The following is a 519,367-nucleotide window of genomic DNA, read 5'->3' on the forward strand; positions in this document are numbered from 1 at the left end:
GTTATCATGGTTCTAGAATGTTCATTCTCATTACAGTATAGGATCCCATGTATACATTTATATGAAGTATATATATTCTCAAGGGTAGAACTCTGATTTCTTATTCATTAATTATACCTGTCAGCATTTATAAAAGCTTAGCTCTGGTAGATACTGCCAAAATTTTTCAAAATTATTGTATTAATTTACACTCTTAACATATCCTTCCAACACTTAGCATTAGTTTTCTTTTTATAAAATTGAATTTTTTAAATAGAGGTGTAATGATAAATGATCATCTCTCTGCTTTGTTTATTGAGAGGATGCCTATTTTTTCAAAACCACAACGGTGTATTATGTGCAATTTTGGTTGTTATAATGAAAAGCACAAAGGGAATTGTTTCCCAAAAGGGCTAACAATGCGAAATAGAAGCATTGTTTTATGACGAGGGAGTTTGGAAGTAGATGTGTCCCTGAAGTTGTAATTCCTTGGGAATTGAGAGAAGTCTTCCCCAGTTCGTGAAATTTGTATACTTGCTTCTTTTTCTTTTTCTTTTCTTGAGGACATAAACTCAATGAAAAGAATTTGCCTTTCCATTGATTGCTATTGTTCCCAGTAATTAGAACTGTGCCTTGCACATAATAGAAGTCTACGTATATTTGTATGATGTGTAATGGAATCTCATTTTCCTTCCCAACATCTCTCTGACAAAGGTTCTATTATCTTCACTTGGCTTGTAATGTAATTGAGTCTAAAAAAGGTTATGTAACTTTCTTAAGTGAATAAGAATTAGAATAAGGTCTGTTGGATGTAGAAGAGCTTTTCACTCACTCTAAGTCTCTACAGTGGTTAGTTACCTTAGCTGAGAGACAGTATGGCGGTATGATAGCTAAGGGCTCATGCTTCAGGGTCTAACTTACTGATCATCTCTGCCCCCATGACTTTGGGAAAATTGCCTAACCTGCCCTTTGTTTACTCATCTATAACTAAGGATGTCAGTATCTATCCCATTAAGTTAATACCTGCGTGTAGGAAAAACTTAGATTTTTTTTTTCTTTCCATGTAGGGAAAAATCCAGTTCTTCCCTTTCATGTTTCTCTCCTGTGTGTTTCCTTTACCCATCATACAAAACATTTTACTTTTGGTCACCTAATACGTGGAGGCCTTTTCTCGCATGAAGCAATCCTTTTGCAACACCAGCTGTATGTGCAAAAATTAACTAATTTATTATACTCTCTACCCAAAGGTAGCATCATATCCCACAGGTTAAGGGCTCAGTCCCATAAGACTGCCGCCCTCCATGCTCCAGATGCCAACTGCAAGTAGTAAGTCCCCTGGTTACCCATAACTTCCATTCGGTTTGGCTACTAATCAGAGACCCTCATGACTTCCTCCCCAGGTTTGATTACTTTGCTCAGGCAGCTTACAGACTCAGAGAAACACTTAGGTTTACCAGTTTACTAAAGGATCAAAGATACAGATGAAGTGACATATAGGACAATGTTTTCGTATGATGTTATATATGGCACAAGGTTTTTGTTTTTTAAATAAATAAATAAATAAATAAATAATTTAAATATATATTTACTTAAATATATAAATATATTTATTTAAATATATAAATAAATAAATATAGATATATATTTATTGATTTCAGAGAGGAAGGGAGAGGAAGAGAGAGATAGAAACATCAGTGATGACTGGGCATGTGCCCTTGACCGGAATCGAACCTGAGACCCTTCAGTCCTCAGACCAATGCTCTATCCAGTGAGCCAAACTGGCTAGGGCGGCATAAGGTTTTGATGTATAGATTATTTCACCTTAATATATTTAACTGTAGTTGACTTTAGTGATTATATGTTATGAAAATCAAAGTTTGAACTTTTCACTTATTCATTCAACCACAGTAAAATGCACTTCAAATATTTTTGTGGTAAGTGATTTTTAGAGTTAATCTCAATAGTCTTAAGAACCTCAAGTACTCTTCCTTGAAAATATACTCATTAAAAATTTCATTCATGTCATTCCAGTGTAAGTTTTCATTTTGGTTTGCTTGTCTAACACTTTCTTACTTTAGCAAGGAGCTTCATTTGATATTTTAATAGCTTAATTATGACCTTGCCAGCAATTTCCGTGTTGACATGTTTTAAAAATTCTGACTGCCAACTGATTTGAAATATATACCTCATATATTTTAATGTTCTCATGTATTTCTCTGTAGTAATGTGTTCTTGGCTCTTTAACATTTAGATATAAAGCATTATTGAGATCTAGAGGCGAGACTTATAATCCTGAGAGCACATTTTTTTCTCCTTTATTACTCTTGAATAGGAGTGCATACAAAGTCAGACCCTGACCTCAGCCACCCTCAGCCCTCCTCCTCCTTTTGTACTTCTCTTCCCTCATCTTCCCCCTACATTTTTCTTCTAAATTAAAGTGTTCATTAGCACTATTACAACCTTTGAATTCTTTATGGTTTTTTCCACAACATCTATAATATGAATTTCCCCTTTTGTCAGCAAAATTATGACAGTTAAAACACATATTTTGAAAGCTACGTAAGCATTCTTCTAAAACAAAGCCTGGCTTTAAATGCAGTTTATTTTGCACAGTGGAAAGGTACTCTTTGTAAGCCAGAGATTTGCCCAAATGCTTCTCTCATTTCTCAATATGTTACTTAAAGTTTTGCACAGAGTAGAAAATTTCTAATAACTTAGGAACGGTGAATATAATTTTAAATACAATACATAGTTAAGGCAGTTTTTCAAATGTTGATATTTCACAGTTTAGTTTATGACAGTTGAAAATTCATTAATTGAGAAATAAGTTAAGTGCCCAAGGGCATCTTTCTTCAACAAACACAAAGAAAAAGAAATAAAACTAAGAGGAAATGCGTTTATTTAATGCTATTTGTATGTAGTAAAACATAAACAGATGCCAGAAACACTTTTATTGTTTTTATTATTACCGTCTGGTTTTAATAAGTCTGGGGGAACCAGAAACTAACTTACTTAAAGTTTATTGTGTGTCTGGTAAAGAACCTTTGTAGTTGTCCCTTCCCCTGATTTAGGAAGACAAGCCTATACACTCTGTCTTCATAAGGAGAGATGGTGAGTAACCTGCTCTCCCTTTAGAGTTGTTCAGATAGTCTTTAATCGTGAGATTTACTTTTATCCAAAATATTAACTTTTCTTTGAGAATTTTCTGTGATCTATGTGTTTCTTCCGGAATACTTTCTGATTATTTTCTAACTCTAAAATCTGGTGTCAAGAAAATAAAATAGGAAGTTGAAGCAGGAAACTTGTTAGTATCTTTTTGGCAAATGCCAATTTAAAGTTTGGTTCAAATCAAAGGTAGGAAGGTGTTTTTATCCTTTATTAATTATGACTCATTATCAAAAAGGTGGAAAATTTAGATGAAAAATCAGTGGTAGCGTTACATACTGAATTCCATATATCCTATATAACCTATCTATACTAATAAAAGGGTAATATGCTAATTAGACCGGGTTGAAAGGCCATCTTCTGGACACCCTACTTCCTTCTAGACAAAGCCATGGTGATGGGGCTGAGGCAGAGAGGGCAATTGGGGCCGAGATCAGTCCAGCAAAGGAAATTAGGGGCAAGATCAGGCTGGCAGGGGAGAGCAGTTAGGGGAGAGAACAGGCTGGCAGGGGAGGGCAGTTAGGGGTGATCAGGCAGGCAGGCAGAGGGGTTAGGGGCAATCAGGCAGGCAGGCGAGTAGTTGGGAGCCAGCAATCCCGGATTGTGAGAGGGATTGGGCCTAAACCGGCAGTTGGACATCCCCCAAGGGGTCCCAAATTGGAGAGAGTGCAAGCTGGACTGAGGGAACCTACCCCCCCCCGTGTATGAATTTCATGCACCGGGCCACTAGTCCTATATAATAAAAGCCTAATATTCTAAGTGTCCAGTCGCCTGGTCGTCCCTTCAACCAATCAAAGTGTATTATGCTAATGATATGCTAAGGGCACTCAACTGCTCGCTATGACATGTACTGACTACCAGGGGGCAGATAGTCGACAGGTCAACTAGTCGCTATGATGTGCACTGACCACCAGGGGGCAGACACTCCGACTGGTAGGTTAGCTTGCTGCTGGGGTTCGGCTGATCAGGACTGAGCAAGATGGGCTGGACATACCCTGGAGTCCTCCCACGATCCCTCTCTGGCTGGCCAACCTCCCGCATCCCTCCCTGGCACCAATCATGCACTGGTGGGGTCCCTCGGCCTGGCCTGCACCCTCTCGTAATCCAGGACCCCTCAGGGGATGTTGGAGAGCTGGTTTCCACCCGATCCCGCAGGTCAGGCCAAGGGACCCCACTGGTGCACGAATTCGTGCACTGGGCCTCTAGTATTTAATAAAATTACCTACAAAGAAAGATATTGTACTTTTTTTTTTGATCTCCCAAAGGAAAACATAAGACCAATAACCATAACACATCTATATTATAAAAGGCCAGTGGCCGTAACGCCGTAATGGCGGAACGACCAAACGACCGTTCACCAGGAAGTGCATGGAGCACCTCTCGGCCTCTCCCCCACAGCCCAAAGGCTCCGATCGCAGCCAGGCTGGCGGCCGGCGGGCCGGCGGGGTGCAGCGAGGCAGGCGCGGCAAGGCATGCGTGGGTGGGCGGGGCCGCGCGATTTCGCACGCTGGGCTTCTAGTTGACCATAACATGATTGGTTATAAGACCAAATTTTCGTAATACTTGTAAGAACTTCCACCTGCATATGCTGGTACAAAAGGATGTTTGTTTTAGAATTTGCATTATTTCTGCTATAGCCTAAAATCATACTCTGTGATATGCAATTATCTCACTGCAGTGTCCCCAGAAGGATTCAATTCTGTGTCATGTTAGTGAAAAGAAAAGGTAGATTAAGAGCATATTGCTTTAAAATGGAATGGTGGAATATATGAGAAAGCATGTGGAAACGTTGATAACATTTCTTGGAGGTTTTTTCCCCTAAGATGTCTCTAGATTTTTTGCTTGTATCCTCGGAGGTCCACTGTTTAAGCATTCATTATTTATCACTGAGGGGGCAAAAGCATGTATTAAGAAAGTGAGAAAGCCTTGTTACCATTCTGTAGACACTTGTGTTCATTATCAGACATTTTATTTTACTTTAACATAGAAGCACTCACAGCTCTGAGTTTCCCGGTATTCTAAAAGGAATAAAAATAAAGTAAAAGGAAAAGTATTGCCTGGCTGGTGTGGCTCAGTGGTTGAGCATCGACCCATGAACCAGGAGGTCACGAATTGACTCCCGATCAGGGCACATGCCCAAGTTTCAGGCTAGATCCCCAGTGATCTCATCAATGTTTGTCACTTTCTCCCTTTCCTTTCCTCTTTTTCTCAAATCAATAAAAATATATTAAAACAATTTTAAAAAAGAAAAGAAGTATTATGGCTCCTTTCTGAGTTACTTTAAAAATAAAATACTCAATTTGCAATTCAGTCCTGCCCAAGTTTTCTTTTTTTAAAATTTATTTTTATTGTTGAAAGTATTATAGATGTCCCCCATTCTCTCCCATTGATCCCTCTCCCTGCTCCCACCCCTTTCACAGGCCTTCCCTGCACTCTTGTCTGTGTCCATGGGTTATACATATATGCATATAAGTTCTTCGGTTAGTCTCTTCTCAGCCCCCTCCCTTCCCTCTAGATTCGTCAGTCTGTTGCATGCTTCCCTGTCTCTGGATCTATTTTGTTTGTCAGTTTATTTTGTTCATTACATTCTACATTTTACTATGTAAAAATGTTGACATTCTAACTGAAACAAAACATATCAAATGACAATAATTAGGCTGGCATAACTTTTGAAGAAGTGAAAGAAATAAGTCAGCAATAGTACTTTGTACGCAAAAGGCAATTATAAAAACCTGGGGTGAGCGTGGTATGCAATGAGTACCAACTCATTGCCAATGAGTTCAGTATCTCTGGTTTAAGATTCACTGCAGTTAGATAGATTCAACTTTTCTGTAACTACAGATTGCATACCACGTAATCTGTAACTACAGATTGCATGCTCATCTCACTCCTCTGCTGGCAGCCACCTAACCAATATAGAGACCTGGAGAGTGCGGGCGCTTCAGCTCCTAGAAATATCTTGCTGTTCTCTCCGTATGAAATAGTAGCATCCTTGTGCATGGGGAGCATAACAGGCTTCTATTATACAAAATGAATGCTCCATTCTACTGTCTTACAATACTGGTTGACTTTAGTGTTTTTATGTTGTTAGACACAGATCATTAATACAATCATTGCCCAGCAAACTAAAATTTGGTAAGTAAATAAAATTCCTATGCCTGCAGAAATAGATTGATTTCTGAAATTAGATAAGATTTTAGCAAATAAATTTCTGAATATTTCAACTCCGAGTGCTGCATTAGCTGTTTTTATGTAGTAAGTGGATGAATACAAGACTGCATGCACTTAGTCATTCAGCATTTATTGATAGAACCCATAATAGGTATTCAATGTTGTGCTGGGTGTTAGGGATATAGCTCTTGGACAAAATTTCATTTCTAACCTCTGTATCTTCCATTGCATCTGTTACTTCAAAAAGATTTTTTTTTTTATTGAAAGCATAGTTGACAGTTAACTATTGTGGTTTATTTTTAAATGAATGTTCTGTAGCCAACTAAGGCAAATGTCGCAAAGTTAGAAGTTATAGCATTTAAAAGTTACCCTTTAATACATTTTTATATATGTTTGTTTTTACGTCTCCTGTGATTGTAAAATTAAAAAAATACAAAATTGTTGAAATGTGATAAAATAAAGACACATAGAGGTGAAATTAAAAATCAAGTTGAACTCCAGGACATAGAGATAGTCATTGTGAATATTTTGGAGAGCTGCCTTCCAAATTAGACAAACACATACTAACACTGACTCTCAAACACACTTTGCATCCATCCGCATAAGTGAGGTTCATCTGTGAACAGTGAGTTTTCTACCCTGGCTCTTGGCTGTTCTATTTCCCTATTTCCATGGGCAGTACTGAGCTCTCCGGGGCCATCATTCTTGAGATAGTGTTTTCATATTTTCTTTTCCCTTATTTATTGACTCTGTTAAATTATGTTGCTTCTTCTTAATGTTTAGAAATTTTCAAACATCAAATTGAGAGGAGGTTATCCCTTCCAAAACTTTGTGTATATATGTATTTTAAAGAACACTTCAGACATTATATTTGTATATCCATAAATATTGATACCTTAGTACATATCTCCACCAGAGGACTTTTTAAAATATAGTCCCATATAGTAACTATACTTAACAATAAAATACATAGTAATTTTTAAAAATATATATATTTTGTTGATTTCAGAGAGGAAATGAGAGGGGGAGAGAGGTAGAAACATCAACGATGAGAGAATTATTGATCAGCTGCCTCCTGCACACCCCCTCCTGGGGATCAAGCCCGCAACCTGGGCATGTGCCCTGACTGGGAATCAAACCATGATCTCCTGGTTCATAGGTCGATGTTCAACCACTGAGCCACACCGGCCAGGCTATAGTAATTTCTTAATAATAAATTAATAGTTTTCCCTAGTTAGTTAAAAAATGTCTATTTACAGGGTTTTTTTCCCATCTGGATCCAAACAAAGTGCAAACAATGCATTTGGTTAGTGGGACCTTCCTCCCTTTTTTGCCATTTATTTAAGCATTAATTATGAGACATTGTTTCAACAATGAGTTACTCTACCACTGAATGAGAATCACAGCTGGAAGTGCTCAAGCAGAGGCTGAGTGAGTATCAGAAGTTTTGCAGAGAGAATTCATATATTTGTTGTTTTTAAAGAACCTCCCATCTCTAAGACTGTTGTCTCTAGAAATAAAGTAACCATGCATACAGTCTTGCAATTACTAAGGATAGAAAACTTGTGTCTCCACACTGGCAGAAACCCAACTCCTCTTCAAGTACTTCCCTCAACAGCATCTGTAGTGGTGGTGGGTGTGGGTGTGTGTAAAGACTTGGGTTTTAGTTCTTCCAGAATCTAGCACCAACTGGGCAGAATACCCTTTTTTCAAAAGGACTGGGGCAATGAAGATGATTATGCAAGCAAATAGGGAACACATCTTTAAAAAAATTTTTAATTGATTTCAGAGAGGAAGGGAGAGGGAGAGAGAGATAGAAACATCAATGATGAGGGAGAATCATTGATCAGCTACCTCCTGCACACCCCCTACTGGGGATGAGCCCGCAATCCAGGCATGTGCCCTTACCGGGAATTGAACCTAGTTCATAAAAGGAAGCTCAACCACTGACCCACACTGGCCTGGCAGGAACACATCTTTATAAGATTTGTTTTATCATAAATATCCTGTATTCTCATTGTAATCCTTGTTATATGTGGTCTGGTTACTAAAATAGCTTCCTGACTTATGTCCCTCTGGTCTCTTACCATGGTAATACAACGTTTGGCTATATTTCTATTTTTAAAATACTGATTCATTATATTTTTTTAAAATTGTTATGCTTCTCCTTTCCTTATGATTAATACCAAGTTTTTATTATTCAACTTTTAAGGACCCCTGAGCTTGGCCTTTTATTGAGTAAAGAAGTTGTTTTTCTTTCCACATCAGGATTGACATGTCCTCCATAATATTACAGAGACTCTGAGGCAACATAATTTAGACAACATATATGACCTTAAGCATTTCCCTGAACCTCTGAATTTTTCATAGTTATATCTGAATGAGAATAATAAAACTCAACTTACAGAATTATTATCCTACCTAATAATAGACAAATATGCAAATTGACCATACCTCCGACACACCCACAAGCCACGCCCACAAGCCATGCCCACCATCCAATCAGAGCGAGTATGCATATTAACCCAACCAAGTTGGCTACAGCCACAGAGAGCAAGGTTTCCTAGGTAACAGAGGAAGCCAAGCTTTCCGCCTGCCCTGGCCAGGCCTAAGCCTCCACTCAAGCTACAAAGTTTCAATTATAGAAGGTAAACAAATTCAAACAGAAATGGCCGCAGAACGGAGCTTGAGAGAGCAGGCCAGGGTTGCCGCCGGCAACAGGGGAAGCAAAGCTTTCTGCACACCCTGGCCGGGCCCACCTGCTTAAGCTACAAAGTTTCAATTATAACCCCAACAGAAATGGCTTCCAGCCGCGGAGGGAGCCCCAGGCTTGGCTCCGCTCCAGGCTACAAAGTTTCAATTGTAGAAGGAAAATAAATTCCAGATACCAGGGCCTCCGCTTGCGTTGCCAGGGTGGGTGGCCGGCCTGCAAACCACCACAGGCCCCTCGCTCAGGCCGCCCCACGCCACAAGGGAATCCCACCCTGATCAGGGACACCCTTCAGGGCAAACCAGCTGGCCCCCACCCCTGTACCAGGCCTCTATCCTATCTAATAAAAGAGTAATCTGCAGATTGATCATCACTGCAACACACAATATAGCTGCCCCCATGTGGTCAAAGATCCTGTCCCCATGTGGACACAAGATGGCCACCATAAGATGGCCAGCAGGAGAGGGCAGTTGGGAGGCAACCGGCCTGCAAGGGAGGGCAGTTGAGAGGGACCAGGCCTGAAAGGGAGGGCAATTGGAGGTGATCAACCCTGCAGGAGAGGGCAGTTAGGGGTGACCAGGCCGGCAGAGGAGGGAAGTTGGGGGCAACCAGGCTGGCAGCGGAGTGGTTAGGAGGTGATCAGGCTGGCAGGCAGAAGCGGTTAGGGGCAATCAGGAAGGCAGACAGGCAAGCAGTTGGGATCCAGCAGTCCTGGATTGTGAGAGGGATCCCAGATTGGAGATGGTACAGGCTGGGCTGAGGGACAATCCCCTCCGTGCATGAATTTTGTGCACCGGGCCTCTAGTTAGTAATAGAGTAAATCAATTTGCACAATGCTTTGAAGATAGTGAGTTCTTTTTACGAGTGTTGGTTCTCTTTCTTCACCTTCCTGCTCCCTTTTATTTACTACTAGAGGCCCAGTGCAGGAAATTCGTGCAATCGGGGGTTCCTCAACCCAGCCTGCGCCCTCTCCAATCTGGGACCCCTTGAGGGATGTCCGACTGCCCGTTTAGGCCCCTCCCCTGCAGGCCTGGTCCCCCCCCAACTGCCCTCCCCTGCAGGCCTGGGTCCCCCACAACTGCCCTTCTCTGAAGGCTCAGTCACCCCCAACTTCTCTCCTCTGCCGGCCTGGTCCCTCCCAACCAACTTCTCTCCTCTGCCGGCCTGGTCCCTCCCAACTGCCCTCCCTTTTGGCCTGATTGCCCACAACTGCCCTCCCTTGCAGGCCTGGTCCCTCCCAATTGCCCTCTCCTGCTGGCCATCTTGTGGCGGCCATCTTGTGTCCACATGGGGGCAGCCATCTTGTGTGTTGGAGTGATGGTCAATTTACATATTACTGTTTTATTAGATAGGATACACATAGCTATTTTAATTGGGTGTGCCATTCATTTTGTGCCTAATATAAGTTCTATATATATATATCTTCATTAATTGTCTCTTTTCAAGGTTCACTAATGAAGCACATTAGTTAGGCTAAAACTAGTAGTGTATTTATTATATACTAGAGGCCCAGTGCACGAAATCATGCGGGAAGGGTCCCTAGGGCCTAACCTCCTGTGATCAGGGCCATCTACTGCCCGTTTGCCAGTCCCCAGGCTGAACGCTGCCTCTGCAGTTGTTGGGATCTCCAGCTCATCCCCAGCTGCTCGGGAGCTCAGGACTGCAGGAAAGTAGGCACCAGCAACTTCACCTCCAATGCGCGTGCGCCAGGTTGGCCACTGATGGAATGCACTGTCTGCTTGGGCTGCTCATGGGGTCGCCACCGCTGCAGCTGCTGCTGCTGCTGCTGGGGCTTGAGGCGCTGATGGAAACTGTGGGGCGCACCTGCGAACTTCCCACCCTGGCATGAACAGCCCCGAGCCGGCAGCACATTCCATCATCGGCCGGCCTGGCACATGTGAGTGGAGGTGAAGTCTCCGGCGCCTGTTTTCCTGCAGGCCTGAGCCCCCGAGCAGCTGGGAATGAGTTGGTGATCCCAACGGCCTGACAGCCAGCCCAATCCTCCCGCTACCCACCCTGATTCCCCCGTTTACCATTGCTGATCCATCGGAGTCTGCGGGCTGGGGGCAGGGACCAACAGGTCAACTGTTCAGCCTGTTTGTCAGCCCCCAGTCCTGCCCCACCCTGCTCATGGGCTGGAGGGGAGGGACCAAGAGGTGCTCAATGCACCTCATAGTGTCTGGTACTTTGGTCGTCACAGTCGTCATAGACACTGGCTTTTTATATATATAGGTGTTGCAACTTGGAAAAAAAATAGCATGTGGTGAATATTTTGAGAAAGATAGAAAATGAAATTCCTGCCTTCACTTGTAAAATATTAAGTGTGAAAAGAGAAATTTTACATAAAAGAAAATAAGTCATTCATTGGTCCTTGCATTTGCATAACTGAGCATGGCTGTGATAGGCAGTGACAGCTTGAACTCTAAGTCTTTGAGAGCTACAAAGCAGTAACCACATTTCCGTGGCATCTGTAGCAGTTCTCTCAGATTCAGAAAAACACAATTATTTTTCAGTTGCACTTCACTCTGGTGTTTCTGTTCTCCTGTGCCTTGTTTCTCAAGGTATCTCCCCTTAAGGTGAGCTAGTTGAAAGTGTTTTCACAGAAAGGAGCCATGACCAAGTGATCTATGCCCTAGAAGCAGTTTCTAGCAACAAAAGGACTTTGTGGACGTTTCAAACGATATAAAGTACATAAAATTACATCTTCATTCTAGAGTTAAGGATTCTCTAGGAAATAAAACTTTTCTGAGATCATAGCATGGGAGCTTTTTAGTGTTGCTCTTTTGTTTATCACTGACACTTTTTTCCCCATCATCTTGCAACTTTTGTCCTTTAGTGTTTACTTTAGTGAGTTATACATTCTTTGGTTGGCTAAAGTCATTTCATTTCATCATAGACAACTATTCATTTAGACCTCAAGCATCTCCAAGAAGTATTATATATAAATATTTGATTAAAATATTGGCTTCTGGCTCTCAAGAGAACAGGCATAAAAACCATAGCCCCATTTATAAACCACACTGACTGAGTCTAATAAAACAACAGTATCTATAAGAACCTGACAAGTTAAAAGCAAGCTCAAAAACTTCAACTATATTCTGGATTTATGTTATTTCTGCTTTTTCCTATTCTTTAGATATAAACTTTTAGGCAATCACCTAATTTGTAGATGCCTATAATTATGTGTAATTCTAGACTAATTGCTCTGGGGAATACACATTATTTTACAGTAGGTTGTGGTCTAAGGAATTGGCAGTGTAGTTGGAGAAGAAAGAATAAAGCATAAAATGTTAGATATTTAAATTAAAATGAGGCTATGCCCTAGCTGGTTTGGCTCAGTGGATAGAGTGTCAGCCTGCAAAATGAAGGGTCCCAGGTTTGATTCTGGTCAAGGGCACATGCCTGGGTTGTGGGCTTGATCCCCAGTAGGGGGCATGCATGAGGTAGCTGATCAACCATTCTCTCTCATCATTGATGTTTCTCTCTCTCTCCCTCTCCCTTCCTCTCTGAAATCAATAAAAAATATTGTAAAAAGTGAGACTGTAACTATCTATCATTTCATAGCCACCTTCAGCTTCACAATAAAAGACATAAAAATAAAAACATAGAAAAAGAGGTATGAAAAGTCAGTAGCTATTAATATAATCTAGAAGAAATTTCAATGAATTGAAAGACTATTATAACTGAATTGAGAACGTAATCCAAGTCTATTTAACTGCTGGAAACAGAACATACCTCTTGGTCTGAAGGAAGATTACATGGACTTTTCTCCGTCCTCTATCCCCCAGTTCAGAAATGAAAGGGCAACCATCTATACTTCATTGGTGCTGCTTTTTAGACAGCCTGAGTGCTACTCTCCTATTCTACCCTTGCCATCTTTTATACTAATTTGTAATGAAAGTTCTAGAAACAATTACTAGTAGGCAGGGAATGGGGTGAAACTTACACTGCTCTACCATATTTGTAGATAAAGTATGAGGAGAGAGAGAGAGGAAAAAAATAGCAGTTTACATTAGGGATTATGGTTTTTCATATGTCCCGTATGTTAAAAAGCAAAGGGATAGTCCCATACACAGATGATACAGTCCCATCTGAGGCTATCAAAGACTCTTCCAAAATCTCTGGATTGAGGTGTGGTTCAGGAAAGTGGGTTCAGTTATTCAAAGTGGAAAAGAAAGGTGGGAGTACGGGCAATCCACACACCTTATTTATTTGTAATGACTGGGCATCTTTTCCTTTCTATGTTGCAAGATCTGTATATTGCACCATGTGCCCACCACCCACTCAAACCTTCTCATGCCACCATATATTAGGACTCCCTTCTCTCCCCACTTTCTTCCCTCTGGCAACAACCACACTGCTGCTTGTGTTCATGAGTTTCAGTTTTATATCCTACATATGAGTGAAACCATGACTCGTAGCTTTTTCTGACTGACTTATTTCACTTAGCATAATGTTGTCAAGGTCCATCCATGTTGTTGCAAATAGCAGTGTTTCATCCTTTCTTATGGCTGAGTAGTATGCCATTGTGCGTATATGTACCATATCTTCTTTATCCAGTTCTCTAATTCAGGACACTTTGGTTGTTTCCATGCCTTGGCCCCCATGAATACTGCTGCAGTGAATATAGGGGTGTATATATCTTTGCAAATACATGATTAAAATTTAGGACAGATATAAAGAGATAATTCTGGTGTTTGTGTGTGTGTGTGTGTGTGTGTGTGTGTGTGTGTGTGTGTGGTTGTTAGCTTGCCTGTACATTTCTTTTTTTTAAAATCTGTATTGTTGATATTATTACAGATGTCCCTCTTTCCCCCCCTCATTGCCCCCCTCCACCTGGTTCCCGCCCCACCCTAGGCCCTTGTCACCCTATTGTCTGTGTCCATAGGTAATGCATTTATGCATATAAGATTTTGTTTAATCTCTTCCTGTCACCCCACCCCCTTCCCTCTGAGAATCCTCAGTCTGTTCAATTTCTATGCCTCTGATTCTATTTTATTCACCAGTTTATTTGTTCATTAGATTTCTTATTCATTTATTTTAATTTTTAGATTTAATTGTTGATAGGTATGTATTTGTTGCCCTTTTGTTGTTCACGTTGTTTATCTTTTTCTTTTTCTTCTTCTTCCTCTTCTTAAAGAATACCCTTCAACATTTCATATAATACTGGTTTGGTGGTGATGAAGTCCTTTAGCTTTTTCTTGTCTGTGTAGGTCTTTATCTGACCTTCAGTTCTAAATGATAGCTTTGCTGGGTAGAGTAATCTTGGTTGTAGGTCCTTGCTATTTATCACTTTGAATATTTCTTGCCACTCTCTTCTGGCCTGCACAGTTTCTGTTGAGAAGTCAGCTGACAGTTGTATGGGCATTCCTTTGTAAGTAACTAACTGCTTTTCTCTTGCTGCTTTTAAGATTCTCTCTTTGTCTTTAGCCCTTGACATTTTAATCATGATGTGTCTTGGTATGATCCTCTTTGGGTTTCTCTTGTTTGGGACTCTCTGTGCTTCCTGAACTTGTAAGTCTATTTTTTTCACCAGGTAGGGGAGGTTTTCTGTCATTATTTCTTCAAATAGGTTTTCAATATCTTGCTCTCTCTTCTTCTGGCACACCCATAATGTGAATGTTGGTATTCTTGAAGTTGTCCCAGAGGCTTCTTACACTATCATCATATTTTTGGATTCTTTTTTCTTTGGGCTTTTCTGATTGGGTGTTTTTTGCTTCCTCATATTTCAAATCATGGATTTAATTCTCAGAATCCTCTAGTCTACTGTTGAATCTCTGTATATTATTCTTTATTTCAGTCAGTGTATGCTTAATTTCTGACTGGTCCTTTTCCATTTTTTGGAGGTTTCTAGAAGATTTTTGAGTAACTTTATAACTGTGGTTTTGAACTCTATATCCAGTAGTTTGCTTTCTTCCATTTCTTTCATTCGTGACATGTGTCTTTGACTCTGCATTTTGGATGCTTCTTGTGTTTGTTTCTATGTATTGGGTATAGCTGCTATGACTCCTTGAGTTGGTTGAGTGGCCTTGTGTAGTAGGTATTATATAGGACCCAGTGGCTCAGGCTCCCTAGTCACCTGAGCTGGTAGCTCTAGGTGCACCCCTTTGTGGGCTGTGAGCACAGTCTTGTTGTAGTTGAGACTTGATTGCTGTTGGTGTCACTGGGAGGAATTGACCTCCAGGCCAATTGGCTGTGAGGACCAGCTGAGACTACAGTGGGAGAGCTGCTGTGCAGGAGACACCCCTATGGAGCAGGACTTGCTTCATTGGGGCTTTGGTGTTCACTGAGTCTTCCCCTTGAGTGTGTCACTTATGGATGTTTAGAGTTGTAATCTGGTATGGTCTGACACTGACCACTGGGTACTCTGGCTCTTGGGGCTCCAGGGAGGTGTAAACTCAGCTACTGCCTGGGGCCACCCAGCAAGAGCTACAGAGAGATCTGTAGATTCTTCTTCTTTGTATTGGGTTTAAAAGTGCCCAAATGAGGCCCAACTTATGAAGCAAGGCAGGCTGTTGCTGGTGCCGGGTCTTGGGCCCTTTATTGAGAGATTTGGGGTTCCCTGACCCAGCTGCATCTTGATTGAGAGATTGTAGCCTGAGCAATGACAGGCCATTCGTATGCAAAAGCTGCTGCACACAGCTTGAGTGGGTTGTAAACAGGATGAGGCTGGGTTTTAGGGCATCACCAGGGTGGAGCAAACAGAAATGGCTGCCAGTCAGCCCTGTGACCGACCAGGGAAGTCCCAGCATAGGAAAAATGATCCCCGTGAGCACCTCCATCTGGGAGAAAGCCGCCTCCAAGTTCCTGCCCTGATGCCAAACAATTCAGGTCTTCCTTATATGTCTGTGTCCCCAAAGCCTCGCCCTGGTGCTGGAGCTCAGAGGAAACAGGACCTTGTAAGTTCAGTTAGTGGTGTCAGCCTTTTAAGGGGAAAAGCTTGGTCTCCAGCAGCCTCTGTGTCACTGAGCCCCAATCTGCACTGGTTTTTACAGCCCATAGTTCTTACTGCTCATAGGGACTTCTTTTCCTCGCTCTGTGAGCCTGGGCTGGGAGTCTGGTGTGACGCTGGGACCCCTTGATCCTCTGGTTGGCCTCTGCAGAGACGATCTCCCTCTGGATTAAAAAAAGCGGCACACATGGATGCCGAACCAGCCTGTTCAGCACCTTTGCACATTTTACCAGTCTCAGTGTGCTTTCTTCTTTACTTCTCTAGTTGTAGGACTTACATTCATCCAGCTTTCTAGCGGTTCTGGATGATAGTTGTAATTTTGATGTGATTGTGGGCGGTGGCAAGGACAGGTGTTTACCTATGCTGCCATCTTCAAATCCTCTGTCAATAATTTTGTTTTTATCCAGCTTCCCAAGGCAATGACTCCAGACTATACTCTCATAAATATTGTTTTGTTTTTCTAATGCTCACCCAAGGATATTTTTCCATTGATTTTCAGAGAAAGTGGAAGAGAGAGGGAAAGACAGAAATATCAATGTGAGAAAAACACATTGATTGGTTGCCTCCTGTGAGTGTCCTCCAAAGCCCTGGCCAGGGAGGAGCCTGAAACCAAGGTACATGCCCTTGACTGGAATCTATCTACTGAGCCTATTTATGGCTGGGGCTCATAAATATTGTTTTTTCCCTCCATATACCTCACACTGTGCTTTGGAATTTGCTTTTAAGGATCTATTTTTTATTAGACTAGCCAAGGAGATGTTTTATTCCTTTGTTCTTTGTATTCTTAAGAAAAATGTGATAAGGAACATAAATGCTTCAAAAATTGTGTTTTATTTTAAAGTTATCTGCACTATTAGTTATCTGCTGTGCTACTAAGTGAAAAGGTAAGTTAAAATATAACGTACTCAAAATGACCAATTTTTTGTTAATGAAGGAAAATTAGGCATGTGTATATTTGTATGAGATAAATTGTGGTGTAGAATGATACATGAAAACTGATTTCCTTAATGAAGTAAGGTTTTCAACGTGGTAGAAAATAGGAGCCATTTTTAAAAATATAATTTTAGATTATGTAACTTATGAAAATAGGTAATATGTTTTGAGTGCTTACAGGGATCAGACACTTATCTAAGTTCTTCACTTATTTTAACTAATTTATACCTCACAGCTAATAAATAAGGCTCTATTATTTCCCCATTTTATAAACAGGGAAATTTAAGCACAAAAAGTTAGGGACTTTCCCAAAGTTCCACAATAGTTGGCAGTTGAGATTCTAAATAGCTTGGTTTTTTTTGTTTGTCCTTTATTCTGGTCATTTAAGAAGAGAGGCAGTTAATAAATAATATTTTATAATAAGATCAATTTGCTTAATTTAGTCACTTTAACTTATTATACATTTGTCCAGTAGGCCTTAATTCCAGTGTAGAATGAAATTAATTTTGATCCTAGCTAACATTAAAGACCAGTGAGAATAAACCCAATCAATAATTTCAATGAAACTTCCATTTGACAATAGGTAACATGCCAAGGAAAGTCAAGTGTATAAATTCTTTGTGTCTTGAGAGTATCTTTCAGTGTATTCTCTAATTTCTAACTCATACATAGTTAATGCGACTCTTAATTTTCTCCGTGGGATTGAAATACATTAGGGAGGACCAAATTCCCTTCTTTTTTTTCTGAAATATCCTTTAGGGTCCTTTAATAAAAGATATTTTACAAACGCTGAAGGCTTTTGTGTAAGAATTGACTATACTCTGGAGGTAAACGTCTATGGTGAGTTGTACCATCTGGTACACATGTTTAAATCAGGAAAGCATCTTCTATACAACAATTTTGACAGATGCTCATTTTTAATGGGTAAGCCAGGTTATCCTCAAAGGTACTGAATAGGGAAAACAGTCATATATTCAATGGGTTGAGTTTTCCTTCTTTTAATTTCCCATTTCCCCATAACTGCTTTCATCTCTTCGCTAATTGCTTCATTAATGCTTTGGAAATTTAGGATGTTTGTTATACTCTGCAGTTGTTAGGTCACCTAAGGCAGAGTAAATTCTAAACTTAAATAATCTCAAACTTATCACTGAAATGCTACCATTTATAGTTATTTTTTTAACAATAAAACATTTTTAGTTTATTCTGACATTTATAGTTCTTTGTGCATTTACACTTGGTAGACTATTATTTAGGATATTATGGAGATGATATCTCAGTTGATAAGCTTTTAGTTGTGTTCATATTAATGATTTTTTTTTAGCATATGATATATGAGAGACCTTTTGGTATCACTATATATTGCAGATTAAGAGTTGCTTATGGAAATTTTTAACATTAGTATATCTAAGAATGAATACAATGTATTTAAGAGAAATTAGGAGATAGATCTGACTTTCTATTAATATTTGAAGTATAATTGTTACTGAGCTTGTGATAAATATGTTTTAGGTATAATATGAGTTGATTAAAGTTCTCTTTTTAGACACTTGAAACTTCTCAGGTTAATATTGAAAAACATTAAAATCTCCATGTAGTGATTTTAGATATATTCACAAGTATTCTAATGAAAATATAACCTCACTTTTGGACAAGGCAAGAAAAATATAAAGTGCTATACAATACTTATTACCTGAATTGATAGATTTAAACTATGTGTTAAAGAAAATATGAATAGCCTGATTGACCTAGCAAGTTTATTTGTATTTATAGATTCAGTTGACTTTAAAAATAGAATGCTAAGGTAGATTCCTTCATTTTTATTTTATTTTACTCAAACACAATATGATACTTATTTTGCCACATAAGTATTCCAATAGATTAAAGAAAACTTTTGTATTAGTATAGATTTTTCAAGTATTATATTTGAAATATTATGTTGGTTTCCCTAAACAAATAAAATAAAATCCTGAAACACGTTAGAGAAGCATTCAAATGTAATCATTTCATTTAGCTTTTTATCAAGAAACAGTCTGATCTTCAGAACAATCCTCTGAGCTAAGGAAAATAAGTAGATGATTATTGACATTGTATAGATGAAGAGATTGAGACACAAAGAGGTTAAGAGAATTTTTTTAAGGATGGAATGAGTGCCAACTATGCTGAATACCAGTGTCCTTTTATATCAGTTATACAGGAATGGTCATAAAAATCATAGAATGAGTAATCCTTATATTTGTTATAAAGCATGAGATCACAGAGTTTTATAGTAGTGCAAGCAGTTTTTCCTAGCATTGAAAGAATTTTTAGAAAAGGATACAATTCAAGGGAGACATATATATATACACATTTGAATAAGTGTAACAAATAATTTCATAAATTAAAATAGCAATGAAATAGACTTCTAAAGTAAAGGCAAAATAATTATGTTCTAATTAACATATGGCACAATAAAATTGCACATAGTTAATTGACGATCTCATTCATTCATTATTTTATGCCACAAATATTTATTGAATATCTACTGGATGTTGGGCCCTGTTCTAAGAACTGGGAATAGTAGAATGAATGTCTTTCAGAAAGTTGTCTTTAAACTTGTATAGTTTCTTGAATGCTATATAATGATGATAATTATGGGTACTAATCTTTAAATTCTATGTACTTTCATATTAGGACTTTTTCAACATAATATACATTTGTATTATGAACAGTGGCATGATGATGATTACCACTGCTGTAGTTTAATGTAAAACATATTCAATGATGTTGAATAAAACGAAAGAAAAACCCCTGCCACACACACACACACACACACACACACACACACACACACACAAAACACAAAAAAAAACCCACAAAAAAAAACCCTGGCTAATAATCTAAGGGTGATAAGAGAAATTGGAATAAAGGTACTTTGTCAGTTCTAATTATCCTAATTTGTAAAAGCAAATATGCCCACCAGATGTTACCACATGAGTTAATTCTGTCTTCAACATTAAAAGTAATTAACTTACATGCTTACACTTGTACAATTTCTCAGATTGCAATTAAATCCACGTTATGACTTTCGACAACACTCTTTGAAACGAAAGCCTTTATTAGAGTGATGTAAATTCTCTGCGAATGGGAAAGTTCTGGCTATCTACTTATACACTATCCTTTGAAGAGATGGCCCGACCAGGGTTAACCACTCCCAGCATTAGTGGCAGGAAGTGGGGCCTTAGACCGTTAAGTGGCTGCTTGGCTGCTGCTCATTGAAAATTCCCTTGACACGTTTTCTTTGTCTCCACAACTCCTCCAGAGTCCCATAAAGGGAAAGTAAACAGAAGCAGTGATGCTGTGGCTGTTTTCCATCTGCTGGTCACCTAATTGACTATAATAACAGCAGCTAACATTTATCATATGCCAGACAATTGTCTTAGTGCTTTACATATATCCATATTTTTAATCCTTACTACAAGTCTTTCCATTGTTTTTTTTTTCAGGATCTGTAGATGCACATACTCAGGCCCAGGTGGTAATGAAGTCAGTAATCACACATTTGAACCGAGGTGGTCCAGATCAGAAGCCACGCTTATAGTAAGTCATGACTGTGGAACAAAAACATTTCATGATTTAGATTTTCTACTATTCGTGTTTATCTCTTTGACCTTATCTTCCTTTTTATCCATAAAAGAGGAAAACAAATATCTGTCCTTCCATCACAGAGTTGTCATTGGTAAAAAAATTTATGTATGAAAAAATATTTAGAAACTGTAAAATGCTATGTAAATATGAAGAATTATCATTATCACTTGGCACTATTGACAACCCCCTTCTTTACCCAACTCTTCTTTCTGGCATTGTGGCAATGCTCTATTTTAGCTTTTCTGTTTTTGTTTTTTGTTTTGCGGGCATCATTTTTTTTTAACATCCACCCAAAAAGGGGGATGGAGGATGTAAATCCAGGGTCTTAGTCTTGATCTGGAGAATGAAGATATTACCTACTATGACTTATCCATTTTATAGATAAGGAAACATACTTTGAGTGGTTATCTGATGCCACAGGTTAATTTCATCAGAGATTGTATTTGTTCAAGGATTCTACTACCTAGTCTGAAGTTCTCCCACTGCATATGTTGGGCTAATTTAATGGGAGGCATTTTTGTATTGTCTTTTACATCAAAGGGTATCAGATTTTAAAGTTAATAATGGTTGAGACATAAAAATTTAAAGAGTTAAATGTTTTAAGATTACTTCTGTATAAGATTGCAAGTAGTAATATCCATTAAAAGTAGAAGATGGAAAAGATTAAACAAATTGTTTTCATAATAAAAAGATATGCAGTATCAGGGCAGAGTAACAAAAAAACATCTGTTTTTACGTCTTTTGGGGTGGGAAAAGAAACTAATTAGTTTGGGACTAATTCAATAGATGTCATTTCATTTTAAATTACTTCTGTTTACCAAAATAATGCATTTAGATGGAATAAGTACAATAAAGAAGATGGGTCTAAAACAGATGTCTAGCAATAGACATTCATACTACTAAAAAACTATACATGGAACTGCCTGCTAGGCAGATTTATGCAGAACTGAATGTTAGGTCATTCTCAAGAAGATGAGTGTGATTGCAATGCTTAGATTTAGTCACAGGGTTTCATTTTCAATCAACAGAGAATATCACTTGGTCAAGCGAGATGGAGTGGTGTGGTTTGGATTTGGCAGGGAAAAGGTAGGTGAAGAAGAGAATTGGTTGCGTTAATCAGTCCACGTAGAAAATTGACACAAGTGTTTATATTTTTGTTTATTTTTAATTTCTAATTTATATTGCTTTCAATTTGGACTGTGCATATACATTTGTGTATCCACATCTAGATTTGTATTCACACAGGTTTCCTCAGAGTTAAGCAACAATATATATTGTATTTAATTTAGAAAAGGTTTCATTAAACTTAACCAACCCTTTGTGCAGAGTTTTTGTTTGTTTTGTTTTTTAATAAGGAAGAGAATGGTTGGAATGTTAGTCTGAGATGGTAGCAACTAATTATGTCCAAAACATAAAGGAATTTTAATTTAAATTGGCAGAGTATTTATGATAAAAACAAAGTGCTATATTTAAACTTCATTGGCAAACTGAGTATCTTTGGGCATTTTCTTAGTGATACATAACCTCATAACCTATACAAAATAAATAGTACATAAAACAATACTTATTTTGTAACTAAGTACTAGTTTTTCTTTCCCTGGATACTATGAGTACTCCTTAAATATTAATCTATTTATTTAAAACTAGAGGCCTGGTACACAAAATTTGTGCATGGATAGGGTCCCTAGGCTGGCAATCATGGCCAATGTGCGGGGCAACTGGTGGGGTGACCAGGGGCCCTGCAGGCTCCTGCCTTGGCTGGCCTGGGGCCTGAGGGCTGGGGTCAGCTCCTGCATGGAGCATCTGCTCCCTGGTGGTCAGTGCACATGATAGCGACTGGTCGTTCCACCATTTGGTCAATTTACATATTAGGCTTTTATTATATAGGATATTTCCTTCATGCCTTTACACAATACATGGGGCAAGTGTTGGATAGGATGAATATAAGTCTTGTCACTCAGAGTTTATGATTCCTTAGGGATAAAGACTATGATTTCCAAATCATGGTGATATGGACTATGGGATTGGAACTTTTAGTATGCTCTATGAACATATGTAAAGCCAGCAAATCTAGGCTGGTGTAGGGCCCTAGGAGATATGCAAGAATCCAGAGAAGGTTACTTGGCTGCAATTTGCAAAGCATGGAGAGTTGGCAAAAGTAGATTATGAATTGTCTAATGAACTATGCTAAGAATTTTGAAATTCATCTCATCAACAATGGAAAACCATAAAATGGGTTTAATGAGGAGAGAAGTAAGTGAGCCAATTTGCATTTTAGAACAATCATTGTTTAAATTGATTTGCTAGTTAGGATTCTTTTTTGGCAGGATTTATTATCTCTAAATCTTGTTATAGTTCTGTGTCAATAAAGGCTTATCAGATACCACAATAGTAAAAGGAAAATTTTGATCTTGTTCATTTTTGGTTCACAATTATCTATTGTGTGTTTATTAGGCATATTGCAACTTGCTAGGTTATGTTGGGGCCCAGTTCAGGTGACCCCAAAATATCCTACAATGGCATATTAATTACTTTGAATTAAACATCTGTAATACTTTCAACAATAAAAATAAATTAAAAAATAAAGTTACTTAATAAATTAAAAAATAAAGTTACTTGATAAAATAAATTTAAAAATAAAGTTACTTAATAAATCCTCTGTGTGGAGCATGCCCTTCTTGGTCCAAGGGTCTGAGAGAGAGACATCCTTACTGCCAGAAATAAGGAATTAATTGCTGACAATCCTATATAAATAAACCTGTTACTTATTTACTAATTTACTACCAAAGAACTGAACTTTGTTTAGATTCTTTAGTAATGAGCCTCCAAACCTAAGTTTCTTTTTCCTGTTAATTCTACCCAAAGTTATAGTTTATTTTGTAAAAATAGAAAAAGCTGGCTGATTCATCATTTCTCTGAGCATCATTTGTGATCTGTGTGCACATATTAAATTGATTTTTCTCTGTTAATCTTGTTTTATGTCAGTTTTATTATTAGTTCAGCCATAAGAAACTGAAGAAGAGTAGGAAGGGGGAAATTCTCCCTTTTCCCTCGTGTATAATAAGACTCCTTGAGGCTACGCCGGAGTTGTTCCAGTTCTGGGAGAGTTACAGTTCTGAGGAAGATCACTATCCCCCTATTTTCTTGATTTATTTACTGTTCCTCTCAAGTTCAACCAATGCTGAATCTCCTTACGCAAATACCTTGCATTTACTCTGATGGTCCCCCTCTCCCTTTTCTTCTCTACCTCTCTTCCACCAGGCTATAATCTAATGGCAACCTTGGGTTGCTCCAAGAAAATTCTGTTTCATGTAGCTGTCTTTTGAATTTATGTGTGCAAGTCCCAGTTGCCTTGGATCATCACAGTCTTCTAATATCTAGAAGACAAGTCTTCTAATATCTAGAAGACAAGTGTTATTTTTTTCTAAATATTACTAATTGCTTTTCATTGCATTGATATATTATCATGGTAAAACTTGGGTGTGCTGATAAATGTGCATCAACTGGCTCTTAAGGTGGGGGTCGACAAGCCCTGTTTTGTAGCCACTGTCCCTGGTGTAAATAATTCCATCAATCCAGGTTTCACACTACCAACATGATATCACTGCTTGTAGTTTTGGGAAGGGGATATGAACAGTTGGCTCTTGCAAGTTGGTATGATCCAGCCCTGGCACACTACTGAAACAGTCCCTTCCCAGGACATGAGGAAATTAAGAAGACCAAAAAAAAAAAAAAATTGTGCAGGATAGAGACCTCTGAAATCCCATCATCCCTCAGATGAACAAAATGAAGTAAAATGATTCAAGACAAAATAGACTTGAAAAAATTCTCCCTTTCATTTTAAATCGTTAGCATTGTCCATTCAGTCCTGGGTTTAGAAACAGAATAATATTGGCTTTTTGTCTATCAACCTCCTCTAGGTTTTGAAATCTAGCCTACAAAATAGCCATCAGAGAAATGTTTCTAAAATGCTAACGCATCATAAGAAAAATAATTTTTCCTCTACCCTTCTAGGTTCTTGGCTGAGACATTCCCCACCCCTACCCCTCATAATAAAAGATTAATTGGAGAAAAAGAAACACATTTAATAACATGTATACCTCCTGTTTATGTGGGAGATAGCCAGGAAAACTGAGTAACTCCCTGAAAATGGTCCAAGCCACCACCTGAAATATTATCTCCAACTAAAGACAAAAGATGTTGGGGAGTGGAGGATCCAGTTAGGGAAGGTAAAGCTGTTATGCAGATTTAAGTCAGTGCTTTATACATAGTTTAGAGATTTAGAGTCATCCTCCTCTTCCTGAAATAGAGAGGGAGACACCCTTGCAAAGGTAGATTTCCCTTATAAATATAAATTTCTCTTACAAAAGAGTAACTTCTACTTGGTTTTGAGAGCTTTTATTATTAGCTCTTTCTTAAAAATAATCAGCCTAAAATAAACCTTATGCCAAAGATGCATATATTGAGGTGACAAATTCTATTCCCCTTCACTAATATAATCTGTTCTGCCCTTCTGCCAGCCCTTTAAATTAGTCTGATTTATCGGTGTATTATGTTTCTTCTACTTGTTCTTGACTTGCTTAGGTTATATCTTAAAATTAGAAATGTATAAAAATAAATAGAAAAGTCCCATAATTACATAAAGAAATGTCTACTGTAAATATTTTTATGAGTTTCCTTCAAATCTGTCATGTCTGATTCTATGTGTGTGAATATACATAAGTATATATGTAAAATATTTTTGCTAAGCACATCATACTGTATCATTTTGTATTCTTCACTTTTCTCTTAAAAATAAATCATGATCATTTTCTATATGATAAAAATTTCTAGTAGTCCCTATTGGTAGTAGTTACATTATATTTTGTGATAAATATAATTATAATAACTTATTATTTGTGTATTTTGAAAAAATTAAGAAATTTGCAATTATTTACTATTATAATAAATGCTTTGAAAGCACATATTTTATATGCATTTCTAATTTTTTTCTCCTTGCAGTAGCATCCCCAAAATGAAATGAATTGTCAAAAAAGTATAAGCTGAAACCTGGCTGAGTGGCTTAGTTGGTTGGAGTGTAATTTTATTAGTTCCATACACCAAAAGGTTGTGGGTTCAATTCCTGGCCAGGATACATATGGGAGGCATCCAATAAATGTTTCTCTCATTCTCTTCCTCTCTCCCTTCCTTTCTCTCTAGGATTAATAAACAGATCCTTTGGTGGGGATTAAAAAAAGTATTCAAGGAGCAGTTATGTATCTGTTACTTAGATAAAAGACATAAGGAAATCCATTGGTAGTAGATTAAGGAAATGGGAGAAAGAAAATATTGTTTTTGTGCTCTGGTGACAGCAGTTATTCTTCCAAGGGGTGTGGAAAAGAAAATTACTCTGACATTTCAAATGTCAGATACATACGAACAACGAACAGGGATCACTCAAGGTTTTATTTTCTGTATTTATTTATCCATTATATTTATCCTATTATAAACTGATCAGTGCCTAACCCATACCTATTAAAAAGACCTAAAATTTGCTTGTGGAGTAGGAGCTGGAAGGGTTGCAACTATGAGTTATTTTGAAGTGGTGAATAGTGGGTTAACATGAGGGAAAATTGTAATACCATCAGTGGATGGGTAGGTCTCATAATAGACACTGTGAACTGCGGTCACTGGTGGTGGTGGTGGTGGTGGTGGTGGTGGTGGTGGTGTGTGTGTGCGTGCGCGTGTGTGTGCGTGCGTGTGTGTGTGTGTGTGTTTGTTGTGTATTCTTACATATCTCTGTCCAGCTGGATACAGTTTTCTGTTGTCATCAAGTGTTGTAAATGACATCACATTTTAGCAAACACAAAATACTTGCTATGCTAAATTTTTTTTCTTAATGTTCCAACTGTGTTGGAACAAATTCACTATTTAAAAATGTTAAAGCAGAACTGACTTTATGTGAGGAACTCAAATACCTACTCTGGGAATCCTTTTGGAACTGTGATTTCTTTTTCTTCCTTTTTTTGATCTATTCAGGTTATCTTCTGGAATTATTTGTGGTCATCTCATTAATTTTTATCTGCATTCAGAGTATACTACTCCTTTCATGGTCTGATATTAGTCTTTGCTTTGGCCCAGTGCCCAGCTCAAATCTTTATATATGAGCCAACTGAGAAAAATATGAGGAAACCAATAGCTCTCAAAGGAAATTTTTATAACATGTTTCCATCATTTCTCTGCTGCAACTGAAGCCATCTCTCCTTTGGAGCAATTTTTTTTTCCCCAAAATAGTGCTCTATACTAGTAGACTTTTAATAAGTACTGTTTTCTGTGAAACATAGCCCACAGTGGATATAGATCTATTTATCTACACACGTTTCTAAGGATCAACCTTTTTCTATTATTTGTGCCTTCCTGTGTGTGGTTAGTATCTTTCATCTCACTACATTAAAGCTAGTTGGGCATATAGCTGCTATATATTTTCATTCTACATCAACAAAGAACAAAAAGTTGTCAACAGTGCAACAAGAAGTTGTACTGTGGTGGGCATTTCCCCATCAATATCTATATATATAAAAGCCTAAGCGACTGATGACCAAACGACCGAACAACCAGTCAACCTGTTGCTATGACAAGCACTGATCACCAGGGGACAGATGCCAGCTGACCAACAGGAGCCAGCTGATGGCTGTCGAGCGCAGCTGCTGCAGTGCAAGCCTCTGCTGCAGTGCTACCGGGCCGTGGTGGTGGCAGGCGCAGCGGGGCCAGGATGAGCGGGAGTGGCACGGAGGCTGGCCCGGGCTCCGGCTCCTTCCTGGCCACTTTGCACACTAATACATCCCTCGGGGGATGTCGGACTGCTGCGGGGATCGGGCCAAAACCAGCAGTCCAACATCCCCGGAGGGGTCCTGGATTGAGAGAGGGTGCAGGCCAGGGCTGAGGGACCCCACTGGTGCACGAATCCGTGCACCGGGCCTCTAGTATATTAATAATGATTAGTTTTTATTGTAGGAATTACTGCTTGCCTACTTATCCTGCAGTAACACTGGGGGAAAGCATTATTATAGCTGTCCACAAAAGCTGATTGTGATATTGATGATAATGTGCACCTTAGTGAAACAATTAATGGAGTTCCATTTCTATTAAATTTATTGTATACATTCCATTGCAAATACATTTTAATAGTGCATTAATAACTTGACAACTAATAGATAGATGATAAGCATTGCTATTTAAGTTTGAAATAATTAACCTGAAGACCACATTCGTAATTATCTCCATCCAATGTTCCTATAGCTCCATTCTTCTCTAGAGATATTGATTTCACTTGAGAGGATTAATCACTAGACTTAACCTATTGTGGTCCAATTAAATAGATACTAAATCATTATAGTACTTCTTCATTCACTGAGATTGAGAGCTGGGTTGGAGTTGAAAGTAGTTCTTTTCTGTAATGAGCCATTGGTCTTCATTATAGGTAGATTTGGAATCTCCTTATTCCTCCCTGCATAAAGGGAACCACTTCTAAACATTTGCTCTGCTTTTTCCTGGGATATATTAACATTGTCATGCATCTTGTTTTGTGTGTCATGACTGCCCCCCCCAAAATATTCCTTTGAATCACTTTATTAGAGAAGAATCTCATTTTCTAGACATCTTACCAATATAAAAAGTGCTTGTTCATCAACTTGAAAACTTTAAAACAAATGAAATCTCAAAATTTTGTCAGCTTTCTAACTTACGCCTTCATAAGCATCTCAGAACCTTAATTTATCTTGAAACCCCACCTTGCAGCTTTTTCAATATTCTTTTTCTGGATGAGCACACAGCTCTCCACATAGCTGGCCAAGCCAATGACCTGGACATTGACCTAGAGCACATTCCTTAACTTATTTTTTCAAGTACAGAAGAGATACCTAACACATTTTGTTGAGTAAAATAAAGTGCATACTGTTTTACAAAATCTTGTTGGTTTTTATCTGACTTCATATCTCCTCTCTGAATGATGACCTGAGAATAGGAGGTAGACAGATGATTACAGCTTTAAAAAATTAGCCTAAGGAGGGGGAGGCTGATAATTTGGTGATAATTGGCTGCTTTTTGAACTATTAAGAGCCTCCTTTAAAATATGATAATGATTAGTTTATAACAACACTTCAGTTTATTAATGGGTGAAGTATACTCAATTCCAGGACAAACTTTTTCTGTAGAGTCGGTTAAGAAACAATGTAGGCTTTATGTGCTAAGAGGCAAAATTGAGATTATTTTTATATCAGTCCCTATATCATCCTTTAAAATGTGATCATATAAAAATGTAAAAAAAATTATTTTAATCCCACCAGTCATATAAAAACAGCCAGCAGCCAAATTTAGCCTGCAGGCCATAATTTGCAAACCCATGCTCAGTAGCATACTATAAAAGCGTATCAAATTCATGGTGCAATGAAGCGGACTAAATTTTTAAAAAACAATTAATTCCCACATCATATGCCATGTAACCCCAATTATACTGTGTTCAGATTTTTATTGGGGGATAATAATTTTAAATATGGCTTAATTATTATTTTTCTCAGTGTTATAGTTTCTTAGTAGGTGTAATTGGTAAGAAACTAAGTAAAATTATTTAATTGCATTTTTACAGCAATTGCATGTGAACAACAGATCATCTAGATGGAAATGAGATGAATTATATTCATTTCTTGTCATGAAGAGAGAAGGTGATGTTAACCTAATTGTTAAGTACTAGAAAAAATGCTCACATTTGGATTTTTCACAATATCACCTTATTTATAACATAAATGTCATTCAGAAGAAGTGTTTATAAAACATCTGTGTTAATTTCTCTCTAGATGTAAATTCAGACGTGCTTACTTTTTTTTTTCCCAGTTAATAGGACTTTATTGTAAGGATACCTAGGATAGCTAGAGAGTCAGGAAAAGCTGGAACTTTGATTGTCCTTGTTGAGGGTAAATCATTAGCTCTTGCAGTGTGTCAACAAGTCTGGTGACTCAGTGGAAATTTGAGTTCTGCCCCGATTTGGCTCCCTCCTGTCCTTCATGCTTTCTTGTGCTCTGCCTTTTCTCTCCGTTTTCTGATGAGCGCTGTGATTTCTATGCCACAGAGATTTTGCTTACTTTCTTGTTACTGAATATATGTGTGTGTTTATTGGATTTCTTTTAAAATTATTAACCTTGGCAGCCTCTGAAGGTGTCTCTAATCAAGAAGGTAGAAATGATTCTCAGATGCTAAGGGATTGGGGTCTAGTTTGAGAGTTTGACCCATTTCCTCTCATGCAAACCATGTGTATTGGATTGGCTTTTCCTTTGTAGAGGCAGTCAAAATCAAATTTTATGACCCAAAACACTGTCATTTAAACAAGTGATAGTCAATACTTTAATATAAAAATCATGATTTGAATATTGTTCTCCTAGAAGTTTTAATTTTCTTTTACCACTGTTTGGTTGGTACATATGTGCCAACAGTTTCTTTAGATCCATTTTATTATTTTGAGTATCCACTTAAAATGGCTTTTGGCCACTTAATAAGCTATTCCAAGCATATCAAGTGGTTGATGCAATAGTCATTTATACATAAAAGGAAAACAGCTGGACTAAAGGCAGCACTAAAGACGGAATTTTAACTGCTGCCCTACAGCACGGTTAACACCAGTGTTTTAGGAAGTTAGATGTTCTTATATTACTCAAAGACAGAAGAGTCTAAATGTTGATGCTCATAAATTTATAGCTGACAAGCATTAAACCACACGTTAAGAATAGTAAAGAGTGTGATGAGTAGGAGAGAGCAACCACAGTTTAGTTCATACTTATGGAGGCTTTGCAAGATGCTAGTTCATAGTTGCCAAGTCATTTGATTTTGTCAATTAAAGCTAAAAACTCAGAATTTGTTACAAAGCATTATGGGTTGAAAACTTCCCTCTCCTCCAACCCAAATTTATATGTTGAATCCTAATAGCCACTACCTCAGAATGTGACCTTATTTTATTGTGAAGGGGTTCTTTACAGAGATGTGATGAAGTTCAAATCAGGTCATTAGGGTGGGTCCTAATCCATTAAGACTGGTGTCATTATATAAAGGGAAATTTGGGTACAGAGACACACCGGAGAGAAAAAATGATGTGAGAAGACATGGGGGAAAGTAGCCATCTTTAAGCCCAGGAGAGAAATCTGTAACAAATCCTTCCTCACTTCTAGCCTTTTTCATGACACTAAATTTCTGTTGTGATATTTTGTTATGGCAGTCATATCAAACCAACACACAAAGTCTCCATGATTTTAAAATATTGGCAGCCTATTGAATTAAAGTTGAAACCAAAACGTATCTCCATCCTTTTTTCTTTTTACTCAGAATTATAACCTATTTATTTTAAACCATTTTACCATCAAAGGCAGTGGGCCATGTGCACCTGCCATTCTAGGCATGTAAAATGATAATTTAACATTAGTCAATGTATGTATGTATTTGTTTCAATTATTTTTTGTATTAATGCTAAGTAATAATTCTTGCTAATTCTTGCTAATTCTTTATGTTTCCAATTCAATGTATTCAAGATGATAATTCAGTTTGTTGAAAAATTAACACACCAGATCAAATATATATTTTTAAATATATTTTATTGATTTTTCACAGAGAGGAAGGGAGAGGGATAGAGAGTTAGAAACATCGATGAGAGAGAAACATCGATCAGCTGCCTCCTGCACACCATCCCACTGGGGATGTGCCCACAGCCATGGTACGTGCCCTTGACCAGAATCGAACCCAGGACCTTTCAGTCCTCAGGCTGACGCTCTATCCAGAGTCAAACCAGTTTCAGCTGGATCAAATATTTTTACTTAGCAAAGTTTATTTATTTATTATCATTACTAGAGGCCCGGTACACAAAATTTGTGCACAGGGAGGGGGTGTCCCTCAGCTCGGCCTGCACCCTCTCCAATCTGGGACATCCCTCTTACAATCCGGGACCGCTGGCTCCTAACCGCTTGCCTGCCTGATTGCCCCTAACCACTCCCCTGCCGGTCTGATTGACGCCTAACTGCTTCTCTGCTGGCCTGATCGCCCCAACTACCCTCTGCTGCTGGCCTGATCGCCCCCAACTGCCCTCCCCTGCCGGCCTGATTGCCCACAACTGCCTTCCCCTGCTGGCCTGATTTCCCACAACTGCTCTCCCCTGCCAGCCTGATCACCCACAACTGCCCTCCCCTGCCGCGACCCACCTCCTCTACTGGTACCCATCTTCGCTGTGTGCACAGCCATCTTGTGATGGCCATCTTGTGACGACATGAGGGCATGACACCACCGAGGCTATTATTAGTATAGATTTTTATTTTTTAAACCAGACCATCTCAGTAGCCCACTGCAAATCTCAAATCCAGTATTTATAGTCAGGGGAGCAGGCCATGACCAATCACTGTGTACAATCGCTCATCAGTGGTTGTGGGTATAGCAGGTAATTAGCCTCTCATAGAGTACTCTACACAATAGTTAAAGTCACTGATAAAATACATGTAAGATGTGGACCAAATAAGGCTTGTCCACAAATTTATAATCTTTACTCATTCATGTTTTGAAGAGAAACAAGTAAAACTCAAAAACATTTATTGTTGGTCAAGACTTATGGCAACTGTGTTCATCAAAAATTCTTCTAAATCTGTAACAACTGAATAATCAGGAGAGTTGCATATAGAGAACAGAATGCTTCAAAAACGATTTATCATTTAAACATAATATTACTCTCGGCTCTATTTGACTTCAATTTAAATTCCAAATTGTTTAACAACATAGTCTTGTTGGTCTGTTAGTGAAATGTAAATTGAAATAAACATCCATGCTACTAGCAGTTTATATATTTCACATTCATTAATGAGCATGTTGTTAAAATTACTATTTTCCCTTGCTATTTTGGACTAAACTAGGTTTAATCAGTGTATGTTATAGTAATAAAATTTTGGGGGGGGGAAGTAAGTATGTATTTATTTCATAAGCGAATGCATTTTCTCATTGCAAAAATTATTTTTAAGAGATACGACCAAATCACTTAGATAAAGCATTACATGTGTCTCATATTCCTGACCTGTGAAATTAACAAGTTGGAGTATATGAATTATAAGGTCTATTCTAACTCTTAGGATGAAAAAACAAAAACAAAAGCAAAAGGGACATAGTTTTCTCCCCCTAGCTGTGTAGATGGTTAGAGAAAGAATATTATAGAAAACAAAGCAGTATTCATGCGAATATCATGTTCTTTGATGTCGATCCATTTTCTTTATAGACCTTTTTGCTAATGGCACAAATTGTCTAGAGCATATTTAAAGAGGGTACAGACTGATTTTCCCCCTACTTTAAATTAATGAGCCTTTATTGAGGATTTTTTTTTTTAGAGTAAACTGCCCACAGACCTCAGCATATACCTCAGAAGACTCTGCTGTCAGGACAAGGACATATCACTTGCAAAATAAATTATTCTAACTGTAACTACTATTTCTATTGGTTAATAAGAAGGGAAAATCCTGAAATACATATAACCAAACTTATGGCATAGGCATTAGCAGGTCCTTTAAGGGTATGAGAGAATAATATAAAATTTATTCTGCTTTGATGATGCTGTAACAGAGGAAAATGTCATTCTGGGGATACAGACATTCACCTCTAGGTTATGATTAGCTAGGCTGGAAAAACTGATGTTTAAAGAATTAAGCCCCTTGATTTCTCTAGAGAGTTTCTGCAAATATCTGCCACATCTATGGCATCCCATAGAGAACGGATGCTCTTTTGGATATCATCCTAGTGACACACTCAGTTTATCACCCAGTTCCACCTGCTGATTTCTCTAAATAATATAGAACCCCAAATTCTAAGCTGTATATTTGCCACTAACTTTATAGGATGAACATATATGTCAGAGCAAGGAGAAAGAATAGGGTTTAGACAGCATGATTTATTTTTGAGTTATATAGCTCACTTGTGATTGATATATGTGCAGCAGCTGGTTTTTTAATATAATATACTATTTATTTATTTATGTATTTTACAATTTAAACTAGAGAGATCTATTAACCAAACAGCCATGATTGGCATTAAATACAGTTATTCCATTCAGGGAAGTACACTCATTTATAGAATATAACAGAGCACTTCTGAATGTATTTTGTAAATATCTGGGCAGCACTTTAAGGTGTGTTGCCCAGTTTTTATAGGCTGCTGTGATACACGTTGCCACAGTAATTTTTTTTTCAAGTGATAAATTAGTTGAAGATACATATGAACCCTGTTGTACAATTGCTTCTTTCTATTTACCAAGTGCCCTTAACCATTGGATTTTAGAAAATCCAAGCCATTCTCACAACAGGGCAGGTTAAAACTCAGTAGCATCCCGAGTAATGACAGTATTAACCAGCAGTTATAACCACCAAGGGTACTGAGCTCTAACCACAGGGAATTCATTTTTCCAAAGAACGTAGACTACTTAACACTTTGCCAGATGACAACAGATAAGTGATGAGTGAGTTTTATTGCAATTTACAATGTATATTGACACTGTGAACTCATTTTATCATATTAATATTTGTAAACATATTTCTTTTCTTTCATGGGTGTTTGTTACTAAAGAGATGATTTCAACTATACTGATTTTTCTTTGAAATACACTTAGAAACACAATAAAAATAGCATAAAACTCTAGGAAATATAATTTGTTACATAGCTTTTTTTTATGTGACTATCAAGTATCTATCTTATTTATGAGACCTTTTGCTTCCATGACTCAAACAGTAAGGAAAGGTTAGGAAAGGGCCTGTTATGAGCTTAATATTTATATCTTAAAGGACAAAATCGCTAATATGTTTCTACAAAAGTCTCCTCAGGAGCTATTAAAAAGCTAGCCTTAAGTTACCCCATCTGCAGATATTCTGCTTTGGTAGATCAGGCTGAAATGGAACCAAAAAGCTGAACAGTAACATTCTGTTTCTCAGAGTGATTCTGATGAAAATGCTCCTGAGTGGGGGGAAATGTGGAAAATATTAGAAGCAGCAACACTTAATGTAATAAATAATTTAATCACTGACTTACTCTTCTAACCATTAATTTAATATATATTAATTAATTAAATGCATGTGATCAGTAGCTCAGTATAGGCTTATATAATACAGAGTGGGGCAAAGTAGGTTTACAGTTGCTTGTGTGGAAAATAATACAATAATCAATAAATATTAATAAACTAGAGGCCCATTGCAGAAAGATTCCTGCAAGAATAGGGCTTCCTCGGGCCTATTCCTGGAAGAATAGGGCTTTCTGCGGCCTGAGCAAAGCAGAGAAGGGAGCGAAGCACGCTGAGGCAGGCTTTACTTTCTTCTCCGCTGCCTCGCTCCCTCCCGTCTCCGCTGCCTCGCTCCCTTCTCCGCTGCTTTGCTCCCTTCTGCAGCGCTTGGCTTCCTTATACACTGTCTTCAGTCTTCGCTCCGTGCCTGTGTATGCAAATTAACCTCCATCTTTGTTGGGTTAATTTGCATACTCGCTCCTGATTGGCTGGAGGGCATAGTGGAGGGATGGTCAGTTTGCATGTTTCTCTTTTATTAGTGTAGATGAATAAACTTGTGTACTCACAGCCATAAACATACTTTTGCCTACCCTGTATTTGTGTTGGAAGACATCAAAGGGTACAACCTCCTTATTCTTAGTTTTGTTTTGTTTTTAGGACGTTAACATTGGTATACTATTATTAATTAAATTACAGTTCTTATTGGAGTTTTATCAGTTTTTCCATTAATAGCCTGTTTTGTGGAGTCTAATGAAAAAAATAATCTGATGAACAAAATAGAACCAGAGGCATGGATACATGGAACAGACTGACAGAGTCAGAGGGGAGGAGTGGGGGGAGGGAGACTGGATGAAAGAAGGTGAAGAGATTAGCCAAAGAACATATATGCATAGCCCATGGACAGACAACAGTGTGGTGATGGCCAGAGGGAGGGTGGGTGGGGGCTGGGTGAGAGTTGATAAAAGGGGGGAGGGAAAAGGGGGACAACTGTAATAGTGTCAACCACCCCACATGGAATAAATTAGTAAATCTACATGAAATAAAAATATGTCAAGCAATTAAATAAATAAAATATCTCTCAAAAGTAATCTAATAGGATTTTGATCAGAAAATATGCTGTATATGATTTCTTCTTTTTTTTAAATTTCTTTATTGATTAAGGTATCACATATTTGTCCTCATCCCCCCATTCCCATCCCACACCCCTCCCCACACATGCCCCCACCCCCCTGTTGTCCTTAACCGCTGGTTAGGCTCATATGCTTGCACACAAGTCCTTTGGTTGATCTCTCCCCTTTACCCCCACCCTTCCCTACCCTCCCTCTGAGGCCCGACAGTCTGATCCATGCCTCCTTGTTTCTGGGTCTGTTCTTGTTCATCAGTCTATGTTGTTCATTATTTCCCCTAGATGAGTTAGAAATATGATTTCAATACTTCTAAATTTATAAAACTTTTAGTTTATTCTTTGATTAAAAGTCAGAGATGAGGTGCACTTACCGAATATAACACTAGTTATTCCCAAACCCCAAAATGCCAATTTAGTGAATAATTTTCTGCTTTTAATTTAGATTTCCTATAATACGAATTATTCTTCCTCATCTGTAGATGTGTGACTCAGAATGTTACATCAGGCAAGTATTAGGGTCAGTAAACCTTTAAGATACCTTGTTTGTCTTTGGCCTGAGACATTTTGCTTTACTCTTTATTATAAAAAAATAAAACACATTGAGAACTATCAGGGATTTTCTTACTATAAGTGACTCTTCTTCATTGTTTTGCAGTTTTAAAGGCCCCTAAATATTCATATTTTTTAAATTAAATATACAAAACCAACCAAACAAAAACTTATACCTTAAACTTTATACCTTTTCCAGGTATGTTAAAGAAAAAGAGACGAATTGTATTATTTTTTAATAAAATTTTTATCTAATAATTCTAATCAGAAAAATGTATTCAAACATTTATTGAACTGTTATTTTAGTCAAGCATAGTTTCCTCTTACCTGTGACATTCAGGGAGTCAATGAAAAAAAAAGAGGGACATCTGTAATACTTTCAACAATAAAGATAAATTAAAAAAACTATTTTGCTACACCCATTAAGTTACCATTTCTGTTAGGAGATTGTTCTTTTTGTTCTTGTTAAGAATTTTCTAGTTTTAGGCTGGTTAATTATTTTTTAAACTGGCAAATTTAACACAATATTTCTTGTTATAGCATTAGAAAAAAATGTATATGTAGAGACATGGAATTACCCAACCTATTGTATTTATTAAAGATATAAAAGAACTGGTGTGAGCTAGTTGAGTCTATGCTGAGTAATTACCAATGCAAATGAGTTTGACCATTTTCATTTGCAGTGGGAAATTTAAACAATATTGTTGAGTAAATATTAATACTGTATTTGTGCATTCATTAAAGGCACAAGCTTCTCATTTTAATTCCAAGGGTGTGGATTAGAAGAAGGAAAGGATTAGATGGAAATATCCTGCAGCATAAATGTATTCATGAGTTGGATAAATTATTTTAAATAGATTCAGATTTGCAAAAGAATTTTCATATGCTAATAATTGCTCTTAAGATGATTTGACCATTTGGGGGTGAGATAACCAATTCTTCATCGAACATTATTAGAAACTAGAGGCCCAGTGCATGAAATTCATGCACTGGGAGGGGTGTCCCTCAGCCCAGCCTGCACCATATCCAATCTGGGATCCCTCTCACAATCCGGGACTACTGGCTCCTAACTATTTGCCTGCCTGCCTGCCTGCCTGCCTGCCTGATCACCCCCTAACCACTCCCCTGCTGACCTGATTGATGCCTAACTGCTCCCCTGCTGGCCCGATCGCCCCCAACTGCCCTCCCCTGCAGGCCTGGTCACCCCCAACTGCCTTCCCCTGCTGGCCATCTTGTGACAATGTGGGGCGGCCATCTTGTGATGACGTGGGGGAAGTCATCTTGTGACACATGGGGATGGCCATCTTGTAACACGAGGGCGTTAGGGTCAATTTGCATATTACCTCTTTATTATATAAGATAATACCCTCTAGTAATTTTTTAATAAACAGAATTATTACATGGCATAATTTATAGAAGATAATTTGTCAATCGATTATTTGTCTTTTAGATAGATAGCAGTATTAAGGACCCATCCTTATTTTAACAGCCCTTGTGAGCTTCCCTCTAGATCAGTGGTTGGCAAACTCATTAGTCAACAGAGCCAAATATCAACAGTACAACGATTGAAATTTCTTCTGAGAGACAAATTTTTAAACTTAAACTTCTTCTAACACCACTTCTTCAAAATAGACTCGCCCAGGCTGTGGTGTTTTGTGGAAGAGCCACACTCAAGGAGCCAAAGAGCCGCATGTGGCTCGTGAGCCGCAATTTGCCGACCACGGCTCTAGTTCTTAAAAATAACAATAGCTCTTCAAATATAAAACCGTAGTATTAAAGTTGCTTTCAATATGTCGCTGTTGACCAGCACCAAATTTTACAATTGGTTGTTAATATTGTGTAAGCTTAACTGCATTTATTTTAAGATGCATTTGGAATGAAATAGATATTCTCTCTTTTTTAGAGGAAAATGTTGATACTGCCTAAAATATGGTTTGACAAAGAATACTTTTTTCAGAAAATGCATTGGATTACATGAAAAGAAATTGTTATGAAGAAATTATATTTAGGATAATGTATTCTAAACCCAATGCTACCTTCGAAATGGGTGAAAACGCCGAGGTGGCAGTCTCTTTCTCTGTGAATAGTCCCAAAAGGGGAGAGATTGTAATATTTTTGCACTGAACAAAGTGACATGAGGATTGTTAAAATTTTAAAAAATATGTTTTGAGTTAAAGGAAGGATGTGAAACATATAAAGAAAGTAATGGTGTGACTATTAATTATGTGCTTGCTTCTCCATCATTCAGTGGCCTGGGCCCTGCATGAGACATGCTTCTCCATGCTAGCTTTTACCTCTGCCTGGGATACATGTTCAGTTCCATATCTCTAGCCTTGTTAAAAGGGGCAGAGTGAAGTTATTCTCAGTGAGAAGGACCAACATACATAAATCTTACTTCCTGTACCATTATCTAAAATTCTCTAAGCTCCAGGTGAGAAAGCAACCAGCTGACCCTGTGATTTTAATCTTGTTATTTTCTAAGCAGAGAACCCACCTATATGGTGCTGAACCTCTGACCTAAAGAAATGTGAGGTAACAAATGGGTGTTGTTTTAAGCACCTAATTTGTAGTGATTCATAATGTAGCAATAGTAAATGACTACACTGGTAAAAGAAATTCCTTTATACTGTTGATTTTCCCCAAAAAACATTTCTCAGGTTTTTTGGGGTATATGTTCTGTATTTATTTAAAAATTATTTTCTGATTTTCAAAACAAAAGCAAGAAAAAAGTAATGATGGTTAACATTTAAAATTGCATTACATATTAATTTTCAATCATATGACATTATCATAATTTATAATAAAATGGAATTTATCTCCACTTATACCTTTTTATTCTCCTGATATTGATTTTCCAACATTATTGTATAATGTTAAATAGTTCATTTTTATTAAGTTTAATTTCAGTATAAGAAAATTTTTGTTATAGTTTTCAGATATTTTATAATTTTGAATATTAAGAATATCATTTTTAATAATACTATTCACAAAGAAGATATATTTTCTTTTTCAATATATATTTTAAACATTTAATTTTCTTGGTTAATTGTATTAGCTAAACACTTCACAATAGTTTTCAATGGCATTAAAACTATTTTACCATTGCATTGGCATTGTTAACATTTTGCTTTATGAAGATTAGTTTGTTTTGGTGTATAGAATAGATTGGATGCAGAGCGATTTAATGGCAGCAGGAAGAACAGTTATGATATTATTTCAAAAGTCTGGGACAAAGTAAAAATGAAACAAAGAGGTACCAAAGAGGTAAAATTGACAGAACTTGGGGAGTAATTGAAGCCATTGATGGGGGTAGATGAATTCAAGCTGACTTTCAGGTTTTACATATAGATGACTATATCATTGGTGAATAAATTAACAAATACTGATACGAGCATGCGATGTAGGAAATAGTTGTGAAGTCAGTTAATTTGGATATGACTCTGTTGAGCTTATAATGCTGGAGGAACATCTTGGTGTAGGCAATTTGACTGTTACAGTTTAGAGTCTCATGAACTTCAGATAAAGGGTTAATATCCAAAGTTGTGTAAGGAACTTAAACAAGTTAACAAAAGGAAGACAAACAATCTTTCAATTAAAAGATGGGCAAAGGACCTAAATAGACACTTCTCCAAAGTGAACATAAAGATGGCCAAGAGACATGAATAAATGCTTAAAATAACAATTAAGAATCTCATAGAGTGGTCAAGAAGAGGTAGCCTGAGAGTTTAGTCTTGGATTAAATTATAACCCCGACTTTGCCATGAACGAACTGTTTTATCTTGAATAAACAAGTGAACTATCTGGATGCGTTACTTCATGTACTGAGGCAAGAGGGCAAATTAAATTAACCAGACATTTATTGAGACTCTACCATGTAGAAGATATTGTCCTAGGGATTATAGGGATAAAACTGAAGTGCTCTGAAAGATATGAAAGAAGAGCTGTAATTAATTTTGTTGGATAAAGATGAATGACTGTGTGTAGGGGAAGGGTAGATAGGGAAGACAAGATCTCATTTTGGAATAGTGATTCAGTGTATTTAAATGGAGTTGGGATGGGAACATAGGGGGGAATAGGTTAATAGGTTAGAAGAGGAGGTTGGTTCAAATTTATGAGAAACTTCATGCCTAAACCAAGGGTTTGGCTCTTGAGGAGATCATTGAGGAAACATAGATTGGTTTTGACTAAGGAAATGGCCTCAATCCTCACTGTGTTAGCTCAAATCTTCATCTTTTCTCATATGAATTACTTCAGTGTCTTCTCATATATATCTCCAATGTATTCACATTATTTTATTCTCAGTACAGTGAAACAGAGGAATTTTACTTTCCTAATGTAAAAAATCCAATATACATTCCTCCACATCTCAAATATTTAAGTAGATTTCCATTGCCTACAGGATTAAGTATAAGCTCCTTAGCATAGTACATGGTTATTTATGACCTCCCCTGTCTTCCTCCCCAGACTATTGCTTTCACTTTCTAATTTGTATTTCAGTCCTTAAGACCTGTTTACTATGCAAGTTCAACTATACCTAACCTTGCACATGTTATTCCTTCTGCCTAGAATAATTTCCCTTACACTATGTTGCTTACTCAGGAAATATATTGAATCAAACCATTTTGATAATCATCTCCTTTATGAGAATTTCTCTAACTTCCCTTTTTGCTCATGATGGCCTTACAATATTCCTCTCTTATTCGCAGGGATATGTTTCAAGATTCCCAGTGGATGCCTAAATCAAGGATAGTACTGGACCATATATATATATGTGTGTATATATATATATATATATATATATATATATATATATATATGTATATATATATATACACACACACACATATATGCGTATATATATCTATATATGTATATATATGTATATATACACATACATATATATATGTATGTATATATATGCTGTGTTTTTTCTTATACACACATGCACATACACACGCATACATACCTATGACAAAGTTTAATTTATAAATTAAACAATAGTAAGAGATTAAAAACAATAACATAATAAAATAGAACAATTAATACACTGTAGTAAGTTGTGTGAATGTGGTCTCTCAGAACATCTTATTGTACTATACTCACCACCTTCCTTATCACACAATGCCTATGTGATGAAATGAAGTGCAGTGAGTGACATAGGCATTGTGATGTAGCATTAGGCTACTTTAAGAGATATTTGAACACAAGCACTGGGATACTGCAACAGGCAGTCTGAAAATGTAGATGGTTACTAAGTGACTGACCGATAGCATATATGGAGTGGACCCACTGGATAAAGGAATGATTCTTGCCCCACAGGGATGGAGTGGGACAGTTTGAGATTTCATTGTGCTGCTCAGTGCACAACTTACAACTTAAGAATTCTTTATTTATGGAATTTTTCAATTAATATTTTCAGACTTTGGTTGACCATGAATAACTGAAACCCCAGAAAGCAAATCATAGATAAGGGGAGATATTGTATTCATCTATGCTACTATTGTTTTGTGTGCACCCTTCACTTGGAGTTAAAATATTATTTGTTCAATTATATTTTCCCCCATTAAGTGGATATTCTTGAAGAAAGGGCTTATGTCATATTTTAAAAAATATATTTTTATTGATTTCAGAGATGAAGGTAGAGGGAGAGAGAGAGAAACATCAATGATGAGAGAGAATCATCAATCTGCTGCCTCCTGCACACTCCACACTGGGGATTGAGCCCACAACCCGGGCATGTGCCCTAAAGGGGAATCAAACCATGACCTCTTGATTCATAGGTCAATGCTCAACCACTGAGTCACACCAGCCAGGCTTATGTCATAGTTTAATGTTTTCATTAAATATTTGGTTTGAGATCATTCTAGCCTTTACTTTACCTGTAGTTCTTGGCTCAGACAGGTCCACATCAAATCACTAAATAAATGTTGTTGTAGACAGATGCATGTCAGTTGCCTGAATTGCTATATCTCTTGATTGTAAACACATTTCTAAATTTAAGATAATACTCACTTGCAAGTTTAGGGGGCTATGAGTTTATCTAAAACAAACAAACAAAAACATGTTCGTTCATTTGGAGGCTATAGGGTATTTTCATATCTTTAACTAAAAATCATTTTATTCTATATCTACAGAAAATTTTATAAAAAACATATTCAATCTTTTATTTCTCTAACCACATGCTCACTTGTAGACTTGCATCACAATTTGTTTCAATGTCAATTTAAGACTTTCCTCTACTAGCACATTTATAAAACTAGGACATCTGCTACTATTGGACACTCAGGCCCATGTACCAGCCAGCTGCAGCATACATTATTTATTTGAACAGCTGTTTGATTTGTAAGTTTCAAAAAAAGTTTTTCCTCTAAAGGCATCAGTATATAATGTGTGTGTGTGTGTGTGTGTGTGTGTGTGTGTGTGTGAGAGAGAGAGAGAGAGAGAGAGAGAGATTTAGGGGATATACAGGTTTCTATGAATAGGACCTGATTAGTTAAAATAATAACAGTGAGAAATCTGAAAGTAAAGAAAAGGCATAGTGATGTTTTATGTTCTGGAAGGAACTTACTAAAATATCCAACTTAAAGATAAACAGTTTGAATATTTTTATTTGTACAAGTACTTATTAGTTAATCAAACCAGTAAAGTTGATACATACAGAATATGCATGGCCACGTGACAGACAAAATTTGAACGGCTTAGCTTTGAAGAATATTTTATTATTTTCTAATTGGATCCTATAAATTTTGTCAAAAACAGAATTATTTAAATTCTAGATATTTTAAATATTTTAATTCCAAGAATTAAAAAATTAGAGCCAAAATATTTTAAAAATTGAGTATATTCTTCTTCCTAAAATGGTCATTGCTTTTCTTTGTTACTATCATGAGATATAAGACAGACAATGATAAAAACAAAAGGATGTTAAAATGGATTATGTACACATTTAAAGTGTGTTATATACGATTTTCAGGTTGTTTACTGAGACAGGGATGAAAAATGATTTCTGAGAATTTCATTAAAAATTCACACCCAATAAATACCCCACAAAGAGTGCTACAGAAGGTTTCACTATAGTTGTCATATAACTGCCTACTCATTTGTGACATATTCACCTATATTCTTCACTAGCTGAAGCTTAGATCCTGAAATAGTCATTTTGATGGTTGATTTGTGTGGATCGCATACCATATTATGGGTTATTTTATTAGGATGGGTACTGTATTACATGAATTCTGATGTTTTTAAAATCATGGATTTCTGATGATATATATGCAAAAAATTAGAAAGTTTATTTATTAGCATGAATACTGTTTGCACAATGACATAATATGGTGTAGTCAAGTTGTCCAATGAGACCTATTGCATTGATTTTCCTTTCTTGTTATTTCCTATCTGTTTGATGATCTTATTTTCTTGCTTTCACAGGTTCAAAATATCAAAATCTCTTGGTAGTAAACTATTTCTTAGACTTCAAAGACCTACTAATTCTGGTTGTTTCATAACTTTTTCGGTTCTCACTTTTCTTCCCAGACTCCATCACTGCTGTCCAGTTCATACATAATATTTCACGTATTAAGGAACAAAAGCCTTCAAGCTAGCTTTCACATACCTGACTGTCTCTACAAGTCACCTCCAGGCACATTAACATGCATTCTCTTCCTCATATACACTCTGCTTTTCCACCTCAAGTTTTTATTTGTATATTTCTAGCCCCTAATATATACAAACAATGTCTTACACTCTTTGTGGTAAAAACCATGGCCAGATAGATACAATCACATGTACTCGTGAACTGTGTACTATTCCCCAGATGGGTACTTTCTACCTTTTGTAATTTCAAGAGCATTGTAGAGATCTTGACATATTTATAGTATATATTTTTTACATGTCTGGCTTTACTTGTAAGATTCTAGAGTTGTGGTCTCCTGTACTGTAGAAATTAGCCACGTGAGCTATAACTAGTCTGAATTGAGATGCACTATAAATGTAAAATGCATACCAGATATTGGTGACTTAGTGTAAACAAGAAGAATGTAAAATAGCTTAATAATCTTTATAGTGACCCAGAGCAGCTGCAAGCATGCTGCAGATTGTAGCACAATCATAAAGATGTTTGTAGAAAACTTTACTATGTTGATATTGAATCAATTCTGAAGTTAGCAGTTTCCAGCAAAATAGCCTGATTGAAAGGAGACCTAGATCATCCTGGAGGGTAGAGGTGCTTTTCTTTTTTCCCCTTTCAATTCTATGTACAAAAGAAGCTAACTGAATCATCCTCCAAGCTTGAGCTCCTTCCTAGTGTTTCATACCCGTTAGAACGGCCTTGAGGTGGAGCCATAATAAAGAGGAGTAACTAGTTAAGTTGTACCTGTGAGGCCTGAATGCGCTAAAAAACAGCTTCTTATGTAATTCAGAGACTAACTCAGGACTAACTAATAAGTGTTACTTGATAATAATCAATTTTTGTTGCTTTGTGTTGCATTAAGTCATGACTTTGGTTTATGATGCAAAGACTGCTGACAGTCAGGCAGACATGCTCTCAAATTGGACTTGTGTCTTTCTGGTACAAAATGACCTTGCAGCACAGTTTATGGACTCCTCCCACCTCTAAAGCCAGGAGCATAGCAGTGTCCACTTGAATGGCAAATTGTGATAAAGTAGCAGGAGCAAAATTGCATAGCATAATCACTGCAATTTTTTATTGAATTGAGCCCTTTGCTCTTTCTCTTGACAGAACAGTTTATTGAATGTGCATGTGGAAAACAAAGAAAGGCAATAAAGAAAAATACTGTTCTCTCTCTCTCTCTTTTTGCTTGAGAATAGAATAGAGAGAAAATGTGTCTACTTTCAGAATGTATTTCTTAAGTGGAAGAACATTTTCAGGTGCAAACAGACTCTTTAGAAATATCATAAAACTGTATCGCTCAAGGGCAATTCAGTGACTGATGAGGCTTCTATTTGGCAGCCCAGTCAGCTTGAACAATGGAAGTTTCTTGTGTCCTGTATTCCTGGAAAGGGGGAAATTCTACCAACTAATCATTTCTTTTCATTAAAAGATAGAAAGATGATTTTTAACAGTTAGCTAATTTATTTTGCACATTCAATAATAAAAGGTCTGTCGGCTGCAGGTTAAAGTATTTTAATGAACATGATTTAATAGAAAATCAATTATTCAGACTGAAAATTGACACTGGGAATTTCTGGGTTTGAATCAGAGCTTAAGCATTGATGCCATTTGAGGTATTTAGAATGAGGCTTCTTGGCTTTTCTTGTCACTCTTGAAGTTAATAATTTTTGGAAATAAAATACTGAAATTTTTTATTTCACAGTCGCTTCACTTTAAAACAGGAGCACTGTGTATCTACCACAAAATGTTTTGGTGAAATTTATTAATAAAACAAAAACCTCAACTTTTAGACATTAAATTTTATTATTTGTTTTTTTTTGTTACTACCCATTTCAATAGATGATTGATTCTGATATAACTGATATTTTCATTGATAATACTAGTATAATCTCAGCTTTCTGCAATATGTTTTAAATATTCTTGACAAAAAGCACATAGTTGAAATAAATATCAAGGGACTTGGTAGTTTACCTTTTGTACAATTTTATTTCCTCCTAAGATGAGATTTGATCACAAAAATTTGAAATAAATTATAGAATTATATAATATTGTCTTTTAATACTAAATATCTTGGTCATGATATTAAGTGGTTTTCTAAAAGTTACTTAGCCCGAACATTATTTTATAGAGCATTTTATTTTGGAACTCCTTCTAAATCAAGTAGTATAAACCATATTTCGCTTCACGCTTAACAAAGTCTTAGTAAATATATTTAGAGAAAAATCCTTTATTTGGCAGAATAGCTTGAAAAGGTTAACAGATATTTATTCTTAGCTGTTCTCTAGAGATTTCCTACTATTTATTTGAACTTCTGTTGTTACTGATAAATATTCAATGCAAATTAATAAGGTCTTACCTGAAAGGAAATTGGACTTAAAGTAGCAGGGGTTAATAAGTAACTAAAGTTTAGCCACACTTGAATACCCATTGGCTGTTTTTAACCTGCCCCTTATATTGGTACTCCAATGTGTATTTGCCAACTGAATAAAAATGGTTTATTGAACACTGATATGTAATTGAGAATTTAAAAGGAAAGGGTAATACCAAGGGCAGAAGATATGAATTTAATTTCTCTCTCCTTCTCCCCAGAAGCCTTTGACTTTATGTATTTATATGGTTCTCACAATTGTATCTTTCAGTCTCTGGGATTCAAATATTATTTAGGGCTTGGAATGCTATGGTAAATGTCAACATTTTAGATTATCTCTTTTAGTGTTCTGTCTCTTTAATTCAGTTAAGTGGGTAACACATATGTAGGAAAGAATTGAATGGTATTCAAAAAGAGTTGTCATAAAGATTATGTACAGTTAATTACTCAACTATTGATGGGGCTCACATATAAAGAAAAGTTAAAATACTAACATATTTTTATCTGATTTACTAGCAGATATATCACTATCAATTTTATTAGTTACCTTATTTTATATGTTCTAGATCCAAATTTTATTAAGATACACAGTATGCAAATAAAATGGAAAGCAATTTTCCATGTGAGGTATACAAACAACCTAAATTTTTAAATGGGCTATTAAACAACAACACAGTGAAATTAATTTTATCACTTTGATTAGTATTTCCTTCTGTAGCAGTCATTTTGCACCTGATTTCATACCATCTGTTTGGTGTATTAAAACTCTCTCTTGGTTTGCAAGTTTTAATTTAAAGTTTAAGTACTAGCTGATAATTTTCTCACATTTTCTTACATATTTTCTTGTAAATCAGTGTGAATGAACAGAAAACTATGATTTATTGCCCATCCTGTGCCTTTTGTATCAAAGGTGCCAGTTCCTGATGGCCCAGATTGTGTTGGATTCTTGTTCTTCCGGTAGATTTTTTTCTCAGATTTTGTCCTTAGGCTAGCTTCCTTACATCCTTGAAGCATGTTTTCTTTCCTGGTAGCTCAGCTCCATTCTCAGCCTGGAAGGATACAGTTGCTGCAAAGGCCCCTGTTGCTACTGTTTTGGCACTGATAGGCTTCTGCTGTTTTGGCATAAATGATGCATATTCACAGTGAGAAAAGTTTTTTTTGGTATTTGGGAGAACTGTTATCATGAATATGATGAATTCAGAGCCAGCGTGTGTTTTTGCACCCTGCATTCTATTTTTCTTCATTGTTTATTGTTATGGTGCCTCAAATAAGCATGATTTATTTTCACAGTTTTATATAAAGAGCACAATGTACTTCGGGTACGCATCCGAACATCTTTTGTTTTCCTACATGGTTATGTTTTTCTCCAGTTTATACTTGTCACTTTTTTACTATTTTTGTTCCTGTTTAGAATTCTTCTTTAGAAGATGTATGTGCTGTTGAAAACCTCAGGCTTTGGGAAAAAGACATACCCTTGGTTTTATACCAAGCTCCATTCCTTGCTCTGTGATACTGGAAAAATTATCACGTACCTTAAGTCTTAGTTTCATCTTATCAGAATGAGGATAATAGAATCTTATTTATAAAATTATTTTGATGACTTAAATCAAATAATGCATCTAATATAGGCAGCACAAGGAAGATGTTGGACAAATTTTAACATCCCTTCTATCCAGGGATCTCATTACAATTTTCAAGTTAATAAGTGATGAGGAGAGAGCTGGTTTTTGGTAGCTTTAGTAAATAAATTCTGCATGGACCTGTCATTCTAAATTGATTGTATTAAGTTCTACAGCTCAAACTAAATACTCAGGCTTTGGGCAACAAACATTTGAAGTTTTAAAACTCTGGAATTTGACTAAAGTGGGGTTGAATTTGACCAAGACAAGGCTGGTATTAAACAATCTCATAGTGAGCACTTTCCTTCACAGCATACTTTAGAAAGGACCAAGAAGTCTCTCCTCCTTGAAAAGATAGTCTTCCCAATAAATACATCTCATTCCCATCCATTTTCCTAACATTTGAGGCACAGAAAAGATTCATTGACACATACTAGAACGAGCAGGTATAAAATGAACAGGCACAAAATATCTCCCAGTGTCCTTCCTCTAAAATTTTATTTCATAATTAAATAGGGAAAGTAGTGACTATAGAGGTAAGAGTCCTGGAAAATACCACTTTTTCCAAGCTATCGAGGTTATACTAGTAACACACATGGACCTCAGAGATTCCCTGATATGATACACTGAGAAGGGCACGTCACCTCTGTAGGATTCTTCCCAGTGATGTAAAATCTGGTTCCGGTCATGAGAAAACAGCACTCTAAATGGAAGGATAGTTTAAAAAATAACTCAATAGTACCCGTCAAAAGTGTCGTGAATGTCAAGGGAGGAGTGAGGAAATTACAGAAAGGAGGAACCTGAGAACTAAATGCTGTGTTAGTCTGAACTGGATCCTAGAACACGAAAAAGACAGTAGAGGTCAAATTTATAACATCTGAATACATTCGGTATATTAGTTAAAAATATTATACCAAAGTTAATTTCTTAGTTTTGATAAATATTCTATGGTTAAGTAAAATGTTAAATAAGAAGCTGAGTGAATAATCTTCTTGGTGTACTAGGTGTACTATTTTTTAATACATATTTTAATACATATTTTTAAATATATATATTTTTTATTATTGATTTCAGAGAGGAAGAGAGAGTGAAAGAGAGATAGAAACATCAATGACAAAAGAGAATCACTGATTGTCTGCCTCCTGCACGTTCCACACTAGGGATCTAGCCCACAACCTGGGCATGTGCCCTGACGGGAAATTGAACCTTGACATCCTGGTTCATAGGTCGATGCTCAACGACTGAGCCATGCCGGCCGTACTGCCCTATTTTTGAAACTCTTATGTCAGTCTAAAATTATTGCAAAACAAGTTCTAAAACTTTGGACATTTTCATCTTAAGCTGATGAAGCAGACTATATTGATTGTGATCAATAAATTCAGTTTTCTTTAACCATGTCCCAATCTACTATTCAGCCCCTTTTTTCCTATGTGTTTTCCTAATCTGCTTATCTGACATTTTTTTAGAAATAGCTTTGCTACACTCTGTTAGTCACCAATGTATTCTTGATGCCTGAAGTTTGCAGAGAAATATTTGAGTAACATTATTTCCAAGGACCATACAGTTTTTAAAAAGTGTTCAATAAATGTAATTTTATTGCTATTTAAAAGCATTTTATTTCTAGAAAAATTGCGAAGACAAAAACAACAACAACAGTGCCTGTCTGAAAGGTAATATTGTGAGCATCAATGTTTTTCATTGTTTGCTAATAAGAAATATTTACATTATATTTTTGGGTGACTCTTTAAGTGAGGGAATATTGGATGGACATTTAAGAGAAAAGCTAAAGAAACATTAGGGACTGGATTTCATTATATTAACATAAAAAGTGAGTAGATAGCTTTTCCCACATAGTATAAAAAGTTGTGTTTGTAACATCTAATGGAAAGATTTATTATTTTATTTTAAGCAGGTCCAGAAAATTATCAGAGGTCTTTTGCAGACTCATTTAGAGCTCAGCAAGTAGGTGGCACAACTAATAATTATGTGATAGCAATGCAGTGATGTTTGGTGGTTTACCTAATACTTCCGTATGCATCTATTTGTCATAACTGCTCTCTGAGGAACTTAAAATTATGAAATACCCTAAGAAAAATCTGAAACCAAAAATATATTACCAAGACTGCTATCATTAAAGTGAGTTACAAAAATGACATCATAATGGAATGAAGAGATGTGAGGGAGATACTGCCTGTTTGGTAGAAAAAAATCTTCTGACCTCTAAGTAACATCAAAGGAGTAAAAATGAGTTATATACAAGGAGCTGAATTGATAATATTTTGAACTATTCCTGTGTAAGACAAAAAAGCTTAATTCAGATAGAACCTTACTTTTTATAGCTTATACAGGTTTGTTTATTTTTTCCTTAGCATTGTGTCTGTCATTTTGCATTATTTTCTAAACTTCTAGTAGGATGTGGAAAACAAACAGTGCAATAATTTAAGCTACAAAAAATTGCATCAGAATTTGTGGGTATTGAGTTATCAAAGAAGTTTGTTTTGTTATATTGCTGCCCAGCTGATTTAATTGTAAGGAACTTTTGAGTCTTTTTAATTTTAGCCATCCTAATGAGTATGTAGTGATTGAAATCTCATTTGGAATTTAATTTGCATTTCTATGCAAAACTTCATGTGCATATTTGTCATTTGTGAAAGGTTGGATCAAATAGCCTATTTTTTAACTAGGGCTTAATTTTTTATTATTGAATTCTAAGATTCATTATTCTGGCTACATGTTCTTTGGCAGAAAATGCGTTGTGATTATTTCTGTTATGTGTGATTTATCTTTTTATTTTCTTAATAGTGTTTTTCAATGACCAATGTTTTAAATTGATATTCAATTTATCCTATTTTGTGTTTTTACTTTGTACTTCTTATTGCCTATCTTAGAAATCTTTGCCTACCCCAGGGTGGTAAAGGTATTTCTGCTTTCCTTGAGAATTTGTATAATGTTAACTTTTAAATTCTAAATTCTGTAATTTACTGAGCTAATTTTTGTATGTGCTGAAGTTAAAGGTCAATGTTTATTTTTTTCCTCATAGAATAACCAGTTGTTCCAGCCACATTTGTTGAAAGGCTATCATTTTCCCCACTGAATAGCTTTGGAACCTCTTTTGAAAAACAAATGGCCATGCATATGTGGGTCCATTTCAGGATTATGTATTTGATACCACTGAACTCTTTAGCCTTTTGCCAATACCAAACAATGAAGATTACTGAAAATATACAGTAATTTTTGCAATCAGGTAGTATAAGACCTCTATCTTTTTTTTAAAAAAAAGAATTGGTTTATCTCTTCTAAATCCTTTGTATTCCCATATATATTTTAGAATCCACCTATCAATTTCTTTTTTAAAAATCTTTATTGTTGACACTAGAGACCCAGTGCATGAAATTCGTGCAAGGGGCTCAGCCCTTGCAGCCCCAGCTGCCTTGCAGCCCCACCTACTGGTCATTCTGGAAGGTCGTTCCAGAAGGTTGTTCTGGAAGGTCATTCTGTCATCTGGTCTAATTAGCATATTAGCTCTTTATTATATAGAATTATTATAGACTAGCGTTCCCATTGCAGGAAAAATCCTGCAATAGGGTCTCCTGCTGCACTCTACCCCGCCCCGCCTGCTCTCCTCCCTTGTCCCCCGCCCCGCCTTCTCTGCCAGCCTGCCTGCTTTTCCCTTCTCCCCCGGCCGCCTCCGCTCCTCCCTTCTCCCCCGCCCCGCCTTCTCCACCAGCCAGCCTGCTTTTCCCTTCTCCCCCGTCCGCCTCCGCTCCTCCCTTCTCCCCCGCCCCGCCTTCTCCGCCAGCCAGCCTGCTTTTCCCTTCTCCCCCGGCCCTGCCTCCGCTCCTCCCTTCTCCTCCCCCCGGCTTGCTTCTCCGCAGCTTTGCTCCCTTCTGCAGCTCTTGGCTTCTTTCTATGCTGTCTTGATATGCAAATTAGCCGCCATCTTTGTTGGGGTAATTTGCATACTCGTCCTGATTGGCTGGTGGGCGTGGCTTGGGTGTAGCGAAGGTGTGGTCAATTTGCATATTTGTCTATTATTAGGTAGGATGTTCCCCTTTTATCTCCCCGTAGCCCCCCTCCATCCTGTACTTTCCCCACTCCAGGCCTTTGTCACCTTATTGTCTGTCCCCATAGGTAATGCATATATACATTTAAGATCTTTGTTTAATCTCTCCCCCCCTCACCACATTCCCTCTGAAAATCGTCAGTCTCCATGCCTCTGATTCTATTTTATTCACCAGTTTATACTGTTTATTAGATTTCTTACTCATTTATTTTGATTTTTAGATTTAATTGTTGATAGGTATGTATTTGTTGCCCCTTGGTCATTCATATTTTTGATTTTTTTTCTTTTTCTTCTTCCTCTTATTAAAGAGTACCCTTCAGCATTTTATATAATACTGGTTTGATGGTGATGAACTCCTTTAGCTTTTTCTTGTCTGTGAAGGTCTTTATCTGATCTTCAATTCTAAATGATAGCTTTTCTGGGTAGAGTAATCTTGGTTGTAGGTCCTTGCTATTCATCACTTTGAATATTTCTTGCCACTCCTTTCTGCCCTGCATAGTTTCTGTTGAGAAATCAGCTGACAGTCAAATGGGCATTCCCTTGTAAGTAACTAATGCTTTTCTCTTTCTGCTTTTAAGATTCTCTCTTTGCCGAAACCGGTTTGGCTCAGTGGATAGAGTGTCAGCCTGCGGACTGAAAGGTCCCAGGTTCGATTCCGGTCAAGGGCACGTACCTTGGTTGCGGGCACATCCCCAGTAGGAGGTGTGCAGGAGGCAGCTGATCGATGTTTCTCTCTCATCAATGTTTCTAACTCTCTATCCCTCTCCCTTCCTCTCTGTAAAAAAAAAAAAAAAAAAAATCAATAAAATATAAAAATAAAAAAAAAGATTCTCTCTTTGTCTTTAGCCCTTGACATTTTAATTATGATGTGTCCTGGTGTAGTCCTCTTTGGGTTCCTCTTGTTTGGGACTCTCTGTGCTTCTTGGATTTGTAAGTCTATTTCTTTCACCAGGTAGGGGAAGTTTTCTGTCATTATTTCTTTAAATAGGTTTTCAATATATTGCTCTCTCTCTTCTTCTACCACCACCATAATGTAAATGTTGATACGCTTGAAGTTGTCCCAGAGGCTCCTTAGACTATCATCATATTAATTCAAATAGAACCTTTTCTTCCATTTCTTTCATTTGTGACATGTTTCTTTGTCTCTGCATTTTGGCTGCTTCCCTGTGCTTGTTTCCATGTACTGGGTTGAACTCCTATGTCTTCTTGAGTTGGGAGAATGGCCTTGTGTAGTAGCTGTTTTATAGGGCCTAGTGGCTCAGCCTGCCCAGTCACCTGAGCTGGGCACTATAGATGCACCCCTTTGTAGGCTGTGAGCACAGTCTTGTTGTAGTTGAGACTTGATTGCTGTTGGTGTCACTGGGAGGAATTGACCTCCAGGCCAATTGGCTGTGAGGACCAGCTGCGACTACAGTGGGAGAGCTGCTGTGCAGGAGACACCCCTATGGAGCAGAACTTGCTTCATTGGGGCTTTGGTGCTCACTGAGTCTGTCCCTTGAATGTGCCACTTATGGATGTGTAGAGTTGTAATCTGATACGGTCTGACACTGACCACTGTGTACACTGGCTCTTGGGTCTCCAGGGAGTTGCAAAGTCAGCTATTGCCTGGGGCCACCTAGCATGGGCAACAGAGCGATCTGCAGAATCCTCCTCTTTGTATCATGTTTGGAAGCACCCACATGAGGTCCAGCTATGAAGCAAGGCAGGCTGGTACTGGTGCCTTTTATTGATAGGTTTGGGGCTCCTTGACCCAGTTACAGCTTGTTTGAGAGATTGTAGCCTGAGCCAGGTCAGGCCGTTCATATGCAGAAGCCTCTGCTTGGGCAGGGTTGTAAATTAAATGAGGAGGGGGAGGGGGCTTTTAGGGAATCACCAGGGCAGAGCAAACAGAAATGGCTGCCAGTCAGCCCTGCAACCAACCAGGGAGATCCCAGCACAGGATAAATGATCCCTGGGAGCACTTCCGTCTGGGAGAAAGCCATCCCCGAGTTCCTGTCCAGATGCCAGACAATCCAGTTCCTCCTCATATGTGTCTGTGTTCTCCAGAGCCTCATGCTGGTGCTGGAGCTCAGAGGAAACAGGACCTTATAAGTTCAATTTGTGGTGCTGGCCTTTTAAGAGGAAAAGCTGGGTTTCCAGTAGCCTCTATATGACTGAGCCCCAATCCACACTGGTTTTTACAGCCCATAGTTCTTACTGCCCATAGGTACTTCTTTTCCTAGCTCTGGGAGCCTGGGCTGGGGGTCTGGTGTAGGGATGGGATCCCTTGATCCTCTGGGTAGCCCCTGCAGAGACTATCTCCCTCCCGATTAAAAAAGTGGCACACTTGGCTTCCGGCCCAGCCTGTTCAGCACCTCTGCACTTCCTACCAGTCTCAGTGTGCTTTCTTCTTTACTTCTCTAGTTGTAGGACTTCCATTCAGCCAGCTTTCCAGTGGTTCTGGATGATGGTTGTTCTGTATTTTAGCTGTAAATTTGATGTGGTTGTGGGAGGCGTTTAGCTATGCTGCCATCTCCCAGATCTCCCACCTATCAATTTCTTTAAAAACACACAACACAACTATTTTTGGATGGGATTATGTTGAATCTACAGATTGATTCATTTGGGAGAATTTATAGCTTAACAATTTTGAGTCTCTCCATTTGTGAATGTGGGGGATGTGTGTGTTTGCCCACACACATATCTATATAGTATATTGTATATATAGTATATAATTATATTACATATAGTATACAATATATGTAATATATAGTATTATATATTATAACATATATATAGCATTATTAGATATAGTAATTATTACAGTATTACGTATATTACATATATTATACAGTATACATATTCTCTATTTGGAATGTCTTATTTAATTCTTAAAACATGTATTTAAGAAGGTATCTGAGTAAATTTAAGAGAAATTCTTATCAAACTAGTTATCAAGTTGTGTTCATTTTTGGCATATTTTAATAGAAAAAAAAGTTGCATAGAAGTTCATTATGCCAGTGAGAAAATGTTTCCAAAGGAATAGTGGGTACAATTGGTTCATTATAGGGATTAGGCCTGAAAAGAGCTTGTCAACAAGGAAGGCATGACTCTCATAACCTGACCATAAACTATATTTTGGCTTTTCATCCCAAGAATATCTCTGTTGCAATTTTCATTCCCCACCCACTGGTTTACTCAAAAAATCTTCCTTGGGTTCTTTTATTTTTCTCTTTCTATACTTTTTTCCCTTTTGTGACACATAGGGAAAACCTAGCTCTTTTCAGTCTATAAAAATAGGGCTTTCAGGTCCATACTATGTTTAACCTTACCTCATTACTTTATTCTAATGTTGATCTTCATATTTCCAAATCGCATTTCAACTTTATTAGAGGATGTTGGAATATGACTTATTTGGATTGGAGTTATATGCTTACATATTACCTTGGCTATTCCATTGTACCTTTTTCACTTAAGCAAGTTTGTTATATGCTGTCATCGACATAGATATTTTTGTTTGTTTGTTTGTTTTTTAATCTTCACTCAAGGATATTTTTCCATTGATTTTTAAAGAGAGTGGAAAGGAGGGGGAGAGACACAGAGAGAGAAACATTGATGTGAGAGAGACACATAAATTGGTTGCTTCCTGCACACCCGAGCTGAGACTAGGAATTGAGCCTGCAACCCAGGTATGTGCCCTTGAGCGGAATCGAATCCGGGACCCTTCACTCCGAGGACAGGCGCTCTGTCCACTGAGCCAAACAAGCACGGGCATAGGTTTAAGTTGAAAGACAGACACAGAATAAGAGTCAATAGGTCTTTTTATTCTTATCATAGTTTTTTGTTCCTCTTCATGGCAGATTGGTCTTTGTCACCATCAGTCAATTAGAAGTGGCTGTCGGGAGTGCTGTAAGGGGAAAGACAGAAGCCACATATTTAGTGGGTAAAAGTGGCATAATCAAATAGCAATATTCATCAGGGGCTTCAGTGCAGCTGCCACTGTCAAACCTGCATTCTACTATTTGCCCCAAATGTGGGCCTATTCCCTTGCTGGTCCTCTCATTAGAAAAAATTAACTCATTCTAGCCTTAGCATTTGTAATATTCTAATAGTATATAATAATGTTATAGTCACTAATTTTGGTTTCATATGAGTATTTTTTAAATCATTGAATTTCCATTTAAAACCAAGCTTATATTTGTATTTTTAAAGGGTAGGGAAAAACATCAGTTTTTCATTACAGTTAGTTTGTAAAGCCCTAAGCCAAAGTGCTTTGATGAATTTAAATGGCATCCCACATTTGGAAAAAGATTAGAATCTAATTATGAAATTATTAAAACACAAGCCTTATTTAGCCCCAATTATTTTATATTAAACTAGAGGCCCAGTGCATGAAATTTGTGTGTGGGAGGGGGTGTCACTCAGCCTGGCCTGCACCCTCTCGCAATCCAGGACCACTGACTCCTAACCACTCGCCTGCCTGCCTGCCTGATCACCCCTAAACACTCGCCTGCCTACCTGATCACCCCTAAACACTCGCCTGTCTGCCTGATCGCCCCTCACTGCCTCTGCCTGCCTGCCTGCCCCTAACCACTCTACCTATCTGCCTGATCAACCCCTAACCACTCGCCTGCCTGCCTGATTATCCCTAACCACCTCTGCCTGCTGCCTGATTGTCCCTAACTGCTCTCCCCTGCCAGCCTGATCGCCCCTAACCGCTCTCCCCTGCCAGCCTGATGGCCCCTAACTGGTCTCCCCTGCTGGCCTGATCGCCCCTAACCACTCTGCCTGCCTGCCTGATCGCCCCTAATCACCTCTGCCTCGGCCCCCACCATGGTGGCTTTGTCTGGAAGGACATCCGGAATGACGTTTGGAAGGTCGTTCGGCTGTTTGGTCTAGTTAGCATATTACACTTTTATTATTATAGGTTTTCGATGTCATATGGCAATCGTTAGGGACTTGTTTTCCCCTTAACCTCTTTAATATATATAAAGAGGTTAAGGGAAAAACAAGTATATATATATATATATGTGTGTGTGTGTGTGTGTGTGTATATTATTGATTTCAGAGAGAAAGGGAGAAGGAGATAGAAACCTCAATGATGAGAGAGAATCATTGATTTGCTGCCTCCTGCACGCCCCCTACTGGGGATCAAGCCCACAACCCAGGCATGTGCCCTTGACTGGAATTAAGCACGGGACTCTTTAGTCCACAGGCTGGTGCTCTATCCACTGAGCCAAATCGGCTAGGGCTCCCTTAGCCTCTTGACACCCACATTATTTCAGGTCTCTTGACTACTTTGGCTTTGCTTTGCTCTTTTCATTCACAGATAGCTCAAGTAGTTTTAAGACTTGACTATAGATTTTAAATGAATTGTTAAAAGAGTACAAACTTCTAGTGGTAAAATAAATACATATGGGGATGTAATGTACAGCATAGGAAATTAGTCAGTTGTGATAACTTTGTATGTTGACAGATGGTAACTAGATTTGTAATGGTGATGATTTTATAATTTGTAAAAATTGAATCTCTGTGATATTCACCTGAAACTAATAGGATATTGTAAGCCAATTATCCTTTAATTAAAAAAATATGATAATCATCCTTCTTGAGTGAAGTTAGTGGATTACTGGATTCTTGGTGTAAAGTCATTGTTATATCATTTAAAAACTAAAAATAATACCATGATGTAGCTCAATAATACCATGATGGCCACAGTTTATTTTATAGTTAGTACTTGCCTAATTAAAAAACATGTTACCTATCTGAATAATTTTTCTGACAAGTGAATTATATGATAAAGATGTCTGTGAATGACTATAATTGCTTTGGCATATTTCATTTTTAGTGATTACTAGTTTTAAATCTTACACATTATTTTATTTCCGTTGTTAATAAGACTTAAAATTTAAATGTATTTAGGCACCCTTAAGGAGATATATTACTTATCTGATTATTATTCAGGGCAGTTTTGGATTAAATATTTGATGATTTTTTCACTCTAAATAGAACATTGGTATAGTTTTCTATTCAAATAAGGAAAAAGGACATACTGTATAAAGGCTTTCTTACTATTACTTCCATATAAAATTTAGCAGACTGCTGTATTGAAATTATCTTTTATTTATTTATGAACTAATTTATTAGGAAAAATATACCTTTCAATTATGAAGTGCTTTTAGATGATAGCTTCATTAAAACTTCAATTTTTCTGGATTTCTCACCAGTATCAGTAAAAAAATTTTCTGTCAGATATTTTGATTCATTTTGAATCTCAGGTGGAGAAAGCTGGGCAAGTGGCCTTCATGTTCATATTTCTTTTAAAAATCATATTTAGTGTGATTTAGCTCATTCTATAAATCCTTTTTTTTAAAGTAAAATCTAAACTTTCAGCCACGTTTTCTCTTTTATTTACTGAGTTAAGACATTTATCTGTTTCTTTTTAGTTAATCTGTTATCATACTTCAATTGAATTTTTAAATAACATGGGTTGCATTTATTACTTGATTATTAATGTACTTAGTGGCCTGATGCATGAAATTCCTGCAAGGGGCTTGGCCCTCACAGCCCCGGCTTCGTCCAGAAGGTTGTCCAGACGGTCATTCTGCTGTTCAGCCATCCAGTCTAATTAGCATATTACACTTTTATTATTATAGATTAGTCTACTTTTAAAAGTAGACTTAAATTTAAAAATTTCAATTCTATGAATGTTTTTAATTCTTTGAATTTTCTCAAGGTTAACTCTGTATTATAAAGTTTAAAGTTCTATGCTAGAGTTCTTTTTAGAACTGAACATCAATTTTATAGTATTTTTAGAGATATTTATAATGATGTATTCCCAAATGTGCTCTCTAGGTTTTTAAAAATTTGTGTATTCAATAAGCTTTTATGGAATACTTTTGGTATTCCAGCCACTGTGTTGCTCATTAGGGGTATAAAAATGTACATAGTTGGTCTCTATCTCTTCTTTTTAGATACCTTATATTCTAGATGAGAAAGGTACTTCCTGTTGTAGAGCAATAATTGAAGCAATGGGATGGCAATAGCTGCTTTATTTTGTGATACACCATACTTTTGTAAGGTTAGTGTGGTTTGATAAGTATTGGCAGAGAGAATTCATTTTATTTTGTTTGCTTTTTAGATGAGTATGGCATGCCTGTGTTTGGTAATGGTATTTCTTTAACTGTGGAATTGAGATAGAAAATTGAAGTAGAGAAGGAGACAACTTGAGAGTCCCTAGTCTTGCTTAGTTTGGAGAAAAATTTTCTTTCTTTAGAAAAGAGCACATGAATGATCATAAATTTGCTCATCATGCTAGCTGGAAACAAGGGACACATTTGAGGAAGTTTACACCACTTAGTATGGGTATCCTATTTTCTTCAGTCATAGTCCCAGGAGAAACAAATTCTTTGACAATATTTTCAGGCAGAGAATTTATTAAGGAGTGCACTCAGCAATAACATCTCTGAGGAACTGCGGAAACTAGGATTGGGCAGAGCTAGAAGTTGGGTTGCAATGTTTTGCAGCCAATTTTTTTAAGTGTACAGTGAAGTCGTATTAAGTACATTAGCATTGTTTTATGCCCACACTTCTTTTCTTTTTCCTTCTTCTCTCCCTCTCTCTCTGCCTTCCTTCCTTTCCTTCTTATTAAATGTATTGGGTGACATTGATTAATAAGATTATATTGGTCTCACATGTACAATTCTACAACACATCATCTGTATATTGCATTCTGTGCCCACTACCAAAGTCAATTTTTTTCTTCTTAAAAAAAAAAAGTTTGTATTGATTTTAGAGGGGAAGGGAGCAGGAGAGAGAGAAACATCAATGGTGAGAGAGAATCATTGATCGGCTGCCTCTTGCATGTCCCCCATTGGGGGTCAAGCCCGCAACCCGGGCATGTGTCCTGACCGGGAATTGAACTATGACTTCCTGGTTCATAGGTCAACACTCAACCACTGAGCCATGCTGGCCGGGTTGTACAGACTTCTTAATTCCTGATTGGGTTAAGATTATTTGCAGTGTCTAGTCCTCTAGATCATGGGCAGAAACAAATTTAAATCCTCTAAAGAAAACATTATTATAGATCGCAAATATTTTAATCTTTGTTTTTTGCTTAATTTTTAGGTTGTTATGTTACCGGGTATAGTAAAAAATTCTTATATTTACTAGTGTGTATTCTCCCTCTTACATTCTATTTACTCACACACACACACACACACACACACACACACACACACACAAAGTGGGCAAAATTATGTTTACAGTTGTTTGCATGGAAGATAATACAATAATCCTATCTGATAAAAAGATTAATATGCAAATTGACCGTCACTCCAACACACAAGATGGCGGCCCCTATGTGGACACCAGATGGCCGCCACAAGATGGCCAGCAGGGGAGAGCAGTTTGGGGTGATCAGGCCTGCAAGGGAGGGCAGTTGGGTGTGACTGGGTCGGCAGGGGAGGGAAGTTAGCAGTGACCAGGCTGGCAAGGGAGGGCAGTTGAGGGTGACCCGGCCGGCAGGGGAGGGCAGTTGGGGTGATCAGGCCTGCAGGGGAGGACAGTTAGGGGCAACCAGGCTGGCAGGGGAGGGCAGTTAGGGGCAATCTGGCTGGCAGGGAAGCAGTTAGACATCAATCAGGCTGGCAGGGGAGTGGTTAGGGGGTGATCAGGCTGGCAGGCAGAAGAAGTTTGGGGCAATCAGGCAGGCAGGCAGGCGAGCAGTTGGGAGCCAGCAGTCCTGGATTGTGAGAGGGATGTCCAGTGGATCAGGCCTAAATGGGCAGTCAGACATCCCTGAAGAAGTCCCAGAATGGAGAGGGTGCAGGCTGGACTGAGGGACACCCCTCCCCCCGTGCACAAATTTTGTGCACCGGGCCTCTAGTTAATAAATAATATAAGAATAAACTATTTTGTGTACTCACAACTGTAAATCTACTTTTGCCCCACCCTGTATTTGCTAATAGTAATCATTAAGAGCTAGAAGTTATTTTTAGTACATTTATTAAACAATTCAATTAAAGTCAATTATTAATTTTATTTACCATCATCATTCTTGGGATGAGCTCTAGAGAGATCAGGGATGGGTAGATGCAGAGTAAGAAAAAGGCTGAAATAGTCTCTCTTCCAATCAAAGAGCAGATTCCTTCCTGAGTAACAAATCAAATTTTAGATTGAATCTAGGGTGAATCTTTTCAGAATAACCCTCAAAAGCCAATTTGCTAATATAACTTATCTTTATTGAACAGTCTGCCCCATATTTTATCTGATATCCATCCATAGGCCAGAAAATAGATTTCTTAATGAAAAGATTTTCATTTTCAAGGTAATTTCCTGTTCGACCCTGCTGAGAAGCGTATCTATTCTTTTGAACTTTCATATTGTTTGACTATGACTGTTGTTTTTTTACTTATCAGATTTCAAATCACCTACTGTGAACTTTAGAAACCATAATTAACTTGCTATGTTGGTGCTATCTCTTTTATTATTTATTTTATATAAATAAACTGAAAATCTATTCATGTCATCATTTTAACTCATTCTTTTAAACTTTCCTCCTATCAAAAACCCAAGTCAAAGAAATGAGAGAAAAAGAGTGCAAAGCATAAGTCAGAACACTCATTCCTATATCATTCTATCAGTTTACATCTAAAGGTACATTACCCACTAGGGCCCGCTTGTTGAAGCAATTGTGTACTTTATGTTTGCTATGTGGTCATTAAAACTTCTGTGTAAGTACTTAGGGGTCTGTAGGGAACTCTATTTGTCACTCTGGTTCCCTTTAACTCATTTCATCGTCTATGAGAAAATATTGTGGAATGGAAACAGCTGCCTAAGTTGCCATTGGGGGCCCATTCCCAAGGATTTCTTCCTTGAGCAAAAGAAGCCGTTGCTGGTGCCATTCACCCCAGGGATATGCGCCTTGAAGAACAAAACGTCTAAAGTGAAATTAAGCGGCAGAATATAGTATGGTGAACTCCAGTATTACCAGATCAATAGAAATCACTGAAGGCTTTTTGGTAAATTTCTTCCCCCTCCCCCTTTATACAAAATGGAGATCTCCCAAACCCTAACTTGAAAATTGAATGATTTTTTTTTCTGTGGATACTATATTTTCACTTGTATTCATTCCATTTATTATTATTTCATTTCAAAACACCAAAGCCAATACATCTCATTATAATACTAACTGCTTATTCATTAGATATTTGTAATAATTACTATGATTTCATGGGGTAGATTTTAAAGATAACTTAGTAAAAAAGAGAAAATAATATTGTGATATTTAATTAGGTCAAGTTTTATCATTTTAAAATAGTTTATTTTTCAATAATCAAACACTATATAAATCTAAAAACTAAATTTTTCTATAATTCTAAAAGACATTATTTCAAGGCTGCCAACATCCAGTTTCTTTATTACCATATTACCTAGTTTTATGGTCTTTTTCTTCTTCTTCTTCTTGTTTTTTTTTTTTTCCTGCAGACTTCTTTATCATGCCTTAAAAGAAAAACATTACCATTATGCAAAAATTATATAAAATATTTAAGCTGGGTCTAAAACAGTCAACATGACTAATATCATAGTTGATTCATTAAAAGATATAACAATGGCAGACTGGTGGTTGGAGCAGTGAATTATTGAAGACTGTTAATGTTTTGAAATGTAGCCTCTGGGTACTTGGTCATATCTCTGTCCAGACAGCAATATTTGCAACCTTTCTGGGATACATGGTACAAGAGTTTTAGGCAGTAAAGAAAACCAACAACAAAGACATAGCTTTTTGTCATTTTATTCTTACTTGGTAATTTAATTAGAATAATATAAACTCCATACTGTTAAGCACTAATTAAATTTATCTGATATCTACAGATTGTCAACTTTTTTTTCTTTATCCCAATATAGTGGTTAGATTAGGTTGAAAAATGCAGGAAAAATTCAAGTGTTCATGATTATCTCAGTTTCTAAAATTAAATTGTTCTTGATAGGCATGTAAATTATAATGTTTAAATGAGTTTCTTTACATGGTGTTTTTAAACTAAGAAAAGTTAGATATAAATGATAGCTAAGTAAATTGAAAGTAGCTCTTTTGAGATTTCATTTACCGCTTAGTCTCAATAAAGAGTGATGGCCCGAGCTGGTTTGGCTCAGTGGATAGAGTGTTGACCTGCAGACTGAAGGGTCCTGGGTTTGATTCCGGTCAAGGGTGCATGCCTGGGTTGCAGGCTCGATCCCCATTAGGGGGCGTGCAGGAGGCAGCCTGTCAATGATTCTCTCTCATCATTGATGTTTCTAACTCTCTCCCTTCCTCTCTGAAATCAATAGAAATATTTTTTTTAAATTTTATTTTATTGCTTAAAGTATTACAAAGAATAGTACATATATGTCTCCTTTTTCCCCCCATTGATATGGAGAAATATTTTTTTAAAAAAAAGAGCTCTGTACTGAGATTCTGATGACCACAGTTTTGCTCCCAACTCTGCTTTTGAATCAATCATTGCTTTACCAATTACATTATCAAATTATTCAACAGAGATATTGTTACCCTAAAATTTTGTAAAGATGATATGCTATGATGTAAAGTTTAGAAAGTCAAGGCTTTACTTAATATCTTAATTTTGAATATTTTTATTGGAATATACTGCAGATGCCGTGTTTAAATAAAACTAGTGTGGTTGATTTGTTTAAATATAAAATTTAATTTAAATAGTCAATAGTATTTGAAATAATGATACATTTTTAGAAGGCAGGATTTAAACTTTTTCTTTGCTATCTATTGTAGTGAGTGAGCTTTCATTTTAAATATCTTATAAATATGATTGTGGTTTTATCTAACATTTATATTTTAAGAAAAGATAAATGCAAAAGCAAAGTGGTGAATTTTGTTAAAACTTGAAGTTTTGAAGATGAAGTAATATAAAAATAGAAGCTGACACTACTGGCGTAGTTTTCAGCACTAATTAAGTTGTGGTCTACTGGTTCCCATATGGTTTGCTTGGCTGCCACGATCATTGTTCTCTTATCTCCAGGGCTTTAAAGGAAGAATGGAAATAAGTGGAGCCCATGTGCCCATGGTCTAATTAGAATTGGGCAGTTAGCCTAAGCCAAAATTTAGCACTTTACTTGTCCTTTCTATTTCCCTTATGACAAATTATTTTATTTATTTATTACTTTTGTTTTCCTTTTTACTGAATTTATTGGGGTGACGCTGCTTAACAAAATTATACAGGTTTTAGGTGCACAATTCTACAACACATCATCTGTATACTATATTGTGTATTCACCATCCCAAGTCAAGTTTCTGTCCATCACTGTTTATCTCCCCTATACCCTCCTCCACTTCCCCTCCTCCATATCCCCCCTGGCAATCACCATACTGTTGTTCATGTCCATGAGTTCTTTCTTTTTTTTTCTTATATGCCCCCCACCCAGTCCCATCCCTGACAACTGTCAGCCTGCTCTCTACCTATGAGTCTGCCTTTATTTTGCTTGTTAGTTCATTAGATTCCACATATGACAAATTATTTTAAATCATTTTTAGTGAAACATCAAATATATTTTCTTCAAGCAAATATCTTTGCCTTTTGGAAAAATTATTTTAACTTAATAAATATTGATAAGGATGTATTATGTATAATGTACTGTGGAAGGTAATGAAGAAACAACTAATGGGGTTCCTGCTCTCAAGGAGGTTCTAATAATGTAGAAAGTATAGATATGTGAACAAATAATTATAAATATAGTAGTTATTTTCAAAGCAGGTGTAATCATGTTTGCCTAGGCAAATCAAGTAATAAATGGAATGATCTCAATAAATATTTAATTCCACATCCATTCATTGTCTCTTGAGTAATAGGTAAATTGTTAGTCATTGGCAATACACTGTCAGTATTTTTGCACAAGTGAAAATGCCCTGGAAAATATTTGGAAAACATATAAAAAAAAAGAAAACTCCTTATTTTGGGGGTCAAATAGGAATGTTGTCTTCTATTGTCCTAAATCCACCATATCAAAGGTAACTTCTAGAAATGCAACATAATAATGACAATAATGCATGAGGCTCAAAAAAACAACATTGGTAATCACTAATATTTAAATTATAAGGCATAAAACCTATGATGTATTTGCTTTAAATTGCTTACTTTTTGTTTGTTTTTGTAAGTTAATTAAATTTAACATTCCCATCACCATTTATCTACTTTATGCTCTCTTCCTCCTCCATCCCCACAATCACCACACTATTGTCCATGTCCATGAGTTCTCTCTTTGTTTCTATCATTTTGTAAACATTGCAAGAAAAGTCCTTCTATTATTATTATTTTTTCACCATTGTTTCTTCCTTTCCTCTCTTTTGCCCCTAGAATTTCCATTATAGGTAGCAGGAATTTTATGGCAATAATCGATCTGTCTCATAATATTACACTTTCATTATTTTACTTCTGAAACCAGGGAGAGTTTCTTGAACTTCATTTTAACTTTATATATTTGTTTTTATGCAAGATGCAAAAGGTATATACATACTCCTAGCTTGGAAAGGGGCAAAAGAATGAAAAAAAGACAAAGAATTTGATAACAGAGTGTCCATGAATTGTGAATTTGGCTTTGATTTAGCCAATCATTCTATTGTCTTTTCTTTTTATAGTAAGTCTCAAACAAAGACATAGATAAATAGAATTAATAGCAAATGTAATTCCTAATAAGTTTCAAATCAGAAAATTCTTTAGCACTTTTATGTTTTTACTTTAATGATGATAACGGCCAGGATATTCTGTTACTCAAGAAGAACCTCTTGCTTTGTTTATTTGTTAACATTTCAAACTGTGCTCAGGATGGACCTGCTAAAACAGTTAAATCTGAATGAACACCATTTGGATTGTAGATATGGATCCTTAATCAAATGACTGTCAATTAATTATTGCACTGCTTGAACAAATCAGTGTCTAAAAAAGGATCTATGACTAACCTGGGATAATGACAGTTTCCTTTAATTGTTTTCTTTGCTCTTTTTTGTTGTTTCCTAGTGTGATTGTAATTGTTTGATGTTCCAAAGACATAGCCTGATAGATTCTACTCTTGTTATACGTATGTATTCTTTTATCTTTTCAGTAAAAGCACACTGGAAACTTTGGAACTGAGGCTCTTAGTTATAGAAAACAAACCCATCAAGTTATAAAAATATCACTTAATTTGAATTATTTTTATTTGATGCTTTGGAAATAACCTAAGGCTAGATTGCTTCTCTAGGCAGTTTGGGTAAGGTGATAAAAAGCCCATCGCCCTCACTTTGTGTAAGATGCTAACCCCCATAGTGCACACTAACGTGTGTTTTGTTAGCCCTCCGTGCCTGAATGAATCGTTATATTCAGTAACTGAAGTATCATACACCCCTGCTCCTGTTTACTCCGTCTTGTACCACAGATGGAGTAAATGGGCCTGCAATTCCTCAGGGTTTTAAAAAATTCACTGTCATAGTTTAGAAATTGTGACTGCATCATTGACTTCCTGCTATCACAGACTGGTTCAGGGGGGCATCCTAGATGCAAAGCCTGCATAGATTAAACCCGGAGCTTTGCGTAAAATCTCCTTATGGGCTGTTAATCACCAAAGCAGAGAATATAATAGATTGTAAATATTTACCAGATTTGTGCTTCCATATACAGCTGTGTCTTGGTGATTTAAGGTTTGCACGGCAATTTTTTCAAAAGAGTTTTGTAATTCTCAACTTAAATAAAGAAAATAACCCAGAAATGTATCATAAATCACAGTGGTTTTGTAAAAACTGTAAAAACAGACTTAATATTATCTGGTAACTGCATATGGTTGCATGCTTAGGTTTTTTAAAAAAAATGTGTGTCTACATAAAAGCTCATTGAAGTTTTTCCCATGGGAAAGCAGGAAATTGACAAGTCCATTCAAAGGAGAGAAAAGCAGAATAAAGTGAATACAAATCTTAGGGACAGGGATGTCATGGTTTCATTGATGATATTTTACTTGGCTGATGAACAGAACACTCATAGCAAATGCATAGACCATATAGGATATCTATTTAATAAAAACCTGTCTCACAGATAAGCTCCTTCTCCCCAAGTGGACATTGCTTTATTTAACATTTTTAAATTGCCTGGCGAGACCTTTAAAGGGTGAATATTCTGACAACTGACATTGCCCTGATTTTGCCAATTATGCTTCCCTCTTCAGCCAGTATGTTTTGAAAATGCACACCCTCAAACACAAACCTGCTGTGTAAGTGAATCCTGTAGGAAACTGGATGAGGAAACAAAAGGCTCTAACAATAAGCCACATGTATAAACATTTACCAGGTATGAGAATTAAAATTAACTCTATCGGAAGAGGTTTATTTTCCTAAGAACTCATTCAGATAAAAATCAGTGTTGGGAAACAGTTGTTTGAATAAACTCAAACATCCTTACAAAGGAAAAGAAACTTCGTACTTGAAAAAAGTCGTGGGTCTTTTATGGCGGAAACCTTAAACTGTGTGAATGAGTGATTAAAATATTAAGTGAAAAAAATTTGAAAGCATACAAACTGCTCTAGCAGCCTTGAGAGACAGAGGCTAAATATTTAATGATCCCATTTCTATATCAATGGAGGCATCTAAATGCTAAGTTGAATTTTCTTGAATAAATTGTAAGAACCAATTACCCCAACTTTGTGGCACATACAGCAATAAATGTGCTAAATCGATAAGAAAAAGTCAGGTTAATTTGTGTTAATAATCTGTTCTTAACACTCCAGCCATTTGTTTAAAGTATACTATGGAAGAATAGAGGTATAACAGCTATTTCACAAAGGTTCCTCACATGGAAAGAAAAAAGAGACTATGTAATTAAGGTCTGGGGACATGCTGTTAGGGCCTTGAGGGATGAGATAATCATGGGAGCAGGGAGGCTTTTATGCCACTTCCAACAGAACCAGCACGTGCTGTAGTAAACCTCCGAGATTCCTGGTGTTGACTACAAAATGAAGCCCCTGGCACATTTTGGGGAGGGGTGGGACACTGTATGGGGATTATTGAATGCTTGTCTAAGATTCCTGCTTATCTGTAAGCCTAGCTTAATTTTATCATCTGAACATTAACTTGCCCTACTTTGATAGATTAGACATTCCTGCTTAGGTTGGCATGGATTCAGGAAAAAAAAAAAAAAAAGAAAAGATATAAACTCAGGGCAAATATAAAACCAATTCACTTTAAAGATTCATCTGTGTAAAATGAGGAAAGCTTCAAAAGGCCAACGAACGAAATTTGGGGAAAGGTGGAATAGTTTCACGAGTAGTAGAATGTGATCGCAGTAGTATTTGGATTGTCTTTATTTCCATGATCTTGAGAAGCAATCTTTATTCTAACATGATATTGCCATGAGTCCTGGATTCTCTTGGAGAGTGACAATTGCCCAGATGCCATTACATTTGTCTGTTTCCATTAGAGTCCTCAGATCATGTGCTCACTTATTTGTCTGGGTATATACATTGGTTTAGATATTGGTACGGTGAATTTAAGGTTTTTTTGTTGTTGTTTTACCACTTCCCATTTATTTTTAAAAAATAATTCTTTATTGTTGAACTAGAGGCCCGGTGCACGAAATTCGTGCACGGGGGGGGGGGTGTCCCTCAGCCCAGCCTACATCCTCTCCAATCTGGGACCCCTCGAGAGATGTCCGACTGCCCGTTTAAGCCCGATCCCACTGAACGGGCAGTCGGACATCCCTCTCACAATACAGGCCTGCTGGCTCCCAACTGCTCGCCTGCCTGCCTGCCTTCCTGATTGCCCCTAAATCGCTTCTGCCTGCCAGCCTGATCACCCCCTAACCACTCCCATGCCAGCCTGATTAATGTCTAACTGCTCCCCTGCCAGCCTATTTGCCCCCAACTTCCCTCCTCTGCCGGTCTGGTCACCCCTAACTGCCATCCCCTGCAGGGTTGATTGCCTCCAACTGCCCTCCCTTGCAGGCCTGGTGCCTCCCAACTGCCCTCCCCTGCTGGCCATCTTGTGGTGGCCATCTTGTGTCCACATAGGGACAGGATCTTTGACCACATGGGGGCAGCCATATTGTGTGTTGGATTGATGGTCAATCTGCATATTACTCTTTAATTAGATAGGAGGATAGAGGCCTGGTGCTTGGGTGGGGGCCAGCTGGTTTGCCCTGAAGGGTGTCCTGGATCAGGGTGGGGTTCCCTTGGGGCGTGAAGAGGCCTGAGCAAGGGGCCTGTGGTGATTTGCAGGCCAGCCAAGCTGCTGGTGACCCAAGCAGAGGCCCTGGTATCTGGAATTTATTTACCTTCTACAATTGAAACTTTGTAGCCTGGAGTGGAGCCAAGCCTCCTGCTGGATCTGTGGCTGCTGCTTGAATTTGTTTACCTTCTATAACTGAAACTTTGTATCCTTGAGTGGAGGCCTGGGCCTGCCAGAGTGTGTGGAAAGCTTAGCTTCTTCTGTTGCCGGGGAAACCCAATGGTAGCCATCTTAGCTGGGGTTAATTTGCATACTTGCCCTGATTGGCTGGTGGGCGTGGCTTGGCTGGTGGGTGTGGCTTATGTAGTGGAGTGATGGTTAATTTGCATATTATCCTTTTGTTAGAGAGGAAGTGTTACATATATCCCCCTTTTTTCCCCACTGACCTCCTCCAGCCCCCTACCCCTGCCCATTGCTTTAATTCCAAAACGTTAATGCCAATCTACTTACCCTTCTGTATTTAAATAGATGAAAGGCTATTTAAGATGAGTATTCAGAACAGTGTGACTGTTTTGTTAGAATTCTAACTAATCTGTTTTTGGCAATGTCTCTGCCAACATGAAGTGAAACCCCTTTTTCTGATGGGAGTAAGTGGGGCAAACTACATTCTAACACTAAAAGGATCATGTTAACTTTTTCATTCCTCTGTTTAAGCTCACGAGAACTTTTACTTTTTCATATAGGTTATTGATTGTCTTTGAATTATACGTTTTAACCTGGTTTATAATACTGAAGAAACTGTTAAGGATTAAACTAAAATAATTGTAGCAAAATAAAGCTAGGAGCATAAACACAGACATGTAACTATACTGCATCTGTATTCTCAAGAGAAAAAAACAACAGGGCATCTTAAGGAACATTGGATAATATGAAAATTGTCATTCAACTATCAGAAACCATAAAAGAGTATTGTTTAGATTGAATGCCGATGAGGCTACCATTGGCTTGCAATTCCTGTGACCTTTTCTGAGGATGGAGAGGAAGTCACACTGATAAAGCATTTGAAACAAGCTTATCAAATAAAAGACAGTAAAATACAGTTGGCTCTTCCAGAACTGTGGCAGTTGACAGCTAGGATTCTTTCTCAGTGAGTAAATAGGAAAAAAACAAAATGAAAAAAACAAAACTTACCTATAAAAAGATGTCAGACCTGAAGGCGGCCACCCTGAAGAGATGGGTTGTGGTGGATTATTCTAGAGGCTAAAGAAGTGTGTACCTTTGCTGGACCCAAGTTAAAACCAACAAGCAACTAAAGTGTCATTTGTTTGATATCATTTGAATATGTATTGATAAGTAGATGATACCAGAGAATTACTGTTACTTTGCTAGAATGTGAAATGTTCTTCAGTTATGTAGGAGGATGTCCTTATTTTTAGGGGTTGCATTCTTAGGTATTTAGTGATGAAATGCCTGCGATTTACCATAAATTTCAATAACAACAAAAAGAACAAATATATATTGAGAGAAATGAACAGATATGGTAAAATGTTAAGTGTTGTTGAATTGAGTCTAGGTGATAGATATAGAGGTATTCATTGTAATTTGTTCAACTTTTTTGTGCATTTAAATATTTTATAATAAAACTAGAGGCTCGGTGCATGAAAATTCATGGACTGGAGGGGGGTCCCTCAGCCTGGCCTGCCCCCTCTCACAGTCTGGGAGCCCTCAGGGGCAGGAGGCAACCCAATGATCAGGGGAAGGCAACGCCCCCATCACACCTCTGCTGCTGCCACTGCTGGCAGCGCAAGTCTCGGCCAGCCCTGGTTACCTGAGCCTTGGGTGGCCCTGGGCGGCTGGGCAGCCACCATCTGAGGTTTGCCTGCACCTCGGGCCAGCCCTGGGCGGCTGAGCAGCCAACATCTGAGGCTTGCCTGTGCCTTGGGCCAGCCCTCGGTGGCTGGGGGGTTGAGGGGACTGGGGGACTCCGGAGGCAGGCAGGTGGAGCGGCTGGGCCCACCTGGGGGCGGGCCTGGCCATGCCACATGCCTGCTGCCCTGGCGGGGCTGAGGGGACTGGATGCTGCCATCTTGTGGCTGTGGGCGCTGCCATCTTTGAGGGTATGGCAGTCAATTAGCATATTCCCTTCTTATTGGCTGTGGGCACTGCCATCTTTGTGAGGGCATGATGGTCAATTAGCATATTCCCTCTTTATTAGATAGGATATTGAATAGACTCTATAGACTTTATAAAGGAGCATAGTAGCCAACTGAAAGAGGTCCCAATGGCCAAAGCCAGAACAATTTGAGCAATAAGTTAAGTAAAATAATAGATTATAGTGTAAAATATAAAATAATATAATTATTTGTATACATACTAATATAAACAAATTCCAATGTAGAAGAATTCCAAATAATTTATGTAGATTCTTTGCTCTCAAGGAGAGGGAGCTTAACTCCCCACTCCTTAGGACGAGACTGCACATACTGATTTCCTTCCAATGAGTACAGTGTGCAAAGGGGGAAGAACAAAGACTAACCTTAAGAGAGGTAAATGGGGGGAAAAGGAGATATATGTAATACTTTTAACAATAAATAATTTAAATTAAAAAAATAAATGCATAAATAAGTGGAACAACAACAACAACAACAAAAAGACTAACCTTACACTGGAACCTGACAAACACTACCTAAACCAGGTGATCAGATCACCATCAACATTAATGAATCATGTGGATATTAGGTACCCTTGATATGATGTAATAAAAATGGTGTTTTACCTCTGTGGTCTTCCAGTAACTCCTAATCCCACTGTTATAATGAGAAAAACATCAGACAGATTCTAATAGCGGGGCAGTTTACAAAGTACCTGATGGATACAGAAAACTGCATTGTAACAGAAAAGATTAGGCTAAAACTATTGAAATGGGAATAAATTAGGAGTTTTAGTTATCAATTTCACTCAATGTGAAAATCCTAATTCAACTCAATTCATCAATTCATTAGCTAAATCAATAAAACCTTAGTTGAGTGTAATATATTTCTGTGAAGGTATATTGTTAATTGAAAAACCTAGTTCACATTTCAAAATTTAACTTTCATCAGATTCCTCAATAAATATATATTTGGCATAGAATTCTTTCTTTTCTTCCAAGGACTTTTTTTTGTCTATTCCCTCCAAAGTATGTCATATGTTACTGATTAGTTACCACTTAAGATTTTCCCCTTCTTTGTGGGGAGATTGATTTCCATAATATATTTGTCTTGTCCTAATAAACTAATTTGATCATTTAAAATATGAAAGTAGTATAATTTAAAAGTGAAAGGGAACAATGGATTGAACGTGGTAAGTGTTACAGTGGCCGATGGAGGGATATTTTTATTAGATTAGAAATATTATATCTTACAACTGAAAATGCAAATTATGCAGTGCCATAATGTTCCTTTCAAGCACAAAAGATAAAATTTGCATATCTAAATTGGATCAGACCAAATGGGCTTCCCTAGTCTCTCTCCCCTGAGCAGCAATCAGCCTGAAAAAGCCTGCAGGTGATCCCAGTAGAGTTTTGAAAGTTCACATTCAAGAGTCTCTATGTGTATGTATTTGTATGTGTACTTACATATATGGGCGTACAGATATATATGTATAAATATAATGTATTCAGTTTATTTTCATTTTAATTTCTTAGAGACTGACAAAATCCTTCAACCTTTTTTTAATAACTAATTATACCTTTTTTAAATAACTAATTATATGTCCAGATTGCTATTTTTTTCACAAATATATTTCTCTGCTGATTGATTTTTCAGTGTGATAAATATTTGAAACTTTGAAGTCTAAATAAAATTATTTTTACATATTAATATTAATAGGCTATACTCTCTCTTCCATTCATCTTTAAGGAAATGTCTGAAATATTTAATGAAAAATAAACTGTATTTTACTGACCTATTTTTTTAATCTAAAAATATCCTACATATTTTTTAAGTTCAATTTCTTATTCAAATTAATGTTTTGTTTTTTTGGCCACTTTATTTATAGGTATATATATGCAACTACTTTTGCAAACAATCCACTATTCAATAGATACAAAGTTGACTCAACAATGGGATATGGTTAAATTTTTATATTTACATGTATATTTGGCTTATTTTAATTTTTCCAATAGAATTAAAATTGTTGTTCAAGAACTTTGAAATCTTATTTTTTAAAATATATCTTTATTGATTTCAGAGAGAAAAATGGAGCGGGAGAGAGAGATAGAAACTCAATGATGAGAGAGAATCATTGGTCGGCTCCTCCCACATGCTCCATCCTGGGGATCAAACCTACAACCTGGACATGTGCCCTGACCGGGAATGGAACTGTGACCTCCTGGTTCAGAGATCGACACTCAACCACTGAGCTACGCCAGCTGGGCAAGAACTTTGAAATCTTATCATGGTTAATCATCACCTTTTATACATTTACTAGAGGCCCGATGCACAAAATTCATGCAAGAGGCTCGGCCCTTGAAGCCCCAGCTTCATCCAGAAGGTCATCCAGAAGGTCATTCGGCTGCCTGGTCTAATTAGCATATTACGCTTTTATTATTATAGATAACTTTAGACGAAATGAATATAAGGTGGAAGGCTTTAGTTGTATTAAATGATCACCTCATTATTAGGACTTACAGAGAATCTTGGAGAAAGTTTGTAAAATAAATAACAGAATTAATTAATTAATTATGGATTCTATTGACAAAGCCACATTTCTACAAGTATTCTAGGCCAGTTAGGAATCAACCCTTTTGGCTTTAGCCACACTCAATGTAATTGTCTCTAACTTTTCTAAATGTACTTTGTCATTGACTGAGTGAGAAATTTAATGTTCATTCTTAATTGATAATAGCATAGACTATCCACATCTAAAATGCTAAGGTCCTGGGCATCCTCCAGTGGATGAAAATAAACAAGATTGCAGAAAATTTAAGAAGCCAGTTATTGGAGAGGGCTCTAGATTGATGATAGTAAGTCTGTGAAGATGAGTTTTCCATTTTTTATTACTTTGAGACAATAATCTTAGATGCAGTTGTGGACTCCATAATCTCAGTCCTTGTACAAAATTGCTAAAGAATAATATATGTATCTTCTTACCCTTTGTTGTTACTATGAGAAAGATAATGGTGCTGCCAAACATTCCCTCTGAATATTAAGAATCATATTAGGAGATGGGTTGAACTGTGGGGCTAATACCATTCCAAAATGTAATCAGGAAATAAATACCCCAACAACCTATGAACCCTATTTAAAGAAACCCTTAGGCAAAAAAAACCCTACTTCAGACAAACCAGTTCATGCTGTGTCTGTCTAACCAGAACCAACTGAATGTTGTCATCCTTACTAACAGCTATTCTCTCTTTACCAAAGGCTGTGACAGTATTTAGTGAGTAATAAAGTATGTGTTTTATTTGTTCTTTTGAAGGAAATAAGACTGGATAAAACCAAAATGAAGAGGCGAGAGATAGAAATGCTTGAAATTATGTAGGTAACTAAACTATATCTCACAGAAAAATATTGCTTGAAATTGAGAAATATCGATAGAAAAAGAAACACTTGTCTTCTCTTCCTTGCAAAATTACAATGTGGGAAAAAAATGTAGCTTTTCCTCTTTTAGAATGAAAATTCCTTTGTGATACCAACACCAGGAGTATTTTTAAGAGCTGTAAGAATGTAGTTCATTTCAAGCTACTATCCAAACTAAAGAAGGCAAAATACAATTTCAGCAGTCCACAGGGCACATAACATTTTTTGTTGTTATGTAATTTACCAGTCTAAAAATACACTGGTTGATTTGCTTAGATCCTAGACAACAAGGACATCTTGCAAAAGGAAAGGACACAAATACTAACCCCAGACCTACCGCTGATTCCGTTTTTGCCTTGGGCAGTATGAAATGTTATTGCAGTTCAGATTTTGCTGCTGAACTTGATGTTTCATTGTCAGCATTCTTCAACTGCATATTGCGTGAGCTTTACCTAAGTAGTGACTGCAAGGAGTTCTGAACCACAAACTGCTGTTTGCCTGCTATATACTCCTCTTGCCCCAGAGCCAATTGATATGGAAACCACGATCAAGGGAGGTTTACGTGGGTCAGCTCTTAAGTGCTCCTCCCACTTTTTGGTAGGTTTGCAGCACAGGAGTGGAAGCCGCCAATGAATTAGACTTGGACATGTGAATAGAAAAATCTCTAAAATGTATGTACTGAGAATTCATGTTTTGTCTGTGTGCATTCACATGGGTTGTAACTGGGAATACCTACTACAAAGTGTGGAGTTTATCTTGTGAAAAGTTTTAGCGCCTGACTAGCGCCCGTTTCTTAGAGAAGAAAGTTTAGAGAAGACAATTTTGGCCGCTGTGACTGTACAGCAAAGACCTAGAGGAAGAGTCACAGAATCTTGACACATGAAAAGCCAAATTTTCTTTCAAAGTTTATTGAGGAGAAACTATATGATTCCTTTAGTAAAAAATCTCTATAAAAAATACATTTTCGCAACATTTGTTATTTCCGCTAAAGGAGAAAAATGTCCTACAAAATTTGATGCCTGCATGTTTCTTCAACCCCATCATTTATATTCTCTTTTTATAAATTTTCTTTACTACATGTATCAAATTAGTATGTTGTACACCTAAGACACATACAATGTTATGTATCAGTTATATCTCAATGAAACTTGGGGAAATGACTAAGAGAAAGATTTTTTAAAAACTGTGTTTCCAATAGTTCTTTATCATTTTGAGAGTTTTTGAAGACTTCTGGTAATAAAACTATTCAGTTTTTTGGGTTTTAAGGATTATCCTACTTAGTAAAGTGTCAATTAGAAACTAAGTTTTTCATCTTCATTTTACTTCTACTTTTTGGGAGATTTCCTTAACTTTACCTAGTAAAACCTTTGCGTGATTTCTACTACCATATTTTTAGGTTTAAAGCATATTTCTTGTGCTCCAATTCTTCCTCCTGATTTTATTTTCTTCTCTCTCTCTATTATTGTTTTTTCTCCTCCCTTTATTTTTATCCATTCACTTCCTTTTTTAAAAAAAAATATTTCTTTATTGATTTCAGAGAGGAAGGGAGAGAGGGAGAGAGAGAGGAACATCAATGATGAGAGAGAATCATTGATTGGCTGCCTCTTGCACGCCCCCTACTGGGGATCGAGCCCACAACCTGGACATGTGCCCTTGGCAGGAATCGAACCTGGGACCCTTCAGTCCGCAGGTCAATGCTCTATCCACTGAGCCAAACCGGGTAGGGCTCACTTCCTTTGTTTTAAAAAAAGATGTCATATGTATGTGTTAGTTTATGTCATTTGTTTCAGAGGCTTTCTGTTTATTATTGGTAGGCATTTAAGAATAAAGTTCTAAAACTCAAATCAGATACTCCAGAGAGATTTTCCTTATCTTCTAAGTAGCTAGTATTTTATCCAAATAACATCTTCTGTTTTCTTCATTGTTTCTTCACTGATTTGAAATGCCCCTTCATCATATTCTAAACTGTCACATAAACTTTTGCTTGTTTAAATCTTCTTTTCCAGTGATTTGCCCGCAGGTCCAGAGTTTTGCACATCTCCAGCTGTGCCACTTCCAGACCTCATTGCTGCCTCTGTCCCTCCAGTTTGCCTAGGGGGGTTTGCACCCCAACCCTTCACTGTTACCACATAAGCTAGGGCTGCAGCAATTGTGGGGCTGCCTTTGTCCTTTCCCCCTTCTCGCCTGCCCCGTTCCTGTGGCACATCCACCTGCAGATGTGTCAATGCGTGGATCTCTCAGACATGTTTGTGTGTTGAACAGGGAATCATGTGTTGGATTGTAGATCTCCAACTTGTAACTTAAAGGGGAGAGAACAAGAGGTCTTCTTTTGCTGCCATGAAGCTTACATCACCCAAATTTTCTTTTTATATGTCTTATACCAGTGGTCGGCAAACTCATTAGTCAACAGAGCCAATATCAACAGTACAACAATTGAAATTTCTTTTGAGAGCCGAAAACCGACTTCTGCGCATGGGCCACGAAGTTTTAATCTCGCTGTACGTGCACGCCCACATGTGGTATTTTGTGGAAGAGCCACACTCAAGAGGCCAAAGAGCCGCATGTGGCTCGTGAGCCGCAGTTTGCCAACCACTGTCTTATACTATATATTTCTATTAATTCTTAAGTTCTTTTAGCTTATCTCATTTATAAATTATAAATAAAATCCCTTTTAATCACTTTTTCTAATTGATTATTCATAGTTTTCAGAAAATTAATGATACTTTTATATGTTAAAATCTTAACTTCTGAATTCTCTTATTCATTTTAAAGATTTTTCTACTGCTACTTTTGGGTTTCTCAGATATATAATTTTTAGTTACTGATAATTTTCATTCCTCTTTCTAGTAGTTGTCTATTTTATTTATTTTGGCGAATCATATTTCCTTGTACTACTAGACTAATATACAACCTATGGTGGCAGTAATAGTATTTATATTATGTTCACTAATTTAACGGGAAAATATAATAAATTTTTTATGAGGTATATAATTGCCTTGTGGTAGGAGTCATGCATCATTTATCATGAAAATATCAACCTATTATTTTTTATTTTTCTTAAGGAATTCTATCAAACTTCTTTTTGGCATATGATGATCACAAAATATCTCTTTCTCCTTATGAATATGGGGAAATATATGACATAAATCCTAATCTTCAACTGCCTTACATTCTGGACATGACTCTAAATATTATTATTGTGACATTCTATTTCCCTACCAAGTAACACAGTTTTCTAATATCTTATTTCAAAATTTGATATCAATATTTCCTGGTGAAATTATCCTGCAATTTTCTTTCATATCTTAATTATTATTTTTATATCTTTTTATTGTGCTGGCTTCAATGAAACAAGAAATGCAACTCCAAATTACAAACTAACTCCATATATGTTAACAACATCAAGTTTTAAATAAATTTAGGGGAAATGAAAAATATGCATTGTCCCAAGACAAAGATAGCTTTTTGCTATCCCCTCTCCCTCCTCCATCCAGCCTTACATCAGGCTGTTTTCTCAGTTAGTATGATTTGTCTGTATTTTTTTAAAACAAAATTTATTTCTATGAGTCAAGTGGAAGGGGTGTAAAGGGTGTGACTCATATAGTTATATATTGTTTTATATAATTTTAAATGGTAGAAAGAAAGGCTACCCCAACTAGTTCATAAATAGTATATGAGTGTGGTCATATTTATTACTTTATATAGGATAAAATAATAATTACTTTTTTACTATACTTTATCCTTTCACTGGTACACAACCAAACCAATCTTCTACTACCACATATGAAAAAAAATCCCTTTTATATTGTCACTTAAAAGTGCTGAACAGTAGCCATCCATCTTTTATGTGAGACCTTAATAGTTTGTCACTGGTATCACTGATTCTAAATTACTGATCATACTATTTCAACATCATAATACAATTTGTAAATTGTCATTTATATTTCCTTAATATAGTTTTCCAATTGTATTCTGTTAATAGTTTGACTGACTTTGAACTTTTGAAATGAACGGTTGCTAAGGCAACTGAACTTGATTTGTAAGAAAAATTAACTCATACTGCAATGGGACGGCATTTCAATGGATACTTCCCATTTTTTAAACCTCTCTTTCTTTTTTTAAAAAATATATTTCATTGATTTTAGGGAGGAAAGGAGAGGGAGAGGTAGAAGCATCATTTATGAGAGAGAATCATTGACTGGCAGCTTCCTGCATACCCCCTACCAGGGATTGAGCCTGCAACCCAGGCATGTGCCCTGACTGAGAATCAAACCTCGACCTCTTGGTTCATAGGTTGATGCTCATCCACTTGTCCGGGCTTAACCCTCTCTTGAATTCACATTTATTAAATGAAATAAATATACCTTTGAGCCTGATCACACCAATACAAGGCAGAAATGGAATTTAGTAAAAGACAATGTTAAAGTTATATGTTTGCCAAACAAAAAAAGTAAAAGGACTTTACTTCAAAGCTGTTACTAAGAGAAAATAAATTTTATAGTTCTGTGTGTGTCTCTTAATCTATAAGAAATAAGAATATTTTAAATATTCCAAGATATACTAGTAGCACATTGACCATAATCAAAGTCATTTACTGAAAAAAATTAATATTGAAATCTCTATGCAGGTTTGAGGGTATCAAAAACACATTATCCTATCTAATAAAAGAGTAATATGCAAGTTGACCATACCTCCATTACACCCACAAGCCACACCCACCAGCCAATCAGGAGCAAGTATGCAAATTAACCCAAACAAGATGGCTGCGGCCATGGAGCGAGCAGGAGGCTTGGGTTTCCCAGGCAATGGAGGAAGCCAAGCTTCCCGCACACCCTGGCTGTCCCTGGACTCCACACAAGGCTACAAAGTTTTAATTATAGAAGATAAATAAATCCCAACAAAAATGGCAGCAGCCACGGAGCTGGAGAGAGCAGGAGGCTAGGGTTGCCACCGGAGATGGAGGAAGCCAAGCTTCCTGGCCTGCCTTGGCCTCTGCTCAAGGCTACAAAGTTTCAATTATAGAAAATAAATAAATCCCAACAAAAAGGACTGCGGCCACAGAGCTAGAGAGAGCAGGAGGCTTGGGTTGCCCCTGGTGATGGAGGAAGCCAAGCTTCCCACCTGCCCTGACCTGCCCAGGCATCTGCTCAAGGTTACAAAGTTTCAATTATAGAAGATAAATAAATCCTAGATACCAGGGCCTCCACTTGGGTTGCCGGGGGTGTGCCCATCCTGCAGACCACCACAGGCCCCTCACCAGGCCACCCCACATCTCAAGGGAACCCCCAACCTGATCTGGGACACCCTTCAGGGCAAACCAGCTGGCCCCCGCCTGTGCACCAGGCCTCTATCTGATAAAAGAGTAATATGCAAATTGACTGTCACTCCAACACACAAGATGTCTGCCCCCCTGTGGACACAAGATGGCCACCACAAGATGGCCAGCAGGGGAGGGCAGTTGGGAGGGACCAGGCCTGCAAGGGAGGGCAGTTGTGGGCGATCAAGCCTGCAGGGGAGGGAAGTTAGGGGTGACCTGGCCGGCAGAGGAGTGAAGTTGGGGGTGACCGGGCCTGCAGGGTAGGGCAGTTGGGGGGGACACAGGCCTGCAGGGGAGAGCAGTTGGGGGGCGGGACCAGGCCTGCAGGGGAGGGCAGTTAGGGGTGACCAGGCCTACAGGGGAGGGCAGTTAGGGGCAATCAGGCTGGCAGGGGAGCAGTTAGGCATCAATCAGGCTGGCAGGAGAGTGGTTAGGGGGTGATCAGGCTGGCAGGCAGAAGCAGTTAGAGGCAATCAGGAAGGCAGGCAGGCGAGCAGTTGGGAGGCAGCAGTCCTGGATCGGGCCTAAATGGGCATTTGGACATCCCTCGAGGGGTCCCAGATTGGAGAGAGTGTAGGCTGGGCTGAGGGACACCAACCTCCCCCCCCCCCGCACGAATTTCGTGCACCAGGCCTCTAGTTACTAAATAAAAAGTCTATAAAAAGTTGAGTAAAAATAAGGCAATATTATTTGGAAAACTAATGTTTTGAATTTCATACTTATTGAATTCAAGTTTATTTTTATTAAATTTTATTTTTTACAGTTTCAATGATCTTTAAGTAATTTTTATTATTTTCATTGCATTTGTTAAATGGGCTGGTATTTACATTAACAACGAGATGTGTTGCATCTATACAACAAGGTCAGTTTGCATTTCAAATTGTGGTCAGAGTCACAATTCTGAAGATAACTTACTTTTTTAAAGTATGAAACTTTTGGTGATTTAGTAGTTTCAAAGTTAGGTTTTAAAAGTATTTCTCCTATCTCAGTCAAATAAATAACAGAAACTTGTTAACATTCTGGATTGAAAATACATAGAATGAAACATAATTTGATGATGGTTTTATCATCTGCTAAGGATGCCATAGATGTAAATACAGACTATAAAATTTACAACTTTTAAAGATTATTTTCACCTGATTATTGTTTGTAGCAATGTTGGGACAATTGAAGGAGTCTTGCATGGAATTAGATTTGTCAAACCACTGGTATCTGGAGCTATAAGATTGGAGATGGCTCTGTGTAATGCAGTGACAACTTAAGTTTCCTGCAGCCATATAGGGATATGAAAGTAAGCTTTAATTTCAGAGCGGTATGCACTCATGACCTTTTTGCTACACAACGAGCTCTTGATTAATGCTTCCACTCAAGGTGCTGCAATAATTATTAACTCAACAAGAATCTTAGCTAAAATATAAACAATTAAATGAAGCTTTTAGTGCAGATTTTACAGGTTTAAAGAAGATTAACCCATTCATTATAAGAAATTAGTCACATCTCTCTGTTGTTGCTATTACTAAATGACTTATAGTACAAATTAATTTGTGGGATTTAATTACCATATTCTTATTAAAAATAAGTGTAGAAAACTCTACTAATCTGGCTTCTCATAAAAGTTCTTCTATTGGATTAATATGAGCTTCAAAATTTCAGGGTTGATTGGGAGGAATGATATCCCACAACCATTTTGGTAGCCACAGGCATCAATGAAATTATTCTACTACAATTATGATTAGAAACAAATAATAGTTGATAATATATCTATGTAAAATAAATATTTTAATGAAGACTGACAAATCAAATGAACCAGTATCAAAAGTAACATACTTTATGATATATAGTGATAACTAGGTCACTATAGTTGTTAGGGAATTAAGATTACAAAAATGTTAATTAAACTCAAAGTAACCACTACACTGGAAGACCCAAGATAACTTAGGCATTCTGCAATTATCTTTGTTGAAACACAGACTTGGTGTTTTGCAAAGAAATCATTTGTTCTGCCTTAGTGAAGCTAATTATTCTCAGCATGCAGCCACTGTTTCAAATTGCAAAAGGCACATCAGCCTTTGCTGTATGTTGTAGGAATTAAAACCCAATCAAATGAGATAATGAAGTGCACACAGAGAATATAATACCAGTTTTGCAATGCAATAAAAGTGAAAGCCATTTAAGGAAATGTTTCAAAAATCGTAATTTAGAGAGGAAAAACAAGTTGTAAAGCAAATGCTTATGAGTTTATTTTAATTACTTATTGCTTAGAGGTAAGCATTGGGTTTATTTATTGGGTGGTTAAGACTCTTCTTGTTAAAGACTGAGGAATATGGTGGCTAACAGCCCAACATGAAGCAGCATAATGCGGGAGCTTTTTTAATTTCATGGAAAACTAAGGAAATAGTATGTTTTATGTCATAGATAAGCATATACATTGCAGGAGTTTCATGAGACTACATCAAGAAAATAGTGATTAAAAATAGACTAGCATTCTTGCTCCTTTGTACTTGTATGTTCTAAAATGATTAGTGCTTCTATTCATTAAAAATCACCATCTGTTCTAACATCAACAACACGTTGCCCATTTAAAAATCTCTACTTACTCTTTTTTGTGTGAAACCTATTTTTTTTCTAAGAATACATAAACCATCAGTAGCCCCCATATATGCACAAGGAGCTATTGGAATATGATGGGTTCTGGGTCTGAGTTCCTTTTTACTAAAGAGAAATCTCTTGTAATTGAAACCCATTGAGTTAAGATAATTTTTTAATTGTTTGCTTTGCTGTTAGTTTTCTTCACACAAGCCTTTGTCAGTGATGTTTCCTGCCCCCACCAACTCTACCTTTTAAGTCACACGAGGTGAAATTAAGATGGATTATAGGTTTTGTCCCTTGCTCCTTAAGGGAGAAACCAGAGTAAGCTTCCCTTTCAGCTGCCAAGAAAGTGCGGTCATCTCAGCAGCCTGCAATGTGAAAGCAGCAGGATTCACCCATCAGCAGTGACAACACAGAGAGCAGGAAGTTTCTGTTCATTACACACTGTGTGGGCTGCCTTTCTGGGGGAGTTTATTCTGCAAAGTAATCGATTGAGGATAATGCCCACTGTTAGTTATTTACATGCCAACAGAATACCCTAGGTATTAACACATTAATAGGTTTCTCTCTTGCTCCTGTGTTCTTTCTTCATATTACATTTTACCTTTGCTTACATAATGCTGGTCATAATATTATGTTGTCCTAGAGTCGAGGAACATGGCGGTTTGAATAGCACATATAGTTCCAAGCTCAGTGCCATGCATACATGAAGGCTCAGTGAGTGATACATGATGTGTAAGTCACTATCTCCAGAGCTTGACACAGTGCTTGGCACATAGTAGGGACTCAATAAATGTTTCCCCATTAGTTGAATGAATGGGTGAATTTTCATCAAAGGTTTGATTGGGGAACATAGTAGAGATCACTTAAGAACTGTAATAAAATAATTGGGTACTATGAACTTTTCCATAACCACATCTGGGTATAATGGGAAGGGCTTAGATCTAGATTTCTGGCTCGCATAAGTTTGATAGTGTTGCTCTTAAGTCAGTGTTATAGTCCTATTTTTAATTTGATCTAAAAATGTAACAACTTCAGAATATGCAAACAGCTGTAAGATGGGGTTTCTATCACTTCCATTTAGAGACACATGTGTTTATAAGGGCATCCTGTCCACACTTTGAACCTTTTTACATTGAGTTCTAACATCCCAGCTTAGCTGCTTATGTTCATCTTTTCAGTTGAGGAAAGTAAATTTGGATGGTGAGCTATTGTTTAGCCAAAACCTAGCAGCTCTCAACCCATTATTCAACTTAAAAAGGAAAAGAAAAACATTTTTAAATACCTTCTTTTTTCTTTTATTATCACCTTAGATCTACTCCAATAGTTTCTGAGCCACAGATTAGCAAATGAAAGAAAAGTTATTTTCTTTGTAATTTGCAAAAGGATGCAATTGTCATATGCTGAGAGAGGTTAGCATCTGTATCTCCAGGGAAAAACTTTCAGAAGTAGCAGATCTGCCAGTAGCAATTAATTAAAAAGCTTTTCGTACTATTTTCAGTTACAGACACGTACTAGCAGCTTGAGAAAATTGGTAGTGATGTCTGCTGTCACCACAGGGTAGTATAGTGGATGGAGCTAAGTTACTGACGTTTGTTTTTTCCTCTCAAAGTGTCATATCTTCATCTTACACTGAACTTGATTTTTCATTGTCAGACAGTGAATTCTGCATCACTATAGATTTTTTTATTGCATTATAATGCATGATGTATGAGAGGTAAGCATATTTTACTCTACAAGAATGAGTGCTTTTGCATCTGTGAATGTCAAGATGTGTTGAACAGCTGGTCTCTCTTCACCACCTACTAAGCAGAAGTACAAAGAAAGGCCATTCTCTGAGCAAAGAAAGATTTATCAACTTAAAATAATCAGTAGCAGGACTGTCAACAATATTTGTCAATTTTTCTAAACCAAGTATAACTTTTATATAATAAATTTTTAGCTCAAGGACAAGCTTCAGTTTTTTAGTTCATTTATGGGTAATTATGTATGCCAAGCTTCATTCTTTCTTAGGAAAGTACTGTCCTTGAATTCATTGTGCATATCTGTCTTGAAACATTTGGGCACACTTATTTTTCTTTCTAATTACTAAATTAAAAAATAATTTAAAATTTTAGAAATATGAATTATTTATTTAAATTATTTCCTCCTTTTCACAAGTACTTGTCATGCATCCATCATGGACCTTGTACTATACATAAATTCAAGTTAGACAAGTATCTGTGTATTTTTTTCAGTGCACAATTTCTCTACAGAATCACTGATTTTCAGAAAGCTGTCTCTCATTTGGACAAAACAAAATGGATAGGGAAATCATGGTATCCTGTGACTTTCAAACTCATCACTAACTACATGGAAAAAGTTGTTAAACTTCTATGTATATTTAACTTAGCTACTTCTTGAAGCTCCTTTGCCGTGTAGTTTGTTAAGGTCCAGCATAGTCTAGGCTGAGTTCTAGCTATCAGCCTGCAAACTAGGAGAGGAGGTGGGGCAGGCCCAGCAAGGAAGAAGATGTGTCCACTTTATTTTATTTTATTTTATTTTTTTAGAGAGAGAGTGGAAAGGAGGGTAAGAGATACAAAAAGAGAAACATCAATGTGAGAGAGACACATTGGTTGGTTGCCTCCTGCATGTGCCTCGGCCACGGCCGGGGATTGAGCTTGCAACCGAGGTACGGTCCCTTTGACTGGAATCAAATCCAGGACCCTTCATTTCGCAGGCTGACGCTCTATTCACTGAGCAAAACCCACTACAGCATATGTGCCCATTCTTAATAGGTAGGGGTTTGCTGCCTCTGCAGCCTTCAGCCTTAGATAGAGAGTTCAGAGGAGTCTTAGGAGTCAGAGTGTGGGGCATCCACCCAGACAAACTTGTCCGAAAGCAGAACCCTGATCTCAGCATAACAAACCTGCCTGGTTGATCATTCAATCATTGTTGCAGTTGTCAATCTTAAGTTTTCACTTTTATCTTTAGCTTTTTTCACTCTGCTATTGCAAGGGGCAAGAATCTCTTTTTAAGGACTCCTGGGCTTCTCAATTGTTTGTTAAAGGCCTATACCTTCTCATTATACATTTGTAGGACATCAACACAACTGGTGATTATACTAGTGAAATCTGTAACGCTCATATACTTTGTGCCTCTGTACTTTCCTTTATTTTCATTGTTGACACTATTGCAGATGACCCCATTTCACCCCCTTTACCCCCTTCCACCTAATCCCCCCTTCCCTCTGGCCATCACCACATTGCTGCCAGTGTCCATGGGTTATGCATACATGTTCTTTGGCTAGTCCCTTCTGCCAGGGTGTTTCCTACAGAAACAGTCTCCCAGGTCACCACTGGTGACCTTTTTTAAACACTCTGGTGTTACCTTGTACTGGGGACTACTAAAGTCTCAGTACCATATGTGATGGGATCCTCATTGTAAGGTGTAGAGTGAAGGATCATTCCTCAAACCTTAGAGGGATCTGGAAGTATTCTACATTTTTACCCGATAGTCAGAACAAGGGGTCCAACTATTTGTAGCAGATTCTTATTGTTTCCAAACAGGTTGAGTTTTGATTAAAATGGAGAAACCATGGAACTAAGTTTCTGTGAAACTCTCAGGATCTACTCTCGCTTCACTACACATAGCTACAAACCAGCAAACTAGTCAACCATCCAACTAACAAACAAAAAGTCATTATGAAGTAAAATAAATGAAAAGGAATATAGACGGTGACTTTTAGTCAGATTTGGGAGAGAAAGTATAAAATCTATGGCTACTTATTACAAAGCTAAAAAGTTAAATGTTTTATCTTTTCATAATTTGGTGGGTGTGGCAAGAAGTGGGGAATAGAAAGAAGCCCAAAATAAATTTCGTCTGCCCTAAATCTTGGTCAAGTGTGACACCTAGAGGCCACACAAACAGAATTCCTTAAATAAGGCAAGATGCATTTATGTAGAGAAAAAATATTTAAAATTTTTGTTTCAAAATGGACATTGTTCGACACTACCCTATATAACACTCTATCTATGAATAACTATATTTCTTCACTTAGTTATTGTTTTTATTCATAAAAACTGATGATATGAAAAGCTTTTTCCCTGTCAAGTAATTGAATTTTTGATGATTGATTTTAAATGTTGGTACCAATCATTGAAAGTCATTATCCATATGTCTTACAAGTTATGAAATATGTTTATATGTTCCTGTTCCCTAATAAAAGAGAAAACACATGCATAGATATGTACCTACCCTCCCCCACTCTCTGGAGTTTGGAAATGATAGAAAAATAATAAAGACAGATGAAAGGATACCACATGAGAGGTGATAGGTTCAGAATTGTCTCATTTCTAAGCATTAAAAAATATGCTTTGCATTTTTCATCCATTGGTTCGGAAAAGTTTTATAGCCCTGGCTCATTAATACGTGAACAGTTCTTCATGAAAAATGATGAACGATTTACTTCATGGCAGGCTGTACAGATGGTCAATTTAATCTGCATCCTTGAGACTTCTCATGACTAAATTTTGACATCATGTCATTAAGCATTTGTACGTTATTTATATCATACTCTAGAAAACAAAGAATGCGATGTCTTGCTCTCTTTTGCCGTCTATCAGTTTTATTGATAGGATTTACCCAGCTGGACACTACAGCTTTCACAAAGGAGCATGTATCTGAATATATATATCTCGCTTGTGTCTCCTCAGAGACCCATACATTTTTGTCCTCAAGTGCAATAATGACATTGTTATGGAACAGATATGTGGCAGTGGTGGAGACAGATGTTTATATGACTTAGTTTCTGTAACCTTGTCCAGAGATGTCTTTCCTGCTGACTGATTGTGTATTGCATGTTTGTGTGTGATCCTTAAGCCTTGTGTAAATTGGAATTAAACGAAGGAAACCAGTTGCTGGCTATTTTCAAACAGTATTGCAGAATATTCACTCTGGTTGTGTATTTTAAATGGCAGCAAATTTTGATTTAGAAGTGGCCCCTGGCTCTTAAGTAGAATGCTTGAAATTGTGGCTATAATGTTTTTCCCCAATTGAGCAATTATTGTACAACCATGGATAAATATAAAGACTAGAATCTTAAATTTTCTTTCGACATTAAGCTATTAGGTATGGCTTCTGATGACTTTTCAAATGGCTAAGTAATTACCCTGTATATTAAATTGTACTAACTAGACTCCTTAGTTCTCATTAATGAGTTTCTACTTGGCGAATTGATTTGGACTTCCCAAGAATGCTTAGCATGGGATGATATTAACGGAGTACTTCTGGTATGAAATCCTCCCTGTGCCAGTTACTGGATTTTAGGGTTTAGGGCCCTTGCTAGCTGAGAAATAGAAACAAACAGGATAGGAAAACACTGCCATTAGTGGCACTGCAGTTTTCCCAAAGAGGGCAGAGCCAAGCAGGTCCTATTTTCTTTGGTGTAGTAACTGTTTCTGGGTTGGTGTACTCCTTCAGGGAGCCACACGTTGGTTAAGATCAACCCATAATCTTTTGATTGTTGCCTGTTTCTCACCAGTGAAGAAACAGTAATCCACACTAGCTTATCTCTCCTAATCACAGACTCACATAGCTAGGGCTCTCTGAGCTTTTAATTCCCTCTTAGAGGCCTAACAGAGTGGAAAATAAACAAAGAAGGAATTTGCAACCTTCAACGTTGCTAATTTCCTCTGATGTCAGAATACTTAAACAGGCAGGGTCTGGAGATTATTTGATCAAACCTGCTCTCTATCTAATGCAGGCAGAAGGGCTGTGTCTGGAATGATCTGCAAAATGACAGGCGTCCCAAGAGAGCTTTATGGAAGGTTTCCTTTTTCAGAAACAGTAGCTTCCACAATGTAAACTCTTGGGTGGGCTCTGCGGATGGAGCACATTCATAAAAGTGGTTTTCCTGCTTTTTAAATTGTATTTTATTTGGCCAAGCATTGATGATGACCCGATGTGAATAGCTTTCTGTTTGCAGAGTTCTTAATGGGCTAAATGCCTTGCTATTATTTTAGCTTTACTAGGAAATGAGTTAATAAAAGGTCATAATGGGGGGGGGGGGGCGGGGGGGGTAGAAAGGAAGAGAAAGGGCCAAGCATTATCAGACTTCACACACATTCCTCTGTTACTACTAGTTTAAGAAAGTGAAAACACCAAGAACAAAAGACCCAAACCCATGAGGTATTTCAGATTATATTTTTTCTACACTAAGAGTTCAGACAAATTAGTGCCAGGGATTTTTAAGTAAAGAATTTACTGATTTGGAGCTATCCAAAAAAAAAAAAAAAAAAAGAAACTTAGTTTTCCCTTTAATTTTACTCACAAGTGTAAAGGCAGCCTATTTTGGACAAAAAGAAGTAGATAAAGGACTAGCACTTTTATTTACTCCATATCTGAAATACTATTTTTGATTACTTTTTGTAAAACTATATAAGTAGATAGCACTGTGAATACTTACTGCATACTAATTCTATTTTTTAAAAAATCTATTAAAATCAATGTACTTTGATGTGTCAGAGGTGATCAATATTACTCATATTTTTATTGAGAACAGATTGTTAAAAAAAACCAACACATTTTAAAAAGTGGTTAAGCACCTTTCAGCAGCAAGTAAACACCCTCTGATGTTTTACTGTTTCCGCCCCCCCTCCCCATCTGATCCTGAGTACTGCTCCCTCAAAAAGTGGTTCAGAAGATACCGGTTACAATAAATGGCAAACAGGGATGCTTTGTGTAAATAGACCCTAAGAAGAACATACCACTCGATCTAGCATTTGACTCGTTGGGTGACGAGGAATTTCAACGCCTGCTATTTGTCACGACGGAGCCTGCGGGATGATGGTTCTTTTCATTGGTGTAGCCTCCCAAACATATTTCATCACACCATGTGCATGGGACTTCTTTGGGCGGGTAGGTTGCATCTGGTCGCCCCGCTCTCTGCTCCGCTGGCTTCCTTGCTCGCCCTCTGGCTCTCGCCCCCCACCCCCGCCTCCAGCCCCCTCTCCGTCGCCGGGCTCACGCTCCCCCCCACCCCACCCCCTCCAGCTAGCGGCGGGCGCTGCGCAGCTCCGGACCGGGAGGACCCGCTCCGCCCGCTGGGGCCCCCTGCAGACGGCTGCTGCCCGCTCCCTCGCCGCTAGGACTTGCCACTGTGCGCGGAATGGCAGCCGCAGCAGCATCCCCGGCGGCGGCGGCGGCGGCGGCGGCGGCAGCCAGGGCCACCACGGACGCTATTGTTCCCCGGTGTTAAAAAGAGCTTTCCCTCTTGTCATCGGAAAGGAACAATAGCAGGGCAGAGCTCCGCTTTCTGCACTCCTGGGGAGGACACTCGGAGGGCGCAGAAAAATCCCCCTGCCGTCCGTCCGTCCGTCCGTGTTCACGGGATCCGGACCCTGGAGCGGCTGCAGGCGGCATGGGGCTGCGAACAAGGCGCTCTGCGTCCCGGAGCCCGGGAGCCGCGGGCCGGGGCCAGGGCGTCCGGCAGCTGCTCCCGCCGCCGCTGCCGCCGCCGCTGCCGCTGCTGCTGCTGCTGTGCCTGGGCGCCTGCGGGGCTGCGGCGCCGGGCGAGGCGGACGCACCCACCCTCTATCTGTGGAAGACGGGTAAGTGGGACGGAGTTCCCCTTCTCCCCATCTTCACACCTGGCTCCGCGTTACCCAACTGCCTGGGGCTTCAGGGGGGACCCCTGTGCTGGCCGCCGGTCCGGCTGTGCTGGGCTCCGAAGAGAAAAGTGTGATGCGTAGGAAGTGAATTGGGTCATGTCCGAGGCTATCGGGAAAGAGAAACCTCACAACTCAGAGGCATTAGTGAGCCCCTGGAATGGGCTCTCCCTCGCTCGCAGCTCTGCAGTGAGTAAGGACAACCAGCGCTGCACTTTTCGAGGTGAAGTGCAGTGATTTTCACCTCTGGATTCTCCTTCTGCTATGAATTTCTTCAATCTGTTTCTAGCAAAGAGCCAGCACGCAGTGTAGCCCCAGTCTCTGTTCTGGTCTTGAGGCAAACTATTTGCTCAGTGCCCTGATGCAGACGCTTGTAGAATCGAATTTGCTAAGTATAGCTTTGTGATTTGTGGGACACGTGGAAAAGAGCCAAGCCAGAGCAGTTCTGACAGTTGACCCGCAGACGTGGCTCCGGTGAGCTCACAGAGACCAGGTACGGCTCAGTTCTCAGCCAGTGAATTGCGGGATTTTTCAAGTGCACAATTGTTAGGATGTTTAAGGTTTAAACTTTTTCTGTCTGGAGAATTCTTTTGCCTTGTTTTCAACCCACTAAAACGGCAACGAATGAATTGCCCCTCTGAACCTCCCGGCAAAGTGCTGACTAGAGGTCCTGGTAGGGCAGTGACGGGCAGGAAAACAATGGAGTGAGGGAAGACTCACCCCTCTCCTGCTGCTCCTCCCTCCTCCAAAGGACACTGAGAATTCTCTAGCAGACTTGAAACTTGCCGATGCTTATCAGAGTGAAGTGAGAAACAGTGTGCTTACTGCTTAAGGCCAGGGATCAATGTTGGGCAATGCCTAAATATTAAGAGAAGGATGCAGTCGAGAGGAGGGAGAGTATGTGTGTTTTCATAGTGGGGTTGCAAACAAGTTACTTCAGTGGTCTGTAGCCCACTGCTACACAGATCAGTCTGCTCTACAATTATACCGAATTCTTAAAGAAGTTGCAGCTATCCAACAACTTAGTGAGATTGAACAGAAATGGATTTAAAGCTAATGTACATAATTTGCCTTACAATCTTGCATGAAACACACACACACACACACACACACACACACACACACACGATTTTAGAAAAGCCATTTGGATTAGTGTTAGCCATTCTCCTTAACGCTTGCAGTTTACAGATCAGTTGATGAGTGGATGTAGATAAAATCAGATTAATTAATTTTAATTTAAAGCAAATGCTTGAAGATCTCTAGTTTAGCTAAAGCCATGGTTTTACTTTTCAAAAGCTCAGTCATAACAACAAGCAGTAACCAAACTGTAATTTCCATTAAATGGTATTATTTGGATGCTCGGTAAGATCTTGGACAAAATAGTACTTGGCTGGTTGAAATGTGTGCTATTAAAATAACAAGAGCCAAGTAGTTATTCAGATAGAGGAAGAGTCTAGGCAACATTTGCGTGCAGGAACTGAGGTGCCAATATATGTCAACATAATTGTCATGGTGGGAACCCAAGCCAATAAGCAGTTTAAAATAGTGGAAAGCTGTCAGGAGCAAGGATATGGAGACCTTGGTTCCAGCACCAGTTTCAGCTCTTGCTAGCTGTAGGAACGTTGGCAGTTTACTTTTGACCCTGGGTGTTTTCAGCTGCATATAAATATGATGATACCTTCTTTGACTATTCATAGTGTTATGAAGAGCAAATGAGTGTGTTATGAGAAGTAATCTGTAAACTCCAAAGTTATGTTCATGTTCAGACATAAATAAGCTAGTATGAAGAGGATGATAATGACATCTTTTTAATGGTGATCCTTGGTTTGGTTAAAAAAAAAAAAGCTGAATTAAACTGAACAGCAAAATAATGACCTCTTTCTTATTTTTGAGAGGGGAAGGAGACATTACCATATCTATAAAGGAATTGAGAGTAGTTATCAGAGCAACTAGGGAATATTTAAAGGGGAGGGATACATTGTAAATGAAAATACTGAGATGACAGAATCATGAGTGTTTCTCATTTGATGAAAATGAAGACCCAGAAAGGGAATTGGGGGAGAAAATGAGGTGAGACAGTCCAGGATATCTCTTCCATTGGGGAAAGGTTGGTCTTGGTATAGCAGATTATAGGGGTCACATTCTTGGTGAGATCTTTGAAGTGATATAGTGAAAAGTACATAGGATGAGAAACTGGGACAGGAACTCTAATACTGTGTTTACCACAAACAAGCTATAGAACATTGGCAAAGTCATTTAATGCCAAAGTCATTTGGTTCTTGGTTTCCTACTTTATAATATTCATTAATTAGAAACGATAATATCCAAGGGCCTTGTCCGCCTGAAAGTGCTTCAAATGTATGTACATGTATATATACCATAAACATGCATATATTCATATATACACATACATAGTATATTGACATGCATATATATACTAGCGTTCCCGTTGCAGGAAAAATCCTGCAATAGGGTTTCCTGCTGCACTCTACCACACCCTGCCTGCTCTCCTCCCTTGTCCCCCACCCCGCGTTCTCCGCCAGCCCCCCTGCTTTTCTAACTTCTCCGCCAGCCCGCTCTCCTTCCTTCTTCCCTGGCCCCGTCTCCGCTCCTCCCTTCTCCCCTGGCCCGCCTTCTCTGCCAGCCCGCCTGCTTTTCCCTTCTCCCCCGGCCCGCCTTCTCTGCCAGCCCGCCTGCTTTTCCCTTCTCCCCTGGCCCCGCCTCCGCTCCTCCCTTCTCCCCTGGCCCCACCTCTGCTCCTCCCTTCTCCCCTGGCCCCGCCTCCGCTCCTCCCTTCTCACCTGGCCCCGCCTCCGCTCCTCCCTTCTCCTCCCCCCCCCCCGGCTTGCTTGCTTCTCTGCAGCTCTTGGCTTCTTTCTATGCTGTCTTGATATGCAAATTAGCCGCCATCTTTGTTGGGATAATTTGCATATTCGTCCTGATTGGTTGGTGGGTGTGGCTTGGCTGGTGGGTGTGGCTTGGGCGTAGCGAAGGTGTGGTCAATTTGCATATTTGTCTATTATTAGCTAGGATATATATATATATATATATATATATATATATATATATATATATATACTAGAGGCCCAGTGCACGAAATTCGTGCACGGAGGGGGGTTGTCCCTCAGCCCAGCCTGTACCCTCTCCAATATGGGACCCCTCGAGGGATGTCTGACTGCCCGTTTAGGCCCAATCCCGGTGGGCAGTCAGATCCCTAAATGGGCAGTCGGACATCCCTCTCACAATCCAGGACTGCTGGCTCCCAACTGCTTGCCTGCCTGCCTGCCTTCCTGATTGCCCCTAACCGCTTCTGCCTGCCAGCCTGATCACCCCCTAACCACTCTGCTGCCAGCCTGTTTGCCCCCAACTTCCCTCCTCTGTCGGCCTGGTCACCCCTAACTGCCCTCTCCTGCAGGGTTGATCACCTCCAACTGCCCTCCCTTGCAGGCTTGGTCCCTCTCAACTGCCCTCCCTTGCAGGCCGGGTGCCTCCCAACTGCCCTCTCCTGCTGGCCATCTTGTGGTGGCCATCTTGTGTCCACATGGGGGCAGGATCTTTGACCACATGGGGGCAGCTATATTGTGTGTTGCAGTGATGATCAATCTGCATATTACTCTTTTATTAGATAGGATAAGCATAGTACGTGAAGTTTATGACACATATACTATATAATATATATTATATGAAAATTTAATGTAAATTGTATATGAAATGAAAGTTTTATTGTCAACCCACAACAAAGAATTATTGATGACTCACTGTGACTTTTATGAAGTCACTGTAGTAGTAGAAGCTGTCTAGGCTATTGTCATCCCTACCTTCAAGAAACTCACAATTGAATCATGCTGTACATATACAACAATTACAACATGGCATACTATACTCATAATGAAACACTATGAGAGCAGAGAGGTTGTGTAGCTGATAAAGGGGGTTCTGGAGGCTTTCAAGGAAAAGCTAATGTTGATCTGGATTTTGAAGGATGAGCTAGATTTTTTACTCAAGGAGGAGTAGAAGCCCATTCCAAGCAGAGTAAAGAGAAAATAAAAACAACAGTCATGACAACATTCCTAGGTCTTGGAAGTACTATAGCTGATGTCCAGGTTGTTTGGTGGGAATGAATGGATTTAATGCCAATGAGGTCAATTGGGAGCAGATTGTAAGAAAACTTTCAAATCATGGAAAATATATTAGAGCTTAACCTATAAGCAGGTGGAAGCCATTGGAATCTTGAACAAAGTATTGACTTACTCTTTGCCCAGAATCGGGGCGGGGGGGGGGGGGGGGGAGAGAGAGAGAGAGAGAGAGAGAGAGAGAGAGAGAGAGAGAGAGAGAGAGAGATTGATTAAGAGGCTAAAAAGGGTCAGTAAAAGAGTGACTGAGAGGCAAAGGGGAGCAAAACTAAGCTCATAGAAGATACAGTGAAGGGTGAATAGGGGAGGACTTGGAGGTCACATTGTAGAACTTCTAGCTGAGGTTTAGATTACAGGGTCACAGTGTCTTCCAAGGAGAGGAGACACTAATGCTATCAAGATCTCCACCATATCTGCACCCAGTTACTTGAGACAGAGACTATGAAAGAAGAAAGAGTAGGTTTATTGGGGTTGGAGGAAAAGAATATCAATTTAATTCTAGATATACTAAACTTGAGGTAGCAATAATCTATTCAGGTGAATAGATCTATTGGGAAACTTAATGCAAGGGTGGGTAGTTTAGGAGAAAGAGTAAGGCCGATGTGGAGGCTTGCAGCTCTATAAATATATGATTTTTAGGGTGTGGTTATTGTAGGGATCATTAAAAGAAGAAAAAGGTATTGAAAAGAGGGGCCAGGATATTTCATAGAGAATGTTGGGATTTAGAGGGCTGCTATTGGAGAAATACTAGTGAAAGAGCCCAAGAACGTGTGGTCAGAACAGGTCCAAGGAAAATGCAATGGGTACGGAATGGAAGAAGATGTTTTATGAAGGGGGTGGTGGCAAAAGGTCTGACAAAATTCTGAAAGGCTGGAAAGGGGTTAAGAAATATTTCAGAAAATATCAAGGAAACAGAGGAATTGGTAAGATAATTATCAGTGTTTTGGGAAAGGACATTTTAAGTAGAGTGGTAGAGACATAAACTTGATTGAATAAAGATAGTGGAAAAGTTATATTAATAAAGTCAAATAATGAAGGGGTATTTAATTCTCTCCGTTATACTGTTTTTGTTTTAACAGAGAAAACCCAAAAACATAAGCTATTAAAATATTTATTAAAATAAAAAGTTAAATGTTTCAACAGTATTTTATTTTTTCCATGGCCATTTATTCCTTCGGTGCCCTCTTCCACCTTCACCTATTCCCCGCCCCCACTCTCCCAATCACCACATTGTTATCCATGTCCGTGAGTTCTCTCTTTTTTATCTTTTTTGCTCAATCCCTCCACCCTTCTCCCCCACCCCAAATCCCTGAGCTGTTAGCCTGCTCTCTATCTATGAGTCTGTCTCTGTTTTGCTTGGTAGTTCAGTTTGTTCATTAAATACCACATATGAGTGAAATCATATGGTACTTGTCTTTCTATGACTGGCTTATTTCACTTAGCATCATGTTCTGTAGGTCCATCCATGCTATTGCAAAGGGTAAAATCTTCTTCCTTTTTACGGCAGAGTAGTATTCCATTGTGTACATGTACCACAGCTCTTTTGTCACAGTCATTTAAAAGGTAACTTTCAAATTGTCTTTATGAGAATAATTGAAAACATCAAACACTGAGGTAAAGTACTTATATGGGATGTGAATAATTAGTTTTTCTGATAAGCGACTTATTTCATTTTTAATATTCTAGAATATGGAATTGTTTCAATAATAATTATGGCTAATTCTATTCACCTGCAATTCCAAATCAAGAGTATCAGTGCATGGAACAAAATGTGATTGACTAAACAAGAGTCAGGCAGAAAATAGAGAATACATTCAACCTCTGTCAATTTTTGTCATAGAGATGTATTTTCAAAAAGGTCTTGAAGTGATTGAATTAACTGTTATAATAATGAAATTACATTGAAATTCAATAAATAGGTACATGCTAGCTGTTGCTCAGAATTCAGGTGATGAGGGTATTTAAAGGTGTGAGTTTCTCTCAAGGAAATAATTTCTCACATTAAATGCTTCTGAAGTAGGTTCAGCCAATACAAGATAATACTATTAATGACAATCACTGTCTTTACCTACTTGATTGTGCATAAAATAATTCCATGCTTCAGTGTAATGTAAAATAAGTGTTATCCTTTTTTTTTCTTTCATGTACTTGTACTAATATAAAATGTTCTGCAGTGTTTATGGAAAAATATCAGTCTTAATCTTACTATTCATTAAATAACAAAGGAGAAAGGGATGCCATTCAGGTCATAGTAACATGAGAGTGGCATTATCTTAATAAAAATGTTTTGCACTTCAATTGTGCTTACAGTTTGCCTTAATTTGGAATATGACACAGTTTGCTCATTAAATGAGGATAGGCATGGAGCAGAGTGGAAAGATTGTGGGTATCAATGTCAGTTAATCCAGAGCAACATGGGTAGAAATACACCCTTGTTACCTATAAAATTATTTCACCTCCTGGACTCTTTTCTTTCTATCTCCATTATGGGTAAATAATATGTATTCCATAGAGGTTTTCTGAGGATTAAATATGGTAACATGTAATGTCCTAGTAGAATGCTTGAAACATACTAGCACTCTAGTAAATGGTAGTTTTATTTTTGCTGTTATTCTGTTATAGAAAGCAATGGCTACTTAATTTTATGACCTGGAGCAGGTCCAGTAATGTGCATTAGCTTTCTCTAAAGCATCAATTTTTGCACTAGAAATGACAGATTGATACAGTTAGAGTGCTAGGTACTGCAGCACATGATAAGGGAGACAGTATGGTGGGATGGAATGAACATGGGCTTCAGGATCAGACAAGCCTCTGTTTAAAACTTGCTTCTTCCTGATGGTCAAGTTACTAAAACTGACAGTTTCCTTACCTTGGAATGGTGCGGAAGTTCTGAAGTGAGAGGGCATTTGTGGTGATTTAATAGGTAGTAACTAGCAAGTATCTAGCACAATGCCTTAAATGTAGTAAACATTCTAAATGTTAATTCTCTTCGCATCCTCTATCTTTTTATCCCCTGAAAATGAAGTGACGCTTGTAGGAATTATACTGATCCAACACATTTATCTGTGTTCTCCAACTAAAGTGCACCACGGAAAACAAAACAAATCTGGAAAGAAGTTATTTTATTATAGGCTTGTCTTTCCCCCCCCCCCCCCCCCGCTTTGGCACATATGTATACAGCATGGACTAAAGACCATAAAAGTATTTTAAGCAGAAAATTCAGGCTGAATTATTTTATTAGAGTTTTTTTATACTTGGTTTTGTATTGTGTCTCAGGGGATTTCTCAAGAATCTGACATTTCACATTCTTGTAATTGACATAGTCACATATGCCTTCCAAGTTAAATTATTTTACAGTAGAATTGTTTGTAGTTTATGCATTATTTTGATTTATTTGTTAGGTGATTATTTAAATAAACTTAAAAATACTGCCTGGCCGGCTGGCTCAGTGGTTGAGCATAGACCTATGAACTAGGAGGTTGCTGTTTGATTCCCATCAGGGCACATGCCGGGGGTTTCAGGCAACATCCCCAGTAGGGGGCGAGCAGGAGGCAGCAGATCAGTGATTCTCTCTCAGCATTGATGTTTCTCTCTCTCTCTCCCTCTTCCTTCCTCTCTGAAGTTAATAGAAAATACATGTTTTAAATATTACACTTTGTGTCTTGTTTTCCTACCCTTCTTTCTTAGCATACATAACACAGTTAGTGCTCAAAATTCATTAATTATTTGGATCAGAAAGTCAAATATTCAGGTGGTTTTCTGAAGCTGTAATATCTCAATGGACTGTGTTAACTCAGGTCACTCCTAATGTAAACTGCAGGTAGCTCTCTGGTTTGGAAAATGATGGAAGCCCCAGCCAGGACTGATATTAGGACTGCACACACCCTGACTTTTTCTAGGGATTGTTGCCCTATAGAAACTGGCTTGACGTTGGCGGGGTGAGATGCTGATATTCTCTATGGGGTACAGGGGAAGCGTGATGTGCTTTGGAACCTCTTAGGAGGCCATGAAGCCTTCATGGTGACATAGGTGGGAATGGTGACACTGTGCAGCGGGATCTCTGTGGGAAGGGGCAGGTGGAGGCCTCTCAGTCTAGCAGAAGCTTGGAACAGGCTCCCTTGGAATTAAAATAAAGGCACTTCAGAGTGGTCCTTAACAAAGAAGCATTGAGGAAGAAGCATTGGGGAAAATATAGCTTTCCTATCACAAGGACATCACAGAGTGTGAGGTAGAGGTGCTAATGAGTCTTAAGGTAGAGAGTTTTTTCTAACTTTTTTTTCAGCAGAGTTTTACTCTTGATAATTTTAGAATGAATTAAAATGATGAATGATAAAGGAAGTTGCATTTAATCTCCAGGTACCCAAGCAGAAAGAAAAGTAATATTTAGAGGAAATGATATAACAATTAAACACATTGGAAAGGAGTGGGGGAAGCATAGTAGAAAGTATGTGAAATCATAATCATTTTTTTATCGCTCTTATTGTTCCCATATTATTAGATTAATGTTATATCATGAGGAAATAAATGAAATAAGGGCTAAAGCACAAATGTGCTCCTTTATATGGACAATAATTTTCAAATGACACATGTAAGAGTAATGTTCAGGGGGCTTTAGGCCCCAGGAGACATCATAGAGATGGGCCACATGGAATTTACTGAGCAACATCAGTAAATGTAGGAGAAGCTATATATGACTGCTAAAACCCGGGGGGAAAGTTAGACATTGTAAGAGCAACAAAACAAGGAGAGAAAAGATAAAACAGGCAAATCATCTTCATTCTTTAAAAATTATATTTGAAGTCCATGGTTTATGATAGGGTTCACTCTAATGTACATTTTATGGCTTGGACAAATATATAATGACATGTATCCACCATTAAGTATCATACAGAGTAGTTTCAGTGACCTAAAAAGCCTCTGTGCTTCACCTATTCATCCCTCCATCTCTCTCCCTCTCCCTAAATCCATGGTAACCACTTATCCTTTTTCTTTCTCCATACTTAAGCTTTTTCAAGAATGTCATGTAGTTGATATAATCCAGTTGAGCCTTTTCAGATGGGCTTCATTCACATAGTAACGTGCATTTAATTTTTCTTCATGCCTTTTATTGGCTTGATAGCTCATTTCTTTTAATTACTGAATCATAGTTCATTGTATGGATGTAGCACAATTTATCCATTGACCTGTTGAAGGACATCTTGGTGCTTCCAAGTTTCAGAAATTATGAATAAAGCTGCTATGAACATCCATGTGCAGGTTTTCAACTCCATTGGGTCAATACCCAGGGGCATGGCCACTGGATCATATGGGAAGAATATGCTTAGTTTTGTAAGGAACTACCAAACTGTCTTCCAAAGTGGAGGCATCATTTTGTGTTCTCACCAGCAACGAGTGAAAGTTTCTGTTGCTCCACATTCTCACCAGTGTTGTCAGTGTTTTGAATTTTAGTTATTTTAATAGGTGTGTGTTGTTGTTTCAATTTGCTATTCCCTAATGACATAAGATGTTGAGCATCATCTTTTCATCTGTTTAATTATCATTCGTGTATCTTCTCTGATGAGGGGGTCTGCATTCTTATTAAAATATGAAGAAGAGTAGCATGAGCAGGGGGAATTCATGTGATAGTTCAGAGTCTCAATCCCCTGTGCTGCACATGCTGTACTTCTTGCCCCGATGATATGAACTACACTACAAACAATTGTTTTATAAAGAGAAGGCACACATGGAAGTTAAGTAAAGAATAAATGGGGTTGGGCCTAACCTTGTCTAGTTTGTTTCATCTTTAGGGGAACACATTGGGATAGAGTTTGGGAGTGAGGAACGATCCCTTGAAAAGTAAGAAAATGGTCTGCTATATTAAAGGTTAAGTTGAGCTTGCAAACTTGTGAGATTTTCAAGTGTACAACACATGTGCTGTATTGCTAGCTGACTGTGGTCTGCTTTATAAATCATATAGTTGTATATGCACTCCTTCTTGCTCTTGCATGGAGGAAGCAATAGGCAGGTATAAGGTTGAAGTACAATATCCTCCTGAACTTTTGGGAAGCCGTGGAAGTCCACTGTCCTTAGCCCCTGGTAAGCTGTCCTGGGAACTATCCTGCTACTTAGATTGCTCTCACGGAGCTTCCCATGGACACAAAGTGTTGAGCACACACAGAATGGTGGTGGTAGAACAGTGACTCAGAAGTAGTTTGTGTGTGTACATAGGGGTAGACATACAAGACAGTATTGAAATAGCTATCCTAGAACTATAGAGAACGCTTGATGGAAAATTAATTGTCCCAAGCGAATGTATGAGGCACAGGCATTGACTATGTAATTGGAATAATTTAACTTATGATATATGGCCAATGCAGAGCTTTCAAATTGTGCACATATTCTGGATTAGAAGTTATCCCTTGGATTATAATAGCAGAAGCAATAACAGGACATTCTGCGTATCATAGATGGATGTGTTTACAAGTAGTAATATGTCTCCTAAAGAATGGCGTCAGAACACAGATAGTGCCTATTTGGGTTGCACTATTTAAATATTATTTTTGTTTTTTCTACTAAAATCAGAGAGTGCAACTGTAAGTGGCAGAGGGGTTCATTGTATTCAGGTACTTCTCCTTGACAATGAAAGTAATTAGTTGTAAAAAATTGAACCCATAGCCCAAAATCAAAGAAGCACTGATTACCAAGTAGTTAAATAAATATGTATTTGTGCACATTTGTATGAGTGTAATAAATAAAATTAGATGTTCAAGAATAAGCTTTTGAGCCAGACAGACATGAGTATTGACCTAATTTTGTAATTTATTAAGAGTAAGGTCTGTAATTTCCCTGTGTCTCTTATTCCTCAACCATACCATAGGTACAGTATCAGTATCTACCTCTCCAGGTTATTCTACAGATAACTTGAGATAAACACAGAGGCCACTTAGATGGGGCCTGGCCCGTGTTAGTGCTCAGTGTTCTCTCTCACGTATTGTGATCCTGGTGTGAGCTGTCAGTGCCTCCTCCCTGGGATAGAGTTTGTCTCCTGCATCTGTCTGCACTCTTTTCTTCTTTTTGATTCTTCTCTTTTGAAGCTGCATATGTATCTCAAACTTCTCTTCCTCTACCTGCTCTAAGAGTACAGTTGCACAGCCCTCAGCTTTGCTGTTATCAGAGTTATTCAAAGTATAGTTTTAAAACACAGAGACAGTCTGCCTTAGTGTTTTATTTTTACGTGTAATCATGCATATCTTTGCCATACAGGAAATGCTGGAGGTGTGACTTTTTAAGTGGGGCTGTGCATTCCAAATTCCTTTGTGTGGAAACACTTAAGAATATTCTTGGCAAGACTTTTGTGGTCTGTGACCCTTTGAATGAAAGGGTATAGGAAGTCTACAATGATCCTCTCCCAAAGTACCCTTTCCTCTCCTTAAAGGAGATTCCTCTTCTCTCTCTCTCTTTCTCTCTCTCTCTCTCTCTCTCTCTCTCTCTCTCTCTCTCTCTCTCTCTCTCTCTCCCCCCCCCCTCTGTGTGTATAAATATGTATATGTACCTACATGTATATTTATTATTATTTTTTAAAATATATTTTTATTGATTTCAGAGAGGAAGAGAGAGAGATAGAAAAGCAATGATGAGAGAGAATCATTGATTGGCTGTCTCCTGCATGCCCCCTACTGGGAATCGAGCTCACAACCTGGGCATGTGCCCTTGACCGGAATTGAACCCAGGACCTTTCAGTCCGCAGGCCGATGCTCTATCCACTGAGCCAAAATGGCTCGGGCTATAGTGGTGACTTTAAAAAATATGTGAAGTTATGAATACTTTTCAGTAAAATCTTAATTACATAAGAATTTTTGTGAAAATTCTATTTTAGAAAACTTTGTGCCAACCGTATGTTCATCAGGAGCCTGCTCATGTAAAAGATCTTATTGTACAAGCCCTTGCATGACCTTCCACTAACATAGATTTTATTTTAAGATCCTTTTATGTCTAACCATCTTCCTGTGTTTGTCATTCTGGTGCCTGAGCAATGTCTTCAAACTGCAGTGTTGGCACAAATGTCTAAGAAGTAACTTTTTTCTAAGAGTATCTGCCTGCTGCATATCAATGACCATCATTTATATGAACTATTACTTATAAACATTTTACATTGATTATGATATCCCTAAGGCAGGACTGGTAACAGACCTGGTGGAATAATATGGATTAGCTATTATTTTTTAATGTGTGTGTGTATAATAATGTATATATTTTTTCTTATAAAAATAAAGTTCATTTAGAGCCATTGCATTGCACAACTTCAGGGACTCCAGCCATAGTTAGAATTAGATGACCTTTTTCTTCATCAGCTTGTGTGGATCAAGTTTGATTAAATAAAACTTTCAGACACTTAGTGCCTATTTTATGCCAAATTCTGTGCTTGGAGCAAACATGAATATTACGTGGACCCATCCCTCCCAAGTCCCCTATTGTGTAAATAAGTAATTCTTGCCTAGCAAACTTTCTTTAAAAACAGAAGCATACACACACACACACATATATAAAACAGGAGGGGTGATTATCTTGCAGAAGGACACAGGAAAGGGAAGATTTCATAAAACACAAGTTTGAAAAGTAATTTACAAAATGGACAAAGGGAGAATTCCAGCAGTCCAGCCAAAGAGGAGCAATTGGGAAGAAATGAAATGGCATGCATGTCCAGGAACAGCAAGTTCTGTGGCATAAAAAGCTGGGAATGAGCTGGGGTGGGAAGAAAGAGTGTGAGGACTGCACAGAATCAACCATAATCAGGATCCTGGCCTTAGTTTGCTGTTGTTCAACTGCTGGAATCCAGGAGCCAAGTCTATTTGGACTGATACAGTATTACCTAGAATAAAAGAATATATTTGCAAATGTTAAGTCTTATGTGAATTTATGAGTTTTAGGAGATTGTTAATTGTATAAATGAACTATTGTATTTCTCCTTACAAACTATGAGAGATGCTATCTTTAGGTAATGCTAATTAAACAGTTATTTCAATAGTGGAGCATCCTGTCTGGCTTTTAGACATAAGAGTGAGTTAATACTTTATAATTTTGATTAGACCAGTGTTGAAATGAATAAGCCTCAAATCCCTGTGCTGTTTCTCCGGTGGGGTCCATGACAGAGATGTAAATGAGTGATGTGGACCAGGCATGGTGCAAAAGCTGGTTGTACTAACTTGTCTGTGTGGACTTGGCTAATGAAAGAGTCAACACCACTCATTTACCGTGCTGTGGGTGTATTATTTGCCATCATCATCTGGGGAGCCCAAGTTAGATTAGGGGGTACTTACTAGTTTACAACCTTTGCCTTTGGCAATCATATCAGGTATTTATAAATCTGAAGCTTAAATATATAGGGGCAGAAAAAGATATTTAAAAGATACTTTTTTTTATTTTGAGTTTTAGAGAATGACTACATGAGGATATACGGAACACCAAAATCAAATTAAAGTGCCTGAACAGCCCTGTTGTCAGCCAACAACAACATGTCCCTCCACTTCTCTACATGCTGTGCTTCATTAGTTCTCATTAGTTGACGGGCCCTGTGGAATGAAAGGAGCTAGCAGGAGCGAGGCATCCGCGGCCTTGAGCTGGTGTGTGTAATCACAGAAATGCAGCGAAGATCATAGGGGCCAATCATTCTGTAACACAGCTTCTTCTGACAGCTTGCAGCGGTGACTCCACACCTCTGATGGGGGAGTTATCAAAATGGATTGGGATTTATGGAATCCAATAATTCACGAGGAAAGCTTTGACTGCTGCGGAGAGAAATTTCTCTTCCTGTCTTTTGCTGCAAGATTTAGTGTAACTTCTTTAGTTCCCTTGACTTGTTTTATAAGACAGCTGGCTTTGAACTGCTCCAGCTGGGAAAATGCCACAAGAAGAGAATAAATATTATAGAGCAGACAAGGTGGTCTTCCAGCCTTGGTTGGTCAAGTGCTGCCTCACGGTGAACACCGTGAAGTTCCAAAGGACAAATGAAAGTTTCAGAGCTTTCAAGTTAATTCTCCTCCAAGTTATTCTCTCTCTTGAGAGAATCATCTAAAGGCTAAGTGAATTCGATTATTTAATGAACATGTGAAAATTGGGGGAAGGAGAGATTATTGTACCATGTCATTATATATAAGATGAATCTGCCTTGTTGGCCATATGCAGAATATTGGAATTGCTGTCACAGACCCAGTTTTTAACTGCTTTTCGGATATAATTTAGATTCCATGCAGTTGACCTGTTTAAAGAGTAAAGTTCGGTGGCTTTTAGTATATTCACACAATTGTGTGTCCCTGATCACAGTCAATTTTAGAACATTATGATTGCTTCAGAAAGAAATCCTATACCCTTTAGCTATCACCCCATTCCTCCATGTCTGCTCAGTACTAGGTAAATACTAATGTATAGATTAGCCTAATTTGGACATTCCATATAAAAGGATCAGGCTGTATGTGGTCTTTCGTGACTGGAGTCTTTTACTTAGTCAAGGTTCATCCACGTTGCAGCATGTATCAGTACCCAATTTCTTTTTACTGCTGAATAATAGTCCATTGTATAGATAGACCACATTTTATTTATCCACTCCTCAGTTGATGAACATTTGAGTTGTTTCCACTTTTTGGCTATAATTCTCCTATGAACATTTGCATACACATTTTTATATATTTTAACTTCTCTTTGTTAGGTCTTATGGTAACTATGTCTAATCTTAAGGAAATGCCAGGATTTTAAGAAATCTTAAGGAATCTTAAGGAACTGCCAGACTATTTGAAATTATGTTTTCTAGGAACATCAGAGGTATAGCTGTCATTTGAGAAAATACATTAAAGATCCAATGAAGATATCATTGTGTAATTAGAAAGTAAGTAGTAGAAAAATAGGAAAGTGCTTTAGGGGACCTAAATAAAAGTACATTTATAAATAAAAGTAAGAATAAAAGTACATTTAGGAGGAAAATCTGAAGTAACCATGAGCACACTTGATAGGATGCCTAGAAGAAACTCCTTTTGGGTTTTTTCATCTGATCATATAGTGAAGGCTTCAGTAAAGAAAAAGAATGTAGGTGTGATGAGTATACTGTGATGACTTAAACCAAGAAAGGATGACTTAATAACACGTATTTAAAATACAGACTTTTGAATCTCAAAGGGAAGGCGGGTGGGGGTGGTTGGGAAGATATCAACCAAAGAACTTGTACTAGTATGTGTATATGCACAACCCCTGGACACAGACAATAGGGTGGTGAAGACCGGGGTTCAGGGTGCGAGTGTAGGCTAGAAGGGCTCAATGGGGGAAAAAAAGGGACATCTGTAATACTTTCAACAATAAAGATAAATTTTAAAAAATAAAATGCACAGAGAAATCTAAGTGAAACTAATGAAAAATTTTAAATGTCAGCGCAGTTTAGAAGTTGCCATTTGGTTTTGACAGCTTAGTGAGTATACTAACAATACCTGCTAGAGTTCTCTTGGTACTCCACAGTTCCCCAAGCACACATGTTCTTTCACTAGGTTCTCACACTTTCCTCATTCATGTAGGGCGGGAAGGAATGCTCTTGTCTCATGAAAGAATAAACCCAGGTACCTGAGCTCAGTTGATTTGACCTAAGCCACACTTTTACTATAAGACTAGCAGTTAGGGCAATGCTTTTGGTTTCCTTTATGCTACAGCATACACAAAAATAATAATTTTATACAAAGCACTTGGAAACATACTTAGAGTATTTTTATACTAGAGGAAATAATCTTCACTTGTGTGAAGGGTAAGCTCAAAATATTTAAATGAGCATCATATGGTATACATAATAGGCAATAACAGAAATTTAGGTTTAATACTTTTAGACAAGCATAGGGAAATATGGGAAATGATAACAGATTTGTGTTTTAACTATTCAGTATATTAACTGAGCATTTTACAGTGTTCTTGAGATTTTAACATTTATGTTCAGAGCTATCTTCAATTTGTTACATAGAATAATAACATATTTAATCTAAACAGTTAATTGCCCTATAATAAATAGAAACATATGCTCATGTGTGTGTTTTTTTTGTGATGCAATGAATCTTAACATAGAAAATTATAAAGTGCTGCTTCCAGTCATAACTCAGTATTTAATTTCAGTCTATTGATGTTACCATTTTTTTAAAACAATGTAATGTAGATTTAACCTGGATTTTCTTGACAGTTTAACACAGGAATTTATACTGAGCCCCATACAACAAACATCCTAAATCCCACTTTACATTTCCCAAATACCCTACAGAGCTTCTCTCTCCCCCTCCCATGGCATCCCACCTTCCACCCCGAACACACTCATACTTGTAATAATCTCCTTTACCTGTCTTATGTAGTCTCAGGTTTCATTCACTCTCTCATGAAAACTCTCTTTACTACTAAGCTCTTTCTTTTCTTTTTCTCTTACCTTCTATGTCTGAACATCTGTGTTGTGTTTGGGTACAATATGCCTTCTACCTGTAATTTCAGGGAATCATTTTCCAAATATCTAAACTGATAAAAGTTCATGAGTAGGAATATTATCGACAATAGGAATGCTAACTTTTGCAGTGTGCTGCACGGGGAGACTTGCATTCCAGCTGTAGTTTTCATTTTCTTTTCTTCCCTGAAAGAGACAAAATGAAAACCTTGTTTACAGGCAGCCCAAATGTTCAGTGACGACTGCTGTATGTGATACAGCTGTGAAATGGGCTAGAATTTATTATTGAAAGTGACAGAACTAGTGTAAATTTATTCAAATGAAATCCCTTGCAAATACTACAGTAAATAGGCTTTGGAAACATTCTCATTCTATCTCTTGTACTTTAAAAATGACTTTCCTCAAGATTCTACATATCTTTACGACATGTGATGAAAGAGATGAACATTAGGATTGTCAGCATTCAGGGATTTATGTGGTAGGGTTCTCTTCCCAACAGTGTGATAGGATTTTAAATTTGAATTCAGATCTATGCTTGTCTCTTTCTAAATATTGGAACAATATCAAAAGTTCCTCTTGACGAAGTAGATGACTAGCCACCCCTAAATGCATCATGAGCACATTCTAGAACTATTTTATTCTTTAAGTATATATTACAATTTTACCCCAGATAGCATTTTATCCCAGAGGAAAAGTTGGAGTATCCTTTCCATTTGAAGGTCTTTACAAAACTTTTGTACAGTTCATGTCATTCTTTTAAGTTGTTTTTCTCTCTCTCTGTGTGTGTGTGTGTGTGTGTGTGTGTGTGTGTGTGTGTGTGTGTTTTGTGCAGCTGATAATTCTCTTGGCCATTGCACACAGGAAATTTGGTATCTTAATCAAAGTCTGCTTAATGGACAGAAGAGACATTACACACAAATCACCAAGTTTTAAAATATTATAAACCAATAAAATGTACTTAACACTAACATCATTCTGCACATAATTTAATCTGTAGTTTATTGTGATGCGTAAATGCCGTCAGAAGGCTGAAGTGCACCAGAATCTTCATTATGAACAGAAATGTATTGCTGTAATAGAACTGTGAGGAAGTTCTGCAAGAAATTTCTGGTTGGCAGCATGATTAAGCCACATTGGAGGAGTCTTTTAGGTTTTCTCATTTAATTGAGTAGTTTCAGAGCATATTTAAAAGTATCAGCATTTTTCTGAATGACTCTCTACAGTCAGGAATGTAGAGACCCATATCATTCTACTCACATCCATACCTTTGAGAGTTGGAATTAAACCGTTCTAAGGCAGTGCTAATATCTTCAATGATTTTGCCTACATGTAAGTGTGTGTAGTGTTTATCTTTTTGCATAACATTAATGCATCTAGAATGGAAAGATAAACTTGAGATGAAGACAAAGTGTTTGCTATTTTATTTTTTAAGCAAAGCTATTCTCCACCCTTCCCTGTTTTAATGTATTACAAACATGTTGGTCCTGCCAGCAGAAGGTGTGGTGCCCTTTGAGCCTCTTTATTTACTGCCCCAACACTTTCCTGACCCCCGGGCCAGATCTTCTTCTGTGGGGAAATACAGACACATGGGTCTGGTCCCCTGGTCACTGACAAGCTCCTGCCTTTGAAGGAGATGAAAATCGATAGCCATAAATCAGTGTAATTGGGGCTATGGGAGAGGCACGTGGGAAGTGCTCTAAGACACTGAAGAGGGAGTGATCAATCCACCCAGGCTGGGAAAGGGCAAGGACCGGGTAAGGCCTGCCAGAGGTGTTGACAGTATGTTAGGCTTGGAAGCATGAGTGAGGATCTGGGCGATGAGAGAGATGACAGGATGCACATGGTAAAGACACAAAGGTGTGAATGAACCATCTAAATGGCTTTTATATGCTGAACTAGAGGCCCGGTGCACGAAATTCGTGCACGGAGGGGGGTTGTCCCTCAGCCCAGCCTGTACCCTCTCCAATATGGGACATCCCTCTCACAATCCAGGACTGCTGGCTCCCAACTGCTTGCCTGCCTGCCTTCCTGATTGCCCCTAACCGCTTCTGCCTGCCAGCCTGATCACCCCCTAACCACTCTGCTGCCAGCCTGGTTGATGCTTAACTGCTCCCCTGCCAGCCTGTTTGCCCCCAACTTCCCTCCTCTGCCAGCCTGGTCACCCCTAACTGCCCTCTCCTGCAGGGTTGATCACCTCCAACTGCCCTCCCTTGCAGGCCCTGGTCCTTCTCAACTGCCCTCCCTTGCAGGCCGGGTGCCTCCCAACTGCCCTCTCCTGCTGGCCATCTTGTGGTGGCCATCTTGTGTCCACATGGGGGCAGGATCTTTGACCACATGGGGGCAGCTATATTGTGTGTTGCAGTGATGATCAATCTGTATATTACTCTTTTATTAGATAGGATAGCCCTGTCCCTACCTCTGAACCCCACAGCAACTCCCTATGGGTCTCTGCAGCAACCTCAGTGACCTATCCCTTTACCTCTTGTTCCCCTTCCCAAGCTCGGCAGCTTTAGGAAGCAGCCACAGTTGTCTACCTGGTTTCTACTCCCCAGTTTAATCTTCTTGTAATGCTTCCATGCGATTGTCTGCTCGACTTCCACGTTCTGACTTTGTTCCTGGTTGATTACTTTTCCAAGTTCTTCAGTTTCATGTTACTTAACCAAATGGTCAGTTCAGTTCAACTTCCTTGTTCAAGCCCTCTGTTTCAGGACCCCGAACTTCATTCAACGTGAGCCCAAAAATACCAAACCACTAAAATTGGATATTAGGTACAACTTGCAGCTATAGTTCCCTTGTATCATACCATTTATGCTTTGGTACTTATGAGACCCATTTTGGGGCTTTAGTGGGAAAACCAATTAAGGTCCGCTTGTGAGAAATGTGCTGTTAGTATCTCCATTAGACCCAGGAATTAAGCAAGTAATAGTTTATTCAAGTTTAAAAAATGTCTTAGCCTGGTCTTACTTGATGATATAATAATGCTTCCTGTAATATTTAGCATAGTTAATTGTTATTGCTCCTCTTCACATAAAATATAATTGGATGCATTCACAAGGCTGTGAAAATCTAATAAGTGGGCTATGGTTTTCTTACACTAACAGGCAACTGCAGGAAGGGAGGGATAGTGTGGGTGGTAAAATGTAGTGTCTTCTTTGAAGTTTCTGGTGCCTAAGATATAGACAGTCGTCACTCAGAGTGGAAGGTTACATATTTAAAAATTGCCCTTTGTCAAGACTCAGCTCAAATACCACTTCCTCTGTGAACTTGGTGTGATCTTCCTTCTTGATTTGTGGTACCACTTTAATGACAATACTTGATTTTTTTTTTGGGGGGGGGGCACCCATATGTGTATGATATGTACCTCCACAGAAATACCTGTATCTTTTCTTTTCTTTTTTTTTTCTTTCTTTTTTTTTGGTACTTTAGTGATTCTAAATGTGAACTCCATCAGGCAGGGGCTATCTTAGTCATCTTTGTTCCTCAGCATCTATCACATACTAAATGTCTGTACATGGTTGATAAATGAATACATTACTGAACCATATTTTAGATTACATAATTTTATATCACATGTTCTTTTACTTCATAACATTCATGATAATTTTCTTAAATATTCTGTAAAAATTTGATACCTTTTAAAGGAGTATATTTTCTATTATGTAATACTAGAGGCCTGGTGCACCAAGTTTGTGCACTGGGGGGGAGGGAGTTCCCTCATCCCCGCTTGCACCCTCTCGCAGTCTGGGACCCCTCGCTCCTTACTGCCCACCAGCTCTCTGCTCCTTACCGCTCAGCTTGCTGCTCCTTAGTGCTGCTGCAGAGGCAGGAGAGGCTCCCGCGACCACCACTGCACTTGCCAGCCGTGAGTCCAGCTTCTGACTGAGTGGCACTCTCCCTGTGGGAGCATACTGACCACCAGGGGGCAGCTCCTGCGTTGTGTCTGCCCCCTGGTGGTCAGTGCACATCATAACGACCGGTTGTTCTGGTTGTTCCACAGTAACAGTCGCTTAGGCTTTTATTATATAGACTAGAGGCCCAATGCATGAAATTTGTGCAAGGGGCTCGGCCCTTGCAGCCCTGGCTGCCTTGGCTGGCCCTCACAGCCTTGGCCGGCCCTCACAGCCTGGCATCGTCTGGAAGGTTGTTCGGACAGTTATCCAGAAGGATGTCCAGATGGTCGTTCTGCTGTTTGGTCTAATTAGCATATTAGCTCTTTATTATATAGGATTGGCCATTCAGGTTGTTTCTTTTTTTTTAATTATTATTATGGGGAAGATGCTGTGAACTATGTTGTAAGTATATCTTTTTGCACATTTCTAAGTGTTTTTTAATGATGCAGTTATTCATTTTAAGGGATGAACATTTTTAAGATGCTTGACACAGATTGTTAAATTTTTATACCTACTAGAAGGGAATAAAGGTGCACATTCCACAAGACCAAAACTGGGCATAAAGGTTTAAAAACTTTTGCCAATATGAAAAATCTCAAGTCTTCTATCTCAATATTATTAATTTTAAGTTTCAACTTTTAAATATGATTAAAATATACTTTTCCATTTATTGTATATATATATATTTTTTGGTGGTTGTTTGGTTTATTTTATTTATTTATTTATTTATTTATTTATTTATTTATTTATTTATTTATTTTTGTCTCTTTCTAAACTACCCTGAAGAGGATGGAGCTGGGGCCTGGAGGTGCCCAGTTTGGCATCATCACAACACCTCAGCAGGGAGAATGTGTGTAGATAGAAGAGTGGGGAGCAGGGAGGGGCCCTCTAGGGTACTTGGGACTGAAGAACAATGGGTGGCATGTAGAAGATAGGCATGGGGTGGATATCAACAGTGCTCTGACAGTGTTTGATTTATTGGTTACCATTCATTTTGGCATCACTTAATTTAGAATTATTGATCCTAGTTGTGAACTGGGGAAAAAAGCTCCGAAATGCAAAAGATACACCTAGGGAACATGGTTTTTACCAAAATGCTTCAGAGTACAAAGGCAGCCTTGCAGAAGACTAGGTGCCCCCCGCCAAAGCCCCCCCCCCCTTTTATTTTTTCGCAAAGCCAAAGAAATGAATTCAGGCTTATGTATTGTAATTGTAGCAAAATATCCATTGATTTAAAACGTGTTAGATGATTTTATTATAGGGAGTAAACTGCTCAGACCTATCCTTAGGTGTTTTAAATTTTTTTGATAAATAAAAAGCATACTGTATTAATTTACAGTAACAAATTAATGCTGTAAATAATTCAGGTTACATTTAAATAGTTTATTCAAAATAAGTTTGGCTTCGTCTGGGGCTAAAAATTGCAATATTTAATGTTATTCCAATTAGGTTTACAGTTATATAAATATTCAAATGAAATGGATTATAAAATCAGTAACTTGTTTTATGCTTTCATTTTCTTTTATTATTTTTCCATATCATCTATACACGAAAGAAAGCAGACTTTTGCTTGATTCAAAATATAGTAAATAATTACAGTCTCTCTTGATACACAAAATAAGTAGCAGGTGGGAATACCTGTGTCTTAAATACTTACTTCGGGCTGTTATCCTAACCAGTAGTTAATGCCAGTTTGAAATATTTATGCAAATAAGATACTGTTTAGATCTTTTCCAAATCCACTTCCACACAGTTCATAGTATCAGGCTTGTGTCATGTGGCATCTACCCATATGGCTACAGCCAGTTACTGCGTGTAATTTAGAAGGCCTGAAGATGTAGCAGATTCTATAAATTTTCCTTAGAAAAAATGCAAAATATACACCTAGGGCAGTGGTCGGCAAACTGCGGCTCTTTGGCCCCTTTAGTGTGGCTCTTCCACAAAATACCACGGCCTGGGCGAGTCTATTTTGAAGAAGTGGTGTTAGAAAAAGTTTAAGTTTAAAAAATTTGGCTCTCAAAAGAAATTTCAATCGTTGTACTGTTGATATTTGGCTCTGTTGACTAATGAGTTTGCTGACCGCTGACCTAGGGAACATGATTTTTACCAAAATTCTTCAGAGTACAAATGCAGCTAGTAGTGGTCACTTGGGTCTATGTCATATCAACATAAAACCTTAAAACAAATTTAAAAGCCCCTGGAAGGAAGAGAGTACGTAAGGGAGTGAGAATGAGAGCAAGAGTAAGAAAGAGAAAGAGAGGGGCAGAGGGGAAGAGGGAGGAAAGAAGATTAATTGATTTCAGTCTATAAAAATAATCATGCTGCATCGAATATTTTGTGCAGGTGAGGCATTATTTCAGAGGTCTTAGATACCAGTAGAGGAGAGACATAAAGTTCCAAGGCGATTGCATGGGAAAAATAGAAAGCTTAAGACACAAATACACAGCCGAAAGGAGGGTCCTTCGGGGCTGGCATCTGCATTCTCTTAGCTGCATACTCAACACCTCTCCACCAGCTCTCTGCTCACCACCCAGGGCCCATCAGCCTTTCCTGCTTGTTTACCCTGAGGTTCTGATCAACAGCAACCATGTCTGAACTCAGTGGACTATAATTGAAGTCTCCTATTTATAAATCCTAATCAATTTTCTTTTAACCATTTCTTTGGGAAGATGAACTGTATAGTTCCAAAAGGTCTATTTTTGCATAGTGAGTGTTTTAATTCCTGGAGACTTACTTTCCATAAGGGAGGAAACTTGACCCAGAGTGGTAAATACTGAACATAATATACACACGTTGTATTGTAGACTTCTATACTTGAAACCTATATGATTTTTTTTTAAATTTCTGAAACCTATATAATTTAATTAACCAATGTCAACCCAATAAATGCAATAAAATGTGTTAAATTTAGGTTTAACATAACTTTTGAGATTAATTTAGGGAGTTATTTCATTTTAGATATATTAAAATTTTTTTCTGCAATAAAAAATGCATTTGTAGAATTTATTGCATAAATTGAAATTTGAACATAATTGAAAGTAAATGCTTTTTAAAATGTGGGAGAGATGTTGAAAAATATTTCACTGGCAAAAATACTTATGTTCCAAGTGACTTTATGTACACGAGCCCCTCATTATTGATTCTTAGGTCTTAGGCAATGATACAAAGCTCACTGGAAAATTAAGCAAGCTTAAATACAGCTACAGACCCCTCAGCAATGCTGCTTTCCCATTCATACCATGAATTAGAAAAAGATTGACCTGAATTAAATCCATATATCATGTTGCCTGATACAAAAGAAGTGGGTTGAGTTGGCGGAGAAAGAAGTGGATTGTAGAAGAGAAGAGATTTCCACTTTCCTTTATATCTGGTCTGAAAGACACCACTAGTGATCTTTAATTCCTGAGCAGAAGTTTGATATAGATATGATTCTAGGCCAAGAGGGAGCTATAAATTTGGCTTAATAAGAAATTCTCAATTAAATTATGCAGGGAAACACTGTACTGTATGAGCTCTGAAGTACTGGCTATAATTTTTCAGGTTCTGAGTAAAATTGTTATGCATCTGTGTATTACATCCTTGATTTTTATATTTTTTTAAAGAAGTAGAAAGTATACCTATGTATTTTGACCTCACAAACTTATCTTTTACCTACTGTATTTTACTGATTTTAATGGAAATGAAATACATTATAACACAGTTAAGTGAAAATATAACAAGGAAATCTTTATGCTCTTGAAAATTCCTGTTTTATCCTATTCTCATATCAGGTGTTGAAAGTGGAACCTAAAATTCATTCTGTTGTACTTCCGAAACTCTCCAAAATTTTTTATCATTTTACATTTGATTATTTGATCAACAGATTGACAATACATTTACCTATTTGATTTTCATTTATTTCTGCTCTTGTCCTTAAAAAAATTTGAAGAAAGGAATACATATGGAAGCAGAAAGAAATTGAATATTAGAAGTCCAAGACATGGTTAAAATTTAGCATGAATCTTTTCATTTTTTCTTATTCAGTTATTTTAAAAAACTAGAGGCCCAGTGCACAAAATTCGTGCATGAGTAGGGTCCCTAGGCCTAGCTGGTGATCAGGGCTGATCAGGGCCTTCGGCTGCCGGCCAGGGCCTTCCTTCTGGCTGCCGGCCTTGGCCTCCTTTTCCTGGCTGCCGGCTGTTGGCCGGGGTCCCTCTTCCCTGGCTGCCAGCTGCCAGCTGCTGGCCGGTGCCTTCCTTCATTCTGCGCTGCCCCCTGGTGGTCAGCACACATTATAGCAAGCAATCAGTCTCCCAGTGGAACTCCTGTGGGGACAATTTGCATATTAGGCTTTTATATATATAGATCGTTCGAATGGGCTGTTTATAAATTTTTATATCTGACTTTTTAAATTTGAAAAGTATATGTAACATTTCCACATAAAATTTTTGAAAGCATCATTATCTTATTTAATGACTATATAATATCCAGTTTTGATCATCTTGTAATTTTTAATATTTGTTTTCTCATTTTTTATATTAAAACAAGTTATATTCAGAATTATTTCACTTTAATATATTTCCTTAGCTTAGATTTCTAGAAGAAAAAATACTGTGCCTTGTATTATTGTGATTTCTCGGTTCTTCAATTTTTGTTTATTTTGTAAGTCTAAATTTAATTTCTATGAAAAATTTTCTGATTTATTCCTCAAAGGCAAAATTTTCTCAACTTCACGTTTTAGTTCGTGTATGCCATAGCTCTCTTTGTCATGGCTTTATGTTTTTACTTTACATATTAGAAGAATTATATACAAGTTTTTCTCTTATGGCCATTGGTTTTTCATTGTTAATTATGTTCTGTCTTGTTTATAAAGTAAGTATTAATTCAGCCACTAACTTTTGATGTCTTGAAACACTTCTTACTTCCTTAATCTCTTTTTTTGTTCCTTCTTATTGTCTTCCCATCTCATCCTCTTAGCTTAAATTTTCCAGTGGTTGTCCTTTTCTGTTTCACAGAGACTGTGTAATTCTTTTATTCATTTGGAGATACCAAACAGATTTATGTAATTGTTTTCCTGTTTCCAACGATAACATCAAACACACAACAAAATCTTAATTTGATCCATGGGTATCTTACTTTGAAATCACGATGCTATGATGCATTGCAGGGATTGAAAAACTACAACTCCCCAAGCCAAATCTTAACCACAGTCTGTTTTTGTACATAAAGTTTTACTGTCACATGGCCACGTCCAGTCCTTTATCCATTATCTCTGGTTGCATCTGGGCCACATTGGAGAGGTGAATAGTCACGACAAAGACCGTATGGACCAAAAAACACTCAACTATTTATTGTCCGGCCCTTTACAGAAAATGTTTGCTGGCCTACAGGATAGTGGATATTTTAAAATTTGTTAAATTTCTTTTGTTATGTTTACTTTAGGCTGCCCACCCATTTCCAGTCTCTAAGAGCTTTCAGGATTTCTTATTGGAATTATAGATTCCTCACTGGATAATGTTGGGAGATATTGCATTTACTCCATGGGCCAGATAAATAACCATAGCTAGTCTATTCAGATATGCTACCCCTGGGATTTGTATTTGAGTACATGACTTTGCTGGTGAATCTTTTAGTATATTGTCACCACTATAAGCCTTGCTACAGGATAGAGTCGGGGGAGAGCAGAGATGGTCATAAACTCAGGATGATAGAGCTTGGAGTTAGGAGTCAGATTATTAAGGACTCATATACCATGAAGAGTAGTTTGCAGTGAGCAGCCATCAAGAACTTCTCAGCAGGAAAATGACATTCAGATTTATGCTGTAGGGCAGGCAGATCACTGCTGACTGTGGAAAAGCTCTGTTGTAAAACTGAAAAGCTTTTACATTACCAGCAGAATGATCAGGTATGAGTCAAAATAATCCAAGCCAGGAAGGGTAGGAAAAAACTTCAACCAAGCAATAATGATGGGGAAGTCATAGAGTGATGTGGAGAGAGTAAAAAGCAATAATAGATAAGATGGCAAGAGTGAACAGAAGGAGAGGGGTCGACCATTCCAAGGGTCCTGGACTGGGTGACTGTGTTTATGGTAGGAAATGCACAGTGAAGAGTGGTTTTACTAGGAACTAATGGCTCACTTTGTAGACATATGGAGTTGAAGGGGTCTGAGGGTACTCAGGAAAAGTTATAGAACGGTAGACCGCCAGTAAACAGGAGTAAAATTAGGGAAAGCCTCTGGGGATAACGCCAGGAAGTGCCCCAAAGTAGTGGGTGGGCAAGGAAGAGGAAGTCACAAACAGGAACAGGATGAGCCATCCAGAGAGAGGACATGATGCATTGCACCGTTACTTTATATGCTCCCCTCATTTCCTGCCAACTCTGTGAATTTCAAAAGTAGAAATTGTTTTTATTTGCTTATATGAAAGAAAATAATAACCTTTAGTATAAAAATTTGGAATTTAAAGAACTAAACTCTATAGGTAATGCCCTCTTTATTTCTAAAAATATTCTTAAAAGGAAGACAAGAGGAGATACCCAGGCTGCCATAGTTTACTATGGAATCCACTCTATGAAACTTGGTTCCTATCAGCAGATAAAACCTTATTACCATGTAATGCATTTTGCAGAAAAACCTCAACTATCACAATCAACTCAATTTTGGGAAACCACAAATGTTTCCTAATCTTAACAGAGGGTAAACAAATCTGATCTTACCACTTATACTACAAAACTTTGGAGGAAAAGGAGAACTTGGGCTTGGCGGGGGCGGGGGGGGGGGACGGTAACATTTTTATCAGTACGAAAGAGAAACAGTCCAATAAAATGTCCATAGTTATCTATAATAAGAGATAACCAATACCAGTTGCCAAAGAAATTGGATGAAGGGCTCTGGGGTGTTAATCGGAGCAGACCCAGCAGAGTTAGCTGCTGAGACACACAGACTTTAAGATTTTAGGCTGTCATCTCAAACTGTATTTATGTATTGACAAATCTGTGTTCCAGCAGGCCAATAAAGCACATATTAAAGTTGTCTGTAGATATAAAACATTTACATGTAATTTTATTTTATTTTCATTTTGTAAATTTATAGTAGATAAGAAAATTATTCAGGGCTTGATTTCCAACCTTCCTGACTATATTTTTCAGTCTTCATAATATTGAAAAACCTGATTACAGATAATAGTAGAATGTGGAGGGATGTATAAAATGGGTTTTGTTCTTTGCCTGGCTGGTGTAGCTCAGTGGTTGAGTGTTGACCCATGAACCAGGAGGTCAGGGTTTGATTTCTGGTTAGGGCCGGGGTTGTAGGCTTGATCCCAGTAGGGGGTGTGCAGGAGGCAGCGGATCAATGATTCTGTCTCATCAGTGATGTGTCTCTCTCTCCCTCTCTTTTCCTCTATCTGAAATCAATAAAAATATATTATAAAAAAATGGGTTTTGTTTGTCAAAAAATGGTAAAGGCAGGGAGAAGTTGTGTGAGTAGTAAAGTAAAAAAAAAGTTTATTTTAAATTTTATTTTTCATGCAAGATACATAAAAATGTTAAAAATCACTTATTGTATCACTGACTTGTCAGAATGAGTCTTTGCCAGTCCTTTTTAAAAAATATATTTTTAATTGATTTTAGAGAGGAAGGGAGAGGGAGAGAGAGATAAAAACATCAATGATGAGAGAATCATTGATTGGCTGTCTCCTGCATGGCCCCTACTGGGGATCAGGCCCGAAACCTGGGCATGTGCCCTTGACCAGAATTGAAGCTGGGACCCTTTAGTCCACAGGCTGATTCTCTGTCCACTGAGCCAAACCAGCTAGGGCTGCCAGTCCTTATATGTATACTATTTTTATAAAGTTGTATATTATATATGTGTGGCATTTATATATACATATATTTGTACACATGAATCTTAAATTTTTGAAATAATCATTTGGTAAAAGCTTTTCTAGACATCAGTATTTGTCAGCCTAATGTTCTTCAGCCAAAAAAAAATTATAATTTTAGGAAAACCTTTAAGTAGAAAAATACCCATTTTTAATGTAATTTTTAATTTGCTCCTACAGAAATGTTCCTTTTATCTCTCATTTGGACAGTCTTATTTTATAAATCTTAATCCTGCCTCTTGTGCTAACACAGTTAATGAATCGGCATGTAAGAGTTTGAAGGGTTTGAGTATGAAACAATTCTATTGCAAAGTAAGGCACTGGGTGCTTTTTGCCCAAGCTCTCCCACATCTCTTGACAGTTGTTCTTGCTGTTCCTTCAGTGCAAATGTTGCCAGTCCGGTCAGAGGATATCATTTTACAACTTAGTCCCCTTAAATAGAGTGTGTTTTAGTTTCTCAATAATGTTGCTTATTTACATGTCAGTCAACACCATCCCCTTTCTATTGTATTCATTTTCATTTTCTGTGCAGTCTAGCAGGAGTTGAGCTCCTTAATTTGATTTTCAGCCCAAGCAGTTTGGTTGCCTGGGAACACTCAGCACTGTCGCTCAATCATGTATGCCTTTCTTTGGACTCTGATTGAGAAGTCAATAAATATTTAATTTGCCCCTTTCTGACTTCAAAAAGTGAGACCCTTTACTTTTTTTATATTCTATTTCAATACACATTGTGTATCTCCTTGTCTCTTCTCATTTGTATCTCCATAAGGTTTAACATTCAAGCAAATATTGAAAGAAACGTATCCGTGCCGTGCAAAGATTTTGTTATTCATATTTTGTAGCATTTAATGTCTCATTCTAGATATATAAGATTAGGTATCCGAAGTTGCTTTCTTCAGCAAATACTTAGGACACACAGTCGGAGACCCGGAAGTCCATTTCACATAAATCCTGCCCGCAAGGAGCTTTTGGGATACGCATGAATCCTTATACACCAAGTGCCATAAGGAAAGCGCAGATAAGTGGCCTTTTAAAGGAGGATCAGCCGAGTCTCTGAAACAACAGTACTTTTGGAGTTTGCTCTGAAAAGACCAAGATTTGTCTACTTGGAAAGGAAGACAAGGGAGTATGGTCTCTTGCCTAGCGGATGGCAGTTTTATACTTTGGTGTTTCACATTTAGATCTATGATTCATTTTGAGTTAATTTTTGTGAAGGGTATAAGATCTGTGTCTAGATTCATTTTCTTTTGCGTGTGGATGTCCAGCACCATTGTTGAAAGGAAATCTTCTCTATTGTATTGTTTGCTTCAGTTTCAAAAGCGGCCATTATCCAATTGCAGCTGTGATGCTTCAGGATGTAGGGGTTAGTTGCAATGTTACTTGACCCTTTTTTGTTTTGTTTTGATGAACCCAGACATCTAAAAAACTAACATTTTCTAATGCTTAAGTGTTGGTAATTTAAAATGTGTATAAACTCTTTAGAGCAAAGCATAATAACTCCTGGCATTAGCATGCCCTGAGGGCCAACAGTTTGTAACCACTGCACTGTAATGAATGATTGGTGACAAAATAGAGATAGTAGGCACATAGAGTTCAGTTATCATTTTAATTTCTTGTCAGTTGGGTGTGGAAGTAGGGAGAGATCAAAGAAAGATATCCATTAACATCATAGTGGCTTGCAAGTAACAAAAATAAAACTATAATAATTTTTGTTCTTGTGTTTTGTTTTTATTGGTTATTTATTATTCCATTAGCAAGAACTGTGGAGTGAGGCATCCAGGGAGTTTTGTGGCTGAAAAATATATTAGGGTCCCAGGTGCTTTCTGCTTTTCTACTTCACCTTTCTTAGCATCTTTTTTTGTAAGATGATGACTTATGATTGCAGCACAGCTACTGCACCGCTAGACTTAACAACCACACTCCAGGCAGAAAGAGTGGGGGAGGCAGAGGGAGAGAAGTTATTTCTCCTGTCAAGACTTTGCCTTTCTGTATAATGAGGAAATCTCTCCCCAGGGTTTTCTAGCTACATTTCTAGCTACATAACCATGTACTGTGGCTATTCGTGACTACAAGGGAGGATGTGAAATTAATTTGGCGTACTTGCCTTTCTTATATAGGAGGGTAAGGGAAAATAGGGTCCCTGATGGCTTTTGTGTGGTTGGTCCAGTGTTTGCCACAATGTAGTTCTAGGACAGGAGTGAATATAGAAAATTAAAATACTTTATAATGGGATAAAGGGTTTGGTGGAGAAGGAGCAATTGAAGATTCAAAAGAAGAAATAATAAGTGAAAAATTATTATTTGAGAAGAGAAGGGAGAAAGAAATGGATTAATATGCAGAGATACTCTGTAATGGACAAAACAGTTGAAAGGAAATCATTTCAGATTGAAGTGGGAAATGAAATCCAGGGGGAAGCACAAAAAGGTTTCAAAGATTTAGAAAAGATGAATTAGAGATTACAAATTGGCCCTATAGCCCATTTGAGTTTTGAGAGAGTTATTTTGTAGAGCAAAATATTAGCATATTACTTTTTAAATTTTTATTGAGGCTTGGCAAACTGATTGCAACTATGTGTGAAGTTCAGTTGAGGCTAGGATGTATTCAGTGTTTATAATTGAAAAAGCAGGTTATGATATAAAATGCAGAGAATATATGTGAGTGAATTCAAAATGCTTATTAGAATATTATTTTAATAATCATGGATTCTATGAATATGGAAGAAATAAAAGAATGTGCTAAGGGAATAGGAGATATTTGAAGAACAGGATTAACAATGAAGATTAAGAATGAGTAAAAATGGGAATGAATAGATGAAATAAGAAATCATATTTTACATACTGTGAAACATATCATTAGTATGTAATGTGTATTACAAAATGTAAATGTAAAAAAGTTTGATGTTCATTTGCTCACCTGCTAGAAGTAGTGAGAATGAATGGCTGGTTTTTCTAGAGTACGTGTGTGTGTGTGTGTGTGTGTGTGTGTGTGTGTGCGCGCGTGCATGCTTGTGTGTGTGTTTAATTAAAAACCTTCTTTACCTTTCATAGTAAGGACATCATATACCATCTAAAAATATTTTTTCCTCTTGATTCCTAACATCAGACTGATCATTTGTGACAATCTGGCAGATTATTATAACTATGGCAGGTGGCCTCAGACTCTGTAATCAGAAAATCCAAACAGAAGAATCTGGGTTTTCTTTATTTTTTACCCTTCGGTAAGGAGGGCTGTAGGACAGATGGGAACATTTCTACTTGTTTAAAGACTTTTTTTTTCAGTAAATGCTTATAAATTACATTACATCCTTATATTTGTCACAGCGGTCCTTCAAGAAGGGTAAATGTCTTTCCAGGAACCTTTGTTGAAGTCTCCAAACGTTTTTTATTATGGCATGGAAAGGTGAAGGGAATGGTGCTCCTGGCATCTGGTGGGTCGAGGCCAAGGGTGCTGCAATACAGAGGAAGGCCCCTGCAACAAAGAATGTGTAGAGTAGAGGCGGGGGAAACCTGGCTTATATGATAGAAGAATCGACATATTTTTCTTTTAATTCACAGCTACTTAAAAGAGTCATATAATTTTTGCATTAAACTTTTGGAGATAGAACTCTTTAACTACTGGATTTCAAAACAGAGAATTGTGTCAGTATCAATGTAGAGCCAAATCATACATCACCTTGTGTTGTTTATTTTTTACTAGTGGCCTGGTGCATGAAATTTGTGCACGGGAGCGGGGTTGTCCCTCAGCCCGGCCTGCACCCTCTCCAATCTGGGACCCCTCGGACATCCCTCTCGCAATCCAGTACCGCTGGCTCCTAACTGCTCACCTGCCTGATCACCCCTAACCACTCTGCCTGCCAGCCTGCTCACCCCCAACTGCTCCCCCTTGCTGGCCTGCTTGCCCCCAACTGCCCCCCGCCAGCCTGCTTGCCCCCAACTCCCCCCCCCCCCCTCTGCTGGCCTGTTTGCCCCTAACTGCCTTTGCCTCAGCTCCGCCACCATGGCTTTGTCCAGAAGGATGTCTGGAAGGTCTCCCGGTCTAATTAGCATATAACCCTTTTATTAGTATAGATTATCTCAAGCGTATGTTCAATAAACATACGAACAAGAGAAACATGTGACTTGACAGATCTTTCTAATTGAGGATTCACCTAGGTTTTGATAATATCTGTTTCATTTGGAGCAAACACGTGAACCATATATGGAATAAGATGGACTCTGGAGAAAGGTTGTTAAATTGGATTTTTATATGGGAGTAAAAGTGACAGAGTGGCCTTCCTTTTATCTCCTGATCTTGTAGAGTATTTTATATAGCATATGCTTCTACTGTCTCATACCTAGCACCCAAGTTTTGATTCTCTATGTAGAGTATTTTATTGCTACATAATGCTCCCCATAAAATTAAAGCTCTCTTATATTAATTTATTCATTGCTATGTAAAAATTTATCATTGCCATGTCATATATCCATTGCTATACAATTTATCCATTTTTGTGTAAGTTTTGCTATGAAGGTTTCACTGGAGCCAAAGAATCCACTTCCAAGGTGACTCACTCATGTGCCCAGCACGTTAGAGCTGTCTGTTGGCTGGAGACCTCAGTTTCGCACCACATGGACCTCTGTGTGACTCTATACTCTAAGTAGGGATACTTGAGTATCCTCAACATATGGCAGCAGGCTTCCACTAGCACTAGTGATCTAAAAGAAAGCAAGGCAGAAACCAGAGTGTTTTTTATGACCTACCCACAAAAGTCATGCACCATTATTGCCACAGTATTTGATCAGTTACATAGGTTATCCTTTTCAGTGTGGGAGGAAACTATACAAGACACAGACACAGATCATTGGGGGTATCTGTGATTCTAGTTCACATACTTCTGATATATTTGATAAAATGTTCTACAATTGGCCAAAGGTTTTATACATGTTTTTATTCATCTCAGAGAAAGGAAGGGAGAGGGAGGGAGAGATAGGAACATCAGTAATGAGAGAGAATCATTAATTGTCTGCCTCCTGCATGCCCCCCACCTGGGATTGAGCCCCCAATCCGGGCATGTACCCTGACCAGGAATAGAGCCGTGACCTCCTAGTTAATGGGTCCAAGCTCAACCACTGGCTGGACTTGGCCAAAGTTTTTACTTCCTTTTATATGTCATAGAGTATATTTATAAATTATTTAGTTGTGCTTCATATTAATTCTGCCACCCATTGATTGATGACTTGAAAAGCAAAGGAAGTAAAGAAATCAATAAGCAAGTTAATATAACAGTTCATTCTAAGGAGGACGAGGGTGTGGCCTGCAGAAGCAGAAATAAACATCGAGTGGTAGAAGAATAATAGGAAGATGTAAGGTTGACTAAATAATAAGTTTTAGGTGTAAATTAGAAGGTTTAACTGCAGATGATTCTGAGAATTTTTGCCTTTGCACAGAAAGAACATTTTACCTGTGTTTTGCTGTCTTAATTAAGACAAAAAAGTACTTTTCCATAATGAATCTAATTTTGATCCTTAATGACCTTGATACGTCAGACAAATAAATTCAGGTGAATATATCCAAGAAGGAGTTGGAATCTTTGATGTCCTTTTCTGTCAGTTTATTTGGTCTATTGCCTCTAATATTCTTAGTGTTGTTGGACATGTGAGCATTCTCTTTATTAAATTTAGGACTCCTTGTGATAAAAACAGTTAGTAAATCTCTTGCTAATGCTATCAAATGGCACCAAATATTCTCCTTCTGCTGAGAGGGACAACTATAAGTTTGAATCCTGTGAAGAACATGGGCTTTTTAGATATTGAGCTGAGTAATTTATATTATTATTATTATTTTTTTGCATTTTCATCCCTTGTACATTATGTCTGGTCATTTGCTGTCAAGCAAAATAAGCAGCACTTTCCATTCTGTCCTCAGAAATAGTAAATTATATCGTTAATGCTTTTTTAACAATTGAGAATATAACACGGAATGGATGCCTAACTGAGCAAATGTAGGATAGTTACACTTCTTGATGATAAATCAATTGCAAGATCTATTGCAGTGTTTGAAAAGTTATTAGTGGTTGCTCTGATGGCTGAAATGCCTTAAATTTAAATTGGGCTTGATGAGAGAGAATCAATAATAATTGGAGCTTCACATTTTAAATAGCTACTTTAAAATTCTATGATGTTAGGACTTTTATATGAAAATAGTTTTATTAATTATCTGGATGTGCCTTTGGCTCTTTCCGAACACTTCTGTAATATTTTGTCAGTTCATTCAATACATAAAATGTCCACATTTCCAGAAGCTGACTTTTAAAAATTTTACGAATTGGGTATAAAAAATGGGTTGATAAACCCCAAGTTTTACACAACACAGCAAACATTAAAACAAAGACGTACTGCTTTATCCACCATAATATGAATTTAAAGTAGTTTCTGTATAAAGTCATTAAACAGAAAATAAGACATGATTATAAGGGACCACCCTCTCTATTAGCACATAAGGTTGTGAATAGTGACCAAATAATAAAGGGAGGGCTTTTTTTTTTTTAATTTCCTTTTTCTCTATAGGGAATTCTGAAAAATTATAAAGCCTTCAACATTTTGCTTCCAGGCATTGTAGTCACAGCATCTTGATGTGTGCCATTATTGGACCTGATTTTTCATATGCAGATTCTGTCTCTGGGGAAAAATTTCATATGTGAGGTTAGAACAGCTTCTTCTGCAAATTTGTTAGCTGCCCCGGAGGCAAAAATAAAACACATGCCCTCACTTTCATGTTTCAGATCTTTGGTGGTCTGGAAAGAGGCAACCCCATCCCCACCTCACCCCCACAATGAAGCTATCCAGAGAATCATTTTCAGTTTACTTCATTGAAATGGAGGCATTTTGGGGGGAAATTTAGAAAGTAGGTAACTACTTTATTATTTGAATAGTCATAGTTATTTTTAAATAATCTATGGGACATTTAGTTTGTTTCCTCTGTGAGTTTTTAAAATTGTGGTGAAATATGCATAACAAAATGTATAATTTTCACCATTTTAAAAATAATTTTTTATTTTCATTACTGTTGACTTTTAATGTCTCAAAAATATTTATCCTTTTGTTCCCAGCAAACATAATGGAGCCTTTATTAATAGTTAAATTCTTAGGTGTACTGAATCTTATTTAGGTTCTTAATTTTATTTCATCAATGTTACTGATTACTGCATGAGTATCAGTGTTAATTATTATAGTTGTAAAAAACATTTCTTATAAAATACAATTTGGCCTCATGTCTACATTTCTTCCAAATTGTCTTGGCTGTAGGAATATTGTTCTCCAAGGTGAATTTTAGAGTCATTTTTCCAAACTCCAGTAAAAAAGTATTACTGGAATATTGATTTGAATTGCATAGAGTAATCTGAGAATAACTGTTATCTTTATAATAGCAATTCAATATAGATTGAAATATTTTGATTGCCACTTCATTTATCAATGTTTTAAATGAGCCATTTCACATTTTTTCTATATTTAATTTCTACTTACATATTGAATTATAAACGTAGACATGCTGTGTTTTTCTCTATATAACATCTTCAATGGCTTCACATTGTCTTGTTTTTATATATTTTTTCTAATGAGCATTAAATTAAAACTCTTTGATTGCTGTGTTCATTTATTCATCTTTATTATTAGAAGTGCCTAGAATGTAATTAGTACCCAAATTGTACCTAGTTAAAAATGCTATTGTTGATTTTCATAATTGGCGTGAAAGAGTTAATATATTTATGGGCTTTTAAATTATGTCATAAAGATGTCTTGTAATATTAATTATAAGAATCCTTAATGTTCACTGTTAATATATGTATCTTTTTCAGCCTTGACAAATTAGCCTGTGTGTGTGTGTGGGGGGGGGGGGAATTAAAAAGGAAGGGTATTGTGGGATACTGGTATGAAGAAATTATATCCTCTTTGTTAGCCTTCTATATATAAAAAAATACAAACATTTAAAATGTTCCAATATTTATTAGGTAAATTTATATAAGTGCATTTTTTCTTTCACATGTAACTGTTACCTTGTTTTTTAAATAGAAATGTTACAAAATGCTAATTTTTACTATGCCATAAATAATTTTATTTATTCAAGAGCTCTTGACATATTTCAATAGATTTGGAGATAGAATATTAACTCATAAATATTGACCTTGCTTTTAGTATTTTTTTTTGCAAAATAGTCACTATATTTTAAAAAGGTAGTGATGTTATGCATATTTTTTCTCAAAATATTGGACGTTTAAAGCAAATTATTTAAACCACACAATCTAGAATTTTCTGGGATAATTCTATTTAAGATTCATTTTTCATACTGAATTTAATCTTTGGAGTAGACTAAAGATTTATAGGAAGATCTGGGCAATGATAAATTACAAAAGTCAGATTGAAAGTATCATTTGGCAGTATCCAGCTGGTAATAGTAGTCTTTTCTTTCCTGGAAAACACTGGTAAAATGTGGCTCTTTATTAAGACTAACCTTGCTCTTTCAAGTACACTTTTAACTTTAGAAAAATAGAAGCTGTACTTTGTAATTTCATATATGGAATAACTTCATTACGATTGGACATTGAGTAAACCTGAGATTAAAACAGATTATTGCAGTTGCAGTTAAAATATAATTCTTGGAATGTTATTATTCTCATTAGAAAATAAATATTTGGCTTGGCTTCTGAATGCAACATTAATTATTTAAATACTAATTGCTTAAAATTAACACTGATTTAACTGATTCTTTTATTTATTAAAAGTGAGTACAATAAAATAATATTCAAATGAGTGAAAAATAAAATAATTTAATAAAAGCATTCATGATAACTCAATGTTACTTTTTCTTCAAGTATTTTTAATTCTTTTTTTTATAAATTTTACATAAAAATCACAGACTATTCAATTCACTGTGTAAAAGAAAAATGAACACGTAGTATAGTGGTATGAATGTTTAGATAACCACTATTTACAGTTATATTCTAACATATATCTTTTGACATATCTCATAATATTTCATATTAGCATGAAATGCAATAGTGACAAGGAAATGGAATTCAAGATTAGAATAATGGAAAAGAAAAATCTGGTTTGCAAAAATGTTGTTTATTTACACTATTTAATTTTTATGGTGCCTGAGGTAATAATTGCTATGTATTATAGGTAATCATAAAGATATTTTTAGATTAGATTAACAGGAGGACTCATTTTGATATTTTTCATTTAGAATTAAACTAGTGAGTAAAACTAAATATACAGATACTTATTGGATATAAATAAATCAACTTGATATAAATAAATTGGTAAATATCAATATTTGATATAAATATTTGGAAAGAAAAGCTGCAGATAGTAAATAGTAGTGACTATATAACTGTTTACTAAAATGAATAAGTAAGGTGAGGTAGGATTACATGGGGAGTAGTAAATGCCTATGTATAAATATCAGAAGTGTTTGTAACTATACATAATCAATAGAATTTTGCTTAAAAAAGTGTGTTTCCCTACAGACCAGTTCTTGAGGAATAGATTTATACAAAAAGATAAATTTCTAGTTAAACTTATTTTCAGTTTACTTCACAAGCTAATGTTAAATGGAAACCCAGTGATAACCTGTGTACACACTTTCTTAAGTCCCAGCTAAGGGACCACCACATTGATTATTTAATAATTAACTATTGTTTGTTTACAAGTGTATTTGAAATGAATTTTTCAGAATAGACTGCTCCATAAGTGATTATTTTAAAATCCATTAAATATATTATGATAGGCCATGTGTTTAAAAGTATGAAGCATTGTGATCTTGGGATGATGAGTTTGACGGTGTTCCACAAAATTTGCAAAGCAAGTGATTGTAATTCAAAATATATTTTTTCACTTAAATATTAGATAAGGCTTGTAAAACAAAGTATTTTACATTATAAATGAATAATGCACAATAAGTTGTTCTTAATTTTATCTTATTAAAAAACTAAGATATATGTATTAAACACATGGAAAATCTCCCAACACTATTTTTTAAAATATGTTTTTATTGATTACAGAGCAAGGAAAGGAGATAAAGAGAAGTATAGAAACATTGATGATGAGGGAGAATCATTGATCGGTTGCGTCCTGCATGTCCCACACCTGGGATCGTGCTCATAACCTGGGCATGTGCCCTGACCAGGAATTGAATCGTGACCTCCTGGATCACAGGTTGATGCTCAACCACTGAGCAACACTGGCTGGGCTCCCAACACTTTTTAAAAATGAAACCATTATTTCAGTGTCCTTGTTCAAGAAATCTGTCCTTGAGCTCAGAATCGTATAATGGAGTTAGAATCATTTTTGGTCGTATTCATCACTAGTTTCCTAAAAAGTACTACTAGTACCCAGGAAGAGAAAAATGACAATGTAACACATTGTCATGCCAGAAAAGAGGCTTTGAGTGTCATGCCTTCCAACCTGAAGATTCCTAACCATCTCAAGATTCCTAACCATCTCTCTCCACTCGCAGAAATGTAAATGACCTCATGTTACCACGAGTATGCATTGCATGTCATTGGTTGTGTATATCCTGGTGTCAAGCCAGTTTATGATTGCAGCTGGTTTATTTAGCACTTGAAATATGGAGAACTAATTAGGTGGTTTTGCCTCATGGCAAGCTTATGGTTCCAATTGCCAGTATCCCTTGGTACATTGTAGGACCCTGGTTCCTTTGCAGATGAGCTTTGAAGGCAGGTAACACACAATCTCAACATTAACATAAATAACATCACTAGATTATGATACTAAATAGTCTGACAAGTATGGTCTCTTTATTTAAATTTTGATTGAACATTTCTTGCACATTACTTATCAGATATTTCATGCACATCTCTCTGGATTACATTTATGCTAGATCCTTTGATTATAAATGAGATTTCTCACATGACAAAATGTTTAGAGAATAGTTAATATATTTATTTCAGTCCCATTTCAGCTCTTCATTCATATTGTAAAAATGAACAAATATCTAAGGAATCTTGAGGTCATCTTTCATCCCTACTCATTCCCTGGATCTCCTCTCACACTTCTGTCTTCCTATGCTGAGCTTGTTCCTCCTTGGGCTTTTATCTTTCCACCACACAATCTCATGCAGATCTTTTATTTTCTAACTCCAAGGAAAGCCATAAAGCTTCATTCATTACACTTTAAAAAAGAATTAATTAAGAATCAGTTACGTCCCAGAAACTCTTCTATGTTTTTCATCGAACAAAAATCCATCCCTCTTGGAGCTTATTTTGAGATAATGCATACAAGAAAAGTGAAAATGCTATCTAAGCAAATATATAACATTTTGAGAAACAGAAAGTGCCCTGAAGGTCAATATGTGTTGCAGTTGAGTTGCAATTTTAAATAAGGTAGTTGGACTAGTCTCATTGAGGTGTCTTTAAATAAGGAGTTAATACATCTCAAGAAATGATGTTCCAGGCTGAAGGAATAGGCAGTGCAAAGGTATGCCTGATATGTTTGAGAAACAGAAAATATGCCAGTGTGGCTGAAGTGAATTAACAAAAGGGGAAGAATTACATGCAGAAAGATCAGATCAAGTTGGGTCTTATAGGCTGTTGTAAAGAATGGCCTTAATTCAGAACAAAATGGCATACCAGTATACAGTATAGGGTTTTGAGCAGAGGAATAACATGATCTGATTTTAAAAAATTATCTTAAACCCACAGAGGTGTTGAAATAATATTCAGGGTACCCCTGTATACCTTTCCCCTAGATTCATAAACTTGATTTCTTTCTATAGTTGCTCATTCCACACACACACACACTCACACACACACACACACACACACACACACACACACTCCACTTTGCCAAGTCATTAAAAGTTGACTACAAACTTCACACTTCCTCTTAAACATTCCAGTTTGCATTTCCCAAAAACAAAAACCTTATCTCCACAGCCACAGCCCATGATCACACCTAAGACAATAAATAGCAATTTCAAATTTGCCACATTTTCACATTTCTCCAGTTTTTCTTAAAATGACCTTTTTAGCTGTGTCGTTGTTCTTTAATTCTGAATAAACCAAGCCTCACTCATTGCATTGGCTGAGTTGTCTCTTTAATTTCCCCCAATCTGAGTCCTTTGCCTGACTTTATTCTTCATGGCATTTAATCTTTGGAAGAATTCAGGTCAGTTTTCCTGTAGATCACTCTTCATTCTGGATCTGTTTGACAGGCTCCTCATAATTGGATTCAGGTCGTAGTATCCTAATATACTTTGCTTCTTTTATGTATTAATTGCTTGAGTAGTTTGGCAGAGAAAGTCAAACTTGTATTTATAAAGACCACATGACATTCACTTGTGTAATATCTATAAGGACAAACATTGAATCAACAGAGTTATTTTTAAGAGTCATATTTAGTTTAAAAGATAAATGAGACTCTTGGGAGAGTATGATCTTGGGTTCAATACCCTGTGAGTTTGCCTTGGAAAGTTGTATCTTATTTACCTATTTCGCTTTTCCCATAGGGCAGGCCGTTGATTTCTAAATTTTGGAACATTCTGGTTAGATGTGTTATTGATGAAATTGCTGGTCAGGTCTGATGACAATTTAATATAGAACAAAACTGGATTGAATGACCTTTGCTGTAATTGATGTTGGCCTTTCTTTTTGTTAAGTGACTGGACAATTTATCTAACTTATAGGAAATATTGTGATTGCTAAATGGACTGTCATAGATGAAGATATACACCATTCATCTTGAAAAGGTTCACTGGGCAATAGTAATAAGAGAAGGTCAAGGGGCATGAAACTTCATAAACCTTCTTTTAAAATTCATTGTCCTTCCACACATAAGTAGTTTAATTTTTTTAAACTTTTTACTATTTACTCAGAGTCAAGTCTCACTGAATATACACTATGACACCCAATTGTTAGAATATATTTTGCTAGATCATTATAAAGTCAAACTACTTAGATTTCTGTCTGGGGTAAAAAATAATCTCTGTTTATTCTTTGAGATGGAACTCAGGCTCAGATAATTATTATTATTCCGTTAAGTTGCTCAGGTTCTGACATCTTACTAAGGAAAATTGGATTTATAGTGTCATACACTTTTGGGGTCCACACAGGCTAGAAGGGACAGAACTATAGAGGCATTATCAGTTTGGAGATAAAATGAAAGACTGCTGCTATGTACTGCTGCTATGTACTGAAACTACTCAAGGGAACCAGTGTTTATTCAGGAAAATCAAAGCAGGTGAAATGTGTATAGCATTCTCACTTTGTGATAGAATATGTGACTAAAATAAACTAAGAAAATATAGTTCAAAAAATGTTTTTAAGTTGACAGTAGCTTAAGTTCTTTCTCTAAAAATGATTATACAAACCAAATATATTTAAACTATTTATTTGCCTAAGTAACTTCCAAGGAGTAAAGCATTTGTTAGTTCTGACCTAGTATAATTTGATATTCTTCATAGGTAGTTAGTTGGTCACCTGTAGGACTGATAAAAAGTGCTATTCATATTGCAGTTGACTGTTATGTCTCACTAACACATGCCAAGGCTGAGCAAGTCTTTTCTGAGTCTTTCTAATTTTAAAGCATATTTATAATTCTATGAGAAAATGTCCTAAAATAATATAACAAAGTTAGATATGGACATCAAAAGTTTATATCTGTATGGGCTAGAAAATGATGAAATAAAGTTTATTCTTCTCCTTGATAGTAAACTTATCCTATCTAATAAAAGAGTAATATGCAAATTGACCATACCACCACTACACCACAAGCCACGACCACCAGCCAATCAGGAGCAAGTATGCAAATTAACCCAACCAAGACGGCTGCGGCCACAGAGTGAGCAGGAGGCTTGGGTTTCCCAGGCAATGGAGGAAGCCAAGCTTTTCGCATACATTGGCCAGCCCTGGATTCCACTCAAGGCTACAAAGTTTCAATAATAGAAGATAAATAAATCCCAACAAAAATGGTGGCAGCCATGGAGCTGAAGATAGCAGGAGGCTTGAGTTGCCCCCAGCGATGGAGGAAGCCAAGCTTCTGCAGCCCTGGCCTGCCTTGGCCTCCTCTCAAGGCTACAAAGTTTCAATTATAAAAGATAAATAAATCCCAGATACCAGGGCCTCCTCTTGGGTCGCCGGGGGGCATGGTTAGCCTGAAAACCACCACAGGACCCTCACCCAGGCTGCCCCACACCCCAAGGGAACCCCCACCCTGATCCGGGACACTCTTCAGGGCAAACCAGCTGGCTCCCACCCGTGCACCAGGCCTCTAGACTATCTAATAAAAGAGTAATATACAAATTGACCATCACTCCAACACACAAGATGGCTGCCCCCATGTGGACATAAGATGGCCACCACAAGATGGCCAGCAGTGGAGGGCAGTTGGGAGGGACCAGGCCTGCAAGGGAGGGCAGTTGTGGGCAATCAGGCCAGCAGGGGAGGGTAGTTGGGAGGGATCATGCCTGCAAGGGAGGGCAGTTGGGGGCGGTCAAACCTGCAGAGAGGGCAGTTAGGGGTGACCAGGCCTGCAGGGGAGGGCAGTTAGGGGTGACCAGGCCTGCAGGAAAGGGCAGTTAGGGGCAAACAGGCTGGCAAGGGAGAAGTTAGGCATCAATCAAGCTGGCAGGGGAGTGGTTAGGGGGTGATCAGACTGGCAGGCAGAAGCGGTTAGGGGCAATCAGGAAGGCAGGCAGGTGAGCAGTTGGGAGCCAGCAGTCCTGGATTGTGAGAGGGATGTCTAACTGCCCTTTAGGCCCGATCCTATGGCCCGATCCCGATAGGATCGGGCCTAAAAGGGCAGTCGGACATCCCTCGAAGGGTCCCAGATTGGAGAGGGTGCAGGCTGGGCTGAGGGACACACCTCCCCATGCACAAATTTTGTGCACTGGGCCTCTAGTCCAGTGGTCAGCAAACTGCAGCTCCTGAGCCACATGCGGCTCCCAAGCCATGGTTTGCCACTCTGTTGACTAATGAGTTTGCCAACCACTGACCTAGACTCTCAATTCCAATAATTATAGGCTGTTGTTGTTCCTTGTGATTAAGCCACTATCCCAGTGGTCGGCAAACTCATTAGTCAACAGAGTGGCAGGCTCGCGAGCCGCAGTTTGCCAACCACTGCTCTAGTCTATATATATGAAAGAGTAATATGCAAGTCGACGGAACAGCGGAACAACCAGAACAACCGCTTTACCAGTTTCTATGAGGTGCACTGACCACCTCTCAGTCCCTCCCTCTGGCCTGCAGGCTCCGATCCCTCGATGGCGAACAGGGAACTGGGGGTGGTTGGCAACAGCTGCTGGCAGCTGGGGAAGATGGCCCTGATCACTGGCCAGGCCTAGGGACCATACTGGCACATGAATTTCGTGCGCCGAGCTTCTAGTAACTATAAGAAGTCCCTGAACTATTTTCTGTTAGTGAATTTGTATTTTTCTATACTTTATTTACCCATTTTCAAATATATGTTTCTCACAAAAATGAACTGGTTTTCTTTAGTGGGTTTTTTTAATTCTCTTTTGATAAAATGATTTACACATAATTTATCCCACACATCTATAATAATAATAAAAGCATAATATGCTAATTAGACTGGATGTCCTTCTGGACGTCCTTCCGGAACGAAGCCTGGGCTGCAGCTGCCACAGCTGCGAGGGAGGGATCGAGGCAGCTGCGGCTGCGAAGGCCTTCTCTTGTACGAATTTCGTGTATTGGGCCTCTAGTTTCTGTATATTTAAACTGTGTCTGCGATTCTTAGAGTTATCATTAAGCCTTTCCATACGGTTATATATACTTTCAAACCATTTCTCCTTACATTAGGTAGTAACATATTAGCCTCTTGAAATCCTTGTCCTATTTTTCATAGCTTTTTCTAACTTTAAACTTAATAAACTATATAACCAGGGAAATTCACTTAAATATTTTGAAATTTAGTTGCTTCATTTGAAATACTTTATTTGCTAGAAGAATGAAGTTGAAAAATTGGACTCCTTGAAGTCTCTACTAAGTACTGTGATCTATTGGCTTAATATATTCGTTTACCCATAATTACTTTAAATTATAATGTAATGAAGATTTAGATTTTAATAATATTTCAGGATATTGATCTGATTCTTTTTGTTTTTATGAGAAACTACATAAGATTATTACAATTATATTATCTTCTCTTTATTTTCTTATTTGTCCACTTTTTTAGTATATGTGAATATCATATATTTAATTTCAATTTGTATTTAATAACAGAGACAACCATGTTATCAAATACTGACCATGTCAGTCCATAAACTTTTGCCTTAGTGTCAAACATTCAGTTTCTAAGATTTAAAATAGGATTGAATAATCATGTTGTACTATAGTACATCTTCCAGGACAATAAATTAGTAATGTGTTCAAAATGAAGATTTGCATAACTTATCTATACTTTTTTTTCTGATTTTTTGTTGGAAGAGAGGAAAAAAATAAAGGAAAAAATTGACAGTATAATAAATAACTGATCATTTAAGATTTTAAGAGCTTTGTAAAATCTGGTTTATCTTCTATTCATACTAATTATAGTCTTATTGAAACTTCAGAAAGCAAATTTTATGTTATCCTCCCAACTGACATTTTTTTTTATAAACCATATCTTTAAATCCTAATAAAATGAGCTGTAGAGAAGAGCTTTGATTAAAGCTAAAGCAATTATTGAAATATCTTTTTTCCCTGAAAGGCAGGAACAATATTTAATGACCAGTCACAGATACTGCTATAATTATTAAGGGAAATTATATTCTAAGGATAAGTAAAGGTAAGAACCAACTAATTTTTTAGATTGTTAAACTAAATTAGAAGAGCTAGCAAGCCTTATTAATCCATGTGTTTGACTTTTTGAGTAGACTGTTTTCAGGCACTACACTATATGTTAGGTTTTATTTATATGAAAAACACACATACATATATTGATGTGTATGTCTATATAAATATATGCTTTTGCATATACATATATACCTATGTACATATATGTATATGTACATAGACATATGCGTAATCATACATATGTAAATATTTTTCATTTCTATGAGTACAAGGGAAGAAGCACCTAACTCAGCCTAATGGAGATACGGGAAGCCTAGAAATACGCAGGAAGTGAGGTTTCAGCCGATACGTGAAAGCTGAATGGAGTTGGTCAGGTAGATGAGGACAGAGATGGGAGAAGGCACCTGAGATAAGAGATAGCAGCATGTGCATGTATCTGACTGTGGGATGATTACTAACCAGTAAGGTAGGAGTATAGTTGGTTTTGAAGGAATCGTTGTAAAGGAAGATATTTAAACAATTCAGAATGGCCTCACAAATTATACCAAAGTGCTTTTTATTTTATTTTTATTTTTTTGTTTTGGCCGGTGATAGGGACACAATAAAGAACTTTGAACAAGGGGAAAATACTAGAGAGATGATTGTGATATCCAAGTGGAGAAGGGTTTGAAGGGTGTCTGTGGCAAGATTAAAAGCTTTTATAGAATTTGTCAATTTGCAACTCCTTTATATGGTATTACTTCCCATTCACTTGTTAATAAGTCTCTTCAGAGACACACTTTATATATACAAGATATAGGCCCTTTATAAAAAAAATCCATGCTAAAAGCATCTTCCTAAAATAAGCTCTAAAACAGTGTGTTTCAATGTAAGTGATTTTATCTCCAAAGATGTTATATATTGACCACATGGTAATCTTTTTCAACTTTAGATGAAAAGATTTTAGATTTTCCTTCTCCACAAAACAAGTATTCATTTTTATATCTTGTCCAACCATTAATGAAATGCTTTATATTAATGAAAATCCAGGGCAACTTTTCCAATCAGAAAGGATATATGCACCCCTATGTTCATAGTGGCACAATTCACCATAGCTAAGATTTGGAAACAGCCTAAGTGCCCATCAGCAGATGAGTGGATTAAAAAACTATGGTACATCTAAAAAAGAAGGAATTCTTACCATTTGCAACAGCATGCATGGAACTGGAGAGCATTATGCTAAGTGAAATAAGCCAGTCAGAGAAAGATAAATATCACATGATCTCACTCATTTATGGAATATAATGAACAATATACACTGATGAACAAAAACAGATCCAGAGACAGAGAAGCATTGATCAGACCATCAAACCTCAGAGGGAAGGTAGAGGAGGGTGGGGGTAAGGGGGGGAGATCAACCAAAGGACTTGTATGCGTGCATATGGGCCTAACCAATGAACACAGACAACAGGGGGTGAGGGCATGAGTGGGGGGGGTGGGAGTGGCAATAAGGGGATAAGGAAACCTATGTAATACCTTAATCAATAAAGAAATTAAAAAAAAAACTTTTGTATTTAGAAATGGGCTTACTTTTTAGGAATTAACTATAAAAATCTTAAAAAGTATTTTATGTCATTGAAGTTTTTCTCAAGTTTTAGAAACAACAATTAAACTTTTAGTCTTGCCCAAATAGTTTCTTTTTTGTTTGACATATTTATAATTTTCTATTAGACATATTTTTTTAATATGTTTTTACTGATTTCAGAGAGGAAGAGAGGAGAGAGAGATAACAATATCAATGATAAAAGAGACTCATTGATTGGCTGCTTCCTGTGCAACCCACGCTGGGGATCGAGCCTGCAACCTGGACATGTGCCCTGATCAGGAATTGAACCCTGACTTCCTGGTTCATAGGGCGATGATCAACCACTGAGCTGCACTGGCTGGGCTGTGTTAGACATGTTTGTAGCTTATCACCATCTTAGCAGTATGACAGGCTTGTATTGGGCAGGCGTGCGTGGCTCAGCTCTCTCATCACTGATGTTTCTTTCTTCTTCTTTTTTTAAAATCTTTATTGTTGAAAGTATTACATATTTCCCCTTTTTACCCCCATTTATTCCTTCTAGCCTGCCCCCAACCCCCCTCATTGTTTCTGTCTCTCCCTCTCTCTTTTTCTCTGAAATCAGTTAAAGTATTTATATAAATAAACAAAAGGTTTTCACAAAACATTAAAAAAATTACAAAGTAGAGTACTAGAGTATAGTTTTTATTTGTATTTCAAAATATGTAAAGTTAGTGGATAATTAGCTTTTAAGTACTTCTTTAAAAAAAAAGAAATGATTAGTATCAGATCAAAACAAGTATAAACCTCATAAATCATTTTTAGTTAACAGCAATAATTTTGATTATCTCTTTTTAATTGGTTGTTTGCTGATATTATTAGCACAGTATGTGCTAAAGCCTCTGGTACAACATGAAAGCTGTAATAAAATCTACTGTAAACCATCCATGAAGGGGACTTTTACAGATGTTGTGATTATGTGAGCCTAGGGGCTACATTGCAATAATTGGCCTCCTGTGAGGCTGGAGTTCTGCAGTTGTTCCTGGAAACTCAGTGAACAAGAAGATTGGATTTCACAACGTTTGCATTTGTTGACTGATACTTTGTGTTAGCAACATCCACATAATGATGAACAGCAATCTAAGCTTGCATCACTGTCTTTTTGATATAAATGAAAATTATATTCTGTTTCTCTGTTTTTTCCACTACAGATTCAGCTACCTTAATATTTTTGAAGTGACTATTCAGTAAATACTATTTTCAACACATCATATTTGTTTCTTCCTCTGTGCACATGTATTTAAACTCTTCTTATAACCTCCAAGTCTCCTCAAACATCATTCAGTTAATTGTTTTTGATCTTCTAGTTTGAAAGTTTTACACTTTGTAATTATTCAGCGGTATCAGAAATATTTAACAAATTCTAAAGTTAATATTTTTCTTCTTGTTCTCCAAAAGACAAGTACTGTGTTTATCTACTTACACTAGGTAATCATTTTTGCAGGCAGAGACTGTCTTTCCTATACGCATTTCTAGCACCTGGCATAGGGCTTGTTATGTGCTAGACTAAAAACTCATGGAATGAAAGAATAAATGAATAAACCCAATAAAACTAATTTGGATTCTAATAATAAGCATATTTGTATCAGTATAACAATTTGATTAAATTTTTCCGTATTTCAGTATTCCTAAATTTACAATATTTTTAATTTAAAATTTCCAAAGGAAGAGGTATTGAAGTTATTAGAATCACAATTAAACTCATTAGAGAAGCAGGTCAAGTGCCCATCTTTGTATTCACAACTAGAGCTACTTAATGGTACTTTTATAGAAGAATTGATAAAAATGAACATCATAAATATTAAAGGTACAAAGCACTATAAAATATTTAATAAGTATAATGTGCTAATTCATTGCAAGTTATCAAGTCTATTAATATTTTAGATTCTCACTTTTATGTATAATATTTTTTTCATTAAATCATAAAAACTAGTAATTTTAAAAGAGAAAAAATATTTTCTTTCTCTTCTGGAAAGTTAAAGCGGTTAATAATTGGTACAACCATCAAAATATCTTTCACTCAAATACTTTGTACCTAGATTAAACTCAAGGTAAGTGAGTGTTATTCATTTCTGGAAAGCAGACACTATTGGCATGAGGCAGTGATGATAATCAGTATCGTCATATTTTAAAAATAAGGGCAGGCCTGGCTGGCATGGCTCAGTGGTTGAGCATTGACCTGTGAACCAGGAGGTCACGGTTCGATTCCCAGTCAGGGCACATGCCCGGGTTGTGGGCTCGATCCCCAGTGTGGGGCGTGCAGGAGGCAGCCGATTGATGATTCTCTCTCATCATTGATGTTTCTCTCCCTCTCTCCCTCTCCTTTCCTCTCTGAAATCAATAAAAAGACATTAAAAAAACAAGGGCAGAAAGGAAGGAACAAATATTTCTTGTAACTTATTAGATTGCCACCACCCTCCTCCAAATAGTAAAGTTTAACACTACCCTGTAGAGTGTGGGGTGAATTTAATGACTCATTTCCAAATAATAAATTTTTAATAAGGAAATTAGTCACTTTACAATGGAGAATCCTGGTAAACACTACCCTAACCAAATGCTCAAGGTTAATATCCCTAGTGATGTGATGTTGTAATTATATAACCCTTACATGCTGGGATGAAAAAGGCATTCCATCGATGAGATATTTGTTCATAAAACTAATAACCACAGTTTAATCATAAGAAAAGCATCAGATGAACCCAAATTGGGGAACATTCTACAGAATATGTGACTAGTTCCTCAAAATTGTCAAGGTCATTAAAAAAAAAAGTCTGAGGAACTGTACAGTCTAGACTGAGTATCCTAAGGAGACATAGTAACTAAATGCAATGAGGAAATTCTAAATTGATCTTAAAAAGGATATTAGTGGAAAAACCTGGTGAAATGCAAATAAATCTAGAATTCAGTTAATAATAGCCTACTAATGTTGGTTTTTCATTTTGACAAATGTGCCATAGTAATAGAAGATGTTAACATTGGGGGGGGGGGCTGTGGAAAGGTTATCTCAGAACTCTCTATATAATCTTTGCAATTTTTCTATAATTTTTAAATTATTTCAAAATGAATGTTTACACATATATAAAATATAAGGGCAAATGCAACAATTAATAATACCAAGTGAATACAGTTTTAAATTCCTTAAAAGGTCAATTAAACATGGTATAAAAAGTAATGCAAACACATTAATCTACTTATTTTAATGGAAAACAAATAAATGTGTATTCATTACTAAGTATTTTTTTAAAGTTTTTTTTTTAAATAGAATTTTATTGATTTCAGAGAGGCAGGGAGAGGGAGAGATAGAAGCATCAATGATGAGAGAGAATAATTGATCGGCTGCCTCCTGCACACTCTGCACTGGGGACCACCCCCAACCTGGCATGTGCCCTGACTGGAATCGAACCATGACCTCCTGGTTCATAGGTCCATGTTCAACCACTGAGCCACACCTGCCGGGCCATTACTTAGTCTTTTGATGTCAGGTAAAGGTTTGCTTTATGTTTATTGCCACATGTTTTGGTACATTAGTCACAATGAATGTAGGGCTTAATTTTAATCTAACAAATCAGTTATATTTAAGTCAAAAAAGAGATCTTCTAGTTTATTATTAAGAGGACAGTTATTATATTAAAAACATTTATCTGCAGCCCTGACCAGTGATTGGAGTGTCGGCCTATGCACTGAAGGATTGTGGGTTCAATTCCTAGTCAAGGGCACATACTTGGATTTCAGGTTTGATTCCCAGCCCTGTCCAGGTGTGTGTGTGAGGCAACCAATTATGTGTCTCTTTCACTTTGATGTTTCTCTCTCTCCCCCTCCCTCCCTTCCACTGTCTCTAAAAAATCAATGGAAAAATGTCCTTGGGTGAGGATTAACAAAAAACACACCAAAACCCCCCAATATATTTGGTTTTGACAATACCCAACCTGGTATCTGAAAAACCATGAGATGTTAATTTATGAGAGCTGTGTGGATTAGTTTTGGGTTCCTATAATAAAAACAGGGCATCTCTAGAAGTCAGTAGTGTAAGAACTTCTGAAGCAGTATAGTGTCAGGCCATGTCAATCCAGTATTAAATGTCTGACAACTGGTTTGCATTTAAAGTGGTTGCCTGGGGCAGAATGTAATAGGTGCCATCCAAGTTAGCTATATGCTCAAAGTTTATTTAATGATGGAATATTCTGTCACGCATCATTTTTATCTTAAGCTTGAATTTTTAAAAATCCAGACCCTTGTTATTTTTTATGGACAGCTTGAATATCACAGAATAAGCCAGAGGTGCTTTTTTAAGAGATCCCTAAATGCAGTGCAGGGATATTCGTTGGTAACCATAGCATAGGATTAGGCAGACCGATCTCTGTCTGCTAATACAACTCTGCATGTTTTGTAGGAGATAATAAGTGGGTTTGCACATCACTTTGTACTTAGTCTTCGTATGACCATGTTGTAGTTTGTGTCTATAGTGAAATGACAGTTTCCAAGAGGAATTATATCCTCAAGGAAACATATTATACACCAAGAGGAATATGTTAAAATGCAATAACTAAAAATAAAATCTGAAACCAGAATGCATAGTGTTAGATTACAAAAGGAGTGCAATATTTATTCTTAATTATTTGATATTGTCAAAGAAGCATTGCTCTCCATTGAACTCATCCCCAAATTGATGAGATGCTTACAGAACATGCAGAAGATAAATTTGATCTCTGAGACCTAGGTGCATGTTCCCGGTGGGTGATAAATTTATTTCCAGTTGCTGTAAATTTCACGTCTAAGAGATAAGGAAACACAGTACCAGTAAAACTGGGTTTGGTGTTTCATTCTAAACACCTCAACTATTTATTATTGAGCTGCCTTGTAAAGATAATGAAAATCAATAAAGCATTGCTAAGTATCTCATCTATTAGGGCTATAAAATATTTATATGCTTTCATAAATGTTAATGAAAGAGACTAGGTAAACAAATGTCGCTGGCCATAAATTAGAATTTGGAAGAGCAACAATATATAGCACAGTGTTTTAAGTCATAAAATTTCTTGATCTTCATCCTTTGAATGAACCTTAACATAGTAGCTGATTTCTTCATTAAGGAAGAGGAGTTGGAACTCCTAATTGCAGAGGTACATTTCTAACTGTGATGGTAATATCATTAAAGAATTATGTAAACCTTGAGGAACAAAATCATGACACAAAGACAGCCATTAATCAAGTATGTATTGCTATGTATTAAAGCCCTGGCCGTGGAGGGAGAAATGCCACCTTTGAATGAGGGGCTTCTTCTATCTGATCAGCCCCCTCCCACTCAGATGTGCAGGTGATAAATGTGCAGCAGCAGCAGGGATCCTTATGAACAGCAACATCCAAGTCTCTGGCAGTCTCTGCAAGTGCAAGTGCCATGCACAGAGGCTTTCCTTTTCAGCCGAAAGGGTGTGAATTTTCTATGAGAGCTTTTTAGAAAAGGAGATAGAATTTCTGGGTTGTGCATCTAAGCACTTCATCTGTTAGACAGCATAGGAGTTCTTGGAATGTGCTCCATCAAGCCTTATTATAACGATTTGGATTGAGAATTATCTTATAACTAGAGGCCCGGTGCACAAAAATTCGTGCACTGGTGGGGGCAGTCCCTCAGCCCAGCCTGCCCCCTCTCACAGTCCAGGAGCCCTCAGGAGATGTCCTACTGACGGCTTAGGCCCAATTGCCCTTGGCCCTCGCTTCTTAGTGCTGGCCCTGCCCCCCACCCACTGGTGGGCGGGGGGGGGGGGGCGGGTTGATCTGGGCCAGGCTGGCTGGGAGAGGAGCTATGGGAGGTTGAGGCACAGCAGGTCGCACCCCTTCTAGCCTCTGCAGAGGTGTGGCACAAGGACCAGGCCCACACCACTGCCTCTGTGGAAGAGGCAGCACTGGGACCGGGACCGTGCAGCCCCCTCTCCCATGGCCATCGCCCCTCCTGCACAGCCTCTGTGAAAGGGGCTGTGCCGCCCTGCCTCTCCCACACCGCCCCGGCTCTCCCACGCCCCTCAGCCCTCGCAGCCGCTGTGGCTTTGTCCAGATGGATATCCGGAAGATGTCCGGTCTAATTAGCATATTACCCTTTTATTAGTATAGATAGGTATAGTCTTGAAGCAATATATACAGTATATACTATTTAATTTATTTCCCTTTACTGGGATAAAATTGAGGCAATAGGCAAAGGATCTAATTTTTACTGATGTAATCACTTTGAAAGAGGAATCAAACTTTTAAATGACAACTAAAAAACAAACAAAACTTGGTTAGTTATTTTTCTTTCCCTATCCTACTTGTTACATCAAAGACTGTTGACTCTGATCATTTTAAGTTCAGTTGTTTTTATACTGCCTCTGATTGCCAGCCTCCTCTGAAAATCACAGCTAGACAATAAACAAGAAGCAGGGAGGTTCAATTTTTATCTTACTATGTTTTAGTACTCCTAAAGTTAAAAGTTGAAGATTTGCTTGAAGGAACAGGAGGAGTGTGAACTTGGGAAGACTGGGTTTAAGTCCTAGATTAAGCCCTGTGTGATCTTGGACATGTCACTTATCCTTTAGAATTAATACCCACATTTTTAAAATGAAAATAACTATGCTGGCATTATCTAACATAAGGATTGTGTATGTGTACTAGGTGTACCAGTTAATAATGGCAGATTTTGTAATCAAAGGAAACAGGATAATTTCAAGAGAAACATCAAAAGTGCTTTATTCAAAGTAATGTCCATCACGAGCTACACATTTCCCCCATCTTTCAGGTAATTTGTGGATACTGTACCAATAGAACTTTTCTTGTTTTGAGGCAAACCATTCAGAGACCCAATTTTCCACTTCTTCATAAATTTTGAAGTGCTGCTCAGAAGGTGTATGTGCCGTCGATCAGAACAAGTGGTAACCTGAAGGAGCAAGGTCTGGTGAATATAGTGGGTGGGTTAATACTTCCCAGGAAAGATCTTTTAATGTGTCTTCAGCTGGTTTTGAAGTGTGTGATGGTGTGTCATCATGAAGCAAAATTACTTTGCCATGTCTTCTGGCACATTCTGCTCATTTTACGATCAAAGCGTGGTTCAAATTGATTATTTGTTGTCAGTAATGATCAGTATTAACGGTTTCACCTGGTTTTAGAAGCTCATAATCCACCACACCTTCCTGATCCCACCAAACACAGAGCATTGTCTTCTTTCCGAAGCCATTTGGCCTTGCAGTCGATGTTGATGGTTGACCTGGATCAACCCATGATGTTGTGTGATTGGGATTCTCAAAATAAATCCACTTTTCATCGCCAGTCACAATTCGATGCAAAAAAGACTTTCTTTCATGGCGTTGAAGCAACATTTTACTGATGACTTTTCGGTTTTCCATTTGTCTTTCGTTCAGTTGATGTGGCACCCATTTTCCTTCCTTTAAAGCCTTTCCCATTGCTTGTAAATGATCAGAAATTGTTTGCTGAGCAACGTTGAATCTTTCTGCAAGTTGTTTTTGAGTTTGACACGCATCTCCATCCAATAATGCTGGTAATTGCCGGTCTCTAAACTTTTTCGGTTGACCTGGACATTCTTTGTCTTTCACATCGAAATAATCACTTTTAAAGTGTTTAAACCAGCATTCACAAGTATCTTGAGATGGAGCATGTTCATCATAAGCTTCCCAAAGTATACGATAACCTTCAGCAGCACTTTTCTTTAAAATAAAGTAATGAATTAAAACTTCCTGCAAATGCTCTTTTTTGGGGGCACAAAATTCGACATTTTTAAGCGTAAAAATATCTATGATGTTACTTCAACAAATTTGACATATGAAGTTTTGAAGCTTGCTGTCAGTACAACAAAATAGCATACATATCAAATCGCATATACTGTATATCAACATATGTGTAACTCCATCTATTGAAAAAAAATCTGCATTATTAACTGGTATACCTAGTATGAGGACCATCTGAAACAATGTATGCACATGAACTTTAGAAACAGTAAACACAAATCCTGGTATTGCCAGAGAGGGTAAAATTATTTTTTAATATGTTTTATTGATATTTAGAGAAAGAGGAAGGGAGAGGACAGAGAGATAGAATCAAATCATCCATCGGTTGCCTCCTGCATGGCCCCTACTGGGATCAAGCCCACAACCCGGACATCTGCCCTGACCAGGAATCAAACTGGCTACCTCTTGATTCCTGATTCAACACTCAACCACTGAGCCACAGTGGGTGGGCAGTGAAATTATTGGGACCACAAATAATTTGGAGGTGATAACACAACTTTCTTCAAATATATTCTTTGTTTCTGTCATCAACAGTTATTCAAAAATTGGTTTATATAGATGAGATACTATATACCTTTACATTTGACTTTCCCTTTCCCCTCCTAGAGGTTTTAGTGGCATAATTAAAAAAATATTTATTATCTCGGATTTACTTTAACCAGTGAAAGCTCCGATTTCATGGCCTATGATAGTTAGTATTCCTTTCTATGCTTTGTGACTTCCTCATTGCTGCATCAGCTTTCCCTCCACACAGGGCTCAACTGTGCACCAAAAAGCACCTTTTCACAGATTTTTTGCATATATCCACTGATGGCTAGAACGTAGGAGTGTAGCAAATTTAGCCCTGGGAAGTCGTGGGAAAGGGCACAAGCAAGGGGTCGTCACACTGGCTCTGTATGGCCTTGGCCTTCTTCCTCCTTCCCTTCCCCGAGGCACTATCGGACCAAGGGGCTCCCTGCCCACTTACACAGAGCCCAAAAGAGGTGTAAGCAATCCCATCCCTACCACAACCACCACACAAAAAACAGCTTCTGTCTTCCCAGCCAGCCACCCTCTCAGTCTGATCTGACCTTCCCAGTGTTCTCACTTTCTGGCATGTAAAACAGTCTCCTCATTAAGTCAGCAAAATGAAAGAAATGCCAAAATATTTTCAAAGGGTTTTTATTTGCCTTCTTTGAAGTCCTAGAATGTCTTTTTTTCCCTTTACCATTAAGTTTTCTGTTTGCATATAGGAGGATTATACTTCGCTCTCTCTTTTGAATATCAGCACACATCATGGCTTTCCTTTATGATTTTGCTGCCACAAGAATAAAAACAGTATTTAGAGCTTTCTTATCACAGTCTTACACTAGCTTTGAACAGCCCTAGAAATGAAAGCCTAATTAAAGTCTACGTTTACTATGTCAGATATATTAAATATTATGAAACATGTAGAACTGGCTCTAGCTCCTATCATATGGACCTAGTTTAGTATTATTATTGTTATTATTCAAAATACCTTTTTAATATTTATCTTTATTATTGAAAGTATTACCGATATCCCCCTCATTGACGCCCTCCACCTGCACTGCCCCCCCACCCAGGCCTTCACCATGCTATTGTCTGTGTCCATGGGTTATGCATATATGCATATAAGTTCTTTTAGTTGTTCTCTCTTCCCCATCCCCCACCTTCCCTCTGAGAGTCATCATTTTAGATGCATTTATAACTTTAGCCAAATGATATCTTAAATTACCATCTATGTATTCATCTTTAGAAAAGCATTCACTCAATGTCAATAAACACTATTTGATACTTCATCACCTTGATATTAATCTGCAAATGTGGTTCTAAATTAGGAATGTAAAAATGCTTTGGGGAACTTTAAGCATGTGAATGTTTAAAACAACATATTTAAATATGATTAATATAACACATGAAATAATCAATATACTGCCATTTGAGTGTAAGAAATCAGGTAGTATTGGTTCCATTTTTCTGTTCATATAGTTTTCATTTTAATGCACAATATCTTTATGTATATTCATTTGTAATAGAAGAAGAAGAATAATCATATTTGCCAGTTCCTTGTTCACTTGTTTCTGCATACTTTGTCCTATCTTCAACTCATGTTTACACTTTTCAAGCCATATTTGTTTTGGGAAGGTTCATTTATGATACTCTTGATTATATAATCCTCTCATTTCTGTATTAATGTAGAAGGAAACTTCAACACATTAAACAAGTGAAAATGAAAGAAAAGATAGAGCATGCCTTTGCTAGATCAAATTCTGCCTTTCTCTCAGAATAGCATATGCAGCAAAAGGATGAGTGGGGTTGCCAGCATCCATTTTGTACACTAAATGTTAGTAATACTTAATCTGTTTCCTATTTTATAGGTAAGATATATTAGTAAAAGTTAATGAAACACATGGTGAAATTTTTGTAGGTTCTAATAAAGTAGGTCTGGGGTGGATTCTGAGAGTTTGCATTTTAACAAGTTACCAGGTAACTCAGGCTGCTGGCCTGTGGACCACATTTAGGATAACAAGATCCTACAACACTTCAGTGCATTTTCTTACAAAGATCATAGGGAACTTGTTTCCAATTTGAAAACAGCTGTAGAAAATGGGGCATCCTATATAATAAAAGGGTAATATGTAAATAGACCAAACGGCAGAACAACCGAACAACCAATCAAAGCATAATATGCTAATGATATGCTAAGGCTGCTTAACTGCTTGCTATGATGTGCACTGATCACCAGGGGGCAGGCAGTCAACTGGTCGACCAGTCACTATGACATGCACTGACCAACAAGAGGCAGACAATCTACCGGTCGACCAGTCGCTATGATGTGAACTGACCACCGGGGGCAGATGGTCTGACCAGTAGGTTAGCTTGCTGCTGGGTTCCGGCCAATCGGGACTGAGCGAGATGGGCTGGACACGCCCTGGAGCCCTCTCACGGTCCCTCCCAGCCCAATCATGCACCAGTGGGGTCCCTCAGCCTGGCCTGTGCCCTCTCGCAATCCAGGACCCCTCGGGGGATGTCAGTGAGCTGGTTTCAGCCTGATCACACAAGCTACTCCCCTTGGAAGGGCACCAGACATAGGACTCACGGCTGGTGAGCACTGCTGCAGCAGCACGAGCCTCTCCCGATAGGGACTGATTGGGCGCCAGCCTGCGGCAGGCACAGTGGGGCCGGATGAGCAGGAGCAGCAGGTAGGAGCTGCAGGTGGCGTTGGACTGTGTGTTTCGGCCCAATCCCTGCAGGCCACCAGAGGGACCCCACCTGTGCATGAATTTGTGCAACAGTCCTCTAGTTATTTAATGATTTTCTAAGAGGCAAAATAAAATAAAATAAAAAGAGATACCAATTTGTAAGCTATTGCAGTACTGAGGAAAAAGGGTTAGTATTGTTATTAGAAATGGAAAATAATGGATATATCCTGAGAGAAATGTAAATTCCACTATTATAAATGAACAACACATCCTACTGAGATTGGAATTCCTTTAAGTATTGTTTTGAGATTCTCCTGTCATTTATTTAAAACACCAGAAGTATCAAATCTAACTAGACTAGGAAAGTATAAAGAATATATTGAAGTCTTTCACTTTTTAAAAACATGAAACCCTTATTGGTGTTGCACATCTACCCATTGTGCTAAATTGGTAACAGTGTTTATCAATTATTTCAACATTGTGATCCCCAAATGAATTTATGAAAGGGGTAATAAATGAAGGTATCCCTTATAATAGGCATTTCTATAGGTGATATATTTACTAACTTATTCTACTATCATATCTTTGTTTTGAAATGTTCCTCCCCCTTATTATAGGTGTTATCATTTTGAGATTTCACATTCTCATGGTAGGGTAAGAGAGAGGGGGAGGGGGATTGCTGTAATTAGAATGAAAATATGATGACCTAGGAGAGAAGAAGGTCAATGAGGAAAGGCAAAGAGATATTGGAAAAGGAATGAATGAAGCGTTCAAGAGAGTTAAAAATGAATATCTGGTGATATTGGTAGCAATTTCAATGACTCTACTTCAAAAATATGTATCTATAACCTGCTGCATTCCTGGTACAAGGACAGAGTACAGATTCCCTCCCCCCACTCACCCCCCATCAGTTGTAGCCTACATTTTCATTCAAGAGACAATAGCTATATAATGTGGTATAATATCAGCATTTGGGTCTCAAGATTAAATTCAAATAATAATTTGGATGCCTCTGAAGTGTGCTTGAGAACCCTTGTCATCCAGATCCAGCCAGTGTTGGTGTATCATGTAGCTCCTGCAGAGCTCCAACAGCTTTGTCAAGAGCTGTGCCCCAAACTTCTGTTTTTTGTTTTTTGTTTTTTTACAATAGAGAGACTGGGGTAGACATGAGGAATTACTTTCAGGCAGTTGGAAAGGTAATCTAGAAAGCATGAGGCCCACTAGGCATGGGGCATTTATGTTTTATGATTCCCAAGTCAGTGTTATTTTCTTCAGACGATGGAAGAAAATATAAGGGGAAATAAGTTCATTTCAGCACCACTCCTACACTGGTGGGGATTCATATGGCACTCACAGATAAAACAGCTAATGTGGAAAAAATATCGGTCCAAATTGCCTTTCTCCTTCATTCAGGTATGCCATGAGGGAGTCGCAATCCATTTAGAATATCAGTACGGTCATTGTCCATCTCATTCAGTTTAATGCAAAGAGGGGAAAGGGAATCATTAGGGCACCAAAAAGAAAAAAAAAAATCAATTCTGGGCATCTGTCTGCTTGCCGACCTCAGGCCAAAACAGATTGAGTACCAAAAAGTAGACAAAAGGGAAATCCCAGATTTCATTGTGCAGTTCGTGGCGCTGCTCCTATTATGTGACTAATGAACCTTTCATTTTGAATCAGTGTGTTTTACTGCTGAAGCTAATCGTGGTTTCTAAGACCTAAAACTGTCATGTGTTGCAGGAGCTTTAGATGAGGTGAGAGATGATGGATTGTCATTGTCACATTATTAATAGAAAAGTTCATTATATATTAGAAATAAAAAACACGATATTTTATTCACATCTCTCTTTTGGGCTCTGGCTCCAGCTGCCAAAATGAATTCTATCATTCCAAGAGTACACAACTTTGCCGGAAGATGTAGAGCCTTTGGCAGTATATATATTAAATTACTTTTTATTCTAGCTCTCATGAAAACTGCTTCACACCATCTTGTTTCTCCATAAAGCATTTTTTCTAAATAATTTAAATGTGATTAAACTAAAGTGTGATAACCATAATGAAAGAAGAACAATTCAAATTAGTGAGTCTTGTTTCTGTTGAAATAATTAAGATTTTTCTAAGTCACTTTCAATGTATTTATACTATACATGTATTGTAAAATTTAGTATTATTATCTCTTTTATAGATGAAAAAACAGACTCACAGAGGATAAATAATTCCCTTAAGGACTCCCAGCAAATAAGTATTAAATCTGTAATTTAAACCAAATTGTGACTCTAACCTAGCAATCTTGATAATTAAGGTTCAGAGAAACCAAGAGATTTGTACTAAAAGTCACACAAATGCTTTTAGATGTTTATAAATATAATATGTATATGCTTATCTATTCATGCATATAATGTATGCATGCATGTATTTAGATAGCTAGATAAATAGTAAAAATACCATAAACACCTCAGCATGCACAAATAAAAGTCCATTTTAAATAATGAAGTAGCTTATTTTAAAAACTCATTTACCACATAAAATTCAATCTTAAAAATCATTTTCTATTTTTATATGACCCTACTGACATTTCACTTTCCAACCTGGATTCTAAACTAATGTTTACTTTACAGAGTGAGAAAATAGTGAATTTTAGTACATCCACTGTCATTCAAAGTCAAGCACCTAAGCATGTCTTTCACAACTTGAACAATGAAAACATTGCAGAAAACAATTTATCTGAAGATGCTTAGTACAAGTCTTAATCCTACAAACTCTTCCATGCTTAAGCAAGCTCAGTTCCTATGTGCAGTTTCTGATGAGAACATCTCAGGTTTAAGAATATAAAATTAATCCTGTTAATTCTATTTCATTGTATGTGTGAGTAGATTAACAAGTGGTATCCGGCATCCCTAGGATTTAGAAAGTAGGCTTTATTTTTATTAGTGCTTTTTCATGTTAAAATTCAGCATTTTTTAAATAAAAGTACAAAGGACTGATATTAAAACTTAAGTTAAAAAATATATTATTTTTCCATGAGTCATGTTTTAGTAGAATTTTAAATTTTGCCCAAAAAAATGTTCAGCAGTTAAATGGCTTTTCTGCTGTTTCTTTGCCTTTAATTTTGAGGAATTTCATTAATTTATGCATTGTTCTTGTCATAGGCCTTACACTAAAAATTTGTGTTTAGGGGTTTAAAGAAAAAAGTGTTCCCCTTGTTTGATCTGGGGGAAATTCCTCAATAGCATTTACTTTTTTGATTATTGCACTCACAGCTTACACAGCAGGCTTGATCAATGATTTTAGATGTTATACATACTTATGCATGTTTCTCCTTGTGTTCATGCACTATATATATATATATATATAGTGGCCTGAAAATAAAATAACTATTTTCTTTAACCTGAAAAAAATATTTTCTCATGTAAAAACTCAGCTTCCTTAAATGTTCACAGTAAGTTGAAAATAAACTGAAAATTATTTTAAAAAATCTGTGAAGTGTCAAAATATCAAAATTTATGCTTAAATAATACATTGTTAGGGTGGGGAATAATATACATACTATTAAAATGTGTGTGTTTATATGTATACACACTTATATGTATACATATTATAAATACACATTTTTCTCTTAATTAAATTTTTACCTGGGTTTTGAGCCACAGCAATATTTCATATGACTGGTTGTAGCAGTAAAATCAGTAAGAGCTCTGCTGTCAGTACCACAGAGTCAGATCAGAGGAGTAACTTGAAAGTGTTTAATAAAGAGATGCTTCTACTGCATATGCCAAGAATGGAGCTAGCCTAAGGTTTTGCCCTATATTGAATTCTAGACTAAAAAATATGATAATTTGGCTCCAGAACAGTATTCAGTCTAATATTCTGAATAATATTACATCTCATTAAATGGAAACTTCAATCTATATACTTAGGCAAAAAAGTCTAGTGTCTTCTGTGATCCCTATCTTAACACCTGTACCGCACATTTAATCTATTAGCGAGATACATGAGCTCAGTTTTCACAGTACATCCCAGTATCACCATCTTTAGGCCTATTATTTTGATTCAAGTCACCATCATCTCTTGCCTGGATTATTGCAGTAGCTTTCTGACCAGTGTCTTTGATACCACCCTTGATATGTTTGGGTCTATTCTCAATTCAGTAGCTAGACTGTACATTACTCATACTTCCTGCTTTATTCAGATTATAGCCAAAGTCTTAATGTCCTATATGATCTGGCCCAGTTACCTCCCTTCTGACCTTACAGTCTACTAATCTTCTCCTTGCTCATTCTGCTCCCGTACTACTGACATCCTTATTATAATTGGACATACTAGTCATGTTTATCTCTCATATCCTGTGAACTTGCTGTTCCCTCTGCTGAAATGTTATTTTCCCATATAGATGTTTAGCTCTTATCCCCTTCATCTCCACTCAAGTGAGAACCCTCTGACTGTAGCTCCAAATAAAAGTGAAAAAAAATCAGTCAACCACTAACAAGTAAACAATAGCAACATTTCCAATTTGCCTCATCTGCTTTATTTATCTTCTTAGTACTTAATATTATTTAACACACAATGTAATTTACTTATTTATCTACTTTATTTTTCTATCTCCTAAACTAGAGTGCAGGCTCTTTTAGGGCAGGGACTTTTTCTTTTCTTCATTTCCATGTGCAGAGTACTTTGAACAGCCCCTGAAACCTAGTAGTCAATCAATCAATGTTTGTTGAAGGAATGAATCAATTTGTTTCAAGAAGATAGTTCATAGGGATGGAAAATATACAGACTCCATTGCTGCATTTGTTTTGTACATGACCAAAAATTTTAACAGGATGTTTTGGAGAGATGATAAAAATAACAATTGTATGGATATTAGAAGGGAGGTTTAGCATACTAACGACATACATTTGTTTTTCCAGGCTAGTATTTTAGATTCAGATTATTTGTATATCTAAATACCAAATGAGTAGCCGCTTCAAGCTTTCAAAGTCTTATGAAAGAAAAGCACATCTAAATGGCTTACATAAAGAAATAAAGGAAGCAAGAAAAGAGAGAGATGCTACTTGGAAATGTAAATTGGCAAGAAAACAAATAAATTAACTCTGTGACCTTGTGCAAATTACTGACATTTTCTGGATAAAATCGTTCACATTTTTAAAGTCAGGATATAGAAATAGATGATTTCTTAGATCCTTTATAGCTCAAAGATCTTTCATTAATGTATATAGAATATAAATGTGTTCTTGTTTAAGATATATATATATATATATATATATATATATATATATATATATATACATACATATACACACACACACACACAGACTGGGGTAAAAATAGGTTTACACTTGTGAGTACATGAAGCACAGAGTTTATTCTTATATTTTTTTCTTGAAAAAAAAATATAAGAATAAACTATTTTTACCCCAGTCTGTGTGTGTGTGTGTGTGTGTGTATATACATATACATACACATACACACACACACACACAGACTGGGGTAAAAATAGGTTTACACTTGTGAGTACATGAAGCACAGAGTTTATTCTTATATTTTTTTCTTGAACAATGAATACTTCTGATTACTGACCCAACTTCTATTGACTTGGAAGAGTCTAGTTATTCTAACTAATTATCTTTACTATGAGGAATGAGAGAAGCATAGGCCAGACTTGCACAGCCTAACATAAGGGAAAATGATAATAGTGTCCTCATTTGGACCTCCTTTTTCATATGATTACTCCTGGATTCTCTCAGCGAACCTGGATATACCAGTGACCACACTAACAATCTGCTGTGGTTTGCAAGCTTGGAATTCTTTAAAAAAAATACATTTTTATTGATTTCAGAGAGGAAGTGAGAGGGAGAGAGAGATAGAAACATCAATAATGAGAGAGAATCATTCATCGGTTGCCTCCTACATGTCCCACACTGGGGATCAAGCCGGCAACCTGGGCATGTTCTCTGACCGGGAATCGAACCGTGACCTCCTGGTTCATAGGTCGATGCTCAAACACTGAGCCACACCAGCCAGACAAGCTTAGAATTCTTTGAACTTGACTGAGAAGATTCAAGTGTGAAGAGGGGCATCAAAGAGAAAGAATAATGATACAGAGTACTTGGTGTATGCTCTTTTATGGTAAATTTAATCTCTTTTCCGGTATATTTAAATCAAATAGTATCTCTCACCTCCAAATATTTCTATACTTTGATTAAAATTCTAGATAAATGGCTTTTTTTTTCCTTGTGGAATTTTTTAATTAAGAAAACATTTTCATGTATTTGCTAAAAAAAAAAAAAAACAACACACAACAAAAACGGGGCAGCGACTGGGAGAGGTGCCTTTTACTCTGTCAAGGTGTTGTAGTAGATTAAGAGTTAATCATTTACTTATGAAAACATATGTTATTTGACACTAATTCAATCAAAATGCTATTAGAAGAGCCTCTCATAATGGTATCAGTTCAGTCTGTACAAAGTGGAAACTAAAAATACCCAAAATGGAAACTAAAAATACCCACCTCATAGGGTCAATGTGAGGATTACTTGAGAAAATACTTGTAAATCACAATGAATGTTGCGTTGCACAGAGAACACACTTTAAAATATTATTATACTGTTATTTTACTAATACATTTGGAGATTTCAGTACTGCATGATTTATGATGTCAGTGCTTTCTAAACTTTTTTTACTGTGACCCTCATAAAAAAATAGTTTTAAAACTGTGACAATATGCACACATATATAACTTAAAAGTTTCCAAGAAATAACATTATTTTATATGATGCACTTGTTTTTTTCTCCTTTCTTTAATTTTTTGTTTTATTTTCCCTATTCTATTCTGTTCTGTTCACTTTTAAGAGGACTGTGCTTGGTCCACCATTTGAAAACAAAGGCTATATTACCAGCATTCCATTTAAAAAATGTGAGTCATGTGAAAAGTTCAGGACCCACTGATAAGAATGACAGTGTTTAAGTGACAAGGGAATATATAGTTTCACTGTACCTGCTTGCGGGGGCCTGATGCGGCGGGGATCTCTCTTTTCCATGGCCAGCACGGAGAGAGATGAAACTGGTTCTTGATAGAGGCGTCCAGGGATTGAGAAATAAAGAAATAAAGAGACACAGAAGTAGATGCAAGCTGGGTCCCGGGTGGGTCGCTGACCTCTTCTGCTGGAGAGACAGACGACTCCCTGAGCCACGCAGCACATTTATTTATACTCCCATATACAAGGGGGGTTCACTGGAAAACTTAAGATTAAAGGAGCTTGGGAGGGCCTAGGTCTATTTCATTTCCTCTTCTGGTGCTAGACTGGTTCCACATCTCAAAGCCCTCTTCCGGAACCTAGACAAAGGTAAGCCAGGAAATGACAACACCTCTGCACTCCTGGGCCGGGGTGCAACTGACATGACTCTGTCAAATATCTTGGGCTTAGCAATCTAAAGTATGTCCATGTGTCTTCCCAGGGGGCCCTCTACATCTCCCCCATTTTTAATTTTTTAAAAAAAATCTTGCATTTACAGACCAGAAATAAACATATAAGAATGAAAAAATGTTTGATTCCCAATTTCAATGTCCAATAATTCCTCATGTGTACATGTCAGCAATGATATCTGGATGGTGGACAAATGGTGGCGATGCAGGCCCGACCATCTCTGGTTTGGTCCTGGGCATCCTGCAGTGACGCACTGCTGCTGACTGCTAGCATGGCAAGGTGTCATCAGCGTCTTCCATCTCTGGACTGTTTCTCCTCTTGTCTTCATGGTTGGAGCAGACCTGACAACTCCTCTCCTGCAGGAATCCACATGGTCTTGGAGTTGTTTTCTGAAAATATACAAACATATTCTCGACCAAAAGTTAGTAAAACAATCCTTTCTATAGATTTGACTTGGGATCCTTTTCATTTTTTGCCCAAAATGATTTTCCTTTGGCTTATTCTGATACCAAGTGTGTTTTTTCATAGGTGTCCTGCTCTTAGTATTATAAATGAAAATTAGTTTTCAAAGTAAAATTTTTCTGGATATTTTCCTTACATAATATTTTTCCACTATCCCCCCCTTTTTTTATTTAATTATTAGGAGGCTTTTGCAAAATTTTTATAATGCAGTCTTGATCACTTTAAGTTTTAATTTTTTGCACAAAAATATGACTGCTTTTAGGTTCATTACATGTTAAGTAATTTTACCATGAAATGAACTATCAATAGAAATTTTAGTTAATACTTTAGGAATAGCCTTTTGTACAATTAAATTTTCTTGAATATTCAATTATTCCATTTGGCCAATTTAAATTAATCTGAAAATTTGACTATTTTACTGTCAAAATGTTAATACTCTTAACAACAATCTTAGTTTATCCTGTAAATGTTAATGGAAAGGTTTATTTGCATCCTTGAGAAAGCCCTGAGCATTCCTGGATTTAGGCTGGATTTAGACATAGGGCAGCTGCCATGGGCCAACTCTCTGTTGCCTGGGTCCCAATCCAAGCTGGGCCATGTCTCTCTGTTATATGGGTCTCTTTCCGATTTGAGCTGGGCCAAGTCTCTGTATGTTGCCTGGGTCCCGATCTGAGCTGGGCATGGGAAGCGCAAAGCAGCCATGGGGCAGGAGACCTCCCTCAGAAGGGGCGAGTGTTCAGGCCCCTGCAATGTTGGGGGGGTGAGGTTCTGTGCCCCACCTCTGTTGACCCCCAAATTCTCTCCTGATGGCCCCTTGCGACTGTGCCTGTCTTAGGTTGTTCCTCCCTTGAGGAATCTTACCCGTCTTTGACTAACCAGCCATCCTCCGGGGCCAAGCAGGGTGATGTGAGGTTCAGTTCTGTCTCCTTGGTAGCCTATGCCCCTATGGCCTCCATGCCCAGCACCTGCCTTGGGATCCCCTCGCCTGCTGGCGGGGCCCTGGCATTGATCACATATTTTGGGGAACCCAGGTTTCTTCTCCAGGGAGGGCCCAGCTCACGCCATTGTGCGAGAGATAGATCCATGGTACCAGCCACCATGAGGCTTCAACTTCAGCATGAACAGAGAGCTCAGGCAACAGCTGTGGCAATTGGATTGTGAGAAGAGGGTCCCTCTTGGCAAAAAGGGCAAGAAGGGCCAATATAGAATGCTCAATTGCCTTCCCAAGGGGGCCTTCCACACATTGGAAGGGATTAAATCCTTTCATGTCCTTTTTAAATTGCTGCCAATCATTCAAAGAATTAGTTTGTAAGTTTGTTTGGTATATGCTGTTGTAAAATATCAAAAATTATAATGACATTGTAGAATAATATGTAAGGATATCCTTTGCTCTAGGCCATGGCAATCCAATTTCAAACTGGCTGTCAATTATTTAGTTACTCTGTTTTGCCATTTTTGGGGCCAAAACCTTCATAACACTTAAAGTATATTTATTAATTTTTATTTGATAAGGCTTTCCATGCAATTTCAAGTATATTAGGTCTTTTTTAAAAAGGATTTCCTTTAAGAAGAGAGGATAAATTTCTTGTATTACTCCGGGCCCTTGGAGCTTTCCAAGAATCATCTCTGTTAAGACCTTGAAATTTTAACATGGTAAAAAAACCATCAAATATATATATCTGTATATGATTTAAAGATTATAATACTTTTTTATAATTATCTTAATATATCAAATTTAAACTTTTAGAGCTGGCCAGTCAAATATTTTTAGCATGTCCTAGATTAATAACACAATAACACTTTATATTTCTAAGAATAAATACAAGACATAATCAATTAAGAGCTTCAATTCTGATCTCTAGGTTTCATGCAATGCATACTCAGATCAACATTTCAGTATTATAACAATTCAATACAGTTAGATCATTTAAATTTATCATTTGATTTAGTAAACTTCCAAGTTCTTTTAAAATTTCCAGCCAATAGGCCTGGCCCAGCCTCTAAATTTCAAAAGGGTCACAATTTTCCTGCTGGGGAAGTCAAGAAGCAAACTCTCAGTCATTCATATGTAAACTTGACTATTTTCTTCCTGCTATTTACTTGCCTCTGGTGGGAAATTTCAAGAGTTACTTTAGATGTCTTGGGAAACTGGCCTGTATTTCTTTCTCTGGTTCATCTTTGCCATTTTTAAGGCCAAAACAGTCTCGGGTTTTTATTCTGCACACAGCAAAAAGTCAAGTTCAGCTCAAAACTATGCGCACTAGTTTTTAAACTGGCCCTTTCCCTTTACATGTGCACAGAAATCCCGGATGCATTTATGAATTTGTAAAAGCTTTAAGTCATTAGCTGGAAAAAAAAAAAAGATAAAGATGGCGAAGATGAGGCCTCTCAAAGTGGCCTTTCCCCCACCTCCTTGTTTCTTCAGGGGAAGTTTCAGTAATTGTCTGGCATCTACTGTTTTTATTTTATTTACTTTTTCAATTTTTATATATTTTTATTTTTTAAGGAAAGAAAAAGAGTTTTAAGATAAAAGAATTATTAGCAGTTGCTGAGAAGTTCCTTTTATCCTTTTATACCTGGTTATAAGTAGTTTACACATGGAGGCAGAGGAGGTGCAGATGGTATTCTTAGAGACTTGCACCCTTCCACTGCACCCCACATAGACATTCTTAAGCTCTCCTGTGCTGAATCAAGGCCATCACCAATTAAAATAGGAATTTTTTCTGGACTTTTGCTGAGTATTGGTCACACAACTGCTTTCTAACCTTTTCCCAGGTTTCATCAACAAAACTTAAGAAAGAAATCAAGAATCTGACTATGCTTAACAGCATCTTTGAGCTATGAGCATAGTTTAAAGCATTTTTAAGGATTACCCACGTTTTACACCCAGCTAATTCAAATTTTACAACAATCCACTCCTTACCTTAAGTCTGTGGTGCGCGCACACTTCTAGGAGCGATCCCTTGCCTCTTGCCTCTCGTTGGGCGTCACTATGCGGGGGCCTGATGCGGCGGGGATCTCTCTTTTCCATGGCCAGCACGGAGAGAGATGAAACTGGTTCTTGATAGAGGCATCCAGGGATTGAGAAATAAAGAAATAAAGAGACACAGAAGTAGATGCAAGCTGGGTCCCGGGTGGGTCGCTGACCTCTTCTGCTGGAGAGACAGACGACTCCCTGAGCCACGCAGCACATTTATTTATACTCCCATATACAAGGGGGGTTCACTGGAAAACTTAAGATTAAAGGAGCTTGGGAGGGCCTAGGTCTATTTCATTTCCTCTTTTCCGGTGCTAGACTGGTTCCACATCTCAAAGCCCTCTTCCGGAACCTAGACAAAGGTAAGCCAGGAAATGACAACACCTCTGCACTCCTGGGCCGGGGTGCAACTGACATGACTCTGTCAAATATCTTGGGCTTAGCAATCTAAAGTATGTCCATGTGTCTTCCCAGGGGGCCCTCTACACCTGCTGAATTTGCAGAGGTTTTTCTCTAGACTCAGAAATATGATTTTATGACTTCTGTAATATCGGTTGAGATGTAAATTTTCCTTCAACCATAAGAAAAAGTTAGAACTGACCATGCATGAGATATACTTAAAATTGCTTCCTGAGACTTATAGTAAGCTTTTGTCAATTACTCTGTCCTAGAAGTTTCCCTATATTCTGTATATACCTACGTAGACCCACATGAGTAACCTGCTGGAGGGGCAGAATGACAGTAAATTCACACCTCATTCTCAAAGCAAGGGTGAGCAGGCAGTCCAATTATGACAGATTAGCCATCGCTTCGTTTCTTTTAAACCAGGGGTCCTCAAACTTTTTAAACAGGGGGCCAGTTCACTGTCCCTCAGACTGTTGGAGGGCCGGACTATAGTTTAAAAAAAAAAACTATGAACAAATTCCTATGCACACTGCACATATCTTATTTTGAAGTAAAAAAACAAAACGGCAAAAACACCCACATGTGGCCCGCGGGCCGTAGTTTGAGGACGCCTGTTAAACCTTTGCAACATAGCATGTTTTATTTTTTAATTATTTTTTTAGTTTCTTTTTTTCTAATATATTTTTAAAAATCTTTATTGTTGAAAGTATTACTTATGTCCCTTTTGTCCCCCCATTGACCTCTTCTAGCCTGCCCCCACTCCCCACCCCAGGCCTCTACCACACTGTTCTCTGTGTCCATGGGTTATACATATATGCATACAGGTTCTTTGGTTGATTTAGACAAGCTGAAAAAGACATTTAGAGAGGAAAAGATTATAAGCATAAATGTGAGCCCAGTAAAGTGACATCAGGATTTTTTTTTTTTTTTTGAGCGTATTTATTAGTTTCTTCCTGTCCTTCCCCTATGAGGGGTGGGAGGAAACAAGTGCGTCAGGAGTTGAGTTGTACGTGATGTACCTGGGCTGCTCACTGGCTCAGCGGCATGTGCTGTGCAGAACAGGGTTAATTGATGCGATATAGCAATGGAGCTAAAGATTAAGGCATCCTGTGTTTGGAAGAGCTATAAGATTATCTGTCTACTCAGTCACTCTTTACATATGCATGGGCATACAATAATGGATGAGAGACAAGTAGAGATATAACACTGTGGAAGTTCAAAGGAAGGAGAAATTTGATACTGGGTTTAGAATGTTCAAGTTGGAAGGAACATTAATTTATCAAGTTCCAGGATTAGTGTCTGCTCTCTGTATGAGTTATGCCCTTTGCCTTGACGTACACTTTAAGAAACCTTATTGGGAAATTGATGATTTCTACATAGGAAACAAAAAAAGTTTGATTCCTACAATCTATACTAATAAAAGGGTAATATACTAATCAGACCAGATAGACCTGACGTCTTCCGGACAAAGCCACGGTGGTGGGAGCTGAGGCAGAGGCAGTTAGGGGTGATCAGGCAGGCAGGCGGAGTGGTTAGGGGCGATCAGGCTGGCAAGAGATAGTGGCCCGAAGGGTCCCGGATTGGAGAGGATGCAGGCCGGACTGAGGGACCCCCCTCCCCAAGTGCATGAATTTTCATGCAGTGGGCCTCTAGTTTATATATAAAGGAAAAGAAACAACGATGGAGAGATTAAGTAGTTTTATAAGCAAATAAATGCCAGATTTAAGATTTAAGCAACATTTCAGAATCTTCACTAGGTCCCAGGAATGTCACATACACCTGGGAACATTGACACAACCAATCAGAAGGAACCAGATTTGAAATCTGGGCTGTGTGGCTCAAGGATATACACCTTTTGTTCCTTCATTTATAGCACATGGAGTGGAGGACAAAACCCGTGGTTTGAAATGACTGAGGCACAAAATTATCAGAAGCTCTTTGCCTGTGTATTTAGCTAAATACGTAGAGCACGTTTGCTTATTTGATTGATTTATATTCTTTACCAAGATTTTTAGCAGTCCCTTGGAGAATAAAAGAAGACAGTATTGGGAATATTCCTAAAGCTTTTTCTACAAAGGAAGTAAATTATAAATTTGTTTGCTGAATTAAAAATTTTAGTACACATTATTTAATAGTTACATCTTAAGATGGTCTCTTCAAACCATTTAATAAGTACATTATTTTATCAAATATAGTAACAATCATGATTATTATTTGAATAGCAAATATCAGGCAATTAGATCTTCTCTCTTTTTTTAATATAACCTGCATAATAACCTGCTGGTCTAAAGCAGAGGATAGTCTGTAAATAGAGGAATATAAAAAATAGAAATTTAATAATGCAATCAATTTTTTGGCTTCTAGGGTGAAATGATAAAGCAGTTATCCTCCTCAGAGCAGTTTGCAAACTTGATCAATCGTGCTTTCTTGAGAAGTAGGTCAGCATACAGATTCTCTCTTCATTAGAACTCAAGAAGTGCTTTTTAATTCTGCATGCGAGAATTCAGCAGGGAATATCTCTTCCAGATTTTACCCTCCAATAATTCTGGCCTCCACTCCCTTGGGACTTGCAGGTAAAATTTTTGCTGCATGTTTTTGTAGATGAAGACTTACACTATCCATTGCTGAATTTCTTCTCTGAGACATAAGCCTTAATGAGTGGATGGAACAAAATCAGAGACACTGGGAATTAATTTCAGGTTCCCCAAATGTCTGAAAGACAGATAAATTACAGGAAGTACATGTATTTGAAATTGGAAAAGCCTTAAGCAATAACTCCATCAACGTTTTCTTTTCTCCCCCCCCCCTCTCTTTTTTAAAATGTAAGATGTATTTAATTTACCCGTGATGCACTGGTTCTCAAGGCTTGTCCTATGGCCCATCAGCATCACCTGGGAACAGGCTAGAAATGCAAATTCTCAGGTCTCACCCCAGACCTACTGAATCAGAAGCTCCTGAGTAGAGCCAAGCAATATGTTTTAACAAGCTTCCATGGGTTGCTGATACTAGGTAAAGTTTTGAAACCACTGATTTTTTTATTACTAAATTTATTGAGATGACATTGGTTAATAGGATCATATAGGTTTCAAGTGTACATTTCTATGATACAAGATCTGTGTATTGCACTATGTGCTCACCACTCCAACTACTGCTTTAATGCATACAACAGACCCCTCAATTTTATAAATAGTGCTCATTCAATTGTTTGTGTCTTCAATAGAGTCAGATTGTAAAACTAAATTGGACTAAAAATTCACAGCACTCTGAAGTACAGTGTCATTAAGGAAGTTTGTAGATGGCACATGTATTTTATCTGCCTTTTTAAGAGTTAGCGACCAGCAAGCCTGGCTGCATGAAGTCATATCCAGGTAGGAAAGCACATTTGCATGAATCCTGTTGGAAGCCAGAGTACCGTTAGCTTTCATCTCACGTGGGAAGGGGTCAGGCTTTAACTGGAAGGAACCATGACATTTCTTGACAAACAAACTTGCTGTGCTTTCTGTGGCTTCCCTGTTAGGATTTATCATCTAAATCTAAATGTTTATTTCCCCACCAGTAAGGAAAAGAGAATTTTTTGCAACTTCCAAGTACTGATTCTTTTAGGCATTTAATATCCCACAATCAGAGCTACTTCATCTGTGTCTGTCAAGGTCTTATTCTGTTTCTTTTTTAACAATATGTCAGATACAGACTAAAATATAGACCAAAAGAGACAGCAGTTGAAATAGACAGGAGTCTCCTTCTGGTTCCTTCCATCCTAGCTGTGAGTTATGGTCATAGACTCAAATCTGATTCATAAGTGATTCAACTCATCATAACTCACTTACGAGGCCAAATCATGACATTGATAAGTCAGAAAGCACAGTAGCTCTGACACTCAGGTGGTGTGTAAATCATGCCAGCAGATTTTTTATTTTTTTTAATCTCAGGCTGATGGGACTATAGTAGGGTGTTTGGAGTATAAATTCATGTGGTGTAAAGAGAATCTATCATTAAAAGGTATCCATTGGTTACCTACTATGTATAAGACACTATGGGGAATATAAAGATCCATTTCACATTGCTCCTATGCAGCTTGAACAGAGATTTGCACCAAGCAGGGTCTTAAATATTCTGAACAAATGGTTCAGACACCATGCATCCTTGTCTTCCGTATAGACTAGCTCAGGTTATCTGAGTGCTTTCCATGGGCAGGCATCATAGCTTAATACTTTTTTTAGTTTTCCAGAGCTTAAATAGAGCTTAGTATTCAGTAAGTTCAAAATTAGTCAAGGTTGTTCAATTTCTTCCCTGTCTGAATTTTCCTTATAATAACTTTTTAAACTATTCATGTGTCATCAATCATATGTTGCTTAAATTTTCATTATGTTTCCTTTGTTGATGTGTTTTATTTGCCCACAGAAGATATTTAGACATTTAGCAACCACATTAAATAGTATTCTGTACACCTCAACTAGTTGACTCACAATAACTCTTTGTTAATGATGGTGGAAATAGCACATCAGCATACAGTATATTAGATCAGAGTATAAGAGATGACACATAACAGAACACTGTCAGCTTGAGGGTCCAAAACTCTTGAGTTCAGAGAACCCATAAATCCCTGGGCTGGAATAAGTGGAGAAAACGTTACAGCACAATCCAGAGCTGGGGTGGGATTTAAAGATAATTTACTCAGAAGTCTCTGAGAAGACCTAGTTTCTGAAAGATTAAGTGATTTATTTTAAAGGTCTCAAGGTTTTATGGTAGTTTGTATTTTGTTCTCTTGGGTTGCTGATCTTTGATAGATTTTATTAGCAGTTCTTTGTGAAAGGATGTGGTCCTTTTGCACCCTCAGTAGATGTAATACAGCAATGGGCAAGTATGTTAAAAAGCAAACAGTAAATATGTATGGTTTCCGCTCATTGGTGGTTATTCTTTTTTTTCAAGCCTATGGAAACATTCTCACACCTATGGAAAGCATGAGCAGAGACCATTTAACTTTATTAAAAAAAACTGAATATGCTTTAATAGTACCCATGATGCTAAAGTGTCACTGACTTATAATGAGTATTTCTACATGCGTTGAAGGAATAATTATAAATATTTGATACTGGGAAATAAATTATAACATTGTCCCTATATTATCTCTGTAACATATATAACATCTGTTTTCACTCGAGGCTTTGAGCCAGGCGTTTTGAAGATTAATAAATCTTGATTAGGCTTAGAGAAATGGGGTGAAAAAATATAAGATGGGGGCAATTTTAAGGAATACTTAAGTGAGTCCTTGGCATTCCTCGACTTGATTCAGCTGCATGCTCTTTTCTTAGCCAATTTATTGGTTCATTGTCTTAGGTTTAAGAAATTATGGATAGAGGAAGAGATAAAATACACATATTCAAACTTTTTGACAGTCTGGAAAAAATAAGTAGAAAACACAAAGAGATTCTTTAAAAAATATTTTATTTGTATGAGCTCCTTTCACTTTCAAGAGTTATTTTGGTCTAAGACAAATGAATTTCAAAGGCATATCAAATAAGCACTGAAGGATGCCGACACGGGAAGGAGAGGGTACCACATGCTGCTGAAGGCTTTAGAGTGGATTCCTTTGGGTCTTGCAGGCCCTAGTTTCAATGCACATTTTATGTTAATTAAAAATAAGAATGAGATTTCACCACTGCCAGGGAAGACTGTAAACTCTCTGATGGTTTAGCCTGCTAGGCACACGCATCTAAGGTTTTTCAGAGATTATAATGATAGAATGTATTGATTTTAGCTAACAAACAGCAAAACAAAAGTCAGTTGGGCCTCCCCTTAATAATAAATGAGTTTTCCATGATTCCTGAACCCAAAAGGATTATATATACTGGTTCATCAAGCAGCCAACACACTTGGCATATGAGGCAGGGTGTGGTGGTTAAACAGAAGGTCTGTAAAAAATTAATAGCTCATACTAAGAGACAACATTCAAACTAGGAGGGCAAAAAATCTCTTGTAAAGACAAACACTGTGATTACCTTCCCACTGTGGCGTCACTGTGATTTACAGCTACTTGGGCATGAATTCAAAGAAAACCATGGAAGGAATCAGAACTGTTATTGGTGTCATGGCTAGAGATGAGAATTCAGAGGTCTATTTCAAAGTGAATACTCTGTGTCACGGGTGAAAAGGACTATCTAATTTTCTAAACTCAGTGCCACCTCCCTCCATAGTTCAAAGGTTAAATCATTTAGGAAATTCATTCCGTTTTATATTTAAGCCAGTTGAACATTTTGTGAATGTTTTCTCTAGACTGCACTATTCTGCCTCTTTGGTTCATTTTTTTTTATAAAAGCGCAGGAGATGATGTCAATGGGAGACTCTTCTTGTGTACAAAGACAAAGCTGAAAACCCTGACTCAGAGCTGAGTGGATTGCTTGGTATCTACTGTGTTCAGATAAGGACAAGAAGATGACTGATCACTCATTCACCAATAAGTCGTTGGTTCTTTAGCCTCTGATAAATGTATCTTAATGATTTTCTGTTAAGCTTGGGCTTAATCTTTGAAAGTAATTGGAACACATTTTCTCTGGTTTGTACTAGTTCACCTGGTTTATAGATGTATCTTGTTTTAAGATGCAAATGTGTTCCTGCTAAGCAGTTGATATTTTTGTTTTTAAATTTTTAAAAATTTTAGATGATTTTTAAAGCCCTTGATTTTTAATAAAGAAAGGGTTTAAGTGTAGATGTTAATGTACTACTGAAAAAAAGCAAAACACACATGTCCTGTGTGAATAGACTAGCCTTGTGAATAAAAGTAGATTGGATAGCTGCCAAAGTATAAAGAATATTTTTGTAAATTATTGCTGTTTTTCTTTACTTTCTGAGGAATCATAGCCTCTTAAGTCTTATTGTGTGCTTTCCCACTAGCAAGTCCAATATGCAGTTTCTGCTTTGAAATAGTCATTTGCATCCAATGAAAGTAGCACTTAGTTTTATATATATTTAGTGTGAATTCATATTTAAGACCATAACATTTGGGTTGACATTGGCACAATACACATATTCTAGCTGTAACAAAATGAGATATGTGTACAAATTACAAAGTAGTGCGTTTTGAGCAGCACATTTTAATGTAAATGTAATGTCTGACAATACTACATTTAGATATTATCTACATGTAGATATTAAGAACAGCCTTCTTAAATCAATTTTAAAGTGTAAAATTATGGTAATTCTGAAACATTTTGTAAGAACCAGATCAATGTGGTTTCAAAGTATAATAGTAAAAAGTATAACCTGAATCATTTATATAGCATGGAGACTATAATAATAAAAATGCTATTGATAATTGTATGCCTTTGTATGTTGCAACATAGTGTGTGCTCATTCATTTATTCAAAGAGTCTATATTAAAGGCCAGCTGTGATAGGCATTCTTAGAGGCACTGAGTAATAATAAGACTGGAATACAGAGGGTGAGTTCTTAAACTGTGAAAGATGATTATTTATTTTGGTAATCCCTACTCTATTCACAACTAATTTATAGAAATTAATTTGTCATGGTTTATGATACTCCAAAAACATTTTCGCGTAGAAAAAAAGGAATTGCTGGGCAATAGGGTAGTGAGGACCTGAGGGGGGAGGAGTGGGTAAGGGCTCGGGGGAGGGGGGAAGGAGGGGAATTGGTAGATATCTGTAATGTTATCAACAATAAAATATATATTAAAAAAAGAAAAAAGGAATCACTTGCCTATTAAATCAAGTTACAGGAAATGAACCTAAAATACAGTACAAGTTGTATTACAAAATCTAACAGATAAAAATGTACAAAGGTAAAAATCCTCTTACATCTCTCAATCCCCAATCTGAGGGCATTTTCCTCCTGTCCTTTTTTTGTGGGAGGAATGAAAGAAGGTGGGGTACAGTGTGAGCTCCAGCTGCAGCACGCTGGCTCAGAAAGGAAAGTGAAGAGGAAATCCAAGTCCCCTGTGCCTCTGCAGAGGAAATAGGATTCCTGGAGTCACAAAACACACAATTAAGTGAACATCACTGGTCACCTTTCGGAAATAGAGGAGGGACCTAGGCCTGGCTTATTAAAGTTTGGAGGCACTTTTATATTAGATTAGTAAAATGTATAAAAGGTACTTTTTTGAACGTTGTATATGACTTTTACTCACCAAATAGCTTAAACATGTTTTTAGGTTATTCAACTATTTCTGTGACTCTTATTAAGCAAACATAATCATGATGAGGCCTTTTATTTTACTTAGTTCACTATATCTGTAGACTTAAGGAGTCAATTTTATGATGTTATCTCAAATTGTCAGCATAACAATAACAGAAACTTTCAAATTACACACAATAACCGAACCGTGCTTTATTTTTTTCTCTCTCGCCATGGGGAATTAGTCACTATCTATTTTTTCAAGTCATTTAGTTCAATTAATGATTAACATTTCAAATGTAATGCAGCCATTACACTTAGATTAGGTAAAACACCCACTGGGAGTAAGTATCTTTTTACTTTAGAGAGCTATTTTAAATGAAGCATGTTAAATTATATGATTTTCTTTATGGTGCCCCATAATACGGTTTCCGAACTACTACATATGCCCCCAAATGTCTCAGAATTTATATAGGAATAATTTCAACCTTTTCTTGGTCATGAACCATTAACAGATTGTACACTCTGGACCTTTTCGCCAGGAAGAGTGTGGGAAGAGAAGCAGCACATGTACATATATAAGAGAAGCTGACACATATAGTTCATGGACCCAGGGTTAGCCTAAGATCACAAACCCCACTCTGGGCAGTCGGATTGGTAGACATGCTTCCAAGGGATGATAAAAACTGCCCTTTATGAATTTCTCCCACAACTACTGCTTAACAGTGAACACTTCATAAAAGTGGAAGGAAATGGGCCAGGGTCCAAAGGTGAATGGGAAGCTTTGGTCTTTGGTGGAAGAAAAACATGTGTACTGGAATAGAAGGTAAAGAAGAGAGAGCAGTCGCACAAAATAACAACAGCAATGTAGCAATAGTTATTATTTATTGAAACTTATGTGCCAGGCACCATATTATGCAGCTTATATGGATAATTTAATCCTGCAACAAGACAATAAGATAGACTTAAATTCCAATTTTACAGATAACAGAACTGAGTCTTATAAAAAATAACTAACAGACCTAATGCCACCCATTAATAAATGGAGGACCCCAGCTCCCTGGCCCAGGATCTAATCACTATGAAGAAATTTAAACAGTGGCAGGGTTGGTAGGTTTGGTAGCAGAAAGTTGATAAGATTCGGTGATAAGGTCTGAGCCAAGTTTATATCCTAGAACTAAGGGGTAAGTTTGATGAGAGATTGATTTAAAAATATTTGAAATGTTGTTTTTTTTTCTTTTTTCATGGAATATATCTTAGAATTGACCAGAGAAAATGGTATGATTTGCAGAATTTATATGAGGATAATGATCATCAATTTATAATGATAACGATCTGGCTGATGAGCAGATTTCCCCCCACCCCCACCTGTTCTGAGAAACTGTAGTGCAGGAATGGAGAAAGAATGCAACAGAAAGATATTAGTGTTTTGGCATGACCACTAATGACATCATAGGGTACTATAGCAAAAGATAAATAAGAAAAAAATGTGAGAACATCAAAGAAGTTAATATACTCAAGATTCTAATGAAGTTAAAAAAAAGTTTGTAGTGGGGGAAATTGAACAATCCAATTGAGGATTAAGAAATCATATTCAGAACGCATAGTCCTAAATTGGTGATTTTGTACAAGAATTGGTTCTTGCTGCAGGCGTGACTTCAGGATGATTGGATGATGGAGAAGGAATTTTTTTTAGGTGCAAGTGATGGAACTATAGCTCAACTGATTTAATCAAAATTAGCAAAATGGTGCCTGTGAGAAAGATATAGAAGGCTAGAGGTGGAGCCAGCCTTGTGGTGACCTTTCTGCGGATCCTAATACCACTGAGACGCCTAAGGCTCTCCTCTCCTCCTTTTTCTCCTTGTCCATCAAATAAATTTAGCGAGGGAGACATTGTTTTAAAACCGATATTCTACCTATATCTCTATTCCCCACAAGGTTAAGTCACTTAAATTGTACTTTGTGCATGATTTGAAAAAAAAAAATTAGAATTCCATGAATGTAAGGCATCCAGAGTAGGGTAAAAGATTAAAGCGAGTACACAGACTATATTGTTGTATTTATTAAGTTTTGTATTATTTCCATATGGACAACTGTAAACCTACCTTTGCTCCACCCTCTCTTTAGATATACCAAGATATATTATTGTCTAAGGTCACTTCCTATGTCTTACAAATATTTTATTTCTAATTTTATCCCCATGTTTAATTTTAAAATGCTGAGGATTTTGGACTTCAGGCAGCCTTGTGTTATTTGTAGCAGTGGTGTGCCATGATTAATTGCTGTCAGTTTTGCCTTATAGTTGAATTAAAAGTTATAAAAAGTTCTAGGTAAAAACTATATTTTCCCTACTGTGTTAAGAGACTCTTAAGGAGGGTTTTCTATGCTTTTTTCCTCTCAATTAAATACTTGTTCTGTTTATAAAATTAGTATAAAGATTGGCTTATGATTCAAAGATACCATTAACTAAGTGATAATCTAATCTATTCTGAAACCTGTTTTGTTTTCAGCTCAGGTCTGTGTCTGATGCCAATTAAACCCAATTAATTCCAGTTTCAGTGTGAGAAATTTTTATTCTGCCTTCCCTGCCCTGGATAGAGGGGATGCCTTTAATGGAAGCTTCTCTGATCTTCTAGCTTTGCTCCTCTTTCAAAAATGATATGCTGTATGAAGCATGTTAATTTGTTCAGTGAATTTCAATAAGTCCTACTGTCCATCAGTCTGTTTGATCAGAGCATTAGGAAGATATAATATGTGAAATCAAAGGGAAAGAGAAGGTCAGAGTACAGTCAGAGACCACAACGTATATTTAATTTTTACATTCTCTGAACAAAAATGTATTAAATGTTGACTGCATGTAAGACTTTACTTCAGGCACTATGCTAGTAGATAGCAGTATGTTTCATAAACATTTAAGAACTACGGATGCCTTCAGAAAAGAGCAAGTATTAATTCCAGAAGAATAGCAACTTCTCAGTTGTGACTAATGAGAGATGCAGTACAATGACTGGGTAAACTATGGACATTGGATCTACCCTGACCCAGTTTTAATTCTAGTCCACTCATTGGGGGTAGTAAAAAATTATTTATTTTGAAATAAAATCTCTTTGGTCCTAAGATTTCTAACCTACAGAGGAGAAATAATAAATAAGAAGTGCGCGCGCGCGCGTGTGTGTGTGTGTGTGTGTGTGTGTGTGCATGTGTGTGTGTGCAATTGGAAGCCATTTCTTACAGTTTGTATTATAGTTTGTAGTTGTGCCCCTAGGTCTGTAATTAGGCAAGTTAAGACGTTTGGGGAAAGTTTTTCTAGCCTCTTAGATACTTTAGTGCTGCCAGGAAGGAAGTTTGAATGATGGTGTTCAGCAACACACATGCTTGTTCATGTAGGAAGGGTGAAGCTGATGTGGGGACATTCAGAGAGCTGATCTTGCCTAGAGAAAGCAACTACCTCAGAGTGTTGTGCACATTTTCCCTGAGCAGAAATATTTAGCCTTGAGCACGCATTCTCGAACAGGTGTTTAATAGAGTACCTTCTTCACAGTTTCCCGAGGGCTGAGCATACGTGATTACAAGTGTCTGTCTAAGGAAACTAAGAAGAAATACACTGAGCTAGCCTAGTACCAGAGGCAGGAATAAGAAGCAAAAAATGTCAGTGACCATAACATGGATAATAATATTTGTAGCTAATAGACATTGAGTACCAAAAAAATAAAGATACTGAATACTAGCAGATAGTGTTCTAAATGCATTACATCTAGTACTACAGTATTTGTCCGGCAGATCTTATGAGACAGGCATTCATAATTTCATTTACAGATGAATTAAAACACAGAGAACTATTTAATATGCTCAGGCAGAATTTTAAGATGGTTTCCCAAGTTTCCCAGCTCCTGATTATTCAATCAAACACTAATCTAGCTACTGCTGTGAAGAGTTTTATAGATATAATTAAAATGAAAACTCAGTTGATTTTAAAATATGGAAAGTTATCCAGGTGGGCCTGCCTGAGAAAAATCGCATGAACCCTTCAATGTGGAGGGTTTTCTTAGGCTGGGGGAGAAGTCAGAGATTCAGACCATGAGAAGGACTTGAGGTGCCATTGCTGCTTTGATGAGAGTGACTCCCTCCTAATAGCCAGCAAAAACAGGGACCAGGGCCATCTGGTTCTGTCACAACCGGTAGATTTTCCATTGCCTCTACAGGCAACCACCCAATCTAGCCAACACCTCGATTTCAGTCCCATGATACCTTGAGCAGAGAACCAGTCGTACTAGACATCTGGCTTACAGGAGTATGAATGAATAAGTAGCTGTTGTTTTAAGCTGTTTTGTTTATGGTGATTTGTTACGTAGCAATAGAAAACTAATATAGTCCTCCATTTTGCTGAGTGCACATGCTCTTAACTGCTAAATTCTATAGAAGTAGAAGATATGACTAAGAGATGGAATAGACCTCAGACCCAGGAAATACATCTAGCAGAGTTAAGGCCTGGAGGCTACAAGAAACAACCAATAGCTTGGCATGAGAAATTGTCTCAAGAGGAGAAAATGATCTCAGATGTGCTCAGATCTTGAAAGAAAGATAGATATAGAGATAGAGATAGAGATATAGAGATAGAGATAGTCATATAGAGAGAGATTGAGGGAGAGAAAGAAAGAGAAAAAAATAGACTGAGTGGTTCAGAAGTAGGATCTCTCTGTAGCCCACTTATTATCACACTAGAGGCTTGATGCACGAAAATTTGTGCAAGAGTAGGCCTTCCTTCCCCTGGCTGCTGGCACTGGCTTCCCTCCGGCACCTGGAACCCGGGCTGGCTTCCCTTGGCCGCCCACAGGCACCCGGGACCCAGGCTGGCTTCCCTCAAGCCCCGGATGCGTCAGGAAGGATGTCCAGAATGATGTCCGAAAGACATCCGGTCTAATTAGCATATCACCCTTTTATTATTATAGATGATTCAACCTTACAGTTTGAGACAACGCTTCCAGTTTAGAGGTCTTTAGGAAGTGGGCAAGAAGAGTATGAGCATGTCACCTAGAGCCTTGCAACTGAGGATGTGGCTTGGGGACCAAGATTATCTACATCACCTGGGAGCTTTTTAGAAAGGCTGCATGTCAGGTCCCACCCTAAACCTAGTAAGTCATAATGTGCATTTGACAAGGTTCCAGAAGATTTATTTGCATACTAAAGTTTTTGAAGCCCTTCACTAGGAAAATAACAACAGCAATTTCTGTATAACCGTTTCTGTCAATTTCCAAGTAGGTGTAGCTAAGGAAAAAGATCTTTGTGAAATTTGAATGATTCTTCTTTATTTTCTATTTTTAATATCCTCCTAGTGAATCAAAATGTGTGTGTGTGTATATATATATGTGTGTGTATATATATATATATATATATATATATATACACACATATATATATACACACATATATATATACTAAGAAATGAAATAAATAACTCGTGTCCATGAATCTTTAAATGATTTGCACACATCTTTAAAGAAAGATCTACATAATTGAAAATCTGTATAGCTTGTATATGAAAGCCCTGATAACATATTTATTATATGCTCCATGCATGGTCTAGTGTATCTTGTTATATGACATCCTATATACAAGAAAAGAAAAATTCACTCGTGTTGTGTGTTTTTAATGGTTTGAGTGGTATGCATATCTTGAAACATGGCACTAGAACCCTAAGAAATATTATTCCATCTTTAAATTTTATAGCAAGTATCACTATTTTAAATTATGCAAACATATTTTAAAGTAATGAGAATTACAAAAGAATGTTTAAAATAAGTATATGAAAAGAGACAATATTTTTCATATTCTTATAAAATAAAAACAATAATCAAAGATTGCATTTCTTTAAAGAAGACAATGCAAACAATCTAGGAGTCTACATTTAAATGCAAACAGTTCTTAAAATTACCAAGTTTTTCTAGTGTGAAGCTGAAATAACTTGTAGATGAAGTCTGTTATTTTCCCCTAGGCTACGAAGTCATCATGAATATGGGCATACTTTCGTTCTCCCTGCCTTAGTAGATAGATAAGACAGTGAAAACAAGCAGCCATGAAATCCAGGCACAACAGTCCCAACATGAGATTGCCATTAATATCAAAATAAATCACTATAACTTTCAGAAATGTTTGTGGAAGATAATTTAATCCTTCATCTACTTTCAGGAAGGGGCATATGTAAGCAAGCAAACATGAAAACACTCCAGTTATAAAATAATTTCTAGTAAAAATGTACCTGTGAGATTTCTGCCATTTGGTTATAAATACAGTAGTCCTGTTAATTTTTTTCCACTGAAGGCATTAAATGTACTAATTGTTCATTTTAGTTAATAACTTTTGTGTTAGACTTGAATATCTTTTTTCTTACTAAGTCAATTTTTTTAGTAGGGAAAATAGAATTACATAAAACTTAACTGGTTTCCAAAAGTTATGATATTTCCAATATCATATAGTGAGTTTTTATTTGAAATTAATGCCCTTAACTATGTCATTTTTGTACTATTACTGTAGGAAAAGAGAGTACATTATTTAATCAATTTACTTCTGTTATCTCATAATTGGAAGCCTGCCAGGAATTGATCTAACGAGTGGTATCTCTTTAACCTGATCTATAATCAGAAGACCTCCTATAAAGTAGAGTTTATATCTTTAGCATGTTATGTCTTATGATTTTCAGAAAATAAATACTTTATAAAAGTAGTAATTCAATTCTAACAGTTAAAATAAATATATGGTTTATAAAATGTTCAACTAATAAATACTATCTCCATATAATTTTAAGAGTATTCTTCTTATGCACTCTTCTGGCTCTGCTTCTAAATAAGCGAAAAGACTTGACTAGAGAACCACAAGATTTTCCTAGTGTGGGACACTATATTGGGACAAAGTAACGGTCTATGTGTGTGTATACATTCAGTGCCTTTTCTGACACCTCCGTCAATGCAAATTATAGTCACTTTTATAACACACTATTTACACAAGATCCAAGAAGTCAGTTATGCGGTAACTGTCACACTCCAGTTATGTAGGTGGAGATTTCACCCTGGGGAAGTGGTGCCACCAAATAGCAAAACTAGCAGATTCTGAAGTTAAGTGTGAGTTTGAAGGGGATTTAAAAATAAAAACACTGCATGCAGCATTTATCTTTTTTAGGATACATTTTTATTACCATAATTAAAGTAATTACTTTAAAGTAATTCATTATCTCAAATTTTAAAGAAATATATTTTTATAGATGAGAGAAAGGGAGAAGGAGAGAGAGAGAGAAACATTACTGATGACAGAGAATCATTGATTGGCTGCCTCCTGCACGCCCCCTACTGGGAATTGAGCCCCCAACCCGGGCACGTGCCTTGACCAGAATCAAACCCAGGACTCTTCAGTTCGCAGGCCAATGCTCTATCCACTGAGCCAAACTGGCTAGGGCATGATCTCAGTTTTTAAGAATTATTCTGCATTATACAAGATTTACTTATATTTTGTATATATTTCACTTATACTTTTAGTGTATTGAGCTAAGGATTGTAGTCATAAAATTAAAGTGATAAAAAATAAGCTGATAAAATGTTTTTAAGAATTGGTGCTAATAAATAGCTGGACATCCTGAAAAATATAAAGCTTAAATTAGTATTTTTTTTTTTTACTAGAAAGACATTTTCTAGTGAATTTTCTCCAGGTTTTTTTTTTTTTTTTTTCAGAGAGAAGGAATAAAAAGCATAATGTAAATAGAGCAATACTAGAGCAATATAGGTTTAGTGCAATAGGTCTAAACTATATTCATGTACTTCATTTTCCTTTTTTATGGCCAGGGGGCATAATGTTTTAAAAAGTTAATGCTTTTAAAAGATTGAGGCTCTATTGCCTAGACAGAACCTGGGATTCCATGCCTCAAGGTCAGCATCTAACTAGCCTGAACACAGAAGTCACACTATATTATTAGTATGACAGAAGTCCATTTATTTTCTTGCTGCAAATTTGCTGTATTGGGCTTTTCTGGCCCTTAATTAGTTATCTGACTTCTAGCAATGTTAAGGTATCTCGGCATTGTAAATACAAAACCAAAAGAAAAAGTAACATTTCAGGGCACCTACATGAATATATGCTTATCTTTAAGTCACTTTTACAAAAAAATGAAAAATAAATGGGCTAAATAACTAACTCAAAACCTGATCTGATTCTTCAACTTCAGGTACCTATTTAAAATGATTAAAACCTTTAGTTTCCACAGATGACATTGCTCTCTCTTCACATTACCATTTCTGAAATCAGCAAATTCCTTAATCTTTGTACTTCCTCTCAATGTTGGATGATTTCCAATTTCAAGTGTTGTTTTGAACCGAAATAGAATCATCCCAGAACAGCTCAATGATACGTTGAGAAATAAAGGTGTCTTTGGAGAAAGAACTTCAAGTGCAAATTAACTTGAAATAATTTAACCTGAGTGTGGAATAATTTGCAGTCTTTCTTCGGTGCAGCTGTGGGGATTGCTTCAGTAGGTCCCTTTGGGGGAGTTGCCTGGCTACTTGCAATTTTGTCACATCTGTCAGCTGTAGCTAAATGGAAAATATAGTAAGAGGTAGCGTTACAGAGATTTGGGATGTTCCCTGGAGGGTCTTGTCTCCTTGCAGCAGTGAATAAATTATGTGAAAGCTGAAGTGAAGTACAGTATTGTTGATTTGCCAACTCATGCAATCTGAAAGAGTGAAAAAAAAAATCACTTCTTAGATTCAATGTTTAAATGCTCTCTATAGCCAGAAGCTCCTATTGTGGCAGTATTTTCTGATCCAAATATCAAATCAATGTTATCTAGGCAGGTTGTGTGTTTTCTGATTTCTAAGTTTTTATGAAAATATTTTACAGAGAAATAATCATTATAGCATATTTAGATATATTCAGCAAATTTTTATTTTTGAAAAAAATAGTTACATGGATTCAGACATAGCAGCAGACCTACAATATTAAGTATCAGAGTCCATCAAAAGCTAATTTAATGATTGTGATTATACAGTAAAAAGGCAACAGCATCCAGATCAAACTGGGGCAACGAACAATTAATATATAGCTGCAACACCAGGTGTCAGACACGTAGGAGTTTAGTAAAAGATGTCATTGTGCAGTGCTTATTTACATGCATTTAATTGGTGTTATTTTTAGTGGAGGAATTTCATTTCAATTCCCAGGATGGCACCTAAGTATAGAAACTGGGTGATCTTCAATTTGATCTTATTATACAGGTTCCTGCATTTTCTACAGAGTTCTTTAACTAAGTGGGAAGTTATTAACAATAGCTTCCTCTCTCATCTTGAAGACTTCTTGTGAAGGTTAATGAGAGGACATTTGGAAGCATTTATAAACTGTAAAGGATCAATAATAATAATTATTATATTTTTGGGGTTCAATTAACAGCTGGAAAACAGGAATTACACATGCCTCTTTCTTGGGCTTTGTTTATTCAAGAAATATTCACTACATTAAATTTGTACAGAATACCATATAAGATATAACATTAAGTCATCAGTGTCCTCAAGGAATTTGTAGTCCAGAAATATGGTAGCATATAACAAGCATGAAAAAGAAATTTTTAACTGACTTAAGGAAAATAAGGATTCAGTTTGGTCTTCCTGAGGTTATCTGTGAAGACTTCTGGGCGTGAGTTGAGCTTTAAAGAGGCAAAGAGCAGTCAACAGTCTGGGAATGTAATACAATAATGTTTGGGAAGGTTCAAGGCAAAAGATAGGTTGGTCAATGGCAAATAATACAATTAGATCCAAATATAGGAAATCAAAGTATTATGTTAAAAACCAGAAGATAGCCGAAACTGGTTTGGCTCAGTGGATAGAGCGTCGGCCTTTGGACTGAAGGGTCCCAGGTTCGATTCTGGTCAAGGGCATGTACCTTGGTTGCGGGCACATCCCCAGTAGGGGGTGTACAGGAGGCAGCTGATCGATGTTTCTCTCTCATCGATGTTTCTAGCTCTCTATCCCTCTCCCTTTCTCTCTGTAAAAATTCAATAAAATATATTTTAAAAAAAACACAGAAGATACAGTATTTATTAGGAGATCATAGGTTGAAAGGACAACAAAGCTCATAGGAGGAAATTTTATCAGAATCCATTGTTAAATCCACAGAGATGGCAATCCCTTTGGCTTTGCCAAATTTAAAGATGTTGAATTCATTGCCAGTATCTGAAAGCTTCTTATTTCCCACACAATTCTTATTTCCAGAGTTCATGAACTTCTGATCAGAACTATAATGGTGGGTTTGTATTCTCTTACAGCCATAATCAGGACACAACTCATTTTCCATTATAGTTAGGATGTGTGTTCTCCATAGTATGTTACTGCTGACTCTCCAGTTATATATGTTACCTGCCTGGTACTATAGGTATATGGGTTTGTAAACCTCGTTAATATTCCGGAACTCCATTTCACATTCATAACACTTTTTACTTCCTTCTCTTTGAACATTACTAAGAATTTTTCTTCAGAGATAGCACCTTCATGTTTCATAGCATTTTTAGAAGTTCTTCCTTATACAGAATTAAAATCTACTTTTATATTTCGGCTATTTGTCTTATATATGCTTAATGGAATCACATTAGAAGTTTAATCTTTTTTTTCTGTGATAAATCTTTAAAACAACATATTACCCCTTGGCAATTTCACCCTCATTTATGGATTTAAATAAGTGCCTACTGAGCATGTCTAGGTCTTTGTTCCACACAATATGTCTGAATTGGGTTGAATCCATCTTCTCCACCAAACCAGGTTCTACTTCTGTATTCCCTAAATTAGTAACTGGCCTCAGCATTTATGAAATTATTCAGTCTAGAAATCTAGTCTTCCTAAACTCCTTGTTTTACCTCCTATCTATGTAGTAAGTACCATAACGGCACTGAAACTTATTTCAATTCTTCGTTATCATTTACTGTGGACCACTGCAGTAGCTTGCTAGTCCCCATATCCGAAGCCATGCCCACCTTCAATCTGTTCTTCGTAGTGCTGCTATAAGGTCTTTCTAAAATGTGGATTTTTATCCTGTTATTCTCTAATTTAAAAAATGTCACTTATCTGCCCCCATATTCCATATGAAGTCCAAACTATTTAGTGTGCCCTTCAGAATCAGTTTCTATCTACTTTCTAGTATCATTTACTACGTCCTAACATTACTGCCTTTAGACAAATTACACCAACATTTAGTTTTCCACATTGTCTATCAACTAACTGCTCTGCATACATCCTTTTCCATTTCACTTGACAGGCTAACTCAACTTTGAGTCCTGTAATGGAGTTCAGTTAATGCCTTCTTGGTCAGGTCATTCTGCTCCACCCAGTTTGAGACCGGTTAGTACTTTATGCATATAGCTAGCACCACGTGGAAATCAGAATTTTCTTCTTCTCTTTCTCTAATACTAAGTAGGCTATTGAGGATATAGAACAAATCTTGATAATTTTCTGGAATTCTAGCATCTAGACTGGCTCACATTTGGCACTCATTAAATTTTAATTGGGTAAGTGAACTGATAACTAATTCTAGGTTAAACATTTTTAGATCTTCATACATTTTAAGACTCTTTATTATCTTAATTACTAGAGGCCCAGTGCACGAAATTTGTGCATGGGAGGGGGTGTCCCTCAGCCAGCCTGCACCCTCTCCAATCTAGGACCGCTCGAGGGTAGTCGGACATCCCTCTCACAATCCAGGACTGCTGGCTCCCAACTGCTCGCCTGCCTGCCAGCCTGATCACCCCTAACCACTCCCCTGCCAGCCTGATCGACGCCTAACTGGTCCCCTGCCAGCCTGGTCCTCCCCACAACTGCCCTCCCCTGCAGGCCTGGTCCCCCCCCCAACTGCCCTCCCCTGCAGGCCTGGTCCCCCCTAACTGCCCTCCTCTGCAGGCCTGGTCACCCCCAACTGCCCTCCTCTGCTGGCCCAGTCACCCGCAACTGCCCTCCCCTGCAGGCCTGGGTCTCCTCCAGCTATCCTCCCCTTCAGGCTTGGGTCCCCCCCAATTACCCTCCCCTGCAGGCCTGGTCACCCCCAACTGCCCTCCCCTGCTGGCCTGGTCACCCCTAACTGCCCTCCCCTGCTGGCCTGATCGCCCACAACTGCCGTCCCCTGCAGGTCATCTTGTGGCGGCCATCTTGTGTCCACATGGGGGCAGCCATCTTGTGTGTTGGAGTAACAGTCAATTTGCATATTACTCATTTATTAGATAGGATTGTTGGTATATTTTCTATTTTGCCAGTATTCTTTAATTAAAGTTTATTTTATCAGCAAGAGATGAACAGAAAACACAATTCTGTGATGAAAGAACTATGAACTTTAAAGTTAAATATAGCTGGTTTAATATCTTATTTCATCCAAATGCTACCTGCATGATCATGGGAAATATAGTCACCTCACTGAATCTAGCTTTCTTCATCCATAAAATATGAATAAAATCTGGTCACAGAATTATTGCTGAGAATAATGATACAGTCTAGGTCAGTTAAGAATTCTGGCATGCAGCAAGTTTATAGTCAATTACTTTCATTAGGTTTATATTCTAGAACTCATCACATCATTGCAATATGTAATAGTCATCCTAAAATTTTTGTAGAGTACTCTTTCTGAACTAGAGTTTGAACTCCCACTCTTTTGATAGATATTATGTTAATTTATATTTCTAAGAAATGGAGTATAATGGTACATTGAGGTTAGAAAAGTTGGAATAAGAAGCATATTGCATATTTCAGTTCAAATATTATGACTATGTTCACAGTTACTTTGCTTAAACAGAAACCCATCTGTCCCTTTTCTGATTGCTATGAACTTATTTAACAAGCCTCATGAGCAGTGTGATGAGCAATTCCTCAAGCTTGTGAAAGTTTCAACACCTCACATTCAATGGTGGCATCACAGCCAGCTACTCTCTCTGCAAGGCAGCATGTGTCATTAAACCCTCTTGTTGGCATTCTACTCTATGTCTGAATACTCCCAATATTCAGTCGAACTGGAAGACTCTTCAATGGAGATAGAGCTTGAATTTTAGTGACTGACCTGGAGTACTACATCTAAATCCAGAGGGGATTGATCTGACTGGTTTCTGGTGGCCTGAGAACAGCATAGAGTTGGTCAACTTTCCCCCTCTTGCTTGAAATGTATGCGGGCCAACAGCAATTAATGGAAATGACATAATAAGAGAGTGGCCCTATAAAGTCCCAAAGGAAGTCACTAATCAACTGCAGCCTGGCTTAGGAAGATAGCCAAGAGGTGCGGCGAAATGAGACCCTGGGAAACAATGACTGATGGAGTCCGTTGTTAAACATGGCAAGCCTTCTGAGCTACACTTACTGATACTTTCATATGCCTGCATGTTTTAAAATCTCAAATTGAAAACTTCTTTGAGTAGCCCTATAAACTGAATTATTAGGATATTGGGGAAAATAAGAAATGAAATTATTCATCTGAGTTTTATGAAATAAATTACTACAAAAATATTTACCAAACTTTCATGAGAGTAGTAAATAGAGATGCCTTAATGAGTTGCAAGTCTCATATATTATAGAACTTTTTTTCAAAAATATGCATGTAATAATGTGAACCATGGCAACAGCTACCATATATTATGGTACGTGAACCTGATAACATGCCAGGTTCTGTACACATATTTTTTTCTAATATGCTCCAACAGTAACCCTGTAAGTATTACTCTTCTTGTTTTCTAGATGAGGAGAGCAGAGAAAAAAGATAGTCACTAGCAAAGCTATTACCTTCCATTAGGGAAATATAATACCACAGCCACCACTCTTTCATTATAGAAACAAAATAACATGGTGTCTAATTATGATTAACCTTTAGTATTCTGACTGGATATATCAACAACCCTAATCTTGAACTTAAGACCAAAAGTTAGTCTCACATTGACCATTTTCTAGCTGGCTAATTTGAGCAAGATACTTTAAATTTCCCGAGTTTATTTTAATATGTAGAGAGTATATGTTATTACTAACTTTACTAGACTACAGGATCCATCCAGTTATTGCATAATAAATGTGTTGAATAAATTTGAATTAATGTATGAATTTATTTGGAATTACATTCCCCTCAATTTTAAAGGATATGAATACCTAACACATCATGGACATTTTCACTCATATGTAAATCATGTTCCTTCTTATATTTCTTTCAAAAATATAATAAAAATGTCACCTTTTCTTTAAGTGAGGAATTATTTAAAAGTTATGTGACTTTATGATTTCAACACTCTACTTAAATTTTAACTGATACCTATCTACTTTAGATAACATGTAGTTATTTAGAAAATATTAAGAATGTCAGAGACTAAAAATGGATAAAGTATCCCACTATATGAACATGTTTGTATTCAACTCAGCTAACATTTTAAAAGGGAATATTTCAACTAAGCAGGAATGTTAGGAGTGTTAGCACAAATATGGGTTTAGTTTTAGTCTATTAAAAAAAAGATTCTTTAAGAAAATTGTTGACTTGTTTTTCCTAAGGAGAAGAATTGAATTACGGAGAGTGGCATAAATTAGTCTTCAGTGTGCTAATCTCCCACCCAAAGGATTCTCAGGATGAATCAGCAGACCATAGAACAAGAGTCCTTAGTAAAACAAGCTTATCTCAAAATTCTTTTTCTTTTCTTTTTTTAAATATTTTTTTAATTGATTTCAGAGAGGGAGAGGGAGAGAGAGATAGAAACATCAATGATGAAAGAGAATCATTGATTGGCTGCCTTCTGCATGCCCTCCACTGGGGATCGAGCCCGCAACCCAAGCATGTGCCCTGACCAGAAATCGAACAGTAACCTTCTGGTTCATTGGTCGATGCTCAACTACTGAGCCACCGTGACAAGGTTCAAGTTTCTATCTCCTGAAATACTGGAGTAACTTCCTTAAATAGTAGAGCTGAAGAGAAAGCACCAACACCAACCTCACAATAGTTCATCATCTATACTAATAAAAGGGTAATATGCTAATTAGACTGAATAGACCAGACATCTTCTGGACATCCTTCAGGACATCCTTCTGGACAAAGCCACGGTGGCGGGGGCCAAGGCAGAGGAGGTTAAGGGCGATCAGGCCAGCAGGGGAGAGTGGTTAGGGGCGATCAGGCCAGCAGGGGAGAGTGGTTAGGGGCGATCAGGCCAGCAAGGGAGAGCAGTTAGGGGCGATCAGGCAGGCAGGCAGGTGAGCGGTTATGAGTCAGTGGTCCCGGATTGTGAGAGGGATGTCCCGGATTGGAGAGGGTGCAGGCTGAGCTGAGGGACTGGCAATGCCCCCTCCCCCCGTGCACAAATTTTGTGCACTGGTACTCTAGTAGGAAACAAAATACCAGAGAGCCAGTGGAATAAATTGTTGCCACGAGTCAGACCTAGGTCTCAGGAAATATAGCTTGAGAAAAAGAGAGATAACTGAGCTGTTGTTGTTGAACTGAGGACTTACCTTCATTCCAATATATTTATACTGTCCCTAAAATATTCTGCCATACAAATTTTACTTTGAGAAGCAAGCACTTTCAAAATATATAGCCACCTCACACTCACTGAACCAAGGTGAATGCATACTTTGCTTCTAGTATATTCACCAAGTTTAGTTACTTTTTAGACCCTGAAAAGTTAGGTAGAAAAATAAATTGTAGTTTATTTTACTAGACAAGCAATGTATCCCTTGGAAGATTAGCTCAATAAATACTTAGATCTCTAAGAATTGCAGAAGGTGGAATGTTTTTTTTTTTCTTTTCTCCATTCTAAGCGTATGTGGTCATATTGAGTGTTTAGGTTCATAATTGCTGTTACATATTAATTATTTATTTGCATGAAGCTAGACAACTTTCATAATATTCCCCTTGAAATAAAAGGAAATTTATAATTTGGCAGTATTTTAGTAACAGCCAAAGCTTTGAATTTAATACAGGCAGATACAAATCTCTGGAGCTCAGCTTGGCAGGACTGCTCAGTGGGCTTCGTCCAAAGCTAATCTTTTTTCGTTCTTCATTCCAAATGGGTGAGAGCTTTCTTAGTTGGAATAGATTCCATACATAATAAGCTATCTCCACTCCATTTAATATTGATTTCTAAAGGCTTGACCTCTTATATTTTTCGAAATTGTGGGTTAACCCTCATGCCTGAAGGAAAATGGCACCTGGGAATGACATTTCCATCTTCTAAAGTAATGTTACCATAGAAGCCGGACTAAAAATGGCCTGTGACACTAACCTGTGGCTCTTAAGAGGATAACATAATTTTCTTGGTTTGAGAAAAGAAAAAAAAAGTTTTATTTTCAATTGACCAAAAAAGAAGAAAGAGTATGGACTGTCTTTCAAAAAGTTTCTCAATAGGATAGGACAAGGATGAGGTCACAGAAGTGACATCTACCCTGTGCACTGGCAGTTGTTAAAAGTCATAATCCTGTTCCAGTAAAAGCTACTTCTCTATTTCAATCAGATTAGGGGAAATGACAGTTATGAGAAAGGCATTTTATTGCACACTATGATATTGAAGGCAGTCATTGAACCAGTAAGTGCGTTGACCTGACATAATAGTTATCATTTTAGCAGCTTTAACCAATTTGGTCATAATTGCTGGGAAGGTAGTTTGTCAAATAAAGAATTCCTCAGTTCAAACTGTGCAGCTTATCTTTATGGCATAGTCCTATCCTGGCCAGAGCTTACATTGTCATGTCTTAAATGTTTATATAGAAATTAATGTTTGTCCACATTTTAATCCTAAAAAGGGAATCCTAAAAAAAGTTTATTCACACTTGAACGAATAGAGAAGAGAGACAAACTTACTTTTAAATTTATCTTTATATTCTACATGCATTCCAGTAAAGTCTACAATATATCCTTCTTTATAGCTTGAACTTTTACATTTTACTTACTCCAGGTCTCAAAGACTTGCTCGGTGACTTAACTGGGAAAGGGCAAGGCTACTGCAGAATAGTGGGCTTGAAATGCAGGCACACAAAACTATTACTTCCCGGTCACTTCCCTTCTCCACACCCCCATTTCACGCCCACCTAACCCCACCTCCTGCCATTGTTCCTCGATGCCCTGCAATCCTGCACACTCATCATCTTTTCTCCCCCCCCCCCCCCCCCCCCCCTGTTCAGAACATTGGCTTGTGTTTTTCTCTCTGCCTGGAATGTCCTGTTCTTGCCCCTTACATGACTGCCGCCTCATCATTTTCCATCTCTGTTAAAATTTTACCTCTGAGCAAGGTCTGTCTGTCCATCCTGTGTAGGCAGCCCCTGCTCTTTTCTGAAACAGCGTTCTTTTGTTCTCCTCTGGCCTCCTCTCATTTCGAATGTATGGGTGAAGGATGGAATGGATCGCCTGTGTCCTTCCTCTCCAGTAGACCGTACTAGTGAGTTTCAATTCAGGCTGCACTTTATCTGAGGAGCTTTTAAACAATGCTGATGCTTGGGCTCCATCTGCTAGAAATGTCCAGTAATTGGCCTTGGGTAAAGCCCAGGTATCATTATTGCTTAGAAGTTAGTTCCCCAGAGGTTCCTAACTCACAGCAGAGTTGAAATGCTCTGCCCTGAGGTATAGGAAGGCACCAGTCCGCTTCATTGGCTGCTGGCTCGGGGCTTGGCAGGTATGAGACACATTATGATCATCTAGGGGATATGGATGTTTGCGTTATTGTCTGGCTTATTCCTGACATTCTCGTTTTGTTTTCCAAAATTTTCCTTAGAGATGATAAAAATATTCTCAAACAGCCATAGTCTAAAAGTTGGAATGAAAAAGAAACAAGTGTAAGAATAAATTTTCAAAAATGGAAAATGAATCCTGTTTTCCCTTTCAGGACTGAAATAAAGATATTTTCCTTCAGGTCTTATACTGGTTGTTTTAAGAATGCCTGTCACAGCATGTGTCCCTAAGCTGTGTGTATGGATATTTCATTTTTCCTAACTGGGAGAATCTATCTGGAAGATCACTAAAAAAGCCATAAATCAGTATCTCCATCATAGGACAGTCATTTTTGCTCATTACAATCAAAATAAATAAATTTTAATTAAACATAAACTTATTCTTTTTTGTTTATTATAAAAATAATTTTATTTTTAGTATTATCTGTATTTTAGTATACATTTTTTTAATAACTGGTGATTTTGTTCTATATCAAAGCCAGAACTAGGGTATGGCAAGAGAGGTATTTGTCTCAGTGTAAAATTTCAGTGCCAAAAACTCAGTAATAAAATAAAATTTTAATGTAATATTTTAAAAAGAAATACAAAAAAAACATCCGAGATAACATAAAAATTTTGGTTCAGTGATTGAATGTGCACCCATGACCGAGGGGGGCCCAGTGCGATTCCCGGTCAAGGCATATGTTTGGGTTGTGGGGTCTACTGGAGCGTGTAGGAGGCAGCCAATCAATGGTTCTCTCTCATCATTGATGTTTCTATCTCTACCTCTCCCTTCCTATCTCTGTAATAAATACATTTAAAAAAATTTTTAAATAAAGACTACTGCAATGCTGAGCTGTATCAGAGTCTGAGGCAAAAAGAAAATGTGTACCCTTACATACATCTTTTAAATTTTTAATAGGTAATTTTTATCAGAACAACCTAGTTGCTAAAAAATGTTTTAATGATTTATGTTTAATTATTTTATGCTAAAATTTGGCACAAAATGATTTATTATCATTTCAGTTAAAACATTGAAATTTTAGTTAAGCTGAAGCTAATGAAAATTTTTATGGATTGTCTCATGGTCCGGAGAAATTTTCAAACATTGCAACTTTCTCAACTCAAAAAGAGTCAAGTGAAGAAGTAGATTTTGAAAAAAATGATTGATGAGTTTGCTTTCATTAACGTCAGAGTCCACACATTTCCTTTGTGCCTCAGGCTCCAACATGGCTCCACATAGCACTGTGATGCATGTGAGTTTTTACTTATTAAGTAATGCAACTGTCTTCCCAAAAGAAAATGTGACACTATTAAGTCGAATTGAAATTATTGGCAAAATTGAGACAAAGATGATTATTCTATGTTGATAATGAAGGTTTAACATGTATGCCCTTCGAAATGTCACATAATAGAGTACAAACATAAATATGCAAAACTTGTTCAAAATAAAGAATGAGCAATAATTGTATTAACACCTTAATATTAATCTAAGATATAACATAATCCAATGAGATAATTATAATAATAAAATGAAAGTGAGATTTAATGTCTTAGTATCAGCTGATCAAATTCATTTTAAATGAGGTGAATTATAAATAGCAATTGTACAAGCTATTTTCTGATAGCAAACAATAAGAACAGGAATAATATCTTAAACAAAAAGGGAAAATCATAAAGTACATTCTGAATTTGAAAAAAAAATCCTTTTCGAGATTTTAATGTTTTCCCATGGGAATATCTGAAAGGAGGAAGTATAAGGATTCTCTAATTAGAAATGCCCACAGCCAGGAAATGAGCAAGTCCTCCAAAGTTGTGATATCAAGTATTCCAGAAGTTCTGTAATATTTTGTAAGCTCTAACAAGAATAACTTTATAAAAGTTAGGAATTAAAATATCCCATATTAATAATTAATAATGTCAAAATAATTGATACTATTTATTTTTAAAACTGAGAGGAAAAAAGAATGGAGCTAAGAGAGCAAAAAGAGAAAACAGGTATTATTTTTTAATATCAATCATAAGAACCTCAATAAACTATTGATTATAAACTCTCCTACTCCCTTTAGGAATCTGTTCAATAGATAACCACAGAATAAAAAAATTGAAATTGCTATGGAAAATTTTAATCATCTTTATTTGTATTGCATATTATTACAGATACATGTATAGATAGTGTTTCATTGCCCTAGTGAAAACCAAATACGTTCTTGTTTGAACCAATATGTGTTACAATTTTCTAGTCATCTACCTATAAAGCTAAGCATTCCAATCGAGAAAGGAAAAAAGCAACCAAGATTTTATGTGACCATCTTTTAAAACTGTAAATGGGTTTCACAACAATTCAGCAAACTGCAAAGTACAATGAATAATAAATGAACACAAGGCTGGCTCTATAGCATGTTTCTCAGCAAGAGGAATATCTTATTGACTTCCAAATTTCATGCCTATAAAATCATTGTACTTTTCTCCCTCCAATTTAAATAATTAAGTATTTGATTATTACTAGTAAACAACTATAGCTCCGAATCATGTCTGGAACTGAAAAGTAAACAGTTTTATCCTAGGAGTGTGTAATGTCTTATATCTGAAACCAGGCAGCACTGGGGGCAAACCAGAGGCTATCAAAGGAGCTGGCCATGTAAGTTTCCTCTCATTTTGAAGATTGATTTCATGAGTGCTGGGGACATCAGAAAAGCAACTAAAAGCATTTACTACTTTCAGTCCTACTGTTTACCATCGAAAGTCTATAAATGTTCCTTTGTAGCCTTCAGGAATTCATTCCACAGACAGGACCGGAGAGCTCGAGAGCTCTCCATCTGCTATTAGCCTCCAGACCTGCACACACAGGAAAACTCATCAGACCGGAAACATCAGCAAACTTGTTAACTCTTAAGGAAATAACACTGTTTTACAGAAGCCAGGGAGTCTCACCCTCTAAGAACTGCCAATTGACTATGAAAATGTGAGCAAAGAGCAAAAGGTGTTAGTTTAACATCACAGCAGTAAAGAAGGAGACATACAGATATTTGGAGCAGGTTGAGTACTGGGACCCAGTTTTTTTTAGCTTATGATACTTTGAAAGCATCTTCAAAAAGATGGGATCGAATCTCTGTAAATAATAGATTTATACCAAGGACTTTGAAATACATGAGTCCCGTGCTTTTGTTGAATAACTTAGTGCTGTCTACATGCTTTGATATGAGCCCCCTTCACTCCAGTGACTCATTCTGTTAAAATTATCGGAATTCTGGAAGTGGTGCATCTTAACCTTCAGGTCTTTGATAAAGTCGGTCTGTTTCCAGCAGAGCTGTGTTAGATACACGATGGCACAGCATTAATGCCCATTAACACTGGTTTGCATTTATCAGTTCATTTAGCTGCCTCATAGAGGCCTAAGGCAAACTCTTAAATACAGTATTCTCCTTTATGTATAAAAATTCAGAACCCAGGCCCCAACCAGAGTGTGCCCTGCTCAATGCCTGGATCATCTGTTCCCCATTCCAAAGCCACAGCCTGTAAACTTTTGGCTTCTGCCTACTCAGTGAAGATTCCTCTATGGCAGTGGTCGGCAAACTCATTAGTCAACAGAGCCAATATGAACAGTACAACGATTAAAATTTCTTTTGAGAGCCAAATTTTTTAAACTTAAACTTCTTCTAACGCCACTTCTTCAAAATAGACTCGCCCAGGCCGTGGTATTTTGTGGAAGAGCCACACTCAAGGGGCCAAAGAGCCGCATGTGGCTCGCAAGCCGCAGTTTGCCTACCACGGCTCTGTGGTAATGGCTTTCTCCATTGTCCATACCATAGAACCGAAAGGTTCAAGTATAAACTCATTAGCCTAGCCGTAAGGCTCTGCAGAATCTGGTAAAAACTAGGTTTCCAAGCTCATGTCCACTGCTTATATCTTACATTGTAATGAAACTGGACTCCCAGCAACATGTTAATGCAAAGATTTTCTGCTTTTTGTTCTGCTTGGCATTCTTCCCAACATCCATAGGTTGCCTCCCATATGTGCCTCAACCAGGGATTGAACCTGCACTGGGGTACATGCCTAGACCAGGAATTAAACCAGTGACCCTTAGGTGCACAGAACAGCACTCAACTGACCAAGCCACACCGGCCTGGGCAATGAGTAGACATTTCCATTTTTCTGACTTATTTTAATATGCTTGCATTAAATTAGAAAAGATTTTCAAAATGCAGCAATACAATTTCAAATGTTTTAATTCCTCCTTTTCCTAAACGATTAGCTATGGAATGTCAACCTATATATTTTTTAAAAAATATATTTATTTTACATATCCTTAAGTATATTTTTAAACAAAATGTTGTACTATAGATTAGCATAATATTTAAAGGAATAAAAGAAAACAGTTTGGTCCCCAAAGGACATGCAAATATACTATATGACATTTGATAATAATTTATGAAAAAATATTATTTAATAAAATGTTGCTGGTCTCAAATATATACTAGTCTCTGTAATAGGCAGTACATAATAGGCAGAATTTAAATTATAATTACATTAGTTATTACCTGCTATTATTTAAATAGCTACAGGCACTGCTCAAGCCATTTTCTAAATATATTATTTTAAATTTATTTCTTACAACCTTTTGAGGTCCAAATAATGAACTGTGATTCAATGATGTCAATAGTCTGGTCACCTTTAACTGGCAAGTTAGAGGAGGGTTTACCTTTAAAAGAGTAGAGCCTCTCTCTTGCACAGACACTTTCTAAAACTCGGGGTGGAAGAAGAGGCTCGGGCAATATTATCATGGGGTCACTTATTTTTTGTATTTGTTGTCTTTTAAACACTTGCAATTTGTGTCTATTTATTTTCTCATTCTATAGAAAACTCACTGTTGGACTTAATTTTGTATCTGTAACTTTGTCTTCTTTTCTCAGAGAGGGTTCCCAAATTGTACAGCTTCGCATCCTACAAAACCTACATCTGTTCCTGCAGCTAGAAAGTGAGCTGGGTGGCCCCAGTCTTTAGGAGTCCCAGGGGCACTGTCCTTTTTTTCAGTGTGCCTATCAAACATCCAGAGATGACAAGAGATGAGTGCCCCAAACCCCTCATCTCCCAGCACTGTAGAGGGTTTGTGACCGTCACGCTGCAGAAAGCTTTCCTGAGAAGGGATAAGAACAGATTTTGATTTTGGAATGTAAGTGGCAGAGAGCTCAAGAAAGGCTCAATTCAGGACACAAGAGAAACTCCACTCATAGTTGCCTTATTTTTCCTTTAGGGTTTTTAGGCCTCAACCTTACCACTTACCACTTCTACTTATACCATATTTACTGAATTTATATGCCTGCAAAGCTGTTCTAGCTGGCAGGGTCTGAAAATTATTGGTAATTAACATTAATGGGTAGGAACAACTTTAGTGGCAGTTAAAAAATCCTTTGGCGTCGAGTCATAATAACTAGTTCAGATGGTTGGCTCTTGCAGCATTCACATTTCCTCTTTAGAAATGAGCTTTGTTGCATGACCTTATATCTGCAGAGAGAACTGGGATTTTTCTTTCAATTATTTGGAATCTAAACATGCTTATGCCATCAAGAAGCAGCCAAGTAAACTCCTCTTGACATCACAGACGAGGCCTTTTGATGCTGCTTTACCTGTGGATTGGTATCGATGGCTCCCGAATTGTGAAATTCTGCTACAATTTAATGCTAAAGTCACCCTTTCCCTTTTCTTTGATTTGCATCCATCTTATTAGAAAGTGACACTCTTTTATTGATTTCATTCAATCCTTGAAAGAGAAGATAAGAAAACCGAAAATGTGACAGAGATAAGAGGCTCTCAAGGTGATCCATGGATAGAGACCAAAGGGAAGGATTGTTTGCAGGGAAAACTGGGGTTTCAGGAAGTGCTGCAAAGGGCACAGTATATAGCGGTTAGAGAGAGTGCTTTAAGGTCACCATCTTGTACTTGAGAATCCGTCCCGCTGTCTCTCCCTGGTGTAGTAATTTCAGTGCTTTTAGAAAGCCTGTATCTCTTATCTCTTATGTTTCTATGTTACAGTTGATAGCCATATACAACCTCACGTCAGTTTCAGTGGCTCTTTGCTACTCATTGCTGAGTAACTAAAATGTCAAAATACGTCTCTGAACCTTAGGCAAATATCTGATTTCTAGGCTCTTCCCTTTCAGTAATAAAAATGCTAAATACATGACCTATTTAATAGAGCATTCCTATGAGGTGTGTTCCCTTATTATCCTCCATATAAAAATGAGGAAATAGGTGCTTACAAATGTGAAGTGGTCCAAAGAAGTATAATAAATAAAAGACCAGCATTTGCATAAACCCAGATTTCTCTGATATCAAATATACTCTTTCTACTCTGTTCTTCGGACTGCCATAGATTGTATTTTGTTATAAATAGGGGCAACATACACATGTTTTGAGGTACTTTGATAACCCTATTTATTATTCTGACAGCTAACATTTTATATTAGAGAATTTTATACTAGAGAAATTTATTGAATTTATCATAAAAGAATGTGGATGATAGAGACTGAAAGAAATAAAAGATGATAACAAAATTTTATACTCGTGGTGAGGTCAGAGAGCACCAATATAATAAAAGTGGTGGCTAAGGAGGCAGTTTTTGGTCCTAATGTTATGTAGAAGAAAAAGAGTCTAGAATATAAGACAACTTCTATATTTACTATAGCATGTTACATTTATTTTAAAGAAAAGTTTTCATAATTCATTAATTTAAAAAGAAAGGAAACGATATAAAAATAAAATAAAGTGAAAACCCATTATCATATGAGGCAGAAAAAAAATCACCATTATTATTTTGCATATGTCATTTCAGTTATGTTTTTGTTCAACAAAATTGAGATTTTTATATATTTCACCTAATATCTTGTGCTTTGACTTCACAGTGCATATTGATGATTTCTCACTTCATTACATTGATTGCTTTTCAAACATAAAAACCAATTTTGTGTCTTTGGAGAAATCTCCAGTTGGTTATGATGTCTTCTCCTTTTGGTGTACTTATTATTGGATTGCTTTGTATATTTTTCAAAATGATTTTTATATCTATGTTCATTGAGAGAGACTGGTCTATAATTTTTCTTTTTCCTAATATCATTTTGGTTTAATCATACCATCTTAACTATTTTTCTATTTTCTCACTTCTACATATCTTTTTCTGTCTTTTATTTTATCATTTTTATTATCACCATTGCTCCTCTAATAGCTCATTAGTTACATACTTCTTTGGCTATTCTTTTAGCGGCTTACACTTCATTTATTAAAGTAATCTCTAAATTAGTAATTCTACTCATCCAAGAAATATCAATGACCTTAAAATTCTTTGCATCTGTTTAACTCATATTTCATTGTGATATGCATTTTTATTCTATATAAATGAAACTGCACTAGACATATTATTTTGTTTTATATATTAAACATTCACTTGGATTTACCTTTTCAGTCTTTTTTATTACTTCCTGAATGTTTTCTTTATAGATATTTTTCTCTCTTGTTAATTCATTTGAATGTTAAAGATTTCTTCGATGTCCCACATGTTCTTTTCTTCAATTTTTGAAATATTCTAGATATTTTAATGAAATTACCTTCTACCTTACCAGTCCCCTTTCTATGAAACCTATTTATTCAGTTCTTAATTCAGTAATTGTATTTTTCAGCTCTAGATTTTTTTATTTAGCTATTTTTAAAGCAAATTTCTGCTCTCTGCTGAAATTCTTTATCATGTTTTTCATTTTCTGGAAAACAATCACAGTTGCTTTAATGTGCAGGTCTGGTAACCCTGATATATGGATCTCTTGTATCTTGGTATTCTAAGCAATTTTTGGTTGAATGCCAGCCAATGTGACTTAAGAAAAGGTGGAGGAGAGGCTGCATAATGGATATACTCTTCCAGATTGGGTTTGTACGTGTGTGTGTGTGTGTGTGTGTGTGTGTGTGTGTGTGTGTGGTGCTTAGGCCACGGAAATAGCACCTTCATCTAATCTGAAATTTAGCAAATTAGAAGTATATATTTTTATTAGAAATATATATATATATATTTTTTTCTTTTTACTTTATTCACAGATTCATCATTTTGGAAATAAAAATTGACAGCTGGATTTTTTCCTTCTTTCTGGTCAATCATGGACATAATATTTTCTTCTCAGGTCTATAAAATGACTAAAAATTCTGTTTATATTCTTTACTTCTTGGCCACAGTTTAAGAAATGGAAAATTGCTCAAGGGTACATGTAGAGATGAATCTCAGATCTCTTTTGCATTTCATTTTTGACTGGGATATTGCTTTTCAAGTTCTTACTCCATTAATATATCTCTGATGCCTTCAAACAGATTTTTTTTTAAGCTAGCTATTCTAAATGTTTTTATTGGAAAGATTGTTCTGAGTATGTCAGAGATAGAAGCAGAAGACATCTTCCTTTGTTTTAAATACACATTCACATGTACTTTAAAAATTTCTGGTTATAACAGGTTTTCTTTTTTATAATTATCTCTATTAGAAGTACATAATTTATTTTAGTGTATTTTACCAGGTAGTGATTTAACTTCTTTTGTCAAAGAATTAAGTATTTAATGTTTATTTTAATCAGTTTTAATTAATAATATAAAATGCCACTTTTATTACATTTTGCTTACAATATTTGTTTTTAATTTATTGTGTTTTTTAATATTTTATCATGTTCAGTTGAACTGTTTTTCTGTTCTTACTTGGCTATTATATTTTATTTTATTTTATTTTAATTTTTTTGGCCATTATATTTTATATTTTTACATCAAAATATGACTTAATATAAAAGCAGACAAGACCCAATATCATTGCTTTTATTCATAATGTTTATTTTAGATATACTTGTTTTTAACAATAGATAAAGTTTGGAATAATTTATCTTCCAAAATTATTAGAATTTTCTGTTAGCCTTTGCTTTAATTTTAAGTGTATAGTAGTTTTTGCATGTTTTATTTAAGCTAGTCCTCTGAGCAGGTAGAATGCTGCATGAGGCAATAACTGCATCATTTTTAAACATCCTGGTATATCCAGTGCCTCACACAGTACCTGGTAGACAGTTGCTACTCATTTAAAAGCATCAATGAATTCATAAGTTATTCTAGGAAAAATTGGTTTCCTTCCATATTAATTCTTTTCATGTATAAGCATATCTCTCTTCATCTACATTGATATGGTGACCCCTTTATAAATCAGTGTAAATTAATGAACTGTACTTTAATACACATACAAATTATATAGGAGTCTTCTGAATATGTAGAGTCTGATTCAATTGTGTGAGGTTGGACCTGAGATTCTGAATTCCTGATCATTGTTGATATTGCTGTTCCCTGTATCATACTTTAAGTAGAAAGGTCTAGAATCTTAGATAGGACTTTGTGTGTAAATTTATATTTTAACTGAATTAAGGTCTTATGCTCACTGGTGAAGGTGTCTTCTCACTAATATATTAGCATTGATAATTTTTTAAAATTAAGCAGCTGGAATGTGTATTCATTAAATGTATGTGTTATAATAGAGATCTATTTGAGGAAAAGTGGTATAGAAGGTGAGTGTGCACAATATTGGGAGGGAGCAAAATAAAAGATAGGCTTGGAGAGGGAGGGACAGGTCAGCTTTTCCTAAGAAGCTTTACTTTAATCTAAAAGCAATGGAAAAGCATCAAAGAGTTCTAAGCAAGAAAGTGACATGAACAGACTTACATGTTGAAAAGAATCCTCTATCTGGTTAGGGCAGAAAACAGATTAGAGGTGGGCAAAAGTGGACAAGTGGCTAACAATTTTAAATTCCAAGTGTGAATACAGGTTATTCTAGTGCCTTTAAGCACATTAATAATACACTGTCATCAATGGGAGCTGGGTAACTCATGACCAAGCATACACAACTCAGAAATCAGTGACATATGGGCAATTTCCAGTAGAGCTGGAAATAAATGAAAAACTTTTTTTTTTAATTTAAGTAAATTCCAAACCCAAAATATGTCATATAATTTTCTTTTGGAAATACCTCCACAAAGTACAATTTAAGTCCTAAGAAATATACCCATACTTGATAATTTCCCATATTTTTTCACTCACCCTTGAAGGCATAAAGCATTCTGTTGGGTTTTGCTAAGAATCCTAAAATACAGTCAAATGTATTTTATTTGTGCTCATTTTCTTTCCAAGAGACTCAACAATTGCCATATTTTCCAGGAGCTACAGAGATCAGAGTCAGAGATAAAGGAATTCCCCACCAGTACTCTTGCTTTATAATTCCTTATGTCAATTGAAAACTGCAAGATATCAAAGAACATAAGACTGGAATTTTTTTTACGGTGTAACATTCTGAAAGACTGCTTATCTATTAGATAAAAAATGTAGCCATTGGCAAAGTGAGTTAAAGAACCGTCTAAGAGGTGAGATTTGTGAGATCAGTGAAGCTCAAATCTTAGGGGCAGTGTATATCACAGAAGAAACCAGGATGCTTCAGGACTACAGCAATTAAGAAAATGGGGCCGGCCCTCAGAGAGACATTGTGACATTGAAAAACATGCCATTGAAATAATGAGTCAACCATTAATACCATCTGAGTGAACGCAGACCTATATGGGGAAAATAATTTTAATTCTATCCCTTCTAACAGTCATCTTCACAAGCATATTAGCAAGTGCCAAGCAAGTCTAAAATAAATACACCTGATAGACATGCCCATCCTTCTGATTATAACCTCAGAGAAAGAAAAAACAAACCAAAAGGGAAATAATGTTCAAGTTTATTAGTTTAAACAATCATGAGCAGCTCTATCTCACACTTTACATTTTAATTGTCCAATGTCCCTGAGCAGCTGGTTGAGTTTTAGATTGGTTTTTAGGCATAAATCTCCTTAAATCTATAAGTTCATTTTCTCACCAATTAGTTTTGCGATTGATGCATTTTTGATGTTGGACTCTCCACCTGCTGGTCGCTTGTTGATGCAGGCAGGATGGCCATCCTGTCTAGTGCTTGACTTTCATTATTGTTACTTTTTGAATGTAATCCTTGACCTCCATAGCCAGCTACTCTATTTTTTAGATAATTCATACAAGATGTCAAACTATTTTTTAAAAACCCAGAACCTTTCCTTTGAGGATTTCTAGAAACAGCTATCACTTGCAGCTCACCAAGTATCTATTAAGGAACAATACCCATTATATTTTAAATGTCCTATGGAAAGGACTCTCCTATCAATTTTTATTGACAGTCTAGCATTATAGTAAGAACTATAAAAGGGACATAATGAAGCTCCTATCTCTGAGTGGTTTAAAAATCTTATTTGAGAAATAAGTTTGCATACACAAAATACTTGGTGAACAATAGAGTACAGAATTTAACAATATGTCAAAACATGTGGGACACATAGTGTGAGAAATCTTCTTTAGTCTCTCAATGAACCTATTGGTGTCATAGGTATTAAATAATTAGACAATTGGCACACTGGCTTTAGGAAAAAAACAGGTGATATAAACTAATGCCTGGAGCCAAGGTAGATACATCAAAGAGATAAACATTAAAAATAAATACTGCTAATATACTTTGGGATCATGATTTCAGTTCTTTTGTATAAATACCCAGAAGTGGGATTGCTGGGCTGTACTGTAGTTGTATTTTTAATTTTTTCAGGAACTACTATACTGTTTTTCATAAGCACTGAACCAGTTTGCAATCTCACCAACAGTGCGCAGGAGTTTCAATTTCTCCACATCCTCTCCAACACTTGCTCTCTCTTGTTTTTCAGATAATAACCATCCTGACAGGTGTGAGGTGATATCTCATTTTTGTTTTGGTTGCATTTACCTCATGATTAGTGACATTCAGCATTTTTTCATATACTTGTTGACCATTTATGTCTTCTTTGGAGAAATGGCAGCACTAATCATAATAGCCAAGATGTAGAAACAACTGGAATGTCCATGAACAAATGAATAAAGAAAAGTTGGTATGCAATGGAGATTAAAATAGTCAAACTCATAAAAGCAGAGAGTAGAGTAGTGGTTGCCAGGGGCAGGGGGAGGAGGAAATGAGGAGCTACTAATCAATATGCATAAAGTTTCAGTTAAGCAAGATAAATAAGTTACAGAGATCTATTGTGTAACATTGGACTTAGGTATGGTCAACAATAATGCATTATACACTTAACATTTTTTGAGAGTAGATCTCATGTTAAGTGTTCTTTCCACAATAAAACAAACGTTTGAAAAAAATATTACAAATGAATTCTGGTAGGAACACAGTTTAGGTAATCCAAATGCAAGTTTCCTCTGTGCTTCTGCTGTGTCCTATTTAGCCTGGAGACCATCTGTGGGCTGTGAGCCCCTAAGCCCTATGTACCCTAGCAAATAATGAGCATTCAGTATAGAATGCTCAGAACATTTTTAGTGCTGGAATTGCTTCCTATTAAGAGACTTTAATTTATGAGTGGAATTTTGATTTAAATAATTCTCTTTTCTTTCCACCAATAGAATACTAAATGGAGGCAGATAAATGTGTAAAGCATTAGCTATGCGATCACTCTTATTTCTTCATAACATTTTATACACACCATGTCAAAGCATGCAAGCATATATTATGAACATTTATCTCCAAACATAATCTAAAACTTATCAATTCTGTAATGGATAAGTAATGGAATATGTAATGCAATTACACTCTTTTGAGAGAAAAAGGTTTGGGGAGTGATAACTGAATGCATGGCACTTCAGGAACCCAGGTCAGTGAATGCTGCTAATTAATCTGGCCGAGTTCAGAGGTGAAATATACATCTAGTTTCCTCAGTCAGCCTCTGGATAAGGAAGAAATAGATATCCAGGCACAGAATTTTCAAAATGTCTCTTTGTTCTTATGGAGTTGAGTTAGCCAAGCAATGACCAAAAGAATGGCCATAGTGAGTAAATTCATTACACAGCACAATGGTAATGAATAAAATCTGAACCTTGACAAAATGTGTGTGAAATGAGTTAACAGAGTATTTAGAGACTTGGGGTGAGACTCACCATGTTGAAATGAATATGAGGTTATTTGCATTTTTATTTTAATAAGAATAGAAGATATCTGGATGTAGTTTATTTATAATATGTCTACTCCATTTAATTTCCTTTACTAGTTCCCACATTGTTCTATGATATTATTGTACATCTAACAGTGCCACAGAAAAGCAGTATGTCTAGTGATCAGACCAGAAGTCTTATTAGGAACAAAAAAAATGAGATTATTTAGTTTGAAGTATTAAAATATTTAAAAAGTTGTCAGGAAGAGGTAGAGTAGAATTCTTAGAGAGGAAGATTTTATAGGAATATAGAGAAGAAATACTAAGTCAATAAATAAATTCTCCATCACCAGAATGGGCAACTTTGTGTAACAATGAGCACTTTTCAGCAGAAGTGTTCCATCTGAGGTTAAAAGAATGTAAGATGAAGAAAGATTGTGTTACAGGATCTCTGTGGTTCCTTCCAAATCATGGATGCCAAGATGAAAATAATTTTTGTTCATGTCAGCGAATGATTTATGGAGCCTAAGATAACTGATAATTTACTAACTTGAGTTTGAGAAATAGAGTTCCTTTGTGAGCTATTCATCTGAATTAAAGTTTCCTGAGTTAGAATGTTAGAGTACTGAGCTGGGAAGTCAGGACATCTCGGTTTGGACTCTGGCTTGGATGACTTTATAACCTGCATTTAACTTCTGATGGTCTTAAGATCTTGGCTATAGCCCAGCCGGCATGGTTCAGTGGTTGAGCATTGACCTATGAACCAGGAGGTCATGGTTCGATTCCCAGTCAGGGCACGTGCCCAGGTTGTGGGCTCTATCCCCAGTGTGGGATATGCAGGAGGTAGCCAATCAGTGATTCTCTATCCTCATTGATGTTTCTATCTCTCCCTCTCCCTTTCTCTCTGAAATCAATAGAAGATCTTGCTATAAAATGTTACACTCTATCACTAGGTGTCCTTCAGTTTTAAATTTTACAATTTCCATGAATGTGCAACCAGAAGCTCCCTTATTCTTCCTCTAACCATCTTCCTTAGTTAATTCTCCCACTGTCATACTCTTTTGGACCCAATTACTCAATGAAACCACCAGTATCAATGCCCCAAATTAATTAATTATATATATATATATATATATATATATATATATATATATATATATATATATAATTTATCTATTTATTACATATATATACTGACTTAAAATGTATCCTTACTGTGATTTTTAATCAAGCAAAAGAAATATTACATTTATCTTCAAAAAGACTAATGATGTGTCCTAAGTTATAGATTGGCCTCCTAAACTGGTATTAATATAATCAGACTTAAAAATTATGACTATTTAATACTTAAAGAATTTATCAGTCATAGAAATTTAATATGCAAGGATAAATTTATACCTAAATATGGAACAAATGTACATAGAACCCCCCCCCCACAAAAACTGGATGTTCATTTCTGTCTGTCTAATTTTGTATAAAATCTTAATGTTTCAAGCTAAAAGACACTTTTTTTCTAGTTAAAGATGTAGTGGCTACAGTTATTAAAGAACAATTAACAGAATTGCATGCATCTTCAAAAATGCTTTATTGGCAACATTTCTTTGAAGATAAAACCGATTATCTGATTTTATTAATAGAGGAGATGTTTTATATTCTGTTTTACAGATAGGGGAAACCAGAATTCAAAGAGGTTAAGTAATTTTCTTAAGAGAGATCAAACACAGTAAGACCTGAAAACAGATTACGAATATATTTGGCAACTGTAAAATCGGCTATCAGAGTCACTGACTCCACATTCATTGTCTCACCAGGTTGAAAGAGCTTGTCTTCATTTTATACATTTAATTTGATATTCTTAACATAATTTATTTTAACGTTTAATTACTTATTGAAGATGAAAGCTCAGCTTGACTTCGGAGTGATCTTTTCTTATCTAACAAAGTGATTTGTCATTTGAGAATTACATTTTAAATTAAAATCAAATTAAATTAAAGTATAACTCAAGTAAAAAAAACTGAGCTCCCCTTTTGTTTTGAAAAAATAAACTTTTAACTACTTTATGACAGTAAATATTTAAAATTGAATTGTTTTTGTGTTCATAAATCTTTACTAAATGAGTCTCCTAGACAGAGTGCATATTTTAATGAAGTTAATTAATTAGTGTGGTATTGAATGGCACAGTATGCCAGGCACTTGAGTAATGTATGGGACTGCTTCAAGACAGACATTTAAGCTCACATATTTGCTTCTATCCATAGAAAAAATTATTTTAAATGCCCAAATGAATACAAAGTAGACAAAATTATATTCCAGTGCTGAAAAAAGAGAAGGATAATATCTATTCTCCAGAAGTTTTGAGTTCTTTCTGGACACCACAGTACACAAAGGATTGGAGTTAAAGGAATAAAGACTATACAGTCAAAATAGTTAAAGGATGGATCCTTTGAGGACATAAGCACCTAAGATTCCCTCAATAAAAGCCCAAGTCTGGAAAATAGCAGTCTGAAGATCTGAGCAAATATATATATATTCATAAATTGCTGGTAGGAGGCAAACTAGTACATTTTTATGGGCATTTTGGTAATACTAGCTATATCAAAATCTTGATAATTTGCAAAATTTTTGACTAAATTATTTGACCAATGTACAATAAAGGATGCTCATTGTAGCATGCTTTATACTGTTGTAAATGATTAGGGAAAAAGACCTACATTTTCACAAATAGAATATCAATTAGATAAATCATGGGAAATTAGTACAACATACTATGCCACTATAGGATAGATCTCATTGTGTAAATATAAAGAGCAAATGAGATTGAGTGATTGTCTAGTAGGGTCAATCTTGTATCTGAGGCCCCCACATCTATTGAAATTGAGTCATTTTAATAGCATACAGTGAGGTAAAAATGAAGATTATAAAATCATTTACAGCACAATCTCAAATTTATATAAATATATATTTTAATTGCCTAATAGGATGACATCAAAATATGAAGACGACTTTTCTGTAGTTTATAGGATTTATGAGGAATTTTCTTTCCTATTAGTAAGCAGTAATTTCTAATTTTTTCTAAACTAATATGCTTGAGTAAAAACAAATAGGTTTTTTTTTTAATTCTGTGAGCTGTGAAGTTCAAAGTAGGATACTGTGCAGCATTCAAGAGACAGAATTTAGTATATTAGTAAGCCGTTTGTGCACTCCTTGATCCTGCAAACTAGAACATGCTGTTCCATAACCAAATCCAGGAGGGAAAAGGCACTGTCTCATCCTAACGATGCAAACATATTTAGCCTAACAAGAAACTGGCTCATTTGAGGCTTTTATAGCACACAAGGACAGAAAGTAGTTCGCATAATTTCCGCATGCTCCTTTTATAGTGTTTATCTTTTATAAGGTTATTTGGAACAGTTGCTAGCCACCTGTCAATAATGTGGCCTTTTATAGACTCAGCCTTATATTGTTCTCGTGCCCTTGACATATAAAACACAATATTAGAAGAAGTCAGTGTTGAATATGTTGAGCAAAATACTAATTTTAAATTTAAACGGCCACCTTTTGTAGACTGAAATAGAGTTTAGAATGACATGAAGAGAATAGGCATGCTGTAAAACCCTCTTTAGCAGGAATGAAAAACTCATTTTTATCAACACTTTTGGAAAGCTAGTTAAGAATTATGTTTAAAGCACTAGCCTATGGAAAAATAAGCCAATTAGCACTCATTTAAAGTTGTTATAACAATTTTGCCTAATCTTATATCAGTTCCAACTGAAAATATTTCTATTGTGAGCCTATCAATTACGTAAATATTTGGGTTTCTAAACAGTCGCTTCAAATTTTTTTAGTGGAATAAGACATCCAGCATTTCTTTCTTGGTTTCATAATATCTGTCAGGCTAAATGTTCTACATATATAGTTTGGACCTACATCCTAGAAGTATTTTTGCATGATACTAAATGAATACAATCCTACAGATCAGCATGCAGGAATACTTTTCCTCTTATAAAGGGACATTAGCCAAGGCCTGAAGTAAAAAGGGGCCTAGCCTTTGTTTTGTGCAGTTGGAGTCCAAGTTCCCTTTATGTTATAGTGAACAGGAACAGTAAGTGAAGCAAGTTTTAAACCAAGGGAAATTCTTTCTGTTCTTACTAAAAAGCAAACATACCTGTGCACGCATGTGCGCACACACACACACACACACACACACACATGAACAAACACACACCACCTTTCCAACTCCATCACTTCCCACTCTAAGTAATAGGAGACAGAGAGCTACAATTTAACATTATGCAGAGATATAGGAGTTCAATAGCACAGTCCCCTGTTGTGCTTGGGAGAGGATTTCTTTGTGTTTTCCTTGATAGAGTTTGCATATTGTGCTTTCAGTTTGCCCTTTGAAACATTTGTTCTCCATGACACTTGGTAGCTAATTGGGCTAACAATTCTTAGCTGTCAGGAGCAATTTTAGATGCGGTCCCCTTTCTGTTCAATGTGTGATTATTTTAAAACTGCTGGAGGAAAGAAGGAGACAGCCCTTCATCGGGTCTACCGTGGTAAAGATCTGATTTTTCAAAAGGGTCTGTTAATTGGACATGTGTAATACCCAAGGTGCAATGAAAAGATAAGACAGCAGTTAAAGCCTGCAAAGTGAATGAGTTTTTTTTCAGGTTCACTTGTGATTATTTTGCCACCTCCACTTTGGCTGGTGCCCTCATATATTTTATCTTCCTTCAGCCTAGAGGGAGTTTTTGTAGATCTCTGTGGAATTTTCTCAGGATTGCCTGTCTTCTGGTTTTCAATGAAAATATACTTGGAATAAAATAAGCCCAACATAGTTACCTATGCATAGATGGTTAATAGGAATCTGTGATGATATTTTTGGAATGAAAATTGAATTGTATTCCTATTTAGAATGTATGCTTTTTCTAGTTATCTAAGTAAACCTTAGATATGCTTGCTCATTATCAATGTATGAAATACTGAAGAAGTCTTCTTGAACTCAATTTCTTTCTTTCTGTTGGTATTGACATCAAATATATGGTACAATTAAGTATTTTTTTTCTTTATTGATTAAGGTATTACATATGTTTCCTTATCCCATTACCCCCACCCCCCCACTCATGCCCTCACCCCCTTGGAGGAGAGGTCAACCAATTAAGTATTTTAAGTGCCAAATTTACAATTTGCTATAAAAATTTTAAATTTTTACTTTGAGGCTAAAAGACTAACTTCTTAATAGTCCCAATCTGATTAATTAATTAATACAAAAGATTAGAAAACAATAAAATATCAAGAAGTTCCCACAAGTTATACCTGGAATTTAGAGTCTGAATTAATGCAAGACACTTATATTGTGAAATTTAGATGTAACAAGCACATAACTTCTAACTTGAAGGTCTGACATAAATCTATCTTAATATGCTGTGTTTAGGGTAGGGAATAAGGATTACTGATTTGGTCAAGCACAGTGGGGAAAAGGAATAAATACCAAAGATGTGTGGAACTAACTGTAACATTTTATACATATTATTATGTCCCCTTATTGAGAAGAATCCTAGGTTCTGTGATTCCTAAACTGAATATTTACAAAGTATCTAGAGAGCATTAACAAATTTATAAGTATATATTTTTCTTTGACAAATTAAAAATAAGATTAAAATATCATCTGGCATTGCATGTGGGCAGATGTAACAAACTCACTGGCTTTCTTACCTCATAAAGTTTTGACATCAGCACTCTGGGAAGACTGTTTCAGTAAATGCATTTTAAGTCCTTTATAACTTTTCACATATGAGATTCATAAAGCAATGATATATAGGTATGCCAAATATACAATTATTATTTTCATGCAATAATGATTAGTTAGCACAATATTTTCAGTTGATCTCTTTTCTATTTATAAACCCATTGTTCCATTTGTAATGAAGATAACATTATCAAATTATAAACACTTTGATATATAAATAAAAGTAAAAGTTTACATTAAATATAATAAGCACATTCTTCATATTTATTCGTTGCAGTTTAATTATTTTGTATAGGTATACCTTTAGTCTTGAGCTCTAAAATCTAGGCTAAATCATAAAACTAAAAGGCAAAAATAGAATCAGAAATCAAGGTTTTGTTATTCATTCAAGATATGAACTTGGCAAATCACTTTCCCTTCTTGTCACCAGTTCTTTTCATTCATAGAGTGAATCTGTTGGCCTCATTTAGTGGTTTTCACTTTACAGCAATAGAAACATCTTGTCAGACAAAACTTCATGCATAATCTCAAAATGTATAAAAATAAATAATAACAATGGAACTTTTCTTACAGAAGCAACAATGCAGGTTCAGGAAGGAGGGCAGAAAGGTGGGGTTGGGAGACCCTGAAGTCCAACCCTATATGCTGGCCAGCACCTTCCTATATGACCTATTAAAGATGGCTCTAGGCTATATAAAATAATTTATCAAATTCCATGGAGCACATTTTGAAAATCATGCAATTATGTGATCATTATGTTTCTTTAAAATTTCAAAATTATATAATTGTCAGTTTCATAAATTGAACAGATTTGTCTGTTAAAGCACTGAAGTCCTATTATCTTCCTTTAAAAAAAAGAAATAATGCATGCAGATATGAGGGTTTCAATCTATGCTAAAAAGGATTCAAAGGTCAAAGGCCCACATTTCACACTAGAGCCACTGACTTAAGTATCCCATCACACTGCTCTATAATACCAAATAGTTCACACCTAGGAAATGAATAGATTGAAGAAACTCCAAGTAACCCTTCAATGTTCAGAAAATTGCATAGTCTTTTAATTAAATTTAAATTCTCTCATCTATTTTTATACTTCACTGGGGAGATGAGAGAAATGATAAATTTAAAGGCAGAATGTGCTTAAATGATGATTTCCTCTTTGATTACAAGAAAGTAAACACTTCTGTCAGCACACACATATACAACTACTAGAGGCCTGGTGCACGACATTCGTGCACTGTGGGCGGGGAGAGGGGGTGGAGCGGGGCGGGGACTCAGCCCGGCCTGCACCCTTTCGCAGTCCGGGAGCCCTCGGGGAATGTCTGACTGATGGCTGGGCCAAAGCTGCAGTTGGACATCCTTACCCGGACATCTTTACCGCTGGCGCAGAGGCGAGCTGCTGAGCTCGCCAGCTGTCAGCCCAGCTTGTGGCTGAGTGGCGCTCCCCCTGTGGGAGCGCACTGACCACCAGGGGGCAGCTCCTGCATTGAGCGTCTGCCCCCTGGTGGTCAGTGAGCGTCATAGCGACCGGTTGTGCCGCTGTTCGGTGGATTTGCATATTACCCTTTTATTATATAGGATTAGACTCTTAGTCACAATGTATAGCAATAGAAAATGAGGCAGAACAGAGCATATTCTACAAAATAGTTACTTTCTCAGGAGAAGAAAAGCCTGTGGGAGACTAAGTTCTTCACATGGGTCCATTTTCTTTCCCAGTTACTGACGTGAGTGGTGGTTATGAGGCAGGAGTGGAGTGTTCACTGTGACTAATTTCTGATCTCCTCTATGATCAGGGGCTCTCTAACAACCTAAAATTAAGGAACTGAATAAAAGCAAACTTTCAATAATCCCCAAAGGACCCAGAGTGAAATTGTCCCAGCAGTTACCTTATATATTTAGTCTGACACAGTTCCCCCGAGGGCAGATCATCACTTTGCAAAAGTCCTGTACGGAGACCTACTTTCTCACCCTTCAGGGAAGTTACCGTAACTAGATCTTGAAATGTCTTTGTGGAACGTACAGCAACCTGTGGTCTCCCTCGGGCAGCCCTGTTAACTCTTGTGTCGTGTTTAGGTCCGTGGGGCCGCTGCATGGGAGATGACTGTGGTCCAGGAGGCGTCCAGACCCGCGCGGTGTGGTGCGCGCACGTGGAAGGGTGGACGACGTTGCCCACCAACTGCAAGCCGGCCGAGAGACCCAGCAACCAGCAGCACTGCTTCAAGGTGTGCGACTGGCACAAAGAGCTGTACGACTGGAGGCTGGGGCCCTGGGATCAGTGTCGGCCCGTGATGTCCAGAAGCCTGGAGAGAGCCCCGGAGTGCGTGAAGGGGGAAGAAGGCATCCAGGTGAGAGAGGTCGCGTGCCTGCAGCAGGAGAAGGGCCTCCCGGCCGAGGACACCATCTGCGAGTACTTCGAGCCCAAGCCGCTCCTGGAGCAGGCCTGCCTCATCCCCTGCGCGCAGGACTGCATCGTGTCCGCCTTCTCCGCCTGGTCCGAGTGCTCCAAGACTTGCGGCAGCGGGCTGCAGCACCGGACCCGCCACGTGGTGGCGCCGCCGCAGTTCGGGGGCTCGGGCTGCCCCAACCTGACGGAGTTCCAGGTGTGCCAGGCCGGCCCGTGCCAGGCCGCCGAGAGCCGGCACAGCCTGCAGGTGGGGCCCTGGAGCGCGTGCTCGGCGCCCCCCTCCCGGCAGGCGCGGCAGGCCCGGCGGCGTGGGAAGAATAAGGAACGGGACCGAGGGAAAGCGGTGAAGGACCCGGAGGCCCGGGAGCTCATTAAGAAAAAGAGAAATAGGAACAGACAGAATCGCCAGGAGAACAAATACTGGGACATCCAGATTGGCTATCAGACCAGAGAGGTGACGTGTGCCAACAAGACGGGGCAAGCCGAGGATTTGAGGTAACCTTTCATGGCCATTGACGACACCGTGTCTCTCTGTCAGGAAGCTGGGCTAGGGCCCTGGTCGGCAAACTCATTAGTCAATAAAGCCAAATATCAACAGTACAACGATTGACATTTCTTTGGAGAGCCACATTTTTTAAACTTAAACTTCTTCTAACGCCACTTCTTCAAAATAGACTCGCCCAGGCCATGGTATTTTGTGGAAGAGCCACATTCAAGGGGCCAAAGAGCCGCAGTTTGCCGACCACGGAGCTAGAGAGTCCTTCAGACAGGCTCTGCTCAATCCCGAAACCCACGTGCACACACAACCTAGGGTGTCACGTTTAGCGCCTTAAGCTCGGTGGGTTTCCTGGCATTGTTTCTGTTTTGCGCATGCTTGGCACTAGACAGCTTGAGCTCATTTCAGTTTTCCGGTTAAAATGAGAGATTCTCTGAGAGCTGGTGCTGCTGCTTTAGGTCAATAGTGCTGATTACACCTATAATGGGGAAAAACAAATACGTAGTTAAAGGCCGGAGTTTTGGGATTTTTGAATTCAGATATTTATTTTACTAAGAAGCAGACACACGTGTTATCTCTCCAAGTTTATAGTATTTTGATAATTACCCTATAAACAAAATCTAAATAACCACCCAGGGAGCTATAGCTAAGAATAATTCTCTTTCACATTTTATAAAAGGGAATAACTTTCCCCAGAGAAGAAAAGGGGAAATCAGCAGAAATGAAGGTATTTAATTGTGAGTTTTCTAGTTTAGAAAATATGTAATTAATTGGCTGCATTTCTAGACCAGAATTATTTGTCAAATTATCTCTGAGTAAATGATGACAATATTATGAAACCACTTTCTCATGTGTGCTTTATTATGAAAATATTCATTGAGGATCATTCATTGAGGATGAGCTAAAGGATTTGATGTTCCTTGGATATTCTGAATTTTGCTTTTGGATAAGCCTGAACATCTGGGCGTGGCTGATGTGGATAATTTGCATAATTGCCTTTTCTGAAATATTTATGCGGTTATGATTTGGACTGAACTGAGAGAAATTATGGTAACATCATTCAGAATTTTATTTCATGTATAGTGTAGAAATGACATTGAAAATGTCATCTACTTCATCACACGTCTGTTCTTTAATTAAAAGCACATAAGAAATTTCACTGCCATCTCAACGCAAGTGCTTCTGGTGAGCAGCTGGGTTGTTTTCCTGATGGCCCCTGGAAGTCTTGTAACAGATTACATTTTCCTCTTTACTTTGGCTGTTGGGAACATAATAGGACTGTGTGACATGCATGTTGTACACTAACATACTCCACTGGCTTCGTCTGTTTCTCACACTCATTATTTTTCTTCGCCCATTTTTGCCTAGGGATTTTGCTGTCTACAGCTTTTGAAAGCTGGTTTGAAGCCTTTTTCAGTGCAGGATATAGTGTAAATTCATCAACAAACAAACAATTGACTTATCTAAGACAAGAATTTCTCTCGGGATAGCATTGTTCTAGTCACTGATTTTAGGATATTTGCTACTCCCTCCCCTCTTAGGACTGACACAGTTGTATTTTCTCTCAGCCGTACAGTAGTTTGCTCTTTCTCCATTTTGGTGTCGTCAGCCCAACTCCTTTTCTGGTCTTGCTAAGGGCTGCTTGTTCTCCTGCCTTCATTGTCCAGGTTCCTTAAAACCGTGTGTGTGTGTGTGTGTGTGTGTGTGTGTGTGTGTGTGTGTGTGTTCACCTCTGATTCTCTGTCAAGTGTACTTTCAAGTCAATCCCTGTTTTCATTCTTTTATGACTATCCTTATTCTGATGATTTCTTGGGTCTCTAAGACAACTTGAGTTGTCTCCTGATGTCACTGGGTTAACATGGTGTAGACATTTAATTTAATGTTGACTACTCAATTAAGAGTGTAATTAGGATAATACCTACTACTGCATAGAGCCTCACGTACCCATGCAGCTGCTTGAAATAAATATATTTTAAAATCTGTAGATCATTTATCAGGTACTTATATTATGTTAGAAATACCATATCTAATTATTCTAATAAAATGATAGTGCATGTATGTTATAACTTATTAGGGCATAGGTGAAACGTTAGGTTAAGCAAATTCGTTATTAACGTTTTTCTTATTTAAGAATTATATATAAGAATATACATGAATGAGCATATATAATTAGGAAAGTTAAAGTGTTAGTAAAGAAGAGACAAAACCAGGTATTTTGACCTAAATTTTGCTCAAACATTAACAGTGGAGCTAATAAAATGAAAAGTAAATGGATAACACCATCGAAACACAAGGCCACAGATCATGGATTCGGTGATTAAATTTAAAGTGTCTCATCTTATATCAAATTGAGAAACAATTTTATCATGTAAGAGGATGAAAAATTAATTACTATGGCTTAAAAATACCATTGAAATAACTAAATGAATTTAGATAAATAAACCTATGAGTATTGTTGAAATAGTTGGTAGTCAAATAATTTTAGCAGCCTTACTGCTAGAACTTCCAAGTTAAAGAAGATAGATCTGCCCTGCTTCCTGCTTTATAAACAGACTGAAATCAATAATAAGAATAAAAACGCGCCGAAACCTGTTTGGCTCAGTGGATAGAGCGTCGGCCTGCGGACTCAAGGGTCCCAGGTTCGATTCCGGTCAAGGGCATGTACCTTGGTTGCGGGCACATCCCCAGTGGGGGGTGTGCAGGAGGCAGCTGATCGATGTTTCTCTCTCATCGATGTTTCTAACTCTCTCTCCCTCTCCCTTCCTCTCTGTGAAAAATCAATAATATATATATATATATATATATATATATATATATATATATATACATATATATATATATATATATATATATATATATGTATGTAAAAAGAATAAAAACGCAAACAGAAGTCCCATTCTTTTATGTTCATAAGAAACAGTCATAGTCCTAAACCACAATTGGCAGAGAAGATTTGGAGAATGTGGCAAAGTTAGATGGAACTGAGGGAAGAAACTTAGAGCAGCACCATGTCTTTGCAGCTTTTATGAACTCAACATCTCTGAGTAGCCTGCACTTTCTAAGGGGCCAAGCCGATGACACCACCTTGTGTATGGCCTGGTCTGGGTTAGTGAGTGGGCTGCTGAAGAGTCTCCGAGTTCTGTTTGAAGACAGAATGGCATAATAGGCAGGACTGAACAAGGAAACTCACTGTGCCATTACCGCCGAGGAAAGGCTATCAGTTTGATGGACTGAGGGATTGAAGTTTGATGACCAGTGGAAGAGAGTTCTAAATCACTACACACTCACCGCCTACACAGCAGGCTTCTCTGTGAACCAGGGAGTTTCAGCCAGGCTTAAATAGAGTATTACCCCCAGGCCGAGATTTGGTATGAAAGTATGGGCAAACAGTTCAACAAGAAACCAAAGGTGTCAAAGATAATACTTTTTTTTTTTTTCTGAACCAAAAAGAGAAGGAATTTCAATAGTCAAAGAAAAGTTAAGAAAACTGAATGAGCTTAAAAGTGATTTGGCAGAGAGCGAAAAAGAAATGGAGAATTCTAAACCAAGAAAAGAAATGAAATTCACATTAGAAGAAACAAAATGTGAGAAAATATTCTGTGGTAAGAAGAGTCAGTGATATAGTGAACAGTTGAAGAACATCAAGTCACTGTAATTTTTTTTTTTAAAGATGATGGATATGGAACAAAACATCACTATATGAAATTCTGGTGTTACTCGAGATAGGACCAGAAAAATCAGAACAGACAAAACAAAAACATAACAATATAATAGAAAACTGTACTGAAATTAAGGAAGACTTTAATCCATAGATTGAAATTGCACAGGGCCAATATTCTTCTGGAAGAGGCTGAATTAATATCCTCATGGAAGAACTGATATAGAGCAATTGTTATAGAGAGAGATAGAGACGTCAAACTGAAAGCCAGAACGATACTCAATTCTGAAACACTAGATGCATTCTCTTTAAAGTAAAAAATAAGATAGGCTATCACATTATTTCCGCTGATAGTTAACATTCGTGTAAGAATTAGTCAGTGTAGTTGAAAAGAGAAAGAAATGAAAATTAAAAAGCATATTGCAAAATTAAGATTTCCCCCCACAAAATTTTATAAAACTCAAGATAATAAATTGAAAGTATCTTATAAGCAACAGAATAGCTCAATGGGATAGATGGACAGAAAGGTAATATCCCAAGATCAATATATTCCCTAGATGCAAACAGCAATTAGTTCAACATTGATGGAAACAAAGGATTATAATATCCCATTTAAAATAGTAAAAAAAAAAAATCTGAAATAAACCTAACTATGAAAGTTCTGCACATAACACCAGACTTTGAAAAGTGAAACAGTAAATGCGTGCTTGTTTAGAACATGCAGTAAATACACCAATTGTTCCCACAGTGTTCTTGACAATTACCAAGGGAAAAATAAGTCTATAATAAAAGCCAGGAAGATTCTGAAAAATAAAAGGAAAAAGAAAACAAACCAACGTCACCAGTAAATTAAATGCATTTTATTCCATGAATAATAATAATTGTATGTTAGTACATGAATAATCAGATCAAACAGAATAGAGTCTAGAAAAAAAAACCTTAAAATATATTTCCACTGGTAGAAGGAGCATTTCCAATTTGGGTGAAAATGAACATGTTTTTGTTTAAAGGTCAGTTGCTTTGCCATTTAAGGAAATAATAATAATAATTTTAAAAAACACCCATCCCTTTGTCAATTGTTATACCAAAACAAGTCCTGGTGTCATTCAGTACTTTTAAATGTTTCTTTCAAATACTAGAAGGAAAGCTAGAGTGTTTAAAGTCTTAAAATAAGGCAGGACAAATTAGGCTACAGATTGAAGAGATCAAATAAAAAAAGATTGATATTTGCTCAGGAAAAATATGAACTAAGTTAAACCCAAATAGCAAAATTATTTGAAAAAATAAGTTTGAAAAAATATTTGCATTACATATAATTGACAAAGAGCTAATTTTCTTAATACATAGAGAACGCCCACAAATCATTAAGAAAAAGGTCCAAAATCTAATATAAAAATCAGCAAAAGTTCAAGAGAATTAAAAGAAAAGCTACACTGGAAAAAAATATTTGCAAAACACACATCTAATAAATGGCAGTCACCCCAAATATACAAGGAACTCTTAAAACTTATCAAAAGAAAACAAACAATACAATTAAAAAAATGAATCAAAGACCTTGCTGCCTCAATGAAGAAGATACATAGGTTGCAGATAAGCATATGAGAAGATGCTCCCCATTATATGTCATCAGGGAAATGGAAATGAAAACAACAATAAGATACCATGACATACCTGTTCAAATAGACAAAATCCTTATCATCCACAACACCAAATGTTGGTGAGGATGTGGAACGACAAGAACTCTCTTACATTACTGGTGGCGATTGCTGGCTGGAAGACAGTTTGGCAGTTTCTTACAAAACTAAACATACTTTTACTATATGATCCAGCAAATACATTTCTTGATCTTTACCCAAAGGAGCTGAAAACTTATGTCCACACAAAAATCTACACATGGATGTTTATAACAGTTTTATCCATAATTGCCAAATCTTGGGGGCAATTGTGTCAATATGTGAATGGATAAACAAAGTGTGTTACTTTCAGATAATGGGATATTGTTCAGGGCTAAGAAGAAATAAGCTATCAAGAGGAAATGTAAACGCATATTCCTAAGTGACAGCACTGACCTGAAAAGGCTTCAGACTGTATGATTCCAACTATTTGACTTTCTGGAAAAGGTAAACTTTGGAAACCATTAAAAAAAATCAGTGTTGCCAGTGTTTAAGAGGGAGAGATGAATTGGGGGAATGCAGAGTATTTTTAGGGCAGTGAATATACTCTATGTGACATTATAATGGTAGATATATGGCATTATACTTTTGTCCAAACCCATAAAATAACACAACATCAAGAGTGAACTGTGATGCAAACTATGGACTTTGATAATGATGTGTCTAGGTAGGTTCATCCTTGGTAAAATATGAAAAAGTATCATTCTCTCCCAACGGCTTGGCTCAGTGGTTGAACGTCGACCTATGAACGAGGAGATCATGGTTCGATTCCCGGTCAGGGCATATGCCTGGGGTTGCGGGCTTGGTCCCCAGTGTGGGTATGCAGGAGGCAGCCAGTCAGTGATTCTTTCTCATCATTGATGTTGATGTTTCTATCTCTCCCTCTCCCTTCCTTTCTAAAACTATATATATATATATATATATATATATATATATATATATATATATATATATATATATTCATTCTAATAGGTGATGTTGATAATAAGGAAGCTATGCATGTATGGGAGCAACAGGTGTATGGGAAATCTCTGTATCTTCCTTGCAGTTTTGTTGGAAACCTAAAACTTCTCTAAAATAAAAAAAAAGTATTTAAAAAAAACCTGGGTAAAACATGAAGAGGAGAATGGTTTTGTAACCCCTAAAATACTGACACTTTGGAGTATTTTTCTATCATTTTGTTAATTTTGTTTTCTTAAATCTTTATTTAAATTCAACCTTATCAAATAGTAATGAATAATATGCAATTCATTTTCTAATTTTTTTTAAACTTATGATTTTCTGACATACTCTTTCAACCTCAAACTTAAATCTGCTAAGCAGTAAATTGTATTTCTTCTCAACACAATCAGTCTCTTCATTTCTGATTCCTATTTTACTTTAGACTGGTTGTTGGCCCTGGCTGGCGAGTTCAGTTTGTTAGAGCATCATCCCACTACACCACGATTTCAGATTCAATCCCTGGTCAGAGCACATACAAGAATCAACCAATGAATGCATGAACAGATGGAACAACAAATTGACCTTTCTCTTTCTCTAAAGTCAATTTTTTTTTAAAGGAAAACTAGTTGTTAACTACTCTATTCTTTTCTTTAAGGATTGCTCTCTAGAACAGAGATATAAAAAGTTGAATATAAAACTACTGGCTTTGCAAAGGCCTGAATCAATAAGAGAGGAATTTAAGTAATGGATAAATAGGGGAAATAAGTAGTAAATAAGAATGGCTACACAATGTTGAATAAATCATTTAAACTTCTGGGATTCAATTTTCTCATCCATAAACCATATGTGTATGTGTGTGGGGGGAGGGGGTGGAATGAATAGTGATGTTCAAGAGAAGGATGGAGTTGAAAAATCTCTAAAAGCTTCCAATTTTTGTGATTCTAATGAATCCTGAACAAAAACCAAAGCTAAAGTTGTGGATATAAAATCCTATATATCTTTCATCGCAGAAAGTTAATTAGTTTTTCACATGTTCCACAAACCAGTTCAGAGTAGAACATGGAGACAAATTTATACGTAGTGAATATGGAAGAAGACAGCTCTCAGTAGTCTTGAAAGTAACTGCAAGGTTTTACTCACTGGATGTGCCATGTGATCCTGAGGGCTCATTCCACATTATGACTTCGTGAATAGTAAAACTGCAAAAAGAAGGGAGTAAATTGCCGACTATTTAAAGTAATGCTGACTACTTTTAGGTTATTCAGAATCCATTTAGGACATTACTACTTCTCATGCATAAATAGTAGGCTTTTAGATTAAAGAACTTTCTGTGATACCCAGTGTCAATTTGCCTGCCAAGGTACCCATCATCATTTCTCACAAGCCTGCCTCCACTGCTTGCTGGCCACATTTGACTAAAGAAATGGAGTCAAGATGCCCATAGTCCTTTGTCGATGGTATATGGCTAACAAGAGAACCTTAACTTCTCTCAAAATATAGAGCTGACAGGGCACTTTGCCCTTGAGAGCCACTCCTAACCCCTTTCAGATTCTGCTTATGTGCCCAGAGGCTGATCTTTGAGCATAACTAATCAATAACAATTAATAATAATAATAACATTAATAAGGCTTCCTAGTTCTCTTCTGATTGGATTCCACCCATGGGAGGCAGCAGCCATGTATGTGAAGGTGGGAGGAAAGGGAAGTTGGAGTATTTAGACCTGTCTTCTTGGATCAGCCGTGGCTACTTTCCTGTGGTTTTGTCCTGCAGCTCTGTCTACTAGTAGGTCCCTCTCAGGTTCTGGTGAATCCTTGCCCTAGGCTCTTTTATTACCTTGGGATGATCATCTTCCCAGAGTTGCTAGTCCCTGGGTGCTTCACTATCTCTTGACGATTTTTCTTAACACTGCGACACTTTTAATAATCCTTTTATTAAACTCTTCTGATTTAGCCCATAAGAGTTTACAATTTGTATTCTGCTAACCCTGCTGGATATAACTGATATATAGTACAGTACAGTGTTAGAGCAAGAGAACTACTGTGTTGTTGCTGGTTTACTTATTAGTTAATTAATTAACTTAATGTTTATCAATTTACTTTTTTATTCAACAAAGTACAGACATAGAGACATTCTGGGTGCTGGAATCAATAGACAAAAACAAAAACAACATGGAACTATTCTTTGCTATGGAAAGAATGACACAAAAAGCAATATAAAAACAGAAGTCCTATCTTACATCTATATATATAGACAGAGTGCATGCAAGTGACAGCTGAATTAGAGAGTTCTTCCTAAACAGAAGTTGAAAGGATAAGGAATAGCTTTAGACAGGAAATACTGGTCAAGTTAAAGACGGGTAGGTATGCAAAAGATAGAGGAGGGTGATGGAGGAAAAATATGAGAACAGTAAGTGCAATGGCACCAAGATATGCATCAGTAATGGTTCACTGTGCAAGGATATGATGTATGTGGATTATTAATATAAGATTAGAGGGGGGGAAAAGTGTGAGTAGAGGCCTAAATTAATGGCCCCTCCTCATCCCTTTTATAACATAATATAAAGATTATGTTATAAAAGGATGAGAAACTAGACAAAAGAAGCTAGGGAAATCTTAGAGGTCAAGCTTAAATTTTTGGACTTTATACCTTGTGAGGCAGTCATCTCCACATTTATTAGAAACAGTGTTTTGAGCGCATCCCCATATATAACTTATTTTATAATTAAATTCACACACTATTATAAAAGTATACTATATACATTACTAAAATCATAGCAATTAAAAGTAAGTATAAGATAAAGAAATAAGGAAATAATATTTTGCTAATCACATGGGTTCATGTTATCATTAGCTAAAATCTTAAAAGAAACTATCCACGAAAAAGTATATTATTGATGGTAGTTATTTTTAGCCCATTCAACTAAGAAAATGTAGAATATATAGAATGTAGAATATAGACACTGGTTCTTGTCAGGAAATAGCACTGAGAAGATATTTCAGTATTATTGTGCCTTGTTAATACTAAACAATTTCTGTTTCATAGTTTAATAAAAAATTCTTTATAGAAATGAGAAAATATATCATTCTTAATATTATAAATGTACTCCAATAGTTTCTGAGCATTATTTTAATTAGTCTAATCTTTGGTCCATTTACAAACATCATTATTTTTTCTATTCCTTCTGTTTTTACAGCTTGAAGCCACTAAGCTATTTTATAATTACTACTAGAGACCAGGTGCACGAAATTCGTGTACTGGGCGGGGGGTGGAGGGGGGTCCCTCAGCCCGGCCTGCACCCGCTCGCAGTCCAGGGCCCCTCGCTCCTTACCGCCCATCTGCTTGCTGCTCCTTACCACTCAACTCACTGCTCCTTAGCGCTGCTGTGGAGGTGGAAGAGGCTTCCACCATGGCCGCTGCGCTTGCCAGCCGTGAGCCCGGCTTCTGGCTGAGCAGCGCTCCCCCTGTGGGAGCTCCCTGACCACCAGGGGGCAGCTCCTGCGTTGAGCGTCTGTTTCCTAATGGTCAGTGCGCATCATAGCAACCAGTTGTTCTGCCGTTTGGTCTATTTGCATATTAGCCTTTTATTATATAGGAGGATTACTTAGTTGGCATTGATGATGGTGGACTAAAAGCTAATATTGTCAATATATACCTATAAACATAACAAATTCAGAAGTGTCAGCATGACACCAGGGTCACTTCCCACATCCTAATGGTGTGACTGTCTCATCATGCCTACAGTATCTTCTTTCCTGCACTTCTCTCTGTCACCTCTCAGGAGTTTTTTAGTCTAAATGATGATCCTATCATGGGACAGTTGAACAAAAGGGAGCTCTTAGGTAGCATTTAAAACATGTTTAAGTGAAAGGAAAGGATTTAAGTCTGGGAATTAACCTTAAGCCACATTGTAGATATCACTCTGCCTAATCTTCCCTCACATGAACTTTAAAGTCCATTCCAGTTTCCTTGCTTTTATTAAGAGCTTTATTAGAATCTCCCATTTGATTGTTCTAAGTTTAGCTTTCTTCCATGAACTTGTGTGAGAACAAGATTCCTTGAGAAACTTCCTTGAGCTGGCACTTCCTGGAACAGCCTGGCCAGGGATTGGGGCAGTGACCTTACATCTTAGTCAGGAACAGTGATCTCATCCATTGTTTTCATTTATTTGCTGGAATTGTGCTAGCTTTAGGTGGGTGGTATTGAGTCTCCCTCTGACTGGAATATAACAAGAAAGGTTTAAATGGGAGGAAGTAATGTTAAAAGGAAAAAAATCCACATAGGATAGGAATTTAATAAATCATTCATGCACTGTTTGTGTAACATAATCAAGAATATGTTCACTCTTTGAGTGTATTTCAGTCATGTATTTTTATCTTCTTAAAATCGTTGAACATTATTGAGCATTATTTTAGGCCTCTACTCACACTTCTACCTTTTTTTCCCTCTAATCTTGTATCATTTTTTCTCTAATTGTATATCATTTTTTCTAATCTTGTATCACTTTATTATAGAGCAATTACTTAGCTTTTCCCCAAAAGTTTCTTTGACAGATACTTTATTCTCTATTTACCACAAATATGTGGTCATCGATACTAGATTTTAAAAGGATGTGATCATGGAAAATTTTTTTAGCTAGTATTTACCAGCAGCTGAATTGTAAATGAACAAAATAACTGAGCTGTGCTTAATACAAGAAGTCATTGTATTGAAAAGATCTTGGAATGTTGGCATAGTCATGCACAGTATAGAGTGTTGGAACAAACAAAGCAGGTTTTTTATAAAGAAAAATCAATTATGACCACTGATAATTCTTCTCTGTGGTTTAAAAAAAGTTTTCAAAAGACTACTAATAGATATAAGCCAGACCACTAATATATAATATTTCTATTAATAGATGAATAAGAATAAACATAGTAAAAGGTATATACACACATATATATCCTAACTCGAGATTAATAACTATGAATTTGTCATAAATTATTTTCAATTGCTTGAAATTTATATACTTTTGAGTTTCATATGAGATATGGTAATCTGACACATTTTAGTTTTCATGCCAGTTTTCAAAGAGTTTTTATAAAAAATATAATTCTCTGGCAGGTTCTACTCTACCAAGGATCCCATATAGTGAAAAAAAAAAAAGAGAGAAAGAAATAGGTAAACAAAAATACAGAAGATGCCATATAGTTATAGCTACGTGTAAATCATTGTTCCTTCACTTGATATCTTTAATTTTACACATGAGAGACAAGGAGAGAAAAATAAAAAGTGAAGAAAATAAATAATAAGTAAAATTACTTTAAATTACTGTAACTTTATACAGACCCAGATGTTTTGTATCTTTAATGGGTTGTATATGATATAATTCATGGTTGGTTAAAAAATGCTTAATGAACAGATAAATCTAAGATTAAATGACTAAAGTTTTCAAGAGAAAGCTGCATCTATATTGACTAGAGAAATTTGCTAAGGTCATAGAATTTTACCAAGTTCCCCAAAATGGCTTGTATTTACCTAAGTGTGATGTGATGGGAGAAGTTTGCATTCCAAGTCAATCATGATTTTGTAAAACTCTGAGAAGTAGGAATGGGCAGATTATCTTTAGTGAAGAACTTGTAGGACTCTAATTAAAGGAGCATGTCAATAGTAGTAAACAACTTTAGTATGGACGCCTGATGACCTTAATAGTATGGCAGAGAAATTTGGGGGTTTTTCCAATAAGCGGAGACAGAATTATATGTTCATACATGAATGGCGTCAGAATGGATGGGAGGTCCCAAATCTTAGCGTTTGGGCACCCAGGGCTTAGATCATCTTTATAATCCAAGAATAGGACAAGGAATGCCTGGATCCTAAAGTGTCAGCCCTGGGGATTCTGAGGTCAAACACACAATACAGGTTCAATTTAAGAGCAAATTCAATCTTGGCAGTTTCTACTCAACAGTTTGTGTCTTCTGTTGTCTGCCTGGTATTAGCCTCCAAATTCCAAAACCCTGATAAATAAGGGACAAAATGCTAGGATGGCTGGGTTAGCTAAAATGGAACACCGGTAAGTAGTAGAGAGGGGGCAAGATGTTGCCTTTTTTATTTTGGTGGTCAATTATTTCATGCTCCTCAAACAATATATAGACTTTAAATCTGCCATTTTATTTGGGGTCCCAGTTCCTCAATAGACCAGAGCCAAGGACACTCTGGGATCACACCAGACCACTGAAGCAGACCCCTGGCTGTGCCTGTTGATACCTTCTAGGATGATTGACACCTAAGGTTGTCTTCTACTTTTTGCTAAGCATCTCCACGTATACTACTTTGATCCTTATAATTAGGTATGCTCCCCAGACTCTGCACTCACCAGGTTTTATTTACCCTTCAAAAAAGGAAGAGAACGGAATGTGAAAGAGATCCTCTTAAAAAAAAATTTTTTTTTTATTGATCTCAGAGAGGAAGAGAGAGGGAGAGAGAGAAACACCAATGATGAGAGAGAATAATTGATCAGCTGCCTCCTGCACTCCCCCTACTGGGGATTGAGCCTGCAACCCGGGTATGTGCCCTGACCAGGAATCAAACCATGACCTCCTGGTTCATAGGTCGACGCTCAACCACTGAGCCTAGCTGGCTGGGCGACTCAGTATTTCTTAATGATCTCATCCTTAATTGTTTCCTAACTTGTAAGACACTGCATTCAGAATAAAGGTGGATACAAAAAGACTTTGGTTGTACATTTGTATATTTAAGGGCCAAGAGTTTATGTCTATAGCCACCCCTCCATAAAGACAGAATTCTCTGACTTAGTTCAGATCTATGTGGAGTATCTATAATAATAAAAGTGCAATATGCTAATTAGACTGGACATCCTTCCAGACGTCCTTCCAGACGAAGCTTGGGCTGTGAGGGAAGCCCAGGTCCCAGGTGCCTGTCGGTGGCCAGAGGGAAGCCTGGGTCCTGGGTGCCAGAAGGAAGCTGGTGCCAGCAGCCGGGTAAAGGAAGGCCTACTCTTGCACAAATTTCATGCATCAGGCCTCTAGTTTCTATATAATATAGAGGATAAATTAAATAAAGGAAAATAAGGTAAATCAAATTTGTAATTAAAAAATAAAAATAGAAAAGTAAGGATTATGTTAGAAATTATGGAAAAATTGTTATTAAGGGGGTGTCATAAATAGAAACATGAAGTTTATAAGATATCTTGACATAAAGAAAAGTATATAGAGGACCTAAAAGAAATAAATGCAAGGGTTGAAATGAATGAAAATTATTTTTAATTGAATTTGTCATATTTGGATAATGCAGTGTTGAGAGAAACATAATGGATCATGTCATGTAATGTTAATTTTGACAACTGTCAAAGACTAGGAAACACTGTGAAATCATCATGAGCGATGTATGTGCTCTGATGTTCCATCTTAATTTTAGACTTGCAAATTGGATTTTTGAAACTGTTTGCATTTGAACAACCAAAGCAAGGTGTTGTGAAATAAATCAATTTGAAAAGAAAACGTTATTGAAGTGATTTGTGGAGTTCCTTGGGAAGAGTGCACTGGTGACATAATTTTGCATAATTTCATTTTACCTCCTACTTTCATTATGAAGCTGACAGTCTGGAGCCCAGGGGAGCCAGAGGAACTAGTGAAGCGGAGAATGAATTGGGAGTGGGGGCAGTTGTCCTGTATTATTCTGTGCTGATCATCTCTATTAGAAAGGACTGTATTGGCAATGTCAATTTTTAGAGTTGGTAATCTCCTTGTAAATCTGATATTTATATTTTTATTTGTATACAGATGCATGATAATACTTCTGCATATAAATTAAATAAACTAATCTAGGGCAGTAACTTCACTGTCATAGGTATATCATTGATTTCTAATTTAAATAGTTCTGGTGAATTTTGTTCAGAAAAAAATTTGAAAGGCAATATAGGTAAAACTATTTTAGACTTCTAAAAATGCTTTAAAAGTGCTAATATGCAATGTATTTAGATTAAGAAAATTATTATTGAGCTTTAATTTGAATTACAACTTTTAGATATTTGTAGAAGGGAGGCATAAAGTAAGAACAGGATTGTTAGTTAGGCTTAGCTAATTTTTATTGAGAAAAACTATCACATAATTGATCAGATGTTTGGCAACCCCATGGTTTGACATTACCAACTTACTGTCTGTATCAGAGAGAGGTAACTGGATGTCCCAGAGGTATGAGACCAGACTAGAACCTTATTCTAGGTTAGAGATGAGCGGTACCTGATAGGGGCATGTGTGTCAGCAGCTTCCACTTATACCACAGTGGAAATGATGTGAGATATGCACACATAGAATAATTATAAAGTTGTCACATTATTCTAGGAAGACAACATAGTTAAATATCAGTTTTATAATTAGAGAAAAATCATAAATATTTAAACTGACTCCCATATTAAGATCACTTGATATTCATGTTTTTGTGCCTTTTTCTATATTGCTTATCATCCAAAAAGTACAAAAATGAAAGAAATTGTTCTTTATTCATTTTAAATGAAAAGTCTTCATAGTACTCATAATTATATCAAAATGTATCTCTGGAACATAGTTGTTTATGAATAGATATAATTGCAAAATTATAGTTGAATCACTTGTGAGCATTTGTAGTAATCTATTTATATAAAAGCCTAAGCAACTGTTAGGGCCAGATGACTGGGTGACCGGCTGGTAGCTATGACACGCACTGACCACCAGGGGGCGGATGCTCAATGCAGAAGCTGCCCCCTGGTGGTCAGTGTGCTCTCACAGCTAACCTCCCGAGGCCAGCCAACTTCCTGTGGTCCCTCCCCGCAGCCTGCCGGTCCCAATGGGTCCGGATCACCAGCCAGGCCAAGGGACCCCACCCATGCACGAATTTGTGCACTGGGCCTCTAGTTAATATTATAAAAGTACATGAAAATTTATATCCGAAAGCTTTGAAAAATTCAATATATTTTAATAACAATAAATGAAACTAGTTTATTTTTTTAGTTTCCTGATGATATTTCCTCCCTTGTATCCTGTAGCTTACATGTAAATATTATATAATGTAACTAGTGTCCCAGTGCATAGATTCATGCACATTGAAGGACATTAATTAGAAGAAATATTTTAATATCGCTATTCACGTTTTGCTAATGAAAAGAAAATAGGATTCCATCGAGTCTCCTATCTACCTACTCCAGGACTTCTGTGAGGATCAAATGAGATGAGGCATGGGAAAATGCTTCACAAACATTTGGTTAAAGTGTGAAATGTTTGCACCTGGCTATAAAGCAAGTTGAGTTCCTGGGCTGAAGAAACTCCAAGGATGCTAGTTGCTAGGGAGAGGAAGCTGGGCATTGCTACGTGACATCATTTCCTGGCACCCACAGCCACCGTTTCTGGGCTGGGCTGTGGGCCATATTTTGTGCCATGGGGTCTTGGCAGTGCCAGCTGTGATTTGGTGGGGTGTCACTCTGGGCTAGTAGCAGGGCCTATGTCCCACTTGGGGGAAGCTGGATATTGCTTGGTGGGCACCAGGTCCGTAGCACCTTTTCTCTGTAAATGGCCAGTGTGCGTCATGGCAGCTCCTGCTTTGAGTGTCTGCTCCCTGGTGGTCAGTGCACATCATAGCAACTGGTTGGAGGGATACTTAGCATATTAGCTTTTATTTATATATACATAGATAGATTATTTTTGAAATACTTATTTTTATTACTCTTTTTACACAGTGGAAATCGACTTATTTTTCTGTTTATATAAATAATACAGATTATCTTTAAACCAAGAACAATATATTAAAATATAAGGAAAAATGAAAAGCCACCTAGAATTCAACTACACTGAAATAACCATTTTATAATATTTTGGTGGTTATGCATCGTGTTATATATCTATATCCTATAGTTTCACATAAATTGGATTATGCCATACATGGTAAATTTGTTATCCCCTTTCTTGCATTATATTAACACATTAAGCACATCCTCATTTTGCCGTGAAGTGTAAGTTATGTTAACAAGCTGTAGTTATGTGAACCTATACATATTGATTGTACATATATATGCATACATGAAACTAACGTTTTTAAAATTTATCTTTATTGTTGAAAGTATTACAGATATCCCCTTTGTTTTTTTCCCCACTGACCCCCTCTACCCTGCACCTGCCCCTCCCAAGCCTTCACCACACTATTGTCTGTGTCCATGGGTTATGCATATATGCATATAAGTTCCCCAGTTAATCTCTCCCCCACCAACCCACTCCTATCCCCGCCTTCCCTCTGAAATTTGTCAGTCTGTTCCATGATTCTATGCAACTAACTTATTTTGCTCAATTTTTAAAAAATGGATTATACTGTGCTCGTTTTTTTGCACCTTATTTTTCTTAAATGAAACTTTTAATTTATACAGAATAACTCTAATCCATTCTTCTTAAATCCCCTATTGAAGGGGGTTAACTTTATTTCTGCTAATGACTACCAGGAACCAACCTGCAATAAATATCCTCATATATATGTCCATGTGAATTGATATTTTGATTTCTCTAGGGCATATTCCCAGGTGTGGGATTGCTGGATCAAATTTAATTTTAGAAGATATTTCTAAATGCTTTCCAAAAAGGTGGTCAACACTAACATTTTTCTTTCCTTTCTCTGAACAAAAGCTCTTAGTTGTTGCTAAGCTCATGCATATAAAGTCATATCACATCGTTCCTTGAAATTTCATTTCTCTGGGTAGAAACCTCAGAAGGTCATCATTTGTACATGGCTCTTTGAGTTTCATTTTCCGTGCATCTTTTATTTGCAGAACAAAAGACGTGTATTATTTCTCTTTTGTTTGTGTTTTTCTTACCAATTTTAATGGCTCATGTTATTTTATAGTAATTAAATCTTTGTAATATTCATCTAAATGTTTTCAGATTTATCATTGATTTACTAATTAGCACAAGTTTTAAATTTTAAAAAAATCAGACATGTCTTTTTTTCTATTACAGCTTCTAAATTTTCAGTTGAGATTAAGGTGGCCTTCCTAGACATAAATTACAAATTTGGCCTCTTAGATTTTCTCAAGATTTATATTGTGTTATTTAAATTTACATAGTTCCTTTATGGATTTTATTTTGTAAATGTGTAAGCCAGGGCTTCAATTTTTATTTTCTTTCCTTTGGATATCTGGTGCCATTTTAAACAGGTTGTATCTTCCTCATTTATTTGAACTAGTCATAGCTTAGAATTTTTAGAGTCGAATTCTGGATTCTCTATATTATATGACTGATCTATTTGTCTTCTCCTGTACAACACCACATAGATTTTTCTACAGTGAATGTATACTATATTTTGCTATATTTGAAGTGGTAAGTGCTCTTCTTTCTGCTCTTCTTTTTAATTTTTTTTTTCTATTCAAGCAACGAGGTCTTTATTTTGTGTGTGTGTGTTTTGTTTTGTTTTTAATACGTTTTTATTGATTTTAGAGAGAAAGGGACTGGGTTGGAGAGAGAGAAACATCAATGAGAGAGAAACATCGATTGGCTGCCTCCTGCATGTCCCCTACTGGGGATTGAGCCTGCAACCCAGGCATGTGCCCTGACCAGGAATCAAACCATGCTTGGTTCCTGGGTTGACACTCAACCACTGATCCACACTGGCAGGGCCAAATGAGGAGGTCTTTATACTTACTTGTAAGAGGGAACCATGTTGTGATTTTAACTGGGATCATATTTATTTAAATGTAACTATAAATGGCCATCAAAACTATATTATAGTTTTCAGTTTCTTCTGCAGTTGTTATGTTTTAAAATAATATAATTGTATACCCATTCTGGATAGTTCTTGCTGCATTTATTCCTAAACATATTATGTGATTTTTTTTCTTGCTAATATAGAGATTTTAACATTTTTTATGTCTAGGTGCTTTTTACAGGAGTAAAACTATTGATTTTTTTTGTATTTAGTGTATATCTATTTACATTGCCAATTCTCTCTTTAATTCAAAAAATGTTTTATTAGAGTCTCAACTCAACTACACTACTTTTCAGAGTAAATAGTGATAGCTTTAACAAAAAGATTTTTTTCATCTTTTCCAGTGTTTATATTAATTACTTTATTTGCATCATAATTTTACTTGAATAAAAAAAGCAGTTTCAACTATAATCAACACTTTTCTTCTTGGGGGATTTATTTAAGTTTGCTGAAATAATTATTTTTAAATATTAGTACAGAAGGAGAAAATTTGTGATCAAAATCAAGTCATGTAATAGTAATATAGTATTTGAGTTCTCTTTTATCTTCAGAAATTCTTCAAATAATTAAAAAATGTCACATTTATTCTGTGCTCCACACTGAGATTTATTATAAAAATAATTCAAGATGAAGAAGCTTTATAATGGAGATTCTATGTTACAGAATTTATGCAAATTGAATCCTGTTTAAGGAAGTGCAAAGTGTTACTAGTTAGAATTCCTGTTCTGTTAATTCCCATGGGAACCCAGAGTTGGCAATGAGGCTTATGGTCTTCAAATACAGTAATATATTCTTCCTCTCTGATAGCTAATTGAAAAGAGACTCTTGATAATGGCAATTGTCAATTAACTCTAGATCTCTTAAATAGCCTATCACTTAAAGAAGAGTAAGTTAGCATTGAAACAAAACATTGTGGTTAATTTTCCTTTATCCTAGCTCACTTCCTAATTAGACCAGGCCATAACATCTAACAAGAGGTATTTAATGTAACAGCAAAGAAATTAGTGATTGTTGATAATCTGTGATAAATAGAATGCTGAATAGTGTGAAGTACTAGTGTCATATGCCAACAAGGAAAAACACAAGCATTATTTTTAAAATCTCACAGTGTTTTATCTATTTCAGATCTCTGTTAGCATTCATATAATGTAATTATAATCTGTCTACTTCCAATAAGGATTTGGAGGTGGTTTATAATAAAAAAAATGAATGAACAAATCAGTGCATGAATTATATATATATATATATATATATATATACACATAAATATGTATACATACCTATGAACATATAATTGGTGAAAAGGATATTATATGAAGTATTAAAATCGCATTTGAAGTTTGACTATCGCACTTAAAAAAACAGAAGTTAGGCTGACATACCTGAGCAGCTAATAGAAAAAATGAAACATGATTTACATTTTAAAATTTGTCAGTGTGCATGCGCGCGCACGTGTGTGTTTGTGTGTGTGTGTGTGTGAGTGTGTGTGTGTTACATATACTTGTTTTGTCTGTCAGCTGCTGGTAAATAGTGAGAGCAGAAGTCTAGTCGATCATTCTATAAAGTAGTTCAAGAAGGATCAAAGTCCTTTGGACTAGATAGAAAGTTTCTTTTAGCTAGAGGAAATCTTGGGTTCATAGAATGTCTTGCCTAGATATATCTGCATATACTTACAATTATTTTTCAAAGCACTAGTATACCATCACTGTGAGATTCTAAAAATAATGCATATTTTTTTCTGAGTCTCCTTGAAGAGTAAGGTGATGATTACCGTAAAAAAAGCATTTAAATGAATTATTGTTAGAGAATAAAAATCAATAATCAGTGATTATTCACAACCTTCTTCTGCTCTTTTTGCTATTAATGTTTTTTCCTTTTGCCTTTATTCTCTGAGGAGAAAAAAGGAAAAAGCTGCCAGGATGTATTCTGTTATGAAAATGAATTAGAGCAACAGAAGAGGTAGGGTGGGGGTGGGGAAGTGTCTGTGGGTTAACTGAGTAAAAGTGTGAGAAATTTAAGCAGTGCTGCTAGGAACCATGTTTTTCTGGGTTCCCTTTAATGTGAGAAAAATTGAGGAAGAAACTGAAATTTCTTCAATTTTACAACATTCTTGGATAGGACAAAGGAATTCATCTAAACTGTACGTCTGCCTCTCTGAATAGCTTTGGATCAATACTATCAGATTGTGTTGTTATTATAGGACATGTGCATTGCAGGGGTTCCTATGTCCCCTTGACTTGATTATGTTATATGTCCAACTTAGTGAGAGGAGAGAGGTAAAATGAAAACACTGTGCTGAACTAACTTCCAGGTGCATGTTGTGATGATGCATTTGCCTCTTAAAAGCAAAGAAATATGAAACTGTGATAACTTATGAAGGAAGGAGTATCAAATGTGTGCAAAGTTGCTGGGACTTGTAATGTGCCTTTATTGGTGCAGAGATTTACATATTTATTTATTTATATAAGTTTTATTACAGATAAAACTTAAGGGATTGAAATATTTTTATTTAACATTTTAAATAGAGTATCAGCCTAGTGACAGAACTGTTTTAAAAAAATAAACGTAGAGCCCTCTGTACACAGTACAACAAACAGAATAATAGCGAACTATTTTTTAAAATGTTAAAATAGTGAAGGCAAATAGAAGAGACCATAAACAGTATCTAATTTGTGGATGGATTTCCTCCATTAGAGTAATTAAAATAATGGAGGAAATCGTAGAGGTCAAAATTACATAATGTGGTGGATAAAATACACTGTGTGAGACCAGACAAATCTGGATTAAGTCAATGTGCTTCCATTTATTTTAAACGGACTATAGTCACTATAATTGCACATTACAATTAGAAACTAGCAACTAAAAGAGAGCCAAAAGAAAAATACATACCCTTGGGCTGAAGAGGAGATTAAGCTTAAAAAAAAAAAAAAAAACACACAAAACAACTGAGAGCCATTTATAAATAATAGAAAATGAGTACACTATATATTTGGCCAAAGCAGTAATTACAGACTTAAGTGAATTTATTAGAAAATTAGTACTAGTGTATTAGTAAACTGGTCAGTGTTCTTATCTGCAAATAACAGAGTCCACAACAGTTAGTTTGAAAACAGAAAGGAGTTACTGGCAATAGGCAGAGTGCAGAATTCCTGGGTAAGACAGGGAGACCAGCCTAGATGCCACACAGCCAGAGGCACATCTGGTAGAATTACACCTCCTGCCCGGTGGCAGCTCCAGGAGAGGTCCCAGGCCTTTACTCACCGCTCACTACTCACTATCCCTAAATACAGAAGCTCTATTCTAATCAGGGAAGAATAACCAAACACCTGTGACTGCTTATCTCCTTCTCAGGACAATCACATCCTTAAGTTGCATGCAGCCGTGTTCCTATCCCTGCCGGGTTGCACACCATTGTATTAGCCTTGTAGGACCCAGGTCACATGTGTAACTCAAACTGTGTTATGGAGAGGGAGAAGAGCAGGGTCATCCTGGGTGCTGTTCACTAAAGCCACCAGGAGTAGGAATCTGGTACCTTTCCCTTAGGCAGTAATTCAGGATGTCATAGCAAGGAGCTGGGGTACTGTCATCGAGAACTCAAGGATTCTCACTAGGTTCTGAGATGGCAGCACATAAAATGCTAAAGGGCCAGTGGCAGCTATTCTATGCATTTGGCAAGATGTGTAACATTTTTGGGTCATAGTTATTACCTCATCTATAAAATTGAGGAGTCAGTTGAGAGTATTATTTTGGATTCCTTTCAGTCATAGCGGTGCTTCCTGGATTAACACCTTCAACACTCGCCTGTGTTTTTGTATATTGCTTTGGTTCAGGGAGTTTATAACCCTGTAAATTATAATATTATTAAATCTATGAATTTATTGCATTTGATTATAAATCCAGTATGCATAGTAGCTATTCTGAGCGAATAGTGAAATGTAATGCCTATGAAACCATTAAATCAATGATTATGTTTGTTAATATTAATGAAATTGATCAACAATATTTATTACCTTGTAAACATTTAATGTACAGTCATTATTTTTTCAAGTGATATAACAGGTCTCCTGTCTGAATACACAGTTACCCATTAATATTAGAATGAATATACTCTGAAGGATAGCCTTATTAATCAGTTATAGAATATGTAGCACAATAAAATAACATATTGTAGTCAATCCTCCCACCCCAAAATGAAAATCTATATATTTAAAAGTGCCATCTGCATATATTTAATGCATTATCTTTCTCCGCTTAAAATAGAAATCAGATCGATTTCTTTTATTGCACAATAAATGTTGATTTAGGTAGGTCTTCCCTAACACTTGAAGCAGACTGCAATAAAAGAAAAGTGTGTCTTATCTTTCCAAATTCTCATAGTTTTAACAACTATGTACTATTGAGGTTGAAATGTGAGGTTCTTTCATATCTATGTTTATTACAAGTCTATATCAAAGTTCAATTTATAACTTGAAACACCCTATGTATTATTAGAAGATGTCAAATAGGTATTTAAAAAGGGAATCTGCCCTCTCTTTTTATTAATCTCCCTTAAGCATCCTCTTCTATCTAGCTTTGTAATTCAACAAAAGAGATTTCCAATGAAATTTAATTTTCAGCAAAGGGGAATAACTTTGAGATGTATATTGGAACATTGTGAAAAAAATGATGAGATAAAAATATAGCTAACAATGGGGCAGTTTTTCATTAAGTTGAACAAATATTCTAGCATGAATTCCCATATAGCTGTAAGGACTTTGCATTTTTCCTGTTTATTGCAATTTATCTAAAGATGTTGATTTTCAAGTCCTATTTCTGACTCTCGATTTCCTCCCTGAGCCTTTTGAAACCTTTAAGAATGCATTATAGAATGGCAAATAGAGTTATCGCCATTTAAATGATGGAGCTTTCCTATTTCTCTTAAGTGTAGAAAGAACTAAGCAAACTGTTCTTCATCCTACAGACTGCATATCTCAAGAGTTTATTAAAGACTTTTTGATTCATGGATAGAATATTTTAAAGTACTATTTCTCAAGAACTCTTTATGTCTTCCAATTTAAAGCCTCTTCTACAGTTTTATTACTCATAAAATACCCTTGACTATCTTCAATGCTACATTGACAATGATTTCTTCCTATTTGGTTATCTACATCATGAAATTTATCAATTGAAAGTATGTTGTCTATGCCTTGCCCAGTATTGAGGCAAATTAAACAAATGGATAAATAAAATAAAAGGCTGCAAGATTTGAAGTATGAAGTTCAATAGGGGAGAAATAGTATCGCACATGCAGAAATTAGAGATGAACAAGAGTCAGTAAATAATCAAGTGTTCCTCTCTGTGTCCAAGGAGATAAAAGTTTAGGTTAAGGGAGAATTTAGGTGGCTTCCAGAGAAGAAAGTTAATGCTGAAAGTTAGATTCAAATTTTTAAGTTTATTTGTCTGGTCTTTGCCGTCGTCTTCATTCCTAACATTTATAGGAATTGACAATTTAATCAATCATGACTATGGAATAAAGCCTCCATAAAAGCCCAAAAGGTCTGGGTTTAGAGAGCTTCCGTATTGGTGAACATGTGGAGGTTGGGGGAGTGTCACACCTGGAAAGGACATGGAAGTGACAAACCTCTTCTTACACACATTCTCCAATGCATCGTTTCCATCTAGCGGTTCCTGACTTACATATTCCTTTCTAATGAACTGGTGATTCAGTAAGTAAAATGCTTATGTTTGTCTGAGTTCTGTGAGCTCCTCTAGCAAATTAACGGAACCCAAAGAGAGAAATGAGAACATTTGATTTATAGCTAGTCGGTCAGAAGCACAGGTGACAATCTGGGCTTGCAACTGGCATCTGAAGTGTGTGCTGGGCAGTCTGATAGGACTGAACCCTTAACCTGTGGAACCTGATGATACCTCTGGGTAAAGTGTGTCAGAATCAAGTTGGTTTCTGGAACAACTTGCTATTGTCCAAGAATTGCTTATTGGTGCTGGGAACCTCCTCTGCTTCAACACACACACAAATTCTCTCTCTCTCTCTCTCTCTCTCTCTCTCTCTCTCTCTCTCTCTCTCTCTCACACACACACACACACACACACACACACACTGAAATTGGGCACAGAACCCAAAATAACCCCTAAAATATCCATGTAGTTATGTTTTTATTTATTTATTTGTTTAGTTGATGTTTTAAAAATAGAGGCAAAAAATCCTTCATGCTAAAAAATATCTCTGATGAAAAGAATTGCCAGAATGATCCATGCCACGTAGCGCGGTTTTAGAAGTCTGGCAGGTAGTTTTTACCCAGTCTCGGGAAGTTATCTAGAGTTTTCACTCGGGTGGCTTTGGGATGGTGCCATGAATCTCCATTCTGGTCCGTTGCCTGAACAGCACGGGTGATAAGGAAACAGCTGCCTGTAAGCATTTGCTGTGTGAAAGGGTAGAAAATGTAGGCACCAGCCCTTCCAGGGAGGCCTCACGGCTGTAGCAGTTTATCCCATTACCAGATACGTGCCGTGCTGATAGCCCACATTCAGCTGTTGACCGGCAGCGTGGCCCTCAGCTGTAATAGGGAGCATATGATCACTCCAGCTGGCAGGTGACACCATCTGGCAACGTTCCCCGGCAGCTCAACAAAAGATTTTCAAATATCAAAGCAAGGGGAAAGACCTCTGCCTTTTTTTTTTTTTTTCAGTGGTTTGACTGTGCATGCATTTTGCTTTCAAAAGAATTATTGCTTCTAACTTGATGAATTCTGTGAAGGAAAGGGCACACTCAGAGAATGAAATTAGCTCAAAAAATTGGTTAACTGCTCATTTACATTGATAAATAAATGGTAACTTATAGGAAATTAAATTTGTGTTTAAAAAGGACTGCAACTTGAATGTAGTTAAAGCTTGGGAAGGTTTGTTGGAGCTTTTTGTTAAAGATTCCATCTGAAAACACAAGCCTATAAGAAATTAGACTGGTTAGGTTATGAAAACATAAGAGTCGTAAATTTTATTGGAGAAAGGGATCTTGGTGGTCTTTTAGGAAAATGTGATTTCACCAGGTAGGAAAGCTATGGGGCAGAGTAATCGTCACCAGGTCAGAGTCATGCAACTCAAGAGTGGTAGCTTGGGAAAGTGGGGGGGCTCTTGACTCTGAGCGCTGAAGTCATCGTTTTCTAACTTGCTACAGATTGGGGACTCAGAAAAACTGGGAAGTCCTCTGGGCCCATTCACTTTTTTCATTGAAAAAGTAAACAGTAGATTAGTAGGAAAAAATAAATATATCTGAGCATTATATTCTTTTATTAATCGCTGAATGTAATTTTAACATTAAATCTGTTCATATGTACACATAAGATATGGGACCATAGAAATGGCTGCCAATTGGCTGATGGCTCTCAGTACCATATCAGTCACGTATCAGTATATGCAAAAAAATGCATCTACCTCAAAAAGCATGTCTTTTTTTTTTCTGAAATAGTCACTAGAGTTACGGTAATACTCTATATGTGGTTTAAGCCCCATTACCCTTATATTTTGCTGACCAGGATTAAGACAACCACTTTCATTCTTAAAAAAAAAATGTGTGATCATGCTGTCATAACAGAGTATCAAGCCCACACATATATTTTGCTTTATATAAACAAAATGAAAATTTAATCTTCTCTGAACACCAAATTGTGTTCATTTATATAAAATTTGGGGGTGCTTGTTGATATTATGAAAAGGTTTAGGGTAATGTCCTCTATATAAACAATCTTCCTGTAACATGAATAATGTTATTGAATTGATTTGTACCTTTACAGAAAGAAAAGAAATGTTCTTTAATTCAATCAGATTATAAGTGCTTATTATTGACTTATTCTGTAGGAGCTAAAAGAGACAGATTGCTAAGGATCCTGTTTATAGATAATACTAGAAGCCCGGTGCACGAAATTCGTGCACGGCAGGGGGTTGTCCCTCAGCCCAGCCTGTACCCTCTCCAATCTGGGACTCCTGGTGGGATCGGGCCTAAATGGGCAGTCGGACATCCCTCTCACAATCCAGGACTGCTGACTCCCAACTGCTTGCCTGCCTGCCTTCCTGATTGCCCCTAACCACTCTGCTGCCAGCCTGGTTGATACTTAACTGCCAGCCTGTTTGCCCCCAACTTCCCTCCTCTGCCAGCCTGGTCACCCCTAACTGCCCTCTCCTGCAGGGTTGATCACCTCCAACTGCCCTCCCTTGCAAGCCTGGTCCCTCTCAACTGCCCTCCTTTGCAGGCCTGGTCCCTCACAACTGCCCTCCCTTGCAGGCCTGGTCCCTCACAACTGCCCTCCCTTGCAGGCCTGGTACCTCTCAACTGCCCTCCCTTGCAGGCCTGGTCCCTCACAACTGCCCTCCCTTGCAGGCCGGGTCCCTCACAACTGCCCTCCCTTGCAGGCCGGGTGCCTCCCAACTGCCCTCTCCTGCTGGCTATCTTGTGGTGGCCATCTTGTGTCCACATGGGGGCAGGATCTTTGACCACATGGGGGCAGCTATATTGTGTGTTGCAGTGATGATCAATCTGTATATTACTCTTTTATTAGATAGGACTAGGAGCCCGTTGCACGAAGTTTCGTGCAATAGACTTTTCCTTCACCTGGCTGCCGACACCAGTTTTCCGCCAGCAGCAGTTTTCCTCTGGCCACCCACGGATCAGAGCGCCTCCCGCCAGCACGATCGGCCACCCCGAGAGGAACTCCAAGATCGGGAGGCGCTCCGATCGGCGGGTGGCCAGAGGAAAACTGCTGCTGGCAGAAAACTGGTGCCAGCAGCCACGCAATCGGCCACCCCGAGTTCCGCCACCAGCGTCTTCTGCCCGGCCTCATGGGTCCTTCGGCAGCTCCGGCCATTTAGGCCGGCGGGAGGAGCAGAGATCGGGGACTCACGAGTCCCCGCCCCCCGCTTTTACCGCCAGCCAATCGGCCACCCTGAGTCCCGCCCCCGCACCTCCAGCCGGCCCAATCGTGGGCGTAGTGGAGTGATGCAATTTGCATGTTACCTTTTTATTATGTAGGATAGAGGCCTGGTGCACGGGTGGGGGCCAGCTGGTTTGCCCTGAAGGGTGTCACAGATATGGGTGGGGGTTCCCTTGGGGTGTGGGGCGGCCTGAGCGAGGGGCCTGTGGTGGTTTGCAGGCCGGCCATGCCTGCTGGCAACCCAAGGGGAGGCCCTGGTATCTGGAATTTATTTTCCTTCTACAATTGAAACTTTGTAGTCTGGAGCAGAGCCAAGCCTGGGGCTCCGGCAGACATTTCTGTGGCAGTTAATTCACCTTCTACAATTGTAACTTTGTTGCCTTAAGCGGGTGAGCCCGGCCAGCTTTGCTTCCCCTGTTGCCGCCGGCAACCCTGGACTGCTCTCTCAAGCTCCATTCTGCCGCCATTTGTTTGAATTTGTTTACCTTCTATAATTGAAACTTTGTAGCTTGAGTGGAGGCTTAGGCCTGCAACGGCTGGCAGAAAGCTTGGCTTCCTCTGTTACCTAGGAAACCTTGCTCTCTGAGGCTGTAGCCATCTTGGATTGGGGTTAATTTGCATACTCGCCCTGATTGGCCGGTGGGCGTGGCTTGGCTGGTGGGTGTGGCTTATGTAGCAGAGTGATGGTTAATTTGCATATTACCATTTTATTAGAGAGGATGTTCTTAAGTGCCCAAATGATTTCTATTTATGAAAAAATCATATGAGCTCATCACCCTCTATAGGCCTCATGAAGAAGCTAGGAATTGAGCTGGGTTAGGGGGTTACCACAGGTTAGCTGGCTCATGAATCATCCAGTACCACCAGTGTGGTGCTTCTCAAGCTATCTATGTTAAAGGATCAGATTCTGGCTGATTTTTATTTTTGTGTTTATTTAATTTCCTACAGCTCCAACAACATGGTTGGACTGTGTATGTCTAGCATGTAGCTCATGCCATACGCATCTCACTGTGGAATTCAACATGAACAAAACTGGCCTATATAATGTTCGGTGAATTATGTCCATGTCCACTGGTCATGCACTTGAGTGTTGCAGACTTCAAATTGCTGTAAAAATGCCTCAGCATTTACTTTCAGTTCTGTGCTTAGCTCATCACACACCGCTCACCAACAGTTGCACTCATCTATGGCCCACATTTTGAGTAGCCCCACGCTAGTGGTATTTCCTGTCCTACAAAGGCAGAAAACTGTAACATACAACAAAGTGTGCAAAGTTGCTTGCAGCCAGGTTTCTGGATCTGATTTAGACTCCAATAATGTGCTAGATCTGGGCTTGGATTTTAAACTAAAGTCAGAGGAAGGGACAGAAGTACCCATTTAACAGGGAAGTTAGTGCCAGAAATGTGGCTTCTTGTAGCCACCAAAGAAGCTTTCCGGATCAGAGAAATGGTGAAGTGATTCTGAGGGCTGGAAGCTGGAGGTTTGACTTAGAAGCCTTTCCCTCCAGCCTATCCAATTATCGTATAAACCACCTAATATCTGATACTAAATTTATTTTTGTGTGATTTAGTCGGTTCCCGTTGTCTGAAAGAAATAAGGCTGCACTGATAAAGATCCATTTGCCAATTGTAATTATTGGGTGGCTTTATATTTTTCGACTGGTTAGCAGTTAGCTCTAGACCAGTGTTCTCCAACTTCATTGTGCATATGGATCACCTGGGAATGTGAAAATACTGGTTCTTATTCAGTAGGATAGCCTGGGGGGTCTGAGATTGTGTGAGTCTATCAAGCTTCCACAGACCAACCAACAAGCACAGCGCATGCCTTTGACTTCCCAGAGGGTCATGTTCTTGTGAAAATCGTAATGAACTAGAATAGATAGTTCCCCTAAGCTCTATAGTGTCAACTTTTTGCATGGCCAGAATGAAGGAGAGAATGGTTAGAGAATGGCAGCTGAATAATTTAGCAACCATGGATGATTTGGTGAACTTATTTAGTTTCACTAACAATAAAAAAAAAATGAAGTTAATAAATATCACAGTGCTCATGGGCCTACCAAGGTTCACTATAAGGCCATGTTTGAATTATGCAAGCCTAAAATGAGCCCCAGTATGTGAGCGTTCAGCTACTCTTGGGGCCTTAGCTTTTGTCCTCTAATATGCTCATGGTTTCTAAAAGTATAGAAGTCGTCCGGAACTTGACCAAACCCTGAACCTTCTTTCTGGGTCTACCTACTGCGTTCTTCCCTCTCTTGGATACATCCTGGGTACGTCCATGTTAAATCTCATGAAGGATAGGGCATGTATCCAAGAGGAAATTAAATAGGAAGAATTTTGTAAGAGAAGAAATATAGAAGTTATCATTTGGGCATTATTTTGCCTGATTTCATGGATAAGCTCACAAGTATAAGTGTGAAAACTTGCTTATCACAGAAGTTTTGCTCTATAGTTAGTGCTATATCTAATGCACTGTTAATACCCAGTACATGATATTTGAGTAAAAATGGGATTTTAGTCCTCTCTGTGGTTATAAGAAAAACAGAACTGACTCACAAGGCCCTTTGACCACCACTCGCACTTCATCCTACTTCCCAGACATCTCAACTCAGACAAATTGACTTTGATGCTTCTAGCTGTCTCCTAAGAGTGCAATTTTTGTACACATGCCAGTAAAATTAAGAGCACTGAATGTGAGCTAGCACATTAAAATGGACCTGCCTCTGTATGGTTGATTACCATAGTTAAATATAGCACCTGAATGACAAGCAGAACTATCAGTGCATTCTCCCATTGGAACAAATGGCTCTGTCATGGCGACAGACTGCCTGTGTCTCATAAACATGCATTATTGGTTACTGAGAATGGGCAAAAGTTCAACTAAGAATCAACACAAGGCCTTTCATTTCCAGGAGTCTTCTCAAAGTGCATATGCCCATTCATAACATCATCTTCATCTTCATATATAGACATTACAATTTAAAATCCAACATTCCTGTAATTCAGGAAGGCATAGATAGATTAGAGTTCAAACATAAATACTTTTCAATAAATATTAGACATATATTTACTGGATATATCTATAGTAATATAGATATAAATGGATTATATTTCTAAAGCTTATGGTATATTTAATTAAGATATCCGTATGTATACTGTGTATTAAAGTGTGAACTGGAAAAGTTGATTTATTTGAATAAACATGCATTACAATTATAAGTGACAACTAACGTTTCAAATGATATTAATGATAATGTTAAGCAAACTACTTTTTCTATTTAAAACCATATTGCATTGAGTTGGCCAGGCATGTTTATTTAAAACACTAGACAGAATGAAAATTATCATATGGTAACAGTTCCTGGTTTCTCATTCTCTAAATTAAAACAAATCTGGAATGAGTGAAATGAACAATATGGTAAACTTCGTTTCAGCTAATTTTGCTTAGTCCCTTTATTTTCTATTTCCCATGAATGGTTTAACAACTCTTACAAAATAGGAGGAAATGCAAACATTAGCTTTGGGTCTAACTGCTTTTACACATCATAAATGTTGATGTATTTTCAATGAAATTAGAATTCCACCTCCAAGTGAACATAAAAACGTCCAGGCTGATTTCACTGTGAAACGCAGAGGACCAAGTTCATAACTGCCTGTGTGTGTGATGAGAATATCAATGCTCTTTTGCAGCTTGTGCCAGCAGGAGAAGTTGCCAGTGACCTTCCAGTCCTGTGTGATCACCAAAGAGTGCCAGGTGTCGGAGTGGTCCGAGTGGAGCCCCTGCTCAAAAACGTGCCACGATACGGTGTCCCCTAAAGGCACGCGTGTAAGGACACGGATCATCAGGCAGTTTCCTATTGGCAGCGAGGAGGAGTGTCCAGAACTTGAGGAAACAGAACCCTGCGTGTCTCCAGGAGAGGCAGCTGCCCCCTGTGCCACGTGAGTAAATAAGGCTGCAGCCTCGGCTGCCATCTCGGCCCACATTGCATGTCTGTTCAGCTGTTTAATTCCAGCTGAAGAGTAGGTTGAGAAATAGTGATTTTTACAAATTTTAAGTGGGGGAAAAAATATCTCTTTACAAACACTATCCTAAAAAAATGATTTTACCCAATAAAAGTGTCGTTAGCAAGCTGTATTTTCAAATCTCCATGAGGGCTAGACTTTTAGCAGCAATCCTCTGTTTATATATTTTCTATAATAGGTATTGGCAAACTTATTCTTCAAAGAGGAAGAGTGCAGCCCTGTCTGGTTTGGCTCAGTGGATAGAGCGTCACCCTCCGGACTGAAGGGTCCCAGGTTCGATTCCAGTCAAGGGCATGTACCTTGGTTGTGGGCACATCCCCAGTAGGAGGTGTGCAGGAGGCAGCTGATCGATGTTTCTCTCTCATTGATGTTTCTAGCTCTCTATCCCTCTCCCTTCCTCTCTGTAAAAAATCAATAAAATATATTTTTTTTAAAAAGGAAGCGTGCAAATGTATTAGGCTTTATGAGCCAAATAGATGCAATTCTTATCTCTGGAACTACAGATAATATGTAAACGGGTGTGGATATGTTCCAATAAAACTTTACTTATAAGAGTAGAAGACAGGTTGGATTTGGTTGTCAAGTGATACAAGCTCCATCCTATAAGGTAAAATAAGAAAGTCCTATTAAAATTCAGTACTACATATAACAAATCCTATTGAGTAGCATAAAATACTACATCAAAATAATAAGACTTGAAGCTCCTTGAGGACAAAGATTGTGCCTATTCATTTTTTTTAAACTGAGATGCATATAACTCGAGGCCTGACACAGAGTAAGTGCCCAATAAATGTTCATTGAATTCAGATAAATTCTGAAATATTTGGCACAATAACCTTATTCTTTTTGTCATTAAAAATATGATTTCCAAGACATTACTGTGCATCATCTTCACAATAAATACATTTCAGCTTAGTCTGAATATAGACTACTTAGAATATTTATAAAAACCAACTTTGAGAATCTTAGTTTCTCAGTAGATATATACAAGCTTCATTAGATTTTCCTCTGGAATAGTGCAAACATTTAAAGAACATGAACTTCCTGAACCAGGGAGGAGGAAAATATTACTCCTACTCCTGCTTCTAAGAAAAATAACATTAATAAGGATAGTGACGGTTTGTATGAGACCTTCAATCCTGCAGCACTTTGGGATACTCCCTTCTCCCCCAATTTAACAAGTGACTGGAAACCCCAGAGAGCTTCCTGCCTGTCTCCTGCACCAGCCCCACTGACGCATATGCTCCTCTTCACGTAATAGGCTCCAGGAATTTGCCTGGATCTCCAGCCGGAGTATTTGTCTCCTATGAATTTCTTTTAGTTTTGTCTCAAGCTAGGTGTTTTTTTCTTTCTCTTCTCAGATATTCAAGCACCATTAACAAAATAAATATATTCTGAGTCTCTTTATCTCCCCCTTCCCCCCTTCCCCCCGCTTTTGGGAGAATAGCATTTTTAGAATGTGTCACCAATTTACTGCCCCCCCCCCCCATTGATTTCAGAGAGGAAAGAAGAGGGAGAGAGAGATGGAAACATCAGTGATGAGAGAGAACCATGGATTGGCTGCCTCCTGCACACATCCCCACTAGAGACAAAGCCCGCAACCCAGGCATGTGCCCCGAATGGGAATTGAACCATGACTTTCTGGTTCATAGGTTCAGATGTTCAACCACTGAGCCACACTGGCTGGACACCAATTTACATTACTGGAAATTTATTCCTTTCATAGGACTCCTTAGGTGACCTAAATTGAGACTGCATGCATTCTATAAAAATGCAAAGTGTTAATTTAACTCCCCTGATGAATGATTTGTTTGGTTTTACTTTTCTCACACCCCTGCCTGCCGCCTTCTACACTTTGCCCAAGACATCAATTATCCATGTTTTTAGAATTAACCTGAATGCTGTACTTCCTTTATAAACATGTGTCAAGAGTGTTAGTGCTTGATGCTCCTGTCCTGCACCTCTGTTAAGCCATGAACCCTCACTTAGGAAAATGAAAAAGGGTCACGAAAGTCAGCTCTCCTGTCATGAAACTTTCCCACTGACAAAGCAGAGCATCGAGATCAGACATCTGAGAGCCCATTTAATCTCTCCTTCTAATCGAGATGAGCATTAGCACATCCATTTGTACCTTTGCTGGCTGTTAATCTGATTAGTAGGGGAGCATCTTGGTTAAAGTGACACAAAGTGCCACATGAGCCATTTTCTTTGTGCTTTTAGACTATCCGTTTTCCTTGAGGTGGAGAAATGCCACCACTTCCTATCTTCATTGGCATCAGGAAATGGTTCGCTGCCTATCTCCTTAAAGCGTGTGCTGGGCTGACAAGCTCCCGACGTTTCTTCCACATCATAATCTTGATTGGAGCTTTAATTTAGAATCACAGATTGTCTTTCCTGTGATCCACTGATTAGAAACGTCAGCTCTTTTCATCATTTATCAGCACTCATCCGGGAAGCTCAGTGCTACAGAAAAACACTCATTCTTTTTTGTTGGTGGTAATCCTCACCCGAGGATATTTTTTCCATTGGTTTCTATTTATTTATTTTTATTGTTTAAAGTATTACATATGTCTCCTTTTCCCCCCCTGATTGACACACCCTCCCCTTTCCATTGGTTTTAGAGAGAGTAGAGGGAGAGGGGGAGACAGAGAGAGACTGACTCATTTATTGGTTGCCTCCCTCCTGGGCCCCAACCAGTGCCGGGGATCAAGCCTACAACTGAGGTGTGTGCCCTTGACTAGAATTGAACCCTGACCCTTCAGTCCACAGGTTGATGCTCCACCCACTGAACAAAACTGGCTAGGGCAAAAGCACTCATTCTTGACAAGGAAGAGAAACCTCTAAATTATTGTTATATTTTTTAATCCTAAGCACAATTATAATTTTGATCTAGTATGAAGAAGCAATTTTCATGCATTTTATTAAAGGCAAAACAAATGTTTGGTTGATCATCACTTGGAATGTTTTTCATTCTTAGATTCAGTCCTCCTTTGTTTATAAGTATCGAAAAAGAACAAGCCTGAGTTTAGCTTAACTGAACATAAAATTTCATGTTTTCAGCATTATGCTCTCTTGTAATAAAATATTTATAAGCAACCTCCAGTGATTGCAATTAAAACAGGATCATCCTAAATTAAACTCCTCCTTAAATGGAGCACTGTTGAGGATAAAGGAGAAGAGATTGAATCTGAATCTGCACTGGAGATAATGGTAGTTTACGATTGCTTCAAGAGGAAAGTGCTTTTTGAATTACTTTTTTAAGGAAAAAAAAAATGAGCAGAGCCGAGTTTTTTCAATAAACATGGCTGCCACTGATGGCGTTTTCTTTATTCAGGTATGGCTGGAGAGCCACAGAGTGGACCGAGTGTCGCGTGGATCCTTTGCTCAGTCAGCAGGACAAGAGGCGAGGCAACCAGACAGCCCTCTGTGGAGGGGGGGTCCAGACCCGAGAGGTGTACTGTGTGCAGACCAATGAAAACCTTTCTTCACACTTAAAGACCCACAAGGACAACGAAGGTAAGCTGTGTTTTCTTCTCAAGGGTCAGGCATGGAGACCGAGCATGGGATGCTGTAGGAATATATATCCAGCCATCTGGGGCATGCATAGCCTTATTTCTGTTCACATTATGGTTGCTGACCACTATGGTGAACAATAATCCAAATTTTGGTTGTAACAATTTAATTCAATTCCATCTTTGGTCAGTTCTGATTTGCTGACAGATGTATCATTAAATTTTCTAACTTTAGGCTCTGAGTGAAAATTTAGGAGTAATTATTTACAAAAATAGAATAACAACTAATCTTGTAATTATATGCAAAGAAGTATATATTCTAAAGCCCAAGGTTTTTTTGCTTGGTATAAGAAGTATAACCTACTTATTAAAAAAAAATCCTCCTTTTTCTATTTATAATGTGGTTGAAAAATATGTTAATTTTAGTATTGAGTAAAAATTTCAATTTGAGTTTAAATGAAATCAATACAGAATAAATACAGAATCAAACTACAGTAAAAACACAACAAAAAGAAACCTTTAACCCAAAGGTATGACTTATTTTAACCTTTCAATTAAAAATATTTTAGAATATTTTTATTTAAATCTCAGTTTTGGACCAGATATAATAAATGTACAAAAGGATAAGTGATTTTGAGATGGCCAGGGCTAAATGTATATATTGTCATATATTAATATTACTCTGAAATTCTAATCATTATTGGATCAAGTTTATATTCAATTAGTAGCTTTTATGTCCATACAAATATGGATATTTTTAAGCAATGCTGTAAGCTAACCCTCTTATATTTCCCTCTACCTGAAGGGTAGCAGGATCTCTATCACTAATATATTCAACGTATTTTTAGTTAACAACAGAGTTCCAAAAATTATGTAAGATGGTGAGGATAGAAAGGTCAATACAAATTTTGTGTCAGGAAAATGTTCATGGTCATCATGAGGGCACATAAACAAGCCAATCTATAATAATAAAAGCGTAATATGCTAATTAGACCAGACAGCCGAACGACCTTCCGGACGTCCTTCCGGACAAAGCCAGGGCTATGAGGGCTGAGCCCCTTGCACGAATTTCGTGCACTGGGCCTCTAGTAATTAATAATGCAATATGCTATGAGTTATAAATGAGTTTTAGAATAACTGTAGGGGGACCACAAAAACAGAAACCTTCATAGAGGCAGGAAGTGGTACTTGAGCTAAGTGATGAGGAGTATGTGTCATAAAGTTAAATGGGTCGGGAATGCAAGAGGGAACAGCACTAGCACACCATTAAAGAGAAGCAAACACAAAAGAGAAGTCTTGCCAGAAAAGATGAGTATGTTGTATTTAGCAAGTTGTGGGTATGATGGGGTAGTATTTCCCAGCAAATACGTTGGTTGGAAAGGGTAAAGAATAAAGACCTTAGTTCATATTAACAGAGACCAAAAAAGGGGGCAGGAGATATGCAGAGAATGAATCTGATCAAGAATAACCAGAAAAAAAAAGGAAAGAACCAAGAGAAATGGGTGTTTCAAAAAACAGAAGATGACTTCACTGCCTCCCGGAAAAGGAGTGGCACCTGTGACCGGCAATTCGTGAGAAACAATCACGGGAGTTTTGCATGTGTAACTTGCATAATTTAATTGTTTTTCATCCACTAACTTTACATAGCGTGTCAACTCATTTAGGAATCTAGCCTCGGGATACATTTTACTACTAATATATCTTGAAGTTGTAAGGAAGTAGTATAAAACATGTAATGTTAGTACATTAATATTTTCTTGGCCACTTTAATGGCTACGTTTTTAACACTCTTAGGTGGATTTATTATAGCCGTCCTCTCAGAATAGTATAATTTCATTGCTAGAGGTAGTTCAGAGTTTAGTTTCTGAATGTCAATTATGTCCTGTAGGTTATTACTTTCAAAAGAGCCTTTGGGGTTTGGAATTGGAACTGGATACATTTTTTAAATCATTTTGTCATGGAGTTTCCCTACTGCTGTCAAAACACAGCAGAGTGCCAAAAATAAAAGTCACACCAAAAAGGAAAAAAAAAAAAAGAACATTATTGGAAGATATATCTTTTGGAGTAGCAAATGCCAAAGCAAAGATCAGTGGATATGGAAATAATCAGTTCTTCAGAAATTAATATTTACCATGGAAGCATGTAACATGAATAACTTAGGAATATGTGTCCTTTCATGTCACACAGCAAGACTACTATAATCCTCTTTGGGGGAAAAACCAGTTGATTTTTCCCTAAAAGTTTCAGCTTTTACTTCTCAGAACTTAGACTATATAAGTTCCCCCCCGGAAGCACTTAGCATTTCCCAATAGGAAACATATTCAATACACCAGCATCCCAAGGACTGTAAATATGTGTGACTGGAGCACAATTTGACTGTGGGATGTGAAGAATGTTCCATGTATCTTCATTCAATAACTATGAAAGAATGAAGGCTTACTTTACAAAGAGGGGGAAATCTCTCAAAATACCTCCCTCCATCAATTCTAAAAAGAAGGTACTGATCTCAAGAAAGTCTGGCTGTGTCACCATGAACAACCTACCCTAGGAGCAATTTATGTTATCCTTCATTTGAAGAACAAAATCCACACTTGTTTTGGCAGATCTATACTACGTGTTCTAGAAAAGTTGTTTTCACCTTTAACCAAGCTATTAAAATACATGAACTCAAAATAAAATAACTCAAAAATAAAATTTCTTGATACAAAAATACTGGAAAAAAAAGACATGAAATTCATATAACTTCCTTTATTATCTTGACATATCATATTACACATGTACTGACCACCTTAGCACAATTTAATTCAATTTTCATGGCCTCGGGTGGTGTGAGTCAGTTAACAGTCGTAAAGACAACATTGAATAGAAATACTTAATGTGACCTAGGTAACCCTTCCAGTCCTGACAACTGAGAAGAGCTAGCAGTAACACTCGGCCATTTCTGTTCAGCCAGCTGATTAGAGTTCCAGTAGGCTGAAAAGTGTCCAGCTTACACTGGCATGAAATCTACCCTTATCAGAAAGTGACAGGAAGAAGCCTTGCCCATGGCGAGGTTACTGGGGTAAGCCCTAGAAAGCTGATGAAATGTTGCTGATCATTGGATGCATGAACATAAATTGATTTTTTTTTTTACAAGCTCAAAGTGAAATGAAAGTAGATTAACTACAGTCACTAAGAATTTCTTCTATTCGAAATAGATTGAACATGTTTTTAAATGAGGGAAACCAAAAGTATTGGTTATAAAGCACCATGGAGCTTGCCATGATTTATATTATAGGACACTTAAGAACATTCTTTGGTAGAAAATATATCTAATAATCCACAGTGAAATCTGGATGAGGTCTGTAGGATTTGATGTTATTAAGAAAGACAACCTGGATAATGAGCCTGTATGATGACATAGCATGAGATAAACCAGCAGAAAGTTCTGGAGGATCAATGGAAAGATGGATGGAGCGAAAGATGATTGAGCTGTGAATGGATAGACAGAAGGATGAACAAAGAGCTCATGTTTTCCCATGCTCTGCAACAAATTAAGGAGAATAAAAATAGTCACTATCCCTAAATGAAATAAAAATTCTTTATAGTCGTTGTAGTCTTTTATCTACCATTTCCACAAACTAGCCTACTTTAGTCAAAGCTATTTTGAAAAGAAAAAAAAAAAAAAAGACTATTGTTACGGTTCTATTTCCCTGTTATTTCAGAAAGTAAATATCAGAGTACGCCGAAGGCTAGTGCTGCACCTTTCCTATCCATCACTTTTGAAATTACAGGTAGGTGAGAATATTTTACATGACATCTCAATCAGAAATGTATATCAGAAATTCTCTACAAATTCTCTGATACAGTGGTAGAAAATATAGTGGTTTATTTCTGTGTTGCTAGAACTATATCAAAGCTGTTCCATAAAATAGAAATGATTTAATGTTTCTTTGATTATCTGTAGCATCATTATATGGATGTAAATTATAGAAAAACATAAAAATATTTTAAAATTTACTTATGTAAAACTATCACTAGGACCCCACAATTATAAAAACAGATATGTAAAGTTTGGTTGTGAACACTTTGTTGAGATAAATTAACGAAGGAATGACTATTTTTCATAATTTATCATATTTTTAAGCACAGTACTTTGTGCTCTACTAATGTCAATATGGTAAACGAAAAAGGAACTAAATCACACAATGGCTACATTTTAGAAAGAACCTACACTGAGGCAGGGAGCTGTCAAAAGCACTATAATATAGACAGTCCCTGAATGAACCAGATCCTTCTTGGAAATTAGATCTCTGGATATTTTGTGGGAGAGAAGGACTGTTACACTATGAAGTTTCTCTGGATCAGTAGAGTACAAAATAGAAAGAGAGATGCCAGGAGGTTTTAGCCACTGGGATAGAAGCTAATAAAAATGTACCTGCTGGGAATTAGATTAGCTGGCCAGTCGTCTACCCTAGACGTCAGTTGGAATTTTTAGTCGAGGAAGAGCTTACTAATGAGATACCAGGAAATATTCAACCAAAAAGATACAAAAGAAAAGTATGATGAAGCAGCTTGGACATCATGTAAACATGAAAACAGCACTTATACTACCTTTGATTTGGTCAACATCTAGTAAACATTTGTTATTTGATATGTTTGTTCTCTCATTTGTAAAATAGTTCAGTTTAATTAGTCTGAAGATTATCTCTTGAACATATCAAACACGCTTTCTTTAAAACTTTTTCTATTTCAGCAAGAGTTTATATTTACACCAGCCTGTTCTTTACCCCTGAATAAATATTTATTCACACCTCTGAGTTAGAATAGAGGAAACATGATTTAGTTGTTAAATCAAATGACAAGGGTCAAAATTGATGCACCTTATTTCAGGTTGGCCACTCATTTCAGAGAACGTATATTATATCTATATTCTCTCTTCTAATAATACAGATAGCTTTAACATCAATTGAATTTTCATCCTAAGGCTACTTTCAGAAGCACACTAGACAATCAGAAGACCTGGTTTTTATTTCTGTGTGGCCCTGTGCCCCTCTCCACACTACTTAACTTTTATTTGCCTGAAAAGGCCTACTTAATGACTCTGCAATACGGCTGGAAATGGAACAGCAGAATAACTGAATAGCATCCTTTATAGAACACCTAGACATGCAGACTACAGTATTGTTTTAAATGCTTTTAAGAGCAGAACTGATGTCTTGAAACTAAATGATTCCCCCAAAAAAACCAGGAAAAGTGAACTAATGCTTTCTGTGGTCATCCTTGGGTAGGGATGGTACAGGAAGAGGGTTACATATTAAGGAGACTTGGGGGGAGTGAAGCCCAAAAGGGTCATGACATAAAAGTCTTAGCCAGAGAAAGAGAGCACAAGCAGACATATTGCATTATGCCATCCACATCAAAGGGTTGTAGCATCAACGAGTGAGCAGAGAAACTCAATTTACCTCTGGAGAAAGATGATCAGAAGCAGGTCAGCTTCAGCCTCGGGCTGGGGCAAAATCAAATCTCTCCTAAGAATTCCCATGATGGGCCTGTACTCACACTAGTTTAAGTTTCAAATTTATGGTACTTACATGAGTCCAAAGACCACTGAGAAATTAACATAACAATTGGTGTCAGGCAAATGGTACCACTGGGTCCCTGACATAAGCAAAAACAAAAATTCTGAAGAGGGAATCCCTTAACCCAAGCCACAGAATTTTCCCAGATAAACTGCACCATTAAAAATTGCAGACTACACAAGGGAAGATAATCCATTTTAAACAGGATTTAAAATGCCCAACAAAGAGTAAGGCTAGACTCAAGATTGGGAACATTAGAGATAGCAGATAGAGATCGTAGAATGCATATGCTAAAACTTATTAAAGATGTAAAGGAAAAAATTTAAATATTAGATGTAATGAGTCAGAATGAAAAAAAACAGATTAAAAAAGAAATAAGTTCTAGAACTAAAAAGTACTTTTGCTGGAAATTTGGTAAATGGAGAGATTAGAGAAATGAAGCTAAACAGTCATTAGTTAACTGAAGATAAATGCAAGGAAATTGATTCAGAATGCAACACTGAAAAAAGAAGTTGAAAATATGTGTGAAGAAAACAGTAATGCAGAATTAAATAAGAAGATTCAGAATGAGAGAATCAAGGGAAAAGATGAATTTCCTGAACTGATGAAAGACAGGACTGTGCAGAGTCAAGAAGAACAGTTTCAAGCAGGAGAATACTATATGCACATTTAGGCACAATGTAGTGAGGTTTCAGCTCATAAAGTGCAAGAACATATTAAAAAGAATTAGAAGTTAAAAATTAACTGCAAAGGAATTAACAAATTAAGAGTGAAATTTTCAACAGCTGCAAAGAAAGCAAAATAATAAAAATGATATATTAAAGGTACTGAGAAGAAAATAACTTTCAACTTAAATTATTTATCCAGCTCCCTATTATTATAAATTGTGGGCAAAATTAAGACACAAGTAGAAGGGTTTACCTCATTGAACCCTCACTGAAAGAACTGCTAAACAATAATGTTTAGGAAGAAGGAAATTGAACCCAGAAAGAGAATTCAAGATGTGCAAAGAATTTGGAAAACCCTGGGTAAACTATATAACTATAGGTCTGTATGAAGCAGTGCTGATACGTTTCATGAAGTGCTGATACGTTTCATGACTAAACACTAAACAGTTAGTTAATGAGCAACATTAACATATAACAGGAGGGAGTGGTAAGGAGTATATTTGGGAAAGGGTAGAGATACTAAAAATACTTATATATAATTAAGTCATTATGCATGTTAAGTATTTAAAATAATTATTTATGTAATCAATAATTATTAATATATAATTATATAATCAGAGCATAATCAGTTATTAATAATTAAATTATATATACTTAATAATCTAACAGAGGAAATAAAAGGAACTCAATAAAATTCAATTGATTCAATAAGAGGTACTGTATAAGAGAAAAAAACTTTTTCTTACAGATGATCTAATTAATAAATAAAAAAGAATAAAAATTTAGAAATATGTGTTTTAAATGTCAAAGTTTATTACAGAAAATCATTTAAAAAAATCATTGCTACATCTATGAAATCAGCAGGCTGTATTGTTAGTGTTTACAGTGATCAAAGAGTTTGCATCACTCAGTCTGAACATTCCCCACCGCTGGCAAATACATAACACGCTAACAGACCACACACATTGCATTTTCCAGGCAGAGCCCTCTTCACATACAACGTACCAATGAAGATTTTATTTTCTCAAGAAAATAATGTGAGATTGACTGAAGTTGTATATGTACACAATGCTAAAACTATTTAGAAGATTGAATGGTTAGATTGGTTAAATGGCATCTGATAGAAAATTTTCTTGAATGATAAAAAATGACCAAACTTTTCCTCATTGTATTTAGAGCAAAGGTTAATCTCCACAAACATAACACATAATAAAAAATTATATTGCCAAATTGGTACTATTCAATGAAGCATGAAAATGATTGCGAACTTAAAGCAGAAGGAGAAAATTCTGAAACATCTGAAAATTCATGAGTATTTCAAACCTATCTCCCTTTCTATTCTAGTTTTTTTTCCAGTTTGCTAAAGGGAAAGATGAATGACATTGGCATTATTACCTAGCCAAAGGTAATAAAGACAAAGGAATTGTTACCTAGAGAAGATAATAAAATTCATTATGTGTGTTGATGTCTTGGACAAAGTCATACATGATGTGTTGATAAAATAACTAAGTGACATTAAACTAATAAGGATAACACATTGGATAATAATCTTATGACACAAAAAGATATTAATAGGTTAAAAACAGTGGAATTTCTCCCACAATGTGAAGTCTAATGAAATACAAATACCTACATGTGTCCCGAGTGCCCATTCTGAAAGAAAGTCATAGTAACAAAGATGAGGATGATATGGTGATGGTGACAATGTTGATGGCATTTATAAGGCACTATGTTAATTACTTGGTTGCTGTGAAAATTAAATGCTTAATGTGGGAAACAACCAGTTGGAATCAATGACTTCATGTTAAACTCATTCTGTGTCTGTAATCACAAGTGTTCCTCTCCTGCACATCACTCACAATCAGATGAATGAAGTGCTGCAGATTTGGATATCTCACTTGGTATTCCTTCATTAACTCAATAAGTATTTATTGAACAACTGTTAGGTTGCATCACTCATTTAGATGGTGAAGGTAGAATGTTTAAGAAAGCAGACTTGATCCCTGTCCTCTGGGAGCGGCTTGTATTTGTGGCTTTGTTACTGGGGGTTCAGGACTAACCCTTCCCAAGGCGGATATAGAGAGACTTCCCCAGACATCCCAGTTTGGGGCTCTTCTGTGAAGCCCTGGAAGCACACTATAAACCACAGTTCATCCTTAGTAAAGAACCCGCACCCTTACTCAGTGGGTGAATTATTTTTCTGGAAAGCACATACCCTCAAAATGCAGTGTAAGAATCACCTGGATGGTTTAAGGAAATGCAAAACTTCCAGGATGTTATCCATTGAGATTGTGATGCTATAGTTCTGGAAGGGGTACAGGAATCTCTGTCCTTTTGATAGGCACCATTGTTATTATAATCAGGAGTTGATTTTACTGTAAGGCTCACGAGAGTCCCCTTAAAGGGCTCTTTGCAAAGCTTTGGGAGAGACTGGGATAGGGACAGGGAAGTCCATGTTTTCTGAGCCCAAGGCTTATGCAATTTAGGGGCCCCTTATTGTTAAACACACACACACACACACACACACACACACACACACACACACACACACACAAAATCCAAAAAAAAAAATCATTAAGATCTCTGCCAGGGTCTCTGAAGGAGCCTGTGAATGTGAAATATTCTGAACCTTAAGCTTCAAGGGGGCATCTCAATAAATGTCCCAAATTCTAACACAGATTTTGGCCTCTTTTAAAGCCAAAGACAATCCCTACTTTAAGATGAAAAGCAGAAGCACAGACATTTCTGCCCTGAAAAGGCCTGTTCCCCACAGTTCTGGAGGTAAGACTGTGGAAAACAGAGTGCCTGGGAAAAGTCGCGATATGTCTTCCGAGTGATTAGCAATGTCAGTTCCAATATCGGTTTTATTTGTACTCACTGAGCCCTGCTTTTAGGTTCCAGAGCTGCGAGTCTTTAGAAAGCCATTATACCTTGCTAGTCATTAAGCTAGGAAATTGGAGAGGAAGAACACCGAACACTCACAGATACTGTTTCATCTTACTTCATACCTGTAACGCAAGACAGACAGAAGCCATCGCTGTTAGTTAACGACCTTCCATTAATGAAAGAAGAACGGGGGATAGAATGTCACAAAACCTGACACCGTTGAGTGACTGTAGTATGTGTGATTTTTGTAACCCTTAAGCACTGATTTCATCGCGTCGGTTATGGATGAGTGATGGCACCAGGAGGGATTTTGAAACGAGCACTCAGGGATGCGCACTGGTGAATGAATAGCATTTTTTCCACGGCACACTCCTGCTATCTGAGAATGTAAAAGAAATGGTTTGTGGCCGCCTGTTCCCTGCCTTGCTGATGATTGCTCAACAGGGAGTAGCTACTCTCACCAGTGTTAACAGAGGAGTACAAACTACATTGTGGAACTCATTAATATTTATTCCTTCTAAAAGCAATGGGCAATAAAGAGGGAAATAAACCAAGGAGAATAGCAATGGGAAAGGAAGCCATGACAACAGATTTGTCTTGGAAAGGTTGCGCCATTTGTACAACAAAAAAAATACACTAACAATTCAAGGATCCATGTTATTACTAGTATATTATTAGTCTGGAATCCACTAAAAATGCTTGTTATTGGGTGGACTAATCTGTGAAAAAAATATGTACATTAAACACAATTCAAGAATTCAAAGTAGCCACCCATATTCTAGTATTATATGCATTTAATGTACCTCCTCACTATGTCACATTTTCAGTAATAAACAAAGCTATACAGTATCAGAGCCTGTGTTGCATCTGTCTATGGACACAAACCTTCTCTAACCGAAGGATCACCTCTGTTCATCAGAGACCAGTGACATCGCTGGTCCTTTGCTTCTGCGGCTCCTCCATTTTCTGCTTTGGAATGCTTCCAGCATTATCTCAGCTCTCCACATATCTCTGCCTGTTTCAAATAATCCCTTTTACACTGTGAGACCTCAATAATCTTTCTTCATCCAAAGCCTATAACCTTCTTATACTATGTTACACAGTTTACCATGGGATTACATAGAGTTCTATTCTTTTACAAGTACCTCATGAATATTCAGACCAACTCCCCAGGATTTTAAGCTTTGAGGAGGCCATAGCATTTTCCCCTCCTGAACTTTATTATTATCCATCATTCTTAGCATAGGTCTGGGTATATTTTCTAATTGTGTCATTTAGAAGTATCTTTAAGAAAGACAGAGAAAGCCCTTCAATATGAGAACGTTGACTTCCTAGACATCTAATTTATAGTATTTCCTTTCGGATTAATCTATCTGCCTCACTAACTTCATTTTTTTCTCCTGTGCTTTCTTTTCCTCTGCAAAGGCTTAATGACATAACATATGTAAAACATCTTAGCATAAGGCCTTGCATTAATATATGCCAAATGAACGGTAATTGCTTTTGTTTACTTTTCTGGTTAAATTGAGAAAAAGGGAGGAATTTGTAAGATAATAGTTTTACTCCAAATCTTCCGCACATGGGAAAGACATAATTGTATGCTGGCCTTGCTAGCTGAGAAAAATGGAGGATGTATAATTCATGGAGTCTCTTTACAATGTCCCAAGATCCTACCGTGTGCTTGCGTTATATCTGAAATTGCTCCTTTCTTGGAAAAGGCAGACTTGCTCTGCATTACTCCAGAGTAGGGAGAAACAGAACTCATTTTACTTCTGTAGTTATGGGAGACAGAACCATTTCAGCTCCCCTTACTTTGTGATGCTGAATCAATGAGAAGTCTAAGTAGCATCTATTGCCAAAGGATTCTTGCAACAGCCCTGGGATTGTTCGGTTGCTCTAAAAAAGAATACTTTTGCCATTGAAATGCTCCACCTGAGAATGCCACACTGGTCCATCTGCCCCTTACGTTACACAGGACTCTGGGCATCTAAAACCACATTGGTTAGGCAGCATTACGCCTTGGAGACCTTAGCTCTTTTTTACAAAGCAATATTAATGAATAGATGCAGAGAAAAGAATTGTTAGAAAAGAGTCTTATTTTTTTGTTTTTTCTTTTGGTTTTTTTTTTAACAGTTTCTCCACTAGGTCTGGTTAGGAAGAGTTGGATCTATTAAGTTCATACTCCATTGGGAATCCCAGAAGTACTTGGTGAATAAAAAATCATGTTCTTCACTAAGAAAGCTGTCAATCCATTTCTCACTGTCTTCCAAAAACCCATAGCAAGTAGGTAAAAGTAAAGAAACTAACATGTTGCGACAGGTAGTGTTTTCTCATTAATACATGACTAAATGGAGAATAAGAGAATCATTTTCCCAGACATACTGAGACAATAAATGTCAGAGGATAGACTCAAAGCCAGTGTTTTGACTCCAAAGTTTATTCTATCCAGTCATACCACTACTGCTCTGTGAATTTGCTTCAGAGTAAATAACTGAGTGGCTGTCTACAACTTTATAAAAATCATTGGAAGTAAGTGCATTATATCCAATTACCTTATGATATGCTGTTGCAAAAATAAATGAAAATGGCATAGAGATCTGCCTCTTATAACAGGAAATGGAAGGAAATTAAGCATAGTTTAAGAGCTTTTTAGAATTCAACTCAAGTTCATTCCCTAAGATAGTTCTTAAGGTCAAAGTGGAGTCTTGTCCATGGTTATTTGAACCAGTCTGATGTTGAATCATATGAAATTCATATTTTTGTAGGTCAAGAGCTGTTGATTAGTGGCAATTTCGTATGGTTCAACTGAATAAGGACAACTACTATGTTGTATCAAGTCACCTGGTATTAACTACACTCCACCCGAGGCTTTTCACTGTCAGAATCAAGCCCGCAACTACTGGCTATGAATTAATTGTAGTCACTGTTTCCATGTGAACAATATGCACTTGTGGTGTATGTGGTATGCTTTCTAGAGGGAAGTTATTGTCTTCTATAAAAATATGTAGATTTCCCCTTACTACATACTTTTTATGGAATGGTAACTCATATCTGATGGCTTGAGAGTGACTTGAATTCATTAAGCAGTTTTGACTCTTTGTGCCCTTAGAAAATAAATCTGCATTCAATGGTGTGATTTTTAATACTTACCTATGTCCCACTTTGATTTATGGAAATGCATACCATAAAGGGAAATACAGTGAATTTAAGGATAAATGGATGAGGAATATGGGGCAAAGAAAAAATGCTAGTAGAATGAGAACACCAACCCAATAATGAATATAATAAAGGTAATGTACAAAATGTGTGTCATAAAAGCCTTTGAATTTCTTGATATAGGACCACAAGTTTTGACTCAACTAGCCAATGCAAAGAGGCAGTCTACATTAATTATGAAACTCACACTGTCCATTAGACAGGAGAAACCAGTTGTAAAGGAGAAGCAAAACAATTTCTGGGTTTAGGGTCAGAAAGAAAATTCACAAGTAGTCCTTCATAGAGAGGAAACTGTAACTATGCTGAATTACAATCTCATTCACCTCTTTACAATAAGTACCACAATGAATTGTATAAGGAAGCTTTTGCTTTTAGCAGTTTTCTTCAATGTAGGCCACTAGCATAAACATGAAAATGTAACTCAGGAAAAGCAAATTAGTGGGGGTTAATATGATACAGTACAGATTTATAGGTCTCTGCTGAGTGTGATAACCCCGGGGATAGAGTTTGGAATATCTAAATGAATGGATGTACAGCTTTGCCCTCAGGCAACTCTCCTCAGAGCTTTGATAGATACTGGGAGGCAGAGAGTTCCCTTACATCCCCTGACACAAGGATCTGGAGTACTGCTATTTTGGTTTCTATTCAGTTGCAGTTAAATGCAGAGACACATTTTCCAGCCATCATCTAGGTGAGGATAGGATTAACATCCTTAAAAGAAAATCGAAAGGCTTGACAAAGACATAAACTTGAATAAAATACTATCCCACTTGGAACCGGGAGACGAGTCCAGGCCTAACTAGATGCAGGGCAGAGAAAAGGCTTAGGCACAGATACAGGGAAATCGAAGGCCCGTGCATCCTTCCATAGCTCATAGCCCATAGCAAAAATCTGAAACGGATGCAAGAGATAACCAGCTTCAACTAAAAGTCATCCCTTAGAAGAAGCAATTTAATTTTCTGGTATCTTCTTCAAGATAAAATGACTTTCAAGTCTAAATCTATGGAACTAATTGAGTTAGTTAACTTGAAGTAACAATGATAATAATGAGGAGCATTAGGAAGATGATACATAGACAGTACATGTGAGACACTTTTATGTTTCTTTGCTTATTAGATCCTCACTATAAGCCTATGGAGTAATTACTATTATTATATAATATTGAGGTACAGAGAAGTTAAATAATTTTATGAAAGCATTTAGCTAGTAAATATCATAACCAGAAATGTGAATGAGAAAGTCTAGCTCCTCAGCCTGTGTCCTTAATCATAGATTAGGGTTATTAACTGTAAGCCAGTTTGATGTTGAGGAAAAGCTGTCTCCTTTCTAAGTGGTTTTAGAATATGTGCTTTTCTTGTAAATAATAAATACATCTCAGGGCCAATGGTCTGTTAATATTATCCCCATTGAATGACAACAAAACTATACGTGTATGATGATGCTCATGCTTCTTTTTTATATATCAGAAAATCTTGTATTCATTTATTTGTTCAGCCAGTATTTACTGAGAGCCTTCTATTCTAGGTGCTCTTCTAAATGTTGAAAATAGAGAAGTGAACAACACAGACAAGATCCCTGCTATCACAGAGTTTATACTTTAATGGAGAGAGACAGAGTATAAGAAAATAAATAAATAAACAAGAAATAATCAGATAGCAATAAGTTCTATGCAGAGAATTGAAATAGGATGAAATGAGAGAGAATGACTGGGAAATTATATTATTTGGATCATCAGGGTATTTGTTTGGCTTCCCAAATTTATATACCTAGCCTAAAAACTTCCCCTGAGGAACAAGCTCATATATTGACCTTTCTATTTGACATCACCAATCATATCAGTCAGGTGTGCTTGTTTCCCCTCCACACACGCTTGTAATGGCAGAATAAATGAAAGTTTTAAAACAGCATCACAGTACCTATATCCAAATTGATAAGCTCCATGATCTGTTGAATAGATGTGTTAAAATAAATCCCTTAGAGCTACTCAGGTGGGGGGATCACTAACAGAATAGGCAACACATAAGTGTTCAGTAAATATTTATTGAGTAAGTAATGACCCCCTAAGGGTTGATACATATGATTACTATCTAATTGTTATTCCAGCAAATTTTCTTCCTCTGGTTGACGGAGAGATGCACATTCTAAGATATGCATATTTAGAAATGTATCACAAAACCTGGTAAGTTCTTATTTTAAATAATCAGAAAAGCAAACATATTGTCAGGCTTCTGCTTCCAGCCATAATTGAGTAACTGGAACTTTCTCAATAAGAATAATTGTGAAGTGGGGCAAAATATGCAAAACAACTGCTTTTAGGCATTAAGCAACAGGCTGCAGAACACTGATTATCACTGTGAGGTGATCAATCGTTTCCGTTTTCTACTGGAGGCTCTTGACAAACACAGAGCTGGAGAAGTGGAGGCAAACTCAGCATCAGGACTTTCTGAGCTAAGGAGTCGGAAATCTAAGTTCCAGGCTGCTGAAGTGGCTGGAAATTTCAGGGCAGGGTACATGCCAGGGGATCTGCACTGGGAGGGGTGGGACGGAGTCCAGGAGTCTAGGTGGGGATACACCATGGGTCCTTGGCCCAGGGCTGAGCTGCACTGGTGCAGACTGAGACTCTGTAAAGTCTAGCGGAGATCCTGTGCTGCAAGGCTGTGCTGAAAGGTGGCAGAATAGGCAGGGCAATGCTGGGAGATGCCAGAAGAGTTCTAGCCCTTCCTGAGGTTCTTAGGAGTAAGAACCACACTGTCATGGCCAAGGTTAAACCTGAACCAGACAAGCCCTAATCCAAATGAAACCGAACCTGAAAAGATCAAAACAACTGCCAGCAATTTAACTGTTTGACAGAAAGAAAAGGAAAAAAAAAAAAAAAAAAAAACCTTTAGAAAGTAAAATGGCCTAATCCAGATTCTCTACAACAGTGATGGGCAACCTTTTGAGCTTGGTGTGTCAAACTTCGCCAAAAAACTGAGCATAACTCGGGTAGTGTGTCACTTTGAGGAAAAAACTAACTCCAAGACTCTAGTCGCAAATGTTTCATCCTCAGGAGCAGCAAATGTTTCATCCTCAGCATGCAGCCGCGTGTCATCAGAAATGGCTACGCGTGTCAGTGCTGACACGCGTGTCATAGGTTCGCCATCACTGCTCTACAACATATCACTCACAATATCCAGTATACGATAAAAAGTTACTCCATATGCAAAGTAGTAGAATGAAGAGACCAATTACAAGAAGAAAGGATTCAGTAGAAATATACCTTGAGAGGTCCCAGATATTAGAATGAGTAGACAAAGACTTTAAGAAGCCATTATACATATGTTGAAAAACTTAAAAGATTGTCTAGGGGAGTAAACAGATGGGAGTATGAGGAGGAGAAAAACAAACATTATAAGAATCTGGAATTTCAAGAATGTAAAAAAATCTGTAATAAAAATTCACCCAGTGGACTTTTGGAGATTGCAAAAGACAGATCTCAATAGAAATGATTGGATGTGAGTAGAGAAAAAGGGTTATTGATCTCAAAGACAAATCAATAGCTATTATCATATCTGAAGAACAGTGAGAAAGATGATTAAGTGAAGAGAGTCTAAGTGAATGGTGAAGTAATATCCAGGTGTCTATGTATTAATAATATTACAGTAGAGAAGAGAGTTATCTGACAGAAAACATATTTGAAGAAATAATGGTCAAATTATTTCTTTCTCAAATTTGTTGAAAAGGAAGCTATCACATTTCAGATCTAAGAAGCTCAACAAGCAGAATAAATTAAGAACAAATACAGCAAAAATATATTATACTCAAATTGCTAACCACTAAAGATAAAAAGAAAATTTTTAAAGCAGCCAGAGGGAAAAAACCATGATGTGTACACATGAATAAAAATAACAAATGAGGGTTGAAATCTCATTAGAAACAATGAAGACCATAAAACAATGTGTTTACTGAAAAAAGCTGTCAGAATTCTACATCCAGCAAAAATATTCTTCAACACAGGATGACACATTGACATCTTTAGAAACATTAAAGCTGAGGAAATTCATTATTAAACAGTTAAGAGTGTAGATTGTGGGGATGGAGTCCTGTGATCTTGGGCAGATTATTTAACTTCTCTGTGAATCTGTTTCCTTCTCTGGAAAATAGGGATAATAAAACTTACAAACATCTTACCTTATAATAGAGAAACATGCAAATTGACCGCACCTCCGCTATGCCCACGATTGGGCCGGCAGGAGGCTGGGGGCGGGACTCCGGGTGGTATATCCGCCCTTGAGAAGATCAAGATGGCGGTGCCCAGTGGCCGGGCCCATGCCGCCGCTCCCGGGGGTGCCTGGGGCCATCGGCACCCCCGGGGGCGTGGCCGGGCCCATGCCGCCACTCCCCGGGGTGCCTGGGGCAATCGGCACCCCGGGGGAGCGTGGCTGGGCCCATGCCGCAGCTCCTGGGGGTGCCTGGGGCGATCGGCACCCCGGGGGGGCGTGGCCCTGCCCATGCCGCCCCTCCCGGGGGTCCCGGGGCGATCGGCCACCCGGGGGGCGTGGCGGGCCCCTCCCGCCCCTCCCGGGAGTCCCGGGGGCGATAGGCCACCGGGGGGGGGCGTGGCCGGCCCCTCCCGCCCCTCCCGCCCCTCCCGGGGTTCCCGGGGGCGATCGGCCACCAGGGGGGCGTGGCCCGGCCCCTCCCTCCCCTCCCAGTGGTCCAGGGGTCGATCGGCCACTTGGGGGGGCGTGGCCGAGCCCCTCCCGCCCCTCCCGGGGGTCCCGGGTGTCGATCGGACACCTGGGGGGGCGTGGCCGTCCCCTCCCGCCCCTCCCAGGGGTCCCGGGGGGCGATCAGCCACCTGGGGGGGCGTGGCCGGGCCCCTCCCGCTCCTCCCGTCCCTCCCGGGGTTCCCGGGGGCGATCGGCCACCAGGGGGATGTGGCCCGGCCCCTCCCGCCCCTCCCAGGGGTCCGGGGGTCGATCGGCCACTTGGGGGGGCGTGGCCGGGCCCCTCCCGCCCCTCCCGGGGGTCCCGGGTGTTGATCGGCCAGCTGGGGGGGCGGGCCCATCCCGCCCCTCCCGCCGCTCACGGGGGTCCCGGGGGTCGATCGGCCACCTGGGGGGGCTTGGCCGTGCCCATCCCGCCCTCCTGCCGCTCCCGGGGGTCCCAGGGGCCGAGGCTTTCCGGGCCTTGGGCACCAGCGGGGAGCCTGCACCGATCGCAGGAAACCACTGGGGGTCGGCTCCTGTGATCGGTAGCAGGGACGCTGGGTGCGGCGAGCCCAAGGCCAGGAAAGCCTGGGGCGGAGGCTTTCCTGGCCTTGGGCACCAGTGGGCAGCCTGCATGGATCGCAGGAAACCACTGGGGGTCGGCTCCTGCGATCCTTAGCAAGGATGTTGGGTGCCGCGGAGCCCAAGGCCACCGCCCGGGGCCAAGCCCCGACCCTGAAAAAGGCAGAAGGCGGTGGCCACAGCCAAGGCCTGGGTCCCTGGTGCCGGCAGAAAACTGGTGCAGGCAGCCAGGTGAATGAAGGTCTATTGCACGAATCTTCGTGCAAACGGGCTACTAGTTTTAAATGAGAGAATCCATACACTGAACTTACAACCATGCTAGACATATACTAAGTTTGCAATAATTCTGAGTAGGGCCCATGTTTTAGAATAAATTCTCCTTTAACATGAAGTATGTAATTCAGCCATAGTGCTGTGAGAAGAAGATGCTCCCACAATGATAGCTTAGACCTTGGAAAAAGAGAAAATCCTCCAGGCCCCAGTTATCTACCTTCTTCCGGAATAACATCCAAATTTCCTTTCTGGGGGAGCCTGTGGAGCCCCCTCCATTTCCTCAGCTCCAGAGAACTCTGTCCAGTGGAACCAAAACCTTTATTTAGTCTTGAAGAAAGACCTGCTTCCCTTCTCATATTTGTGGCTTTTCAGATCTGTTTAGTGCCATCTGGCCTAATGTCAGTCTTTATAAATGAATGTGGCCTCCAAACTGAAATGCAACTGAGCCCATTGGGAAACTTCCCCTGACCTGAGAAAGGGCTGAAAAAGCCGCAGCCAAGAGGGTTCATCGATGACTCTATCAATAACGGAGACAAATCATCTTGACATAAGAACACAAGAACCAAGCAAAATCCATAGAGCCCAGATCCCTAGTTTTGGATTCACTTCTAAGTATCCTCTTAAGAGTTCTTCACGGGCTGTATGCCACCTGGTCCCTCATCAAGGTGAAGCCAGAGGCTTAACGCCCATCCCCCTACCCCTTGGCTATAGTTCCTCCTTGCTTGGGTTGTAATGCTGACAGTTTTTCCCTTCACATTCAGTAATTCTTTGTGTCAGTCTTAATGGATTTTAAAACATGTAGCTCTACATTAAATGTTGAACGCTGTGTAATATTAAAGCACAAGTTCATTCTATTTTTAAAAAACACTAAGAGAAGCATTAGGGTTAAGCAGAAGGTCAGCTGAGTGCAAGGGGAAGACCCTGCTCCATGTGCACTGCTGTAGATTCTCACTTTCTGCAGTCCAGAGGGAAAAAAAAACACCTGAAAATATACGAGAACAGGGAACTTAATAATAATAATACGAGTGATTAGGAGTCGAGTTTTTAAATTGCAAAAAAAAAAAAAAGATTTGGAGAAAAAGTAATGAGGCAATAAATATGATACTTAAAATGCCATTAAAATGAAAATGAAAAAGATAATAAAAAGGTAAGATTTTGAATGATTACAATAGGCTAGAAGTTGACAGAGACATAAATATAAAAGATATAAAGCTGAGATTAAGTTAAAATCTGTGAGATAAAATCTAAGGGGTTCAATACCAATTAATAAAAATTCAACTTAAAATGGAATTAAAGCCTTTTGGCAAGTTTATCCTCTGTTAATTTAAGATCAGGAAAAGGGACTCTGCACTTATATAAATAGAAGTTTTGATAAAAGAATGGAAAATTCTAGAAAAAAAAAAGTCTTATACTGAATATAATTATCTCTGTTTGTTTCCCGATAAGCTACGGTCAGACCATGATAGTGGTAGCAACCTGCCACAGAGAAACTTGAGTGAGTGCAATTTTAGCTCAGATTTATTTTTCTAGAAGATGAACAGGGAAAAGTTGATAAAATATGCCAGTGAATATGATCACACACCAGACTATGCTTAAGTCGTTATTCACAGATTATTTCTTCAGTATTCCCTCAAGTTTGATGTTATAGACTGAGTTGTGTGGTCCTTCCCCTGCCTCTGCCAAATCAATATGTTGAGGCCCTAATCCTCAGTGTGACTTATTTTGGAGATAGAGTTTAAAAAGATAGTGGAAGTAAACGAGGTGAGGCCCTAATCCAATATGACTGGTTTCTTTATAAGAAGAGAAGAGACACAGTAGATGTGCAAGAACAGAGAAAAGGCCACGTAAGGACACAGTGAGAAGGCAGCCAGAGAGATCTCAGAGAAACCGACCCTGCTGAAACCTTGGTCTTGGACTTCCAGCCTCTAGAACTGTGAGAAAATATATTTCTGTTGTTGAAACCACCCAGTCTGTGGTCCTTTGTTATGGTAGTCGTAGCAAACTAATGCATGTAGTCATCAGAATAGTTATATTTGGAGTAGGGTTCTCTGCCATTATATTGTGGAAAAAAATACAGGTTCCAAACCTCTTATTTAATTGAGAATATCTATTAATGCTCTTTTCCTAATTAGGGACATTGTCAATGGGAATTTGAGTCAATAATGGAGTGTTGCTGGAAGATTTCTGTGTGTGTTGTACATAGACTATTCTACAACACATCCTGTTCTTATTTAAAGAAAGAAAGAAAGAAAGAAAACTTCATATTTGCAGTGTTGCAACAGATGGTGCAGCCAGGTAGTAGGGGAGTGACGTCCCCCTCAAGCTGTTGATACAGTTTGTAGAATTTAAATCCTTACAATGATTGACATTGCTACAGAAATGTATATTTTGAAATCCCACCTATTTTTAAATGTTCTTATATGATTAGGGTCAGCAAGAGACGTTATTTGGCATGTTTGTTCCTATAAATACTTAAATGGATAGCACAGTTCTGTTATTCATGTCAAGACCTGGGGATTGTTTTCAGGGCAATGTGGCATTGTGAGCATAGGCATATGGACCTCTCTCTGTAATTCCCTAGAATGACCAACAGAAGATACAAATAGGGAAGCCCACATCAGTTCTGGAAACAAGGGGGAAGCCCATCCACAGGGTAGACCCTTAGAAGAGTTTCTATTTGCTAAGATGATATTGACATAGAATGAAGGGAAGGGGGCACTGAGGCAAAGGAACAACGCTGTGATGTTGAGCATAATTTCTGGGAGAAATAGGAAGGGATTCTGACAGGACTCTCCCTGGCACCCAAACTCAAGCCAAATAAAGGCTGAAGACAAGGCCCATATCTGGGTGCCCTCCTGACTCTGCTAACAGAGGGCAGACCAGCTGCATGGTGGGCTGAGTTCTTTATAGGGAGGAGATGGCTTCCTTGGAGTTTGTATTGTTTACACGTGCTAGCATTAGTATTCGTGGGCTAGTTCCTTTCCCACCACCAGTCTCCTCAGCACCTGTAACTGAGAAGTTAAAACTATACACATACACACACACACACACACACACACACACACACACACACACACACACTAGAGACCTGGTGCATGAAATTCATGCACTCAGGGTGTGTGTGTGTGTGGGGGGTCCCTCAGCCTGGTCTGCATCTTCTCACAGTCCGGGAGTCGTCAGTTGGACATCCTTAGCACTGCTGTGGAAGCAGAAAAGGCTCCTGCCACCACCGCTGCACCTGCCAGCCATGAGCCCAGCTTCTGACTGAGCGGCACTCCCCCTTGGGAGCACATTGACCACCAGGGGACAGTTCCTGTGTGGAGCGTCTTCCCCCTGGTGGTCAGTGCACGTCATAGCGACCGGTCGTTCCACTGTTTGGTCGATTTGCATATTAGCCTTTCATTATATAGGATATATATATATATATGGAAGAGGAATGCTCTCTTTTGGATTTAATCTGGACCTAAAGGAATATTTGGGAAGAACCTCATCTGAAATTATAACATGTATCTGGTATAACTTCCACTTGACTACTAGTATAAACCAAAATAGAGCAAACCTAGGCTTCTTTTAACCAAAAGACTAACCAGAAAAAATCAAGAGGCCTGTGTAAAAATACCACAATTCCAAACACAGGGATCATTGAAACAGCTTAGCTCTGAAATAGTCTAATGTAAGAAGAAGAAAGAATACATTAGAAGCTAGTTTGTGACCTCAGTCAAATGTTTTGATTTGTGACCTCAGCACAGTTCAGGAGGTCATGCAGGCAGCCAGCACAAAGAGGGGGAAGCAAGCTGACACCAAGCAGGACGGCCTGGGAGGACTGGCCAGGCTATCAATTCACGAACTGCACGGAAGCAGTGATGAGTCTGTTGAGTACTAAAGACATTAATTATGATGCAGAAAATGAACTCCAGGACTGTGCATGTGTGCTTCCAAAATAAAGTGAATAATGTCTTGAGTTAAAAGAAGAAAAGATTAATAAAAAACAATAGCTCGATAATGAGTTAATCATAGCCAGAAAGGACTGGCAGTGAGTTTTGAAGCACATTAAATACCGAAAGCCAATTCTCAATCATTGTTTTAAATATGGTTATAAAATTGATTAAAGAATAAGTGTATTATCTTGAAAACAATACCCTGTAGAAAGAACATGATGGGTTTTATGTTCCCATTAACTATAACAGCCTGAGAAAGACAAGAGAAAAGAAATTTCTGGGAATAAATTTGAGTACAAGAGCATCTTCAAAAAATTTCAAGTAATTACTGATACATGTAGAATTTAATTAATTTTCAAAATAAAGGCTTTCATTATGGGCTTGACATCAATTCCTGGGAATGAATGTATAGCTCCTCTACCTGATATGTAAGAGGGGCATTGTGTAAGTCATCAAATAAAAGCTTGGAATTAAAATGGATTTGGTTAAAAATACCTTAAAAGCTACCACACAATTGTAATAATTAAGGTATAAAAAAACAAACAAAAAAAAAATCACCATTGCCATCGACATTGGTCCTATAGTATCCTTTGGCATATAATTCCTAACACCAGAGCAGGGCTTTGAATAGTGTAGGCATTTAATGTTTATTTTAAGTGACTGAACAATAGGAGTGCAAAGCATTTTTAACTGATTTTATTTTAGATCTTTGGAATATCTTTGTTATCAGGCACCTTGTGCTTAATGATAACATTTGCTCAATACCTACACAGAAAGTAAGATTTAAATCCAAGGAATTTTCTTGTAATTGTGAGTTTGCAATCAAATAAGTTTGTTCAATGAAAAAAAGATACTATTTCAAGAAAAAGGTAGATTTTCAGGTAAGACAGTGGAAATGAATATATTATCAGGAGGTTTTGAGTGCCTAAAATGCTCAGCTGTTTTGCTAAATGGATGAATAAATTATTAAACATATTGCATTTCTCTCAACCTTTGAACCCTAATATCTCTTTTGCGTGAGTACAGAAAAGGCCTTTCATTTTACAAATAGATCTGAAGTAGACTGGGTAGGAGATCTCGGTTTAAACAATTCTGAAAATGTAAATGTATATTTCATGATAAAAAGAGTTAAATTACACATGGTATATTTGTAGGTGCTAGAACAAAAATTATTTCACTTACAAATTTGATATTAAAAGTAGATGAGAATCTAAACTGTTTCTTATTAAAATACTGAGTATTTATTTTCAAGATGAATATCACATTCAGTTACTGCTGCAACCAATCCCCTGCCCCCCCCCAACACACACACACACACACACACACACACACACAATAACCAAATACTGTCTTAAAATTTATTACATGTTCTAATTAAGCCACCCATTGTATGATAGAGAAGAGACTTGGGGTGAGGCATGAGGGAAGAATATGGCTTTTATTGATTGTCCTGTCATAGTATAGTAGAGTGGATAACAGCATGGTTTCTGAAGTCAAATCCCAACTGCCACTAATTAGCTGTGTGACCTTGGGCAAGTTACTTGATCTCTCTGTGCTTCAGTTTTCTCATCTTTAAATTTGGGATTACAATTGTACCTACTTCATGAGATTGCTGTGAGGACTAAAAGAATTGGGGCAGAAGCTCCCACTTTGATTGGACAGCTAACTCGTGATATCTGGTAGAATGAAAATGTATTTTCAATTTTTAACTGGAACGCAAAAGTCAGAATAATTTTCACTGATAGGCCAGCAGAGTCAATGTTGAATTATCTTGATAGCCTCATTCTCTTATGTTAATGTGGCATACACTATATTAATAACCCCCATTAATTATATTTAACTCATTCTCACCTATATCAAACGTATTTGCATGTGTGTGTGTGCATCTGTTCGTTTACATAGACATTACATATTATTGACACCCCCTCACATGTCCTTGCCAGAAACCGATCATTGTCTCACTAATTAGAAAGGTGTGGACAAGGAACCTGGAAGGCTGGTCAACCTTGAAGCTCTGAAAGGTCAGAGCCAACCACTCCCTATCTAATTAAGACAATGGTAACTGAGGCAACTTCCCCACCAAATAATCATGTAAATCCTTACTGATAAAATAATCTGCCTGTTACTGGAATTACCTGCCTAAGGGCAATGGGTGTATCCCAAACCTGAATAAAAGGAATGGCAAGGCCAAAGCAAGGCATAGTCCTCCCACCACAGGTGGGCTCCCACCTGGCCCCCAATATTCCCAAATTAATACTTTTCAAGTCTTTTTTCATTTGTGTGCGGCCTTCTCCCGAACCCGAAACCTGAACCGGAACCCTGAACCACGCAGGACGTGAAAGGGGTTCCCACATGTCCTTCCAAGATCACATGGAGTAGTAGTTAGCTTGAGGTATAGTTGAAGATTATGGAGCCAAACTGTGTAGATGTGAATCCACAATCTTTAATCTCCTAGCTGTGTGACTTGGGGGAAGTTACTTAACCTCTACATACTTAGTATTTTCAGTTTGGGGATAATTATCCCTCCCCATCAAATGGGGATAATTGAATACCTACCCCAAAAGATTTTGTAAGAATTAAATGAATTAACCTACGTTAAGTACTTAGAACACCATAACATTGCCCAGCATAGTAAAAACCAATAAGCAGTTATTAGTAATAAATCAGAGCCTACTCTGTCCACAAGTGGAATGACTATTCTAAATTTTATGTTTAGCATTCCCTGTTTTTTCTTTGTGTTTGTGACTTGTTCGTCCTCTTCAGCCAGAGACCGCCAGGAACACATGGTAGTTGAACTAGTCGGGTTTATTCCTCCTTGCAGGGAAGGGTAGTGCACAGCACAGGCATCCTGGGTGTCTCAGTAGCTGTGTCCTAAAGGACTTCTTATAGGACTTGGGCTTTGGTTGTGAATTTTTGGGAAGGTTCCAGTAAGTGCACTTTGCCCTAAGGCAGGAAGGATGATTCTATGACCAGGCATCTTCATACACCTTATTTGGAAGGAAGGCAGACGAGAGGAAGACCAAAGCTGTGGTTGGTAAAGAAGCAGAACTCATTCCTGTTAGCTGGGAGAGGGGACTGCTCGACAGTTTTTGTGCTTCTCAACTGTTACCCTGTTTTGACTTAGACAAATTATGAAGTAGTCTTTTTTTGTCTCCATCGTAGCACAGAATGACCTTGTCTGATTTCATGTCTGTGAAATCGTTTATGTCCAACAGGAGAAAGCCAGGCATAGCTCTGAGGGCCAGGCCCGCTGCTGAAAACACCGCGCCTCGCTGACACTCAGGCCAGTTCCCAGACAGTCGTGGCCACTCTCCTCATTCCTAGACTTACGTATTTATTCCAGAGCAGAATGATCCCGCTTGATTGTTAAAACTGTATATCAGTGGTATACTTTAGTATATATTACCCTCTGACTTTCTTCATTCTTTGATATATTTGTGGGTTTCACCATATTGAGGATTGTGCTCAAGCTCATTTATTTCCACCTCTGTATAACATTACATCGTACTGACATCCATAGTTTAATACCCATTCCCTTTTTGTTGGACATGAGTTGATTCTAGATATTTGCATTTGTAAACAATATTTCAATGATAGTCCATATAAGTAGTTCCTGAGGTGAATGTCTGATAGTTTTTGCAGATTATATACCTGGGACTGTGCACATCTCAACCATTCAAGATAATTCCAATTTTTAAAAATAATGTTTAAAATAACTTAGGTTTTCACCAGTAGTGTTTTTCACATCTTCTCCCGTACTTGGCATTATCAAATTTTTAAATTGTTGACAAACTAGTGGATATAATGTGTCATTTTAAATTTGATTTTTTTCATTTAGTCTGATCATCTCTGGCTTTTAGTGGTTAAAGTTAGTCTTTTGCCTTCATTTCTCTCATCTTATTTTATTCCCTTTGTTTCACTTTTTCTGTTCCTCCTTTCTTCCCTTACTTTGACTTTATTGCAACAGTTTTGTTGTTATTATACTATTTCCCATGGTTCAGAAGTTACACATCCTTATCCTATTCATATAAAGGGATTACTTTAAAATGTTAAGGTCCAGACCCAAATGAATACTAAATGAGAAATAAAATACAAGACTACATAATATGTAGGTTGGTGAAGGGTAATCAGAGGTCAAATAGCCTTTCATCATTAAAATTCTCATTTGCTGTCTGAAAAATGCCTTCCTTTGCCCCGATAATTAAAGAATTCTGGATATGCAATTCGCCCACCAGGCCATTAAAACTGAAGTTCTGTGACCTGATCAGTAATGCCCCAGCAAGAGGCCAGCTTTAGGACTCCACTGCCATTCCGAATTCATGCTGTGAATGTGGGGAAGACTTTGAGGATTTTTCTTTTCTATGATTCCTGTTAAATAATTAAAAGATTTAATTTAAAAAATAACATATACATCCTGCCAGAGTAGCTTTGTTTGTTAGAGCATCGTCAAAATACACATATTTATGAATGCATAAATATGTGGAATAGCAGGTCAATATTTCTCTCTCTTCCTCTCTCTCTAAAATTAATAAATAAATTGTTTAAAAGACAAGAATGGCCAACATCTTTGGGAAATATCACATACTATAGTATACCTTATATAGGTATACCATATATATATATATATATATATATATATATACACACACACACACACACACACACACTATATCACATACTATAGTATACCTTATATAGTATACATTATATATATATATATATATATATCACATACTATAGTATACCTTATATGAAATATCACATACTATAGTATACCTTATATAGTATACCATATATATATACACACACATACACACACACAGTGGTATACTATACTATAGCATCATAGAGAGTAGTGTTAAAGCCCTAAAAAAAAAAAAAATAATAATAATAATATATAGACTTCTGCAACCAGGAAGATAGAGGATATATGATTTTTCCTAATTTTCATGCTTGAAACAGAAAAACTCTTGCACATTATATAGTAAACTAGTGTCCCAGTGCACGAAATTCAGGGGGGGGGGGGGTTGTCCCTCAGCCTGGCCTGCACCCTCTCCAATCTGGGATCCCTCTCACAATCCAGAACCACTGGCTCCTAAGCACTCAACTGCCTGCCTGATGCCCCTAACTGTTCTCCTGCCTGCCTGATGCCCCTAACTGTTCTCCTGCCTGCCTGATGCCCCTAACTGCTCCCCTCCAGCCTGATGGCCCTAACTGCTCTCCCCTGCCGGCCTGATCCCCCTAAATCCCTATCTGCTCTCCCCTCCTGGCCTGATACCCCTAACTGCCTATCTGCACTCCCTTCCTGGCCTGATCCCCCTAACTGCCTATCTGCTCTTCCCTCCTGGCCTAAACCCCCTAACTGCCTATGTGCTCTCCTTTCCTCTCGGAGCCTTCAGATCCCTGCGCCTGAGTGCTGAGAGCTCTCCACTGAGTCTCCGCCCCTGACTTGATGCTCCAGGCCAGGCGGCACCACAGGCCTGCGCGCACCTCCAGTGGGTTGTGGGGGGGTGGGGCAGCCGCCCCCTGCAGCAGCCTCAGGTCCCAGTGCTTAACATTGGGAGAAATTGAGTAAAGGGTATATAGAATCTCTGTGAAGTTATAATTTCCTGTGAATCTACAATTATGTAAAAAACAAAATGTTCGAATTTTAAAATAATACATTAGCTGTTCTTAGGGGTTACACATGATATATTTTCAGAATGCCTCATTGGCCTCATTGCTGTAAAGAAGTCTTAAGTTTGCTTCCTATAATGATTTTTTTTCCATTTGTAATGCTCCAAACATAAAAGTACAAACATATTTTGGACCTGCAAAAAATGCACGTCTTATTTTTTCGTTCGTTTTGCCAATTTCAGAACGTTCAAACATTCTTTTGTAACCCCATGAAGCATGCAAAGTAAATATAATTGAATACCCTTTAAGTCCAATGAGAACAGTAACATTTCTCCTTTATTTTAAAGAGATCAACAATAAGACTTTTAAAAAAATCGAACATATTTCTTTAGAGCCTGTATTGGATGAACAATTTCTTAGGTAGTACAATTATAATGAATAATGAATAGGCTATTCTAGAAAATTCAAATCTTAGTTTTTGAGAGTATATGATCAACAATAACACTACATTATGTAATACAGAAATACAGGAATTTTATCCCACAAATTAAACTGCAATTCAGTAAGGTCTCCAGGGCCTGTCCTTTACCTCATTCATTGACTCACACTTATTCCAAATAACCCGTAGGCAATTGCAAAAAATGCAATTGACTTATAGTTTTTGAGGAGCTCAGCTAGTATCTGTGATTTACATTAATCAATATGTACCCTATTTACAAGAAAAACCTATAATGAAATCACCAAAGGAATAGAATCATACAGAAATATGTACTCTCTTCCTGTGTTTCTTTGATTGATGAAATAACTTTTATATATATTCTATAAAGACATCTATAAAACGGAGGTTCTTTTTCAAGAACTATATTATCTCAGTGTTGAGTTGAGTAGTTTAGCAGCTGAGATGATCTCAAGAGTATTTTGCTTTAAGCAATACTTCCTGAAGCCTTTATTCAACACATTTCTCTCATAATAGCTCCAGAAGATTTCTGTGACTGATTATTCTATGTGATTCATTCAGAATACACTAAAAGCTAACATTATGCTCATAATGAAAATGGCCAGGAATTAGAAACACAATATTTTAACCTGTTCCCTTGATAAAACCTCCTTTTCCTCCTAAAATTTTCAACCTTATATATAAAATAAATTTTTTCAGGCTCTAACAGTCCTCACAGTTACAGGCATAAAGGACCCCCCCATTATAATAATAATGATTTTCAAAACAATATAATGTTTAAAATCACTTTTAGTCAACAGAAAAAAAAAAAGGAGACATAGACACAATTATCATTTAAAGATAGTCCAGCGATTTTTCTACCACGAGAGGCACACCGGTGTGCCACAAGAATTTTTAAAACATGCAATACCTGACTGTTTAGTCAAGGGCACTGACCTCTTTTCCCTTAGATTGTAAAAAGAAAAAAAAAAAGCCAGTACAACAATAGCTGTCCATTGTGAATGAATCAAAATTACCTATTTTTTGTCAGATTGTCAAAAGGGGTGGTAATGTAAGAGCCTTCAGGTAGCATTGATGAGTGTCTCTGTGAGCACAGAAAGCTGAGTGATGAGAAAGTACCCACAGTTTGCGTTAGAGTTTGAACTACAAGCTGATGTAGTTAGTACTTTTATTTAAAAATTAGGACAATATAGCTTAAATTATTTTAATTTCTGTGAGCTTCTACGTAGATGCAATTCCATGCAGTTGGAATTGCATAGTTTTTTACATAAAGAGAATGAGAATTATCTAAGACCTTTTTTATTTCCGTCCTTGGTGCCACAGGTATGGGCGTTCTAAATTATCAGACAGAAACAGGAACTTAAGCTTTGACTAAAGGAAATGGTGTCCAAGACATTTACTTCTTAAAATGTTTACAACAAAATAACTGCAGCTATATAGAATACAATATACACCTAAACTTGATTCTTTCCTGCTGTATATGTAGCAAATATCTTTCTCCCTTAGTCGTTTACATTAACTGTCAAATGCATTTGCAGTACATATAGCCAAACTGCACACATCAACAGAGAAGAGAAGCATAGGCAAGCAGTACTCATCCATAGTCTATTGGCCAACTTATGAACAAGCATAGACAATTAGCTTCCTTAGCAATTCTGAGATTTGAGTCACATAGGCAGAGGATGTTTTCAGTAAAAGTTCTGGTAAGTATCTGGTGATTCATGCAGCCGGAGGTCGAGAGAGATGCCCCATTTGGCGGCATGAGCTCTTCCTTCATCACATCCACCAGTTACTTCTCTGGGACCAGAAGGAAAGGGAGCCTGCTCCACCAGAAGCCACACTATATATATATATATATATATGTTTCCATATGCAGTAAAGCTGCAGTCTCCCTCCTATTATTTCAGTCCTCTACAGTAGATGCTGCTTTCTTAGACTCTAAGTGCAGAATTTTAAGGATTAAATTGACCTTAAGGATTATTTTACTGCCTGAGAAAGGTAGACCGCGCATGATCAGTGGCATGACTGATTAGTGGTAAAGCTGGCGAACAAACAATCTGCAGGACTTCTAGCCCCTCCCCTTGGACTACACCGTCCTGCTGCCTTCCAGTCCTTCCCCTTTTATTCTCAGGACGTAGTTGAGAAGCATGGAATAATGTCTTGCTGGCGCTTCTTTAAGCCTTTTCCTTCTCCACACATGCGGAACAATCAGGCTGTTGAGCATAACAACTTGTCTAATTCTTAAGGAATCTCTCTATTTTTCTCCAAACAGCCTCCAAACCAGTGGATTTGAAATTATGCACTGGCCCTGTTCCTAACACCACACAGCTGTGCCACATCCCCTGTCCAATTGAATGTGAGGTTTCACCTTGGTCAGCTTGGGGACCTTGTACTTATGAGAACTGCAATGACCAGCAAGGCAAAAAAGGTATGTAATATTAACATGACGTACTTGGAATTCTCATCAATTGAGTCAAAGCATGAGTTATTTAAAAAGGCTACTCTGTTTTTCTTGTAATTATTCATTTGTGATATTTTCCAGAATGGCTAAAGAGTATTGATTGCAAAAGATGAATAAACCTAGTCTGCTGATGGTACCAGAAGATTAAAATCGAAGTAGGCAAGATACTTGGTGATTTAGACAACAGATGGAGAATGTCTAAGGCAATTTTGCACAGTGGTTATAATTAGCTGTGGTGTCAGGCTGACCTGGATTGGAAACCCTACTCAGTCTTATTATGTTTAGATAAGTTAATCAACTTATCTAAATCTTTGTCCCTTTATCTTTGAGGGGGATGTAATAATACCTACCACCCAAGTTTTCTCTAAAGATTCAATGAGATAATAATCATAAAGCTCTCAATTCAGTGCCTGACCCGTAGCTAGTACCCAGTAAACAGAACTCATTATTCTGAAGATAAAAACAAAAAATAAAATGCTATTGATTTTATGATGCAAATGATATATCTAGGAAGAGATGAATAGATGCAGTGGTTTGTTATGTGGTAAGCATGGTGGGATAATTTTAACATGATCTGGTAATTAAAAATCATTTCCCCATTTTCTTTCAAAGGATAGTGTCCTAGCGATTCTAACATGTTCACATGGCAACAGACATTAATTTTGTTATACATTGTCAGCGAAGCAATACTTAGGTGCTGCTAAGGCACAGAGCAGGACTTTGGCTACTCATTAGAGCCCAGATGGTTTATCTCCCTAATTCCAATTTCCAGGGAGTTCAAAATCAACAAAGTCTCAAAGAGACAATTTCCTGGGACTATCCAACTTACCAGAAGTTCCTTTTTCAGATTTAATCATGTGATAGTGTTGAAGAATTTGAAGTAATTGCACTTTTGTCTGGTCATGAATATTTCTGAATAGCTTGATATTTCATTTGTTTCTTTGAATATTTTATAACTATAGACTTTCTAAGTCAAGCAAAATCAATCTAGATCTCTCTTTTTCTCTCTTTCTCTCTCTTCCTCCCCCTACCTCCAGCCCTTGAGGATGTGATGGGAGATAGATGGCATGTCTTGCCTTATTTTTACTGTAGTTAAGCTAACACCAAAAGTTTCCCTTTGGCCATTCTGTTTATTCATTCATCTATATATTTAATAAATTATTCATAAACTCACATTAGGCTGGAGTTTGGGGGTATACCAGTGATTAAAGCAGATATGATTTATACCTCCTAACCTTATCCACCTTTCACTCAGGGTTTTTTTTCAGCCTTCTACAATATTCAACCCTCGATGGTAACAATAAACATTTTCCTTCCCCAATAATTCAGGTTTCAAACTGAGGAAGCGGCGCATTACCAGTGAGCCCACTGGGGGCCCAGGGGGCACTGGGAGCTGCCCTCACTTACTGGAAGCCATTCCCTGTGAGGAGCCATCCTGCTACGAGTGGAAAGCGGTGAGGCTTGGAGACTGTGAACCAGACAACGGGAAAGAGTGTGGTCCAGGCACTCAAGTTCAGGAGGTCGTCTGCATCAACAGTGATGGTGAGACAGACCTATCTGTCCTGCTTTTGTGATTGTCTGTTTGACCCTGAGCTTTATCCTGTGTTAAAATCTCTCTCATCTTCTCTCATCACAGTTGGTTCCACTTAAAAACACAGAAATAGCTGCTGCTTCTTTCATTCTTTCCTTAGCTCCTTCCATCCATTTCCCCCCTCCCTCCCTCCCTCCCTCCCTCCCTCTCTCCCTCCCTCCCTCCCTCCCTCCCTTCCTAATGGTGGCAGTAAAGAGGTTCTTTCAACAATCACAGTATTTTTTCATTTGAAAACAGGTAACACAGACTAAGAATTAAATCATCATTAGGCCAATAATGTATTAAATTGCCAAATTTTAAAATAATGAGAAAAGGTAACATTTTTCTAAGTGGTATGTTTCCCCTCAAAGAAAATGAGAGGCGTTATAAGGGTTGGTTGACTTGTCTTGAGAAGCCTTTATTTCACATCCTGATGTTACAGCTTAGTGATATAATGTAATTTCCAGGTTCCAGAGCCGCTGGGCCTATTTCAACCCTTTAGTTCCTGCATCAACCTTCTGAGCTCTAGGGCCTCCCCTCGGGGAATGTCAGACAGCCACTGGGATGGTGGTTTTTCCCGGTTCTTTTCCTGAACGGCCTTGGACTTTTACAACTGAGTTTGGTTTGATAAACGATCCTGTCTTGTTAGCCCTGACATAAGATTTGTACATCCTTTCCAAGAGCGCTGCTACTGTTTTAAGGAGATCCCCTTACTCCTCAGCAATCCCTGGGTCACACTTAGGAAACAGACCTTCCCCAGACATAGTTTAAAAGCCCTGCCTCAGAGCATCCCTAAGGCTCCTTCTCACTCTCCAGTCTTAGGACTCTGCACAGCAGGGCAGCAGGAGCACCATGCCCCCGGGGCCTGTGCCCTGACAGTTCCTGCTGTTTCCAGCACAGGCGGCAGCATTCTGGCGCCCTCCCAGTGGCACTGGGACATCTGGTAACCATCATCATTCCTTCCATCCCATTTTCTTACAGCAGGCGGGACTGCTTCCTCCTGCGAGGCAGCCACTGTTCTGCAGAGAAAGATATTCTCTGGGGTGAGAGAATGACAGACACTGTCAGCACTGCCAAATTAGCCTTTCGACTCGGAAACGCACGGCGTCTTCTTTGTCCAGAGCCCAAGGTAGTCGTGCAGGACAGCACCAGGTAAAACCCACACCAGCGCCTGCGGCCGGAAGGTGAAGACAGGGATATTGATCCGAGAGTTTGCAGCGAAGGTTATCTATTTTCCTTTTTTTTTCTCGGTAGATACAGTTCACTAGGATACAGCCTCTCTCTAGCTTTTACCCAGGTCTGCCCTGAAGAATAAGGAAAGAAGGAGGCTCACACCTAGGAAAAAGAAAGCAGAGGGAACACGTTCTGTGGCACTTGTACCCCCACTTCAACTCCTCATCTGGGTTCGATGGCACCCTCTGTGTTGCCTTCTGAGCTGCTGTAGAAGCAGTACGGGTCACATTTATTTCGGCATCATTGGTAACTCCTTAACTGGTACCACTTCTTGATTTTTTCCCCCCTCAATTGAAATAATTTTATTTTATCCTCCTGTAAGCCTAGGGAGGAACCGGGATCCCATGTACTTGGTATATTTGGGCAAGCTAACATTAAAAAATATAATAAAATGCTGAGATGAAAAGTTAATTGCCCGTGAAACTTTTGCCCAAATATTACCAGATGAAAAATCAGATCTCACTTATTGCGGTGCTCTTCCTGAATGTTTGTGCAAATTGGGTATATCTTAAATATACCAGAGGAACTGGCTATTTAAAAACTATCAGTGCTTATTTCTAATTTTGTCAGGTAAAGTATTTTGTAACACAGATATTTACCTCTTAAGTTGTCTTGTGGAACACGAAAGAACAAGCAGAAGAATGAGTTAGCTATGCCTGGTTATACTGAAGAGTGATGTGTGTTACAACCTAAAAGGCAAACTGATAACTCCCAGTACATATAAGCTGGTTTCACTTCATCTATTGCACAGAAAGAGGGATAAAAAAAATGGTAAGATGTACGCTATGGATATTGGATTCGTCATTATTGTCCTTTATTAGGACATCTCTTTCATCATTAAGTTTTACTTCCTGACATTAATTAGTTGTAGTGCAGCTCAATATTTTAACTGGCTCAACTACAGGGATGTATAAAAGCAAGAAAATTCTCTATTATTGTATATCCTAGATTGAACCATAATTGCACTGATAGAATCAGAACAAAAGCTGAAACCTTATAAATACTCCTCCAGTACTGTTACCATGTGGTTGGTCACCTAGTAAGTGTTTAGCAGCTGCACCAAATGTTATTTTGTAATTAAATTGAACCCAGAGAATTAAAGTTGATTAGTTGTACAGGCTCTACCTCTAGGCCTGGCTGCAACTATAGATTTTGTTTTTATAATTAAGTTAAAGCTCAACTAGGGAAATGAAGAATTGGAGTCTATGAATATAGAAAATAATAAAAATACTTTTTTTTTTTTTTTTTACCTCCCACATTCCCCATAAATTTACAACCTTGTTAATGACCTTAAAACATTTAAAACGTCTATTTTTTTCCTGAGATATTCTTGTCCGGGCTTCCAGAGATCATTAAGATTTGCTGGTGCTGGTTTATTTATTTATTTACCTTTTCATTTCTCCAGTTGTCTTCTAAGGAGTAGGATTGGGGAAGGGTTGTGAGAGCACCCAGGAGTCCTATGTAAGTTCTCTGCCAGGTAGAGACATATAACAGAAGCAAGACAGAGAACTCAGAAACATTTCATGTGTAATAGAAAAAATATCACACGTAATTTAAAGATGCTCAGAAAAGCAATTTTAGATCTCTGAGCACAAATACAGGAACTACTCCAAAGGTCTGGTGGTAACATTGGTGGGCCGGAATTGGACAATGAGAAAACCCAAATCTTCTCTACTTCAGATTTTGCAAAATTTGCCCTTGTTTTAGTCAAAGGTGTCAATTTGGTGAGGCAAGAGTATTTTGTTTCCCCAATCGGTTGGTTAGAGACAAAACTAAGCAAGACTATTAGGCTGAATGTGGGAAAAAGAAAATCTATTGTCTTATTGATTACTTAAGGAGACCATAACCAAATATTATTTTCATATTTTCCCTCCCTCTGTGGAAAAAAATAAATGATGCCATCCATATCTGATTACCACGTGCTCTACTTCAGGTGTCAGCGTACTGACACCTCTCTGTGCCAATTTCGAAACCACAGTTTTGTTATTTTGTCTTGGTACTGCTTTGAAAAGCAGTGAACCTCAGCAGTTTTGAAATGCCTGCAACTTCTATACCACCTTTCTTATTTTTCTCCACATTAGTAAAAGTTAACATAGGGACATTCATGTAGAGGACTCATGTCTATGCTTAACAGAGTTTTATGAAACCAAACAATTACATTTGTACGGAAATCAATTGATACAACAATTAATCCTTGTATGGCTATTAATGGTGCAGTAGCAAGAGCAGTGACTGGCCAGGACCCTCAGAGTGGAATATGCTATTCTTAAAGCACTATGGCTCTGGTTCAGCTTTCTCCTCTTCCATTGGGTAAAGCATATAAAAATTCAAATATAATTTTATGGATAACCGCAAATCACACTAACTTATTGGTTAAAAGTAACTGACTTGAAATGTCATTAACAACCAATCCTATCTAATAAAAGAGTAATATGCAAATTGACCATCACTTCAACACACAAGATGGCTGCCCCCATGTGGACACAAGATGGCCAGCAGGGGAGGGCATTTGTGGGTGATCAGGCCAGCAGGGGAGGGCAGTTGCGGGGAGAGATCAGGCCTGCAAGGGAGGGAAATTGGGGGTGACCAGGCCTACAGGGGAGGACATTTGGGGGGGGGACCCAGGCCTGCAGGGGAAGGCAGATGGGGGGGACAAGGCCAGCAGGGGAGAGCAGTTAGGGGCGACCATGCTGGTAGGGGAGGGCCGATAAGGGTGACCAGGCCTGCAAGGGAGGGAAGTTGGGGGGGACCAGGCCTGCAAGGGAGGACAGTTGGGGGGACCCAGGCCTGCAGGAAAGGGCAGTTGGGGGGGAACAGGCCAGCAGGGAAGAGCAGTTAGGGGTGACCAGGCTGGCAGGGGAGAGGTTAGGGGGCGATCAGTCTGGCAGGCAGGCAGGCGAGCAGTTGGGAGCCAGCAGTCCTGCATTGTGAGAAGGATCCCAAATTGGAGAGGGTGCAGGCTGGGCTGAGGGACACATCCCCCACCCCCTGCATGAATTTTGTGCACTGGGCCTCTAGTGTTTTATATATATACCTAAAATCTGATTATAACACACCACTGTGTCATATCACTATGGTTAGAAAGTATTGGATTAATAAGAACATCTGGTAACCAATTCCTCATGTACAGATAGAAGGACTTAAGGTAATATTAGATGTTTATAAATCATATGTTAATAGATATAAGATATCTTACCATATGCATGTGAATTCATTATATGCAAACATTTTTCAATTTATTGTGTGAGAGGCTAGATCTGTTTTTGTAAAGAGTGCCCTAGTTCCTCCAGTATCAGAATCTCCTTAAAAGTGTGCTGTGAAATCAGATTCTGAAGTCTTCTCTGTTGGCCCAGTGAATTACAACCTGTGAAGGCAAGTCCCAGAAAATTGCATTTTTACAAAGCTTCCTGGATGGTTCTGCTGTCCAGTCCCAGTGAAGGTTGTGAAAACGACAAAACGTTTTTTTGTGGAACCTAAGACCCAACTCTGTGTTTAGAGGATAGGGAGCAAAACACCAGGAATAGAAAGAGAGAAATTACAAAGTTTATCGTTGAGACTAATATTTTGATTGATCGAGGATATACATAAACTCTCCTAGAAGCATAGGCCAGGTCAAGGGTTAGGATGCACAGGGTTTATTCAGGATGCACTCCCAGGAGAAACCAGTAAGAGAAGGTGGAACAAAGAAGCAAAATAAAAATGTCAATTCATATGTTTAGAGCTAGATGAGAATGCAATTTCAGAAGCGTGATCACTCTCTGGAACTGGAATCTGCTTCTTAACACCAATTACACAGCCATTACATGAAAAAGCTGATCTTTTAAATGCAAAAATACGCTCTGTAACTGAGTTGTTTTTCCATAATTTAAGCAATAAATCAACTAAGTTTCCTTCCTGTAGAATGCTCCACTATTTAATGTGTTTAGAATATAATTAGGTTGGATATTATGCTTAAATCTAAGGTCTCTTACTTTACAATTAGGATAATCTAACAATGTTGGTAGGAGTTTGTTTCCTATAATTGAATTGAGATTCTCTATTTAATTTGTTGTAAAGACGAAATTTTTCTTTAATTTAAGGCAGTGGGTTATTTTTCACTGATGGTTTGTAGTAATCACAATTTTACTTTGGCCTTAAAAATCTGACATCAGATACCATGATCTGTCTTCCGTGTGTGTTTGTTTTGGATTTGTAAACTCTCAGGATTGAGCCCATGTTCTTTTGCATAGCAATGCCTTAGCAAAGAAATAGAATTTTAGAAAGAGTTTTCTTTTTTAAAGTAGTGTAGATTTAGCTGAAGCCTCAGATGAAAGTTAAGTAACCAGTAATTTGCTTACCACTTAATGATCCTATATAATAAAAGGCTAATATGCAAATCGACTGAACGGGGGAACAACCGGTTGCTATGACATGCACTGACCACCAGGGGGCAGATGCTCAATACAGGTGCTGCCCCCTGGTGGTCAGTGTGCTCCCACAGGGGGAGCACTGCTCAGCCAGAAGCTGGGCTCAAGGCTGGCAAGTGCAGTGGCTGTGGCGGGAGCCTCTCTCACCTCCATGGCAGCACTAAGGATGTCTGACTGATGGCCTGGGGAGTGGGCCTAAGCCATCAGTCAGACATTCCCTGAGAGCTCCTGGACTGTGAGAGAGCACAGGCCAAGCTGAGAGACACCACCCCCTCTCCCCCCGAGTGCATGAATTTTGTGTACCAGGCCTCTAGTAATGATATACAAAATTCCCAGTAAGTGTTAACTACTACTTGAAATGGCAAGTATAAGAGAAAACAGCCTTGCACTTTATCAGAAGTGGTCAAATGCTGGGTCAGTAAAAAAGCCAGTAGGGATAGAAAGCACATCTTTCCATCAAGTTGGACTGGAGTTTAATGATTAAAATTAATAATTAATTTTAACTACTTAAAGGTAGAAGAAAGTAAAGGGTGAATAAATGGTGATGGAAGGAGACTTGACTTGCAGTGGTAAACACACTATACAGTATACAGATGATGTATTATAAAATTATACACCTGAAACCTGTATAATTTTATTAACCAACTAGTGACCCAGCGTGTAAAATTGCATGAGACCCAGGCCCATGGGAAATTGCGCGAGACCCGGGACCCCAGACCCTGCCGCGCTGCGGGACTCACCTGAGCTGCGCCACTCTGTGAGACCCAGAGTCAAGTCCCCACCCACCCACGTGCGCCTTGCCAAGCACGCAGCCCTGCCCACCTCTGCGCACCTCACTGCACACAGCCTTCTGGTGATCGGTCTTTGGTCGTAATGGCGTTAGGGACACTGGGTTTTTATAATATAGATGCCACCCCAATAAATTCAATTAAAAAAGAAAGAAAAATAAAACAACAACAAAAATAACCCAGATGTACCTCATTTCTTACATCAGTGGGCCCCTTGTCTTTTTGTGACTCTGCTTATCTCCTGTCAGACTTTGTCCTCTTATAACCTCATTGATTCTAGATTCCCTTCCTACCTCTCAGGCCCTGTGTCATTTAACCATTACTGGTAACAAGCCACCTCCAAACTCACTGGTTGCACCCAAAACCAATGAGAATTCCTGCTCAGGTTTTCCCGGGCTCACCTGTGGAGGTTGGACTATGACGGAAGGTCCAACGTGGCCTCCTTCCCATATTTTGCAGGTGGTGCTGACCGACTGCTGAGGTATGTTGATGCTTCTCCATGAGGACTCCCACCCTAGACCAGCTTTCTTACATGGCAGTTTCAACGCACTGCTTTATTAGGACAAAAACAGAAGACAGGCCCTTGACCTTGTACAGTGTCACTTCTGCCACTTTCTATTGGTCAAAGCAAATCACAATGACAATGCAGATATAATGGGCAAGACATAAACTGTACCTCTTGATGAGAGATGTTACAAAGAATTAGGGCAAAGAATTTAATTTACTGCAGTCCACTTTCTGATCACAATTGCTTTTACTCCTCCACATGCAAAATATAATCCCTCAACATCCAAGGCCACCCTAATTCTCATGCAATTAAACCGTCACGCTTAAAGTTCACTTTCTCATAATCTGCATCTGGTTTTTGGGTACAGAAACTGGGGTGTGGCTACTTTTTTCACACATTTACTTTGAGCTGTTACTTTCAGGGTAGCTGTTTTTCTCCCACGGGCAGTTGGTCATAAATTCTCCCCTGTGCACTTCAAAATAAGTAATTTAATGCTATCTTGTAATCATAGATTTTTTGAGAGGAAAAGGAAAATAAATCATACAATATAAACTATTGGAGTTCTGAGCAGGCAAGTGACCAAAACTGACTTATATTTTTAAAGAATAACTCATGTTGCTTTGTTGAGACTAAACATTAAAGGAGGAGAGAAGTGAAGAGGCTGTTGCTGTAACTCAGGGAAGAGGTGAGGCTTTGGTAAGGGTTGCAACAATGGAAGGGTGTGTGCTAGTTTAAAAGAATCAAACTATTTGGGAAGAACAGAGGTAATTAGTTAATAGAGATATTGGTATACTGGGATCAGGTTTTTCTTTTTTAGGGGTTGTAGGTCTCCCACCATAAATTCTATCTTCATCATCATGTCATTTAGCTGCTTAAAATCTCTTACTGGCTTCCTGTTGCTTTTTGCATAAAGTTCCAAACCATTGGGGAATCATAGAATGTTTCCCCTGATTTTATTTTGCCCATTTTCCCAATCCTTTATTTCAGCATTGTATAGTTTATAGAACTTGGTTCTTTATCCTTTACTGTAACCCATTCTCCCCTCTATGGAGTTACTATGGAGTGAGGCTCAAGAAGTATTTTTGTAGACATATTTCCTAGCACTATGCTCTACATAACAGATGGTCAGTAAATTTCCAATTCATCAATAATTTCTTGCTTTCTCTTATCCCTAAACATCACATATTTTTAGGAAATTACTCAATTTCTCCTTAAGTAAATTTGTGTTATTGTACTAACTGAAAATTTAAACTTTACCTACCAGATATCAGATAAAGCATGACACCAAATTGCACACTCTATTACCATCTCAAAATGCCTTCACATTCCATTACGCTCAAGTCCCAGTGCACCAGAGCAAAAGAGCTACTGAATTTGCATAAAGAGGGAAAAAAAAAGGTAAACAGAATGTACATAAAAACCTATAATCTGGAGGATTTATCTCAAAGCTTTTATCATTAGACTGTTTTTTTGTTGAGATTCAATTTTCTGGAACCCAGTCATTGGAAGCATAGGGTCTAGGTTCAAATAACTTTCTTAGGCAAGTTATTTCAGTTCTCTGTGATTAAGTTTCCTCATCTGTGAAATAAGGATAGTAAAATTACCTACTCATAATATTGTTGTGAAGTATGAGTAGTCAATATATGTTCAGTGCTAAGAACTGTGCCTGACACATAATAAATACTGTTTAATCATTGTTACTATCATTCTTCTGAGGTGAATTCAATAGTGAAAAAGTTAACTAAGCACAAAGACCATTCTTTTTTGTTTGGCTAAGAATAAGAATTTTACTACTTACTTATACTGATCAAATGATTCACAGTCTATCATTTATTTTTATAATGCCTTTATTAAATAACATCTTCATAAATATTCTACTATAACACCCTTATAAATAAACTTATTTTAAAAGAATGTGTATATAGTTTTAAAGAAATGGGTGCCTTCTTCCTGTTCTATTAACTACTATAAAATAAGTATATAACAGTAAAATTTCATAATAGAAAATTTTTTCACCTGTTACACAAGCAAAACAAATCTAAATTGCATTTTTTTTCACTTGACACATGGTATTGATTCAAATTATTATTCTAGTAAAGTCTTTTGAAGAGAAGTAAGATTGTTTCACCAAATTTATGAAATTAATTATTGTAACATATTGCTATTAAGTTTAAAGTAGATTATGAGTGTATTTTTCTATTTGCATGACCTAACTATTGCACTGAGTGTGTCATATCAGGAACATGCAGTTTTCTTCGGAAGATAAGTCACTGACTACAGCTGGAAATAAGACTTAAGTTTATTTATATAAGATCAAGATATATTGTTGTGGAATGACAATTAAATGTAATGAGAAAATAAATCTGTACTAATCTTTGAACTTTAAGACTGCATTAAGTGGGAGCTAGGGAAAATATATCTTTCCAAAACTCACCAATAATCCACATTAGGAACTAATAGAGGAGATGCTATTTAGCTATGCTTCTCAATCTGAGATTTCTTATATCTTAGGGGCACCTATTGTTGAAGCTGGACATCTTACCTAATAATAGAGAAACATGTAAATTGTCATACCCCCGCTATGCCCACAGCCAATCAGAGTTAGTATGCAAATTAACCCAACAAAGACAGCGGTTAATTTGCATACATACCTGGGTCCCAGGAACCTCCTCAGCACCCAGGTCACTCCCAGCCAGCCATCAGAGGGGGTGGGGCCCTTCCCAAGCCTAAAGCCTCCGCCGAAGGAGCGGGGGGTGCCTGTTTCCCAAGCCTAAGGCCTGGGGCGGAGGCTTGGGAAGGGGCCGAGCCTGTGACCAAACGCAGACCATCCAGAAGTCAGCACTGGGTTGCCCAGCTGCAGCCTGGCAACCCAGCACTGACTGCCCAGGTGGCCGAGACCCAGAAAGTGAGTCAGGGTCTGATCTGCAGCCTAGGTGGAAGCTGTTGATCAGTGTACTTACCTCTCTCTTTCTCTCCCTCTTTCTTTCTGATCTTTGCCAGCAGCCAGGCTTTTCTTTCTCTCCCGGCCTCTGCGGGGGCTGCTGTTAAGCCCCGCCTCTTTGATCAGGCCCAGAGATAGGCCTAGAGATGCTGACTGGCATAGGAACTGACCAATCAGAACCAAAGGTGGGTGCTGTGGGGAGCCAATGGTTGCCTAGGAGGTGGAGCTTCTGACGCTGACTGGCATAGGAACCGACCAATGAGAACCAAATCTGGGTGCCTTGGGGAGCCAATGGCCGCCTAGGAGGCAGAGCTTTTGACGCTGACTAGCATAGGAACCGAACAATGAGAACCAAATCTGGGTACTGTGGGGAGCCAATGGCTGCCAAGGAGGTGAAGCTTTTGACGCTGGCATAGGAAGCAACCAATCAGAACCAAATTGGCCAGCAGAGGAGGGCAGTTGGGGGCGATATCAGGCCTGCAGGAGAGGGCAGTTAGGGGCAATCAGGCAGGCAGGCAGGTGAGCAGTTAGGAGCCAGTGGTCCCAGATTGTGAGAGGGATCTCCCAGGGATTGGGCCTAAACTGGCAGTCAGACATCCCGTAAGGGGTCCCCAATTGGAAAGAGTGCAGGCTGAGTTGAGGGAACCCCCACTCCATGCACAAATTTCATGCACTGGTCCTCTAGTGTTGTATAAAAAGCCACAAGATTAATACAGTGCATTTTCTTAGCTTTCAGTTTGGCCAATGGGCTAAAGGGATAGAGAATGTAAGTGAATTAACTAATAAAAATTTTAAATCTTTGATCCTATACCTTAAAATTATAAATCTGTGATCAAAAGGGATTGTTAAATTATTTAAAAATTTAAAAGATATATATTAATTATATGTTGCTTGCCTCCTCAACATTCATTCATTCTTTTCTCTCATCTACTGTGCCTCAGATTTTTCTTTAAGAAATTCATGTGTCGCCTAAACAGAACTTCAGATTTTTCTTTAAGAAATTCATGTGTCCCCTAAACTGAACCTATTCACGAGGCTTGCTGGGATTTATCCCATTTCTCCTCCAAGGCTGTAACTCATCTACCTGGCCATAGTGATTGCATTAAGGATGAGCATATGGCCTAATTTGGGCTAGCAACAGAGAATACACCCAAGAACTTGTACAGAAATAACTAAAGGAGACACTGGAACTGTCCAGAGTCACCACATAAAGTTGATGATATTAAAGGCAGGAGGAGAGATGGAGGTATTAATTGGTGTCCTTGGAGCCATTAGCTCTGTCTTCACCTGAAGTCATTTTGGTCATTATCTGAAGCCATTATTTCAACCAGTAAAGTCTCTTCATTATTTTTACTCGAAAAGAGGTCTGATATCAAAAGAGATTAGAAAGGTCCTATTTTAAATGAGTGGCAACCTGAGCTTCTGTTTTCAGGTGTATACTAAATTCACCTGTAAGAAATTAACCACTCTCCATTTTTTAAAAAGAATCTGTCTATGACAATATTTGCAAAACTCCTAGAGTATATGAAAGAAAAGTCTAATGTGGCCTTTCCAAATAAGTTAATTTCTGAGAAGATTTCTCAGTGGAAACGCTGCAGGTAACAATCTGGCTGAAAGAAGAGGGACCTGTTTTGTCTCCGCAGAGCATTTGATGTTAGATTGAGAAGATATCATTGTCCTTACCAAAGCAGAAGGCAGCCAATCAGTGATTCTCTTTCATCATTGATGTTTCTGTCCGTTCCTCTCTCTCTCTTCCTCTCTCTGAAATCAATAAAAGACATATTTTTTAAAAAGATCCCAAAATGTCAACTTTGATCCAAAGCCACATTAGCATTTTTGAATAAGAAATGTATGCAGAGAGCCTCCTCTGAGCTTTTCTGAGATACACAACCCAGCAGATGGCTACATTCCATGAGAAAGCTAGAACCCTCTAGAGAAGTTCTGATTTCATAAATACATAAATAAAGAATTGGTTTAAACATTGGTTAAATTTTCAAGAGTCTTCTCCCAGGACACATTCTTTCATTGCTTCTACAACATATATTGCGCCTCTCTGGGTCAGGCATTGTAGCTTGTGCTGGTGATATCCATATTAAGAATGACAGTTTCTGTCCAACAAGTACCCACTATGTAGTGGGAGATGGGAAAATATGTAGTCAAATTGTTTTAACGTAGTGCAATAATTTCTAAATTAGAGATATGTTCAGAGTGCTAAGGGGCAGAGTGGATAGGGTTTACTTTTTACCTTGGAGGCCACTGAAGGCTTTAGGAAAGAGATGGCTTATGTGCTAATGCAAAGGAAAAATACAATTTGTAAGAAGGTCAGTATATTTTAGGCTAAAATCACAGCTATGCGAAAGCAGAGAGGTGTGAAAGAACTTGAGATGTTGGCGGAGCTGCAAATATTTGGGCATGTCACTGCAGAATTTGTGTTTGGGAAGTCGGAGGAGATGAGTCTTTTTGGATAGTTTCAGATCATAAAAAAAAGGCCAAGTGAAGAGATTCTATTTCATTCTATTTGGAATTAAAAATATTCTGCCAGGGAAGTGGCATAATCAGATCATTTGGAAATGGAACTCCAACCCACAGCAGGGAGGAAGGGGGGTTGAGATAGATGCACTTGTTCTTTTTTAAACTAAACCAAGAAGTGTGGCTATAAAACAAAATTTGATCTAGGTATAATCTTGAGGTTTTTAGAGCAATGAAATTTGTTTTTAACCAGTGATGTTGGTGCTATGTTGCTCACCTGTCACACAGTAAATTTAGAAAGTGGGAAAATCTATCCATATGTTTTAGAATCTGTTTTGTGTGAAAGACTTTTTATGGGTTGTCATAATGTAAAGAAGGAATTGTCCAAATTAGTATAATACAGCAAGTAAATGAAGAAAGAAGTTATACTGAAAACTACTTTTTATATATTTTAAGAGTCCCTGACAATGTAGTTAAAAGAATATATTTCATAATTATTGGTAAAATCTATATCCAAGCTTCATGCACACATACCTCTGACATCTTCATAATAATGTTAAAGATTGATATATCACAATAATAGTGGTAAAGCTGTAATTTTTAAATACTACATTTCATGTGCCAGAAATTCTTGAAAAAAATAACAGTATAATTGCATTAATTTTGTTATTTACAAGTAATAGGTTGTTTAAGTTTCCTGTGCCTGGAATTGATTTATAACATTATTAACAATTAAAATGTTCATTATTATTTCATTTTTAAGTTTAAAATTGATTCTTATAGTTTCAATTTGATATGAAGAATATATTTATGCATTTTATGGTTTTTTAATACATTCATTTATAATGCCGTTTTTTAACAGGGTAGATAGTGCTGTGTAGGTGAACTATACTCAGCCATGGTCTATTGATTGCAGTTGGGGGAAAACAACAAACCAAAGTTGCATCTGAGTCATAAAAGTATCCTTCACCTTCAATCACAGTAATATTCTCTTATTCTAACTTGATTAAAGCCTTTTAAAATGGATTTACTGGTAGTTTAAAGTGTAGCTTTGGTCAATAGAAAGGTTAATATCAATATGAACAACAGAATAATGTGCATGAAGAATATGGCTCTCATGTCCAGAATACTGAACTGTTTATCTCAGGCTAGAATAAAGAAAGTCAGGGCTGGTTGCTGCTGTTTCTTTTAAGATAATCCAATAATCATTTAGTTAAACTCAGGAAAAAGAGCATTTCTTTGTTTTGGAACTCTTTCAGAATTGTATTTCATGTTGATTTGGGGGTATGCGCTGACCATACATTCAGAATTAAGTAATTCTTTGTTCCTTTCCGCCTTCACCTTACTCATAGAAGAGAATGGCAGTAATTCTTTTGAAGTAGAGTGGCCTCCATTATTCAGGTTTGATTGACCACTTTTGTAAGATGAGAAATATAGAGTTCAAGAGCCATTCAGGCTGTTTAGAGCTCTGTTTTCTGGGGGAGGGGGATAGGCATATCAGTAGATGAGTGTATAAAAAAAAGCTGTGGTACATTTACACAATGGCATACTACTCAGCCATAAAAAAGAAAGAAATCTTACCTCTTTTGATAGTGTGGATGGACCTAGAGAGTGTTATGCTAAGTGAAATAAGCCAGTCAGAGAAAGATAAGTATCACTATCACATGATCTCACTTATATGTGGAATGGAATTAACAAAATAAACTAACAAACAAAATAGAAACGAATTCATAGATGCAGAGAACCGACTGACAGCTGTCAGAGGAGCGGGGGCTGGGTGGCTGGGTGAAAAAGGAAAAATTATTAAGAAAAAAAAAACAGCTCATAGAAACAGACAACAAATAATGCAAATTAATGAGAGTATCTATTTTCCCCTATCTATAAAGTCAATAAAAAGAGCACCCAGTGATATGAAATAGAAACTCTTACACAGAAGAGGAGGAATTTTAAATTATTGTGGTATTTAGAATGTTGTTTAACAATATACTAGTATTTTATAAATCTCAAATATGTTAATCTAAACTACTTTTAGTAATCTGTTCTAAGGAATAATACTCAAAATGTGGATTTTTATAGAAAAACAATTGTATACAGCATGTACTAAAGGAGTAAGAATGAATTAATCAATAAAGAAGACCTTACGAACTACAAGAAACAGTAGAGAACAATAAAATATCTTTGTATAGGTAAAACGTACTAGTTCTAATAATTACTACATAGTAGGACTATACATGTAATTTGGTCTACCGACATTTCTGGTAGTCCTGTCTATTCTATTATTTCATCAAAACTAGATCAATATTCCATAGTTTAGTCATTTATTTTAATATTTAGTAAAGCCATTCTTCTTTTTTCCAAACTTATAAAAATTCACTGATTAGTCATTTGACCAAGTTGCAAATTCACTTTATTTTGTAATTGATTTGGATTCTGGGAATCTTAAATGAATTTAGGAAAAACTGACATCTTCTATGATTTATACTCTTTCCATCTAGAAGCTTGGTGTATCCCTCTATTATTTATAGAGTTTTCCTTTATTTGTTATAATAGAGATTTGGAAATTTTGTTATGTAGAACAAAGAAACTCTCAAAGATAGGGGGAGATATGATTGTTGCTATTCCTTTTTATAGATCCTCTGTTTCTCACTTAGCAATCATTTTCTAAAAGCAAAAGTCAATATATTAATGTAAAGACTTAAGCCATATTTTTAGAGATCAGGGATGGAGAAGCCAAGTTTTTAGTAATGACACTGCTACTGCATAGTTTTATATATTTTATTAAACTTTTTGAGTCATTCATCAGGTGCAAAATCAACACACAACTGAAAATTATGTGTTAGCTGTCTTTAGGTCTTATGAAAATGTCTTTTTTTGAATTTGTGTTCCTACTAATAAAGCACCATTATTTTCTGTAACTTTTCTTTGTAGTTTGGGTATTGAAAGAGTTAATCTGAGTTTTTCAACCATAATAATTCATTTATTGTCTTGGCATTAAAATTCTACAGAAATACGTAAAATGCCCTAATAGATCTACTGCAGATTCTCCAGTGAATGAGACAGTGGGACAGTGAATTGAATAATGGACAGTGAATGATTAAGAAAAGAAAAATATTGTATGCACATGTTGATATTTTGTTTAAATGTGTGGTATGTATTGATATTTTCCAAGAACTTTCATATTATGGTGGAAACCAAACAAACATTACCACAGTAAATTTCTTACGCTAAGAAAAGTGAAAGCAATGGGCTGATAGATACTTAAAAAAATGTTACTGTTTTCATAGTCTTGATGTAATCTAGTTCTTATATTTGATATTTTAGCATTAAAGTGATCATTATTTTATCTTTTATTTACAATAATTTACTTATACTAATTATGATTCCCTAATAAGAACAAAATTCTTTAATTGTCAATTGCAAGGTTTTTCTCAGATTATCTTATATGGTAGCAATCAAAAATAGAAACCATTAAACAAAAAAAGCAAAGCCTATGGATAAATGAGAAAAATACTTAAAAACAGTATTTAACAGTGTGTAAGTGTTAAGTCTCATCTATAAAGATGAGAGTGTGTGAAAGAAAACTTGTATAAATCAATGAGATTACATATTTACCTAAAGAACATTTTAAATCATATTGATTTCTACTAGTTCCTATTTAGGTTAAGTGACCTACTTCAGCTGGGCATTTGCCTGTTGGTCTGTGGGTAAATATGGATTTTTAAAAGATAATGGAGAAAGCAGGCTCTGACTCTGGGTTTCTAACTAGAAATTCTGTCCTGGTAATAACAGAGAATATGAATATGTTATTACAAATGACCTCTGGCAAATAGCTCCATCTACTTATTACTCTCCTTCTGTTGAGTTTTTCCCCATCAGAATCATGGAAGACTGCTATCAAAATCTTTGTAGGCCCTAATTCTCCTTTCCATAATTTTGGTAATGCCCAATGATTTTAGACATAAAGACCTTAAAAACTCTAAAATTTTAGGACTAATATAAATCTCTCTCAACCATGTATCAAAAAGGGTTTAAGAAATCCTTTTAGAAAATAATGATCAGGTGTAATTCTTTTTTACATAGGAAAATATATAATAAGTTTCTCTATACAGTTGCCTATACATTGAGTTTTTTCACACAACAGTGCCTATATTGAAGGCACTATCTCAACAGGCATGTTCAGGTTATTGTGGTCATATTTATGCATTACATTATGTATTATCTCCTTTATAAAAATTGTAGGAAGAAATTTACAGTTTCTTATGTTTTTAAATCAAGAACAGTTTTACCTCTTCTGAAAATTGTCGTATCACAGGATGAATCTGTAATTAATCCTGCTGTGTGTTGATTGCTAAAAAGCTTAGAACTAATATTAAGAGGACCTGTAACCAATATATGGGACTCCATGTATATTCATGTTAACCTTATTTCTCTCATGTATCTACTTTTAAGATAAAATTTTCTCATCTTTTTAAAATTATTATTAGTTCACCCTTGGGTGTTGCAAACTACATTAAAACATTTTTGGGAACAAGATGACATATGAATTAATTAATGTATTGAATTCCTATTTCCAGACATCTGCCTTACAAATTCTAAAGTAAACCACTCAGAAGATAGTGATTGACTATACATGCTGTGTGACAGCCCCCTTTTACTCTGACCCCCCAATCAGTAATTTGAAGGAAAAGTCATACAAAGGAAGCATAGTACTATTGAACCCCTTTTAAGCACGTGGCTCTATCTCAATGCCCTAAGCTGGTGGTCTCAGTGTCTTTGGAGAGTTCTATCTCAGAGATCACACTTGGCCAGTTAGCAAATAAATTTTTAAAAGTTAGTGTTTACATTTAGAGATCTTTGAAAATATAAGGCTATGTAAATGTAGTTGGTATATTTCACTCTTTAAAGATCTAAAAGACTGGAAGGTGACCTAGATGGTATTTTGTAATGAAAAGAGAAAGTGGTACTATTAATGGACAGCTCAGGTTGAAGACTCTTTTCTATACTTGACTCTGTGTGTGTGTGTATGTGTCTGTCTCTGAATGTGTTCAGATGTATGAAATTTCTGAATGTGTAGTATTTTAATAATTATCACTGTTTCTCAAATTATTGATGATGTTTTGAAAATTCTATAAAAAGAGAGAAATTTTAAATGACATTTTGGAAAGCAGTATTTGTAGGTTTTTTGTTTGTTTGTTTGTTTGGTTGGTTGGTTTTGTGTGTGTTTTTAATACTGCACTCAGCGTTCTGATTTCCTATAAGCCCCCTCAGTGTATTTGTAGACTGGTGGTCTGAATATTGATTGCTCTTGTTTCCATGACTAAAATTGATTCTCCCTTCAACCAAGATTTTTGCCTGTCATCAAACTTACTTTTTCTCTCATGCAAAAATTACATTTGATCGGATTATTCAACAGAAGAAGGATTCTGTTGTTAAGCACAATCAATATGCTGTGTTCACTGATTTTATAGTTTTTTCAGTAACTGCTTTCATAAATGAGTGCTGGAACGGTTCAGATTATACCAAAACTGGAATATTTTTTACAATTGTAATCTCTTTTACTAACATAAAATAATATTCAGCAAGTCTATTTCTAAAATATTATGAACTCATGTAAATATGATATCAATCAACAAACATTTCAAACACTTGTTATTTTCACATTATGGAAAGGCATATTCATGGTTCTTAGTCTAAAGTGTTTTATTTTCCAGTGGCATATATAGAATATATGCATAAAAGATAATTAACAATAAAAATCTCTCATGATTAATGTTAAATGAGTCATACTGTCAATAATGATAGAAGTCATACTTACCACTTATTTGAGCAACTATTAAGTACTAAGCTCTTTATACTATGTTCAGCTATTATATCTAGCATATCTAATTTTTATAAGAGCCCTCCAAAAGAGTTAGTATTAACTTCTTTTTAAAATATATTTTTATTGATTTCAGAGAGGAAGGGAGAGGGAGAGAGAGAGATAGAAACATCAATGATGATAGAGAATCATTGATCAGCTGCCTCCTGCATGTCCCCTACTGGGGATCGAGCCTACAACCCAGGCATATGCTCTGACTGGGAATTGAACCATGACCTCCTGGTGCATATGTCGATGCTCAACCACTGAGCCATGCCAGCCAGGCTTCACTCCATTTTGCAGACAAGAAACTAGTAATTTCCTCAAGCTTGTGCATCTGGAAAATAATTTAAATCTCAGCTCCATTTGACTCTAACATCTGCAGTCTCTGAAAGCACCGTATTGCATCCCCATGAATGTTATAGATTTTCAGAAAAAGTTAGGGATTACTTCCAGGTCTAGTGGTCAGGAAGATTTCACAGAGGTAGTCAGGTTGACTCAGCATTTTATGGTGTGAAGGATTCAATAAAGTTAAGAGAAGGAAGAAGGGGTCTATGTTGGGGAGAAAAATATATAAGTTGATATGTACAGAGTGGTGGAAGTTTCATCTGAAAGTAGTTTGGAGATAATTTGAAGGGAGAGTTAATAACATACAATTATAGAAGGGCTGTATGCCACCTAATGGCTTGGAATTTATTCTTGAATATACCAGATTTACTTGAAGGCTTCTGGGGAAAAGTATATTAGTACTATCAAATGCTATATTAAACTTACTGTATTACCTTATAGGCTATCACATAGAAGGAATGTATGAGCATCTGGAAGTAGAGAGAGGAATTAGGAGACATTTAAACTATTCCAAAGATATGGGGCTAAATTTCACAAGATTCGCACTGGAGCTAAAAGAGTATAGGTGAGTGACATTTTTAGGACTAATCAGATCTTTGCAATTGAATAAATTTGAGAATTCTTGTCTTCAAGATTTGGGGACTGAGTAATTAAAGAAACAACATTAACATGAAGACATTTATCTGAACTCACAGTAGTAAATGACTTTGAGAATAAAGGTTGTTTAGATGAATTAGTTTTTACATGAGATAGTAGTTTTTATATGAGTACTAGAGGTCCGGTGCATGAAATTCGTGCGTGGGTACAGTCCCTAGGCCTGGCCTGCGATCAGGACCATCTTCTCTGGTTGCCCACAGAGCCTCCCGCCCCCGCTGCCACCCACCCCTGGTTCCCCATTCATTATTGGGTAATCAGAGCCTGCCAACCAGGGGGAGGGACCGAGAGGTCGGCCATTCCTGCCCACTTGCCGGCCCCACCCCCACAGCCCCACCCCCACCACGGATCGCCCTCTGTGTGTGGGGTGACCGGCTAGGCAGGAGCCTTGGCCTGGTGCTGTCCACATCCCCCACCACCCACCCTTGGTTCCCTATTCTCCATTAGGCGATGGGAGCCTGCCAGCTGGGGAAAGGGACCAAGTGGTGATCAGTGCGCCTCATAGTGACTGGTTGAGCAGTCATCTGGTCGTTCCGCTGTTAGGGTTAATTTGCATATTTCCCTTTTATTACATATGATAAGCCAGTTGAAAGCAACCAGCAAATGATGAATATGAAATAGAGCATCGAAAGAGACACCAGGAAAAGAGTATGACTTATCAAGTGTATAAAGATATATAAAGCTACCAGACTAGATCACATCTCCAAGTAAAGAGAGTTTGGATGAAGCCAAATATAATTCTTGTCTGAGTTACTACTATGTGCAAATTATACACTAGAAAAGTTTAAAGGGAGTAATATATTTCTGTTTTATAGAATAGTGAGTTGAGACTCAGGTTAAGCTTACTAAAGTCACAGCTAGCAACATTTCCACTACTAGTAATGGCAAAGTAATAATTAGGACTAATTCTACTTCTAAGAAAAATTAGAAAGGGTGGGAAAACATATTTATAGAAATCATGGATAACTAATAAGGAAGTAAAGAATTATAGGTCAAAGATATGAGAATAATAACAAAAATACAAGTTCAGTATTTGAATCATTTTAGCTCTGTGAATATCTGAAACTACCAAAGGTGTGGCTACAAGCCTGAGAAGATTATCACAGCTTTTAATAGCTTCATAGTACTATAAGGACAAAAATTAGAAGTCAGATCCCACCAAAGAGTGCCTCAGTTAACTCATCGGTCTTTGGTGTGGGACCTCAAAGTGTTCTACACTAGGATAAATGGAAATAATTAAAAAAAAAAAATAGACCAATACACACAAAGTCTGAAGTCCAACTTCAAATCACTTCAACAATGAAAATTGGATTAACTTGTCCAGGGTTGAAAGATAGAAGTATGTAAATATTATGTGGCATTCCAGTAGACCACTATCATTAATGAATAGAACAACCACACCAAAATCAGTAAGGGTAACAGAGTTGAAAAGAAGAATTAATATATATGAGCTAAGAATACCACATCCAACAATCACAGAAACTCTTCTCAGTAAATAGGAAATCTTTAACTATTATGGGACAAGACTTCATAGATGCAAAAGGTTTCAAATCTTCCAGGATGTTTTCTAAACATAGTACTATTGAACTAGAAATCAATATAAAAATATAAATTCTTCATATGTGTGGAAATTAAGAAGCAATTTTTCAAGTAATGTGTGGATCAAAGAAAAAATCAAAATGGAAAGTAGAAGATATTTAAAACTGATTATAATGTAAACATTACATATCAAAACTTACAAGATGCAGCTAAAGCCATGTAGAAAGAGAAATATACAGTTTTATAGGCTATCTTAGAAGTAAAGAAATACTGAGAAAATTCAATGAGTGAAGTATTCTTACCATGCACTTAAAAAATAGCATAGATATATAAACTCAAAATAATAGGAAGGAAAAAATGTTTAAAGACATCAAAAAATAGTGTAAAAGGTAAAACTAACAACTTCATGCCAATCCATTTTAAAACTTAGATGAATACAATTCACCAAAACTGAATTCAAAATAAATTATTTTCCCACAAAGAAAACTATAGACTCAGATCACTTCAGTAACAAATACTGCCAATTTTATCTAAAATTTTGCCAAAACTGGTTTGGCTCAGTGGATAGAGCGTCGGCCTGCGGACTGAAAGGTCCCAGGTTCGATTCCGGTCAAGGGCATGTACCTTGGTTGCAGGCACATCCCCAGTAGGGGGTGTACAGGAGGCAGCTGGTCGATGTTTCTCTCTCATTGATCTTTCTAGCTTTCTATCCCTCTCCCTTCCTCTCTGTAAAAAATCAATAAAATATATTTAAAAAAAATAATAATAAATAAATAAAATTTTGAGAGAATAAAAAAAAGGCATGCTTTTCAACTTATTTGAAAATTAGATTTAAAAATTAGATGCAAAATCCTAAATAAAATTTAGCAAATAATATCCAATCCTCTCTAATAAAATGGTAATATGCAAATCAACCATCACTCTGCTACATAAGCCACGCCCAACAGCCAAGCCACGCCCAACAGCCAATCAGGGCGAGTATGCAAATTAACCCCAATCCAAGATGGCTACAGCCACAGAGAGCAAGGTTTCCCAGGTAACAGAGCAAGCCAAGCTTTCCATAGCCGTTGCAGGCCTAAGCCTCCACTCAAGCTACAAAGTTTCAATTATAGAAGGTAAACAAATTCAAACAAATGGCGGCAGAATGGAGCTTGAGAGAGCAGGCCAGGGTTGCCGGCGGCAACAGGGGAAGCAAAGCTTTCCGCACACCCTGGCTGGGCTCACCCGCTTAAGGCTACAAAGTTTCAATTGTAGAAGGTGAATTAACTGCCACAGAAATGGCTGTGGCCCCAGGCTACAAAGTTTCTATTGTAGAAGGAAAATAAATTCCAGATACCAGGGCCTCCCCTTGGGTTGCCAGGAGGCGTGGCCGGCCTGCAAACCACCACAGGCCCCTTGCTCAGGCTGCCCCACGCCCCAAGGGAACCCCCACCCTTATCTGTGACACCCTTCAGGGCAAACCAGCTGGCCCCCACCCATGCACCAGGCCTCTATCCTATCTAATAAAAGAGTAATATACAGATTGATCATCACTGCAACACACAATATAGCTGCCCCCATGTGGTCAAAGATCCTGCCCCCATGTGGACACAAGATGGCCACTACAAGATGCCCAGCAGGAGAGGGCAGTTGGGAGGCACCCGGCCTGCAAGGGAGGGCAGTTGTGAGGGACCAGGCCTGCAAGGGAGGGCAGTTGAGAGGGACCAGGCTTGCAAGGGAGGGCAGTTGGAGGTGATCAACCCTGCAGGAGAGGGCAGTTAGGGGTGACCAGGCTGGCAGAGGAGGGGAGTTGGGGGCAAACAGGCTGGCAGGGGAGCAGTTAAGCATCAACCAGGCTGGCAGCGGAGTGGTTAGAGGGTGATCAGGCTGGCAGGCAGAAGTGGTTAGGGGCAATCAGGAAGGCAGGCAGGCAAGCAGTTGGGAGCCAGCAGTCCTGGATTGTGAGAGGGATGTCTGACTGCCCGTTTAGGCCCGATCCCACCAGGATCGGGCCTAAACGGGCAGTCAGACATCCCTCCAGGAGTCCCATATTGGAGAGGGTACAGGCTGGGCTGAGGGACAACCCCCCGCCGTGCACGAATTTCGTGCACCTGGCTTCTAGTCTATATTATAAAAGGCCAGAGGCTGTAACACCATAATGCCGAAATGACCAAATGACTGGTCACCAGGAGGTGAAATGATGGGTCTCACAGTGCGGTGGGTCTGGGTCTTACGCGATTTCACATGCTGGGCCTCTAGTTATGTATAAAAAAGGATAATACATAATAAATTTTTAGGTCTTAAATAACTTAAGACTGAACAGTTTTTCTTTAGCAGTATTCAGTTGCTAATGTTGAATTTCCCTGAAGAGAATCTGATTCTAGATGGAAGAGATTAGCATATGGAGATGATATATATGCCAGTTTTCATAAAGTATCAGAAAAGTAAACTTACCACAACATTCTCTTCTATGTATCACATTATGTGCATCTTTACAATGTGCTTTCTATACAAAACATTTATGAAGTTGTGTTTAAAATAGTGTAGGTGTCTTCTGACAGCTCAGATCAATAGGCCCTAAAAAGGACAAGAGTTAAAATGGCAATTAAGAGCTCACACCAAAATATTACATGTTGAGATCTTCTTTTTCTATTATCTGATTACCTTGTGCTTATTTTTTTTTACTTTATAGCTTGACTTTGTTATACTCAGTACATATATTTTTAATGACATAGCTATCACTTAAGAGGGAAAAGTGATTTTTTCCTATCTTAATATATAGTAGATTTTTAAATGTAGTTTCCTGATTTTTTAAATTATATACAAACTAGAGGCCCGGTGCATGAAAATTCATGCACTGGAGGGGGGCTCCCTCAGCCCGGCCTGCCGCCTCTCACAGTCCAGGAGCCCTCAGGGGTGGGAGGCGACCCAGCGATCAGGGGAAGGTGATGCCCCATCACACCTCTTCTGCAGCCACTGCCAGCAGCGCAAGCCTGGTGTGGGACCTCAAAGAGTTCTACCCTAGGATGCCTGAGCCTCAAGCAGCCCTGGGCAGCTGGGCAGCTGCCATCTGAGGCTTGCCTGCACCTCGGGCTGGCCCACAACCAGTTGCATCGCACCTGCCTTGGCTGGCCTGGTGCCAGTGAGTGTCATAGTGTGGTCCCGGATGGTCATCTGGATGGTCTTTCTGCTATTTGGCCATTCAGTTGATTTGCATATTATGCTTTTATTATATAGGCTATTTCTACCTTCCTCTGCTTCAACTGTAAATGTGACAGATGGCAATACAGTTTATATCCAAAAATAATTATTTGGATGGGGAAAATATACTATTGCTTTCTCTTTTTTTATCCCTTTGCAACACGTAGAGACTTTTAAGAAAAAAAGAGAAAAAACTTTTTGCAGATAATTAAGAATTTATAACCAAAATATTATTTTTAGCATTTCACCCTGAAGCCAGAAATTGGCCTTGCCACCTAGACAAACAAGGTCATCTCTGCACATGGGCAAGGTCAGTTGTCTTGCAGAGCCTCATTTTATAGGAAGGTGGGGTGGGTGGTTATATTACATCAAAAAGTATACTTTTTATAATTTCTTCTCTGGAAGAGCTAACAAATCAGTAGGTCATCTGGAGTCATTAATCAATTCTTACACTGTCATTTCTAGATTACAGTGACATTAGCAAGGCTTAATCAACAACCCTACTTATCTTCCATTCTGCCTTTCTGATTTCAAGAAATGGGTCAATGAACTGGTTTAAATTTTCTTATTTTATGAGTGTATTTAATGGATGTATGTATTTTTATGAGTATAATTACCTTGACTATTGGGTTTGAAAATGTTTTCAGTAAGTTCATTAAATTACAAATTAAGTATTATACTTTATTATAGCTAAAATACAACTGAAAATAACAGTGTGTACAAATAATAACTCTTAGATGTTTCTAATTAGGAAGGGGAATTGGCAAATAACTTTAAAATAATGACCAGAACCCAGCGTTTTCAATGTATGTAGTTTAAACAGCTTTTATCCACTACTGATTCACTCACAGTATCCTCTAAAAGTCTAAATCATGATTGATACTGTTAAAGTATTTTGACAGGCTCTTAATGGGTTTTGGCCAGTCACAGTTATGAAGTTTCAACTCATTTAGCCAAAACAGTACTCCTTTCTTCTCAACAGCTTGTGAGATTATATCCCTGAATAATACAACTAAGATATTATGTATGCAAATCATTGCCAGAGGTGTACTGGAAAGACTACTAAAATATGAATAAAGAGACCTGAATTCTAATCCTATGTTCTGATACTTACACTGAAACATAGGACGAGCCTTTTTTCCTATCACACATTCAATTTATTCATCTCTGAAAACAATGGACAAGATCCCTGAAGTTTTAATTTTTTTGCAATGACAACTCAATACCTGTCATGAATCCATCTAAATGCAATGGCAATAATTTGTTTTTATGACTAGTGTATCATAAGTGAAATTTTCATATTAAGCACATACATCTTATTTACTTGTCCTGATTTATGGTACTCTGGATTATTATATTGTCTTGCACGTTTACAGGGTCAGAGTGGAATTCTCTTCTTTCAACTAAAAGGTAGAATGAATAGTTTTAAGTCAAGATGAAAACTGCCAGAGGTCAAAAAGAGATATATTAAATAGATAACAGGCAAAAAATAGGGTCAGTTTGATGTTTTGAGGCCAATGTGGCTGATATAGAATCAATAAATTTCAGGGTTCAAAAGGAACTAAAATCATAGCAACATTTGTCCACTTTCAGTTGAAGGCATATGTTTTAATATTTAATATTTCCTAATGGTCTTCCTAATGTGATTGCTGTTTATATATAAAACCTTTTCTCTGTTGCTAGTGTTTTTAAAATTTTATTTATCACTTATTTTACCATTTAAAGCAATAAACAAAAACCAATTTTGAATGTATATAACTATGAAGCAGCTGGTCTGTTCAGGATTGGATGAATGTCTCCTTCCTGGTAACTTAGGAATGGACTAACAGAAGTCGCTGTTACTGGAGGCTGAGATCCCTCTCAAATATTGATGATTCTTAGTTTTGGAGCCTCCATTCAACCTCAGCCAATTGTCCCTATATTCTTTTAAAAGAAAAAATAATAATCTAGAGGAGAGAGACCAAGTAATCTATTTAAGTACATTTAGTATTTTTTAAATTTTACCAAATAATTATACTGCTCACCTGTTTAAATTTTTTGTAAAATATTTGATGCATATAAAATATATTTCATGCATGTTAAATGCCATAAAGCATAAAGATAAAATAAGCCTTAATTAAAACATTATCCAATTACATAAGCAGAACGTTACTAATAGAAATGAGACTCCCTGGACCCTCATGAATTCATCCCGCTGGCTCCTACTAAGCTCCTCTCCAGAGTGATTTTCTAAGTGAATTTTTTGTAATCATTATTTTTTTTTTTGCCATATCACATCATTTTTTCCACATTGAATGCAGCAGATGAAGCAGCAAGAAAAGGGTGGAGGTGCCAAGAACCAGCTCATCACAGGGCCTTTTAGGACTTGGGAAATAGTTGTACAGAAATGGGAAACCACTGGAAGATTTCAGCAGAGGACCAGTGGAATCAGAATTATGTCTTCAGAGCATTGTTCTGGCTGCCGAGGGGAGAAGAGCAAGAGTGGAAGTGGAACCTAGAAAGTGGCCAAATCAGTAACAAAAAGATCAGGATACAAATGAGCCAAATACAACAGTAGCCATATAAATCAAGTAGAGTCCTCATAGCTAGTAGAAAAAATATGTATTCTCTTGGGTAGAAAAGTGCTTAGTTAACAGAAAAACTTAAAAAAAAAAAACACACAAAAAAAACATCACAATGCTTTTATTTCATAGTGTCCCTTGGTGAAGTTAAATTATTTGTATGTGTTGATACCTCTACTTTCGTCCTGCCTCAGGAACTGTGCCATCGCTCCAAGACCTCATTATGACTATTATTGCCATAAAGGTTTATTTAATTTGCTTGAGAAGTTCCTTTAAGACCAGGTACTCTTTGTAAAGCACTCTTAGATTCTGCACTGCATAATTTCAGATTCTTATCCTGTCAAGTCACTGCCAGAAAGAATCTAGAAAATGAGCCCTACAGATATACAAATTTCCGGCTGTAATGCATATGCCAGTAATTCAATAACTTCACAAATGGCATTCAGTTAGCATGCTTCGTTTCCTAATTATTTAAAATCCTTAATTCACTCTTAATCATGAAAATTTTTCCATAGCCTCATTCACTAAACACATCAATATTATGCGAATTCCTATTTTCACTCTAATGGAAAAGATGATTCTCCCTGAGTCCCATCTATGTCTTTTCTTTTAATTATACAAATTTTCTAGTGTATTTGGTTATTGGCCTTCAATGTATGTTCAAAATACCTGCTTTTAATTTTAATGGCTCTGTCCATGGCAGAGCTTTTATTCCCAATTCAATTGAAAGAGTTACTTTGCCTTCTCTCTAATTGTTCTTCTCAAGTCTTCTGAATTAAAAAAAAAAAAATGTTTCTTTGCAAAGTTACTGTTATTTTTTGAAACATAAGTTGTACTTGAGTTCCGTTTTTTAAAAAATATGTTTTTATTGATTTCAGAGAGAGGAAGGGAGAGGGAGGGAGAGATAGAAACATCAATGATGAAAGAGAATCATTGATCAGCTATCTCCTGCATGCCCCCTCATTGGGGATTGAGCACACAACCAGGATATGTGCCCTGATCAGGAATTGAACCTCAACTTCCTGGTTCATGGCTAGATGCTCAACCACTGAGCCACGTAGGCCAGGCCTGAGTTCTTTTAAATACGTAAATCATTCAAATCTTATATCACATATTATAAATGGATGCTTGGAATTAAGAATCATAAATTTGTAAGACATTTCAGAGAGAAGCATTAGGACAACTGATGAAATGAGCTACACCTTTTTAATTATTATTTCCCTTTATCAAAGAGTTATAATTCTCTCGTATTGAGGACACTAAGTTCTACCTCCTTTCAAAGCATAATTGAATTTTGTCATCATCTAAAGCTTCATAAATTTAAGACTTTTCCTAGGCAATGATATTTCTGTCAAATGCACCTGCTGAATGTGATGAGAACATGATGGCCACAGTTGAGTTCAGCAATTGGGAGTTCCTGAAATATACCTACATCTCTGCAGTCTCTGACTGGTTGCCTCAAATGTACAAGAACTTAATAGTTTACCAGGACAGCTTTCCTTAAGAAAAACGTTTTCTGGGTGGGACATGCTATTAAGTATTACAGATTATTGGTAGCACATTGCACTACAAAAAGTGTTTACCAAACGGATGATCCGTGGTGTCCATGCTATCTTTGAAACAATGCTGAACTGGGGTTGACTTTGTTTGAACTGATTCCTCAGGAACTACCTTATTTCTAATGTCCCCTGGGGAAATGGAATGGGGTGAATTATTATCAATACCATTAATTTTAAATTTGGGAGATGTGCCAAAACATCTTGCCTATCTCAGTAGATTTATACCCATTAAAATTAGCTTATTGATTTATGTCAATTTCTAGATCCATGGTTTCTATATTGACTTCTGTAATAAAGTCTCCAAATTGTTTAGCTTCAGTTCTTTTATTTGTATAGGTTCAATTACTTTATCAGGCCAAGAACATTATATCTTTCCTACTCCCAGGTTGTTGACTTTGGGTCTACTCTCAGTTGGCTGAATGTCTTCGATCGTTTTGTTTCACTTTCAAGAAGAATCCCATTGGGTGTTTATAACCCCATGCATATTGGAATGAGATTTGCTGCTTTTATATTTGATGTGTGCAGTTTTTTTCACTTATAAAAATGAGATAGTATTTCCTGCTTCTCAAGATTATTGTAAGCAGTTTACATAGCAGAGGAATGTTGCCATTGGGAAAAGTGTAATTTATTTTTGTTTTCTTGGTGCATCAGATAATTGAGCATAATGCTGTGAGGTGCATATGTAATCTCTGTAATAGCATCATCTATGAGAAAATAACAAGTGTTGCATCTCTAAAGCTCAGTTCCATGTGGTCACTGAATGAATACTAGAAACCCAACTATATCGTTAACTTGTGTTATGACCTTGGGCAAGTATTTCCTCTGGACCTTATTTCATAATTCTTAAACTAGATGTCTCCCATATCTTTCTTTTGCTGTGATTTCTGTGATTATATGCAAACAACAGTGTTCTATTGGAGAATCATAAGAAAGGATAGGTAACTAAATTAGTTCACTCAAATTGTAAGACAGACAGCACAGTGTAACATTAGGCATATTAATTGATTTTTTAAAAATATATTTTTATTGATTTCAGAGATGGAGAGAAAGAAACATCCTATATAATAAAGAGGTAATATGCAAATTGACCATCACACCCTCACAAGATGGCTGCCTGCAACCAATCCGGCAGGGGGGTCAGTGAGGGATGACCAAATGACTGAACAAGCAGGCTGTGTGGGGCAACCAGGCTGGCAGGGGGGGGGGCAATTGGGGGTGACAAGGCCATCGGGGGGGGGGGGGCAGTTAGGGGCAACCATGCTGGCAGAGGAGGGCAGTTGGGTAGACCAGGCTGGCAGGGGAGGCATTAAGAGGCGACCAGGCTGGCGGGGGGGGGGGGTGCAGTTAGGGGAGACAAGGCCAGCAGGGGGGGGTGGTGGTGCAGTTGGGGGCAACCAGGCCGGTGGGGGTGTGGTTGGGGGTGCTTAGACTGGCGGGGGGGGGGGGGGGGGGAGCAGTTAGGGATGACCAGGCAGGCAGGCAGGTGAACGATTAGGAGCCAGCAGTCCAGGATTGTGAGAGGGATGTCCGACTGCATTCCCCAAGGGATCCCAGATTGGAGAGGGTGCAGGCTGGGCTGAGGGGTTAGGAGCCAGCAGTCCAGGATTGTGAGAGGGATGTCCGTCAGACATCCCCCAAGGGGTCCCGGATTGGAGAGGGTGCAGGCTGGGCTGAGGGGACCCCCCTTCCCATTCATGAATTTCGTGCACTGGGCCTCTAGTCAATGATAAGAGAGAATCATCGATCAGCTGCCTCCTGCATGCCCTACACTGGGGATTAAGCCCACAACCCAGGCATATGCCCTGACCAGGAATCGAACTTTGACCTCCTGGTTTATAGGTCAACACTCAACCAGTGAGCCACGCCAACCAGGCTGATTTTGATGCCTTAGTTTCCTTCTCTAGAATATGAGTATACTAGTAATAATCTGTCAACCTCATAGGATTGTTGAGAATTACATCAATTAAAACTTGTAAAGAATTTAGTTCCCATCACACTGAAGTGCCCATAAATATTAGCAAGGATTAGTTCCAGGTTGTGATTTTATGTTCATGTCCCTCAGACGGAAAATCAGAAGCATGGTATTCACATATGAACATAGCATTTCTTTATACTTCTGACTTATTGTAGAATTGATCACTTGAAAAATTTATGATGTTAAAGAATAGCTCAGAAGATTTCCCTGCTTGGGTCTCTATTGTTATTCTTTGCATTGACTTGCCAGTAACTTGTCTAAAAATGTGAACACCTAAACCCCTGTTATTTTGATTCTGTGTATTTCATCTCATCCATCCCTACCCCCCTCCAGCTTTGTAAGTCCATCCAAATCCAAGCAGAGTTGCTTATTATTCCTTCCCGCAGGGTAAAGACTTCAAAAGTCCTATTAGCATATTAGCTATGGAACTCACTCTGCCTTCGCTTTCTCTCCTGGTTTGATCTTATAGGCAAACTCTGTTTCATTTTTCGTGTGTATACATAAACCAAACATTTTTTTAAGATTTCTCTAAAGCCCTTTGATTTTTTAAAAGGGCTTTTATGCGAGCATTATCTTGGTACACCATGCTAGAAGATCCATTTTTCCACTAGTAAGTACTCAAATTGGTTTTATGTTGTCTTCACTAATACAGTTTAGCAACTACTATAGAACTGGGGAATAAAAGTGCTGTCAGTTTCTAAGTGAATGTTATCATTGCTTCCTTAGAATTGAAGCTGATTTTTAGCAAAGATTCACATGTGTAAGTGCTATTTATTTCTCTTCTTTCTTTATTGACTTACAGTTTATATTTTTGACATTTATCCTCATAACCATACGGTGCCGGTGCCTCCCCAAAGCTTACTTACCTAGTTATTACATATGTTCCAGAGGGATGGATCTCAGTCAGCACCCAGTTTCAGACTGCTTAGAAGCCAGATCCCCAGGCAGCAACTTCTAAAGCAGGGGTGGGGAACCTTTTATCTGCCAAGGGCCATTTTGGGTATTTATAACATCATTTTCAGGCCATTCAAAATCAGCTTAAAAATTAGCCTGCTATATTTGGCCAAACATTTAATTAAATCACCCCTAATATGAGACAAGGTATGTCAAGTGGGGGCAGATGGTGGAATGTCTTAAAACACAACCGACATGAATGCATGCATGATCTGGAGAGCTACAGGGAATCGTTTGAGGGTGTAATGGACTCACAGCGGTGTGGCTGGCAGACTGTTTGGTAGATAATTTGCAGGACAGATTGGAAATGTGAGGCTCCCTCAGAGAGAGAATGTGAGGTAACCAAGACTTGAACAACAACAACAACAAAAAGGAGCAAAGCAAAAGGAAAAGCCACCCAATGGTCCTTATCCACAGAGCCCGGCAAGGTTCCCTGAGGGGCTGACAAGACCAGGACATGCAAAATACTTAACGTGATGGAGGGAGAGGCTGAAGAGAACAACACAGGAATTGTGTTTATTACAGAGTAATGGAATTCTAATGACATGTTTGATGTGGAACTCACTGTATACATAAGCTTTTAAAGTTAAAATAAATAAGCCAGTAGATCATAATAAATGTGACTGCTTTGTTAATTGTATTGATAACTCCTCAGAATGACCCTAATATATAATTTCTTTCATTTAATAGCATAATTTCTCTCATTTAGTACTGTAATATTGCTCAACGTAACTGCCTCATAGCACTTGAAGAAGAAATGTTTTACCTTTTATCTAGAAAATGCCTGAGAGGCTTGCTGACTGCAACTCATGTGTACAGCTGTTCAGTTTACAGTTTTTAAAAGTTGATGTAAATTATTTAGTTTATATAGAGAAAGGAGATTAAAGGAGCATTGTAGGATCCAACATTTTGGAAATTCTGCTTATCACTGTGAGCTAAATGTTCTCTGGTATAATTTTCAATTAAAATTTTTGATTAATGCCCAGAAGTTATTTATAACACAACTCTAAATAATTTTCAAAACATGAACCAGAAAATGTAATAGTCATAATTACATAAATTGCTTTTCCTTGGATTTCTGTATTTCCTTACAACCTTAGCACTTTAACAAAAAGGACAGTACAAAATTACTGAATGATCAAGCTTATTCTGTGAGTCAAATGCAATGGTATTTGCTAATATCTTTCTGCAAGCCAATTTATGAGCAGAATTAGGAAAAAGATGAGTAAGCACATGAATTCAAGTTTATTGACACGCAGTGATGCTTAGAATGGAGCAGATCCACTCCCATAGTGGTGTGGTAGAATGGTCAACTCTTCCACTGACAGAAGGTGATATAGACATGGTATTGGTAAAATAGGTAGCATTTTTCAGTCATGACACTGGGAAAGACATTTGGCTTAATTTTTTTCTCATTTAATATACATAACAGTACAATAAGATAAATATTATTATTAGCTTCCATTTTGAAAATTAGGAAGCTGAATCTTAAGTAAAATGGCTCAAGAGCACGTAGTTGGTAAATGGTAGTAAGATACTATATATCTTACAGTTATGTTAAAGTTCAGATAAGATGGTTATATGAAAATGCTTTCTAGAAAGATCCAGGCAAATATGAGACTCCATTATATTCTCATCTCAATTCTTTTTAAAATTTATGTTATTAGTAAGTAACTAAATATATAAATTAGGACTTTCACTATCAAAGTCAATATGAATTTTTAAGGTAATTTCTGATGAATACAAAAGACATCAGCAACTCAATAATACTTCTCAGGATTACTGTAGAGTTTGTATAGGTTTGGCAAGAAAAATCTGATCCCAAAATTACAATACTCGAGAGTTTCTAAATAGTATGTTGTTCTTTTTTAAATATTTGCTCTGTATCTGGTTTCTCTCTGCTTTTATTACTCCTTTCTGTACACCCCTCTTTTAATTCCATTACATTGCCGAGTTTCGATTTTGCAATGCCTTCTGGGGTGCAACGCACATACCATTACTGTGATTGTTAAAAACCAACCATAACAATCTGCACATTTCTGTAATTAAAAACAAATCAGGATAATGCAAGGGACATTTAGGGAGTAGTGCTAATATGTATATGCCTTACATTAAAACATAATTAATTATATTTTTAATGTATTAATGTTGTGTCTTGACTAAGTTTTTAAGCTATAGAAAGCTGGAAACAATAAACAACTTGATAAACCAAGATTTACATTTTATATTATATTTAGGCTGCAGCACAATGAATGCAAAAATGTTTAGTATATACTTTTACCAAGGAAAAAAAGAGTCTACCCTCTTACCCTAGTTCTCATTTTGCATTATTTCTATGGAAATCTTCATGAATTTTTAGTGTAATTACTTCCAGCAGATGTTCAATTCCCTTATCCTGATAATAGGAAACACAGTAGAGTGAAAGAATATCTTTTAGAAGAGTATATGAAAGAGTTTGGCAGTGTTCATGAAAATAGGCCAAACAAGGGAAAATTTTGAAGTTACTTTAAAGATGTCAAAATACATCTTTCAGGTTGATTAAAGTGATGACTTATTAAAAACAGTCTTAAAATTATATTTTTAAAGAAAAGGGGTAAATGGAGAGACAGTAACTTAAACATTAAATCCCATTTTGAGTTCATAAAAAGAAACCCAAAGCATTTTCATTTTTTTTCAACCTTTTGTATAGAGTATCACAAACAAATTCAAACCAGATGTAAGTTGTAATATGTGGGCATTTGTTACTTCATTTAGTTCTGTGTTCTATATGTCATGTAAAGTACACATTTTTCAGATTTGGTTAAAATGCCCAGAGTTTCATGGGGTTGGGGGTGGGGGGGTGGAGTTATATAATTGCAAAGCAGGCCTTTGAAATTTTTCTGTTGTTAAATGCTTGGCAAAAAATAAATACTACATTTAATCCACAAAGGCAAGTGTGAGGAGGATTCTCAGTGTTTTTTACATCATGCTCAGAATCTAGCTAAGAAATTGTGCTGAGGAAGACTAAAGAAAGAGAAATAGGTTGCACTGCTCTGTGCCTGCATGAGCTATGAAACGATATCATTCATTGTAATGATAATTGGGTGTGTCTTCCCAGATGTATTGGGGTGCACACTCAGATAATCAGAGTTTCTAGGATGGGGGCATATGGTGGTTGAAAATGTCCTAACAGTACGACAGATGACATGGGAAAATGAAATTTCCAGAGTGCTCAGCAGCAAAATTTCCATTTCTCTATATGGAAAGAGTATCAATTAACCTGATGTTTAAATACGTACATGTTTAATGTCCTGCTGCATATGTTCTCTGAAATAATGTCATATGAAACAGTTCTTATCTAATTAAAATAATGTTTATCAATCAAAACAAGTTTGAATGTGAGTGAGAGGGATGAAATTATTTTCTGTAGCTCTTATAAGTAAAGAACCTTATTTCCAGGGTCACTTTTTATATAAAAGTAAGATAGAAGTGACAGCCTCAGGAAATAGCTGGAGATAACAAGTTATGGAGTTTCCTGTTCCATAAACCCAACTTTTTTTGACTTTATTTTTTTCCTAATATTTCCCAGATGACTGATGTCTGGAATGCTGGAGATTTAGCTTAAGAGTATAGCTCCTAACAATTCCAGTCAGTGGTCAATTAATTGAGTTGATTAACGCATCCATTGAAAGCAAAGTCAAAGATCTGAATGATTCCATAATTTCAGATTTGTTGCTATTTGTTCAGTTGCTGTAAGCCAAAATACGTGACCCTGGACGTGTAAACAGTGCATGTTGTTTGTAGTTGAGACTGTGTGGCTGCAACCGGGCGTCACTGTGCCTGGAGAAGCAGTGCATTGCAGTGCCAGTTTCTTGACATTTTTGTAGACAAAGGCTCATCCATTATTAACTTCCTTGGCATCCTGCATTCTCCTGACCATCATACCAGTAAAAAAGTAGATTAGGGCCCTAACCGGTTTGGCTCAGTGGATAGAGCGTCGGCCTGCGGACTGAAGGGTCCCAGGTTCAACTCCGGTCAAGGGCATGTACCTTGGTTGCGGACACATCCCCAGTAGGGGATGTGCAGGAGGCAGCTGATTGATGTTTCCCTCTCATCGATGTTTCTAACTCTCTATCCCTCTCCCTTCCTGTCTGTAAAAAAAAAATCAATAAAATATATATATTTTAGAAAGTAGATTAGGGAATTGGCTAGAACTCAATTCCATGCTTCTGTCGTCAAACTTCTGTTATCTGAAGTAAACTTAAACTTGTTGAGCTTCAATTTCCTTTAAAGTAAAAGAATAAATAGTAACACATGTTAGAAGGTTGTTGTAAAGATACAAACTGTCATTTATAAAATATGTCACAGTGGTATGATGTACAGCATGGTGACTGTAGTTAATAATACTGTATTGCATATTTGAAGGTTGTCCTCATCACAAGAAAAAATATTTTAAGTATGTATGGGAACAGATGTTAATTAGACTTATTGTGCATTCTGCAATACATACAACTACTACTTCATTATGTTGTATACCTGAAGCTAATATAAGGTATATGTCAATTATACCTCAAAAAGGTTATTATGACCATTAAGTGAGATGATGTATACAATATTCATAGCACAATGCCTGACAAAAGATGGGCAATCAGTAACTATTCAATGAATGAAGGTTTTCATCCAAGTATAAAGGGAAATCCTACAGAGAAACAAATGATGTTAGGTGTGAAATCAAGATGAATTTGTCTTATACAGCTGCCCTTTCAAGAGGCAGTCTGGCTCTATTCAAACCACAAGGGGAAAAAAGGCAAAAAAAAAAAAAAAAAAGTCCTAGAGCAATGCGTCTCAGATTTTATATGCTTATGAATCACCTAAGAATTTTTTAAAATGCAAGTTATGACTCCGTGGGTGGGATCTGAGAGGCTTTCTCACAACCTCCAGGTGGTGCATATGCTTGCCGCCTGTTCACTGGTTACACTTTAGCAAAGTCCTGGAATGCATGGCAGTTTAAGAAATACTCCACTTGCCCTGGATGGGTAGCTCACTTGGTTAGAGCATCATCCGACACACCAAGATTGCGGGTTCGATCCCTGGTCAGAGCACATACAAGAAGCAACCAATGAATGAGTAAATAAGTGGAACAACAAATCAATCAATGTTTCTCTCTCTCCTCTCCCTCCCTCCCTTCCTCTCTCTCCCTAAAAATCAACCCATAAAAAAAAAAAATACTGTTCTTAAATTCACATTTGTCTAGCCCAACATTCTGTTTCCTGAAAGAACAGCTTAATGTTAATTAATTCATTTATTTAGAAGAAGATTGTTTAGTGTCGACTATGTGCCAGGCTCTGTTTTAGGTTCTAAATATAAAATAATGAACAGATAAGAATTGTGCCCTCATTGGGCTTTTAATATAATGGTAGTATCAGACAATAAACATTTAAGCAACTAAATAAAATAGTAGTGGTTAAAACTATAATGAAAATCAAATGGAATTACTGTGAGATTGTGAATGGTCAATCCAGTCTCCTCTGGGCAGGAGACAATTGAACCGAAACCTGAATGTGGAGAAGCCCTCTGCGGTGTGTAAAAGTCTGAAATGTTCATACAAAGTGAGGAGTGAATGCAAAGGCTCTGAGGCAATAGGAGATTGGTTTGTAGGAGGATAGGGGGAAAGCTACTATGTCTAGAACAAAATGCCATTATTTGAATACAAGACAGTGGTGGGAACAGTCAGAGTGGCAAGAATGGACAAGATCACACCTGGAAAAGTTGGGGGAGTGTAGTAAAGGTGGAAATCTTAGAGGTTGAGTCCAAGGTGGGTTATACTCTAGAAGGAATGTGCCTACAGGAAATACACCTGGCCAAGCAGAACAAGATACGTAAAAAAGAATAAGGAATGAGATACCGGTTGAAAAAACAAAACTCAAAAAGCAAAAAAATGTTCAAATTGTACATCCATTAAGTTTACACTAAAAGAAACAAAATGTATCACTGATGCCATGCAAATTGCTCTAATAGCACACATGTAGCACACTCTCAATTGCTACAGAATAAATTCTTCTGAGCAAAATGATTAAGTAACTATTAGAGAAGACATAAAACTGTAATTCCAGGTTGACTATAAACTGTAGCCCCAACCTTGCCTTAATTTCCACAGGATGTTGGAAATTAAAGTGAAAGAGAGTAGCTGGAACAATAAAGGTTAGCAATGAAGGACATAAGACATATGCAAGCCACTTCTTGCACTAAGAACAAAAGTCTAGTAGGAAAAATACTCATCATTATTACGTCAATTGTAAAATATTAAATGCCTTGTATTATGAAGTTTGTACTCTACCTATATTCCTATAAATCCACAATATATTATATTGTCTTATTGGAATACAAACCAAACCCTAAAGCAAATAAAAATAGAATTAAAAGAGATCCCACAGATCAGATTAAATAAAGAAGAATGAATTATATTATGACCACTCAATTGTCATTTTAGTGAGTCTCACTTACTAGTGAATATGCCTAATAATTTAAGGCTTGCAAACTAGTGGTTATCTACACTAATAAAAGAGAAAGATGCAAATTGACCATAGATTCGTGATGCCCACCAGCCAATCAGGAGTGAGTATGCAAATTAACCCAACAAAGATGGTGGGTTAATTTGCATGCGCAGACACCAAGCAGCCGGGGGCATTCCGCACTGCCCCAGCTGCTCTGGGCCTCTGGGCAGCTGAAAGGCGGTTTCGGGTTGGAATAAGGCAGAAAGGCGGCTCCAGCCAGAGCAAAGGTGGTGCCGGCAGCCAGGGAAAGGAAGGCCCATTCTTGCACGAATCTTCATGCATTGGGCCTCTAGTTAATACATAAGTGCATTTCAATTGACATCTGATTTTCTGTCTTGTTTTTCAAGTATATGAATAAAGGATTATACGTTAAATTGGTGCCCTGACCTTCCATCAGTGAGAAACAGCTTTGAGTTGTTTTTTTAATAGTGATGAAGGGTGGCATAGTCAGGCACCCTTTATCACCTGAGTGACTACTGCTTAGGGCACACATTTCTGATATTCACCCAAAATTATGGTTATATTCTGTGGTAAAATACCAGATTAATTTTTGCTTGTTTGTATATTATTTCACTTTGTTCTATTTGACCTCATTATCACCCTACATTAACCAGCTAAGCCACCGAGTTGAGACTTTTTCCACTCTATTCTGGTTATTTATTTGTAATTCTTTCAGTTATCTTTGGCATCTATTAACAGCAACGGTATTTTCTTTCTCATTGGCCTGTTGTATAACTCATTGTATTTATTCAACAAATACTAAATGAGTTTCGAGAGCAAGGGAGGAAGTAGAGTGTGATGAAGCTAGAAAGGGACACAATAGCCAGGTCATTTGAGGTACTGTAAACTTTTTAAAAATCTGGTCTCTATCTTAACAGCAATAGGAAGCCACTGGAGATTTTTAAGCACGTAAGGGACACCATCATACTTCTGCCATTTCCTTACTTTGTCATTTTCCCCCTCCCACAATGGGACCTCCTTATACAGTGCTTTTATAATGGTATTCTATCATTTACATTTCTGGCTATTTCCAACTAATGAACTAATTTTTTAATGAAAGAAAAAGGTTGCCAAGTGTACATAATTAAATTCTCAGGGTGACACAGGAGTGTTTGCAAATAGAGATACCTATGAGTTGGGTCATGAAAACATATGATTCCTTCTATGGATAGAGTCATTATTTATAAGTGATGGCTCATCTCCAATAACTAAATGAAGAGGGAAACATATTTAATTGATGCTCCTTCTTGTAAGTGTAAAATTACTTACTGGGAAAGTATCTGCAGCATACAAATACTTTCTACAATGTACTTGATCTCTATATACCTAAGCTTGAAATAATAGAAGATATATAGATAGATAGATACTAGTAGTTATCCATAAATGACTCTTCATATATACATACATATATATATATAATATAGAGTTTTATATAATAAATTTATATATATATATATTCTTTTTTCTGGTGTGGTTTTAACATCTGGCTGGTCACTCTTTTTGCATTTATATTTAACTAAGAACAAAAGGGAAATAACCTAATTTATCTTGGTGCCCATCTGGTTTCAATTGCTCATTTTACATTTATTTAAAAACTAGAGGCCCAGTGCATGAATTCGTGCACAGGTGGGGTCCAGCTGGCCCGGCTCCAATCAGGGCGGATCAGGGCCGGGACCGTTGGGAGGAGGTGAAGGCAGGAGGTTGGCTGGCCATCACACCCCAATCAGGGTCCGATCAGGGCCGGGCCAGCTAGGGGGAGGGGCCAAGGTCGATTGGCTGGCAGGCCCCACGATTGGGGTGGGGTGGTCAATTAGGGGCAGGGCCAGCTGTGGGGAGGGGCTGTTGGGGGTGGGATGGCTGGCCCTGCCCCTGAATGGGGTGGGGGGGCTGATTGGGGGGTCATTGGCCAGGGGCGGGACCATGGGAGGTTGGCAGGCCAGCCCCACCCTTGATTGGTGTTGGGGGGCTGATCAGGGGTGGAGCTGGCTGGGAGGAGGGGCCATGGGATGATTTGGGTAGTAGGGGCTGATTAGGGGTGGGGCCGGATGTGGGCAGAGGCTGTGGGTGATGGGCTGGATGGCCCCGCCCCCAAATAGGGTGGAGGGGCCGATCGGCGGCCAGCGGCCTTGAGGAGTGGCCATGGGTGTTTGGCTGGCTGGCCCTGCCCCTGATCAGAGTAAGGGGGGGCTGATTGGGGGCGGAGCTAACTGGGGGGAGGGGCCACAAGCCGATCAGGGTGGTGAGGGCCCATCGGGGGTTGGTCAGCCACCCTGCCCTCAATGGGGGTGGGAGAGGCCAATCAGGGGTGGGGCTGGCTGGGGGGAGGGGCCGCGGGAGGTTGGCTGGCCAGCCCCACCCCCCAATCGAGCTGGTTCAGTGGCTGTAGTGGGCGTCATAGCGACTGGTCGTTACAAGGTTCCGGTCGCTGGCTTTTTACATATATAGATGATAGATTGTTGATGATGATGTCTTTCCCAGGAGAAGAAGTTGACAGACAGCTGTGCAGAGATGCTATCTTCCCCATCCCTGTCGCCTGTTATGCCCCGTGCCCAAGGGACTGTGTGCTCACCATGTGGTCTGCCTGGTCCTCCTGCTCACACACCTGCTCAGGGAAAACCACAGAAGGGAAACAGATACGATCTCGGTCCATTCTGGCTTACGCGGGTGAAGAAGGTAAGGTTACCAGCTTCAGAAGGCACTTGGGTTCCTTTCAGAAGTTGGCATGCATTTTCTTTGTCTTGCCTGGATAAGATGATGCTATAGAAAAATCGACTTCCAAAAATCCATCAATCCAAGGAGATTTTATATGTGTTAACATACCTGACATCTTGCTTCTGTTTTGGGTTGTTTTCCTGAGCAGGATGCAAGGGTGATTTCTTTTCTGGGTCCTTGTCCAGATGGATTCGAAGAATGAAGCCCCGGACAAGAGATGGTAGATGAAAAGGGTAGAAATTTATTGGAAGCAAATACAGACTCCCAGGTAGGGAGGGGGTCTCAAGAGGGTAACCCACTAAGCTCTTTGTTGCTAAGGTTTATAAAGGCTGCAGTTATCGCTTGATACTCCCTTCCCATTGGTCACTCTTTTGCAGAATATCAGCTTCAAAGCCCGAACCCCACACGGTGGCCCCCTTATTCTCTCCTGCTTCAGTGGTAAAATTCTCTATCTCCTGTGAAAATCTGTTTTCCTTTCTCCCATTTGTCAGCATTTCTCTATTCTCTGTGAAAGTTTGTTTCCTTTTTCTCCCGTACCCTGTGGCTTTTCCTTATCTTCTGTGAATGGAGGTCTTCCTCTCCCCTTATCCTGTGGCACCCTTTTTTTTTTCTCTGTGAATATATGCCTTCAGGTGGCTCCAACCCCTCATCTATGCCTTCCTCCCCCCTGGACCCTATTCATTCAGAAATACCCCTAAACCTGCCTATTTTATCCCTAAAACTCCTTTCACTTCTGTTCCCCAAAATTAATCTTAAAAGAAAATCTATATTAATAAAAGGGTAATATGCTAATTAGACTGGATAGACCGGATATCTTCTGGACATCCTTCCTGACAAAGCCACGGTGGCAGGGGCCAAGACAGAGGCAGTTAGGGGCAATAAGGGGAGAACGGTTAGGGGCAATCAGGCCGGCAGGGGAGAGCAGTCAGACATGCCCTGAAGGGTCCCAGATTAGAGAGGGTGCAGGCCAGGCTGAGGGATCCCCCCTCATGCACGAATTTCATGCTCTGGGCCTCTAGTCTTTAATAAAAGAAGAAAGACTTTTAAACATGAGCTCACTTTGCCTTTTTTCCTACCTAATAATTCAAATTCTTTTCAGTTCAAAGCATTAAACTTGTGAAAAGGTCTATAAATGGCTCCCACAATTCCAGATGTCAGGTTTCATTGGTTTTTCTCTCTTTCAGCAGTCAGTTTTTCTCTTTGATATCACACTCCACCTTCTCATAAATAGGCAAATATATTCAATAAACTTAATTTAAAAATAAACATCAGCATGGCTGGTACTTTACTGAATACTACATGAATTTTCAACCATTCAGTTTTCTGAGCAGGGGCTCTGAGATCCACAGTCTCATATGTAGATTGTGTTCATTTTAAAAATATGTTGCTCTTTGATCACTTCATCCTACTGGGTGCATAAAGCATGTTTTGTCATATATTCATACCTCACTTGTGCTTGCTTCATTGTCAGGAAATACAAGGCTCTTAGTAATTGTCTCTCAGACTTATATCCAAATGCTAATTTGGCCTCTGTGTGACTTGGTGATACAATGTCATGCTTAATCTTGTCATTCTGGAAAAGAACACAGGAGTAAGGAAAACACAGAAGTAAATCAACTTCAGTCACATTAAGGCATGTTCTGTCTCAGGATTATGTATTTAAATGTGATTAAGCTGAATGGCTCTTCTCATTCATAGAATAAATGATGATTTCTATTTGTAGTAAGCATGTGTTTCTCTATGTATACTCCCAAATACTTAATTTTGGATGAGTTTTCGGGTTACCTATTTTATTTTTCTGTTTATGAAACAGTGATGAAAACCTGAGAGTATTCTTATTTGATCCAACTTGCTATCTGTATATGTAACATCTATACAAAAAATATAACTTCCTTGGCCTTATGTCATGAGAGAGAAAAAATATATTTTTTAAAAAATCAACATATGGGAAAATTTCCAATTTTCTCTAGTGTCCCAAACTTTATTCCTGTCACCTTAAAATAAATGTATCTTTTTGCTACCAAAAAAAAAGAAAAAAGAAAAAAAAAAGGTGTATGAGTGGAACCTAATAGAAAAGTAGCTCCTTTTAGAGAGAAAATTATATTATCTTTGTTGTCAAACAATAACTCTAACCTTGTATAGATTACATTCAGACTTCAAACTCTATCAGCTCAGATTATGTCCTGAACTTCATTAAAATTAAATCTGTGGTCACCCCGCTTCCTATAAATCCATTATACTCCGCAGACACTTGCTGTGTGACTAGTAATGAGTGACTTTTTGCCCCATGAGTCACATGATGAAGATTTTGCCGTGCTTGCAGAACTCACCAGATCATTATTTCTGTAGACATGATGCTTCACACTGAAAGGTCATGAAATGCTTTAAAGGCAGAAATTTATGATTGCTCTTAGATATGTATCATCCACTTAGTGTGAAAGGGTGAGACTTCCATAATTTTTAATTAAGTCTAGTAGCTGCATCCTAAGCAAGCTGTGCTGGAAAATCATAGGTGTTTATATAGTAAATCATAAAGGCATAAATTCAAAACGTAACCACAGAAAAGCCACATCAATGGGGAATCCACTGCTATTTGTCTCTGGTAATAACACTTACAAAATCTGGTGTAATTACATCAGATATTTAATGAAGAATCTATCCTTCAGAAAATATTTATTTAATACCTATTATTTGCTGGACTGTTACACATATTTTATCTTCCTCAAAGCAAGCATTTTATAATTCTGAGATTTTTTTTTAAAGTACTTAGGAACTAGATTTTTAGGAACTTTAAAATATTTTCCTGCAATTAGTTAACCCTTCATAATTCTAAATAAAAGTAGGAGGTCTTTGTGTTATTCCACAAGAATTAGTGTTTTGTATGTGTCACAAATGTTTCTAATTTTCTGTGGATCAGGAAATTGCTGTGATAACCTTAAGGGGAAAGATCACATTAGTAAAATTACATACAGAGCTTTTAGACATAAAATTATAGAAATTTCTGGTGGAATAACTTTTGGACAAATTCATGAACAAAGTATTTATCTGGACTTACAAAATAAATACAGAAACCTATACTTTTGTTTATTTCAGTCATAAACTTACCTTAAACATTATATGAAGATCATATAACCTCATAAGGACTAAGTTTTGCTGCAGTTACAGACAGCTCAGAAGTTTCATATCTTAAAAAAACAATTATTTCTGCCTTGTGGAAATTTTGCTGCAGTGTTGGGTAACTCTACAAAGCCATAAAATGTCTCAGCATTGCACCTCCTTATAAAGACCTACTTCATAATCTCCATGTCAATATCAAGAAGATAGTTGAAGAGTCTGTCTGCTAATTTTAAAGCATCCACATTAAATTATTCCCTCTAGAAGTGCTTTATATCATTTCCACCGACATTTCTTTGGAAATCATACAATCATGACTTGAAGTTGGACCTAACTTCAAGCAGAGTGGAGGCAAATGTAATCCTACTGTGTGCTAAAAAAAAGAGGAGTGCTGGCTGCTGACCTTACACCTGCCTAATTCAGTCTTCTTTTTGTGTGTATGTGTGCATGTTTGTCTGCATCTATGTCTATATCTCTGTCCATAGATATATGATGAAGGACTATTCCACGCGGCCTTAATTCAGTAGAGAAACCAGGCCTCTCCATTGTTAAAATGTTATAACTTTTATTGATTATTTCTTTATTTCTATTAAATAAAATATAACAAAATATAACTTCTTCCTCATATTATACTTGTGCTATGCCAGCACAGCCAAGGGTTCGGCGAGCCTGAGGGAGGGAGGGCGGTGAAGGATGTAGAAAAGACAGACAAAGAGAATAAGCTGGGTCTGGGTGGATCTCTGTTCCTGGCTGAGGCCACAGAGAAAGATCCAGAAGGCAAGCTGAGGCTTTATTTTATAGTCAGAGGTAAAAAAGGTAGTGGTCACCACAGTTACAATGTTCTTGTGAGTTTCACTTGTTTTGGCAGCACTTGCTGCACCTCCCACAGCCCATTAGCTACCCAGGAAGGATCTAGGGAGCGTCATAAGGTCAAGCTTAATTATGCTAAGAGGGCTGTGCCCTCTAAGCTGGGACTTATTTGTGGCTTTGCCAACAGGTCAGTCCAAGGCTTAACCCTATAGCCGCTCCCTACAATATTTCTTTCTTTTCCCTTCCCTTTCTCTTTTTTCTGTCCTTCCCTCTTCCTTTCTAGCCTTTTTCCTCCGTTCCTGAACAGCCATTAGGTGGAGCCAAGCAGTTGAGCATCTATGCCAGCAGGTGGTGGGGGGGGAGGGAGAGTAGTGTCTGAAGTGGTCCAGAGTGGGTTGTGAGAGCCAAGCTTGGGTGAGAAGGGCATCCCCCATGGGAAGAAGGTGGCCTGGCACAAGTGTCAGAGGCACAGAGTAGGCTTAGCAATGGGAGATGAGAATTTTATGAGAGGGTAGAAGCGGAAACCCAATACAGGACATCAGAGCACAGGCAGAGTGAAGAGGGAATCCCAGCACTGAGGCAGCCAGTCCAGTGTGGAGTGCTGGGGCCAGGTAGGGGTTGAGAAGGGTTTCTGTAATTGGGGTGTGGCCTGATGCAGGGTGTCAGAACATGGCAGGGTCATGAAGGTATCTTGTGCATACAGCAATGGAGATGGCAGGGAGAGATTGGTGGTGGGGAGGGAGGACCAAATAAGTACATGTATTAAAATAATAGGAGTCAGGTTTCCTATTGCTGGAGGAGCCAGTCAGCAATATGTTAAGCAAGAAAACTGGAATAAACCCTGTTGTATTACATTGGAATTTAAAGTTATCAATGTGAATTCATTGTGTTCAATTCACTAAGGCAGACATAGAAATAAATATAAATGTGAGTATAAGTATTTTTATATATCTATATATATAAAAAGCCAGCAACCGGAACGCTGTAATGACCAGGACGATGGGTCGCTATGATACCCACTGCAGCCAGTGAACCAGCCCAATGGGGGGTGGGGGGCCAGCTGGCCAAACTCCTGCAGCCCCTCCCCCCAGCCGGCCCCACCCCTGATCATCCCTCCTACCCCAATCACCTGCGGCCCCTCCCCTCAGCCAGCTCCACCCCCAATTGTCCACACACACACCAATCAGGGGTGGGGCTGGCTGGCCCACTGCCCACAGCCCCTCCCCCCAGCCAGCCCCACCCCTGATCATCCCTCCTACCCCAGTCACCCATGGCCCCTCCCCCCAGCCAGCCAGCTCCTGCTGTCTCCTCCCAACAGGCCCAGCCCTGATCCACCCCAATTGGGGCCAGGCTGGCTGGATCCCACCCATGCACGAATTCATGCACTGGGCCTCTAGTATAATATGTAATATACATATATTAGCTATAGCTACTGAAAGGATCTGAGAAGTGCTTTATATTAATTCCAAGACTCCAGTAGCCACAAGCGCATTAGTGCTTAGATCTTGGTTCTAATGCTGTTCTCCAGAAGAAAGGAACCAGGGCCCCTTGGCGAAATGGCTGATTCTAAGGCTGGAATAGGAAAAGCACAAGAAGTGCCTAGAGAATCTCATGCCACAAAAGAAGAAAGAGGAAAACGTGTCAAAGGTCACAGAAGGGAGCGTGAAGGTCTCCACTGACCACATATGGGAAGAATTTGAACGTTAAAATAATGATAATTAACAGATTACAACCCATTACATAAAATAGGAAACCATGGATCCACACTTGATATAAGTAAATAAATGCTTTACTTGAATACCCAATGAAGAGCATTATATTTGCAGGATGCATTATCTCCCTGGTGGAGAAGTCTGACATACACCACCTTAATCCAGAGATCAACAGTTGCATCATTGGTAATGCTCCAGCTAAAATCCCGCGCTCCTGGTGTGGTATAGCGAGAATATGACATCACTTCTGTGATATCCCTGTCAAAAATGCATATTGCAGAATCTAAACATGAGGAAACATTTGACAGATCCCAGATTGAAAGTCACTGTACAAAATAACTGGCCTTGAATCTTCAATTCTCTAAATTACAGAAATCAAAGGAAGACTGCAGAACTATTTCAGATTGAAGGAGACTAACAAGACATGACAGCTAAATGCCATAATTGATTCTGAACTAGATCCTTTTGCTATAAAAAGGACATTTGAGGACAGTGGCAAATCTCAATGGGTTTGAGGATTAGATGGTAATAATGTTTCAGTGTTAATTTCCTGATCTTGAATATTGAATGTGCTAATGTGTAGGAAAATGTCCTTATTACAGGAAATACACACTAAAGTATTGAAGTAATGGGGCAATGTTTCAATAACTTCTTCCAAATGGTCTAGGGAAAAATTATTGATAGTATACTTTTAATTTTCCTGTGATTTTGAGGTTGGTTCAATATTAAACCACCAAAATAAGAGAATAAAAATGATTTGAATAATATAATTGCTTACCTTACAATTTTGGGTAACATTATGTAACCTATTCTCAGCAACACCAGAAGTTGTCATAAAATGCTGCTTATGTTGAAATGTCTTTTGGAAACAAAATCACCAATGGTGACCGGAGGTAATTAATACATGGGATAAAGTAAAAGTATTTCTTCTCAAATTAAAAAATAAAATGCATGTGGGGGGGGGGGTTGCGGGTGTGCATGTGCGTGTGCGTGTGTGTGTATCTTCCAAAACCTTGACTTCTGGCTCAGTAAAATTGTAATTCACTTTTAACATTATATGATACCTTAAGGTAAGAAAAAACCCACTTCCTTCTGTTGTGTAAACTATAATCCCAAAAGCTTCTTTAAAATTATGTTGGAAGTCCTAAAGGAAGCAATCTTTTAAGACGTAAATCTTTCATATTTTTAATATAAATAGTAATAGGTTGAATTTGAATTAAAAAGTTTAAATTGATGTTAGATTTATAGCCTCCTTAACTTTTTGAACCCATGCTGCAGATCCTTAACAAACGTGGTCTAAAAAAGGAAAATGATTTTCAAAGTGTTTTCCCCTAAGTATAATAAGTAAAATCTGTTCATTCTCATTATAAAGTTAATTATTCATACAGAGCCAGAAATGAGATAATATTTATATTTTCAAAGTTCAGAATGACTTGATGTTATAACTTCATCAGCCACATTTTAGTGTGCCCTTATACCTGCTTTATCCATGCAGAGAACAGATGCAAATTGAAATCAAATTACGCTAATTTTTTCTCAAATAATTAGTAGCCTCGAATAATTCTATTTTATAGGATTCACCACTGAGGAGAGGACTATTTCTATTTTAACTTGTTCAATTTTTACAGCTTAAACGATTTTAGTTCTAAGAGCCAGGGAGCACTTACATGTCCTGGAGGAATTGGGAGAACCCGGGATCCATTATATGTGTACTAACCCACAAAACTCCAGCTTCTAAATAAATGCCACCGCTTCCTCATCCTCTCACTATTGACTCTGAAAAAAGAGTTCAGCTGCAGCCTGTCCTACAGGACCGCCACACAGGATTTATGCAGACTCCACGTGGGGACTCTTCTTTCTGCAAGGAGAAAAGGGAGGGGGAGGGAGGGGGGATGGTGCGGAACAGACGCTCCTGAGGTTCCCTGTGGCTAATGCTCCTGCAGTTCCCTGCAATCATGCCACTGCCAGTGTGCTTTTCACCCAGCAGTGGTCTGCGATCCAAGGGACAGGGCTGCAACAGCAGGCAACATTACAGGCATCTTAACACTGTCATTCAGAGCACACGAACAACCTCTCCTTAGCGTGAGCCCCGTCCACTTTCTTATCCTCGTGGCCAGTTACCTCCCCATGGGAACTCTGCACTCTCATAGACTGCATCAATACTGCCAATCCCCAGGGTCATACCTGCCTGTGTGCCTTTGCTTTTATTTATTTTTCCTTCTGTTTCAATAAAACTCTCCCCTCCTTCTCACCCTTCCCAGAACTCTGCTTGTCCAAGTCCTATTCCTTCAAACCTCACCTCAGTGCCTCCTACCTGAGGCATTTTTCAGGCCCCCAAAACTAATGACATCTCACACTTCTGAATCCCAATTACACTAAATACCTTTTAACATTAGTATGTGTTTATCTCATCCCCCACTGCAGTATGAGATCCTTGAGAGTAGCAGGAACTGTTTCTAATCCCTCTAGTTATCCCATGACTCATTGGACATAAACATTGCATGTTGCACTCAATACATGCGTATCCAATTAATGTTTTGAACACTTCTTTTTTTTTAAATCAGGCATCTAAATTGTAAGGACTTCAATGCCAGAACCAGAAACATCATAGGTCTGTCCAAAAATATCCTAACAAAGCTTTTATGGACTTGATATTGGGAGAAAAAAGTTACTTTTTTTTATTTCTAAGAGAACAGTTACACATACTAGGTCTTTTATATGAACATGAAAGTTTATTTATTTGACAGAATTTCATTGAAGTATTTTAAACTCTCCTTGATGAAATGATAGAAAGCCTAACTAATCATGAAAGCATGAAGCATATATTTTTATGTATAAGAACTTTTTTAAAAATACACATCACTAATTTTGTCAGGGATGACATTTTATAATTTCCCCAGTACAAAGGAAATATTCCCAGGTGTCTGGCATTAGATCTTCCCATGAATAATAAATAAATTCAGTATTATATCTATCAATTTTTCTACCATAAAATTATTCCCAAAACAACATGACAATGCTTCAGTGACTGATTACTCCAAGCCACGCTTTCGAAATTGCCATATCCTTATTATAATTAAAACCACATTGGGGCTTATCTGTACAAGTAGCCTGACATCGGGCCAAAACTGCTGAAGCGGCTTTAATGTGGATTGAGGCAAGGAAATAAATAGCCTTTATGTCTGTAAACTTAACAGCTATCTTGCAGTTCCTCACCACGTTATGCTGAGGTTGTAGAAGTTTTTTCTTTATCAGTTTTTCCAAAGCCAACCAAGTTAAACCCAATGTCAAAAACAATTCAGAGTTTCAAAATCACAGTTTAAGCAGCATTCATATCCTCCCAGTGAAAATGAGGTCTGTAAACACATTTTTGTAGATCAATAATTTTGCTATTAAATATCAATGTACAGTTAAAATAGTTTATCTATATAGTCTATAATTAGCATGTATTTGTCTGAGAGATAAGATTGGGTAAATCTAGAGCCTCAGGGGATGGGTAATAAGAGTACTCATTTACTTCTTCCTTACCCAATTAGTATGTTTTAGGATTCATTCCTGTTCAAATCCTAAACTTCTTTTCTTAGGCTGCCAGAGCCTCTGAGCTTTGTGATGGACGACAGAATATGAACTATGACAGATGTTTTCACCTTCATGAAGCAGGGGGACATTAATGAAATGTGTTTAATGCAGGTTATTCTGATGTTGGTTCTATGTTTGACATTGCATAAATGATTCTAAATTGCAGTTAAATTCTCACATAAATTGCATGCTGATTTATTTGCTGAATACAGGGATGTCCTTACTCATAAGAAAAGTGATACCTGAAGATCAGCTCAGGGTGTGGATTTGTGGTTTTGTTTATGACTTTTACCCAAATCTCAAACTTTTGAGGTCATCTTCCATGTTACAGCCACTAGGTATTGAATCACCTTTTCTTCTTTATTTTTCACTTTTTTAAAACTTGCTTTCCTAATATCTAAAATCCACCTTTTATTAAATTCAAAATTTCTTTCATTTACTATCATAAGTATTTGTGATGAACACCCAAGATTTGCAACATTATACATTAACAACCAGTTATTTTCCGCTCCTGAGATGAAATCCAGAAGCTACATAACTTTTAATAGCTCAAATTGTCAATAAAGTAAGCAGTACATTCCTCCAACACTCTGCTTTTCATTTTCATAATTGGAATTATAAAGAGCATAGTGGTAAGAAACTGGACTCCATAAACCCCTAGCTGTTCCTGTGGCCACATCATTTAAGCTGTATGGACTCTTCAACTTTATGATTTTTAACTTGTGAGTCTCACTACTTACAAAGTACTAGGGCTAGAACATATAATAGGGCTAAAACATAAAAAAAGATCCATAATGACAGCTCCAGATCATATTCTATTAATGAAAGGATATATCTATTTTACCCTTTGTCATCTCTATGATTACTCCTGCTTACAGTGGATGCATCTTAAAACCACTGTGGCCAAGCAGCAGTTATCACATTGTTGTCATTGATAATACATGTGAATTTCATTGGCATTAGCCAAGTCTATGATATTTCTGCCCAAAACAAACAAACAAAAACAACTAAGGACTATTGAGAATGGGAAATATATAAACCCTTCCTCAATTGCTTGCTTAAACTTTTCATTGGCATCTTCTGGTGCCATTAAGAATGCAACAGCATGAAAACTTAGAGGTGGGTACCAGTATTCTGAAAAAAATACTGCAGGGGAGCACTTTTTTAAAGAAATCCTGCATTGATATTTCAGTTCTGGATGGTGGACAAATGGTGGTAATGCAGGTCCGACCCTCTCTGGTTTGGTCCTGGGCTGAAATATCATTGCTGACATGTACACATAAGGAACTGTTTGACATTGAAATTGGGACTCAAAAGAACTGTTGGCCCAGAAAGAAACTCACTACAGACTGATTCATTTGCCTCTCAGCATAACCATTATTGCTTGTCTCATTTTCGGTTCTTATGAGTGTATTTCTAGTATCACATGATCTCACTCATCTAGGGGAACTAATGAACAACATAAACTGATGAACAAAAACAGACCCGGAGACAGGGAAGCATCGATCAGACTTCAAACCTCAGAGGGAAGGTAGGGGAGGGTGGGGGGTAAGGGAGAGAGATCAACCAAAGGACTTGTATGCATGCATATAAGCCTAACCAGTGGCCACGGACAACAGGGGGGTGGGGTCATGTGTGGGGAGGAGTTTGGGATGGGAATGGGGAGATGAGGACAAATATGTGATACCTTAATCAATAAAGAAATTAAAAAAAAAAGAAATCCTACATCATCAACAGTTTTAATGCCACAGAGATAGTACTGACTGATTGTTAGGAGAACACAAACTTTGATGGGTGTGTTAAGCAGTAACTCGACAGATTTGGACTGTGAATATAAAGAATTTTTAGGAATACCTTCTCTTTTAATGTATGATAAAGAGTGAATTTCTTAAAAGCTATGTAAATACGTCATACGAGATTATTTCAGTAAGCATACAATAAAAATTAGAGTTGATAAAACATTGTATTATAGTTTAATTTCTCTTTCTTTGGGACACATGTAGTGAAGTATATTTCACAGCCAATGACATCTTAGATTTCAAGAAATACAACATTACCATTACTGTATGGCTTTTCCAGTAATGCTATGGAAGATCAGTAAGCATTAGTTGATTTTAAAACTTGTTTCTGATCACCCTACAGCCTAACATATTAAAATAAGCAGAACTTTAAAAGCTGTAATTAAGACTTTAAATTTGGGGGATAACCTTTGAAAACACACTTGGTTTTCTCCATCCACAGGGTCTTAATGCCCATGTTTCCCCTGGTCAGCAATCACATAGGCTTCTCTGAAAAACAGCAGTCTCTCTCTCTTTGAGGTCCTCCAGAGACCCCCCAAAACAGAGTTCATGTACACCACATAGTTTATGTTTTAAGCCACACCACACCACACCAAATGAAGTAAGGTTAATAGGTAAGTTGCCTTAGCAGTGTGCTCATCGTATGCTTTGTGCTATATATAAGTAACAGATGCCATTGTTATTGTTAATTTCAAGAAACAGGAAATGATAAAGTTTCTGTTGGCACCGTATCTAATCTGCTAACATTGTTCATTTTTATAGGTGGAACTCACTGTCCAAATACAAGTGCTTTGCAAGAGGTGCGCAGCTGTAACGAGCATCCCTGTACTGTGTATCACTGGCAAACGGGTCCATGGGGCCAGTGCATTGAGGACACCTCAGTATCATCCTTCAACACAACTACAGCTTGGAACAGGGAGGCCTCTTGCTCTGTTGGCATGCAGACAAGAAAAGTCATCTGTGTGCGGGTCAATGTGGGCCAAGTGGGACCCAAAAAGTAAGGGCTTTAGAATGTCAACAGTAAATCCTGTGGCCAGCCAAGCAGGGGATTGGCTCAGGCTTCACTTGCCTCATGAAATAGAACATTTTGATGCTTGTCATACCTGTCCTCAAGAGTAAGATTTGTTTGTTTTGAGTGTCGGCCACTGATAAAGTTATACCAGCTTCAGAGTCTTGTGCCTGGGATCCATAAATTCTGTAGAAATCTTTCTGTGTGATACCTGCTTTCAGTTTTATGGTAGCACTTTCTGCTTTTATTAAGCTAGTGAGGCAATGAAAGAAGTGCTTGCTCTAGGCCTGGCTGATCAATAATGACAGGAAGCGAAGTCCTAGCAGTGTAGGTCATCCATGACTTCCTATATACCAGTAGGCTACGGAGACTGCCAATCTAGGTTAATTGGGTGGTAGCCTTCTATGATCTGCCTTTCATTTCCCCTAGAAAATATATTTAAAAATACTGAGGCTGAACTTATTACGTCTTTTAATTGTTAAATGAAGCTATTTACATCCAAGAGAGAGCCTTGGGAGAGGATGAGTTTTATGATAAGTGGGAAAACCACCAGTTTCTTACTGTGGTTACCAATAGTGTAATAACAAGGCGAACAATTTGCTAGAGGGGAGGACAAAAAACTAAAGAATTGGCTTATGTGCCTTGTGAGAAATATAAACAAAAATGAGTCATGACATAACTGGGCTAATCATTCTTATAGAAAATTAATAAATCAATTCCAAAAATATAATCCTTTCAAGGGAAACTATCCTTTGAGATTTAGACAGCACCGGTCTTTTAAAATTCAAATTATCTTAGTCATCTGAAACATTAGAAGTAAAACAAGTCAAGTTTGCTTTGGTATAAATGGCCTCATAATTTCCAAATTTCATAATTGGTCAGCTGCTTAAATATTAACTGATTTGTGTATTGTGGCCTGTTTTCAGAGTTTACTGAAAGGATTTAATGGAAGAAAAATAGTGCAATGTAAGCACTTAATAAATCTTAGAAATTATTTTCTTTTAAAAATTTGAGCTACTTTTTAGTGTTTCAGGGAAATGAAAATAATGTACCTGATATATGAAAAAAGCCCAAGTAATTTGTAAGGATCCCCTTATCAGTTTATTTTACCTGGCCAGCATTCCACACATTAGGGATATTTTGCCCCATATTTTGTTTATGTAGTTTGAAATTAGAAAACATATGGCAAAAAGAGTTGACTAAATTGAGAAGTTATTTCACATGCTTAACAGGTAGCTTCAAACCAATATTTTAACCAGTTAACTGCCACGTGTTCAAAACAGAAACCATCCCGCTTGCGTCTATAGACGCTTATGGTTTACAAAGGATTAATAGAAATTATGCTAAAGAATAATGTACAGTGTTTTAAAATTCAATAGCAGTAACAGCAGAGGCAGAAACCCTAAGTCCTGGAGGATGCTGGGTCTTGCTGGGACAAGCACAGAGGTGGAAATATTCACTGCAGAGGGTTCTGTCATGGCACAGGATAGAGGTTTCTTGTGCTGTACTTCGACAAATAAGCTCACTCTGTTCCTATTTTACAGTTAATCACCTCTCAAATGTTGCTATTGATGGTTTCCTCACTTATGCAAGCTACAAAATATTTTGCTGAACAATGGAAGTTCATGTGTACAGCATATGTGTGAAAAAGCCCTCTGGATTTCTGTCATTAAATCGTTCAGTAGGGAGGGTATCCTGGAGCCCCATGCCGGACCACAATAATCCATTAAAAATGCGCTTTGCCCTTGCAGCCTATATGCAGTGACCTGGATACATGGATAGATTTGTTAAGTCAAATGGATTTACTTTGCCCTTAAAGTTCTGAAAAAGTAAGCAAATACTGTAAATTCAAAAGAAAACATTACTGCCCTTATGACTAAATGCTAGATTAAACTCCATAAACGCTTTTCAGTACTAGCCATTTGAAACAGAAATGCAAATAGAAACCTTGTTTTAAACTCTTAATAAAACAGATTACTGTGCAATGGTAAAATCAATGTTATTGATCTCACTTATCCTCTGAGTAACAAACTTCAACTCCTATCACATCTGTTTAATTTGACCTTGAATAAGATTTGGGGGGAAATCAATTCCTTGATTTAAACCACAAAGACTAAATACAAACAGTACAAAAGAGAAAAGAAGCATGATGACTGAACCAATTGCCTCGCCAAAGGAAGTCTGAATTTATTTTATTGGATGTAATCTAGGTTGTATAATTTATCTTTGTATGTTCATGTAATGGGTTTGTTGTTAGTAATTTTGTTCTCCACAATTAGCCAAGTATCTTGCTGTGGATATTTCCAAACAAAAGCAAAATTTTGGAGGTTGTCAATGATAACATTATAAATTTCACTGATTTTCAGTGCTAACATTTTAAGAGCATGCAATTGAGTAATGCTCTCCCGTGGTCTAAGTTATAAAATTGCCTCATTGAAAAAGTGTGCTTCCAGTGATAATTACTAATCAATAATTTCATAGTTCCAAAGAATGAACAGGATTATATGTGGTATTTTGCCATATAATGTTTCCTGGTTAAGAATGAAGGTTAAATTATAATTCCAGTGATTTATAGTCTCAATTGTATCAATACTTTAACTTCTGTGATTCACAGCTAAATTTCTTTGTCATACACTGACTTTGAATAGAAATCATAATTAGAAAAACACAAGCTTATTCTTAACATAAACCAGGGCGATTTATTTCTTTTTGAAATTTTGAATCTGGTGTGAGAGAGAAAAACATGTATCTGAATAATTGAATGGAACATAAATAATTATAAGCTATATAAAAAATGAAGCATCAGTAAGGTGCTAGAAATAAATTATGGGAAAAAGATTGATGATTTTTTTTCACTCATAGTTCAGTTTTGAAAACCTGATTAACTTACTTGTTAAAACACAATCTATCTTAACCTACAAAAAAAAATTGGCTTCTCCCATGGGGAATATTTTTAAATCCCATATTTCACTAATTTCCCAAGTTATTTCATCAACAGTTTTACTCGTTGTTTGGTTTATTTCTTCAGTGCTTCTTAGCTTATTTGTTAATGATTTATATGACCTTAAAATAGTTTTTTTCCTGGTATCATAACTTTAAGTTACATGAATTATATTATTATATTCTGTTGTCCTAAATTACATCTTCTAATGGTAATGCTCACAGCCAACATTTGACTATTAGCAATACTAGACTCAGATTGTAAAGGTGCAGAAAAGGGTTGGGAAATTTAAAAGTCATCCAGTAAGTACACAATAAACAAGACAGTATATTTAAAACATATATCAGCTCCAAAAATATTTCTTTCCAAAAAATATTGTAACAAAAAAAATATTTAAAGATTTTTCTTTTATTCCTCACCCAAGGACATGCTTTTATTGGGTTTAGAGAGAGTGGAAAGGAGAGGGAGACAGAGAGAGTGAAACATTGATCAGTTGCCTCCAGCACACACCCCGATGGGGGATTGAACCACAACTTGGGTATGTGCTCTGACTGGAGATTGAACCCATGTCCTTTTGCTGTACGGGATGATGCTCCAAACAGCTGAGTCACACAAAATATTTAATGTTTTGGCTAGGCAAAAATTTTTATAATTCCATCATCTGAAACTAAAAAGGTAATGGAAGAAAAAGGATACTAAATGAAAGTAGGAATGAAGCAAAAACTGTTTATCATAACTTATACACTTTTATTATTTTATTATTTATTATGAAATATATAGCTATAAATACAACTCTTTTTTAGCATGTACTGGGTATAAAATAGGCTCCATTAAAATTTGTCATGCTATACATTTTTGTAAAAATAAAGTGCAGAATAACCTGAAAATTTATAATCCTATATAATAAAGATATAATATGCAAATGGTCGTTATGCCGTGAAGCATAACAACAACCATGTAACGACCAGGTCACGGATCAGCAGGAGGGTGGGCAGCGAGCTACAAGCGGGCAGCGGAGAGCTACAGTAGGGGGCAGGGCAGCAAGCTATGAGGGAAGGCGGGGGGTGGGGGGAGCTACAGTAGGGCGTGGTAGCGGGCAGAGAGCTACTGGAGGGCGAAAGCGAGCTACTGGCGAGCTACTGGAGCACAGATTCGTGCACAGGGCTACTAGTTGACAATAAGCCTAGTTAGATATGCAAAGATGTAAAATTGGGTCCTTACATTGGTAACTTGAATTTCCACAAATTTTTTTAAAAGCATGTTAGAAAATATAAATTTATTAATGGGTAGATTATTATAAAGGGGTATCGTATAAATTATTACATTTTGTCCTAGAAAACACAATTACTATTACTAAAATCACACATCTTGTTTTGAGAAGCTTTATTGAGGCCTGGTTTGGAAGAATGTAGCTGTATAGTTCTTGTCAAAAGCAAAGCTCCTAGAAATTAAGACTGGTGATGATTTAGCAACTTTAGCAATGAAAATTTCTAACCATATTAAATTACCTGGATTGCAGGGTTACCACAGAGACTTGGTGACTTCCTTTGGTTTTTTTCCAGGTGTCCTGAAAGTCTTCGGCCTGAAACAGTGAGGCCCTGTCTGCTTCCTTGTAGGAAGGACTGTATCGTGACCCCATACAGCGACTGGACCGCTTGCCCTTCCTCATGCACAGAAGGTATGATCTGCAGGGTTCTGCAGGGTCTTCTCCTAGAAGACCACTTGCCAGCACCTCTGAGTTCTGACTGAGCAATGTTTGCGATTCTTACATGGGTTGTGTAATCCTGGTTCAACATGAATGCCATAAAATGTTGGTTTCCGTCTAGAAAATAATATAGCTTTGCCAAATGAATTAGTTTTATGTCAAAACTGACTTAAAACTTTGCAATATAAGTAAAAGTGAAAGGATTCTAGGTGTTATTATATTAACAATGTTTCCTTTAACAGCTATACTAATAAAAGGGTGATATGCTAATTAGACTAGGTAGACCGGATATCTTCTGGACTTCCGACTTCCTCCCAGACAAAGCCACGGTGGCAGGGGCCGAGGCAGAAGTGGGTAGGGGCGATCAGGCCGGCAGGGGAGCAAGCACTTAGGGGTGATCAGGCTGGTGGGGGAGCAAGCATTTAGGGGCAGGATCAGGATGGCGTCGGGGAATAAGCAGATAGGGGCTAGATCTGGCCAGAGCAGGGGAGCAAGAAGTTAGGGGCGAGAACATTCCACTGCAGGGGAGCAAGCAGTTAGAGGCCCGATCGGGCCTGCAAGGAGGAGCAAGAAGTTAGGGGACCATGAGGTCTGCAGGGGAGAGCAGAAAAGGGGCGATCAGGCAGGCAGAGAAGGGAAGCTGAGGGCGATCAAGCCTGCAGGTAAGGGGGCCAGAGGAATGTGATCAGCTGGAAGTGGGCACCTGTTCCTGAACAGGTCGGTAGGGGCATGTAAGTAGCCAGAAGAGGGCACATACGGAAGTAGGCAACTGAACAGACAGGCGGGGGCTCTTGATCACCAGGAAGTGGGCACCGGAACAGGATGCCAGGGTCATGTGATCAGCCAAGAGTGGGCACCAGAATGGACAGGAAGGGGCTCTTGATAACCAGGGAGTTGGCAGGTGAACACAGGTGCGGGGTCATGTGATTATGCCAGACTTGTTCTGCGAGGATGGAGGACGGCCCACATGAAGATTGAAGGGATGTGGCCAGGAGCCCCCAGATGCTGAAGAGGTAGGAAGGACCCTCCTCAGAAGCCCTTGGAGGGAGCACAGCCCCAGACACCCTGGACCTAGAACAGGGAGAGCCTGTGTTCCTGTTTGTTTAAGCCAGTCTGTATTCATGGGAGTAGCAGCCTCAGAAAATTGACACCTCCTTGACCCTTCTTGTGGGGCTTGTCTGGGTTCCTGGGACAGCAGAGGCTCCCAGGTAGATTCATCCCTGTGTGTGTGCCTGGGCCCTGTCTCCCACCCCCCATACCCCCCAGGACTCCTCGGCAGTGACAGTGCAGTGGGCACACCAGGGCAGGCTGCTTGGTTGTAAGTGCAGTTGACTTGGCACAGGGTCTCCTTAGGTTTCTGTGCCCCAGGCTGTAGGATGAGGCAGGGCACTCCAATGCCCCGCCCTTACCTCCCAGGCCTTTCCCCTAATGAGTCCAGCCAGGGGCTCCCCTTTTTGAAGCAGGCGGGTTGACAGTAGCCAGCAACTGATTTATGTGTGCAGATTCTAGAGGCCAAAACTGAGGCTCAGAGAGGGAAAGCAGTGGACCCTTGCCTTGGCCCACCTCCCAGTCAACTCAGCCCAGCTGACAGGCGGCTCCACCAGGGGCCAGGGGTGCAGGGCCACATGATCAGGCCAAGTGGGCACCTGAGAAGGGGGCAGGCGCAAGTGAGCATCCGGAAGTGGGCCTATGCTTAGGTGGGCAAGTGAACAGGGTTCCGGGCTTCTGATCAACTGGAGGTGGTTACAGCTGGAAGTGGGCTCGGAACTTGGGGGTGGGGCTGTGATTAGCCAGAAGTGGGCACAGCTGGTGGTGGGCACTTGAAAAGTGGTGTGGGCCCCGAGTTCTGTTGGAAGTGGGCACACCCAGAAGTGGGCACCTGAACAGGTCGGTAGGGACATGTAATCAGCCAGAAGTGGGCACATCCGGAAGTGGGCATCTGAATATGTTGCCAGGGCATGTGATCAGCCCGAAGTAGGCACCTGAATAGGGTGCCAGGGGCATGTGATCACCCAAAAGTGGGCACCTGATCGGAGAAGTGGGTGCTCTTGATCACCAGGAACTGGGCAGGTGAACAATGGGGCGGAGGCACGTGATTATGCGAGAGATTTTCTGTGAGGATTGAGGAAGGCCCACATGAAAATTGAAGGGATGTGGCCAGGAGCCCCCAGAAGGTGCAGATTTAGGAAGGACCCTCCCCTGAAGACCTTGAAGAGAGCACAGCCCCAGACACCCTGATTTCAGATTCTGGACCCAGATCGGCAGGGATGTAGGTGATCAGGCCAGCAGGGGAGGGCAGTTGGGGGCAATCAGGCTGGCAGGGGAGCGGTTAGGCAGATATCAGGCCAGCAGGGAAGTGGTTAGGGGATGATCAGACTGGCAGGCAGAAATGGTTAGGAGCCATCTGGCAGTCAAGCAGGTGTACGGTTAGGAGCTAGTGATCCCGGATTGTGAGAGGAATGTCTGACTGCCTGTTTAGACCCAATCTTACAGGGATCGGGCCTAACCCAGCAGTCGGACATCCTGCGAGGGGTCCTGGATTGGAGAGGCTGCAGGCTGGGCTGAGGGACGTGCCTAAACCGGCAGTCGGACATCCCTCTCATAATCCAGGACTGCTGACTCCTAGCTGCTCACCTGCCTGCCTGCCTGATTGCCCCTAGCTGTTCCCCCTGCCAGCCTGATCACCCCTAACCACCTCTGCCTGCCAGCCTGATCGTGCCTAACTGCTCCCCCGCTGGCCTGGTTGTCCCTAACTGCCCCACCCCCGCTGGCCTGGTCACTCCTTAGTGCCCCCCCTGCTGGCCTGATTGCCTCTCACTGCCCCCCTCTGCCAGCCTGGTCACCCTTCACTGGCCACCCTGCCAGCCTGTTTGCCCCACGCAGCCTGCTGGTCAATTGTTTGGTCATCCCTCGCTAACCCTCCTGCTGGCCTTGTCGCCCCACGCAGCCTGCTGTTTGGTTGTTACTGTGAGGGCGTCGTGACCAATTTGCATATTACCCTTTTATTAGTAGAGATGTATAGTGCCACTGCCTTATATATTTCAAAAAGAGTATACAGTGATCTTATCAGTACTCATAGTTTCCATCCCACTTATCGCAAGAAATAGCATGGCACCAGGTAGTTTCTGTTCAGATTCAATTATACGATCCCAAAGGAATAAAAGAAAGAGATCCAATAGCTGCAGTGAGGGAAGGATTAGAGGATGGAAAAGAATGAGAGATTGAAAATCCGGGTATATATGTAGATAGTGCTGTGGGTCCAGGCGATGATAAAAGGCATTTGGGGGGTCGAGGTGGGGATAGGGGGAGGAGGGTGCTAGTTTCTTGTGAGTAACAGGCATGTGAGATGTAATGGGTTTAGTTGCCATGGTCTCTTGGGGGTGGGCAGGTAGCTTCTCTAAATAAAGATGCGTGTTTCCACTCTGATACCATTCTCCCCTGGAGATCCTGGGGTGGTGATGACCAGGAGTACAGGAATGCCAGCTCAGAACACTGCTGTCCTGGGAGCTAGAGACTCTCGGAGAGGCGGGGCTGTGTTTGGTTGAGCGCAGGTCATCTCACCAGGAGCAGGTCAGCCCTGCCCGTTCCGTTTGGCAGCTCTACGGCATGTTGATTGAGTCTCCTATAACAAAAGGCTTTTAGAAACCCTAAGTCTCGGCACCCAGACTTAAAAGGAAGAACTGCAATTGTGTGTTGAGGAAATAAAGACTAAGGGGTAGGAGAGGGCTGCTGTTGGACAGCAGTGCCAAGATGCTTTGTTTCCTGGAGAAGCCTTGTCTGTTGTGCCCATAGATTGCTGTCACTGAGAAGAACGATACAGTGGTGTTAGAAAACTAGCCTTTTGTTATAAGGAAGAGAAAGCAATGGCGTGTGGTTAGTTTTTCTTTGTTTGGTATGAAATGGGAATGGTCCACGTTTTGTTGAAATGACACTGACTTTCTCACACAATTAAAAAATGCAAACAAAGTTGAATGTTCGAGGACAGATAGCAGCCACAGAAAATTAATTCTGGGGTGGGGTGGTTCTTTTGAAGCTAGTTATGCAGGTGAAGTCTAAAGTTTATAAGAGTTTTGAATTAATGAACGTGTGGAGCTAACCTCCTTTTAAAAAGTAATTTAAAGAGGTAAAATTATGCGTTAGTATTGCAGAAAATGGAACAGAATAGCTTAGCATCCCAGCAAGAAGAAAAAGAACTATTTGAAATGTTGTTCAGCCCTCTCTCGAGATATGTCTTAGATGCAATAAAGATCAGAAATTGAGTAGAGAGTAATTCTTAAACCAGTGCACTTGTTAACTTTTTTTAAATTTTCATAAACTTTACAAAGGGTGGTTTTTAAAAATAGGAAACATTTATACATATAAATTATTTGGAGCTCTAATCTTTAAAATATCATTATTTTTGACCAAATAATACATTTAGCTGCTTAAATTCTATTCACTGCCCCGTTTCACACTACATTTATTGAATTGAGAGCTAGAAGGGATATTGCAGAAGCATCTATTCTACCTTGATGCCTTTAAGCACTACTTACCTAAAATTACCCCAAAGATAGGAAAAATACCTTTACATTTTGCTTCTTGAATGAAACATTTTTTTTTTCCAATTTCCTACCACTGTGCTCCTCCATCCTGCTATTCCTCCCACATCCAGCTTAACAACTCTTAGTTTTGCCTGCCTTTTAAATCCTTCCACCAAGTCATTTCTCCAGTGAAATTCATCTTAGGAGCCAGTGGTCCAGGATTGTGAGAGGAATGTTCGACTGCCTGTTTAGACTCAGTCTCACAGGGATCGGGCCTAACCTAGCAGTCAGACATCCCCAAAGGGGTACATTACCTTCTGAATCCATGTGCCCCATCATCACATAATTGTTTTCTGGATATGTAATCCATTTTTTCCTATTCTTATCCTATATAGGTATTTTCCAGTATAAACACCATAGGAATATTCCTTTATTTCCCCCATGCTCATTATTTCCAGTGGACAAAATGATACCTTATTTTTTATTAATCCTCAATGTGCAGGCTTAGTCCCCATGTTTTTACTACTGTAAGGAAATGGATAAAAGAAATAGAAGATGTTAATAATCCAGTTGAGAAGAAATGAAATAAGTGTGTTTTCTCATTCAGCAAATATTTATTAAGTCCTTGCTATGTGTAACTATTGTTCTAGGAGCTAAAACACAAAAATAAATAGGAACTATATATGTGTATTAACCACATGTAATAAACTGGGTATAAGTACATACAGGAAATTATGAAGGTTGTAAAATTCCAGTTTGCCAGCTCAAATTGTTAGTGGGGAACCTTCCTTTTTTATTGTTGGTTGGTTTTTTTTGTTTGTTTGTTTGTTTTTATTGTGTGCCATCGCTCTCCTTTTGTCTGTACTTTGATCTGAGAGCTCTATAACCTGGGTGAGCTTAGAGTGCTGTTTCTTTGAGCACACAAGTAATTTCTTAACTGAGAGCTGAGAAGAAATGAACCTCTTAGTGGGTAGAAACATGGGTGTCATGACACTTCCTGTGTAACCCCATTAAACTTCCTCTCTACATGTTATGGCTTTGAAATGTCTCACTTGAATCAGGTCACAATCTCTGTCCCTGTGGGCTGCACAAGGTTAAGGTATTTGAACTTTTTATAAGAATAAATGGATTGCCAAGATGGAATCAATTATGGAAGTGAGAAACACTTATCATAGTCTTCTATATTAAGTACAGACTATGGAGGTTGTGTTGAGAAGGCCCTAGAATATTTCAGAGTTGTACATTAGGTGACGTTTTTGCTTTCAAGTCAATAAACAAAGTAAAAATGAAACCCTAACATTTGACTGCTGCCTCCCCGATCTGAACAGCCCTGCCTATGTCCCAGGTGACATCTAGGGGTTAATGGCCCAAAGCTTCAGTCTATAAGATGCTAAACTCACAGTCACCTGCTTTGTCTGGATCCCTTGTTCCCAACTCCATGTCTGTTGTCTGTCTGCAGTCTATCTGCAGGTTGAGAGGGCTGGAGAATGATCGACCCCCTGGGAAGCAAAGATCTGCTCCTCTGTATTCTTTCCCCCCTTTCCCCGTTAGAAAACAAACACCTCCTTCCTTCCCCCAATACTAAAGGAATGACAAGAATAGTCATTTAGTGTGTATACTCTTTTAAGAAGGGTAACAACAGATTATAAACAAAAAATAATAATAGAAAGTGTAAAAGAAGGATGGAGTCAAGTAGTAAATGGGAGAAGAAGAGAAAAATTATACAATAAAATTGGAATTAAGGTAAGCTGCTGCAATTGAGAAGAAAATTAGCTCTGAGATTCTGGTGAACAAAGCCAAAAATAGAAACACAGTGGATTCTTAACTGATTGTCAGGGGAAACAAAATTTTTCCTAGCTCTAAATTATTAGAGGAATCTCTCACCTGGGCCTTAAAAATAGGAGTCATCGGACAATAAAATGGATTAGCATTTTAAGACTGCATTAGCAATTTTATTAAAAGTCCTATTGGCATTTTTTAGATCTTTCCTAGATAACGGATTTTTAACGTGTAAAAGTTGGAGCTAGCATTCCAACCACTACTGTTAAACTAAAAACATCCATGACAGTATTTTCAAATACTTGAGTTCTCTGCTACTCACTACCTCCAATCCCTTATTCCCTACTCCATTACCTGTAATATTCCAGTTATTCACTAATATAGTTAATACAGTCATTAAGAGTACAGGTTTTCCCCACAATGGGAGTAATCCTAGAAAGTTACACATGAACCATACAATCTGAAATTGGGACAAGGCATACAAGGTTGTCTATTCTAGTAGATCTTAAGCCTGGGTATTCATCACAATTCCCTGGCAAGCTTCGTAAAAATCAGACTTTTAAACTCAGCTCCAAAAAATTCTGAGACATGGTTTTGTTTTTGTCTTTTTAAGGAAATTATCCTATGCAGTCAGCCACTTAGGGATCACTAATTTGATCCATTCTCAGATCTAACACAGGAATCTTTAATCCATATTGCTAGGAGTCAGTTGCCCAGAGCACATTGAGGGATACCTTAACTTCATGAGAAAGGATGTTTCATTATTTAGAATGCTCTAATTGTCAAATCATATTTTTCTACTAACATAATAACTTGAAGAATGTTTCATTTCATTTCTGGTTAAGCTTTCATTGTTCGGGGCTGCTAACTCTTCTAAATTTCTCTGTTCCTGTGGTCTACATATTAAGTACTTAATGATCTTACAAAAAAATTTAAATGCATCGTGCCAACTCCATTAAAATAATTCTCTAGGGAATTCTTTTATGAGTGAAATTGTGCCATGCAGCTATTCATCTCTAAAGTGTATTTATTGTAAGTTGGAATATATTTCTTATTAAAGTTGGCAAGTCTTATACATCATTTGTTTCTAATACTAAAAAATTTTGAGCATCTTTATATCAATAATACTGTCAAGTTGATCTCTTCATTGTAGATAAATCTTATTTCCTTTGGCTTTTTAAACGTAATTTGGAGTTATTTACTTAGAGTAATGATCACTATTTCAAATGCTTCTCTAAAAATTCTGCCTCCAGGAAGTGACTTTCATTTCACTACATACAGCCCTGATGTTAAAATGCGACCTGAATTGAAGATCTTAGACTGTTTAACATGAATAATAAATGACTAAAATAATTTATGAGTTATGCATTTCAAATTAAGTGAATAACAAAGAAATAAAATTTCTCATTAAAATCTGGATTATATTCTCCTAAGAAGGATTCATTACATGTGTATGAGTCCCGTGTGGTAAACAGGGCTATGTGAAATGGCATGAAAATAAACTTAAGGTAGAGAAAAATAAATTAATTAGAGCTGTCGTATTTCTCAAGGGGCAAGGAACATACAAAAGAGCAATTACTTTGCAACTGTGCATTGGGAAGCCTAGTTGACTATGAAACTGTTTTCCTCATTCTTCCCATTTTAAAATAGAAATTGATTGGGTTTTCAATATAAACAGTCTTTGGGAGAATTTAGGAAATGATTAGGTTAGATGCGTCCTCTCATTCAGGGATGTCAAAGCACGTGTAGCTAGAGGCCATGTACTTTCTTCACACAGGATGGTATTTGGAGAGTCTTTTATCAGTGCAGAGTACAGAGGTTAAAAAGCTGCCTCATTCTAGGGAATTCCGGAGTCAAGAAGCAGTCTCGGCACCGGGTCATCATTCAGCTGCCAGCCAACGGAGGCAGGGACTGCACCGATCCTCTCTATGAAGAGAAGGCCTGCGAGGCCCCTCAAATGTGCCAAAGCTACAGGTAAGAGAGTGAAAGAAAAAGCATTGTGACCAATGCATTGAGCAAACGTTTCAAGTCCAACGCTGTCCTGCAGGCTCAGTGAAGTTTGGGATGTTTATAGCTGTTAGTGCCATCGCTAACCTTTTTACAAGAGCCGTTCACCTACTGAAATGATCTCCAGAGAGACAATTACATAAATCTCCATGCTGTATTATTAGCTCCAGGAGTTTGGGAAAACTTTGTGTGTTGACGTAAAGTCTAAGGAATGCAGAGAAGCTGTTAATAATTATGTAAATACTAGCGTTCCCGTTGCAGGAAAAATCCTGCAATAGGGTTTCCTGCTGCACTCTACCCCGGCCCTGCCTCCGCTCCTCCCTTATCACCAGCCCGCCTTCTCCGTCAGCCCGCCCTGCTCTCCTTCCTTCTCCCCCGGCCCCGCCTCCGCTCCTCCCTTGTCCCCTGGCCCGCCTTCTCCCCCGGCCCTGCCTCCGCTCTCCTTCCTTCTCCTCTGGCCCCGCCTCCACTCCTCCCTTCTCCCCCCCCCCCCCCGGCTTGCTTGCTTCTCCGCAAGCAAGCTTTGCTCCCTTCAGCATCTCTTGGCTTCTTTCTAAGCTGTCTTGATATGCAAATTAGCTGCCATCTTTGTTGGGTAATTTGCATACTCGTCCTGATTGGTTGGTGGGCGTGGCTTGGCTGGCAGTCAATTTGCATATTTGTCTATTATTAGGTAGGATATGTTTTAGGAAGCAATTCTTTGTCACTGAGAGGAACAGCCTAAGCATCTGTTCCTCCCAAATGCTGGCATCCTTGCTGACAAAATGACATCGTTATCTCAGTGATGCTAGTGAGATATTCCATTCATGTTTGGCCACCTCAAAGAAAATTAAGATTATTAAAGTTATATATCATCATCCTGATAATTATTAGAGAAATTTTTCTTCAGAACTATGAAAAGAAAGTACATACCTAATTGAAACAGTGTGGCATATAATTGCAATCCTGACAACAAATGAAATATTATGGCATCCATTGATGGAATGTGTGATCACAAAATAGCAATTTAAGGTGAAATTGATGGCAGATCTGCCATCTTCATTTATCTGTATTTAGTTCTGACAAATAATAATAATTATGAAAAATAGAATAATTGCATGTTTAGACGGTGAACCCTAACATCAATTAGACCAAATGTATTTATTTGGCAGATTTGTTTCTGTAAAGTGCATTACAATTGCAGTCTCTGAATTGTTGCTACAACAGTAACCAAAAGAACACTATAGAAAAGGCTCACAACATGAATGCAGTTTTATAACCTGAATATAAAATAAACATACCTCTACTAAACAGAATGCATCACTCTGGTACCATCTGGTACATCTGCTGGCAGTCCCAATCATTAAGAAGGCTAGTTGCTTTCTATAGAGTTTATTCTTATAGAACTTGGCCATGATGAACTGGGTCTCCACTACCATAGAAAGTACTGCTCTGTTTAATGCTGCCTTTTTATAATGCCTTGGAGACCTATGTTACATTTAGATAGGACTGAGCATCGTCAAATAAATTTCTCCTTGCAGTGGTCACAGTCATGTTTCCATGTGGCCATACCCCTGATTTGCCCGGCATTTTTGCTTCCTCTCCGTGAGGTTTCTTTTCCTTTCTTGTAGGTGGAAGACGCACAAATGGCGCAGGTGCCAATTGGTCCCTTGGAGCGTGCAACAGGACAGCCCTGGAGCACAGGAAGGCTGTGGGCCCGGACGACAGGCCAGAGGTGGGAGGCCTCGTTCCACAGCTGATTTGTTTCTCATTTCTCCAACATCTCTAACCTACCCACCAGCTTGATGAGTTTGTCATTTGATGCCATGCTTAGCCAATGGAGCAGAGCAGACATGAATCTGCTTACCACTCATTCTACGTAGCACAGGAACACGTCTTTTTAAATTGTGCCCTTTGTTCTTAGGCATTAGCCTATAATTCCTCTGCTTGAATTTTTCCCTTGCTGATATCTAGAAGACAATCAGACGAAGCTCTTGAGAGGGTTATGACAGAGATTGTACACCGCAGCTTGTTGTTTGTTGTGGTGGTTAGTTTGGAGATTGTGGTCTTCCATAATTCTTTTGCTTGTCACCTAAACAATAAGATCCTTTATATCCTTGCCCATCTGCATGATATACATGCGTGCGTGCAATGTAATATAATTGGTTAAGTTTCCCAGAAATTCCCAGCATGAAATCCCTAACAGTGCCAGGGCTATCCCCAATTTTGTTCATATGCAGTACTGTGTTTTAAACGGCAGGTTTATGTACTCCAACCTGCCATAGGTGGACAGCAGTCTGTCTGCACTGCTAGATAACGTGGAAATCTGGAGAAAGGAGTGATGGAAAAGTTTCCAACTTGCCAATATTATTTACTGGGTATTATGAATAATACTGACATTCGAAGCTTTGGACATGTTATTTATGCATGTAGCAAATTCAGTCTTTAAAGAGTACATGATCGTTTCTACTCACGTTGACTTTTAGTATGTAACTCCTACATACCTAAAATGTAGTTGAATATGCAATTGAAAACACTGCTACCACCTCTCTTTCATTCATAAAAACATCTTTTGATCCCTCATTCTTTGTTATATATTTGATGATGCAAAAGTCTAAACATACAGAATAGAATTCCAGCCTTTGCTGATGTGATCTGGAGCCCATTTTCTTTGCAATGAGAAGATTGCTTCCCTAATTTGGAAAAAAAACCCTGCTACTTCTTTGTAAAACTCTTCTATTTATATGATCATCATTTAAGAAGTTTCTACTTGAAATATAAAATTTAGTTTACAAATAATAATGACTATGGACTTTTAGAAATTTATTTTATATGTTTAATTTTCATTATGTATCCTCCACCATCAGCTTTAGCTAAAAAAATAACTGTCTCCTTTATGGTTAGAGACTTAGGTATTTATAATTGAAAGTCATTCTCATTTCAACCCATTTATTGAGAAATTGAGTGATACGAGATCTTCTGTCATGCCCTACTAATTCCTCCTTGAATCAAGCACACATTTGCATGCAATTTGGGCCCTACATGGAGTTTATAATGAAAACAGGTATGAGTTTGGGAATCAGGAAACATAATATTTAGTCCTTGTTCTTTCACTAATACACTGCGAATCTTATTCATTACTTCACATAGCTGGGTCTTCATCTATTTAGATGAAAAAAAAAGAAAGAAGAGAGAGTTGGACCAAATGATCTTTTAGGATTATCCCAATATTCATATTTTACAATCTATGCACAGTTCATACTCAGGGATCCAAGTGTGTGAATTGAGATTAGGTAAAACAGCCCATATATTTACAGTCCACCACTGGAGGAAATCTGAGATATGGTGGCAACAGCACAAGTGTGAAAATAGCTTCAGTTCCAGACTCTCTTACTCAACAACTGCAGAACCTTGTTCGTTTATGTCCTCCCTCTGAGGCTGAGAACATATGCTCCTCAGATCGCTTTGCACATATCAAGTCTCCATTAAATGTTAAATCCTCCCCGCTTCCTGCTCATTATGGCCCCATTGGATGTGCACCTCGGTCATAGCTGGCATGAGAGCAATGATATTAACATGGGTCTTTTGTAGCTTTGACACAAAGTCTGTATAAGAACTGCTCTTTCTGTGATTGGTGATCTTATCTCCAAATCTGAAAACGCCAGTTCATGCCTCATCCTGGCTGACTGCTTTGTAGTACCTAATACGGTGACCCACTCGCACGTGAAAAGGGGTCTTTGGCTTCCCCCATGCCTTTCTGATTGTTGCATTCTTGCTTTCCTCTTGCTGGTTCCTCTTCCTCTGCCTGCACTTAAATAATGACTTCTAATCTTGGAATACTTGTCAGATGACTTCCTATATCTTGGCAATCTTTTCTATACCCAGGCTATCTGGAAAGAAACATCATTTCTCCGTGTACTAAGAGGAACCCTCTTAAACTCCATATGAAGATAATCTTTGTTGCCTTGGTAGATTAAATTTTTTTTTCTTAGAGCCTATGTTCTACAGAAACATGAAATGGGGAAAATCAAGAGTGTAAAAATATATTTTGCTAATGAAATACTGCCAACATTTTCTTCCTTTGATGGTCATAGCTGTTTTTAGAATTCTGCATGATTCACCTATCATATTCTTACTATTTTCACCTTTGTTTTTATCTGGTCAGACTTAAGAAGTGCCAACTTGAGCTATTTTTTAATGATTAAAGAAACTGTGTCGTAAGGATTAGCATCAATCAGGAAAGACTAGAGAGAAACAGCACCCTGTCCTCTCTAGTACACCAGATTTTCTCATTCCAGTCCCTCACTCGACCGTGAGTGCATTCAGAAGACTGCGTAGCGAGAGCCATGAGCGTAGGGAAAGAAGGAAGATGTTCAAGGCGGGGAGCTTACATTGGGTTAGGGAAGTGGTGTCATTAGTAACATTATCTAACATGTAGGAGTTAAAGGCTGATCCATTGCAAAAGCCATAATTTGAAGCTAAAGAGCTTAAGAAATACCTAAATGGTAAGCTGGAACTTGAGTTGTACCATAATAGAATTAGCAGAAAGGGGGGAAAATACAAAATAAGGTCAATTCTATAAGCTAAGCATTTGCGGTAAGAAAAATAAAAACATTAACTATGTTCACAGAAAAGTGGGTAATTGAAGCTCTGAAGACAAGCTGGAGCCCGGGGTGATTTTGTAGAAGGCTGTAAATGCCAGGATCAGTATTTTAGGCTTTGTTCAATAAGGAGTAGGAGCAAGCACCTGATGAAAGCCGTGTTTTATCTGTCAGCATGTAGGGAATAAGTTAGGAGGATAAGACACATAGGTCTGGATGCCAGCTAGTACACTATTGTAGCAATGCAAAGATGAAGTAGTAGGGTCTCAGGAACCACAGTGGTGGGAATGGACAAAAAATAAATGGACTTTCAACATGCAATAAAGTAATTTTAGGACTTAGTGGCAGGTGAGAGTAGCAGAAATAGGAATAAGCAAGTCAAAGATCTGATTCTTTAACGCCAATATTTTTAGTTTGAGAATAGTTACTGCATATTGATGAAAATTCTTAGGTCTGAAACTAGAGCTGATTTTAGAGAGTATAATTTGTATACTGTGCATTCGCGGTGACAGCAGGGGAGCCAATTAAAAACATCCAGGTATGCATTTGAAATTTAGCTTTAGATATAACTTAGGACAGAAGATAGAAATTTTGGGTCAAATTTCCAGAAAGGGTTTTGACGAAGCCATAGAAGAAGCTAAGGTCCCCAAAATATATCACATACAGCCAGGAAAGTGATTATTGCATTTTACCATTAATAGATTTTTTTCTATAACCTGTTTGTATTTGTAGAGTGTTTAAGCATTTCTTTTTACCTAAAGAACTAAATGGTATTAACTTTAAATTACTATTTCTTTGCTGTCAGAAATAATACCCAATGAATTAACTTTACCATTCTATGATTTGAAGGTAGAAATTTTTATCCCATGGATTTTACCAGACCATTGGTCTAGACAGTGATCAGTAACAATGGCCTATGTACCAAATCCAGCCCATAGTCTTTTTTTTTTAAAACAATTAGAGTTCCTTTGAAACATAGTCGTACCCATTTCCTTACCTATTGCTGATGGCTGCTTTCATGATACAAGGCAAAGCTGAGTAGTCAGCCCTCCATATCCACAGCCTCCACATCTGCAGATTCAACCAACAACAAGTGGAAAAAATATTTTTAATGTTACATTGTTGATGATGTATATATACTCTGTTGCATCTGGTTTCATGTGGCCTTCATGTTATTTATTGGGTTCAGCCCGTTGAGAGGATAAAAGTATATAACAAATAGTTTTTATATATTTCTTATGGTAAGAAATATACTATAGGTATACATGATTTAGGTGACTCAAGGAAAATCTATATGTTTGCGGAACAGTGCATTGACCATTTTGCCTAAGGTTTCTATGAGTGAGTTGGAGGCAAGAGCCCACATTGTGGGGGAATTGAATACCTCCAGGAGTATTTGAATACCAGAAGGAAAAGGAAGAGGAGGAGGAGGAGGAGGAGGAGGAGGAGGAGGAGGAGGAGGAGGAAGAGGAGGAAGAGAAGGATTTTTTTTCAATAGGAAAGCAAAAGCAGTGAAGAATCTTAGCAAAGCTTTGGATATGGACAATGATGTATTCCAGGAAATTCTATCTAATGGTGTAAGAACTAAAGAAAGGAGAGGGAGAGAGAGGTGGGGGGCGTTTAAAGAAGGGATTGATGGGATTTGGAAACTTTAAAACTTGAATCGTTTTAAATATCACATGGAAATTTTAGAGGTTCTTTGACATAGGCATCTTTACTGTCAATAAAAAGTGCAAATACATGAAATTATATCTACATTCTATTTAATTTTTAAGTGAATAGAAAGCTCATATTTGCTTCATACTACGTTAGTCCACTGCGTATAAACTTTTAATAGAATTGTAACTCCACTGTCCCTTTTCTCTGCTCACATGTCCACAGTTTGAATGGTATTTAGAAGGCTAAATTATGGGTGCATCAGTGACTGACATTGAACCTACACATAATAGCTATAGCTAGAGTTACTATTACATTTGCATGAAAAATAAAATACATGGCTCATAATAATGACAATTTTGGATAATTTACTTATTTTTTACTTATGACTCCCCTAAGGGACAATAGCAATCACTACTTAACATCAATCATATACTTAAAATCCTATATAATAAAAGCCTAATATGCAAATTGTCCCCTTGCACGGTCATTTGATGGGATTTCAACATGGAGACCGGGAGTTCAACCGTTCACTATGACATGCGCTGACCACCAGGGGGTGGCATGAAACATGGCGGGCATCAGCGACATGCTGTGACCTCTCGCTGGCTACCTGGGGGCGGGAGTGACAGGGACGGAGGTGCAGTAAGAATGCAGGGTGTCCACCAAGCTTGCTCTCACTCTGCCTGCTACCCTCCTCCGGGACGCCAGGGCTCCCATGCTGGGGAAGCCCCCACACTCAGGTGCTGGGCGCCCACGAGGAGCCCACCCCGCACCCGCGCGGCCTCTTCTGGGTGAGCTGGCCCTAGCCGCCGGGACCACAGGGGCTGGTCAGGCTCCCCGTGGGTTAGAGCAGGAGCTGGTCTGTGAGGCCAGCCAGGAGAGAGCACGCTGCCCGCTTGGCTTCGGTGCAGTGCTGCTGGGCGGCCCAGAGGCCCATGCTATGTCCTGGCCCGTGGTGTCGGGCCATGCTCACCACATCTCCGCGTGGGGACTCAGGTGCCATGACTCAGGCAGAGAGAGGCGCGTGGGGGCCCGGGGACCCAGGTGCTGCCCAGGGCCCAGAGGTCAGCTGGGACCTGCCCTTCCATGCCAGGCTCTTGCTCTTTGATCACCGGCCAGGCCTAGGGACTGTACCCGTGCATGAATTTCGTGCAACGGGCCTCTATTGTATATATATACATATATATACATATAATAATATATATATATTATTCCAGTGTTTATTACTTTGTGGCACATACCAAGAGTATGATACAAAAGTATCATAGGTTAGATGCTGATATCTCATATAAATAACTTCAAATTTGCTCTTGCTCAATCTCGGTGTAGTCTTCATGCTTCTTCTGACAAGTATACTTGCTATAAATAAGATAGAACTAGAGCAACAATCCTTAGGGTCAGCCCTGACTATCCTAATCCCCCAGCCTCCCTGTATCCTCGCCTGCCAACGAGTGTCCATCATAATGTTGACTTGTCATTAACATCTGACATCAGTCTCTTTATGTGGAAGCCAGCGTGATTCAGATGTATTCCCAAATCTAGACCACAAAAGTTTAAAAAAACACACCTTCAATAATATGCCTTACATGACAGGGACCCTTCTTCCCTAGCAGTCCTTACCCTGAGTCACTTATTAATAAGGTTATAAAAGGGAAGTCTACAAAGGAAAGAGTAAGTTTTCATTCTCTCCCCACCAAAATTAAATCTAAATGTATTTGAAAAATGTGAGATATAGGTATTTCACTACAATTTATGCTGTTATTTTTGTGTGTGAACAAAGATGCTTAAACCTTATGCTTCAATTAAGTGACTTAAACTATACTGATGCCCAGGTTAGTACTCTTTAGCTTAAACACTGGCTCACTTTATTCTTTTTAAATGCTTTACATTTTAGAGGCATTATTGAGGTTATGCCCAGAATGTCTGGGCCAATTTATCTCAGTAACTCACATTAATCTGTTAATTTTAGAGATTGTTATGCAATAGGAAGAAAAAGAACAGAAGTAGAAAAGGAACTAGGTAGAAAAGAACAAAGGAGCTGGCTTTAAAGTATTTCCCTGCCACAAATTTTAAAATTTTATTTTGGCTGGTGTATTTATTAGTTACCACCCAATAGGTTTTACATGCTTTATTTATATAAACTATTATCTAAAACTTCTAATTTTTCTGTTTTTAAATTATTTCCTCTAATTTTCTATGAACACTAGCTTCCTTGTTGATTCGGGGGTTTTATTTTTGTTTCTGTTGCTAGGAGAGCCCAGTCATAAAATGATTATTATCATTCCCTATTTTTTAAGTAGCTCATAAAATCAGCTAGACAGCATGGTGTGTCTGTGATGGGCCCTCCATGTTCCATTTGTTCTTATGCCGTTAGTTAGCCTTCCCAGATTCCAGTGGGGGGCGGGGGACTCGCTGAGCACCTCCCCTGGGAGCTGATTATCATTTCCTAGTCACTCCTTGCACAAGGACTTTCACATATATTATGAGCATCAGTGGGTCCGGGGATCATTGGTAACTGTTTAGGATCAATAAAAAAGAACGTGTATTTCTTTCCCCTTTCTGCCAGAATTACATTCACAACTTGTAATTAGGAAGTGTAATTTGGCAAACTTACCCGGGAAAATCTCTTCCTCAGAGAAAGACGAAGATCATTATATCCACCTAGCAAGCAACGGGAGCCCTCTTGCATTATTTATAAGTTCGGTCTTGTAAGCACAATTAGGTCTCGTGGTAACTAACTCCTGCTCACGTTAAGCTTCTGCTTTTTCATTTCTACGTGATGCAGTCTCACTGTTGCTATTTTTTCATAACACAATAGGAAAAATCACTCCTCTAATCACTCCATCAGCTGAACATCGTCTGTCTCCAGTGCTACCCGGACGCTGTTGCTGTGGGATAAGCCGTGTTAATACTGCTCAATTTAGTGAGTCAGGTCTCAGAGCTCCTTGAACTCTTTGTCACGTATAATTCAACAGCTTTCCCTGCGCGAGGGCAGTGATCTGATTATGCCCCTGCAATGAACTTCTGTGTGCACATTCTGGATCTTGCCATTTACTTCATTCTGATTATTTGAACGAAATGACAACATGGTCTTACCTGCTGAAGGGTCATCCCATAGACCTGTGGTCGGCAAACTGCGGCTCGCAAGCCACATGCGGCTCTTTGGCCCCTTGAGTGTGGCTCTTCCACAAAATACCATGGCCTGGGCGAGTCTATTTTGAAGAAGTGGCGTTAGAAGAAGTTTAAGTTTAAAAAATTTGGCTCTCAAAAGAAATTTCAATCGTTGTACTGTTGATATTTGACTCTGTTGACTAATGAGTTTGCCGACCACTGCCGTAGACCAACAGCACTTCTCCTTTTTATGCATCTTGAATAATAAGGGAGTTTCATTCCTCTTCAAGAAAATGAGGATGAGCAGCTGCATTCTGAATTCTATTACACTTACTTCACAGCTGCTCCGGTAGCCTTCCATTTCCATACTCAAATATGCATAACACTGATATCTGTGTCCTTTCTGCTCAAACCAATGTTATCTATTTCCTTTCATGTCAGGAACCTTTAGTATTCTCCTCTTCAAAACAGAGCACAGAATTCGACTTACATAAAAACATTCTGGAATCGACTCTACTTATTCTACTCATTAATCTTTTTTAAATTTAAATTTATGGGACATTTCAATAATACATAAAAGTAAAGAGAATAATTTAATGAGTAGTATAGTCACTCCCTCAGCCTCAAGTTTTTAACATGTTGCCATTCTTGGTCCTCTGCCACTCCTCACATACTTAAAAGGCAACTTCTATATAAGATATATGTCATCCATACATATGTAATTATTTTTTAAATATAACAGTATTATTATAGTAGTAAACAAAATTAACAATAATTCTTTAATATCACCTAATATTCAGATTACATTTGATTTCCCCCCATTGTCTCAAAAATGTCTGTTTATAATTGACTAGAGGCTGGGTGCACGAAATTCATGCACGGGTAGGGTACCTAGGCCTGGCCAGCAATCAGGGCCAATCAGGGCCTTCCGGCTGCCGGCTGGGGCCTTCCTTCCCCTGGCTACTGGTGCCGGCCAGGGGCCTTCCTTCATTCTGCACCGCCCCCTGGTAGTCAGTGCACATCATAGCGAGTGGTTGAACTCCCGGTCGATCAAACTCCAGAGGGGACAATTTGCATATTAACCTTTTATTATATAGGATTTGATTAAATTAGGGTTCATGAAGTTCTCCCCATTGCATTTAATTAGAACATTTTTAAGTCCCTCCGAAACTAACAATTCTGTCTCTCCTTTTCAGACCGTTTATTTGTTTTAAAAAAACTGGCTTTCTTATTTATTCTTCCAACATCTCTGCAGTGTTGATGGGCTGGCCTGATTCATGTGTAACTCACACGTCAGTCACGTGGATATCTTCCTGGCTTTCAGTCTGCTGGAAGCAGTCTGTCCCTGACACTTAAAAGGGGGTGTGGGGTGAGGTAGAAGAGGGTAAAAGGGGGATAAATGGTGATGGAAGGAGACTTGACTTGTAATGGTAAACACACAATACAATATACAGATGATGTATTGTGGAATTGTATACCTGAAACCTATATAATCTTATTCACCAATATCACCCCAATCAATTCAACTAGAAACCTCTTATGCCTTAACAAATACAATAAAGTCATCAATAACATAAATGGATATAATCACCAGGGAGTTACATATGGGGTTTCACTTTACAATAATCATTTTGATATTTGCTGACCTCACTAAGAAGCTTTTATGGTGAATTATTTGTAGGGCAGCATGGTTTTTGGCCCATCTTTCTAAAAAAGACCTCAGCCCAGAGGAGAGCTTGCAGCATCATAATTACACACAAGATATAAATGCTCCACCTGTAAATACAGATACAGTTGTCTGAGTGTATGCAGCATGTCGGTGTGCTAGGAAACCATGCTTTGTATGATCCAGTTAAAAACATTCTGATTTTAGTGTCTTAGAAATTATTTTTAAAATTTATAAAGTTGAGAGACCAGATGATTTCCTTTCCACTTCTATTTTCCTGTCCCCCAGCAGCAGGAAGCTCATTTCAGATTGCATTCCTGTGTTTGAATTGTTGTATTTCCTCTACGCCAGAATAGAAACAAGTTGAAATGTGTGATAAATTTTCAATATATTGTACAAATTCTGGTGTTGCTACTTGTTTGCATAACATGGCATGAGTAATTCTTTCAAAGCACATTGTCTAAAGTCTCTGATAAGGGGAGTGGAGTACTGAGTGGGTTCTGAGAACAGATATGGGAATTTTACATATTTTTTTTCTTTTCAACTAGTCAAAATATTAAAGATTTTATGTACTGCAGGTGTATAGAGAAAGGGACTTTGATTTTTGTACGTAGTATATATAGATCTACACAAGATTAATTTATTTATGGAATTATGGTAGTGATTTTATTTTGTTATTTTTTATATTACTTAATATGATTATAATTGGAACAATTCTGAAATACAGTTGGTGAAAAAGAACCTTAGAGAGAGAACCTTAATGGAGAACCTAAGGCAACTTGATTTAGTTTCTCAGAAGATTTATAATCAGGTCTCTGCTTCAGAGAGCCAAACTGGATGAGTAGGTAAAAGTAGTCTTATTTCAAGGAACCCACATTTAGTCTTGTAATTTTCTTTTAGTTATAAACCGTGTGACCTGCTTCCAAGCTTAGAGTTCTGATATGGTCAAAGCTCTTATTTTCCAAATGTGTCATTCTTGGGGTTCCTGCATAGTGTAAAGTCTAAAGTCTAATATTAGTATAAAGTCTAATATCTTCCTCTTGATCAATCCTTCCTCTTTAGCCTCCTTGGGGCAACTCTGCCCACAAGCCAGCAGAGCTTGCTAAGTTTGAAGTGTTGAAGGAGTCAACCCTGCTTCCACAGGTGTTGCAAGAACTGCAAAAATCTTATCAGCTCATTAGCATACCACATCACGGGGACTCCTCCTACACCAATCCACAGATGACAGTCTCCCAAGCTATGTGGATGCTCTTTTTGTACAGGTCCCCTCTTTGTACAGGTCCCGTGGAGCTCCAAGTTTAGAGCTTCCTTAGCTCATTCCCACATGCTCAGCCATTGTTTCCCTCCACGTGGCACAGTGTCAAGGTGATTGGGTTCCAGAGGACTTTTCATCTTAGCCACAAGTTTCGACCAGATCCCTCCTTGTGCCTTCAATACTCAAGCGTAGTGGGTCTTCAACTTGAATGTGCATAAGGAAATCTGAGCAGCTTGAAAAAAAAAATATCCATATTCCTTGACCCCACGCACAGAATTCTAGTGCAGGAGCTCTGGAACGAATCCAAGATTCTCCAACTTTAATAGCATTCCAGGCGTTTCTGATGCAAGTGGAAATATTGACCTACCTAAGCAGTGGTCTCCATCCACTGTTACACATTTGAATCATTCAGGAAGTTTTAAAAAAGATGCGAATGCCCAGGACCCTGCCCTCCATCACTTAAATCAGAAGGTTTGAGTTCAGTAAAGGTGTGGACATGTCCCAAAGGCTATCCAGGTGATTGTAATCGGAAGCTTGATTTGAGACCCACTACCTAAGGTTGGTATGATAAACACAGATCACCAGACAGTTCCTCTCCCACGGGGTAAGTGTCTCTTTGGGACCATTAATGGTTTTTCCTGTCATATAACCTTCATAAATTACTGTCTACTAGATTTTTGTATCTTTAAAATTTAGGGACCCCTGTTCTTTTCATAAAATTGGCCCTTCCAGGGTTCTAAATAGTAAATGAAGAGATACTTATAGGCTAAGAAATAGGTGAGAATTCATCTACATTTACACAATTATGGACTTTTTCTGTAGCAATTGCAATAACTTGTGTCCACCTACACAGATGAAGCCTTCCCTTGCTAGAATTGTTAGATCCTTACACACACCCCATCACACAGCCCTGCACTACTAGGTGTTACGTTTAAGTATACAGATTCAGAGAGTGCTGTCTAACCGGAGGCCTTCTGTGCCCCCCTCACTGTAATTTGGGGTCAAAATGTCAGGCCCCTTCACCTTACTTTCATAATGACAGAATCCTGAGCAGGCAGAGATCAGCAGCCATTTCAGCCTAGCCCCGTGGTCGGCAAACCGCGGCTCGCGAGCCACATGCGGCTCTTTGGCCCCTTGAGTGTGGCTCTTCCACAAAATACCATGGCCTGGGCGAGTCTATTTTGAAGAAGTGGCGTTAGAAGAAGTTTAAGTTTAAAAAATTTGGCTCTCATACTCTGGTTTCTCTTCAGATCGCATAAATCTTTCGCCTTTTTTAAAAAAAATTTGGCTCTCAAAAGAAATTTCAGTCATTGTACAGTTGATATTTGGCTCTGTTGACTAATGAGTTTGCCGACCACTGGCCTAGCTCATAAACCTGAGAGGCCACGTAAATCAGCCGGACTAAGGCCATTTAAGCTCGTTCAATAAAGACTTAACTTTAGGAGCAAGGTATAAACGTTTCATCTGCCTCCTCAGTAAGTGAATGAATTATTTTAAAACCAACAAGGAAAAAGGCAGAGGGAGTAAAGGTATTTTAAACATCACTTGTTGTTGGTCTTTTTTTTTTTATACTTGTTCACCTTCAAGCAGTTTTACATCTACATTCAATAAGTAATGAAACTATGACATGGTTTATAGAAATCAGTAAAACAATATCTTGGGGAAATAATATATATAAATTAAAATTATTAATTTATCATACCATTTTTAAGGGTCCAAATGTAGTTGTGGAAATATCAATTATGATATGATAGATGAAGGTTGCTGAAAGTTTTTATTTTATTTTTGAATTTTTGGTTGATATTTATGCATGTGATGAACTTGTAGACCGGTGGAGGCGGGGGTGAGGAGGTGGGGGGGAGGGGTGTATGGAATTTGACACTGCCCCTCCCATTAACCACTCCAAAGCCATCCCAACAAACTTCTAATGTAAAAAGGCAAAAACAAAAATACGCAAATGCAGCTTCAGGACAAATTCCATAAGCACCCCCTTTCCACCAAAACCCTCCAACGGAAGCGTATAGGAATCCTAGAGTGGCCAATGAGGGAAAAGCAATTATTAGAGGTGGGCGGTGTCTCCCAGCCCCTCTGTCAATAGCCTGTGTTCAACATAAACTATTATCAGAACCCATATATTATTTATTTGCTCTTAAATAATTCATGTCTCAGTATACTTCACATGTGACTTGAAAGTCTTCCTAGCATCTAATAAAAACCAGGGAGGGTTAGCTGTAATTTTTTTTAAAACCTACACCATCAATTTAATGATTATCGCCGACACTCCTACTAGATTTCTGCTGCAAATAAAGGATGAAGAGAGGATTCCTCTGCTCAAGGAAATGTTAAATCCTAAATTGCAGAGTAATTAGAGACATTCCAGCTTGCTATAAACAGTTCTCTGCTTTTCCTCCAGCCATTACGTGTCGAAAGCAAGACGGAGGGCAGGCTGGCATCCACGAATGCCTCCAGCACGCAGGCCCCGTGCCAGCCCTCACCCAGGCCTGCCAGGTCCCCTGCCAAGACGACTGTCAGTTTACCAGCTGGTCCAAGTTCTCCTCATGCAATGGAGACTGTGGGGCAGTCAGGACCAGGAAGCGCACTATTGTCGGTAAGAATAATTAGCTGGAGTGCCTGAGTCAACACTTGTCAAGGTAGAAAAACACAAAGCAGTCAGACCAAGGGAGTTCCGACAATGTATTTGGAAAATGCACAGATATGCCTTATCGTTGGTACACTTATACCTAATACGTCGCCAGTGGATTTGGATGTGTGTTTTAAGGTAAGTCGGCAGCGACAGACACATTGTAATTTTAGCACAAAGAAAAAGTAGCCTTGAAAATCAAACTCCATCACTTATACAGTATGTGGAAGGTTATTTTTTGTTTAAATATGGACTTTTGGCAAATTGGCTACGGACCGTGAAGGGCTTGGAGAAAAGGTCTTTGGGAACATGAGGAAATGTTGCTCCTTCATTTTTTAAGCCCATTCTCACTGTCACAGCCTCGGATTATCCTTCATATCCCAGAAGAGGACTGTGACGGTAATTCTGTGTCAGTACACTGCATTTTGAAAGGCAGTCACAATGACAAAAAGCAGTGATATAATGAGCAAGAACAGGAGACATCGTACTGACCTACACCCTGGTGCATTCAAAAAGACTGTCAGTTGGCAAAAGAAACCTAAAAATATTGGTGCTAGTAGACTACTCAAAATTTAAAATTTATAAAATAAGCCACCTGTCAATAAATAAAAACTGTTGAAAACTATGTAAGCTAGCTTATGAAAGTTACAGATAAATACATGTAAAATGTATGTAATTAATGATATTTAATATTAGTCTATAATATATAATATAATAAATATATGTTATCTAATTAAAATAATGATATATAATTTTAAGCATGTATTACTGTTATACTTGAGTTATTTATTTTAAAAGTGGCTTTATTTACATTTATATATAAACCATTTCTAATATTTTTCCTGATATTAAATATCTTCACTTTGAATACTATTGATATTTCCTATGTTAACCACAAGTATATCAAAATGATTACTCTTCAGAAATGCTGAAAGGGGCAAAATCATAATCAGAAAAGTAAATACAAAAAAAAATAAAAGTAAATACAAAAATCTCAATCTCTCAATTCCCTAGATAGCTATACCATCTATTTGAACTACCAAAAAAGCTGTGAAGTTCAGGGCAGTGACTCCCTCTCCCATTTCATCTTTGTGCACATTTACAGGAGAAATTACTGCAGTTACCTCCCACCTCCCAGTCAGTGAAAACGCATGATCACTTGCGAAGATTTTGAGCATTTTAAAAAGTATAAAATTCACCACAACAGTTAGAACCTTATATAAGGGCTATTTTTATTTTTTTTTTATTTTTTATTTTTAAATATATTTTATTGATTATTTACAGAGAGGAAGGGAGAGAGAGAGCTAGAAACATCGATGAGAGAGAAACATCGATCAGCTGCCTCCTGCACACCCCCTACTGGGGATGTGCCCGCAACCAAGGTACATGCCCTTGACCAGAATCGAACCCGGGACCCTTCAGTCCGCAGGCTGACGCTCTATCCACTGAGCCAAACCGGTTTCGGCTAAGGGCTATTTTTAAATCAGCTGTTTGTTTGTTTTTTCATTGATTTCGGAGAGGAAGGGAGAGGAAGAGAGAGATAGAAACATCAGTGATGAGAGAATCATTGATCGGCTGCCTTCTGCATGGCCCCCAATGGGGATCAAGCCTGCAACCCAGGCATGTGCCCCGACCAGGAATCGAACCATGACCTCCTGGATCGTAGGTGGACACTCAACCTCTGAGCCACACCAGTCGGGCAAATTGGCTATTTTTACATGAAAAAAAATAAAAATACATTTTTTTTTTTTCACTATGGAAAGCACCCCATACGAACAAAAGCCTAGATAGAAAGCACTGTGAGGTGAGAAAACAGTGTTTATTTATAGACTACTGTTGACTATGGCTAAAATGGAGAAAGGAAGTTTAGGAAAGGAGAAAACTTACGGAAGGCTTGAAATTAATAAGGGTACTTTCCAACTTAAATTTCTCCACAGGAAAAAGCAAAAAGAAGGAAAACTGTAAAAATTCTCACGTGTACCCCCTGATCGAGACCCAGTATTGTCCTTGTGACAAGTACAATGCACAGTCCGTGGGGAACTGGTCAGACTGCATTTTACCAGAGGGGAAAGTGGAAGTGCTGCTGGGAATGAAAGTCCAAGGAGACATCAAGGAATGCGGTCAAGGCTACCGTTACCAGGCAATGGCGTGCTACGACCAGAACGGCAGGCTCGTGGAGACGTCCAGGTGTAACAGCCATGGTAATCCCACTTTCCTCCCGTGTTAAACATTTGCTGCCTTGGGGGGTGGAGGTAAAATGCACGTGTATGAGAACGGAGGGAAAGGAAGGTCTCCAGAATTATGTTCTAAGTGGAACATTATGGGACACTGCACTGTACGTACGTCATTTATATGTAACAGGACATTCGGTGGCACTTGTCTCATTGTCCAGGAGTTGGCAGTGAAGCCATACATTTGGTGGCAAATAAGGCTTACAGGTAGGCAAATGCTGCCAGAGCCGCCTCTGGGATTAAGAGTCTGTTGAATAGACCCAACCAGCCCCAACAGCTGCACCGGAAGGGAGAGAGGTTTCAATTTAATTTAATTTGAAAATAGAGTTTTAAACTAGACAGACTTTTAATAGCCAAACTGGCAAGATTTGCAATGTGCCTAAAATGTCATTAAGTGTCAGAGAAGAAAGATTGAAAGCCATAATTGGTGAAAACTCAAACATATCCTATCCACTGCTCTATTAACTTGAGGTTGGCAAAAAAAAAAAAAAAAGTACATCCTCTTAGGAAACTGTACCCACTTTTGATTTCTAAACCAAAAGGGAGGGAGAGAGGGGGATGAGAGGAAGGAAGGGGGAGGGAGAGAGGGGGGTGGGAGAAAGGGAGGAAACAGGAAACAATAAAAACGAAAATACAGTAATAATAATTGAGTTGCAAAGAGTTCACTGCATTTTTGACCAGTATATGTAGTGAACTCTTTGGTTCCAAGTCTTAATATAGGCAGCCTTAAACAATGTTTCTCCATTATTCTTTTATTTTAATACAGCTGTCTTTTTATAATGTTATGAGATCAGTTTACCGTGGGTCAGCCTGAAGCATAGATGTCACATATTTGTAAGCACTGGACAATGAGCCTCCTACCTTCTTCGGGGAGTTGCCCTAAGAAAGATGGGTCAAATTGCCAGGAAGGGTGTATATGGCAGTTACCTTCCAATGTTGCTGAAAAAAATTCTATCCGAATGGTCTTCCTCTAGTTTTATTATATGGTTCAGAAAACAATATGAACTAATTGGGCCATCTCACATTTATAAACCATCAAGGTATCGTAGTGACACAGTTATTGGAATCTTTTACACATGTTCTTACAACGAAGTTTCCAAAAACCTCATTCTTTCTTTTTTTAACCTTATCTCATAGTTTCTGTTTTATCAAAGTATAGTGATATAAGCCCCAAGGATGTTGAAGCTCTAGGTATAAGTATGTTTCAGGTTAATATATGTGCATTGCTAAGTTTTAGATTATTCCATACACTTAGAACAATTAAAGAAAAAAGAGTTTGGTGTTTCTAATAGGCATACTTTGAGAAACACCTCTAAGTATAACTGAGTATTTTGTCCTCTATATCAAATAACATAGGTGCTGCAAATTAGGTACCAGGAAAATGCAAATGCAGTTCTCATTCTGAGATGATCTGATGATAATATATACAATCATAATTAATCATTAAAATGTAAAATTGAAGATCACTTGAGAAATATGTTTCTCTTGGAATGCAGCATGTAAGTGTTTGCTCACATTTCAAATTGTTATACATAGTGAATCACCAAGATAGTCATTTGTTTTTCACATAACCTGTGAGCTTTCAGAATGATTCTCATATATTCTCACTTTTACCCTGATCTGCTAATTAGATGCAAGAGTGCTTCCGTCAGCCACTTAACAGTCAATCTTATTTTCAGAAAAAGCTTTAAAAATATCCTGGGACTCTCACAAAAATGCTTGATCACTTAAGAAAAGTAAAAGCACAGAAATATTTGAGGTTGGCCAAAGACAGTAGACTTCTGAATTTAGCACTGTCGATTCAAAGCACCAAGAAAGCAGTACGATATTCGGGAAGAAAAGTAAATAGAGAAAAAAGATGGGTCCATGTTGGCAGTGAACTTCATGGGGTTTGGGAAAGGATCTATGATCCTTAACTAAATGAACTGTTCCAGTTTAGTTCTTTGCATCTGTCCAAGGTTATTCATTCTTTATTCCATCTGATCTGTGATGGATATCCAGTGGAATATTTTAGTGTTTACTAACACATTTACTCAAAGTAAAGTCTGAGGAAATTGAATCTCTATTGCCTCATTCCTTTGGAAATTGGAAATTACTACTTTTTAAATATAGGTTCTGTTGATTCCGATGGTGTCGGTAGAATGCTATAACTTTATCACTCTGTCCTAGGTATGCTCTAAATTGCATTTTCTATGTCCACTGCCTTCTCTCAGTCAAATCAGCTTTTCAGATGGGTGGTAGAGATGGGGTTTTCAAGTTGCTTTCAAGAAAAAGTTTCCTCCTACTTTCAGTTGAAATATAAAATTAATTACCACACGTATACAGTACAGAGACACGGATTCCCTATTCAATAATGGCCCTAGGGAATTTCTGTTTAATTTGTGCTGTCCATTTGTGAGTCATATTACCAGTTATTATACTGACAAAGCAATTTTACTTTCGCCAGCTTAATTATATTATTCTAGGCCATTACCCATGTGGTCACTCTTTTTTTAATGTCTTAACTTGTGGCACAATTCTATTATGTCTTGGATTTCTCATAATAATAGACTCTGTATTGAAAAGTGATATACCCATACTCCAAAAATCAGATCTCAAAGTATACCTTGGGAGCCACATGAATGTTCATCCATCCTTATACATGGCATTAAATACAATTCCTGCAGAAATGTTGATATATAAATACATTTTGGGCATTTATCCTAAAAAGATAATACAAATTATACACATTTCCTTTTTGTATGGTATCACTATAGCAACAGATTTTAAATCACTCTAAAACCAAATGAAACAGTTTCTGCTCACTGCTGGAATGCTCTGAGAATTTAAACGATATCGGTTCACTAGAAATGTACTGAGTGCCTGACCACATACTAAGTACTAAGTACTTCTTAAGTTTATCATTTTTAAGATTTCGCAGGACAAGAGGTGGAATTTCTGAAACTTTTTCTTATACATTTAATCTTGATACTTTATGTAACCTTTATATTTTAAAGAATTTTAGAGGTAACCTAGCTTATGCAAGATACATGTATACAAGATTTCCATTTGCATATGAGGGATAGAGTTTTACATGCTGCTCCTCAACTCTACCCAGTTGTCCCCAAATCCCTTATCCTTCTCTACACTTTGTATTTCCAAAGCATGCATCGTTCTATAACATATCATATAATTCACTTATTTATTATGTTTATTGTTCATGCTTTATCTCCTGTACATGAATGTAGATTGATGAGGGTATCCTGGACTATTTCATTCACTGAAGTAGCCCCAGCACCTAGAACAGTAGGTGCTTGGTAAATATGTGTAGAATGAATGAATGAGTGAAGGGCTGCAGAGAATTTTTGTGGTTGCATTTCATTCACAATCAGGTTTGGACACTTTTTTGTTCCCAGACTGTCCTTCTCTCTGTGTCACATTTCTGGGAAATAATCAGAAAGATCACTGAGAACAACTAAAATCTGTGGAATAAGTGCTATGAAGTTTCTGTACGATACTTCTCAAATAGCTGTGCTTCTCTCTACCTACTTAATGGGAGAAGAAATAATAGTCACACACCCACTCCACTGAATTAATCCTGTTATATCAACATTGACAAGTTTCTTTATTGCCATTTAGAGCTTATTCAGAATTGCCTAATTTGTATAACACCAGATTTGGACAACAGCTCACCCTCTTGGTTCATATTAGTCATTGTGACAAATTGCATTTTCCCAGTCAGTGTTTACACAACCTGTGTAAACCTGTGTTTTCCAGCCTGAATTAATCAAGAGTGTGGGATGTTTATTTAACTCTTTGTTCCCACTCACCTTTCCTTGAGAAAATAAGGACTAACATTTCTATTAGATTTATATATACATTTTAGGGCACTATGTGGAACTCAGAGTATAACTGATAAAAATAATTATGCCTATAGGGAGAGTAGATTCTAAAGATAACCTACCTGACCCCTCAATTATAGTATAATGGGAATGTATTACTTTCTGTAATGGGATTCTATAGAAGTTTATCTAAGTTTAATATTAGAGGTTAATTAGAAACAAAATTGAATGAGAAATTGCTCCTTATATAGCGCATGCTCTATTGGAGGAAAAGCATGTTTAATTACAGCACGTAAATGGGCAGAAAAGGCTATAAATAGAGTCTTGTAAACAAGCCGAAATGGAGTGCTGATGCCTCTGAAAAGCATTTTCAATTGATAGTGTTTTTTAAACGTCTAATTCATGTCAGAATTCAAAACTTTCCTTTAATAACGCATGTTCGGCTAGTGTTGCTTTTGCAGTTATCATTCACAATGGAGATATTTTTCTTTTCAAATGTAAAAGAGAAGCAGGAGATGAGGGACAAACTTTTCCTGAGCTAATAGTTGCAAGTTTAAAGAGCCAGGATGAAAAAGAAAAGGACTATTCTGGACACTTGAGTACAAAAAAAAGCAGTTGCCTAGGGTTGAATTAAAATGTGGATGGATACCAGCAATATTCTCGGACAGGCTCCCTCAAGGAGCACGGTGGAGGTGATGATGAGAGAGACTTTTGTTGGAAATTTTCCTGCAGCTGCCGCTCATGTCAGGGGTGATAGAAAACCATCTGATGTTAGTTCTACGTCCTGGAGACCGCAACTCATCTATTACTTAACAACATGGTTTTCAAACTGGGCTCCATAGAGCCCCTCAGGCCTGGCTATCAAACATAGCTTCCAGTATATGCCATACACGTATTGGACTTTCTTTCCAGCTTTTTAGGAAGAAATTGTTCTGCAACGTAAAAATAAATTTAACTACCATAAACATTACTCATTCTTTTCAACAATAAAAAAAAAATTGGATCTTTGCCTTTATCAACAATTTCTGCTATTTTATTTTACTCTATCCTTTCCATTGGCTTCTGACCCCTTCTTCTCCCTAATGCCTTACAGAAGTGGTAGCACTAATTTCAGTAAAATAATTAGAGTGTAATCTTCCTAAAATCTGTGGTAATTTTAGTGATATAACCAGAGTTGTTCATTACTTGTGTTGTGATGTAAGTTTTCATAATTAATACAGATGCTAAATGACCTGTGTGAATCCATGTATATACTATAGTCCTATATGTTAGTAAAGCCCTGCAAACCCAAAATAGTTTTTTAAAGCTTTATACCCCATAGTTGAGTTTAGTCTCATTCCTAATATGTAGGTCTTTTTCTCCTTTAAAGCATCATCACAATGGTCATATAGGGAATAAAGCTTACACCTAGGGGCTTGCTTTTATAAATGAAGAAGGCATTCATTATTAGACCTAAGCCAGATCTATGGACTCAAAAAATAACCTGAGAATGCACCAACAAATGTGTGGGCATTTAAATTTCAATGTGAAAGAAAAATATTTTCTTGTATTTACACTCCATGTTTATCCCATCTATATGTATAAAAGCCTAATAGACCGTTCAACCAGTAGCTATGATGCACACTGACCACCAGGGGTCAGACACTCTGACCAGTAGATTAGCTTGCTGCTGGGGTCCGGCAGATCAGGAGGGGGCACAATGAGCCGGACACACCCTTGAGCCCTCCCACACTCCCTCCCCAGTCCTGATCGTGCACCGGTGGGGTCCCTCAGCCTGGCCTGCACCCTCTTACAATCCGGGACCTCTCAGGGGATGTCAGAGAGTCAGTTTTGGCCCTATCCCCACAGGCCAGGCCCAGGGATCAGGCCAAGGGACCCCACTGGTGCACAAATCTGTGCACCGGGCCTCTAGTTTCTTCATAAATGCATTGAAGGTCAATTTAAGAAGAAATTTTGTTCACTTCCATTAAAAAACAAAATTGACTCCTCTTATGGTCTTTTAAATTAGCCATTTAAAAAAACAACCTTAAGTTTACCCACATAACAGTTTTCCCTCCCTTTGCCATAAGTTTAACCTTTAAAGCTTTAAGACTTTGAAGCATAAGATAATTTAAGAAGAAGAAACTCTCCTAAGTTTGGGGGATTTTGTTATTAATTTGTTTGTTTGCTTTTACGTTTTTTTCGTATTTGGAAATGGACATAAGAAGAATTACTTGAAAAATATTAAAACTCTGTCCAGCTCAAAACATGAATCCAATTTTAATGCATTATAATTACAAACTTTGGGAGATCTATTTTTCACTTGTTCAGTGAGATGCTATAGGAAAAAGTCATTAAGCACAGGAATGCAGTGTCTGAGTTATCTTCTTAGAGATTCACAGTTCACATTAGCAAAAAAGGAAAGCCCGGGGAACAGAGCCTTGGTTAACCAGTTTAACGCATTAATTTTCTAACTCACTTGACCACAGAATGCTTTTTGTAAAATTTATGTTTAATACTTATTACAATCCACCAGAACTGGTTAAAGATCATCCTTTGGATATACTTCCATGACAATAAACGATTTTCATTGATTTGAAATAACACAGCTTTGTTAATATTAGATGAAGTTAAAAATAAATCACTCTAATTAGTTTCAAAGTTCATTTATTTTCCATTATTTCATCTTCATAATCTGAACACTCAATAAAATACAATCATATTGCTTACAAAATCCTATTCCCAAAGTGAGTTTTGTAGAACTTATCTCTGATGTTTAATACAGTATTGGTTAGAATTTTAAATATGGGGAGAAAGTCAGTAAATGCCTTAATGCATTCCCCAGATTTTTATTTTGGTTGAATAAGTAACCTATAGGTACAGTTCTTACAGAAAGAAATGTATTTATGTCCTTTTAAAATAAAGTATAAGTCCACTACATGCCCATTGTGATGATGCTTTGAAGGAGAAAGTTGAATGCAATTCCAGCACTTACCTACCTAGAGTCAGGCCGAACATCACAGGCGAGGGGCTCAGGTCTCTACTTGACTGTTCTCACTTCAGACATCAGCTACAACTTTGGGGATCCACAGATTAACTTTATTACTGAAAAGCTGGCCACAGATTCGGGGGTTCTCACCACCCCATGAGGTCCATTAGTTTACTGGAATTACTCAGAGAACTCAGGAAAGAACCATACTTACATGTACAGTTTTATTACAGCAAAAAGACACAATCATAACCAGCCAAAATAAGACACAAAGGCAAGGTCTGGGAAGGTCCCCGAAACAAGGCTTCCATGTTCTTTTCCACGGCACCAGGAGGCGTCACCCTCCCGGCACATCAATGTTTATAACCAACCAGAAAGCTGACCTGAGCTTTGATGTCGTTGTTATTGGGGTTTCGTCACGTGGGCATAATTGATTGAATCATTGACCACATGGTTGGTTGAACTCAATCTTCCCACCCCAGAGGTTGGTCAGATATCATGCGTCTTAAAGCCCCAACACTAAACACCTGCTTGGTCTTTGGATTCAACCAGTCTCCCTCCCGCCAACATCTTTTTAGCATAAACTCGTGTGTAGTCCAAGGGGTCCCCCATGGACAGCAATGATACTCTTACCACGCAAGAAATTTCAGGGCTTGGAGGCTATTTCCCAGGAATCAGGGTCAAAGAGCAACCTAATTCTTTATTATACAACAGAAAGCTTTAGAGTTTGCTATAAGAAATGGCCTTGATAATGAACTTACACAGAGATGTATCTATGAATCAGAATGTGCCTTATCAATGGATAAGCTTCCAGTATTGGAATAACAATATCAACAAAACCCCACAGCCTTTAACACTGATGTTGAAATTTCCTGAATCTTTAAGTACTTAGCAGAATGGAGAGATATGCCTTCATATGTATATAAAGCAAATAAATATAAGTAAAATTAAAATAGCATTGCACTGTAGTAATATCAATTTATTTGAACACTTCTCTATGAAAAGTTTAATTGCCCAGTGTTGATTCCAATTGAAGGGTACAACATTCAATTACAAGGGTTTGGTTATACACATAGTTGTTTGGTTTCCCTGAGTTACCTAGTTATCAGCTTTTAATATATAATTACAAAAGAATATCATGTTCATTTGGGAATATTTTTTTAAATACTTTTAAACCCACACAGACAACAATAGATAAATTTATAGATAAATTCTCTCATTCCTGATTGCAATCATATGTATATAATACACATTTAAGTAGAGATTTTTTTTGAGGTCACTTTGGGGATTAATCCAGATGTTTCATATATAGTGCCAGTGTTGCTTATTCACACAGCTATAAATCAGAACCAGCCAATATTTTTTTCATGTGTTTTCAAAATGATTTCTTTACTCCATCAACAGTGTACCTTTCAACAGCACAATGTTAATAGTTGCGAAGGTTGTTGACAGCTACTTTATCTGCAATTCACAGTTCAAATGAATGGGGTGATGGGATATATCTAAGAGGCAGTATGTCCTCTGGTCGCCCCTTTAAGGCTGCTAGTGTTTTGCTTCCATTTCGACCTCAAAGAACAGTCATAGGATACAAAAAAATATGACCAGAAGTCAGGAGTTGGATTTTTCCACGTGTCAAATTCGGTGTTGACCTGCTAAAAGTTTTAACACCCTAATTGTGAAGTCATTTATTTTATTCCAGTATTCCTCAGAAGCCATAAATTGCTACAAGACACCAGCAGTTTATTTAGCCCTAAAACACATCAAATGTTTCTGTCTTTCTATCCCCCATGACTGTTTGGTGGTAATTGCCTTGAAAAATGATCTTAGTGAAGAAGGCAGGGCAATGATTACCTGGCAGTTCACTTCTAGCATTAAGGATTTTAGTTGTGCCAGGTGAACATGACGGGCAATTATTGAAAGTTGTTACACATCGGAAAATAAAAATGGCATGCTAAGCATTATATTCTGTTGCAGCTTTGTCTCAGGGTCTACATGTATCCTTTAACAATTTAATACCTAGAGTTTTATTTGAGAGATGTTTGTGGAATATGCTATTGGAAGATCATACATAGAAGTGTTAAGTGTTACTACTTGATAATAAATGTGAATCAGTCTGAGGTCATCCATGTTAAATCTCACGATGCCATAATACTTCACCTGACGATGGAAGGAAAGAATTTCCATTTATCTGTTACTCTGTGAAGCAGTGACATTAAAGATTATGTGTTTCTGTTTTCCACTACAGTTACTAAATAACAAAAGGTTAAAGGTTTACTTTTACAGTCATTTTGAAATTTAACAAGGTGGAAAATGCAATTCTTCTAGAAATATTTCAATAACGTTACCTTTGAAATACTAGTGTCCTTTTGCCAAAGCTATTGATGATATCTGGAAATAATTGGGATTTTAAAAAATTATTGGACTTGCATAAACATTTAATAGTTTGATGACAGAATGGCATTCATTTGGAAATTAGACATTTTTATTTTATTTCTTAAACTATTACTATGCAATAAAAAGCTATTATATTAAAAAATTATTATTGGCCCTATCAGGAATTATGTATCTAAGCATCTCATGCTGTTTTAGATAAATTTGTTTACTGGCTGCGCTGTATGAAAAGGATAATGGGATTTAAAATGTATTTCAACTCAAAATAGTAAGGGGAGCTTTGTTTCCTCACCTCAAGTCATATTTAAAGTCAAAGTATAAGATTTAAGTAGATCACTCCACCTATTTGAAGATTGTTATGTTTTTCAAAAAAGAATTGATATAACAATGAACATTGGAAATAATTAGATTTATTTAAAAAATCAAAACAATATTATGACTGATAGTTTCTTCATCATTCTAGGATAATTAGACTGATTTTGAAATCAAATTATTGCCTAAGCACCTTAAGAAATTCTGTCACAGTCCAGCTGGTGTGGCTCAGTGGTTGAGGGTTGACCTATGAACCAAGAGGTCACTGGTTCCAATTCCTGGTCAGGGCACATGCCCAGGTTGTGGGCTCCATCTCCAGTAGGGGGCATGCAGGAGGCAGCCAGTCGATGTTTCTCTCTCATCGATGTTTCTGTCTCTCCCTTTCCCTTCCTCTTGCTCAAAAAAGTAATAAAAAGATATTTTAAAAATATCTACTTAGAGATCCTAGTACAAATGGTTTATGTGATAATCATTTCTAAATCGAATCCTTCATGTTGATGTGAAGTGGTATGACAGAGTGTTTTCTTGAATTAAGAAATACTCTGCACAGAGTATTTGACTCTTGACCAGAGGAATTTTGCGTTTCTTACACATTTGCCTTGGGAACAATAGTGCTAAATTGATCTAGTGAGATGCCAAGTTGGTGGTAAGGGATTGTTCAAGGAAAATGCTCCCATTTCTCAAAATTAATCGGTAGGCCATTGAGTTACTTGGCTGTGTGATTTGATGGAATGAACACTGGACTAGACCTCAGAAAAACCTTTCCTCACATTTCACTGTACGACCTTGCATTTGTTAATTATCTCTCTGCATTTTTTTTATCTGCCCAGTAGACTATCCATACCTGCCCAATGCATTTATAAGATTTTCAAGCGAATCAAATGAATACAAAGTGTGAAGGTGCTTTGAAATTGGCAGCACTATAAAACTAGGAGAGACTTTATTTATTTAACAGTCTTCATTTTTCTTCTTCCGGCCTCACTTTCAAAGAAGGGGAAACATAAGGTGCTAAGTTAAATGGTTCCTTTTGGATAGTGATTGAAAGGGCCTGGCTTTCTTCTTGAGCAAGAACATTGCTTGGACTCAGAAACTTGAACTTGTGTGACATTAACGGACAGGATTCTGTGGAAAACTGTTATAATTTTTTTAATGAATCCTTCTGGCAGAATGCGGATGATATGGCAGCAGACAGGTTATTGTCAATTAAACAGGAGCTGTCAGGAATGCTGAGATGTGGTGAGCGTGAATCCTGAGCCGATCATATGGCAGCTGCTCAGCTGTTATTTTAACAGAGTCGCTGTACGTATGTGTCATTTTCCTGCAACGTTTAATTTGAATCCTTAACGACGGAGACTCTGCATTAGCATGTTGCTGTCGAGTCAAACTTGGATCTTCTAAATGAGCATCTGGGTGGTGGTGGGCGAGTGACACGAGGGAGATGGCTCTCCTCTCATTTCCTGCACTCAGGTTACATCGAAGAGGCCTGCATCATCCCCTGCCCCTCCGACTGCAAGCTCAGCGAGTGGTCCAACTGGTCCCGCTGCAGTAAGTCCTGTGGGAGCGGCGTGAAGGTTCGGTCTAAATGGCTGCGTGAAAAGCCGTATAATGGAGGAAGGCCTTGCCCCAAACTGGACCATGTCAACCAGGTATTTTCTACTGTTAGCAATACGAAAGTATTGTGATTTAGATTGGTAATGATTTATTCCCTCCCCCCTCACCCCAAATGGACCAAAGTAAATAATAGCCCCTGAATTTAAAACTTGGCCCATTTTATTTTTAGAGTACCCTGGGTCAATACATGTATATTATTAAAAACCCAAATCAGATACATCATCTCTGTATTCTCAAGAGATCTAGTACCCTGCGTATGTATGCATATGAATATAATGCAATGGAAATTAAATGAAAACTCCCTTTGAAATAATGCCAAGGTATTTAGCCTGTAACAAAATTATATCTAACTTGTGTATTATTAAGAGCAAGATTGTCTCATTCTTAGAGTACCCCGAGACTCTCAAAGAAGACATCTCAATTACCAACTACTTAAATTAAAATCAAAGGAAGTATTTAAGTTGAGATCTAAAATTAGGAAAGATATACTGTTCATTCATTTGAATTAGTTGATATAAAATGTTTTAAAATTTTAAATGGCCTCAAAGTCACTGTAAGTATATCTATCAATTTAGTCCTTGGCCTTTTAAATCTTATTTTGGACTTTATTTGACTTCAGATGCTCATTATTAATTGCTATTAATAGTTGTGTTCTGTTGGAAATATAAAGTAAAAGGCTAATAGAGGAAATTGCACCTAATTTAAATGTAACATAAGATACATCAGACAATTATTATCATGTTTGGCCTGCATGTGAATTAACAAAGAATGCATTTTATATAGTCTATGTAGATGTTAAGATGTGTAAATCTAAGTCACAATCAAATGAACCAAGTCATGTGTATGAACCAACCTTGAATGTATAGGTATATTTCATATATACATAGACTAATTTTAATCTCCAAACATACTGCCTACCAGGACCCAAACTTTCCTTCCCAAATTACCCTAAATTTGTTCAAAGCAATAAAAGTACACTGTAGAGAGAGTAAAAAGAACTTATGAATAGAGGGACTAGGATTAAGAAAGTGTAGAATTAAGTTCTATAGAAAGTTCTCTGAAAGAATCTGGATTTTCCCCCAAGTAGCTAAATTTGCCCTTAAATGCAACTAAAAGTAAGTAACATACTACACTGCTGCCATCTATTGGTGACCGAGTGTCCCTGTGCTCGGGAATGTTTCCAAAGAAAAAGATGGAGCTCCTTGACCAAGTGAAACAGAATAACTCAACTGTAATGTTTGTAAACAAAACAATACTTTCCTGTAAGTTTTGAAATCTTGAATTTCCAACAGTAAATGTAAATTTTATTAAATTTTGATCCAGGGTTCTAATAAAGAGAAATTTCCTTTAATGGTGAATTTGCAGATTCAAGACCTCATGCCAAATTGTCTTTGCTATGAAAAGTCTTTCCTCTAAGCTCTCCAACTTTAATGTAGCCTAATGCAGAGTTTGAAAAGGACATCTGGGTACTTGTTAACAGCTTACTGGTCGTATATTGAGACTTTAACAACTAAAATATCAAAGCTAAAACAAGAAATAATTCGTTTAAAAAATAAACTTTTAAGAGTTTATATATTAGTAACGTATTAGAAGAGCAAAGAATATGCAGAGGTTTGTGTTAATGTTGAAAAATGTTGAACTCACATAGATTTTTTACAGTTGTACATTCCTCAATATAATCGGTGGTACTTTGACTTGAAAATGGTGTTTGAGGTTCTATTTTCCCATTGAGGAAGCAAATCCTCATTTCTTACGAAATATGGATGGATGGATGAAGATGGGTAGATTTATCAATCAGTCAGTAAATAGATAGCCATTCACAGTTTGAAGCACAAGACACTTGCATCTCTATGTCAGTTCCCTATGAGTATTTTGAGGTCTACTCCGTTGTCTAAGATGTCTGCATCCTGCCCACCTAATACTTCCCCTGACTCTGCTGTTTGCAGTAGTTATTAGTGTATCTTAACTTTAAACAGTGAGTTGGTTTTTCTCTCCCAAGGCCTAAGAAAAGTGTTCTAATTATTTACTCCTCCCCCCCCCAAAAAAAAATTGTCTTTTCCATTAGGATAATAATATTTGAAACTTGAAACATGAGTTTTTCACATTCAATATACTGACATTTTTCTTCTCTTTGCTTCTCTCCCTGTCTTGATTCCTGTGGACTATAACCACTCCAGGCACAGGTAAGAACTCTTAAACCTCACAGTGCATAACAGAGTGCTGTTTATTTTCTGTTCTGTGCCTGATTTCAGGGAGTGTATTTTTTTTCTACAATTGCCTCTTATTTTACAGGGAGAAAAAATATCATATTTTTCATAAAGTTTGTGTTCTGCTGTTGTTCCCTTTTTATTCCCTAGCATGGTGCTGTGTTTTCTCCTTTTAGAACCAGGGCCTGAGGTGCAGGGGTGGGAAACAAGCTTTCCTTCACCAGCCTTGGAAAGGCACTGACACCTCCTGGTAATGATCTCATGCTTCCCGGGGGGGAGTAAAGGTGCAGGTGGGCTGAGAGTGGGTGGCAGGAGGAGGCTCTGAACTAATTTGTATTCACTCCCGTGTAAGAGATTAACATGCAAGCCATCGAAGGACTAGGAAAGATGGCATTTTCCCCTTCGATTTGTTCCTTCCCCACGAATTGTAATGTTTTCCACACCAGAAATCAGTCATATTTGAATACAGCTCCTGATATGAATGTGATCATATGACAGTAAATATAGATTCTTACTTCAACAGTGCATATTTTTTATTACTATATGGCATAAATTTACTTTGTCTCTTTACTTGGGTGTTTAGTCCACTAAAATTTACACCAAGGAATAGCTCCAAAGAGCTATTTAAATCTGTATGGTTATATAAGCATTCATATGCTATTTAGTGTGTTATGTGTGTGTGTGTGTAAAATGAGAGATGGAGGTGGATAATTACAGATTTTGAAATGATTTTTAAACACTTTTTCTACTATTTATTTCCTTTATTTGTCATTCTTCTGATTTAAAAAAAGGAATCCTTGTTCATTGTTCTAAAAATCCTAAAACCAAACAAATACCTCAAACTTGGGGCTGTGAAAGCTTGTATGGATACAGTGCACACACAATTTGCTTTGTCTCAAGTGGCCCTCACTGCTTTTGCCCTAAGTAAAGTTTGAAGATAGCTTTTATTTCATGTTATTTATCTTTTAATTTAGTTTCATAAATGGAGCACAAAAAAATACAAGTTTTAGTTGTTGCACATATTTTATAAACAAGCCCAGTTATTTGAAAATAGCTACTTTTATACACTATTTAATTCATTCATTAATTTATTATTCATTCGTTTATTTAACAAATCTCTATTGATTGTCTAACATCTGAGTACCCTGGGGTAATTATTGAAGACACACAAAACTGTAAACTAGACCGATGGCCTAGGAAATTACAATACTGTGGTAATGTTATGGAGTTTGGGGCCCTTGGGTTTCCCATGATAGAAATCAAGGGGAACCACCAGAGAAATTTCTAGACAAATTTTACTAAGCTGATAGTCAAACACAAGGGAGGCAGCACAGAGGAAAGGAAGGTCCTCCAAACTGACTGGTTTCAGGGGGAGGGTGGGGTGGCAACTTTTATAAGCTGGGGACAAGGCAGACTTGCGCACAAAGGTGGGTGTTTTTTTACAAAGGCTGACTGGTGAAATTTCCCACGTCAGGGCCAAGCTACTTCCTCCTTCTGTCTAGTTGCTTAGCAACTGTCTTGGTGGCTGGACTGCTCACTACTGCCATCCCAGAAGGTGTGTACCGTAGCAGTCAAACTTTGAGCAATTGCATGTGCAGAACAGTGGTTTCAACTTCTGCAAGGAAGTGGTTAGAAGGGAGATAAGAAAGCCTACTTCATTCTTGGTCAAGGAGAAGCTGGGGTGGGGACTTTTTTGTAGTCAGCTTATCCGGTGTTCCTTCTGGCCATCTGGTATCCCTTCAGTCCCGGGCCCAAGTCCCTGTGCTGTCTCAGTAAGGTACCAAATGTGGATCTCCAACCACAGTGGGGCAAAGGGCACAGCTAGTTCTGCCCTTCTTAGTGCTAGAACTCTCAAGAAATTTCAAATAATGGAGAGAAATGAAAGTAGCTAAAATACGTATATAATGATTATTGAGATGTAAAACCTTCCCACTCTCATCAGGTACCTGGGAGAAGATCACTGAGAACTGTGTGTGTTTCAGGTGTATGAGGTCGTCCCCTGCCAGAGTGACTGCAACCAGTACCTCTGGGTCACAGAGCCGTGGAGCGTGTGCAAGGTGACCTTTGTGAACATGCCGGACAACTGCGGAGGGGGCGTGCAAACCCGGAAAGTGAGGTGAGCCCTAGTCGGTTTACACAGAGAAGCAAAACACACAAACCTCCCCGTGTCTTACCTGCCAGCTTGAGCGTTCACACCTTCCCAACCTCCTAATAAGTGGGCTTTAGTTGTATTTTTAGGAAATCTGTGTTCATAGAAAACTCTAAAAGATCTGCTTCAAGCAGCAGTTTTTCATGTTCGGCCTTCTGATTTGGGAAGCTTCGCTCTGAGGGGCTTTTCTTGCAGGAGAGCTGAACCAATGCTGATTTCCAAACCCCAATAACTGGTTCCTTAAAGGCCCAAAATGTTTCTGGCTGCATTTTAATGGTAATCAGTTATAAACTCTTGCTCTTTTATATCAAACTGGCCAACCTTTGGATACGTTTGTCTGTTCCATGAAGCCTTCCCTAAAACCCCATTGGCTAATGCCCCTCATTTCTTCTTCTGTGGCCACACTGACTGGTAGGGTAACCATAGCCACATTTGGCTATTTTCACTTTAAATTTAAACAAATTAAAATTAGAAATGTGTTTTCTCAGTCACACTAGATCCATTTCCAGAGCTGTGGCTCGAGGCTGTTCTCTCTGACAGCACAGTATTCCCATCATCAGAGAGCTCTACTGAGCAGCATTTTCTGTGGTACCGTATACCCTGCATTGTTATGAAAAGACCTTTTTATATACTTGCCACCATTATTAATCCTCATAAGTTTCTCCATGCTGGGACCCTGTCATAATCACAGAAACTCCCTAACACCTAATACAGGTTTGACACTCATTAAAGTTTCTGTACAGCCTTTGCATGTGATCTTTAGGGCTTCTGGAACCAGGGAAACAAATGTATGAGGTTTCATTATTTCCACTTTGTAGAGTAGATTCACAAATACTAATTCACCAAGGACAGGTATCTACTAAAGTGACAGAGTTGGCACTCAAACCCAAGTCTCTTGTCAACTGTTTAACTATATCAGTTTCTTCTAACCAGCTGAGTGGCACACAGTAAAGACAAATATAAAAACATCCAGAACTTGCTAACTCATATTGTGAAGCTCATTCTCACCCATGACCTACCTGCTCATGAATTTAAGATTCATATTTTTTAATCTGTTTCAGTAGAAAAGTAGGACAAATTAATGTTTGTATCTTAAAGCCTTGGCACACTATGTATAACTTTGCTTCCAATAAAAATAATTTCTGTTTCTTTTTTCAAAAGCCCATCTGAACTCTGAAGTTACTTTTCAGAGGAATTTTTCTAAGATGGATGGGGAAGAGGATGTATTGAGTTGATAAGAGAACAGGGAAGAAAAAGAAAGAAATTATGCTTCTGCCCTTCTTCTCCAAAATTTAAAATGTTTACTTTGAATTTAAAAATATTTTTTCTTATATTAAGAATTTGATCAGGTTGGTTTTTTGGTTAGTAAAAAGTATCTATAATAATAAAAGGGTAATATGCTAATTAGACCAGACCTCTTCCGATGTCATTCCAGATGTCCTTCCTGATGAAGCCAGGGCCGGAGGGAAGCCAGCCTGGGTCCTGGGTGCCTGTGGGCGGCCCCAGTGAAACCAGCCCGGGTCTCGGGTGCCCTCGGGCCATGAGGAAGGGAGCAATCTGGGTGCTGGGTGCCTGCCAGGGGGGCTGGAAGAGGGAAGCCCGGGTCCAGGGTGCTGGAGGCAAGCCAGTGCTGTCAGCCAGGGGAAGGAAGGCCTACTCTTGCACGAATTTTCATGCATTGGGCCTCTAGTTTATAATAAAGAACTACTATTCTTTCAGCTTTCCCTACAACTCTCTCTACATGTTGCTTCATTTTTCTCTGTGAATATTCTTAACATTTCCAAACACATCCTAAACTAAGTAACTTTTCAGATCAAATTATTTTCCAGTAAACATCTTTAATGAAAATAGAGAAGAGAAAAGGTCAGCATTGATTGTCATCTCTGATCATGTAATAATGTTTCTGTACTGATTGAGGAGTGTACCTCCCTAAACCTTATCCTCAGCTAATTAAGGTCAAAACGTCCTGCTTTGATGCAAGCATTGGGTGACATTTTAGGATACATGAGACTTTGAGAGCAGGATTCAATATATTCCATCTTGTTCTTTTGCTATTAGGGTGGTATGACATTTCAAAGGCTGGGTGATAAAAGTGATTTGCTCTGGTGGGAAGAGGTATTTTTTTCCCTGGCATTTTTTTTAAAGTGCCAGCACATTGCGATAATAAAAACAGAGCTATGTGGTTATTTTTATTGTTGCTTTTGAATTCTCTGCTGACAATGCACCTCCTTTTCCTACACCTGTGGCCTCCAACTTGAGTCTATACTATGTTTCTGAATATAATTCAGTTTTCTCACAGCATAATTCCTTTCATATAGAGAGAGAAAAGGCCAAGAATTTGAAAAAAGCAAAAGAATTTATAGGGCCTTCCTTTGAGGTCAAAACTTGATCCAAATATTTATTATCATTCTAGAGTAATAAAATCATTAATGCCAAATAAAATAAATGAAACATAAATAAATTGAATGTCACCAGTAAGTGTTTCTAGCAGTTGTGGCACATTCAAGTGATGGAATTAAAATGTAGTCATTAAAATTAATAACTTAGAAAAATTAGATGTCTATAATATATTGCTTGTGTGTTTTGCTTTTCTTAAATGGTACAAATAGCAGTAAAGTTTTCTTGTATTTAATGAAAGGAAAATATATGTTTAAATATCTTTTTAGAGTAGTTATCTCTGATAGAATTATGTGAAATTTTATTATTTACTAGAAGCCCGGTGCACGAAATTCGTGCATGGCGGGGGGTTGTCCCTCAGCCCAGCCTGTACCCTCTCCAATCTGGGACTCCTGGAGGGATGTCCGACTGCCCGTTTAGGCCCGGTCCTGGTGGGATCGGGCCTAAACGGGCAGTCGGACATCCCTCTCACAATCCAGGACTGCTGGCTCCCAACTGCTTGCCTGCCTGCCTTCCTGATTGCCCCTAACCGCTTCTGCCTGCCAGCCTGATCACCCCCTAACCACTCCGCTGCCAGCCTGGTTGATGCTTAACTGCTCCCCTGCCAGCCTGTTTGCCCCCAACTTCCCTCCTCTACCAGCCTGGTCACCCCTAACTGCCCTCTCCTGCAGGGTTGATCACCTCCAACTGCCCTCCATTGCAAGCCTGGTCCCTCTCAACTGCCCTCCCTTGCAGGCCGGGTGCCTCCCAACTGCCCTTCCCTGCTGGCTATCTTGTAGTGGCCATCTTGTGTCCACATGGGGGCAGGATCTTTGACCACATGGGGGCAGCTATATTGTGTGTTGCAGTGATGATCAATCTGTATATTACTCTTTTATTAGATAAGATAGAGGCCTGGTGCACGGGTGGGGGCCAGCTGGTTTGCCCTGAAGGGTGTCCCGGATCAGGGTGGGGTTCCCTTGGGGCGTGGAGCGGCCTGAGCGAGGGGCCTGTGGTGGTTTGCAGGCCGGCCACGCCCCCTGGCAACCCAAGGGGAGGCCCTGGTATCTGGAATTTATTTTCCTTCTACAATTGAAACTTTGTAGCCTGGGGCGGCAGCCATTTCTGTGGCAGTTAATTCACCTTCTACAATTGAAACTTTGTAGCCTTAAGCGGGTGAACCTGGCCAGGGTGTGTGGAAAGCTTTGCTTCCCCTGTTGCCGCCGGCAACCCTGGCCTGCTCTCTCAAGCTCCATTCTGCCGCCATTTGTTTGAATTTGTTTACCTTCTATAATTGAAACTTTGTAGCTTGAGTGGAGGCTTAGGCGTGCAACGGCTATGGAAAGCTTGGTTTGCTCTGTTACCTGGGAAACCTTGCTCTCTGTGGCTGTAGCCATCATGGATTGGGGTTAATTTGCATATTCACCCTGATTGGCTGGTGTGCGTGGCTTGGCTGGTGGGCGTGGTTTGGCTGGTGGGCGTGGTCTATGTAGCAGAGTGATGGTTAATTTGCATATTACCATTTTATTAGAGAGGACTAGAGGCCTGGTGTACGAATTCATGCATGGGTGGGGTCCAGCCAGCTGGGGGGAGGGGACAAACTCTAGGTTAAGGGGACAATTTGCATATTAGCCTTTTATTATACAGGATTCTGATTTTTTAAAAATTAATATGTTACCTGCATAATAAAAGTTAAAGGAAGAAAAAAACCTTTGAAAATGAATTTTTGTGTATATAACTACATTATATTGAACATCTGTCCTTCACTCTGAATCAATAGGTAACTTTGCAAGTTGATCCTTGTACCTGTGTCAGTACCTGCCATGAATGCAGTGTTTTCTTAGCAGCAAATTCAACTTTGAGCATTGAACTGTCCCCTTTGTTCCATGTCCTCTCACAGCCGCTGTCAGCAGAACATTTTGAAAAATGCCAGTGAAGGTCGAACTTTTTTTCCTGAGAAACTAAAATACTCCCAAAGACATTTATAATTTAATTTTTCTTTCAACAATGAAATCAGACATCTACCTTTCTGTTGTTTTTGCAATTGCTCTTTTATGCAATTTACAAAACCTGCAGAGGAGGGTATTTGTATAGATATTTTTTCAGGGTATAAAGCTAATTAAGACAGGAGCAGCAATACAGTTTTTTTAGTCTGAATGTATCACACAGGAAAACAACATTTATTTTAAATTAGGCAGCACTATATAAAGGGTTATTCTGTAGAGCAAATATGAGAAGATGCAATGTCCCTACTGAATTCCTGAAAATAGTTGAAATTTCAGGTATAATTAGTAATGTAATTCAACTCACAGTTTAATACATCACAATGGATTTGAGAGGCTTAAGAGCTCAAGCCTTCCTTTCCATCTCTTGCAATGCAGTTCTGTTCCTATACCCATTGATTTGGTTGACCTTCCCAAGTGATAGATGAGGGGTAAGGTTTTTCTCTTTTACGAGAAACGTACACAGAGAGTTAACTATGGTACAAGTGAAGTCTGGTACTAGCCACATTTATTAGATTGCCAAAGGTGGGTGAAGAGCCCTTCATGACTACTTATAATAGAATGATATGTAATAAAGTGTTTGAGTTTATTGTTAAAAAGAAAACCATCTAAAAGGTCAAGATACAGGGAAATCCAACAAGCACATTTAGAGAATTTGTGCTATACCTATTTTAATTGTCTTTCCACTTCTGGCTCTCTTTTAAAGTTATCAGCAGATAGGATGGTAAATATCTTTTTGTTTGCCAAACAATTTGATAAATGCCATCAGCTACTTTCAAAAACACTTTATGAAACCTCTCACTAGGAGATTTAAGGGTGACTGGTCTTCCATGATTTATGAATCTACCTTCACTATAGACTCTACCATTTTGTTCAGAAGAAAAAAAAAAAAGCATTGTATTCCCAAATTACAACCCCTGTATGAATCTCTTTGGACTACTTCTCATTAGTCTAGGTCAGTGGTCGGCAAACTCATTAGTCAACAGAGCCAAATATCAACAGTACAACGATTGAAATTTCTTTTGAGAGCCAATTTTTTTAAACTTAAACTTCTTCTAACGCCACTTCTTCAAAATAGACTCGCCCAGGCCATGGTATTTTGTGGAAGAGCCACACTCAAGGGGCCAAAGAGCCGCATGTGGCTCACGAGCTGCAGTTTGCTGACCACGGGTCTAGGTCAATGACCCTCTCCTTTCAGAGGAAGACATATAGAGTTTATATACACACAGTGGCTATACTTCTTAAAATGTTTTTATTGACTTTTAGAGAGAGAGGAAGGGAGAGAGAGATGATTGATAGGCTGCCTCCCAAATATATCCTACTGGGGATTGAGCTCCCAACCCGAGCATATGCCCTGACCAGGGAATCAAACAGAAACGCCCAACAAACTGAGTCACACAGGCCGGCCACAGTGGCTAATCTAGTACTTTTTTAAAATTGTGACGATGCCTACAAGGATAATTTTTAAAATCATACCACAGCTCTATGAATATTTATGAGAGGCAGAGATCATTTTATGTCCTCATGTTTGAAGAATTTTATTCATTAAATGCAAAGCTTTCCACACCACCTCTCCCTCCCCCCGCAATGATGTCTTAAAATGAGCCTTCTATTCTATGGGTTGGCCTTTGTTATTAACTGTCCTGGTTCCTTCATTGATAGGTATGTTTTCTTGCAGATGCATGCAGAACACGGCGGATGGCCCTTCTGAGCACGTAGAGGATTACCTCTGTGACCCAGAAGAGATGCCCCTGGGTTCCAGAGAGTGCAAATTACCGTGTCCTGAGGATTGTGTGATATCCGAATGGGGTCCGTGGACTCGATGCACTTTGGTGAGACGATTAGCCATTCATTAATATCGAGGTTGCTTAACTCATTACCACTAACGTTTTAGCGACATTATTCTGAATTACTTACCAAATTAGTTACAAAGCAAGGTGTATTTTCTTGGCTACTTTCTTCTATGACTGTGCCATGTGAAGTCAGCAATATTTCCACTCACGCTAGAACAGCTTGACCTCTTGCAAGCTTTGTACTCCACCATCCTCCTCACCCAGCACAGAAAGCCTGCAGATGGGCTTACAAATACACAGCGGGTTAAGAACTGCCGTGGTGATAATGACTCCCTCCAGGTAAAGGGACAAAGAATAAACCTCTAGTAAAAGTACTTTAATGGTGTCAGGTGATTGTCGTCCCTTGCTTTTTGCCCAATCCATTTTACTTAAATTGTAGGAATAATCTCGCACCCAGTGGGGGTTCTGCAGCAGGAGTATTGACACTAAAGCACAAATGATCCTGGAGAGAGAGGGAGTGGAAAGAAGGAAGCTGTGCGTCAATGAATCTCTTTCCACACACTGACTCTGTGTGTCTTTGGGCCTGGGAAGCCAGCTGAGAGTTTCAAATCACACAAAAGCTTCTAGATTTCAGCAGCCCGTAGGGGCTCTTCCAGGGGACCCTGGGAAGAGAGTCGTTTGAAACAGAACTGGCTGATGATGTAGAAAATTGGGTTTACCCCTGGGCACCTTTGTAAAGCTGCACCTTTCAAAATGGCTTCAGAAGCATAGGGAAACTGCATGAAATGTGGAATTAATTTGCTGAAATGCAATACAGAACAGCGTCAAAACATTTATAATGCATGTTTTCAAGGAAAAATTAAATTTCTAGCTCAGTGTTAATATTACGAAAGGTGCTGACTAGCAGCCAAATGATAGAGCAGGAACAAAACAGGGCTAGCAGTTGACTTGGATGCAGTTAAGTTGTAATAAAGAATCAACTGTTTCACGAGGGTATGCAGATGATCTCCTCATTCCATGAATGTCAGGTTTGAAGTTACTGCTCTTGTTCTTAGAAGCCAAATGCTTTCAGAACACACCTATACCAGTAAGAGAATGCAAGCCAATCTTTTACCTGCTTGTGTATTTGTGTGCATATGTATATGTGCCTTAGGAAAATAAATATCACTAACAGCTAGTTATTTACAGTCACCCTTAAAATGTTTTTTGGGGACCAACAGACTATATTAGGTAGTAAGTAGGTAGATAGATAGATAGATAGATAGATAGATAGATAGATAGATAGATAATGTCTGTATTAGTGATCTACAATAATTAATATGACCATATGAATGTGTTGTGTACCTATGATATGTGTCTATTAATATTTGACACATAAACTCTTCAGCATCTTATAGCTAGATCAGACGCTCACCAACACTTTGATCACACAGAAGAAGAAATGGAAGTGGAATGAGATTGTGCCCGTTAGTCAGCGGGCCCAGCATACTAACTCCTGCTCCAGCGCGCTCCCTAACACATTAGCCCTCGTGTGCCTGAGTATTCACCTTTCTGAGGAGTTGTGTTGTTCTCTGTTAGCCTTGCAATCAAAGCAATTTCCGGCAGAGGTCAGCTGATCCCATCAGACAACCTGCTGATGAGGGAAGAGTCTGCCCTGATGCTGTTGAGAAGGAACCCTGTAACCTGAACAGGAACTGCTTCCACTATGATTATAACGTAACAGGTAGGTGGGTAGTCACCTCATCACAGAGTTAAAGGCCGAAGCCCGCGTGTGTCAGCTTAGCAGCGATCCGTGAGAGTTGTTCATCTCCGTCCGTGTGCCTTTTGGACATGCTGCCAGAAACTGTTCTTTATTGATGACAGAGATATTTATCTATTATATTTTTAATAAATATCAAGATATAGGAAGTGAAAATATCACACAAACATTAGCCCGACAGTAGATTGTGAATAGTCTAGTTCGTCCTATTTAAGACATCCTCCCACTTTGGGAAGGTGTAAGTAAGATAACTTTCCTGTGGGTGTCAGACTTACTGAAAGATGCCTTTCTGCTTCAGAAGTTGTTTAATTGCTGTAACACACTGGGACAACAATTCTTCATGTGAGGGCTCTTCATAGGCATGATGGATCCGATGTAAAAACGACAGCAAGCTCACCCTTGCCAGAGAGTATATAAATATAACCATTTCATTATTATCAAAGGTGCAGATAAAAATGGATAGAAGAGTATTTTTTTCAGGAAAAAAGGCTTATTATAAATTCAGTTTTTTTCCTAATCCTCACCTCTTACCATCAAGGTACATACTCTAGGAAAGAAGAGCGTTGTGGGTGTATATGGCTTGGGGAAACACTGCAGCTTATTTTGGAATTTTTTAAAGTAATTTTCATGGTGATATAAAGTAAAGAAATGGTTCACTGATAACAGCAGTCAGGTCGGCTTTTGTTCCTTTTGATTTTTCTCTTCAGTTTTCTTTGATGACACAAGGAAATTGCAGTTCTTGGGGATATGCCAGGTTACTCTAAAAAGAGAGATGAAAGGATTCTTTTGAAAAAGACATGAAATGAGAGAATTAAATAAATGTAACCAAAATGATTTTGAAATAAATAAGTGCATATTTTAAAACATTCTAAGTCTGGAAATGAAACAGTGTTTTATTTGAACATAGCCCAGTGCAAGTACTATCCATTAAAGTTATGATTATTTTGCTAAAACAAATGTAACGTTAAAATTGAAATTTCTGCTTTTATTAGGAAAAAAACGTTTTTAAGTGACTTTTGATCTGCAGGCCAGCTCCATTTTTACAATATCACCAAATGGCTGTCAAGATGGTCAAGTAGACATCTGTCTTCCAGAATAATCCCTGTAGCGACATGCAACCCAGGCAATTCCATCTGACTGCTGATATGTTCGGAGCCGGGACCCATATGCTCTGCATGTGGGATGATTGATTGTGGGGCTTCAGAAGCAGTTGTGAATTAAATATGGGATTCGGGTCATCAGAGTTTCATTTGAAATCTGTTTCATGTATGGCCTTCTGTTCTGATGGGCTCCCTTCCTTGCAGATTGGAGTACGTGTCAGCTGAGTGAGAAGGCAGTTTGTGGAAATGGCATTAAAACAAGGATGTTGGACTGTGTTCGAAGTGATGGCAAGTCGGTTGACCCGAAATATTGTGAGGAGGTGAGGGGATGCTGTGTTATATCTTTGTGAGTAAATTCTTCCCTAATAATTTCCATTCATGCTGAGCCAAGTGACCTGGGCACCATGAAGCTCGTTGCCAGCAGATGTTTTGTTGTTGTTGTTTTACACCATTCAGAGGCTGTTAAGCACCCTCTTGACAAGAGACACTATCCAACATTCCTGATTTCTACACATAATTTCCTGTATTTTGTTCTGCTTGGAGCCCAGAGGTATGCTAATTATCCTTTTCTGAGAGAAATGCTTGGGGAACAATAAGTAATCAAGGTGAATATAGGCAATAAATCTTAATCAGACTACTCATCATCTTTGTAATTTCATTTGAATTTTGTGTTGCCTGGGACACCTGCCAAGATCCATCATTCATTCTCTCTGTTGCTAAACATTGATCGCAAGTGGGTTTGAAGCAGATTTTGATATTAGGATCTGATACCCAGCTGTGAGAGTCTAAGCACTCAGGTGTGGAGGAGAGCGAGCTTGGAATTCAAACAAAGGAATGGAGTCTGCCATTAGTATCTTTCAGGTACAAAGAATAGTCATTCTTAATTCTTCAATTTGCAGAAATAATGTCATCATTTTCTAGATAGGACCCTATGCGATGTGAGAAAACAGTTGTCGGCCTTTCTTAGTTTCCATGAAGCTACACTTCATGGTTTAATTATATTGTCTGGTTTCCAGACAAAAGGGTACTCACATTCCTGAGAGGTGTAGACTCCTCCTGCGTCTGAGACCCACTGGGTTAAACGTGAACCAAGATAGACAGAAGCCTCGCTATGCCTAGAACACACCGGAAGAGCTTACGCCCTCATTAGGGTTCAGTAGACATGCTGACCACGCTTCTGGCTGCACATCCTGGGGGCTTCTATATGCCCACAGTAAATTGTTCTGACTCCTAATGGAAAACTCGAGATGAAAACATGTTAATCCATTTGATATCTTTATCATGTAGACCTAACTTAATTTCCTTATATCTCTGTCCATGTGAACAAAGCTCCCAAATGTGCTGAACACTAGTTGCCCAGTTAATAAGTTTCTCTCACTATCATCTTATAACTTAGTCTATTCATACTTTCGATTTAATTAGAAATTATACACCTGAATCACTTTTGAGACGAATAACATTAAAGTAATGGAACCATTATAAAAAATAACATTATTATAAATGAATATTATTATAGTCATATGCTGGCTGCAGAGTTTTCTATGATCTGCTTCTAGTTGATTAATATGTCTCTTTTCTTACAAATTCACATATAAATGCCCTCCTGAGTTGGAATGAAATATACTAGTACAATGAATAAGCTCTAAGAGCTTTTTGAAAGCTAAACCCCAATCATACAAGACCAATTTTAAAATAGCTCATCTGACTACAGGACAAAGGTACAAAAAGGGTTCTTATTTCTACAGTAAAATTTAAATAAAAACCTGACAAATAACTAATTTTAAGAATCCAGGAGACTAGATAAGTTTACTCTATGTACAAATATTGTTATGTTTGAATATTGCAATGATGATTAGGGATTTAAATTATAACGGTCTGGCAAACACTGTCTTCAGGGAGAACAGTACTGCTCGCTGCAGGAATTGAATTAAACAACTCATATCCCATTTAGCCACCCCTATGGATGCAGTAGGATTAAATAATAGCCCTGAGAAAAGCTGGCGATCTTTTTAACTGTGGATTGATTGCCTGCCTGGTAACACATGTGTAAACCCTGCATTCAGTGCAACAGCAGTAGCCAACTCTTGCTGTTTCTCTAACAGCTGAAAAGAAAAATGGCATTACTACCCAACAAAGAGGAAAATTGGGGTTAAGCCCATCCAGTATTTATATAGTATTTTTGTCTTTGATGTTTTTCAGACATTTACTCACCTGATACCTAGTAATTGATTTCTCCTTTCCTATCCTTTGATCCCTGAGCAGATTTTTTTATTAAACACATGTTTATATAGATGGTGATGATAGATAGATAGATAGATAGATAGATAGATAGATAATAGGCAGAAAAAATGTAATAAGTGTAAAGAAAAAAGTAGGATGGGATTTCTCAGTACTGGCTACCCAAAATATCTATAAACAGTCATCCTTTTTAATTTTCTAGTCATATAAATAAGTTAGTAGTAGTTCAATTTTATGATTCAAACCCTCTCTCTTTGAAACTGCAATCTACCTTAAATATAACACATTATTTTTATCATATCACCTTAAGACTCTAATCCCCAGCCTCCCATGACTTTAAGTGACTTGGAGACTTTACGTAAGTGATATGGTAAAAATTTTCATACCAAATACTCATCTTTGTCGAGTGTTACCAGTGGAGAATATGTGGGAGCACCTGCAGAGGGATGTACACAAATCATTGATCTGAGCTTCTCTCAGTGGGTAACTGAAAGCCAAGAGCTATACTTGAACCGCAGCATAACATTTCAGAAAGATTTTCTTTTGCCACCTCATAATATATAAATTAGGTACCATAAACTGCTCCTTCATACAAAAATAAAAAAGGTCTCGAAAATCCCAAGGAATATCAAATTACATTCTGCCCTAGCCAGTTTTACTCAGTGGATAGAGCATCAGCCTGCGGACTGAAGGGTCCCAGGTTCGATTCCCAGTCAAAGGCACAAGCCTGGGTTGCCCCAATAGAGGGCGTGCAGGTGGCAGCCAATCAATGTTCTCTCTCATCATTGATGTTTCTATCTCTCTCTCTCCCTCTCCCTTTCTCTCTGAAATCAATAAAAATATATTTTTAAAAAATTACATTCTCCTAACATGCACTTAAATTTTTCTATTTCAATGCTACTTTGTACCTTAGACTTTCTAAATGTTTGCATATACAGTAGATGAGTTTGAAATCTCATCTTATATTTTAAAAGTAAAATATGTGAATAAGTGTTGGAACTCAGTGCCAATACAATGGCACGGTGTTATTATCTGATGAGAGACTAACACTAAGTTGAATTATATCACTGTTAGCTTGAGATCAGTTTTAGAAGAAAAAATCTTTGTAATTAAAAAAAAATATATATATATATAATATTAATCAAAAAAGTCTAGTGACCAGAGTTTTTTAGAGAGTTAGTGTACTAAAAACTGATGTTTTATAGTATTTCAATACATTATGTCATTAGTTCTGAGTAGCAATTTGTCTTGAAAACCTTTCCCTTTTGCTTTTCTGTTTAACATTAACATATAAAAATAAGTTGTCCCAAAGATACAATTATAGATCTATATATTGATGACATTCTTGGTTTTTAACTAATAGAAAATAGTCATGCTTACACTTATGTGTTCCTCAGAGAAACTCAACCTACTTGGAGATTAAATCTACTTTTATTCATTGCATATTTGAAAAGTAACACTATATAAGTATATCAAGTAAGTGGCTTCCTCCATTTAACCTATGCCTTTAGCTCCCATTCTCACTTTATATTTTTAACAGTTTGAGTGTTTGTCCTCCAGATATCTTTTTATTCTATTGGGCATCTTGCTTCTTCTTCCTCTCTCCTCTCCTTTCCTGTCATCCCAACTTCTATCTCTCCCTTTCTTCCTCCTTCCATCCACCATCCCCTGTGGTCACGCCTTCATGTCAATGCAAACAGGTCTGCCTCTGTCCTTTCAGCTGGGCCTGGAGAAGAACTGGCAGATGAACACATCCTGCATGGTGGAGTGCCCTGTCAACTGCCAGCTGTCCGAGTGGTCTCCCTGGTCAGAATGTTCTCAAACATGTGGCCTCACAGGTTAGTTTGTCCCTTCATGAGCATGCGGCTGATGGTCAAAGAATCCGAAATAGAATGTCCCTCTTGCCTTCAGTGACATCCAGTAAACTTCAGTAAGGTTGAATCGAGGTGTCTTTCTTTCCAAAACACCTGAGACTTGTTTGTTCCTCAGATCTCCTCAGGGGAGTCTGGGATACCTTCTCCCCACAAGATGCCTGCTTGCGCAACAGCAACATCTCACTAACGCTGCCTCACTCTGTGTCTCTTAAAGGGAAAATGATCCGAAGACGGACAGTGACACAGCCCTTTCAGGGTGACGGAAGACCGTGCCCCGCCCTGATGGAGCAGTCCAAGCCTTGCCCAGTAAAGCCCTGTTATCGGTGGCAATATGGCCAGTGGTCTCCATGCCAAGTGCAGGTATCAAATCCCAGGACGTCGTGTGGGAATGTGCGTTCTTTATGTGCGGAGACAGTTTCAGAATTATTTTTCAGAGCTGACACGCAGCGTGTTCCCTCTTAAAGATCTTAGGTGCCTCGATATTTCATAACTGCTTTAATTCGTTTTGATAACAAGCACTCCCCTGTCCTGTATTTTGTAAGTCATCTGGAGACTGACTTGTTTTAATGAAAATTTATTTGCCTCCTTTTGGCTAGAAAACAAATACATTGTTCATCGTGTGCTCCTATAGGGCTTCTTCCCTAGGGTTTCAAGTACTTCCTTCACAGCTCATAAATCAAAACCAACGGTGCAGAGATGACTGTAAGCGAGGAGCTCACTAACAAATTATTTTTCTTTTCCTAATTAGTTCTTTCTTTCTTCATTCCAGGATGCCCAGTGTGGAGAAGGGAGCAGAACAAGAAACATTTCTTGTGTAGTGAGTGATGGGTCGGTCGATGATCTCAGCAAAGCGGTGGATGAAGAATTCTGTGCTGATGTTGAACCCATTATAGATGGGAATAAAAAAATGGTCTTAGAGGAAACCTGCACCCAGCCTTGCCCAGGTAACAACAGCAAAGCATAATTTATGTTTTGATCATTTCTTACCCGGACCGGGATCAAGCTATATAATCTGGGTTAAGGGATGTCAGCTGTCCTCGAGTACAATAATATCCGGTAACAAGCAGAAACTGTTGTGTGGATGAAGGTGGGCGCTGCCTCCTTACTGCCAGGTAGGAGTGAAGTCCAGGACCCCCATGTTGCCAGTGTGGACACACACACCCCCTAGAGTTTTAACATCTGCAGGGGATGGTAATTAAGGCCTTAGGCTCATGTTTGACAGGAAAAGTATGAAAGGAAAGTTGAGAAAATAAGAATGGAAAATACAGCTATTTAGGATATCTAGACCCGTGGTCGGCAAACTGCCGCTCGCGAGCCACATGCGGCTCTTTGGCCCCTTGAGTGTGGCTCTTCCACAAAATACCACGGCCTGGGCGAGTCTATTTTGAAGAAGGGGCGTTAGAAGAAGTTTAAGTTTAAAAAATTTGGCTCTCAAAAGAAATTTCAATCGTTGTACTGTTGATATTTGGCTCGTTGACTAATGAGTTTGCCGACCACTGATCTAGACCATACAAATAGAAAATAAGAGAAGCAGCATTTAAACACACAGTAGCTAAAGAAAAAGTTTAGTACTGATAATGAAAGCTTCCTCTGGGTCTCAAATAGGATCAACAATGAATTCATACCTAGATACACTATAGTTAAAACAGAAAATGTAGAAAACTAGAGGATTATTAAAGCATTCAGAAAGAAAAAAAAACAGATAACCTGCTTTTGGAAGATAAAATTAGAATTATAGCAGAATTCTTCTTAGTTACAATGAAAGCCAAAAGACAATGGAATATACAGTCATGTGTCACTTAGCAATTGGGGATATGTTCTGAGAAATGCATCATTAAGGGGTTTCGTCATCGTGTGAACATCATAGACTGCACTTACACAAACCTAGGCTATGGGTAGAGCCTATTGCTTCTAGGCTACAAACCTGTACAGCATGTTGCCAGAGGAAATTGTAACACGATCTTATTTCTGTACCTAAATATACAAAGGTACAGCAAAAGCATTGTATAAAAGATTTAAAGGGTACACCTGTACAGTGCACTGACCCTGCGTGGAGCTTGCAGGATTGGAACCTGCTCTGGGTGAGCCAGTGAGTGAAGGTGAAGGTCTAGGACATTACTGGACACTACTGTAGACTTTATAAACACTGTTCCACAAGCCCTCCCCCTGCTTCCTTCTCTCAGGGTCCGATATAGAACATCAAAGCTATCAGTGCTGCTCCATGAACAGGGATGTGGGCTGAATTGATTGAAAATATTGAGGAGAAACTGCTAGGCAAGGCATAGGTAGTTCACCATAATAGTGACTGTCAGGGGGCAGTGAAAAGTGGCCGGAGGATCGGTAGGAATGAGAAGTCAAGATAGATAAGGGAACTTTGGGGATGGTCATGGCCATGTGGTTTGGCTATTGCATGTTGGAGCATGGTCGAATTAAGGAAATTTGTGGTTTGCATAAAAATAGAGGTCGTTTAACATGGAGAGGATGTAGAACTGAGGACTCAATATTTTGACTTTGAGAATTTGTTCTTGGTTCCATTGACCCTTTCTAACCCAAAAAGCTCTCTCTGGCATTGAATTGATGGAAGAAGTAAGACTTATCTATGCTTTACATCATTACAACCTGAAAATATTTCCAAATTACAGGGACATACTGGCTCCACACTATCACAGAAAGCTTCACTAAGCATCAATGGCCCTTAAAACTTGTTTAAAGGTTGCTCCTGTGTACTTGCGTCCTTGTATAAGATCAACAAGAATTTACATCTACGTACTCTGAAGACCAGCAAGCTAGATCTGGAAGGGTTGTAGTGCCCTTTGAATATGTAGTGATAGGGTGACAGGCTCCGTGCTGACACAGGTCAGTGGCTGATTGTTTGGGATGTAATCTGTACACTCAAAATTGAGGTGCTCTGAGTGAGAGGGAATCTGTTGCCAAGCCCCACAGATATTGCTCCCATCAAAGAAAAATAATTTTCCTCCTGAACCATATATCCTTCCATTTCTTACAGGAAATTCAGCTCCATTAGAATCTTACGGGACCACCATCGTATATGCGGTCCGTCGTTGACCGAACCATCGTTATGCAGCGCATGACTGTATTTGAAATGTGATGGAAAATAATCATCAACCTAAAATTCTGTCCCCAACTAAATTATCATTCAAGAGTGAAAAAATAATATTACAGATGAAAACATTGAAAGAGATCATTCTGATGCAGTGTTGGACAGGAGGGGTGCATGCAATAAAATGTGGAAAGCAAATGTTGTCTATCAAATAGTAAAAAACTAACTGACAGACAGTGATAAGCTAATATTTAGGAATTTGGGTTTGATGCAGAGAACTTGAGGGTAGATAGAAGGTCAAAATAAACTCTATGTCAAGTATGAGCCTAAGGCCTTGAGAAAGATATGGAGGCAACAGATGACTAGTGGACTAGAAGAGAACAAACTTAACAAAATTGAAAGTGAATTACCTATATTTTACTGTCAAATGAAAATTTTTATTCTCCCAATTTGCTTATAATGATGGTAAGAAAAAAATATATCTGTTTAAGAAATGTGTTACTTTGAATAAGATCTCAAAAAATAAAAATGAGGATTTGGTAAACAAATAATGATAGGGCATAAAATATATTTTCTATATAAAAAGGATATAACTTAAGAAAGCTTTAAGGATGGATAAGTTACATTTTTTTTAATTTTCTAAATAGAATTAAGTGTCTGAAAGCTGAAAACTGTGACAACAAGCGTTGCCCATTCATTCACTCATCAATTTACTTATTCTTTAATAAGTAAATTATTTGAAGTGATAATAATGGCAGTTTTTATAGCTTATTATTAAGAGGAACTGAAAATTGAACAAAGCAGTAAATAAAATAACCCCTGATACCTTGAACTATGTGCTAGACTTTGAGGGCATTTCTCACTGTGTATATGTAATAATATTTGCACACACTGGTATTTTAATCTACTTACAGTTAAGAAATAATTTTTTTTTTTTAAATCTGACTTTCTGGACGTAGGCAAAGTGTTGCTTCTTAGACATTCCCACACCTGTCAATAATAACCTTTTCCTGATCCAGTAATTACCCTGTTCCATTTCCTGCTCCCCAACCTAGTCTGGTTTCAGTTTAGATCTCACACATACTCTAATAAAATCATTTTGCTTCACAGCAGACAGAGGTTGAGGCTATGGCAACAGGTAAGGACTCTAACCAGGACCAAAGACTGAACCTTGGGGCTCTGATATGTTGAATGGCCACATTGTCAACAAAAGCTGACCTCAGCTAAAAGTTGTAAGATTTACCTAGTCCAACACCACCTCTCCAGTGCCAATAATAGGGTCATTGTTACACCCACAACATTGGGCAGTACTGGAATTCTTGCCAGGCATTGGCATATGCTTTATTGTGGAGCCTCCCCACTTATTTTCATTATACTTCCTGCAGCACGATCACCCATTTGATTATTCATCAAATGTTATTGTAGACTAGGCACGGGGCTCAAGGTTGGAGATACAGTGGGAAACAAACCTACCCTGTCCTCATAGAGTTTACTATCTTATGGGAGAAACAGTTGCTAATTCAATAATGACATAAATAAACATAAGATTAAAATATGTGGTAAATGATGGGAAGGAAAACTGAAGTATCCCTTAATAACATAGAATAGGGCAAACACAGCATTCTAATTAAAGTAATTACAAATCCAGGAGAAGGCTGTTCTTCTCTTATAAATTACAATTTATTCATTTCAGGTCCTCCGGTGATAGTTTCCTTCAATGATGGGTTTTGAAAGCGAGCAGTATGTGAACTAATATGCTTTAAAGAGAAATACTGAAGTAGGAAATGCATTTCACATACTTAATTGTCATATCTTTGGCAGGCATAGTGTAGTTTATTATGTTGATGGTTTATATAGTCAAAATATAGAAATATTTTTAGTAAAGACAATGCCTCACTCTCATTATTAAATCTTTGAGTCCTGACATGGATTATTTAGGGGATAGTTATGATATCATTCACAGACTATTTTTAAACAATTTATTGATTTTTTTTTTTTTACAAAGCACATGTGTCGAGTGATATAAGCACAAAGATAAAGCCTACTAGTAGAAAGATATGTTTATATTCATGTAGTTTTCAATCACTGAGGTGAAGTTATATACATTCATATTGACAGGGATTTTTCCATTTTAATAGTTTCTTCTGCATAATTAAAAATTGAGTTACCCAAAAGTAGCATTTCCTAGGGGATAGAAATGTTTCTAAAACATTATCACACTACTTAAAAATTCTTACTAAGTCCTTTTTCCATAGCACTTCCAAAATTTATAAGAATTTTCTGCCCTTCAGGATGACACTAGATAGAGAATTAATGACATACTATAATAAAGTCTACAAAAAATTACCCCACTTTACTATTATATGTATGTATTTGTTGGTCAATAATTCATGTTTTTTCTAGGCTTTCTTAATCATGGCACAAGAAGTTTTTTCATTAATCAAGTATCCAGGCAACTTTGTGCTAATATTAGGCAATTTTAGCATAATAAAAGGCTATATGAATTATTCATGTGATATGGCTGGAATAATTAAAGTGATAAGAACCCATTGTGAATTTTTCTATCATAATTTTCTGTATCCTCTGAACAATATCACCAAGCAATCAGTCCTGAATAATGGATGTATATATGGGAAAGGTGCAAAAGGTACATTTCATTAAATCCTCCCTGTTCTCAAAATGCTTGAAGATGTTATGTTGAACACATGATACACTATGGCCCAGCAATTCCACTCCTAGATATATACCCAGTGGGCATGCATGTATATAACTTCACCAAAAGATTCGTACTAAAATGTTCACAACAGTAATATTCATAATAGGAAAAATTTACAGCTCTCCACATGCCCATCAATAGTTGAATGGATATCTAACTTGTGGTACGTCCTACAATGAGAGGAAAGTACCGCAATAACAGTGAACAAATTAGAAGTACTATGTACATGCTGGATCTCACACACATGAATGAGTGAAAGAAGCCAGACGTAAAAAACTACATGTGGCACAATTCCATATGTAACATGAGGGGGCTTTCTGAGATTCTGAGAACGCTCTGTTGCTTAATTTGGGTGTTGGTTACATGAGTATATAATCAGGTTGTGAAAACTCAGCTATCTGTGTGCTGATGTCTCTGTACATTATTGCATGCATGTTATTCTTCAAACAATAATTGACAAAAAGGGAAAGTGAATTGAAGATGTAGATCAAGGAAATAGCGTGCATTATTGCCACTCCTGCAGCTGCTCATTTGGCTCTCGGCTGCACACCTCTGAGAAGAACTAGGAATAAAGCACAAATGCCGGCTTTCTCAGACTTAGACTTTAAGCTCTTTTGAAATTATGAATACCTAGGAAACAAGTTCTATGTGTATTTAGATTTTCTTTGAGGAGTACCAAGTGTGTAATAAACCTCTTTACAATGATAATGACAAGCGTGGTAGTAGGTTTTAATCAAGTATTTGCTGTCTCTTAAGAGGAGGGGAATCATAACAGACAAGGAGTAGTTTACATTTGCTAGCATTACACAATGCATAGTCCTTACCCATAACATCCACTCAGAAAATAACAACATTAATACAAACATATAAAGCTACATACAAATTTGGAAATATCAAATACTTATCTAAATATTACAAATATGACCGGCATACCTACAAGCATTGCCCAGTGGGGTTAAAAATAAAATGACTATCTGCCTGGCTATTCTTATGGATATGGGTATAAACTGCATACCTGTGTTTTGCAGGTGACTGTTATTTGAAGGACTGGTCTTCATGGAGCCTGTGTCAGCTCACCTGTGTGAATGGTGAGGACCTCGGCTTTGGTGGAATACAGGTCCGTTCCAGAGCAGTGATTATACAAGAACTAGAGAATCAACACCTGTGCCCAGAGCAGATGTTAGAAACAAGATCATGTGATGGTAAGTGGTATAATTCATGAAATATACTCATTTTAGTTTTTTTGTTGATAAGCAAAAGCCCAAGATATAGAATTTTCTGCTAAATAAGCAGAGTTGGCCAAGATCTCACTTAAGATTGAGAATTGCATTAGGGTATGATTCTAAATTTTAAAGATGTATAGGAAGAAAAATATTGCCACCCTTCATAAATTAGATGTTCAATATTGTGAAAATGTCTTCCACTTTTATGGGCTAAAGAAAGCTGAGACAATTAGCAGCTCATTATTTGTACACCTATAACACTCCTGATCATGTCTAAATCTAAAAATATACTCAATGTATTTAAATCAAAAGAATGAATAAATAAAAAATTACAAATCTACAGCAAAATGAGAGATTTTACTAAATTTTCAGAAATTGATAAATCAAATTACTGGTAAAAATTACTCTAAATGTGATACAAACCAATTTGAATATACATATCTATATGTCTATATGTTTGGAGCTGTGCACCAAATACAAGCAATACATGACATTTTTAAGAACCACAGAACATTAAAATGTCATAGCTTGGGAATACAAATGAAGTCTAAATGAAACAAAAATATTGCTGTGTAGTGGAGAATGTAGGGCTCAGCAAACAACTATTTCCTTCTTGCTTGTATTTGAAAAGAAGGAGTATGGCATATAATAGCAAATAGGAGTCAAAATATCACATTTTATTAATGAAAAGTAAGAGGAGAAAGCTTAGAAGTTGGAGTAGAATGCTTAAAATGAAAGCCAAATGGTCTGAAATAGAATGATCTACCTTGTCAGTTAAATCTTCCCAAACTTACCAGATAAAACATCCCATATGTCCTGGGAGAGAAAGGTCGGGGGTTACAATAAATGATGTAATTTCCAAGTGAAAGAAAGAGAATTGTTTACCCAGAATGAAAATTAAATAAAATTACCCATCAATAACATTACAATTGAGAAAGAAATCCTTCCCCAAACACATAGAGAAGTAAAAACTGGAAAACCACACTTTTAGAGTATTACATGTCAAATGTTGTATATTACTTAGAAGAGAACTGAAATCCTTACATGCTCAGATAGGAGGGAGAAGAGTTTAAGATTAGCTAAGCTTTTAACTCAATTAAAAAAAAAAAGAAAGAAAGAAAGAAAAGAGAAACAGTATAACCAATACAGATAAATACAAATTCACTGAGATAGAAAACAAAGAAGAAAGATAATCAACAAAATCAATAGCTTGTTTTTTACCAAACTAGCAAAATAGGCCACCTCATGCAAAATCACTGAAGAAAATTGATATTGCTACAGATAAAATAGTGTTTAGAAAAGTATCATTCTGTGAGTAAATTTTGCTAATCAATGTAAAAACTTAGACTATTTAGAATGTTATAATTTACCAAGAGTAATAGAGAAGCTAAACCACGAATTCTACAACTATTAAAAACTCAAATCTATCAAATATGTACTCACACATGCACACAAGGTAAAACTTAAGTGACTTGAATTATGAGGTTTGCCAAAATGTAAAGAAACATACACCTCCCGTTTATGTGAAATCTTCAAAAGTAAAACAAAGTTGAGTGTGGGGGGTGGAGGGGGGGAATGGAAGATCTCCCCAATATGACACCAAAAACACAAACGAAAATGGAAAAAATAAAAATACCTTTAAATTTAAATCTTCTACACAGTAAAATAGACCATAAACAAGGTTACTAGACAAGCCACAGACTTAAAAATGGAGAGGTCAACCAAAGGACTTGTATGCATACATACAAGCATAAGCGATAGACTCAGACATCAGGGGGTGAGGGTGAAGGCAGGACTGGGGGGATGAGGGGACAATGGGGGGATAAGGACGCATTTGTAATACCTTAATCAATAAAAAAAGACTCATGATATCAATTAATTTCAAAGGATTAATGTCTATAACAATTGTGAACCTTTTCAAAATAAGACAATTTTATACTCTTAGCACTTGAGGATCCCAAACTGCGAAGTGTTTGTTAATTTATTTTAAACTAGAGGCCCGATGCATGAAATTCATTCTCGCAGCCACAGCAGCTGCCTCGGCCCTCACAGCCCTGGCTTCGTCCAGAAGGTCGTCCAGAAGGACGTCCAGAAGGTCATCCGGCTGTCCAGTCTAATTAGCATATTATGCTTTTATTATTATAAACTAGAGGCCTGTTGCATGATATTCGTGCAAGAATAGGCCTTCCTTCCCCTGGCTTCGCTCCCGGCCACCTGGGAGCCAGCAAGTCCCTGCTCCTGGGCCACCTGGGAGCCGCCAAGTCCTCGCTCCCTGCTGGACCACCGCTCCTGTAGCTCCCTCCGCCCCCCTTCCTCCCCCTCATAGCAGGTGTCCCACCCCAGCTGGTCACTGGGCACCTGCATATGCAAATTAACCTACCATCTTTGTTGGGTTAATTTGCATACTCACTCCTGATTGGCTGTGGGCGTAGCAGAGGTATGGTCAATTTACATGTTTGTCTCTTATTAGGTCAGAGATAATCATAAACCAACTGTATGTTACTATAACTATTTCCTGAAAAATAACTATTTTCAAAAAGAAAAAGAAAATAAGTTTAATGGCAAGCATGATCTTGTTTCACACTTTTTCAAATCTCTGTAATATGTAGCTTAAAGGAATACAGCTGGATTCCTTATCTACTTTTGTTCAATCTATTGCAGGTATAATTTAGTTTATGTACATGGTTGGGCAAAAGTAGTAGCTTTACAGTTGTTCATATGGAAAATAATACAATAATTAATAAGTAATAATAAAAGAATAAACTGTTTTGCATACTCACAACTGTAAACCTACTTTTGCCTCTCTCCCCCCGGAATATAAAGAAAATCTACCTAACACAGATGTCACCTGCACATGCTCTAAAAGAATGTCAAAGTCACCTACAGTTCCTGGACCACACTCTAAGAGTTGCTATTCTAGAATAAAGAAGTCCCACAACTCAATAAGAAAAAAAAAGCATAGATTTCAGTAGGAAAAAGGCCAACAGATATACATGATCAATTCACATAAGAGGAAATCTAAATGCCCCCAAACATCTTTGTTACTGTTTGATAGCTTTAGCAATCAGAAGACTGCAATTTAAAATTACAAGATAGCTTTTCACAAGACTAACAAAAATTTTAAATCTGGAAATCATAAAGGTCCGTGAGGGTTTAGAGCAATGGTAGCCCTTATTCTCTGCTGGTGGGTATGTAAATGGCCTCCTTTTAGAGGAAAAAAATGACCTACATTTAGTAAAGTTTCAGCTATCCCTACAGTGATACCCAGAAATGCCCCTTCTAGATAGTTACCTTAAGGACACACCCGGAGGCTTACGTAAGGTTGACTACTTAGGCTTGATATAATAGCAAAAATTGAAAACAACCCAAAAGTCCACCCTTAAAGGAAATAGTGCAATAAATTATAGTAATTACTACCATGAAATTCTATATAGAAGCTAAAATAAACTGACTACATCTACATTAAAATCACATAGAAATAGTTCATCTGTAACATGGACTATTAAGTTTTAGAATGATTCAGGGTATAATAATTTTTAAATGTTGAGCCTGACTAAAAATAATGCCTTATAATATTTATAGTATATTTATATCAAAGGAACAGCATCTATCTACTTCAGAATAGTGGGTATTGCTGGACAGGCATGGAGGGAGATCAGAAAGGAATGTAATAGGACATCAAGTTTATGTGTTATTTTTCACTCATCAACAAGCAAAAAAAAAAAAAAAGACTAAAGCAAATATGGCTAAATGGTAATACTTGTTAAATGGCATGATGCGTAATTAAAATTTTTTAGTTATTCTCTGTCCTTGTCTATATGTTTGATATTTTATAATGTTTAAATAAAACATAAAATTAAAATCCAGGTTTACATGAGATAGTATAATAGCAGATATGGAAAATTACTTGGGATTTAGGTGATATCTGGAATTGTGTAACATATGGCAACTTCAGGACAACAAATTGGCATTTGCATCATTTGAGATGGCCTTTTTATCACTTTTCAACTGCTTATAAATATTTAACTAATACTCTATCACCACGATTATCCTTCTGGACAGCACAATGCTTCTGTTAATGTGTATTGTGTCCCTGCAGATGGACAGTGTTATGAGTATAAATGGATGGCTAGTGCTTGGAAAGGCTCTTCCCGAACAGTCTGGTGTCAAAGGTCAGATGGTGTAAATGTAACAGGTAAACCTCCAATTTCTCTTTGTTCTTTGAAAGTTTTCCTGTAACCCGCATGTAGTAGGTTAGAGAAAATAATTAGGACAACAAAGACATTCAGTATTCAACACATGGTCGGATTCAGGACATCTGAGCTGTATATCTGTCTGGGACCAATGACAAATTACTTTGTTTTTTAACATTTCAGTTAAATTCTCCCACACCCAGCCATTTTAGAAATTGCTGCTAGAATTTATTTAATTAAAATATTGTCTAACTCTAACAAATGATTATTGTAAGTAAATAATTCTCAGATTGTTTTTACTAGAAAATGTACATATTAATAACTCACTACATGATAAGAAATAATCAATTTTTTGTTGACTCTGTTTCTGTGCCTTAAAATGCAATACACTCACAAACCAAAATCTTTTCAAGGGAACATTCTATATAATAAAAGCCTAATATGCAAATCGACTGAACGGTGGAACAACCGGCAGAACGACCCGTCACTATGATGTGCACTGACCACCAGGGGGCAGATGCTCAATGCAGGAGCTGCCCCAGCCCACAGGCCCCAGGCCAATCAAGGTGGGTGCCAGCAGGGATCCCCCAATCGCCCCACCAGTTGCCCTACAGATTGGCTCTGATTACCGGCCAGGCCTAGGGACCCTATCCGTGCACAAATTTCATGCACCGAGCCTCTAGTGATTACATAGTCATGATACCTTGCTTGAATTCAGAAATGTATGATTTCTATAGTTCTTTTATTAATTAACTAGAGGCCCAGTACACAACATTTGTACACTCAGGGGTGGGGTATCCTTTATCACGGCCTATGCCCTTTCGCAGTCTGGGAGCCCTCGGGGGATTTCTGACTGACGGCTTAGGGGAGCAGGCCTAAGCCGTCAGTCGGACAGCCTTAGCTCTTCTGGCTGAGCAGTGCTCCCCCTGTGGGAGCGCACTGACCACCAGGGGGCAGTGCCTGTGATGAGCATCTCCTGTGATGAGCATCTGTCCCCTGGTGGTCAGTGCGCATCATAGCGACCGTTCATTCTGCCGTTCAGTCTATTTGCATATCACCCTTTTATTATATAGGATAGGGAAAACCTATTGGTAAATCTCTAGCTCAGAGCATCTGAACACTCACCCAGTCTGTCCCCACACAAAAATAATTATACATCCGAAGAAGAAATCCAAGTGCAGAACTTTTGCGTGTCCTTCATACCCAAATTTACCCCAAAGAACTACTCTAATCTGCAGTGCTTAAAAGTTTCCTTATCTGAGCCCAGTAAAGGCAAGGATTCCTTTGAGGAAGGGAAAAAACTTGGCTCCTGGTATTTAGTGAGGTGAGGCACCCTGCAAATCTCCTAGAAAGAAACCAAGGTCAGAACCAGAACCCCAACCTCAAACACGTGGACCCAAAGATCTAATTGTCTCTTCTTAATTTATTTTTTATAGATTTAATTTACAGGAATCTCCATAGCATAGCAGTAGCATGAGTACTGACAGTTATCTGTTCAGGGTGACCTGCTGACTTACTGCCATTGTTTTAACCCTCTGGCAGGGAGAAAAGTAATGTGCATTTGGGTGCCTCTGAGTCTATCCACTTATAAATTTAGCTGTAATATATCCAGTAAGATAACAGGCGCAGGGATCAATGTGCTCTTTGGAAAGCATTAATTTTTATATTGAATTTTAAATTACCTGGATTTATTGAAACCTAATTACTCATTTCCTCCCTATGAAAGTGGGAGCCGGATGTCAAATGGTATTCTTGTGAAGATAAGATTTTATGTATGAGAAATCTGTGTCAAGAAACCCTTGAAAATAGCAACTCCCAGAGGACACATGCATGACCAAGAAAAGAGACCTTCCAGGAACCCTTTGCTCTCTGAGAGTTATTTTCTGGGAGAACACGCTGTCCCAACCTCACCGCTCTAAGAGAAGGGGACGTGGGCCTCTCTGAACCGGAAGCATGGTAGGCGGTCCACTCAGCTCAGGAGCTGGAAATGAATGTCTACATCCTTCTTTAAGCTTTTTGGAAATACTGTTATAGCTTCCCCAGAGGGTCCTATTAGTTTTCAGTGTGTTTTGTTTCCCAAATAAGGATGCAAATAATACTTGTCTGCCTTTTCTTCTGCATGTTAAAATCTCTTGTCCCCCTGAAATTGGGGCTATTCCCCAATGCCAAGGTAAGTCAAATTTTAAAAGATACACATGTAGAAATCATACTTTCAATTTCTTTTTAATGCAATATAGCATACAATATTTTTATTTCTTACTACTGTGTGATGCCAAAAAGCCAGTGTATAAATGATGTGTGATCAACTTTATATGCATTCCTTTTCCATCTTTTAGGAGAGATGATATTCTCTATGAAAAGTAGACAATCCTGTTAAGTATTTTACCTACCTGGATGGATTGCTTTAATGTTAAGAATAGTGATCCTTATAAGAAACTCAAGCTGTTGTTTTCCTTTTTTTCCCTCATGTGTTTAATGATGTGACTTCCATGTGGCCATTTAACTGCAACTGCCTTGCAATGACTAACTGCTTTCATAACATTTTTTTTCTATGAATATTTAATTTATAATATTGAGAATTGGCAATAGTCACTCTGAGAAATTCCACAGGATCATTGATTCCATACATAAAGGAAAAACTTCGCTTTGCTAAAATTCTGTTACACTGCACAAGAATGGTTTGAAACTCCAAGCTCCTTCCATGTCACTTTATGACATCTATCCCCATCTTGATCTAACCACGCAGGCACACTTGATACTATGCTGGAAGAGGAGGAAACAGAAGAAGCATCAATAGAGAGCTGCAGTGTCAAGTTGAAACAGCAGTGCAAGCACACACTTAGTAGCTGTATTTGTTTTCTTTCCTGTCCCCCCAAAAATTCTGAAAGTGATTTTTCTGAAAAAGAGATACACATTATAAAGAATGCATTCATGTGGTAGACCATAAATTAAAGCGATATGAAAACTATTTCCTTGAATTAATCAAGAAAGGATTTTAACTTTAAGGGAAAATTAAATCTGCTTTATAGTGCCGGACGTGGCCTCAGGAACAATGACGGAAATAGCCTGTGTGCAGTCCGGCTTTTCCAGGTAGCAACTATACAATCACCTGCCCAACGAGCGCGTGTGGGACACCTGCTCTGCGCCGTCTTCTCCTCTGAGTAAAGAGCGCCTCGAGCTCCTAAATACAGTGGTCAAGGTTAACCAAATGTTTCTCAGGGAAATCTGTGGGAGTCCCAGCGTGGTTTAGGGTTCAAAGACCAGCCTATAACAACAGAGTATTCTTATCATCACAAGAGATATTACTTGTCAAAATGTGGTTTCCTGTTCCGCAGGGGGCTGCTTGGTGGTTCGCCAGCCTGATGCTGACAGGTCTTGTCACCCACCGTGTAGCCAACCCCACTCGTTCTGCAGCGAGGTATGTGTGAATTCATTAGGGCAGACAAGCCAGCCTCATCGTTGTCACCCCTCCGCCTCTTGTGCAGTCATTTCCCTTTACAAAAGGCATGTCTTGAGGCATAAAAATTCTAGTTGGGTACCTCTTTTATCAATATAAACAATTCTGGATGCCCTTGCTTCTACTGTTAGAATAAGATTGTGTGCGGTACAAAAAGTGTGTTCTTTTTTTTTTTTTAATGTAGTGAAGACAGAAATTCCATGTAGCAAATTCCCAAAACAGTATTGCATTCAAGCCTTCTCTTCAAGTCAGGTCTGTTGGGCTTCCCAAACTCACCTGTGGGCACAGTAGTCATCTTCTTGCTCTCCTGCAGACGAGGGCATGCAGTTGTGAAGAGGGGTACACTGAAGTCCTGTCTTCCAACGGGACGCTGGAGCAGTGCACGCTGATCCCCGTGGTGGCGATTCCCACCGTGGAGGACAAGAGAGGAGACGTGAAAACCAGCCGGGCAGTGCACCCGACCCAGCCCTCCCGGAACCCGGAAGGACGGGGCAGGACCTGGTTTCTACAGCCACTGGGGCCAGGTGAAGTGACTAGACGGCCTTGATGTAGAATTCTTTAATGATACATTTAACCAATGCCAAATAATGAAAAAAATCAGCTAGCATTTTCATAGGAGCTGTTTATTATTTCACCGAAACTCATTTGTTCTAATGCTGCCATAGAATCTTACAGTACTTTTACTATCATTATGAAAAAAGCACTCATGCTCCAAGTTGAGAGAAATGAAATTACTTCTGAGAAGAAAAAAAACAACAAATTTAGGATTGAGATTATTCAATCTCAGTCCTAAATTTACAAGTGTAATTATTTTCACATTGAACAAAGAAACCTAACAAGGAAAATACTAATTAGGGGGGAAAAGCCTGTTATCATTCATTACAAATAAAACTATAAAGACATTCGAAAACTTTTCATTTGAGCACGGAGCAGTAATAATTTGAACTCAAAATAGGACCATTAGTAATGTGGTTCTGTGCCAAGGGGTGAGGGGGACACTAGGTAGCCAGACCAATTTCTGTGAGGCCTTAGTGTTGGCACAAAAGCTCAGAATCTATAGTAGCACCAAATATATGAGGGCAAGGATGGAGCCTTCCTGTCTAGATGGACCATCTTGGAGACTGACCAGACCCTTGTCATATTAGGCAGCTCTTAATGTGTCTAGTAATGGACTTGAAGCTAATGCAGGCAAAGGCTTGAAGGCCCAATGAAATGCTCTTCCTACTGTGTACACTTTCTCTCGCCAGTGGGTTCAACCATACACTTATCCTTAGAAATAAGCTGAGGGTGAGGGTGGTAGCTAAGATCATGCCACTTTTTCTCACACCAAGAGGGCTCACTAGCTCATGACCAAAGGAAATCTCCAGGCAAAGCCGGGCATAGACTACTTTATAACTCTGTCAGAAACATGAAAGAGGAGACAGAAATTTGCATAACTAACACATCTTTATTTTTAATGCATTAAGTCAAAACACTTACCCTTCCTGGAGAATCACTATTGGGATTTTTTTAAAAGTATTTTACATTTAACTACAGTCTTCCTACCTTAGTAGGTTTTTAGTTGGAAAAAAACACTTCATTTTGCAAACCTGACTTGTCTGTGTAAGAATGAAAACTCTCAGTGTTCAAGATGGTGGACCAGCAAGTGGCCATTAGCCATCTTGACCTTGACTCAGAGTCCACGCGGGTCTCCTCACATCCAAACTGGGTTTTAAAAGGAGAGAATAGTATTATTGTCACACTTAGTTTAATATGTAGTTTCCCTAAAGGAAACATTTTAATATACAACAAACATACGTTTAGACTCTGTTCTTGGTTTTTGAAAAACCCAAATGATATTTATTGAAGAACACTCAGGGCAGATGAATCCAGCAGTGACACAGCTCTTCATATTTCACACCCAGGCTTAAATTTTTTAAATATTTAGAATTGACAGGAAAGGATATTTAAAAAATTAACTTATTTCCAGCAAATGAAGTTTTAAAAATTTTCTCAGTATTGACTTGCTTTCAATGCCTTTCAAATGTGGACTAAACCAGCGTTCCTTTGCCCAATCTATAATGTAACACTAGTATATGTTTAATTGCATGTACGCAACGGAATATGTATGTTGATGTGAGGACCAAATTAAGCTGGCAAAGTCATGAACAGTGTCTTATGCTTGAAGTTTGTTCAGAACAGAAAACTGAGAAGTTCAAATAGAATGAGACCAGAAAACCAAATGAGAAGGGCCTGCCCTCTCTGATTTCGTATGCAGGTTCCCCTGCTACCCAGAAAGAGAGGGTTCCTATGAAACCATTCTTAAGCCCAAGTGGCATAAAGAGGCAGTTACCGCTAAATTACATGGAAAAAAAGTGTGAGCCACCTCAGACCCAGAAAACCACCTACGAATTTATACCAAATATGCTTAATTATGTCCATTTTTTACGCTAAATGTAACACCCGTTTGAGCTCTCTCAGCCTTAGGACACATCTTGCTAACGGTTGCACAAAGTAAATCGAGATAAAGCACAGATGCTCACACAGTTTAAAGCTCAGGCAGCTTGATGCTGAGATGCTGGGTGTGGTTCCTGGGGAAGGAGCTTGGCGGGCCTTTTGCTGCCTGGAGGGCAAGCTGCCTCTCTAACACTCACTGCAGAACAAACTGAACGCTACTGTTGCCTTTCGCCTTTTTTCATAAAAGAGGAAGTCATCTTCGGATTTCTTTCAGTTATCAAATGCAGGTGATAATAAGAGATCTTTCTAGAAAAGCAAGGGTACCATGAACTTTCAAAAAGTAGGGAATGTCTATAATAGAAAAGGTGGAAGGTATTTAGAGATCATTTTATATGTTAATCAAACTTGGTTATTTTTGCAAATGATATTGTCACATCAGCTCTAAAGGACTGTAAGTGCAAATTAGATAAAAGATTATTACTTCCCCAAATTGTTAAATATATTCATTTTCAGTTTATCTGGGGGAAAAAATGTAAAAATAACAAAGTTTATGTACCTGTCTGCATCAACTCTTAGTTGTGGGACTTCTTTGAAATTGCATTACAGTTTTTTCTTTTCTTGTGAGCGCAATCTCAAAATAAAATGAAAATCAAAAGAAAAGGCTGCATTATGCACATATTGTATTTGAAGTAAAATTCAGGTAAGCAGCAGAAATTTAGACATAGTAACTTGAAATCTGAACTCAAATTGAAAATATTATTTATTGCCTTTGAATTCAATTCTCATTGATATTCTATCTTTAATGAAGGAGCATCTACGTCATAATAGCAGCTTTGCATTAATCATTAATTGTGCCTAAGCAATAATTCACTTTGAGTTTTGAAAGGACTTGGTCGTATGTGAACTGGCCCATTGGTCATCGTTAAACACTGTCATTTACATGCCAGACTAATGTGAATTAATGATTAATATCCATTCTTCTTAGATGGGAGACTAAAGACCTGGGTTTACGGTGTAGCGGCTGGGGCATTTGTGTTGCTCATCTTTATTGTCTCCATGATTTATCTAGCTTGGTGAGTGTTTAAATATTTCAACATCTAAGAGGAAAAAATATTTCTCTTTTAGAGGAAACACGTTCAATTAACCATAACACAGGAATGGCAAACTAATGTCTCAAATAAGTATTCCACATTTATTTAGCATTCATCTGAAGTTCTACATAAACATAACTTTAGTCCTGGATAGTCTAAAAACTACTAAATCGATGAGTCATTTAGTTTCTGAAAATGAGCCGGGGCTGCTCCAGGCCACCTTCTCAAGTACATTCTTCTTGGTTATGCAAGAGAAGACGCTGATGGTGAACAGCAGATGTTTCTATTGAATTAATACCGGAGAAAGACATTATGGTAGTACCTGATCTTATTTAACTATCTTGCATTATTTATAAATTATGTATTATTTATAAAGGGTTCTGGCCAAATATAAATGATTACACTGTGATGTCTGTTGTTAGTACTAGAGGAATTCTATTTGGATAATTAATCCTTTACAGGATACTAACATATTTGAAGGGTTCTGTTTCAAGTTTATTCAAAAGATACCAGAAAAATCAAATGTTAAGTTTGAATTTAGGCAATTAAGTAATTTAGGTTTATCAATAAGTTTCAAACTTTTTTCATTTAAAACAGCAACATTTACAATGGAAGATTGATTTTTTTTCTCCCAATTTTAATGATTTTTTTTTTACAGCAAAAAGCCAAAGAAACCCCAAAGAAGGCAAAACAACCGACTGAAACCTTTGACCTTAGCCTATGATGGAGATGCAGACATGTAAAGTATGACTTATCCCAGCAGCAGCCAGCCTCAGCTTTCTGACTTTGCAGTAGAGGCCGCAGAGCTATGCCAACTGTGTGGGTTAAAGCCCATTGTACCTTTTCAAAAGAGCATCATTGATACAAGAGAAAATCACAGTGCCATTGGAGATACCAAGACGATACCACTTACACGGAAACCATCATTCCTGAGAGGTCTAGGAGATTGAGTTGAATACATGCTGCCTTCTGAGCGTCTGTGTGATCTCTCATGAAACCTACCAACTGGCAAAGTACTTTCATCTCTAAAATATGGTGGTGGAAGTGGCCGTTCGGAATGCCGACACAAGCCTCTGTCTGCAGTGTTCACCCATAGGAACATTTTAGCATGAAGAGCTTATACCAAGATCATAGGCAAGCGCAACATCACGTACACTCAACTGAATGATACATATTATTATGTCAGATTATATACCTGGTAATAAGCCATTTTAATGCTCTAAGCTGAGCAGAAAACTCATTGAGCAAATTCATCATTTGGTGGTTGATGGTAGCTTTTCAGAGGCAAAGACTTTTTATAAGACTTAATTCTTGTCTTTCTCCAAAGTACAAATGCTGGACATGTACTAGTATCTTAGAAGAGCCCTCAAGTTCAGTATTTTATAGTGGTTATTGTCTGGAAAACTAATTTGCTTGTGTTAATACAATAAGTTTCTACTTTCCCCACATTCAACCTGGTTGCCTGCATCTTTTTTTGCTAAATGGAAGGCACATTTTTGCACTATATTAGTGCAGCATGATAGGCACTTAACCAGTATTGCCATAGAAACTGCCTCTTCATACGGGATCGAGACAACGATGCTGAGTGCCATGGAGACATTTACAACTTCCTGTATCCTGAAGAGAGTCAAGTTCATTTTGGATGACGACAGGATGGAATTGGCCATTACACCTGCTGTGTACACTCTTCCTCATCACTGCAGCCATTGGGAAATCGACAACGTGGCGGTAATTTAAGTGTTTAAGTCCCGAACTCATTAATCCTCCAAAAGATGGATCCCACTAGTTGGTTTTTAATTGTACTTTGAAGGCTGTTTATGACTAGATTTTTATATTTCTTATCTTTGTTAAAAAAAGAAAAGAAAAGAAAAAAAGGAGCTGGTTGTCTTTTTAATTTTGAGAAGATGGAAAACATAATGTATTGGTGATTTTTGTACCTAAAAGAAATCAAGATTGTGTGTTGATTTTTTTTCTCTCCCAATTTGTTTTCCTAGTTTCAGACCAAATGTGTTTTGAAATCCATAGTTTTGTCATTCTTACTGGTAAAATCTGAAGTGGTCTTTTTAATTTATGATTTTAAAAACTAAAATTTTAGGAAAGAAAAGGGTCAGTATTTTGTCCAGGGCTTCATTAAATATCTAGACCAAGGGTGGCAAACTTATTCTGTAAAGAGCCACAATGATAGATATTCTCAGCCAGGTCTCTGCTACAACTTCTCAATTCTGCCATTAGGAGAACACAGCCATAAAGAGTACACAGTACATAAAAGAACAGTATGGATGTCTTTCAGTGCAGTCTCTTTAAAAACAACAGTCAGCAGGCCACATTTGCAGGTCGTGGTTTGCTGACCACTAATCTAGAAGTTTTTTCAAAGCTAACTCTCCACGGTGTCATTTCTGGTTTTTACTCATTTACCCTCAGACTGAAATCAGAGTTTAGTTTCAAAGATAAAAACAGTCATTACACTTATCACTGTGTTAGAAGTAACTCTATTTTTTCTAGCTATAGGCCTGGAAAATTCACAGTGAAATAATATCTAATTTGGCAGACTTCTTTCATATGAAAAGAAAACTCAAAAGGTGCCACTTAAAAAGCAATACCATTTTACTGCAACAGCCTTTGGGAAGGGGGAGGATATTAGAGTGTCAGGTCTTTTAAAAATAGTGTAATGGCTATTTTTATCTTAAACTTAGCTGTGTTGCTGTGAAAGTGGTTTCAACTAGAAGGTATTTACCTTCATACTAGAGTTTGAACTCCCCCTGCTGTTCATTAACGTATTTGCAAAATTATAGAAGACATCAGATTAGAATATTATTGTCCCCACAAATGAACAGATTTCTACATATTTCAATAAGAATTAAATGTGGTAAACACTAATTCGTTATTTAATATTCATTGTATTAGGCAAGGTAAGTAATTTCAAAACAAACAAGTAGTCAGGAAGATTAAGTAACCAAGGAAAATTAAATAAGGAAAAGCATAACAACCAATTCCATTTCATCTGGCTTGTTGAAGAGGAAGCCATAAATAATATTGTTACTCTCAAACTGTGATTGGCAATATATGCACTCAGGAGTCTTCCAGATCATGGATTTCTTTGAATAAAACAAATTCCATTTGTCCAAAATAGTTGAGAATCTATTGCAGTTACTTGAAGAATTCAGCTAACAGCCTTATGATATGAGTGCAACACCTAATAACTTTGAAATTATTGAATAAAATGAAATATTGTTACTACTAAAACTATACTTACAATTCTGTGAAATTTCATTAATTCAGAAGACAGATCAGCATCATCCTACCTTTATTATAAGAATTAAATTAATTAATTGATCAAAATGATGAAATGTTTGGCCCTGGCCAGTGTGGCCCAGTTGGTTGGGTGCCATCCCGTGCACGGAAAGGCTGCCGGTTTGATTCCCAGTCAGAGCATGCATATGCCCGGGTTTGCGGTCTAGATCCCCAGTGAGGGGCGTGCAGGAGGCAGCCGATTGATGTTTCGCTCTCACATCGATGTGTTTTTCTCTCTCTCTCCCTATCCTTTCCTCTCTCTATAAAAATCAAAAAATCTTTTTAAAAAATTATAAAATGTTATGAAAATACAAGATGATTTCATTCAAAAATTGAATACACATTACAATACAATGTTATGTACAGGAGACTAGTTTTAATGTGATCTAGCATTAGGGAGCATATTGGAAGTTCATTATTAGATAAATAAATACTGGATGGCCCCTTGTTAGGTTGGAAGGAGGGGAATGTAGCTAGCTGGCTAATTTGGATGAATGAAAGTTACTGTATTCATGTTTACAACATGAAAATGGCCTTATTTTTGTTCCTGGAATGAGTCAATAATGAATTAAATACCTTACTAAAATTTCATCAGAACCTTATTCCTCCTGTTCATTTTTTAAGAATTCAGGAGGGGAATATAGTAATAACTTGTCTATTGACACTTTTGCCTTACCAAAATGGTCTGACCCCAAAAAGATTTAGAACTACTATTATATAAGTATGAAGGTCTTCTTGGTTTAACAAAAAAGAGAAAGGGGGGAGAGAGAGAGAGAGAGAGAGAGGGAGAGAGAGAGAGAGAATGCTAACACAGTATTATACTATTTTGTTGGACTGTTTCTATGTGAACCACACAGAACTGATCTCTCTTTAAAGGGGTTGATTTGCTCATTCATCAATACCTTATCTAGGGTCTTGACCATAATCCTTATTTCAAAGCCTTTTGAGGACACTGCAGTGTAGCATTAAGCTAACTTGAAAAGGAGTACATAAAAGCATGTTCTTAATTACTTACAACAAAGCACAAATTGCTTATAACAAGGCAAATATTTATTGAATTATCACAGGTAAGACACTCTGCTAGTCACTGTAAAAGATTAGTAAGGCTTTTGTGTACATATGTGCCTAAGATATTCAAAAGAAGGAAAAAAATGCTTAACGGAACACAATAGCACTTACATCGCCCTTTACGCTGGATCTGTCTTTCAAGGTGGTCAGTGTCTTTCCTTCTGTAACGTCCATGTCTCAGGCCTTGCTGTTAGGCTTTTAGTGCGCCTCTCCTCCACCCTCAGGCAGGTAGCTGGTCATTAGGGCTTAATCGGAACTCCTCTGAATTCCTGTAAAGTCCCTTATTTACAACTTCTTGCAGGAAACAAGTTCCTTATGTGCCTGGTCTCTTTCTGCTCTGCTCTCTTATCTGCAGCTCATCTTATCTACTCAAACAACTTCTACTAAACATGCCCACATTTTAAATAAGAAGAAATAGGAGGTGAACACCTATATTTCATTCCCATTGGAGTCAGTGTCACTTAGAATGTGAACATGTTGAGTTTTACAGAATGTAATGGTCAAAGACCTGAGTAAAGAGGAAGGATGCAGATGACATGCAAACAAAAAAAGAAAGAGAGAGAAAGAGAGAGAGAGAGAGAGAGAGAGAGAGAGAGAGAGAGAGAGAGAGAAAACTTTTCTGTAAAAATGTTAATTCCTACACTCAATTTAGTGCAACCCAGCACCTCTCCACACACAAGCGGGAGCCCATTCTTAGGCTGATCTGGGGTCTGAATCCGTTTGCAGGAATCATTCCCAAATGATCTGACATCTCTCTAGATGTAACAATATTGCCAAACTCAAATGTGTTCCTTGTTCTCTTTCCCGCCTAAGACTGAGGGTATGGGAAGGAGAGCAGTCCGGGAACAAATGAGGAATCTTGCAACAGAGTGGCCCCTCCTGGGTGGAGTTTAGATGGGAGAGCTGAGGTGGCTCGCTGCCCCACCTGGCCTGCCTCAGCTCTGGGGCAGCAAGGCAGGCCTTCAGGTCTGAGCCAGGATTGTGGGCCTAGCACACATTAATTAATCTTTATAAAAAGGATGTGTGATGTGGTAATTCTGTATCTAGCCGGGACACTGAAAAATGGGTATGTCTACATTCTTAAATAAGTAAATTAAATCCTAAAGGGATAGATAGTTTTGTAGTTTTATGTTTCATACTTCTACCAAGCTAGACCTTAAAATGGCCAGTATATGATTTGTGGGCATCATGTTTTCAGCAATCAAAAACCTATTTAGGTATATAATTGGGTGTCAATCTTGTCAATCTTGTTGTGCTTTGTAGATGTTCTTTTTTTTTTTTTCAAAACAATAGTTTCTATATCACCTACTTTGACCCTTCAATGAACTTCTCTCAACATTTTTCAGGAACCTATTTGTATTGATTTATTAAAAGAAAATATTAAGATTCCCTTTCTGGTACTTTTTCCTGCATAACTCTAGCACAGAGATTTGAAGAGATCAGTATCTGTCACTGTAAAATATAACTTTATTAAATTTGCAATATGTCTTTCTATAAATTATAATCCCCCAAATGTGTTTTTTGGTTAATTTAATTACATGAATATTTATTTTGTTTAAATAAGGAGGCAGCTGTCTAAGAAGTTTTTGTTAATATTATTTTGTAAATTGTGTAATTTATTTTAAATTATGTACATTTCTTTTTTAATGCACAAAATGTCTATTACCAATTAACTACAGATTTGCAAATAAGCCACTAAGCTTTATTCAGTTAATACAGATGGCATGTGAAGATGTAATATGCTTTTTTACATTTTCATATGGATAATTTGTAAATAACTATGTTGCTGACAAACATAAACATGGAAATCATTTTCATTCTATTCATTGTGTGTCTGTTTTCATTTACACCATTTGCTCCTCCAATGTGGGCTAAAAAAATGTGGTTTTTTTTTAGTGAATGTCCAAATCCTTTTGCTACTTTAGTAAGTAGTGCCTGCTCCTGGGTCTTTTTTAACAAATCCAACTTAGAAAGTTCAAGAGACACAAACTTTTACTTTAAAAGCCTGCTGAGGCCACCAGATTAATCGTCACAGACAAAGGACTTCTTGTTCCAAACTTAAAAAACAAGGCAGAAGCTCATACATTAACAAGTTGATTCCTTTAATTCCCCAAATTAAGATTTACAGTTCAAGAAGGGATGCACAATTTAGATAAATTACTGCCAGGGTTGCTTGCAGTTAAAACGTTGTCTGAAATAGTTGTTTGCTAAAATATAACTAAGCAGGGAACCCTTCAGAACCACTCAACACATTTTCTGGATTGTTCATTACAACTGGTTCTAGATTAACAAAAAGTTGTTTAAATATATCACCCAGGTATATTTTATAGATAGCTGGACATTCATAGTCAAATTTCTCACTTTTTATTTTGCAACTTCAATTTATGTCCTGCAGACACAAATATGAACATGACTGGGCTGCATTCTATGCTTCTGAGTCCCTAGTGATTCCTTCCTTTAAACTCTGAATACATGCCAAAGAAAAGCCAGGACACACTTCAATTCACAGTTCTCATGTATCAATTACTCTTTAAAGATTGGAGATACTTATAATACTTAAATGCAGTCCTGCTTTCTGATATTGCCGTCTTTTCCTTTTTCTTTTTGGTTTCAGATGACTTTCCTTCCCCCTTTCCATCTCCCCCTCCCCAACAAAGGTAGCTCAATTTAACAATCTGATATTTGCCCAGCTATATATTTCTCCCTGACCATATATAATCTCGTAAATACATTGGGGACAGGAGAGGGGGGGAGAGGGTAAGAGAGAGAAATGGGCTAAGTTTAGTAGATGTAATTAGAAAACAGTTTCATTTTATTCCTATTACTGTTTTCAAACACAGTAAGCTGTCCTTTGTTCCATCTCTCAGCCCTCCCTCCAGCCCACCCCTGCAGTATCTAAGCCAAATGCCATTGTTTTCAGTTACAATTTAACTTAGGAAAAAGTCCCAACTCTGGCAAAAATAGAACATCAATCTCTCTCATCATTTTCATTTCCTTTACTATTAGCAAATGTAAGCACCTTCTCATTTTCTCATATACTAGAGGCCTGGTGCACAAGATTCGTGCACTTGGGGGAAGTGGGCCCCCTCCACCTGGCCTGTGCCCTCTTGCAGTCTGGGAGCCCTCGGGGGATGTCCGACTGATGCCCTAAGGCCTAAGCGGTCAGTCAGACATCCTTAGCACTGCCACGGAGGTGGGAGAGGCTCCTGAAACCCACACTGAGCAGCGCTCCCCCTGTGGAAACACACTGACCACCAGGGGGCAGCTCCTGCATTGAGCGTCTGCCCCCTGGTGGTCAGTGTGCATCATAGCAACCAGTCTTCCACCGTTCAATAGGTTTGCATATTAGCCTTTTAATATATAGGATGTGTTGGCTCTTTGGGTTTGGGCTCTAGTACATACATTTTTAAATGGCAATCCTAGGGGCGCCACGTGGCTGTTAATTTTAGGGCATTAACAAAATTTTAACTTTTCGGTAAAGAAAAGAGACCTTTCTGGATTTAATTTCTCCCAAATCTATTTTTTTTTAATGCCAGGCGGAGATGTCTTACAATGGCCCCTGCCACCTCATCACCACCCCCAACTGCCCCAGCTCTCTGCTATATTCTGACCATGCCCACCCATCTCCCACACTAACTCCCAAGGGCAGTATCACATGTGAATGCTAAAGCTAGATCCCAATCTTCTATTAAAACCACACACTTTTCTCAGAGCTCTACCGGGACTGTTACCTTCACCCGGAACACTGTTCCCTTCAATATAGGTCTGGCTGCTCCCTCACTTCACACAGGTCTCTGCTCAAATGCCACCTCCTCTATAAAGCCCTCTTTGACCACTCCCCATGCCCTTCTTTATTATTTATTTTATTTTATTTTATGGCAGCTGATATTGTTGTTGTTATTATTATTATTGTTATTATTGTTATTTGATTTGTGGTTGTTTTTTATTCTCTCTCACATGTGGGAGAGGCCAAATCTTTATCTGTTTTGTTCCTTGCCTAGAACAAAGCCCAATACATAGTATAAGTAATGAGTTGTTACTGGATGAATAAATGAACAAAAAAAAATTAGTGAATGGTGAGGTTTATGGACTGAGTGGTTAAAATTAAATAACAGATCAACTACAAAGAAGCCACTTGGATTAGGAGGCCAACTAATTCATCCAAAGCCTCAAGTTGTCACTACTCCATCATTAATACTTTTTATATTTATTTCACTGGCCAGCAGTATGTTAACCTAACTCCTCAGAAGGCACAGTGTTGAGATACAGACAGAATAGTAACAGAGCAAGAAATAAAGTTTAAGAAATAAAAACACTAGTGCCTGATCCTATAATCCTAGAGGAGAGATAGCGGAGGATGCCAGTAATATGTGGACTGTGGGGTTTGGGAAACTATACTGAGAATGGAATCTATATAAGAGAAAATTCTATCATCACTTTTTCTCAATCTTAAATTCATTGCATGGGGGAATATGAGGGAACTGGGAATACTGGAAAATGAGGAAGGAAAGTCTATTAAGCAAAGGGCAATTGCAAGTTTCTGAAAAGCTCTTACTCCAGGATACAAAAGCAGCCGCCTATCCTATTCAGTATAGACTATATTAATGTATTTCATGGTATCAAAAATAGTCAAATGATTGGCTTTAAAGCAGAAATAAAACAAAAAGAACAGAATAAGTCACAATTCAAAGTGCTTCCCAAATCCCCAGAACTCACTCTGGAACAATAGAGAGGGACATTCCATAACCATGGAAATACATCAATAGCCCATTTAAAAGCCACTCCCTGTAGAATACAGTGTCTTGATTTCCTGCAAAAGTAAAAAGGATTTGAAAGTCAGAGTCAGGCAGAAAGTAATAGGGAGGAGAGAAAGCGAACATCTTCAGGGAAGGGTCCCAGTCTTTCATAAACTGTGATTACAGGGAAAACCCTGCCAACCCGCATCCCCAGCGACCCTCCAGCAGCTGCTGTGACAGCTGATGTATGACCGTACCCTTTCATAATATATCTTTGTGTAAGTTTCACTCGCTTATAGTGTTCATCTGCTGGGGGATTTTTTTTTTTTTAATGTTTAACACTTTTTACTGTCTTTGCCAAAGGGCTACAACTCTTTTCTCCCGGTGGCACTTCCTTGCTACCTATGGGAAAAGTGATTTAAAAGATAAAGAAAGAAGAAAGTGTCCTGGCTGTGGCAAGTTATAGTGAACAGTATTTTGAACTGATATGTGTATAAAAGATTCTTTAAACGACAAGAACATTAATTTTATATGCTCGTGTTCATTCTAATGTCCATATGTAAAAATTCACAGGAAAATCAAATTGAGATGTCTCCTTAATAAAGTAAAAAGTGATAGACAGGCTATGCCTGGTAGCAATCGTGGTATAATGCATGTTGCAAAAAGATTTTGGCAATGTTTGTTCAGCGATGAAAACTAAAGAGGCCTTTCATACAGTTCCTTTCAGAATAGGCATCATATTGGCTTTCAAAAATCAATGAGCACTAGACAAAACTATTCAAATGTAATTATGGCTTTGTAATCAAAGCAGATGTAGCGATACAGTGCTACATGGTGGAGACTACAAACCATCCATAGCCACAGTCCATTGGTAGGTAGTGTTGAGAGCAGTGCCTACCACTGACAGTTATCAGACCCTGCATATTTTTCAGTTTGCTTTTTTAAAAGTAAACTAAAAGCGGTCAAAAACCTTCATTAAAAGTTCTGTCTTGCTTCCTAGTAGTATATAAAAACAAGGCCCAAACAACAGAGGAGGAAATATAAATGGCTTTTAACTTATGGTAGTTGGGGGTTGGGGGGTGGGAAGCCATTTAAAACAATGACCCAATAGATGGGAAAACAAAATTTGACAATATTCATTCTTATCAAGTATAAGGCCGAGAGAAAAAGAAAAAAAAATAGTTATTCTAATGGGAAAATAAATGAAAATAAGGGGAAAGTCGATGAAAGACATGCAGACATTGCTTTTTAATTTAAAATAAGCATATGCTTTGACTAGTAATGCCACTCCTAGGAACTGATCCTAAAGTCTATGATAGATGATAGATGATTGATAGATAGATATAGACCAGTGATGGGCAACCTTTTTAGCTTGGTGTGTCAAACTTCGCCAAAAAACTGAGCATAACTCGGGTAGTGTGTCACTTTGAGGAAAAAAACTAACTCCAAGACTCTAGTCGCAAATGTTTCATCCTCAGGAGCAGCAAATCTTTCATCCTCAGAATGCAGCCGCGTGTCATCAGAAATGGCTACGAGTGTCAGTGCTGACACGCGCGCGTGTCATAGGTTTGCCATCACTGATATAGACAGATGATAGATCATTGATATAAAACATGTACACATGATACAATATAGGGATATTTATCACATTTGTAGTTACAAACATATGGAAGCACCATAAATGGATATAACTAATGGAAAGTTTAAATAAATAAATTACAGTGTATAAATAACACAGAATTCTATGCAAGGTCTTGTCTGCAGGTCCTCTCATACTGTCTTTAATTTTTCAGAACTGCAGACAGGCAAAAATTAGTGAGAAATCACAACACACACATTCACAAAATATTTCTTAATTATGCCTTATAAGTGGTCAAGCCCTATTTACATTAAATTTTACAAACAATTGGTTGGATATCAAGAGTCAAGATTTTTGGTGCGGTATGAAACTCAAAAATATTTCCTCCTAAGCCTGCCCTTGTGAAGCCAACTTAAGAAGCAGTCATAACTGAGGGCCCTCCGGTATAAATAACAGGGAAAATAATGCTAAATATTTGTCGTTTGGGATGGATCTTTTTTTCTGCGTAAGTCCCTATCTTCTGAAATAACTTTAAAAATAAAAATAAAATAAAAAAAAACCTTCTGGCTCATTGTTGCTAATGTGAGACTGAACTTTGGAAGTGCCAGAAAAAATAACTAAAAAAGAATTATCTTGCGTTTTAGCAATTGCCTGAAGTTAAATTTAATGAACTGAAAAGGGAGGTTTCTGCAACATTAGGGAGAGCAGCTGGAAAAGGGGGCCCGTAGCTGCCTGCAGTGGTCGGTGCTTACCACATAATGAGCAAAACACTCACGGCTCATCTGGACTTAGGAAAACATCAGCACCAACTTGGAAGCACAGAGAATGGCTGATTGTCTTTCTTTTTTCTTAAATTTCTTTATTGATTAAGGTATCACATATTTGTCCTCATCCCCCCATTCCCATCCCAAACCCCTCCCCACGCATGCCCCCACCCCCCTGTTGTCCGTGACCACTGATTAGGCTTATATGCATGCATACCAGTCCTTTGGTTGATCTCTCTCCTCTCCCCCTACCCCCACTCTCCCCTACCTTCCCTGAGGTTTGAGGGTCTGATCGATGCTTCCCTGTCTCTGGGTCTGATCTTGTTCATCAGTTTATGTTGTTCATTATTTCCCCTAGATGATCTTTCTGATGAGATCTCCAGCCCCAGTTTTTGAAGCTAATAAAGTAGGTAGAGGGGAAAAAATCTCCAAAAATGTGCATGAGAGGGCTCTAGGGAAAAAAAGAACAAGTGTTTATCCAACTGGATGATCACTGCCACTCTATTAGTCCTTCGCTGTGAAGAAGAGTCATACACAACATGAGACGCTTTCATCTTCTGTCCAGAGCCGGTTAGAGGAGGTTGGACAATGCTGGGACCTCAGTATCAGTGGTCAATCCAAAGGCAGGTGTGATGAGAATGTCACTTACCATGTGAAAAGACTTAGTGCCACATTCCCCAGTTGCTTCACCAACTGCTGGCAAGCTGCATGTATATCACACTACAGAGGAAATAGCAGACAGTGAAAGCCGAGAATCTGAGAAGACCACTGGGTTAGGGAGATGCCTGAAGTCTTCTCTGAGACTGAGAGGTGTAAGTATCTACCCAACACAGGAAGGGCGTGGGGTGAACCTCTCTCTGCCCATTCCCTCAGTAATAGTTACTGACAATCTACCATGCGCCAGGCACTGTTCTAGGCTCTGAGTAGTGGGAAGTGGAAAAGAAAAGAAAAAGATAAAACTTCCCCTTACTGATCATACATTCTAATGAGGGGGAAGGGACAATAAAGAACTATAATATGCTGGTTGGTGAAAATGGCCATGGAGAACACAAAGTAGGATGCAGGTGACAGGGATGCTAGAGTACTGAAGGGAAGTCCCCCTCCAATTTACCGGGGGTGGGGGAGAAAGTCATTTGTTCCAGGTCAAGCAGATAGTAAGTATAATAAACTAAAAAGGCACAACTGTATTAAGTGAGGTCAGTTAAAATGGTTATTTGCCCAAAGTGAAGAAAATGCCAAGACTTCTTTCAGGTATCAACCATGTTCCCCATTCCCACGGCCTGAGAAAATAAAGGCCGTTCTTTTCATTGTTTCCTGAGGACCCCTTCCACGTCATCCATTATCCGAGACCACTCCAAAGGGCGGCCCCATACCCAGCCTGCCGACTCAAGAGCAAGCGGGATAGGGAAATATGACTTCAACCTCTCACCCCATCCTGGACACCCAAAGAACGTGTACCGAGGAGGAAACGCTCCATTTTAAACATTACACCAGTTCACGGACTTGTGGGGTTACGTCAGAGACTCTGCTGGGCTCTGCGTAGCTAGGAAACCACAGCACTGTGAGTGCTTTAGAGACGGCCGCCTTCCCCTTCTCTCTCGGGGCACCTGTTCCTGGATTCCAGCACCAGGCTGCGAGAGAGCCCCAGTGCCTCCATGGAGTTGCCATATCAACAGAGGAAGGCATCTAGCCCCCAACCACCAACACTGGCTGGACTCCTCGCCGTTAGCCAGCACCAAGTTGGCAGACAAGATGAGTGATCCTAAAAGTTAAGACACCCTACCTGGCACCACTCAGAGCACAGGTGAGCTGGCCCCACCAAACGATAACACAGCACAGGCTTGTGAGCCAAATATGTGACGTGTTCGAAGTCTCTAAATTGTGTGGGATCCGTTACTTGGAAATCGATAACAGGACAGAATTTGGTCTCCAGAAGTTAGAAAACCTAAACCATGTGAGGTTGGCTCTGCTCCCAGGGAGCAGGTGGGAGCTGGAAGGGGCTCGGGAGGATTGCCGGTGAACGTGGAAGAGCCCTTTCTAAGAGAGCAACCGCGGAGCTCGGGGGTCATGTGAGAACAATTATTCAATCCCAAGTTGTTGAAGCATAAACGTTTCCAAGTATAAACTAATTTAAGAAAGAAAAACGATTAGTTAGACTTTAATGCAATTAGCCTCTTTGGATCCCATTTCAGGGGTTATAAAATCAGATCGATCCAGAAAGTCTTAAAGTTCGAGAGATTAATTAATACTGGACCTGAAGTGGCTGGGAAATGTTGCCAAATAACACTCAGTGTGTTACCTAGAGTTTTTCCCCACTGACAGGACAGTTAAGCAGGTGCTTAAACAACAGCAGGAAGGAGACAGGCTCAATTGAAAACACACTTGGCCAAAGAGTGAAGCTTGTAAACTCTGAAAAGGTGTGATCAGTCACGTTTGACCGGAAGAAAACCCCGACAGGAAGCCTGGAGGTGGACTGGTTAGCCTCAGGCCTCATTGGCAGGCTTTCGGCTGCAAGTACCCTCACTCCAGCTGCTTAAGCACCGAGCCATGTATCACCATCTTCGTAGCCGGAGACCAAGCCCCTGCGGGATTGATGGGATCCTGGCTCCCTGGCTCCGTTGTCATCAAGGGTCCGGGTTATTGGTGTGTCTCGTGCTCTGCGTGTGGCTCATACATGGGTGAGTACTTACTCATGTAGCTACACGAGCCTCGAGGGAGGCTGGCACACGTGGCCTCCAGTTGGTCAGCCGTGTCTCGGAAAGAAGAGACAAACAGGTTGGGGCTCGGGGAAGGGATAACCACAGTCTGACACAGAGAGTGAGTGGAAATAGCAACCAACACTAAAGTCAGCTCCTGTTTGCTGTACTGGGCCTGTTGGAGTGGTGCTCGCCCATGTTAACCAGCAACAAGAGTGAGAGGTAATGGATAGTTGCAGGTGAATCCTGTGCCCCAAAAGGGCAGACACGAAACCATTTGAAACCATTCTCTTTTCGGCAGGAAGAGTCCTTAAGATGAACAACACAGGGCGAGGGTCCAGCCAGGAGTCCCTCCCGTGGCCGCACGTACACCCTGAAGCGCCTGCTGAGCCCATCCTCAGCCTCAGGGGTAAAAGCAGCAAGCGCCTGCCCTGAGCCGCTCTGACTTAGAAAATCCCCCATCCCACATGCGGCACAAAACCCAACTTCAGGTGAATTTGGTTGAAAAACCAGGGAGGCAACAGGGAGCTGTTTCCTTTCGTTTTACTCCTCACCTAGTTATTTGTGCTACTGGGGGTAGAACTTGAGGTGGGATAACCTGAGCTGAGCTGAGAGAGCATGGCTATTCCTTTTTTTGTGGTTTTTTTTAATCCTCATCCGAGGATATTTTTCCATTGATTTTTAGAGAGAGTGGAAGGGACAGGGAGAGACACCATGTGAGAGAGACACATGGATTGGTTGCCTCTGGCATGCGCCCCGACCAAGGCCGGGGATGGAGCCTGCAACCGAGGTACATGCCCTTGACAGGAATTGAACCCTGGACCCTTCAGTCTGTGGGCCCACGCTCTATCCACTGAGACAAACCAGCTAGGGTGAGCACAGCTATTGTTATTCTTAAAGCCAAAGCCAGGCGTAGGTGGTCTGGCCTCTCTCACCAGCACAATGCTCTCTATTCACCCCAGAGGCGGTGTCCCCCATTCTTAACCAGCAGCCACACGGCAGGAGGTGAGGAGAAGGAGGACGAGGAGACCAGGTCACGTCACACCCGCAAGAAGGCCTCACAGCCTGGCTTCTGAAGGAGCTCGGGCGCTCGCTACTGAAAGCACCTGCGGGGAGCTGCTGCTTTCATTCCTTCATAAAGAAAGCCTGGGTTGGATTCCTCTCCATTTGGGATGCTTTGTCCCATGGCTCCTTTCTAACCAGTGGTACAGTGTACACCACAAGATGTTACCTACATCCAAGCATGTTTAACAGCCATGAAAATCTAATGTCTATCTTCCAAAAGAAAATGTCTAAATGCCATACTCTAAATGTATAACAGAAAAAATTGGGGTTATATAACCACTTATCTCACCTCAACCATCCCCCCCAAAAGCCAGGTTAGCACCTCCTGGTTGTTAACTTCTGTTCTGGTCCTGGTCTAAGGCAATAGGATGGAGAGAGCCCTGCAGAAGTCCATGCGTTTACTGCCATAGCCCTGAAGTCTTCATCATGTCACTCTGCTGCTGACCACTGGGAGGCTGGGTTACACAATAGGAACCCGGGGGAGGTGGGGGCCCATGAGGACCTCAGAACTGCCTCCCGCCCATGATGAGATGGAAGACAAGGTCCAGACAGACTCCCTCCCGCCTCTGTCTCCGGTGGAAGGGGGCCAAGAAGGAGGTCGTTTTGTGTCATCTCGGGGAAGTAAAGGAGAGGTATTTGAGTCTCCAGTTTGGATGTTGGGGTCCAGGATGCTGTTACGTTGAGCCAACCAGGGCCTTTTCCATGTGACGGTCCCTGTGGGGCTCTCTGGGGGACTCTGTTCCTGGCAGGTGAGGGCCAGGGTGCGGAGACCCTGAGAGCCGAGGCAGTAGGGCCCGTGGGCAGGGGGATCTGGTGCTTCTGCAGGAGCTGACAGGATAGGGAGGAGCCCCCAACACCCAGCGGCCCCTCCTTTGACGCTAGTAACACGGCTTCGAAGAGAAGAAAGTGCCCTTATATCCTGAGTCCACCCCAAAGGCAGAATTCCAGTTCCCCAAAGCAGAACAGAGACCAGCCCATCAGCTTCCCGGGACCTTACAGAAGGGGCCGGGGCAAAGGGGAGGAAGGGAAGCGTTGATGGGCAGCATTCTTTGGGGCGACACGTAGAGGGCCAAGCCTCGCTGTGTCTCTGGGCTCCTTGCCTGAGTCCCCTGTTCTAGCCCAGGGCTCCCGGGGCAGCGTGAGGCCGTCCTGCCCGTCTCAGCACCATCCGGACACAGGACATTTGTTAGTGTGACTCCCGCATCCCCCAAGCTCACCTTCGAGTGCAGAGACCCCTGGAGAGGCGCATGCCTGCTCTGGGGGAAACCCCACAAGACGGGCCGCTAGACAGACATCAGAGCACTTCCCAGCGTGGTAGGGAGCATTACAGACAACTTGGCCTTCTAACGTATCCCTTTTTATTTCCTGAAATGTTCACAGAGAGTACATGTTATTTTCATAACAAGGAAACATAATCATGTTGGTTTAAAAAAAAAAATAACAGCAATGAACCCACTTCTAAGTTAATGTTTGCTCTGGGGGCCTACTTTTCTCCAACAAAAACTGAATGTTCCTTTGGAAAGATTCATTTCAATTAATAAAAGTTGAGCTTTAGCCAGTCATGAGGATGTCAGAAATCCATAAGGATGTCAGAAATCCACATAAAAAGCATCATGGAAGAGGATGTTATCTTTTATCTAACAAAATAGGTATTCTTTTTTTTTTTACTAAATTGCTCTGAATCGAAGGGGGAAATAATCTAAGATAAATCCCCACTGTTTATTTTCCTGTTGCTGCTGTAACCAGTGACTTGCAGATTTAGGGGCTGAAAGTCTGCACATTGATTCTCTCCCAGGCCCGGGGGTCCGTGGTCCAAAGGCAGGTGTCAGGGGGGCTGCATTCCTTTTGGAGGTTTCAGGGAAGAGTCCGTTTCCTCGCCTCTTTCAGCTTCTGGAGGCCACCTGCACCCCTTCCTTGCTCACTCCCTGTGTCACGCCACCCTCTTTCTTCCATCATCACATCTCCTACTGTGACCACTGACCGGCCCGCCTCCTTATCAGACCACTTGTGACCACACGTGGCCAACCCAGGTGACCCAGGATGAACTCCCCATCTCAGAATCCTTAACTTAAGCACATCTGCAAAGTCCCCTTCTCTATGTAGGGTAGTGCCTTCACAGGTTTCAGAGATGAGCACCTGGGTATTTTGGGGTGCAGAGTAGTGCTTAGCTACCGCACCCACCTATATTAAATATATATTCTTATTAAGTCGCTACACAAATATTACTAATATTGTCCATCCATTCCAAAATAAAAATTCTATAGTAATTTTCCCATTTCTAATGAACTGTTAAATCTCTTGACTTTGTATCTCAAGTTTTAAAAAATTAGCTGGATGATTTCCGATTTAAAGCCCATTAGACTGTCTTTGCAGGTGTAGACATCCTAATGGTCATAAATATTCTTTTTTAATGCAAATACTTTTTATTTGTTTATTTACTTTTAAATTTTTATTGATTTCAGAGAGCAAGGGGGAGGGAGAAAGAGATAGAAACATCAATGATGAGAGAGAATGCCACACACTGGGGTTCGAGCCTGCAACCTGGGCATATGGCTTGACTGGGAATCACACCATGACCTCCTGGTTCATAGGTCGATGCTCAACCAATGAGCCACACCGGCCAGGTCAAATACTTTTTATTTTTAATAACAAAAATTCTCTCTCACATATGTCCTTAACTTTCAACAAATGGAAAGCAGGAAAAGGAATTAGTGACCTAATCTTCAAAAACCACAATTCAATTAACAAAACTAAAATAAGAAATTATAGTTTACTTGAAGATATTGTATAAATGCTACTAAATGACAAACAGTACACTCCTTAGTAACGTTCCAATTTAAAAGTGGTTGTTGATATTCTTATGGCCACTTTTTGGAAATGTAAAACTTCCAAATTATTCCTTCTGTGAATATTTAGTTCAGACATTTCATAATGTCTTCAGTGAGTCTCTGGACCTGTTCATTTTCTAGGGAGAAAAAAAAAAAGGAAAAAGGAAGGAAATACTGCAGGTTGGTAGAGGTAGAATAGCGAAGTCTAGGTGTGAGTGCTGGTTTTGTCACTTGTTAGCCATATGACTTGAAGCAGGTCACCTCACCACATCTTCAGTGTACAACTGGGAGCACCACGTCCTGCCCTGCCTTCCTTACAGTTTGGGCCAAGGATAAAATGAGATCATTGCAAATATAGGCTCCTGTTATCCTCCTGCAGGGTGAAGCATTATCTGTTCATTGCCTATTGTAATTAGGATCACAAGGAGAAACACTTCAGTATGAAGTTTATTGACCTATTTTCAGACCATGGTGGTTGAATCTGAAATGTCATATAAAGCCACCCTGAAAAAAAAAAAAGGTTATTTTAAAAGTAAGAAAATTGTTCGTTAAGAAGGTGTCTGCGGCTCCTTCGGGCTTGGTTATTCCAGCTTTTCAGTGCGGAGAGCTCAGAGTGTTGCTCAGCAAAGCTGGCCTGTCCAGCCTTATTTCTTCCACCTCCAAACATGTGTGTCACGGTTTCACAGAAAAATGGAAAGTCACGCAGAAAAACCCTAAAAAAACAAATAAACTTTATTCCATGAAGGGGTGGCCTAAAAATGTCTATTTTGAGTGCCCTCGTGTTCTCTAGGATAAATCTGCTTTATTTAATTCACGTTCATTCACATCATAAAATCATAAAGTCCATTGGCTAAAACCATGATTTTCAACCTTTTTAATCTCATGGCGGACATAAATTAATTGCTAAGATGCTGCAGCATACCAAAAAATATATGATTTGCCAAGCTAACAAAAAAATATATATAAATTTGATGTATTCACGCCCATTGAAATTGCTGGGCTAAAACAATTTTAAAACTCCTTTAGTTGCCTAAGTTTCCACAAACTCATAAAACTTCAAGAGTTTCTATAATGAGCCACAATCATAACTGGCATTACCTTCCCCCCAATATTGTGTGTGGACACACTCCAAGCCCCGTCCCTTCAAAGCTGGATGAATCAGCAATACAAGAAGGTCTTTGGAGGCGAGGAGAGGATGGCGGTCAAATGTAGGAATCAAAGATGACTTTTTGTCCCTTTGAAAGAAACCTGCTTCAGCATCTATTCACTCTCACTCAGAGCCATCACGTCTCTCCTTGACAAGATTGTTTGCATAAAAGTTTCTCAAGAGAGAAAGCCTGGGACTAATTTACTCCTGCCATCTTGATTGACTGCAGAGCAGCTAAACTGTCAGGCAACTGAAGTGTCTCCCATCTCCATCACAAATTACTCTAAACGGTTTTGAAGATAAACTTGCCAAGCCTGCTATGCCTAGCCGCTCTGACAGGAAAATGGGCAATTGACTTTAAATGAAAAACAGGAGGATCCGTTTGGGGGGACGGGGGTGTCTTCATAATAAAACTGACACGGTGCCTGTGTTTGTTGATGTTTGAGAAATTACAGCTATATCATGTACATCTAGGAAAAGAGCCTGTCACAGGCACACTTCTATGTCATTCGTGATTTAGCAGCATAAGGCTGAGCTTGTCTAAAGCAACAGACCGGAAAGAAAGTCAGAAAATGTTAATAAAAAGTTAGTCATGGAGTGTTGTGAGTTTTTTGTTTCCAATGATTGTTCTTAATGCAGGTAATTCCCAAAGGAGAGTCATGCATTTCTCCTGGAGATCGAGCCTGCAACCCGGGTATGTGCCCTGACCAGCTATCCAACTGGTGACCTCTTGGTTCAAGGGTGGACACTCAACTACGGAGCCACCCCAGCTGGGCTCAGCAAAGTTTTGTTGTTGTTGTTGTTTTTTAACTAAAGTGAGGTATAACGTCATAAGTCATAATTCTAATTTTCTAATTTTTTTATATTATTCAGAGTTTTTATCATGAGAACTGAGCTGTTTTTCCTCTGACCTGTCTTTATTATCTATAGGTCCTAGCACTTCTAGTTTCTCTGCTCGGTGGCCCCCCTGGGTTAACTCCTACCCCTCCTTCCTGGGTCCTCCCCTTTCCTCCAGGCACAGTTTCTGCAGAGCACTCTCCGTGGACGTGTTCACTGAGGCACAGATGCCGGGACCAGGCGTGGGAGCATACGCACCATAAAGGATCAAATAGGGAACCCAGTCTCTTCACCTGGGGGGCGAGTAGAGCTGGAGTTAGAATGAAGAATTGATTCCTTCCGCTGCTCTGGTGGCTGGAGCATTAACAAATAAGCTTGGAAGTGTTGACCATGTTACATGAGAAGCAGAGAGAGCTACTCAACAATGAGAGGGCAAAGTAAGGCCAGAGCCAGGAGAAGGGAGCCCCGGGGGTGTATAAGATTCTAGCTTCTGAGTCCAGCTGTAGCTCTCCTCTCCCCTCTAGTGATGGGGGTTTAAAGAAGTTGCTGTAATTGCGATGTCATATCTCCCAGGTTTGCGTTATTATCAGGGGGAAGATGTAGGTATCTCTGATCTCAAATTATCTGTCATTTCTAACACTTGAATTTCTGCTCCCAGAAAATTAACAGTTGGACACAGTTATAGAGACCCCTAGTGGGAGTGTGTAACATTATCTTCCCTTGGCTTATCCTGGATGTCATGACGCTCCCCCTTGGACATGCTGAGTAATTTGCTTAAAGATCAAATCTGCAGCATACCCAGTCACATTCTAGAGCGCCTACTATGTGTAGGTCCCCCTATCAATACCTTAGATCAGTTATCTCCGTTACTTCTCACAGCCACTGAGTGAAATAGGTGCAATTGTAACCACTCTCAGGATGGGAAACGAGAGGCACGCTGACAGTTGAGTGACCTGCCCACAGGTAGCAATGGTGGGTCTGGCCCTCAGACCAGGTGGCCTGACCAGAACCTGGCTCTTAACCACTTGACTACTGTGTGAAGGGGAGATAAGCTATTGTTTCACTTCCCTGGTTTTTCAACTTGAGACTGTAGAGTGCCTAAAGGAGAGAAACGAAGGGTAACTCATGGGCATCACCTTCCTTTGCCTTCATTTTGGATTAGGATGTGAAACCACAAACACGTGTGTAGTAGTATAATGTCACTCAAGGTGTCTTCCTATGTCAAAAGGGCAAAACGTCCAGGTTATCAGATGGACATCAGGGGAGGGGCACACTGTGGCTTGAAATGCCATACTCCTCGGTTTACCTGTCATGCTAATGAATAGAGGTTGGAGAAAAATGAGACGCCAAGGTTCAGTAATTGTTGAGCAGGGTGTAGGTGGGAGAAATATTTAGAAGGTTACAACACCAGCCATCCTGACTGCCTAAGTTTCCTCAGAACTCCATATTTGAGTTATCAAAGGAATTAACCTGACCCACAGTCACAGCAAGGAGGCACGCACATCCATGTTGTCAGTAGCATTTAGGATTATCTTCATTTCCATGCCTCCCAGCCTTCACTCATCTCCCGCCCCCTCCCCACCTGATCCTTACAGAATAAAAGACATGTGGTCTAGGATGGCAAGGAATTTTCGACCCCGTGTCTCCCAGTGTTTCATTAAAATTCTAATTAAAAAAAAGAAAACCCTCTTAGCTGTACTCAGAATTAACTATAATAATAAAAACTTTTCTACAATTGGAGAGAAATTTTCCCTAATTATGACCTATGGAAGATGCTGCTTCATTTCTCCCAGAGACTACGGGAAGAAAAATTACATTGGGAGGTGATTTAACAAAAGAACCAAATAAAATGATTTTCATTTCTAAAGGATTGCTTTAAAAAGTTGCAAAATGCATGGTCTCTATGAAATGGAAATGAAAAGCAAAAGACAGAGATGAAGGTGAACAATGAAAAGGACGTTTCTGAACATAAAAGCTAAAAACAGAGTGGAAAGGGAACTTCGGTGATTTTTACTACACACACAAAAAATTAAAACTTCAGAAACCAAATAAAACATACAAGAAGCTGGGGAAATGATTGGTAGTATATAAGATGAGAAATGATCAATAGTCTAACTTTATAAATATCATAACAAATCAACAAGAAAAATAGCACAAGAGAACAAAAGCATAAATAATTATCTAAGAAATGCAATTTCTGGTAAACAAAGAATTCAGTTTGTTTAATAAATCAAAGAAATAAAAATTATTATTCATTGAGACATTCTTTACACTTTTATTTAATCAAATGAAAATAATGTTGCCAAGATTGAAATGAAATGGATTCTCAATGCTAACCTGAAAAAAAATCATTACAACTTTATGAAAGGTAATTTTGCTCTTTGAATCAAAAGCCATAAAATGTTTTGTAATTACAAACCCTTGAACTTCAAGGAAATTTGTCCTCAGGAAATAATCAGATTCTCATCAACATGTGCATGCCAAGAGTTCAAGGTGGCAGTAACTGTAAGAGCAAAATATTTGGAAACAACCTACTTTTATCAATTAGGATTGGTTAAATAACTTTTGTACATAATTGAGAAAAATATTTTTTAAATTGTGTTCTTAAATCACTTGAGTAAAAATTATCATCTAGTAATGTTAATTAAGTATAGTGGAACCAAACTTATTAAAAATTTGTCAAAGAAAAATTATGAATGTATTACATCTATGAAGAGATTAAAGGCTTAAAGAAAATACATGAAAATGATTAAAAAGTGGTTATGTTTGGAAAGCAAAATTACAGGTATCTTTTTATTCTTTATATATTTCTGAATTTTCCAAATTATCTATAATGAAACTATGTGATTTTTATAATCAGGGAATATATTTCCAAAATCTTAGACTGATGATAAAAAAATAAATATTTTCTTTACTCACTTATGCAGAAAAATATAAGTAAATACTGTAAGTAGAATAATTTGATACTCCATTGTTCAAAAGCAAAAGCTATTTGTTTGCCATTCAAAGAGCATCTGTCACAGCCTGAAATACTCCATGCCATACAGTTAATAAGGAGGTTAATGACATATTTTTGTAATTTTCTTTTTCTAGGACAAAATGGCTATGATCTTTGATGGGCCCCAGAAAAGATTCCTGCTCTTAATTTCAGTCTTTCTTATAAAATCATTTCTGTCATTAGTTTCACTATCACACTTTTCACGGCAAATAGAACAGAGCTACCTTTGGTTACTCAACTCTTCAGAAGCTCTGCAAAATTTAATAAAACTGCAAACGTAGTTATATATCCAGAAGCCATTTTAGAATATTAAATGCAATTTTCAGTTTCACTAGACAAATGTGGTAAATTGGAATCCAGGCATTTCTTTGAACTCTGATGAAAGGAGTAATTTCTATTTCCAAGAAACACTGTGCCTGATTTAGACGTTTGCGTCACTATAAAATGTTGTTTTGACCACTTTATTCCACAAGATGGCAGACGTGGGACGCTACATGTAACAAATTGAACATCTGAACAATAAATTACCAAAAGACTAAGAAGAAAACAAGACCAAGAGAAGGTCTGGTGAGGTTGAAAATGCTAAAATGACGAATATAAACAAACAAAGGGGAAATACTTAATAATCACAGCTAAGACTAAAAATGGGAAACAAAAAATGATTAATCTCTCCTATCATTATTGAGTGCAATTTCAATGTATAGCTCTTTTCCCTTTCATACTTTGCTTTCTTTGATTAAGAAACATAAAAATACAAACTACACAAAAGAGAGGTAATTAATACATTTTGAAAAATACAGCTGAAATATATTAGGGTATGAAACATGGACATCATTAAAAATAAATAAGTGTTCTTTGATATCAACGGTTGTATTAATAACATTATCTTTGTTCCTATTAATAATGATCCGTTTGCTTTTCTTTCATCCAAAACACTTTGGTGGCTGTCTCTGAGAAGACGCGCTGCCATCCTGATTTTAAGTAACACTAAAAGTTACAAGGAGGCCGGGCAAGCGGCATTATTTATAACTGGGAAGAACCAGTAGACAGTCTATGCATGAGGTGACATTGAGCAGACCTTGATGGGTGGATAAGATTTGGACTCGTGACATTGGGCAAAATCAATGTTCCAAAAAAGTATAGACTAGGCAGAGGGAACAGTGGATAGTTCAGAGTGATTAATGTGAATGTTTACTTATTACTTTTAAATAGACATTTATTGAGCACCTACTATATTCCTGGTACTCTTTCAGTCTCTAGGAATTTAGCAGTGAAAAAAATCAGCTTTTAAAAATCCCTGCTTTTGTGGCAAATTGTAAGTAGGGAGTAAAATATATGATATGTCCGAGGGTGGTAAATGAGGAAAAAAGCCAGAGAAAGAGATGTGCTGGAGGGAACCAGAGACTTCAGGGAGGAGAAGGAGATGGACAAGCTTCCCAGTGGCGGGATCAGCAAGTGTCAAAGTCCAGCAACGAGAGTTCACAAAGAGCCCTGACCGGTTTGGCTCAGTGGATAGAGCGTCGGCCTGCGGACTGAAAGGTCCCAGGTTGGATTCTGGTCAGGGGCATGTACCTTGGTTGCGGGCACATCCCCCAGTGGGAGGTGTGCAGGAGGCAGCTGATCGATGTTTCTCTCTCATTGATGTTTCTACCTCTCTATCCCTCTCCCTTCCTCTCTGTAAAAATCAATAAAATATATTTTTCTTAAAAAAGAGTTCACAAAGAGAAATAAGAGGAAACAACATTGGAAAGGTCGACTGGAGGGAAATAAAGGACTTTTATCGTATTGGCCTAGATCATGATTTTCTGATGACAGCCAAGACCGTTCCCAGATTTGACTGCAGCTCGAATCCAGGGACCACTTTTCCCAAAGAATTGGGATTCAGACGCCTGCCCTGAGGGTGTCGTCTCTCTCATGCACATTCCATGCCACCGCAATAAGAGGGCGATTGTCTTCCTGAAGGTGACCTGTCGCAGTGTCCTACAATCAAGTGAAGCAGTTTAATCCTCCAGCACCTTCTCCGGCAGGAGAAGCATAGCAGATGACATGCCAATGCAGGCGATGTATAGTGTGGCTGAGACCACCCAGGCCCTCCATCCGGGCTGTGAGGGGACATTCTGGAAAGCCGCTTCCTGGAGCTGGGGCACAATTAGGGTGTATGATCAGAGTCAACAATGATGCTTTTTAGCCAATGTCTACATCTCAGCAGTCTGCACGGACTGCTCCTCGGGTCACGGGTGCGCATGGTGCCGGCAATGTCCCTGCATGGTGTTCCTTTTGCCACATCAGGTCCTCATTGAGCCGGTCCTGCTCCGTGGCCGGCCCAGACTCAGGGTGGTCTCAGGATGGCCCTCCTCTCTGCCTCCCAAATCACTTTGCTCAGCGCTGGCTCACCTACAGCGGAGAGCAGAATCAGGGATCGCGGAATCCGGGAGCCTCTTGTCTAAAATCTAGGAAAGAGGGGGGGGGGGGGGGGGAGAATGAACAAAAGCACATTTGCAGTTCAAGGTGGCAGACGGATCATGTCCCTTCATCGCTCCGCCCTGCCCAACTTACAACTTTAATGTTTGCTAATTAAAATATTCCCAAAAAAATTCCCTCGTTTGAATTTAAACGAGGCCATTTCTGGAGCCCAACAGTTGAGACCATTTCACGGATTCCTTTCGGCGGCTGTAAAAGCTGGCGCCCTGCAAGGCCTTGACATTGAGAAACACTTCATTTCTCGGAACAGAGAGGACATGCAACAGTACCCGACCCCCGCCCTCAGACCGGGGGGTGCAGGCCGCTGTTGAACGTGGCTCTCTGTGCTGTCCCTACTCTTCAGCGCGGGTGTGGGAATGGAATGAAGTTCCCAGTTATTTCAGGAATCCCGTAGACGACTTCAGCAGCAGCATTAGGCCACCGAGCACCCAAGGACAGAGCCATACCCCTGAGTCTCTGGAAATCTGTCCTTCTCCTTCCACTAAATCGTCACTAATCGAGACTGAATTACTGGTGCCAAGACTCGGTGGAAACCATCTAGTGGCGTTCATCTTCTGGGTCAAGAAGGATAGTGACTCTTCATCTCATTCTGTAAAACACTCATCACTTAGTCTGCCCCTTCCAGAGTTCAGCTGGCACCCGATTTACTTGTCATTCTTTTCAGTGAAACAGGGAGATTTCATAAATGTAGGAAGAGAATGGTGTCAGGCAACTGGCAGTTACCTTTCCATGAATGTTGGATTGAATTTCAGGACATGATTTTTTTTTTAAAAATCCTCACCTGAGGAGAAGTTTTTACTGATTTGAGAGAGAGGGAGGGAGGAGGAAAAGGGGCGGGGGGGGGGGAGAGAGAGAGAGAGAGACATTAATTGGCTGCCTCCTGCACGTACCCTGACAAGTGGGGATGGAACCTGTAACCTAGGTATGTGCCTGACCGGAAATCGAACCCGCAACCTTTTGGTGAATGTGAAGATGCTCCAACCAACAGAGCCAAGCAGCCAGGGCAGGGCTTGAATTTTTAATTCTAACAAATAGATGATCAGAACAATCAAAATTTAGATAAACCTCAACTACCTACATTTTTTAATGCTATAAAATAACACCTTACCCATGACAAGGAAGAGAATAACATAAGCATTAGCACTTGGTCTGTTACAAAAATTTAGTGACAGATATCTTTATCTGAGCAAACGTTCTTCTTCATTTCAAAGGAAAGTAAATATTTATTTTGTCATCCACATTTCCCTTCTACATTGTACCCAAATGTGGGCCTGGAAGTATTCTCTTTAAGAATCTCTCTGTATCATGTTTTAAAATTCACTGTAAAATAAGTCTATAAAATAAACACAAATGTACTTGAACAGGGGTGTCAATAAAAGTAAACTGAGATAATGTCAATGGATTGAATGAAAATATTGAATTAAGAAGTTTGAGATTGAATATATAGCAAGACATGTTTTTTTCTTGGAGAAAGGAAAGGTATTCCTAAAAGGTACAGAGAAAAATACTAATAACTTTGAAATATCAAAATTTAAAACTTTGCAAAGGGAAGTTTTTTAATGTTGCAAAAAGCATCATAAAAATTAAAATATCAGTAACAAAGTGAGTAAAAAATATTTCCACTAGACAAAAGGTCAGAAGATCAGAATCCAGGATACATGTAAAAAATTAAAACTAGCTCCAAAAAATCAAATTATATAGACAGTAAACCTCAGATTAGAGGAAAGTATATAAATGTGTCTCACCTCATTAAACATTAGAGAGTCAGATATTAAGTCTCAATAATATTTCCTTTTTACCCATCCATTTTTTAAAAATGTGATAATATCAAGATCTGACAGGTGTGTGAAAAAACATACACACTACGTATGCCGTTGGCTTTATAATCGGTACAGCCACATCGACGGGTGATGGGTCTGAATTTGCCGAAGGTTCAGTAAAGCCCTCCTCTGTGTCTCTCCCAGGAAAAGGCTTGCACACATCCACAAGATGATGCATTCCAGAATAAGTCAAGAACTGTTCAAGTGGCAAACAACATGCATTCAGTGAAACACTATTCCTCTTGTTCTTCATAGGAATTGAGGAGCAAAAGAAGGGTTTCTGGGTCAAGCCGTTCAAAGGAAACTCCCGGTTAAATTAAACTGCTACTACGGGATTGCTCGGTGCTTTCGCTGCTTGCTTTGCACTCTGCGTCTCTGAGGGCTCATAGTAGGCAGCGCTTGCCAACCTTACTGACCCACTAACATCTTTCCTGGATACAAGGAACTAATGGTTTAGGGCCGTGGTCGGCACACTGCAGCTCGCGAGCCACATGCGGCTCTTTGGCCCCTTGAGTGTGGCTCTTCCACAAAATACCACGGCCTGGGCGAGTCTATTTTGAAGAAGTGGCGTTAGAAGAAGTTTAAGTTTAAAAAATTTGGCTCTCAAAAGAAATTTCAATCGTTGTACTGTTGACATTTGGCCCTGTTGACTAATGAGTTTGCCGACCACGGGTTTAGGGAATGAGCTTGTAGAGTTGCTGAGCTCCTCGATGGTGAGAGAGCAGTTGGGAGCCTCTTTCCACAAAAAGGGCGAAGGCACGGTAGCTCTGGGAACTGAGTGGTCAAGTAGATGAAGCAATGAGTGGACAAGGAAGAAATAAGCCACAGGAGACTTTTCCTTTAGCAAAGCCCAGAGAAGCAGAATCCCAGATAGAGGGCAGTGCAGGATTTGTGTTGTTTTGCTTTGGTTGTGGGTTGTTTAGTTTTCAGCTTTTGCTGTACTAGGACAGAGACATGTATATGTGTTTAGGTAGTTGGGAATAAGTCAGTAAGGTGGCAGGATTTCAAAGTACAAGCAATGCCTGAGGAGGAGGCGTGCATTCCTGAGACAGGAAAAGATTAGCCTTGCCTAGAAGCGGGAGATTCTGGCAGCTAGTGCAAAGGTTTGGACCGTGGAGCCAGACAGATTGGTCAGTGAAGGAGGGAAAGGATAACTCAAAGATTAATGTACTGTCATCTACTTTTTCAGTGAAAGGGAAGGTAGATTATCTTCTGTGAATAAAGGGGAAATCCATGGGCCAAGGGTTGAGGTGAGAGAGGACAGTTGAATGAAGGAAGGAGAAAGTAAAAAACTATTTAATTTCACTTTTTAAATTTCTTCAGCTTGGTGCCAGTATTTTCCTTAACTTTTACTTGCTTTCCATTTATGTCAAGTTTTATGCGTGAATTACCCTTTATTCAAAAAAAAAAAAAAAAAGGAAAGGAAAGAAGAAAAGAAAAAATAACCCTAAAATGTCCAGATTTCTCTAGTTTATTTTACAGAGGAAGCTGTAAACTCTATTCAGGCCATGATCTGTGACGAGGAGGAATTAAAAGGAATGGATATTCTCTTTCAGGGGAAGGGTCTATCAAAGGTTTTTTAAAAGAACAATAGTAAAGTCTAGCCTTCCAAGAGAGTGGGTGAAAGAATAAAGACCGTATATGCATGCCACTAGAATTCTCAAACATTGTTGAGATCCCAATCAAGTGAGTCACTTAAAACCATTTCAATCCAAGACCGCACGTTAGCACTACAGGTTTCCACAAGAGGGCAGTATTTCTTCAATTTTGAATAGTGCAGGGGCAGGTTTTGCTTCCATTCTCCATCTGAGATTGCCTTTTTTTACTCCTGCAAACCTCTGCTAAACATAAACGTATTTGGTTTCTTCTGGGAACCTTGATGTGAGCATAATACATTCCTCCCTTATGCAGCTGAGATTTTATTGGCTACATGGTCACCATTTGCAGGAACACAGACCTGACACTACATAAAGAACATGTTAAATGACAATGGGGACCGTGCCGAAGCTGTTTGAGATGATGTAATTTCATTCTACACAAACTGGCAGAATTTTTCTCTTTAATAAGCATTGTTTACATTCAGAAAATCTATCCTCCTCTCTTGGGTGAGTATATATTCACCAGAACCTTATATGCTTCTGTAAAATACATAATAGATACGGAGTAGTGTTTTCCAAGCTTAAGAAAATATTAACACAATTTCTTTGGGATCTTGCTTCCAATACAAATATTATATTACAATGTTTTAATCTTTACTAAGTACCAAAAAGGTGCTAGTTTCTAGAGCTCATACAGTTTAATGGAATGTATTAATAATGTAAAAACCCCGGTTTTATTAATTTTTTATTTTAATTCACAAGAAGAACAATACAGTGTTGCAGTGGATACATCTTCCCATTTGGTAGAAATGGTTTTAATTCCACAAAACCCATGTGATTAAAAGCAGGAAAGTCCTATTGACTGCCTGGACTTCTTGGGCATTTTGCAATTTAAGAAACTCTGATTTAATGAGACATCAGAGAACCTAAAACTGAAACCCTCTGGTTTCTTTTAACTTATAAAACAGATCTTTTATGTTGGGTTTTGTTTCTGCTTTATATTCCTTGAAGCTTGGGTTGCTTTCCCGGAGTGCATTCTTTACTAATACATTTCACCCTCGAAACAGAAGATTCCCCATCAAACTATTGGCATCCACTAAACCACTAATAACCCCGGAATTCAGCTGTGCAGAAAAGCAATCTAAAGTGTCCAGGAGTGATTGCTTGTTCCACAGATAATTCTGCCTCCGCACAAAAGAAACAGGGGAAAGCGGTCTGCATTGTTCTTTTGATAACAAATAGTGGAGACCGTCCCTGATTTCCCCCATTACGCGCTCCAGGGATGAAGATGGAAATGTAGCGCAGAGCATGCTGGTCCTTGCTCATTATGATTCTGTAAAGTCCTGCCTTTTCGGAAATGTGTCTCAATTTCCGTGGAGATGAAGCAGGAAGGTCAGGCTGAGTTTTAATCAAAGGTATCTCCCTGCTGGATTTGAAGGCTTCCCTCCCCTCCTATATGTGGCTTTAATTTGGTTTCTTTAAAAAAAAAAAAAAAAAAGTGCCTAAAGCGATGTCCAGGCTTGGCTGTGGCTCTTTTGTGCACTTAATCCCTGAAGCTGAGTGCGGACACAGATGTCATTGACAATTTACTGTTGCAGCATATTCTCGGCTCAACGGAGAGGGATTTTGTCACTGGGGCACGATCAAGGACTCACCCTTATGAAGAGATGTCATGGTTGAGCACGTGTAATATAGCCCTGGCAATGAGCGGTCCCCATTCCTCCAGGAGACAAGTGGGCGCCCTGGGCGCCAAGAGGAGGGTGTATGATGCTGACTTCCATCTCTTCCACTGCTCTCTGAACTCTGTCCTGGTCTCTGCCCCACAGGCGTCCCCACTCCACAGTTTCTCTCCCTCCCTCCCTTCTTCTCTGCCTCTTGCATTGCTGGGAGTGTCCTTGGTAATCTTCTCCACCCCTTTGTACCTCGTGTCCTAGCTGGCACAGTTCATTCTGCATTAGGCGGGGATTGTTGATTTCCTCCTGAGTAGCCCCATGCTTAGAAGCACTGATAAAAGAGTTCGTTCTTGGGTGAATAAGGAGGTCATAGCACTCCATGGCACCATATCTCTCCTCCCAACTTGACATGGGGTACACCATCTAAATTTTCCTCTTCAGTTTAGAAGTCTCTCATATGGCTCTAATGTGCAGGACTGTATGTGTTATAAACAAAGCTTGATTTCTATTCAAGTTTGAAACAATACTGGGGTTCTTCCTTTGTGTTTCAGACATGTGAGATGATTGTAACATAGTCAATACCAGGCAAGACTACCCCAAGCCCCATGCCACACCACCCTATTGGCCCATCTTCTGAAGACACACCCCCCCACCACCTGCCCTTTTATTTTCCTGGCTGGTTGCTTGCCAGCTAACAGATCCTCAATACCAGCTTAAATCAGGGCCATTGCCAGGAAGGTCTGCAATTGAAAAGTGAGAAGCAAGAAATGACTGTTATATGATGTTGGAAGCCCCTTTCCCTTGTTCTAGATAAATCTCCAAAGCCACTCCCAGGATGTTTTCTGGGATTAGGGACTTTCAAGAGAATGGGGACTTTCTCCACATCCTCCTCTTCCTTCATTTCACTAGCCTTCCTAATGAAATGCCTGAAATTATACCCCACTCCCAAAATGTCCTTTTGCTAAACCACCTTGACCTATCGAATCTTCAAGAGATTAAGTAACCATGTTTTAGGGGATAGAAAGAACTATTCTTTTAATGCCACAAATATTTCCCTCCCAACTTTTGGTTGCAAATATCACCTACCTTCACTACACAGCAACTAGACATTTGAAAACCATTTACCAAAGCCAGTATATTACATTGACCGAGCATCCTAGTAGCTTTGTCTCACATCCCAATGGTTAGCTCTCCAGCTCACCCAATATCAAAGTCAACTTCTTATCAACAGGTCTTGCCCTCTCCACCCTGTTAACATCCTCTCTCTGTCTTTATATTCTTGCATTTGATAAGATTCCTAGTTGAAAGTGGCAAAATCAGACTTAGGGGAAAGAAAAGGAATGTGTCAGCAATAAGATATGAAGGTATCTCCCAGAAACTAAGAAAGGGTTGACCAGCAGACCAAGTTAAGGGAGGGAACCAGAGGGGCCTCACAAATGGAGCCACGATGGTGCTAGGGCTTCTCACCCCACCTCTGCCAGGCATCTCCGGAGACAGTTCTGCCGAGTTGAAGGTAGAACACAAATCCGTCAGCACCACTAGAGGGAAGAACACGTTCCCCAGCGATGCTGCAATTCCTTGGTGACAGAAAAGACAGCACTTTAAAAAAAAACAAAAAGCTAATTTCTATGTTTGGAGAAATAAAGATAAACACATGTACATTAACTGGCACATCAGAACGTACTTTGCTAAATTCCTTATCTGTATTCCTTTTTTTTAGCTAAAACTATAGCAATCCTAATAACAGTTGTTATTTTAATCCTATGATGAAAACTATGGCCACACATTTTACTTTCAGTGGCCTCAAATCATCCACGTAGCTCTGTTGTCTATATGGGAATGGAAAGATTTCTGTTCTTTCCTAAAATTGTAATGAAAACAAGAGAAGCTGGGTATACCAGTTTCATATTGCATTCTGTTAAACACAACAGAACCCAACATATGGCATGTTTAACCAAAGAGGGTTCAACCCCTCATTAGTGTAAGTCCAGAGGTAGGCAATCCAGGGTTGGTCCAAGGACTCCACAAGGACATCAGTGTCTCTCTCGACTTCTTCTAACCCTTCTCTGTCATACTCAGATGATTTTGGTTGACATTGCTAATCCATAGCTACAAGATAGCTGCTCCAGCTTCAATTTAGTCTGCATTCCATGCCAGGAAAAGAAGAGAATGCAAAGGGGTGAGAGGAGGGGGGCGTTGAAATGTTTATTGTTCCCTTTCAAAGGCTTTCCTAAAAGCAGCATCCACTCACACCATATTTCCAGAGCTATGTCCCTCTCTAGTCATCCCCAGATGCAGAAGAGCCTGGCCAATGCAATTTTTTTAAGCTGGGTATCTTTTCTTAGAGAACATCAGAATTTCTTTTAGAAATAAAGAAGAGAATGGACACTGGGTATACAACTAAGATATCTGCCATGCTCTTGAAACATTGTCAACTATTTTATTTGCCTCAATGAAAAATAAGCATGTGAGCTTCTCATCACTATTTTAAAAGAAATATTTTTATTGGTTTCGAGAGAGAGAGAGAAAAGGAGAGGGAGAGAGAGAGCAACATTGATGTGAGATGGAACATCGATCGGCTGCCTCCTGCATGCTCCCACTGGGGATTGAGCCTGAAACCTGGGCATGTGCCCTGACTGGAAATGAAACCAGCAACCTCTTGGTGCGTGACATGATGCCCACCCAGCTGAGCTACACCAGCCAGGGCATCATTGCTATATTTAAAAAGAAGAAGAATTTAGTAGTAGGATATATTCATTAAGAAACGTTTGATTGCAAACAACGGAAACTAACTGGTAAACTTAAGCAAAAAAAAGGAGGGGGGTGAGAGGGGAGATGATACATGTACACTAGGGTATTTTATGGAAGTGAAGAAAAGTTTGAATAATCTACCCTCAGAAAGAAAAGGAAATAGGATGCTCCAGGGATGTCTTGAACTTTTTCTCTATGAATCTGCCAATAACAGGTACAGAGCACATAGTACATCTTACAAAATAGCACCCTAAAATTGCAAGGTGGTAACTGCCAGCTCATGTCACAGCTAGGTTTTTATTCGGTCATTGAATCATTCTAGAAGGCCAGTATTTCCTGAATGATAGGGCATATAATAGTGTCCATTAATCCCTGGGGTATCATCCCATTGCCTTGCCACTTTTGCTGTGAAGTGAACTGGGGGTAATATGTTTACTCTGACAGTATATATGACCTTCAGTACACTCAGTGACGATGAGCACAGGTATACAGGGAAGAAAAAGAAAATCCAAACCCAAAGCATACATTTCTATTCTGATAGAATAAGATCTCTGATTTGCTCACTGATGGGCAGGGGCCCAGTGTAGCTGGTCTAATTACCAGGTACATAGAAAGCACCCTTGAGGTTTGGTGCCAGATTGTGGTTCAGAGCTGGGTGCTGTTGCTTGAAAAACTGGGCACTCAGCGATGATCCTAGGTAGGCAAGCCAAGTAAGGGGCAATTTGTGCAGTAAAGCCACCATGCCTACCTTGTTCACAACCCACTGCTTACACACTGTACAGGCTAATAAAGGTAAATGACATCTGTGGGCCATCCTGTTTACCTAAGAGTCTCTTCTTCAGTGAAAGTCTTCTGAAAGGTGTTTTTATGCTTTCAGCTCATTCTGAGAGATCCATCCACACCAGCCCTACCCTAAATCTTCTTGTCACTAGTATTCCAATCTTGCTCTTCCCCAACCAGGGCGAGACAATGACTATTGCCTCTGAAATCAATATAGATCGTGATTTTAGGCCAAAATTTCCTTTCAGGCAAAGTAAACATTGGATTGTTATGCTTGGTGTTCTGGCTAAAAAGAGGTTGAATTTTCTGCACTGTCTTTCGGGGCCACTCCTGTAGGATCCATAAGGTTGCAGACTATTTCCCTTCAGCATTTCATAGAGAACCAAGCACAAGTGCTTTATCTTTATTCAAGTCGTCACAGGAAACTACCCATGAAGCCATGCATAGTATGCACTGAGGAATTCATGATGTGAACAAGAGGAGTGTCTGTGACCCGACTGTACAAATTATTTATGCCTTCAGGATCTGGTTTGTTATGGAATATGACTATTTAAAGCTAGGTATAGCTTGCCCGGCCCAGTGGCTCAATGGTTGAGCGTCAACCTATGAACCAGGAGGTCATGGTTCGATTCCGGTCAGGGCATATGCCCAGGTTGTGGGCTCAATCCCCAGTGTGGGGCATGCAGGAGGCAGCCTATCAATGATTCTCTCTCATCATTGATGTTTCTCTCTCTCTCCCTCTCCCTTCCTCTCTGAAATCAATGATAAACATTATATATATATGATATATATAAACATTATTAGAAGAGTATAGGAGTGGCTCACAAATTATATTATATATATAAACATTATTAGAAGAGTATAGGAGTGGCTCACAAATTAAAATAAGAGTTGAGTAGAGGCTCTAGCTGGTTTGGCTCAGTGGATGAAGCATCAGCCTGCAGACAAAGGGTCCCGGGGTTCCATTCTGGTCAAGGGCATGTACCTTGGTTGCAGGCTCCTGCCTAGCCAGGGACCTGGCCAGGGTTCATGCAGGAGGCAACCAATCGATGTGTTCCTCTCTATCTTTCCCTCTCTCTTCCACTCTCTCTAAAAATCAATGGAAAAATATCCTCAGGGGAGGATTAACAAAGCAAGAGAGAGAGAGAGAGAGAGAGAGAGAGAGAGAGAGAGAGAGAGAGAGAGAGAGAGAGAGAAAGAGTTGAGCAGAAATGAAGATTTGAGAAGAAACCGTGGAAGTACCAGGGACATTTGCAGCAGAGATTCAAGAACCTCCCTCTGGCGGTGGTTCTGGAGTTGGTCTGCACGTGAGGACCACGTGGGAGCTGAGGCTCCTCATGCTGACAGCAGTCCATGCTCTGAGGGAGTTTACTAGTAAACCATACCTTTGGAATGGGATGCAGACGGCCTTTAAGCCCCATGGGTGATTCCAATCTTCCAATCGGCAGTCCTGGTTGAAAGCTTAGTGGCATCAAAATCACCTGGAGGGCTTGTTAAAACACAAATTGCTGAGTTCCACCCCAGGGTTTCTGATTTACATAGAATCAGTTAGAAATGATTTGCATCTGTAACAAGTTCCCAGTTGATGCAGAACCAGGGCAGGGGTGGAGCCTAGATCCTATATTCCCACACGCTCTCGCTCTCTTCGGTGATCTGGGGCAGCGGGTCCTCCAACTCACTGCCAAGTTCTAGAGCAGAGCCTCTCCCATTTGAGCAAGCACATCTTCTCAGACACCAACTTTTGGACTTGGGACCAGATTCCGATTCAGTAGCTAAGGTAAGGCCCAACATTTCCTATGTCTATGTAGCCCTGTGACGCTCATGCTGCCTGCCGGCCAGGGACCACGCTCTTCATACACTGTCCCGGAGCCGTGGTTCCGAACCAGGGTGACTCCCCGCAGGGGGACATTGGGCAAGATATCAAGAAAACTTTATTTGTGAGGTGGCAGATGGGGAGAGGAGGGCGGGAAGAGAGTGCTACTGGCAGGGGCCAGTTTGCAGGTAAACATCCCAGGATGCCTAAGCCCCCACAATGAAGGATCCAGCTCCAAAAGTCAGTAGTGCCGGGTGAGAAGCTGCTGGAGAGCAGCTATTAATAAACTCAGCAGCAACCCCTTCTGATGTCATAATTCCTTGTGAGAGAGACCAACACTGCCCCGCCTGGGGCAGGTGGCCTCCTGGCCAACCCGCCCTCCCAGGGAGGCAGGGCCTCTGGACACCCCGCAGCCCACGGAGAGAAGCAAAGGATGGCCCGGTGAGCTACTCAGAAAGTCCAGAGAAGTCGGGAAAGGCATCACTTTAGCCAAGTCAGTTGTGCTCGCTCCCTAGAGGCTGGAGGTTGTCGGGTACCAGGCATCTCTTTCTGATGGTGACAGAGGTCCAGTCTTCACACAGCAGTTTCTGGAGCTGGTGCTCTAACCTAAACAGCTGGGGTCTCCTTCCAGGCTCCTGACGCCTGCAGCTCCCCGTTTTCCATCCTTCCCATGTTTCCTCGAAGTAAATCCCCACCCCCCAGGTAACTGCGCCTGTTTCTTTCTTTGCAAACTGAGGTGTGTGCACGCACGGGTAGGATGCACACACACGGTACTCGGTGTGGATGCAGTTTGAACCTTGAATCCGTCCTCCGTAGGAAGAGCTGAAACACACAGCTGGCTGGGCTAAAGAAGATGGCCCTGCCCCAGCCTTCAGCAGATCACCTCTCGCTTTAGTGATTCAGTTCTGTTTCAGCTACTGACTTCTTTGTTCTACCAAACACTGTCCGGGAATTGTTACTGTCTTCATTGGGGGTTATAATAGCTATCTTCTGTTCAGGATCTGTTCTGAACATACACACACACACACACACACACACACACACACACATATATATATATTAGTGTGTACATATATATTAGTGTGTGTGTATATATATTAGTGTAATATATATATATATATGTGTGTGTGTGTGTGTGTGTGTGTGTGTGTGTGTATTAGTGGCCAGTGCATGGATTTGTGCACATTGAAAGGAAATTAATTAGAAGGTGGCCAGTGGGGCAGGACTGGGTGAGACAGGCCGGACATGCCCTGGAGCCAACCTCCTGCGGTCCCTCCACGTCTGGAGCGGTGCTGCGCTCGAAGGGCATCTGCGGAATGAGCAGGGTCCCTCTGGCAGGTGGGGTCCCTTGGCCTGGCCTGTGGGGATTGGGCCGAAACCGGCTCTCCGACATCTCCCGAGGGGTCCCGGATTGCAAGAGGGCACTTCTTGGGTGACGCACCCCAGAATTGGGCTCCCTCCTCTCTGGTTCCAGGTGCATCACCCGAGAACCGCAGCTGCCAAGTCACTGGAGCTTGGCAGCTCCTGCATGGAGCGTTTGCCCCCTGGTGGTCATTGCATGTCATAGCTACTGGTCAGACAGTCGAATGGTCAGACGGTTGCTTAGGCTTTTATATGTATAGAATATGTATATATATATATATATATATATATGCATATTTGCATTATTCATACATAGAAAGTGCAGCTATACATATATGTCTATTTAAACACATATATCTATTTTTAATCCCCACATCATTCTGATGAAGCAATACTATTATTACTAATGAAGAACGTTAGTCTTAGGATGGATAACTTGCCCAATGTCATATAATTTCAAAAGCAGTAGAACTGGAATACAAGCCCAGAGGCTTTCACCGTACCACTCGCTTCCCCTTTCCTCCCCCACCCTGGATTTCCTCTACTGTCCAGTCCCAAGCATGGGACATAGCAGCGCAACATCCTCTGCCGCTGAAACAGGCTAGTAAGATCTCACAGGACTGTCATGAAAAACAAATATAAACCAAAATGATGATCGAGGTGGGTCACCCTCCTCGATGTAAGTCCTTAATGTTTATCGAAGACAATTTCAATGCATACTTAGAGGTACATAGCACCACTTAGTAACCATAGAATTGTCATGTCAATCAAGCTAAGCACACAGTGCACAAGTGATTTCAGACCAGACGGTAAAGGGAACTGAGAGTAAGAGAGCTCTTATTGCAACCATTTTCTCAACAAAGATACCTCATCGGAGCCTGGAACTGCAACCAGCTCCCCGTAGATCACCCAGAAACATGCTGTCAGATCGGCCCAGCTGGAATGAATCCTAAGTGTTAAAGAATGCACCAGGAATTCCCCAACGCTTTGTGGATTTCAAACCCGGCACTTCTCTGGTTCTTAACAGCAGCGGGTAAAAGGAGGAGCATGCATGTGCTATGCCAGCTCCTCCAAAGGTTGTGTCTCACTTAGACCATCCAAGCCATTGGCCAGACATCCCGCCCTCCCCAGTGCTTTGTGCCATGCCAACTCTTCTGCAGATGGCTCCCCAAGTGCTGCATGATAACAGTGTCTAGCTTTCATGGGCTATTTGCAGTACAGTCATTCTTTGTACACGTACTCTATTAACTGCCATTGTCTCTGCTCTTGGTGAGAAATGGTGTTATGAGTGACAAGATGGACATCTAGTCAAAAGACAGCTTCAGAAATAGAACTTCATGCTCCCAATCATTTCAAACTGTGACAGCATTTGACTGGAGAAAGTATAAAAAAAAAATTAGCAGCTTATTCTTTATGCTAGCTGCAAAATTTACAACCATCCCTCCACCTGCATCTTTTCTGAGATCCTGCTTTTGAGGGTTAACCGGACATAATTCCACTCCGCTACATAATGCAATGGTGAAGAGGAATTTTCTGCTTGGAAGAGACCATCTCATTTCAATATGCTGTGACATCTTTTGGAAACCAATATCCTCTATAATGGGGAATGGCTGCAGATCAAGGGCAATCATTTCTGTGATTTATGAGCAGCGCAAGCAGATGGTTTTTTGAATATTTGGCCTTTTCCCAAAAACCTCATGCAAGCTAAGCTGTTGTATCTTACTGCATGAAAAGCCTGTGCTTCCAGGTAAGGGGTTGGGCTGACTCTCAATCTGACTTTGTACTTGAAAACAGGGACAGAAGACGCTGCTAGCCTAAAGAAAGGCAAGGAGCTGTTTTTCCTGCAGCTAGCAGCCATCACAGCTACAGACCAAGTTGTGTCAGCCAAGGAAAGAGACAGCCGGATACGTGGTCTGGAAGGGGAAGATGTCTCCCTTTGCCGTGGTTAGATACATTATCAATGTTCTCCCTCCAAGACCTGTGGGATTCTCAGGGAACACGATTAGCCTGGCAAGAATTGATTACAGGCCTGGTAAAGGTGACCTTCCAGACAAAAGCAAAAAGGCAAGCTAGTCTTTTCGTGTGAAGCACCTGAGAAGTTAGGAGGTTTGGCTAGGATTCTAAACAGGATCCAGGGAAATGCTATCTGGTTTAAAAGAAGTGTGTTGACTTGTTTTAAGTCAGAGGTCATGTGAGTGGGACGGTAGCCTGTTCGGTGATAGAAAATTTCAATTATTCAATATTTTGAAATTCGAAGGCTTTTATTTTAATTCAGCTGATCTTTTCATAGGTAAAAAAAAAAGGGGGGGCGGGGGAGGTTGAGGATTAAGGATTGACAGTAAAGAAAGATAATATCATTTCTTCTATCCCAACATCAGAAGACTTGGGGATGAAGCCAGTCAGAGTGACTTGTAACAGGGAACCAAGAAGGGACTTTCTCTATAGTCAGTATATCCAGTGATGGGCCAACTGCTTGAAATGCTATTTGTTCCTCTTTCTTTTCTAGAGAATTCATATTGGAAAAATGTGTAAAGTAATCAAAGTGAATCTTTAACGATCCCACATTCTTCTCCGTAGCAATGAAAACACTCTCTTTCCTTCATTTCTCAGCCCCCAGCAGTATAACAACCTTCTCCTTCTCCTGGTTAAAACTGTGTGTTCAGGAAAGGTTTAACTCTCAGTAACGAACACCACAGTAAACCTAAGTCACGTGATTACTGCAAAGGTTGTTTATTTTGAGGTTGAAATGAAAGCCTGCTGTTCCTGTTCAAAGGATTGTGAGGGTAAAGACAGATTTTGCTTCCAGAAGATGCCAAACATTCCAGAAATGACCAGTGAGGCCTCTGACATTCCACACCTGTGCATCTATGATGACACAAAACTCAGCTCACCTGCTTCCCTATGAACACTCATTTGCAACTGATCTGTCCATTTTCACAGCTCCAAGGGGCAAAGGATGGAATCCTCTTTAAGAATGTAGTGTGAGTATCCTTAGGAGATCTTAGATTTTCAATTTTATTAATATTCTTTTATCCCCCCCAAAAAAATTCTGATTTTATTTGTTTACTTATTTAATCACTCATTCACATACCAATTTAACAAACATTTATTGATTGCCTGTTGGTTCAGGACATAGCCCTGGGCTTCAAACTCAATACAAAACAGACAAGGCTCATGTCCTCATGAGGCTTACATAAATCCATGTCTCTGCTTAACTTCATGTTATTTGGTCTTACCTTTAATGATTTCTTGTATTAACTTTTTTTCTTTTATAATAATGAAAAAATTTCAAACTATGAATTTGCCTCTGATTACAGCTTTGCTAATAAACCATTAATGTTCTTGCATGTTTTTCTTGTTATTATTATTGTTAATAACTAATTTGAACTTCTCTTTAAGAGTTTAAAGAAGGCTGGTTTGCATTAATGTTTGCTTCATTTCCAATGGTTGTAGGTATTTTGCTTCCTTATTATTAATTTCTGGTTTATTTTGCATTAGTGCAAAAGAATGTATTCATTATTCTGCTTTTTAGAACTTATTATGGTTTCTTTGTGGACCAATAAGACTCAACTTTTGTAAATGTTTTCATTTATTTTTACTTATTTATTTTTAATTTTTTAAAAAAATTTTAATTGCAATTAACATTCAATTTTGTATTTGTTCCAGATGTACCACATAGTAGATAGACAATTATATAATTTACAAAGTGATTCCCCACAATATTATTGACTACAGTTCCTAAGCTATAATTTACATCCCAATGACTATTTTGTAATGGCCAATTTGTACTTCTTAATCCCTTCACCTTTTTTCATCCAGCCCCCCAACCTCTCTCCCAACTTTACCTCATGGAAGTTTTATACTATTATTTCCTGATCTTTGATCTGTTCAATTTGTCCTCTCTTCTTGGAAGACCAATTTTCTGTAGGTTAAACTTTTGTTCTTTGCCTTTCACACCTATATTCTTCTTTCTTGTTAATTTCTTTTGGTTGCTCTTATCCTCTGAATTCTGGAATAATTGAAAGATTTTTTCCAAATCACTGGTTACTTCTATGAGGATATTAGTCTTATCTGTTTTGCTTCTAACATAGACTTTAATTTCCTCATTACATTTTAAATGTCTTTATAATTTAGACTTTTCTTGCCAGTTCCTTTTATACTTACAACTGTATAGAAATTCCTTTTTTCAATGTCATTTTTCTTCTTTTATTTCAGAGATTCTGCGTCTTCTTGAAGTTAAGTACATAGTTATGTATTTATGTTCCTTCTAGTAAATTGTCTCTAGTTTAAAAAGTAATATGTAAACAGGAAAAACAAACACAATACAATATATATAATGAAAAGCAAATTATCCTCTTTTCCTAAATATCCACCTTTTTCCTATAAACAAACATTTTAAATAATTTCTCATTTTTCCAGAAATGTTTTATGTATACATGAGCAAATAAATATATACTTACGTTTTCTGCTTTAATACAAAAGGGGTAATTTTATATAGGCCTTGCTTTATTACTTAATATATTTTTCAAATCATTTTATATTAGAATATCACAATCATTCTACATCATTCCACTAACATAACAATACCATTGTTCTCAAAGTAGTACGCAAGTAGGATTCATATACACAAATTTTTTATACATTTATAAGTACTTCTCTGCATATATCATAGAATGATTGTCACATTTATTCACTGAAATAACACTGTTCTCAAAGTACTGAGCAAGTAACACTGCATGAATCCACCATAATTCATTTATCCAGTATCCCATGAAGGATATTTAAGTTGTCAAAAATATTTAACCATGAAAAAAGTTTTTGAAAAGTATGGTCTTCCTTTGATTTTTGAAATATGTTTCTTGGGGGATTGTATATATTATTCTTTCTGTTTTATTTTTCCTTTTTTCTTCTTTGCACATTCTTGAATGGTAAGAAACACATCAAGGTGGCTTAATTCTACTCTTTCCTCATACCCCATTCACTTTTTTAGTGTCCTCCTTCTAAACATAAAATTGAGGTGCTGATTCATTTTATAAACCCATTCAGTAGGTTTTCTTTTCATTTTGTTGATGAAACCCCAATTTATTTAGGCAGAAAATGAAGGCACAAAATATTTAATAAATGAAAGTTCAATGAAAGGACTGTTTAGAGTGGTTTGGGCAGGATCCAAGAATCGTCAACAGGTGATTTAGGAACAGTGGTTGGCCCCTAAGGTATGGAGCATTTTGAGAAAGTGAATGAGACATACATCCTGTCTCTACTATTTTGTTCTGGCCATTGCTATGGCAACCAGCTACACCAATAGCACCTTGGCTTAGCTGCACAAAATGTCTCTTGTGCCTCAGGAATACTTTGCCTGCATGAGACAGCTGCATGAGACTAGCCTGCCTTCCCATTCTGCAACATGCTCAGCTACACGTGCAAGGAAGTTAGTGGCCCCTGGGACAATACTTACCATTCAGTGTTGGAAGCTTGTAGATCAGCGGTTCCCAAACTTTTTTTTTTGGCCATGCCCCACCTAAGCATCTCTAAAATCCTGATGCCCCCCCAACCCTGTGACATATAATTCTTATTTTTCAAAAAGTGAACTCCTGCCCTAACAAGTTTGGCTCAGTGGATAGAGCGTCAGCCTATGGACTGAAGGGTCCCAGGATTGATTCCAGTCAAGGGCATGTACCTTGGTTGCAGGTACATCCCCAGTAGGAGATTTGCAGGAGGCAGCTGATCAATGTTTCTCTCTCATCGATGTTTCTACCTCTCTATCCCTCTCCCTTCTTCTCTGTAAAAAATCAATAAAATATATTTTAAAAAAGTGAACTCCTATTCACGTGGAGGAAGCCTAAAAGGCTATTAACTTGGTCTAAACAAGCTTCCAAAGAACATGGCATCCATGAAGGAGAAAAATAAAAGAACGAAAAGAAAGTTGAAGTACTGAGGAAGAAATCACTAAGAAATATGTCTGTATATATATATATGTGTGTGTGTGTGTGTGTGTATTATATAAAAGGCCCCTAGAACCATAAGAAATGCAAAAAATTCACTGTTAATAATTTATTCTCAAATTGCCCCCCTTAAAAATTAAATTGCAGCCCTGTGGGGCATGTGCCCCATTTTGGGAACCACTGCTGAGGATAAATAAATCCTCTTCCATTTCTTGAGCAAACAGTTTTAAGAGAGGACTTCCAGCAATCTTTCAAGGATTCTCATTGAACCTGAGTTGCCCATAACAGTAACTAATACTCAACCTTAGTAACTTCACTCTTGGATTATCTTTATCGCCTTCTTTATTTTCCTATTCCTAGTCTCCTAATTCCTGTTCCATAACATCATTTCCCAAAGTAAATGACTTCATGTACCCATTTTCTAGGCTCTACTTTTGGGGGAAGCCAAGATAAAAGAGACAGAACGGGTAGCTCTGGAGGGACAAAAGAAAATAAGCAATCCATGTATCCACCCTTCTCCCAAGTCAATCAGGAGTGGATAACCCCATTCCAAAATGCATATTTTGGAGGAATCTGATTAGTCTATAGCAGTGGTCGGCAAACTGTGGCTCGCAAGCCACATGCGGCTCTTTGGCCCCTTGAGTGTGGCTCTTCCACAAAATACCACGTGCGGGCGCACACGTACAGTGCGATTGAAACTTCGTGGCCCATGCGCAGAAGTCGGTTTTCGGCTCTCAAAAGAAATTTCAATCGTTGTACTGTTGATATTTGGCTCTGTTAACTAATGAGCTTGCTGACCCACTGGCTATAGTAATGGCTCAAAAGATGTGTGTGACCAGTTTTGGCCAAAGATAAGAGAGGAGAACTGTGTTATTTTGCTTTATAGTGTAAGAGCAAACTGTACACGAGGGCAGCTCTAAAAAGGCAGCCCAAAATGTGAAAGTGCTGCAAAATACATACTTTCATTGGATTCAAAACATTAACTCCAAGGGCTTAGGTACAAAATACACACCATCAATCAAACAATGGTCTATCACATTGCTGGTTCTTAACTCACAGAGGAGAGCTTGGACCCACAGACTTGAGAACGGGAGGAAAGGGAAAGGGAATCTTGTGGTCACCACAAATGTCTAGCCAGAGTTCAAGGCATGGGACGGTCCAAGGTTAATACTTTGTCAACTACGCAGTTTGATTCTCCCATAATTTAGAGGCTGTGCACACTGATTTCTTACTTCACAAGATAATGTTATTGTGTAAAGACCAGTGGTTGACAAACATTTTTTCTAGATAAAGCCACATAGTAAATATGTTAGGCTTTATGCTAGTACATCATATAGTCTTTATAAAAGCAGCCATAGAAGGTACATAAACAAGTGGAAATGACCATGCTCCAATGAAACTTTTTTTACCAAAACAGATGATGGACTTGATTTGGCCTGTGGGTTATATAGTCCACTGATCCTTATATGAACCAAGAAGCCCTTTGTTGCCACCTCACAAAGAACCCAATTGTACCCCAATTAATACTTCAAGAACTTATAAGCATATATGCATAGCCCATAGACACAGACAAATAGACAGGTGAAGGCCTGGGGTGGGGTGGGAGATGGGTGGAGGGGGTGTGAAGGAGGGAAAATGGGGGACATCCATAATACAACAGTAAAGTAAATAAATGAAAAGTATTTTAAATGCGTGGTGCAACTTATACTAAAAAGGGTGAAATACATCATCAGTAAATAAAATATTAGACTATCCAGCAGCTGTCTTCCAAAAATGTATTTTCTCTTAAGAGTTGTAGCATTCTACTGTTTTTATAAAGAGAAAAAATTCAGATTAGCAAAATACTGTCTAATTGATCACATGCACTTTATTCATTTCACAAAACTCTTCATATTTCACTCTAAAACTTCTACCCCTAAAATTAAAATTTAAGCAGATCTGTAAACTTATCTTGAAAGTCCATCAAATTAAAAGACACTAAAGTAGAGCTAAGGAAAAAACACATTTGTTCAAATGCAATCACATAACTAAACCAAGAAGTAGTCTCCTGCAGATAACCTTATGTTAAAAGATTTTCATGTTTTCTTGAGAGCCTTTCATGCTGAAATTTCTAAAAGCCCACTGGCTGCTCACAGTGGCAGAATGCAACAGTGATTTAACAACTCCCGGCAAAATTATATAACAAAGCAAGGATATGGCGAAGTATATTTCTTATCCAGTAATAAGTAATCTGTGATTGCACAAATTAGGATTTGGTCAGGCCCCAGATGCTAATTGCAATGCCAGGCAGAGTGTACTCAAGGTTTAATTTACATCAGATAGAGTAGAGGCTTCCAGTCCCAGGCATTGAACCCTGAGTTAGAATGCTGTTGCCTTTCCCAAGGCAAAATAACACAGGAGCAACATCATTGTTCAGCAGCACCACAGGCATCTCTGTGGGAACTTTCTGACAAATTACTGACAAGAGTTGGCCCTATTTAATCCATGATCGTGAATGCCATCAGTGCCTATGGTTAGAAGGTTGCAAAGCCAAAGAATAGCACACACTTGGGTCTTGTTCAGACTAAATTGCTACAGAACAAGGGCCAAATTCCAAAGTAACGGTGACTATGTCTTTAGACAGTCCTCTCAAAATAGTTATTTTTTTTGTCCTGAAAAATCATATGGAAAAAATAAGCAATTCCTTTCAAGTTAGGAATTTGTTTTTTTCTGAAATGCAAATGTTTGACTTTCCCATCAAATAATGATTTTTTTTTCTTATCAGTATCCACAGTTTCTATCGAAGAGTACAGATTTTTCTTCGGCATCTTCTTTTGATATTCTACAAACTGGATTGGTATATCATGTATAGATATTGATGTCAAGCAGCTTATGGCTACACAGTATAATTTAGTCAGGTTTGAACCAATGAAGAAAGGACATAAAAACCACTAATCAAACACTGAAATGTCTTAGCAATAGTAGCAAATGGCAGCAATTCCATTTATACTCAGGTAGGAATGTGTGGGGCAAGATTCCCGCTGACTTCTGTTTCATCACAAAAGACCAACTGAGAGACAGTGTGTTGTAGAAAAGAAGGAAGACCAAGTTCAGGACTTAGTGAGCTGGGAGATAGAGAATGCATGACAGATGAAATAGAGAGAGAGAATCAATTTAAAACATGTATATTCTGCTTAAATTAATGGGAACTGAGATAAATTTGCATAAATAGATCATAGGACAAATAATCTGTGTATGCAAATTTGCAATGGTCCTAAAGAGATATGATTGAGGTCGTATTAAAGTTGTGTTTAACTAATAGATGAGAGCCCTAGCCAGTTTGGCTCAGTGGATAGAGCATCGGCCTGCGGACTAAAAGGTGAAAATGCATGTGATCATTCTAACTCAGAATTCAATTCCAGTCAAGGGCACATGCCCAGGTTGTGGGCTCAATCCCCAGTAGGGGGCATGCAGGAGGCAGCCAATCAATGATTCTCTCTCATCATTGATGTTTCTATCTCTCCCTCTCCCTTCCTTTCTGAAATCAATAAAAAATATATTTTAAAAAAGTAATAGATGAGACATTAGAGGTCAAAAGAAGGGCATGATATCTGTGTGCAGAGTACTTTACAAAGAATGTCAAGTATATTGGTTTAATTTTTATTACAACCCTGTAAAACAGATATATTATCCCCAATCCTATATAATAAAAGGCTAATATGCAAATTGACCGAACGGCAGAATGATCGGTTGCTATGACATGCACTGACCACCAGGGGGCTCCCATAGCCAACCTCCCACAGCCAGCCAACCTCCCATGACCCCTCCCCTCTGCCACCCACCCTCCCCCCAATAGGCCTTGATTGCCGCTACCCATGCACGAATTTGTGCGCCAGGCCTCTAGTTTTCTTATAAGAAAGTAAGGGAATTGTAAGTGATTCATCTAAGATCATTTAGTTGGTGAATATTAGAGTAACATGAAAATAAAATAAAAATTTAAAACTAAGATCTTTTCACTGAATTTCCAATGTTATTTGCACTCTACCACAATACCTACCCTTTTAAAATGGACAAAGTAGCCAGACATCACAGTATATGTACTCCTGGACTGAGGGTATAATAAGTTTCAAACTAAAAAGTGTCCTCAGGCTTTGCCAGTCACTGGTTATCTGTAGGATCTCATTAATGGAAACGAACCAAATTTCACTCATCTTCTGTCTGAGTTACACACACTCTCAGGCCTTTGCAATCCCCTCCATGCGCTTCTGGGAGTCCCATGGGTGTCTCGCCAGGTCTCATGAGCTGTCCTCTCAGTCTCCGGGCCCTGTCTTTTCAGTGATGCCCACTACCTGGAAACCACTGGAGGGCAGTGCCTCTCCGTCCACTGCTGCAGCCATATTCCCTAAGGGTACTGATGTTCAACCAAAATGGCCTTAGCACTCACTCAGCCTGACAGAGCTTTACATGGGCTTCTTCCTGAGGAACTCCTGGTCTTCTTTCTTTAAGAGCATTAACTTTAGAAAACTTGCAATTGTTCTTTTTTTTTCATTTTAAAATATATTTTTATTGATGATAGTATTACAGATATCTCCCATTTCCCCCCCTTTCATCTCCCCTCCCATACCTTACCCTCTCCCCACCCCCAGGTTTTCACTATCCTATTGCCTGTGTCCGTGAGCTATGCATATCCTATATAATAAAAGAGAAACATGTAAATTGACCGTACCTCCATTATGCTCACCAGCCAATCAGGAGTGAGTATGCAAATTAACCTGACAAAGATGGAGGGTTAATTTGCATACACAGGCACCAGGCAGAGAGCAGAGCATGAGAGCTAGCAGAGAATGGAGCGGCTTGGGGAACTTGGTTCCCCAAGCCACCAGATGGAGAGCAGAGAGGGAGAGCTGGCAGTTTGGAGGACTTGGCAGAGCAGGAGGCCGTGGGACATGGGACGGAGACAGAGCAGGAAGGGAAAACCCAGAGTGTGGAGAGCACCAGGAATTCTGGGAGTAGTAGTTCTGGTGGCAGCCCCAGGACCGGAAGCAGAAGCCCAGAGCGTGGGGAGCACCAGGAATGCTGGGAATCATAGTTCTGGTGGCAGACTGATCTCCTAGACACTAGAGCAAAATGAGCCTGGAGCAAGTTACTGTTGCACTGGGGGATAGAGGGAAAGCAAAGGTGAGAGACATAAGTAAAATCAGAGTGTCTAGGAAATATTAAAGGGAAGATATGCTAAAACTTCCAGGAAATCTCCATCAATGAAGCAAAGAAAAAAAATGCCTCTATTATTCTGTGAGCAACAAACCAAACTGGGTTGGGGTTTCAGACAATTCGCTCCTATGATTGCAAAGACAGACAGAAAGTCCCGGATTGGAGAGGGCTCCTCTGGGGGCTCCCAGATTGGAGAGGGTGCAGGTCGGGCTGAGGGACCCCCCGCCCCCCAATGCACGAATCTTCATGCACCGGGCCCCTAGTAAGTATATAAGTTCGTGGAACAGACTGACATACCTGCATGTAGGGTTGGGGGGATGAGAAGAGATAAAGCAGTTGTAAATTCTTGCTCCACCTCTTTGAGATGTAAATCTTCTCCCAGGCACTTGCCAGTTTCACAACCCAGGAATGTCTTTCTCAAGTACTTTGAAACACAATCACCAGGAAAGATGGAGCACCTATCTCTCTGTGGGAGGATAGGACACTGTTTCCAACAACCTTCCCTAATGTCCTCCCGTTACTTCCCACTAGCTCACCCAGTGCTTGGGACTCTCCTACCTTTTGCCTCAATGGACTTGAGATCAACTTCTCACCCCTATTGTAACCATCTTGAATAAACTATTTCTTGCCTATTTAACTCTATCCAGTGCATTTTTTTTTCAGACCAAAAGTGCCAGCACCACTGAAAAACACTCAGAGCAGTAGACCATCAGAGATGCAGAGAGAACACCTCTCTCCCTGACACAGGTCACACTTTGTAGCTTACAGTAAAGCCAAAGCATTATCACTTTTTCCATATTTCAGGGCATCTTTCATGCAGAGTTTCTCTACCTGCTGGCTGCTGTCCTACAGTCAAGGTAGGGACAGTATGATGGGCAAACACCATGCTACACTCTACATCTCAATTCCTTAATCAGGAACCCAAACAAAACAAACCATTTTCTTCCTAAACTCCCACTCCCAAATCTTTAATTCAAGTGAATTTTTCAAATCTTAAGATGGGAATAGTATTATTTCCAATACTGCCTACTCTGATTACTGTAAGTTATTTTTGTGATAATTAAAAGATTAAAATGCTATGTATGTATAATTTAAAAGAGGTTATTATTTTTTGGGGAAAAATGAATGAATAATAGAGCCACAACCTTACTAATTAGGAAGGTCTCAGACTGTATGATTTCCATATGCCTGATGCCTGAGTCATGGAGAAAAAATGATCAAAGGCTTAAGGCAGCCTTTTCCAACAGGCTCTAGCAAAGTAGAGTAGAATTTGTGAGATTCTAACTTCTTTTTATATATATATATTTTTATTGATTTTAGAGAGGAAGATAGAAAGGAAGAGAGAAAGATAGAAACATCAATAATGAGAGAGAATCATTGATCGGCTGCTGCCTGCATGCCCCCTACTGGGGATCGAGCCCGCAACCCTGGCATGTGCCCTTGACCGGAATCAAACCTGGGTCCCTTCAGTCCTCAGACCCATGCTCTATCCATTGAGCCAAACCAGTCAGGATAAGATTCTAATTTCTTATCCTTCACCAATAATGTCAATTAGTAACCAAGGCTCTAGATATACAATGGAAAGAATTTTGCTTGTGCTGAACAACAAAAAAATGTTTTCTCCCTTATTCTAGCTTAAATATTTTGAATATATGTTTAACATAAAACTTATCCCCCAAAAGATGCCATTTTTGTTTGTAAGAGAAATTTATTTTAGTTTTTGTGCTAAAGCCAATTTTATTTTTCTCAGAATCATGGGACTGCAGTGCTCACCCACACAACAGAAGAGAAATTTTAATAATTTAAAAAACATTTATTTTAACTCTAGTGGGAAAGAATGCTAAGAGTAATAGTGGGTTCTCCCCTTGTCAGTGTTGCTTTATTCTGCTTTAAATGCTTTTATTTACCCCTCCAATTGTGTTGCCTAAAAGAGTAAGCCCATTATATAAAGAAAACCATTTAAAGAATTTATGGACATTACGTGAGCTGCTCTCCATCAAAACAAATGGAGAGCAGAGCTGTCTGTGATTGTTGGAATCCAGAATTCTTGGACTTAAGTCAAGGAGACTCCCCATCCACTAAAAACCCAAATGTACCCCTGGCTGGAATGAGGTCCTCTGATATTAGAACCAATCAGAATCACAGTATTCTGGATCCAGTTTAAAATGAAACAATCTCTGACTATTTTTTTCTGAAGTTGGGGAAAACAGTAGCAAGAATGAGAATATTAACCATTTTTCTTTCAAAATATAATTCTGCTCCCCCTCCCCCCAGTCATCATCTTTCTTTTATGTTTACCAATAATTTTTTAGGTAAGCTTTTCTTTATCAAATTTTAGTTTGAAAGACTCTGAGTTTAAATTCTGTTGGCATTTCCTGCTGCTCTAGTCAGAACACAGAGAATTATGGCTAAAGCATATCTTTAACGTTAGTGTGTTGCTTAGACACTGGCCAGGACATTTTCTGTTTGTTTGTTTATTTGTTTGTTTGTTTTAATTTTTTTTCTACTTATTCCTTAGTAATACATACCTACAGCTTCAGAATCTCTATTTCTATTATGTTCGTATGTCTGCAGCTTTAAGAAAAGCACCAACAAAAGTTCACTATTAATGCAACTTTACACCCCTATAGGTAAAATATAGTTGAGCCCTATTAAAATATTTTTATATTTAAGTATAAACTGTTTATTGTTTTAAGATATTTAGATATGCACTTTTTTCTTTAAGCATAACATAATAGGAACTTAAAAAACAGGGCCAGAAAACAACTTTGGAATTTTTATAGGTAGCATATAAAACAGGTTGCATTCAATTCTCCATGGATTAAGGTTTAGAAATGAGGCTGAATTATTTGCAGATAATAAATTTTAGGCCCTACAATATGCCTGATACATTGCAGAAAATCTTGTTGGTTAAATCACTTGAGCCATCAAGTTTTTCTTAAAGTGTCTCGATATGCTTTTGACTGATACCATCTGTTATCTACTGAAAAAATTATTTTCCTTTGGAAGGTATTCATCAAATTATAGGTGACACATTTGTTTGAGAATATACTAGACCATCTGGTTCCATAAAAATGTGTTTCTAAAAAATACTGCATCCCATCTCAGCTATACCGTTCTTATTTTTCAGAAGCTCTTTTGTTATACTCCCAAAACAGAAACACATGATATTTTTCGATCCTGGTTAAAAAGGCAAAGGAAAACATTTACAAAAAGGTTGTTCTAAGTACCATGATATTGTGCTTCTATTCACTAAAATAATAAGCAGGTGACCAAAAGAATAGAGTGTGGAGAAGAAAGAGAGAAGTCATGATGGACTCAAAAACAAATTTCATATCATGAATTAAAAAACAACAACACTAAAACAAAGACCTTCACAAAATTTCCCTGCATATATGAGCTTTGGAGAAGGCCTAGATATTTTTGTGATCAGTAAAACTAAGTTTCAGTTTCTAGACTTACTCCCATCCCTATTACAACCTTGCAATTGCTACTTGGTGATATAAAAAGTTATTTCTTTTCCTAGGGGTATTTTCTATTTATTAAAATAATAGATGAGAAACCTCAGAATATAATCTCAGCTCTGATTTTCTATTTGATTTCAATAAACTTGTTGAAGGCCAAATTTCCTCCAACTATATAATGAGCCAGTTTCTCACCAGAATAAATTTAATGTAAATCAGGTCAAAACTTCTTTTTAATGACTAGAGCAATTATTCTCAGAGATTCCCACTGTAAGTTATTAACTCTGTCTTTTTCAGTTATTTTTTACAAAAAACTGGTATCATATATCCTGACATAAAGATAGTATATGACTGCTACATATAAAGACTTGATTCTGAGAGTGGAAACTTACCTAACAGCAAATGGTCAATTGTCCAAGGGGCACTTTGGATGAAATTCAGGGTGCATCAGAACGTTGCCAGCATAACATCTGAGAAGACAATAAGAAATCAGCAAAAATAAGTGTTAATTTGAGAAATGTACCTGTTAGGAGAACCCATGGAAATGGAGAGATCTCAGAATAAGTTCAAAGCCATTTCAAATTCCCCAGTAAATGTCAGGCCCTTTGCATCCACTTATATAATTGCAAAGACATAAATCATTGAAAAAATGAGGGACTAAATAAAAACAATAACCCCTACATTAAGTGTTGTAGAAAAGTTCTTCCATGGTTGTTTCTAAAAATAATATATTCCCCTTAGAGAAAAGAAGAGTCTCCAAAAAAGGAGACAACTGCATTTCAGTTAATAATTAAGGTCTTGGTGACTAAGATGTAAAAACAAAAGACAAATAGAAGGCATATTAGGCCATCCTTAAGAAGCCGTTCTCCATTGAGACTGTATCATTATTCAAAAAAATTTAATTTTAATATGTAAATATTTTAATTATTGATTATATAAATATTCAGTAATGAAATACTTATTTAAGTCACAATATTTAACCTTCCTAATTATGGTAATAATTGGACAAATGAAATATCACAATGTGGGATAAAACGCAAGCAACATTTTACTTCATGCATGATTCTAATGTATTTTCTGAGGAGCAGCCTAATTAATTGGAAATAACTTATATTTGTCTAATAGATCAGATAATCATTAATTAGGCTTCTAATCAAGGTGGTGGCATAGGTAAATGCAGTACTTGCATCCTCCCACAACCACATCAAAATTACAACTAAACTACAGAACAACCATCATTCAGAACCACATGCAATCAAGCTGAATGGAAGTTGTACAACTAGGGAATTAAGAAACCACATTGAGAACTGGTAGGAGGGGTGGAGACACTGAATGAACTGGTCTCACACCCACATGTGGTCCCATGGGAGGTATATCCTGGCTGCTGTCGCCCCCTTGAGGAGCAGGGGCTCCCAGTTCCAAACCAGGCCTCCCAGCCCAGGGTTCTACTGCCAGGAAGAGAAGTCCCCATGATTTCTGGCCATAAAACCCAGAGGGGATTCTGGCTGAGTGAGATGGAGGGCTTCTGGAGTCCCAGGTTTTCCTCTTAAAGGGCCCATGGAGAAACTTACTAGGTTTCACTCCCTTTGGGCTCCAGTGATAGAAAGGCACCAAAGACATACAGGGAGGAACTGAATTGGCTGGCATCAAGGCAAAAGCTGGAGGGGCAGTTTTCTGCCAGATGATAATGCTGGCAGAGGCCATTGTTCCTTTCCTGAGTCACTGCCATACTCGGAGCCATCAGGTGGGTACCATATCTGAGTCTCCATCATCCTGGCTCACACTGTTTGCCCCACTCTGGTGATTGTCTGAGATGCCACCCCACCCAACTTGCAGGCCCACCTAAGCTGTTTCTAGTGGATTTTCCATACAAATGGCCTCTCTTGGCTTATGCTTTGGACTTTCCTAAAATCTCTCAAACAAGCAGCATCTGGCCTCAGTGTGCCCCATACTCTAAGTGGCCTCAGGCCTGACACTAACAGCAGCTGGCCCTGGTTTGCAGCTTGGCCTTACCTAGGCACCTCAAACCCAGCACAAGTAGCAGCCATCAGCAGATCACTTCGTAACATATTCCATGTGTCCCATGGAAGAATACAGGTGGAATCTGACCTTGGCTTGCACCTCCTGGGAAGCCCTGGAGCCAGCACACCTTGTGGACAGCTTCAGACCACTTCAAAGTACCAGCCAAACCCTCCACCATTGACACACTGAAGGGGCAGACTCAGTGGGCACCTGAGCTCTGCTGAAATAAGTCCTGCTGGGTGGGGTCGGGGGCGGGGGTGGGGGGTGGAGAGAGGCACTGCACAGCTAATACTCCATAGTGGTGGTTGGTGGTCTCAGCCAGTTCTTGCAGCCAAATTAGCCTGGGGGTAAATTCTTCCTATTGATATGCCAACAGCAATCAAGGTTCACCTACAATAGGAAGGGGTATAAAACCCACATGGAGGGGCACACCTGAAGCATCTAGTTTGGGTATACCAGGAGGCTGTGCCACTGGATCCTATAGAATGCTTACTACATAAGGCCACTCTACCAAGACGAAGAAATATAGCAGCTCTACCTAGTACTTAGAAACAAACACAGGGAGACTTCCAAAATGAGGAGACAAAGAAATATGTCCCAAATGAAAGAACAGAACAAAACTCCAGAAAAATAACTAAACAAAATGGAGGAAAACAATCTTCTAGATGCAGAGTTTAAAGCACAGGTTATAAAGAAGCTCATTGAACTTAATGAGAACTTCAACAGCATAAAAAGGACATGGAAACCATAAAAAATAACCAGTCAGAAATGAAGGAAACACTAACTGAAATAAAGAATCATTTACAAGGAATCAACATAGTAGATGGAGATGAGAATCAAAACAGCAATTTGGAATATAAGGAAGCAAAAACCACCCAATCAGAAGAGCAAAAAGAAAAATGAATTTAAAAAATGAGAATAATGTAAGGAGCCTCTGGGACAACTTCAAGCTACCAACATTCACATCATGAATGTGCTGGAAGGAGAAGAGAGAGAGCAAGAAATTGAAAACCTACTAGAAAAAATAATGACAGAATACTTCCCTAAAATGGGAAGGAAATAGGCATGCAAGTCCAGGAAGTACATAGAGTCCCAAACAAATGAACCCAAAGAGTCCCACACCAAGACATATCATAATTAAAATGACAAAGTTTAAAGACAATGAAAGAATCTTAAAAGCAGCAAGAGAAAAGTGAACTACCTACAAGGGAGTCCCATAAGACTGTCAGTTAATTTCTCAACAAAAACTTTGCAGGCCAGAAGGAATTGACAAGAGTATTAAAAATGGTGAAAAGCAAGGATCTACAACCAAAAATATTGTATCCAGCAAGCTATCATTTAGAATTGAAAGCCATATAAAGAGCTTCCCAGATAAGAAAAAGCTAAAGGAATTTTTCACCACCAAACCAGTTTTACATGAAATATTAAAGGGTCTTCTTTAAGAAGAAGGAAAAAAATATGAAAAATATGAACAATAAAATGGCAATAAATACATATATATTAACAATAGAATCTAAAAGCAAAATCAAAGAACAAGCAGAACAGAAACAGAATCATGGATATAGAGAACATTTTGACGGTTGCCAGATGGGAGCAGGGTTGGGCGAATGGGTGAAAAAGATGCTTTAGTATATATAACTATATTGAGTTAAAATAATGAACATATTAAATACTGTTCTGATAAACTTCAAGCAATACTACAAATTACCTAAATCCATTGAGTTATTTTATTTACATTATCTGAGTAAAATTTTAGGGATAAGTGCTTAAATACCAAGTAGATTTATTGTTCTTTAATGTCGACTTAAATTGCAATTCTAAGACCCTTAATTAACTTCAAGACTTCAGACTTAATTAACTTTACGACCTAAGGCTTGGAAATGTTTAAGTAATTAAAATAAATAGAAACTTCTACTTGCAAAAGAGGATTTGGAAATACTATCAAACAAAAATACTTGGTCACCACTCAGTAATTTTTACTTTTGTACTCTTGTTTATTTGTAAACACATTTGTTCTTCTTAATATTTATTTTAAAAGGATAAAAGTGGTGGAGTGAAAATATTGTCTTAAAATGTGTTTATAAGAATAATTCCATTTTAAAAGTAATGATTCAAACTTAAGTAATATTTTATTGCGTAGTGTATGTCTATATACTTAAAATAAAAATATTTATACGTAGTAAGATTAGATTTAAAATAAGCTATGCATAATAAAAAAGTGAGCACTGATTGTTAATAAAGAAAATTGGTCTTAAGTGTACAGCCTGTTCTTAATACAAGGCTGTACAAAGGTGTTTTTTTTTTTCATAGTCTACCTAAATAACAGAATATTTTTGCCTAACTACTATGTATGTACACTGTTAAAAAGTTTTTTTTACTTTAGCTGCTTTAGTATATTTCATAACTACAAACAATTATAAGCAAACAAACAGGAAGATAGGGATTTCTCTATGAAGTCAACATTCCTTTGGTAGTTATAATGTACTAGAGGCCAGTTGCACGATAATCGTGCAAGAATAGGCCTTCCTTCCCCTGGCTTCACTCCCAGCTGCCTGGGAGCCACCAAGTCCCCGCTCTCAGGCTGCCCGGGAGCCGCCAAGTCCTCACTCCCAGCCAGAGCACCACTCCTGTAGCTCCCTCTGCTGCCCCTCCACCCCCTCATAGCAGGCACCCTGCCCTGGTGGGTAGCTCTGCATGCCTGCATATGCAAATTAACCTGCAATCTTTGTCAGGTTAATTTGCATACTCCTGATTGGCTATGGGCTAGCAGAGGTATGGTCAATTTACATGTTTGTATATTATTAGGTAAGATTACTATGGTTCATAACACAACCAACACTGTGGGCATTTCTTATCCTTGAATCCTTGTGATTTTATCCAACAAACTTTTCATTGTTGATCTTCTCCAGATAAAACCACCAAATTCTAAAACTGACCACGTGTTTTTTAAATATTAAAACCATGTCTGGTACTCCCTTGAAGCACAGGCTATCTCTTGTAACAGAGATATAAACTCTCTCAACAAACTAAGAATAGGAAGGAACTTCCTCAAGCTGAAAAAGGGCATTTATGAAAAACTTATAGGTAACATTATGCTTAATGGTGAATGTTTTCACCTTAATATCAAGAACAAGACAAAGATGTGTGTTCTCCCCATATCCATTCAACATTGTACCAGAAGTAAGAACAAAAATAAAAGAAATCCCTACTAGAGAAGAAGAGGTAAAACTGTCACTATTCACAAACAATTATAATGTCTGTGTAAAAAAGTCCAATGAAGTGAGGGAGTGAGGAAGGGAGGGAGAAAGAAAAATGAAATATTGAAGGCAAAGGAAGGGAAGTGAAAAGTAGAGGAATAAGGGAAGGAAAGAAGGGAAGAGTTGAGGAAGAAGGAAGTAAATAGGGGAGGGTGAGAACAAAAGAGAGTGAATGGAGGGAAGGAAAGAAAAGGAAATTCTGGGACAACAATGCAGCCTGTGTTTTTAAAAAAATCTCTGAATATAAGTTAATTCTCTGTCCTTATTATAGAATGACTCTAGTTTTATTAAGCAAACAGCAAGAGTGGTAATCAACACCTTTAACTGGACTGAGGAAAATAAACTAGACCACGTTGAAAAGAACATAGATAAAAGCTTTAGCCCACAGACTATATGGAACAGCTAAGACTAATTCTGAGTTACCAATGGATTTTGTTTGGAAATATTCCTATTATATACAAAAAAGGAATATCAATGTATTGTAATGAAACATTGTGGATGACCTGGTAAACATGACTCCATTTTAAAAAAATGTAAAAGTGATTAACTAGACAAAAAACTTAATATAAGATCTTAGCACAACTATGTAGTGAGAACCTGCTTTTTGACTGAAACAGACCTGTGAAGATTGTCAGTCAAAAGGAGGTCTTTAAACTAACACCTGTCCACAATCTGCTCTGAGACAGAATCTTTTATGTTATATAATATAAAACCTCATTCCAAGAAAAAGTGGTATTCTTGATTAACTACTTAAGCAATTTCTGATAGATGTTAGCTGAATTAAAACATCTTCAAAGCAAGTAGTAACCAACCCAACCCAGTTGACTGTTATTAGACCGTGAACTAAATTTCATTTTGGATCTCACCACTCTTTTCTCTAAGAATGTCTCTATCAAGAGAGAAATCCTTGACATGGCCTGCTACTTTATAAGTCTGTAAAATCCTTAAAATGCATACATAATTAATTACTCTATCATTTAATAATATTTTGTGCATGAGGAACATAAATTGTAAATTTTTAACAGACATTTAAAAAACAGCAATACTGAAGATAAACTGCATTATTGTTGCCTAAGAATAAAACACATCAAAATAATCATTACATTAGCTTCTGGTTTGAGGAAAAGATAATTCCAGGATTATCAGTTAGAACATGTTGTGTGACATGACAACTACCCCTGAGGTGACATGGAACATATGCCTGAACAGGGAGAATCAGGACAATGAATAATTCGTGGTGAGTAGAGAAAATTGGAAAAAACCTGCTGGTGTTTAAAGTTCTGAGCAGGACTAAATATTGCAAATGTCTTAGGGGTGTCAGGGAAAGTAGTCAGGAGATAGCATGTCACATAAACATGGTGGTTAAGAGAGGAGAAGACTCAAGACAGATACAAATTTCAGCTATAAGGCAATAAAGAAAGTGACGCCTTTCTATATATGAGTTTGTGGAAATTCTTCTTGCTGTAGAAGATACCATTCCTATTCAATATTGCTTTCTAGACTAACTGAACTTTCTTCCCCTCTCCTATTTAGCCTATGTTTTTGGTACATGCTACCTTCACACTCCAGAAGTTCAACCCAACTTCCCATCCTAACTAGGTGTCTGAGCTACCACAGACACCCAGCAAATGGCATTGCACAAACTAAGTTATTAGCTAAGTAAGTCAGCTCAATGCACACTCCTTACAAACATGATCTGCTCTTAAGTCTACTGACTTCTACTTCTTTTCAATTGTTAGGAACTTTTTGTATTAATTTGGTTTTATTAATAACTAGAGGCCCAGTGCATGAAAATTCATGCACTGGAGGGGGGGTCCCTCAGCACAGCCTGCCCCCTCTCACAGTCTGGGAGCCCTCAGGGGCAAGAGGCAACCCGGCAATCAGGGGAAGGCGACGCCCCATCACACCTCTGTTGCTGCCACTGCCGCCAGCACAAGCCTCGGCCAGCCCTGGTTACCTGAGCCTCGGGCAGCATTGGGCGGCTGGGCAGCTGACACCCAAGGCTTGCCTACACCTTGGGCTGGCCCTGGACGGCTGGGGGGCTGAGGGGACTTGGGGACTCTGGAGGCAGGCACGCAGAGCAGCTAGGCCCACCTGGAGGCGGGCCTGTCCTTGTTGTGCACCTGCCACCCCAGCGGGGCTGAGGGGACTGGGTGCAGCCATCTTGTGGTTGTGGGCGCCGCCATATTTGAGGGTGTGGCAGTCAATTAGCATATTCCCTCCTTATTGGCTGCAGGCACCGCCATTTTTTAGGGCGAGGCAGTAAATTAGCATATTCCCTCATTGACTGTGGGTGCCACCATCTTTGAGGGTGGGGCAGTCAATTAGCATATTCCCTCCTTATTGGCTGTGGGCACCGCCATCTTTGCGATGGCGTGATGGTCAATTAGCATAGTCTCTCTTTATTAGACAGGATGTAAAACTAATGCCCTGTTCCAAAATCAAAGAGTAGAAGTGAATGTGAAGAGTTTGTTATAGCAATGCCACCCAATTCTTTGTATTATTTCTGAGTTATACACCAAACCAAAAAAGTCAGGTATGAATTTATCATTTTTTAAAATTCCACTTAGACTTTCCTTTGGTTGAAAGAAATCAAATAGAAACCACCCAAATTATGAGACTATTTGTTACCTGGAGATTGGAATGTTTCACTTTCTATATTTGGTCTCTTAATATTTCCAGTTGAACCATTTTCAGTACCTCAGAAGTTTTTATATCTTACAGCAATGAATTAGATTAAAATAGGCAGGAGATAGGTTTTGTTCTTTAAAAAAAAAGTAGCATAGAGGTTATCGTTAAAAGGGAGTTGGCAAAGAATCTGAATGATGGATTCTCAAGCAGACCAATTTTAAAAAAAGAGTTTATATGGAAACTGGACTGGAAGTAGATTTCTCTTTAAACTGTCAATGTTTATGTCCCTTTTGGAGTATTTATACTCCAGTTTGAAGACCAATACTACATATCATTCTAGAACTAGGGGTAGAACAGTAAATAAGACAAATTTCCTGACCTCAATAAAATAGCATTTAAGTCTGAGCACACAGATTTTTTAAAAGGTATGTAGATATGTAATCAAACAAGATAATTTTAGATAATAGTAAGTGCCAAAAAGCATTTAAAGAGGGGTGAAAGGGTGGTCAATAAAAATTTCTCTGAAGGGATGACTTTTGAACTGAGACCTGAAAGATGTAAAAGGAACATCCATAAATAAGAAGATATATCAAGAACAAGCTCTGAAGCATGCCAACAATTAATACTCCATTAAATCTGGGGCATAATGGAGGTCATGGTCATTTTGACAAGGGCAGTTTCATTGAAGTGATGGAGTGGGATTAAAAGTAAGCAGGAGGTGTGAAAAACATAGAGACAAGCAGTAGAAATTGGATGGTAGCTAGGCAGCAATGATGGGTCAAGAGAGGTTTGTTTTTGTTTTGTTTTAATAGGAAGAAAGCCCTGGAACACACGCATTCTCTGAGTAATGGCCCAGCCCATATGAGAAATGATGATACAGTTGATACAGGAAAGAATTGAAGAGTCCAAAGATAGGAAAGGACATGTCTAAAATCCCCATGCAAGAAAAGAATGAGATCCAGATTTTTAAAATAACTTGGAACCACAAGATGCTAACACTTACACTTAACTCCCAGGGTTGGTGCATTGAAACAGCAATGGGAAGTGGCCTTGGGACACTGTGAAGAGTTGAAATCAGAGCAACTGGTCCAATTGATCCCAATGCAATTTATACTAAGGAACACATAGCAGCAGCCTTTGGGGCAATGTACTAGTAAACTGGCCCTTTAAAAAAAAAAAAGGAAGAAGATAAGTAAGAAGGAAGGGAGGGAGGAAAGAGAGAAAGACAGAGGAAAGGAGAGAGGGAGGAAGGAAGGAAGGAAGGAAGGAAGGAAGGAAGGAAGGAAGGAAGGAAGGGAGGGAGGGAGGGAGGGAGGGAGGGAGGGAGGGAGGGAGGGAGGGAGGGAGGGAGGACCAGAAATCTGTCTATCTATCCAGACAATTGCACTTGCAGAATCTGTGTGGTATAACTATTTTGGAACACTGGAGTCTATTGAAGTCTTGTACCTTCTAGAAGAAGGCTTGGGCAGTAAATGGCAGCCAATTTGGTCTATTTCCACTCTTAGCACAGTAGCAGCTCCCCTCCCTCTCCCTTGGCAGGGAGCAGTGAATGTGTTCCCAAGTTTCCAGAGCAACCTGTGCATGGCTTGCAGGAAATTCCTTGGGCAATAAGGACCCTGCTGCTTCTGATAAAGAAGTGCAGACTGAGAGGTGATTAGCCATTACTGTTGCACCTCCTCCAATTATTGCAAGTCCCTCCCTCTGGAGCTAGAGTGACTTCCAGGAGACTTAAAGGACTAGCTCCCTCCTCTTCCCCATTTTCTTTTTTTCTTTTTCCCCTTTTGGGAGCCCAAATTAAAGATTAGGATATTACATGTATTCTAAGAACTGCAATTATAGAAAAATTAGAAAATGACTGTGCATGCCCAGGGAAAGGTACAGGCTCAGAAAAAGTCTTAGAAGACCTTAAATATATTCCTTAGGCTGAACTTTTCTCTGATGGAAACACTAGTACATCCTTTCTCTATGTGTACTTAGACTCACTCGGTTTACAAAACAATGAAAAATATTTTAAAATTAATCTATACTTACTAGTCAGCATAATACAAAGAATGAAGTAGATTTTAAGTTACCAATAATCTTACATTTGCAATTGTGAAGAGGTTGTATTGCACAGCATGAAGCAAAGGGTGAATATGAAATGAAAAGCAAAAAATTATTTTTAGTGTCTAAAATGCCTTTATTGATGTGTCCTATCCTATATAATAAGAGAGGTATATGCTAACTATCCATTACGCCCTGAGGCATAACGACCAACCACTTAACCACCAGATCATGGATCTGCAGGAGGGTGGGGCAGCAAACTACAAGTGGGTGGCAGAGAGCTACAGGAGGGGGAAGGGCAGCAAGCTATGAGGGGAGGGAGCTCAAGAAGGCAGGACAGTGGGCAGAGAGCTACAGGAAGGCAGCAGCGACCGACTGGCGCATGGATTCATGTGCAGGGCTACTAGTTCCTAAATAATTCATGCTAAATAAATATAATGTAGAAACCAGATTCCACAGACAGCATAGTAACAAAGAATTGAAACTATTTTTTTGTCATCACTTGAATCTACAGTTTCCAGGTATAACTGACTCAAAAAGTATTGGGCCAGCTGAGGAGTTCTGAAAATGCTATACATGTACACATTTGCCAAATAATCAAAACACTTCCAGCAGAGAGGGAGAAAGAAAAGCATATCTATTGAAAAACACTTTATGACCCAGAACCATTGAATTAAATGACTTCCAAATAAAGATGTGAAACTTACAATAAATTCCAGTCACATTTGTTATGAGGCAAAGATTTACATGAAAGACTACCTTTAGGTGTATGAGCACTCAGATGAGAGAGATGTGCTCAGTGAAGGAGAGAACCCAAAACACTTTGCAATAGCACTGCTGTCCATTGCTGGAGCATGATGACTTCAAAAGGGACTGCAGAAAGAAATACAATTTTTGAATAAATACTGATGGAGCAATGAAAGGGCAGAATAAAAGCGAGTTTCCATATCTATAGACCAAGTCACTATATCATTTCTGTATGGATGACCCAGAGATGATGAAGTCACAGTAAGTCAAAATTTGAACTAACCTTATATCTAATAACAAATTTTCTTTCTTCAGATTTTGTGTGATGACAGTTCATCTACCCAGTTACCCACACACACACTTGAATCTTCACTGTTTTCCATTTCCTCCATCTTTTATCAATTCTATTGATTTACTGCTAGTCTAGACATTCCTTTCAATATGTATATCTTGCCTAGGTCACTGAATTGATCTTCATTGTCTCCAGTGTTTCTCCTTTCAATCTATTCTCCACATTGCTGCCAAAGTAATCACTCTAAAATGAAAATCTGATTATATCACTTCCTTGATAAATATCTTCCAAAAATGTCCTCGTACCAACTGGGATAAAATCCAGACTCCTTAGCAGGACACAAAAAGCCAGCTTTGATAGGGACTAACCTCCTGCCTGCCCATTCTTTCCCTAGATATTCCCTGGTCATCCTTCCAGACCCAGTTCAAGAATGATCTCCTCTGAATATTCATTTATGATGTCCTTATCTGTATCAGGTTCCCTAACTGCAGCACTTTGCAATTCCTTTGGCCTTAGAACTTATCTTAGTTCGTTGCAATTGACTGACCATCTCTCTTCATCCCTACTATTCTGTGAGCAACCTAAGGAAAGAAGCCATTGTCCTTTATTTTTGTATCCCCAGAATGGAACACAAAACGTAATAAGCAATTTAAGTGTTTGAGAAAGAAAGCAAATAGGGAAGAAAAAAAAAAAACACAATGGGAGGGACAATTAAATAACTCTAAGAACATGTTAGCTCTAGAATTCTGTCTCCATGATCGCATTTGTTTGGGCCAGACCTTCATGTCATACACATATAATGTACAGGCAGTGAGGGGTAAACTATCAAAACCAATAAGCGATTCTTCTGTTCCCCAACCCCAGGAGACACAATTCCCTTAAAATCTCCACCCCCCCCCCCCCCCCCACACACACACACACACACACAAAGGCAGCAAGGAGGCTCTAAGGTCAGAAAAACTTTTAGTAGTATAAATTCTTAAGCAAGCCATGAGAAATAGATTCCCAGGTGTATGCCAGGGAGATGGTGTTAGCTCCCACAGGAGCTGTGGATCACCCTCCCATACTGCAGAAAGTCCTCAAAGCCAAATGCAAGAGGCGACACCTTTCCACACACTAGAGGGCACTCTTGGAGCAGCAGTCCGCGTTTCCATGCTTATGAAGATTCCTTTGTCTGGATTTTTTTTTTTTTTCCCCCGTTCATCTCAAGTTAAAATGTATCTTCTCTTATTCCTAGACTCGCTTAGGCAGATGTGCTTGTGGCTTCCTCTGTGGCATATCCGTAACTCTTCTAGAGAGTATATCACACTGGTGTTATTATTGTTATTATATAAGTGTTGAGAGGCAATTCTCCATGGGTGTCTAGTATTTCCAACCATTTGAGCAAAGACACTGGCAGTTTTTGCTTCTAACATCTTTTTTTAAGGACGTTTGTATATCAACATTTCTTAGAAGACAGAGATAGTATCTCCCTTCAAGGGGGGAAGAATGCAGGTTTTTTTCCTTACCTATCTTGATAATAAAGATAATGTCTCCCACCAAGGTGAAGGTTAGACAGATTTGCTAGCAGATTCTTTTATAAGATTAGGAGCTTCATAAGCTTAGGGTTCCTCAACTGTGATACCAACTTCCTGCACACACATCTACCTGGGCCACTTTATATCACCCTCAAACAATGTGGTGGGGGTAAGGAAGGAATCCATGAGAGCATGAAGTTCATGCTGTCTGCTGTGCTGTGAGTAATAAAGTCCTTTTCTCTGACCCAGGAATCTCATGTCTTATGTCAGCATCTATAGAACTGTAGCAGACTCATTTGTTAAGCATTTAAGTAGAGTAAAATCTCAGACCCTTTTTGAGTTCCTGATAATGTGCAATGTACTGTGTGTGTGTGTGTGTGTGTGTGTGTGTGTGTGTATCCGTGTGCTAAATCGAGTTAGTTTCTTCTGATTATGAATTCCTTCAGAGTAAGGATTGTATCCAATCCATCCAGGTAGCTCAAAGACCTAGCCTAATTAAAATTAAAATAGATATTAGCTGTATAGCAATATAATGAGTACATGGTTAGTAAAGGGGTCAGAGAAAACATACTACCTAATTTACATCTTGTTGTCCATATATATTGTTTACATGACAATTCTGATCCTAACCCCAACTCTCACACTATCATTCTATCTTATCATAAATTTTCAGATACTTCAACAAAATGAATACATTCATTCAAAGTCCCCAAAACAGATAAAACTTAACAATGAGTTTTGCTTAGTAAAAGTCTGTGCTTAGATGTAATCAGTGATAAAAATGTAATATTATTTCTTCCCCTAGGGCTTGGCTTGAGAGGAAGTGGGAAAAACCCTTCCTCAACATATATATTTAATGCCACAGATTTATATAAGGGATTTGGAGTCTCATGGTAGATAAAGAACTTGGACCACGATTTTTCTTCTCCCCACTCACCAACCCACCATCTATATTAAAAAATCATGTCTTTTTGTAATAAAAAACAATGAGAACTTCTTACTAAAAATGGACCGTAAGAAAGAAAGGGTTTGGACCTGTGTTCCAGATGAGAATGTTACGTCTGAATTCTGTTCTTAATTAACTTTGGACCCATCCTTATTCAGTCACCATTGCACTGTGGGTATGTCTGGAGAAATGACTCTGTGTGTGCGCATCCAAAGAGTTAAAGCATCATAACTAATCAACATTGGGACCCAAGTAGTTTGGCTGTGGGGCTTTCCCTTCTGAGCGTGATACCAAAGAAATAAATGTTCTTGTCATTGAAAGGAAACCTCGGGGCTGGACAAAGCATCCAAAAAAGTGGGAGGTTCAATGGTGATAGCAATGGCATCAGCAGATGATACTTAAGAACCAGGAGGAAAATTTGAGCATTATCTCTGTGAATCTCCTGGGGCTACTGAGGCTGCTCTCATTGACTTAAGGAGATGGGTCTCCAATGAACCGGATTGATTGGATGTACCTGATAGATAAAGCTATCTGGGTGTCAGCCTCCGTGGGGCAGACAAAAGATCTGAATTTCTATTTCCTCTAAGATAACTGATTCATGGGCATGTGCAAGCATCCCAGGAGAGCCTTAACACGTTTGAGAAAGGCAACCTTGCTAGTCTACTGGGTGAGATTTTAAAGCCAATGATATTTGGTCGTAAATACAAATGCAATTTCATTTTATCCAAAGGTTGCGAGCATAGGGGACATTTGGTAACAAAAATATCAAAGTACAAAAGATAAATTTCAAAGGAAAAGTTTGCAGTTTGTCCTCTGCGAGACAGACTATCTGGGCTGCTCTTTCATCACAGTTAGTTAAATGAGAGCTCTGGCAGTGCAATGACTCAGAGATAACAAAATAAAGTCGTAACATCAATATCCTCAAATGTTTGGGGATATATTTGAGAACATAAATATTAAATGTTGAAAAAGGGATTCAACCTGCCCTTCAAGTCCAGCCAGCTGGCTCTCCTCCATCATGCAGTGTCCTCTACGGTTATCCAAATGAAAAAACACAACTCTCAAGGAGCAATAGGCTGCAGCACTTTTAGAAATAAAAGGTGTAAGTGTCCTGACTCTACCAGAATAGATAGAGAGCTTACCTGAGGGCAGCTATTACGTATAAAGGACTCTGAGCACTTCTAACCAAATTAAGCATTCTAGCATCTATCCATTGTTGCCACTGATAGAGAAATTTCAGCAACTCATTTCATTGAAAAGAGGCCTTGTTGATAGTTAAGGCCCATTGGCTAATAATGCATTACAGTCATTCTGTTTATTACTCTCTCCAATATGGCAGCTAAGGAGAGCCAATGGGAATGTGAAGAAAAGTTAAGAACATGAGCTCCAGACAGACTTCATTGTTATCCAAGATTTCCATAAAAGAGGAAAGGAAAAGGAGAAAACAGTAAAGAGGCAGACTTCATGGATTTGACCTGTGGCCTGATAATAAAGCCAGGTTAAAAATCTAAATTCCTTTCTGAAGTATGGTTGTTTCTACCTTTTCTTGGAAGTGCACCTCTCAAAATTATGTCAAATGACAGTCACTTAGGGGAATCTCTGAGCCCCACTTGACTGTGCGCTATTTCATAGAAGTACAGTGTCGTCTTAACTTAATACACTAAGATGAAAATCCTACCAAGAAGTAAAAGGTTGGTTGATAGAGATAAATATTCCCTTAGCATGTATGATTAACACCCCTGACTATTTTTCTTAAATTCAAAGAGCTATTATTAGAAGATTGTAGCACTGTGCAGTTAAGTGTGGCAGATGGCATATAGGAGTGAGTGGTGTGCAATTTACAGTAAACAAATTCTTTATCTTTGATGGATCATGGGGAGAACTAAAACGATCTCCAATTCAATCAGGGAATCTGCTAGAAAACACTGACATGCACATTCACTAATTACAGTGAAATGTGTTAAAAAGCTACAATTATCCCAACGGATGGAACCTTTTCCCATGAAGATTAGAAAAAACAACCGGGTGTCATGGGCTGACAGCAGGATGCCATTTGTAAATGTGCCCCCAGATTGGGTGACACCTGTTCAGAGAAGAGATTCAAGTCTTCAGGGCCTTCCACTTGGTCTCCTCTCAAGACGGGTACACTTCTTAATAGTATGTGTGAATATGATTTCTTCAGCTGCTTTGTAGCAAGTAGGAGGAAAAACTGTAGCTGACTTTTCTGTCTGTCTCAAAACAAAGAGGATCATAAGGCAAGTGGGAAGTGATTCCCACAATATTCATTAGGTTCGTTATCACCAAAATAATGTTTCAAGTACTCTAGAGTTTGACTTCCAGCACCACAAAAAGGGAAAAGGAAACATAACACAACTATTCTGAAATGCATTTTTCAAAATGAGTTGTTTGATCACATATCGAATGGTGGTGATGAAAATGTATTAGACTGCAAAACAATGATGTAATAATGTAAACTCACATGATACATAGGAACCACCCAAATGCTCTAGAATGTGTCCTGTATCACAGCACTCCATGGGGTTTACTCATGGCTTGGGGCATATGAACCCGCACAGAGGGACAGTGTGATGCTCTTAAATGACACCATGAGGGACTTGGATCAAAAGGGATCACTGCATTGGAGAAAGAGTTGATCCGGATAACCCCTTAAATTTGATAAGATACTGGGATGTATAAAAGAACACTTAGAATTTGTGGGGAGTGACTTATCAAACACCCCGAGATATCTGGAGGCCTGGGAAATTTTACTGGATTTGTATCATTTTTGTGTGTATAGTTACCTGTAAGATACCAACTATCCAAGGAATCTCAGACTAGAATTTCAATCTGTCAACTTGAGCCAGTTGTACTGTGAATGCCTTAAGCATCCTTGGGTATACCAGGCAAATTCTGGAGTATAAGACTGCAGACTCCTAGAAGTGGGATCACTGGGTCAATTGGGAGCTCCATTTTTAATTTTTTGAGGAAACTTCATACTGTTTTCCACAGTGGCTGTACCAGTCTGCATTCCCACCAGCAGTGAAGGAGGGTTCCTTTTTCTCCACATCCTCTCCAGCACTTGTCATTTGTTGATTTGTTGATGATAGCCATTCTGATAGGTGTGAGATGGTACCGAATTGTTGTTTTGATTTGCATCTCCCCTCTCCTTGGGAAAATGTAACAATATGTCATTTAAAAGACTCATTTGTAAAGCGGGACTAGGAGTTGTTTGACTCCACTTACTGACCATAGGTGTTATCCTGAAAGGGATACCCAGCTTCATGTTGGGGACTGTATTATAGATCAGCATTTCTAAACCTGTATAGACAGCTATCAGGTGGGCCTCATGACCACAGTTTGTTGTTGTTGTCGTTGTTTTCTTTTTAAAGATTTGTATTATATAAGACCTAGTGGAGAAAAAAATGAATATATTTTAATTCATTGGATTTATAACTTATAGGACAAGAGAATTTGATTTGGAACTTGGTCTTAGAATTTCACTTAAGAATTCTGGAGTTTAATTCCTTTGTGTTCTTAGTCTTTGAACTATAGTTTTCCCCTGGCAATTTGATAATAGCATAGCACAGATATTCAAATTTGGGGCACCTCTATATGGTGACATTTTGTTTGGGGAATATCTTTATGCTGTTGCATACTCTCAGTGCATATCCTCTGGTGAGCACTAGTAGACCACGTGTCTAGAGCTAATGTGGGAGGAAAACAGAAGAAGGTGACCTCTAAGCAAAGGATAGAGCAAGGTCCTGGATTTCATTTAAATAGCATAGCAATTTCACTTATTTTTAGAGCCTCTAGACTAAAGTCCACACTGCCCACCAGCGGGTCCCCATCGCAGAGCCCTGTTGGGACTAAGACAATGTCTCCATGAGGGTCAGAGTACTATCTGGGTAAGTGGTGAAGTCCTCTGGGGCCCTTACTCACATCTCCGGGGAACCATAAACTAATTGCTAAGCCAAATGGTTTCAAGGTACAAAAAGTTGGAAATTTCCGAGGCATATTGACCCCTCACGCTTTATGACTCCCTACAAAGAGATTTCAAGTAGAGTAAGGCTCCTAGGCCTTTGCACTACCACTTCCCCACTGCTCACAGCCACTGCTCACTCAGTTTCAAAATCACATGGAGCTGCATATTATGTCTCTTAAGCATTTATGACGCAGTCCCTTTTCTTCTCAAGATGCTGGGTATCTTGATACTGGATAGGTCTCTGTCTTGGAAGCTTTATCAAACCTCATTTGTTCCTCTCCTTTAAGCCACATTCTTCAAACCAGCATTAAAAGTAATGATATTTTTATCTTCATCTGCCTGGCTTGTGTAACTATTTCCCTAATAGTTTAACATTTAGGCAGAGAATAAGGGTGTTATTTATTAGTCTATTCACTCCTATGTATGCTAATTATCTTAAGTATTTAAATTGTTTTCTATAGAAAATGGGAAAATTCATTCCTATGTACTTGTTCTGGAAATATCCTCTGGTTTCTAAATATTGTTAGAACTTCATGTTTTCAGGGGAAAAATGAAGGTCAAGTAAACATACTTTTATAAATCCCCTCATGTTATATTTTTGGCATGAAACTACGTCACAAGTTTCATGGGTATTGCCATTCATATTGGGAGGAATAGTTTTCATATATATAAATATTATACATTAATTTTAAAAATTTTCTTCTGGAAAATAGCTTGTTAGGCAGTCATTGTCTTCCTTTTTGGACTATAATAACCTTGTATTTGGGGAAATCCCTACTCCATGCATCTTCATGAGAGAGAGGCAGTAACCGGTGCTCACTCCTGAAACAGAAAATTTCTTCCCCGGCTTTCCTTCCAGCTAGGTTGCATGACCCAGATTTTCCAATGAGATGCTCACACACTGCACCTTGGCTGACAAGCTGGGATGCAAAGAAGCAGCGAGAGGGCAGAATCCATGCTGTCAACATTGGCAGGAAAGGCAGTAGGTGCATCCCTTTCCCGCAGTGGAAGGGGTTCTAGCATGATCTCTATTGTCCAGCATTCATCATGGAAGCAGTTCCAGTGGAGAGACTCATTCTCAGCAGCGCCATCTTGATGGACCAGTTTTGCAGAATGATATGGACTTTGTCTTGGATTAGGTGGGCTCTAAGTCAATCTCCATCAGTCCCAGAGATTAACTATCTAATAGTCTTAATAAATCTGATGAAACACCTTAAATTGACCACACATGTTTCTATCACTTGAAAGTAAGAAACCTGATAGATGCCCTTGTTCAGTAAACACTATCCCAGTCCCTGCCAGTATGAACAATTTTCTATCAGATTAAACAACCTTTTTCAGGATAAGTCCTCAGTTTTGCAGGGTTCTTCCCACTTCCCTTTTTCTTCCACAAAAAGTACCTAGGTCTGCATAGTCCAATAGAGCAGCCACTGGTCACAGTTAGCTGTTGAGCACCTGGAATGTGGCTATTCTGAATTGAGATGTGCTATAGGTGTGAAAAGCATGGATTTCAAAGATTTAGTACCAAAAAAAAGAAAAGTAGAATATCTTCTTCATAATATTTCATATTAGTTTCATGTTGAAATAACATTCTGGAAATATTAGGTTAAATTAAACACATTATTAAAATTAATTTTTTATGTTTCTTTTTAATTTTTTTAAAATAGAAATACTGGATAATTTAAATTGCATAAGTGACTTGCATTATATGTCTGTTGGACAGGCTTTGGGGCAGCAAATGGCCATACATCTATATATTATATTATTATGGTGTTAACAATGATCCATATACCTAGTCCTTAAAAACAATAAAATCTTTATTTTCCACAATATAATTTTTAGCTAAAATATTTTTTATTACCAAGGGAAGAAAGAAGAGGTAATATAATAAAAATGTCCAGGTGCCTGGCACAGTGCTGAGTAATTTGCATATATTATTTTATTTAATCTTCATTATCACTCTATGAAGGAAATATTAGAATCCTTATTTTATAAATTATCATGTATACCAAAAAGATAGGTAGTTCTCCACAAGGATATATGCCTATCATATGTCAGAGCTAGATTTGGAACACAGATCCTTTTGTCTTCCAAGAACTACTTTCCTATCACCCTGTTGTTGACACCCCCTCCCTCCCACCTTCACCCCACTAACCATTCAAAAGAAAGATTATTACATAAATCTACACCATATGGATCATTATAAACTCTTTGTTTTAATCTATATATTATATCTGTTCTATTTTTCTATTTTAGAAAATTATAGTATTTACCATAAGTTACATTATGACTTACTGTTTCAGATTGTCAAAGTCATCAACTGATTGGGACTTATTGGAATGAGACATCTTTATCTAATATAGATAAACATGATTTCTGATGATTCTAATGATTTCTGAAGCAAAAGCAATTCTCTATTGTTTTTTATCTTTTAGGTCTAGTTTCTCATGTCTAGTCTAACTTAGACCTATTTTAAAACATAGCTATTTTTTAAAATATCTGTTTTATTGATTTCAGAGAGAAAGAGAGAGAGAGAAACATCAATGATGAGAAGGAATCATTGATTGGCTGCCTCCTGCACGTTGGACCGAGCCCACAACCCAGGCATTTGCCCCTAACCCGAATCGAACCTGGGACCCTTCGTCCTGCAGGCCAATGCTCTATCCACTGAGCCAAACCAACTAGGGCAAACATAGCTATTTTTAAATTTTCTATTATAACCAACTGACTATCAGATCCATTTGGAATCTCTGATCCAGCATAGACAATGTCGTATTTTCTATATATGTACAGGTGGTCAAATAATTTTCTATGTGTAAAAGTTTATCTAGGAGATGTATTTTTAAGTTATGAAATATTAATAATTTCTGGGACATTTTGTTAATTTATGGGGACATCTGGAAAGACTATATATTTTTATTAGTAGGTACTGGGATTTCCAGAGCATTTGAAACCATACACAAAGGTCCAGAAAAAAAAATTAATAGCACTATTTGTAGGTTCAAAATAAATACCAAAGTAAGTTCATTAATTTAGGCTTTGTGACAGATTTTTCCCCAAAGTCTAGTTCTTTTTTAGCCTCTGCACATATGTCAATTGTAGATTAATCTGTCTCAGATTCATGTTCATCCAAAACAGTACTACCCTTGCTATGCACTTAGGGTAGCCATATGCAGTAATGGGCCTATAGCATCAAGGGCTATGTTGAAAAGTCCCATTAACAAAAGTCCTCACAAACTCTGAGCACATAACCCACATATCTCAGTGTATACATGGTATAACTCTGTATTGGGGGTTATACAGACTGGGGTCTGAGAAAGACTGGCATTACAGGTAGTCTTTTGGAATAATAAATTCAGTGTATTGAATTCTTCTAAGTAGTTTTATTTGAATACTTTTAAAAATAAAGTAAATGATATCTAAAGGGCCCTAAAATAGCCTCCAAGGAGAGGTATAAAGATTGGTCCCATCCTAAAGAAAAGCACAGAATAACAGCGAAGTTAAGAATAATAGACTCTCAGACTTCAAATGCAGGAATTGTTGCTATAAACTCAAATAATCTGAGAAGGTTATGAGGTCTTAGAAGGGAATGGGCATTGGAGGAGGGAAGCTAAGAAAACCTCAAAAGTAAAAATATGAAGGTAGGAAAGAAAATTGCATTTTCTAAGACAACTAAAAGATAAATTTCATTGGGGTAGTGTGTGAAAGAAATGAAAGGGAAATTGGATATAACATTTTGGCTCCAGTTTATATTGTGAAGCAACTTGAATGCCAGACTAAAAGAGTTTGGATATTATCTTGTATGCTTTGGAGTAATATTAAAGAACTTTATGCAAAATGATGAGAACATATTAGCTCCATAAGGTTCTGAACGAATGAGCTTAAAGTGAAGAAAAGGAGATGCAAAGCACAAGATAAAACAGGCACTGACAAAACTGTGCCTCTGGTGAGACATACAGATGTGGGTTAAAGCCAAATTGAAACTAGAGGACCAAGCCTGGAAGTTTAGGAAGACTTAGATCTGGGTAAAAATACAGAGAATATATGGACATGGCAAGAGGAGGCTAATCTAGAGGAAGATCCCCAAATCCATTGATTCTGAGTTAACAGTACCACGAACAAGACACTGAAGCCACTCAAGGCTGTGGAAGGGATTGTGGAGTGTGAGGTATGTTTTTTGTTTGTTTTTTTGCCAACTTTACCAAATTAAAGCAATATGAACAGTCAAAAATCACTGAAAATTAGTTATTATTTATAAGATTTATTTACCTCTTATCTTGAATTACTTCCTGATTCTAGTTATATAACGAAGTGATTATTCAAGAGAAATTCCAAATAATTAGGCAAACAAACATGCATGCAGAAGCAAAGAGATTACTAAAGGCATTGGTCCTCCCAATATTTAAGATACCTGAACTAATAGTTACTTTACTACTTCGTTACCAATTGGAATGCACCGTTGCTTTGACATGGCAGAATCTCTCACAATAGATATGGTTCACCTTGATCTTGGCTTTTTAAAAACATACTCAGCACTTCTAAAAAGCCTCATTTTTATTCCGTATTCCTTTTATATTGTTCACCAAAATATAGAAAGTGAGAGAACTCATAGTGTATGGACCAGTGTTGAATTTGTTGATTCCTTTAATGTTTTATATGTTTAACCAAGATTATTGTTGAGTTGTCTTTAAGTTATTTCAACCATATCATCTTATAAGAAGTATATAGGGACTTGATTTGGGAAGGATTCACTTGGGAGGATTGGTTCTTTATTTGGCCACGTCCTCAAAAGTAATAATTTTTAACAGATTGGGGTCTATGTGCCTTTCTGCTTTTTATCTAAAATTGCTTCCAAAGGTCTTGTTCCAGGTCAAACAAGCTCAGAAACAACTGAGACTTGGGAACTTTAAAAGTATTATAACTTGGCTAATGCTTGATGATCCTTTATGGTACATTTTAATAGTCAAGAAAATTACTTATACTTTTTTTCGTCCTGACCCACCTCTACACCACAACTATAATAGAGACACCATGAACTATATACTCTATCTTGATTCACTTGGAAAAGTAAAAGTACATAAAAAAAATGTTCTAAGATAAACGGACTACTATTACTAGCACCACAGCTATTAGTATTATTTATAATTGTGACTCCTTTCTAAAAGAAGCCCCTTGCCAAAGGGATCATAAAAGCTACCGATTTTTGCTTCGGTCGAAATAGGTTTGTGGATATTAATGTCTCCTTTTGTCAGATCTTTTTATTTTATCCAGCAACGGAGAGAGAAAAGCTAAACTAGGCAGAACAAATAGAAGTTCTGTGACTTGTGTGACAGAAAATTCCCCCAGGTGAAAGCTTCAAACAGCTGTAATAAATCTTGATTTAGAGAAGTATAATATTTCATGATAAAAGATATTTCATTTCCCTAAGCTGCTGTGTTGCACATGCCTGTAATGTAAGAGCAAGAAACATGAAATTTTTATTGGCTGATAAAATCAGACTGATAGTTACTTATGATTTGAAAAAGACAGTAAGCTAATTTGTGAAATTAAGACTATAAATTGTAGGATGGTATTAGTATGAATATCATAGGGTTTTTAGAAGATTGAGAGACAATAACAAAATAGAAATAGACTCATAGATACAAAAACAGACTGACAGCTGTCAGAGGGGAGGGGGTTTGGGGGGCTGGATGAAAAAGGTAAAGAGATTAAGCAAAAAAAGATTTTTTCAAACAAACACAAAAAACAACAGACACAGACAACAGTATGATGATTGCCAGAAAGAAAGGGGCAGTGGGGGGGAGAGGCGGAATTGGCCAAAGGGAGGCTAAATGGAGGCAGAAAGAGACTTGATTTTGAGTGGTGAGCGCATGATGCAGTATGCAGATGGTGTGTTATAGAATTGTATACTTTAAGCCTTTGTAGGTTTATTAACCAATGTCACCCCAATAAATTCAAATTTTAAAATGTAAAGAAAAAAAGAAGAAAGAAAAATGGGCAAATGACAATTGGCATTCCACAAGAAACTATCCAATAGGAACATAAATATATAAAAATAAAGTAAACCCATTAAAAATTGAGTGCAGCGAACTCTTGTTCACCCACTAGACTTGCTAAACTAAAAAAGTGAGAATGTAACCTTTATATTACCTATAACCAAAATGAGAGCCAGCGGATCTTTTTGAAAGAGTGATGATTCTATTATTATCAAGTAAAGAAAATAAATATTTGATGAACAAAAAAGAGAGACAATATATATATATATATATATATATATATATATATATATATATATATATAAGATCCTTTTGTTTTTCACAAATCAAATAAGATTTTACTCAAATTATGTGGACACAAGTTGTAGGAGAAACAAAGGGAGAATACTAAATCTTTAACTCAAATAGCTGTCTCGCTAGTCTTTGCCAAGAAATATTAAAGATGTCAAAAACTGGTCATTACCACTGTTATAAACTTGAACAGCCTTCAGACTAGCACAGTCTTGAATACTGTGGTTACCCTACAGATGACAAGCTCAAATCCATTACACCCTAAATTGCTTCTTTGTCCCCAACCCACCCACCAGCAAAATGTCCTAAGACAGCTGCTAATTTAAAGGCAGAATTAATTATAAGTGACTCAGTGACAGATGCTCTGCATTTGGACTCCAATTGAAAAGCCTCAATGTTCTGGGCACGATGCTGGTGTTCTAACTCTAAAGATTTTGCTGCTGCCATGCAGTGCTACTTGGTGGGTGGCTTGCTTGCAACCTGTTTGGGCAAACCACTGTGACTTAGCCTAGTTTTCTGATTGCCCCAGCTTGCTGTCCCTCTTGCTGGCACTCTCCTTCTTTCCCTGTGGCTAAGGCTGTGTGTGAAGACGCACAGGAGAAAGGGGATCCATACCAGAGAAATGTTCTTGCCCTCCCTTCTGGATCAAGGAACCAAACAAGGGACTACTGACAGAAAGCACTGACCTGGCAAAGGTAGTCATTTGCCCTTTGGTATTAGTCACTGCCTCAATAGTTCCCAGCTGCTGATGGCCGTCAATATTCCCACAATCCCTCATGCTAGAAAAGAAGCCTAGAATTTTTAAATATTTATTTTAAAAAGTAATACATTTGCATTTTATTTTTTTAAATATATATTTTTAATGATTTCAGAGAGGAAGGGAGGGGGAGAGAGAGCTAGACATATCAATGATGAGATGTTGATTAGCTGCCTCCTGCACACCACCTACTGGGGATCAAGCCCAAAACCCAGGCATGTGGCCTGACCAGGAATTGAACCATGACCTCCTGGTTTATAGGTTGATGCTCAACCACTGAGCCATACCGGCCAGGCCTACCTATATTTCTTTAGAAAGAGAAATGTATAGTGTCGTTCACTCTAGAAGATGATGTTATTGCTGAATTGACTTCTCCAGCCTTCCACAGGTGATCGGTCATAAAACATATAACCTCTGTTATAAAAAACTCCCAATGGAATAACTTTTTGATTTTTAAGCAGTAAAGGCAAATTTGGAAAATCAAAACTTTTCTTGACCTGAAACTTTAAATTCCAAATAGGCACATGATTATGAACTAAATGTCAAATTTTTCTAGCCTCTTTCCCTGACTTTTTTTTAATTTCACAAGACAATTTTTGATGCCCTCATGCTGAGTCTCATCACTCATCAGAACTTTTAAATTAAAAACATCTGACAGACAGACTTGGCTTATGAATTCATTTTCATAATGTTCAAACATCTACATCAAGGCTCTGTGCCTGGTGAGTGGCTTTTTTTAAATAAGCATATTATAAGCCAGCAGGAGTCATCTTGCTAGTTACATTCTCATGCAAGAATTAGATATTAGGAGATTCCTAGGTCAGTGTAATCAACTGCAATTTAAACTTTTTTTTTTTTTTTTAGGACTCACCAGCTTCTAGAAATGGGCTATCATGGCTTCCAAGTGGAATGACAAATGATGTTTTTCTGATATCCTCAAGATCCTTATCTTGAAACCTTTAACTAAAGTACAAAAGGTGATTAAATAACAGATTTATAAAACATATATTCTACAAGTTCTTTCCTCTCCCCTTTAATAAGACCTAAAACTTGGATATCAACAACGATAATCTTCTCTACCTGCCTAACCTCAGTAAGGACCTCACCCGCAAGCTCCTCATTAGCTGCCGAGGCTCCACAACTTGCCTCAGGTGTCCTTGTCCAGGTCTCTCTGCCCCAGGCTGGACTCCAGGCTTTGAGCGTATAGCCACACCCAAAGACGAATAGTGCCACAGGAAAGGGAAGTAGCCATTGAACACACTATTCTTCTGGGGCCAACAATATGTACCTCATCCCAGGCTTCCTGAGAAGTATTTCCTTAACACTAGAAGGTTATTCTAATAGTCACCTAATTTTCGTCAGACCCAGAAAAAAGATGTTCTGGTTCTCACATACTTTGCACTACACAGAGTCTGATGAATCTTGGAAAGAGAAAGGTATACTGTATGTAATTGAATACACCCAGAAGCCATATTGAAAGCATTACTCAATAATTCATTGTACAGCAAATTTGAGCTACTCGAAACTTATTACCAATTCTTTGGGTCAGATAACAAATAATAATGATCGTCATAAAATAAGACATTTTTAAGTACTTACTATGCCCTATACATTGCCTCAGCACTTGGTTTATACACACAGCAACCTATAGTTAATTAGACTGACACTACAGTTAATCTCAAGTTACTTCAGTAATGTATGACTAAAAAAATGTCCCTGGCCTATCGAGGTTATTCCATTCTGCCTGCTGTGCCCTGTAAGTTCCTTTAGGGCAGAAATCGGGCTAATATCCAGCACTATGCTAGCAACATAATTAATGCTTAATAAATATTTGTGAAGTGAATGGATAAAGTCAACTTCTCCATTGAGTCTGATATATCATTGTCATTCATAACATCTACACTAGAAAGTCCTTTTATTAAATAGCTTTTAAAAAATTTTAATATGCATTTCAAAAACCTTTAGGTTCTTGTTCTGAAAGTTCAAATACACTTTTTATCAACTATTAATTTCTTCCAATGCACTCTGTAAACTTTTGGCTGTGTATTTTGCTTAAGAAATAGATTTTTGATATCTATTGCACTGTACATTCCTCCAATATCCCCCATGCTGTTTAGCCATTTGGTACCATGTCCTGTAGCCTCCATGTACACCCTCCAGCATCCTGAACAGAAGGCTCTCCCTGAGTCCCTGGGAAGAAATTCAGTTGCCTATTACCTTATTACATATGAATTCCTCACTGCTCCCTAGTGCCTTCCCCACTGTCCAGAATCCAGGCTCAGAAAACGGTAGAAACAGGTCAGGAATCAGATCTCAAATATAAAATTCACAAAATCCTCATTTCTTATAGATATGGACAGTGGGAATTCTTTTTTCCTTTGATGTGTTGATCACCAGCTGCAACAAAGTAGGGGAAAGTCAGGCACAAGGAGGGAAAACTAGAGGGAAAAAAAAGAGAGAGACTGCAAGATAGTCTACTACACCCTATTCTCTGTTGTCTGTATCAGGAGGAAGACTGTGTTGTGACTCCCTTTATATTAATTACCTATGTCTATCTATGAGTTCAGCTTTACATAGCTAGTAGGAAGTTTTTAAAGAATTAGAAAAAAGCCATTGGCCTAGAGAGTATTCTTTAAATAGTGCTCCCTTAACTTAGTTTTCCTCAAATGCTTATGTGTGTGCCATGTTAAATGGTTCTTTGATCAAACAGACTGGGGAAAAAGTGGTTAGAACAAGCAAATGGGTTTCTTTGTACAGACTGCTTGGATACTTTTCAACACATACAATCATATCAATAGAAATTCTAGGGTAACTATGTTTATTATATTTTCCCACTCTTTACACCAGCACAGTATAGTAAAGGTACGCTTTTGAATGCCTATAGAAATATATTTTTGTAGAACAATTTCTTTCAAATTGAAGCTGAGGACTTACATTTTTCAAAAGGTCTATTGTTGAAAACCCATGTGTCAAATGAATATGCCATTTGAACACTCAGTCCTTCTAAGCACGCGCGGCACACACACAAACACACACACACACACACACACACACACACACACACACACATTAGTAAACTTTGTCTTGTTTGGTGGAATTAATGATTCAGCATTTTGCAGTTCCTTATTTGGTAGGACTTTTCCATGAGTTGGGCACTCACTGTCCACCTAATTAACGCACCAAGAATGACTACTAGGACCATTTATCGGTTCTATAAGATCCAGTAGTATACTTAAAACTCATGATCTTTTTCACCCTCCTCCTTTCCTTTTGATTATTTGATCCAGAAGAGCTAAGTTCAACTTCTATTTTTATTACTTATTAACTATGTAAGTTGGGCAAATTATTTCATTCTTGTTAATCTGTTTCCTCACTTAAATTGAGAACAGTAATACTTCTCTTGCAGAGCACTCATGAGATTAGATGAGAACATTGATAAGAGAAGGCTAGCATAAGTGATTAACAGGAAGCACAGATGCTACTTCCTAACATTCTGTCACTCCACCCTATCCTTTCCCCCTTTTAACTCACTGTCTAATCTCTCTAAATCTTATAGGAAGAGGTGAACGAAATACTATAGACAGTTGATATACACCTGAAATCTATGTAATTTGTTAATCAATGTCACCCCAATAAATTCAATTAAAAATAAAATTTTAAAAATAAAAAAAATATTCCAAAGCATACTGTGTATTCTTCCTAAATCATTTAATCACTCTAAATTGCCTATCTAATTGATACAGTAAAGTTCTCTTAAGAGGTGGTGAAATTAGAAGGCAAAACTAAATATATTACCATGCCATGGTGAGATACATTTATCCAGTCATCCCTGCTCTGATCCTGTGACATTTCCTTCACTGCCTGTTGCAGACAAGCCTTATGGAGACATGTCTAATGCTGACTTGGTTGAATGAACTAATTCAATAAACAGGCACTGGAATGGCTGGAGAATGAGATAGATGAGTCCTCTTGTCCTTTCCAGTAGGGCACTTCTGATGAGAATTCAAATAAGACTCAAATATTCCCTCATCTGGGACCATTATAGGAAATTACAAATGTATTTATCTCCCCTTAGACCTTTTTGTTACCAATCCTTGAATTTTTCTCTTTCCAAGACTCTGATCATCCAGCCAGTCCTAATCATTGCCCATGAGTCACACATTTCTTTACATCAAGCCTTTTCTTCTTTCAGACAAATAGGGCAATATGATATATTTAAAATTAAGCCAACCCAGAGAATTTGTCTTCCCATTATCCTTCAGGAGTACTATATAGTATGCAGCACCATCCACAATTCATACTTGAATCTTCTCCTTAACAAATAGGTCAAACTCCCCAAATAGCCTTGAATGTGGGTTCATAAGGGGTTGGCAGTGAGGAGGAGTAGGCATGCTGAAAGCTTGAACTGCCTACTCATGCAACTTTCTTGTGCCTTTAGGATCTGCTGGTTTGACAGTCTATTTGATAATGGAGGGCTACTGGGCAACTCCAACTTAATGGGTAGGCAGATATAATACCAATTTATGAAGGGAACCTTAGATCACTTCATCCCCTATTGTCTCTACTGAGCTAGTTACAAATAAGAGCTGCTCCTTAATAAGTACAGTTACTTACCCAAAGGGAATTATTTTGCATCCTCTTTGTTATGGATTCCTCTCTTGGAGTTTGACTTGTTTTTACTCTGTGGAGAGGCTACAGCATTTGGACAGATTCAAGCCTCAGACTAATGAGAGGGCATGGTCCTCTCATGGCAAAGCCATGTGCAGGTCCCAGCTTGGAGGGCCAAGCCCTCCCAGCACAATGATAGCCAAAGGCTATGGTTGTACTCTTGACCTTATGGTCCGAACCTGTGGTCCCAGGTGGCTGAGTGATGTAGGCTGCAGGAGGTGCAGCAAGTGCTGCCAAAACAAAGCTTGATAGAGTTCTCAGGCATGTAATTTAGTAGATTTGAAACTTGGGAGAACATTGTAAACATCTTGACCATGCCCTTGCTTTGCCTCATGGGATCTGACTATAAAATAAAGACTTGTCTTGCAGGCTGTGGCACTATCTCTCCATCCGAGAACAGTGTCCCACCTAGCCCCTACTGTATTCTCTTGTCTGTTTTCTTTAATCCTTCACTGCTGCTCCCTCAGGTTCACCCCTGGCCATGCTGAATGCGGTTCACACTCAATTTCCCAATTTGCCAGAGGCAATGCTATCATCACAATACCTGTTAGTTCATTAGAGTGGCACAATTATTTGCCTAGACCAGTTAAACAGATCTTCTCTTGCTCTGAAAATCTTCACGGTCACAGAACACGTGCTGATAGAAAATGCATTACTTCTAAAGTGACCCACAATAATAATTTCCAAAGAATTATACCTCCTTAACAAGCTCAATAAATAATTGTTTTTCACTTAGAAGAAATTATCTTGATATTCCCCAGGTACTTCAAAGAGGTGGCGGATCCTATATTGTCAAGATTTTTATCCTCCTCTTATAGTACTTGATAAAATGTCTTACCAAGGCTTCCAGGGTTTCTTCTACTTCTTTTTTCCCTCACATTTTCAGGATGTGTAAATGTGGTAAACCTACATATCAGTGAAACAGTGAGATAGCCACATTTCCTTTAGTCAAAATTTGTAGCACAAAGCTGAATAACTGATCAAACCCTAGCAAAACAGTAAGAGAATACTGTTTTCCCTTCCAGGTAAGAACAAACTGTTTCTGCTATTTATTTACGGAGGGGGGGGAGGGTGATATCCAACAGTTTAATAGCTACATAACAGACTCAATAGGCTGTAATGATGTTCTCAACTAAGGAGACCTCATCAAGAAAAGCAGCTATCATTGGATTCCCCACCAGCTTATAATAACCCACTGTCATCTTCTAAGATACATTTGTCTTCTACATTAATCTAACTGGGGATGTGATAGGAATCGTCAATCTTCATCTTTCAAGCCTTTAGTAGTGGCACTAGCATCTAAAATTCCTCCAGAGATTCAGAGTTGATTTTGATTTAATCTTTTGGAAGAGAATGGAAATTCCAGATGCTTCCACTCTACTATTTATACCACAGTGGGATTTGTACCAGTGGTTCTTAGCCCATAACAAAGTTGTGATGTAATAAAGTATCATTCTATCTCTCTTTTATTTCCCTTTGGCTCTTTACTTCTAACTTTGCAGACTTAAGGCTTGATTTCTAACATCGTTCTAAAAGCAAAACCTGATAAGATATTATTATCATTTCCCCCTTGAAATACATCTCACATTGAAATTAAAAAAATTATAAGCTTCAAACAGAACCAAAAGGATTTCTAATTGCAAACCCATTACTTGCTAAATCGTGTTACTTTGCCCACATTAATTAATTTCTCCAAGCCTCATTTTTCTCATCTATAAAAGGGTGATAAGTCTAAAGATTTAATGAGGCAAAATCACTGGACATAGGCATTTATAGTAACCACAGAATTGTAATAACATTTAGACAGGTACAATGAAACTCAACAAATTAAGCTAAAATTAAATATATTATCATATCAAAGAAAATTCAAACCTGATTGTATTAATTTCAAGTTCAGGCAATACTTCTTCAAAGTAATATAAATATTATATTGATACTAGGGGTCCAGTGCACAAATTTGTGCACCTTGAAAGGAACTGTGGGCTGCAAGACTACTGTAGGCACAGGGGCAGGTCTCAGCCCATCCTCCGCGCCCCTGCCGGCCCCTCCTGCACGGCCCCCTGTCCCCGGTCTGCCAGCAGCCCTGCTCCCACCACCGCTGCTCCGGTGCACTGATGGCACCTGCCCCGCCCGCACCTGCTGATGGCACGGAGCAATTGGGGCCAACGCCAGCAGCGGTTGCAAGCAGCGGCTGCTGCCCCGATTGCCCCTCAGGAGCAGGGGGAGGTAGAGAAGCCCTCAGGGGCAATCGGGACTGGCGCTGGGCGCCGGCAGCAGGTGCAAGCCCTGGCTCCGGCACCAACTGCGGGTGCAAGCAGAGCTGGCGCTGGCAGTGGATGTGAGCGCCGGGCGGGACCACAGCGTGCAGGAGCAAATAATTTTTAGTAACCACCAGAGGCTTGCCCCAATAACAGCACCAGCACCCCACCTTGTTCTGACGTCCCCACACATCTGCTCCACCATCCCACCGCAGCCAATGCCCACCATGTTCCACGCACGCCCCCTTGTGGTCAGCGCATGTCATAGCGACCGGTTGTTCAGTTGTTCCACCGTTTGGTCTATTTGCATATTAGCCTTTTATTATATAGGATTATATGGGATATGTAATTGTTAAGCTAAGATTCTAAAATCAGATTGACCATAGTTCAAATATAAGCTCTGCAATTTTCTAGGTGAATGATCAGAAGCAAAGTATTTTAACTTCTCTAAGACCCAGCCCATTCATCAGTAAAATGGGGATATCTATTTTATAGGTTTGACTGAGAATTAAATAAAGGCATGTATTTAGAGTAATTAAAATGTACCTTGTAAAAGGCCGATGTCAAGAATTATTATTTTTCATTATTACTAGTCATCATTGATAATAAAAATCATTGAGAACAATCATCATAGTGATTATCATGAGGATATGAGAAAAAGAAACAGGTCTTTTACAATCCTCAAATCTCAAAGTACTTTAGGTTGTGGCTATAGTTGTTTATGCACTTGACTCTGTTTTCAATTCCGCCTTTTAGACTCTGACAGATACTTTTCTTTCTCAGCCCAGTTGTAAAAAAATATTTAAGAATTTGGGGTTAACTTACTTATTGGACCAAATGACCAAGGTTCCTTTGGTTCCAGTTTTCAAGTTTCATGAACATTTTGATGTTTTTATGGGAAAGAAAAACTATTGTAATGCTCAAATGGTAGCAGCACTTTTACCAGACAGTCCATTAGTCAGTTTTCTTGATATGAAAAGCTGAACATGGTGCACACAGCTGTCATTTAGTTATTCTCACCCATGAAAAGAAAAACAACAAAAAAGGGAACTTGCTATTTTTCAGTTTCAAAAATAAGACAAGGCCAATAAAACCATCATCAGGTCACCTTTCTCGGGAAAGCATTGGCTGTCATCCCAAAGGCAAATTGAATTGTGGAAAACATCCCCGTAGATTTTTGTGGAACAAAGCAGGCCTCGAGTTGAAAATTAAGAAGGAAACCAAACTGTAAATGACCACCCATTAACTCACATTAATGTTGCCTTTGTTTTATTTGCTAAACAGGGAAATAATTTGGGATTTGATTTTACTGTTAATTATCTGGCTGAAGGTTGATTAACATAAAAGTATTTAGTTTGGGGCACTTAAGCTGAGATGAGGTGTACCTAACTTCTATGGATGTTAACTTTGGACTTAGAATTATAGATAAATGAGTAAGGTAGCATTCTGTCATCTAGAATTGCAACATTAGAATATACTTCTGTAGGGTGGCTTTGTCCCTTTGGATCAAAGAGAACATCATAATTGGACTCACATTCTAATGGAGTACAGAAAAGAAAGAGAAAATAATAGTGCTCCATACAGATATAATCATTCCATACCTCACTAAAACTTTTTAATTTGGTAAGATAACACTACAAATAGTGCTGTTTTTATAAAACTTTCATCCTTCAGCATAATACTTCAAAGACTAAAAAGGACATTATAACTAAGTAATAAAATAATTTATGGAATAAGAAAATACTGAGAATTATTTGCTTTCTTCCTCATAGTATTTCTTTACTAACTTTTATTAGATGAAAAATACTTCTGAGTGAAATTCTTAATGGAAAATGTTTATATTTATATTGTCTTGAGTAATTTTTGATACCCATTTAGATAGACTCCAGTTACAGAAACACCCATTTAGGGTAGGTGTCCTTTTAAAGAAAAATAAGGTGGCCGGGAAGTCTAGGAGCAGGTAAAAGTAAAATACTGCAATAAATTTTAACTAGAAAATAAAGGGTACATTTATGAAAGTAACAAAGAGGATATTTTCCCCTGAAACTTGAGGTAGTCCTCTACCAAAGTATTATTTTTGATTATCAGTAAAGGATGCTAAACAAACTAAACCATAAATTCTAATGGTTTTTTTATGGGAAAGTTCATAATCTAATCCAAAAATATAATAAGGCATATGAATAGGAAATTTTATGTTAAAAAATGAGGAAATGGGCATCTTATGACAAAGGGCTATATAGTTTTATTAACAAGTGCATTAGTGAATAACATAAGATGAAGCTGCCATATAAATTATGAAGCTCTGGAAATATATTAGTGCCAAGAAAATTAATATAGAATTATAGACATAAACCTACATATACTCTTATCTGGACTAAAAGAGGTATTTACTGGAATGGAAATTGTAATCCATATTTTAAATATCTTTCATGAAGCCTCTGTTGTTTGATAACACAGTTAAATCAACTATCTCACTATAGTTTTTTTTATTGAGGTACATTTCACATACAACATTAATTTCGGGTATACATTGTATAATTCAGTACTTGTGCAAAATAATTGCCACAATTGGTTTAGTTAACATCCATCAAATACAGTTACAATTTTTTTTTCTTGTGGTAAGGACTTTAAAGATTTACTCTTAGCAGCTTTCAAATATGTAATACAGTGTTATTAATTACAGTCACCATGCTGTACATAGTCACCATGCTGTACATTACATCACCATGACTTATTGTGCAACCCTGCCCTAGGCTCTTAGTTGTCTCTTAAACCTCTGCGATTGTCCCAGCAGCCTATTTCATTTGTAACTAGAAGTCTGGTGCACAAAATTTGTGCATGGGAGGAGGGGGTGTCCCTCAGCCCGGCCTGCACCCTCTCCAATCCGGGAGCCCTCGGAGGATGTCCGACTGCTGGTTTAGGCTCACTCCCACAAGGATCGGGCCTAAACTGGTAGTCAGACATCACTCTCGCAATCCAGGACTGTTGGCTCCTAACCACTCACCTGCCTGCCTACCTGATGGCCCCTAACCACTCTGCCTGCCTGCCTGATCGCCCCTAACCCCTCTGCCTGGCTGCCTGATCGCCCCTAACTGCCTCTGTCTTGGCCCTGCCACTGTGGCTTTGTCCGGAAGGACGACTGGAAGACTTCTGGTCTATCTGGTCTATTACCCTTTTATTAGTATAGATGGCTCCCAGTAGTTGAAAGTGTGCCAAGACCAGTTAGTGTCCCAAAGGGGGTGGGAGGATCTTAGCACCTAGATTTAGACAGTTTAGAAGCCAAACTCTCAGGCAGCAGCTTTTAAGGTATGCAAATAGGTACAGTCCTTTGGGAACTCAGGTGTAAGCCCCTCAGGCCGCCAGTGCCAAGTGATTTAGAGGAGTTCCCTGGGCAGCAGTTGCAAAAATCAGGGCTGCAGATGAGTGTATAAACTTTTGTCTGGGAGATACCAGTGAGTGTAGTGACACACAGAGAGAGAGCACAAAGATGGCGTGTGCCAGCCTAAACTCCCCCAGCTCAAACCTCGGCTCGCAAGCCACATGCGGCTCTTTGGCCCCTTGAGTGTTCTAACGCCACTTCTTCAAAATAGACTCGCCCAGGCCGAAAACCGACTTCTGCGCATGGGCCACAGAAGTTTCAATGGCACTGTACGTGCGCGCCTGCATGTGGTATTTTGTGGAAGAGCCACACTCAAGGTGCCAAAGAGCTGCATGTGGCTCTCGAGCCGCGGTTTGCCGACCACGGCCCTAGCTCATCTGTAGGCCCTCGAGCTGCCACACCTGAAGCCTGCCTCAGGCCAAACCTCCAGGACAAGCAATTAAGCCGATTTCAAGAAAGACTGTGGGGGTGTCTCAGGCTGCTCTCGTGAAATGTCCTGGGGGTGGTAGTCTGCCAAGGACTCTCTCTCCAATGGTGGCCGTCCTGTGGGACCCAGGCATGCATGCCCACCTGGCCACCAGAGCCAGGCTCTTCAGGGCATCTGCTGGGCAGCAGCCACGAAGACCAGGGCTCAGATGCATGCAAACCCTCCCTCTGGGAAACTCAGGCGCTCTGGAGCAGAGCAGGGGAGATGCGGAAGGCCGCACCTGCCCTCTGAGATTTGGGAGGTTGACTATCAGCTCTTAGACGTGTTTCATTGGGAGCCTGCGCACCAGGCTGTCATCAGGCTGATGAGCTAATTGGACTCCCCCGCAGAAAGACTGAGCTCCTGGGCCTGTTGCCTCTTGCTGAGCCATGGAGAGGGGAGCTGTTTAAGAACTCTTTCTCCGTCAGCCCCCTGGACACCAGAGCGAGGTGATGTAGAGGCATCCTCTGGCAGGCACCTCCAAGTCCGGGCACCACATGTAAAAGGGAGGCACCAGACGCATGTAATAGCTCCCCTCTGGGGGAAAAAGAAGGGCAAGAGGAAGAGAAACAGAGCGGAGCAGAGGCCAAGTGTGGAGATGGCGCCCACCAGGAAAGAAAAATGAAAAACCAGACCCAAACCAGCCTGGAGTCCTAAAAACGATTGTGTCTGTGGTGGAGCAAGGTGAAGGGAGAGCACAAAGACGGGCCCCCAGGCTGCGGTATGGCCAGGAGAGGGCAGAGCTGGCGCCCCTGGGAAAACACACCAAAAACCTAGAGCTGGAGAACAAGTGAGGGAGCCAGCCGCGGAGCAGGGCAGAGAGGATGCAAAGGCGGCCCGGCCAGTGTCCATCCCGAGCACCAGCAGCCTCCCCAGGGCGTCCATCACAGCCTGGCCCTCAGGCCAACACTCCAACGCCCAGGCCCGGCCCCGCACCCTCCTGAGGCTGCATCCGGTGGGCCCATCAATGGTGAGTCCCAGGGCACAGCCCTTTATGCATCGCATGTCAGATCTGCCTAGTCTTGGGGGCTCCGTGGACCTGAGTTCCACTGGATTTCAAAGCTGCATGTTCTGGAGGCTTGTCTCTCAGGTGCAGGTCTTAAAAGTCAGGGTGCCCACGTGAGGCCCAAGCCTTTGGTTTTCAATGAGAAGCTCCAGATGTTGAGTTCCCTCGCCGCCATCTCGGGTCGCTGCGCGGGGTGGAGTTGATGGTGAGATTGTGTCCCAGCCTCTCCTACCAGTTTCCTTTGACCTTAGTTTGCCAGATGCTTGGGAGTCGGTCAGCCTGCTTTTAGGTTGTTGTTGTTGGTTGTTGTTTTCCAGAGGAACTTGTTCCATATGTAGTTGTAGATTCGGTGTGTGCGTGGAGGAGGTGAATTTGGATCTCTTATGTTGCCACCTTAAACTGAAACCTAACCATAGTTTTGTTGTGTGTGTGATTAGGCCCAAGCACAGTGTAATTTAGAAATGCTCACTTAAAATGCAAATGTGTTAAATCATTGATGCCTACCAATGTTTATTATTTTATTCCAAAAGTTCATTAAGTACCTACTATATGGCAGGGACTTTTCTGTGTGCTAGAGATACAATAGAAAACAAAGCCCATGAACCCATGTAATTTACCTTCTAAAGGAGAAAGAGTCAACAAGTATATTTTCAAATTATGGCAGATGCATGTTTCAGGAAAAAAAAATAAGGTAATGCAAAAGAGAATGATGGGGTTTTATTTTCCAGTGGGAGACTAAAGAATTCCTCTCTGAGGAAGTGGCATTTGAACAGAAAATTGAATACAGGAGAGTAAGATGCCGAAGAGAAACCAGTGGGGAGGCTGTAGCCATGGCCCTCGTAGAAATATCTAGAAACACGGTTGGTACATTGGTAGATGCAGAGTCCTGAAGACAGAGAGGAATAGTTAAGTTCAGGAGAGATTTACAGGGCAAGAAAAAATATTTACAAGTATTATTCTACTAGTGGCATTTACCTCAGTTTTCTCATTGAACACCTACTGCAAACTTCAGAAGGGCAGAGGTGGGAAGACTTTCACATGCACATCATAGAATGTAAAACTAAAGAACCATTTTCAGCATAGTAGAAAAATCAAATCCTTAGGGCTCTAAGGATTGCCAATTTTTTCATTATCCTCAACAAAAGAATAAAATCAGTAAAGTCATAGTCCTGAGGAAGGACTATGAAAGAGAGACAATTGCAGCCACGTAAACCACTGCTATTCATGGTTATATTAATTGTTCTAGGGAAGAAATATAGCATGTAGTTATCTTACAATTTGGGATACAAACTATCTGAAACAAAAGATAGGGTAATTTGGTTTATGTTGCTAACCACAGTAAACGACAACAGAGTTCTCAGAGTTTATTTGCAATAATTACACATTTTACTCAGAATATTGCTTTACATTGATCAGGCTTGCCTATAATTTTCCTGAAATGTTAAAATCCTCTATGTAAAAAAATAAACATTTCTCTACTGTCTGCTTAATGTCACTGATAACTGAGAAGCACACACTAATAGCTTGGAAATCTTCAAGGAATAATGAAAATGTTCAATAAACTTAGTTCATTATCTTACCAGGATAGATGGATATATGAAACCTAATTGGTGCCAGGTAGTAATCAGGGTTTTGTTTGTTTGTTTGATTCTCTAGTTCTAGAATATACATTTGAGATTACAGAAGAGGTAGCTAGCAATAAGATTCAACTTTGACAAAGTCATAAAGCAAAGACTTCAGAGAAAGTATATATTTTCCCTGGAACACTGCACAGGGTTTAGCTGGCATGTTGTCAGCAAACAAAAAGTAATTCAGTGTTATTATTTATGACACAACATGATAAAGAGGAATTTGTACTGAATAAAGAGATGATCCTAAAATGCTTAAGACAATTTGCAATAGCACTTCGGACTGGGGCAGGCTTGCAGCATTCTTTGTTTTTTTAACACCTATTTGTTGTCATCCCACTAAAATGAGAAATGAGCCATGTTGGTATTACCAAAAGCTGAATGAAAGAAAAAGTAGACGCTATGAAAGTCCCCATAGAGCAGCCAATAATTAAATAACAATATGATGTTTCCAAATAACATACCTAAATATATCTCATTACAAGTAATTGTGGCTTGACACTCACAAATGTGTTGCACAGTGAAATTTGTTTTTAATTTCAAAAATCTTAATTTGAACACTATTTTATAAAATTTGACTATTAAGTAAAATAAATCTGTACTATACAAAACTAACAACATAAAATACCTGAAATAGTCATCTTTTCCTTGTTTAAAATCTATAGATTGCACTCCTATAGTTTCTGTCAAGTTGATAAGCTAAACTTTGCTTAGTTGTCCTAACTCACCTGGGTCTACTTGGTCCCTCACAAACAAATTTTTATTATGGATTTGTTTCCTTGGCCTCAATAAAAAATGTAAGTGACATCAGCTGTGAACAATAGTAACTGACAATCCACGCAATGGTTACTGTATTGTGTTGTGTTGGTCTTAATGGGTAATACCAACCTGGAGAGAAGAATGTGAACAATTGAAATAGCTTCATCTATAAAGAGAGAAAAATTTTAGAAAGACATGTATAATACATGATGAGGAAGGGATGAACAATATGTTGTAAGATATTCTGCTCTGGGGTAAAAGCAGAATGATTTAAAATCAATAAAATTAGATAAATGTGATTCAGCAAGTAAAAGATGCCTTGGTCCAGAGGGACTGTGCTAGTAGTTAAGGTTGAGTTTCTGAAGAAGAAAATGTTAGATCCTTAGGGAAGGAAAGGTATTTACATTATGTTAAAAGGAAAAATTTTAGTTCATGAGCTCAAGAGCATCTGCCTGGTCAAGTCAATCAAGTTTTCATAGCTCTGTGATGCCTCTAAGGCCTGTGTTCTGCCATCAATACATGGAGAAATTCTAGAGGAGGAAGACTCAGAGAATCTGTGTGGGATCATATTTTCCTCTTTTATAAGTAAATCAACCATTTATTTATTGTCCAAATAAGGACATTTTTGAGAGTGAGAGGGTCAACTATAAACATTTAAACTAGAATGATAGCCATAAACTGAAACTATCCCAGGCAAACCACATTTGTTAACCTAACTTTTAAGACCCTAGAATTTCTGATTTCTAGAACCTACTTTGTGTAGGTTCTTGTACCTGTTATCTTCAAAAATTACTATTCATATGATAACACAAGTATAGACATATTTTCAAACTCATCAAATTGTATACATTAAATATGTGCGTTTTTTGTATACCAATTATACCTTAATAAAGATGGAACAAAATTGCCAGGTACAAGTTTTACCTATGGTTTCTGGGAACTCCATGCCAGTGTGGGTTGCTGAGAATAAGCTAGGCATCCTACCTTGCACAGGAAGGTTAAAAGGGGCACAGAGTGAGGCAGGTCTGTGGTTATGAATCATGAGTGCCCCAAATCACCCAGGGAGCATTTTAAAAATCTCCAGACCAACTGAGTAAGAATGTCTGTGAGTAGGATGCCAGCGTAATCACCCTAAGTGATTGCAAAGCACATATTGAGGGTTGAGAAACAGTTGGCTGACCTTGCTCCTACCGTGTGGCCCATGGACCAGAAGCATCAGCATCAGCAGGGAGGCCTCTCCCACACCTACTGAATCTAAATCTGCATTTTAACAAGATCCCCAGGAGATTCCTATGCACTTTTATGTTTCTTTGAGTTTGTATTTTGGATACCTTTTTCGCTTTTTCTAGTTGTTGAGTTTTCTTAAGTCCATAATGACTTGAAATTTTTAGAAAAACAGGCCCTCTGGCACAGACATTCTAAGAAACACTGGCTTAGAGTTCTTTCCATAATTTCAAGGAATTTTCAAGTTGGGCGTCAATATGGAGTTTGTCATCTACAGCCCTGAATGGGTTCACCCTCTTGAATCATTGCCAAGTTTAGGGGACCCCCAACTACTTAGCCTCTTAAACAAAAAACCCAGATGCCCACAGTGACTTCTTCTCCTCCTCTATCTTCTCCCTCATATCCAACCTACCTAAATATTTCTCGGTTCTGTCTTCTTGCAACTCTTCCTTCCATAGCCTCATTCCATGTCCTCATGTCCTCCATCCTGAACCACTGACACGATTCCTGGTTGGATACCTGCCTCCAGCTCCTATTTCATTCCCTGAAAATCTGTCCTCTCAAAACCCACCAGGTCGTGTGTGTGATCCCAGCACTGGCCATGTCCCTGTACTCTTTAAATAGCTTCGGTGAACATCCATCCCTGGGTTACAAAAGCCACACTCCATGATGTGTTATAGAAGTCCCCACACCCACTCCAGGTGACCTTGCCTCTGCCTGCTTCATTCTTGGCTTACCTTCACTTAACCACTGGACAAAGTCAAATTGCAGTTTATGGTTGCCCTCCATACATGGCATTGTGGTCCTGGGACTTTTACTGCTACTGGGGGTCTCGGACTGACCTCATCCCATCCCTTCACACCTTAAGAACATGGGGGTGCTAATATCTCTTTTAGATCCTGATTTCAATTCTTTTGGACAAATATGCAGATATGGGATTGATGGATCACGTGATAGTTCTATATTTAATTTTTTGAGAAACCTCTACAACAATTTCCATAGCAACTGCATCATTTTGCATTCCTATCAACAGTGTGCAAGGGTTTCAATTTCTCTGCATCCTCACCAACACTTGCTATCTTATTTTTTCATATTAATCATCCTGACAGGTTTGAGGTGATATCTCATTGTGGTTTTGATTTATATTTCCCTGATGATTAGTAACATTGAACATTTTTTCACATACCTGTTCGCCTTTGTAGCACTGTTCACAATAGCCAAGATGTGGAAACAACTAAATGTCCATAGACAGATGAATGGGTAAAGAAAAATACAATGGAATGTTCATCAGCATTTAAAAAAAGAAAATTCTGCAGTATACGATGACATAGATGAACATTGATGACATTATGCCAAGTGAAATAAGCCAGTCACACAAAGACAAATATTTCATGATTCCACTTATTTGAGCTATCTGTTCTTTTTCTTACCTGTGGGAAGGTGGATGGTGATTATTCTCTAAATGCCCTCTCCAAAGATTATTTATTTGATGTTCTATTTTTATGTTTTTATGTATCTCTTCAGGCTGAATCATTTCATGGCTTATTATTCATTCTCATAGAAATATATGTTTTTATTTTATTTTATATTACTGAGAGAGAAACTGAATGGCTCTTCCTTGTTTTGATTACAAAAGCACAAAAAGTCAGGGTGGGGTACGGAGTTCAGTGAGAAGGAAATCTCTAAGCAATTTGCACACAAGCCAGGTGAGCAAATAAGGTCTACACTTGTATGTTTTCCTCCTCTTTCTATCAATAGTATTAGCAACAAGTTACAGATATGGCAAAAGAGTCACTAAAATCTGAGAATGAAGGGGCAAGATATGAACAGACTATTCATCTGCATTCACCTCCTAACTGAAGGCCATATTATTACTAGAAGATTTTACTAGTAGATTTGACCCCTTAAGGTTAATAGTAGGCTAGGGAATTGTTCATTGTGATGAAAGGGTGCAGCACAATATGCCAATGAATTCTTGGGTCATTGTTCAAGAAATGGGAGCTTGCTCAGTTAAGAATATGCTTTCCTGCTCTCCTTTCCTTTCTTCCTTAGAAAAGGATAACTGCTACTTATTGATTAGGCCAACAGAAGGAAAGTGAAATGAACTAGACTTTAGATAAGTAAACATAAATATCAAGGAGTCTGTAGGGAGATGGGAGGCCACATGATTTCATGCCATTTGTAATTGTCTAATGGCAGAGCCACCACATCCAGAGTAGAGAGCATTCCATTTTGGCAGAGGAACTAAAAGTGACCCCCCTGTGTTTCGCTAGCACCTATTGAGGAGTCAGTCAAGTCCATGAGTGTAGGGCCATGTCCCTTTTCTATATATCCATGTCTCCCTGTCTCAAAACCTGGTGCTAAAGTACTTATCAGATAAAAGATGAACGTTTACTAGGAAAGTTTGATCTGGCCATCTATAATAATAAAAGCACAATATGCTAATTAGTCCAGACAACCTTCCGGTCAAAGCTGGGGCTGCAAGGGAAGCCAGGGTCCCAGGTGCCAGAGGGAAGCTGGTGCCAGCAGCCGGGGGAAGAAAGGCCTACTCTTGCACGAATTTCGTACATCGGGCCTCTAGTTGTTAAATAAATACCTATGCCTAATCTTTTCTCAATCACTCTGGAAGAGGACTTTCATATTGAATATAACCAATAAGGTTTATTTTAAAAGAGGCTTTCCTTGACTTGAAAAGTTAATACAAGTAATTCACGTTCTTACCGATAAATTAGAAATTACAGATAAGCAAAGAGAAAAAAATGAAACTACCCATAATCCCATTGCCTAGAGATAAACTGTATTAATGCTCTGACGTGGAGCACTCCCTTTGCTGCGAATAATGCTCAGGAAACAAGAGTTCCCTCTATCTAAGAACCACTGGGCATGTGCGGGGTTGTGAACTGTGGGCATCAGGTTGATACTTTGCCCTATGGGACCTGGTTTCAGAATCACTCAGGAGAGCAGCAGTGAAATAGCAGATGAAAAAAATCTCTGTAAACAGAACATGTCTTCGAGTTCTTTGGCCACAATGTTTTTAGAAGTTGTGGATTGGACTGATTAAACCTGTGTGCTTCTTGCACAATTCTGAACAGAGGAACACCTGTCCCCTCACCAAAGATTTACTGCACTTCCAATCTGGCACAGAAGTGATCAAATTAGACTATATTTGAAAAATAAAAGCTCCATTTTTCTTTGTACTTCAGGCTGGACCCATTACATAAATTATTCTACAGTGACCATTCTAATATGTAAGTTTTATCCCAAGTGTATATATAGATAGGTACCTGGTTCACAGCAAGTGAATGAATGAACTCATTTGGAAAACTTTTGGAAGGGGGATTGCTGCCCCCTCCCCAAAAGGCCTATCTTTAATGCTTTAGATTCATATTGTCAAAATACCCACAATGAGACCTGCAATAAATACTGAGGTCCTTATAGGTGAACTAGAGGCCCAATGCACGGATTCATGCACCGGTGGGATCCCTCAGCCTGGCCTGCGTGGATCGGGCTGAAACTGGATCTCAGACATCCCCAACAGGGTCCCAGATTGTGAGAGGGTGGTTCTTGGGTGACCCACCCCAAATCAGGCTCCCTCCTCTCTGGTTCCGGTGCGTCACCCGAGAACCACAGCTGCCAAGTCATCACAGCTCAGCAACTCCTGCATTCCCCCTGGTGGTCAGTGCACGTCATAGTTAACGGTTGGAGCATCTGTCCCCTGGTGGTCATTGCGTGTCATAGCTACCAGCTGGTCGGCCAGTCGCTTAAGCTTTTCTATATGTAGATAGCTCCAGTTCACTTCTCTAATCCTCTTTTTTATTTACTTTTTTCTCTTGCACTGAGTCCCTGATACTCCACATTCACCATGAACAGATAAACAACAATAAAGATATTTAGGAAATCTCCCAGCTATCTTTTCTTTCAAGGACAACTATAGCTATTTCATTGTAATGGTTATTATTTATGGCAACACAGTGTCAAGCAGTGTACACTTATTATCTGATTCTGCCAACTGCCTATTTGTGTTATACCTACCTTATAAACCAGGAACTCAGAGGAGGAAAATCGTTTGCTTAAGTTCACTTAACTACCAAGTAGTAGAGCCTGGATTTAGGTGCTAGTGTATGTCATTTTAAAACCCATCCTTCTAACCACGACTTGTCACATTTGACAAGGGGCTTAGAAAACATGGGTGTTCTCAAATGAAGACAATGGGAATGCAAACTTTTACTATGCTCTGATTTTTAGCAGATGCTATCATGTGTTCTCTGATGATTAATTACTCCCTAACAGGCAGACCTTCAAGTAGTAAATCTAAAGGGAAAAGACTCAGGAGAATATCTGTGGCCTGAGCCAGTCCATTGTGTTCAAACACCCAGGTAGCAAAGATGCTCTGATAATTGCAGGTGCTAAAACACTCTGAACTGTCTAAGCATAACATGATGACTTTGGGTAAAATACGTTGTTTCCTACCTAAATACCAAACTAAATGATTGCAAATTAATTTGTGGTCTTTCTATATGTTTATTTTGTTCTCATCTTTGAATAATAGACTCAGTGGGAATAAAATACTAGGTTCAAATATATTTTTCCTGGGAATTTTTATATTATTCCTTTTTCTTCTTGCAATTTATATATCTGCTTCTCATTCCCTAGTTAATCTGTTTTTTTCTCTCTAGAAGTTTCAAGTTGTGTTTTTTTCCCTTATCCTAAGTGTTCTGAAATGTGCCTTCCATTTATATAGGTATGAGTTGATACTGTCCTTTCTCCCTTAATCCTACTTTGTACTCAATGAGTCCATTCAGCCTGGTATTTAATGCAGAGAAATTCCACTATTCTTTGCACATTGCCTCCTACCTATCCTCTCTGCTTTCTTCTTGATATCCTAAGAGCCAAATATCAACAGTACAACGATTGAAATTTCTTTTGAGAGACAAATTTTTTAAACTTAAACTTCTTCTAACGCCACTTCTTCAAAATAGACTCACCCAGGCCGTGGTATTTTGTGGAAGAGCCACACTCAAGGGGCCAAAGAGCCACATGTGGCTCGCAAGCCGCAGTTTGCCGACCACCGTCCTAAGTGACTGCTATCAGTACTTCTTTATCCATCCTACATATTTTAAAAATTTCCTTCATTCCCTCCAAACCTTTATTTAGTAACTGCATATTATGTCCTATCTCTGTGCTTCTCAAACTTTCATGTGCATACAAATCACCTGAGGATCTGAGTGAAAATGAAGATTCCGATTTAGTATTGTGGGATGGCGCCTGACAGTTCGTACTGTTAACTAGTTCCCAGGAAACGCCAGCGCTACTGGCCTGCAGTCCGTCCTTGGTGTAGCAAGGACCTAGGCAGCATGTGAGGCGTTGCAGGGACAGAAATGGGTGCTGAGAGCACACTCGCGCCACAGCCTACCAGCAGGAATCTTCCTCCTCCACTCACTAGCTATGTGACCTTGGGAAGACTGACCTATCTCTCTGAGAATCCACTTTCCCCTGTACAAAATGAAGATGTTTGTCCGCGTGTTGCATGTTTCCTGCAGTGACTGAGTGTGATTGTTAGCCTGTGCACACCAGAGGGGGCATGAGATGGAAAAGGACACCACCAGGCTCCTGCTGTCAGGGGTAGGCTTTAATGTTGCTGGACAGAAAGTCCTGGGAGCCACGCCCCTGCCTGTGGGGAGGGCTGTATTCTCTGCTTGACTTCTGCCATGAAGTTGTTCTTTGAGTTGAAGGGTTTAGAACAAAACACCCACACCCATTTCATCTCCACGCAGGTGCAACCCCACCCACAGAACAGGAATAAGCACACTCAATTTCAATAACGGATGACCTGCAGGGTCAGCCACAGATAGAGAGAAATGATTCTGTGATTAATGGAGTATACTGAAAGAACAGCTTTCTGTAAGAAACATAAAGGCATTCATTAAAGTGGAAATTGTAAAAAGTCATGAGCAGAGAGTGAGGATAAGATCCTGATGTTTGGGGGAAATCTTGCCCTAAAACCATTTGACAGTTATGGTTGCTCTGAGCAGAGGGATCTGAGCAGAGGGAATGCAAAAGGAAGGAAGGAAAGGCAGAGGAAGGAAGGAAGGACATAGACATGGATTGAGTAGCTATGTCATGCTGGCATTTTGCAAGTATTATTATGCAACATGAGGTCCCCAAGGATGGATTCAGCTCCATACTACCTCCCCACACACCACACACACACACACACACACACACACACACACACACACACACAGAGCCTGTGAAAACAATAGGGTGAATCACAAAGAGAACAAGTTATCTCAAGCAGCCAGGACAATTTTTTTTTTTTAATTTTCACATATTGGCTCAACCGGTGTGGCTCAGTATCTGAGTGTTGACCTATGAGCCAGGAGATCATGGTTCGATTCCCAGTCAGGGCACGTGCCCGGGTTGTGGGTTTGATCCCCAGTGGGGGGCATGCAGAAGGCAGCTGATCAATTATTCTCTCTCATCATTGATGTTTCTATCTCTCTCTCTCCCTCTCCCTTCATATCTGAAATAAATAAAAATATATTTAAAAATTTTGTTTCACATATTGGAAATTTAGTTATAAACACCTGTTATAATGATCTTGCTGTTTATACATACAGACAAACATTTGGTTACACTTTTGCTCTTTGGGGGCCAATTTAATTGGCAGGCCAACTTAAAGTTTTAGTCTTGGTAATGACATTTTTAGAAACCAAGACCAGCCTTGGTTAGTGTCATCTCTACTCAGGTTAAAAACGGTGGTGGCAGACAGAGAGCCTTCTTGTCCTACCCGCAGGGTATGTTTCTCCAAAAGCAAGGTCCCTTTATAAGCAGAGTCAGGGGAGGTGGGAGAAAGGAATCAGACTGAATTTTATAGAACATTGAAAGATACTGACAGGGTTAAAGAGAAAAGACTTGCTAGCCAGACAGATCTGGATAGAAGCTACACTCTATTACTGAACTCTTCTAAACTCCAGTTTTCTGCAAAATGGAAATAATCATATACCTCTCAAAGCTGAGAAATGATTAAGTGCTGAGCATGGTGCCTTGGATATAGATCAGTCAGCTATTGATATATAACGAACATCCCCCAAATTCAGTGGCATAAGAGCAATAAGATTTCATTCTCATACTCACAGGTCTGGAGTTGGCTAGAGTGACAACTTTAAGCTGCAGGTGTTTGGGGAAGCTGGGCTGGCTCTGATCCACGCCTCCTCCTGGGATCAGGAAGTCCCCAGGGCCTGTTCTTCTCATTGCAATGACCAAAGCATCACCATGCAAGTACATTTCACTAACATCCCACTGGCCAAAGCCAATCACATGGACAGGCCCAGCACCCATGGGATAGTGGGAGGAAGAAAGGAATACTTGCTGAACAAAAACATATACTATTATAGTCTGCTCTCTTCTTTAATTCACATCTTCCCTATGCAGAACATACTCCTCCCCATTCCAAGACCCTCAAAAATCTGAATCACAACATCAGGTTCAAAGTCCAGGACCTTGTGATCTACAGTAGGTCTGAATGTATCTCTTCTTGATCAGAGACCTCTTACTAAAATGATAGGTTAGCCACCCAGAACACACTCAGCATACAAAGGTAGAGCAGGTATAGGATAAAAGCAATACATTCTATTAGGAAAAAAAAAAAGAAGAAGAAGAGGAGACCCATACGTCACTATTTCACAGCTATTCTGAAACCCTACTAAGAAAATGTTGCCAGATCCCAGTACTCTGGGGGTGGGAAATGTTTCTTGATTAGACCCTCATGCTGTTCCTGAAAGTGATTCCTCAGTTCATAGATTTCCATGATTCCGGTCTTGGCAGTGTCTTCATTTACCATCCTCCTCCTTGGCCATGTTGGGAGAGGGCATTGGAGGACATTTCATTTTTTGAATACTGAACAGTTTTCCCAGCCTTATTCCTCCCAGGACCTTTTTATAGCTCAAATGATGTCAATCTCTTAGTTCAAGCTGGCAATGCTTTCTCCAATACGGTTCTTTCAAAATCATTGTAAGTTCCAGACATTGTGGCACCGAAATATATGGTAGCCATGATTCTTTTTGAGACATACCTCTCTTTTTAGAGACTCAATTACAGATACTTTAGAGATTTCCAGCATCTATAGAACCAAAACCTTAATCTCTGTATGAACTTGTTTGTCCATGTAAGAGGATCTAGTAGGAACCTTAATCATTTCCAAAGTCTTAGCAAAGGGCCTTCCAATCACAGCCTTGAATTAATCTTTGCTCTGAGGCAATGTCTTACTGGTGGTACCCTGAGTTTGTTACTTTCCTTGACACTGTGTCATACTAGCCAAATGCCTTTGGTGAGGAATAGTTTCATTTTCTATTTCCATTCCCACTGACATGTATTTTTCAGTGTATTTATTAAACAGAACTTGATTGCTCTACATGAGTAAGGGACAATCATTCTTACAAAGACTATACTGGAAGTGCACGAAGTTTTCCAAATGCAGACGTCAACCCTTTAAATGTGTTCTCAGACTATGGCTAATCCAAAATAACAGAGAATTTATAAAGCAAAAGTTACAGAGATTCAGCAAGAGGAACAAAATGAGTGATTACACTTCAGGCAAATGATCTGTTCTTGGTGCTGGTCTTCCCAAAGCAATAAGAGAAACCTAATAAAGAGTTTCAGAAAATATTCATGGACCAAAATTACTGCCACACAGTAAGCATTATTGATGAATTAAGAACAACTACCAACTATTATACCTGGAACCTTGGTGTGAAGAGAGCAATTAACAGCAATTAAAAAATCTGAAGGAAATGAATGTGCATAATGGATGCTATGCAATTATGTGAAAATATACCTTATCACTATCACTGGGGATTGGAAAATAGTGCAGTATCATCAGTAGATCATGGATTGACATGTGGAATTGGAAAATATAAAGCTAAATAGAATTTCCTAAAACCATGCTTTTGATCCCATCTTTGCCATTCTTGACAACAGAATTGGCTTCTGATTTCCTCTCAAATAAGATGAAAAGTCTAATCATAGATAACCCCTCACATCAGCCCCTTACAAACTATAGACCATCCCCTGAATACACTTGATTCTTTCTCAATTCACTCTGGCCTTCTTTAGCTCTTTATCTCTGACCTGAATATGACAGTTATGCTGTTCCATCAACCACAGTTCTATTCTCCTGTCTTTCAAAGCCTTGTTCCAATGCCATCTCCTCCATAAAGCTTTTCCTAATTACATTGCTCAGAATTATTACCTTCTTATAGTGCTTTGTCTATCTCTCATTTGGGGACAATCACCATGTAATGCGTTTTATTAGAGGCTGATATGTTAAAGTCTGTTATGCATACTGGACAATAGGCTTCCTGAGGGAACATATGGGCTTTATCCCACTGTATCCCTTGCATATGATGTTCATTGTTCTAAATGTTGTTTAATGCGAGATGCTAGCAATTGAGTCATTTAGAAAATGATTCTGACTTAGCAATATGCTCAGACCCATTAGATAAATATACCCATCATCCTATTAACCTAACTCAGTCCTTGATTTTTCTAAGCCATAGCTCTAGTCAACCCCATGATCTCCAAGTTCTTTAGAATGATCTTCTTACATAATTTTAAGCCAGATATTCCAATTGGAATACTGCTAGCAATATTAGTCACAGGCACTCTCTAACATATGCACTACTTCATTATGCAAATTAGGAACTATGAATATGCTCATATACTTATGTATATGTAGGCAGAAGATTTTTTAAAGTTTCTGAGGCTAGCTGCAGATGGCTGATCTGTAATCTAGAGTAGAAAAAACATAAAAACTTATTTATAAAAACAAATAAATTGAAAAAAGAGTAATTCCTGACACCTTATAAGGTATAATATAAGTTACTAGTGGCCCGGTGCATGAATTGGTGCACATTGAAAGGAAATTAATTAGAAGAAATATTTTAATATCACTGTTTGCCCTTTCTCTATAATAGAAGCGTCAACCAAATTCACGATTGACAATGACAGATCGAAACATACACATGCGATTGGCGCCAGTGAGAGCTTTATATTTATTGTGCATGTGTGAGTCAACTTAGCCTTTTATAACTATAGAATAAACTTGCTTAATTAGACCTGCTTTCTGATTTGGCTAAACTTTTTCCAGCCCAGTGAAGCACCCCAACTTCTCTTTTAGGTAATTATCAGCAACACAGCAGTAAATATCAACACAAAGCAGATTATTATTGTAGATCACACAGGGAGAACAAAGGGTAAAATATTTAACTGCCTCAATGTTTGACTATATTCTGAGCAGTGAGAAAACCTGAAGTCATTTTCAAGGTCCACCATTTCTTACTTCTTTTCAGTCGGGTCCAGTTTCTAAGCTTTCTAAATCTCCATTTTCCAGCTAATAGAAAAGAAAATAGGATTCCACCGGGTCTCCTATCTACCTACTCCAGGACTTCTGTGAGGATCAAATGAGATGAGGCATGGGAAAACACTTCACAGACATTTGGTTAAAGTATGAAGTGTTTCCACGTGGCTATAAAGCAAGTCGTGTTCCTGGGCTGAAGAAACTGCAAGGAGGCTAGTTGTCACTAGGGAGAGGAAGCTGGGCATTGCTAAGTGACATCATTACCCGGATGGAGGGAAGGACACTTAGCATATTAGCTTTTTATATAGATACAAGATTTCCTATACGTCCATTGCTGTTACTCTCTTAAATAAGTCAGGTGCTCTTGTAATAAAAAATGTGTTTTAGAAGTGGCCTCATTCAAGAGTTGTCACCCCTAGATATTTGCACACATATTTTCTATTCCCCAAAGTCTCATTGAACTCAGTCTTTTCTGGATCAAAGTGGCCTAGAGATAAGTGGGTGTTTGGACAACTCCTGTAGGGGACCCAGTGCTGAGATTAAATGAAAAGGGGCAACAACAGAAGTTTCCCTGAGATGCAAGGCTCTGTTTTGTTACAGTTGCCTTCCTCCTGTCATCTGCATCTGTTAGAGTGGCCAACCCCAGTGACGGATGAGAAGTGAATGTGAGATTTAACAGATTTGTTCTTGAGCAGCTGATCTTGCATAACAAGACAGCAGCAAGCTGTCAGTTTTGTAGGTCCCTCATCTCTAGACCTTTGCACTCTCTCCCACTGCAATTCGCTGACCTACTATCCCATACACAAAAGAATAAGATGCTGGCTTGCTGTCTGACATGCTGTTTTCTGTGACACTGCACATTTTGCAAGACAGGGACTGTTTTCCAAACACATTTCTTTTCCTAACTTGTTGAAGTGGGGCTGGTTGGCTAAATGGAAAGTACTACAATTTTTTAGGCTTAAAGTGCAATTAGAAATACAGATAACACTCTGTCATAGGCACCATAATGCACATGGAATGAGAAAACTATAAAGAAATGATGGAAACATCTTTACCAGGGAAATAGGGGCTATGTTTGTGTCCCAGGAGAGTACTCCAGCATTTTCAAAATCTAAATTATACCAAGTAGCTAACCCATGACCTCATATGTTCATCCAATGAGTAAATTTGTGCATTTTTTTGCAGCTTTGCTTATTTGCTTTTGTTTGTATGTAATGATGAGTCTTTGAATGCATCCCACTCTGTGACTGAATTTCTTTTTATTTTTTTAAATGTTTTTATTGCTTTTAGAGAGAGAGGAAAGAAGAGAGATAGAAACATCAATGAGAGAGAAACATCTATCCGTTGCCTCCTGCCTGCTCCCTACTAGGGATGAAGCCTGCAACCCGGGCATGTGCCCTGACCGGGAATCCAACCTGTGAGCTCTTGGCTCATGGGCTGATGCTCAACCACTGAGCTGTACCAGCCAGGCTGTGACAGACTTCCTTAAGGTGGTTAGGCAATCATTTGATTTCAAAGTCAGTCCAGTTATCCTAGAATAATAAAGAAACTATCAGTCATAATATCAGTCTTGATTTTTCATAAACCTAGTATTTTCAATATATTCATTATTTTTTCAATTCTTTTTTTTTTTACCAGAACATTTCTCCCTCTTTTATTTATCAGACAGAGCTCATATGTCAGATAAAACTAATATGGATACCTTTATTTATAAGATACTTGATAGGATGGAAAAAATGAAATGAGACATGTGTACCTGGATGCATATTTTGGGCCCCAGCTTAAGTACATAACCAGCAAACAAGCATGTGAGGGAGAGGCTCAGGTGTGTGCATTCACTCACTGTCCCCTAATCTCATTTGTTCGCTAGGCCATATTTTATACATATCAGATTTGAAAAGGAAATGGAATTTTTCTAATTTATATGTCTTTCTGGCAGTAAAGACAGAAGAAAGAAAAACATAATCATAGGAAAATGCTATAGGCCAGGAAACAGAGTACTCTGTTGTAGCCAGCAGCACAGAGATGTTAACTGTGAATGGGAATGTCTTTCCAGATCCTGTCCTAATACATATGCAAATCCTAACACCATCCAGCAGGTGGCGCGAAGCTAACTCCAAAGCCTGGAAAGTAAGGCAGCTCACATCCTGAAGGACCCCAAATATTAAATTATAGTGCAAAAAAACCCTGTTATACCACTTTGGGGCTCTTTATTTAAAAAACAAAAATATATATATATATATATATATATATATATATATATATATATATATATATATATATATATATATATATATTGATTCCAGAGAGAGGAAGGGAGAGGGAGAGAGATAGAAACATCAATAATGAGAATCATCTCTCAGCTGCCTCCTGCATGCCCCCTACTGGGGATCGAGCCTGCAAGTGAACCATGATCTCTTAGTTTGGAGGTCAACATTCAACCACTGAACCACATGGGCTCGGCTGGATTCTTTATTTTTAATTGCATTATTTTAATTGAACATAATCCTAGATTTACCTATCACATTCTTTTTGTTCTCCTTTTACTCGTCAGCTAAAGTAAATCTGGGTACTGCTTGTTAAAACAGCCAAACAAAAGTAACAAAAAACACACACGCATTTGTTATGTTCAGTTTGATCAGCTGGACCTATTTGTCTGTCAATACATAATTAACATACACAGATCTATTGTTTTTCCGTGTAATTTATTCATGTGGTATAATTAAAAGTAAGTGGAATTGACAAGTGTGGAAGACTTTAGAATGGAAAGGAAAAAAGTTGAATGGTCTTTAACAATGTCAAGGGCTCTCTTGTTTATTCACTGATAGCTACTACTTTTTGCTTCAAATTTTCATAAGTTTTTGTGAACAATACAAATCCAATTGTCCCTTGTATAATATTCAGAAGGAAACGCTTTCCCCACTGAACAGATTTGGACAACTACTCAAGAGGACACTGACTTTGATTGCAATGTTAATTGTAGAAGCAGGAAACCTTGTAGGAATGGAAGCGGTGCATTTCATAAACGGACAGTCACAAAATCCTAGAGTGGTTTATTTTCCCACAAGACCATCGTCCCCAGCATTCTATTGTAATTTCACAACAGTGTGCAGTTTGTCCCAGGAAAAGCGTAGAATGATGACTATATGGTAGATCCCATCAGTCGAATGAAGAAACTAAAATGGGCATGTGTTTTCCAGTTATTATATCAGTGTGTGTGCTTCCTGGTGACTATACCTCAGACCTTCCCACTTTATTGAGATTAGCATGTTATGTTGTAATTTGTGTGTTACGTGTTTACTTCTTTAACTAGACTATAAACTACATAGGAGTATGCCCATTCATCTTTACGCCCCCAGTGCCTAGCAGGCCTGATACATAGAAAGTGTTCAGTGATGCCTGTGGAGTAGAAATGAGCTCAGTTGACTAAAATGGCCATTTGGTCAAGGAAGTTCCCTTTAACCTGTTATGTATAGGTTTTGTGCACAGAGTCTCCTGCTCATCAGACAGTGGGTGACACCGCACAGGGTGGTGGTTTCTGAGAACTGGAGATGCTCTTCCTCCAAGACAATCTGGCTCCCTTCATCTGCAAGCACACGGGCCACAGCTTTACACAGGAAAGAAAATGAAGGATTCCAACCCCAACATCTTGGGAGTTCAATGTGGTTGAAATGACCACGAGTTTGTTCAATACAGCATTGTCAGTAGCCTCACATGAAACAACTCATGGAAAGTAGATGGTGTGTTCCTCTTGGTTGATCACTGCCAACAAGGATTTTTTTCCTACCATTTCTAGGTGTTTTTTCAACATTCCACACAAACACTTTTACTCAATTTATTTTTCCCTCTTCCTTGACATGCTTTGCAGTTGCTAAAACTCATACTGAAAGTGAAAAGAGGGAGAGGAGACCCCATTGAGGAGTGATGAGTTGACATAAGTTCACACGACAGGTGGGTAGGGGTACACCTCCACTAGTCATTTGGGCCCACCTATCTTGAGGCAGGTCTTATTAAAGAGAAATCCTGAAAGCTAAATACACTCCCTTTTGTTTTTTACTTTTAAGTGGGTTTAAAATTTACATAAGTAAAAGATGCTGGCAACATTTTTTCTCTTTGCACAACAATATTTAACTTCAACCTCTACAGCTACCACTCGGTTGCTTTTTCCAGAAGAATGATTATTCAGTTTTCATTTCTTTCCAGAAATGTTCTGGGCACATCCACATTTATACATGTACTAGAGGCCCAGTGCATGATTGAATCATGCATGTGTAGGGTCCCCTACATACTTTCGCTTTCGATCACGGGGGAGCTGGGTGCCTGTCCACTGGTGCACCAGGCCTTTCAGAAGCCTCCGGCGCGGCGGAGGCTTCTGAAAGGCCTGGTGCCTGAGCGGACGGCACCCAGCTCCCAAGCTTTTGCTTTTGATCGCTGGTGCACCAGGCCTTTCAGAAGCCTCCAGCGTGGCGGAGGCTTCTGAAAGGCCTGGTGCCTGAGCGGACAGGCACCCAGCTCCCCCGCTTTTGATGGTCCCCGGTGGGACGTGAGCTCGTTGCCCCAGAGGCCCCTTCTGTGCTGGCCCCTTCTGTGCCGCAGCACAACCATGGCGCAGATGCTGAGCTCAAGCCGCCGCTGGCGACGCAAGCTCAGCGTCCCGCCGGCCCAATCGGCCACCCCGGCCACCCCGAGTCCCGCGCCCCCGCCCCCGCGCCTCCTGACCAATCGCGGGCATAGCGAAGGTATGGTCAATTTGCATATTTATCTATTATTAGGTAGGATATGTTTTTAAAATGGAATCTTACTCCACAAACTCTTCTACAACTTGCTTTTTTTTTCAATGCACACTATTTATTATAATGCTGAGTAATATTTCATCATGAGGTTGTATTGTAATGTGTTTAATCAAATCCCTTATTGACCAACATTTAGGTTGTTTCTAATTTTTCACTTCTAAACGGTTCTTCTATGATCATCCTTCATCTATCTTTGCACATTTGCATGAGTATATCTGTAGGGAAATTTTCCTAGTAGTGCAACTGCAGGGTCAAAGGAAATTCACATTTTTAATTTTGCTGGGTATTTAAACTGCCCCTCAAAAACAGTTCACTAAATGATTTTGTCACCAACAAGGTACATGAACACTCTTCTTCTTCATCAATCTTCCCCCCTTTTTTAATCCTCGGGTGGGGCAAGGGGGGACCACCGAGATGTATTATGTTATTAGCTGACAATTATTATATCGATAGATCACTTCTAAAAATGTAGGAGCACCAGACAGACAATAATGCTTATTCTTCACACATTATATATGTGTTCTTTTTATTATATTATTTTTGTAACAACAAAAGTCAAACACATGCTGTAATGAAACAGAAGGATAGGAATATAATCAATATATGTATAAATTCCACTTTGCTCTGTCTCTGAGTCTCCTGCTTGTCGAGATAAAGGAGGCAGGTGTTGGCTTCAACCAGAAAAAAAACAAAAACCCATTACCCATAATTCCTTACAACATCTCTGCTCGGTGATGCACCAATGACAATACAATAAATCTGCTTGTTCGTGAGAGCCTGGCATAGCCCAGTTAGGAAAGGAGCACTTGGCGACCTGTATCATCATACATCACCTGGAGACGCTGCTGGCCGCCTCTGGAGAGGGACGCTGCTCTGATTTTTCCCCTTTTGTCACTGGCTCCTCCAGACATCACTGTCTTGTTGAGTGTAGCTGATTCCTGGCCATATTTCCAGTCTCCCTGCCTCCTTTCATTACTTCTACTCAGATAAATCTCCTCACTTTGGCAGAAGGGGTTGAATATACAGCCTCTTTCCCTGTGGTGATCAATACCTACATGGAGATAAGACAGCCAACAAAGGGTGGACAAGAGCAATATGTGTGGATCTTTTGATTGTCTCATGTGAGGAGCTTCTGACCTTCATGGTATAATCCAGTGGTCGGCAAACTCATTAGTCAACAGAGCCAAATATCAACCGTACAACAATTGAAATTTCTTTTGGGAGCCAAATTTTTTAAACTTCTTCTAACGCCACTTCTTCAAAATAGACCCGCCCAGGCCGTGGTATTTTGTGGAAGAGCCACACTCAAGGGACCAAAGAGCCCCATGTGGCTCGCGAGCCGCGGTTTGCCGACCACTGGTATAATCCATCATAATAATACATATTTTAGAAGGTATGACCACAAGATGAACACTATCATGATGGTTATGAACACATGAAGAGAGACTTTCAGGTACAGACTATGGGCCCTGAGCCATAAAACCCAACCAGGTATGTTCTCATCATTATTTACTTGTAACCCAAATCTTCCAGACCTTACCTACATATGGAATCAAGTGGGACTCACTATATCTATATCAACAACAATCTCAATGACCTCATTCCATCTACTTATTCCAGTCCCTGCCAAGTCTGACCTAATCATTTTGGGGAGTCTCCAGGGATCACACTGAAGTGCCCATACCAAGTTGTCAGTTCCAGCCAGAGTTAGGCTGCAGCATCTACTCCTGGAACTACTGCCTGCAAAGGCACTTGGAGATGCCGCCCCACTCGCTATGTTTGCTGTGAGGGCTTGAATGTCTCAGGCAAGGAGGTGGTCTCCTGATCTTCCCAGCCTTCAAGGAGATAGTGGAGCCCTGTATTCTTGAGGAAGTGGAGGAATTCTTTTCTCCCCAGCACTGCACTGCCCTTCAGCACCTGGGTACTAAAGCAACTCTGCCTGTGCCCCTTGCCTCCCTCATAGAAATAGCACCTCTAATCATGGCCACTAGTCCTCCTTTACTGAACTCAACGTAAGTCTCTGAGCCACAGAAGCAATAGACCTGGCGTGGACCCTTCCACTCCTGTTTTCCACTTTCCTGAAGTCTATTTCTACTCATGCCTACATGCTATGTTCCTGCCAGGAATGTTCCATGTGAAATAAGTAGTGGAGACAATATCTAGTCTGGTGTACAAGATCTCCATGATCTGTGCCTTCCTTTTCTCCCACTCCAGCTTTACCCCTTTAAAACCACTTGTCAGTCATATTGAATGACTTTCAGTTTCCCAAACAAGTTTTCTATTTTTATGCCTATAACCCTTGCTCCCAATATAGCTCAGCCTAGAATCCATTTCTCCCCATCTACTCGTCTTTCAAAACCCAGGTCAAGCATAACTGCAATGGGGAAAACTTTTCTCTCTCCTTCTACCTCCTCCCTCTCTACCTTGAAGGAATTGATCACTCCCACCTTTGACCCAGCACCACACTCTATAAAATGCTACCATGGCACCATTTTATTTTATAACACTTGCTAACCTCAAGGCCAGGGTCATTTTATCAGCACCTACCTCAATATCTGGTACTCAGTAATTAGGGTGTTTTTTGGTTGTTGTTTTTTAATGAATTAATCTCCTGAAAATAAAAGGTGTAAGCACATCTTTGCAGTCATATGTAAATAATAGTAATCAAGCCATTCTTTACCCCAAAATGCTTCCTGTAACTATATCTGGCCTTAGATCACTCTTTAGTTATAGGAAATGCTTCTATAGAATAACAAAATGAATAATACTAGTTGGGAGGAAAAATGCAGACAAATCCATAACATGGGCTATAGCTCCTGGTACCCACATCACATCTCCTTGGCCTACCTCAGATGGCAGCAGCAGGTGGAATGGACAGATGTTAAGTGAGCCTCTTCTGCATTCTTGCCCAAGATGTTCTCTGATGCTGTACAAGCTCTAGGCCTGGGCAAGCACAGCTGGGAGCAGAAGGGAGTTAATGCCCCTGTTCCCAAGGGGAGTTGGCAGATACATGCTTCAGATTCCTTTCTCTCAGGTGGACAACTCCAGGGGCATCCTAGCTGCTTCTCAGCAGTCCTGGCAGAATTTGACCCCAGTCCTTACAGTGACAATATCATTACACCCCCCATTAGCATTTCCTTCTTCCTTGTTGTCTTCCTGCTCCCTCACTTCTACTTCATGAGATCACCTTCCACAAAAGTCTTTATCTTAGGCTCTGCTTTCAGGGAACCTGAATAAGCCATGGGGCCTTGTCCTGGACAACTGAGGTCCCCTCCAGTACAGTAGTGCATGAAAAGGTAGCAAGCTAGGAGACCTAGGAGGCAGCAATGAAAGGCAATGTGTGGTTCTAGATTGGATGCTAGTTTAGACAAACCAGATATAGAGGACATATTTGAGACAATTATAAAATATGAATATTGTTTTGTATATTGAGGAGATGAAAATATGGTGAAGTGGAGAAATAGACATTGTAAACTAAAGAAGCAAATTACAAAATAAAAAGGCATACAAACCTTTAAAAAATGATCTGGAAAGATATACACTAAAGCATTGACTATTCAGTCCCTATAATTTTTTTTCCTCTTAGTTTTGCTTATCTATATTTTGTAATATTTTACCACACACATATACTGCTTCTGTATTTAAAAGAACATTTTTAAAAAGCTAATGCTGCATTCAACTTTCAACCTGTTGTTTAGTTATTCTGGGACAGTTTCTGTACAGTTCAGTGATAAATGAGTCTGAGAAACAAGGAAAAATGCCAATGGGCTAAGGAGGGTCCCAGAATGCACTGTGGGCAGGACAAGAATATACAAGCCAGGACCAGCTTCTGTGCCGACGGGATCCCATAAATATCAGAGTCCGATTCTCTGTAAGGTAGATTCATGCCTCCCTGTAAACTCATTGACATGCACTTACTAAGATCCTCAGGCACCTCCCTGAGCCCAGGTGAGGGCAGGTGCTTTTCTCAACAGAGCTGCGTCCTTTGTGTTTGCTGGGATTAGAGGCCAGCCTTCCTGCTGACTAACGGCACCTGATGTGACTGGGCTGGGAGCCTCCACACGCACATTCTCCATAAGCTGGCTATCCTCCTATACACTTAATCTTCTCCCAAACAATCCCCCAAAAGAAAGTAAATATTTGTAGATTAAAGGAGAACTACCTTCTCATCTTTTGCAGCTGCTGGTGTGCAGGCTGTTAAGCACCGAGTGTTTAATTAATGGGCAGATTCCATTAGAGAGGCAGCTGGACCTGCATTCAGATGAGTTTGGATTAGAGGCACCGGGAGATAAGGATCTGAAAGTGGAGAAGCTGGACTGCATTGGGTTCATTTATAAAAGAGGCTGTTAAAGGTCAACTGTGTTTTCTTGCACTAGAGATAAAGAGAGGCTATTAAAAACAATTGGAAAGTAATTCATAAGGGAGCAGTAAGTCACTCAGGTTAAATTAATTTGTCTTTCTGGTAGCATGGTGCTCATGATGGGAAAGTAAATTTACCTAAAATCAAGATCTTTCAGAAACAGCTATTGATCATTGTCTTGCACGCAAAGCCACTAGAAGACGCTCCAGGTGCCGGGCCCACGGGTTCTGTCTGATCACAGCATCCCCAGAGTTCATTGCAGCGCCCTCTCGGTCTGAGAATGCAGCATTTTCCCCTGAGGATAGTGAGTGCAGTGGCATTTCGGTGGACATGCTGAGATGCCTGAGCTTGCTGACATCTTCCCTTCACCTCTGATGAGCTAACAGCCAGGCACCAGGTCAACCTGTCGTGCACATGATCCGACGCTCCTGACATTTAGCAACGTATGAGATTTAGAACATTCCAGCTCACTGCACCCAACCAACAACCTCCTCTCCTCCCTGTCCTCACCCCAACACATACAGACATTCCCGGATGAAAATTCTGTATTTATCCAGAGAATATATCTACATTTATGACTGGCCGTCTTTTAACTCTGCACGGAGAACTGTACGTTTTCTTTGTTCCTCTCTTCCTCAGGGTAAATCCTTTCATCCAGGCACTACAAACCTCCCTTCTCTTCCCAGCACACCTCCTGGCTCAGCCCGTGGTGTGACAAAGGGCAGTTGCTTTTAGTGCCTAGAAAGGGCAGCCCACTGGGACGCACCTTCACCTTCCTCTGGGCAGGATGGGGGTTGTGTCTACATGCTGCCCCGCATGGCGATGAGCAGGGGCAAATGCACTTTATCAGGTTGTGATCTTGTGTGTGGACAACCTGGGTCTGGTCAACTTCTCCCCTTCTTCTTGTTGCCAGAGGAAAACTGCTTGTTGCTCTTCTGTCTTTCTTGGGCTTGGAAATTAATTGGGGTCTTTCTTTCCTGAAATCGCAGGAATAATGAGCAATTCCCTGCAAAGGTCTCTCTGTGAACAGCCTGCATTTCTAGGCACATGCTAATTATAGCCCAGCTCAGCGAGCTGCTCACCAGTGTCCCAGTGTCAGCCAAGGAGAGACAAAGAGGGTGAGAGGCAGTTAATGTCACACATTCACCATGGCTGGTCATTTGCAGGTTTGAAAAACAGCTTTGCAATCCAGATTCTGTACTATAAGGGCTTTCCAGATTACATATCACAAGGTTTCATCTGGGCCTGCCACCTTTGAAAAACTAGTGACATGGACATGTTCAGCATTGACTTCACTGGACTGAACGCACCTTGCTCATGTTCAGACTTCAAATGCATGATCCTAATAGGATGTGCTTTATACTGTAGTCAGTGAACAGAACCCAAGAGATGGGAGTTGCTGGCTTAAGAAGGCCACCCTCCTGTATGGGAAGCTAATGAGAAACGGCCCATCACAGAGGAAGCCAAGAATAACAGCAACAACTGTTCTGTTGATGAATCTCAAGACGTAAGATAAAGGGCATCAGGTGCTTCAAAATGCCCTAACGGTGGGCACTGATAGGGTCAGTGGAGTGTCCAGGGTTGAATTCACATTTATTTACTAGTGTTAAGAAACTGAGAATAAAGAAATAATATTACAAGGAGTCTCCATTGGAAAACTATGCATTGTTATAGACACCTTTCCAGGATTATAGCTTTTATTGCCTTTGAGCTATTTTACAATCGATGGCAAAGCAATTCATACATGTCTATGCACGTGCAAATGAGTTCTCTCTTATGAGTCCATTTGGAAATTAATTTTAATATTTCTAATCTGTAAATGTATCTGTTCTTTGGATTCTTCTTTGAACCGGTTGTAACAGGCGTCCTCAAACTACGGCCCGCAGGCCACATGCGGCCCGCCGAGGACATTTATCCGGCCTGCCGGGTGTTTTTGCCATTTTGTTTTTTTACTGCAAAATAAGATACATACAGCATGCATAGGAATTTGTTCATAGTTTTTTTTGTTGTTTTTTAAACTATAGTCCGGCCCTCCAACGGTCTGAGGGACAGTGAACTGGCCCCCTGTTTAAAAAGTTTGAGGACCCCTGGGTTGTAACATCTGCCTGGTTCCTTTGTTAATGAATAGCCCTGGCCAGGTAGCTCAGTTGATTAGAGCGTCATCCCAATATACCAAGTTTGCAGATTAGATTCTTGGTCAGGGCACATACAAGAAGGAGCAAATTAATATATAAATACGTGGATAACAGCCCAACCAGTTCGGCTGAGTGGATAGAGCGTTGGCCCTGGGACTGAAGGGTCCTGGGTTTGATTCCAGTCAAGGGATGTACTTTAGTTGCAGGTTCGATCCCTGGCCCTAGGAGGCAACCAATCTATGTGTCTCTCTCACATGGATGTTTCTCTCTCCGTCTCATTCCCTTCCTTCCACTCTCTCTAAAAATCAATGGAAAAAATATCCTCAGGTGAGGATTTAAAAACAACAACAAAAACCAATAAAATAAGTGGAACAACAAATTGCTGTTTCTCTCTCTCTCCCTCTTTTTCTCTAGAATCAATTTTTAAAAAAAAACAATGCATTAAATAAAAATCTTTCATGGGTGTTCATTTTTAATCTGCATAAGAGTCATAATTTTATCCACTTTTAAAATGTAGCTGTTAGCACTAGTAATTATTGAGAACTGAGGATTTGCTGATGTTGAGTTCCAGACATTTACTATTATCATCCGTTCACCAACTGCCCTAGTCTTAGGTTTAAATTTTATTTTATTTTAAAATATATTTTTATTGATTTCAGAGAGGATAGAAACATCAATGATGAGAGAGAACCATTGATTGGGATTGATAGGCTGCCTCCAGCATGCCCCCCACTGGGGATTGAGCCCACAACCCGGGCATGTGCCCTTGGCAAGAATCGAACCTGAGACCCTTTAGTCTGCAGGCCGATGCTCTATCCAACTGAGCCAAATCAGCTAGGGCACCTAGTCTTAGGTTTAAAGGCAGCCCTTGATAGATCTGTCATTAGGGCGAAGAGCTTATGGCTCTTGTCAAGCTTTGTTTTCTTTCTTTGGTTTGTTTATTTGTTTTGTTTTTTCATTATGTTATGCCTGTCATCATTGCCAGAAAAGCTGTTATGTAGCATTGCATAAAAATCAGGCAACGAAACAACTTTGCTATCTTCCATTTCCATCCCCACCCCAACTGTTAGGACGTTATGCCAGCATCATATCATAAGAAAGCCTGTTCTGCTGACATTTCAAACTCCCACAGAAAATGCTGTGGATCGCCTGAGAAGGCCTTATTTGCAAGATTTGTTCAACAAAGAGGTTGGATAAGCATCTTGGATTAAACCTTCAAAGCAGCAGGCCCTTGGTTACTTTTCCTGATTAACCTGGGAACTCTTTGAAACTCTCTTTCTTATCGTAAAACATTTTTTGAAACTATCGCTTTTCATAATGAGAAACGCTTTAGTAAACACACTCCTTTATGCATTTCCTCCTAATTAGCAAAACCTTTATTTTGCACACAAAAAATTTCCATATTTAAGTTTATCTGCGAAGAATACTGAGTGTGAAGTATTATAGAATTAGGTAGCTAATGGCAAATACATTCTTCCTACTGATATCTCAAAATCTGTTAGTCTATTCATTAATTTCTAGCTGCTTAACCTCCAGGAAGCTCAGAGCCAAATTTGTAGCTTGACTGTAATAACTCAGTAGAACCTGCCTGTTTGCATTCTACCTCTCTCCAGTCTGACAGCATAGGCAGCTAGTTATTAACAAAAGAGAAGGGAACAAACTAAGCCTGATCAAGACAGGAAATAGCTCGTAGTCACCCCAGGGAGGAACTGTCATGATTCCAGACAATGTCCTGCCCAGTGGACTAGGCAGGAAAGACGGCCTTACAGCCACCCTGGGGGGTAACTGTCATCATTCAGCTGGATTAACGGGGAGACACAAAGAAGGGGATTCCTTTCGCAGAGTGCATGCGCAGTAGGGGCCGAAATGGCAACCATAAAGGGGGAAGGCAAAGCCTGCGAAAATCTGGGGAAAGGATCAGATTGAGGAAGGGCACAAGCCCTGGGAAAATCCAGGAAAGAGACTGGATAGTTTGAAAGAAAGCCTGTTCTGTCTGGAACCCAAGGAAATATATGGGAGCTAGACAAAGAACCCAGGGTGCACCCTCCTTCGAGCCTGCCCTACCTTCTCTCGGGCACATCGATTTTGCCTTCCTTTCTCCTAAACCTGTGGTCAGCAAACTGCGGCTCGCGATCCACATGCGGGTCTTTGGCCCCCTGAGTGTGGCTCTTCCACAAAATACCATGGCCTGGGCGAGTCTATTTTGAAGAAGTGGCGTTAGAAGAAGTTTAAGTTTAAAAAATTTGGCTCTCAAAAGAAATTTCAATCGTTGTACTATTGATATTTGGCTCTGTTGACGAATGAGTTTGCCGACCACTGTCCTAAACTCTAAGGGTCCCCAGGAGACTTGCAAGCAGGGGCACAGTGAGCAGCAGCAGAAGACTCTCCTTTTGCCTCTGCAACTTCCTTTCCTGAGTCCACACAGCCATTGCCCTGTAGCCTGCCTGTCCCCTGTCTCTCTGAGAATGTACTATTGCTTTCACTCTAATAAACCTTGCCGCTATCGCTCAAAACTCCTCCTACGTGAGTGTCCCTGGAGTTCTTTTCCCATGACACTGCTGAAGAACCTGTTTCCTCCAGGAATATCTTGACCTTGGTTCCTAATTTATATTTTGTCTGTTCCTGATTTTAGAGATTCGGAGAGGAAGGGAGAGGGAGAGAGAGATAGAAACATCAGTGATGAGAGAGAATCTCTACTGGGGATTGAGCCACAAACCCAGGGCATGTGCATTGCCTGGGAATCGAACCATGACTTCCTGGTTCATAGGTCGATGCTCAACTACTGAGCTATACCAGCTGGGCCCATCTCTTAATTCTTTAGGGAATAGTTCAGATATAAAAAAAAAAATTATACACATAGATTATACATGCCTCTGTATTTAATCTTACAAGAGAAGTTCCTGGGGAAAATTACAATTTCCTTTGTCATTGTTCTTTCCTGGCATATTCATTTAGAGACAATGAAGTACTTAGATATATTACTTAATCTGTTCATATGCTAAGTAACTTTTTAAAAAATTGATTTTAGAGAGAGAGGAAGAAAGAATGAGAGAGACAGAGACAGAGAGACAGAGAAAAAAACATCAAATTGTCGTTCCATTATTTATACATTCATTGGTTGTTTCTTGTATGTGCCCTGACCAGAGATCGAACCCAGAACCTTGGCATATTTGGATGATGCTGTAACCAATTGAGCTACCTATCCATGGCCTCCCATGTAATTACTGAATACACTTTAGGAATAAACAAACAAGTCATAGTAAGGTCAACTTTGTGGGTCTCAGTTCCTGTAATGATTTATATAATGTGATACTGAATTTTCAGTTTCTATAAATATTTCTCAGCCACATAATTATTTATTACAAAAGTACTTTCTGATCACCAGAATCTCATCAGTCTTTCAATAGACATCTCATGAGCTTAAAAAGGCCTGCCATTGTACTTAGAGGTTAAGAATGCAACTTGAACAGGCTGCTCAAGGGACTTGAGTTACATCTAAATCACCCTGGCAGCCCAGTACTCCCCAGATCCCTTTAGAGAGGTGGAAGCTCCATAAAAGGAACTACAGTGTTACCTTAAAGAAGAAAAGCAAAAGGCTTGGTTAGCTGCCTTCCCACTGTAGTGGGGAAGGCCCACTTGATGGTGTGGTATGAAAAGCACATTGGACTTGGAGAACCAAATCTAGGTTCAAGTCCTATTTTTGTAAATCACTAAAGTGTAGTTTCCTGTACCTGTAAAATATGGGGACTACATGCCCTTTACCTTTCCAGTGGTTGTGAGGAGTCAATGTAAACATGTCTGGCATGGCAGTGGGAATGAACTCTGTGTGTGTGTGAACCCCAGGGCTTTAAGCTTCTTTCTTTCCTCATGAACAGCCACCAAGCTCAGACAAGCTTCA

General features: G+C 38.5%; 1 protein-coding gene across 1 annotated transcript; it reads left to right on the top strand.

Moving 5' to 3' along the window:
* The first annotated feature begins 89,717 nt into the window (after window positions 1-89,717).
* On the top strand, window positions 89,718-408,161 carry THSD7A (thrombospondin type 1 domain containing 7A). Its single transcript, XM_079785601.1, has 27 exons — window positions 89,718-90,150; window positions 205,773-206,598; window positions 237,195-237,443; window positions 240,862-241,043; window positions 271,200-271,355; window positions 272,718-272,930; window positions 312,942-313,136; window positions 324,952-325,186; window positions 329,702-329,817; window positions 337,985-338,117; window positions 339,761-339,864; window positions 352,835-353,029; window positions 355,000-355,263; window positions 366,253-366,431; window positions 370,586-370,719; window positions 376,810-376,963; window positions 378,503-378,647; window positions 379,988-380,103; window positions 383,742-383,859; window positions 384,110-384,255; window positions 384,665-384,839; window positions 390,701-390,874; window positions 394,995-395,090; window positions 398,424-398,506; window positions 398,859-399,069; window positions 401,967-402,054; window positions 402,731-408,161. Exons 1-27 carry the CDS (start codon window positions 89,961-89,963, stop codon window positions 402,813-402,815), a joined length of 4,962 nt encoding a protein of 1,653 aa, XP_079641727.1. The 5' UTR covers window positions 89,718-89,960; the 3' UTR covers window positions 402,816-408,161.
* The last annotated feature ends 111,206 nt before the right edge of the window (window positions 408,162-519,367 follow it).

Source organism: Cnephaeus nilssonii (genome assembly GCF_951640355.1).
Source record: "Cnephaeus nilssonii genome assembly, chromosome: 12".
Taxonomy (NCBI): Eukaryota; Metazoa; Chordata; class Mammalia; order Chiroptera; family Vespertilionidae; genus Cnephaeus; species Cnephaeus nilssonii.

Coding starts and splice junctions, on each gene's coding strand:
- THSD7A (XM_079785601.1), top strand. CDS start 89,961: ATGGGGCTGCGAACAAGGCGCTCTGCGTCCCGGAGCCCGGGAGCCGCG. Junction 241,044..271,199: donor GACCCACAAGGACAACGAAG/GTAAGCTGTGTT, acceptor TTCTCCAAACAG/CCTCCAAACCAGTGGATTTG. Junction 329,818..337,984: donor CCCTTCCTCATGCACAGAAG/GTATGATCTGCA, acceptor GCCTCATTCTAG/GGAATTCCGGAGTCAAGAAG.